Source organism: Mustelus asterias, chromosome 28 (genome assembly GCF_964213995.1).
Source record: "Mustelus asterias chromosome 28, sMusAst1.hap1.1, whole genome shotgun sequence".
NCBI lineage: Eukaryota > Metazoa > Chordata > Chondrichthyes > Carcharhiniformes > Triakidae > Mustelus > Mustelus asterias.
In genome coordinates this window covers 19,773,582-20,271,081 of record NC_135828.1, presented here as the reverse complement: position 1 = coordinate 20,271,081, position 497,500 = coordinate 19,773,582, and the positions used below count along the sequence as shown (strand labels likewise).

The following is a 497,500-nucleotide window of genomic DNA, read 5'->3' as shown; positions in this document are numbered from 1 at the left end:
AGACACGGGGAGAACGTGCAGACTCTGTACAGATGGTGACCCAAGCCGGGAATCGAACCCTGGCCTGTGTTTCCATTCCTGGCAATCATTATAATTGGGAGGAGGCCATTCAGCTCCTCAAACCTGCCCCGCCAATCAGTTCAACCGCAGCTGATTTGCACCTTAACTCCATTTGCCTGTTTCTGTTCCAGATCCCTTGATACTCTCCACCACCAAACACAATCTATTAATCTCAGCTTTAATTTCATACAGCCCCGGGATTTTCCCAATGTTTTGGACTCGATGATCTAAATTGTTCTCCATTTAGAATTAAATGCATGGGTTCCTTGGTCAATGGAATATAATCTTGCTGTAAATCTTAATATAATCCCAAATGGAAAACCGTCACTGGTCAACCAGTGGCTGATTCGCGATACAAGAGCTACAAGTTGGAAATCTAACTATTGCTGTATGGTAGGCAATGACATAGTGATATTGTCAATGACCTAGTAATCCAGAAACCCAGGGTAATGCTTCTGGGGACTCAGGTTCAAATCCCAGCACCGTAGATGGTGAAATTTGAATTGAATAAAAGTCTGAAATTTGAGCTCCATGAAGCCATTGTCATAACAACCCCTCTGGTTCACTAATGTCCTTCAGATTTTGGTTTGATTTATTATTGTCATATGTATTCGTATACAGTGAAAAGTATCGTTTCTTTGTCTGCACGCTATGCAGACAAAGCATACCGTTCATAGAGAAGGAGAGGGTGCAGAATGTAGTGTTACAGTCATAGCCAGGGTGTAGAGAAAGATCAACTTAGTGTGAGGTAGGTCCATTCAAAAGTCCGACGGCAGCAGGGAAGAAGCTGTTCTTGAGTCGGTTGGTACGTGACCTCAGACTTTTGCATCTTTTACCTGACGGAAGAAGATGGAGGAGAAAATATGTAAAGGGTGCATGGGTCCTTGATTATGCTGGATGCTTTTCCAAGGCAACGAGAAGTGTAGACAGAGTCAATGGATGGGAGGGTGGTTTGCTTGATGGATTAGGCTACTTTCACAACCTTTTGTGGTTTCTTGTGGCCTTGAGGAGAGCAGGAACCAAACCAAGCTGTGATACAACCAGAAAGAATGCTTTCTCTGGTGCACCTGTAAATGTTGGTGGGAGTCATAGCTGACATGCCAAATTTCCAGAAGGAAAGGAAATCAGCCATCTTTACTCGGTCTGGCCTACAGGTGACTGCCGATCCATTGCAATGTGGTTGATTCTTAAATACCCCCTCAAGGCAATTAGGGATGGACACTAAGGGCCCAATTTTACCAAAACTTCATGCCCGTTTTCGGGCACGAAATCGCGGTAAAGTTGGGCGTCGCGCCTATACTGCGATCTGCACCCAATTCCGAGCAGCTTTACCGACGCCTGATTCGGGCGCGGGTCCGACTTAATGAACCGTGCGCCCAACCCTACCGCCAAATCCCACTTTACCGTCTTCTGGCCCATTCCGGATCCGTGCTTTTAGCCACCTGCAGAATAAAAGTCCGAAGCGGATTTCTATTCTGCAGGGGAACCTCCAAAGCCCTCTCTGCCCTTGTGAAGTCACCATCCTCCTTGGCCATCCTTCGCGGACCCCCCCCGCTAACCACCCCGGCAGACCCCCCCCCCCCCCCCCACCGTGATCGGACCCCCATGGGAGGCAGGCCCCCCCCTCGGCAGAGCACACCCCCAACCTACCTCAATCGCTGGTCTCCCTCCACCATCCTTCCGTTAGCAAGATAAGCTGTATGTCCCTCAGCTAGATCCACTTTGGTCAACACAAAGATGGTCCTTCTGCCTTGTGGGTCCATCTGGCTCACCAGGTCAGTTACAATACTGCGTTCAGCATCTACTGAACCATCCTGGATACAAAGGATAATGAATGGTACTGTTCGATCTTCCTGGTGCTATCAGTACTGTAACATCAGGAATGGCTGCCGACACCAAGGATATAATTTTTAGCATAAGCAAGGCTTACATGCAGAACCCTAATGCCATTATCCTTTGTATCCAAGATGGTTCAGTAGATGCTGAACGCAGTATTGTAACTGACTTGGTGAGCCAAATGGACCCGTCACACCCCCTCTCCTCCTCCCACCCCGTGTCCCCCGCCACCCCCCCGAGGGTGATCTGGGTCTCGCCCCCTCTCCTCCTCCCACAGATGCCATCATCTCACGTGAGAACATCCACCAGGTACACGGTACATACTCTTGCAATTCGGCCAACGTTGTCTACCTGAGACGCTGCAAGAAAGGATGGCCCGAGGCATGGTACATTGGGGAAACTATGCAGACGGATGAATGAACACCGCTCGACAATCACCAGGCAAGACTGTTCTCTTCCTGTTGGGGAGCACTTCAGCGGTCACGGGCATTCGGCCTCTGATATTCGGGTAAGCGTTCTCCAAGGCGGCCTTCGCGACACACGACAGCGCAGAGTCGCTGAGCAGAAACTGATAGCCAAGTTCCGCACACACGAGGACGGCCTCAACCGGGATATTGGGTTCATGTCACACTATTTGTAACCCCCACAGTTGCCTAGACCTGCAGAGTTTCACTGGCTGTCTTGTCTGGAGACAATACACATCTTTTTAGCCTGTCTTGATGCTCTCTCCACTCACATTGTTTTGTTTCTTAAAGACTTGATTAGTTGTAAGTATTCGCATTCCAACCATTATTCATGTAAATTGAGTTTGTGTCTTTATATGCTCTGTTTGTGAACAGAATTCCCACTCACCTGAAGAAGGGGCTTAGGGCTCCGAAAGCTTGTGTGGCTTTTGCTACCAAATAAACCTGTTGGACTTTAACCTGGTGTTGTTAAACTTCTTACGGAATAGATTAACACAAACATGTGATCCCAGAAGCTTATACAGGAGCAGGGATGTACTGCTGAGATTTTATAAGGCTCTGGTGAGACCACATTTGGAATTTTGCGAGCAATTCTGAGCCCCATATCTAAGGAAGGATGTGCTGGCCTTGGAGAGGCTTCAGAGGAGGTTCACAAGAATGATCCCGGGAATGAAAGGCTTGACATATGAGGACTCTGACTTGATATTTGATAGAGTTTAGAAGGATGAGGGGGGATCTCATTGAAACTTAAAGGGTACTGAAAGGTCTGGATAGAGTGGATGTAGAGAATATGTTTCCATTATTGGAGGAGACGAGGATTCGAGGCACAGCCTCAGAGTAAAGGGATGACATTTTGGAACTGTGGTGAGGAGGAATTTCTTTAGCCAGAGGGTGGTGAATCTGAGGAATTCATTGCCACAGGAGCCTGTGGAGGCCGGGTCATTGAGTGTATTTAAGACAGAGATAGATATGTCCTTGATTGGTAAGGGGATCAAAGATTACAGGAAAAGGTGGGAGAATGGGGTTGAGAAACTTATCAGCCATGATCGAATGGCAGAACAGACTCGATGGGCCGAATGGCCTAATTCAGTTCCTGTATCATATGGTCTTAGGGTCTTATTTGTTGACATTCTGACCTATTTCATTTCATTCCTCTGTAAGTATTGGCATTCCCCCCTTTCCCTTCTTGTTAGAGTCATAGAGTCATAAAGGTTTACAGCATGGAAACAGGCCCTTCGGCCCAACTTGTCCATGCCACCCAGTTTTTACCACTAAGCTAATCCCAATTGCCCACATTTGGCCCATATCCGTCTTTGTATAGCGCGCAAGAAACAATACTTTTCACTATATGTCAATACAGGTGACAATATTAATCAAATTAAATCAAATATACCCATCGTACCCATGTAACTGTCTAAATGCTTTTTAAAAGACAAAATTGTACCCGCCTCTACTACTGCCTCTGGCAGCTCATTCCAGACACTCACCATCCTCTGAGTGAAAAAATTGCCCCTTTGGACCCTTTTGTATCTCTCTCCTCTCACCTTAAACATATGCCTTTCAGTTTTAGTCTTCTCTACCTTTGGGAAAATATGTTGACTATCTACCTTATCTATGCCCCTCATTATTTTATAGACCTCTATAAGATCACCCCTAAGCCTCCTACGCTCCAGGGAATAAAGTCCCAGTCTCTTCTTATAACTCAAACCATCAAATCCTGGTAGCATCCTAGTAAATCTTTTCTGCACTCTTTCTAGTTAATATCCTTGCTATAAAATGGTGACCGGAACTGTACACAACCCTCTACAACCACCCTCTGTCTTCTGTCGTCAAGCCAATTTTGCATCCAATTGACTACCTTACCCTGGATCCCGTGAGATTTAACCTTATGCAACAACCTACCATGCGGTACCTTGTCAAAGGCCTTGCTAAAGTCCATGTAGACAACATCAACTGCACTGCCCTCATCTACCTTCTTGGTTACCCCTTCAAAAAACTCAATCAAATTTGTGAGTGCTGCTCCTTCATCAGGTGAGTGGGACATTCGTGAGACATGACTTTTCACTCACAAAGCCATGCTGACTGTTTCTAATCAGTCCTTGCCTCTCTAAACGCCTGTAGATCCTGTCTCTCAGAATACCTTCTAATAACTTACCCACTACAGACGTTAGGCTCACCGGTCTGTAGTTCCCAGGCTTTACCCTGCTGCCCTTCTTAAGCAAAGGCACAACATTTGCTACCCTCCAATCTTCGGGCACCTCACCGGTGGCTGTCGACGATGCAAATGTTCTTCTGGTCTGTCCTTCTGTAACAGACGGCGCTCATTCTCCAAGTTTGATCTGGTGCTTCTCACCATCTGTTTGCCTTTAGCTATTTGGCTAATTTCCTGGCCTTTCACTCGCTCCCTTTTAGCCACTGCTGTTCATGGATACCTCTCACACTCCCTCCTGTGTCACATCCTGCTCTCTCACCATGGAGCTCCCTAGTGTGAACAGTGACTGAGCCCAAGCACACAATGAATATTCAGCCTGCCATGAAATGACAAGAAGCTACATCATCCGATATATTTAGCCAATGCGTCATCCCATTTCTAAAAATGCTGCTAACAGGAGAACTCTAAAATCAACTTAGAATTGCCATTTCCACACCCAATCCTTGCACTATTTTCTTACAATATGCACAGTTTAATGGGTGTAATATACCATGCGAAAAATATCTTGTTGAACCACTAGGAAGGACCATTAACTTGTAATGAAGAAAGTCCCAGGGAGTTGGGGTGGCACGGTGGTTAACACTGCTTCTTCACAGCACCTGGGACCCAGGTTCAAATCCGGCCTTGGGTCACTGTCTGTGTGGTGTCTACACATTCTCCCGGTGTCTGCGTGGGTTTCCTCCGGGTGCTCCGGTTTCCTCCCACAGTCCAAAGATGTGCGGGTTAGGTTGATTGGTCGTGCTAAATTGACCCCTAGTGTCAGGTGATTATCATAGAACCCAGTAGTGCAGAAGGAGGCCATTCGGTCCATCGAGTTTGCACCGACCACAATCCCACCCAGGCCTATCCCCATAACCCCATGCATTTACCCTAGCTCGTCCTCCTGACAATGAGGGACAATTTAGCACGGCCAATCCACCTAACCTGCACATCTAGCAGGATAAATATGTGGGGTTACGGGAATAGGGCCTGGGTGGGATTGTGGTCGGTGCAGTCTCGATGGGCTGAATGGCCTCCTTCTGAACTGTAAGGATTCTATGACTCTATGACTAATTTAACAAAGCGTTTCGATAAATGTTTTTCCGTTCTCTTGACTATTTTCAGAACTTTATCTCACATTTCTGTTAACTCTGACCAAGAGTGAAGGCAATGGCCAAGTTATGCAAAGGTGTCTTGCACAGACATTCTGGTGGGATTGTAGTTGGTGCAGACTCGATGGGCCGAATGGCCTCCTTCTGCACTGTAGTGATTCTATGATTCTATGAGAGTCTAGACGGAGACTGCCAGTTCAATGCTGAGGGAAATGTTGATAACTGGATCCTTGCAGCCATCTGATCTTTGCTGGTCTTGTGAGATCATTAAACTTCTTCCTACAGTAAAAGTGTAGTTGGGTAGTGATGCACCATCAATCGAGCAAAGACTAGTTTGTATGCAAGAACAAATAGGCTTTTATTAGCAAAAGACTTGGAGCACACCCATGCCGATGAACTGGTCCAGACTGAGGCAGGGGGGTGGGGAGCAGTTGCCTTTATACCTGGACCGGGGGGAGGGAGGAGTCTCGGGTAGGGCCGGCAGGGATGTGTCCAGGCATGTCACATATACAGGTAATAAGCTAACAGTGGGTTTACCACAGGTAGCGGCCATCTCCTTCTACATGGTGCTGGCCACAGCTGTGGCAAGTTGCTTAATTATAGAGTCAGGCCGGAATGTTACCACCGTTCACGCCGGCAGGATTATCCCATCCCGCTGCAGTGAACGGAGTTTTGGCTGGGTGCCAAATTCGCCGACCTCGATGCAGCGGGAGTGCTACGTGACAGCTGCTGAGATATACAGCACAGAAAGAGGCCCTTTGGCCCATCATGTCTGCAGGAAATTAGATTGATTAGGTGTTTGAACTTGATTAGTGTCAAGCCCGACAGGTCTATCTCGCTTCATGTTCTTAAAAGACAGCGGAAGCCCACTTCTTTGATCACACAGACACGCCTAACTGTGCTGACAAATGAGTTCCTGGTTAATAGTTATCTGGACCACTGTTAGGTCGCAGTAAAGCTTTGTTCCTTCAAAGTTTCATTTTGCAATGTTATTTTTTTTAAGCGAACGCTCTCCTTTGAAGCATCAAAATATCCTCCGTCTGATGTTTGCCTTCTGAAGACTTCAGCCCATTCTGACTGTGTACCTAGGTTCATGCGCACTTGAGTGAGAAACTGAAGAGAGTACTCATCATTGTGTTCCATGTACAAACTAAACATTTTTCTTCTCTCTCTGCAGAAATTGGGCAAGTGAAAAGGTAACCTTTACCTTCAAAAGGTAACTTTAATTCAATATATTTTCTCTCTTTCTCCTCAAGGCTTGGACTTCCTACTGTTCTACGGACATTGGAACCTTGCACAAGTGGCCACTTGTTATTACAGGGAAAAAGCAGGCAATGGGATTTGTGCAAACAGCTTCGGTTGAAGGGCTAGCATTGACACTAACAGGAAGGGCCGAATGGCCTTTTTCTATGGATGAGATTAGACGCTGGGTCCCTGAAGAGTCACGATTTTGCAATCTGCCGTCAGTCGTGTAGTGAAGTGTGGCTTCTGGCTGTTTAAAAGATCCATGGGCCATTCAGTTATGGAAGCAACTAATTTTCATTAACTAGTGGGGCGGCACGGTGGTACAGTGGTTAGCACGGCTGCCTCACAGTGCCAGGGACCCGGCCATCAAGCACCTATCTATTCTAATCCCAGTTTCCAGCACTTGGTCCGTAGCTGTGTCTGCTCTGGCATTTCAAGTACTCATCTAAATGCTGCTTAAATGTTGTGAGGATTCCCGCCTCTACCACCCTTTCAGGCAGCAAGTTCCAGATTCCCACCACCCTCTGGGTGAAAAGGTGTGGTGAACCATAGATGGTTACCACTATGGGTACTTGTACATATGCTATTCTTGTTGCTGTTGGGGTTAGGGTTGGGGTGTTCCACCTGTTAGCATTGTTCTGTGGTACACTCCGTTTGGCTCCGCCTTCTTACAGGAGTATAGAGGTCACTGCTACTTCCTAGTAGCCCTTAATCTGGGATAGTATTGTTAAGCAGTATGCTCTATTCTTGTTGTGAATAAAAGCCTTTATTCCCGGGTACGACCTTGTTTCCCGAGTGAATCAATCGCGCATCAAAAGGTTTCTCCTCAAATCCCCGCTAAATCTCCTGCCCTTACCTTAAATCTATGCCCTTGATTATTGACCCCTGAACTGACAGGAAAAGTTCCTTCCTATCCACCCTATCTCTGTCCCTCATAATTTTGTACACCTCAATCAGATTCTCCCTCAGCCTTCTCTGCTCCAAGGAAAACAACCCTAGCCTCTCCTCATAGCTGAAACGCTGCAGCCCGGGCAGCGTCCTGGTGAATCCCCTCCGCACCCTCTCCAGCGCACTCACACCCTCCCTATTGTGTGCCATCCACACCCACAATATCAAGCCATAAAAGAACACAGCACTCCCTGAGAACCCTGCAGCTCACCTTGGGATAGTTGAGTTCTGATTTCTGTACTTTTTTACCAGCTGCCTCTGCATTGAGTGCCGTTCAGTTCTAAACTCTGCTCGCTACAAAACTACTTCCTCCACCTTACCCCCTCAAATCTTTCTGGCACTCCGACGCACGGTGCACCAATTGCAGGCAGGGGATCACACCAAAGTTTAAGTTTTTTAAGTAAAAGTTTATTTATTTAGTGTCACAAGTGGGCTTACATTAACACTGCAATGAAGTTACTGTGAAAATCCCCTAGTCGCCACATACTCCGGCGCCTGTTCGGGTACACTGAGGGAGAATTTAGCACGGCCAATGCACCCTAACCAGCACGCCTTTCAGACTGTGGGAGGAAACCGGAGCATCTGGAGGAAACCCACGCAGACACGGGGAGAATGTGCAGTCTCCACACAGACAGTGACCCGAGGCTGGGAATCGAACCTGGGTGCCTGGTGCTGTGAGGCAGCAGTGCTAACCTGCTGTGCCACCGTGCTGCCCCATTAGTTAATGAAAATCAGTTGCTTCCATAACTGAATGGCCCATGGATCTTGTAAACAGCCAGAAGCCACACTTCACTATGCGACTGGTGGCAGATTGCAAAATCCTGGTTTTTTGGGGGCCCAGGTCTAGTCTCACCCATAGAAAGAGGCCGTTTGGCCCTTCCTGTTGGTGCCAATGCTAACCCTTCGACTGAAGCTGTTTACACAAATTGCCTGCTATTTTCCTGTAATAACAAGTGGCCACTTGTGCAAGGTTCCAATGCCCATGGAACAGTAAGAAGTCCAAGCCTTGAGGAGAAAGAGAGAAAATCTATTGAATTAAGATTACATTTTGAAGTAAAGGTTACCTTTTCATTTTACAAATTTCTGCAGAGAAAATAAAAATCTTTAGTTTGTATATGATGTGGAGATGCTGGCGTTGGATTAGGGTGGGCACAGTAAGAAGTCTCACCAGGTTAAAGTCCAACAGGTTTATTTGGAATCACAAGCTTTCGGAGCGCTGCTCCTTCATCAGGTGAGTGGAGAGTTGGGTTCACAAACACGGCATATATAGACACAGACTCAATTGCAAGATAATGGTTGGAATGCGAGCAAACTTGATACTTGTATCGGTATGCGCAATCTTCTTGGAGTTCCTCTCCACTTTAAGGCAGCAGCTTGTGGTATCGGTGGCAGCCTCACTTGATGAAGGAGCAGCGCTCCGAAAGCTCATGATTCCAAATAAACCTGTTGGACTTTAACCTGGTGTTGTGAGACTTCTTACTAGTTTGTATATGGAACACAATGATGAGTACTCTCTTCAGTTTCTCACTCAAGTACGCATGAACCTAGGTACACAGGTTGCCAGTCAGAATGGGCTGAAGTCTTCAGAAGGCAACCATCAGACGGAGGATATTTTGATGCTTCAAAGGAGAGCGTACGCTTAAAAAAAAATAACATTGCAAAATGAAACTTTGAAGGAACAAAGCTTTACTGCGACCTAACAGTGGTCCAGATAACTATTAACCAGGAACTCATTTGTCAGCACAGTTAGGCGTGTCTGTGTGATCAAAGAAGTGGGCTTCCGCTGTCTTTTAAGAACATGAAGCGAGATAGACCTGTCGGGCTTGACACTAATCAAGTTCAAACACCTAATCAATCTAATTTCATTCACGGAAAATTCAAATGGTTCATATTACTCTCTGTATGTCCTTCCCAAAGGCAGCTGGCTTTTAAATCGGCAAAGCACGACTCCACAGATAATATTGATCTGTTGGATAGGTGCTTGAAAGTCCGTCTTGGTGTCAGGTTCGTTATCAGTCTGTCAGACGTTATTTTGTCGGCGGAATTCACCCACATCTTTGTTGGAAACAATGGGTAACTTGCAGAACGCAGAACGTGGGTGGCACGGTGGCACAGCGGGTTAGCGCTGCTGCTTCACAGCGCCAGGGACCCGGGTTCGATTCCGGCCTTGGGTGACTGTCTTTGCAGAGTCTGCACGTTCGCCCCGTGTCTGCGTGGGTTTCCTCCGGGTACTCCGGTTTCCTCCCACAGTCCAAAGATGTGTAGGTTAGGTGGATTGGCCATGCTAAATTGTCCATTAGTGTCAGGGGGTAAATATATGGGATTTCGGCAATAGAGCTTGAGTGGAATTATTGTGGGTGCAGGTTCGGTGGGTCCAATGACCTCTTTCTACAGTGTAGGGATTCTATGAGGGTGGCGCAGTGGTTAGCACTGCTGCCTCACAACACAAGGGTCCCAGGTTCAACTCTGGCCTTGGGTCACTGTCTGTGTGCAGTTTGCACGTTCTCCCTGTATCTGTGCGGGTTTCCTCCGGGTGCTCCGGTTTCGTCCCACAGTCCAAAGATGTGCGGGTCAAGTTGATTGGCCATGCTCCCTTAGTGTCAGGGGGATTAGCAGAGTAAATGTGGGAATAGGGGCTGGGTGAGATTGTTGTTGATAGACTCGGTGGACCAAAGGGCCTCTTGCTGTACTGTGGGGATCCTATGATTCTATGAGAACCTGCAGCGTCCTGGTGTTACTGGCTTTGCGGGGATACCTACACCTAGCTCCCAGCTATAATGAAATTTACTTACTGATGGCGTACTATATTTAAAGCATGTGTTCCTTGCCCTCTTTCGAAGAGTAGGCCCAAGTTTGGGATTAGGATTAGATTTTGATTTAAAAATGCATCAACATTTTTCAAATTTCTTGCATTTGTTATTTTTGATCAGCTCTTGGGCAGTGAGCAATGTTAGCAATGGCAGTGCTGATTCCCCACACAGTTACTCGGAAAGGATTAACATGATGTGGGATTGGAGCCATACATAGACCAGGCCAGGGAATGTTCCTTCCCTGCAAAACCATCAGAGACTCCGTTGGGGACAGGACTAGTCTATGACAGGGTTTCCCACACTTTTCCAGCCGTGGAACCCTTCTGACCTCTCCAGAATCCTGAAGGATATCCTGAGAAACATTCTTATTATGTTGAAGAATGAAACCACAAAGAATGATTATCATTGCACAGTTGGTACAAACACACAAAAACAAACTGGAAAGCTGTTTCCGTGTCTAATGTGCATACAGTTATAATAATAAAAAAGTTCTTTATTCAACAAAAGAAAAGCCCATCTGGGTCACTAATGTCCTTTGGGTAAGGAAATCTGCCGTCCTTACCTGGTCTGGCCTACATGTGACTCCAGAGCCACAGCAATGTGGTTGACTTTCAACTGCCCTCCAAGGACAACTAGGGATGGGCAATAAATGCTGGTCAGCCAGCGACGCCCGTCCCCACGAATAAAAAAAACATCCACTCACACAGACCCCCTTACCCACAACCACTCCTATTCACACTTAACCGCACCCACTTAGCTATACCCAGACTTACACCCACTCTCACACCCACAGCCACACACACCCTCAACCACTCTCACACCCACTCTCACACCCACTCTCACACCCACGCTCACACCCACTCTCACACCCACTCTCACACCCACTCACACACCCATTATCACACTCTCATACCCATTTTCACACCCAATCTCACACCCACATTCACACCCGCACTCACTCTCACACCCACGCTCACACCCACTCACACACCCACTCTCACACTCACTCTCACACTCTCAGACTCTCACACCCACCTCTCACTCCCACTCTCACACCCACTCTCACCCACCCCTACTCACCCACCTCCACCCATCCACCCCGTCCCCAGTTCCTCTCTCACCGCCCCACACCCCCAACCACCACACCCAGCAGCTCCTCTCGGATCCAGCTGGGCCAACCCCGGGAGTCCTGCAGGAGTGCTGCAGAATCCTGGATTTCCAGGGACCCCTCTCCTGTGATAATACAAGGGGCTGGTAGCCATGCAGAACGCCTCGCCTTGTTTACACCAGAGAATGTCTGACAAGGGATGTAAATTGTAAACAGGTAAATGCAGTGGTGTATGGCAAAGTGCCACATAGAGTAATGTCTCACTTGAACAAGCGCAATCAGAGATGGGTAATAAATACTGGCCTAGCCAGCCACACCCTTATCCTGTAAGATGAATGAAAAGAAAAGAACTGTTATGGAATGTACTTTTCTACATTCTATTAATAAAGTATATTTTTGGGAATAAAATAGCGAGGATGCATGCAATGTATTTTTCCAAACTTTATGTATAAAGTTTTTATTGGAAAAGATAATGTAATGTGGTTTTGTTTTCTGGAAAACATAATAGTGAACCAGTTGGATTTTTACAACCATCCAGCAATTCTTCATGTTGGTTTTGCTGGTGAAAATACACAAAGGGCCATCTTGGTTAAATTCAATTTCACGGCGGAATAATGAACTTTCAGTCTCCGGCTGTATCACAGCTTGGTACGGCTCCTACTCTGACCGCAAGAAACTACAAAGGGTTGTGATTGAAGCCCAATCCATCACGCAAACCAGCCTCCCATCCATTGACTCTGTCTACACTTCCCGCTGCCTCGGAAAAGCAGCCAGCATAATTAAGGACCCCTCACACACCCCGGACACACTCTCTTCCACCTTCTTCCATCGGGAAAAAGATACAAAAGTCTGAGATCACTGCAGAAATTCATCGAAGATCCTTAGGCAGCACCTTCCAAACCCATTTCCATCTAGAAGGACAAAGGCAGCAGATACACGGGAACACCACCACCTGCAAGTTCCTCTCCAAGCCACTCACCATCCTGACTTGGAAATATATCGCCCTTCCTTCGCAGTCGCTGGGTCAAATCCTGGAATTCCCTCTCTAACGGCATTGTGGGTCAACCCACAGCACGTGGACTGCAGCGATTCAAGAAGGCAGCTCACCACCACCTACTCAAGGGCAACTAGCGATGGGCAATAAATGCTGACCAGCCAGCGACGCCCGTTCCCCACCAATGAATAAAAATAAACCGACCCAAGAACAGCTTCTTGCCTGCTACCATCAGAGTTTTTAATGGAGCTACCTCACATTAAGTTGATCTTTCTCTACAGCTTAGCTATGACTGTAACACTACATTCTGCACTCTCTCCTTTCCTTCTTCCCTATGTACTCTATGAACGGTATGCCTTGTCTGTATATCACACAAGAAACAATACTTTTCACTGTATCCCAATACATATGACAATAATAAATCGAACCAAATCAATTCAATCAATTCAGTTCAATTTGGCTAGTACATAGGGTGCCACATCATTGACCCTCCCCTTGTTCAATTCTGCTGGCCTTCTATCCGAGCTTTGCCGAGAATTCAAATGTAAGGATGCATCTACCCTGCTTGGTGAGGCTGAGCTGAGGCTATTAAAGTCACGGAGGAGCGCAGAGATGGATCCATGGTGGAGATTTGAAAAACGGACCCCGCCCAGCTGGCGATTTTCAAACCATTCGTTTTGTTTTATGCCGGGAGCTCCCTCGTGGAAATAATCTCCTCGTGTGTGAGTGTGTGTGAGTGTGTGTGTGTGTGAGTGTGTGTGTGTGTGTGAGTGTGTGTGAGAGTGTGTGTGTGTGTGTGTGAGAGTGTGTGTGTGAGTGAGTGGCATACCACCAAACTGAAGACTTAATGAAATATCTCCTTTCATTATCTTGTCAGAGGTATTGTCTTTTCAAAATAAATAGGTTGACACCCCTGCTAAAAAGCCAGAGAGGTATTTCATATGAAGGCGCTAAGTGGTATACCGTCATGTAAGTCCAAGAGATAGATATTTGTCTTTAGAGCCAGGGCAGTAACCCGATAGAGTCGATCACCCGTCTATGAAGGAACCTGTTTGACATGCATTGGAATGCAAATCATGCATTGGAAGATAGTTACTGGAGTGGGTCTTTTAGCCCTCAAGCCTGCTCCACCATTCAATTAGATCGTGAACAATCTGAATCTTACCTCCATCTGCCCATCCTGTGTTGCGTCGCCCTTAACGCCCTTCCCGAAAAAATAAACCTATCGATCCCAGTTCCGAAATTTTCAACTGATCTCATTGGCAATTTTGGGGGAGAAAGTTTCAGATTCCAACTGCCCTTTGGGTGAAGAAGTGCTTCTTGAGAGAACCCTTGGATAGCCTCGCTCTAACTTTAAACTTACGTCCTCGCAACAAACTACAAAGGGTTGTGAATGTAGCCCAATCCATCACGCAAACCAGCCTCCCATCCATTGACTCCGTTTACACTTCCCGCTGCCCCAGAAAGGCAGCCAGCATAATCAAAGACCCCATGCACCCCGGACATTCTCTCTTCCACCTTCTTCCGTCGGGAAAAAGATACGAAAGTCTGAGGTCACGTACCAACCGACTCAAGAACAGCTTCTTCCCTGATGCCATCAGACTTTTGAATGGGCCTACCATATATTGAGTTGATTTCTCTCTCTACACGCGACTGTAACACTACATTCTGCACCCTCTCCTTTCCTTCTTCCCATGTACTCTATGAACGGTATGCTTTGTCTGTATAACGCGCAAGAAACAATACTTTTCACTGTATCCCAATACATGTGACAATAATAAGTCAATTCCAAATCAAATCTTGTGTGTGACTCCTGCCCCCACCCCCACATTCCCTCAACTGGATCACCCATCAATCTGTATACTCAAGGGAATACACATCTAGGCTGCTCAACCTGTCATCAGAATTTAACCCTTTGGTTCCCCCCTTCCCCAAAATCATTTTGGTGAATGTATTGCAGATCATCCTCGCACAAATGTCTAACCACCTTCAACAGTTGAGGTTTTGCCAGCAGTCATTTCCGAGGTTTTGCTGGCAGTCATTTCCGAGTTTTTGCCGGCAGTCATTTCCGAGGTTTTGCCGGCAGTCATTTCCCAGGTTTTGCCAGCAATCATTTCTGAAGTTTTGCCAGCAATCATTTCCGAGGTTTTGCCAGCAGTCATTTCCGAGGTTTTGCCGGCAGTCATTTCCGAGGTTTTGCCGGCAGTCATTTTTGTGCTTTTGCGGCAGTCATTTTCGTGGTTTTGCCGCCGGCCATTTCCATGGTTTTTCCAGCAATCGTTTCCGAGGTTTTGCTGGCAGTCATTTCCGAGGTTTTGCCGGCAGTCATTTCCGAGGTTTTGCCGGCAGTCATTTTCGTGGTTTTGCCGGCAGTCATTTTCGTGGTTTTGCCGACAGTCTTTTCCGAGATTTTGCCAGTAGTCATTTCCGAGATTTTGCCGGTAGTCATTTCTGAGGTTTTGCTGGTTTTGCCGACAGTAAGGTTTTGTGGTTTTGCCGACAGTAATTTTCCAGGTTTTGCCGGCAGTCCTTTCCTCCAATACCTTTCCAAAATGGGAGCGAATGCAAGCAGAGACCAGACATAACAGCATTATTACTTTCGAATCAATTTGCCCACAAGTTTCCTCCTGTCTGGTTCTCTGCCAAACTTTGGCCTTGAGGAGAATCGAAATTTTGAGACTGTAACTGCTCGCTGTGAAGACATCTCGGTCATGCAGTCCCTGAAACTTCAGTGTTTACTAAATATCATTGGCACAACACCGGAACCATCCATCAAACCTCAAAGGTGCCTGTTTGAACAAACTTGCCTTATTCTTATATCCATCTCAACCCGCACCAATAATTTTAGAGCAACCACTCGTCTCGTCAGTTTTAATTAAAATCCAGCTCTCTGAGTTTCTTCAAAGGAATATTTAAAGATTGCGTCTGCGGGGATGAAGGAAGAGAAACCCAGCTACGTTTGTTGAATGTTGCACCACGATAGACCAAAATCCTTCAGTGTCGCCCCCTCCCTCATATTACCCTCCCCCCTTTACACTTCCAGCCAACAATAGCATCTTTTCATTTGAGATCTGCTTCTGGCAGGGCAGCGATTGGTTGTTTCTTTGAACAGTTCTCAATGTGGGATTAAAGGGTCCTCCATCGCCAAGCAACAGAGCAAGGATCAAGCTGCAACATCAATCAGATTTGACCCTTCACCAAAGGAGGAATGGACACAAGCTCATATTTATAGGACGGCCACTGAAGTGCAGCAAAATGATTTGTTCTACAGATGTGATGGGTAAATTTAACGTTTATTTATTAGTGTCACAAGTAGGCTTACATTAACACTGCAATGAAGTTACTGTGAAAATGCCCTAGTCGTCACACTCCGGTGCCTGTTCAGGTACGCTGAGGGAGAATTTAGCACGGCCAATGCACCTAACCAGCACTTCTTTCGGACTGTGGGAGGAAACTGGAGGAAACCCATGCGGACACAGGGAGAGCGTGCAGACTCCGCACAGACAGTGACCCAAGCCGGGAATCGAACCTGGATCCCTGGCGCTGTGAGGCACTGTGCCACCGTGCCGCCCTGGGTCAGTGGACAAACTGAGTAACCAATTTGCCCACTGACTCAACCTAAGTGAGAAAGAAAAAAGATATCTTTTGATGATTGAACAGACGCCATGTACAAAATCAATGGATAATATCAGGGGCTCAAAACCAGGCGGATGTCAAGCGCTCTTCCTAAAGATACATGAGTTCATAGAATCCCTACAGTGCAAAGAGAGGCCATTTGGCCCATCAAGCCTGCACCAACAACAATCCCACCCAGGCCCTTTCCCTGTAACCCCACATATTTACCCTGCTAATCTCCCTGACAGTAAAGGGCAATTTAACATGGCCAATCCCCCTAACCTGCACATCTTTGGACACTGAGGGGCAATTTAGCATGGTCAATCCACCTAACCTGCACATCTTTGGTCACTCAGGGGCAATTTAGCATGGCCAATCCATCTAACCTACACATCTTTGGACTGTTGGAGGAAACCGGAGCACCCGGAGGAAACCCACACTGAAACCCACAATAGAACTGAATAATCTCATTAGCGATTGACAGCATGGTTTTGTATGAGGGAGGTCATGCCTCACAAATTTGGTTGAGTTTTTTGAGGAGGTGACGAAAACGATTGATGAGGGAAGGGCCGTGGATGTCGTCTATTTGGATTTTAGTAAAGCGTTTGACAAGGTCCCTCATGGTAGGCTGGTGCAAAAGGTTAAATCTCACGGGATAAAAGGTGAGCTAGCTAGATGGGTGGAGAACTGGCTTAGCCATAGAAGACAGAGGGTAGCAGTGGAGGGGTCTTTTTCCAGTTGGAGGTCTGTGACTAGTGGTGTTCATGATGTGGAGATGCCGGCGTTGGACTGGGGTAAACACAGTAAGAAGTTTAACAATACCAGGTTAAAGTCCAACAGGTTTATTTGGTAGCAAAAGCCACACAAGCTTTCGGAGCTCTAAGCCCCTTCTTCAGGTGAGTGGGAATTCTGTTCACAAACAGAGCTTATAAAGACACAGACTCAATTTGCATGAATAATGGTTGGAATGCGAATACTTACAACTAATCAAGTCTTTAAGAAACAAAACAATGTGAGTGGAGAGAGCATCAAAACAGGCTAAAAAGATGTGTATTGTCTCCAGACAAGACAGCCAGTGAAACTCTGCAGGTCCACGCAACTGCTCTCTCCACTCACATTGTTTCGTTTCTTAAAGACTTGATTAGTTGTAAGTATTCGCATTCCAACCATTATTCATGTAAATTGAGTCTGTGTCTTTATAAGCTCTGTTTGTGAACAGAATTCCCACTCACCTGAAGAAGGGGCTTAGAGCTCCGAAAGCTTGTGTGGCTTTTGCTACCAAATAAACCTGTTGGACTTTAACCTGGTGTTGTTAAACTTCTTACTAGTGGTGTTCCGCAGGGCTCTGTACTGGGACCTCTGCTGTTTGTGATATAAATAAATGATTTGGAGGAAGATGTAACTGGTGTGATCAGTAAGTTTGCGGACGACTCGAAGATTGCTGGAGTTGCGGATAGTGATGAACATTGTCAGAGAATACAGCAGGATATAGATAGGCTGGAACATTGGGCGGAGAAATGGCAGATGGAATTTAATCCAGATGAATGCGAAGTGATGCATTTCAGTAGATCTAATGTAAGGGGGAGCTATATAATAAATGGCAGAACCATCAGGAGTATAGACGCCGACAGAGGGACCTGGGTGTACAAGTCCACAGATCCTTAAAGGTGGCAGCACAGGTGGAGAGGGTGGTGAAGAAGGCATATGGCATGCTTGCCTTTATTGGACAGGGCATAGAATATAAAGGTTGGCATATGATGTTGCAGCTGTATAGAACGATGGTTAGGCCGCATTTGGAATACTGTGTCCAGTTCTGGTCACCACACTACCAGAAGGACGTGGAGGCTTTGGAGAGAGCACAGAGAAGGTTTACCAGGATGTTGCCTGATATTAGCTATGAGGAGAGATTGGGTAAACTGGGGTTGTTCTCCCTGGAAAGACGGAGGATGAGGGGCGACCTAATAGAGGTGTATAAAATTATGAAGGGCATAGATAGAGTGAACAGTGGGAAGCTTTTTCCCAGGTCGGAGGTGACGAACACAAGGGGTCACGGGTTCAAGGTGAGGGGGGCAAGGTTCCCTCACCTTGAACTTGATGTCAGGGGGACGTATTTTACACAGAGGGTGGTGGGGGCCTGGAATGCACTGCCAAGCAAGGCGATTGAGGCAGACAGGCTGGGATCGTTTAAGACTTATCTAGATAGCCACATGAACAGACTGGGAATAGAGGGATACAAAAGAATGGTCTAGTGGGCACATGAGCGGCGCAGGCTTGGAGGGCCGAAGGGCCTGTTCCTGTGCTGTATTGTTCTTTGTTCTTTGTTCACACAGACACGGGGAGAACGTACAGATTCCACACAGACAGTGACCCAAGTCGGGAACTGAACCTGGGTCCCTGACGCTGTGAGGCAGCAGTGCTAACCACTGTGCATAATGCAGGGTGAGGAGCCTTAAAATTCTGTTCCTCAAACTCCTATCCAGGGCCAGTAATCACTAGATAATCTATCAACACTCCAACCTCAAAAGTTGCTCAATTTTACTTGTGTGCAGCTGATTTTGGCAAAATGTCTGCCTTAAACAAACGAGTGACCTCTGGTACCTTGCCAGAATAACCTCTGGGATCTTGGTGTGTCACTGATTCTCGTTTTAATACATTTCTGAAAAGCTCAATGGAAGATTGGGTGGGAAGTATGAGTAAGGACGGGCAATTCTGCAATGGTAAATGGGTGTTGGATAGCTTCCATGCCCAGCCCACAGATCGGTCGAGCGAGCTATGTAACTTTAGGGCCAGTATGACAGTTGAGAAACTATGATGAGACCTTGACTGGAATTCTCCGATGTCCACCTCTGCCAGCGAGACCGGAGACATTGGCGCTCAGCCAAATCTCCATTCACAGCAGCGGGACTGGAGAATCCCAGCCGCCGGCGAGGTCGAAGTATTCCAGCCCTTACTTTGAATAAATTACTCCTTCCTCATAGTTATTGCGGTTATTATGTAATTATTACGGGGTGGCACGGTGGCACAGTGGTTAGCACTCCTGCTTCACAGTGTCAGGGACCTGGGTTCGATTCTCGGCTTGGGTCACAGTCTGTGCGGAGCCTGCACGTTCTCCCCGTGTCTGCGTGGGTTTCCTCCGGGTGCTCCAGTTTCCTCCCGCAGTCCAAAAGACGTGCTGGTTCGGTGCATTGACCCAAAAAGATGCCGAACTGTGGCGATGAGGGGAATTTCACAGTAACTTCATTGCAGTGTTAATGTAAAGCTTACTTGTGACTAATAAAATAAACTTTAACTCTTTATTATGTATATATAAGGGGTCATTCTATTTCTTATCTTTTTGTGGTTCCACTTGCCTCTCTGTTCAATGGTTTACACCCTTTCTTTTGACATGATTCACTATTGAGTTCCCTTCAATAAAAACAGAACATGCTGGAAAAACTCAGCAAGTCTGGCAGCATCTATAGTGAGAGAAACACAGTTGACTTTTCAAGCCCAGTATGTACCCCTTACAACTACACCCCCCAAGGCCTTTTTCTTATTCATTTGTGGGACATGGGCGTCGCTGGCTGGCCAGCATTTATTGCCCTTCCCTAGTTGCTGGAAGGCAGTTGAGAGTCAACCACATTGCTGTGGCTCTGGAATCACATGTAGGCCAGACCAGATAAGGAGGGCAGATTTCCTTCCCTAAAGGTCATTAGTGAACCAGGTGGGGTTTTCCCGACAATCGACAATGGTTTCATGGTCATCAGCAGATTCTTAACACCAGGATTTCATTATTGAATTCAAATTCCACCATCTGCCGTGGCGGGATTGGAACCCGGGTCCACAGAGCATTAGCTGAGTTTCTGGATTAATAGTCCAGTGATAATACCACTAGGCCATCGCATCCTCAGAGGTAAACAAAGTGCAGAATAGGTGACATTATTCATTCTTCCATGTTACACTAAATCACAGACACAGCCTTGAAACATAAGAATATGAGAAAAGTTCCCATTTGTAAGAAGAGTCACACTGCCCTCATAAGTAAAGCCGGTTGTATTAACACCTCAAGCAGAAATGATGTATTTCCTGGCAGTGTATCCAATGCAAATCCAACTTCTACAGCCACGTAAAGGATGGATCTGTCATTATCTAATTCAATGCAGGGGCTGAGGGGCTGAATGGTCCACATATCTAACTATGTTCTGGCGGATTAATCTCCTGCTTTAACTCTTAAACGTTCGGCCCTAAACTCCAGGCATAAGGAAGTAGGAATGTTACGGTCTTTCCCCCCGGCACGATTTTCCCCTCCCGCTGAGGGAGCAGAGATTTGGCTGGGCGCCAAATTCTCCAACCTCTTTGCAGTGGGACTGTGGCGTGAATGGCCAGTAAGATCTCGCTGTGAGAGATTTAGAGGAACAGATCTCTCAGACTCCACACGGGGCAGCCATTTATATTTAGTTCGGGCTAAGATATACTCACAGCATGGTAACTCTGCAAATTGCTGTTCAGTGACTGTATAACGTTTCCTATCCCAGTAAATAGTTTCACTTGCTTGGAAACATCTGTAGTCCAGAACTCTCGGGAGAGTGGAAAATCTCACAGAAGAATAGGACTCCTGTTTCATGATCGTTAATATAACTGGGTCAAGAGGAAGCCAATACCATTAATTGCTCTGCTAAACAATGCAGTGATTACCTGACTGATGTATACAAAAAATCGAGGTTAGAGAGGACAACAAGTGTGGCTACCCCAAGAGGTATGAGGACTGGAGGAGAGGGGAGGTTTACTCTTGTCTCCTCTAAGCTTGTTGGCTCCTCCGTTGCATTCTGGGCATATCGATCCAGTGGGTACAAAAGGGGGGGGGAATTTTCCCATCCTGCTTTGCTACGAGAATCGCAACGGGCGAGAAGGGCGGGGGGAGTGGACCATGTAAATGTCCATTGACCTCAGGCAAGACTTTCCGGCTTTGGGGTGAGCATGGCTGGAAAATCCCATCCCCTGTGGACAGAATAAATCCCCCAAAAAAATACACAGGCCGATTCCTGTAACTTCATGTTAATAAGGGTGGTGGGTCGGATAGGGAGTGGGTGGAACAGTAAGTAGGAACATATAAGAAAAGAGATGCTACTGGAAAACTCAGGAATTGTGAATCCAATTCCGCTGCTGTCTGCCATGGCGGATTGGGAAACCTTCGAGAGGTCAGCATGAACTTCAATATATCGCACTAATCAGGTTAAGGCGGCACGGTGGCACAGTTCTCACAGCGTCAGGGACCCGGGTTACATTCCGGCCTCGGGTCACTGTCCGTGTGGAGTTTGCACGTTCTTCCCGTGTCTGCTTGGGTTTCCTCCAGGTGCTCCTGTTTCTTCCAAAGATATGCGGGTTAGGTGGATTGGCAATGGTAAATTGACCCTGGTCTCAGGAGGATTAGCAGGGTAGATGTGTGGGTTTGCGGGAATGGGGCCTGGGTGGGATTGTGGACGTTGCAGACTCAATGGGCCAAATGGCCTCCTTCTGCACTGTAGGGATTCTATGATTCTATGTAGGTGAAGACCTGACCATCCATGCCTGATTCTCCATGTTGCCAGTGAGGAAAGACGCAGGTGGAAAACACATCTGGAATAGTGGGACATGCAGATGTCAGGGCTCACCTGAACAATGCCTGCGGCTGCCTCCAGTGATGGTTTTCCCAACGGAAGAACTGAGAAGTCTTGCAAAACTATGTCACATGTAATGTATGCCAAAACAGGCAAGACCTTGTACTTTTGCTGTTGCCCTGGTCACCCAAAGTTATACTGGATCTTATAATGACAAATCATATTGTTGTTGGTAAATCATATGTTAAAGTAAAGTTTGAAAGTTTATTTATTAGTCACAAGCAAGCTTACATTAACACTACAATGAAGTTACTGTGAAATTCCCCTGGTCGCCGCACTCTGGCGCCTGTTTGGGTCAATGCACCCTAACCAGCACGTCTTTCAGACTGTGGGAGGAAACCGGAGCACCCGGAAGAAACCCACGCAGACACGGGGAGAATGTTCAGACCCAAGCCGGGAATCGAACCTGGGTCCCCGGCGATGTGAGGCAGCAGTGCTAACCACCGTGCTACTGTGCCGGCCATGCTTAGATAGAATCCCTACAAGGCAGAAAGAGGCCATTCGGCTCATCCAGTCTCCTCTAGATCTCTGATAGAGTATCTTACTCAGGCCCTCTTCCCCACCCTATCCCCGTAGCCTCACACATTTCCCATGGGCAATCCATCCAACCTACACATCTTGGGGCACTAAGGGGCAATTTAGCGTGGCCAATTCATCTAATCTGTACATCTTTGGAGTGTGGGAGGAAACTGGAGCACCCGGAGGAAACCCACGCAGACACGGGGAGAATGTGCAAACTCCACACAGACAGTGACCCGAGGCTGGAATTGAACCTGGGTCCCTGGCGCTGTGAGGCAGCAGTGCTAACCACTGTGCCACCGTGCCATTATTGTTTCATTACCATAGAACTGCACACAAACTGCAATAAACTACAAAGGGTTGTGAATGTAGCCCAATCCATCATGCAAACCAGCCTCCCATCCATTGACTCTACACTTCCCGCTGCCTTGGAAAAGCAGCCAGCATAATCAAGAACCCCACGCACCCCGGACATTCTCTCTTCTACCTTCTTCCTTCGGGAAAAAGATACAAAAGTCTGAGGACACGTATCAACCGACTCAAGAACAGCTTCTTCCCTGCTGCTGTCAGACTTTTAAATGGACCTACCTTGCATTAAGTTGATCTTTCTCTGCACCCTAGCTATGACTGTAACACTACATTCTGCGCTCTCTCCTTTCCTTCTCTATGAACGGTACGCTTTGTCTGTATAGCGCGCAAGAAACAATACTTTTCACTGCATACTAATACATGTGACAATAATAAATCAAATCAAAATCAAATCAAAAACCTATCAGGTTTTTCTGCGTTTTGGTTTTTAAAAGCAGTTAATATGCACCGCCAGGATCTGCTAAAAAGCAGCAGAGGAAGTGAATATGTTAGTCTCTGAAACCCATTGCCAGGCTGTAATTCATTAATTCAAAAAGGAAACCAGACTAAAGATCCGGGTCAGCTTTCTGTTTCAGACTCCCCAAAGGTACCTTTACCAGAATCCAGAGCACATATAAACTTGCACACAAGCACATCCATCCCAACAACCAGCCAAAAAAATACATCTCCACGTTGCCAAAAAACTGGACTAAAACTATTTTTTGTTATAGTTATGAGGTTCAGATGATTGTCAGGTTTTGGGGGTCGTGTTTCACTTTCGGTAAACTGGAGGGAGGCATGTTTCTCTTTTATTCATTGGACATGTGAGTTGCTGGCTGGCCAGCATTTATTGCCCATCTCTCCTTGCCCTTGTCTTGATAGGCTATTTTGGAGGGTAGTTGAGAGTCACATGTAGGCCGGACTGGGTAAGGATGGTAGATTTCCTTCCCTAAATGGCATTAGTGAACCAGATGGGTTTTTCCGACAATGGTTTCATGGTCAGCAGTAGATTCTTAATTCCAGATATTGTTTATTGAATTCAAATCCCACCAACTGCTGTGGTGGGATTTGAACTTGGGTCCCCAGAACATTAGCTGAGTTTCTGGATTGATAGTCTAGCGATAATAGCACTAGGCCATCGCCTCCCCGTTCTGAAGTCAACCCGATAACAGGTGTGGTTGAAAGGGTTATTAAAGGTTAAATGAAGGTCCAGAATGCTTCTTTATCTGCTGGACAGAAGTTGTAAAATTTGCCTCTCAAAGGCAAAGGCAGCAGCATCTGTGTTTACAGTGGTCGGATTGCTAGTCTCTGAAATCCCAGAAAAATGTCAAGAATGTTGGGTTGCAAGCAGTTATCCTTCAGACAGTTCATTTACTTTCAAGGTAAAAAGAGAATCCGGGTGTCAATGATAGCTAATCAGCTTTATTACCTGGATACAAAGCCCTTGTGTTTCATGTTGCCATGGAGATGGGCTTTGCAAGGGGAAGGGTTTCTAAAATATCGCTGAGTAACTCACAGACAAGTTACTCTGCCGCAATCTGGGAGAGAGGGAGGAGCTATAGACTGGACATTTCCATGGTTCTTTGCACAGGAATTTGGGAGCACATGCTCATTTGAAAAGACCAGAATTGAGGCGTTGAAATGAGGTCAGAAGATTCACCAGCCTGCACTCGAGGGAAAATCACTAAAAAAGCCCCTGCTGTAAAAGACAGTTCTTGGGTTAAATGTTCCCTGGCTGGGAAAGGAAAGGAACAGAATTAAACCCTCGGGAGCAGAGATTCACTTCTGACTAGGCCTGGGAATATCGAATAACTACTTAAGAGAGTGCAAGGTAGAGCTGTGAACTGACTTTCTTTTGTCGTGGCAAAAATAAAAGGGGAAAGTTCTGTTCTGTAGTTTAAAGTATAATTTGTCTACAAAAATAGTGTTTAGGCAACAGTACTTTTAGTCTGCTTGTTACAGTAAAAGTCTTCAAACACGAAATGTGTTATTCCTTCAGTTACTAACTGGAAGTTTGAATGTCTTTTTAAAGTTTATGATGTGGAGATGCCGGCGTTGGACTGGGGTAAACACAGTAAGAGTTTTAACAACACCAGGTTAAAGTCCAACAGGTTTATTTGGTAGCAAATGGCATTTGCTACCAAATAAACCTGTTGGACTTTAGCCTGGTGTTGTTAAAACCCTTACTGTTTTAAAGGTTATCAGCCTCTCTGAGGATCGTAACATTTTGTCAAGTGAAATTATAGAATCCCTACAGTGCAGAAGGAGGCCATTTGGCCCATCGAGCCTGCACCAACAACAATCCCACCCAGGCCCTATCCTCATAACCCTTTTAATCCCCCGATACTAAGAGGCAATTTAGCATGGCCAATCCACCTAACCTGCACATCTTTGGGCTGTGGGAGGAAACTGGCGCACCCGGAGGAAACCCACTCAGACATGGGGAGAACATGCAAACTCCACACAGTCACCTGAGGCCGGAATTGAATCTGGAATTGAATTCCTGGCAGTGCTAACCACTGTGCCACTATGCCACCCCAACCTGTTTAGTTATCTCCTCCTGAACTGCTAAAACCCAGCATGGTATTTGTAGGGTTCACCCCTGAGCCTGAACTGGACAATTATAGAATCATAGAATCCCTACAGTGTAGAAGAAGGCAATTTGCCCATCGCGCCTGCACCCACAACAATCCCACCCAGGTCTTGCCCTATGCTCATAACCCCACATATTTACCCTCCTAATCCCCCTGAAACTAGGGGCAACTTAGCATGGCCAATCAACCTAACCTGCGCATCTTTGGATTGTGGGAGGAAACCGGAGCACCCGGAGGAAATCCACGCAGACACGGGGGGAGAATGTGCAGACTCCACACAGACAGTGACCCAAGCCGGGATTCGAACCCGGATCCCTGGCGCTGTGAGGCAGCAGTGCTAACCACTGTGCCAGGCTGAGTTTGCTCGGGAGGAGGGTCAGGGCAGTGGGACACGAGAAGGAGTCCTTTGTCCGTCACTTCCCTGTTCAACTGCTGTTAGGATATGAAGCTGTGAGGTGATGCTTCAGAGCGTTGCCTGGTGTCTTCCTTCAGGCAATCCCCCTCCCATCATAGGCTACAGCAGCCTCTGGTGTGCAGTATGGAGCTGGCCTCGCTAACAGCGCTGCCACATTTCAGGTGCATGAAGAATCAAACCACAAATAGGCTGCGGTTTGAACAGCAGTTATTTTTCATTAAAACTGTAACTAGGGCATAGTTCAGGGAATTCCTCCTCCCGATATGAATACTGGCACTCACACGGCTAACAAGTGAGAAATATGAAGCTTGAAGAATGCACGTACAGTTGAGCAAAACCATTGCACCAGATGTGAGATGCTCGCACTAACTCCTGGGCTTCACACTGAGACAGCGCAATGAATGGGACCCGCTAAATCCAAGGTTTAGCCCAGACACTATGGGATTTTCCCATCCCGTCGCATTTAATGGAGGCTTGGCTGGCCGCTAAGTTCTCCCACCTTGCTGGAGTGGGAGCGTGGTGTGAACGGCCGGTAACATCGCGCCCTTTGTGCTTGATGGTAATGTATCCATCCCGGTGCCACAGCGGTTAGCACTGCTGCCTCTGAGTGCCAGGGATTCGATTCCAGATTCGATTCTGGCCTTGAGTGACTGTGTGGAGTTTGCATGTTCTCCCCATGTCTGCGTGGGTTTCCTCCGGGTGCTCCGGTTTCCTCCCACAGTCCAAAGATGTGCGGGTTAGGTTGATTGGCCATGCTAAATTGCCCCTTAGTGTCAGGGGGACTAGCTAGGGTGACACGTAGGGTTATGGGAATAGGGCCTGGGTGGATTCGTTGTCAGTACAGGCTGGATGGCTGATTGGCCTCCTTCTGCACTGTAGGGATTGTATGGATTCTATGAACTGCAAGGAATGGTCTCTAAATCTTTTGAATTGAAGCCAGTAATATTCCCATCAGGTTCACACCTAGAAGAGCACCATTAATAATTCTACCACCTCTAACGCCATACACCAGTCAACACCACATCAGTTTAAGCCTTAGAAATGTCAAGAAATAAGTGGATGTATTAGCGAGAGGCAACATGGTTTTATGAAGGGGAGGTCATGTCTCACTAACTTGATCGAGTTTTTCGAGGAAGTGACGAAGATGATTGATGAGGGTAGGACAGTGGATGTTGTCTACATGGACTTCAGTAAGGCCTTTGATAAGGTCCCTCATGGCAGACTGGTGCAGAAGGTGAAGTCGCACAGGATCAGAGGTGAGTTGGCAAGATGCTTACAGAACTGGCTTGGTCATAGAAGACAGAGGGTAGCAGTGGAAGGGTGCGTTTCTGAATGGAGGGCTGTGACAAGTGTTGTTCCTCAAATATCAGTGATGGTACCTTTGCTGTTTGTAATATATATAAATGATTTGGAGGAAAATGTAACTGGTTTGATTTGTAAGTTTGCGGACGACACAAAGGTTGGTGGATTTGCGGATAGCAATGAGGACTATCAGAGGATACAGCAGGATATAGATCGCTTGACGACTTGGATGGAGAGATGGCAGAAGGAGTTTAATCCGGACAAAAGGGTGCCTGGAATTTACTGCCGGGGGAGGTAATGCAAGCAGATACGATAGTGACTTTTAAGGGGTGCTGGACAAATACATGAATAGGATGGAAATAGAGGGATATGGTCCCTGGAAGGGTAGAGGGTTTTAGTTCAGTCAAGCAGCATGGTCAGTGCAGGCTTGGAGGGCCAAAGGGCCTGTTCTTGTGCTGTAATTTTCTTTGTTCTTTGTTCAAGTGGTGCTGTTGGGTGCTGTTGAGAGCTGGATTAGGAGTCACTCAGAAAGAGCCAGAGACAGAGGGAGGATTTTTGAGGTGGTGAAAACTCAGAAGGTCTGTGGAATGGAGTCAGAAGAAGAAAATCTGAGATAAGGGATCAGGCAAATTCCAGCCCAACTCAATTTTTTTCTTGATTAATTAGAAATCATAGAATAGCATCACAGAGTGGTGACAACACAGAACATCAGTCAACATTAGAACTCAGTTAGTGATGGAGGAAGGGGTGAGGCAGCACTGTGTGTGTTAGATATCAGCTTTGGCTAGTGATGAAAATTTTTTGCACATAAAACGTGGACATAGAGAATAGGAGCAGGAGGAGGCCATTCGGCCCTTCGAACCAGCTCTACCATTCATTATGATCATGGCTGATCTTCCAACTCAAGAGCCTGATCTCAACTTCCCCCATATCCTTTGATCCCCTTCGCCCCAAGTGCTATATCTAACTGCTTTTTGAAAACATACAATGTTTTGGCCTCAACTGCTTTCTGTAGTAGTGAATGCCACGCATTCACCACTCTGTGGGGGAAGAAAATTCTCCTCATCTGTGTCTAAAATGGTCTACCCTGTACCATCAGACTGTGATCCCTGGCTCTGGACACCCCCACCATCGGGGACATCCTTCCTGCATCTACCCTGTCTAGTCCTGTTAGTCCTTTACAGATCTCTATGAGATCCTCCTTATTCTTCTGAACTACAGGTTAGGAATATAATCCTAACCTAGTCGATCTCTCCCCGTACGTCAGCACTGCCATCCCAGGAATCAGTCTGGTCAACCTACTCTGCACTCTCTCTACAGCAAGAACATCAGCCTAAAACTTGACAAGTCAAGGCTGCTGAGTAGTAATTTTGGTAAAATTAAGCCGGATGAGTCAGGGAGGGTCAGAGAGTTTAACAACATTGATAGGTAATTATCCATAAAGGCCACGTTAGGGATGGCCAAGTGGAAGACACTGCTCTGCATTTCCACAATGGTCTTGCTGTCATTGCGAAAGTCATAGAATTCATACAGTGTAGAAGGAGGCCATTCAGCCCATCAAGCCTGCACCGACAACAATCCCAACCAGCACCTATCCCCATAACTCCACATATTTACCCTGCTAATCCCCCTGACATTAAGAGGCAATTGTGGTGAACCATAGTTGGTTACCACTATGAGTGCTGAGCCATGGATGGTCAGCACTATGAGTATTTGTAGATATGTTACTGTTGTCACTGTTGGGGTTAGGGTTGGGCTGTTCTACCTGTTGATATTGTTATGTGGTACACTCCAGTTGGCTCCGCCTACCTGGGGAAGTATAAAGGTCACTGCACTGCCTGGTGACCCTTTAGTCTGGGATTGTATTGTATATAGTGTGCTCCATTCTTGTCAGTAATAAAAGCCTTTATTTCCAGGGTACAATCTAGCCTCCCGAGTGATTTAATCGCGCATCAGCAATTGAGCATGGCCAATGCAGCTAACCTGCACATCTTTGGACTGTGGGAGGAAACCGGATCACCCGAATGAAACCCACGCAGACACGAGGAGAACATGCAAACTCCACACAGACAGTGATCCGAGGCTGGGATCCCTGGCGCTGTGAGGCAGCAGTGCTAACCACTGTGCTGTCCCTTGAAAATGGGGGAGGAGTGTTCAAATCTGGATGCCCCGCCCCCAAACACAGCAGCTACTCTTTTGGGGAGGGCCAGAGCGGGTCCGGGTCGGGTTTGTGCATGCACGTTTCACGGGGGCAGCCACTTCTGCAATGAAACGGCCATCTCCAGTCATTTCTGACTTTCATTGGACAAGAGCAGGTTAGACCTGGCATGAGCAGATTCGACTTTGCAAAGTCCTTTTGAAAGCTGGGAGGGAGGGGCAGGGGGTACACTTTTGGAGAGGTAAAGTACCCCTTTGGGGGAGCCCTTTGGGATCATTATAAGTGGACATGAATGTGTGGAAGACGTGCATAAATGCATTGGAACTGTAAAGAGAGCTTCAAAGTGGGGGAAGGGGGTGATGGCATGGCGGGTACAATTGCTGGACTAGTAGCCCAGAGACCCAGAGTGATGCTCTGTAGATCCAGGTTCGAATCTCACCACAGCAGATGGTGACATTGGAATTCAATAAAAATCTGAATTAAAAATCTAATGATGACCATGAATTGATTGTCATTAAAAAAAAAGCTCATCTATACTATGGTGGCACGGTGGCACAATGATTAGCACTGCTGCCTCACAGCATCAGGGACCCGGGTTCAATTCCCGGCTTGGGTCACTGTGTGGAGTTTGTACATTCTCCCTGTGTCTGGGTGCTCTGGTTTCCTCCCGTAGTCCAAAAATGTGTGGATTATGTGGATTGGCCATGCTAAATTGCCCCTTTGCATCCAAAGATGTGTAGGTTAGGGAGATTAATGGGGTAAATACACGGGGTTACAGTGCTAGGATTTGGTTAAGATACAGAGAGTCAGTGCAGATTTGATGGGCCAAATGCCTCCTTCTGCATGGTAGGGGTTATATTATTCTAAAAGCCCCTGTCAAATAAAAGATGAGACTTACAATGTGTCTGAAAGAATATTAAACCTGAGGATTGGAAGGGTTTTCAAAATTAGTAAAAGCAAATTACTGCGGATGCTGGAATCTGAAACCAAAAGAGAAAATGCTGGAAAATCTCAGCGGGTCTGGCAGCATCTGTAAGGAGAGAAAAGAGCTGGCGTTTCGAGTCCAGATGACCCTTTGTCAAAGCTAAAAGGCAGAGAAAGTGGGAGATATTTATACTGCAGGGGGAGGGAATGAAAGATGAGTCATAGCCACAGAAACCAGGGGAAAGGCTGCTAATGGCAGCCAATCTCTCTATTCTCTCTATGGACTGCCATTCGCAGAATGCCCCGCCTTTGCATTTATATAACACCTTTCATGACCTCATGTCCCACTGCCTTGGAAAAGCAACCAGCATAATTAAGGACTCCACGCACCCCAGACATTCTCTCTTCTACCTTCTTCCGTCCGGAAAAAGATACAAAAGTCTGAGGACACGTCCCAACCGACTCAGGAACATCTTCATTCCCTGCTGCCATCAGACTTTTGAATGGACCTACCTTGCATTAAGTTGATCTTTCTCTACACCCTAGCTGTGACTGTAACACTACATTCTGCAACTTCTCCTTTCCTGCTCTATGAACGGTATGCTTTGTCTGTATAGCGCGCAAGAAACAATGCTTTTCACTGTCTCCCAATACATATGACAATAATAAATCAAATCAAAATCAAATTCCGTCGGGAAAAAGATACAAAAGTCTGAGGTCGCGTACCAACCGACTCAAGAACAGCTTCTTCCCTGCTGCCATCAGACTTTTGAATGGACTTACCTCATATTAAGCTGATCTTTCTCCACACCCTAGCTATGACAGTAACACTACATTCTGCACCGCTTCCTTTCCTTCTCCCTACGTACTCTATGAACGGTATGCTTTGTCTGTAGAGCGCGCAAGAAACAATACTTTTCACTGTCTCCCAATACACGTGACAATAATAAATCAAATCAAAATCATATCAAATCAAAGTGTTTTCTAGCCAATGAAATACTTTTGAGGTGAAGTCACGCTGTAATATAGGAAACTTGGTGAAATGTGTAAAAGCAGATTGTAAGAGCTTTCACAAGTATGTGAAAAGGAAGAGATTAGCAAAAGTAAACATAGATTCCTGAGAGGCAGAGTCAGGAGAAATTATAATGGGAAAGAAGGAAATGGCAGAGACGTTAAGCAAATATTTTATGTCTGTCTTCACAGCGGGAGACGCAAAGAATTGGAAATTGTGGGGAGCTGAGGGCCTAATGAGAGTGAGAAATGCTAATTAGGGAAGAGAAAATACTGGTGTAATAAAGGGGCATGAATCCGACATAGCCCAGGGAGCTGAGCACCGACATGCTCGTGTTTTAAAAGAGGTCGCAGCAAGAGGTTGGTTTTGATTTTCCAGAATTCTTTGGATTCTAGAAAGAGCTCCCTGGGTTTGAAGGTAGCAAACGTAACCCTGCTTTTCCGTATTGGAGGGAGAGAAGGAAACGGGGAATTGCAGGTCAGGCAGTAGCAGGGAAAATGCTGCAACCTATTACGATGGCCGCGGTAACAGGGCACTTGGAAAATGACTGGGCAGTTTTGTGCAGCCCACGCAGTGTTACGAAAGGACATTGGAGCTCGGCAAATCGATTTGAGTTTTTTTTAGGGCGGAGGTAAGGAGGAACCAGTTGGGACGCGGTATTTTCAGAAGACGTTCAACAACGTATCATGCAAGAGGTTGTCACTCAAGGTTAGGGTTCACAGGTTTGGAGGTAAGATATTAGCATGGATTGAGAATTGATTAACAGACAGAAAAAAAGAGGAAAAAGTGGCAGGGGGGACTAGCCCCTTGGTATCAGAGGGACTAGCTAGGGTAAATGCAAGGGGTTACGGGGATAGGGCCTGGGTGGGATTGTGGTCAGTGCAGACTCGATGGGCTGAATAGCCTCCTTCTGCACTGTAGGATTCTCTGATTCTATGATTCTATGAAGACCATATGAGACAGGAGCAAAATTAGGCCATTCGGCCCATCAAGTTTGCTCTGCCATTCGATCATGGCTGATATGTTTCTCAACCCCATTCTTTCACCATTTCCCCATAACCTTTGATCCCCTTACCAACCAAGAACCTATCTATCTCTGTCTTAAATACACTCAATCAACTGACCTCTACAGCCTTCTGTAACAATGAATTCCACAGATTCACCAACCACTGGATGAAGAAATTCCTCCTCATCTCGGTTCTAAAGGGTCGTCCCTTTACTCTGAGGCTGTGCCCTCGGATCCCAGTGTCTCCTACTATTGGAAACATCTTCCCCACGTCCACTCCATCCAGACCTTTCAGCATTCTGTAAGTTTCAATGAGATCCCCACGTCACCCTTCTAAACCCCATCGAGTACAGATCCAGAGTTCTCAGACTCTCCTGATATGTCAAGCCTTTCATTCCCGGGATCATTCTTGTGAACCTCCTCTGGACCCTCTCCAAGGCCAGCACATCCTTCCTTAGATGCAGGGCCCAAAACTGCTCCCAATATTCCAAATGGGGTCTTATACAGCCTCAGCAGTACATCCCTGCTCTTGTATTCTAGTCCTCTTGAACTGAACACTAACATTGCATTTGTCTTCCTCACAACCAACTCAACCTGCAAGTTAACCTCAAGAGAATCTGAACTCGGACTCCCATGTCCCTTCACGCTTCCGATTCCTGAATTCACTCCCCGTTTAGAAACTTGTCCACGCCTCTATTCTTCCTGCCAGAGTGCATAACCTCACACTTTTTCACGGAGCCAGTGTGACGTATCCAAATGAGCTGACGGTATAAAGATCAGTGGGAATCTGAGATGTGAGGAGTAGAGCAAGCAATTAGGAAGGAAAATATATATTAGCCTTTATTGCAAAGGGGTTGGAGTACAAGAGGAAGGAAGTGTTGTTGCAATTATAGAATAGAATCATAGGATCCTACAGTGCAGAAGGAGGCCATTCGGCCCATCGAGTCTGAACTGACCACAATCCCACCCAGGCCCTATTCCCATAATCCTCATTTATGCTGCTAATCTCCCTGACACCAAGGTCAATTTAGCATGGCTAATCACATTAACCCGCACATCTTTGGACTGTGGGAGGAAACCGGAGCACCCGGAGGAAATCCATGCAGACATGGGGAGAACACACGGACAGTGACTTGAAGCTGGAATTGAACCCGGGTCCCTGGCGCTGAGAGGCAGCTGTGCTAACCACTGTGCCACCGTGAATGATACTAATGGAGAATGCCACATATTCACTCAAAGTTAGCTCAGGCTCTGTTTAATTTAAACACCATTTTTTCACCCTGTATTACAAGGAGAAGCAACTGGAGATGGTTAAGGAGTAAAAGACCTAATTCTTCAGAACTGGAGCAGAAAAGTAATTATTAATCATCATTTATTGTTACAATAGGAGACGCTTGAATGGTTTTCTGAGTTTTTGTTGCGACATGAAATTCATCAAAGGCTCCCAAGGGAAATAATAGAGTAATTTCTGCTTGATGAAAAGTTGTAAGTGTGAAGTTAAAGAAGTGAGAAAATCAAATCAAAGTTAAGTTTATTTATTAGTCATAAGTAAGGCTTACATTAACACTGCAACGAAGTTACTGTGAAATTCCCCTAGTCGCCGCACTCCGGCACCTGTTCGGGCAACTAACTCATGTTCATAACATTCGCAGTATCTTAATTTCCAACGATGGACGTCCTTTTGGGTGAATCTCGTCACGGCAGGTGGTGGAATTTGAATTCAATAAAAAAATCTGGAATTAAGAATCTACTGATGACCATGAAACCATTGTCGTAAAAACCCATCTGGTTCACTAATGTCCTTTAGGGAAGGAAATCTGTCGCCCTTACCCGGTCTGGCCTACATGTGACTTCAGAGCCACAGCAATGTGGTTGACTTTCAACTGCCCTCTGAACAAGGGCAACCAGAGATGGGCAATAAATGCTGGCCAGCCATGTTCCACGAATGAATAAAAAATGATATCGACAGGCTCAGACTCAGGGCGTAGGTTTAAGGAGAGAGGGGAGAGATACAAAAGGTTCCAGAGGGGCAATTCTTTCGCTCAGAGGGTGGTGAGTGCCTGGGACGAGCTGCCAGAGGCAGTAGTAGAGGCGGATACAATTTTGTCTTTTAAAAAGCATTTAGACAGTTACGTGGGTAAGATGGGTATAGAGGGATATGGACCAAATGCAGGCAATTAGGATTAACTAAGTGGTAAAAACTGGGCGGCATGGACAAGTTGGGCCGAAGGGCCTGTTTCCATGCTGTAAACCTTTATGACTCTGTAACTGTAACAAGAAGGGAAAGGGGGGAATGCCAATACTTACAGAGGAATGAAATGAAATAGGTAGGAATGTCAAAAAATAAGATCATAAGCCATAAGATATAGGAGCAGAATTAGGCCATTTGGCCCATCGAGTCTGTTCTGTCATTCAATCATGGCTGATAAATTTCTCAACCCCATTCTCTCACCTTTTCCACGCAACCTTTGATCCCCTTACCAATCAAGATCCTATCTATCTCTGTCTTAAATACACTCAATGACTTGGCCCCTATGTGAGTGGTCAAAGAGGTACCAGATGGAATATAATGTAGGGAAGGGTGAGGGTATTCATTTTAGTCCTGTGAATAGAAAAGCAGAATATTTTTTACAAAGGTGTGAAACATACAAGTGTTGAACGGCAGAGAAACTTGAATGCACTCAAACAAGGAACACAACACTGAGCATACAGGAACAGCAAGTGATCAGCAAAGCAAATGGTATGTTGGCCTTTACTTCAAGGGGATCAGAGAACAAGAATAAAGAAGCACAGGTTTGATGAGACCACACCTGGAGTAGTTTGAGCAATTTTGGTTTCCATACGTAAGGAGGGATATACTTGCATTGGAGGTGGTACAGCAAAGGTTGACTAGGTTGTTTGCTTGCGATGAAGGGTTGTCCTATGATGAGAGGTTAAGTAAATTGGGTCTATATTTTCTGTTGCGTAGGAGAATTGGGAGATGACCCGATTGAAACCTTCAAGATTCTGACAGGGTAGACACAGCAACATTAATGGTCGTGATTCTCCCAAAAGTGCTGAATGGCAGGAAAACTGTTCAAAATCCCAGCTGTTTTTGCAGTGCAGCTTCTCACTCGAATCTCTGCACTCCGTGCACTGCAGAGGTCCCAATCGTGAATCTCATTAAAAGCTCAGGGGGTGTGGGGCCTATTCACGGCGGAGTTTGACAGTTCTGGAACTCTGCGCATGCGCAGTGGTCCCGGTCTGTCAGACAACCCGTTTGCTGGCCAGCTCGATTGCTGACCAGCCCGGGACCCCCCCAGTACTGCCCCTCCAGCCTCCCCACAGCCCGATCGCGGCCCCCACAACAATTCCCGGGCCAGCCCTGACCCCCCACTCCCGCTGACCCCGTCCGGGGTCAGACCCTCCCCCTTCCCCCCCCCCCGGGAGGCAGGCGCCCCCTGGCAGATCCCCTCCCCAGCCCGCCCGAATCGCTGCACTCCCTCCAGCCCAGACCGATCCCAATGCAGAGTGGCAGAGGGCCACCCCCCCAACCGATTGCCCCTAAGCCCCGCCCATAATAGGCCCCGCTCCCTTGACACTGCCCGATGCCCAGTGGGCAGTGCCAAGGTGCCTGCTGGGCATGGGCACTTTTCCCCTTGGGCAGTGCCAGGGGGCACAGGCTGGCACTGCCAGGGTGCCCATGCCCAGGGGACACCACCCCTCCCGCCGCCCAACCCTCTGGGGGGCCCTGATTGCCCCCCTTCATTCCGGCGGGGTCTCCCGCTAATTCCCCGAATGGGGGGAGCTAGTCTGAACCCTGCCAGAATGAAGTACTCCTGGCAGGGTGAGAGATTCAATCGGGACTGGTAAGTTCCCGATAATTAGATTTAAATGACATTTAAAACATATTAAAAAAAGATTCAAATCACTTACCTGTCTTCCCGCTGGTTTCCAGCGTGGTCTGGACTCTGACTGTTGTCCGGCTCTGGGAGAAGCCCATGCATTCCCGGCACATGTGCAAATCCCAGAACAAGGCTGGTGACGCGTCTCCCACCGCGACCTGATGGAAAAGTTGCGGATCGCAATGGGAGAATCGCGGCCATTGTTTCTCCTGACTTGGGATATCTAAAAATAGGCAACACAATCTCAGGATTAGTGGGACAATCATTTATAAGTTTAAGTTTAAAGTTTATTTATTAGTGTCACAAGTAAGTTTACATTAACACTGCAATAAAGTTACTGTGAAAATCCCTTAGTCGCCACACTCCAGCACCTGTTCAGGTACACTGAGGGAGAATTTAGCACGGCCAATGCACCTAACCAGCACATCTTTCAGACTGTGAGAGGAAACTGGAGCACCCCAGAGAAAACCCACAGAGACACGGGGAGAACATGCAGACTCCGCACAGACAGTGACCCAAGCCGGGAATTGAACCCGGGTCCCTGGAGCTGTGAGGTAGCGGTGCTGACCACTGTGCCGGCGGAACTGAGGGGAGGAGAAATTTCTTCACTCAGAGGGTTGTGAATCTTTGGAATTCTCCGCCCCAGAGGCTTGTGGGTGTTCCATTGTCGAATATACTTAAGGCTGAGATTGGCAGATCTTTGGTCTCCAAGGGAATGAAGGAATGTGGGGAGCGGGTGGGAAAGGGGTGATGAAGTTAACCATGGTCAAGGTGAATGGGAAAGCAGGCCTGATGGGCCGAATGGTCCACTCCTGCTGCTTTAGCATGTGTTCCAACGACCCTGAGTGTTTTCAGTGTTCACTGGAGCAGTTGAAAGGCCACTTGAGAGCATTTCTCGCAAAGCAAACACTGCAGTTTGTGTTAAAATTGTTCGTGACTGTCTAAATGTTGATAAGTCCAATGTACATATTCCCTGGCCACTGGAAACAAGTCAGTACATGTTTAAAACTTAACAGGCTGTGTAGAAAACAGAAGCTGAGAGTTGATTTTGATGGAGATCTTTAAAATGACAAATGGATCGGATTGGATAGATAGAGAAGCAATTTCCAATTGCAGGTGGAGGTGTGGCAGCAGCGGTGGGGTGGGGGGTTGCGGCGGGGGGGGGGGGGGGGGGGTGGGGGGAGGGAGGGGTGGATGAAGGTGGGGAGGTGTCCAAAACAAGGGGTTTATTTAAATATAAAAATGGTGCTAATAACCCCAATTGGGAATTCAGGAGAAACTTCTTCATTTGGAGAGTAGTCACTGTGAGGAGCTTACTATTACACAGGGCTGGGTGAAGTGAATAATGAACATGTCTAAGGAAAGGTAAGGGTGAAAGGAATAGAAGGGTAAGCTCATGAGGTGAGTTGAAACAAGGTTAAAATGAAGCTCGAGAGAGGCATTGGGCCAGATGGTTTGATTTTTTGCTTTAAAAGCTGTGTAAGTACCTGTACAAATTGTGAAAACTGAATCACCTTACACGCTCAGAAAGGAGATAAGTGGAAGGAATCACATGACAATCCAGACAAAATGCCCTTCTGTCATCTGGATGTCGTGGTGGCACAGTGGTTAGCACTGCTGCCTCACAGCGCCAGAGACCCAGGTTCAATTCCTGTCTTGGGTCACTGTCTATGTGGAGTTTGCACGTTCTCACCATGTCTGCGTGGGTTTCCTCCGGTTTCCTCCCACACTCCAAACATGTGGGGGGGGCAATTCTCCCAAAAAATATCTAAGCGTTGAGTTTGCGTAAAAACTGGAGTAAATCCCGCTGGTTTTTCCAGTGGGATTTTCAGAATGAATCGCCCACACTCTGCATTGCAGAGCGCCCTAGCGTGAATCATGATGAAAATCAGTGGTCGGGGCCTATTCGCGCTGGAGAGGCCGGCAGCGTAGCGCTGAGCAGGCCACTGCTCATGCGCCAATCTGTCAGCGTTGAGGTCAGCGCATGCACAGTGGCCCCCTGTCTGCCGGCCTCCCCATTACTGGCCAGCTCAATCGCGATCCCGCAACGCAGGCCATGCGACTCGATCGCTGGCCCCCAAGCACGTCCGGGCCCAGCCCTGACCCCCCCCGCCCCCAGCCTGCCTCAATCACTGCCCCCCCCACCCTCCCGATCTCCCGTTCAACACCCCCAACCATCCCCAGCCCCAACCCTGGCAGGCAGAAAACCCCCTCTATCCCCCCAGCCCGATGACCTGCCCTGATCACTGGCTTCCCTCCCTCTGCTCGTGGCAGCGGAACCCCCCATCCCCACCGATCGCACCCCCAGAGGCCCCACCCTCGCATCAGGCCCCACCCCATTAGGCCTCACCCCTTGGCACCGCCCCATGCCAGGTGGGCAGTGCCAAGATGCCCCTTTGCCACTTTGGCAGTGCCAGATGTTCTGTTGGAGAGTCGGCGAAGACTCGATGGGCCAAATGGCCTCCTGCATTGTAGGGATTCTACGATTCTAATTTCTGGAATAAAACAAGTCTCAAAGTCTTGGGACAGGATTCTCTGGCCGTGCTCGCCCAGGGCCAAAATTCCTGCCTGAGGTCAGCGGATCTTTGCATGGCTACGATTCCCATGGCGAGCGGGTCAGGAAAATTCCATGGGGCAGTGCCAAGGAGGTGGAGCCTAATGGGGTGGGGCCTGACCCGGCTAGCATTGATAATGATAGCGAGGAATGCAGATATTTTTGGGACAGGAAATAAATCCGTCATACAGAAGGAACATTCTCAGTTTCTTCAACATTTCCCAAAATCTGATGCAATGACGTGAAATACGACATGAACTAAAATTATATTATCAGAAATGCTGCGGCTTGCAATCTGACTTTGTATATTGCAGACCATTCGTAAAAATGTTATACAAAGGCCATACAGAACCCTGGGCGGCACAGTGGCACAGTGGTTAGCACTGCTGCCTCACAGCGCCAGGGACCTGGGTTCGATTCCGGCCTTGGGTCCCTGTCTGTGTGAGGTTTGTACGTTCTCCTCGTGTCTGCGTGGGTTTCCCTCCGGGTTCTCCGGTTTCCTCCCACAGTCCAAGGATGCGTGCTTAGGTTAATTGGCCGTGCTAAATTGACCCTAGTGTCAGGGGGATTAGCAGGGTAAATGTGTGGGCTTACGGGCCTGGGTGGGATTGTGGTCGGTACAGACTCGATGGGCTAAATGGCCTCTTTCTGTACTGCAGGGGTTCGACGATTCTATAACCCACTTTATTCTGTAGTGTTTTTAAGTGTGAGGAGGTGATGGGAAACAAGATTTCAATATTTATAAGCTCTCGCAAAACACCATGCTAACATGACCGTCCAGATCATGTGTCAAAGTCCCTGTGGTGAGGCTTGAACTCTCAACCTTCTGACCTAGAACTGGGAGTGTTACTAACTGCGCCAGAGCTGATACCTTAAAATTACTTGGTACCATTTCTAGCGTGAGCTCCTTTAGTGATTTATGTGCATCTGGAGGAATCCACTGCAACTGATGCAGAGCTTTTCAATATATAAGGTCTGCGCGCAATCAGGACCCTGACCTTCCGGTTGCTTGCGCCATTTTAACACACGATCCTGCTCCCACGCCCACATGTCTGTCCTTGGCCTGCTGCAATGTTCCAGTGAAGCTCAACGCAAACTGGAGGAACAGCATCTCATCTTCCGGCTGGACACGTCACAGCCTTCCGGTCTCAACGTCGAATTCAACAACTTCAGATGATTCGCTCTACCCCATCTCAACTCCTTTGTTTTCATTTAATTTAATTTTTAACTGTTCTCTACCTTTTATTTCTTTATTGTTTTTCCTTATTTTTCTTTCCCCCCACTCTTTCCCCCCACTCTTTCCCACTATTTTATCCCCCCTTTTTGCACCCTTTCTCCCCCTTTGCTTCCCTTTCCCCCTTTTTCTCAATTTTACCTCTCTCCCACCCATCCCTCCCCTCCCCCCACATCTTCATCAGTCACAGCTTACCCTCTGATTTCAGCTTCTCCTGCTATTTGGCCGTTCACACCTTCTATTCTCTCTATGGGCTGCCATTAGCAGCCTCTCCCCTGGTTTCTGTGGCAACGACTCATCTTTCATTCCCTCCCCCTGCAGTATAAATATCTCCCACTTTCTATTTTACCTTTGTGCAAAAGGTCACCTGGACTCGAAACGTCTGCTCTTTTCTCCCCTTACAGGTGTTGCCGGACCTGCTGAGATTTTCCAGAATTTTCTCTGTTGGTTTCAATATGGACAACACTGGAAATCTGAAATAAAAGCCAAAAGTGCTGGATAATCTCAACAGGTCTGGCAGCAGCTGTGGAGAGAAAGCGAGAGTTAACATTGCGAGTCTGAGAAGACTCTTCTTTCGAACAAAGGAGGAATGTGTTGTGTTTTAAGCTGTCGAAAAAGAGGGGAGGGTCAGGCGAGAGAAGAAAAAGCAAAGGGATAGGTTAGAGGGCAGAGGAAATTAAATTGCAAAAGTGTCACAGGACAAATTTGATTTGATTTGATTTGATTTATTATTGTCACATGTATTAACATACAGTGAAAAGTATTGTTTCTTGCGCGCAGACAAAGCATACCGTTCATAGAGAAGGAAACAAGAGAATGCAGAATGTAGTGTTACAGTCATAGTTAGGGTGTAGAGAAAGATCAACTTAATGCAAGGTAAGTCCATTCAAAAGTCTGACAGCAGCAGGGAAGAAGGTGTTCTTGAGTTGGTTGGTACGTGACCTCAGACTTTTGTATCTTTTTCCCGAAGGAAGAAGGCGGAAGCGAGAATGTCCGGGGTGCGTGGGGTCCTTAATTATGCTGGCTGCTTTGCCAAGGCAGCGGGAGGTGTAGACAGAGTCAATGGATGGGAGGCTGGTTTGCGTGATGGATTGGGCTACATTCAGGACCTTTTATACTTTCTTGCGGTCTTGGGCAGAGCAGGAACCAAAGGGAGTGGGAGTGGTCGTGGTAAAGGAGCAAAGCATTGGCACAGAGTAGGTGTTAATAGCAGCGCTGTCCGTGCAAAATAATTTACACAAATCGTTCCCTCTTGGTCCTATATTGCTGAGATGAAATCCATAAAGAGAAATTAGTATCTGGTTTGCAATCAGAACAAACCTCAGTTTTTAGCCCCAAACTTTTCGACATAAGGAGTAATGGCAATATGTTATTACGCTGCATATTGAATATAACTTCCTGGGCAACCACGTTCAATCAGTGTTTCAAAGAATAATTAGCTGAGTGTCTGAAATAGAATCATAGAGGCATAGAATCTCTACAGTGCAGAAACACCCCATTCGGCCCATTGAGTTACTGACTTTCTGACAAAGTATCTTACCCAGACCCTATCCCCACAACCAGACATATTTAACCTGCTAATCCCCCTAAACTACACATCTTTGGACACTAAGTGGCGATTTTGCATAGCCAATCCACCTAACCTGTACAGCTTTGGACACTAAGCACCATTTTAGCATGGCCAATCCGCCTAACCTTCCCACCTTTGGACTGTGGGAGGAAACTGCAGCACCCGGAGGAAACCCATGCAGACACGGGGAGAGCGTGCAAGCTCCACACAGATAGTCATTCAAGGCTGGAATCGAACCTGGGTCCCTGGCGCTGTGAGGCAACAGTGCTAACCACTGCGCCAACATATTGTCAATGGCAGTCCTTCATTTATCTAATGAAGTGAATGGATTTATGGCGCAAATTCTTCCAGATATACAATCATTCGGAACCGACTTCCAGTTTTCTTTTACAGCTTCAACCACAGTTAAGGTGGGAATCACCCCTATTCCGCCTTGGCTAGAGCGAGGGGGGTGCCTTGCTGCCTCAGCCGCTGGGAGAGAAAAATAAAATTAAAGTTTGCAAAAAGATTTTGTATTGACTTGATTCCTAATCGCCTCGGCTGCAAAGGAGGCAAGGAAGGGAAGTGTAGCTGGAAATTTTAAAACACAATAATCCTGTCACAGTTCATGGAAAGAATTAATACTTTCAAAATGTTACTGAAACTAAGCCTTAGTTTCCTTTAGGCAGCAGCAGCGCACTTATTGCCAGAAAGCTAACAAGCCCTGAAACAATGCGAAACCTTTGTCAGGCCATTAGAACGCACACTCGCTAACAGACATCTTGTTGGTAGGCACCATTTTCTCAGACGCACATTCATTCCTTACGATCTCGGATGGAAATACGGCTGGTTTTAATAACCGCAAAATATAAGATCGAGCCTACTGGGATCTCAGATAAACAGCTCATTAGTTCAGGCCCTTGAGCTGACAAGGAAGTGTGTGCCCAATCCTTCTCTGTTGATTACAGGTAAGATCGAAACAAAGGGAGCAGTGCAGGGTTGTGAAATTAAAGCCTCTTTATTAGCTCCAGGAATGGCACAGAATTCAACTCGAAATTCCGCGTCTCTCGACGTGGCCCGTGTTTGGTTTATTCGCCAGTCCCCCAAAATCTGATCCAGTTGGCCACATTTCCCAACATTCCTTGGCCTTTGAACATACCTGTCCTTAATCTAAAATAATGAAGCCTAAAACAATGCCAGATTCCATTCTCCACTTGGGGAGAGGGAGAGAGAGGGAAGTGACACGTTGGACCAGAATTATGGTTGGTGTTTGCGCTGCTCCTGCTCCTATCTCCTCTGTTTCTATTGCGGAAAAAGCAGGATTAGGCTATCGAGTTGGATGATCAGCCATGACCAGGCTCAAAAGGGCCAAATGGCCTCCTCCTGCTCCTACCTTCTATGTTCCTATGTGACTTGAGCGAGTTTGTCTTAATTTAGGCAAAATTCTTTTTTCTGGATAAACTATTCTCCCAACACGTGGCTATCGGGGATGGTAGCATAGTGGGAATATTACTGTACTGGTAAGCCACAGGCTGAGGTGAAATCCGTGGAAACATGAGCTCAAATCCTACCTTCTCAAGTGCCATTAGGTTTGGGCCGAGCCAACAAAGCCCATATCTCTTGATTCACTGTTTAAAAAAAAGCAGATGGATTAAAATAAAATGCTACCTCATTAATATGATGACTAAAGTTGTAACAGCCAATTTTGTACACTCATAGTGTTCAGGGGATGTCATCTGCTGTGCTTACCTGGTCTGATCTACATGTTGACTGCAGGGACCTAAACAACATGATTGACTCTTGATGCCCTCAGAAATGGTTGGGCAAGCCACTCAGTTTTAGGCGGCTCAACACCGCCTTCTCAAGGGCAATTAGGGACGGGCAATAAATGTTGACCTAGCCAGTGGCATCCATACCCCGACAACAAAGCATTAAATTCCTGTAAGTTTACATTCTCCCATCCGGGACTAGGTCCCGTGGTGGGGGTAGGAATGTGGCATGATTCCCACTGTGGGGACTGGCTGGATGTCGTGCCATATCTTCCAGCCCCACCCTCATTAATTATGTCCCGGGGATGGGGGGTTTAAGGCCGTATTCCTTGGCAGGGTGGGCACAATGGCCTGGGTCTCGGCATCATAGAAACATAGAAACTAGAAGCAGGAGTAGGCCATTTGGCCCTTCGAGCCTGCTCCGCCATTCATCTTGATCATAGCTGATCATTGAGTTCAATATCCTAATCCCCCCTTCCCCCCATATCCCTTGATTCCTTTAGCCCCAAGAGCTATATCTAATTTCTTCTTGAAATCACACAATGTTTTGGCCTCAACTACTTTCTGTGGTAGTGAATTCCACACATTCACCACCCTCTGGGTGAAGAAATTTCTCCTCACCTCAGTTCTGAAAGGTTTAACCTTTATCCTCAAACTATGACTCCTAGTTCTGGACTCCCCCACCATCGGGAACATTCTTTCTGAATCTACCCTGTCTAACCCTGTTAGAATTTTATAAGTTTCTATGAGATCCCCTCACTCTTCTAAACTCCAGTGAATATAATCCTAACCGACTTAATCTCTCCTCATATGACAGACCTGCCATCCCAGGAATCAGCCTGGTAAACCTTTGCTGCACTCCCTCTATAGCAAGGACATCCTTCCTCAGATAAGGACACCAAAACTGCACACAATACTCCAGGTGTGGCCTCACTAATGCCCTATATAATTGCAGCAAAACACCCCTATTCCTACACTCAAATCCTCTCACTATGAAGGCCAATATATCATTTGCCTTCTTTACTGCCTTCTGTACCTGCGCGCTTGCTTTCAGCGACTGATGCAGAAGGACTCCAAGGTCTCATTGAGTATCCACCTCTCTCAATTTACACCCATTCAAATAATAATCTGTCTTCTCATTATTGCTATCAAAGTGGATAACCTCACATTTATCCATATTATGCTGCATCTGCCATGCAGATGCCCACACACTCAGCTTGTCCAAAACACACTGAAGCATCTCTGCATCCTCCTCACAGCTCACCCTCCCACCCAACTTTGTATCATCTGCAAATCTGGAGATTCAGTTCCCTGTTCCAAATCATTCATATATAATATCTGGATGCCATATTGATAAAGGCACCCAACATCACTGGCCAACCATTGGAGAAAGAAGATGGATTTCCAGGAACACTGGAGGATGGACCTCCTCAATGACACAGAATCTTGAAGATCCACCTGAAATATGCTCCCGCCACCCACAGTGGTGTTCTGGGCTCCAGGGTTGCTGGCGTCCTTCACCCTGAACTCCGGATGGAGCCCCAGGCAATGTTCAGGTGAATCCCGACATCTGCACGCCATGTCGTTCCAGATCTTTCCTGGATCAGTGTGTTTCCCGCTGGCATCGCAAGGAATTGGACACAAAATTAGATTCTGGTTGGGGCTTTATCTCCATCCCATTAGCGGGATCCAAATCGGTTTCATGCCAGTCTCCCAGTGGGTTTCCAGATCTGCCATGGTGGATTTCCCATGGGAAATTCACATTGGCGGGAAACCGATTTCTGGACTCCTGCCAAGACTTCCCCCTTCACCCGCCATTGAACACGCTGGCATGGCCATCGGAGAGCTGCACTTAAATACCAATCCAGCCAACCTACCTCACACTAAGCTGATCTTTCCCTGCACCCGAGCTATGAGTGTAACACTACATTCTGCACTCTCGCCTTTCCTTCTCTATGAACGGTATGCTTTGTCTGTATAGCGCGCAAGAAACAATACTTTTCACTGTATGCCAATACACGTGACAATAATAAATCAAATCAAATATTAAGTTGACCTTTCTCTATGTTAGAATGTAACCGGTGCCAACTTTGTATTGGATGTAATGTGACCAATGGGAACAAGATGTAAGGGTCAGCTGACCCAGTAAACCATTGGAACCAATTACAGAGTGACGTAATAGTCAGCTGACCAGCTGATTCACTATAAATGAGGAGCTATGTAGAATTGTGGGGAGCTTGGATTGGCCCAAGGTGAGGCCCCAAGTTTGGAGTAATGATGTTTCTTTATTAAACCCTTTCTTTGATTTATAAGTTGGGGTAAGTTTTGTTGTATTTTCATTAGCTGCATTTTGAAGAGTTCCGTCTGAAGAAACACTCTGCACCTTAGCTATGACTGTAACACTACATTCTGAACCCTTTCCTTTCCTTCTCTATGAACGGTATGCTTTGACTGTATAGCGCGCAAGAAACAATACTTTTCTCTGTATACTAATACATATGACAATAATAAATCAAATCAAAGAGGCAGGTAAGAACGGAATATTTGTTTCACTCCCATCTTGGGACCACCTGACATCAAACTTGATTGAAGTGGAAAAGGTTATGATAAGTTTAGATAAGCAATACAGGGGGCTCGAAGGACATGGAGCGTCATTAATAGAGCTCTCGGTGGGCTTTGTGAAATACAAGCTTCCCTACTGAGTGAGCAGGAGTTCACCCAGTGAGAGACAAATGGCGGGGGTTTAACACCCGTACTGGCAGTCTAGACCACGAGTTCTGACAGTCCAGAGCACAGCTCTTGATCTTATAGCATCATAGAATCAGAGAATCTCTACAGTGCAGAAGGAGGCCATTCAGCCCATCGAGTCTGCACCGACCACAATCCCACCCAGGCCCTATCCCTATCCCTATGTTTACCCTGTTAACCTCCCTGATACTAAGGGTCAATATGGCATGGCCAATCCGCCTAACCTGGACATCTTTGGAATATATGAGCAAACCGGAGGAAACCCACACAGATACGGGGAGAATGTACAAACTCCGTACAGACAGTGACCCGAGGCTGGAATTGAACCTAAATCCCTGGCGCTGTGAGGCAGTTGTGCGAACCATTGACCATTCTGCGGACATAGCCTTTTCTTTGTTTTAATAAAGCAGTGTTGTATTGGAGGACTGGCTTGGTGAGGTTATTGATTTGATTTATTATTGTCACACATATTGGGAGACAGTGAAAAGTATTGTTTCTTGCGCACCATACAGACAAAGCATACCATTCATAGATTACATAGGGGAGAAGGAAATGAGAGGGTGCAGAATGTGATATTACAGTTATAGCTAGGATGTAGAAAAAGATCAGCTTAATATACGGTGGGTCCATTCAAAAGCCTGATGGCAGCAGGGAAGAAGCTGTTCTTGAGTCGGTTGGTACATGACTTCAGACTTTTGTATCTTTTCCCCGAAGGAAGACAGTGGAAGAGCGAATGTCCGGGGTGTGTGGGGTCCTTGATTATGCTGGCTGCTTTTCCGAGGCAATGGGAAGTGTAGATGGAATTAATGAATGGGAGGCTGGTTTGCGTGATGGACTGCGCTACGTTCATAACTCTTTGTAGTTCCTTGCAATCTTGGGCAGAGCAGGAGCCATACCAAGCTGTGATACAACCAGAAAGGATGCTTTCTATGGTGCATCTGTAAAAATTTGTGAGTCATAGTGGACATGCCGAATTTCCTTAACCTTTGGAGAAAGTAGAGGCATTGGTGGGCTTTCTTAACTATAGTGTCGGTGTGGAGGGATCAGGACGGAAATGTGAAGCTTTTGACCATCTCCTCCTCTTCACTGTTGATGTAAAAAGGGGTTTAACACCACCAGGTTAAAATCCAACAGGTTTATTTGGTAGCAAAAGCCACAAGCTTTCAGACCCTCAAGCCCCTTCCTCAGGTGAGTGGGAATTCTGTTCACAAACAGGGCATATAAAGACACAAACTCAATTTATAAACTCAATTGAGTTTGTGTCTTTATATGCCCTGTTTGTGAACAGAATTCCCACTCACCTGAGGAAGGGGCTTAAGGCTCTGAACGCTTGTGGCTTTTGCTACCAAATAAACCTGTTGGATTTTAACCTGGTGGTGTTAAAATTCTTACTGTGTTTACCCCAGTCCAACGCCGGCAACTCCACATCACGTAAACAGGGACATGTCCTCCACTATGTTGTAATCATATAGACAAAAAAAAACCGTTCCCATTGGCTGATGGTGCAAGGGCGATAAGGGTCACAGGTTAAAGGTTTTTGGGCATGAGATACAGGGTAAATGCGAAGGAGAACTTTCCTACACTGTGAACGGTAGCGACCTGGAACTTGCTGCCCACCAGTGTGGTGGAAATGGAGGGAATCACTGATTGTAAAAGACTGAAGTAAATATGCAGACCTATGGGGGCAGAGTGGGGAAAAGGGACTGACCAGGTTGCCTTACCGGGAACTGAACTCGGGGAGTCAAATGGATACCTCTGACAAGCCTGTTGACCCTTTAACCTCATTACTCTGACCCTACATGACACAATCAATTCAGAAAGTGAAGAAAGATAAAGAATAAAAACCACAGAAGCTAACTAAGGCCAAATAGGCAGTACAAAGTAAACCCTTGGTATAAATAACAGACAGTATAAAGGAAACAGCATAGAACAGCAGCCTTCCAGCAAGGATATTGCACATGTTACATGGTGTGATGATACTGTGCCTTTAAGAAATGTATTTTGGTCATGTTTCTTGTGCAGGATTTGCTTTGGCAGTTTGCTTTATTATTGGTGCCATTTTGCCTCAAGCTGGCAGCATCTGTTGTTACTGCAGCAACATAATTGATTTTAATTGCTAAAATGCTTGTTATAATCTGGACTAATGCATGGTTGTCATTTTAGTGTTTTCCCCTGAGGGGTTTCAGAGTGGGGCTAGGCTCACAGAGAGAAACCTAGTTCAGTTGCTTCAAGTTGCTTGGGAGCTGCAGAGAGAAGTAGCTCTTTCACTCTATGAAGTCTGCAGACTGGGATCTGCCAGAAACGAGGTCTCTGTCTTGGAAGTTCTGCTGTTTGAGGATATATCCTTCGCTGGAAATGGTTGCATGGGAGCCAGAAGACTGGTGGCTTCCTGTATCTGTCCAGAGGTGTTAAAAGGCTGGAAATCTTGCATCCACATGAGCATATCTGATTTTGGTGCTAATTGGTTCTGAACAAGGATTTATGTCTATGGGGATATTGCTTATATTGGAACTATAGAGATAGAATTATACCTTGTCACATTTTAATTGGTAAAAGTTATGCTAATTCTTTTTGTTATATTCCAATTGTGTTCTCAAATAAAGTTTATTTTAATAAAAAAAAGCTACCTAGTGAGTCAACAGGCTCACACCTGGACCGAAACACCTTATGCTCGCACTAATGTCAGTCAAAGAAAGTTGCTTCATAGTATAGCTTGGAGTTTCTGATCTGGTCCCTAGCATTATTGTGCTAGATGTATAGGACTGGTTAGGTGGGGCACAGACCTCAGTGACGTTCTGGTGTGGATGATTGTGTGGTTATTACAGACTCCATTCCATTTTCTATCCAATAATGTCAATGATTGAAAATTCGACCCAGTTCTAGTTAGGCCAGGTGACCCTCTTGGCCAAATTTCCCTGTCTGCTCAGTACTGAGTGGGCCCTTCATCCCAGGCCCTACAACAAGGGAAACCTGCCCCTTGCTTAAGGTTGATGCAAAATAGTCTGTAGCTGGAGAGGTGAAAAGCGGATGGAACATTACAAGCCGTAAAAAGCTGAATGAGAAAGTATGTAAGTGGTGACCATTAATATCTAATGTTTTTTTTAAAGTTTATTTATTAGTGTCACAAGTGGTTTCCACCCACAGTCCAAAGATGTGTGGGTTAGATGGATTGGCAATGCTAAATTGTCCCTTAGTGTCAGGGGGACTAGCAGGGTAAATGCATGGGACTATGGGGATAGGACCTGGGTAGGATTAAAGTTAAAGTTTGTTTATTAGAGTCACAAGTAGGCTCTCACTGCAATGAAGTTACTGAGAAAATCCCCTAGTCGCTACACTGGCGCCTGTTCGGGTACACTGAGAGAGAATTCAGCACGGCCAATGCACCTAACCAGCACGTCTTGCGGGCTGTGGGAGGAAATCAGGGCACCCGGAGGAAACCCACGCAGTCATGGGGAGAATGTACAAACTCCGTACAGACAGTGGCCCATGCCAGGAATCGAACCCGGGTCCCTGGCGCTGTGAGGCAGCAGTGCTAACCACCGTGCCACTGTGACGCTCAGGAGTTGGAAAATCCTTCACACCATATAGATGTGGTTCTCTGTATATTCGGGTTACAGAATGTATTTGTACGGACTATTGTACCGAAACGCACCAGTACATTTTGTGTAATGCACAATGCAGTCAACATTTTAGCGATTATTTCCCTAACACTCAGTTCAGCCACAAGTAATGCGTCTTCACATCTTTTTCTTTCACACTGTCGTTATTCTTCAAGATGATTCCCCATTCCCTCTTTAAAAGGACCCGTTACCAACACAACACAATCTGCTCCAAACAGGCACAAACTCCGGGGACTTGCAATCCGATTATGGAGCTTGAGTGGCAAAACATTTCTACGAGCAATTAGAAGCGCAAGAATAGTTCTTGCTGGCAAGAGGTTTCCATGCTGACAGCAAAACGAGCAGCATAAGCTGTCTGCTTGCTCAATGTGTCCCTGCCTCTCACCAAATGATCAGACTCTCAGTTACTGGAACATTCCCCCTTCCTCCCCCATTACAGCACAGGTGTGGTGTCCAGACAGTGAGTCTCAACAGGCTGCTCGACTGCATTGAGCATCGCAGTCGAGCCCAAAGCAAAATGTCCGCCTTTCCAGCCGGGAGGGCTGATTAACAGGAATCACCCAGTTGATTTTCCCTCTCCCTCCGCCCTGAGACCAGTTCTAGAAACCCGCTAAGCCAAGGGTGAAACCAAGGGACCGGCGGGCTGAATTTTCACCATGCCCCTCCCCGCCATGTCGGGTATCAAAGGTACAAGTTCAGCTGCTGTGCCAGGTTGCCAACCCTGTGTCCTACACCATCTTGCCCAATATATGTTCCGTTACTGGTACTTGCGCCTCCTTGCTACCCACCCCAGACCAAGGAATTGGACTCATTATGAGCCTTTTTGAAGACCATAAGATATAGGAGCAGAATTAGGCCATTCATCCCATCGAGTCTGCTCCACCATTCGATCATGGCTGACATGTTTCTCAACCCCATTCTCCCGCCTTTTCCCCATCATCTTTGGTCCCCTTTCCAATCAAGAACCTATCTATTTCTGTCTTAAATGCACTCAATGACCCGGCCTCCACAGCCTTCTGTGGCAATGAATTCCACAGATTCACCACCCCTGCCTGAAGAAATTCCTCCTCATCTCGGTTCTAAAGGGCCGTCCCTTTACTCTGAGGCTGTGTCCTCGGATCCCAGTCTCTCCCACTAATGGAAACATCTTTCCCACATCCATCCTATCCAGGTCTTTCATTATTCTGTACGTTTCAATAAGATCCCCCCCTCATCCTTCTAAACTCCATTGAGTACAGACCCAGAGTCCTCAGACACTCCTCATACATCAAGCTTTCATTCCTGGAATCATTCTCGTGAACCTCCTCTGGACCCTCTCCAAGGCCAGCACATCCTTCCTTTGATACGGGGCCCAAATTGCTCACAATATTCCAAATGTGGTCTGACCAGATCCTCATAAAGCCTCAGCAATACATCCAAGGTCTCACATAACAGACTACTAGCTTTGGAGAGAGTACAGAGGAGGTTTACCAGGATGTTGCTTGGTATGGAGGGTCTTAGCTATGAGGAGAGATTAGGTAAACTGGGGTTGTTCTCCCTGGAAAGACGGAGGATGAGGGGCGACCCAATAGAGGTTTATAAAATTATGAAGGGCATAGATAGAGTGAAGAGTGGGAAGCTTTTTCCTAGGTCGTAGGTGATGAACACAAGGGGTCATGGGTTCAAAGTGAGGAGGGCAAGGTTCAACACAGATGTCAGGGGGACATATTTTACTCAGAGGGTGGTGGGGGCCTGGAATTCACTGCCAAGCAAGGTGATTGAGGCGGACACGCTGGGATCGTTTAAGACTTCTCTAGATAACCACATGAACTGACTGGGAATAGAGGGATACAAAAGAATGGTCTAGTTGGGCACATGAGTGGCGCAGGCTTGAAGGGCCGAAGGGCCTGTTCCTGTGCTGTATTGTTCTTTGTTCTTTGTTCTTATGTAAAATTAATGCACATGAGATTACAGGTAATGTCTTGAGATGGATAGAAAGCTGGTTAGCAGATAGGAAGCAAAGAGTTGGCATAAATGGGTCTTTTTCTGATTGGCAGTCAGTGACTAGTGGAGTTCCACAGGGATCTGTGCCAGGACCCCAACTGTTCACATTATATATTAATGATTTGGAAAAGGGCACTGAATGTATTATTGTATACAGTTTTGGTGTCCTTATCTGAAGAAGGATGTCTTTGCTATAGAGGGAGTGCAGCGGAGGTTTACCAGGCTGATTCCTGGGATGGCAGGTCTGTCATATGAAGAGAGATTAAGTCGGTTAGGATTATATTCACGAGAATTTAGAAGAGTGAGAGGGGATCTCATAGAAACTTATAAAATTCTAATAGGGTTAGACAGGGTAGATTCAGAAAGAATGTTCCCGATGGTCGGTGAGTCCAGAACTAGGGGTCATAGTTTGAGGATAAGGGGTAAACCTTTTAGAACGGAGGTGAGGAGAAATTTCTTCACCCAGAGGGTGGTGAATGTGGGGAATTCACCACCACAGAAAGCAGTTCAGGCCAAAACGTTGTGTGATTTCAAGAAGAAATTAGATATAGTTCTTGGGGCTAAAGGGATCAAGGGATATGGGGGAAGGCGGGATCAGGATATTGAATTCAATGATCAGCCATGATCAAAATGAATGGTGGAGCAGGCTCGAAGGGCCGAATGGCCTACTCCTGCTTCGTGTTTCTATGTATGTTTCTATCCCTGCTTTTGTAGGTAAAGAAAGATAGGCGAAGGAAGCCAATTGCTATTTTCCAGTCGGCCTCCAGTTTTCTGGCTTAATGGGACAGGAGCAGGTGAGAGGCAGTGGGGAGCAGATCAACTGGAACTCCCTCCCTGCTTGGAGGTGGGTGCAGCCTAAGGCCACCCTGTCGATGGGTTCACCCCCAACGCCATGCCCAACACAGAGTTGTGCTGGTTCCTTTTCTGAATCTTCCTTTTGAAGTTTTTAAGAAGTGCTTGAGAGGCCATCTTCTTGATGAGGGAGCCTCTCAGTTATGCACCTTGCACTGGAGCCTTGTGTCTCTCTGAATCTGGTAGGTCTCCAGCGTCGAGAGCCAACCAGCCGCCCTTATCAGGCAGGGGACCTGTCTCCAATGAAGGATTCACCCCCATGACTTCAATGAGCTTCCCACTAAAGGCAGATTGAAAAACAGGAAAGAGTTCCGGTTCCTGCTTTCTGGTGAAGTGGGAAAAATTATAAAATGGGTACCTGACACACAAAATGGTTGCCTGGCACACAAAATGGTTACCTGGGAAAGAGACATTAGCAGGCACTGGCTTTTAGCACAGACAGCTACTTAAAGTTAAAACATGCAGCACAGACAGTTATTTAAAGTTAAACATGCAGGAATCAAATACTGCAGGAAGCCAGTCAGAGCTTGAGGCACTTTAAAGATAAGGGCAGACCCAAGACAATAAGGTCTGATAATAAGATCAGCCATAGATGGGAACGTAAATACATAAATGCAGCAAAACCAATCACTGTATGTATAGACCGAAACCAGTCATTGATAGAGGAAATGTATCCATTCTATGAACAATGCGATGTTAAATGCCCATGTCTGTACCTTTCTGATTGTAACGATGTGTTAACTATCGATCACCATGATCTGTCTACTCAGCTATAACCATGTGTTAAATGGCTAATGTCCGGATTATCCATTGTCTGAAAAGTATAAAAATGATCAACTGCTATTGTATTATTGAGAAGGTAGCTGCCAAATCCTGCGGAGTACCAATGCTTTCTTCCCGAAGCTTCATGTCCGCAATAAACTGTGTTATTGAACCTCCAGTCTGACTCCGGTGGTAATTTCCCACAACACTGGAGACTTAGGGATAAAAATCTCACTCTCTTCCAGCCCAGCTACTCAATGGACAGAACCAAGGCAGCCATGGGCACACCATGGCAAAGGCATTTTGGCAAAAATGGGCATGTTTCTTTACAAAGGTCATGGAATTCTTTATCAACAAGAACAAAGCAATGCCGCCCTGAATTTTCCGCTCACTAACTCCCCCACAACCTCTGGTTAGACTTCCCTTAAATTTCCATTATTTATTACTCAACCCGTCTCCAACAGTAGCTTTACTTTAATGACTTGTTCTTGGCACCTAGTGAACTCCAATGGCCAATTGCCTCAGCACCTACAGGACATACTGCTTCCAGCATGGAAAATTGATATCTGGGTCCTTGGAGAAGGCCCCCCCCCCCCCCCCCACTCCGCCAGTCAGCCATCAGTACTTGAGTATTTACTGGCAATATTATTGCCAGTGTGGACTTACGTCTTGGCCACTTGGAGGGAATGCGGCTGCCAGGAGGAGATTCAGTACTTGAAATGAGTTATTATTCTCCACTGTCTTTAACCAATAAAATGCCATTTTGCCTGCCACGGAAGTGTAACCATTACCGGAAGCAAAGGTTAAAAATTCTCGCGGTGTAATGTTGGTGGCAAGATCCCAGGCGGCAGAGAACTTGGCCAACACCTGATTAGAGTGGGTTTCGAACTTGCGACAAATCTTTCAGGGTGGGTTAATGGTGGGATGGAGCCTTCCCCCTCACCCCCACAACCACCCCCTCCACCTCCCCCCTCCCCCCCCCCCCCCAAACCCTCCACTGACCCCCCCAGCCCCTGACTTGCGAAGCTTTTCTTTTGTCAGGAAGGGTAATGTGTGTACTGGGCAATTAATCCCGTTTATTGCTGGTTCCTGTTTCGCAGTGACTCAACTAACCCAGGATTATATTCTGCCCCACCAAGTGGCCTTGAGGCGTGGCACAGTGGCACAGTGGTTAGCACTGCTGTCTCACAGCGCCAAAGACCTGGGTTCAATTCCAGCCTTGGGTGACCATCTGTGTCGAGTTTGCACATTCTCCCCGTGTCTGCGTGGGTTTCCTCCGGGTGCTCTGGTTTCCTCCCACAGTCCAAAGATGTGTGGGTTAGATAGATTGGCCACGCTAAGTTGCCCCTTAGTCTCCCAAGATGTTTAGGTTAGGGGGATAAGCAGGGTAAATATGTGGGGTTATGGGGATAGGGCCTGGTTAAGATGCTCTGTCAGAGAGCTGGTGCAGACTGGATGGGCCGAATGGCTTCCTTCTGCACTGGGGATTCTATGATCGGATTCTATGAAGACATTACAGGGCAGTCGGAGAGTTCTCACTAGTTTCCTGGCCAAAATTAACCCCTCAACCAGCACTGAAGATACCAATTAGTAGAAGAAGTAGGCCATTCAGCCCCTCGAGCTTGCTCTGCCATTCAATAGGATCATGGCTGACCTGATTATAACCCCAACTCCTACCCTGATAACCTTTCACCCTCTTTCTTATCAAGAATCTAGCTAGCTCTGCCTCAAAGTCTCTGCTTCCACTGGCTTTTGAGGAAGAGTGTTCTCAAGACACAGGACCCTCTGAGAGACAAAAAAATTCTCCTCACCTCTGCCTTAAATGGATGATCCCTTATTTTTAAACAGTGACCCCCTAGTTCTAGATTCTTTGACAAAAGGAAACATCCTCTCCACATCCACCCTGTCAATAGCCCTCAGGATCTGATATGTTTCAATTGCCTCTTACTCACAGAATCTCTACAGTGCAGAAGGAGGCCATTTGGCCCATCGAGTCTGCACCGACCACAATCCCATCCAGGCCCTATTCCCGTAACTCCACATATTTACCCCGCTGGTCCCCCCAATTTAGCATGGCCAATCAACCTATCCTGCACATCTTTAGACTGTGGGAAGAAACCGGAGCACCCAGAGGAAACCCACACAGGCACGGGGAGAACATGCAAACTCCACACAGACAGAGACCTGAGGCCAGAATTGAACCCGGGTCCCTGGTGCTGTGAAGCAGCAGTGCTAACCACTGTGCCACCGTGCCGCCCCCTCTACTTTTCTAAACTCCAGCAGAGACAAGCCTAGTCTGTCCAACCTTTCCTCATAACACAAACTGCCCATTCTAGATATTAGTCTGGTAAACCGTCTCTGAGCAGCTTCCAATGTGTTTACATCTTTCCTTAAATAAGGAGGCCAATACTGTACACAGTACTCCAGATGTGGCCTCACAGTGCCCTGTATAACTGAAGCATAACCTCCCTACTTTTGCATTAATTTCCCCTCAGAATAAACTGCAAAATTTGATTAGCTTTCCCAATACCTGCGCACTAACCTGCACGCTAAGGGCATGAGCTAGTCACTATTATGGTGTTGAGTGTAGAAGTCCCCTACATTGCAATAGTGACTGTTCTTCATTGGTAAGGAAGTGCCTTGGGAACATGAGGGATGCTACACCAATGCAAGTCTTTTACTGTTGAATCAGGTTTGATGTTGTGGCCCGGTGTGCTAGAATCCCTACAGTGCAGAAAGAGGCCACTTGGCCCATCGAGTCTACACCGACCCTCTAAAAGAGCATCTCAACCTCATCCCTGTAACCCCATGCGTTTACCTCGCAACCCACATAACCCACACATCTTTGGACACTGAAGGCAATTTAGCATGGCCAATCCACCTAACCTGCACATCTTTGGACACCAAGGAGCAATTTAATATGGCTAATCCACCTAATTTACACATCATTGGACAATAAAAGACAATTTAGCATGGCCAATCCGCCTCACCTGCACATCCTGAGACACTAAGGGACAATTTACCATGGCCAATCCACCGAACCTGCACATCTTGGGACACTAAGGGACAATTTAACACGGCCAATCCACCTAGCCTGCACACCTTGGGACACTAAGGGACAATTTAACACGGCCAATCCACCTAGCCTGCACACCTTGGGACACTAAGGGACAATTTAACACGGCCAATCCACCTAGCCTGCACATCTTGGGATACTAAAGGGCAATTTAGCATGGCCAATCCACCTAACCTGCACATCTTTGGACTGTGGAAGGAAACTGGAGCACCCGGAGGAAACCCACGCAGACACAGGGAGAATGTACAAACTCTACACAGACAGTGACCCAAGGCCGGAATCGAGCTGAGGTCCCCAGCAGTGTGAGGCAGTAATGCTAACCACTGTGCCACCCCATGCCGCCACTTGGAAATGGAGAAAGATTCCTTTCATTGTACTGCGACGCATTAATTTGAACAGAACGCCTGTGAAGCCACACAACTCACTCAGAGAACCGAATGAAATGAGAAGTTCTCAATAATGAGTGATGCTTCCTGCCGAGGGTGTTGTGACTCTTGCACTTGGGGTGACGAATTTGCAAACCCCCCCAAAAAAAGCGTTTGTTATTGTTTGAGCATTCTTCAGACCTCTGTGAAAATGGACAACTGCAAGGGTGCAGAGTGCGTCTTTGTTTTTTATACCGTGACATCCAGTAATCACAGGATCCAAAATATGTTATTTTTACATCGTTCCTTACACGGTCGTGCCTTGCAAGTTGACTAAGTGAATCTATGACAGCTGTAGCATTGTTTGTGTTCTGTAACATCCGAGGCTAGATATTAAACAGCTCTGTTTTATTGCAAAAAGAAACCTCCGGTGTATTGAACTAGAAAGTTTATGAGAGCAGCCAAAGTTGGCAAAGTACTAAGAGAAAACAGCTGTGACAAACTTACAAAGAATAATTAGCAAAATATGGAAAGATGCAATAGGAATATCTCCGGATTATGCTGTACAGTCTCACCTTCGAACCGCAGGACAGACAGAAACTCAACATTCCAGCACCATTCCTTTCTTTGATTTGGAAGATGAATGCAAGACTTAGAGACTTATATTTATGTAGCGCCTTTCACATTCTCGGGTAGTGTCAACTGTGCTGCAGTCAGCAGAACTCTCGTGGTGGCACAGTGGTTAGCACTGCTGCCTCTCAGCTCCAGGGGCCCGAGTTCGATTCCCGGCTTGGGTCACTGTCTGTGCGGAGTATGCACGCTGTCTGCGTGGGTCAGAGTCTGTACGTCCTCCCCGTGTCTGCATGGGTTTGCTCCGGTTTCCTCCTACAGTCCGGAAGACGTGCTGGTTTAGGTGCATTGGCCGTGCTAAATTCTCCCCTCAGTGTACCCGAACAGGCGCCGGAGTGTGGGCGACTAGGGGATTTTCACAGTAACTTCACTGCAGTGATAATGTAAGCCTACTTGTGACACTAATAAATAAAACTTTGAAATTCTAAACCAGGTGGGGTGTGAACTCATCTCACTTAAGGATTTGAGTTCAAAAACCAAGGCTGTCAATCCAGTGCAGTACTGAGGGAGTGCTGAACTATACACTGGATGCAATTTGGGAAGGTGCTGGCCTAGTGGTATTGTCACTGGGCTAGTAACCCAGACAACAAAGAGAACAAAGAACAGTACAGCACAGGAAACAGGCCCTTCAGCCCTCCAAGCCTGTGCCGCTCATTGGTTCAACTAGACCATTCGTTTGTATCCCTCCATTCCTAGACTGCTCATGTGACTATCCAGGTAAGTCTTAAATGATGTCAGCGTGCCTGCCTCCACCACCCGACTTGGCAGAGAATTCCAGGCCCCCACCACCCTCTGTGTAAAAAACGTCCCTCTGATACCTGAGTTATACCTCACCCCTCTCACCTTGAAGTGAGACCCAAAGTAATGCCCTGGGAATGTGTGTTCTGATGCCATCACAGGGTTCGATTGGCAGATGGCGGAATTTAAATTCAATTTTTAAAAATCTGTAATTGAGGATGGGATGTTCCAACCATGTTTTTGCCACTAGGCCGGAAAACCCCGCCCTCAATTCCCAGCTGAGGTCAAAGGACCTTTGCACGGTCCGCCCAGTTTTCTGTCTTGCCCGCTACACTTTCCGTGGCGGGCGGGATGGAAAATTCCGCCCAAAGAGTCTAATAATGACCCTGAAGCCATGTTCGTAAAAACCCATCTGGTTCACTAATGTCCTTTCGGGGAAGAAAATCCATTGTCCTTATCTGGCCTGGCCTACATGTGACTCCAGAGCCACAGCAATGTGGTTGATTCTTATCTGCCCTCTGAAATGGCCGAGCAAACCACTCAGTTCACGGACAATTAAGCGATGGGCAATTAATTGCCAGCGACACCCGTCAAAGGAAAAAGAGATGAAACAGACTCCCTGGGGTTTTCTCTCTCAGGTAGACATGGAAACTCTCAATTTGAAAAAGAATTGAGGTAACTTGTTCCCAGTGCTTTGGCCAATGTGTGCCACACAATCATCACCACAAACGAACAATTATCTGCTTATATTACCCTATCGCTGCTTGTGGGAGCTTACTGTGATGAAAGGCTGTATTTTCCGAATTACAACTGCAAATACTCTGCAGAAATATTTCAGAAGGCTGTAAAGTGCATTGGGGACATCCTGCGGTTGTGGAAGAGTTCACATAAATGTAACTCTTTATTTCAGAGTGTGTTACTGACAACGAGCTACATCTGATGTGCAGTCACAGGCAATGCGGGACACATGGGCTGAAAATAACCTTTCCTTCCCACCGCGGGGGACATGTTGGCACAGTGGTTCGCACTGCTGCGCCAGGGACCTGGGTTCGATTCCCGGCTTGGGTCACTGTCTGTGTGGAGTTTGCACATTCTCCCCGTGTCTGCGCGGGTTTCCTCCGGGTGCTCCAGTTTCCACCCACAGTCCAAAGATGTATGGATTAGGTGGATTGGCCATGCTAAATTGCCCCTCAGTGTTCAAAGATGTGCAGGTTAGATGGATTGGCCATGCTAAATTGCCCTTTAGTGTCAGGGGGACTAGCTAGGGTAAATACATAGTGTTATGGGGATCGGGCCTGGGTGGGATTGTGGTTGGTGCAGACTCGATGGGCTGAATGGCCTCCTTCTGCACTGTCGGAATTCTATGATTCTATGGATGCTATGAAAATTTGGCGGGCCACTCAAAGTTCCATTGAGCTGGGGTGGGAATTTCCAGTCTTGGGATGCACACGGCTGGAGAATCCCGTTTGTGGATTCACATCACAGTGAAGTCATCAGCCATCTTCCACTGGTAGTCACTGTTTCCCATTGGCTTGCATGCATAAACTTTATTATTAGCTGTGAGTTTGCATCCATTTGTGCACAAGCGTAGGTTATTCTATTCCGCAGCTGGGAGCTGCACAGGTTGATAAATTGGGCAAGGCGGAACAGTTGCCGATAACGCAGCCTGTGTGACTTTTCCATCTGTCTCAAGGAGCCAAGTGAACAGATTGTGTTACGGCTCTCCAATCACGCTGACCCCATTTTCAGAAATGATGCTTGACCCAGATGATACTAAAGTGGAAAATGTGCCTCAGGGGGTTCAGTCCATAGAATCATAGAATCCTACAGTGCAGAAGGAGGCCATTCGGCCCATTGAGTCTGCACCAATCACAATCTCCCCCAGGTCTGTGTGGGTTTCCTCCGGGTGCTCTGATTTCCTCCCACAGTCCAAAAGACGTGCTGGTTAGGGTGCATTGGCCATGCTAAATTCCCCCTCAGTGTACCCGAACAGGTGCCAGAGTGTGGCGACTCGGGGATCTTCTCAGTAACTTCATTGCAGTGTTAACGTAAGCGTACTTATGACACCAATAAATAAACTTTAACTTTAATCCTACCCAGGCCCTATCCCCAGTTTTGGTCTCCTTACTTGAGAAAGGATATACTGGCACGAGAGGGGGTGCAGAAGAGATTCACGAGGTTGATTCTGGAGTTGAGATGGTTGTCTTATGAGGAGAGACTGAGTAGGCTGGGGCTGTACTCATTGGAACTCAGAAGAATGAGGGGAGATCTTATAGAAACATATAAGATTATGAAGGGAATAGATAAGATAGAAGCAGGGAAGTTGTTTCCACTGGCGGGTGAAACTAGAACTAGGGGGCATGGCCTCAAAATAAGGGGAAGCAGATTTAAGACTGAATTGAGGAGGAACTTCTTCACACAAAGGGTTGTGAATCTGTGGAATTCCCTGCCCAGTGAAGCTGTTGAGGCTACCGCATTGAATGTTTTTAAGGCAAGGATAGATAAATTTTTGAACAGTAAAGGAATTAAGGGTTATGGTGAGCGGGCGGGTAAGTGGAGCTGAGTCCACGAAAAGATCAGCCATGATCTTATTGAATGGCGGAGCAGGCTCGAGGGGCCAGATGGCCTACTCCTGCTCCTAGTTCTTGTGTTCTTATTATGTTCTTATCCGGGCAGCAAGGGTGAGTGTTTAACCCCATCTAGCATCTTCTGCCTAAATGACCCCCAGATCCCCCCACCCCCACGACTTGCCTGGGCTTGCAAAATCTCACTAACTGTCCTGGCTGGAGACAATACACATCTCTTTAACTTGTGCTTAACCCTCTCTCCATTCACATCGTCTGTACCTTTAAAACTTGATTACTTGTAAAGACTCGCATTCCAACCATTATTTTGTAAATTGAGTCTGTGTCTATATATGCCCTGTTTGTGAACACAACTCCCACTCACCTGATGAAGGGGCAGCGCTCCGAAAGCTTGTGGCTTGTGCTACCAAATAAACCTGTTGGACTTTAACCTGGTGTTGTGAGACTTCTTACTGTCCTTCCGTCCCCACAGGAGAAGAATACCCATAATCGCCAGGAGAGGGGCGAAGACAGGGGATGGTGTGCCTGAGATCCGGGTCCTCCCCACCTTTGAGGAGCGGGCACTGGAGCTTGTGGGAAAGGAGGGCATGCGGACCATTAGCGACAGCATGGCCGGGCTGGAGTATAGGAGTGAGCACCTGCCACTCCTCCACTTGTTGGAGAAATCTCAAGTAAGTTGCATGCAACCCAGATTCCTCTCCCTCCCTTTGCACTTAACCTTGTGTCCTATGTAGCAGGAAGGGACCCTGAGATGCCCGGGCCAACTGGCATCGCTGCCCCACTGCTGCTCCTGCCCACCTTGCCCCTGACGGCTTGGAAGACTCCTTGGAGGAAGTGGATGAAGGGACCTCCGAGGCTGACATGTGTTTTGTCTCAGCTTCCACCGCGCAACTCACAATTCCAGATACTGACACTTCGGTGGGCCAAGGTGGTGAGGCTTCTGGGTCACTCTCTGGTGCACACGACACATCTACTGATGTACATTGGACGGAGGAAGGAAGGTTTCAGGTCTCAGGCGCATGGGGGCCTGCTGGAGGCGAGGACTCAGCTGGCCCCAGGCTACATGCTGGGTCTCTGAGATCACTTCTCCCTCAGTTGCGGGAGATGCAGCTACAGAGCCAGGGAATACAGGAGGGGCTGACGGCCACATTGGACCAACTGCGAGGCTGTTGGGAGGAGTCTCAAAGCTTTCAGACAGACCAGCCATTGCCTGTATTGCGTGGTTCCCAGACCAACACTGCAAGGATGGCGCCTGCAGCGGAAAGCCTGGAGCAGAGAATCCTCACCATGAGTGGCAGGCTCCAAGCAATGGCCGAGTCATAGCAGGCCACAGCGGAGCCCCAGAGAGGGCCGCAGCCAAGACACAGCGGGCCACAGCTGAGGGCCTCAACAGGTTTATCAAGATTCTGCAGTCCATGGCTGAGAGGCTTGAGAGCTTGCAGAAGACCCAAAGGAACAGTGCTGAGACACAGCGGGCTATGGCTGCAACCTTTGAGAATGTGGCCCAGTCGCAGAGGGTCATGGCTGAGGGGCTACAGTCTCAGAGGGCACTTGCTGCTGCTATTGACAGGTGGCCCCCGACTCAAAGGGCCATCACAGAGGCCTCGACCTCTGTGGGTAAGACGCAGGTGGTCCTCCAGGACTGGCAGGGCCTGGTGGCGCCAGAGCTTCTGGGGCTCACTGCAGAAGCACCGCCATCCCATGGAGTGATCCAGGGGTCCACAGGAACCCCAAGGGAGGAGGGAGGGCTCGAGTCCATGCTGGGGCCTTCCACCCAGGAGACCGTGGCTGTGGCTACACCTTCTGTTTCCCTCCTTCCTGACACCGGGGCATCTCAGGGACAGCGGGATGAAGAGGGTGTCATAGAAACGTCCCAGACACCTGAAAGCTAACCAGGGCCCTCAAGGTCCAGGCCCTCCAGATGACCCTCACCAAGGGCATCACAGGCCATGGGGGCGAGGTAGGCAGCTGGCCCCCTCCACCTCCGATATACATCCTGGGGAGGCACAGACATAGTGGTAGGCCACATAAGGTTAAGAAGTTGTAGCAGCACTAAGAGGGTGTAGGTGAAGGGCAACATGAGGTAGATAGAGTATTCAAGCACTTTAAAGTCTCATGTTTACATGTTGTTATATTCTCGCTTATTTATTAGCAACAATAAGTATTATTTCACTCCACACCTGTGGCTAACTTGTCTCTAATTAGCCTCTAACAGGGATGTACTTACCTCGACAGTTGCCGGAGGGACCCTGCACGTTGATATCAATGGGGGAGACCCCCTCAACGCGCTGTTATTGAGAAAATCAAGGTGCCAGGAGGGCTCAAACATGTTACCTCCCAGCTGGCTACAGCGGGAGGCATGTAGTGGATACCCAGCGACTTACAGCATCTACCATGGCAACCCCAGAACCCACGAGAGATTCCCTCCCACCTCCCCCACCCCAGGGCCCCACATGGGGGCTTAGTGCTCCCTTACCCACCACCCAGGGCTGGGCCTAGGTGCCAGCGTGCATGCAGAGCTCAGGTAGGAGTCAGATTAGTTTGCACCAGGGCATCATCATAATGGCGCGTAGCGAGTCGCCATCACCCTCCTGCCCGCCAGAGAAACTCGCTCACACAGCGTACCCAGGCCTAACATTCTGGTGCTACAATGTTGCAGGAGATTGTAGGACTCCAAGGTGGGGGAGGGGGGGGGGGGGGGGTGGGGGGGGGGGGGGGGGGGGGGGGTGGGGGGGGGGAGGGGGACGACCCACGTGCGGCAATACAGACCCCTAGTGACCAAAACGATTTGGGGGTGAAGCTCGCTAATGACACTGCGATGAATGCAAAAAAATGTATCGTGAAGTTTCGCCCGTTTTGGGCGGGCTCCAGATCGCATCGATTTCTTTGTTGGTAAAATAGGAATGGCCACGAAAATGGGCGCCATTCCCATTCGTCGCCCGAGTTTACGACATTTTCCCGCCGCCAAACAGGCGGTTGTAAAATTCCGCCCATTGCCTTTGGTCTCACGATTGAAGTAAGCGAACTTCCCGGGGATTGCGGTGGGTCGTCTCACTATCAGTGAGTGAATACTCAGAATTGAGATTTCCCACCCATTATACATGCTACTGGACTTCCTTCGACTTCAATGGATGGAGAGTTCCAGGAGGGCTCAAAGATGTTACCTCCCAGCTGACGAAGGTGAAAGCATACCTCGGTGATTCCTTCAAGATTTTCTGTGTTGGCTACGGTGCTGATTTGCCCAAGGATCTACTCAGTGCAACCAAGATTACTGTCTGGTTTAAAACAATAACCGTTCCAAAATGGTTGCAGGCAATGTCTGCTCTACTCACTTGGCTGGTAAGTACAAAGCCAATGCTGAACAAAACTTTGTGTTGGCTTAATCAGCAAAAATTCTAATTTATTATTAATCTTTCCCGATGCATTGACCTCAGTTCAAAGATACTTTTTTTTCAATGCCAAAATCATCGAGTGCCTGGAGTAAGAAATTAGAGACAGGAATAGTCCACATTACTCATTGCTTTTAGTTATTGGAGAAACGTTAAGTCTGTGGATGGTCTGTCTGGAACCATTGTTGTGTATGAGTCAGAAAAAAACATTACTTTAAGATATTCTCTGTTATTCCAAAAATAATCTTAATACATATCATCTTTCCATATGGATCCAGGAGACTAGGGCACAGTTCATAAAGTTTTTTTAAAAGAGATTTATCATGGTCATGGTATTTCTGGGCTAATGGTTTAATGGTAAAAATCTGGTCAGTTCTGGAACAACAAATCATTGCGGTTTCCTCTGCAGTGACCAGGTACTAATGCATTCTTTCCTAGCGACCTGGCTGCAAGAACCGGGCCTCGTTTGGGGGACTGAATTGGTTTTGATTTGATTTATTATTGTCACATGTATTAGTATACAGTGAAAAGTATTGTTTCTTGAGCGCTATCCAGACAAAGCAAACTGTTCATAGAGAAGGAAAGGAGAGAGTGCAGAATGTAGTGTTACAGTCATAGCTAGGGTGTAGAGAAAGACCAAGTTAATGCAAGGTAGTCCATTCAAAAGTCTGACCGCAGCAGGGAAGAAGCTGTTCTTGAGTCGGTTGGTACGTGACCTCAGACTTTTGTATCTTTTTCCCGACGGAAGAAGGTGGAAGAGAGAATGTCCGGGGTGCGTGGGGTCCTTGATTATGCTGGCTGCTTTTCCGAGGCAGAGGGAAGTGTAGACAGTGTTAATGCGTGGGAGGCTGGTTTGAGTGATGGATTGGACTTCATTCACGACCTTTTGTAGTTCCTTGCGGTCTTGGGCAGAGCAGGAGCCATACCAAGCTGTGATACAACCAGAAAGAATGCTTTCCATGGTACATCTGTAGGCCAGGAAGATTTAACCAGGATGTTGCCTGGTCTTGAGTGTGTTGATTATGAGGAGAGGTTGAATAAACTAGGATTGTTTTCACCGGAAAGATGGAGGCTGAGTGGAGACCCGATACGAGTCTACAAAATCATGAGAGGCACAGACAGGGTGGATAGTCAGAGACTTTTTCCCAGGGTGGAAGTGTCAATTACAAGGGGACACAGATTCAAGGTGAGAGGGGGAGAGTTTAAGGGAGATGTGCAGAGGAAGTCTATCACGCAGAGAGTGGTGGGTGCCTGGAACACACTGCCAGAGGAGGTGGTGGAAGCAGACACATTAGCAACATTTAAGAGGCACCTGGATGAGTACATGAACAGGGAGGGAATCGAGGGATATGGAGCAAGTTATTTTTAGTTTAGTTAAGGCATCATGATTAGAGTCACAGAGGTTTACAGCATGGACATAGGCCCTTCAGCCCAACTTGTCCTTGCTGCCCTTTTTTTAACCACTAAGCTAGTCTCAATTGCCCGTGTTTAGCCCATATCCCCTCATACCCATTTTACCCATGTAACTCACCACCCTCTATGTGAAAAACACTCACCACCCTCTATGTGAAAAATTTGCCCCTCTAGACCCTTTTATATCTCTCCCCTCTCACTTTGAACCTATGCCCTTTAGTCTTAGACTCCCCTACCTTTGGGAAAAGATGTTGACTATCTAGCTGATCTATGTCCCTCATTATTTTATAGGCCTCTATAAGATCACCTCTAAGCCTCCTACCCTCCAGGGAAAAAAGTCCCAGACTATCCAACCTCTCCTTATAACTCAAACCATCAAGTCTAGTAAATCTTTTGGGCACAGGCTTGGAGGGCCGAAGGGCCTGTTCCTGTGTGGTACTTTTCTTTGTTCTTTGTTCTATTTTGGAATCACAGAATACTACAGTGCAGAGGAGGCCTTTCGGCCCATCGAGTCTGCACCGATGCATGAAATGCCCTGACCTGCCCACCTAATCCCACTTGCCAGCACTTGGCCCATCGCCTTGAATGTTATGGCGTACCAAGTATTCATCCAGGTACTTTTTAAAGGATGTGAGGCATCCCGCCTCCACCACCCTTCCAGGCAGTGCATTCCAGACCATCACCACCCTCTGAGTGCAAAAGCTTTTCCTCAAATCCCCCTTAAACCTCCCACCCTCACTTTTAACTTGTGTACCCTCGTAACTGACCCTTCAACTAAGGGGAACAGCTGCTCCCTATCCACCCTGTCCATGCCCCTCATAATCTTGAACACCTTGATCAGGTCGCCCCTCAGTCTTCTCTGCTCCAGAGAAAACAACCCAAGCCTATCCAACTTCTCTTCGTAACTTAAATGTTCCATCCAAGACAACATCCTGGTAAATCTCAGTCGAGGGAGATTGGGCGAGTGAGGGCCTTGCCTGAGGTGATAGCAATGTCCCCCCCATGCTTATCTGAATAAGCAGGCCTGAGAGATATCTTCTTAATTCCTCCATTCGGAACAACCCAACGTTCCTCCCTTAACGTTTCATCCATTTATTTTTCTCTGAAGAGACAACTACCTTTCCAAAATGGTTTCAAGCAATGTCTGCTCAACGCACTTGGCAGGTTGCTGCAAACACAGTGCTGAGGGAAACTTTGTATTGGCCTAATCAGTAACATTCTAATTATTACTAATTCATCCCCACATATTGACCTCAGTCCAAAGATACTTTTCTTCATGTGCCAAAACCATAAAGTGCCTCGAGTAGGAAATTAGAGACAAGAGTCATTCACATTAACCAAAGTTTTTCCCTCCGCACTCTGTCTAAAGTCTATTCCAAGTTGTCCATCATTCTCTGTATGAGGAGACGGACATCTGATACCCCGTCCTTTTCCTTTTACTACTCTGAAATGGTGACCCCTTCTTCAACTACACTTTTTAATTTGAAGTAGCGTTCTGGGTTGACTTTTTCCATACCATTTATTAGATCCTGTTCATCTTCCCTGGCCAAAAATCTTCAGTCTAACCAGATTAATTCCTGGCATGGCGGGATTATTGTATGAAGAGAGAGTGTTTGCATTGCCTAGAATTGCAAAGAATGAGGGTGATCTCATTGAAACTTACACAATTCATAGAATCATAGGATTCATACAATGCAGAAGAAGGCCATTCAGCCCATTGAGCCTGCACCGACAACAACCCCACCCAGGCCTCATCCCCATAAACCCATGTATTTACCCTACTAATCCCCTTGACACTAAGGGACAATTTAGCATGGCCAATTCACCTAACCTGCACATCTTGGGACACTAAGGGGCAAATTAGCATGGCAAATCCACCTAACCTGCACATCATTGGACACTAAGGGACAATTTAGCATGGCCAATCCACCTAACCTGCCCATTTTTGGACACTAAGGGAAATTTAGCATGGCCAATCCACCTAATCTACAGATCTTTGGACACTAAGGGACAATTTAGTGTGGCCAATCCACCTAACCTGCACATCTTTGCAGTGTGGGAGGAAACCCACGCAGACACGGGGAACACATGCAAACTCCACACAGACAGTCACCCGAGGCTGGAATTGAACCCGGGTCCCTGGTGCTGTGAGGCAACAATGGCATCCACTGTGCTACCATGCCGCCCACTGTGCCACCATGCCACCCAATTCTTACTGGACGTGACATTGTGGATGTATATCAGATGTCTCCCCTGGTTGGTGAATCTACAACGAGGGGTTCTAATCCCAAGAGAAGGGATAAAGCCAATTGTGACAGGGACGGGGAGGAATTTCTTCACTCAGAGGGCGGTGAATCTTTGGAATTCTCTATCCTAGTGGGCTGTGGAAGCTCACTCATTGAATTGAATCAATTAAATTGAAATCAATAGATTTCTGGAGACTCAGGGGGTATGGAGAAAGTGGTGTTGAGGTCGATGATCAGCTATGATTTAATGATTTAAAGGCTCAATGGGCCAAATGGTCAGTCTACTCTGTTCCTATCCTCATAACATACAAACATACAAACAAGGAGCAGGAGTAGGCCATTCAGCCCCTCAAGCCTCCTCTGTCATTTAATAAAATCATGGCTGATCTGACAGCAACCTCAAGTCTGCATCCTGCCCACTCCCGATAACCTTTCACCCCCTTGCTCACCAAGAATCTATCCTCCTCTACCTTAGAAATATTCAAAGACTCTGGGGGGAGTTTTCCCGTCCCGCCCATCGTGGAATTGTGGCAGGCAGGGGGCACGGACCATGCAAAGGTCCATTGACCTCAGGCGGGATTTTCCAGTTTGGGGCGAGCGTGGCTGGAGAATTCCCGCCCTCCGCTTCCACCGCCTTTTCAGGAAAAGAATTCCAAAGACTCAGAGCCTCCTGGGCGGGATTTTCCAGGGATGAGAAATTCCTGCCCGAGGTCAATGGACCTTTTAATGGTCTGTTAAATTGTCCGGTCCGTCTAGGACGATTCTCACAGCAGACAGGAATGGAAAATTCACCCCCACCCAGAGTGAAGAGATTTTGCCTCTTTGTTTTAAATGGGAAACCCTTTATTATTTGTAACAGTGACGCCTTGTTCTAAATTCTCCCACAATGGAGTCATAGGGTGGAATTTTCTTGTCCCGGCCGCCATGGGAATCGTAGCGGGAGGGACACGGATCATGCGATGGTCCGCTGTGCTCAGGCAGGATTTTCCGGCTGTGGGGCAAGTGCGGCTGGGAAATCCCACCCCAAAGAGTTTTACAGCACAGAAAGAGGCCCTTCAGCCCATCGTGCCTGCACCGACCACAATCCCACCCAGGCCCTGTCCCTGTCATCCCACATATTTACTCCACTAATCCCTCCAATTTACACATCCCGGGACACTAAGGGTCAATTTTAGCACGGCCAATGCACCTAACCCGCACGTCTTTGGACTGTGGGAGGAAACCGGAGCACCCGGAGGAAACCCACGCAGACACGGGATGAACGTGCAGACTCCGCACAGACAGTGACCCAAGCTGGGAATCGAACCCGGGTCCCTGGCGCTGTGGGGCAGCAGTGCTAACCACTGTGCCGTCCCATCTGACTCAATAGCCTGATCCCGCCTCCATGGTGGCTGGAGGTTTCGGAACGCTGCTCCACCTCACCCCCAAACCCCGCTGCCTTCCCCCTGGTGGACAGAGCAGCTGAAACCAGGAATGAGCTGTGTGGTGATTTGCAACTCTGCGTCAATATTGCGCATCGCCAGACCACTCAGTTGCTAAGTAATTGGATCAGCATGTTACAAAGGCCAGGGGCAGTTTTCATTTTGATTTATTATTTCAGTCTTATCTCTACGTGGTAGCTGAGCCACAAAAGTGCTGAGATTTCAAAAGGTCTGCTGTACATTAAAAACTTTTATATCATTCTTCCCCAACATTCCATGACTCTTGTCAGTGCTATTTAACATTCAGAACTTTTTGTTATTTTGCAAGATTTTTGTGTGTGTGTGAGTGTGCAGACATTTCTTCTGAATATATCCCTGGATTAAGCCCCGACCAGCTGTTTCTCATCTTAAAGTTAGCTATGTTTTTGCAATTAGCTTTAACCTTAGATTTCAATATTCCAACATAACCATCAATATCTCTTTCTTTTAAAATTATGGGATTATCTTTTTATTGCCTTTTATCTCTCGAATCCCACTCTTTCCAAAAGCTCTCCGTGAATTTCAAGGAAGGGTGGAAAATGGGAGCCGGTGAGACATTTGCAGACTGTAAGCCACATGAGGTAATGTAAGGATTTTGTCTTAATCTTCCTCTCTGCGGCAGAACCCAAATTGAACTCACTGTTTTGAGCACCACACACAACACTTTTGTGGCTATTGCAGCCATATTTTTGTGCCAGACACTGCAGTGAGTCTGATAAAAGCACAACAGAACATAGAAACCCAGAGAATACAGCCCCAGTGGCCTAATGGATAAGGCACTGGCTTCCTAAGCAAGGGATTGTGGGTTCAAATCACATCTGGGGTGATGGGTCTTTTGGGATGGCACGGCGGCACACTGGTTAGCTCTGCTGCCTCACAGCGCCAGGGACCCGGGTTCAATTCTGGCCTCGGGTCGCTGTCTGTGTGGAAATTGCACGTTCTCCCTGTGTCTGTGTGGGTTTCCTCCGGGTGCTCCTGTTTCCTCCCACAGTCCGAAATTGAGCAGGTTAGGTTGATTGGCCGTGCTAAATTGACCCTAGCGACAGGGGGATTAGCAGGGGATACGGGAATAGGGCCTGGGTGGGATTGTGTTTGGTGCAGACATGATGGACCGATTGGCTTCCTTCTGAACTATGATTCTATGAAAATAGGAGCAGGAGGAGGCCATTCAGTGCCTTGAGCCTGCTCCGCCATTCATTATGATTATGGCTGATCATCCATCTCAATAGCCTGATCTCAACTTGCCCCCCGCCCCGTGGCCTTTGATCCCCTTCACCTCAAGTTCTATATCTAGCTGGGTGGCACAGTGGTTAGCACTGCTGACTCACAGCTCCAGGGACCTGGGTTCGATTCCCGGCTTGGGTCACTGTCTGTGCAGAGTCTGCACGTTCTCCCCATGTCTGCGTGGGTTTCCTCCGGGTGTTCCGGTTTCCTCCCAGTTAGGTGGATTGGCCACACTAAGATGTCCCTGGTGTGTCCCAAGATGTATAGGTTAGGGGGATAAATGTGTGGGGTTACGGGGATGGGGCCTGTTTGGGATTCCCTGTCCGAGAGTCGGTGTGGACTTGATGGGCTGAAGGGCCTCCTTCTGCAGGGATTCTATGATTCCATCTGCTTCTTGGAAACATTCTTCAGTGTTTTGTACTCAGCTACTTTCTGTGGTCGCAAATTCCACAGGCTGCCCACTCTCTGGGTGAACACATTAAACACATATCAACTCATATATCAACCACTCTCATTCACTGAAAAAGCAGCAGGCAAGCAAAGATTCGAATGCTCATCATAACCTCCTTTGAATATGTTTAACCCATGACATGTTAATCCTTGTAATTTTTCATGTTAATTAGTTGATCTTTATTTAACATTTCTCTTGGTCTCTCAGCCAACTGTTTCTGTTATTTTACTTGTTTTCAGCTAATTTTTTTTCCTCATCCATTTTCTGAGTAAGCTGCTCTTTCATAGAATCTCCCTAGTGAAGAAAGGGGTCATTCAACCCATCGATGCTGTACCGACTCTCACTGACAGAGTACCTCTCCCTCACCCTATCCCCATAACCCCACACATTTACCATACCTAATCCCCCTGACCTGCACATCTTTCGACACTAAGGGACAATTTAGCATGGCCAATCCATCTAACCTGCACATCTTTAGACACTAGGGGCAATTTAGCATGGCCAATCCACCGAACCTGCACATCTTTGGTACACTAAAGGGCAATTTAACATAGCCAATCCACCTAACCTGCACACCTTTGGACACTAAGAGGCAATTTAGCATGGCCAATCCACCCAACCTGCACATCTTTGGACGCTAAGGGGCAATTTAGCATGGCCAATCCACCGAACCTGCACATCTTTGGTACACTAAGGGGCAATTTAGCATGGTCAATCCACTTAACCTGCACATCTTTGGACACTAAGGGGCAATTTAGCATGGCCAATCCACCTAACCTGCACATCTTTGGACACTAAAGGGCAATTTAGCATGGCCAATCCATCTAACCTACACATCTTTGGACTGTGAGAGCAGAGCACCCGACAGAAACCCACGCACACAGGGAGAATGTGCAAACACAGTCTCCCAAGGCTGGAATTGAATCTGGGTCTCTGGCGCTGTGAGTTGGTGCAGAGACGATGGGCTGAATGGTCTCATGCTGCACTCTAGGGATTCTAATTCACTCAGCCTCTCATTAAAGAACAACTCCATGTCCCAGGGACCAATCTAGTGAAGCTTCCCTGTACGGCCTCCAATGTAAGTAGACATTTCCTTAAATATGGAGACCAAAGGTATGCACATTACTCCAGGTCTGGTCTCACTAAAGCTCTGTACAACTGTAGTAAGACTTCTTTATTCTTGTATTCCAAACCTTTTGCAACAAAGTCCTTCCTAATGGCTTAATGCTGTTGAATAACTCTGCTGTAGCTTGTAGAGAGCTGAGCTGTCACTGCTGGTCTGGTAATTATCTCCTCAACAAAATGGTAACCTTTTGGGAGAGATGGTTGCCAAGATATAGGAATTCTCAGCGTATTCCGGAGGGCAGTGAGTGGTGTTGCTCACTCTGCACCAGATTTGCAAACCACTTTTGATCTCTTCAATTCCTCATGCACAGTTTTGGCCTGTTTTTGAAGGTTGCCAAAACAAAACTCATATATCAACATGCCCCTGGCCAGCCAAATATGCCACCTCCCGCGTATGTTGAAGGCGAGCCTCTCAGGAATAAGACTCTCAAACCATTGGCCCTGGAATCCTCAGTCGCAAATAAACAGATTTGGTGTACGCTTCACCAGGTTGCTGCCTGGGGTGGAATGTTTAAGTTATGAAAAGAGGTTGGGTCGACTTGGGTTGTTTTAATTGGAGCAGAGAAGACTGAGGGGCGGCCTGATCGAGGTGTACAAGATTATGAGCAACACGGACAGAGTGGATAAGGAGCAGCTGTTCCCCTTAGTTGAAGGGTCAGTCACGAGGGGACATGGGTTCAAGGTGAAGGGCAGGAGGTTTAGGGGGGATGTGAGGAAAAGCTTTTTTACCCAGAGGGTGTTGTTGGTTCGTAACCTGGATCAGCACTTGACATGTCATAACATTCAAGACTCTGGGCCAAATGCTGGTAAATGGGATTAGACGGAAGGTCAGGTGTTTATAATGTGTCAGTGCAGACTTGATGGGCCGAAGGGCCTCTTCAGCACTGTATGATTATATGGTTTGTAAAACAATCTATCTCAGCATAACTGGAAGTAAACACAACCTGGTACATTTTCTACATCAGAACAGAATCGTAGATGCTTATAGCACATTAGGAGACCATTTTGGTCCATCTTAGTTAGATATGTTGGCTCTTTGTTACAGCAAACCAATTTCAATTGTCTACCTCCCATGACCCTTGCATCATCCTGAAATATGCATGAAATATTCATCTTTCCTTTAAGAGATGCAATGGAACTGCCCATCCTGTGACAAAAGCAAGCATTGCTCTGAAATGTCTCCTAATCTTTCTCATAAAGTGCAGGTCCCTTGATGGTGTGTGGCATTGTCAGTGGACAAGTAATCCCAGGGTAATGCACTGGGGACCTGGGTTCGAATCCCAGATGAATTTGAGTTTAATAAAAATCAGATGATTGTCAGAAAAAACCCATCTGGTTTGCTAATGTCCTTACCTGGTCTGGCCTACATGTGACTCTGGACCCAGGGCAATGTGGCTAACTCTTAAATGGATGGGCAAACCACTCAGTTCAAGAGATGGATAACAAATGTTGATCTTTCCCGCATCCCATAAAAGAATAAAGAATATAATGTCAACCACTGCAAGCCATCTTTCCTGATTCATCCCTCCAAACACTTCACCCTTTTAAATCTCCATTCTAGATGCAGTGGAACATTCTCGATATCTCAAGCCTATCATCATGGGGTGGCACAGTGGTTAGCACTGCTGCCACACAGCGCCAGGGACCCGGATTCGATTCCCGGCTTGGGTCACTGTCTGTGCGGAGTCTGCACATTCTCCCCGTGTCTGCGTGGGTTTCCTCCGGGTGCTCCGGTTTCCTCCCACAGTCCAAAGATGTGCGGGTTAGGTTGATTGGCCATGCTAAATTAACCTTAGTGTCAGGGGGATTGGCAGGGTAAATACGAGGGGTGACGGGGATTGGGCCTGGGTGGGATTGTGGTCAGTGTAGACGCAATGGACCAAATGGCCTCCTTCTGCACTGTAGGGATTCTATGATTCTAAGCTAACTTCTTAAGTATCTGGTTCATCTTTCCCTTCGATTTCTATTTAACATTGTATTTCCTCTATGTGCGAAGTGGCTTCTCTGGTCACCAATTTTGTCTTCAATTTCTTTTCCATAGAATCATAGAATCTCTACAGTGCAGAAGCAGGCCATTCAGCCCATCGAGTTTGCACCGACTGTCTATGACCATGTCGATAGCTTCTAACACCTAGTTATTATCCTGGTGAATCTACATCTCGAAGGGCTTTAATAGCCTTTCTACGATGGAACTTGCAAAACAGCTGTGTTGCGTATAAATGTATCATTAACTCTTTCCACGCGCCGCTCATAAAATCAAAATCCTGTTGGCCTTTCTTTCTTAAGACTGAATCTGTTGTGGGTTTCTGAGGATACCTCTGCCTCCATTAACAAAACCCAAACAGAGGAGAGACTTAGAGCAAAATGAAACAAAGACCGAACGTAAAACATGGAGGTGGTTGAACCTACAGGAAATTACATTCTATCGGGGGGGGGGGGGGGAGATTGCTTTGCTTTCATTTTCCCTTGCTGTGTTTAGACATTGCAGCGGTTCTCAGATGCTTTAATCAGTGGTCACACTGTACATAAAGGAGCACAGAAATAGCCCAGTTCAAACAGCGACGCCCTCTCTTTTAACCTCGTGTCGTAAACATTATGGTGCTGTACTCCGCAAGCAGATGTGGCCTCTCGACAGCACATTAACAACAAATGAATTCGAATTTGGCACAATGATCAGCAAATGTGTTTGCGTTCAATTTATGTTGGAATGGACGAGGCCTGTTTGTAATGTCCCCATAACACAATGCGCCCAGCTCTGAAAGGCGACTCAGTTCAGGAATTTGCTTGTTCCCATGAACTCCCCACTAGAAGTCTCCATTAGTAGAAGAGACTGGGATCCGAGGGCACAGCCTCAGAGTAAAAGGGATGACCCTTTAGAACCGAGATGAGGAGGAATTTCTTCAGCCAGAGGGTGGCGAATCTGTGGAATTCATTGCCACAGAAGGCTGTGGAGGCCAGGTCATTGAGTGTATTTAAGCCATAGTTAAGCCATGGAGTGTATTCCAGAGATAGATAGGTTCTTGATTGGTAAGGGGGTCAAAGGTTACGGGGAAAAGGCGGGAGAACGGGGTTGAGAAACTTATCAGCCACGATTGAATGGCGGAGCAGACTCGATGGACCGAATGGCCTATTTCTGCTCCTATATTTTATGATCTTATGATCTAAGTTGTGGCAGAATTAGCACTTGTTATGGGAATTCTGCTCCGATGCCCTGACTCTGGGCCAGAAGCTCCAACCTTGCCTGCGACTAGGATTCTCCAGTCCCGCTGCAGTGAACAGAGATGTGACTGAGCGTCAAATTCTCCATTCTCGCTGGCAGCGGGGCCTGAACGACTGGAGAATTCCAGGCCCCTGTCTGGTATCTAGTGCGAACCATTCTCTAAAAAAAAACACGTTATATAGCACCTTTCCACCACCAGGTGACCAAAGGTGTTGTACAGGCAATTAAGTATATTTGAAGTGTAGTCACCATACTTTGCTCAGAAGAGACCCACTTGGAGGAATCTCCCAATTGAATGGATACAATTCTTTTTGCCAAGACATAGTAGGCAAGGGACGAAGTGCTAGTAATTGGAATTAGTATAGATTGGTATTTGATGATCAGCAGAGACATGGTGGGCCGAAGGGCCTGTTTCTGTGCTGTATGACTCTATGAGCGGGATTTTCCAGCCTCGTTCGTCCCGATACCTTAAAATCCCGCCCGAGGTCAACCGACATTTGCATGGTCCTGTCCCGCCTGCTGCGATTCCCATGGTGGGCAGGATTGGAAAATTCCGCCCTATGATTCTATGATACCCAACAGCAAAAGGAGGCCCAAGAAAGGAGCCTCAGAATTAGGCCGGACCCACCTCCCGGAAACACCTGTCAAGTGGGCAGTAGAGGATGAGCCTCTCGGAGGACCACATAGTCCGTGTCTAATATCACGGAGTTTCTTAGCTGGACAATCATACTCGTTAGCAAGTGATCGCTGAAGTTATAAAGAAGAAAGAAGAAGAAAGAAGTTGATGGCATGTCGGGAACACAATCCATTTGCCCCCCCACCCCCAGTAAACTCCCGCAAACAGCAATGTGCTAACAATGGGCAGCGCGGTGGCACAGTGGTTAACACTGCTGCCTCGCAGCGCCAGGGACCCGGGTTCGATTCCCGGCTTGGGTCACTGCCTGTGTGGAGTTTGCACATTCTTCCCGTGTCTGCGTGAGTTTCCTCCGGGTGCTTTGGTTTCCTCCCATATTCAAAGATGTGTGGGTTAGGTAGATTAACCATGATAAATTGACCTTAGTGTTGGGGGATTAGCAGGGTAAATATATGGGGTTATAGGAATAGGGCCTGAGTGGGATCTTTGTTGGTGCAGGATAGATGGACCGAATGGTCTCCTTCTGCACTGTAGGGATTCTATGATTATATGACTAGATAATCTCATTTTGGGATGTTGACTTCAGGATAACTATAAATCAGGTTGCCAAGCCCATACTGGCCCTTCCTTCACCTATATTGGCCATTGCGACTTTTTAAGTGCACTCAGACCAGGCCTCAGTTCAATGTTTCATCCAAAAGACAGTGGCCGTAATTTAACGAGAGCAGAGTGGTGAGAAGACACTGATATTCTGGGCTTGCCAATCCTCCAGGATTGGCTGGGAGTCTTCGGGAATTGAAGATCTATTCTCAGGACACTGCTGGAGAATCCTGGAGGAACCAAATCATGGAGGTGTTAAAAAGGATGGGGTTTTTTTGGTCATTTTCTCTGAACAGTTCTTTTTACCAGAGATAATCCTATTAAAAATGGTTAAAGAAAATGAGGCTGTTTGAGAAACAGTCAAGCATCAGCTAATTGGGTAATGAGTCTTTTTCCTGACCAATCGGCGTCGGAAGGCAGAGCGTCACAAGGACGGATGTCTTGGCCGACTCATGGCTCGAACTTGGGGGCAGGCCAGAAATGGCTGCTCCTCCGACCCAGTCTCTGGGACCCCTGAAGACACAAGAAATAGAGCAGTAAGAAGTCTCACAACACCCGACTAAAGTCCAACAGGTTTATTTGGAATCACAAGCTTCCGGAGTGCTGCTCCTTCATCAGGTGAGTGGAGAGGTAGCTTTCGCAAACACGGCATATATAGACAAAGACACAATTGCAAGATAATGGTTGGAATGCGAGTCTTTACAGGTAATCAAGTCTTTACAGGTACAGACAGTGCGAGTGAAGAGAGGGATAATCACAGGTTAGAGAGGTGTGAATTGCCTCAAGCCAGGACAGTTAGTGAGATTTTGCAAGCCCAGGCCAAATGGTGGGGGTTACAGATAGTGTGACATGAACCCAAGATCCCGGTTGAGGCCGTCCTCATGCGTGCGGAACTTGGAAAAACCTTTTTCACTCAATGGGTGGTGGGAATCTGGAATGCACTGCATGGGAAGGTGGTGGAGGCTGGAAACCTGTCAAATATATTTGGATGAGCACTTGAAACATCACGGGCGGAATTCTCCAGTCGCGCTCACCTCAAAACCGGAGAATCCCGCCCGAGGTCAAGGGACCTTTTAATGGTCTGCCCTTCCCCACCTGCTACAATTCCCGTGGCGGGCGGGACGGGAGAATTCCGGCCTATAATATTCAAGAATGTGGGACAAGTGCTGGAAAATGGGATTAGCGCGCCTTTACTGGTGGTTATTGTGGGTGCAGACTCGATGGGCTGAAGGGACTTTTCTGCACTGTATAACTCTGTGACTACAGCTGACTGGAGCTCTGACCAAAATGCTGAAATGCGGAAAAAGATCATGATTATTGACCGGGACAAAGCCTTAACCTCACTTTCCCCCACTTGAACACTTAATCTAAAGCCAACATGTTAGTGAACGACCAAAGGGGTATTATACAGAGGCGCAGGCTTTCAGAGAAGCACCCCTGATTTTAAAGCAAAACCTCGTTACGCTATTTCATCCCCCTCAGTATTCATGCTTCCAGAAATGCTGCCAGGACGGGTTACCTAGTTATTTATTTCTTCATGGTTTGTGGGATCTTGCTATGTACTAAGTGGCTGGCACATTTTCCTGCAAGACCAACAAGTAGGAGCACTTTGAAAAGTGCTTCATTGCGAAGGCCAGAGAAAGTGGAAGGCTCCATATCAGTGGTGGGTAACCTATGGCCTGGGGGCCCCATGCGGCCCATCCGGGTTCTGAGTGCAGCCCCCACAAGACATTTTGTTGACCGTTTCCCACGCGCGGGATTGCCACATTCCGCTGATTCCTGTCCGTGTAGTTTTTTTCCTACCGGTGTGACTGAAGTGATTTGCACGTAAAGCAAGGGCGAGTGAGTGAGAACCGTGCGCTCCCTCTGTGTCCAAAGTATCAATATTTCTTTTGTTCTTACCATTTGAATTTGATGAGAGTTCCATTAATATATAAATGATGAAGCATTCTCTATAACTTATTAAGCAATATTCGGCGTGTATTAAATGTATTTAATCTTATTCGCAAGGTCACGGTTAGTGAACAAGCCCGGTTTCAATCTTGCGACCCACTGAGATGCAGGAGGGCCACTAATGCTGCCCACTCACTAGCTGAGGTTGCCCATCACCGCAAGACTTTTTTTTCCTCAGTTTTGTGTTTGTTTATCCAACTTTTCCCTCGGATCTTCCAGTTACTCTTGTACTTAAAACCTCAGGCAGATTTGTACAGTACAACGGGACAATTGCAAGACTTTACTCCGATCCAGCCCAGACCGAAATGGCCACAATGATACCAGGAGTTTGACTTGCCTCCGGAATATGGGTGTAGCAGTCTGCCACAATCCTTACTAATCCAAGAATCTCTCCATCCTTTTTGGAAATGAAACAATTTCTGGTTGAAATACAACTGCTTGTTTTAACTATTCCCTTTTTATGTTCAGATACAAGGTAGCCAATAAAGCAGGGAAAAAAAACAGGAAATATAAATTGGAAAGGAAAGAAAGTTCAAATTTTAAGCTAATGAAGACCAGACAATGACATCAAGCTTATTTAAGACTGCGCTGTCCTGAGCCTGTTACTAATACATCCAGGTGCAGATGTTAAAGGGACATGCTCTTAAGAAGACGCATGTTGATTATTTTTCTTTGGTAAAGGAGTTGGATCCAAAAATCTGTGGCCCATTTTTCTTACTGTGGTCATGCACAAGTGATCTAATGTTGCACATCTGCGTTCTCGGAGTGAACACACTCCTTGGCCAACTTTTCCAATTGTCAACTGCAGCGGAAATGAGTGTTTTGAAAATAGCATTCCCGGATGGTGGATTAAAATGTCGCAACACCTCCTGGATGCGTTGGAATTTTCGAAGAGAGAGTTTGAGGGGTTGGGCGTGGGGGTGGGACATTAGCCAACAACCCACTCACTTCCAACTCGCGGCTTGTTAAGCGCCTTGCAAAACTTGTTAACAGGTCAAGAAGGCGATTCTCAATTTGTAAGTGGCCACTAGGCGATGGCCTTGTAATGTTATTGCCAGACTGTTAATCCAGAAATTCAGCTAATGTTCTAGGGGAACCAGGTTCAAATCCTGCCACGGCAGATATGAATCACAGAATACTACAGTGCAGAAGAGGCCCTTCGGCCCATCGAGTCTGCACCGATGCATGAAATGCCCTGATCTGCTCACCTAATCCCACTTGCCAGCACTTGGCCCATAGCCTTGAATGTTATAGCATGCCAAGTGCTCATCCAGGTACTTTTTAAAGGATGTGAGGCATCCCGCCTCCGCCAGCCTCCCAGGCAGCGCATTCCAGACCCTCACCACCGTTTGTGTAAAAAGGTTTTTTCTCAAATCCCCCCTTAGCCTCCCACCCCTCACTTTTAACTTGTGTCCCCTTGTAACTGACCCTTCAACTAAGGGGAACAGCTGCTCCCTATCCACTCTGTCCGTGCCCCTCATAATCTTGAACACCTCAATCAGGTCGCCCCTCAGTCTTCTCTGCTCCAGAGAAAACAACCCAAGCCTATCCAACCTCTCTTCATAACTTAAAATGTTCCATCCCAGGCAGCATCCTGGTGAATCTCCTCTGCACTCCTCCAGCGCAACCACATCCTTCCTATAATGTGGTGACCAGAACTGCACACAGTGCTCCAGCTGTGGCCTCACCAAAGTCCTATACAACTCCAACATGACTTCTCTGCTTTTGTAATCTATACCCCGGTTGATAAAGGAGAGTGTGCCATATGCCTTTTTCACCACCCTATTAACCTGCCTTTCCGCCTTCAGAGATCTATGGACAAACTCGCCAAGGTCCCTTTGTTCTTCGGAACTTCCCAGTGTCAGACCTTTCATAGTATACTTCCTCGTCAAATTACTCCTTCCAAAATGCATCATCTCATACTTTTCAGGGTTAAATTCCATCTGCCACTTATCCACCCACTTGACCATCTCGTTTATATCTTCCTGTAACCCAAGACACTCAACCTCACTGTTAACGACCCCGCCAATCTTTGTGTAATCGACAAACTTACTGATCCTACCCCCCGCCCCCATAGTCATCTATGTCATTTATATAAATGACGAACAGGAGAGGGCCCAGCACGGATCCCTGTGGTACGCCACTGGTCACTGGCCTCCAGTCACTAAAGCAGCCGTCAGTCACCACCCTCTGTCTCCACTGCTAGGCTTCTCCTACTCCAACTCTTACTGGTAAGCCAATTACGAATCCATCTTGTCAGATCACCCTGTATCCCTTGTGCATTAGCCTTCTTAATAAGTCTCCCATGTGGGACTTTGTGGAATTTGAATTCAACTAAAAAAATCTGGAATTAAGAATCTATGATGACCATGAAACCATTGTCGGAAAGACCCATCTGGTTCACTAATGTCCCTTAGGGAAGGAAGTCTGCCGTCCTTACCCAGTCTGGCCCCCAGGGTCACAGCAAAGTGGTGGAGTCACAACTATCCTCGCGAAACTAGGGATGGGTAATAAATGCTGGCCAGCCAGCGATGCCCATGGCTCACGAATGAACTTTTAAAAATCCCAAACAACATATTAACACAGCTCCAATGCAGGCAGAAAATAAAGGATCTTTGTTATATGCTCCGGATCGGACCCGGATTGTTGGTTGCTCGGTCAATTTTTGTGTGGTTAGGCTGCTGGCCCTCCGAGATGCTGCCTCTTGTCTTTGACAAAGCAATGGCTGCTGTCTACCTTTGCAGCTAATGCTTTGTAGGCAGCTCCCACCTCCTGGTAACGCTCGACAGCACTAATTGGGCACCATCTTTCACTCTTTCGTGGGATGTGAGCATCGTTTGCAAAGCCAGTATCTGTTGGCCATCCCTAATTATCTCTGAGAGGTGGTGGTGAACTGGTGACCTACTCTGGTAGCCTTCCAGAATCGCTGCAGTCCGTGTGGTGTAGGTACATCCACTGTGCTGGTGAGAAGGGAGGTTTTTGACTCAGCGACACTGAAGGAATCATAAAAATCATAGAAACCCTACAGTACAGAAAGAGGCCATTCGGCCCATCGAGTCTGCACCGACCACAATCCCATCCAGGCCCTACTCCCATATCCCTACATATTTACCTACTAATCCCTCTAATCTATGCATCTCAGGACACAAAGAGCAATTTTTAGCATGGCCAATCAACCTAACCCGCACATCTTTGGACTGTGGGAGGAAACTGGAGCACCCGGAGGAAACCCACGCAGACACGAGGAGAATGTGCAAACTCCACACAGACAGTGACCCAAGCCGGGAATCGAACCCAGGTCCCTGGTGCTGTGAAGCAGCAGTGCTAACCACTGTGCTACCGTGGAGATGTAATTCCAAGTCAGGATGGTGTGTGGCCTAGAAGGGAACTTGTGTTTGCATGAGTCTGCTGCCCTCGTCCTTCTAGGTGGTAGAGGTCGCAAATTTGGAAGGTGCTGTTGCAAGAGGTTTGATGAGTTGCTGCAGTGCATCTTTTATATTCATCACACTGCTGCCATTGTGTGTTAAAGGTGGACAAAGTGACTGTTGAAGATGGTAGATGGAGTGCCAATCAAGCAGGTTGCTTTGTCCTGGATGGTGTTGAGCTTCTTGAGTTTGTTGGAGCTGCACCCATCCAGGCGAGTGGGGAGTATTCCATCACACTCCTGACTTGTGCCTTGTAGATGGTGGACAGGCTTTGAGGAGTCAGGAAGTGAATTACCTGCTCTGGTAGCCACAGTGTTAAATGGCTGATCCAGTTCAGTTTCTGCTCAATGGTAACCCCCAGAATGTTAATAGTGGGGGATTCAGCAATGATGATGCCATTGAACATCAAGGGGGATGTTTAGATTCTCCTGCGTTGGAGATGGCCATTTCCTGGCACGAAATGTTACTTGAAATTTATCAGCCCAAGTCTGAATGTTGTCCAGGTCTTGCTGCATGCGGACCTGGACTGCTTCAGTATCTTACCAGTCGTGAATGGTACTGAACACTGTGCAATCACCAACAAACATATGGGGCAGGAATTTACAGCCGCACTTGCCCCGAAACCGTAAAATCCTGCCCGAGGTCAACCGACCTTTCCATGGTCCATCCCTCTCCCGCTCCGATTCCCGTGGCAGGTGGGATGGTAAAATTCCAGCCATGATGTTAAGATGAAGGCGAATTCATCGATGAAGAAGGTGAAGCTGATCGGGTCTAGAACAGTAAAGTTTATCTATTAGCGTCACAATTATGTTGACATTAACACTGCAATGAAGTTACTGTGAAAATCCCCGTCGCCCACACTCCGGCGCCTGTTCGGATACACTGAGGGAAAATTTAGCATGGCCAATGCACCTAACCAGAATGTCTTTCGGACGGTGGGAGGAAACCGGAACACCCGGAGGAAACCCATGCAGACACGGGGAGAATGTGCAGACTCCGCACAGATAGTGACCCAAGCCGGGAATCGAACCCGGGTCCCTGGCGTTGTGAGGCAGCAGTGCTAACCGCTGTGCCACCACGCCACCCCTGGTAGAACACCACACTGAGGAACTCCTGCAGCAACATCCTCCAGCCCAATTACGGTGTTTCCATGACTATTGTAGCGATTGAGTGATGCAGATGCGGCATGGGGTCCCACCCCAAGCGTCCAGTTGCTAACCCCAAACTGATCCCTTTCCCAATCCCAGTCCCAATGGGTGCTTCAAGAGTGGGTGAAACCTGAACCCACTGTTTCCTGTTACAAAGATAAAGGCCAAAGTTGGCAACATGTTGCAATGCAAATAGACAACTTTGGACTCTCACCTCTGAGTCACAGGGTTATGGAGACAAGTCCTACTCTGCGGCTTGAGCACAAGACAAAAACCAAGGCCAATTCTCCAGTGCAGAACCAAAGGGAGTGCGGCACTGTTGGAGGCTCCATTTGTCTGTCCGGAAGATTCCATTTTGAGGAGGAGCAGGGAGGGTATCCCTGGTATCCTGGCCAATATTTATCCTTCAATGGACATCACTAAAAATCAGATTACCAGGTCATTATCGCACTATTGGATGTGGGAGCTTGCTGTGCAAAAAGTGGCTGCCACATTTCCTGCATTATGACAGTGACTACATTTTCCATTGATTATAAAATGCTTTGCGATATAGAACATAGAACATAGAATAATACAGCACAGTACAGGCCCTTCAGCCCACGATGTTGTGCCGAACCTTTTCCCAAACCAAGATCAAGCTATCCCACTCCCTGTCATTCCAGTGTGTTCCATGTGCCCCTCCAATAACCGCTTAAATGTTCCTAAAGTGTTCGACTCCACTATCACAGCAGGCAGTCCATTCCACACCCCAACCACTCTCTGCGTAAAGAACCTACCTCGTACATCCCTCCTATATCTCCCACCATGAACCCTCTAGTTATGCCCCCTAGTAATAGCTACATCCGCCCGAGGAAATAGTCTCTGAACGTCCACTCTATCTATCCCCCTCATCATCTTATAAACCTCTATTAAGTCGCCTCTCAGCCTCCTCCGCTCCAGAGAGAACAGCCCAAGCTCCCTCAACCTTTCCTCATAAGACCTACCCTCCAAACCAGGCAGCATCCTGGTAAACCTCCTGTGCACTCTTTCCAGTGCTTCCACATCCTTCTTATAGTGAGGTGACCAGAACTGCACACAATATTCCAAATGTGGTTTCACCAAGGTCCTGTACAGTTGCAGCATAACCCCACGGCTCTTAAACTCAAACCCCCTGTTAATAAACGCTATCTTGTGAGAGGTGCAATATATACATTTTTTTTGCCTTTATTCTTTCATGGGGTGTGGGTGTCGCTGGGCCAGCATTTGTTGCCCATCCCTAATTGCCCTTGAACTGTGTGGCTTGCTAGGCCATTTCAGAGGGCAGTTAACCACATTGCTGTTGGTCTGGAGTCACATGTCGGCCAGACCGGGTAAGGACGGCAGATTTCCTTCTCTAAAGGACATTAGTGAACCAAGTCTTTCTTTATTTTTGCATGCAGGGGAACTAGCTGAAATCATAGAAGAATCATAGAATCATTGCAGTGTAGAAGGAGGCCACTTGGCCCATCGAGTCTGCACCGACCACAATCCCACCCAGGCCCTATCCCCATAACCCCACTTATTTACCCTGCTCATCCTTCTGACACTAAGGGGCAATTTAGCATGGCCAATCAACCTAACCCGCACATCTTTGGACTGTGGGAGGAATGATGTGGAGATGCCGGCGTTGGACTGGGGTAAACACAGTAAGAAGTTTAACAACACCAGGTTAAAGTCCAACAGGTTTATTTGGTAGCAAAAGCCACACAAGCTTTCGAGGCTCTGAGCCCCTTCTTCAGGTGAGTGGGAATTCTGTTCACAAACAGAACTTATAAGACACAGACTCAATTTACATGAATAATGGTTGGAATGCGAATACTTACAACTAATCCAGTCTTTAAGAAACAAAACAATGGGAGTGGAGAGAGCATCAAGACAGGCTAAAAAGATGTGTATTGTCTCAATACACATCTTTTTAGCCTGTCTTGATGCTCTCTCCACTCCCATTGTTTTGTTTCTTAAAGACTGGATTAGTTGTAAGTATTCGCATTCCAACCATTATTCATGTAAATTGAGTCTGTGTCTTATAAGTTCTGTTTGTGAACAGAATTCCCACTCACCTGAAGAAGGGGCTCAGAGCCTCGAAAGCTTGTGTGGCTTTTGCTACCAAATAAACCTGTTGGACTTTAACCTGGTGTTGTTAAACTTCTTACTGTGGGAGGAAACCAGAGCATCCGGAGGAAACCCACGCAGACACGGGGAGAATGTGCAAACTCCACACAGACAGTGACCCAAGGCTGGAATTGAACCCGGGTCCCTGGCGCTGTGAGGCAGCAGTGCTAACCACTGTACCACCGGTTGTACTTGAGTGTGATGACTTCAGGCAGGCTAATGAGGTTGGCTTGCTAGAGTATGAACTACCTGATGAGTCTTATGCGATGTCCACGGGCGCAGTTGGCGCCTTCCGAGCCCGCTGGGGCTGGGGTGTATTATAAACCTCGATGACCACATTATGATTTAATGTTTTAAGTTTCCTTTCGACTTTGTTTTTTGTTCGGGCTGTTCCCCCTCTTTTTGGGGAGCTGCCCCTTTTAATTTGTCCTTAAGTTAATTTGAGTTTGTTTATTTGGTTGGTGTGCAAAAAGAATTACCTGATGAGTCCTAATTGATGGTTAAACCAGGGAGCCTCATGCTCCCTATTTAAAGCGGGTGTGTCAGACTCCCAGTCTGCATTCAGCAGGGAGCAACTGGAGAGCTGGCAGTGTACAGATGTATGGTGTAAATAAAGTAACTTAGTGACGGGACTTTCACCTCCGTGGAGTTATTACACTGAGAAAAGGGGCAAAGTAGATTTTACAGTAACCCAGAAGGAAAGAAACAATAAAACGGAGAGATAAGAATCCTGGTCTGAACTGCTTCTTCCTTCTGGGTACAGACACAAACAGCTGGCGGGTAAACAATGAACCAGATGATATTGTGTGGTAAAGTCAAGAATCTCATGTGATTGGAGTAATGGATTCCATTGTGTTAATAAGTAAATAAATTGGTTATTTCCTTTTATGGGAATGGTAACGTCAGTTAATCGCTAATGCAAATCACCTCTGGCCACAATTTAACACAGTAAGAAGTTTAACAACACCAGGTTAAAGTCCAACAGGTTTATTTGGTAGCAAAAGCCACAATTTAACAACAGCCAGTCATTAGGAAGATTATGAATGAAGATCTTTGTCACAATCAGTCAGTGTGTTAAAAAGGCATGATGTTGTGAAAACATTTTTAGCCCAGACTGGTTGGGACACCGATTCTCTGAGGTGAAGTACATTGCCGATGCAGAGGTGATTAAAATTAACCCTTGTTTATGCAAGCTCCAAATCAAAAGCTTTTCCCAAGTAGTATTGTTTCTACAAATTCTGCCATTTACACATTTCTGGTTTTGAATACACTGCTGTCTCACAGAGCTAGGGGCCCAGGTTCGATTCCGGCCTGGGTGACTGTCTGTGTGGGATTTGCATGTTCTCCCCCTGCCTGTGTGGGTTTCCTCCGGGTGCCCCAGTTTCCTCCTACACTCCAAAGATGTGCAGGTTGGGTGGATTGGCCATGCTAAAATGCCCCTTAGTGTCCCAAGATATGCGGGTTAGGTGGATTGGTCATGTTAAATTTTCCCTCAGTGTTCAAAGTTGTGCAGGTTAGGTTGATTGGCTATGATAAATTGCCCCTTAGAGTCAGGGGATTTAGCAGGGTAAATATGTGGGGTTACAGGGATAGGGCATGGGTGGGATTGTTGTCGGTGCACACTCGATGGGCCGAATGGCCTCCTTCTGCACTGTAAGGATTCTATGATTCGAACCTGGAAGGACTTTTGCGCAATAATTTCTTCCTGTAATAAAAAATATTTATAGTTATTCCTGCTTTTAATAGGTTTAAAATAGAAATCCATGTGGTTCATCTTCTGACCCTCTGACAAATGAACATTCGGTCATGTACTTTTGACTGCATTCAAAGAGAACTTGGTGGGATGTGCTGATGACTCACCATGTTGCGTCTCAGTTAGTAATGCTCTCTCCTCTGCAACAGAAGATACCATTCCAGAGAAGGAAGCACAAACTTGATGCTCACGCTGCGGTGCAGGAGTGCAGCACTGCCGAAGGTGCCTTCTCTTGATAAAATAACACCCGTGAAAAGACTTCAAAGAGGAGTATTGCCGTTCATCCTGGCTGGTCCTTACCGATTAACAAACCTCACTAAAATCGCCTGACTCTGTGCATAGGAAGTATAAAGTGAAACATATCAAAAGTAAATTGACATGAAGGTAGTTCATAGAATCCCTACAGGAGGCCATTCAGCCCATCGAGTCTGCACCAATTCTCTGACAGAGTACCTTACCCAGGCCCTCTCCCCCACCCTATCCCCATCACGCAACACATTTCCTATGGCTGATCCACCTAACCCACACATCTTTGGACACTAAGGGATAATTTAACATGGCCAATCCACCTGACCTGCACATCTTTTGACACAAAGGGGCAATTTAGCATGGCCAATCCATCTAACCGACACATCTTTGGACACTAAGAGGCAATTTAGCATGGCCAATCCACCTAACCTGCACATTTTGGGACACTGAGGGGCAATTTAGCATGGCCAATCCACCTAGCCTGCACATCTTTTGACACAAAGGGGTAACTTAGCATGACCAATCCATCTAACCTACACATCTTTGGACACAAAGGGGCAACTTAGCATGGCCAATCCATCTGACCTACACATCTTTGGACACTAAGAGGCAGTTTAGCATGGCCATTCCACCTAACCTGCACATTTTGGGACACTAAGGGGCAATTTAGCATGGCCAATCCACCTAGCCTGCACTCCTTTGGACACTGAGGGGCAATTTATATCATATAGATAATATATAGAAACAAAAGGACATAGCATAACATTAAAAGAGAAGGGCTGGAATCCAGAGGGGAGACAATAGTGTAGTGGTCATGTCACTGGACTTGAAATTCAAGAGCCCAGGCCAATGCTCTGGGAATGAGGGTTCAAATCAAAGCCCAACAATTGGTTGAAATTGAACTAAGTTGATCAACAGGAATTGCAAAGCTAGTTTTGGTTGGAGTGACCACAACACAACCATAGATTGTCGTAACAAACCCTCTGGCTCATTGATGCCCCTCTATAGGGAGGGGAACTCTGCAATCTATGGTCTGGCCAATATGTGACTCCAGCACTGTGGTTGACTCGAAGCTGCCCTCTGAAATGGCCGAGTAAGCCATTCACTTCAAGGACAATTAGGGATGGGCAACAAATGCTGGTCCACATCCCATGAAAGAATAAATAAAGAATTTGTATTGAAAATGATTATAACACATGTTGTGAAACAGTGAAGAACAATTTTCCTTTGGAGGCCGTGAATAAGGTACCTCGATAGAGATATGAGGGGAATTTAAACTGGGGAATTTAAATTTCTAAACTGGGCGAAACCATGAAAATACTTAATTCCTTTCAGGTGAAGATAGAGTTTCCGAATCGGCCAGATTTTACACGGCACCTTGAGGAAAATAGAAACATAGAAACATAGAAAAACTAGAGCACAAAACAGGCCCTTCGGCCCCACAAGTTGTGCCGAACATATCCCTACCTTTTAGGCCTACCTATAACCCTCCATCATAGAAACATAGAACAAAGATATGTGCAAAAGATAAAAAGAGGAAACAGCAAAAGGGAGATAAGAGAAATGAATCGTTATAGAATACTAGGATCAAGTTAAAGTTTATTTATTAATGTCACAAGTAGGCTGATATTAACATTGCAATGAAGTTACTGTGAAAATCCCCTAGTCGCCACACTCCGACGCCTGTTCGGGTACACTGAGGGAGAATTTAGCTCGGCCAATGCATCCTAACCAGCACGTCTTCCGGACAGTGGGAGGAAACCGGAGCACCCGGAGGAAACCCACGCAGACACGGGGAGAACGTGCAAACGCCACACAGACAGTGACCCAAGCCAGGAATCGAACCCGGGACCCTGGTGCTGTGAGGCGGCAGTGCTAACCACTGTGCCACCCGTGCCGCCCCACGTATTAGAATAATTGAAGAATGAACTGTGAATTGTGACAGGATTTTATTTGAAAATGGATGAGGCAGATTTTGAGCTGGTGAATGAACGCTTGGGTGTAGTTCTGGGAATGAAACTTGAATCTAATGGATAACGCACTAAACTTAAACTGGTACAAATGGGATATAGTATAACTGACCTGGAATGAGTTTTACTGTGATTATTATTTTATTGCCATTCTTTATTTGCCTCCTGTTTGGTTGAGTTCGATTGGTCCAATTCTTAATGCACATCAGAAGCGAATCCCTTATAGGGCACAGAATTTTGTAAATGATAAATCTTTGTAAATAGCTCCTGAATTGGCAGCGTAGTGTGGTTAAAATGATTGTTGTATCAGCCACAGGTAAAGCCACAAAGATAAAAATGAGACAGCTCTCCTGCCATGTTATTATTCCGGCGATGTGGGCGTCACTCCAGCATTTATTGTCCTTCCCCCAATTGTCCTTGAACCGAGTGCCTCTTAAGAGTCACATTGCTGCGGGTCTGGAGTCACATGTAGACCAGCTGAGGGTTAGGATGACAGCTTTCCTTCCCCAAAGGACATTAGTGAACCAGGTGGATTTTTACGACAATGGTCGTCATTAGACTTTTAATTCCAGCTTTTATTTCCCAATTTCACCATCTGCTGTGGTGGGATTTGAACCCAGGTCTCTGGATTACGATTCCAGTGACAACACCACTGGGCCACCGCCTCCCCTATTATGGGATTTGGCCTGGAATTTAACAGTTTTTATATGCGATAAGGCCAGGTTGGAAGAAAGGAACGCACACACCTATTTTGAGATTAAAGGATATTGCTTCATTTCCAAGCCATTTGAGTAGATTGAACTTGTATTCCCTTGAACCCAATAGACGATCGGGGTGGTTTGATTGAGAACGTTTAAAAGGGATTCATAGGCAGATGGAGAATAAAGAATTCCTCGACTGAGAGATTCCAGAGCAAAGGAGTGGAACATTAAACTTAAAGATAGATCATTCATGGGGTGATGACAGGAAACATTTTGTCACACAGCAGGTAGTGCAAATCTGGAGCTCTCTCCCTCAAAAAGCTGTGATTGAAAAGTTGAAACTGAGATATTTGTCGGGCAGATGTATCAAGGGCTAAAAGAGTGAAAGCACGTCGATGAAGTACAGATCAAATGTGATTCTTTCTGGTTGTATCACAGCTTGGTATGGCTCCTGCTCTGCCCAAGACCGCAAGAAACTACAAAAGGTCATGAACGAGGCCCAGCCCATCACTCAAACCAGCCTCCCGTCCATTGACTCCGTCTACGCTTCCCGCTCTCTCGGAAAAGCAGCCAGCATAATCAAGGACCCCACATGCCCCGGACATTTTCTCTTCCACCTTCTTCCGTCGGGGAAAAGATACAAAGGTCTGAAGTCACGTACCAACTGACTCAAGAACAGCTTCTTCCCTGCTGCTGTCAGACTTTTGGATGGACCTATCTCGCACTAAGTTGATCTTTCTCTACACCCTAGCTATGATTGTAACACTACATTCTGCACTCTCTCGTTTCCTTCTCTATGAATGGTATGCTTTGTCTGTATAGCGCAAGAAACAATTCCTTTCGCTGTATATTAATACATGTGGCAATAATAAATCAAATCAAAATCAAATTAAAAATCAAATGATTAACTGAATAGCAACGAGTCCTGAATGTCCTCCTCCTGCCCTCCTCCTGTCCTTTGCCTTTGATTTGATTTGATTTATTATTGTCACATGCATTAACATACAGTGAAAAGTATTATTTCTTGCGGGCTATCCAGACAAAACATACCGTTCATAGAGAAGGAAAGGAGAGAGTGCAGAATGTAATGTTACAGTCATAGCTAGGATGTAGAGAAAGATCAACTTAATGCGAGGTAGCTCCATTCAAAAGTCTGATGGCAGCAGGGAAGAAGCTGCTCTTGAGTCGGTTGGTACGTGACCTCAGACTTTTGTATCTTTTTCCAGACGGAAGAAGGTGGAAGAGAGAATGTCCGGGGTGTGTGGGGTCCTTGATTATGTTGGCTGCTTTGCCGAGGCAGTGGGAAGTGTAGACAGAGTCAATTTGCCCTCCTCCTGTCCTCCTCCTGTCCCTGCATTCTGTCTATACCATTGCACTCCTTAAACAACACTCGACATTGCCTTAAGAGTCGAGGCACGTTGTTCTTCTGTAAGGAGTCCCTTTCCTTCAGCACTGATCAAACAGCGCCACACAGCTGTGGCATCCTCACGGATAAGGGGGGACTCCTGATAACTGTTCACTTTGCATATCCGATGCTAATAAGTGACTGCAATGATCCGCGCTGCGGTTGGCAGGCCCATTCATGCGGCCTACATTACTTTATTATCAGCTTGTAATAGGTTGACCCAGTGACCCACAGCCGAGGCTGTACCTGACCTCCCGCGGCAGCGCGGCCTCCCCCCAGCTGCCTGTCAAAGTCATGTGTTAATCACCTAGCTGTACGCAGCCCGCTTCCTAATGAATACAAATCGCTCCCTCGGCTCATCAGGCCGCCTGTAATAAATTATTCCGCTCCTTAACGATAACACTACTAATCATCCTTCAATTAGATGCTGCTGTCGACTGGCGTGGAGAAGGATGGGTGTGATGAAGATAAATGGCTTCCCTCAAACTCGCCGGATCCCTCGGACTGCTTAATGATTCCGGCTAATTGAAGGCTCCATGTTCACGATAACCACCCCACCCTCCCCGCCTCATCCTCATGCTGGTAACGCTGTACAATTTGTTAACCTGCAGCTGGTGTTGATTAAATTCTTAATGAAACTTGGTGGCCATTAATGATCATTTACAATAAATCGACACTAGCGAGCCATGTTGCCAGCTGCCCTCTAATTACCTGATGTCAAAATAGGCTAATTTGATATGCGGGCAAACAACAAATAATTAGTCACTTTAGCTGCGGAACCGTTGCCGGAAAGACAAACCCGAAAGGATAGATTTCCTGGAGAAACGTTACGTTTGAAAGTTACGGAAGTGCCCATCCGCTGAGTGGAAAGGGCATTGGCAGGGTTTGGGGCGGCGCAGTGGTTAGCACTGCCGCCTCACAGCGCCAGGGACCCGGGTTCAATCCCAGCCTCGGGTCACTGTCTGTGCGGAGTTTGCACAGTCTCCCCGTGTCTGCACAGTGGTTAGCACTGCTGCTTCACAGCTCCAGGGACCTGGGTTCGATTCCCAGCTTGGGTCACTGTCTGTGTGGAGTTTGCACATTCTCCTCATGTCTGCGTGGGTTTCCTCCGTGTGCTCCGGTTTCCTCCCACAGTCCAAAGATGTGCGGGTTAGGTTGATTGGCCATGCTAAAATTGCCCTTAGTGTCCTGGGATGTGTAGGTTAGAGGGATTAGTGGGTAAATATGTAAGGATATGGGGGTAGGGCCTGGGTGGGATTGTGGTCGGTGCAGACTCGATGGGCTGAATGGCCTCTTTCTGTGCTGTAGGGTTTCTGAGATTCTGAGATACTGGGTTTCCTTCGGGTGCTCCGGTTTCCTCCCGCAATCCAAAGATGTGCAGTTTAAGTTGATTGGCCATTGCTAAATTGACCCTAGCGTTAGGGGAATTAGCAGGGTAAATATGTGAGGTTATGGGGATAGGGCCTGGGTGGGATTGTGGTCGGTGCGGACTCGATGGGCCGAATAGCCTCCTTCTGCACTGTAGGGATTCTATGATAATCTAGTTAACTCCTAGTTACTTACAATTCCTGCAAATACCAGAGTGAATGGATTCCTGGAATTGTCACTTTGGGATGGGCAAACAAAATAGGATCTTGATGTTCACAGGGAAGGCGGGTACGGAGTGTTGGAGACCATTAGTGGGAATTGTGCAACGAACCCAGAAAGACTTTATTTCAATAAGTCTCTATCCTTTCAGTACACCATCTTCCTGTCTCCCACTGACCAATGGAGAAGCCCCATGGAGCAGAAGAATGGAGTTTCACCATGAAGCAGTCCCAAAGGATTTGACCAATGGCGCAGTCCCAAGGAAGATGACCCATGGGGTAGTCCCAATGGAGCAGTCGGGTTTATGAAACTCTCACAAGGTTAGATTAGTCTCTTTCCTGAATGCGCAACCGCTGACCTCAATGAGGCCTTGTCTGATAATAAGCCTTTTCCATCCTTGCTGACAGAGCCGTCCGCCATAGTTGTTGTAACTTAATTTCCACACGGTGGAGTGAGGGCTGTGTGGTCAGTGAGGTGAGGTTGGTTGGTCGGAATGGGGTCCAAGTGTGGGATAGTGGGTTGGGTGGGGGTTGGTTGGGTGGATCAGGTGGTCGGATGGGGTTTGACTGGCCAGTGGGGTATGGTGTGGTCATTATAGAATCATAGAATCCGTAAAGTGCAGAAGAAGATCATTTAGACCATCAAGCCTGCATCGACAACAGTTCCATCCAGGCCCTGTCCCCATAACCTCTGCAGGAGGTAACCTGGAGCACCCGGAGGAAACCCACGCAGACACAGGGAGAACATACAGATTCCAAGGAGAGTGACCCGAGGCCAGAATTGAACCCGGCTCCCTGGGCAAATTTCCCAATCTGTCACTAACTTCGGTAGTCATCTGAAACTCTGTTGACTCTGTCGTAACTTGCGCCATTGTCCTCTCCCCCTATTGCCCCCCTCCCCATGTACTCGCTGTGAGACAGCAGTGCTAACCACCGTGCCGCCATGCTGCCCATTGATGGGAGGGGTCAGGTTGTCACCGGTGGTGCGATCGAGTGGTCACAGGTTGTCCCCTGGGGTGCGGGGGACTGGTTGGGTGTTGTGGGGTGGGATAAGTTTATTAGTTACCCAGGAGTTGTAGTAGGGTCTGTACTGTAGGGATTCTATCAATCTATGAGTTAGAAGTATTTCAATTCTTCGAACATCTCCTGGGTAACCATTATGATAAGACAGATGAAACCATTCGAAGTTTGCAGTTAAATCAGACTTTCGGATGGTTCCCTGAGTAGAATTGTCCAGAGGAAGTATGAACTCCCGGACAAGTTCCGAGCAATCCTTAGCTGGGGACCACCAGGAGGGGTGGTGGATACAGTGTCCCCAGTGCATGTCTGGGCTAAACCCCCACCCAGTTTCCCCCACCCACTCCCCCTTCCACTGTTATAACACCCCTGCAGCCAAGATATTACGCAGCAATGTATTTAAAGAGTTTAATTTGACTTCTATTGGGTTAACAGTGTGATAAATATACTTAAATTACTCAAATACTGTCAAATTAAAACTGATTACAATGTGACAGCACGGTAATGAGCAAAACCCAGTCCAGCCAAGGAGAAAGAGAATTTCTCACACTTGTGGGAAGAGCGAGGATTTTCTGGAACTTTTAGTTACCAATCGGTTAATGATGTTTAGGTCAGCTTTTCTCTCGCAGTAACTCCTGTTATGCACACTGTAGAAATAGTTAAATACTTAATACAGAATTCCGATTTGGACGAAATGAGGCTGGGTTCCCCTGGCAATTTTCCCAATCTCTCACTAACTCCGATGGTCATCTGAAACTCTACTGACTGCGTCTCAACTTGCACCATTGTCCTCTTCCTCTATTGCCCCCCCCCCCGTACTCACTGAACCGCATCGACTCTGAGGCGAGGAATGTCTTTATTCGATCATTCTTATCCACGTTTTCAAATCCCTCCATGACCTTGCCCCTACCTCTTCCTGGAATCTCCTCCAGCCCCACGGCCTTCCGAGGTAGAACCATTGGGACCAAAGAAAGGTTAGGGCACAGAAAGAGGTCACTCAGCCCATCTTGTGCGTGCCAACTGAAAAACAAACAACTAGCCGTCCAGTCTAATCCCACTTTAGAGCACCTGACCCGTAGCTTTATGGCATTCCATGCGCGCATCCAGGTCTCTGCCTCCACCGCCAAACCAGGAAGAACATTCCAGAAACCTTCTGAGTGAAGAAGTCTTTTCCCATGTCACCTCTCGTCCTTCTACCAGTCTCCCACAATTTGTGTCCTCTGGTGATGGGGGGAACATGTATTTCCAGTCTGCTGTAGATTGGCCGCTTATAATCTGGTACACCTCAAATTAAGTCAACCCCTCAGACTCCCCAAATGCTTCACCTCACACTTTTCCCCGATTGAATTCCATTTGCCACTTCTCCAGCCACTCAACTAAAACGTTGATATCATTCTGTAGTTGACAGCTATCCTCTTGACTATCCGCTACTCGGCCAATCTTTGTGTCTTCTGCAAATTTCCCAATCATGCCACCCACGTTTAAGTCGACAACATTGTATTAGCAATGCACAAATTCTCACCTGACTTGGAATTTGTTTTGCCAGAACAGAAATGATGGAAGATTTATTTATTTTATTGTTGAGACAACAAACAGTGAGGACCTAGCGCTGAGCGCTGTGGAATGCCACTGGGAACCACTTTCCATTTTCAGAAACGTCCATCTTTGTTACCCTCACCATTCTCTTTCCTTTCTACCATCTTACCCTTTGTTTCCTGTCACTGAACCAATTTGGATCCTACTCACCACACTCCCCTGGATCCACAGAATCCCTATAGTGCAGAAGGAGGCCATTCAGCCCATTGAGCCAGCATTGAAAGAGCATCTTCCCCAGGCCCATCCCCCTGCTCTATCCCCGTAACCGCACGCATTTAACATGGCTAACCTGCACATCTTTGGACACTAAGGGGCAATTTAGCATGGCCAATCCATCTAACCTGCACATCTTTGGACACTAAGGGGTAATTTAGCATGGCCAATCCATTTAACCTGCACATCTTTGGACATTAAGGGGCAATTTAGCATGGCCAATCCACCTAACCTGCACGTCTTTGGACTGCGGGGGGAAACCCATGCCGACACGGGGAGAACATGCCAACCCCACACTGACAGTGACCCGAGGCCATGCTAAATTGTTCCTTAGTGTCAGGAAGATTAACAGGGTAATTATGTGGCGTTATGGGGCCTGGGTGGGACTGTTGTCGGTGCAGGGTAGATGGGCCGAATGGCCTCCTTCTGTACTGGAGGGATTCTATGATTCTATGATCCTGAGGCCGCACCTTCCAAACCCACGACCACTTCCATCTAGAAGGACAAGGGCAGCAGATACATGGGAACACCACCACCTGCCAGTTCCCCCCCCCAAGCCACTCATCATCCTGACTTGGAAATATATCGCCGTTCCTTCACTGTCGCTGGGTCAAAATCCTGGAACTCCCTCCCTAACAGCACTGTGGGTGCACCTACACCACATGGACTGCAGCGATTCAAGAAGGCAGCTCACTGCAACTTTCTCAAAGGCAGTCAGGGATGGGCAATTAATGCTGGCCGAGCCAGCGACGCCCATGTCCCACAAAAATAAATTTTAAAAAAGCTTTACCTCGAGGCATTTTATGAGGCAACAAATCTCTTTTCTCCCTAGACTTCTCTCTCGTTGCCCTAGTTTTCTCAGGCCACTTAAAACGTGAGGCTGAATGATCCTCCACAGGCCCGGGGCACCTGAAATAGGAAAATACTTAATCCCACAGTTCTGACGCGACAAAATATGACTGTGAAAGGATTGGTGATAATGGCAGCCTTGTGCCAGAGTTCTGCATCAGAGCATGAGGCTGGCCACACGAGCTCCCCGGCTTAATAAGCACGAGGCCTTATTAAGCGTGAGATGTGGAGCGGCAATTGGAATGGCTGCGTTCCACAGTGCTTTGAAGAATTTTGCGTTCCTGCGATAAACGTTTTAATTTCCCCATTTAGTAGGACTCTGCTGTGGGACTCATTACCCAAATAGCTACAACGATGATTGATGGTTGCTCATAGCTAACAAGCATAATGGCTGTCTTCAGAGTTCCAAAATAGGAATAAATAGATTAAGTGTTAAATCTTTGGATTTTTTTTTTTATTTGCACACGCGAAACCTGCGGGGCGTCGAGGCTTAGGATTTTTTCCTTATCCGCATTAAAAGCCGAGGCCAGAACCATGAAGCAATCCAGAGCCCAGAAGGTTCCGCGTCAATCCTTCCTTCAAATCAGTTCATAGCATAGCTGACCTTCCCTCCCGAGCTCACATCTCAAGTGGCACTCGAGAGCCTGAAGGGCATCTGTTGGAAATCTGTAGGATCAGACAAATTTTCTTCAGTACCGACGCTGCAGGACTGTTTCTGAGGAACGTCAACTTTGGATTAGCAAAGGGTGCCAAAGGAAATGTGCATTTATACGGCGCGCATATAAAGTTTACGACTTCAGGATATCCCCAAGAGCTTTACAACCAATAAAAATCAGGAATTAAAAATCTTATGCTGACCATGAAACCATTGTCACTTGTCGTAAAAACCCATCTGGTTCACTAATGTCCTTTTGGGAAGGAAATCCGCTGTCCTTTCCTGTACCTACATGTGATTCCAGAGCCACAGCAAAGTAGCTGACTCTTCAATGCCCTGTGAATTGGAGGGCAGTGAGCGACGGGCAATAAATGTCAGTCCAGCCAGTGACGCCGACATCCCATGAATTAATTTTTGAAAAGTACCTTTAATGTGCTGTCACTGTGGGAATAATCATCATAGAATTCCCTGCAGTGCAGAAGGAGGCCATTTGGCCCAATATGAATGATATTTTCCCTGAAATAGGAAGAGAATGTTTTTGTTTCTCCTGACTCTGAAGGTTCATAAATTTAATGGAATGTCAGCTTCGACTTGTGTCTAACTGCGAAGAGTTATTTGCTGCTCTTGACCCAGAGGTTACCTCTTTGTCCTGAGCGTGATAAGGGACATCGGTCAGCTCAGCACTTTACCGCAGCTGGTCAGTTTTGTGACTCTGCTTTATGTTCTAGATAAGCCAGCACAAAGTACTCTTATCTCACACAGCCCTGGAAATAGTGCACTAACCGCATGAAGGACAACACTCAGGCCAGTGTGATATCGGGTGAAGATGCGTTAACGCTGGTGCACACGTCAAGACAAGCTTTGATAAAATTAGCCTTCACTTCAAAGCTCTGCCTTCATCATAGAAACCTAGAAACTAGAAGCAGGAGGAGGCCATTCGGCCCTTCGATCCCATTCCACCATTCATTATGATCATGGCTGATCATCGAATTCAATATCCCGATCCCACCTTCCCCCCATATCCCTCAATCTCTTTAACCCAAGAGCTATATCTAATTTCTTCCTGAATGACGCAACCCAGCAATAGAAGCGTTTTGCCTCTTGCCACCTGTGGTAAACCACTGTTAGCTTATTGCCTGTGTGTGTGACATGCCTGGACACATCCCTGCCGGCCCTGCCTGGGACTCCTCCCCCCCCTGGTCCAGGTATAAAGGCGACTGCTCCCCACCCCCCCGCCTCAGTCTGGACCAGTTCATCGGCATGGGTGTGCTCCAAGTCTTTTGCTAATAAAAGCCTATTTGTTCTTGCACACAAACTAGTCTTTGCTTGATTGATGGTGCATCACCACCCTACCCATCTTCCACCCAACCCTCCTACCACCCTACTCATCTGCCACCCTTACCACCCTACCCACTTCCTCACTCGCACTCATTCACTATCACAAGGGAATCTCCCAATGTCATCCGCTGTGTTCGTGAACGAAGACTTATTAAAATACGGCAACCAGGGTCATCCACTGGGGGCACAGTTTGGCTTCCTCCCCAAAGACTCTGCCTTACAACGGAGGACTCCAGGAATGGGCATTTCTGAAGCGGCACAGTTTGGAAACGCGAGCAAGAAACGCAGAGTTCCGATGATGTGTAAAAAAACCCAGCTGAGTGTCAAAAACAGGGGAGTGCGGTGAGAGGCAGTGAGGTGAGGGGGAGTGCAGTGAGGGGGGAATGAGGTGAGGGGGAGTGTGGGGAGTGAGGTGAGGGGGAGTGAGGTGAGAGGGAGTGAGGTGAGAGGGAGTGAGGTGAGGGGGAGTGAGGTGAGGGGGAGTGAGGTGAGAGGGAGTGAGGTGAGGGGGAGTGAGGTGAGGGGGAGTGAGGTGAGGGGGAGTGAGGTGAGGGGGAGTGAGGTGAGGGGGTTTAGAGTGAGGGGGGTGAGGGGGAGTGAGGTGAGGGGGAGTGAGGTGAGGGGGAGTGAGGTGAAGGGGAGTGAGGGGGAGTGAGGGGGAGTGAGGTGAGGGGGAGTGAGGTGAGGGGGAGTGAGGTGAGGGGGAGTGAGGTGAGAAGGAGTGAGGGGGAGTGAGGTGAGGGGAAGTGAGGTGAGGGGGTGTAGAGTGAGGGGGAGTGTGGTGAGGGGGAGTGCAGTGAGGGGGAGTGCGGTGAGGGGGACGAGGGGGAGTGAGGTGAGGGGGAGTGCAGTGAGGGGGAGTGAGGGGGAGTGGGGTGAGGAGGAGTGAGGGGAAGTGAGGTGAGGGGAAGTGAGGGGGAGTGAGGTGAGGGGGAGTGAGGTGAGGGGAAGTGAGGGGGAGTGAGGTGAGGGGGAGTGAGGTGAGGGGAAGTGAGGGGGAGTGAGGTGAGGGGGAGTGAGGTGAGGGGGTGTGAGGTGAGGGGTGTAGAGTGAGGGGGAGTGAGGTGAGGGGGAGTGAGGTGAGGGGGAGTGAGGGGGTGTAGAGTGAGGGGGAGTGAGGTGAGGGGGAGTGAGGTGAGGGGGAGTGAGGTGAAGGGGAGTGAGGGGGAGTGTGGTGAGGAGGAGTGAGGTGAGAGGGAGTGAGGTGAGGGGGAGTAAGGTGAGGGGGAGCGAGGTGAGGGGGAGTGAGGTGAGAGGGAGTGAGGTGAGGGGAGTGAGGGGGAGTGAGGTGAGGGGGAATGAGGTGAGGGGGAGTGAGGTGAGGGGGAGTGAGGTGAGGGGGTGTGAGGTGAGGGGGTGTAGAGTGAGGGGGAGTGAGGTGAGGGGGAGTGAGGTGAGGGGGAGTGAGGTGAGGGGGAGTGAAGGGGAGTGAGGTGAGGGGGAGTGAGGTGAGGGGGAGTGAGGTGAGGGGGAGTGAAGGGGAGTGAGGTGAGGGGGAGTGAGGTGAGGGGGAGTGAGGTGAGGGGGTGTGGAGTGAGGGGGAGTGAGGTGAGGGGGAGTGAGGTGAGGGGGAGTGAGGTGAGAGGGAGTGAGGTGAGGGAGAGTGAGGTGAGGGGGTGTGAGGTGAGGGGGTGTAGAGTGAGGGGGAGTGAGGTGAGGGGGAGTGCAGTGAGGGGGAGTGAGGGGGAGTGCGGTGAGGGGGAGTGCGGTGAGGGGGAGTGAGGTGAGGGGGAGTGCAGTGAGGGGGAGTAAGGGGGAGTGAGGTGAGGGGGAGTGAGGTGAGGGGGAGTGAGGTGAGGGGGAGTGAGGGGGAGTGAGGTGAGGGGGAGTGAGGTGAGGGGGTGTGAGGTGAGGGGTGTAGAGTGAGGGGGAGTGAGGTGAGGGGGAGTGAGGTGAGGGGAAGTGAGGTGAGGGGGTGTAGAGTGAGGGGGAGTGAGGTGAGGGGGAGTGAGGTGAGGGGGAGTGAGGTGAGGGGGAGTGAGGGGGAGTGAGGTGAGGGGGAGTGAGGTGAGGGGGAGTGAGGGGGAGTGAGGTGAGGGGGAGTGAGGTGAGGGGGTGTGAGGTGAGGGGTGTAGAGTGAGGGGGAGTGAGGTGAGGGGGAGTGAGGGGGAGTGAGGTGAGGGGGAGTGAGGTGAGGGGGAGTGAGGTGAGGGGGAGTGAGTGGGAGTGAGGTGAGGGGGAGTGAGGTGAGGGGGAGTGAGGTGAGGGGGTGTGAGGTGAGGGGTGTAGAGTGAGGGGGAGTGAGGTGAGGGGGAGTGAGGTGAGGGGGAGTGAGGTGAGGGGGTGTAGAGTGAGGGGGAGTGAGGTGAGGGGGATGGAGGTGAGGGGGAGTGAGGGGGAGTGAGGTGAGGGGGAGTGAGGTGAGGGGGAGTGAGGTGAGGGGGAGTGAGGGGGAGTGTGGTGAGGGGGAGTGAGTTGAGGGGGAGTGAGGTGAGGGGGAGTGAGGTGAGGGGGAGTGTGGGGAGTGAGGTGAGGGGGAGTGTGGTGAGGGGGAGTGAGGTGAGGGGGAGTGCGGTGAGGGGGAGTGAGGGGGAGTGGGGGTGTGTAGAGTGAGGGGGAGTGAGGGGGAATGAGGTGAGGGGGAGTGCGGTGAGGGGGAGTGAGGTGAGGGGGAGTGAGGTGAGGGGGAGTGCGGTGTGGGGGAGTGAGGTGAGGGGGAGTGAGGTGAGGGGGTGTAGAGTGAGGGGTGTAGAGTGAGGGGGTGTGAGGTGAAAGGGAGTGAGGTGAAGGGGAGTGTGGGGGAGTGAGGTGAGGGGGAGTGAGGTGAGGGGGAGTGAGGTGAAGGGGAGTGAGGGGGAGTGAGGGGGAGTGAGGTGAGGGGGAGTGGGGGGGTGTAGAGTGAGGGGAAGTGCGGTGAGGGGGAGTGAGGTGAGGGGGAGTGCGGTGAGGGGGAGTGAGGTGAGGAATGTGAGGTGAGGAATGTGAGGTGAGGGGATGTAGAGTGAGGGGGAGTGAGGTGAGGGGGAGTGAGGTGAGAGGGTGTGTGGTGAGGAATGTGAGGTGAGGGGGAGTGAGGGTGAGTGGGGGGGTGTAGTGTGAGGGGGTGTAGAGTGAGGGGGTGTAGAGTGAGGGGGTGTAGAGGAGGGGGTGTAGAGTGAGGGGATGTACAGTGAGGGGTTGTAGGGTGAGGGGGTGTAGAGTGAGGGGGTGTAGAGTGAGGGAGTGTAGAGGAGGGGGTGTGTAGAGTGAGGGGATGTACAGTGAGGGGGTGAAGGGTGAGGGGGTGTAGAGTGAGGGGGTGTAGAGTGAGGGGGTGTAGAGTGGGGGGGTGTAGAGGAGGGGGTGTAGAGTGAGGGGATGTACAGTGAGGGGGTGTAGGGTGAGGGTGTGTAGAGTGAGGGGGTGTAGAGTGAGGGGGTGTAGAGGAGGGGGTGTAGAGTGAGGGGATGTACAGTGAGGGGGTGTAGGGTGAGGGTGTAGAGTGAGGGGGTGTAGAGTGAGGGGGTGTAGAGGAGGGGGTGTAGAGTGAGGGGATGTACAGTGAGGGGATGTAGGATGAGGGGGTGTAGAGTGAGGGGGTGTAGAGTGAGGGGGTGTAGAGTGAGGGGGTGAAGAGTGAGGGGGTGTTGAGGAGGGTGTGTAGAGGAGGGGGTGTAGGGGAGGGGGTGTAGAGTGAGGGGGTGTAGAGGAGGGGGTGTAGAGGAGGGGGTGTAGAGGAGGGGGTGTAGAGTGAGGGGGTGTAGAGGAGGGGGTGTAGAGTGAGGGGGTGTAGAGTGAGGGGGTGTAGAGGAGGGGGTGTAGGGTGAGGGGGTGTAGGGTGAGGGGGTGTAGGGGAGGGGGTGTAGGGTGAGGGGGTGTAGAGTGAGGGGGTGTAGAGGAGGGGGTGTAGAGGAGGGGGTGTTGAGGAGGGGGTGTAGAGGAGGGGGTGTTGAGGAGGGGGTGTAGGGGAGGGGGTGTAGGGTGAGGGGGTGTAGAGTCAGGGGGTGTAGAGTGAGGGGGTGTAGAGTGAGGGGGTGTAGAGGAGGGGGTGTAGAGGAGGGGGTGTAGAGGAGGGGGTGTAGAGGAGGGGGTGTTGAGGAGGGGGTGTAGGGGAGGGGGTGTTGAGGAGGGGGTGTAGAGGAGGGGGTGTTGAGGAGGGGGTGTAGAGGAGGGGGTGTAGGGGAGGGGGTGTAGGAGAGGGGGTGTTGAGGAGGGGGTGTAGAGTGAGGGGGTGTAGAGTGAGGGGATGTAGGGGAGGGGGTGTAGGGGAGGGGGTGTAGAGTGAGGGGGTGTAGAGTGAGGGGGTGTAGAGTGAGGGGGTGTAGGGGAGGGGGTGTAGGGGAGGGGGTGTAGAGGAGGGGGTGTTGAGGAGGGGGTGTAGGGGAGGGGGTGTAGGGGAGGGGGTGTAGAGTGAGGGGGTGTAGAGTGAGGGGGTGTAGGGGAGGGGGTGTAGAGGAGGGGGTGTAGAGGAGGGGGTGTTGAGGAGGGGGTGTAGGGGAGGGTGTAGAGTGAGGGGGTGTAGGGGAGGGGGTGTAGAGGAGGGGGTGTAGGGGAGGGTGTAGAGTGAGGGGGTGTTGTGGAGGGGGTGTTGAGGAGGGGGTGTAGAGGAGGGGGTGTAGGGGAGGGGGTGTAGGGGAGGGGGTGTAGGGGAGGGTGTTGAGGAGGGGGTGTAGGGGAGGGTGTAGCGGGGCCGTGAGTCGTGTCAGCTGGGACCTGAGTCAATGATGGAAGGAGATTGCGAATGAAGCGCGCGATTGGTGCCAATCTGTAATTTTGTCTGTGACGGTATTAGGTATTTGGAGCTGATGCCATTGGAGGAATCTGCTACTTAGCTTTATCCATGCAGATTAAGCACGGTAGCTGCCAACACCGGATACACAATGCCGGTATTTACTGAAGTGAAGTTGAAGAACTTTAGTTACTAAGCCTCATTGGAAAACCATACAGGAAAGCTCCCCAGGGAGCTCTGAAATACAGGTGATCTTTCATCAATGTAAAAGGTACCATAACTCAGGAACACTTGAGCTGCCCGTGAGTTATGTGGCTCTTTTCACTGAAGTAAAAGGTCTCCCTATTCACTACTAAATATTTTCCTTTTTATTTTCCATTTTTTTAAGTCTGGCAAGGTGTTTAAGAGCGTAAGCTAAATAGAAAGGAATGATTTGCAGCAATTGGAAAATAGTTCTTAGCCTGTTTACCTTGTACTCATTTTGCAATCCCTGAATGTTTCATCCACACCCAATAATCCTGTAACATATATACAGGGTGGGATTTCATCCTAGTAAAGGAAGCGTATTATTTTTCACCGCAACACTGTCTTCTTGTTACGTGAGAAGTTCAGATATTTCAATGTGATCTAATGTTAGAGAGAGAGAGAGAGAGCAGGAAAAACATTTCTGTGACACGATACAAAAGGGATATGTCAGAGTTTGGCAACGGTAACCGTGGTTGTTAATGGCTCCAAGAAAAGGTGACCAATGGTTCCTTACTCGTTTTCCACCTCGCTCCCTTTTTCCCTCAAATCAGTCGCAAAGTCTTGCCTGTGAGTTGGGTGACTGTAATATTCGTAAGCCAGGCTGGCATTGTCGTGCGGCACTGAGGGACTGCTGCACTCTCAGCGATGCTTTCCTCGGTCTCGGCTAAGGGCCCATCTCCCCTCTCAAGTGGACTTGAAGTTCCCACGGCGCTGTTTGGAAAAGAAGAGGAGAGTTCTCCCCAGTGTCCTAGCCAAGGATTTGGTCATTGCTTTGTTGCTTTTCGTTGACACAAATTGGCTGTTTTGTTTTCTAATGTCACAACATTGGGTGGTATGGCGGCACAGTGGTTAGCACTGCTGCCTCACAGCGCCAGGGACCCGAGTTTGATTCCTGGCTTGTCTGTGTGGAGTTTGCACATTCTCCCCGTGTCTGCGTGGGTTTCCTCCGGGTGCTCCGGTTTCCTCCCACACTCCAAAGATGTGCGGGCTAGGTGAATTGGCCATGCTAAATTGCCCCTTAGTGTCAGGGGGATTAGCAGGGTAAATACATGGGGCCATGAGGATAGGGCCTGGGTGGGATTGTTGTCAGTGCAGACTCGATGGGCTGAATGGCCTCCTTCTGCAATGTCAGAAAAAGTTTAAAGTTTATTTATTGGTGTCACAAGCAGCCTACATTCACACTGCAGTGAAGTTACTGTGAAAATCCCCCAGTCACCACACTCCGGCGCCTGTTCGGGTACACTGAGGGAGAATTTAGCATGGCCACATCTTTTGGACTGTGGGAGGAAACCGGAGCATCCAGAGGAAACCCACGCAGACACGGGGAGAACTTGCAAACTCCACACAGACAGTGGCCCAAGATAGGAATTGAACCCGTGTCCCTGGCGCTGTAAAGCAGCAGTGCTAACCATTGTGCCACCGTGCCACCCCCTTTTATTAACCTCTTTTATTAACTTGCCATTGAGCTGGTTAAAATTTCTGGCTCGCTAATGCTTTGGTGCGTTAAGAAAAATAGATTCTTATCAGTGCTGACACTAAGTACTCCTGTTTGAGTGCAGGAATAAAGTCGGTTCAGTCTCCCCTACTGCTGCTAAAGTGCAATATTTACAGTGTCAATAAGTCATTATTTACTATGTCCATGAGTCACAAAGAAAAGAATTTACACCAGTTCTGTGCTAAATGAAGATAGTGTTTTGGACCATTTAATAGTACAGTTCCAGCCACTGAACGCAGAAGGGACTCGGAGTAAAATATGCAAATATCGCTGAACAACACTCTCGGATCAGTGGTCAACAGCTCATAAACAACTCGCCTCCAGCCAAAGAAGTTACCCGTTTCCTGACACATTTCCCTCTTCGCACCTTTGCAATGCTGAGAGATACTTAGAATAGATCGATTGAACTTACCGCTGTGGGAGTCGTCCACCCCCAAGACACGGGGGCATGAGTGCACAGTGAAGGCAATGGAAATGCTTGGCTACAGCTTGCAGGAGAGAGGAATGGACACAAACGGCGAGAGAGGGGCGGATTAGTCGAACACAGCAACCCTTTTCTTCCCCTTCTGCTCTTTGCTATTATCTTCTTGTAGCTTTTCCGGCTATATTGCTGCCAGGGGCACCACGCTGGCACAGTGGTTAGCACTGCTGCCTCACAGCGCCAGGAACCCGGGTTCAATTCTGGCCTCGGGTCACTGTCTGGGTGGAGTTTGCACGTTCTCCTCGTGTCTGCGTGAGTTTCCTCCGGGTGCTCCAGTTTCCTCCCACATTCCAAAGATGTGCAGGTTGGGTTGATTGGCCGTGCTAAATTGCCCCTTAGTGTCAAAGGGATTGGTAGGGTAAATATGAGGGGTTGCGGGAATAGGGTGTGGGTGGGATTATGGTCGGTGCAGAATTGATGGGCCAAATGGCCTCCTTCTGCACTGCAGGGATTCTATGATAGGATGAGGACGAGGATGGGGCCTAGGTGGGTTGTCATGGAGACAGATACTCCAGTGAATGGATTGAGTTGGGGAAGATCAGAGAAAGGGAGATAACACAAGCCATTAGGGTGGCACAATGGTTAGCGCTGCTGCCTCACAGCGCCAGGTACCCGGGTTCAATTCCAGCCTTGGAGTGACTGTGTGGAGTTTGCATGTTCTCCCCATGTCTGCGTGGGTTTCCTCCGGGTGCTCTGGTTTCCTCCCACGAAAGATGTGCGGGTTAGGTGGCTTGGCCATGCTAAATTGTTCCTTAGTGTAATGGGGAATAGCAGCATAAATATATGGAGTTCTGAGAATAGGCGCTGGGTGAGATTATTGTTGGGGCAGCCTGGATGGACCGAATGGCCTCCTTCTGCTCTGTAGGGATTCTACGATTTCTATGCTTGACTTCCACAGTCTCTCACTGGCCAGGTGCTGTTTTGCGACGCTAACTATGAAGTGTCACAATCTAACAGTAATTATTGGGTAGTTAAGTCTGACCGCACTTCTGGCTCTCACTTGAATCCCTACAGTGCAGAAGGAGGCCATTTGGCCCATCAAGCCTGCACCGACAACAATCCTCTCCAGGCCCTATCCCCGTAACCCTATGTATTTACCGGGCTAATCCCCCTGACACTAAGGGGCAATTTAGCTTGGCCAATCATTCTAACCGAAACATCCCGCCCGAGGCCAATAGAGATGTAGGAACCTCGCCTGCCTCGATTCCGGGACGGGTGAGGTGGTAAAGTTTCAGTCGCTGTGAGTTTACAACACCTTCTATTTTCACAGTCCATTTCAACGTTCTTTCTGCATCTTTAATCTAACAATATTTTTTCCCCATCAAAAGAAAATGGTGGAAAGTGCTTGGATGACAAGTGCCGGATTCACTGTTGCTGGCTTCCGAATGTGGGTCTTAGGAGCAGGAATAGGCCATTTGGCCCCTTGAGCCTGCTCCGCCATTCAATATGATCATGGTTGTCCCCCTTAACCTTTGACCCCCCTTGTCACTTAAAAATCTGTCAGCCTCGAATAAATTCAATGACCCAACCTTAATTGCTCCCTGGGGAGGGGAATTTCACAGACTAACGACCCTCTGAGAGAAAATAAATTCTCCTCATCTCCGTCTTAAATAGTTGACCTCTTATTCTAAAACTGTGACCCCTGGTTGTTGTCTCTCCCATAATTCTCTCAGCATCCACCCTATTCAGTTCTTCAGTATCTTACATCTTTCAATAAGATCACCTCTCATTCTTCTAACCTTCCACGGATGTAAGCCCAATCTGTTCAAACCTTCCTCGTAAGAGTTGTAGTGGTATACAGCACAGACGGGCAGCATGGTGGCACAGTGGTTAGCACTGCTGCCTCTCAGCGCCAGGGACCAGGTTCGATTCCCAGCTTGGGTCACTGTCTGTGTGGAGTCTGCACATTCTCGCCGGGTCTGCGTGGGTTTCCTCCGGGTGCTCCGGTTTCTTCTCACAGTCCAAAGATGGGCGGGTTAGATGGATTGGCCATGCTAAATTGTCCCTTCGTGTCAGGGGGATTAGCAGGGTAAATATGTAGTGTTACGGGGATAGGGCCTGGGTGAGATCATTGTCGGTGTAGGCTCGATGGGCCGAATGGCCTCCTTCTGCACCGTAGGGATTCTAGAATAAAAGGCCCTTTGGCCCATTGCATCGACGCCGGTCAAAGACAAACCATATGACTATTTAATCCCATTTTCCAGCACTTGGTCCATAGCTTTGTCCGCCTTGGCAAGTGCGATAAGCCCTTTGTCCCCGGAACATGTTTACGGTTTCAAAATGTTATTAGGTATTGCTGAAAGATTTGAATGTCCTGAATTCTTTGTCATAAATAATATCACAATTGTACCTTGTTGCATCCTGCAACGATTTTAAAGGGCCATTATGGTTGGATTCCCTCATTAAGGGCCAAATTGATGGTCCAATCTGGGAGACCCATGCTCTTGACTTAAACAGAAGTGTCAATTCCTCTCCAACTGAGAGCACTCTGTGTAGTGTTGTTGGATCTGAAATAAAGGAATTTTTTTGATTTGATTTATTATTGTCACATGTATTAGTATACAGTGAAAAGTATTATTTCTTACGCACTATACAGACAAAGCATATTGTTCATAGAGAAGGAAAGGAGAGAGTGCAGAATGTAGTGTTACAGTCATAGCTAGGGTGTAGAGAAAGATCAACTTAATGCGAGGTACGTCCATTCAAGTCTGATGGCAGCAGGGAAGAAGCTGTTCTTGAGTCGGTTGGTACGTGACCTCAGACTTTTGTATCTTTTTTCCAACGGAAGAAAGTGGAAGAGGGGTGTGTGGGATCCTTAATTATGCTGGCTGCTTTTCCGAGGCAGCGGGAAGTGTAGACAGAGTATGGATGGGAGGTTGGTTTGCGGGATGGATTGGGCTACATTCACAACCGTTTGTAGTTTCTTGTGGCCTTGGGCAGAGCAGGAGCCATACCAAGCTGTGATACAACCAGAAAGAATGTTTTCTATGGTGCATCTGTAAAAGTTGGTGAGAGCCGTAGCTGACATGCCAAATTTCCTTAGTCTTCTGAGAAAGTAGAGGTGTTGGTGGGCTTTCTTAACTATAGTGTCGGCATGGGGTATCAGGACAGGTTGTTGGTGATCTGGACACCTAAAAACCTGAAGCTCTCGACCATTTCTACTTCATCCCTGTTGATGTAGGTGGGGCATGTTCTCCTCTACGCTTCCTGAAGTCCATGACAATCTCCTTCATTTTGTCGACATTGAGGGAGAGATTATTGTCGCTGCACCAGTTCACCAGATGTGAAGGGACTTCCACCTCCAAGGACTTAGTACACATCCCTTGAAGGAGGCAAAGTTCCGGGGAAAGATGGGGGGGTGGTGCGTGGAATTAGCTGGTTTGCTCTTCGAAAGAGCTAGTGTAGACTCAATGGGCCAAATGTCCTTCTCTGTCTTGTGCGGTTCTCTGCGCTGCATTAAATTGTATTTCTATCACAGAAGCATTCAGTCTGATAGGTCTCTCCTGCTGTTTAAATTCCACATGAGCCGAGGTTAATGCTCTTTCTGTCACCTCATCAAAATACCCTTTTATCCCTTCTTCCTCGTGTGTTTGGTACTTTTGCTTTGGCAAAATAAAGCTCAATGTTAACAACGTGCAGTAATAAACCGATTATACGGGTAGTTCTTCCTATCGATCTGTTTGAGTTTCTCTATGGTTGGCCAGACCTCCTCCACTAACTGGGATAAGTGTAAATCCAGGCAGCCAAAAGATGTACACAGGAAGCCTACACGGCGTTCTGTGTGCACGAACGGTGATGAATTGATGCCCCGTAGTAGCAATCCTCATTCCTGTAACGAGCCCATTACTGATCGGGGTCTCTGTATATCCTTCCTGTGCTTTACTTACTGAGAGACAAAAATGGAAATGAGTCCAATTTAATGAGCTAACGTTGACCCACAAAGCTGAACATTTAGACGTACATTAATCATCCAAAGTTATTCCTCTTGAAAAACTGCCGGTCTGAATATGAAAACCCCAGTTGGTAAGTGTCACAAATTGGACATTGAAGGACTTTAGTATTGATCATGAGCAGTGCGGGTTGCAACCAGAGAGAAAAACATCTCAGTGACCAATATTGTGCAATGATCAACATTGTACTGCCGGACTTCAGATATCAGATGAATTAGGCAAGTTTTTAGATGTACGAGGCAAGTTTTTAGATGTATGAGTCAAGTTTTTGACACAGAGGTTGGTGGGTACCTGGAACTCGCTGCCGGGGAAGGTAGTGGAAGCAGATACGAAAGTGACTTTGAAGGAGCGTCTTGACAAATAGGATGGGAATAGATGGATATGGTTCCCGGAAGGGTAGGGGGTTTTAGTTTGGTCGGGCAGCATGCTCAGTGCAGGCTTAGAGGACTGAAGGGCCTGTTCCTGTGCTGTAATTTTCTTTGTTCTTTGTTCTACCACCAGTAAACTGGAGGAAGGAGGCAGCTCAACCTTCCAAGCTTCAAGCATCTCTTCCCACCTTGAGACCATGGCTTATTCTTCTAACTTATACTTAGTACCCAGGCAATCCTTCTTCTTTGGGCTTTTGGTATGGGATCACCACAATGTTGCTTGTTCACTCTCAATATCGATCGTCTTTTTTGTGGCGTTAATTTGAAGGTTCAGATGAAACATTTTGAGAGCAACAGAAAACCGTTGACTGCAAATCCTTTTGCACTTAAGACGCTAATTGCAATTGGGAGCTTGCAGGCGGCTGTTGTAGTAATTTTTGGAACAAAAGTTATCTGATATAGAAGATAGGTGTCCAAACCAATCAACCTGCCAGATACAGCATATCTGAGTGATAGGGGATGATTCTTCCAGCCCACTGAGCTGCTTTAGCAGAGCAACACAAGACCGGAAATTCCCGCCCGAAGTCATAGAATCATAGAATCCCCGCAGCGCAGAAGGAGGCCATTCGGCCCATCATGTCTGCACTGACCACAATCCCACCCAGGGTCTACTCCAGCAACCCCACATATCTACCCTGCTAGTCCCCCTGACGCTAGGGTTAATTTAGCATGGCCAATCAACCTAACCCACACATCTTTGGACTGTGGGAGGAAACCGGAGCACCCGGAGGAAACCCATGCAGACACGGGGAGAACGTGCAAACTCCACACAGTCACCCAAGCTGGGAATCGAACCCGGGCCCCTGGCGCTGTGAGGCAGCAGTGCTGACCACTGTGCCACCGCACCGCCTGACGGAGGTTGTCCACGATTATGTGGCTGGTGAGGTGATAGAGTTCCCACCACGGGCTTTTAGTGCAAACTGCCAATTTTCTGTCACCCCAAGTAATGATTGTCTTGAAAAAAAGGCAGAATTTTAACAGGAGTGCTAAACTGGTTTCATGGTAACACAATAATTATGTTTAGCCAGGAATCCAAGAAGATATTGGCTGGTATTCAATAAGCAAAGGCAACAGAAAACTCCAGGATGTGAATGAGAAAGAGAACTCTAGGTGGAGTGAATCAGTGAGGTGAGCAGTGGAGTTTCTCCAAGACCACAGGCACACAGTGCAGTGGAAATCACAATGCCTCGATTAACCAAAATCAGGAAAGGGCAGCGGCATTTTTAGCGAATTATTTGCAAAAACAGGTCGTGCTCGATAAGACGCACAGATAAATCAACTGGATGGAATCATCAGTCAGACTTCATCTTGGCATGTCCTGAGAGATCTCTTTAATGTGTAGGAAGTTGTCTCGTAATGATTGAGGATGAAAGAATAATGAGATGTCGAAAGTGTAAAAGTTTGCAGAAGGAGGTAATTCATCCTTTGGAGCTTCTGTCGATTCTTTTACTGGAACAGCATAAAACTCGTCTCCAATCCTGTACTCTCCCCATAACCTTAAAGCTTCCTCTGAATCAGACACGGATTTTTAAATTAAAAGTTGCAATAGCTTCTACTCCAACCGTTCGCCATGATGATGCGTTCCATGCTTAAAAATTCAGTTGGAAGACATTTCTCCTTAAACTTTCCTCTCAATCTCCCAAAACAATTTTAATTCGATCAGATGGGGAAAGAAAAATGGGCATTTGACTCGTACCCACCCCCTCCCTCCTGTTGTGCCTTTATAATTTTGCCACGAGTGGGCGGCACGGTGGCACAGTGGTTAGCACTGCTGCCTCACAGCGCCAGGGTCCCGGGTTCAATTCTGGCCTTGGGTCACTGTCTGTGTGGAGTCTGCATGTTCTCCCCGTGTCTGTGTGGGATTCTTCCACGTGCCCCAGTTTCCTCCCATAATCCAAAGATCTGCAGGTTAGGAGGATAGGCCAGGCTAAATTGTCCCTTAATGTCCCAAGGTGTGTAGGTTAGGTGGATTGGCTGTGCTAAATTGCCCCTTAGTGTCCCAAGATGTGTAGGTTAGGTGGATTGGCCATGCTAAATTGTCCCTTCGTGTCCAAAGATCTGCTGGTTAGGTGGATTGGCCATGCTAAATTGCGCCTTAGTGTCCCAAGATGTATAGGTTAGGTGGATTGACCATGCTAAATTGCCCCTTAGTGTCCCAAGATTTGTAGGTTAGGTTGATTGACCATGCTAAATTGCCCCTTAGTGTCCAAACATCTGCAAGTTAGGTGGATTGGCCATGCTAAATTGTCCCTTAGTGTCCCAAGATTTGTAGGGTAGGTGGATTGGCCATGCTAAATTGTCCCTTAGTGTCCAAAAATGTGCAGGTTAGGTGAATTGGCCATGCTAAATTGCCCCTTAGTGTCCCAAGATGTGCAGGTTAGGTGGATTGGCCATGCTAAATTGTCCCTTAGTGTCCAAAGATGTGCAGGTTGGGTGGATTGGCCATGCTAAATTGCCCCTTAGTGTCCCAAGATTTGTAGGTTAGGTGGATTAGCCATGCTAAATTGTCCCTTAGTGTCCCAAGATGTGCAGGTTAGGGGGATTGGCCATGCTAAATTGCCCCTTAGTGTCCAAAGATGTGTAGGTTAGGTGGATTGACCATGTTAAATTGTCCCTTAGTGTCTAAACATCTGCAGGTTAGGTGGATTGGCCATGCTAAATTGCTCCTTAGCTTCCCAAGGTTAGTGGGATTAGTGGGGTACAGGGATAGGACAGGTGGAGGATCTGAGTAAGATGCTTTGTCGGAGAGACTCAGTGGGCCGAATGTGCACTGTCGGGATTCTATGATTTCTTTCTTTATTTGCATTTCACATTGTTTCGCACAGTGGGGACCTGGCCCAGTCGGTAAGGGGGCAGCAGTCGGGTAATCAATAGTGGGAGGCCATGTTGAACTAACAGGAGGCTTGCTTTCTCCGGGCTCTGAATGATTGGCGGCGGCTAAATGAAGATACTGAGGAGCATTTCCAGGTATATCTGTTTCTCCGACCTCACTCAGTCAGTGATATGAAAGCCTCCATTGCCACCTGCTGACAATGATGAGTAATGAATTCAGAGCTTGGCCCTGTTGAGTGTGAAGTTTTGCAACGCTGAGCTAATCATTAGCATCGCAGTGATGAAGATGACCGCACCTAAACAGGGCACTAAATGCTTGGGAAATTGTAATTGCATGTCACATGGATGGCACGGTGGCACAGTGGTTAGCACTGCTACCTCACAGCAACAGGGACAGTAAGAAGTCTCACAACGCCAGGTTAAAATCCAACAGGTTTATTTGGTAGCAAAAGCCACTAGCTTTCGGAGCGCTGCCCCTTCGCCACTCACCTGATGAAGGGGCAGCGCTCCGAAAGCTAGTGGCTTTTGCTACCAAATAAACCTGTTGGACTTTAATCGGGTGTTGTGAGACTTCTTACTGTGTTTACCCCAGTCCAACGCCGGTATCTCCACATCATCACAGCACCAGGGACCCCGGTTCAATCCCAGCTTGGGTCACTGTCTGTGTGGAGTTTGCACGTTCTCCCTGTGTCCGCGTGGGTTTCCTCTGGGTGCTCTGGTTTTCTCCCACAATGCAAAGATATGCAGGTTAGTTTGATTGGCCGTGCTAAATTGGCCCTTAGTTTCTCGGGGTAAATAGGGGGTAAATAGGAGGGGTTACAGGTATAGGGACTTGGTCTATAAAGTTAAAAGTTTATTTATGAGTCACAAATAGGCCTACATTAACACTACAATGAAATTACTGTGAAAATCCCCTAGTCGCCACACTCCGGTGCTTGTATGGGAACATTGAGAGAGAATTTAGCATGGCCAACGCACCTAACCAGCTCGTCTTTTGGAGGAAACCGGAGCACCCGAAGGAAACCCACACAGACATGGGGAGAATGTGCAGACTCCGCACAGACAGTGACCCAAGCTGGGAATCGAACCTGGTCCCTGGCAGTGAGGCAGCAGTGCTAACCACTGTGCCATAGTGCCGCCCTGTCTGTGGGGAGTCTGCATGTTCTCCCGGTGTCTGCATGGGTTTCCTCCCACAGTCCAAAGATGTGCAGGTTAGGTGGATTGACCATGCTAAATTGCCCCTTAGTGTCCAAAGGTGTGCTGGTTAGGGGGATTGGCTGCCTCTGCGAGTGCTTTCCTGGTAATGCAATGCATATGGCCAATCCAATGGTTAATAAACTCCAAAGAATGCTTCATTAACTATTAGGAGCTTTCGGAGGTCTTGAGGTCATGGAGATGTGAATGTGAGCCTTTCTTTCCTTGCCTGCTTGAGTAGACTGACGCATCCTGATGGCTGTGTGGAATAAAAACTTCTGTTCTCTTTGCAGTTTCCAAATCGCGACAGTAAGAAGTGTGTCTGCAGTGGGGCAACTGAATTGTCAGTGAGTATAAATAACATTCTGAATTATTAGGAAGGTTGATAGGGCCGAAGGGCCTGTTTGTGCTGTGACTTTCTATGTTCTATGTTCTATGTTCTATGATATCATAGAATCATCGAATCCCTACTCTGCAGAAAGAGGCCATTCAGCCCATTGAAGCAGCACTGACAACAATCCCACCCAGGCCCTGTTCCCATAACCCCACATATTCACCCTGCTAATCCCCTAAGGTGCAATTTATCATGGCCAATCAACTTAACCCACACATCATTGATATGACTGTATCTGCCTGGGCAGCCGACAGCTGGATTAACCCTTTGTGCAGTTCTCAGTCAAATATTTCAGATACTTTAAGTTTCCGGCCAAAAATAGATTTAGAATTTTGTATCAGGTGGTTTATCAACGGAGTTCAACTTGGTAGCTGATAGAGGCAAAGGTGGGATTTTGTATTAAACTTTGGTGAGGCCACAGCTGGAGTACTGTGTGCAGTTCTGGTCGCCACATTATAGGAAGGACATGAATGCACTGGAGGGGTGCAGAGGAGATTCACCAGGATGCTGCCTGGGATGGAACATTTCAGTTATGAACGAGGTTGGATAGGCTTGGGTTGTTTTCATTGGAGTAGAGAAGATTGAGGGGCGACCTGATCGAGGTGTACAAGATTATGAGGGGCATGGACAGAGTGGATAAGGAGCAGCTGTTCCCCTTAGTCGAAAGGTCAGTCAGGAGGGGATATAGATTCAAGGTGAGGGGCAGGAGGTTTAGGGAGGGATGGGAGGAAAATTATTTTTACCCAGAGGGTGGTGAGGGTCTGGAATGCGCTGCCTGGGAGGGTGGCGGAGGCGGGATGCCTCACATCCTTTAAAAAGTACCTGGATGAGCACTTGGCACATCATAACATTCAAGGCTATGGGCCAAGCGCTGGTAAATGGGAATAGGTGGGAGGTCAGGTGTTTCTCACGGGTTGGTGCAGACTCGATGGGCTGAAGGGCCTCTTCTGCACTGTATGATTTGATGACTCTCTGGCCCCCGGTGGGTGTGTTTTTAGGCAGTGGAGGCAGCTTGCTACTGGATGTCGGTGGCAACTTCTGGTCCTGCCAAAGTCTACGGTAGTTTGCGTGGCTCACCCGTTACACTGTGGGGGATGGGGAGAGGAGCTGGAAATTGGAAAAGCCCATCCTTGGAATGTTTTAAAATATAGGCTGGAATAGTGCTCCGGGGCGGCATGGTGGCACAGTGGTTAGCGCTGCTGCTTCACAGCTCCAGGGACCTGGATTCGATTCCCGGCTTGGGTCACTGTCTGTGTGGAGTTTGCACATTCTCCTCGTGTCTGCGTGTGTTTCCTCCGGGTCCTCCGGTTTCCTCCCCCAGTCCAAAGATGTGCGGGTTAGGTTGATTGGCCATGCTAAAGTTGCCCCTTAGTGGCCTGAGATGTGTAGGTTAGAGGGATTAGCGGGTAAATATGTCGGGATGTGGGGGTAGGGCCTGGGTGGGATTATGGTCGGTGCAGACTCGATGGGCCAAATGGCCTCTTTCTGCACTGTAGGGTTTCTATGGTTCTATGGAATTCTCCAATGCAGTACGCCCTACCGCAGCTGCCAGTGAGTACGGAGAATTTGGCACTCAGCCAAACCTCCATTCACTGCAGTGGCACTGGAAAATCCCAGCCCCGGGCGAGGTCGGAGAATCCCAGCCGTGGGCGATGTCGGAGAATCCCAGCCGGAGCTATACATTGCTCCCGGTAATAATTTAACCAAGTCCTCTGTCCAATTCCACTAGATGACAAACAACGGCCTAGATTTTCGCAGAGTCATAGAGATTCCAGGGTCCTATTTTAAAATTAGTGGGTGAGACTTGGATCTTAAATGGCCCAGCGAGCCACTCAGTTGCAGGGCCGTGAGAGATGGGCAATAAATGCTGGTCCAGCCAGTGACGCCCACATCCCCTGAATGAATGAAAAAGTGCAAAGCCATTCGGAAACTGAAGAATGCTTTTCAATGGAGGAGTGAGAATGGGGTTCAGCCATAACTCATTTAATCATTTAGCCAACTAACTGAATCGTTCAATTTGACCGTCTCAGGGTGTGTCGTTTGTGCAAAGCTTATGCTTCAAGCTCTAGGACCGCACGGTGGCACAGTGGTTAGCACTGCTGCTTCACAGGGCCAGGGTTCAATTCCTGGCTTGGGTCACTGTCTGTGTGGAGTTTGTACATTCTCTGTGTGGGTTTTGTCCGGGTGCTCTGGTTTCCTCCCACAGTCCGAAAGATGTGCTGGTTAGGTACATTGCTAAATTCGAGCGTGGTGACTAGGGGATTTTTTAAAGTTTATTTATTAGTGTCACCAGTAGGCGTACATTAACACTGCAATGAAGTTACTGTGAAAATCCCCTAGTTGCCACACTCCGGTGCCTGCTCGGGTACACTGAGGGAGAATTTAGCACCTAACCCGCACCTCTTTCAGTAACTTAATTGCAGTAAGCCTACTTGTGACTAATAAATGTTTTTAAAAAGTAGATTGTGGATTAGTCTGCAGACAGTCACTGAGGGGGAGAAAATGTCATCAGCAGGAAGGTGAGAAATTGGAAAAACCCACCCTTCGAATGTTTTAAAATATAGGCCGGAATTCTCTGATGTTGTACGCCTTGCCACTGCGGGGGGTATCAAATTGAAAGAAAATGCATACAAAGTGGCAAAGATTAGTGGGAACCGAGAGGATTGGGAAATCTTCAGACGGTTCACCACAATGAAGTTACTGGAAGACGTGCTGGTTGGGGTGCATTGGCCATGCTAAATTCTCCCTCAGTGTTACCCGAACAGGAGTGTGGCGACTAGGGGATTTTCACAGTAACTTCATTGCAGTGTTAATGTAAGCCTACTTTGTGACTAATAAATAAACTTTAACTTTTAAAAATTCCCTAGTCGCCACATTCCGGCGCCTGTTCGGGTACACTGAGGGAGAATTTAGCACGGCCAATGCACCCTAACCAGCAGGCCTTGCAGACTGTGGGAGGAATCCCACGCAGACACGGGGAGAATGTGCAGGCTCTGCAAAACAGTGACCCGAGCCGGGAATCGAACCGGGTCCCCGGCGCTGTGAGGCAGCAGTGCTATCCACGGTGCCACCCTAGAGAACGGAGAATTTGGCGCTCAGCCAAACCAGATCAGATCACTTGATCTGACAGTTCACTGTAACTTAAACATGCTGTAATCCCCAGCCCGTTCAGTCACTAATAGCCAACTGGTTCCAGATACAATCAAACTTGAAGCAAATGAGATTTTGCTGTTATAAAATAAAAGGCTCTGTCATATTAGTTGCACCTTCCTTTACCGCTGTGGGGGACATCCTAATGGGATAGGCAGTTAATGGACCACACACAATTTGTACTGTCACTGCGCCGATCTCACCCTGACTTGCCTACTCCCACAAGAGAGGTCAACAACCAAAAGGTAGAACCAGCGGAAGAGAAAAGCGAGAGTCCTGAAATAACTATAAGTGTTTTGTTACCAGTCACATTACTCAATGCTGACCGCTTAGATTCCATTCTACGGATCTCACTCACTTAGTTCCCATGGAAATGGAGCAATATTCCATTGCGTGTTTGGTCAGTTGTGTTTACTTAGCCCCATTTGTTTCAATTCTCATTCTTAACTAGATTACATCTTCAAAGAGTCAAGAGTATTTACTTAAGGACGTCCACATGGCAGCAACATCTTTAATTCATGTCTGCTCCACGCATCCACATTTCTGATTTTCTTCACAGTTGTTCCTGTGCTATGGTAGCACGGTGGTTAGCACGGCTGTTTAACAGCACCAGGGACACGGGTTCGATTCCCGGCTCAGGTCACTGTCTGTGTGGAGTTTGCACATTCTCCCCATGTCTGCGTGGGTTTCCTCCGGGTGCTCCGGTTTCCTCCCACATTCTGAAAGATATGCTGGTTAGGTGCTTTGACCCGAACAGGCGCCGGGCTGTGGGGACTAGGGGAATTTCACAGTGATAATTGAGATAGTTAAGTCAAAATTACACTCATTGGGATTGATAATACAGATTTGTAGTGCCCTTTACCAGTCACTGTTGCGTGATTTCAAGAAGAAATTAGATATAGCTCTTGGGGCTAATGAGATCAAGGGATAAGGGGGGACGGTGGGATCATGAGATTGAATTCGATGATCAGCCATGATCAAAATGAATGGTGGAGCAGGATCGAAGGGCCGAATGGCCTATTCCTGCTCCTAGTTTCGATGTTTCTATGTTCACACTGAAACGCTTCAAACCCTGGTCTCCAGTTTTATCAGAGATGGAAGGAAGTCCAATTAAGTCTCAAACAAGGAGGTTCATGTGGAACATAGAACGCTGGCCTAGTGACCTGTTTCTGTGCTGCATGTTCCACATAATGTGACGGAATGACTTAACCTGGAATTCTTAAAGAGCTGGTTCTTGGATGAATTGCTGAACCATCCAGTCATGGAAGTTCAGATGTAAGATAACGATCTGGCAAAAGAAGGAGTGCTCTATTATATTCCCCAAACTATGGTACCAGATAGATGATTCACCTCATTGTTGTTTATGGGACATGCCAGTGTGTACAGTGGTTGGTCCGTTAACCAACACAATAGAGGCAAAAATAATCTGTCATGCGTTCCTCAGGACACTTTAAGAGTTGAGATAAGTTAGATCAAGGCAAGCTCTTTGTTTTAGCTGAGTGCTAAGTGTGGAGATAGAATGGAATCTGACGCATGTCTACATCTAGTTGAAGTAGCTTAGAACCCTACAGTGCAGAAGGAGGCCATTCGGCCCATCGAGTCTGCACCGACCACAATCCCACCCCGGCTCTATCCCCATAATCCACACTAGCTAATCCCCCGAACAGTAAGGGGCGATTCAGCATGGCCAATCCACCTAACCTGCTCATCTTTGGAGTGTGGGAGGAAACCGGAGCACCCGGAGGAAACCCACGCAGTCACGGGGGGAACGTGCAGACTCCGCACAGACAGTGACCCAAGCTGGGAATCGAACCCAGGACCCTGGCGCTGTGAGGCAACAATGCTAACCACTGTGCCACCGTATCACCCCATAAATCAACAGCACATTTCGGCTCTTTTCCATTGTCCATCCATTGACTTCTATGCCTTTACTTGTCCGGGCTCTAAGCCCCGTTAACCTCTCTGTACTCCTCTAAGAAACATCTTTAAAATTGTACCTTAACCAAGCTTCTGATCACCTGTCCAGAATCAGCGTCAAGTGTATGTTTGACAATGCTGCTGTGGAGCATCTTGGGACTTTTTAAAATGTGAAAGGCACTATATAAATAAAATTTATTTATTAGTGTCACAAGTAGGCTTACATTAACACTGCAATGAAGTTACTGTGAAAATCCCCCAGTCGCCACACTGCGGCGCCTGTTCGGGTACACTGAGGGAGAATTTAGCATGGTCAATCCACCTAACCAGCACATCTTTCCTGTGGGAGGAAACTGGAGCACCCGGAGGAAACCCACATGGACAGGGTTACACACAAGAGACAACATGCAATATAGGATCTATATATTGGCCCCTTCTCATATAAGCCGGAGTTGAGGAAGAGCTACTTGGTCAAGGCACAGGATTATTGACAGCTCCAATGACACATTTGGAAAAGTTGACAACGCAGAGGAGAGGAGGAACCAAATGACAGCAAACGGGCGGCATGTTATATAGATATAGATCCTATAATAGCATGTTGTCTCTTGTGTGTGACCCTGGAAAAGTCAGCAACTTAATGTCAGGTGATAAAAGCAAATTACTGCGGATGCTGGAATCTGAAACCAAAAGAGAAAATGCTTGAAAATCTCAGCGGGTCTGGCAGCATCTGTACGGAGAGAAAAGAGCTGATGTTTTGAGTCCAGATGACCTTTTGTCAAAAACGGCTTTGACAAAGGGTCATCTGGACTCGAAACGTCAGCTCTTTTCTCTCCGTACAGATGCTGCCAGACCCGCTGAGATTTTCCAGCATTTTCTCTTTTGGTTAATGTGAGTACCCGACACTGCTTCCAATGCGTATTGCACACTGTGTTGTGAGTGCTTGGTGTTGTATCTTTTATATCTTGGAGCTACGTAGAGATGACACCAGTTCCTCTGTGGGTAACAGGTTTTACTCTGTGTTTAAAATGTCCGCTCCATGTTCCAGCTCTTCCAGCCCTTCCTGCAGGTTGTTTGCTTTTCCCAGAGCCTGCCCCCAGGCTTACCCAATCGAGCACAGTGACAACAGATCGGCGGCCGGACTCGCAATAATCAAACACAGAGCAACTGAACACTACACCAGGGCCCGACAAATTTAGCAGCCAAACAACGTCAATAACAACTTGCATGAGGGCGGCACGGTGGCCCAGTGGTTAGCACTGCTGCCTCACAGCTCCAGAGACCCCTGATTCGATTCCGGCCTTGGGTGACTGTCTATGTGGAATTTGCACATTCTCCCCGTGTCTGCGTGGGTTTCCCTCGGGTGTTCTGGTTTCCTCCCACATTCCAAAGGTGAGCGGGTTAGGTGGATTGGCCATTCTAAATTGCCCCTTAGCGTCAGGGCGAAAAACATGGTAAATACATGTGGGTACGGGGATAGGGCCCTGGGTGTTGTCAGTGCAGGCTTGATGGGTCGAATGGCCTCCTTCTGTAATGTAGGAATCCTATGATTGAAAACCCAATTAAACTTTGGAACAGTCAGAATTCAGTGCGGTATTGTAAAAAGATAATTATTTAATTGCTGTTATGTATTAAAGACAGATTTATAAATATACAGACATATGTACAAAGGAAAGCAACCAGTGCTTAAAAATATCAAGCACTGGTGACATTAAATAATTAACTCTAAAGAAAATGATATTCACGTAAAACCTTTCATGTTTAATTTGCATAAATATTAACATACTGCCTTTTTCTAAATATGGTTGCAAGTGGTTGCCAGGACCAAATGTGAATTAACACTAATAGCTTCATTGTTCCAACTGTTGATTTGTTGACTGTAGTGTGGTGCATCGATGGGAAACTCACTCTGTAGGGAATTAGGAGCGGACGCTACATTCTACTTATCCATGATGGTCATTATTTTTTAAATTGACATTCAAATTGCCACAATATCTCTCTATTGAAAGATGGGGGGAATAGCGAGATTGAAATTGAGATTGATGGCATGGCGGCAGAAATATGGTCTATTTAAGATGACAATAGATAAAGGAATGTTGCCACCGTGATACATTGGATTAAATCGTCAATTAATATCACCCTCATCTAGCTGAGACTTTACTCCAAGTGTCAAAATCTGCGCTGAAGTTATTTTGTTGAGCACTTCTGCCCACTGACCAATTCTGCATGAGTTACTCGAGCTAGTGAAAAGATCATAGAATCCCGACAGTACAGAAGGAGGCCATTCGGCCCATCGAGTCTGTACTGGCCACAATCCCACTCAGGCCCTATTTCCCGTAACCCGCATTGACCCTGCTAATCCCCTGACACTAAGGGGAAATTTACCATGGCCAATCAACCTAACCCGCACATCTTTGGACTGTGGGAGGAAACCGGAGCACCCGGAGATCATGGTAGTTTTTTATTTTGTCATGGGGTGTAGGTGTCATTGGTGAGGCCACCCCTAAACATTCAAGTGTGGCTTGCCCGGCCATTGGAGAGTCAACCACATTGCTGTGACTCTGGAGTCACATGTAGGCCAGACCAGGTGAGGACAGCAGATTTCCTTCCCTCAAGGACATTAGTGACCCAGATGGGTTTTGATGACAATTGATGATAGATTCATAATCACAATCACTGACACTAGCTCTCAAATCCAGATTTTTTTTATTAATTGAATATAAATTCCTCCCACACTCGTGATGGGATTTGATCTCCTGTCCCCAGCGCATAGCCTGGGCTTTGGGGTTGCTAGACCATTGGCATTACCACTACTCCACCATGTCCCCTCATTGGGGCGCATGGTTCAAACAGGGGCAAGTGGTATGGGCTCTCCTTTCCCCAGGAAGGACACCTCCAAGTGGCTTTGGTAGAGACAAAGTACAAATGAACTGTTTTGATTCTTCCATTTGCAGAGAGCAGTGAGCCTGGGATGCACTGCCAGATTGTTTGTGGCTGTTGACTCTTTGTCTCCAAGAGGGAGTTGGATCGGGTCTTGAGATTGCATCATATCGAAAATAATCATAGAATGGAAATCATACAATCCCTACAGTACAGAAACAGGCCATTCGGCCGATTGAGTCTGCACCGACAATAATCCCACCCAGGCCCTATTCCCATAACCCCACATATTTACCCTGCTAATCCCCTTGACACTAAGGGGCAATTTAGCATGGCCAATGCACCTAACCCGCACATCTTTGGACATTAAGGGGCAATTTAGCAAGGTCAATCCAACTAACCTGCATATCTTTGGATACGAAGGGGCAATTTAGCATGGCCAATCCACCTAATCTTTGGACTGTGGGAGAAGACTGGAGCACCCAGAGGAAACCCAAGCAGACACTGGGAGAATGTGCAAACTGCACACAGTCAGTCACCCGAGGGTGGAACCGAACCCGGGTCCCTGGCCCTGTGAGGCAGCAGTGCTAACCATTGTGCCACCGTGCCAGCCACAATAAGTGGCTTTGTAGATAACCTATTGTACATGTGATCTCATGGGCAGCACGGTGGCACAATGGTTAGCACTGCTGCCTCACAGCGCCAGGGGCCTGGGTTCGATTCCGGCCTCGGGGTTACTGTCTGTGTGGAGTTTGCACGTTCTCCCAGTGTCTGCGTAGGTTTCTTCCGGGTGCTCCGGTTGCCTCCCACAGTCCAAAGATGTGTGGGTTAGGTTGAATGCTAAATTAACCCTAGTGTCAGGGTTAATATGTGGGGGTACGGGGATAAGGCCTGGGTGGGATTGTGGTTGATGGGCCAAATAGCCTCCTTCTGCACTGTAGGGATTCTATGATTGCCTGAAAGCGTCAGAGAGGAACTTTCTGGAATATTCTCCTATTGGCTGTAGTTTTCTTCTCCGTATCTTTGCCTCTTCCAGGAGATTAATTGGTTACAGGGTTGTGGTGTGTGGTGAGTATGTTTTTAGTTTGTTATGACAGTGGAACGCAGGCTTTGGTAGACCGCGTTGTCTCTATTTGTCCAGTTTTTTGTGTTTGAAATGTGTTACCTATTCCGTGAACTTAAACAGGTCATTTTCTGATTGGCATTTTCACCTGCTGGAGTTGACTATATTTCTGTGTTTTTACACCATGTCCTGACCTATCACAATGATGAACAAATCTTGACTGACTTGAACTTAAGTTTGTTGAATTCAACAGATATCCTCCTATTAACCCATAGCTGTCACCATAAGACAGTTGATGAAACTCCTGAATCATCTGTGCAACTAGATTGTACAAAATCTTTAATTGGGTAAATGGTCAATTATAAAATATACCTTCTTAAAATAATGAAATTCATAGAATTTTACAGTTAGTTACAAATCATTCAATCAAAACTAAACATTGGAGGCAACGTTTACTGTTCATAACATGGGATTATTCCAGAAATATACAAATCCCATCGTATTTACATCAATAACTGCAGTTGGTTTAAATTTATTTATTTGTGTCACAAGTAGGCTTACATTAACACTGCAATGAAGTTACTGTGAAAATCTCCTGAGTCGCCACACTCCGGCGCCTGTTCGGGTACACTGAGGAAGAATTTAGCATGACCAATGCACCTAACCAGCACGTCTTTCGGACTGTGGGAGGAAACCGGAGCACCCGGAGGGAACCCACACAGACACGGGGAGAACGTGCAAACTCCGCACAAACGGTGACCCGAGACAGAAATCGAACCCAGGTCCCTGGCGCTGTGAGGCAGCTGTGCTAACCACTGTGCCACCGTGCCGGTTTAACAACTACGAAGGATGCATGTCTAAAAATATTTGAAACATCCAGTTTGTCACGCCAATCTTCTCACGGCTGTGATTTAGTGATGCGTTAGTCATATTATTGGCTAATTCTATTATTTTCAATGGGCGGCACCTGCTATTCAGTACTCCTGCCACTTGTGCTGCTGTGGTGCAACTTTCCATCCATTACAAGAAGCATGGCTAAATGACATATCAATCCCATGACATTACTGGGCATAAGACTGGAGAGATTCACTGGTAGTTTGAAATCTTTCTTGTGCGTAAAATACAGCAACTTTGATTAGTGTTGTTGCATACATTTGTGGCATTTGGCCTCAGTTCTAAGTAAAACCAACAAGAAAACTAGCAAATTCTCCTTGTTCGTAAAAGTCAGGCTTATTACGAGCAAACCAAGTTTCCATTCCATTCCTTGCGTTATTAATGTGCAATCATCAAATCACAGTTACTTAGTGGTTATTGAAAATTACATCATTTTCCTGTGTCTCATTAACAGTTGGTGTAGTCATTTCAGCTCATACCATTCCCAGGCCTAAGGCCTGTGCCCTCTGACCCCAGCTGTCCGACGGACTATTCTGTCACAACAGGTTCTCCTCTTGTTGATGGTTCAGCTGCTGAATGCCTCCGAGGATCTCCAACACGATGCTGTAACAGAACAAGTACTGGTCCTGCCCATGAACACAAAGAAAGAGTTACCCTCTCATCTTTACGATATGCTCGCGTGAGTGTGACGGAACCTGACAGCACGTGGGCAGCAATGGGTTGGGGAATGGACGTCTAAGCAGCAAGGAAATGGCTGCCGTTTCCCACCACCTCGGTTAAGTGGTTCACTCCACTCATCATGAACGTAAACCTCTAGTCAACCTGACCTGAGAGGTCTGGAGTTACAGCAACACTACTCAAATATTCCTCCAAACGCAGAAGATTGTCAAAGAAGAGATGAGGTAGGAGATGCCAAGAAGAGTTGCTCCTCTTTAAGTGTCACTGCATTTTATCACTTGTCAACATTCAGAAAGAAAGTAAATTGGGAGATCTGCAGTGAGGTCTTGTGGCGCACTGGGTTACCGTCCCTGCTGTGGATTTTCCCGTTCTGCCCGCCACAGGAATCATGGACCATGGAAAGGTCCGTTGACTTTGGGCGGGATTTTCTGGTTTCGGGGCGAGCGCAACTGGAAAATCCGCCCCCCCCCCCCGGTCTCTGAGCCAGAACCATAGAAAGGTTACAGCACAGAAGGAAACCATTTGGTCCATCTTGTCCATGTCAGCCCGAGGACACCCAGGTACCCTTTCTAATCCCACCGTCCCACACCCAGCCCATAGCCCTGTAGCCTACAGCTCTTAAGGTGCAGATCCAGGTACTTTTGAAAAGAGTTTAGGGTCTCTGCCTCCACCACCAACTCGGGCAGTGAATTCCAGACACCCACCACCCTCTGTATAAAACGTTCTTCCTCGTGTCCCCTCTACACCTGCTGCCACTTATCTACCCATGTCCCCTGGTTCTAGAATTCTCCACCAAGGGAAACAATTGTATCCTGTCCACTCAATCTCTTCCCCTCATAATCTTGTACAGCTTCATCAAGTCATCCCTCAGCCTTCTCTGTTCCAAGGAAAATAACCCCAACCTTGAGTCCCACCCCTGGACTGAATGACCAAGGATATTGCGTTCATTACGCGGCCAAACAGGTTGAGTGTCAACCTGCAAAATCCTTCCAAACTCGCCAATGGCTGGCAGTAAGAGTGGGGGAGACTCCTGGTCAGCCACGCTCGATGTGGAGTGGCGCCCCTAAAGCTGTAATCCCCCTGGTGACAGACTAACGACCCGTTCCAGGGATGGCTAGCTATGGAAACAGACGAAAGACTGCCTCACTGCATCACTAGGTGCGGGAAGAGGATTGGAAATTGGAATGCATACTTAAGATTTAATGTGGCTTCAGGTTGCAGTGCTGTGGAGAGCATCCTGTGGAGACTGCAGACTATATTTATTCAGAATCCTACAATGCAGAAAGAGGCCATTCGGCCCATCAAGTCTGCACCGACCACAATCCCACCCAGGCCCTATCCCCATAACCCCATGCATTTACCCCTGACACTAAGGGGCAATTTACCATGGCCAATCCACCTGACCTGCAGACCAACAACTACATGAGCTGATTTCACTTGTAGCACATACTCAGACAGTTTAACTAATCTTTGGTGCAAAGGAGAAGAGTGACATGAAGAAATGGATATAAAAAGGACTGCAGTGTGCTAACACCTGCTTAGTGTCCCTTTCAACACTTCCCCCTGGCTTTTATTCTGATCTTTTGATTTAAAACAAAGTAAAACACAAAATATTATTTTTCCGGAATTTTGCATTATCTGGGAAAAAAGATTTCACTGAGAGTTTTTAGACTGGCCAGAACGGTGGCACAGTGGTTCGCACTGCTGCCTCACAGCTCCAGGGGCCCCGGGTTCGATTCCTGGCTTGGGTCACTGTCTGTGTGGAGTTTGCACATTCTCCCCGTGTCTGCGTGGGTTTCCTCCGGGAGCTCCAGTTTCCTCCCACAGTCTGAAAGACGTGCTGGTTAGGTGGATTGGCCATGCTAAATTGCCCCTTAGTCCTCTCGTTCACAGGTCAGGCTTTGAGGCCTTTCCGGCAGGAAGCCTGTTTCAAAGGGTCAAGGGGCAAATGGTGATCAGGGGAGCCAAGGAGTTGCATCTCGAGGGCATTCAAGGGGCACCATCCTGGTGTCCAATAGGGAGGGAGAGCAGACAGATCAGGGTCGTGGGGGTTGGGACGCTTGTCAGGGGGGAGCAGTCGGTGGTTAGGGTGAGAGGCGGGTTTACTGGAAAGCTTCTGCTGCTCCTGGCCCACAAGCAGTGCTGTAAAGGCAAGTTACTTGTGCAATGTGCCCCCTGAGTTTCCTGAGGGTGAGGCAATCTGGCTGCATGGGTATAAAAATAGAATGACTATCAGAATGAAGGCGCACAGCCTGATTATCATATTTAAATGTACCACTTGCTTCCCATGAACAGACTGACTGCCCATCCCCTCACGAGTGGCTGGCTTCACGGTGGTCGGGGTTTTGGACTTCTAGAATATTAACCCCTGGCAGAAAACCCCTGGTTTTACAGGGATTGAAATTCGTCCCTAAAAGTCTAGCAATGCATTGTTGTTAAAAAAAACCCCTGAGTTTGGCGACACCAGGAGCGTAATTCCCTCTAATGTCTTCAGAGATGAGGCGGATATAAGTTGAAAATTTAAGTTTATTTATTAAAAATCATGATAATGACTTTTAAGGGGCATCTTGACAAATACATGAATAGGATGGGAATAGAGGGATATGGTCCCTGGAAGGGTAGGAGGTTTCAGTTCAGTCGGGCAGCATGGTCGGTGCAGGCTTGGAGGGCCGAAGGGCCTGCTCCTGTGCTGTAATTTTCTTTTGTTCTTCATTTGTTCGTGTTAGTGTCACAAATAGGCTTACATTAACACTGCAATGAAGTTACTGTGAAAATCCCCTCGATATGCAGAGGTGGAAGAAGTTGACTCAAATCTATGTGAGCAAGCTCACAAGTGTACAATAAAGTGTTTTACTTCATGTTGCAGCTGAAGAGTTAATGGAGTCTGAAACCTTGCGGTTTTCCCTTGAGCAATATGCTCGAGGGTTCCATTCCGGCCTCAGGTGACTGTGTGGAGTTTGCACGTTCGTCCCGTGTCTGCGTGGGTTTCCTCCGGGTGCTCCGGTTTCCTCCCACAGTCCAAAGATGTGCAGGTTAGATGGATTAGCCATGCTAAATTGCCCCTCAGTGTCCAAAGATGTGCGGGTTAGGTGGATTAGCCATGCTAAAAGCGCTGGAAAGAGTGCAGAGGAGATTTACCAGGATGCTGCCTGGTTTGGAGGGTAGGTCTTATGAGGAAAGGTTGAGGGAGCTAGGGCTGTTCTCTCTGGAGCGGAGGAGGCTGAGGGGAGACTTAATAGAGGTTTATAAAATGATGAAGGGGATAGATAGAGTGAACGTTCAAAGACTATTTCCTCGGGTGGATGGAGCTATTACAAGGGGGCATAACTATAGGGTTCGTGGTGGGAGATACAGGAAGGATATCAGAGGTAGGTTCTTTACGCAGAGAGTGGTTGGGGTGTGGAATGGACTGCCTGCAGTGATAGTGGAGTCAGACACTTTAGGAACATTTAAGCGGTTATTGGATAGGCACATGGAGCACACCAGGATGATAGGGAGTGGGATAGCTTGATCTTGGTTTCAGATAAAGCTCGGCACAACATCGTGGGCCGAAGGGCCTGTTCTGTGCTGTACTGTTCTATGTTCTATGTTCTAAATTGCCCCTTTAGTGTCCCAGGATGTGCAGGTTAGGTATATTAGCTATGCTAATTTAACATTGGGGGGATTAGTGGGGTAAACACATGGGTTTATGGGGATAGGATCTGGGTGGGATTGTTGTTGGTGCAGGCTCGATGGGCCGAATGGCCTCCTTCTGCACTTTAGGGATTCTATGGCCCACCAGTTGAGACCCAAAAATGAAAGCTGCTGGGCATGGTCTGATATAAAAGCTTTACTTGCAACTGGGAAGGGGGAAGATTCATGTGAGGGAGTGTGTGGGGCAAGTGAGGGGCGGCAGATAGTGGGACAGCTGCGGGCAGGCCAACACCCCGTGGTGTAAGCACTGAAAGACATTGCTTCGCCCGCAGGCTGGCACCAGCTCAATGAGCATCCACGCACGTGCCAACGGATGCAGAGTTCACCAACTGTGCAGCTGTTCCTGCCATCAGGTGCACCAGCACCAGGGGAGGTAGAGTATATAAAAATAGTGCCGTCAGAACTGGAAGGAAATTAACAGTGCAATATATTCCTCCAGACACTAGAGGGGGAACTCAAGACTGGCAGCAAAATCCATGAGTTTTTCCCAACATAAAGCCAAACTCGACAAATTTTACATTTAATTAGTCAACGGGATTAAATCTTCTTTTTGATTTCAGTGAATCAAATTGATCTTGGCTGTTCTCCACAGGAGGCAAGGGACTATGGGAAATATTTTGGTCAGTGGCAGCTTTATAAAGGTTGGGAACCATCTTTTTAACCTGGCACAGTTGATAATTTTAATCAGCAGTCAAAGAACTATAGAATCCCTACAGTGCAGAAGGAGGCCATTCAGCCCATCGCCTGAGTCTGCATCAACTCTGACAGAGAATCCCACCCAAGCCCTTTCCTGTAACCCCACATATTTTTACCCCTCTAATCCCCCTAACCTGCCCATCTTGGACACTAAGGGGCAATTTAGCATGGCCAATCCACCTAACCTACATATCTTTGGACAATAAGGGGCAATTTAGCATGGCCAATCCACCTAACCTACATATCTTTGGACAATAAGGGGCAATTTAGCATGGCCAATCAACCTAACCTGCACATCTTGGGACACTACATGGCAATTTTTTTAAAAATCCACTCACAAGATGTGGGCATTGCTGATTGGACCAGCATTTATTACCCTTCCCTAACTACCCTCCATTTCAGAGGGCAGTTGAGAGTCAACCACATTGCTGTGGCTCTGGAGTCACGTGTAGACCAGACCAGGTAAGGACGGCAGATTTCCTTCCCTAAAGGACATTAGTGAACCAGATGGGTTGTTCCGACAATCGACAATGGTTTCATGGTCATCAGTAGATTCTTAATTCCTGATTTTGGATTCAAATTTCACCATCTGCCGTGGTGGGATTCGAGACCAGGTCCCCCAGATCTTGCCCTGGGGTCTCTGGATTGCTAGCCCGGTGACAATACCACTACGCCACCGCCTTCCCGAATTTAACACGGCTAATCCACCTAACCCGCACATCTTTCAGGCTGTGGGAGGAAACCCACGCAGACACGGGGAGAACGTGCAGACTCCAGTCAACGGAGGCTGGAATCGAACCCGGGTCCCTGGCGCTGTGAGGCAGCAGGCTAACCACTGTGCCACCGTGCCCACCCCTGTTGAGCATTGCGATCGATGTCGATTCACTGTTGTGCATCCAACAACAACAACTTGCATTTATATAGTGACTTTAATGGAGTAAATCATCCCAGGGCGAGCGATGGTTCCGCCAGGAATACATGCCCAAAAATAGTTTCAGAAAGGCACAAATTCAGCCTGTGGTGGGGGCTTACCTTCGTCTGGATCATTCCGTGGCGCTGTTTTCTCATTTCCCTCACTATGTCCATAATGTCAAACTATATGAAAAGAGGAGAGATATTATAGCAAGTGGTCAATCTGATTTAACAGCACAAATCCATGGACAGTTCAGAGTAAAAATCCAGTGGGTAGAGCGGCACAGTGGCACAGTGGTTAGCACTGCTGCCTCACGCGCCAGGGACCTGGGTTCGATTCCCAGCCTCGGGTCACTGTCTGTCTGGAGTTTGCACGTTCTCCCAGTGTCTGCGTGGGTTTCCTCCGGGTGCTCCAGTTTCCTTCCACACTCCAAAGATGTGCGGGTTAGGTTGATTGGCCATGCTAAATTGCCCCTTAGTGTCAGGGGGACTAGCTAGGGTAAATACGTCAGGCTACAGGGATGGGGACTGGGTAGGGTTGTGGTCGGTGCAGACTCGATGGGCCAAATGGCCTCCTTCTGCACAGTAGGGATTCTAAATCAATAAGATGTTGGCTTTTATCCCTTTGTGCAATAGTAGATGACAATGTGCCCATATACTGGCTAAATGAATAGAAGCAAATAAAAACATTAAATGGTGTTACAGACTCTGTGGGCGAGTTTTGATGCCCCGCCCTGTGGCGGGTTTCCCCGGTGATTGGACAGGCGAGTCATGAAAAACGCCATAGACATCAGCAGGACCAGAAGATCCCACCAGTGGCCAATGGTGAGCTGCCTCTGCTGCTGGGAAACACGCCACGGGGGCAGGGAGAAGTCAGAAAATCCCACCCTAAGTCTGGGCCTGGAAACAGGCTTTGACTACTTTCTACCCCTTCCCTACCCCGACCTTTCACCAAGTTTTTGTAGATGTACCATAGAAAGAATTCTTTCTGGTTGTATCACAGCTTGGTGTGGCTCCTGCTCTGCCCAAGGTTGCAAGAAACTGCAAAAGGTCGTGAACGAAGCCCAGTCCATCACGCAAACCAGCCTCCCATTCATTGACTCCGTCTACACTTCCCGCTGCCTCGGCAAAGCAGCCAGCATAATTAAGGACCCCACGCATCCCGGACATTCTCTCTTCCACCTTCTTCCGTCAGGAGAAAGGTACAAAAGTCTGTGGTCACGTACCAACCGACTCAATAGCTGCCATCGGAATTTTGAATGGACCTACCTCGCATTAAGTTGATCTTTCTCTACACCCTGGCTATGACTGTAACACTACATACTGCACTCTCTCCTTTCCTTCTCTATGAACGGTATGCTTTGTCTGTGATTCTAGATCAATAAGATGTTGGCTTTTATTCCTTTGTGAAATAAATAGAAAATAAATAGAAGCAAATAAAAGAATTAAATGATGTTACAGATGCTGTGGGTGAGTTTTGATGCGCGCAAGAAACAATATACTGTATACTAATATATGTGACAATAATAAATCAAACCAAAAGTTTCTCCCCCTCCAATTCATACTCAAATGTGAATTCTTCTTCAAGAGCATCCTCCTTCCAATTGAATTTCACCTCGATCTCTTCTTCCACTCTCTCGATTCAAGATACAACTATTTCCAATCCCTGACCCCACTGCACCGCAGCCATGTTCTTTTTTAGCCCCTCTTTTCATCTCCACTTCCTTCCCTCAGAAAAATTGGATGCGAGAGTTAGAGAGAGGATATTCCAGAGCTTGGGGGGGGGGTCTCGGCAGCTGAAAGTATGGCCACCAATGGCGGGGGCGATTATAATCAAGGGCCTACGTGAGGCTGGGAAGGAGCGCAGATATCTTGGGAGAGTGGCAAGGCAGGAGGAGATTGCAGAGATAGGGAGAGCCAAGGCTAGAGAGGAATTTGAAAACAAGGATAAGAATTATACAGTCAATTGACTTTAAGACATTCCTTGACTGGGGGTGAAGGGGGGGGTGGTGCGGTGGGGGTAAGGGAGGGTAATATAGGTCAGCAAGTGCAGGGGTGATAGGGGAACGGGACGTTTTAGGAGCTTGGACACCTCAACAGAGCCATGGGGCGCGAACTTACCGGCCGTTCACACCACGTTCTCGCTGCAGCGAGGTCGGAAAATTTGGTGCCCAGCCAAATCTCCGTTCACTGCAGCGGGATGGGAAAATCCCACCGACATGAACGGCCGTAACATTCCGTCCATAGAGTTTGCCAGCACAGAAAGAGGCCCTTCGGCCCATCGTGTCTGCGTTGGCCATCGAACACCGATCTATTCTAACCCCATTTTCCAGCACTTGCTCCGTAGCCTTGTGTGCTATGGCCTTTCAAGCGCAGAGTTTGGGATGATGTGAAGTTTATGGAGGTAGAATATGGGGGAGCAGCCAGGAGAGTGTTGGAACAGTCGAATCTGGAGGTAACGAAGGCACGAATGGGGATACCGACTGAGCTAAACTGTCGGAAGGGAGCCAAGTGCGCTGCCTTTGACTGACACTTCGGAAACGAACTTGCAGGATAAATAGGATAAAATCCAAAGCTCCAGGAGCCAAATCAAACAGAACCACTTCTGTGTAACGTAAACTCATTATTAATGACAGATTCTCAGGCTTGTTATTTACACAGGATTATATCGTATCTATGATTCATACTTTCCCTTATCAATAAGGATGTTTCAAGGCATGAGCTATTGCAACAGGAATGTCTAGTTAAGGCTTTGCACTGACATCATCTTCATGGAGGTATCAATTAGCTTCACGCTAGACATTCACAGTAAACAAATGTAGCTCATTCACATGTGCTTAAAATATCTGTGAATGGTACAGCGAATGCAGCAATTTCCTGACAGCAGCTATGTTTCATGACATGACCGCCGCAACTGCACTTCAAGGGTGATTATTCCTTGTGTGAAGCGTTTTGAGATGCTGGGGTGCTCCGTGGCTTCCTGGGAAACTAGAAGTTGCCGACAAGTGCCGACCAAGAACAAGGCCTTCACCTTGACCTGTTGAGGGGGTTTCTTTGCCTTGTGAACAGAAGCTAAACACAGTCTCACCCTATCGTTAACCTGGAGACCTACTGTTTAAATGGCCTTATGGAATCCATCAACCAATGGGCATGTGTGCACGACAGTTCAAAGAACATTAAAGATAGCCCTACGTTTGTGTAGCGCCAGTCATGATCTCACAATATTCCAAATGGTTTCCCAGCCAAATTAATACTTTTGCAGCACCATCGCTGCAGGGAATCATAGAATTATAGAGGTTTACAGCATGGAAAGTGGCCCTTCGGCCCAACTGTCCATGCCGCCCACTTTAAGCTAGTCCCAATTGCCCACGTTTGGCCCATATCCCTCTATACCCATCTTACCCATGTGACTGTCTAAATGTTTTTTAAATGGCAAAATTGTACTCGCCTCTACTCCTACCTTCTGGCAGCTCGTTCCAGACACCCACCACCCTCTGTGTGAAAAAATTGCCCCTCTGGACCCTTTTGTATCTCTCCCCTCTCACCTTAAACCTATGCCCTCTAGTTTTAGATTCCTTCACTTTGGGAAAAGATATTGACTATCTCACTGATCTGTGCCCCTCATTATTTTATAGACCTCTAGAAGATCACCCCTAAGCCTCCTACGCTGCAGGGGAAAAAGTCCCAGTCTGTCCATCCTCTCCTTATAACTCAAACCATCAAGTATCGGTAGCATCCTAATAAATCTTTTCTGCACTCTTTCTAGTTAAATAATATCCTTTCTATAATAGGGTGACCAGAACTGCACACAGTATTCCAAGTGTGGCCTTACCCATGTCTTGTGCAGCCAATAGATGCACAGCAAGATCCCACAAGCAACAATGCGGCAATGATCGGTTTCTTAGAGATTTTGGTTGAGGGGGTAAGTGTTGGCCAGGACACCAGGCAGGATTCGCCCCCCCCTCTTCGAACTTGCACCACGGGATCTTTTCCATTCAGCTGAGAGGGTAGACTGGGTCTTGTCTGAATGTCTCATTGGAAAAGACGATGCTTTGGCCAGGGCAGCACTCCCTCGGTACTCCAGCCCAGACTTTGAGTCTGAGTGTCTGCAATGGGGCTTGTAAGGAAACCTCCTGCTGATTGCCACCTACTGCACCTCCTCTTTCCTCCATGTTGAACACCAATTGGAAGAAGCACTGAGAGTAGCTAGGGCACAGAATACCCTGGGCATGAAGGTTCCATGCCCCATCACTGAGAGAGGCTTGGTAGCACCAGTATTCATCAAGCCTTGAGGGATATAACTGCGGCAGGTGGAGAGGGAACCAACAAGAGAAAAACAGACATGACTTTTGTGTTTACTCAATCTACCTGTTGCAGATGCATCTGTCCATGACGTATTGATAAGAGTGCCCACTACACAGTCCTTGTGGAGACAAAGTCCACCTTCATCCTGAGGTTACCCTCCATCGTGTTGTATGGTACTACCACCGTGCTAAATAGGAGAGGTTCAAAACAGATCTAGCAGCTCAAGACTGGGTATCCATGAGACTGTGGGCCAGTAGCAGCAGAATTGTATCCAACCACAATCTGAAACCCCATATAGTCTGGCATATCTTCCACTCTGCCATTACCACCAGGGTATCAACTCAGGAACAATGAAGAGAGCAGGAGGGCATACTAGGAGCAACACCATCAGCATCGTGGATGCCAGTCTTCAGTCGATTTGATTCACTCCACTTTGCATCAGGAAATGGCTGCATCGGGCACTGTAAAGACTCGGGGCCCTGACAACATCCAGCCAGAGCAACACAGGAACATAGGAGCAGTGTAGGCCAAAATACTCTGGAATTAGCCGTACCATTAGCTAAGCTATTCCAGTACAGCTACCACACTGACATCTATCCGGCAATGTGGAAAATTACCCAGGCTGTGCACAAGAGACAGGACAAATCCAACCTGGCCAATTACCGCCCCATCAGTCTAATATCAATCATCAGCAGAGTGATGGAAGATGTAATTGACTGTGCTATCAAGTGACACTATAGTTAAGAAAGCCCACCAACGCCTCTATTTTCTCAGAAGTTTAAGGAAATTTGGCATGTCAGCTATGGCTCTCACCATTGGGAAAAAGATACAAACGTCTGTGGTCACGTACCAACCGACTCAAGAACAGCTTCTTCCCTGCTGCCATCAGACTTTTGAATGGACCTACCTCGCATTAAGTTGATTTTTCTCCACACCCTAGCTATGACTGTAACACTACATTCTGCACTCTCTCCTTTTCTTCTCTATGAATGGTATGCTTTGTCTGTACAGCGCGCAAGAAACAATACTTTTCATTGTGTGCTAATACATGTGAGAATAATAAATCAAATCAAATCAAATCAGATCACTTACTCAGTAATTACCTACTCATGGATGCTCAGTTTGTGGTGTGCCAGGGTCTCTCAGCTCCTGACTTCATGACAGCTTTGGTTCAAAAAAGGACAAATTGCTGAACTCCAGAGGCGAGGTGAGAATGACCACTCTGGAGATCAGGGTAGCATTTGACCAAGCATGGCATCGAGAAACCCCGGCAAAATTGAAGTCAGTGGGATTGTGGGGAAAACTCTCCACTGGTTGGAGTTGTACCTAATACTTATGTAGATATTGTGGCTTTTGGAGACCAGTCACCTCAGTTCCAGAGCATTGTTGCAGGAGTTCTTCACGATGGAGTTCTATGTCAACCATCTTCAACTGCTTCATCAATGACCTTCCCTCTATTACAAGGTCAGAAGTGGGATGTTCGCTGATGATTGTACAGTGTTAATTACTAACTGCAATTCCTCAGATACTGAAGCAGTCTGTGTCCAAATGCAGCAAGACCTGGACAACAGTCAGGCTTGGACTGACAAGTGGCAAGTAACATTTGGACCGCACAAGTGCCAGGCAATGACCATCTCCAACGAGAGAGGATCCAACCATCTCCCCTTGATATTCAATGACGTTACCATCACTGAATCCCCCATTATCAACATCCTGGGGGTTACAAGAATATGAATGAGGAACTGTTGGAGGCCGTTGCTCTGCCATTTAATAATATCATGGCTGATCTGATAGCAACCTCAACTCCACTTTCCCTCCTACTCCCGATACCCTTTGGTTCCCTTGTTAATCAAGAATTTATCTGTCTCTGCTTTAAAAAGTGACCCTCCACAAGTCTCTGGGGAAGAGAGTTGCAAAGACTCATGACCCTCTGAAAGGAAAAGACTATAAGAACATAAGAAAATAAGAACATAAGAACTAGGAGCAGGAGTAGACCATTTGGCCCCTCGAGTCTGCTCCGCCATTCAATAAGATCATGGCTGATCTTTTTGTGGACTCAGCTCCACTTACCCGCCCGCTCACCATAACCCTTAATTCCTTTACTCTTTAAAAATTTATCTATCTTTGCCCTAAAAACATTCCGTGAGGTAGCCTCAACTGCTTCACTGGGCAGGGAATTCCACAGATTCACAACTCTTTGGGTGAAGAAGTTTCTCCTCAACTCAGTCCTAAATCTGCTCCCCCTTATTTTGAGGCTATGCCCCTAGTTCTAGTTTCCACTAGTTCCACCAGTGGAAACAACCTCCCTGCTTCTATCTTATCTATTCCCTTCATAATTTTATATGTTTCTATAAGATCCCCCCTCATTCTTCTAAATTCCAATGAGTATAGTCCCGGTCTACTCAGTCTCTCCCCATAAGCCAACCCTCTCAACTCCGGAATCAACCTCGTGAATCCTCCAGTGCCAGTATATCCTTTCTCAAGTAAGGAGACCAAAACTGTACACAGTACTCCAGGTGTAGCCTCACCAGCAACTTATACAGCTGCAACATAGCCTCACTGTTTTTAAACCCCATCCCTCTAGCAATGAAGGACAAAATTCCATTTGCCTTCTTAATTACCTGCTGCACCTGCAAACCACCTTTTTGTGATTCATGCACAAGGACACCCAGGTCCCTCTGCACAGCAACATGCTGCAATTTTCTACCATTTAAATAATAGTCTATTTTGCTGTTATTCCTACCAAAATTAATGATCTCACATTTACCAACATTGTACTCCATCTGTCAGACCCTTGACCATTTACTTAAACTATCTATATCCTTTTGCAGACTTTCAGTGTCCTCTGCACACTTTGCTCTACCACTCAAATTAGTGTCATCTGCGAACTTTGACATGCTACACTTGGTCTCCTACTCCAAATCATCTATGTTCGCCTTATCTCCAACTTAAGTGGGCAACCCCTTATTTTTAAATTGTGTCCCCTAGTTCCAGTCTCCCCTACAAGGGGAAACATCCTTTCAACTTCATCCCTGTCAAGACCTCTCAGGATCTTACATGTTTCAACGAGATCACCTGTCATTCTTCTAAACTCCAATGGATACAGGATCAACTATCTTAACTAAATTGCCCCTTAGTGAACCAAGATGTGTAGGTTAGAGGAATTAGCAGGGTAAGTATGTGGAGGTATGGGATTAGGGCCTGGATAAGATGCTCTGTCAGAGAGATGGTGCAGACTTGATGGGCTGAATGGCCTCCTGTTGTATTGTAGGGATTCTATGATTAAGGTTCCGATCTATCTGTGTGTCATTAGCAATTTTGTTTTTTAATTTGTTCATAGAATGTGGGCATTGCTGGCTGGCCAGCATTTATTGCCCATCCCTAGTTGCCCTTGGAGGGCAGTTAAAAGTGAATCACATTGCTATGGCTCTGGAGTCACATGTAGGTTAGACCGGGTAAGGACGGCAGATTTCCTTCCCTAAAAGGACATTAGTGAACCAGATGGGTTTTTATGACAATCGACAATGGTCTCATGGTCATCATTAGATTTTTAATTTCAGATTTTTATTGGATTCAAATTTCACCATTTGTCGTGGTGGGATTCGAACCTGGGTCCCCAGAGCATTACCCTGGGTCTCTGGATTACTAGTCCAGGGCAAATACCACAACGCCACTGCCTCCCCTAAATTTAGCAAGCATACATTTGGCCCCTTTATCCAAGTCATTGCCATAAATCGTAAATAGTTGAGGTCCCAACTGATCCCTGGGGCACTCCACTCGTTACATCTTTCCAACCCGAAAATCACCAGTTTAAGCCTGCTCTCTGCTCCCTGTTAATTAACCAATCCTCTATCCGTGCTGATATGGTAACCCTAACACGATGAGCTCTAACCTTTGATGTGGCACCATGTTAGAAGCCTTCTGGAAATTGAGTTGGACCGGCCCTATAAATACTATGGCTACAAGGACACATGAGAGGCTGAGAATTCTGCGCTAAGTCCCTCACCTGCTGACTCCCCAAAGCCTGTTCATCTACAAGGCACAAGTCAGGAGTGTGATGGAATACTCTCCACTTGCCCGGATGGGTGCAGCTCCAACAACACTCAAGAAGCTCAACACCATCCAGGATAAAGCAGCCCCGCTTGATTGGCACCCCTTACACTGCCTTAACAATTCACTCCCTCCATCACTACCGATGCGCAGTGGTAGGCATGTGTACCATCCACAAGATGTACTGCAGAAACCCGCCAAACGCTCTTTGGACAACGCCTTCCAGACCCGCGACTTCTACCACCTAGAAGGACAGTGGCAACAGGCACTTGGAAACACCACCACCTTCAGGTTCGTATTGACGTGACTACACCTCACACGTGAAGATGCCCCACGTCAGTAGGGAGTCTTGGAAACAAAAGCTGCGTAAATCAGCCCTTTAAGAGATGGAGAGGAAGAAAATAATACTGGACACAAAACTAACACAACTCATCACCTCTGGACCTTTCCCAGACGTCTTAAAACTATCCATTTTTTCAACCAGTCAGAGCTAATTTTAGTTTCAATCTAGCTTACTTCACATCAAACGCCATTTGTGATTCATCTGCCCAGCCGATAAGGCTCCCTTCCTCTGTCGGTGCCTTTGAATTTTATCCCTTCCCTCTCAACATCCTGTCTTTCCCACGCAGCTCGGTATCCACTGTAGACTTAGATGTTCTGCTTTAATGCTTTTATCAAGATTTTTTTTTATATAAACATCACGAACAGCGGGCGGGAAGTCTGGGATGGATCCCTAGGGTGTTCTCCAGGGAGCAGCTGTCCAATTAAACCCAGCGCCATGGATCATCAGCTTTCATTACACATGATTTAGCCAATTTATTAGCCAATTTTCCGTCCTCCCTTTTATCACAGGACGTCTAATTTCAGCCTTCGTCTCCTGTGGGACCCTTTATTAAATGCCTTTTCAAAGTCCCGATATAATATCTGCCACATTCCCCTTATCAATCAATCTTTTTTGCATCTTCAAAGAATTCCAATACCTTCATTCTGTATCAGTTGCTTTTCCTAAATCCAAGTTGCCTTGGAATTCTAGCCTTTGCCCTCGTTAAACGTGCTTGAATTACTTCCTTTGTAATAAACTTCAAAGGTTTCCTATTATAGATGTCAAAGCGAGTAGACCAACCGGGGTATATTTACTGATCCGCCACTATACTGTGGATCTATCTTTCACCATCGAGAAGGAAGAGTCGATTTATCTAATAACTCCCACTGTCGACTTCTGCTCACTTTCAAATATTGGGACAACGTTCCAACTCTTCCATTTAATTATCTACCAAAAACCTCATCGACTCTTGCCTTTTCGGCAAAGGGGAGTCCATTCATCTAGTCTATCAGCACTCTCAAAATACAACTCTACCCAGAGCCTTGTGTTAAATAAGCTCAACTGTTTTACAGGGTGGGCGGTTGGGAGAAATTGGGCCCCACTGTCCCCATTTTTGTAACGGGAAATGGGGGCAAAAAGCAGCAAGGGGAGGCAGTGGCATAGCAGTATTGTCACTGGGCTAGTAATCCAGGGTACTGCTCTGGGCACCAGAGTTCGAATCCCACCATGGCAGATGGTGGAATTTGAATTCAATAAAGAAATATCTGGAATTAAGAATCTATTGATGACCATAGAAAGCATTCTTTCTGGTTGTCTCACAGCTTGGTATGGCTCCTGCTCTGCCCAAGACCGCAAGAAAAGGTCGTGAATGTAGCCCAATCCATCACTCAAACCAGCCTCCCATCCACTGACTCTGTCTACACTTCCCGTTGCCTTGGAAAAGCAGCCAGCATAATTAAGGATCCCATGCACCCCGGACATTCTCTCTTCCACCTTCTTCTGTCAGGAAAAAGATAAAAAGTCTGAGGTCACGTACCAACCGACTCAAGAACAGCTTCTTTCCTGCTGCCATCAGATATTTGAATGGACCTACCTCGCATTAAGTTGATCTTTCTCTACACCCTAGCTATGACTGTAACACTGCAGTCTGCACTCTCTCCTTTCCTTCTCTATGAATGGTATGCTTTGTCTGTATGGCACACCAGAAACAATACTTTTCACTGTACACTAATACATGTGACAATAATAAATCAAATCAAATCAAAATTAAATTGTCGATTGTCGGAAAAACCCATCCGGTTCAAGGATGTCCTTTAGGGAAGGAAATTGGCCGTCCTTACCTGGTCTGGCCTACATGTGACTCCAGAGCCACAACAATGTGGTTGACTCTCAACTGCTCTCTGAAATGGCCCGAGCAAACCACTCAGTTCAAGAGCGATTAGGGATGGGCAATAAATGCTGGCCAGCCAGCGACGCACATGTCCCATGAATGAATTTTTAAAAAGGTGAAATTTGAATTCAATAAAAAAAAGCTTCCATGATACAGGGTAGCACTGGAGCTGCTCCCGGGGAAATGATTAGAAGACATGAGTTCCTGTCTGTATTGTAATGACAGACACTGGAATGTGGTATAGACATTTAACACACACTTTTCAAAAACAGTCTTATTATTTATTCGTTCTGAGGGTGTAGTCATTGCTGGCAAGGCCAGTGTTTATTACACATCCCTAATTGCCCTTGAAAAGGCGCTGGTTCTTGACCCAGCGATAGTGAAGGAATGGCGATACAGTTCCAAGTTAGGATGGTGCGTGGCTTGATGGGGAATTTGGAAGTGATGGTTTTCCTACGCTTCAGCTGCCTTTTCTCTCCAGATGGTGGAGGTCACTGGTTCGGGAAGCTCTGTCAATGATACCTTACTTATCAAGCAGCAGGGACTTGTAGGCTTTCAAGGTCCCTGAGGAACCACATTTGGGATTTATCTTGACCCATTCTGATGGTCAAGATGGGGTTTATCGTAAGGAACTTATTAGTGATTTCCCATATTCCTCAGTCCTTGATCTAAAAGATGTCTGCTGGTAGATAGAACCCAGAGTCGCCACAGTGAAGGAGGAGGCCATTTGGCCCATTGAGTCTGCACTGACTTTCCAAAAGAGCATCTTACCCAGGCCCACCCCTCCTGCCCTATCCTCGTGACTCTGCTCATTTACCGTGGCTAATCCACCTAACCTGCACATCTTTGGGGACTGTGGGAGGAAACCGGAGCACCTGGAGGAAACCCACACAGACACGAGGAGAACTTGCAGACTGCACAGACAGTGACCCGAGGCTGGAATCAATCCTGCTGCTATAGCGATTGTGTACAGGAAGCGCGCTCCATATGGAACACCAAGATGGAATGTGGCCTCCAGTAGGTGGTTGAACAGGCCATGAGGGAGTGGTAAGGGAGATGCAGTTTTAGCTCCATTCGAAATATCCAATGTTGTTTCTATAAAACAACTTTTTTTTGCCCACAGCATACAACAAACTATCTGATTTCACTCCCCGACAAAACACCCTGCCAGCAAACCTAATTTATTTATTTATTATTGTCACAAGTAGGCTTACATTAACACTGCAATGAAGTTACTGTGAAAATCCCCTGTCACCACACTCTGGCGCCTGTTCAGGTACACTGAGGGAGAATTTAGACAAATAGAAACCTACGCAGGAATATTTCCTTTACTTACACTGAGTTCTTTGTTGATCAGGCTCAGGAGTACATCAGTGCAGATCAGTACCCCGCTGCGTCCGATCCCGGCACTGCAGTGGACAACAATGGGTCCTCGATGGTGCACCTCCCGCATGTACAGAATGAAACGTACAAGCTCCTCCGATGAGTTTGGTGTGCCGTGATCAGGCCATGTGATAAATTTTAGATGTTTGACATAATGTACTTCTTCCGTCTGAAATAGGTAAAGGCACACTGAAATCAAACCATGGCCGAGCCTATTAGACATCATTGCAGAATGGCGTTTGATATCCCCGCTCATTGCACAACCATGCTCTTGGGTACTGCCCAGCCTCGGGTACTGCCCGACCTTGAATAGTGCCTGGTCTTGTGTACTGCCCGGCCTTGGGTACTGCCCACTCTGGGTACAGTCCAGCCTTGGGTACTGCCCGCACTAGGGTACTGCCCAGTCTTGGGTACTGCCCACTCTGGGTACAGTCCAGCCTTGGATACTGCCCACTCTGGGTACTGTCCAAACTTGGATACTGCCCACTCTGGGTACTGTCCAAACTTGGGTACTGCCCACTCTGGGTACTGTCCAAACTTGGATACTGCCCACTCTGGGTACTGTCCAAACTTGGATACTGCCCACTCTGGGTACAGTCCAGCCTTGGGTACTGCCCGCACTAGGGTACTGCCCAGCCTTGGGTACTGCCCACTCTGGGTACTATCCAGCCTTGGATACTGCCCACTCTTGGTACAGTCCAGCCTTGGGTACTGTCCAGCCTTGGGTACTGCCCACCCTGGGTACTGCCACACTTGGGTAATGCCCAGCCTTGGGTGAAAAAGTTTATTTTATTAGTGTCACAGGTAGGCTTACATTAACACTGCAATAAAGTTTCTGTGAAAATCCCCTAGTCGCCACACTCCGGCGCCTGTTCGGGTACACTGAGGGAGAATTTAGCATGGCCAATGCACCTAACCAGCATGTCTTTGGGCCGGGGGAGGAAACTGGAGCACCCGGAGGAAACCCACACAGACATGGGGAGAACGTGCACAGTCAGTGACTTAAGCAAGGAATCGAACCCAGCTCCCTGGAGCTATGAAGCAGCAGTGCTAACCACTGTGCCACCATGCCTGCCTGGCCTTGGGTACTCCACCCAAGGACCCTTCCTTGGTAGTGAGTCTGGTAGCAATTTAATCTGGAAGGGCTCCTCACCTGCTTTTCACCCGTACAAATTTTGCAAGCAGTTCCCCCCACTGAATATCAGTCCTGACCAGAAACACGGGCAGATTTCATATTGAGTGTCACATTGTTATCACACTGTTGACCGGGCTTGCATTAGCTGGAGCAGCAATGATCAGTAAATCGAACGTGGGCGTAGATTTGTACCGCTCGATACTGGGACCACACAGGGGAACGTACAACCAGAGCTTCCTTTCTGCTTAGCAATCACCCAGAATGGTATCAGTAGCTTTTTCTGAAGAACGAGGATATACAGCATAATGAATGTAACCCATCTCTGTAACCTTCTCTTTGTAGATCGTGAGGTATGTTTCTCATTGGAAACTAGGTCACTTACAGCTTGTATTTGTCGCCCGAGGAAATCAGCAACTATCTTCTTGTCACTGGGATGCAGTGAGGTTTTATTTCCACTCAGATTTCTCTACCAGTGTTAAAACTTAGCGATAGACTTCCCTATTCCTTTGTCCGAGCTCCCTGAATCTCCTAAACGCAGCAAAACTGGACTGCTAATCCGAACAAAACTGGACAAGAAGGATCCCGAACCAATCTTCCATATCTTTTTAATGGACAAAAAAGAACAGGCTCTCTTGCAGGCCATGGAATCTTACAGCACAGGAGGCCATTCAGTCCATCATATTGGTACCAGCTCTTAGGTAAAACTACCCAATTATTCCTACTCCTTCCCCATAACATATAAATTCGTCCCCTCGACTCTCTCTCGAGGATGTTGCTGTTGAATCTCCTTCCCAACCAGATCACAGTGTGTTTCAGATTATAACTGTGCGGAGGGACCTGGGTGTCCTTGTGCATGAATCGCAAAAAGGTGGTTTGCAGGTGCAGCAGGTGATTAAGAAGGCAAATGGAATTTTGTCCTTCATTGCTAGAGGGATGGAGTTTAAAAACAGGGAGGTTAGGTTGCAACTGTATAAGGTGCTGGTGAGGCCACACCTGGAGTACTGGGTACAGTTTTGGTCTCCTTACTTGAGAAAGGATATACTGGCACTGGAGGGGGTACAGAGGAGATTCACTAGGTTGATTCTGGAGTTGAGAGGGTTGGCTTATGAGGAGAGATTGAGTAGACTGAGGCTATACTGATTGGAATTCAGAAGAATGAGGGGAGATCTTATAGAAACATATAAGATTATGAAGGGAATAAATAGGATAAGGGGCGGCACGGTGGCACAGTGGTTAGCACTGCTGCTTCACAGCGCCAGGGACCCGGGTTTAATTCCCGGCTTGGGTCACTGTCTGTGTGGAGCTTGCACATTCTCCCCGTGTCTGCGTGGGTTTCCTCCGTGTGCTCTAACCAAATGTAAATCTGTGGAAAGAAAGAAATGTGCTCAGTAACTATTTTCTAATTCTGTTTAATTCCTTACCTCGCTGTCTGTCATCCTCAGGGCACTTATTTCGAAAGAATCCAACATCTGGTGATTTTCCAACATGAGGTGGTACTTGTGAACGCTGGTCGGTTTGTACATTTTGTCAGGCCAGTACCTGTGACACTTGACCTTTCCCCGCTCGTGTTCAAGGGTCATCATAGCGATGACGTCAGCTTTGTTTTCCCAGATCATTTGCCAAAAGTCGTTGGTGGTGCCAGGCAGTGGTCCTTGGCAGGCGATGTATAAGTGCTCCTCGGAGCCGACGGGCATCCGAATGTAACTGGCATTGATGTAGCCATGGCCCTCGATAGGGACCCGGGTTCGGTCATCTGAAGTTGTGGAAAACAATGCATTTTAAACAGCGGTGACTGAGCTCATTGAAGTTGTAGGAAATACAGCACAGTAGCAGGTCCACACCTTTCGCCATCTCATCCTGTCAACATCCTTTCCCCCTCCTGTATTCATTGGACTTTCCCATCAATAAATCTACGCTTGTGGGTCAGCATGGTGACACAGTGGTTAGCACTGCTGCCTCACCGCGCCAGGGACTCGGGTTCCATTCCAGCCTTGGGTCACTGTCTGTGTGGAGTTTGTACATTCTCCCCGTGTCTGTGTGGGTTTCCTCCGGGTGCTCCGGTCCGTCCCACAGTCCAAAAGACATGCTGGTTAGGTGGATTGGCCATGTTAAATTGCCCCTTAGTGTCTAAAGGTGTGTAGGTTAGGTAGATTGGCCATGTAAATTGCCCCCCAGTGTCCAAAAATGTGTAGGTTAGGTTAATGGGCCATGATAAATTGCTCCTTAGTGTCCAAAGATGTGCAGGTTAGGGGAATTGGCCATGATAAGTTACCCTTTATTATCAGGGGACTAGCAGGGTAAAAACGTGAGGTTACGGGGATAGGGCCTGGGTGGGATTATTGTCGGTGCAGGCTCAATGGGCTGAATGGCCTCTTTCTGCCGTGTAGGGATTCTATGATTTTATTCACCTCCTCTACTCCTTGCAGTAATGAGCTCCACATTATAACTACTCTCTTGGTAAAGAAGTTTTTCCTGAATTCCTTATTGGATTAATTAGTGACTATTTTAAATTTTAAGCCTTTAGTGTTACTCTTCCCCATTAGGGGGTAACATCTTTGCTTGAATCTCCTGATATTCTTCAAGTTTGCAATTCTTAGAATCCTCCTCCTCCACAGAAAAGCCCCTCGGCCAGTTCCAATACTTCCTATCAGGGCTCAACTTTTAGCTTGTCAACTTTGGATTTTGACATTTCCCCTCCATCTTAAACTGACCCCCTTTCACCATCGTCCCAGATGACCATAGGCTGCTCTCCCCTTTGACGGGGAGAGCTGACCCGGTGGTACTTTAACCTGAGGTTCACCACACCCCAGGCAAGGGGCAAGGTTGAGAAGGATGGATACCATCAGCCGGTACGGGAATTGGACCCACGCTGTTGGTGCCACTGTCGCAAACCAGCTGTCCCGCCAACTGAGCTAAACCGACTCTCAATATCCCATATATGTATTCCTCAATGCAACACACCCCCGCCCCCGCATACACCCTCTCACACCAGGTCGTCTGTTTGTTCTTATTGTTGCAGTTTCTACAGCTTTAACACATTCTCCCTCCACTGCAACCAAAAGAGAAAATGCTGGAAAATCTCAGCAGGTCTGGCAGCATCTGTAAGGAGAGAAAAGAGCTGACGTTTCGAGTCCGGATGACCCTTTGTCAAAGCTAAAAGGCCAAAGGGTCATCTGGACTCGAAACGTCAGCTCTTTTCTCTCCTCACAGATGCTGCCAGACCTGCTGAGATTTTCCAGCATTTTCTCTTTTGGTCTCCCTCTTTTCAGTTCTGACGAAGAGTCTACGGACGTGATCTTACCGGCCGTTCACGCCACGCTCCCGCCGCGGCGAGGTCGGAGAATTTAGCGGCCAACCAAACCTCCATTCACTGCGGCAGGATGGGAAAATCCCACCGATGTGAACAGTGGTAAGAATCCAGCCAATGACTCGAAACATTAACTCTGTCTCCTGCTAGATGCTGGCAGAACTGTTGAGTTTTTCTGGCATCCTCTGCTCTTGTTCCAATCTTTACCTTCATTATTCTCCTTTCTCCTTGGAGAGACGTAGGATGAGAGGAGACCTAATAGAGGTATATAAGATGTTGAGAGGCATAGATCGGGTGGACTCGCAGAGGCTTTTTCCCAGGGTGGAAATGGCTGCTACGAGAGGACACAGGTTTAAGGTGCTGGGGGGTAGGTACAGGGGAAATGTTAGGGGGAAGTTTTTCACACAGAGGGTGGTGGGCGAGTGGAATCGGCTGTGGTGGAGGCAAACTCAATAGGGTCTTTTAAGAGACTCCTGGATGGGTACATGGGACTTAATAGGATGGAGGGTTATAGGTAGGCCTAAAAGGTAGGGATATGTTCAGCACAACTTGTGGGGCCGAAGGGCCTGTTTTGTGCTGTAGTTTTTCTATGTTTCTATTATAATCCAGAGACCAGAGCTATGAGCTGTAATCTGAGTGTGGTCTGACCCAAGTTAGGCAAACCTTCCACACATCTCTGTTTTTCTTTGTAATTCCTCTCAAAATGAGTCTCAATGCCTGGTTTACTCTTTTTTTTAATGAATTCATTAACCTGCACTGCTACTTGTAGAGAGCACAATTGCAGAGATCATGTGAGTTGCAGAGTTAGATCAAGAAGGTTCGAGATAGGGGAAGGTGAGAGAATGGATAGATCTAAATGCGAGGTGGTGAATTTTAAAATTGAGTAGCTTGCAACTTGAGTTTTCAAAGTTTTTGAAAGTTTATTTATTAGTGTCACAAGTGAGGCTTACATTAACACTGCAATGAAGTTACTGTGAAAATCCCCTAGTGGCCACACTCCGGCGCCTGTTCGGGTACGCTGAGGGAGAATTTAGTACGGCCAATTCACCTAACCAGCATGTCTTTCAGACTGTGGGAGGAAACTGGAGCACCCGGAGGAAATCCACGCAGACACGGGGAGAACGTGCAGACTCCGCACAGACAGTGACCCAAGCCATGAATTGAACTCAGGTCCCTGGCGCTGTGAGACAGCAGTGCTAACCACTGTGCCACCGTGCCGAGTCAACGTAGGTCATTGGTGTGAAGTTCCTGGGGCAAAAACAGGTATGTTTTCAGCCAGAGATATTTAGAATTAGAACTGCCCGAGCTGTGAAACATGGACCCTTTATTATCTCTCCCTAGCAGACTCCCTCTGCTGGTACATGTACTTATGGTAGTCTCAAGTGAACAAAATGCAATTTTTCATACACTACAAGTGGGCACTGGGATGACGGGTGAAAGAGAATTAGGAAGCAGGTAGCAAAGATTTAATTTTTTGTTAATTCATTCATGGGACATGGAAGTCACTGGCTGGGCCAGCATTTATTGCCCATTCCTAGTTGCCGTTGGAGGGCAGTTGAAAGTCAACCACATTGCTGTGGCTCTGGAGTCACATGTAGGCCAGACCGGGTAAGGACGGCAGATTTCCTTCCCTAAAGGACATTAGTGAACCAGATGGGTTTTTCCGACAACCGACAATGGTTTCATGGTCATCAGTAGATTCTTAATTCCAGATATTTGTTATTGAATTCAAATTCTACCATCTGCCGTGGCGGGATTCGAACCCGGGTCCCCAGAACATTAGCTGAGTTACTGGATTAATAGCCGAGGGGTAAATACCACCGCCTTCCCTTGAGTTAACCTCAAGGGTACAGTCTCCTGAGCTTTTGTGTAACACACCTGAATGATGTTATCGGATATAAAAACTGTTAAAGAAATGCTGTAAAAATCCAGAAATCAAACACAGAGTTAATCTTTGAAATGTTATTTAAGTTAGAATTCGACAGAATTTGTTCTGATTCCTTCGGTTGTGTCATCCTGCATTTGTTACATAAAAACGTAGGAATCGGTCGATGAAAAAAGGAGCAAGGCCCATCTATCTGCCTTCCCCCATCCTGGTAGTCATAGGGTATGTTGAGAATGGAATTATTGACTAATCATTACAATTCATCTCAATCAGTTAGTTTATTACAGACTCAGATAGGAGCAGGCAATGGCCTAGTGGTATTATCACTAGGCTATTAATCCAGAAACTCAGCAAATGTTGTGGGGATCTGGGTTCGAATCCCGCCATGGCAGATGTTGGAATTTGAATTCAGTAAAAAAAATATCTAGAATTAAGAATCTACCGATGATCATGAAACCATTGTCAGAAAACCCATCTGGTTCACTCAAGTCCATTACAGAAGGGAATCTGCCGTCCTTACCCGGTCTGGCCTATATGTGACTCCAGAGCCACAGCAATGTGGTTGACTCCCAACTGCCCTTGGGCAACTAGGGATGGGCAATAAATGCTGGCCCTGCCCATGTCCCACGAATGAATAAAAAAAGACATGAGACAAGGAAAGCCCCAGTGGTGGAAAGCTTTAGTAACCACATGATTTTCATTTATACAGCGCTTTTCACCACCTCCGCATATCTCAAGGTGTTCTACAACTAATGATGTGTTTTTGAAGTAAAGCGTCGGAAGCACAGCAGCAGATTTGTGCACAGCAAGCTCCCACAAACAGCAATGAGATAATGAACAGGTAATCCATGCTTTAGTGATGTTGACCGAGGGATAAATATTGGCTACAACACTGGGGATAATTAACCCTCCCACTCATAGAAATCATAGAAACCCTACAGTGCAGAAGGAGGCCATTCGGCCCATCGAGTCTGCACCGACTACAATCCCACCCAGGCCCTACCCCCACATATTTACCCGCTAATCCCTCTAACGTACACATCCCAGGACTCTAAGGGGCAATTTTAGCATGGCCAATCAACCTAACCCGCACATCTTTGGACTGTGGGAGGAAACTGGAGCACCCGGAGGAAACCCACGCAGACACGAGGAGAATGTGCAAACTCCACACAGACAGTGACCCGAGCATCGAACCCGGGACCCTGGAGCTGTGAAGCAGCAGTGCTAACCACTGTGCTACCGTGCCGCCCACTCTTCTCTGAAATAGTGCCGCATCTATGTGCAAGGGCAATATGATGTCTCATCTGAAAGATAACATCGACAACAATGCAGCACTCCCTCAGTACTGCACTGGAGTGCCAAACTAGAGTTTTGTGTACAAGCCCTGGCAGTGGGACCTGTACCCACAACCTTTGAACTTGGTGACTGACAAAGGCCTGAAGTTACCCATTCCTTCCCAGCATGCTACGCTTACCGCATACATTATATCTCAAATTATGTGATTTTCCAATGCCTTTTTGCTATTCCAATTCTCTTCCCGCACCTAGTGATGCACTAAGTCAGACTTTTGTCTGTTTCCATGGCTAGTAATTCCCGGAACAGGTCGCTAGTCTGTCATCAGGGGGCTTATAGCTTGAGGGGCGCCACTCCACATCAAGCGTGGCTGACCAGGAGTCTCTCCCGCTCTTACTGCCAGCCATTGGCGTGTTTGGAAGGATTTTGCACGTTGACACTCGACCTGTTTGGCCGCGTTATGAACGCACCTTCCTCGGCCATCAAGTCCTGGGGTGGGACTCGAACCCGGAGCTGCTGGCTCAGAGGCAGGGACGCTAACCCACTGCGTCACAAGACCTTCCTTCTCACTCTAGCAGTATTTTTCCCCCTAGTTTGTGTTGTGTGTTACTGTAAACTGCCTACCCATTTCTCCTGCACGGATTGTGACTGGGCCTTGTTGTAAACCAGGCTGGGAGGGAGTCCTCCCTCAAGACAGCCAGAATTCCCGTCATTCAGATGATGTTATGTCCGTGTGGAGATTTATCTGATGGCGGCGGCGAGCTCTGAAAGCTCTGCGCCACAGTGGGCGGCACGGTGGCACAGTGGTTAGCACAGGGACCTGGGTTCGATTCCCAGCTTGGGTCACTGTCTGTGTGTGTGGAGTTTGCGCATTCTCCCCATGTCTGCGTGGGTTTCCTCCGGGTGCTCCCATTTCCTTCCACAGTCCAAAGATGTGCGGGTTAGGTGGATTGGCCATGCTAAATTGCCCCGAAGCGTCAGGGGGACTAGCTAGGGTAAATGCATGGGGTTATGGGGATGGGGCCTGGGTGGGATTGTGGTCGTTGCAGGCCCGATGGACCGATTGGCCTCCTTCTGCACTGAAGGGATTCTATAGATTCTCTGATTAATTCTGAATTTACAGCCCCATCCCCGAAGCCTCCACCCCTTTGTATTTGCTGCAGATATTACAGGGGAAGGGGGGAGATCAGGATATCGAATTTGTTGATCAGCCCATGATCAAAGTGAATGGCAGAGGAAGCTCGAAGGGCCGAAAGGCCTCCTCCTGCTTCTAGCTTCTATGTTTCTATTACATTTTCCTCTTTATCTGAATCTTGACATCCCTTAATTTGAAAACTTAACAACAAATCAAAGACAAATTTGCATTCATGTAGCTCCTTCCACATCTTCGGGCCATCCCAACTCACTTAAAAGCCAAATTAAGTGACGTCACTGCCGCCATGTTGGAGCCAATCTGTGCACAGCAAGCTCCCATAAACGGCAGTGGAGTTGATGACTGGATAATCTGTTTTGAGGTAATCTGTTGGTTGAGGGAGAAATGAGAAGGTTGGACACTGGAAGGACTCCCTTGCTGCTCTTTAAGAGTTGCTGTGGTAGTCTTTGACATTCAGTTGGGTCGGCAATGGTCCCCTGCTCACCCTCTTCACCTGAATTGTTGGAGCTGTAGGGATTGTCCAGAGGACTTATGGTTCTCATGTGTCAACCTCACTGATCTTTGGCACCCAAAGCAATTGTGCTCAAAGTCAGTTGACAGGATAAACGCAAGCCGTTGCATGAGATGGAATCCTGGTTTGTGAGAGTGTTTGTTCCAGTGAATTTACTTACAGGGCAGGATGTCTCTATATCTGTTCTTTTCCCTGTTTTCTGGTGCTTTTCCCACTATACAGTCATCAACGGGTTTCAGGTGTTCCAATGCCTTGAAGAGAGAGGAAGAGGTGTGACAGATGTAAACACAACAGTTCACTAAATGGGCTATTATGGTTCACTATTATGGATGGCATGGTGGCACAGTGGTTAGCACTGCTGCTTCACAGCACCAGGGACCCTGGTTTGATTCCCGATTTGGGTCACTGTTTATGTGGAGTTTGCACGTTCTCCCCGTGTCTGCGTGGGTTTCCTCCAGATGCCCTGGTTTCCTCCCACAGTCTGAGAGATGTGCTGGTTAGGTGCATTGACCCGAACAGGCGCCAGAGTGTAGCGACTAGGGGAATTTAACTTCATTGCAGTGTTAATGTAAGCCTTATTTGGGATTAATAAACTTTAACTTTAAATGTTAAATGGCAAAAATTTGTTTTTGGGAGGTCGGTTGAGGGTTAAGTATTGTCCAGAACACCAGGGAGAACCTCCCTGCTCTTTGATATAGTGCCGTGGAGTTTTTTTCTTACATATATCCAAGCCGGCAGACTTAATGCCTCATCCACAAGGGGGTACCTCTGACAGTGCAGCTCTCCATCAATACTGCAATGGAATTTCAGCCTTGATTTTTCAAGTTAAGCCCAAGCGTTGGCCTTGAACCTGGAACCTTGTTTTTATTTTATTCATTCATGGGATGTGGGCGTTGCTGGCTGAGCCAGTATTTATTGACCATCCCTGAAGGCATTTAAGAGTCAACCTGGATCTGGAGTCACATGTCAGCCAGACCAGGTAAGGATAGCAGATTTCCTTCCCCAATGGACATTAGTGAATCAGATGGGTTTTTAACGGCAATCGACAATTGTTTCATCCGTTAAGACTTAATTCCAGATTTTTATTGAATTCAAGTTGCGCCACCTGCCATGGTGGGATTTGAACCTGTGTTCCCAGAGCATTACCCTGGATTACTAGCCCAATGACAATACCACTACGCCACTGCCTCCTCTACCAACGGAGCCGCAGCTGATAACCTCAGTGAAAATATTCAATAAAATAAAAACTAAAGTAAATTTAAATGAACTAATTCTAAATAAAAATCTCAAAAGACTCTTCAGATAACATTAAACCACCCATCCATGATAGAAACTTTTCACAGAGCGAGAGAGAGAGAAAGATCTGCATTATTGATGCCTCTCTATCACACATTTGACCCACTAATGGAAAACTGTGCGCTGAGTAAGGACACCAGCCTTGATTATTCGGCCTTCGTCCGTTTGATCAGGGTGAGGAGAGAAATGTTTTCGCCACGACTCAAAGTTGTCCATCAAACAACAGAGTTCAAAGCCACAATTTAACAAATGTTTTGCTCGACATCCTATTGATAAAACGTGAACAGGTCTGGCCCCAACCTCTTGCCAAAGAGTTTAAAGATGTGTATTTTTCAACTGAACGATGTGGGCACAGGCTTTTGAAACATGACACTGGTTTTCGATAGATTAGCCATTTAGAGGTAGCGGCACGCCTTCCTTTGTTGCGACATGCCACCAGTTTGAACCTTGACATCTTTCTTTCAACCAACCTAGAGCTGATGGGAGACCTCTTTTGTAGATGAAAGACATCAACTCAGGCCTACACTTTTCCATCAAGGACAGGAGAGTTTCATTTCTGAGGTACGATTGGATAGGCTGGGCTTGTTTTGTTCTGATGTGGAGATGCCGGCGTTGGACTGGTGTAAACACAGTAAGAAGTCTCACAACAACTCACAACAACTTTAATCTGGTGTTGTGAGACTTCTTACTTGTTTTGTTCTCCAGGGGGAACCCAGTTGAAGTATGTAAAACATTGAGATAGAGTGGATAATGGAAGGCCCTAATCCCCTTAGTTGTGGGGGTCCATAACCGTGATTTAGGGTAACAGGTAGAAGGTTTGGAGGGGGTTCAAGAGGAATTCACTGCCTTAACATGTGGTAGGGCATAAATGGGGAGGCAGTGGCATAGTGGTATTGTCACTGGACTAGTGACCCAGAGCAAGACCCGGGTACCCGGGTTCAAATCCTGCCACAGCAGATAGTGAAATTTGAATTCAATAAAATAATCTGGAATTAAAAGTCTAATGATAACCATTGTCGATTGTCGGAAAAACCCATCTGGTTCACTAATGCTCTTTAGGGAAGGAAATCTGTCATCCTTACCTGGTCTGGCCTACATGTGACTCCAGCAATGTGGTTGATTCTTAAATGCCCCGATAAAATGGAGGGCAGTTAGGGATGGACAATCAATGCTGGGTCCAGCCAGCGAAGCTCACCTCGCATAAATGAATTTTAAAAAGCCACTCATAACATTGAAAAAGCACTTGGATATGCATTTGAAGTGACGTAACCTACAAGGCTACGGACCAAGAGCTAGAAAGTGGGATCAGGCTGGATGGCTACTTGTTGAACAGCATGGTTACAATGGGCTGAATAGCCTCCCTCCTTGCGGCATACTTCCATGATTCTATTTAAATTCTTTATTGGCGCAATTTTCTTAAAATGTAGTGCAGAGATCCTTATGGATTGAAACAAGATGGCTTCCAAATCTTCTCTGCTTCTGGCAATTGGGTTGCCATAGCAACGCACAGTCTCCTAGCTTTTCCCGACATTTTAAGGCCTAATCTATCTTGAGCGACAAGCTCAGTCCTGCCTCGTTTGCACCCAGGACCAGCTAGCTCCCAGTCTGGCACTCAACCACTCTGAACTCTTTGAGTCGCAGTAGCGATCTTCACCCTGAAGTGAAAATGCAATGGACAGGAACGAGATGGGAAGAGGAACTTGAAAGGGCAGCAGGGCAGGCCACAGATATCAGTAAATCTGAAGAGGGACTTTGGCATCATGACGAGGAACCAAGGAGAAAAATAAGGGGGTATCAGTTGACAAATTGAAGGGAGCTGGTTGGCATGATATCAGGATCGGTGAGGTAATGGCCTAGTGGTATCATCACTAGACTAATGTTCTGGGGATCTGGATTCGAATCCCGCCACGGCAGATGGTGGGATTTGGATTCAATAAAAAAAATCTGGAATTAACAATCTACTGATGACCATGAAACAATTGTTGGAAAAACCCATGTGGTTCACTAATGTCCTTTAGGGAAGGAAATCTGCCGTCCTTACCTGCTCTGGCCTACATGTGACTCCAGAGCCACAGCAATGTGGTTGACTCTCAACTGCCCTCAGGCAACTAGGGATGGGCAATAAATTCTGGCCCAGCCAGCGACGCCCATGTCCCACAAATGAATAAAAAGAAAAGGATCAAGCCACGTATCAAAACAAATTACTGCGGATGCTGGAATCTGAAAGAAAATGCTGGAAAATCTCAGCAGGTCTGGCAGCATCTGTAAGGAGAGAAAGGGGGCTGATGTTTCGAGTCCAGATTACCCTTTGTCAAAGCATTGTAATGTATTTAAACCCTGCATTTGAAGTATGGACAGTCTGTCTACAATACAGGAAATGTTCCCTGAATGTGTTTGACTTTCCAGTGACTGATAAACAGTGTGTTCTGGAGTCGATGAACAGCGTAGGCTGCGTTTCTATTTCCCATGATCAAACACATAGCATCATGGGTTTGTCGTGTAGGTTTCTCAATTGATAGTTCTTCACATTGGATTAACAAGGTGTCCAACAACACCCGGTGATACAGACCGACAGTGTTGACTGCTGCAGGGGGGAATGTCAGAATCCAAACAGCAGAATCCAGCAGACAAATTCCCCAGCACTGATACGCTGGCAAAGCTCTCAAATATCCCGACATCCAGCTGCATTTGAGCATAATGTCCATCGGGGAATAATTCAATCCCAAAATCTGGATGGGCACAAGGTCGTCACAATTGTCACTGTGCCGCTGCTCATTTGTATTCTAACCTCGTCTTTTTAAAAAAAAATAAAACGATAAGAGGCAACAAAATGCTAAGTCACACTGTCCTTTCTCATTCAGCATCGTTGAATTAATTGCATGTGAAGTCTAAAGAGGCAGTTTCCTTCTTCTTTGCTCCACTTGCCACTCGGGAGACACTTGGCTCGCAGCCCACGATGACATCTCAGCTGAACTGGAACAGATTGGCTCCGATTCCGAACCTGACCCCGGCTGGCGCTTCCCATTTTCTTTGCCTCAGCAGCCGCCCACCAGCTTGCCCGACTCTGTCCCACCTCTCGCCGCCACCCCCTCCATCCAGCCCGGTGCCTGATTAGCACCGCACGCTCGGTGCCCAGCCAGGGCCGCAGGGGTGAGCGAGGCCCTTTCGGTGGCGTGAACCGCAAGGGCGAGAACACATCTGTCACTGAGGGACAATTTGCCTCGTGTCTTTTTGGATTGGATCTCCCTGGTCAGCCTCGGAAACGCGCATTAGATTAAAGACATGTTACTAATGCCTGTTTAAATTCAAGGCAATATTACTTCTCGCTCTCTGACACAGCTGTGCGCTGTGCCATCAGATGCCCAGATTTAAAGGACCCTTTGGCTTCCAGTGATTACACAATGAAGTGCATTTACATGATTATTTTTAGAAAATAACCCTTCTGCTATTCAATGCTTGCGGCAGAGGTTGTACACACTGGACATTATAGAACAATATTCCACACCTCTATTCATTACCATTATCTGCTTCTGTGCTTAATTCTTTTAACTCGATTATCAATTTTAATGCTAAATATAAGCAAAACTCAAAAATGGGGAAGAGATTTTGTTGTGATAATGCTCACTGTAAGATTCATAGAATCGTAGAGTCCCGACAGTGCAGAAGGAGGCCATTCAGCCCATCGAGTTAGAATGACTCTCTGAAAGAGCCTCTTACCCAGAACCGCCCCCCCCCCCCCCCCCTTAGTGGACACTCAGGGGCAATTTAGCATGGCCAATCCACCTAACCTACACATCTTTGGACACGAAAGGGCAATTTAGCATGGCCAATCCACCTAACCTACACATCTTTGGACACTAAAGGGCAATTTAGCATGGCCAATCCACCTAACCTACACATCTTTGGACACCAAGGAGCAATTTAGCATGGCCAATCCATCTAACCTACACATCTTTGGACACTAAAGGGCAATTTAGCATGGCCAATCCACCTAACCTGCACATCTTTGGACACTAAAGGGCAATTTAGCATGGCCAATCCACCTAACCTACACATCTTTGGACACCAAGGAGCAATTTAGCATAGCCAATCCACCTAACTTGCATATCTTTGGACACCAAGGAGCAATTTAGCATGGCCAATCCACCTAACCTGCACATCTTTGGACTGGGGGAGGAAACCAAAACACCCAGAGGAAACCCACGGGGAGAACGTGCAAACTCCACACAGCCACCCAAGGCTGGAATGGAACCCAGGTCCCTGGCGCAGTGAGGCAGCAATGCTGACCATTGTGCCACCATCAGATCAGCCACGACCTTATTGAATGGTGGAGTCGGCTCATGGGGCTGAATGGGCTACTCCTGCTGCCATATGTTCTTCGAATCAGAGAATTCCTACAGTGTAGAAGAGATATAGCCTATCGAGTCTGCACTGACTCTCTGACAGAGTACCTTACTCAACTCCATTTTCCTGCCTTATCCCCATAACCCTTGATTCCCTTACTGATTAAAAATCTTCCCATCTCAGCATTGGACATACTTAACCCAGCCTCTACAGCCCACAGCGGTAAAGAATTCCAGAGATTCACTACCCTCTGAGAGAAGAAATTCCTCCTCATCTCTCTCGGGAAAGGGTGACCCCCTCACTCTGAGATTGTGTCCTCTGGTCCTAGACTCTCCCACACGGGGAAACCACCTCTCAGCATCTACCCTGTCAATCCCCCAGAGAATCCGATATGTCTCAATAAATTAGTGACTATTGTGTTTGAAGCAATGATGATAGAACCTTAATCTGCTTCAATGGATCGGAATCTTCCTCCAACAGATCAGTGAAATTGATGGACAGAGTGAAGAAACAATGCTCCACAAACCCATGGTTTTAAAGAGATGTTTCATAGAATCATAGAACCCCTACAGTGCAGAAGGAGGCCATTCGGCCCATCGAGTCTGTACCAACCACAATCCCACCCAGGCCCTATTCCCATAACGCCATATATTTACCCTGCTAATCCCCCGACACTCGGGTCAATTTAGCATGGCCAATCCACCTAACCAGCACATCTTTGGAGTGTGGGAGGAAATCGGAGCACCCGGAGGAAACCCATGCAGATATGGAGAGAACGTGCAGACTCTGCACAGACCGTGACCCAAGCCGGGAATCGAACACGGGTCCCTGGCTGCGTGAGGCAGCGGCGCCACCGTGCCGCCCATGTCAGGGTATTTTATGGGTGTATCTCAGACATTAAATGACACCTTATAAACTCCTAAATGGCTTTTCCCCACTTTGCAAATAAAATCGCAGAGTGGTTTTGCAGTGTATTTGCATTTTATTGTATTACTGACACCTACTGGGTCAGTGTTTAAAAATAAGGGGTCCCACATTTAAGACGGAGACGAGGAGAAATTATTTCCTTCAGAGGGTGATGAGTCTCTGGAACTCTCTTCCTCAAAAGGAAATATTTGAATATTTTAAGATGTAGCTAGCTAGGCTCTTGATGAACAAAGGGGGGGGGGGGGTGAAAGGTTATTGGGGGTCGGCAGGAATGTAGGGTTGAGGTTACAGTCAGATAGGCCATGATCTAATTGAATGGGAGAGCAGGTTCGAGGGGCCGAATTCATGCTCCTAATTCATGTTCGTACGCGTGTATTGGTCATGTCACCTGTTGCTCTCTCCATCTCCCACCTCAACCAGCTCTCGCTACTCTCCCAACCTGGTATCTCCACCGTCGCAGCCTTACTGATCCAACCTTTGCCTGTTCTCTCATCGTAGAATCCCTTCCTTCACAAATATTTGCCGTGACTTTTTTATTTTATTCATTTGTGGAACATGGGCGTCGCTGGCTGGCCAGCATTCATTGTCCATCCCTAGTTGCCCGAGGGTAGTTGAGAGTTAACCACATTGCTGTGGCTCTGGAGTCACATGTAGGCCAGACCGGGTAAGGACGGCAGATTTCCTTCCCTAAAGGGACATTAGTGAACCAGATGGGTTTTTTCCGACAGTCGACAATGGTTTCATGGTCATCAGTAGATTCTTAATTCCAGATATTTTTTATTGAATTCAAATTCCACCAACTGCCGCGCCAGGATTCGAACCCGAGTCCCCAGAACATTAGGTGAGTTTCTAGATTAATAGTCTGGCGATAATACCACTAGGCCATCACCTCCCCGCAAATGCACTGCTTTCCACGTCACCATAGAGCGAAGCTGTTCTCCTGAACTTGGCTTAACTCTGGTTACCTTCCCAGCCCTAACAAAGTGATGGAGCAGGAAACACAAACCCCCGTGATATTCTCGAAACATCTGGGGTGCAAGTACTTGCGGGGAGGGTAACAGACTATCCACGTGGAGCTTACTCTAACATACCATAAACTCCTTAAGAGGCTGCTGCTGCTCCACTTGCTGCTGAAGGTTTGCAACGAGAGACTCCAGGTTCTCTCCGGAGTACTTACTGCTCACCCTGTTCTTCACCACGGGCCAGCTGATCAACTCAAACTCCGATACCATGGGCTTGCCTAACAGAGGCAGAGAAAAACACACAAGAGCTTGGTGAAGTCTGGGAGCAAGATCACATCATAAAGACCTTAGGAATAGAATTTTATATCAGTTCATAAGATATAGGAGCAGAATTAGGCCATTCGGCCCATCAAGTCTGCCCCTCCATTCAATCAGGGCTGATATGCTCCTCATCCCCATTTTCCTGCCTCTCCCCATAACCCTTCAACCCATTAAAAATCTGTCTAACTCCTCCTTAAACTTACTCACTGTCCCAGCATCCACCGCACTTTGGGGCAGCGAATTCCACAGATTCACAACCCTTTGGGAGAAGTAGTTTCTCCTCAACTCTGTTTTAAATTTGTTACCCCTGATCCTAAGACTATGACCTCTTGTCCTAGAATGCCCCACAAAAGGAAGCATCCGCTCCGCGTCTACTTTATCCATACCTTTTAATCTCAATTTGATCTCCCCTCATTCTTCTCAATTCCAGAGAGTGACGGCCTAAACTGTTCAATCTCTCTTCATACGACAAACCCCTCATCCCTGGAATCAATCTAGTGAACCTCCTCTGAACTGCCTCCAATGCCACTGCATCTTTCCACAAATAAGGGGACCAAAACTGTGCACAATACTCCAGGTGTTGTGGATTGTGGTGCATCAGTTTTACCCTTCCTGTCTCAATCAACAGGCTTTCAATTCACAATCACGGACGGGCTTTTCTGGCTGCGCTGGCCCCAAAACCGGAAAATCCTGCCTGAGATCAGGATTTCGCATAGCAGGCAGGACGGAAAATTCCCTCCCACATGTCTTACCTGGCCATTCAAATATTTCTGCTCCCCCCCTCCACCCCTTCCACTTTAATCATAGAATCCCTAAAGTGCAGAAAGAGGCCATTCAGCCCATCGAGTCTGCACCGACAACAATCCCACCCAGGCCCTATCCCCGTAATCCCATGTATTACCCTGCTAATCCCCTGACACTAAGGGGCAATTTAGTCAGAAGTAGTGTCTGTTTATCTCAGGGGAATGGCTCCCAAGAAGCAGATGTTACGCTTCTTACAAACATCTGATTATCTTTTCTAGACGGGCTCTGAGATCCCTCCTCCGCCTTCCTGGTTTGGAGGTAGAACAGCCCAAAGCACATCTGCCTGAGTAGGCCCAGACCGCAAACCCATGCAGTCAAAACCTCTGGGACAGACTCACATCCCGGTGAGGCTTTGTGCAGGGCAATGGAGTCTGAGTCAACGACACAGAAGAAGCCTGTAACTGCAGGCCTTGATGATGGGTTGGGGCCATCTGCCTTTTCTCCACTTAGGACTCAAAGGCTCCAACACCCGTAGATGCACTGGGCCTCGCTGTCGCTTACATTTACGGCCCACTTCCCCTTGCTTGCTCTGCCCTGTCAGACTTTTCCTGACTATCTACGGGGGGTTCAAACTGCAAGGCCAGTGGTAGCAAAGCAGAAAATTGTCCTCACCTTAAACATAGAGTGAGGAACGTTACAAAGCCGGGACCGCAATTATTTCATAGAATCTTTGAAATCCAACAGTGCAGAAGGAGGCCATTCGGCCCATCAAATCTACTGACAGAATATCTTAACCAGGCGACCACCCCCACCCTCTCCCCATAACCCCAAACATTTACCCCACTCATCCCCCTAATCTACACGTCTTGGAATTCTAAGGGGCAATTTAGCATGTCCAATCCAGCTTTCAGAGGAAGGGCAAGCTATAGCATTTGGAATAGTCTGGAAGCCCCAGGCGGGGACAAAGGGATTGGAGAGCTGTCATTATGGGATTTCCGCTACTTTATCCTCTCTGTGGCAATGGGAAATGAGACCACACCTGGAGTATTGTGTGCAGTTTTGGTGTCTTTATCTGAGGAAGGATGGCCTTGCTATAGAGGGAGTGCAGCGAGGGTTTACCAGTCTGATCCCTGGGATGGCAGGTCTGTCATATGAGGAGAGACTAAGTCGGTTAGGATTATATTCACTGGAGTTTAGAAGAGTGAGAGGGGATCTCATAGAAATGTATAAAATTCTAACAGGGTTAGACAGGGTAGATTCAGAAAGAATGTTCCCAATGGTGGGGGAGTCCAGAACTAGGGGTCATCAGAGGTGATTTGAGGTCATTTGAGGATAAGAGGTAAATCTTTTAGAACTGAGGTGAGGAGAAATTTCTTCACCCAGAGGGTGGTGAATGTGTGGAATTCACTACCACAGAATGTAGCTGAGGCCAAAACGTTGTCTGATTTCAAGAAGAAATTAGATATAGCTCTTGGGGCTAAAGGGATCGAGGGATATGGGGGGAAGGGGGGATCAGGATATTGAATTCAATGATCAGCCATGATCATAATGAATGGCGGAGCAGGCTCGAAGGGCCGAATGGCCTCCTCCTGCTTCTAGTTTCAATGTTTCTATAACAATTCCTTGTAGCAATGTTTTACTGAGTGCAACTTTATAATTTTCTGGCACAGAACCCACTTTCTTTTCTAAAGGAGTCACAGCTTGTCTGTTTTGGTCAGGGTTATACAATCTTTCCTGTAACAACAGTGTCTGGTCGGGAAGGCCTGTTATCCTGAAGCTTACCTGTAGGGGGAGCAGGTACTCTGCATGAGGAACGAGGTTGCTCCTCTTCACTGCTCCAGCCATCGGAACTATACTCTTCCTCTTCACCTTCACGCTTCCCTCCTGAGTGACTCTGCTTGCAGTTCACTGAGCTTTAACACAAAAGCAAATTGAATGGCTGACTTCCCCCTATTTCGTGCACACAAAGTTCATAACTTACTCACCTTGCATGTCTTTTCAAATCGATTAAAGTTTCCCCTTGTCAGAATACAACTAAGAACCATAACCATCCCCGCAGAACAGAAAGAGGCCATTCAGCCCATCAGGTCTCCCCCAACTCTCTCAAAGACATTCCCATCCAAGCTCTCCCCTTTGCCCTAATCCCATAACCCACGCATTGACCCTGCTAATCCACCCATTTTACACATCTCTGGACACTAAGGGACGATGTATCATGGCTAATCCACCTAACCTGCACATCTTTGGGCACTAAGGGGCAATTTAGCATGGCCAATCCCCCTAACCTACACATCTTTGGGCACTAAGGGGCAATTTACCATGCTTAATCCACCTAACCTGCACATCTTTGGGCTCTAAGGGGCAATTTAGCATGGCTAATCCACCTAACCTGCACATCTTTGGGCACTAAGGGGCAATTTAGCATGGCCAGTCCCCTAAACTACATATCTTTGGTTTGTGGGAGGAAACTGGAGCACCCGGAGGAAACCCATGCAGACACAGGGAGAATGTGCAAACTCCACAAAGACAGTGACCCAAGCCGGGAATTGAACCCGGGTCCCTGGCGCTGTGAGGCAGCAGTGCTAACCATCGTGCCACCCATAAAATATTCTTACTATATTGAGCTAGTGCCCTTACATAATAATTATTTTTTAAAAAAAGTAACAGAATAACACAGCCCACATTTTTCCATAAAAAGAGAAAGTTGGTTTCAGTAAAAGAAAAGATGATACAGAAACCATCGTGTTAGTGTAACACTCCTCCCGCTCCCCCCTCCTCCCTCCCCCACCCCCCATTCTCCCAATTACTGGTTCATCCAAGTCCTTTAGAGAGTGAAAGGTGGTGTCCTTTAGGGTAGATGCTGAGAGATTGGCTCCGCTTGTTAGGGATTGTAGAACACGGGGGCACGGTCCCGGGATAAGGGGGCCGATCCTTTAGGACTGAGATGAGAGGAAATGTCTTCACTCAATGGGTTGAGAGTCTTTGGAATTCACCACCCAATGGTTCTGGATGCTGCATTGTTGAATATCTTTAATGTGGAGATGCCGGTGTTGGACAGGGGTTGGGCACAGTAAGAAGTCTCACAGGTTAAAGCCCAACAGGGTTTATTTGGAATCACGAGCTTTCGGAGCTCTGCTCTTTCATCCTTCATCTGATGAAGAAGCAGCGCTCCGAGAGTTCGTGATTCCAAATAAACCTGTTGGACTTTAACCTGGTGTTGTGAAATATCTTTAAGATTGGGATAGAGAGATTTTTGGTCTCTCAGGAAATTATGGGGAGTGGACAGGAAAATGGGAGTTGAAGCCCAAGATTAGCCACGATCATGTTGAATGGCGGAACATGTTCGATGGGCTGAATGGTCCACTCCTATTCTTGTGTCCCTCACCCTGGTTGGGCTGTATGTGAGGCTACCCCCACACCAACATGGTTAACTGCTCTTTGTCCATCACCATCAACTCCTCGGGGTGGTGAGTACATTCCAATCTCACCATTCCGGGAATGAGTTTCGGAAAAATCCAATGGGAGTTTCCAGTGGGTACAGGTCCACTCTCAGATCGTTCAGTGGGGAAATTCTCCCGATTTCATTCCCGGGAGCTGGAAATATTTACAACACAACTGGAGTGAATATCTGCCCAGGTCGGTCCTGCACTAACTTTGCTCCAGACATTCAGGGGAAAAACAGGAAGGAGAATTTCTCTGAATGTTCCAAAGATTGAGAGAATATCCATGGAAATTTACTCCCTTCTATGTCACACGATGTAAAACTCCTGACATTTATAAACAGCAACCTTCAATACTGTACAACGTGTATTGGATAACAGAACACTGTATAATATCTCCTGTACACCAGTACACTGTATAACAGTACATTTTATACAGTACACTGAATAACAGTATACCATATAACAGTACACTGTAGAATATCTCCTGTATAACAGTACACTGTATAACAGTACACTGAATAATAGTACACTGTACAACAGTACACCATATAACAGTACACTGTAAAATAGTATACCATATAACAGTACACTGTATAACAGTACACTTTATAACAGTACACTGAATAATAGTATACCATATAACAGTACACTGTATAATATCTCCTATATAACAGTACACTGTATAACAGTACACTGAATAATAGTATGCCATATAACTGTACACTGTAGAATATCTCCTGTATAACAGTACACTGTATAACAGGACACTGAATAATAGTACACTGTATAACAGTACACCATATAACAGTACACTGTAAAATAGTATACCATATAACAGTACACTGTATAATATCTCCTGTATAACAGTACACTGTGTAACAGTACACTGTGTAGCAGTACACTGAATAATAGTATACCATATAACAGTACAATGAATAATAGTATACCATGTAACAGTACACTGTATAACAGTACATTGTATAACAGTACACTGAATAATATCTCCTGTATAACAGTACACTGTATAATCATAGAATCCCTACAGTGCCATCCTTGTAACCTCACATATTTACCTCGCTAATCCCTCTAACCTATGCATCCCGGGAAACTAAGGGACAATTTAGCATGGCCAATTCCACCTAATCTGCACATCTTTTGGACTGTGGGAGGAAACCGGAGCACCCGGAGGAAACCCACGCAGACACGAGGAGAATGTTCAAACTCCGCACAGACAGTGACCCCGAGGCTGGAATTGAATCCGGGTCCCTGGCGCCGTGAGGCAGCGGTGCTAACCACTGCGCCACTGTGCCATCATTAAAGTTTATTTATTAGTGTCACAAGTTGGCTCACGTTAACACTGTAGTGAAAGTTACTGTGAAAATCCCCTAGTCGCCACATTCCGGCACCTGTTCGGGTACACTGGGGGAGAATTTAGCATGGCCAATACACCTAACCAGCACGTCTTCCAGACCGTGGGAGGAAACCGGAGCACCTGGAGGAAACCCATGCAGACACGGGGAGAATGTGCGAACTCCACACAGACAGTGACCCAAGCCTGGAATTGAACCCGGGTCCCTGGTGCTGTGAGGCAGCAGTGCTAACCACTGTGCCACCCTCTTTGAATTTCCTCCCCTCTTCTGAACGCATTGATTGATAAGAGAAAATGGATTCTATAAATCATAACATCTTATATAAGTGCATCTACCAAGTCTGGCACCTTGATCAGAAAGCCAGTGTTTGAACACGGTTCCAGCCCTGAGTCTGCAGTCACACAGTTCGATTGTGTGAGGTGTCAGAACTGAACCCAGTCTGGTCCTTCCCCTGTGATCTGGGCACTGGCATTTTCTGTAAAAATAGCAATTAGTCGCTGGAACTCTAGCTGACGGTTCACATTCCCAGTCGAGGCACAATCTCTGTGCTGCTACAACTCAGCTAATGCAGCACAGACCACCTAACCTGCCAGGTCCGGAGGGTTAATCCCACACTCCTCGAAGCATTACACCAAGGAGCAATCAGAGGGCCACAGTGATATTGTCAAACATCGGAGTTAAGATTACAGAATAAATCACCAGTATTTAGTTACCAGTCGGAGCTGTGCTCCAGGCTTCCTGCGACATTGAAGTGGGGCTTCCCATTCTGCTCTCCAGTAGAACACATCAGACGAACGGCGGTATTCCCTGGACTCTGCAAAGCAGCGGGCGGGGAGCAAAGGTGAGTCACAGAATGGTTACAGGGCAGGAGGAGGCCATTCAGCCCATTGTGTCTTCACCGGCTCTCCGAATGAGCTTCATGCCATTTCCCCTGCCTTCTTCTCCTAAGCCTGCCCATTCGTCCTATTCAGATAACAGCACAATTCCCTTTTGAATGCCTCGATTGAACCTGCCTGTAAAACTTTCTCCAAAACTACAGAGTCACTGGCATTCTGAGAAATACCAAAACATTTATAGAGTGGCGGATAGAGTGGTGAAGAAGGCATCCGGCTTGGTTTGATCGGTCAGAACATTGAATACAGGAGTTGGAATGTCTTGTTGAAGTTGTACAAGACATTGGTAAGGCCACACTTGGAATACTGTGTACAATTCTGGTCACCCTATTATAGAAAGGATATTATTAAACTAGAAAGAGTGCAGAAAAGATTTACTAGGGTGCTACCGGGACTTGATAGTTTGAGTTATAAGGAGAGGCTGGATAGACTGGGACTTTTTTCCCTGGACTTAGGGGTGATCTTAGAGGTCTATAAAATAATGAGGGGCATAGATCAGCTAGATAGTCAACATCTTTTCCCTAAGGTAGGGGAGTCTAAAACTAGAGGGCATAGGTTTAAGGTGAGAGGGGAGAGATACAAAAGGGTCCAGAGGGGCAATTTTTTCCACACAGAGGGTGGTGAGTGTCTGGAACAAACTGCCAGAGGTAGCAGTAGAGGTGGGTACAATTTTGTCTTTTAAAAAGCATTTAGACAGTTACATGGGTAAGGTGGGTATAGAAGGATATGGGCCAAACACGGGCAATTGGGACTAGCTTAGTGGTTAAAAAAAAGGGGCGGCATGGACAAGTTGGGCCAAAGGGCCTGTTTCCATGCTGTAAACTTCTATGACTCTATTTATCCCAGTTGAGAATGTTCTCCAGAAAGCTTTTGAAATTTGAAATATCAGTGGGAGAGGATAGGTTGTCGATTTAAGGGGGAATTCTCACTAGGTGGGAAACAGAGAAGAAATCCGTCACGTCGTAAGGCTTCACCACTGCCAGCGGGAATCGAGAATTTGGCACTCAGCCAAATCTCCATTCACTGCAGCGGGACTGGAGAATCCTCGCCGTGGGCGAGGTCGGAGAATCCCAGCCACTGTTTTTATTATTCAATTTGTAATTATTTATTAGTCACGAGTAGCTTCGCATTAACACTGCAATGAAGTTACTGTGAAAATCCCCTAGTCGCCACACTCCGGCGCCTGTTCAGGTACACTGAGGGAGAATTTAGCATGGCCTAACCAGCACGTCTTTCAGACTGTGGGAGGAAACCGGAGCACCCGGAGAATACCCATGCAGACACAGGGGAGAATGTGCAGACTCCACACAAACAGTGACCCGAGGCTGGAATTGAACCCGGGTCCCTGGGACTTGGGCAGTGCTAACCAGGTAACAGTGCTAACCACTGTGCTACCGGGCTGCCTACGTGAATGTCATTAACCGTAGGATTTAAAATAATCAGCAAATGGAACTAGAAGCAAGCTGAGGATAACTTTCTGTTTTATTGGAAGAGTTGCTATGATCAGAAACATCTGGAATCATTATTATTTATTATGTAATATATTACATTGCAAATGCAAATTGTGCATGATTATGAATGCTTTGTTTCATCTTTTTAGCTGAAAATGTGTAAACTAGAAACAGGAGTTATTAAAAAGGTTTCAGGGAAATAGGATTATCATCTCATTCAGCCCATCGAGCCTGCACGAACATCAATCCCACCCAGGCCCTATCCTCATAACCCCACACATATAGCATGGTCAATCCACCTAACCTGCACATCTTTGGACACTAAGGAGCAATTTAGCATGGCCAATCCACCTAACCTGCACATCTTTGGACTATGGGAGGAAACCGGAGCACCCGGAGGAAACCCACGCAGGCACGGGGAGAATTTTCAAACTCCACACAGACAGTGACCCGAGGCCGGAATTGAATCCAGGTCCCTGGCACTGTGAGGCAGCAGTGTGCACTACTGTGCCACCCTGCTGCCCACTTATTCTAGATTGGCGGGTCTTTATTCTCAATACACGGCAGAAATTACACCGAGCCCATGTGTGGAGTAAATGCCTGGAGCAAACAACAAAGAGGCAGTGGTAATCCATGGCACTGCTCTGGGACCCAGGTTCAAATCCCACAATGGTAGATGATGAAATTTGAATTCAATAAATATCTGGGAATAAAAGTCTAATGATGACCATGAAACCTTTGTCAATTGTTGTAAAAACCCATCTGGTTCACTAATGTCCTTTTAGGGAAGGAAATCTGTTGTCCTTACCCAGTCTGGCCTACATGTGACTCCAGAGCCACAGCAATGTGGTTGACTCTCAACTGCCCTCCAAGGGCAACTAGGGATGGGCAATAAATGCTGGCCCAGCCAGCGACGCCCATGTCCCATAAATGAATTTTTTAAAAATGTGACGCCAGACCCACAGCAATGTGGGTGACTCTCAAATGCCCTCATGGATGGGCAGTAATTACTGGCCCGGCCAGCGACACCTACATCCCGTGAACAAATAATAATGAAAAGAAATTTGGAGTCAAATCCTTAGCCCCCGACTGGCTCCTGCCAGTATTTACTTTAACTTTACTGGCCTGACCCTGGAAGCTCTGGCGGGGTCAGGGGGCAGAGGTCACCTGTGTTGGCAGAATCACTCTTACCTCACAGGAGTCTCCCGGGGCCCCGCTTGAGTGTTCGAGAGCAAACTCGTGTGGATTGTACTGTGGGAATTGTATGTCTGGCGAGGAAATAATAAATCTACATTAACATCATCAACTTTCGATACAAATATACAAGATTACAGAGCAGAAGATAGATTCCCAAAGAGAGCATAAACACTTCCATACTAAATAAAAATGAAAATCACAAATCTATGAAATTAGTGATCACAACTGGTAAAGACTTGGCTGATTTGATTACATTCTTATCTCTGAATCACAAGGTTATGGGGTCCAGTCTTGCGTTAGCTCTGATGAAGGGTCATCCAGACTCGAAGCGTTGGCTCTATTCTCTCTCCACAGATGCTGTCAGACCTGCTGAGATTTTCCAGCATTTTCTGTTCCTGCTTCAGATCACCTTTCCTTTGTCTCATAGAATCCCTACAGTGCAGAAGGAGGCCGTTCGGCCCATCGAGCCTGCACCGACCACAATCCCACCCAAGCTCTACCCCCGCAACTCCACATATTTACCCTGTGAGTTCCCCTGACACTAAGGGACAATTTAGCACAGCCAATGCACCTAACCTGCACATCTTTGGATTGTGGAAGGAAACCAGAGCACCCAGAGGAAACCCATGCAGACACGGGGAGAATGTGCAGACTCCACACAGACAGTGACCCAAGCCGGGAATCGAACCTGGGTCCCTGGTGCTGTGATGCAGCGGTGCTAATCACTGTGCCACTGTGACGCTCATGGGTTCTTTGTCATTTGTATAGCCCTGAGGGATACTGACATCTGAAGGAATGTTACTGCTGGAAGAGGATTTCCCTTCTGTTGAAAACACTTCAGCAATCATGGTGACAAAATACAGAGTGCTTAGACCACGGGGCGGCACGGTGGCACAATGGTCAGCACTGCTGCCTCTCAGCGCCAGGGACCCGGGTTCGATTCCCGGCTTGGGTCACTGTCTGTGCAGCGTCTGCACATTCTCCCCGTGTCTATGTGGGTTTCCTCCGGGTGAAACATTCATAGAAACTAGAAGGAGGAGTAGGCCATTTGCTCCTGTTTCCTCCCACAGTCTGAAAGACGTGCTGGTTAGGCGCATTGGCCGTGCTAAATTCTCCCTCAGTGTCCCCGAACAGGCGCTGGAGTGTGGCGACTAGGGGATTTTCACAGTAGCTTCACTGCAGCCTACCTGTGACACTAATAAATAAACTTTGAAAATCTTCGGCCTATGTTTAGGGGGAATGGGAGATGTTTAAAGTGTGTCAGTATGGACTGAGAGACCCGGGGTGGGGGGAAGAGTGTCTGATTACAGAATTGGGGGGGTACAGTGGAGTTAAAATTAAATACCCTTCGACTTATTTTAAGAGAAAACAGGTGCCTTAACAACCAGTCGAACATTGTCTATCATATCACTGTCAACATTTCAGCATCTTTTCTTTTAGGTGGCTCTCCCTCCTGCCTGAAGAGAGTGCAGGTTTTATTTCAATATTGGATTGAGGTTGTTGCGTACATTTCAGACCCAACCCCCCAGTCCCAATGCCCTTGGAGGTGTCTTTGTCAGTTTGCTTTTTGCGTGGGATATAGGCCAGAATTTGAAGCCTTAGTGAGGGCCCTTTATCTGACAGCACAATGGCGACCGGAATAAAAGGAGCTCTCTCTCCAAGGCTGAACGTCATGGTCCTTGCATGGGCGAACACACAAAGTCAGACAAACAGAGAACGAGAGAGACATCGAAATATACAAAGGCAGCCACAGAGGCAGCGAGTCCATCCTCACGCCACTAGGTGGCAGCATGAGGTGTTGCTGACTCATTCCACCCCCTTTGGACAGAGACTTGCGACTGTTTGCCAAGAGCAGTACTTGCTTTCCCACATCAGTTATATTCTGCATATGGAAAGGGCAGGAGGCTTGCGTGAAGCCTGTCAGAATACAAAGTTGTTGCACGTTGGCAAACAGCAGCTGTGCTGTAAGAATCTCAATGTAAATTTGAAAAATGGGCAACACTCAATCAGCTCCTCCCTCGCACTGGGTGATTTTTTGAGTCAGTCGGATTCCGATCCCTAATGAGCTTTACTTCAGGTCTCCTTCTCTCCAAAAATGATTTGGTGCTACATCCGACGATGACACATCTTAAGCTGTGGGCTGTGGCACAGTGGGTTAGCACTGCTGCCTCACAGCACCAGGGACCAGGATTCAATTCCGGCCTCGGGTCACTGTCTGTGCGGAGTCTGCACGTTCTCCCCGTGTCTGCATGGGTTTCCTCCGGGTGCTCCGGTTTCCTCCCACAGTCCAAAGATGCGCAAGTTTGGTGGATTGGCCATGCTAAATTGTCCCTTAGTGTCCTAAAATGTGCAGTTTAGGGGGATTGGCCGTGCTAAATTTCCCCTTAGTGTCCTAAAATGTGCAGTTTAGGGGGATTGGCCGTGCTAAATTTCCCCTTAGTGTCCTAAAATGTGCAGGTTAGGGGGATTGGCTCTTTGGCTCTGATTTTACCAGCATTACCCGATTTCGGGGCGGGCGAGACTCACAGAACGGCGTTCTCCTTTGGCCTCGGGCACGAGTTTACAAGCCTTGGGCAGGCGTGCCAGTAAAATTCCGGCCTTAGTGTCCAAAGGTGTGTAAGTTAGATAGACTGACCATGCTAAATTGTCCCTTAGTGTCAGGGGGATTAGTAGGGTAAATATGTAGGGTTACGGGGATAGGGCCTGGGTGGGATCGTTGTCAGTGCAGGCTCGATGGGCCGAATGGCCTCCTTCTGCACTGTGGGGATTCTATATGATTCTGCAAGGTAACAATTCTGCGAAATACTATTCATAATATTGGACTAGGCTGCGGGCCAATCAGAAGCCACGACTGGAACAAACGCAATTCCGTTTGTAAAAATATTGATTTTAAAAAATAGAAACATTGAAGGGGTACTTTAAAACAACAACTCATGGTAAATATTAAATATTCATAGAATCCCTACAGTGCAGAAGGAAGCCATTCGGCCCATCGGGTCTGCACCAACTACAGACCCACCCAGGCCCTATCACCATAACAACATGCACTTACCCTAGATAGTCCCCCTGACACTAAGGGTCAATTTAGCACGGCCAATCCACCTAACTCGCACATCTTTGGACTGTGGGAGGAAACCGGAGCACCCGGAGGAAACCCATGCAGACACGGGGAGAACGTGCAAACTCCACACAGACAGTGACCCAAGGCCAGTATTGAACCCAGGTCCCTGGTGCTGTGAGGCAGCAGTGCTAACCACTGTGCCACCCCCCCATTATAGTATTAATATTATTATAGTATTATTTTAGCTTCGTATTTACTCGCTACAACAGTTGTTCTGCCATTCTCTGAGCCAGCTCACAGGCTTTGCAAAATCCCGAGGAACTTCCTTCTCTTACCAGCGGGCAATAATTGTTTTGTGGGCACCGATTTCACTTCAAGTTGATTGTGTTCCATCTCCTCAAGCAGCTTTCTGCTGACGGTCAACGTGACGACACCTTGTACCCTGCGAAGGACGTCAACAATCTCATTGTGGGACAGAGCAGATAAATCCTCCCCATTCACCTGAGGAAGAAAGATGGAAATTTTTAAATCATAATTATATTGAAGGAAATCTTCGCTCTATAACACACGCACCAATCTGTTGCCGGCTTTGAACCACTAGCCACAATTTATTCTGCCTTCTTTCCTTCAAGGCTGTGTTAACCCTCTTTCCGATTGGTTTCTGCTTCTTTAAGCGTCAGTTACATCATACTGTTACTCCCCCATTTAAATTATTCTTCCCAATCACACACCAGCCAAGCTGAATCTAACTCTGCGATTTGGCCTCCCAGGCACAGATTGAGATGGTCGTGTTGAAGAACTTGCATTAATGTAGCACCGTTCACATCCTCAGAATGTCTCAGAGTGTTTCATGCAGCCAGTGAATTACTTTGCTGAAAAGCAGCCAATTTGCTTGTAGCAAGGTCCCACAAACAGCGGCCAGTGGCCAGCTAATCTTCCTCACAGCGGTGCATGCTGGGGGAATGACCGTTGGCCAACACACTGCCCGGGATTCTCCGACCTCGCCCGCGGCGGGATTCTCCGGTCCCGCTGCAGCGAATGGAGTTTGGGCTGAGAGCTTAATTCTCCATTCCCATTGACAGCGGCACGGGGCGAACGAGATCGGAGAATCCTGGACCCTGTGCGAACTCCCTGCTCTCCTTCAGAAAAGGTGACATTGGGGGTCTTTTACATCCATGTTACCCAGCAGAGCTTTCTGCTGGGGTTAGAGGTCGGCTAATTTATGAGAGAGAAGAAAATTAATGGAGAGGAAATCTCTCTTTGGTGGGAAGACTTGGGTTGGGGGATGGGATGGGGACAGAGACAGACCCTGAAGGGAAAGTGCAGTTTCAGGAGGGGAGCACTGGAAGACCTGGGAAGGAATATCTCATCTTCTAATATACTTACCCTGATCTTGGTGGCCATGGTTTGACCTACACTCCAATCTTAGGCCTCATAGAAAAACCATAGAATCCCTATGGTGCAGAAGGAGGCCATTCGGCCCACTGAGTCTGCTCTGACAATAATCCCACTCAGGCCAAATCCCCCACCTCCATCAGCAAGTTCCAAATGCATATGCCCCAGCCCCAATGATTAGGATGAATGATGAGGGCTGCTGGAATATTAGCCCATTGCCACTACATCACCAACTCCCTGGAATGTTTAAGTCTTTGGCTGGACTTGAACCCACATCCAGTCAGGTACGGGTGTGTCGTCACTGAGCCAGTCAATGTATTCATTGTGATAGACCTGCAACACAATAGCATTCCCTTCTGTCTTTTTTTCTGGGAAGCAAGAATGGAAGGAGAAAGAAACACTGACTGGGACTTTCTGGTTGTTCATGCCGGCGGGATTTTCCAGGCCTGCTGTTGGCGCACCCCTGTCATGGGATTCCTGGCAGGGTGAGGGGAGTCCCATTGGCAGCGGTGAGACCAGAAGATCCTGCCACCTGCCGATGGCAGCTGCCTCACGTCGCGGGAAAAACGCCGCGGGGAAGTCAGAGACTCCCACCCAGTGAATCTGAGCTCCTTCAATCACTGCTTGTAACCCCCACAAGACAGAGAGTCGGGCTTATGGGGTTTTTTTCTGGCTGGCAAAATGGGCTGCCTCAGGGTTCGGTCCTTGGGCCCCAATATTTACAATATATATTAACGACTTGGATACAGGGATAGAAGGCTTGATAGCCAAGTTTGCAGATGACACAAAAATAGGCGGGACAGTAAGTTGGAATGAGGAAATAAGAACCTTACAAATGGATATGGATAGGTTAGGATGTGACAGATGGAGTTTAATGTGGATAAGTGTGAGGCCATGGTCGGTAAAATGGGAAGGCGACTTATTATCTAACTGGGGAGAGACTTGGGGGAGCTCCGGTGCAGAGGGATCTGGGTGTCCTTGTTCATGAGTCACAGAAAACTAGCCTTTCTGCAGGTACAGCAGGTAATAAAGAAAGCAAATGGAATGTTGGCATTTATAGCTAAAGGAATAGGATATAAAGGTGAGGAAATATTGAAGCAACTAAACAAGGCATTGGTGAGGCCGCACCTGGAGTATTGTGCACAGCCAGAAAAAAACAATGCGTGGTCCGGTTTATGAAAGGTTAAATCTCAGATCTCAAACCGAACATGCAGATTTTCATACACTTCCACCTCGTCTTGGAAACATGAGAGGAAACACAGCTCTGCTGATCTGATTCCAAGTCCCAATTGAGAAGCAGGGCAGGGGAACACCCATAGGAAATAGAAACAGGAGTAGGCCATTCAGCCCTTCGAGCCTAATAAGATCAGAACTGAGCTAACAGTCCTTCGAGCCTGCTCTGCCTCTTAATAGGATCAGGGCTGATCTAACACTTACTAAGTCCACTTTCCTGTCTTATCTCCGTAACCCTTAATTCCCCGACTGATTAAACATCTATCGATCTCAGCCTTGGAAATGTTCAAGGACTCAGCCTCCACAACTTGCTGGGGCAAAGAATTCCAAAGATTCATCAGTCTGTGAGAGAAGAAATTCTTCCTCAAATCTGTCTTAAATGAGGACACAACATGTCGAATGCCGACAGCATGCGCTGGAGGGATCTAAAGTCCCAAGAGTGCCAATCAAGGCATGGGTGATGGAAGCAAAGACCACACTTTAGGCCCTTTCCAAGATGGCTTCCATTTCAGGCCTCGAATCTTGATGGTCTGTAGCTCCATCAAGTGGTCTTGAACAGATGTAGGTCCTCTATAGACAAGCCCCAAACTGAGCCTGTTAGATACCATGCTCTCAAATAACTGTAATGAAATGTGTTGTTTCTGTTCAGCGATCAGGGTGATTTTGTAAGCAGGCCCTAAAGCCTCTTCAGCTGTAAAGACCACTCAATCTGGTCCTTCAACTATTAATTGTAGGCCTTCCACTTCCCCCTTCCTGTATTTCACCGAATGCACCCTATTGCCCCTCGCAGACATATTCACCAGTGGTCGATCTATCTTTGGTAAGTGTTAACAGTTGGAAAAATGAGAGTTGGAGGACGGTGTGAGGTTCTTGCTTTGAGGGTCCACCATCAAGAGGAACAAAAACAACTTATATTTCAACATAGTGAAACGTCCCAAAGCCAGGGTTTATTGCAGAATTTTGGTGGGAACAGGGCTTCACATGACAAGACATTGGGGTGAACTGAGCTTAAATTTTTAAGTTTAAAGTTGATTTATTAGCGTCACAAGTTGGCTTACATTACCACTACAGTGAAGTTACCGTGAAAATCCCCTAGTCCCCACACTCCGTCGCCTGTTCGGGTACACTGAGGGAGAACTTAGCACCTAGCCAGCACGTCTTTCGGACAGTGGGAAGAAACCGGAGCACCCGGAGGAAACCCACGCAGACACGGGGAGAACGTGCAAACTCCACACAGACAGTGACCCATGCTGGGAATCGAACCCGGGTCCCTGGCGCTGTGAGGCAGCAGTGCTAACCAGTGTGCCACCCTGCTGCCCATGCCCGTGCCTAAAGGAGCAAGTGAGCGAGAAAATAAGGAAATAAAAGATGAAAAAGACAAGGTTCTAGTCTCCAACTTGGAGCCATATTGTCCCCATTCCCAGAATCCTCTGCTTTAGAGCAGCTTTAGAGAGGAGCTCACACCTCTCCGCATGTGGCTTCTAATTGCTAACGGCAACTTTCAACCGGCAAATGTGAAAAGGACATGTATTAATAAGAACATAGGAGGAGTGGGCCATTCAGCCCCTCAAACCTGCTCTGCCACTCAACTGAATCATGGCCGATCATCTACCTCAACGCCATTTTCCTGTGCTATCCCCATATCCCTTGATGTCATTAGCATCTCGAGCCGGAATTTTATGAGCCCCTCGTGCCAGTGGGATTTTCCATTCCCGCCGAAGTCAATGGAGTTTTGACAGGCTCGTCACATTTTACAGCCCCACCGCAACGTAAGATTCCACCTTGGAGATCTATCGGTCCCTACCTGGAACGTACTCAATGACTGATCCTCCGCAGCTCACTGGGGCAGAGAATTGCAAAGATTCACCACTCCCTGAGTGAAGAAGTTCCTCCTCATCGCAATACTTAATGGTCTCACCCTTGTTCTGAGACTGTGTCCCCTGGTTCTAAGCACCCCCTACCACTCCAGCCCCCCCCCCCCACCCCACCACACACACACAGCCCGGGGAAATGTCCTTTCTCTGTTGCGAAGGGGAAGTGCCCCTTGTTAGAGAAAGCCAGTCGGAATGATGATAATCCACCTGATTGCTGCTTGTTACATGGCGGAATGTTGATGTTCAAAAAAGTCAAGTGACTTTACAAGGGTGTAAAACATACAGCACACGTCATGCACCTTCTCCCAACTGCATGACTGCTTGAATGTGGCACAAAGTGGTCATCAGACTTATTCCTGGGATGGCGGGATTATGTATGAGAAGAGATTGGGTTACCTGGAGTTTAGAAGAATGAGAGGGGATCTCATTGAAATGTTAAAAAATTCTGACAGGGTTGAACTGACTGGGTAAGTTCATAAGATATAGGAGCAGAATTAGACCATTCGGCCCATCGAGTCTGCTCCCCCATTCAATCATGGCTGATATGCTCCTCATCCCCATTTTCCTGCCTTCTCCCCATAACCCTTCAACCCATTAAAAATCTGTCCAACTCCTCCTTAAATTTACTTCTCTGTCCCAGCATCCACCGCACTTTGGGGCAGCGAATTCCAGATTCACAACCCTTTGGGAGAAGTAGTTTCTCCTCAACTCTGTTTTAAATTTGCTACCCCTTATCCTAAGACTATGACCTCTCGTCCTAGGATGCCCCACAAGAAGAAGCATCCGTTTCCCCTGGCTTGGGGGGGGTTAGGGATGGGGGGGGGGGGGGGGGGCGTGCACAGAGGTGGGGAGTGGTTGGGGTTGGTGGGGGAGGGGGGTGTTGCTAAAACAAGGGGCCACAGTCCCCCGATACGGGGTAGGCCATTTAGGATTGAGGTGAGGAGCAACTTCTTCACTCAGAGAGTGGTGAATCGATGGCATTCTGTACCACAGAAAGCTGTGGAAGCCACAAGTTACTGAATATACTTAAGAAGGAATTGAGAGATTTCTCGACTCTACAAGGGGTATGGGTAGAGAGCGGAAGTGTAGCATTGAGATAAAGAATCATCCATGGTTGTATTGAATGCTACATCAGGCTCAGAAGGCCGAATGATCCTACCCGCCTCTATTTTCTATGTTTCAATGGGAGGAACTAGGTATTAATCAGCATGGTAATCATAGTTAATCATAGTTATTCATAGCCCTAACGGCATTGAGGGTCAACCCACAGAACATAGACTGCAGCGATTCAAGATGGCGGCTTACCACCACCTTCTTGAGGGCAATTAGAATCATAGAAACCCTACAGTGCAGAAAGAGGCTATTTGGCCCATTGCGTCTGCACCGACCACAATCCCACCCAGGCCCTACCCCCACATCCCTACATATTTACCCACTAATCTCTCTAACCTACGCATCTCAGGACACTAAGGGGCAATTTTTTAGCATAGCCAATCAATCTAACTCACACATCTTTGGACTGTGGGAGGAAACCGGAGCACCCGGAGGAAACCCACGCAGACACAAGGAGAATGTGCAAACTCCACACAGACAGTGACCCAAGCCGGGAATCGAACCCGGGTCCCTGGAGCTGTGAAGCAGCAGTGCTAACCACTGTGCTACCGTGCCACCCCAGTTAGGGATGGGCAATAAATGTTGACCAGCCAACGACGCCCATATCCCACAAATGAATAAAGAAAAAATTATATCCAACTCAAGTTGCAAGTTGCTGATAGGGTTTGATGAAGTCTTTGGGATGATGTGGAGTTGCCGGCATTGGACTGGGGGAGGCACAATAAGTCGTCTCACAACACCAGGTTAAAATCCAACAGGTTTATTTAACAGGTTTATATAAACCTGTCGGATTTTAACCTGGTGTTGTGAGACTACTAACTGAGTTTTTGGGATATGATGAAGAAGATTATCTGAAACTTTTTATTCATTCATTCATTCGTGGGACATGGGCATCGCTGGCTGGCCAACATTTATTGCCCATCCCTAGTTGCCCGAGGGCAGTTGAGAGTCAACCACATTGCTGTGACTCTGGAGTCACATGTAGCCCAGACCAGGTAAGGATGGCAGATTTCCTTCCCTAAAGGACATTAGTGAACCTGATGGGTTTTTCTGACAATGGTTTCATGGTCATCAGTAGATTCTTAATTCCAGATTTTTTTCATTGAATTCAAATCCCACCATCTGCCGTGGCGGGATTCGAACCCGGGTCCCCATAACATCAGCTGAGTTTCTGGATTAATAGTTTAGCGATAATACCACTAAACTTCTGAAGCTGTTTACAAATGATGTGGGATAGTGTTAGCATCTATCTTACATTCCTGAACTTTAGCTAATCAGGTTACCCTCTGGTCAGCCAGAACAACAACCAATGAAACATGTCTGCTACCAATAGACTGAATAAAATGAGGCACTATGGGAAATAACCAGCTACTCAAAAATGTTTGTCTGTTGTGACTCTATTTTTTTCTAACAAGGTTATTGGAGCGATCTTCACAAATAGCTCAATAACTTGGTTTCGGAATGACAACAGCACGTCATTTAATTGAGTTTACCTAAATATAACATACCGGTTTTAAGATTTTACAATCTTTTGCAGATGTATACCCAAGAAACCTGCAGCACTGTGCTGCAGGTGGCACAATGGTTAGCACTGCTGCCTCACAGGGCCAGGATCCTGGGTTCGATTCCCAGTTTGGGCCACTGTCTGTGAGGAGTCTGCATGTTCTCCCCATGTTTTCGTAGGTTTTGTCCGGGTGCCGTAGAATCCCTACAGTGCAGAAGGAGGCCATTCGGCCCATCGAGTCTGCACCAACTACAATCCCATCAAGGCCCTATTCCTTTAACCCCATATATTTACCCTGCTAATCCCCTTGACACTAGGGTCAGTCATGATGTGGAGATGCTTGCATTGGACTGGGGTAAACACAGTAAGAAGTCTCACACCACCAGGTTAAAGTCCAACAGGTTTGCTACCAAATAAACCTGTTGGACTTTAACCTGGTGTTGTGAGACTTCTTACTAGGGTCAGTTCAGCATGGCCACATGGACTGTGGGAGGAAATCGGAGCACCCAGAGGAAACCCATGCAGATACAGGGAGAACATGCAGACTCTACCCGTACAGCCACCTGAGGACGGAATTGAACCCAGGTCCCTGATGCTCCAGTTTCTTCCCACAGTCTGAAAGGCATGCTGGTTAGGTGCATTGGCCATGCTACATTCTCCCTCAGTATACCTGAACTGGCGCTGGACTAGGGGATTTTCACAGTGACTTTAATGCAGTGTAAATGTGAACCTACTTGTGACACTAATAACTTAACTTAAACAATCATACGCTCATGGTTTAAGTTGATGAGGTAATTTTCACCTTGAATGTCTGGGCAGTTAACTGACAGAGCTTATCCACTATAAAACTAATCTTTATTTCTACCCAAGTAATGAAGATAGAAAAATTACATGTGTAACAGTTTTGAAACTTCATTCCATATATGGTCACACTACTCGTTCAACATTCAGCACTTCCCTATATCCAGTTTTGTCTCTACTTTCAGTTGTTGATCCTATGGATTGCGCAACTTCCAAGTCCTCCACAATCATCATCAATGCTTGGTTCATCTGGTGTCTCCAGCTTCCTTCCTTCCAGTTCACTCACACACCCACTTACATCTTTGTTCCACACATCTTTTCCCTTGACAAGTTATATTATAGAACTGTCTGGTCATGGTTACAAGATCCCTCACTTTGAGCAGAAATGAATGCTGTCTGATTTCATCATCATCTGGATAGGTCACGGCAAATTCTGTCCACCTTGCTTGTCATAGAATCCCACAGTGCAGAAGGAGGCCATTCGGCCCATTGAGTCTACACCGACCACAATACCACCCAGGCCCTATCCCCATAACCCCATGCATTTACCCTAGCTAATCCCCCTGACACTAAGGGGCAATTTACCATGGCCAATCAACCTAACCTGCACATCTTTGGACTGTGGTAGGAAACTGGAGCACCCGGAGGAAACCCACGCAGACACGGGGAGAATGTGCAGACTCCACACAGACAGTGACCCAAGCTGGGAATCGAACACGGGTCCCTGGCGCTGTGAGGCAGCAGTGCTAACCACTGTGCCACCCATGTCCTTTTCCCATTCTCATTTTTTCAAATTAAATCTCAACTCACACAGCGGGATAAAGTCACTCTTTTTTTGAAACTTCTGACCAAAGTCTACCTGAGGAGATGTTTATCTCACGTCCCAATTTAAGGATTGTTTGGTCTTGCTGTTTTGCCAGATCTCTGAGACATTTGTTGAAGGGGTTTTTGATTTGAATTAATTTATTGTCACATGTATTGGGATGCAGTGAAAAGTATTGTTTCTTGTGCTACACAGACAAAGCATACCGTTCATAGAGTACATAGGGAAAAAGGAAAGGATAGGGTGCAGAATATAATGTTGCAGTTACAGATAGACTGGAGAGAAAGGTCAACTTAATACGTGATAGGACCATTCAAAAGTTGGAGATCCTTTTGTTTTACTGTTCCTTTCTATGTTTTTTTTGTCCTTTCTTAACCTAATCATCTATTTTCCCTTTCGTCCCTTATCTTTCAGTCAAATTCACTATTTTAAATTATACTGCTTTGTTCGGACCCTTGTTCTTTATCCTTTGGTTTGATTGGTTCCCTGTTCAGTCGGATCCCAGATGGCCTTCGGGGATCGCTGTGTTCTTTCCATCTCGGAATTCCAGGGCACAGTTTTGGTGCCATTAAATGGGCAGAGGAAAGTCCTCAACTAATAGTGGGAACTCTTTTGATTTGATTTGATTTATTATTGTCACATATTTTGGGATACAGTGAAAAGTATTGTTTCTTGCGCGCTACACAGACAAAGCATACCGTTCATAGAGTACATTGGCAAAAAGGAAAGGAGAGGGTGCAGAATATAATGTTGCAGTTACAGGTGGGCTGGAGAGAAAGATTAACTTAATATACGGTAGGCCCATTCAAAAATCTGACGGCAGCAGGGAAGAAGCTGTTCTTGAGTCAGTTGGTACGTGTTTTCAGACTTTTGTGTCTTATTCCCGAAGGAAGAAGGTGGAAGAGAGAATGTCCAGGGTGCGTGGGGTCCTTGATTATGCTGGCTGCTTTTCTGAGGCAGTACTGATACATTTAGATGACCTCAAATGATAACGTACAGGAAAATCTTTTGAAAGTACATGGTTATAAGGGTTGATTAGCTGTTGACTGAGTCGAGAAGTCACTACTGTTTCCACGAGTTCCAAAAAGTCATTAAGAAAGCAATGAATGTATGAATTTGGCTTGTGCGGTTAGTGCGGAAGTGATTACACTCACCACTGACCACAAAGAAGCTGCCATGAAGATGCAGCGATCTCTGTGGCGTGGATTTCCTCTGAGCTGGTGTTAATTTGACACCCACTGAAGAGGATCTCCAGGAGTCTGAAACCAGTGATGTCATCAAGCAGGGTAAGCAGCCAATCACAGAGAAGAATTACCACAGACAGCAAACCAGGAAGTAAAATGCACCAATTATCCCTCATTTTTTATCGGTTATACAGAGGGTGAAATAAAGGTTGATACAGTTGAAGTGGAAATGTCATAAACAAATAGTTACATTAAAATCTACAGAATTTTATCATAAAGGACAAACATGACATTACACAAATATAAAATCAGATTTCCAGAACCAGAAACATTGTTTGGCTGTAGGGTTAATGAGGTACACTGTTAAAAAACCAAGTTAAGCATCATTAACAAGACATGTTTTTGGATTTTTAGAATAAAAGGGGAGGTTCACGGTAATTCAGTGATTTCTAAAGATTGACATAGGGTTTTGAATAGCGTAGAGACACTGCAGAGGAGCAGGGCATCACTGACAGTAATATCTCCAATTCAATAAGCACATGCGGACACAAGACGTGACGGTCAGTTTCACAGGACAATGACAGTGGACAGTGCCATTTTCGCCATTATTGAAACTGCAAGGTTCTGGCCAAGGAAAGTCAGAGCTCCTGCCTCCTTTTTTTCCTCAGAAGACAAACACGGGACACGGCGGACAGAGTACCCTTCATTGTCCAGTACTTCCCCGGAGCAGAGAAGCTACGACATCTTCTCCGGAGCCTTCAACATGTCATTGATGAAGACGAACATCTCGCCAAGGCCATCCCCACCCCCCACTTCTTGCCTTCAAACAACCGCACAACCTCAAACAGACTGTTGTCAGCAGCAAACTACCCAGCGTTCAGGAGAACAGTGACCACGACACCACACAACCCTGCCACAGCAACCTCTGCCAGACGTGCCGGATCATCGACACGGATGCCATCATCTCACGTGAGAACACCATCTACCAGGGACACGGTACATACACTTGCAACTCGGCCAACGTTGTCTACCTGTTACGCTGCAGGAAAGGATGTCCCAAGGCATGGTACATTGGGGAGACCATGCAGACGCTACGACAACGGATGAATGAACACCTTCAAAGAAAGTTATTCAGGAACGCAATATCACCAAACCGCAATACCTTTCAGAGGGAGGGCCAAAGATAGAATCTATTGCTGAGGGAGCAAGTCAATTATAGTCTCACGCCAAAATAAATTGTATTGACTGTAACTATGAAACATGTTTCAATCTCAGGTCAAAATGAATTTGGCCAAATTTTGGAACAGCTCCCTTAAATTTCCCAGTAAGAAGTCTCACAACACCAGGTTAAAATCTAACAGGTTTATTTGGAATCACGAGCTTTCAGAGCACTGCCCCTTCATGGGCAGCATGGTGGCACAGTGGTTAGCGCTGCTTCCTCACAGCGCCAGGGACCTGGGTTTGATTCCCGGCTTGGGTCACTGCCTATGTGGAGTCTGCACATTCTCCCCGTGTCTGCATGGGTTTTCTCTGGGTGCTCCGATTTCCTCCCACAGTCTAAAGATGTGCACGTTAGGTGGATTGGCGATGCTAAATTGACCCTTAGTGTCAGGGGGAGTAGCTAGGGTAAATGTATGAGGTTATGGGGATAGGGTTTGGGTGGGATTGTGGATGGTGCAGACTCGATGGGCCGAATGACCTCCTTCTGTTCTGTAGGATTCTATGATTTATCAGCCAAGTGATGAGTGTTTTTAGCTTAAGGATAATGGTTAAATACTGTCCGGTTCAGTCAAACACTGCAGACTTTGGGGTTGAATTTCTGTTGCAATTCCTTTTTTAATCTTCATTCGTGGGCCATGGGTGTTGCTGGATGGCCAGCATTTATTGCCCATCCCTAGTTGCCCGAGCGCAGTTGAGAGTCAACCACATTGCTGTGGCTCTGGAGTCACATGTAGGCCAGACCGGGTAAGGACGGCAGATTTCCTTCCCTAAAGGGACATTAGTGAACCAGATGGGCTTTTCCAACAATTGATAATGGTTTCACAATCATCAGTAGATTTTTGATCCCAGATATTTTTTATTGAATTCAAATTCCACCATCTGCCGTGGTGGGATTCGAACCCGGGTCCCCAGAACATTAGCTGAGTTTCTGGATTAATAGTCTAGCGATAATACCACTCGGCCATCGCATCCCATTATATCATCTGGACTGTCTACCACTTGTACAGTGTTCCGAGTGATCTTATACCAATATCACGATGGACAATTGGGAGAACCCCCATTAAAATTTCAACCCCTTTAATTTAACTCTGCCGTGTCTTTAAGTACCCAGTTTTAACATTCACTTGCTACACAGTAAAGCTCCAGTATCCTAATCGTTTGGCGGAACTACATAACACCAACATTCATAAATTCAAGCCTTAATACAATTTGCCTTTTGGAAGACGTTGTGCTCTTAATAAGTTACAATTCATCAAACAACATTCCCGAATATGACCAAACATTACATAGACCATCCTTCATTCTTAGTAAGAGATGAAATGATTGAACAATTGGCGCCATGTGGCTACCTTATGTTACATAATATAAGGGCAGCATTTTCTCCCTCTGTTAAATTTAAGTGCCAGATGTCATTCGTATCAACACATATTCAAGTCCCTACTAATACTGGACACACACTTGTCATGTAAGTTATGGTGGCACAATGGTTAGCACTGCTACCTCACAGCACCAGGATCGCGGGTTCGATTCCCGGCCTTGGGTCACTGTCTGTGCGGAGTCTGCACATTCTCCCCGTGTCTGCATGGGTTTCCTCCAGGTGCTCCGGTTAGGTGCTAAGTTCTCCCTCCGCGTACCCACACAGGAGCTGAAATGTGGCGACTGGGGGATTTTCATAGTAAACTCATTGCAATGTTAATGTAAACCTATTTATGACACTAATAAATAAAAACATGTCTGAACATGCTAATAATGTGTACTGAGATGCCCCACAAAGCCATGGGCTCTGAACCCTTAATCATAGAATCATAGAATCCTACAGTGCAGAAAGAGGCCATTCGGCCTATCGAGTCTGCACCAACCACAATCCCACCCAGGCCTTATCCACATATCCCTACATATTTACCCACTAACCCCTCTAACCTATGCATCCCGGGACACTAAGGGGCAATTTAGAATGGCCAATCAACCTAGCCCGCACATCTTTGGACTAATCCCCGTGATTTTCGTGAAGTTGCCACGTTTGCAAATTAATTTCCCATTAAACTCACCTCAGGAAGTTCAGTCACAGAAATTGACAGCGTTAATTCTCCTATTTAACAAAAATTAATCATTATTATTGACTTCCGGTCAACCTCTTTATCCAAAATGGAACAATTAAAATTATTCCGTCAGGTTGAGGATTTTAAAAATGTCAAATTCTTAAGATTTATCTTACCTTCTTTTTTTCTCTCTCACATAATCCAATCTTTATTTCTCTCGCTCTCTATATTCCTCTTTCCGTATCAGCTCTGAAGATGAATTCACTCCCTCTAATTCACTTTCCTTCTTCTGCTGAAATTTCACTGGTTAAGGAGATACACCGTTGGTCCCGTTGTTCACCAAGGGAGATGCCCAGTCGCCCTTGATCGTCTCGTTATCGACTCACACCTCCAGCAAGGTGGCGGGGAGAAAACGTCAAAATCTACACGCGTGCGAACGAGCCTGACTAAGGGGGCCGTATCGCGAGATATTCCCCACTCCACCACAATTAACTTCTGAGAGCCAAGCGCAAGCGAAGGTGAGAATGGGCAGTTGGAAAGTATTGATGCACCAGTGCCCCATAATGAAGACTAAAGCTATGGCACCAAGGTTGGCACCAACAGAAATAGTCTTCTGGAAATATGCTGACAGTTGCCCGAAAGCAGAACAGCCTGAAAACCATTTAACACTTGGCCTACCTGGAGATTAAGAAATAAATATCAACACAAAATTAGTACCTCTGATGTGATTTAGTCCCCCTACTTGACATGGTTGTTGGAAGGATCTTCACAAATAGCTTGTTTCAGGGTTACAACAGCACCCCATTCAACAGAATATAACACAACACTGGGCGGCACGGTGGCACAGTGGTTAGCACTGCTGCCTCACAGCGCCAGGGACCAGGGTTTGATTCCCAGCTTGGGTGACTGTCTGTGTGGAGTCTGCACGTTCTCCCCGTGTCTGCGTGGGTTTCCTCCGGGTGCTCCGGTTTCTTCCCACACTCCAAAGGTGTGCGGGTTAGGTGGATTGGCCGTGCTAAATTGCCCCTTAGTGTCAGGGGGACTAGCTAGGGTAAATGCATGGGGTTATGAGGATAGGGCCTGGGTGGGATTGTGGTTGGTGCAGACTCAATGGGCCGAATGGCCTCCTTCTGCACTGTAGGGATTCTATGATTTAAAATAAATCTCTAAAAGAACCCAGTTTTGGAATGACGCTCTCGAAGAGTGAGTGTTGTATCTTGTGGTCATAGCAAAGCAACTGATAATAAATAGATCCTCTGTAATTAAGTTAGATAGCAGTTAAATAAAAAGATTATAACCATGCTTTTGGAAATGGTTTTAATGTTGGGTCAAACCTTAGTCCTTTCTTATGTTCATCGTTGCCCCTCCTTGCAGTCCTTGGAGATACTATGTAGGTTCTGGCTCCTTCAAGTCCTCCATGATTGTCCATGTTCCTACTTCAGCCTATATCTTCTTCCTTTTGCTTCATCCCATTCATGGTCCATTGTCTCAACTGGTGCTGGTAATAGCTGGCTACCTGGCCCAAGAGAAATTTCACCAGGCACGGTGACACAGTGGTTAGCACTGCTGCCTCACAGCGCCAGGGACCCGAGTTCAATTCCGGCCTTGGGCGACTGTGTGGAGTCTGCGCGTTCTCCCCATGGCTGCGTGGGTTTCCTCCGGGTGCTCCCGTTTCCTCCCACAGTCCAATTATGTGCAGGTTAGGTGGATCAACCATGCTAAATTGTCCGAAAGGGGGCAGTTTTACCATGTTTTTCTAAGTGCTGGGTGGACTTGAAACTGGGAGAGTTTCAGATCCGTCTTTTGGGTGTGTTTTCAGACCCCCATACACACTCTACCTGCAAAATTCTGAACGAGCCTGTTGCAGAAGCCTGTAGGCGGGGCCTAACATGCCTGAAAGCCTGCAGAGGGAGGTACTGTGCATGTGCAGGCCTCTGATGCTGCTCATGCGCATTATCAGTAGCAGGGGTCTGACAGACAAAGAGAGGGTTGTCAGGCCCCTGCTAGTGCAGGCAGCCTGAAGCACTCCACCTCCCCCCTCCAATAATCGCAGGGGCCCGCGGCCTGAGATATAACCCCTGCCGAGCCCTCCCGCTGCCCAGGCTGATTGCCGACCTCTCCCACTGATCGCGGCCCCGCTGTCCTCCCCCCACCGATCACTGCAGAGTGACAGCGGTGTGGTAATATAATCAGGGCCTAGTTTTAAGGCTGATGAAATTGGATATCCTAAATTAAAGAATTGGGCATATTAAAATCAAACACAGTCAAACCTCGGGCAGGCCAATTGTACAAATACACAAACATGTCTGGGCCTGACCCACCAACCACCCATCAAAGATCGTTGCACTCGACTGATACTCAGCAGGAGATCATTGCACCCCATCGAAATGCACCGGTCTATTGTTAGAAGCCCAGATTGGGCCAGACTTTCTGTCACCAAGAGTTCCTGCAGTTAGTTTATCTGACAACAGGTTACATGTAAACAACAGCATGGAGGTGGACACCTGGGGGCGGACCCTGGTGTCCTGTCAGGTAGACATCAAGAAACCCACTGGGTATTGGAACCCCCTCCTGGGACCTCATTGGCCAGAAGCCAGAGAAGTTTCTGGAAAGGCAATCAGGCAGGGGGATAAAGGTACACATCTCAGACACACCAGGAGTGAAGACACGATGAGGGAGGCGCCCTTGACCATTTGGAAGACTGACCAGAGAAGGAAGGAAGAAGCTGCCATCGAGACTCACCTTCGTGACGACAGACCAGAGGGACTCAGAGAATCGGGCCTGCAGTTTAACCAAACCATCTTTGCGGGTAGTATACTTGAATCTGGGCTATCCTCTTGTTTCATGTGGATAATTTAAGGGTTAATAGTGTTATTATTAATAAACTTGTTGAACCTTTACTTGTGTTTGTCCTTTGTCCATCTTGCCAATAAGGGCACCGGGGTAAAACCTTGGAGTAAGCAAACCGGTCGAAAGTATCTGAGAATTAACAGGTTCCCTCTCCCTCCCTCCCCCCACCGATCGCTGCAGATTAGCTCCCTCCCCATTAGCCCCACCCCCACTGGCCCCTCCCCTATTTGCCCTGCTACCACTGGCCCCTCCTCCATTAGCCCCACCCCCACTGGCCCCTCCCCCATTAGTCCTGCCCCAACTGGCCCCGCCGCCACTCCCCCATTAGCCACATCCCTGGCACTGCCCAGTGAGCATTCCCCAGGTGCCAGTCTGGCTCTGCCCACGGGGCACCCTTCTTGTCCTCAGCCTCCCTAGGGGGGGGCCTCACGGGCCTCCGGTTCCACCGTTCATGGGGAGCGTGTCTATTCCTCGCCGGTGAGAACCATTCCCGGCGAGGCCATAAAGGCAGGCGAGCCCGGACAATTGAGCACCGGGCTTGCTAAGCAGATGCTAAACAGCTTTTAAATAAATTTCCATGCATTAACCTGCCTCTTGCCCATCTCTGGGGAGAGGTTGACCACGCCGGAAATCTGGCGCTCATGAAATGCCGCCAGTCGCGGAAACTGGCAGCAATCGCACTAATCACTTTACGCCCCACTTTACCACCACAGGCATCGCGATGGTGAAATCGCTCCCTTAGTGTCCAAAGATCTGTAGGTTAGGTGGATTAAACATGGCAAATTGCCACTTAGTTTCCAAAGATATGTAGGTTAGGGGTGAATATATGGGTAAATACTTGGGTTTTACAGGGATAAGGCCTGGGTAAAGTGTTCTGTCAGAGACTCAGTGCAAACTCGGTGGGCTGAAGTGCCTCCTTCTGCGCTGTAGGGATTCTATCTTTTTTTAAAGTTTATTTATTAGTCACAAGTAGGCTTACATTAACACTGCAATGAAGTTACTGTAAAAATCCCCTAGTCGCCACACTCCACTGAGGGAGAACTTAGCATGGCCAATGTACCTAACCAGCACGGATTTTGGATTGTTGGAGGAAACCGGAGCACCCGGAGGAAACCCATGCAGGTACGGGGAGAATGTGCAGACTCCACACAGACAGTGACCCAAGCCAGGAATCGAGCACAGGTCCCTGGCGCTGTGAGGCAGCAGTGCTAACCCACTGTGCCACTGTGCCATCCCGTGTGGAGATAAGACTGATTAGTAGGCTGATTTATGCACATTGTGGGCTAAGCATGGGCGTGTACATAAAGTACGACAAAGAAAGGCATCTGCCTTCCTTATTCACTTCCCTTCCCCCCAAAATCAGGAGATGTCATTGGAATTTCCAAAGGAATCCCAATCGCACTTTGATTGCTGCAAGTGTGAATAGCAGCTGCAAGCAATAGGGTTGTTCGATCTGGTTTTGGAAATAAAAGTCTCCCCATGCAAACTAACAGAACTGAACAGTGCAAAATGTTAAGACAGGAGCAGTGATGCCGGTAAATCAAGAACGAACTTGACAAACGAAAGTTTCAACAATAACACTCACCTTCGAGCACCTTCGGGCCTGGCCGTTCACATCCTCCTGCACAAGGAAGGACGTTGAGGAGGAGATACTGAGGAAGGGCCAAATCCAACAAGGAATCCATTCACATCCAAGTTTTAATGAGCTTTACTTCACTGGAACTTCAGGAACACAGGCTTAGCCCTTCGAGGCAAAACGTGGCCTAAGGCAGATGAAGTGACCTAAACCCGTACGCCTGATTTGCAACTTCCAACACCTAGGCAGCAAATCCAAAATTAGCTTTTGTACTTCTCTATGTCTGAGAAAACTCGATGGGTCAATATGATGGCTCTGATGAAGAGTCATCCAGACTCGAAACGTTGGCTCTATTCTCTCTCCACAGATGCTGTCAGACCTGCTGAGATTTTCCAGCATTTTTCTGTTTTTGCTATTGGCCAGAAGTTGGATGGTTTCTTCTCTCTGAATTGAGTTGATCCTTAATCATCTGAATTATTGTATCACCTGTTTCAAGATTTTTGAATTGGCTTGTGTAAAATGTCTATGGTTTCGAATTTTGTACCAAAACATGCAAGAACGAAGGTTGGATAATGAGAAGGACTGTATTTACAAGGAAGATTTCAACCTGGTCCCAACTTACTGCCCTTGTTTCTGTCCTTCCTACAAATCCCTCCTTCAAAAATGATTGATTCTTCTCTGCAGCGCAAGAGCGTTCAGCTTCTCTCTCATTAAAATTGAATTTTCAGTTGAATTCAGCAGAAGTGCATGGTTTTCAAATATCCTCCCGCCATCCTTCACATTATGCTACAAAGTTAATTAGCATCGTGGGCGGCACGGTGGCACAGTGGTTAGCACTGCTGCCTTACAGCGCCAGGGACCTGGGTTCAATTCCGGCCTCGGGTGACCGTCTGTGTCGGCACATTCTCCTTGTGTCTGCGTGGGTTTCCTCTGGGTGCTCCAGTTTCCTCCCATAGTCCAAAGATGTGCTGGTTAGGTGGATTGGCCAGGCTAAATTGCCCCTTAGTGTCCAAAGATGTGCAGGTTCGGTGAATTGGCCATGCTAAATTGCTCCTTCGTGGCCAAAGATGTGCTGGTTAGATGGATTGGCCATGCTAAATTGCCCCTTAGTGTCCAAAGATGTGCAGGTTAGGTGGATTGGCCATGCTAAATTGCCCCTTAGTGTCCAAAGATGTGCAGGTTAGGTGGATTGGCCATGCTAAATTGCCCCTTAGTGTCCAAAGATGTGCAGGTTAGGTGGATTGGCCATGCTAAATTGCTCCTTAGTGTCCAAAGATGTTCAGGTTAGGTGGATTGGCCATGCTAAATTGCCCCTTAGTGTCCAAGGGTGTGTGGGTTAAGGGGATTAGTGGGGTAAATATATGGGGTTACAGGGATAGGGCCTGGGTGGGATTGTACTCAGTGTAGGCCCGATGGGCCAAATGGCCTCTTTCTGCACTGTAGGGATTCTATGATTCTTTTGAACAGAATAACATTGTCTGATAGGAAACTTGCATGACGTATTAATTTGTATTTACAAAAATCAATTGCCACATGCCTAAATATATTCTTTTTTTTACTAAACGCATCGTGCGACCTATATACACAAGTCACAGTTTGAAAGAACCAGCTTCTTAGCAAACATAATGATTGCTACTATGACATTACAGCTTACCAATTGAGGATCAGTATATAAATATCATACAAAACATATACAGAGTCAATACACCATAACCGCCTCACAGGGTATCGGTTAACATTAGAGCGATGTGCAAATTGTAAACAGAATTTAATCTCCGGCAGTTTCTGTTTTCGACTATCCTTGCAGAAGTAACATCCGTGCAATTGTTCCTGATTGTCCCTTCTGACAAACCTCGGGAGAAATGCCACATGTCGCCACTTCCGCATCCGGCATTCAAAGCCGCGGCAAAATGTCTTGGGAAGATTCGCAATTTTTTTTCGAATGCCGTAACAAGTCATCTCGCAGCAGGGTTAAGGAGCCCTGTCCAGGGGCCGCAGCGCAAGAAGCGAGGCGGACACTCCAGTGCGGGGCGGAGGGAGTGCTGCAGGGTTGAGGGTGCCGGTTTTCGGGTGAGAACTTGAACCTCTCTCCTCTCAGAGGGACACAAACAAATTGGGCACTAATTCAAGTGGGGACTTATCCCCGGTCCCTTCCAATACTTGTCGCTGAACCAGTGTTACTAAAAATAGATTATCTGGCCATTATCACAGAGCTGTTTGTGGGAGCTTGCTGCGGGCAAATTGGCTGCTATGATTCCCATGTTACACTTCAAATGTACCTTCTCTGGTCTTAAAGTGCTTTCCCTCCCCCCCCCACCCCCTCCAAGATTGTGAAAAGTGCTACATGGTTATTTCCCCGTCACAATTCAGATTGTACTGTTCGCAACAAGTGCCGAGGTTACTCCCCGAGGGACATTACCTGTAAGATTCTGTCTCGCACTTTGAGTCTCCCATCCAAAGCTGCCACACTCCCCGGGCTAATCGCCTTCACAAGTGTAGCAGTCCCGTTGTCACCACCCACCAACGCAAAGCCCAAACCGCCACTTGTTGGCTTTTCCAATTCAATGTGGATTACAGAGCTCTGCCGGGAGATAAAAAGGGTAGCTGTGGTTTTACTCTGCACCTCCGGAACCAGTACGGGGAGAGGGCGGGAGGAGGGAGGGAGGTGAGACTTGGGTCAGGTTAGTTCCTGTTACTGGATTAACAAAAGCTTTACATTGTGATGTACAATCGCCCAATCCGAACACGGCTTACTTCACTCACTTCACAAGGGCTACCTCGCACCAAGGAACGCGAGCAAACTTTCACGTCAAACGGGGAAATACTGTCAGGGAATAATTCCGGTGGCCGTTAGGAACAGTGCATCGCTGCACTTAAAAACATGAATTTATAAAGCAAGATACCTTAGATTCTTCAGGCAGGGCGGAGTTAGTTTGGGATCGCACGTGATCGGCGGACTGCTTTCCTAAAAAAATATAACAGTGTGAAAAGAGAAACTTCCCTGATGGGGAAAACTGTTTATGTTCACAACAGAGTTAACTCCTCGAATCTGTGCGCGGGATTTTATGGACACGCTCGTCCCGAAATCAGAAAATCCACCCGAGGTCAACGGACTTTTCCCCACCGTGCAGAAGGAGGCCATTTGGCCCATCGAGCCTGCAATCCCAGCCTGCAATCTCATGTATTTACCCTGCTGATCCCCCTAACACTAAGGGGCAATTTAGCATGGCCAATCCACCTAATCTGCACATCTTTGGACACTAAGGGACAATTTAGCATGGCCAATCCACCTAACCTGCACATCTTTGGACACTAAGGGACAATTTAGCATGGCCAATCCACCTAACCTGCACATCTTTGGACACTAAGGGACAATTTAGCATGGCCAATCAACCTAACCTGCACATCTTTGGACTGTGGGAGGAAACCGGAACACCCGGAGGAAACCCACTCAGACACAAGGAGAACGTGCAAACTCCACACAGACAGTGACCCAAGGCTGGAATTGAACCCGGGTCCCTGGTGCTGTGAGGCAGCAGAGCTAACCACTGTGCCACCGTGCCGGCCTCTATTTATTAGTTGGGTGTCTCCCAAATTAAACCCATTGCTGGGGGGAGGAGGGGGTTTGCTGGGAGTCAACCTGTTTGGATCACTCTCCCGGGATGATTTTAGCACGTGGAGTAATATTTTTTAAAATCCCTACTGTGTGGAAGGAGGCCATTCAGCCCATCGAGCCTGGACCGAGGCAAAACCTCCAAACCAATTCTTGCCTCTTTCTTGGCAGGGTTTAACTAGGAGAACGGAATGGTTACACAAAACCTCAATTAGGTGATTTGAAAGTTGGGTAACACTTAAACAATTTATAAATATTTATCTGCACACCCTCTCGTGACATTGCTTTACAATATTATTATTTCCTTTGGAGAAAGCCTCTGAATGCCTATGCTAATATTCTGGGCTAAAGCCACTTAGTAAACTGCAGTAATCCGTTTTTAAACAACACACTTACATTAAAATTCATTTTTCTGATCTCTGAGATAACTTACAACCTCCTGGTAATACAGACCTCGTCCAGTTCTGTGTTCTGAGCTTGCTGTTTTCCTGTTCTATGAAGCAGGTACTTTAACAGCCTGTTCCTCTTCTGCCTCCTGCCTCGTTGTTACTCAGCAACCTCTGCTCTGCACCTGGGAGGGATGAGTCAGGCACTGGGTCGAGTGCAGAAATGTCCTCCAATACCAAAGCTGGTGACAAACAGCTCGCTAATAATTAATCTTCCTAATAAACGGGACCCAGGCTCATCCCCCATTCAGAACACAACCTGCTTCCTCAAGAGAAACTTGATCAAACAGAACTGAGGCGGTGGGAAGTCCTCCTTACCATCCAGAGTCTGCTGTTTCTCCTCTCCAAGCTGCTCTTGTCCTTTTGGTGTCAGCTTCCGATCACTGAAGCCTGAGGATTACAAAGAGAAACACGCACAGTTCAGACAAAACGTGAGGAAAGCAGACTTTTCCTGGGCACTGGCTGCACAGATTTGCTCCCAGTTTGATCGTTTATAATCCCTACTGTGCAGAAGGAAGCCATTCGGCCCATTGAGTCTGCACCAACACATCCCCATAGCCCCACGTATTTACCCCACTCACCCACCTGACCCGCACATCTTTGGAAACTAAGGAGCAAGTTAGCATGGCCAATGACCTGATCCACACATCTTTGGACAGTAAGTAGCAAGGGCGACATGGGTGGCACAGTGGTTAGCACTGCTGCCTCACTGCACCAGGCTTCGATTCCCGGCTTGGGTCACTGTCTGTGTGGAGTTTGCACATTCTCCTCGTGTCTGCGTGGGTTTCCTCCGGGTGCTCCGGTTTCCTCCCACAGTCCAAAGATGTGCGGGTTAGGTTGATTGGCCATGCTAAAAATTACCCCTTAGAGTCCTGAAATGCATAGGTTAGAGGGATTAGTGGGTAAATGTGTTGGGATATGGGGGTAGGGCCTGGGTGGGATTGTGGTCGGTGCAGACTCGATGGGCCGAATGGCCTCCTTCTGCACTGCAGGGTTTCTATGATTTCTATGAATAAATAAACTCAAACAATTTATCATGGCTAATCCATCTAACCTGTACATTTTGGGACACTAAGGGGGCAATTTAGCACGGCCAATCCACCTAACCCGCACATCTTCGGACTGTGGGAGGAAACCGGAGCACACGGAGGAAACCCACACAGACACGGGGAGAATGTGCAGACTCCGCACAGACAGTGGCCCAAGGCCGGAATTGAACCCAGGTTCCTGGCGTTGTGAGGCAGCAGTGCTAACCACTGTGCCACCGTGCCGCCCATGGGGAAACTCGAATCTCCTAATTAATGTAGCTTTTAGTTTTATGGGTCGTTGCTCTTAATTAAGCAACAAAGCATCAAGAATTTCCCCGAGAGGTTAATAGTTTGGTATGGTTGACGAGATTCATTACATCATCAAATGACATCATTCAGAGTATCTTCAGTGAGAGATAATGGCTTGTCACCTGCATTTATGAGTGAACTTAGAGGCCAGTAATATATCAGTCTTTAGAGCTTCTACTTATACATCAAGAATCCCTACAGTGCAGAAGGAGGCCATTCAGCCCCTCGAGCCTGCACCAACAATAATCCTACGCAGGCCCAATCCCCAAAACCCATATATTTACCCTGCTAATCCCTCTGACCTAAAGAGGCAATTTAGCACGGCCAATCAACCTAACCAGCACATCTTTGGAGTGTGGGAGGAAACCGGAGCACCCGGAGGAAACCCACGCAGACACGGGGAGAATGTGCAAACTCCACACAGACAGTCATCTGAGGCGGGAATTGAACCCGGGTCCCTGGCGTTGTGAGGCAGCAGTGCTAACCACTGTGCCACCGTGCCACCCACATGACTTAATTAAGTGCAACAACATTTAATCTGATAGCTTCTTCGAAACTGCAGTGCTTCATCCAGAGGCTGTCATTCCCCTTAAATGTCACACCAGACTGGATGTGTTTATGATGCTCTGGCCTTTTCCTGTCCTGTGTGTTCACAAGACAAACATTAAAGAGAAAAATAAACAAGTGTGTGCCAGTTTGCTTCTGGGTCAGAAGATGGTAGGTTTGCGTCCTCCGTCAGGTCGTGGGTTGATCATCTAAGCTCAATTAAACACTTCGGGCTGGCATGGCAGCACAGTGGTTAGCACTGCTGCCTCACAGCGTCAGCTTGGGTCACTGTCTGTGCGGAGTCTGCACGCTTTCCCCCGTGTCTGCGTGGGTTTCCTCCGGGTGCTCCGGTTTCCTCCCACAGTCCGAAAGACTGCAGTGCATTGGCCGTGCTAAATTCTCCCTCAGTGTTACCCGAACTGGCGCCGGAATGTGGCGACTGGGGGATTTTCACTGTAACTTCATTGCGGTGTTAACGTAAGCTTACTTGTGACACTAAAAAATAAACTTTACTTCGATGTGGCGTGGGTGGCTGGCGAAGGTGTCCTTCTGATATAATGTCAAATTGAGGCCCTGTTTTCTGATTGAGGTGATCAGGTAGCACTGTTTGGAGGGGAGTTGGAGATTTTCCAGAATGTGGACCAGCAACTAGCAAAAAATGAATGATTGATAGCTTGTTCACCTCTGTTGTTGTGGGATACAGAATAACTGGTGTGTACGCCACATGACAACAATCAGATAGATTCCCGCATTGTGTGAAGTGCTCTGAGGTGTTTTGACATTAGACAGCACTCTCAAATACAAGAAGTAGGAAGGAAAAAAACACATAGACAAGATGGAGAAATTTCACACACACACACACAGAATATTCACACTTGCCTTTCAGAACTAAACATTTTTTAGTTTTCTTTCTGCTTGTCGTTCCTGGAAATTAAGAGAATAAAAGATAAGAGGACAGAACAGTCACGAAGACAGGGATAGAATCCCAAAATAAGGTCACAGTTACGAAGAGTAGAACAGAAAGTTGACAGAGCCTGTCTCCATTTCTGAGATTAGGAGGATACAGTAGGATCTGCCGCTGTACTCCTTTCACACACTACTTCCAGTGATTTGCACGGGACTGAATTCATAGCCAAGGAATCCTCATGAGGCTCGCTCCAAATACTTATTGGGGATTAAATTCAAAAGCGCTCAACTTTCAAATGATTGACTGACCTTGGATTCACCCTGAAACCATTTGCTGTGGAGATAACTACTCTATCATGGAATCTCGACAGTGCTGAAGAGGCCATTCGGCCCATTGAGTCTGCACCGACTCTCTCGCACAGAGTGTCTTACCCAGGCCATCTCCCCCACCCTCTAACCGTAACCCTGCACATTTCCTATGGCTAATCCATATAACCTACACATCTTGGGACACTAAGGAGCAACTTAGCATGGCCAATCCATCTAACCTGCACATCTTTGCATACTAAGCGGCAGTTTACCATGGCCAATCCATTTAACCTGTACATCTTTGGACACTAAGGACAACTTAGCATGCAAATTCACCTAACCTGCACATCTTTGGACACTAAGTGGTAATTTAATATGGCCAAACGACCTAACCTGCATGTCTTTGGACACTAGGGGCAATTTAGCATGGCCAATCCACATAACCCGCACATCTTTGGACTGTAGGAGGAAACCAGAGCACCCAGAGGAAACCCACGCAGACACGGGGAGAATGTGCAAACTCCACACAGACAGTGACCCGAGGCCGGAATCGAACCCAGGTCCCTGGAGCTGTGAGGCAGCAGTGCTGACCACTGTGCCACCGTATCGCCCTGGTACTTGCAAACTGTTTAGAATATGTTTCATAAGAAGGCAGTGGTGTAGTGGTACTGTCATTGGACCAGTAATCCAGGGATAATGCTCTGGGGGACCCAGGTTCAAATCCCACCATGGCAGATGGTGAAATTTGAATCCAATATAATTCAGAATTAATGTCGACCATTTTTGCTGATTGTCATAAAAACCCAAGTTGTTTTTCCAGTGCCCCCTTTAGGGAAGGAAATCTGCCTTCCTTATCCAGTCTGGCCTACATGTGACTGCAGGTCTACAACAGCAATGTAGTTGTTTCTTAGCTGCCCCCTGAGATGGCCAAGCAAGGTACACTTTCAAGAGCAATTAGGGATGGTCAGACGGCTCAGAGATTACAAGATTATCCCCAATGACAGATGAATTCACTTATATTAGCAAGCTTGGTTCCAACTCCTGGAACAACTCAGTTCAAGTGTGAAGGAGTATGCTTGCTTAATAGCCAGGGTTGGTCCCCCCCGTCCTTTCCCACTGAACGCGTTCAGCTTGGCGAGGTTCTGGGATGTGGTTGACGATCGGTGAGTCACAGGCCCTGTGCAAGATGGACAACAGCTGCGATAGACAAGATTTATATCAATAGATAGAGTGAGTCAACCAGCTTGTAATGAGGCAGTAAGGGTGGGTTAGTCATTCTTGTGAATGCAACTCTGTGAAATGTCACACAATTGAGCGATACATAATCTCGTAATTGCTTTTTTTAAAATGCCGTGATCACTATATGATTGTTTAATGTTGTAATATAGACGTTCGCATAATTCTGTGGTCTTCCATTTCTGAGCCAAGGAAAGTCAAACAGTTCCTCTTTGTTTAAAATCTCCTCCCGGTAACATGCCCCAAGAGGGCATTGACAATCATAGACTTCCACTGGATTGGTCCATGATTACGCTTGTCAACTTACTGCAGTGGCTTGACACTGCCCCCTGCAGTATAGGGAAGGCAATGGCCGAGTGGTATTATCGCGAGGCTATTAATCCAGAAACTCACTCTGGATTGGCCATGGTAAATGTGTGAGGTTACAGGGGTGGGGGGAGAGGACTTGGCTGAGATATTCGCCGGAATTCTACCGCGTCTCCTGCCTTGGAATCGGAGTGGGCGAGGGGCGGACAACGGAAATGTCCTTTGATCTCGGGCAGGAATTTCCGGTCTCGCTCGAGCAAGGCCATAAAACCCGGCCCACTCTGCCAGAGAGTCGGTGCAGACGCGATGGGCTGAGTGGCCTCTTCTGCACTGTAGTGAATCTATGTGGTCCTCTAGTGGAGGATCTGTAATGGTTTAATTATAACTTCCTTGCTTTGTGTTCTAGGCCTCTCTTTTCTTGACAACCTTGTCAACATTCGTGCCATCTTCAAACGACGAGTGTCCTTGCTTAACACGCCTTTACCTTTTACTTAATATTGTCTACCCGACAAAGAACATGGAGTGGTTATTAGTCTTAATTACACCTTGGCCGGACCGGTGTGACAGCTCTGTTCCAGCCAGAGGTTAATGTGGTCCCAGACAGAAGCCTCCAGGTAGCTGCCATTTTGCCCTCATTGCACATGGTGGAACCAGTTCGACTGAATCGCTTTTGCAATATAGGAAGCGTCAATTAGTCCTCTGCTACTGCCACTGCGGAGACAGGCCTGTCTCATTTATCTCACTGCTAAAGACTTCACAATCTGCTCACGGGAACACTCGCAGCCACTTAAACAACCTTCCTGGGAGAATAAGACACTGCCAGTCTGTTACAGCTGATTAGTCCTGAGGTAAAGTTACTCAAACTCATGGCTGGAAGGTGGCTGACTTCCTTCCCCCAGTAGGGCACGGCATTAACACGGTTATTAGCAATGATATTTGCTTCAATACTGGAATGTGTGGAGTTAGTATGAATCAGTTCTCTCTCTTGTACATCGTGGACGGAATGACAACTTGTACAGTTGCGCAGTACTTAAAGACCACAATCGTGAGATCTTTCCACTCTGCGGACGTTCCCAAATTGTTTGGTAACGTGTACTAAAATGACAAAGGGCCGAATGGCCTCCTCCTGTTCCTATGTTTCGATGTTTCTCTCCCTGTAGCCCTTCAACTTTATTCCCCTCATGCGCTCATTCCCGTTTGTCCTTTATTCCTAAGTGCTGTGCCAATCCATGAAGCTGTCATGTAATTCTATTTTTATTCATTCGTGGGACATGGGCATCGCTGGCCGACCAGCATTTATTGCCCAAGTGCTTTTATTGACAAGTGCTTTGACGTGTTGAGGATTAACCAGACAATGCACGGTGAGTACTCAAATCTTTTAAGCTTTTATTGCCTACTGCCTGTCCAGGGGTGTGGCGAGCGTTACATGACATTGCGTCTCAGAGTCAAGTTCTGAATTGAAGTGCGAAGGCACTGGAAAATGTCTCCCAAAGGAGCCTTGCTGAGTGGATCTTAAAGGTGGGAGATGTCTCTGTCACTGTGCGTCAGTGGTGGGGGGAGTGAATGTTGGTGGATGGGTAGCAGTCGAGCGGGGCTGCTTTGTCCTGGATGGTGTCGAGCTTCTTGTAGGAGCTGCACCCATCCAGGCAAGTGGAGAATATTCCATCACACTCCTAAATTGTGGGGCCTCGGTCAGATTTTGTTTGATAACAATGCCAAGACGTCATAGAGTCATACAGGTTTACAACATAGAACATAGAAAAACTACAGCACAAACAGGCCCTTCGGCCCCACAAGTTGTGCCGAACACATCCCTACCTTCTAGACCTACCTATAACCCTCCATCCTATTAAGCTCCATGTACTCATCCAGGAGTCTGTTAAAAGACCCTATTGAGTTCGCCTCCACCACCACTGACGGCAGCCGGTGGAAGCAGGCCCTTTGGCCCAACTTGTCCATATCACCCTTTGTTTTAACCAGTAAGCTCGTCCCAATTGTGCCTCGGGACGTTTCATTACATTAAAGGCACTAGATAAATGTAGGTTGTTATTGTTGTAAAATCAATGTTCTGCCGTACAACGCCAAACAGCAATCCATGAGATGCAGCCCGACCTCTGACGCCCAGCCACACACAGGTAGCTCTGTCTACTTGTCCAGGTACAGCAGTTCCATTAACACACACGCTAATCATTGTGGTTTAAACTCATTAATGTTTGAGAGGTTCTTACCCATCATTTCTGCTGCAGTGACCACTGGCTTCCCGTCCCTGAGAAAGCAAAAGGAAATCCATTCAGATGCTAGAATGTTAAATCTACCTGCATCACTGGGTCTTTATCACACTGACATCGTGGATAATCAGTTAAAATGCTCCTTGTACCTGAAACATTACCAATCACCAGCCCCTTTACTACCAGTACGATGGAAGCAAGTACCTGTCACATTGAATCTGTTCTGAAAGCAACAAAGGTTTAATTCATGCTTCACACGGACCCAATAATCTTACCGAGACGGCACAGAGAAGCAGCAATTAGCCTTAGTCTTACTGGGGTGGCGGGGGGGGGACGGAATCAGCCAGAGTTCCCTCACTCTTCAGGGGAAAGCAGGATCAGGGTATTGACTTCGATGATCAGCCATGATCGTAATGAATGGCAGAGCAAGCTGGAAGGGCTGAATGGCCTCCTCCTGTTCCTATGTTTCTCTCCCCGTAGCCCTTCAAGTTTATTCCCCACATGCGCTCATTCCCGTTTGTCCTTTATTTCCAACTGCTGTGCCAATCCATGAAGCTGTCATGAAATTCTTTTTTTAATTCATTCGTGGGACATGGGCATTGCTGGCTAGGCCATCATTTATTGCCCATCCCTAGTTGCCCTTGAACTGAGCGGCCATGTGGAGAGGGGGGCGGGGGGGCCCGATAGCTCATGTGTCTGAAATTTCAATATCGGGAGGCCCGATAGCTCATGTGTCTGAAATTTCAATATTTCGGGGTAGGATTTTCCACCCCCTCCCCCCCTCCCTCTGCCCACCCTCACCCTGGTGAATTTCACAGCAGCGGAGGTGGTCCGCCATTGGCCAGAGATGGGATTTTCCAATCCCGCCGCTGTCAATGGGGTTTCCAGTTGTTTACATCCTTGGCGCCAGCGGGGGGAATGGTTGGGGGTTGGGGGGTGGCAGGGTATGGTCAATATCAGCAGGACCGCAAGATGGCGGCAAGGTGGCACAGTGGGTTAGCACTGCTGCGCCAGGGACCCGGGTTCGATTCCCGGCTCGGGTCACTGTCTGTGCGGAGTCTGCACGTTCTCCCCGTGTCTGCGTGGGTTTCCTCCGGGTGCTCCAGTTTCCTCCCACAGTCTGAAAGACGTGCTGGTTGAGTGCATTGGCCATGCTAAATTCTCCCTCAGTGTACCTGAACAGGTGCCGGAGAGTGGCGACTAGGGGATTTTCACAGTAACTTCATTGCAGTGTTAATGTAAGCCGACTTGTGACTCTAATAAATCAACTTCAAACTTAAACTTAGATTGGGGAACAGCCAGAACACCCCGCCCGAAATATCTTTATATTGATGGACCACAGTGTTGAATATCAGGTAGCCCTGAAGAGTGAGGCAGCGCCACGTTGCTAAAAAGCAGCCTTACCTCATTGCCTTGACTTTTATTTGGCCGTTTTCGGTATCACAAGCCCGCACCGCATCATCCAAGGTCATGCCCATGGTGCACATGTCGCAGATGTAAAGGATCTTGTCCCTTGGCTGCAGGCTGCCTTCCGAACTGGCGGGGGAGTTTGGCACAACCTCAAGCACGTAAATGCCTTGCCACTTGCTGCCTATCCCTCCCGTTAACTTTAAACCTGCAGCGACAAGAACAAACTCGAATCAGACCACCAGCAAGGGATATTAGTAACACAGTCACTGGAGCATGTTAACACCATCACTAACTTCCTGCGGGAAATTAAAATCAGTTACGTCAGTCGGGTAATCATAAATCATGAATAAAATCCCTACAGCGCGATGGTGCGCCCATCGAGTCTGCACCGATCACAATCCCACCCAGGCCCTATTCCCATAATCCCATGTATTTACCCTAGCTAGTCTCCCTGACACTAAGGGGCAACTTAGCATGGCCAATCCACCTAACCCGCACATCTTTGGACTGTGGGAGGAAACCGGAGCACCCGGAGGAAACCCACGCAGACACGGGGAGAACGTGCGAACTCCACACAGACAGTGACCCAAGCCAGGATTGAACCCGGGTCCCTGGCACTGTGAGGCAGCAGTGCTAACCACTGTGCCACCGTGCCGCCCCAATCTTCATGTCATTCTAATCAAGTTTAAGGAAATAATGAAACTCTTGAGTTACGAAATAGAATCAATGCCTTTTACAGACAATGTGAGTGGAGGGAGCATTAAGCACAGGTTAAAGAGATGTGTATTGTCTCCAGACAGGACAGCTAGTGAGATTTTGCACATCCAGGCAAGTTGTGGGGGTTACCGATAGTTACAGATAGTACCTTTAAGACTTGATTAGCTGTAAAGACTCACATTCCAATCATTATTCATGTAAATTGAGTTTGTGTCTTTGTGCCCTGTTTGTGATCAGAACTCCCACCCACCTGACGAAGGAACAGCCTGTTCCGAAAGCTTGTGGCTTTTGCTACCAAATAAACCTGTTGGACTTTAACCTGGTGTTGTTAGACTTCTTACTGTGTTTACCCCAGTCCAACGCCGGCATCTCCACATCATATATTACTACAGCCAAAGCTTACAACCTTTTTCTTTCCAATCTCTGATATGATAAACCATAAAAAGGACCAAATGTTTATCGGGCAGAACATTGGTTTAAAACAACAGAATAGAAAGTATTCACTTGGTATGGCGGAACCTGAGTATTGCTGGGAATGGGACATAAGAACATAAAAACATAAGAACTAGGAGCAGGAGTAGGCCATCTGATCCCTCAAGCCTGCTCCGCCATTCAATAAGATCATGGCTGATCTTTTCGTGGACATGGGGCAAGGTTCTCCAACCTCGCCCGGGGCTGGGATTCTCCAGTCCCGCTGCTCCGAATGGAGATTTGGCCGAGCGCCAAATTCTCCGTTCTCACTGGTGGCGGTGCGTGCGAGACCGGAGAATTCTGGCCATGCTGTCGAAGCTTTTCAACTTGCACTCAACCGGGCAGATTCGCAAGTATACCAGGTAAAAACTGGGCAGCATGGACAAGTTGGGTCAGAGGGCCTGTTTCCATGCTGTAAACCTCTATGACTCCATACCAAATCTCAAAGCAAATAGCCATTGGTACTGCATGAGAATTTCTACTGCACACAGTATGAATTCTTGTTCCCTTCGAGATCTGGTATTCTTGCTAATCTGTCCTGCTGAGTGCAAGGTGAAAAACTTTGACAGGATGTCTCTTTTTCTGGATAGAAAACTTTGAGCTTTGCCCCCTGGTGGTTGTCTATCCTGACAGACTGACTCCACCTAATGCTGCTGGAAGATAAACCGACGTAATGAAGAAATCGCAAACATCAAATCTAAAACAGAGTCTGGCTCACGTTGCACATTGTCAGGAACATGTTGTGTTAAGTTTGTTAATAACTGTGTTAAGAACTGCACATGTGATTGCAATCCAGTGCACCGACACTCTATTAGAACAGGCTACCAGCACCATTTTCATCCCACTCACGCCCTGTTCACTCAGGTCCAATGTCTGAGTAACCTATTTTCGGTGACAACTGTGGATGATTAGTAATAAATCACAGAGTTCTATCTCCATCAACAGTGGTGAAGGGGAAAGGGTCGAAAGCCTCAAGTTTCCAGGTCTCCAGATCACCAACAACCTGTCCTGGTCCCCCCCCCATGCCGACACTATAGTCAAGAAAGCCCACCAACGCCTCTACTTTCTCAAATGGCTAAGGAAATTTGGCATGTCAGCTACGACTCTCACCAATTTTTACAGATGCACTATGCAGGGGCGGCACGGTGGCACAGTGGTTAGCACTGCTGCCTCACAGTGCCAGGGACCCAGGTTCGATTCCCGGCTTGGGTCACTGTCTGTGTGGGGTCTGCACATTCTCTCCATGTCTGCGTGGGTTTCCTCCGGGTGCTCCGGTTTCCTCCCACAGTCCGAAGGCGTGCTGGTTGGGTGCATTGGCCGTGCTAAATTCTCCCTCAGTGATACCCGAACAGGCGCCGGAGTGTGGCGACTAGGGGATTTTCACAGTAACTTCATTGCAATGTTAATGTAAGCCTACTCATGATGCAAATAAATAAATAATTAAAATGTGTTGTATTTAAGCATAACATCACAGCTCAGAGTTGGTGGGGTGGGGGGTGCAAAGTGAAATTAAGGTGAACCCGAGTCCAAATACACGATAGGCCAACTCCAAACTGAAGCGCCAATCAAAATGTTCTTGACAACTTTTTTCTGGCACGTACCCAGCTGTCCGTTTGGGCCTCTCTGCAGGATGATATCCGGGATCTTTTCCAGAGGGAGTGCTGGAAGCAGGTTCTGGGCAGCTCGTCCGACCATGAGGTTCAGTTTGGCAGGAGCAGACCGTAGCAGGTTAATGGCATTCTCGTGTGAAATGTTTGTGACGTCAAAGTTGTTTACCTGCAGGATGATGGACAAGTTAAGACAAACAAGGCCTCTTGCCGTTCACTCATGTTGTTTATTTGTTTTCCCCGAGGTTTATGCCTCAGAGGCCCATTCTGGGGCTGATCTCGGTTCAATATCTCATCTGAAAAAACAGCACCACTGGCAGTGCCGTGTTCTCTCGGCACTGCACCTAAATGTGCTCAGTGGACCTGGTCACCAACTGGAATAACCACCCTACACACTGCTTTCTGTTCCTCAGCCAATGGGCGGGATATTCCGGCCGCACTCGCTCCAAGACCGGAAAAATCCCGCCGGAGGTCAACGGACCTTTGCATCGTCCGTGTCCCGCCCGCTACAATTCCCGAAAATTCCACCCAATTTGTTCAACAGTTTGTCAGTTGTTATTGATCCGGAAGGAACTCTTCCGGTTGTAGGCCCAATCCTCTTCCTTTCTTGGAATGGAACTACAGGATAGGTGAGCGGCTTTGGGGATGACAGAGGAAAGTGGGGGAGCAGCTGGGCAGTGCGGGGGGAGGGTGGAATTGGGATGAGAGGGAGGGAGGGAGATTGGCAATGCCAATTCGAAAAACCAATGCTCAAGCTTCAAGAGCAAATGGATTCCATCGTAAATAAACACTTTGTTCACGCCCTGCCGCTGCTGCCAGAGAGGGTGGAGAATTTGGCGCTCAGCTGAATCTTCATTCACTGCAGCGGGACTGGAGAATCCCACTGGCGTGAACGGCCAGAAAATGCCAGCCTATATTAATGTCCCTGAATAGAACAACCCCTGGAAAGCTGACCACTTTCCACGCCTTATAGATTTATTTCCAATATAATGCAGAGGAAGAGTGGGGAGTGGTGGACTGTTTAAACAAGTTTGACTTTCGGGTGTAAGAACTCCAAAAGGAATTTTCAGTACTTGGCCGGACTCTCCACTAGGTAAACAAATCAAATTCCAAAGGATCACTGACCCTCTCTTTATTACCTTCAGCTCCGCAATGTAAAGCACAAATGAGTCAGACTACAGAGTAATGAAGAGAAGGGATCTTTTTCATAATGCTTTCTTACACAATGACAGACACAGAAGATCCCGCTAATGACTATTATATTTCTAAAATCATCAACGGGATTTGGAAGATAACGGAGGAATTTATAGATTCTGTATAACGCTGCCCCGAATAGTTTACAGAGAACCTACAAGTGAGCAAAGGTGGATCTCATAAATCAGCCCGGAAGTGAATCAGTTTGATTGTACTCCGATTCTCGGTTCATTGCCGTCATTCTGTCCACATCCGCACACTCCCCAAATCCTGATCCTTTTCACAAAAACTTTCATCTAATTTCAGACCCAAGCATCAGAAATGCTGCACCCTACCCAACTACAACGCCCCCCCCCACCACCCCCCCCACACACACACACATAGACACACACATAGACACACAAACACACACAGACACACAAAAACGCACAGACACACACATAGACACACACACACATAGACACACAAACACACACATAGACACACACACACACACATAGACACACACACATAGACACACACACAGACACACACACAGACACACACAGTACCCCATCCAACTCCCCACCCTCACACACACACTATACCCCATCTAAGTCCCCAACCTCACACACACTGTACCCCATCCATCTCCCCACCCTCACACACACACTGTACCCCATCCAACTCCCCGCCCTCACACATACTGTATCCCATCCAACTCCCCATCCTCATACACACGCACACACACATTGTACCCCATCCATCTCCCCACCCTCACACACACACTATACCCCATCCAATGTCCCACCCTCACACACACTGTACCCCATCCAATGTCCCACCCTCACACACACTGTACCCCATCCAATGTCCCACCCTCACACACACACTGTACCCCATCCAATGTCCCACCCTCACACACACACTCTACTCCATCCAACTCCCCACCCTCACACACACACTGTACCCCATCTAAGTCCCCAACCTCACACACACTGTACCCCATCCATCTCCCCACCCTCACACACACACACTGTACCCCATCCATCTCCCCACCCTCACACACACACTGTACCCCATCCAATGTCCCACCCTCACACACACACTCTACTCCATCCAACTCCCCACCCTCACACACACACTGTACCCCATCTAAGTCCCCAACCTCACACACATTGTACCCCATCCATCTCCCCACCCTCACACACACACTGTACCCCATCCAATGTCCCACCCTTAAATGTCTGCAGCACACATTGAGAGCAGCGAACTGAGGGATTTGCTGTGGAACATTAATCAGTAAGAGAGGTGGAACTGGAGGAGAGTGTGTCCAAACCCAGGTTGATTGTTGAAGGCCGAATCCTGATTTAACAACAGGGCATCCAAAACACTACCATCAATGTGAAATGCCGCTTGCTGGCACATTGGATAACCAGATACATAGGCCAATTTTTCTAATGCTAATTTCTTTACCGTTATGAGCCTGTCTCCTGCTCTTAGTCGTCCATCAGACTTGGCAGGGTTATCCAGCACGTCACGGATGTAATAGCAGTTGTCCAGCTTACTGCGCACTATCGTGAAACCCAGGCTTCCCTTCTTATTTTTCTTCAAGGTTACATACATCTCATATTCCCGTATTATAGGCTGAAGGAAAAAGATTGGAGGCCTTAACAAGAGTGAATGCAACATATATTTCCTCTCTCTCTCTCACTCTCAATCACACGGCAAAGTTACGGTACAGCACATCGGAATGTTTAGATTCTCATCAACTTACCTGTCTTTGAAAGCAACCTGGTAGGGAGTTATAGAGCAACACAGCTCGGAAACAGGCCCTTCAGCCCAACCGATCCATGATGCCTTCCCAGCTAATCCCAATTCATAAAACCATTGAATCCATCAATGCAGAAGGAGGCCATTCGGCCCATTGGGTTTGCACCAACCACAATCCCCATGACCCCATGCATTTACCCTAGCTATTCCTCCTGACACTAAGGGGGCAATTTAGCATGGCCAACCCTCCTAACCCGCACATCTTTGGAAGGAAACCTGAGCACCCGGAAGAAACTCACGCAGACACCAGGAGAAAACGTGCAGATTCCACACAAACAGTCACCCAAGCTGGGAATCGAACCCGGATCCCCGGCGCTGTGAGGCAGCAGTGCTAACCACTGTGCCACCGTGCTGCTGTGTTTGACCCTTTCCCATCCATGTACTTATACAAATGCTTTATAAACGTTGCTATTGTACCCGCCTCAACCACTTTCTCTGGCAGCTCTTCCATATACGCACCACCCTCTGTGTGAAGAAGTTACCCCTCAGGACCCTTTTAAATCTTTCTCCTTTCACCTTAAACCTCTGCCCTCTAGTTTTCAATTCCCCTTCCCCGGGAAAAAGACTACGTGCGTTCATCCTATCTGTGCCCCTCATGATTTTATACACCTCAGTAAGGTCACCCCTCATTCTCCGACATTCCAAGGCCAACCTCTCCCTGTAACTCAGGCCCATTAGTCTCGGCAACATCCTTGTAAATCTTCCCTGCAATCTTTCCAGTTTATCGACGTCTTTCTGAGATGGTGGAACATTTCTGATACCCACTTTGCTTGAATCTTGGATGGGATATGAAGGCATGAGAGAGGGTGCGGCAAAGATTCACGGGAATGGTTCCAGGAATGAGGAACGTCAATAACATGGATAGATTAGTGAATCTGGGGCTGTTCTCCTTGGGGAAGAGGACATGCAGCAGAGATTAATAAGAGGTTTTTAAAATCATGGGGGGGGTGGGAGGGGGGTGAGGGGGGGCGGGTTTGGACAGGATTGGAAAGGGAAAAGAACTGATCCTGTTGGCATAGAGTCATAGAGATTTACAGCATGGAAACAGGCCCTTCGGCCCAACTTGTCCATGCCGCCCCTTTTTTTAAATTGAGAACCAGCACATCGATTTCAGATAATTGGCAAATAAAGTGATGACAATATGAGGGAAAAAAGCTTTTGGCCGGAATTCTCCAGTCTCCCCCACCCCGCTACTGCTTCCGGCGGGAACGGAGAATTTGGCGCTCAGCCACATCTCCATTCACTGCAGCGGGACTGGAGAATCCCGGCCTTTGTTTTTAGTGCAGCAGGGGGATTATAATCAGGAATGCACTGCCTGAGAGTGTGGTGGAGGCGGGATGAATCTCGGCACTCGGAAGAGAATTGGGTCATTTTCTGAAGAGAGAGGTTCTGCAGAGCTGTGGGTAAAAGACCGGGGAGCGGGACTGGGTGAGTTGCTCTTGCAGAGAGCTAGCACAAACACGACGGGCCGAATAGGCTTCTTCCGCGCTGTAACCACGCTCTGATTCCATTCTATAACTTGAGTAAAGCTCATCCCTCCCTAACGGCATTGTGGGTCAACCCACAGCACGTGGACTGCAGCGATTCAAGATGGCGGCCCACCACTACCTTCTCAGGGGCAACTAGGGATGCACAATAAATGCTCCCACAGTCAGACCACTACTGTGCAAGGTTTCTTACTCATCCCCAATCTTCATTGCTCCATCATTGATGGCTGTGCTTTCAATTGCTTGGGCTCTAAGCTAGGGCGGCACGGTGGCACAGTGGTTAGCACTGCTGCCTCACAGCGCCAGGGACCCGGGTTCGATTCCCAGCTCGGGTCACTGTATGTGTGGAGTCTGCACGTTCTCCCCGTGTCTGTGTGGGTTTCCTCCGGGTGCTCCGGTTTCCTCCCACAGTCCAAAGATGTGCAGGTTAGGTGGATTGGCCATGCTAAATTGCCCCTTAGTATCAGGGGGACTAGCTAGGGTAAACGCATGGGGTCATGGGGATAGGGTCTGGGTGGGATTATGGTCGGTGCAGACTCGATGGGCTGAATGGCCTCCTTCTGCACTGCAGGATTCTATGATTCTATAAGTCCTGGAAGCCCCCTCTCTGATCCACTGTTTTCCTTTAAGAAACTCCTTCAAACCAGCCTCTTTTACTCCTGTCTTCACGGATAGGATTTTCCGGCTCACCCAAGACCAGAAAATTCCGCCCCAGGTCAACGGACATTTGCATGATCAGCAACCCCCCTCTTGCCCGCTACGATTCCCATGGTGGGCAGGATGGGAAAATTCCCTCCAATATCTCCTTACATGTCTGGGTATGAAATTTTCTTCAATTATGTTTTGCGAAATACTTTTGGGGGGGAGGGTTGGGTTTGAGGGTGCGACCTAAATGCCAGCTCTTGCGGTTAATGTTGAGCAAATACAACTCATGGAAAGTCAAAGCCTAAGCCCCTTCAATGTCAACTTGACTTCATGGAGAATGATGCCAGAACGCATCCAGATGTCCTTGAAGGAAGTGCTGAATGTTATAATTACTGCGATGGTAGAGCTCGGTGAGTGAGGAATATGTACACGAGAAAATAAAGCACAGACAGCTGCAAATGCACATGTTAACATGTGGAAAGAGACAGGGCAAATCAGTGTTATTCTCATTGGCATTGAGACCAGCCTGGCCCCTACGCTCAATGTAGAAACCACCTCTTAATCATCTCCACTGATTTTACCAACCTGCTGTGTCTTCACTTTAGACTTCCAACATCTTCAGCTGTCTTCTCCTCTCTTTCGATTAGCACCTGCTGATGTGCCACGCTGGGAGAGGTTGCGACAGGAGAAGGGGGCTCCTTTAATTAAAGGAGTCTCGCACCAAAAAGCGCTGAAGTCCTCCAGCCTTTTGACCCATAATGCCATGGAACGCAAGATGCTAAACGCCCCTAGCCCATCACCGTCAGCAAGTTGCGAGTCTCAGTTTAGGCTGTCAGGCAGTGGGGCCTCAAGGGGAGGCCCAGGCCCAGGCAGAGAGGATGTGAGCAAAAACAAAACACCTCAAGTTGTTATCGTCTAACTCCTGTTTACAGCGCGCTGAGCAGTGTTGGTGGAGCAGGAACACCCCCCCCCCCCCCCCCCCCCCACCCCCGAACCAGAGATTCAGCGCAAGCTTCAGAGAAAAGGTGAGAGGTTAAACAAACTAAATGTTGCTCCAAGGGTCCAATGTGTAGTGGGGATTGCCTGTGATGCTGCAGAGTCAGACACACCAAGCAGCATTGATGTGTCTGGCCGAGTGTCCTCGTGTCTGGCCGCGTATCCTTGTGGAAAGACTATAATTTCGGTTCAGTGACGCTGCAGCTTGGAAGGCGAATGATCCACCGGTGTTTCTCCTTCTGATCACTGTCTCCTGCAGTGTCCGGGCTCAGTTTTAACCCATTCAAAACCCACCCACATACACGAGAGTTTAAATTCAGCTGTGTGTGTGCGTGTGTGTGTGTGCATGCATGTGTGTGTATGTATGTGCGTGTGTGTGTGTGTGGAGTGTGCGCGTTTGTGAGCACGTGTGTGAGAGAGCGCATGTGTATGAGTGCACGTGTGTGTGAGCACACGTGTGTGCTTGTGTGTGTATCTGCATGTGTGTGCATGCTCATGTGTGCATGCATTTGTGCATGTTTCTGCATGTGTTTGTGCATGTGTTTGTGTGCGTGTGCATGCGTGCGCATGCATGGGTGTGTCTGTGTGCGTGTTTCTGTATGTGCATGTGTTTTTGTGTGCATGTATGCATGTGTGTGTGCATGTGTGTCTGTTGGGTGTGTGCATTTTTGTGTGTGCAAGTATGCATGTATGTGTGTGCATGTGCGTCTATTATGTGTGCATGTGCATCCGTTGGGTGTATGCGTGCATTTTTGTGTGTGTTCATGTGTGTGTACGTGTAAGAGTGTGTGTATGTCTGTGTGTATGTGCGTGTGTACGGGTGTGTACGTGTATGCATGTGTGCTTGCATGGTTGTGTGTGCTCCACATGGGATTAGCACACAATTATACACCCCTAATTGGATGAGATATCCAAGGCGACCCGTAGCCGTGACAGCCAGCACCACCAGGTAAGATCAGTTAAAGAAAGCACAAGGCAAATGAATCTAAATCTAGGCGCCTCATTGTGAGTCTGGAACAGAAGCTGGAGCCTTTCCCTGCTCCATAATGAACCAGTCAGGATTCATTTGAAGAATATCGGGTGAAAAGTCAATACGGAATCATCATTCTAAAGCTATTCATAACGCCATGGGGAAACATGGGTGTTACTGAAATGTAAAATCATATCAGTCACTATCAAATCCAGTCACAATGCAAAACAGATCAATCAAATACTCTATTTAATATAAATTTAATTCCGTTTCAATCACAACAAAATAAATTATGAATGAGACAACCTTATTTTCACAGATAATGATGAATGGCTCCTCCTTGCTCGCGCGTATTCCGTGGGGCCGAACTTCACAGAGTCCATTACTATTCAGCGTGAACAGTTACCCACTTTATCACCATATTATTTTCAATTGTCTTAGGGCGGCACGGTAGCACAGTGGTTAGCACTGCTGCTTCACAGCTCCAGGAACCTGGGTTCGATTCCCGGCTTGGGTCACTGTCTGTGTGGAGTTTGCACATTCTCCTCGTGTCTGCGTGGGTTTCCTCCGGGTGCTCCGGTTTCCTCCCACAGTCCAAAGATGTGCGGGTTAGGTTGATTGGCCGTGCTAAATTGTCCCTTAGTGTCCTGGGATGTGTAGGTTAAAGGGATTAGTGGGTAAAATATATGGGGGTAGGGCCTGGGTGGGATTGTGGTCGGTGCAGACTCGATGGGCCGAATGGCCTCTTTCTGTGCTGTAGGGTTTCTATGATTCTAATGCTTCTAGGCATGGGAATGGAGGAAGCTCCGAGATACACACTGCATAAGTGTGGAGTGACAGCAACCTTGGCCCCACCCGGGAGAAGCAGTTTGAAAGTTTATTTATTCGCATCACAAGTAGGCTTACATTAACACTGCAATGAAGTTACTGTGAAAATCCCCTAGTCACCCACACTCCTGTTCGGGTAACACTGAGGGAGAATTTAGCACGGCCAAGGCACCTAACCAGCACGTCTTTCGGACTGTGGGAGGGAACCGGAGCACCCGGAGGAAACCCACGCAGACAGGGGGAGAATGTGCAAACTCCGCACAGACGGTGACCCAAGCCGGGAATCGAACCCGGGTCCCTGGCGCTGTGAGGCAGCAGTGCTAACCACTGTGCCAAAAGTAACCCGCGACTGATTATTCAATCCCATCTGCAGAGCGGGCAGGTGTTGGGGGATGGAAAATTGGAGAGGTGGGGAGGATATATTAGAGGGGTAACTCTTCACTGGTTGGCTTGGGGGAGCTGGGTGAATGCCAAGACATCCATTCAGCAGCTAATTGCAAGCTATCAAATACTACAGAGATTCCCAATTCTGTCGGTCTCCACAGTGCACTTGTGCATATCTTCAGTTGCTTAAGTGGATCAGTCTGAAGACTTAAATTAACATTACCAGGGAAAAGGACATGCAGCCAATCTTTGATGAAATGTTACGAGTATCCTCCAGACATGTCGGTTAATTTGGGTTGGCAGGCGTCACTTTCCACTTTGATGTTGGAAAGCCTGACTGTTCCGCACAGAATACTGAGCTTGGCAGTGTAGAAAGGCAGCCGAAGATCTCTCAATCCGGCTCAAAACCGTGGAGATTCACATCACTCGGTGTTTACCTTTTGGTGACCAGAGCAGGTTTTACAGAGCATTTTAAAAGGTCACCAACCTGAAACATTAACCACGTGTTACAGCGTGTGTGATAACTCCAGGACTTGCATGGGGAATCTCTGATTTACCTCCCCGTAAGACTCGTAGAATACGAGCTCCCCCGTGATTGGTAATTACCTGGCCAAGGTGGAGCTCGTATACCGAGCCCAAGGTGGCACGGTGGCACAGTGGTTAGCACTGCTGCCTCACAGCGCCAGGGACCCGGGTTCGATTCCCGGCTTGGGTGATTGTCTGTGTTGGGTCTGCATGTTCTCCCTGTGTCTGCGTGGGTTTCCTCCGGGTGCTCCGGTTTCCTCCCACAGTCTGAAAGACGTGCTGGTTAGATGGATTGGCCGTGCTAAATTCTCCCTCAGCGTACCCGAACAGGTGCCGGAGTGTGGCGACTGGGAGATTTTCACAGTAACTTCATTACAGTGTTAATATAAGCTGACTTGTGACACTAATAAATAATTTTTTTTTAAAACTTAAACTTATAAAGCAGGCCCCTGAGCGGGTCCAATGTTGTATTGCCCTGGTTGGGGCCTGTTTGTAGTTAACCACAGGCTTATGATTTTGCTTTCTTTTGTGCACTGTTCCTTTCCAGCTGACTCCTGGAGCTATTATAGTGTGCAGAGACTTGCTCACTGTTGGTGACACACTTTATAATGTGAAGACCTTTGCCGGAATCTTCCCACCGGCGACACGTGGAAAAGCCAATGACACCGGCGGGACTGGGACATGCTGCCAGCGGACAATGACGGGCCACCTCTGCCACCGCAAAACACACCGTGGGGGGGGCGGGGGGAGGGGTTAGAAAATAAAGTAATTTATTAGTCACAAGTAGGGCTTACATTAACACAGCAATGAAGTTATTGTGAAAATCCCCTAGTCGCCACACTCCGGCACCTGTTCGGGTACACTGAGGGAGAATTTAGCATGGCCAATGCATCTAACCAGCACGTCTTTGGACTGTGGGAGGAAACCAGAGCTCCCGGAGGAAACCCACGCAGACACGGGGAGAACGTGCAGACTCTGCACAGACAGTGACCCGAAGCCTGGAATCGAACCCGAGTCCCTGGCGCTGTGAGGCAGCAGTGCTAACCCGCTGTGCCACCCGTGCTGCCCCGGGTCCCTGGCGCTGTGAGGCAGCAGTGCTAACCCGCTGTGCCACCCGTGCCGCCCCGGGTCCCTGGCGCTGTGAGGCAGCAGTGCTAACCCGCTGTGCCACCCGTGCTGCCCCGAGTCCCCGGCGCTGTGAGGCAGCAGTGCTAACCGCTGTGCCACCCGTGCTGCCCCGAGTCCCTGGCGCTGTGAGGCAGCAGTGCTGACCCGCTGTGCCACCCGTGCTGCCCCGGGTCCCCGGCGCTGTGAGGCAGCAGTGCTGACCCGCTGTGCCACCCGTGCCGCCCCGGGTCCCTGGCACTGTGAGGCAGCAGTGCTGACCCGCTGTGCCACCCGTGCCGCCCCGGGTCCCTGGCACTGTGAGGCAGCAGTGCTGACCCGCTGTGCCACCCGTGCCGCCCCGGGTCCCCGGCGCTGTGAGGCAGCAGTGCTGACCCGCTGTGCCACCCGTGCTGCCCCGAGTCCCTGGCACTGTGAGGCAGCAGTGCTGACCCGCTGTGCCACCCGTGCTGCCCCGAGTCCCCGGCACTGTGAGGCAGCAGTGCTAACCCGCTGTGCCACCCGTGCTGCCCCGAGTCCCCGGCACTGTGAGGCAGCAGTGCTGACCCGCTGTGCCACCCGTGCCGCCCCGGGTCCCTGGCGCTGTGAGGCAGCAGTGCTAACCCGCTGTGCCACCCGTGCCGCCCACCCTTTTGTCTTTTTCCCCTATTATTGGTGGCACAGGATTCCTTTCATCGAACACCGTCGAGGGATCGGCAATGTCACTCTTCAAGAGCTACACACAGACTGTCCATAAGGTTCGTGCCTCAGTGGCAGTGACATTCCATGAATGTTTACTAAAAGAAAATTAATAGAATTTAAGAAATAATTTGTTCCTTAATCCAACGAGGTTAAGGTTATTTTTTAATTGCCTTTAGTGCTCTCTTTCTGAGTTAAATTTATTTACAAACTGTGATCTCTCTGCAATTCTATTGTTGCGTGAAGTTATAATCTACTGAAGGCTCCGGTGTTATTCCAAGTAATACTGGCGTATAAAGCATCCTCAAAAAATATGGTCAACAACTTTGGCAGCGTATAGATCGGCAATGTGGAGGGGAACATCGGTGCCGTGGCTGACAGAAGTGTTCAGTGCATCGGCGATCGAGGTTGCAAATGCAAACGCACAAGCAAAGCTCTAGTTCATTCACTCCCGACGCACAGCCATTCACATCAGCACTAGTGCGCGGGCAGCAAGTGAGTGGTTGCGCGGCGAGCCGTGTAAAACCTCTACCGTTTTACCGAATCACCACGTGCCACACTTACTAAGTTTGGAGCGTCTTCCTCGTCTTCTTCGTTCCTCGGTCCCACTTGTGCTCCCACGTCGTGATCGATCTCCTCCAGGTCCTCCCAGTCCGTTCTGTCGCTCGTGTCCTTCTCTGCCGGGGCCGAGGGTTGGAGGGGAGGCACCAGGAAGTGAGGCGGCGGGATAACGACGTGCGGCGATTGAGAGTCCGGGCTGTCGCACCGCGAAGAGGCTGACGTGGAACTAATGGTCAAATACTCTTCGTCCAGTGGCGTCGGGGAAGAGACTTCAGGCTTGCAGAAGTAGACGGATGACTGAGATTCACTTTCTTCGGCCACACTGCTCAGAAGGCTAAGAATGAGAATAATACGTTATTCAGGTAATAATACAATGAAGGCCCAATACAACTGAGTACATCTAGAAAGAACAGCTCTTCATTGGGATCGGATGTCACCAAGTGTGAGACCGCATTTAAAATAATGACCTGATGTAAGTGCAAGTCCAGTCAATGATTTGCAACTGAACTCATTTTGTAAATTAGATTTAATTATGCATTTTTGTTCTGTGAAGTGAATCGTAAAGAACCATAGAATCCCTACAGTGCAGAAGGAGGCCATTCGGCCCATTGAGTCTGCGCCGACCACAATCCCACCCATGCCTTAGCCCCTATATTTACCCTGCTAATCCACTGACACTAAGGGGCAATTTAGCATGGCCAATCAGCCTAACCCGCACATCTTTGGAGCGTGGGAGGAAACTGGAGCACCCGGAGGAAACCCACACAGACACGGGGAGAATGTGCAAACTCCACACAGACTTACTGACTTACTTATTTTCTCTCTTTTTTTCGTTCTCTTTTTCCTTCGTTCTCTCTTTCTGTCCTTCTATCAGTCTCTTTCTTTCATTCTCTCTTTTGTTCGTTCTCTTTTCATTTGTTCTCTCTTTCTTACCTGTCTTTTCTCTCTCTCTCTCGTTCTTTCTTTATTAGTGTCACAAGTAGGCTTATATCAGCAATGAAGTTACTGTGAAAATCCCCTAGTTGCCACACTCCGGCGCCTGTTCGGGTACACTGAGGGAGAATTCAGCACGGCCAATGCACCTAACCAGCACGTCTTTCGGACTGTGGGAGGAAACCGGAGCACCCAGAGGAAACCCACGCAGACACGGGGAGAACATGCAGACCTCACACAGACATCGACCCGAGCCGGGAATCGAACCCGGGTCCCTGGCGCTGTGAGGCAGCAGTGCTAACCCACTGTGCCACCGTGCCACTTGTATATTATACAGTTGCAATGTATCATTTAGATATAAACCTTAAAGGTTATCTGTTATCTGAAGATGGTCAGACTGAGCAAATTGAGGTCACACTCCTGAGTGATTGCGGAGCAGTGCGATTTCTCAAGCAGAGAATTGTGAGACATGACTCACCATGTTGCATCTATGAGTGGACGTGAGACAAAGAGAGAGGCAGGACTGGCTTGATTTTTTTAATTCATCTGTTTGGGCGGCACGGTGGCACAGTGGTTAGCACTGCTGCCTCACAGCGCCAGGGACCTGGGTTCAATCCCAGCCTCGAGTTACTGTCTGTGCGGAGTCTGCGCATTCTCCCTGTGTCTTCATGGGTTTCCTCCGGTTTCCTCCCACAGTGCTGGTTAGGGCGCATTGGCCGTGCTAAATTCTCCCTCAGTGTACCCGAACAGGCGCCGGGGTGTGGCGACTAGGGGATTTTCACAGTAACTTCATTGCAGTGTTAATGTAAGCCTACTTGTGACTAATAAATCAATAAATTCAGTCCCGGGTTTTGGGACCATCATCTCATTCAGAACTATGATCAGAGGTGACCTTCCTGCTGTGTATACGAAGGCACTAACACAACGACCAACGGAAACGTCCTCTCCAGAAAGAGGGTGTCACGGTGGCACAGTGGTTAGCGCTGCTGCCTCACAGCGCCAGGGACCCGGGTTTGACTCCGCCCTCGGGTCACTGTCTGTGTGGAAGTTGCATGTTCTCCCCGTGTCTGCGTGGGTTTCCTCCGGGTGCTCCGGTTTCCTCCCACTGTCCAAAGATGTGCGAGTTAGGTGGATTGGCCCAGGGAAATGTGTGGGGTTATGGGCAAAGGGCGGAGGGGAGTGCCTGGGCGGGATGCTCTTTCGGGGAGTCAGTGCAGACTGGATGGACCGAATGGCCCCTTTCTGCATTGTCAGGATTCTATGGTTCTAAATAAAGAAACCACACATTTAATTATTCACGATGAGCCTGTACTTCTTTTCCTCAGACAGAATGAGGATGCAACATCTTTCTGACTGATTATTAGGGCAATGCATTTGCTAAAGCCGGAACCGCAATAGGGATATGTAAAGCTGCTTCAATCGACTCAGAAGTCCCCCAGCACAGCTGACAGACTGGTATGAGATACCTATGTGAACCCTAATTGATTGGGAGTGGTTTGCAGCAGTCTCTCCATCCTGTGACAGTTGCCAGGTCTGACAACATACCTAATGGGAGAGCTAAATCTAATCGACATGGTTCAGTTGAAGCACAAGATAACAGGATATTCCCTCAGGCTGATCCGTCTTCCTGTACAGTCGGGCTAATAAATTGCTGGGGTAGCGGATAAAGAGGCTTCTGGAAAAGTTCTGATTGGAAAAAGGAAAAATAGGAAGCTGCTTTGATCAGGAAAGGCCAAAGTCAACCGGGATTTCAAGAAAATGGGTCCACCAGGGGACAGTCGTTGTCAACACCTTCCGTGTTCAATGTCCCTCGAAAGTGCAGAGAAAATGGATGCAATTTTGGCAGATCTTCAAAATGCATGCGAAAAGGTATCTGTTGTTCTGGCCTAATTGCCCTTGAGAAGGTGATGGTGAGCCACTTCCTTGAACCTCGACAGTCCATATGGTGTAGATGTGCCTGTCAGGGAGAATGTCCCTTAATTTTGACCCAGCGATGTTTGGACAACTCTGTGCAGGTCGATTAAAGTGAGAGGAAAGCACATATTGACACTCTGGCGCCTGTTTGGGTACACTGAGGGAGAATTTAGCACGGCCAATGCACCTAACCAGCACGTCTTCCAGACTGTGGGAGGAAACCGGAGCACCCGGAGGAAACTCACACACTCACGGGGAGAATCATAGAATCCCTACAGTGCAGAAGGAGGCCATTCGGCCCATCAAGTCTGCACCAACCACAATCCCACCCGGGCCCTAACCCCATAACCCCATGCATTTACTCTAGCTAGTCTTCCTGACACTTGACACTTCCATGACACTTTAGCATGGCCAATCCACCTAACACGCACACCTTTGGACTGTGGGAGGAAACCGGAGCACCCGGAGGAAACCCACGCAGGTATGGGGAAGACGTGCAGACTCCGCACAGACAGTGACCCAAGGCAGGAATCGAACCCGGGTCCCTGCCGCTGTGAGGCAGCAGTGCTAACCACTGTGCCACCGTGCCTTCCACGCCTGTGATAGCTCTTTGGTAGAGCTATCCATTAGCTCCACTCTTTTTGTATTTGGTCATGAAATGTGGGTTAGCCAGTATTTGTTGCCCACTCCTAATAACTCGGTCGGCCATTTCAGAGGGCAGTTAAGTGTCAACCACATGGTTCTGGAGTCACATGTAGGCCAGGCCAGGTAAGAAGGGCAGATTTCCTTCCTTAAAGGACATTAGTGAACCAAATAGGTTTTTACAACAATTAGCAATGGTCTCATTGTCATTATCAGACTTTTAATTCCAGTTTTTAATTGAATTCAATGTAGCTTCTTGCAAGGGATCGTGAACGTAACCCAGTCCATCACGCAAACCAGCCTCCCATCCATTGACTCCATCTACACTTCCCGCTGCCTCAGAAAAGCAGCCAGCATAATCAAAGACCCCACGCACCCCGGGCATTCTCTCTTCCACCTTCTTCCGTCGGGAAAAAGATACAAAAGTCTGAGATCACGTACCAACCGACTCAAGAACAGCTTCTTCCCTGCTGCCATCAGGCTTTTGAATGGACCTATCTTGCATTAAGTTGATCTTCCTCTACACCCTAGCTATGACTGTAACACTACATTCTGCACCCTCTCCTTTCCTTCTCCCCTATGTACTCTATGAATGGTATGCTTTGTCTGTATAGCGCGCAAGAAACAATGTTCTTCACTATATCCCAATACATGTGGCAATAATAAATCAAATCATTCGCCCTGGTGGGATTTGAACCCGGATCTCCAGAGCATTGCCCTGGGTCTTTGGATTACTAGTCCAGCAATAATACCATGACACCACTGCCTCCCCTAATCCTGCCCTTCAAGTATTTATCCAATGATCCTTTAATAGTTGCTGTTGAATCTCTTATGCTGCCCTTGCAGTCAGGGCATTTCAGCTAAGAATCGACTGAGGCAAATGTTTCCTCACGTCACCTCTGGTTCTCTCAGGGATCCACCCCAGCGCGCTTCACATGCAATGAATTACCCTGAAGTGAAGACATTGATTTTCGGAGGCAGACACAGAAGCCAATTTGAATTGCAGCAATATCCCACAGGCAGCATCTGGAATAATGACCAGTTTGGCTGCCTCTGATGGGCAGTTTTTAACAAAGGATTATTGACCGTGGCACAGAGAGAACTCCCAGATGTTGCCCGAGCAACATGTGACTTTTGCTGGCTATCTGCGTCCCCATGAAGGGCCTCAGTGAAGGAAGTATGCAGAAGAGATCTAGGCTTCTGCAATATTTCATTATTATACAGTATTCAACCTTGAGGGAAATTCCTGGAGTCAACAGATAGCTGTGTCATCACAGTGCAACAAACTAATTAATCAGGATTTGTCCTGTAATCCCTCCGAGGAAATTGTTACACATTTTTAAGATGGATGAAGACACTCCCAGTAAAATAAACAATGCTCTGTGTCCAAAATGAAAGCAGTTATGGGGTTAAGTATTATGTGGGACTATCTGGAAATTGGCTTTCAAATGAGAGCTTTCAAGAAAAGGACAGAAGAGGCTAATACAGGGAAAGGATGGGACAGGAGCGGTACGAAGCTGAGAGGGAATGAAGGAACTGATAAAAGAAACGGAGAAGTAATGAGGAAATAAAGCATGCATGATGAAAAATAGGAACTTCCAGAGCTAAGCAAGTGGGCCATCACTCTCATAGAAACATAGAAGATAGGAGCAGGAGGAGGCCATTTGGCCCTTCGAGCCTGCTCCATCATTCATCACGATCATGGCTGATCGTCCAACTCAATAGCCTAATCCTGCTTTCTCCCCATAACCTTTGATCCCATTCGCCCAAGTGCTATATCTATCAAAGATATCGAAGAAGTCTATTTATTCTAAAAGCATCTAAAACATCTTTTGCACTTTGCAGGAAAGCTGTTAGTCAACCCCTAATCTTGTTAATAATGGAACCTTCTTAATAGTTTTATTATAGGGGAGGCGATGGCCTTGTGGTATTATGTTAGACCATTAATCCAGAATACACAGCAACGGTAACTATACTTCTGCAAGTACCTCATTGAGTATAAAGCTGTTTTGAGATGTCCAGTGGTCATGGGAAATGCATATATAAACGCAAGTCTTTGTTTTGTCTATTCCTCCCTCTTCCATGCTCAGAACTCTTCCTTATTTTTTTCCTAATATTGACCTAATCCGATGTCTGGAGCATCACTGCATTACGAAGCTCTGCTGAGGGTTGGCATCAGGATGAGAACCAGGCCAGGGCCCAGATCCGGGAGCAGAACAAAGGTGGGCCCAAAGTGGGCCTGAGCAGGAGCCTGAGGCCTGTTACCATGGCAACAGAAGAGCAGCAAGCAAGGTAGGATTGAGCATTTTGTTGCGAGGGGCTTAGAAGACGATGAGTGAAGAACTCGCGCGGGACTACAATCCTTTTGGCAGAATTTTAACTTTTACTTTTATTGACAAGCAAAAATAATCGCGTTGAATCTGGACCAGTTCGAGTCGCATCCAATGAATTGAAGTTCAGTCATGCAACTAATTAATAGCACCAGTGGGCTCCGATTCTGTGCATCTCTGACAATATATTCACAGAAGCACAAAAGGTTTAAACTAGATAAATAAACAAGAGAGCAGCAAATGCATCATCTCTCTGACACGGTAGAGCAAAGTCAGTGCAGCACAAGCAACTGGCTGCTCCAGAGTCCAACGAGGCAACTACCTCCGTCTTGATAGTTATCCATGGTTCTGACAGATTTTGTGTGTGTTTGGACCTTCTCATACTGCAGCTGTCAAACAAAATCCCTGTACAGGCAAAGTGCAAGATGTATGTTGTCTAAACTGAAATAAGAGCAACGATGCGGCATGAAGGCTGAGCGGGCTGAACTGGGATACTAGGCCGGAGGATAGATCGATAGAGGAGCAGTGGCTCACCCTTAAGGGGGTATTTCAGAAAGATAGGAATAAGTACATTCATAAAACCATAAACATAGAAAATAGGAGGAAGCCATTCAGCCCATTCGAGCCTGCTCCGCCATTCTATATAATCACGGCTGATCATCCATCTCAATATCCTGATCCCGCCTTCCCCCCATATCCTTTGATCCCTTTCACCCCAAGAGCTATATCTAACTCATTGTAAACATACAGGGTGGAATTTTCCCGTCCCACCAGCCACGGGAATTGTAGCAGGCGAGAGGGGATGGGGGCCGTGCAAAGGTCATTGACCTTAGGCGAAAAATTCCACTCACAATGTTTTGGCCTCAATTGCTTTCCGTGGTCGCAAATTCCACAGGCTCACCACTCTCTGGGTGACAAAATTTCTCCTCATCTCCGTCCGAAATGGTTACCTCATATCCTCAGACTGTGACTGCAGGTTCTGGACACCCCCACCATCAGGAACATCCTTCCTGCATCTACCCTCTCTCGTCCTGTTAGAACATTATGATTTCCCTCATTCTTCTGACTTCCAGTGAATACAATCCTAACTGATTCAATCTCTCCTCAAACATCAGTCTCGCCACCCATGTATCACTCTGGTAAACCTTCGCTGAACTTTCTCAATAGCAAGAACATGTTTCTTCAGGTAAGGAGGCTGAAATTGCACACAATATTCCAGGTAGCTGGAATATTGGACTTACCAAAGCCCTGTATAATTGCATGAAGATATCCTTGCTCCTATTATCGAATCCTCTCGCTATGAAGGCCAACATACTATTTGCCTTCTTTACCGCCTGCTGCATCTGCATGCTTACCTTCAGTGACTGATGTACGAGAACATCCAGGTCTCATCGCACATTCACTCAACTTGTCCAAATCACACTGAAGGATCTCTGTATCCTCCTCAAAGCTCACCCTCCTCCCCAAAGAAAAGATTCCTGCAAAGGAAGTTTCTAAGGGAAGGACCCACCATCCGTGGTTAACTAAAGAAGTTAAGGAAAGCATCCAATTTAAGGAAAAAGCATATAATTACACAATGATGAAGTTAGGTGTTACATCAGAATTTACAGAGCAGCAGAAAAGGTTACTAGGAGAAAGAGATTAGAGTATGAGAGGAAGCTAGCTGGAAGCGTAAAAACCTTCTCAAGGACAACTAGAGATGGGCAAATCAATGCTGGCCTAGCCAGCGACACCCACATCCTGTCAAAGCTTAATTTTAAAAATGTTTTTACAGGTATTTAAAAAGGAAAAGAGTATGTAAAGTGAGTGTTGGTTCTCTAGAGACTGAGAATGGAGAGTTAATAGTAGATAATAAGGAAACGGCAGATGAAATGAACAAATATTTTGAATCTATAGAATCCCTACAGTGCAGAAGGAGGCCATTCGGCCCAACGAGCCTGCACCAACAACAATCCCACCCAGGCCCTATCCCCATAACCCCAGACATTTACCCCGCTAATCCCTCAAACCTACGCATCCCAGCACACTAAGGGGCAATTTAGCATGGCCAATCAATCTAACCTATGCATCTTTGGACACTAAGGGGCAATATAGCATGGCCAATCCACCTAACCCGCACATCTTTAGACTTCTGTCTTCACTGTAGAAGATACAAAGACCATTCCGGTAACATCTATAAATCAAGAGAGAGAAAGGAGAGAGGAACTTGGTGAAATTATAATCACTTGGGAAGTGGTACTGAACAAATTGATGGAGCTGCGGACTGACAAGTCTCCGGGTTCTTATGGACTTCATCCTAGGATCTTTAAAGAGGTGGCTAATGAGATAGTAGAGGTGTTGGTGTTAATTTTCCAAAATTTGCTAGATTCTGGAAAGATTCCATCAGACTGGGAAGAAGCAAATCTAACCCCTCCAATCAAGAAGGGAAGGGGGCAGAAAACAGGTAACTGTAGGCTGGGTTAGCTTGACATCAGTCTTGGGGAAGGCGTTAGAAATAATTATTAAAAGTTTAAAGTTTTTTTAAAGTTTATTTATTAGTGTCACAAGTAGGCTTACATTAACACTGCAATGAAGTTACTGTGAACATCCCCCAGTCGCCACACCCCGGCGCCTGTTCGGGTACACTGAGGGAGAATTTAGCACGGCCAATGCGCCTAACCAACACGTCTTTTGGACTGTGGGAGGAAACTGGAACGCCTGGCGGAAACCCACGCAGACAAGGGGAGGACGTGCAAACTCCACACAGCATTTAGAGAAACTCAAAGTAATAAGGAAGAATAAGCATGGTTTTGTGAAAGGAAAATCATGCTTAACCAAGTTATTGGAGATCTTTAAAGGGGTAATGTGTGCTGTGGATAGAGGGGGACCTGTAGATGTACTGTACTTGGATTTCCAGAAGGCGTTTGATAAGGTGCCACATCAAAGGTTATTGCGGAAAATAAATGCTCACAGTGTAGGTGTAACATATTGGAATGACAAAAGCTTGGCTGACTTGTAGCAAACAGAGAGTATGCATAAATAGGTCTTTTTCTGATTGGCAGTATGTGACGAATGGAGTCCTACAAGGGACAATTTATATCAACGATGAGAGGAGCAAAGGCATGGTCGCTAAATCTGCAGATGGCACAAAGATAGGTAGGAAAGTAAGTTGCGAAGAGAACATAAGGAGGCTACGGAGATAGGTTGAGTGAGTGGACGAAATTTGACAGATGGATTATAATGTGGGAAAATGTGAAGTTGTTCCCTTTGGCAGGAAGCATAAAAAAGCAGAGTATTATGTAAATTGAGAACGACTGCAGGATTCCGAGGTACAGAGGGATCTAGGTGTTCTAGCGCATTAATCACAGGTACAGGTACACTTGCAGGTACAGCAAGTGATTAAGAAGTTCAATGAAATGCTATCCTATATCACGAATGGAATTGAATACAAAAATAAAGGTGTTATGCTTCACTTATACAAGGCATTGGTGAGACCACATCGCGAATACTGTGTGCAGTTTTGATCTCCTTATTTAAGGAAGGACGTAAATGTGTTGGATGTTGTTCAGAAGGAGGTTTACTCGATTGATAAGAGAGGGTTGTCTTCTGAGTATAGGTTGGACAAATCTGGCCTGTTTTCATTGGACTTCAGAAGAGTGGGACGTGACTTGATTGAAGTATATAAGACCCTGAATGGTCCTAACAAGGTGGATGTGAAAAGAATGTGAAAAGGGTCTTCTGGACTCGAAACGTCAGCTCTTTTCTCTCCTTACAGATGCTGCCAGACCTGCTGAGATTTTCCAGCATTTTCCTCTTGTGGGTGAGTCTGGAACCAGGAGGGACTGTTTTAAAATTCGGGGTCAGCATCTTTAGGATAGAGATGAGGAGAATGTTTTTCTCTCAAAGGGTTGTGTGACTTTGCAACTCTTGCCTCAGAAGGTGCTGGAGGCAGGATCATTGAATATTTTTAAGGCAGATGGAAGCTTGTTCGTCAAGGGAATCAAAGGTTACCGGGGGTAGATGGGAATGTGGAATTCAAAACACAAGGGGAGCCAATGGCCTCGTGGTATTATTGCTAGACTATTAATCCAGAAACTCAGCTAATGTTCTGGGGACCCGGGTTCGAATCCCGCCACGGCAGATGGTGGAATTTAAATACAGTAAAAAATATCTGGAATTAAGAATCTACTGATGACCATGAAACCATTGTCGATTGTCGTAAAAACCCATCTGGTTCACTAATGTCCTTTAGGGAAGGAAATCTGCCGTCCTTACCTGGTCTGGCCTACATGTGACTCCAGAGCCACAGCAATGTGGTTGACTCTCAACTCACTCAGTTCAAAGGTAACTAGGGATGGGCAATAAATGCTGGCTAGCCAGATACGCCCATGTCCCATTTTGCGTCAGTTGACAAGTCCCCTAACCCACTGGGTTCATAGAATCCCTACAGTACAGTGATTGGATAGTCAGAAGCTTTTTCCCAGGGTGGAAGAGTCAATTACTAGGGGGCATAGGTTTAAGGTGCGAGGGGCAAAGTTTAAAAGAGATGTACGAGGCAGATTTTTTACACAGAGAGTAGTGGGTGCCTGGAACTCGCTGCCGGGGGAGGTAGTGGAAGCAGATACGGTAGTGACGTTTAAGGGGCGTCTTGACAAGTACATGAATAGGATGGGAATAGAGGGATATGGTCCCGGAAGGGTAGGGGGTTTTAGTTAAGTCGAGTAGCATGGTCGGTGCAGGCTTGGAGGGCCGAAGGGCCTGTTCCTGTGCTGTAATTTTCTTTGTTCTTACAGAAGTAGGCCATTTGGCACATCGAGCCTGCACCAACAACAATCCCACCCTATCCCCGTAACCCCACATATTTACCCTGCTAAGCCCCCCGAAACTAGGGGCAATTTAGCAAGGCCAATCAACCTAACCAGCACATCTTTTAGACTGTGGGAGGAAACCGGAGCACCCGGAGGAAACCCACGCAGACACGGGGAGAAAGTGCAGACTCCACACAGACAGTGACCCAAGCCGGGAATCGAACCCGGGACCCTGGAGCTGTGAGGCAGCAGTGCTAACCACTGTGCCACCCTTCTATGCTGGGGTGGGCAGGGTCTCAGAGGGGAAGCCCACCCTTGTGCCATTTGGGGCCCTTACGTGGCCATTTAAGGGTATTTTCCCTCGCAGACTCAATTTTCAGGCTGGCAGACAGCTTGTGTGGTGTGAGGGGGGGAGTAGTTTGCGGGAGAGGGGGGGAAGGCCGGAAGCAAAGGGAGCTAGATCCCATGCGGGAAAGCATGGTGTGTGGTGGCTTCATCAGGACTCCCCTCCCAACTGTGGGGCGCTCTCCCCTTAAGGCCCAATGACCTGCCGATTTCCCCTCCCCCTCCCTCCACCTTGGCCTATTCCTGAAACACCTCCCTCATTCATTCATTCGTGGGACATGGGCGTCGCTGGCTGACCAGCATTTTTTGCCCATCCCTAGTTGCCCAAGGGCAGTTGAGAGTCAACCACATTGCTGTGGCTCTGGAGTCACATGTAGGCCAGACCGGGTAAGGACGGCAGATTTCCTTCCCTAAAGGACATTAGTGAACCAGATGGGCTTTTCCGACAATCGATAATGGTTTCACAGTTATCAGTAGATTCTTAATTCCAGATTATTTTTTATTGAATTCAAATTCCACTATCTGCCGTGCCGGGATTCGAACCCGGGTCCCCAGAACATTAGCTGATTTTCTGGATTAATGGCCTAGCGATAATGCCACTAGGCCATAGCCTCCTCTATCCTCTCTGCCGACACCCTGACACCTTTCTTTTCGGTACCATGCACTTAGACTCAGAAAACCTCTTGCAGTGCCTCTTCCGAGTGCGGCTCAGGAAACCTCTTCACACTGCTGCTACTGAGCGTCAGTGGTGGAGGGAGTGGATGTTTGTAGATGTGGTGCCAATCAAGCGGGTTGCTTTGTCCTGGATGGTGTCGAGCTTCTTGAATGTTGTTGGAGCTGCACCCATCCAGGCAAGTAGGGAGTATTCCATCACACTCCTGACTTGTAGATGGTGGATAGGCTTTGGGGAGTCAGGAGGTGAGTTACTCGTCATAGGATTCCCAACCTGCTCTTGTAGCCACTGTGTTTACAGAATCATGGAATCCCTACACTGCAGAAGGAGACCATTCGGCCCATCAAGTCGCATCGACCACAATCCCACCCAAGCTCTATTCCCTTAACCCCATGTATTTACCCTGTTAATCCCCTGACATTAGGGTCAATTTAGCATGGCCAATCAACCTAATCTGCACATCTTTGGACTGTGGTGACTCCAGTTTCTGGTCAATGATAACTCCAAGGATGTTGATTTAATAAAAGGCTATGTTTCTCTCCCAAAGGTAGTGAAGCAATTGGGGTGATCATCCTTACCGGTTTATGCTTGGCGTTGCAACGTCTAAGTCGCAGGTTGAGTAACAGTTTTGCCTCAGGTCCTCAGCTAGGGCACTAATTAACTCCAGGTTCGGTGCGTCGGGTGAATCATCTTGCAGATGTTGGTGGAGTTCATCAGTTTCCTCGAGAGCTTCGTCACCCCCCTCCCGATCGCTCCAGTCACAAGGGTGATTCTGCAAAGCCAAGCCCCGGGGCTGCTCCCCATCTTCTCCCGCTGCCCCGTGAAGACCGGGCTCTTGAAAAGGCTCTCGGGGATGCGGATTGAGCGACCTCAGCACCGACAATTCTTTCACCGGAGACGAAATCGGGGTCTAAAAACCGGAAAACAAATGCTGAGTCAAGTTGATCAACTATGTAGATCCAAAGCCCAAACCCCTAATGGGAACATGCCAACCCTCATGAGAAAACACCATGAAAAATATATCACTAATAATAACCATAAACACTTCAATCATAGAATTCCCACAGTGCAGAAGAAGGCCATTCAGCCCATTGAGCCAGCATCAACAACAATCCCCCCAGGCCCTATTCCCGTTATCCCACATATTTATCCAGCTAGTCCCCCTGACACTAGGATCAATTTAGCATGGCCAATCAACCTAACCTGTACATTTTTGGACTGTGGGAAGAAACCGGAGCACCCGGAGGAAACCCATGTAGACACGGGGAGAACATGCAAACTCCACACAGACAGTCACCCGAGGCCGGAATTGAACCCGGCTCCCTGACGATGTGAGGCAGCAGTGCTAACCACTGGGCCACCGTGCTGCCCATACCCAAAGTTAAACTGATCATCTGGTGCTCCCTGGGGAACGGTCACCCATGGGGAATTTGGGATTGGAGCATTGACTCGATCTTTCCCGAATGCATCATCTCCTGGGACTGTGGGATGGGCCATGGTAACGTTTAGGGTACAGTAATGGTGGAAGGTTGTTTCACATCTACTCTGGCATCCAGACTAACCAAAGAAAAATGAACATTGCGAATTCCCAACGGTGAACTGTGTGCAAATAATCCTTTTGTTTCAAATTTCAATGTGTTAAAAGATCAGCCATATTACACACTCAGACTCACGTCCATAAAAGACCAGCTATTTCGTTATTAACATATCATAGAATCTCTACAGTACAGAAGGAGGCCATTCGGCCCATCGAGTTTGTACTGACCACAATCCCACCCAGGCCCTATTCTCATAACCCCACGCATTCACCCTAGCTAATTCCCCTGACACTATGGCCCGTCAACCTAACCCGCCCATCTTTGGAGTGTGGGATGAAACCGGAGCAGCCGGAGGAAACTCACACAGACACAGGGAGAACGTGCAAACTCCACACAGACAATGACCCGAGGTTGGAATTGAACCCGGGTCTCTGGCACTGTGAGGCAGCAGTGCTCACCACTGTGCCACCGTGAATCATAGAATCCCTACAGCACAGAAAGAGGCCATTCGGCCCATCAAGTCTGCACCGACCACAATCCCATCCAGGCCCTACCCCCATATCCCAACATATTTTACCCGCTAATCCCTCTAATCTACACATCCCAGGACACTAAGGGGCAATTTTTTTTTAGCATGGCCAATCAACCTAACCCGCACATCTTTGGACTGTGGGAGGAAACCGGAGCACCCGGAGGAAACCCACGCAGACACGAGGAGAATGTGCAAACTCCACACAGACAGTGACCCAAGCCGGGACCCTGGAGCTGTAAAGCAACAGTGCTAACCACTGTGCCACCGTGCCGCCCATATAGGAGGATACAGTGGATACTAACACATGGCAGGTGCAGGAAAGGGTCCTTTATTTGTCCAGTGAATCCGTAGATGTGGTCAATCCTTGAACTGTGGCTCAACCCAACTGTGGCTCATGTCTACACTTGCGAACGCCCGTTGCAGAGAGGGCGCGGTGAAGCAGGGGGAACCTGCTCCTGGGCCTGGTCAAACTTGTCATGATTGTGGAGATGCCGGCATTGGACTGGGGTAAGCACAGTAAGAAGTCTCACAACACCAGGTTAAAGTCCAACAGGTTTATTTGGTAGCACAAGCCACTAGCTTTCGGAGTGCTGCTCCTTCATCAGGTGAGTGGGGGTTGTGTTCACAAACAGGGCATATACAGACACAAACTCAATTTACAAAATAATGGTTGGAATGCGAATCTTTACAGGTAATCAAGTCTTAAAGGTACAGACAATGTGAGTGAAGAGAGCGTTAATCACAGGTTAAAGAGATGTGTATTCTCTCCAACCAGGACAGTTAGTGAGATTTTGCAAGCCCAGGCAAGTCATGGGGGTTACAGATAGTGTGACATGAACTCAAGATCCCGGTTGAGGCTGTCCTCATGTGTGTGGAACTTGGCTATCAGTCTCTGCTCAGCGACTCTGCGTTGTCGTGTGTCGTGAAGGCTGCCTTAGAGAACGCTTACCCGAAGATCAGAGGCTGAATGCCCGTGACTGCTGAAGTGTTCCCCAACAGGAAGAGAACACTCTTGCCTGGTGATTGTCGAGCGGTGTTCATTTATCCGTTGTCGTAACGTCTGCATGGTCTCCCCAATTTACCATACCTTTCCTGCAGCGTATCAGGTAGACAACATTGGTCGAGTTGCAAGCACGGCACGGTAGCACAGTGGTTAGCACTGCTGCTTCACAGCTCCAGGGTCCCGGGTTCGATTCCCGGCTCGGGTCACTGTCTGTGTGGAGTTTGCACATTCTCCTCGTGTCTGCGTGGGTTTCCTCCGGGTGCTCTGGTTTCCTCCCACAGTCCAAAGATGTGCGGGTTAGGTTGATTGGCCAGGTTAAAAATTGCCCCTTAGAGTCCTGGGATGTGTAGGTTAGAGGGATTAGCGGGTAAATATGTGGGGGTAGGGCCTGGGTGGGATTGTGGTCGGTGCAGACTTGATGGGCCGAATGGCCTCTTTCTGCACTGTAGGGTTTCTATAAAAATTCTATAAGAGTATGTACCGTGGATGGTGTTCTCACGTGAGATGGTGGCATCTGTGTCGATGATCCGGCACGTCTTGCAGAGGTTGCTGTGGCAGGGTTGTGTGGTGTTGTGGTCACTGTTCTCCTGAAGGCTGGGCAGTTTGCTGTAGACAATGGCCTGTCTGAGGTTGTGCAGTTGTTTGAAGGCAAGAAGTGGGGGTGTGGGGATGGCCTTGGCGAGACGTTCGTCTTCATCGATGACATGTTGAAGGCTCTGGAGAAGATGTCATAGCTTCTCCGCTCCGGGGGAGTACTGGACGACAAAGGGTACTCTGTCCACCGTGTCCCGTGTTTGTCTTCTGAGGAGGTCGGTGCGGTTTTTCGCTGTGGCGCGTCGGAACTGTCGATCGATGAATCGAGCACCATATCCAGTTCTTATGAGGGCATCCTTCAGCATCTGGAGTGCAAGCCCACTGTACCGCAAGCCCACGGATAATCTCACGATGCTCCACTTCTCCAGCTTCCACCCTAAACATGTTTAAGAAGCCATCCCCTACGGACAAGCCCTCCGTATACACAGGATCTGCTCGGATGAGGAGGATCGCAACAGACACCTCCAGACGCTGAAAGATGCCCTCATAAGAACAGGATATGGCGCTCGACTCATCGATCGACAGTTCCGACGCACCACAGCGAAAAACCCCACCGACCTCCTCAGAAGACAAACATAGGACACGGTGGACAGAGTACCCTTCGTCATCCAGTACTTCCCCGGAACAGAGAAGCTACAACATCTTCTCCGGAGCCTTCAACATGTCATCGATGAAGACGAATATCTCGCTAAGGCCATCCCCACACCCCCACTTCTTGCCTTCAAACAACCGCACAACCTCAAACAGACCCTTGTCTGCAGCAAACTACCCAGCCTTCAGGAGAACAGTGACCACAACACAACACAACCCTGCCACAGCAACCTCTGCAAGATGTGCCGGATCATCGACACAGATGCTATCATCTCACGTGAGAACACTATCCACCGGGTACACGGTACATACTCTTGCAACTCGAACAACGTTGTCTACCTGATACGCTGCAGGAAAGGATGTCCCGAGGCATGGTACATTGGGGAGAACATGCCAACGCTATGACAACGGATGAATGAACACCGCTCAACAATCACCAGGCAAGACTGTTCTCTTCCTGTTGGGGAACACTTCAGCGGTCACGGGCATCCAGCCTCTGATCTTTGGGTATGCGTTCTCCAAGGCGGCCTTCATGACACACGACAACACAGAGTCACTGAGCAGAGACTGATAGCCAAGTTCTGCGCACATGAGGACGGCCTCAACAGGGATCTTGGGTTCATGTCACCCCCACGACTTGCCTGGGCTTGCAAAATCTCACTGACTGTCCTGGCTGGAGACAATTCACATCTCTTTAACCTGTGCTTAACCCTCTCTCCACTCACATTGTCTGTACCTTGATTACCTGTAAAGACTCACATTCCAACCATTAGCTTGTAAGTTGAGCTTGTGTCTTTATATGCCCTGTTTGTGAACAGAACTCTCACTCACCTGATGAAGGAGCAGCGCTCCAAAAGCTTGTGTGGCTTTTGCTACCAAATAAACCTGTTGGACTTTAACCTGGTGTTGTGAGACTGCTTATCAAACTTGTCATAAACAGTCCAGGCAGCGGGTGATCGAGTGGATCATCCAGTCCGAATGTCTGCCCCTCTACTGCAGTTACATTCACTGCCTGATGCCCGGAGAGGGAATGCATGCTATCCACTAACACCGCCAAGGCTTTCCGTGCCCACTGGGCACCGCGGGGGCTTGGGTGTTTTATTGACTCCTTTTTTGCTGCACCTTGGTTTGATATTTTAAGTCTCCTTTGAAATTGTGTTTCTTTTCTGCTTCTTTTTATGGGGCTGCACTTTAAATTTGTCCCTCAATTTAGTTAGTGGGGTTTAACTAGTTAGTCTGGTTTACTCAAAAAGTTGGTTTCACATTTGCAGCACCACCCACCGCCCCTACTCTCCAAGCTCATTGCACATTCAACTCATTTACCAGTAGGTTAGGGTCTATTTCAGGTAGAGTTCCCAGGGCTGGCCTGCACATGGTCATGGTGACTTCAGTCGGGGCTCCTCGCAGTAGATGAAGCACCTCCTGTTAAAATCGAGAGAAGAGTTGGAACACAAATTTTGATTAGATACCACCGACTCGCACCAGTGCTGAATTAAAGCTGCAACCGCCACAGGGAGACGGCACAAGACATTCAGCAGAACAAACTGCGACTCTCCCAGTTTATCACATTAATTCTTTCCTTTGGCACGTTGAAGCAGTGTTGTAAAACGCCGGAGTGAAATCGAGCTGGGCCCCATTCAAACGTTGGCAAAGATGTAAAGCCGCCGTCAAGAGATGATGAATAGGGCCTTGTTTACAAGTGCGACCAGATATCATCAAATATAGTTTAGCTAAGTCAGTGACCCAACATAGAAGGTCAGGCTTGTTCTCTGGAGAGCTTGAGTGTTTGAATGGGCAAACCTATCTCTCCCCAGCTAGACAATCAATTGGAACAAAAATTAGGACATCGGCGCATAGCAACTAATCTCACTCTGGTTCAGATGTGAATAAGAATCCTGACTCAGGGTATAATCCAGTCACTTTGTTAACCATCCTCTCAGTCAGGAATACAATTGGTTCCAGTATCTACACTTCACAGGCAGAGGAATCCATAGAACCATAGAACCCCAACAGTGCAGAAAGAGGGCATTCGGCCCATCGAGTCTGCACCGACAACAATCCCACCCAGGCCCTATCCCCATATCCCTACATATTTACCTGCTAGTCCCTCTAACCTTCATATTTACCCACTAATCCCTCTAATCTACGCATCCCGGGACACTAAGGGGCAATTTAGCATGGCCAATCAACCTAACCCGCACATCTTTGGACTGTGGGAGGAAACCGGAGCACCCGGAGGAAACCCACGCAGACACGGGGAGAATGTGCAAACTCCGCACAGACAGTGACCCGAGCCGGGAATCGAACCTAGGTCCCTGGAGCTGTGAAGCAGCAGTGCTCACCACTATGCTACCGTGCCGCCTAAGAGGTGAGGCTTGTGGGGGGTGGGAAGAGACACAGGATCACAGTGACCCAAGCCGGGAATTGAACCCGGGTCCCTGGAGCTGTGAGGCAGCAGCACTAACCACTGTGCCACCGTGTCGCCCTCTTATGAACCCAGTCCAGTGACCACACTCTTCATGTGAAATCAAAGTAAAATATACAGATGCTGGAAATCTGAAGAGTCATATTGTACTCACAACGTTAACTTTTGTTCATAAGTTCATAAGACATAGGAGCAGAATTAGGCCATTCGGCCCATCGAGTCCGCTCCGCCGTTCGATCATGGCTGATATGTTCCTCATCCCCATTTTCCTGCCTTCTCCCCATAACCCTTCAACCCATTAAAAATCTGTCTAACTCCTCCTTAAATTTACTCACTGTCCCAGCATCCACCGCACTTTGGGGCAGCGAATTCCACGGATTCACAACCCTTTGGGAGAAGTAGTTTCTCCTCAACTCTGTTTTAAATTTGCTCCCCCTTATCCTAAGGCTATGACCTCTCGTCCTAGAATGCCCCACAAGAGGAAGCATCCGCTCCACGTCTACTTTATCCATACCTTTTATCATCTTGTACACCTCAATTTGATCTCCCCTCATTCTTCTAAATCCCAGAGAGTGACGGCCCAAACTGTTCAATCTCTCTTCATACGACAAACCCCTCGTCTCTGGAATCAATCTAGTGAACCTCCTCTGAACTGCCTCCAATGCCACTGCATCTTTCCTCAAATAAGGGGACCAAAACTGTGCACAATACTCCAGGTGCAGCCTCACCAATGCCTTGTATAGTTGCAACAATAATTCCTTATCTTTATATTCTATTCCATTAGCTAGAAATGTTTCTCTCTCCACAGTTTTTCCCAACATTTTCTGTATTTTTTTTATTCATTCGTGGGACATGGGCGTCGCTGGCTCGGCCAGCATTTATTGCCCATCCCTAGTTGCCCAGGGGCAGTTGAGAGTCAACCACATTGCTGTGGCTCTGGAGTCACATGTAGGCCAGACCGGGTAAGGACGGCAGATTTCCTCCCCTAAAGGACATGAGTGAACCAGATGGGTTTTTCCGACAAAGGTTTCATGGTCATCAGTAGATTCTTAATTCCAGACTTTTTTTCATGCAAAGGTCAGGTTCTCTGATTAAGCACATTTGCAATGGCCTACATTGGGCAAACAGTGTGCCTATATTTGTCAACGTGGCTCAGATCATTGGATCATAGAGTCCCTACAGTGCCGAAGGAGGCCATTCGGCCCATTGAGTCTGCACCATCATATACCTGGGCTTACCCCGTAACCCCACGTTTTACCCTGCTAATCCCCCGAACCTATACATCTTTGGACACTAAGGGGCAATTTAACATGGCCAATCCACCTAACCCACACATCTTTACACTAATGTGATGTGAAGAGACATTATTCTGGAAAGATGCCAAGGGCAGTCAGAACCCACAGAGCTTCACCCGAGGATTAGTCACCACCTTGCAGCCCACCCGTCCCAGACATCCTTCTTCCACCTTCTACCATCGGGAAAAAGATACAAAAGTCTGAGATCACATACCAACTGATTCAAGCTTCTTCCCTGCTGCCATCAGACTTTTGAACCTTATATTAAGCTGATCTTTCTCTTCACCTTAGCTATGACTGTAACACTACATTCTGCACCCTCGCCTTTCCTTCTCCCCTATGTACTCTATGAACGGTATGCTTTGTCTGTGTAGCGTGCAAGAAACAATACTTTTCACTGTATCCCAATACATGTGACAATAATAAATCAAATCAAATCAAAACCTCTGAGGGGAGAGGTGAGTAAAATTTAGCAGAAAACTTAAACTCAGCCATGAATGATAAGTTTTGTTACCTAAGGCCACACGGTGGCACAGTGGTTAGCACTGCTGCCTCACAGCCCCAGGGACACGGGTTCGATTCCGTCCTTGGGTCACTGTCTGTGTGGAGTTTGCACGTTCTCCCTGTGTCTGCGTGGGTTTCCTCCGGATGCTCCGGTTTCCTCCAACACTCCAAAGATGTGTAGGTTAGGTGGATTGGCCATGCTAAATTGCCCCTCAGTGTCCAAAGATGTGCAGGTTAGTGGGATTAGGGGAGTAAATATGTGGAGTTAGAGGGATAGGGCCTGGGTAAAATGCCCAACGGCAAGTTGGTGCAGACTTGATGGGCTAAAAGGCCTCCTTCTGTACTGTTGGGATTCTAGAATGAATACTGGAGGGGTATGTAATAGACCTCAGACTTGTGCTAGTACACCCATCAAGGGGTGATAAAAGACAAGTATTTCCGTTCAACTCCTCTCAATAGGTATTAGACAGTGGCCTCTGAATGTTTTAATAGAATCATAGGTGTTTTAGAGTCTTTAAAAATCAGAAGGATAGTGTTCTTAAAACTTGGGAAGTTCAGTTATTATGATATAAGATCACATAAAGAGAGGTTTGGTTGGAGTATGTCCTTTGGTTAATGTAATTTTAACTGTCATCCCTGCCATATTTAACTGCCAACATCTTGCTCTGTATTAGATGAGTCCATTGTTTTTGTCTCAACCACCATTCCCTGGCAGTTTGTCCCATCGATCTATCATCTTCTATGAAATCCCATCTCAATGTCTGTCCCCAACTTACCTTTAAAGTTCCCGAGTCTCCCAATAATGCCACCCTTGCATTTCTGAATGTGAAGTCCTTGGTTCTTTCTATATTCGATAAAAAAACATAATTGCAAAGGCTTTGGCACAGTGGTTATCACTGCTGCCTCACAGCGCTAGGGAGCTGGGTTCAATTCCTGGCTTGGGTCACTGTCTGTGCGGAGTCTGCACATTCTCCCCGTGTCTGCGTGGGTTTCCTCTGGGTGCTCCGGTTTCCTCCCACAGTCTGAAAGTCGTGCTGGTTAGGATGCATTGGCCATGCTAAATTCTCCCTCAGTGTACCTGAACAGGCGATGGAGTGTGACAACTAGGGGATTTTCACAATAACCTCATTGCAGTGTTAATGTAAGCCTACTTGTGACACTAATAAATAAACTTTAATGGAATGTTAACAGGGCTGGAATACTGAAAAGGGGTAAAAGATACATTCGAGGTGCACAGAGCTCTGGTTAGAACCCACTGGGAGTACGGCATTCCGCTCTGGTCACTGCCCCTCAGAAAGGATACATTATATTTGGGGGGTGTGCAGTGTAGATTCACCAGAATAACACCAGGGCTAAAAGCATTAGATCATGAAGCCAGGTTGCATGAATTAAGCTTGTGATAATGTGGCTCCTTTAAAGTTAAAGTTTATTAAAATTAATTTATCAGTGTCACAAGTAGGCTTACATTGACACTGCAATGAAGCTGCTGTGAAAATCTCCTAGTCGATTGGCCATGCTAAGATGACCCTTTAGTGTCAGGGGGATTAGCAGGGTAAATATATGGGGTTCGAATCACGGAATCCTACAGTGCAGAAGGAGGCCATTCGGCCCATCGAGCCTGCACCGACCACAATCCCATCCACATGACCCCATGCATTTACCCCAGCTAGTCCCCCTGACACTAAGGGACAACTTAGCCCGGCCAATCCATTTAACCCACACATCTTTGGACTGTGGGGAGGAAACCGGATCACCCGGAGGAAACCCATGCAGACACGGGGAGAATATGCAAACTCCACACAGACCGTGACCCAAACCAGGAATTGAACCCGGGTCCCTGGCACTGTGAGGCAGCAGTCGTAATCACTGTGTCACCGTGCCGCCCCGCGTTACGGGGATAGGGTGGGATTCTTATCAGTGCAGACTCGATGGGCCGAATGGCCTCCTTTTGCACTGTCGGGATTCTATGATTCTCCGCTAGTGATGTTACTGGCCTGGAACAGTGTGGTTAGGGGCATGGAAAGTTCTGGAGCATAGGTAATGCACAACGATTTGAACTTTGACACATTGGAGTGGCTTTGTAACATTTATAAATAAATCACGGATCATTTGATGTTGTAAACTGTAATTTCTGTCAGTTTTCTCCACACTACGCCTCAAACCTGGCCCCTTTGACACGTAGCACTGTGTTCGTTGACAGGTGAAAAGATTTATCTTTAGTCGATGTCAAAATGCTGTTCAGTTACTGGGGCCTTCAAGGATGTGTTGGAAGGAGCTACCCAGTGGGACTTCCCTGCAGATCTCCATCACTTGGGGCAAGATTTGGGATGCTTGTGGACACTGTTAACAAGAACTTGCTTCACTTCCCCGATGTATAAAGAAGTTATTGGTGTCTTCCTGCTGCTTCAGGAGGGGTTTGCCTCCCTAAACCACTCACCTGATAGGATAATCCCTTCACTGGTACTTGATTAATCCCGAGGATGACATCTCCAACTTCGATCTGGCCGCTCTCCTCCGCCGGTTGCCCCGGAAACAATCTCTTTATCCTCACCAAGCACCCTCCGGGGTTGTTGTCCAGCGGGTACATCTGCAGGAAACTGAACCCCAAGCCCGCGGAATTCTTCTTTAACTTCACTTCGAACGTGTTACCTGTTTTGACAATATTGTTTCATGTTAATGGAAGTGACGTTTGTCTCGGACTGGAATCGATTTTCCAAGATAGAAGTTATTCACAAACCGTCTAAGTCTTCCCAAGAACTCCCAACCCAATCGATGAGTTGAATCTTAGAACACAACAGTGTTGGATTCGGGTCAAATATTGAAACATTAAAACGTTAAGCCCCGATCTCGCACCGGAATTTCAGGGGTGGCGAGGCACAGGCACAGCCAATCTGATCCCAAGAGACGGGTTGGTTACTTCGAACCATAGAAATGATACAGCACATAAGGGGGCCATTTGGCCCATCTTCTCCATGCTGACCCAGTGCCCTTTCTAATCCCATCTTCCTGCACATGATCCATAACCTATAGCACTTAAAGTGCAGATCCAAATAATTTAGGGTCCCTGCCTCCACCATCAACTCAACCACTTAAGTTTAAGTTTATTTATCAGTGTCACAAGTCAGCTCACATTAACACCGCAATGAAGTTACTGTGAAAATCCCCTAGTCGCCACACTCCGCGTACACTTAGGGAGAATTTAGCATGGCCAATGCATCTAACCAGCACGTCTTTCAGACCATGGGAGGAAACTGGAGCACCCCCAGAGGAAACCCACACAGACACAGTGGAAATGTTTAGTTTAGTTTCTTTCTTAGTCTCACAAATCGGCTTACATTAACACTGCAATGAAGTAACTGTGAAAATCCCCTAGTCGCCCACACTCCGGCGCCTGCTTGGGTACACTGAGGGAGAATTTAGCAGGGATATGCACCTAATCGACAGTTCTTTTGGACTGTGGGAGGAAACCGGAGCATCTGGGCAACGCAGGCAATTGGGACTAGTTTAGTGGATAAAAAAAAGGCGGCTTGGATAAGTTGGGTCGAAGGGCCTGTTTCCATGCTGTAAACCTCTATGACTCCTGGAGGAAACTCACACAGACATGGGGAGAACATGCAACCTCCACAAGACAATGACCCAAGCCAGGAATTGAATCCGGGTTCCTGGCGCTGTGGGGCGGCAGTGCTAACCACTGTGCCACTATGCCGGTGCTCAGTAGAATTGTCGTTCGAGTGTGCGGAGGTAGACGGGACATTATGCAAAATGCATAATCTTGACAATGACTTGATGCATTTCTGGTAAGTTGTTATACATGAAATTTAGAGAATGTAATAACCATCAAGGAGGGTAATGCTTATTACAATATAACGGGCTTCTGTACTCTAATAAAATTACAATGGAGAGTCCATTGTTCCATTCATCAAACTCCAATCAGTTCTGTGGTTCTAAAGATAATAACCAGGACAAGTGCCATATACGACAACCAACTCCACTTCCAGTTACATTGTACACTTCATGAATAATGGGGCAATCGAAGTGTAGAAAGAGTTTTACACATTGCAGGCACAGCAAATATAATTTTAACCAGATCGTAAATCATTTATATTTATAATTTCTTTGGTGAGTATAATTACGCAGTACTGTCGTTTATTACAGAGCTCCCAAAAGGTGACAATATGTTGGTCCTTAACTTCCAGCAACTTTGAAACTCGTTAGGTGGGATTTTTCGGCCACGCTCACCCCAAGACTGGAAAATCCCAACCCAAGGTCAACGGACCTTTGCATGACCCGTGTCCTGCCCGCTATGATTCCCGTGGCAGGCGGAATGGGAAATTACCGCCCTTTGTGAGATTTGAGTTGAAGGAATGATCCCCCGTGTATTAATTTATTCAGGATTTAGAGCATAATTGAATTGATGGAAATGTTATTGCCAGGGTGGTCTATTTCTGGAATATATTAATTATTCTGTGTAATCGTGTATCTGTCTGATGTTTACAAAGGCACGGATCTATGCTGACGTCTTGCAGGACTAATTAATTTATAATCGTGTTAAACTGTACGTTAGTTATTAACAGGGGTGGCACGGTGGTTAGCACTGCTGCCTCACCACGCCAGGGACCCGGGTTCAATTCCCGGCTTGGGTCACTGTCTGTGCGGAGTTTGCACGATCTCCCTGTGTCTGCATGGGTTTCCTCCAGGTGCTCTGGTTTTCTCCCACATTCCAAGATGTGCTGGTTAGGTTGATTGGCCATGGTAAATTGCCCCGTAGTGTCAGGCGGATTAGCAGGGGAAATATGTTGGGTTATGGGGATAAGGCCTGGGTGGGATTGTGGTCTGTGCAGACTTGATGGGCCGAATGACCTCTTTCTGCACTGTATGAATCATGTGGACCAGGAACTCCAGAGTCATAGAATCACAGAATCCTAGAATCCCTACAGTGCAGAAAGAGGCCATTCGACCCATCGAGCCTGCACCGACAACAATCCCACCCAAGTCCTATCCCCGTATTTACCCCGCTAATCTCCCTGTTACGAAGGGGCAACTCAGCATGGCCAATCCACCTAACCAGCACACCTTTGGAGTGTGGGAGGAAACCGGAGCACCCGGAGGAAACCCACGCAGACACAGGGAAAATGTTTAGTTTATTTTATTTATTAGTGTCACAAGTCGGCTTACATTAACACTACAATGTAATTACTGTGAAAATCCCCTTGTCGCCCACACTCTGGCGCCTGTTCGGGTACACAGAGAGAATTTAGCACGGTCAATGCACCTAACCAGGATGTCTTTCAGATTGTGGGAGGAAACCGGAGCACCTGGAGGAAACCCACGCAGACACGGGAAGAACGTGCAGACCCCACACAGACAGTGGCGCAAGCTGCAAATAGAACCCGGGTCCCTGGCACTGTGGGGCGGCAGTGCTAACCATTGTGCCACTATGCCGGTGCTCAGTAGAATTGTCGTTCGAGTGTGTGGAGGTGGACAGGACATTACGCACAATGCATAATCTTAACAATGACTTGATGCATTTCTGGTAAGTTGTTATACATGGAATTTAGAGAATGTAATAACCATCAAGGAGGGTAATGCTTATTACAATATAACGGGCTTCTGTACTCTAATAAAATTACAATGGAGAGTCCATTGTTCCATTCATCAAACTCCAATCAGTTCTGTGGTTCTAAAGATAATAACCAGGACAAGTGCCATATACGACAACCAACTCCACTTCCAGTTACATTGTACACTTCATGAATAATGGGGCAATCGAAGTGTAGAAAGAGTTTTACACATTGCAGGCACAGCAAATATAATTTTAACCAGATCGTAAATCATTTATATTTATAATTTCTTTGGTGAGTATAATTACGCAGTACTGTCATTTATTACAGAGCTCCCAAAAAGTGACAATGTGTTGGTCCTTAACTTCCAGCAACTTTGAAGCTCGTTAGGTGGGATTTTTCAGCCACGCTCGCCCCAAGACTGGAAAATCCCAACCCAAGGTCAACGGACCTTTGCATGGCCCGTGTCCTGCCCGCTATGATTCCCGTGGCAGGCGGAATGGGAAATTACCGCCCTTTGTGAGATTTGAGTTGAAGGAATGATCCCCGTGTATTAATTTATTCAGGATTTAGAGCATAATTGAATTGATGGAAGTGTCATTGCCAGGGTGGTCTATTTCTGGAATATATTAATTATTCTGTGTAATCGTGTATCTGTCTGATGTTTACAAAGGCACGGATCTATGCAACGTCTTGCAGGACGAATGAATTTATAATCGTGTTAAACTGTACGCTGGTTATTAACAGGGGTGGCACGGTGGCACAGTGGTTAGCACTGCTGCCTCACAGCGCCAGGGACCCGGGTCAATTCCAACTTTGGGTCACTGTCTGGATGGAGTTTGCACATTCTCCCCGTGTCTGCGTGGGTTTCCTCCGGGTGCTCCGGTTTCCTCCCACACTCCAGTGATGTGTGAGTTAGGTGGATTGGCCATGCTAAATTGCCCTTTAGTGTCAGGGGGATTAGCAGGGTAAATAAGTAGGGTTATGGGGATAGGGCCTGGGTGGGATTGTGGTCAGTGCGGACTCGATGGGCCAAATGGCCTCCTTCTGTACTTCTGATAACAGGTTAGGGAGTTTAAATAGAAACCATTTCAGAAGGCCAGATTTTAATTTCTTTCACAGGGATTTTGCTTGTGTGCTTTGTGAGATATCGAATGTTTAAATGAGATTCTTGCCTGAATGTGTAAAGTACAGATTCAGATCAATGAGGCATCATGCATGGGTAAGTAGTACCACCTAGAATGGGGGCATGAGACATCATGAGTAGCGGGCGTGTAAGGACGTGTCCTTCTTTCACTTGCAAGAGCTTAAAAGTTCATTAATATATTATTAAACAAATGCTAGGCACCCCTTTATGCCATGTGCTGATTTTCTGATCCACTACCCAGACAGGAACCACTATGAAAGGTGTGGGTTTGGGATTAATGATCTACTCCAGAGAATGTCTCTCCTAGTGTTTGTTAACACACGCACTGAACAGGTATAGTAGTCGAACGGTTATACCTGGAATTCCCTCCCTAATGGCATTGTGGGTCAACCCACAGAACATGGACTGCAGCGATTCAAGATGGCAGCTCACCACCACCTTCTCAAGGGCAACTAGGGATGGGCAATAAATGCTGGCCAGCCAGCGACGCCCATGTCCCACGACTGAATAAAAAAAAAACATGTGGACCAGGAACTCCAGGGTCATAGGATCATAGAATCATAGAATCTCTACAGTGCAGAAAGAGGCCATTCGACCCATCGAGCCTGCACTGACAACAATCCCACCCAGGTCCTATCCCCATATTTACCCCGCTAATCTCCCTGACACTAAGGGCAATTCAGCATGGCCAATCCACCTAACTTGCACATCTTTGGAGTGTGGGAGGAAACCGGAGCACCCGGAGGAAACCCACGCAGACACGGGGAGAATGTACGGACTACAGACAGTCACCCAAGGCTGGGAATCGAACCCGGGTCTGTGGCGCTGTGAGGCAGCAGTGCTAACCACTGCACCACCACGCCAGCTCTCATGCCTTCACATGTTCAATTCCCACCGTGGCAATTTGTAAAATTGATACGAATAAATCTGTTCATCGTGGGTTGGCATGAGAACAAGGTACCCATAAAAGCTGTTCCATTGTCAAAAGTCCACCTGCTTCACTCATATCCTTCAGGGATCTCTGCCACCCCGATCAAAACTGGCTTACATGTGACTCCCTCCTATGTGGTTGAAGGTTAAAACCCTCAGCGCTCTTAGAAAGGGATGAGAAATCTTGCCTCTCCAATATTTCCCACATTCCTAGGACAAATGTAAAAAATTCATGTTAATTGTGTCCACTTAATAAAGTGATTGGATGATGGACAACATCGCTTGGGAATGTCCGATTTCAAGCGTTCCACTGTAATTAAATGCATCACAGTCAGGGGTCAAGAGGTAATAGTGACAGAGGGGGAGGTCAGACGGTCAGAAAGAGAGCACGCATTCAGATTTTAATCTGCTTTTTTCTGTCAGGCGATCTGAGGCCCTGTGAGAGAATGAGAGAAGATTCCTATCGGATAAATCGAAAGAAAGTCAAAATTCCTGCATTCGGATGAAGCTCAACCACTGGGACAATATCAGCTTGATAATTATGTTGGATCAAGTATTTCCATTTTTGACATGAGGCAAATGTTCTTGCTGTTAACCAGAATGCGTGATAAAAATAAGTTTTGTTGTCGGTAGATTTGTTGTCTTGAGTCTTTTGTTAGAGTCTGACTGAGAGGAAAGGTATTCACTCTTTCTGCACCTTAATAGCAAACACTGATGGCAAAAGCTGAATTCAATTCTAACATTCCCTTTCCTTCCGTTGCCGCGGCGACAGGTTATAAATTAGCCCACAAGAAGATGAGAGCCGTGCGAACACGGTGCTCTTCAAATCAGTCCCTACCATCTGTCATGAAGCTGTAGTCCTTGGGTGCGACGGACAAGGTTGTTACCATGGAATCATCGGGGTATCCGTCTTGCGCCCTGTGCCTGTTGTCAGGGAGAATGGGTCCCTGGGGGCCGTCGTAACTGGGACTCCCAGCTGTCGCCTGCTGTCCTCTCTCCAGCACCAGCCGTACCACCTGACACAAAGGAAGATGGAGTGAGGCGTTTGTCACTCAGTTGGTCTGGCCACACACACACACACACACACACACACACACGTGTGCCAACACATCTGTTTTTCCCAGGAATGACCCTATACTGTTACATCGCACGGGGCCCCCAGGTGGGAATGAAATGAAAAGCAGACGTGGAGATATCTCAACCCACAGATGTGATTTCCTCTCCTTCACGTTAACCAGTTCATAGCGCGGGATGAATTTCAATTTTTTTGATTTGATTTATTATTGACAAGTGTCGGTATAATAACACAATAATAATTTTGTCTTGCGCGACAGACAAAACATACCATTCATAGAGTACAGGTAGAAGTTTCATTGAATGTGGAGTAAAGGCGGGTACAATTTTGTCTTTTAAAAAGCATTTAGACAGTTACATGGGCAAGATGGGTTTCGAGGGATATGGGACAATTGGGACTAGCTTAGTGGTTAAAAAAAAGGGCAGCATGGACAAGTTGGGCCGAAGGGCCTGTTTCCATGCTGTAAACCTCTATGACTCTATGATACATGGGAGAAGGAAAGGAGATGGTGCAGAATATAGTGTTACAGTCATAGCTAGGGTGCAGGGAAAGATCAGCTTAATATGTGACAGGTCCATTCAAAAGTCTGATGGCAGCAGGGAAGAAGCTGTTCTTGAGTGGTTTGGTACGTGTTCTCAGGCTTTTATATCTTTTTCCCGGCGGAAGAAGGTGGAATAGAGCATGTCCGGGGTGCGTGGGATCCTTGATTATGCTGGCTGCTTTTCTGAGGCAGTGGGAAGTGTAGACAGAGTCAATGGATGGGAGGCTGGTTTGAGTGATGGACTGGGCTATGTTCACAACCCTTGTAGTTTCTTGCAGTCATGGTCCGAGCAAGAGCCAAACTAAGCTGTGATACAACCAGAAAGGATGCTTTCTACATTAATTTGCAGCGAAAATCAAAATAACAGACAAAATATGTAAGGGCGCGTGCTAAAGATTTTTGTAGGCCGTATATGGGGCGGCACGGTGGCACAGTGGTTAGCACTGCTGCCTCACAGCGCCAGGAACCCGGGTTCGATTCCCGGCTCGGGTCACTGTCTATGCGGAGTCTGCACATTCTCCTCGTGTCTGCATGGGTTTCCTCCGGGTGCTCCAGTTTCTTCCCACAGTCTGAAAGACGTGCTGGTTAGGGTGCATTGGCCGTGCTAACTTCTCCCTTAGTGTACCCGAACAGGCCCTGGAGCGTGGCGACTTGGGGGTTTTCACAGTAACTTCAGGTTAGGTCATTGGACGTGCTAATTTTTTCCTTAGTGTCCCAGGGTATGCAGGTGAGATGGATTAGACATGGTAAATGGGTGGGGTTATGGGGATAGGGAGAGGGCCTGGGTAAGAGAGTCAGTGCAGACTCAATGGGCCCAATGGCCTCCTTCTGCACCATAGGGATTCTATGGTTTTTCTATGAGGCCTAATATTGGAATGTAGGTCAAACCATGGCCACTAAGATCAGGGTGGGTGTATTAGAAGATGAGATATTCCCTCCCAGGTCTTCCAGTGCTCCCCTCCTGAAGCTGCACTTTCCCTTCAGGGTCTGTCTCTATCCCCATCCCATCCCCCAACCCAAGTCTTCCCGTACACCATCGAGAGATTTCCTCTCCATTCATTTCCTCTTTTCCTGTAAATTAGCCGACCTCTAACCCCAGCAGAAAGCTCTGCTGGGTAACATGGATGTAAAAGACCCCCAAAGTTACCTTTTCTGAAGGAGAGCAGGGAGTTGGCACAGGGGCCAGGATTCTCCGATCTCATTCACCCCGTGCCGCTGTCAACAGGAATGGAGAATTAGGCTCTCAGCCCAAACTCCATTCGCTGCAGCGGGACCGGAGAATCCCGCCGCGGGCGAGGTTGGAGAATCCCAGACAGTGTGTTGGCCAACGGTCATTCCCCCAGCATGCACCGCCGTGAGGAAGATTAACTGGCCACTGGCTGCTGTTTGTGGGACTTTGCTACGAGTAAGTTGGCTGCGTTTCAGCAAAGTAATTCACTGGCTGCATGAAACACTCTGAGACATTCTGAGGATGTGAACGGTGCTACATTAATGCAAGTTCTTCAACATTACCATCTCAATCTGTGCCTGGGAGGTCAAATCGCAGAGTTTGATTCAGCTTGGCTGGTGTGTGATTGGGAAGAATAATTTAAATGGGGGAGTAACAGTATGATGTAACTTTAAAGGAAGTTAAAGTAAAGATTAAAGTTTATTTATTCGTGTTACAAGTAGGCTTACATTAACACCGCAATGAAGTTACTGTGAAAACATTGGAGGGAGTGCAGAGAAGGTTCACCAGGTTGATACCGGAGATGAGGGGTTTGGATTATGAGGAGAGGCTGAGGAGATTGGGTTTGTACTCGTTGGAGTTTAGAAGGATGAGGGGGGATCTTATGGAGACTTATAAGATAATGTGGGGGCTGGATAGGGTGGAGGCGGAGAGATTCTTTCCACTTAGTAAGGAAGTTAAAACTAGAGGACACAGCCTCAAAATAAAGGGGGGTCGGTTTAAGACAGAGTTGAGGAGGAACTTCTTCTCCCAGAGGGTGGTGAATCTCTGGAATTCTCTGCCCACTGAGGTGGTGGAGGCTACCTCGCTGAATATGTTTAAAGCGCGGATGGATGGATTCCTGATCGGTAAGGGAATTAAGGGTTATGGGGATCAGGCGGGTAAGTGGTACTGATCCACGTCAGATCAGCCATGATCTTATTGAATGGCGGGGCAGGCTCGAGGGGCTAGATGGCCTACTCCTGCTCCTATTTCTTATGTTCTTATGTTCTTAAAACCCCCTCGTCGCCACACTCCAGCGCCTGTTCGGGTACACTGAGGGAGAATTTAGCATGGCCAATGCACCCTAACCAGCACATCTTTGGACTGTGGGAGGAAACCGGAGCATCCGAAGGAAACCCATGCAGACACGGGGAGAACGTGCAAACAGACAGTGACCCAAGCCGGGAATTGAACCCGGGTCCCTGGTGCTGTGAGGCAGCAGTTCTAACCACCGTGCCACTCCATAATAAAGCAGAAACCAATCGGAAAGAGGGTTAACACAGCCTGAAAGGAAATAAGGCAGAATAAATTGTGGCCAGTGGTTCAAAGTCGGCAACAGAGTTGGTGCATGTGTTATAGAGCGAAGATTTCCTTTAATATAATTATGACTTAAAAATTGCCATCTTTCTTCCTCAGGTGAATGGGGAGGATTTATCTGCTCTGTCCCACAATGAGACTGCTGACGTTCTATGTCGGGTGCAAGGGCTGGGATTTTATGGCTTTGTTCGTCCCGAAACCGTAAAATCCTGCCCGAGGTCGATGGACATTTTCATTACCGCCTCTCGCCCGCTCCGATTCTGCGGCGGGCGGGGTGGAAAAATTCCGACCAAGGTGTCGTAATGTTGACCGTCAGTAGACAGCCGCCTGGGGAGGAAACCCACGCAGACACGGGGAGAACGTGCAAACTCCACACAGACAGTGACTCGAGGTCGTAATTTTGTGCAACAAGTAGTTTGGATCTGGAACGCACTGCCTGAACAGCCTTCAAAAGGGAGATGGATAGATACATGAAGTGGAAAATAGTTGTCGGGATTTGCTGGGGGGGTGGGAATGTGGGACAGGGTGATACAAAGAACAAAGAAAAGAACAGCACAGGAACAGGCCCTTCGGCCCTCCAAGCCTATGCCAATCATGATGCCCTAACTGAACTAACAAAAACTCAGTCCGTATCCCTCTATTCCCTCCCTATTCGTGTACCCATCCAGATGCCTCTTAAATGTTGCTAATGTGCCTGCTTCCACCACCTCCTCCGGCAGCGCCTTCCAGGCACCCACCACTCTCTGCGTGAAAAACCTCCCCCTGCACATTTCCCTTAAACTTTCCCCCTCTCACCTTGAACCTGCGCCCCCTTTGTAATTGACACTTCCACCCTGGGGAAAAAGCCTCTGACTATCCACCCTGTCTGTGCCTCTCATCATTTTGTAGACCTCTATCAGGTCTCCCCTCAGCCTCTATCTCTCCGATGAAAACGATCCTAGTTTATTCAACCACTCCTCATAGCCAATGCCCTTGAGACCAGGCAACACCCCGGAGAACCTTCTTTGCACTCTCTCCAAAACTTCCATGTCCTTCTGATAGTGTGGCGACCAGAATTATACGCAATATTCCAAATGAAGCCTAACCAAGGTTTTATAGAGCTGCAATAAATAAACTGGATGATATTTGGAAAGAGCCAGAAAAGACTTGATGGGTCGATTAGCCTCCTGTTTTGTACTCTTCTACGATTAGGAAACTTCTTTAAGACATGATAGACCAACATCTGCCCAATGAATCAGGTACTGGATAAAAAAGCTGTAACATTTTGTGATCGTGATTCCCAAATGCTTGACAGACCACGTTTCAAATGGATGGTGGTGTTGTACCAATATTAATGATGCTTAATCATTGTAATGTGCCTCTCTGTTAGGATTGCAGACAAATATATGTAGATTTATACATGATAAACTGTTAGTAATCATTCTAAGCATGAAATTCCATAATAAATACCACCAATGCTTTGCAATTTGTTACAGTCATGTTAAACTTGTAGAGTTTCATTATAATTTGTATGGAGAATAAGTCTAGTTTATTGGTAAAGGAAACGAGGATCGTGGAGATTTAAATGGTTAATTTATGTAACTTCAAAGTACTTTGTGTCAATATATTCATAATGGAGGTGGCTGATTAATATTTATTACTATGCAGATTGGCATACTTAGCATGCAAATTTAACCAAATTAACCGATAGCTTCATTTAAAACCCTAAGATCTATTTGAATGTGCAATATACACAGGTCTTGCGGGTTAGCGTCCCTGCCTCTGAGCAAGAAGCTCCAGGTTAGAGTCCCACCCCCGGACTTGATGGTCAAAGGTGTGTTCATAACGTGGCCAAACAGATTGCATATCAACTTAAAGTTTATTTATTAGTCACAAGTAGGCTTGTATTAACATTGCAATGAAGCTACTGTGAAAATCCCCGAGTCGCCGCACTCCGGCGCCTGTCCGGGTACACTGAGGGAGAATTTAACACGGCCAATGCACCTAACCAGCACGTCTTTCCGACCATGGGAGGAAACCGGAGCACCCGGAGGAAACCCACGCAGACACGGGGAGAACATGCAGACTCCACACAGACAGTGACCCAAGCCGGGAATCGAACCCAGGTCCCTGGAGCTGTGAGGCAGCAGTGCTAACCACTGTGCTACCGTGCCGCCCACTTTCCGAGCCCTTCCAATGCACGCCAATGCCAGGCGTTAGGAGTGGGGAGAGATCACAGGTCAGCCATGTGATGGAATGGAATTCCACCATCTTAGCTCACAACATGCATGTAAAAGTGTACGTTGCCACGGCAACTTGGACTTCTTGGGTGTCCAGTTGGCTATCAGATTGGGAGCAACAGCGTGAGGGTTGGATCCTCCTTCCAGCTGAGTTGGTCTCAGGAACTGCCCGTTTCACCTACTTGTGCTGGTGGGCACGGTGCCGTGAGTTCAGCCTCTGCCTTTTGGGGTAGAAAACTGAAGCAGGCGGCACGATAGCTATTGGTTCACATCTGACTGAAAGATCTGCCCATAAATTGCCTTCGCATTTTCATTTAGTTCTGGGCGATTGTGCTCAGTGCAGGAAGAGGGATAACGCTCCCGAGAGCTGTTATGAATGTTTTCAGCAGGTCCTATAATGGAATAGAGGAACAATCATTCACTGGGACATTTCTTGAGGGCTTGTCATGTACAGAGAAGCCTCTCGATAGGTTTTACACAGAGGGGAAGGAATAACTAACGTTAAACAGCAGGACACAAAGTGAGTGCAGTGTCGGGAGAGGAGCAGCCACCAGTTTGTTTCAATATCCTTGGCAAATCCAGGTTTTGTACCCGTCACCAATTGCCCTTGAGAAGGTGGTGGTGAGCTGCCATCTTGAGCTGTTTTGTTGTCATCCATCTGACGCAGGTACACCCATAGCAATTTATCGGAGTTATTTCCCTGTGACAGGGAAGGAATACAGCCCAGAGATGTGTGGGTTCAGTTCCGGCCTCGGGTGACTGTCTGTGTGGAGTTTGCACATTCTCCCTGTCTCTGCGTGGGTTTCCTCCGGGTGCTCCGGTTTCCTCTCACAGTCCAAAGATGTGCAGGTTAGGGGGATTGGCCATGCTAAATTGCCTCTTAGTGTCCCGGGATAAGTAGGTTAGAGGGATTGGCGGGGTAAATATGTGGGGTTACGGGGATAAGACCTAATGGATTGTTGTCTGTGCAGACTCGTTGGCCCGAATGGCCTCTGTAGGGTTTCTATGATTGGTGATGCAGTTTAAAGTTTATTTATTAGTCACAGATAGGCTAACATTATTAACATTGCAATGAAGTTACTGTGAAAATCCCCGAGTCGCCACCCTCCTGTTTGGGTACACTGAGGGAGAATTTAGCATGGCCAATGCACCTAACCAGCACGTCTTTCGGACCGTGGGAGGAAACCGGATTACGCAGAGGAAACCCACGCAGACACGGGGAGAATGTGCAAACTCTGCACAGGCTGTGACCCGAGCCAGGAATTGAACCCGGGTCCCTGGCGCTGTGAGGCAGCAGCGCTAACCACTGCGCCACCGTGCCACTCCTTTTGGAGTATCAGGTTTTTCCCCCAGTGACAGTGAAGGAATGGTGATAAAGTTCCAAGTCAGCGGAGATTTGCTCTGGTAAGTACGGCCAAAAAACAGGAGGGGAATACTCCCGTTTTCCCACCCGTTGGGCACTTAGGTTCTTTTGGAAAATCCAGCCAGTGACTTCTAAAGTTCAACCAGTGTCCCAGTGTCAGGGATTATTAACCTCCTGATGCTGACTTGCCACTTGCAGTGCGATTGACAGGATGACATGAGGGGAAGACACAAACCTGACCAGTGTTTTTCAAACGTTCAATAGCTTGCTTGTGTGTGATGCTCTGCAGACTGACACCATCCACCTCCCACAGTCGATCCCCTGTCAAAACAGATGGAAGAAGTCAGGACTGGCGTAGCCTTATCTATCTTAGTGCAACGAAGCACTGTAACAGACTTCTCTTAGTCAACTCACAACTCAAACACAGAATTAAATGGCAGCCGGAGCTTTTAAAGCTTCAACTCCGAGCTGCTTCCACATAATTAATTGTTCTTGCCATTTTTTGGCAGATAATCGTTATCGAAAATGGTGGCACACTTCACCTGAGTAGGCCTGAACCAAGAGGCCTAAAACTGGACATCATCTAAGTAATACGGACAAACTGCCACAGGCAGCAGAGCAAGGGAGGCGATGGCCTAGTGGTATTATCGCTGTCCTTACCTGGTCTGGCCTACATGCAACTCCAGAGCCACAGCAATGTGGCTGGCTCTCAACTGCCCTCTGAAATGGCCGAGCGAGACTCTCAGTTGTATCAGCAGTTCAAGATGGCAGCTCACCACCACCTTCTCAAGGACAACTAGAGATGGGCAATAAATGCTGGCCTGCCAGCAACGCCCATGTCCCATGAATGAATATAAAAAAAGCACAACCTTTATCGCTTCCCCTATAACTATCCAGGTCACCATGTCATAGAGTTCTTACTGTGCAGAAGGAGGCCATTCAGCCCATTGACCACAATCCCACCCGGACCCTATCCCCATTTCCCTTTGCATTTGCCCTAGCTAATCCTCCTGACACTAAGGGTCCAATCCACTTAACTGGCACATCTTTAGACTGTGGGAGGAAACCAGAGCACCCGGAGGAAACCCACGCAGACACGGGGAGAACGTGCAAACTCCACACAGACAGTGACCCGAGGCCGGAATTGAACCCGGGTCCTTGAAGCTGTGAGGCAGCAGTGCTAACCACTGTGCCGTGTCCCTTCCTCCGTCATCAATCCTGTAACTTCCAGAATGCCGCACTTTCGCCCACCATCTTGTTTTTACAGCAGCGGATATCGAGGGAGGAGGGAGCGTCCAAGTCTGGGTAGATGGGACACTCATTAACATATTAAAATTGGGCACAAAGACTGGAATGTTCCAGACCCCCCTGCTGCGGGTTTCCCCATGGAGGGGGCTGGTAAGCCATTGAAATCTCCAGTTGGACTGGAAGATTCCACTAGTGGGAAGGGACGACTGGAAAATTCCAGCTCCATGGCGCAGTTTAGAACCCAGTTCAAAATTGACGGATGAATTTCCCAGGGGTGAGAGACACAGGTGGTGAAATGGAGACGGGAGGTGCTGGCTCCACAAGGCGAAGAGGTGGTTTGGATGTCACTTGTAGGCCAGGTGGAGCGGGAATGCTCTCCCAGTCTCTCAACTAACCCTTTGGTCGTTTCCCCTTTCCAATTTCCCCACTTTCCTCCCATTCTAGCCCACATTTGTCACCATGACTAAGGCACCTCTTCCCTCTGGATCTCCTGAGTTTTCCTGGTTCTGGCCTCCTCTTGCTGGTGTTTCCTTCAACCAGCCTGCTCGGATGCCCGCTTAGCAGAAGGCCGGGCTAGAAATGCTAATGTGGGAAGCAGGACCTCTCAGTCCCTGGCCTTACAAGACTCTCGGGCGTTTTTCACTCCACAATGATGGCCCAGTGGTATTATCGCGAGTCTATAAATCTGGAAACTCAGCTAATGTTCTGGGGATCCTGGTTCGAATCCTGTTAGAGTCAGAGCAAATCTGTTGCTTCAGGCCGGATCATTGACACGGATGCCTTCAGCTCACGTGAGAACACCATTTCCCAGGTACACGGTACCTACTCTTGCAACTCGGCCAACGTTGTCTACCTGATACGCTGCAGGAAAGGATGTCCTGAGGCATGGGACATTGGGGAAACCATGCAGACGCTACGACAACGGATGAATGAACACCGCTCGACAATCACCAGGCAAGACTGATCTCTTCCTGTGGGGGAGCACTTCAGCAGTCACGGGCATTCAGCCTCTGATCTTCGGGTAAGCGTTCTCCAAGGTGGTCTTCACGACACACGACAGCGCAGAGTCGCTGAGCAGAAACTGATAGCCAAGTTCCGCACACATGAGGACGGCCTAAACCGGGATGTTGGATTTATGTCACATTATCAGTAACCCCCACAGCTTGCCTCCTGGGCTTGCAGAATCTCACTAGCTGTTCTGTCTGGAGACAATACACATCTCTTTAACCTGTGCTTAATGCTCCCGCCACCCACATTGTCTGTACCTTTAAGACCTGGCTGGCCGTAGGGATTCGCATTCTAATCAGTATTCTGTAACTTGATTTTGTGTCTGTTTGCACTGTTTGAGAGCACATTTCCACTCCATCTGACGAAGGAGCAGCGCTCTGAAAGCTTATGGTATTTGCTACCAAATAAACCTGTTGGACTTTAACCTGGTGTTGCGAGACTTCTTACTGTGTTCACCCCAGTCCAACGCCGGCATCTCCACATCATGGCTTCAGGCCTTTCCAGGAGATTTTGCAGAATCACTACAGCACAGGAGGCCATTCGACCCACCGTGTCCTCACTGCCATCTCCGAATGAACAACTTACCTGCTGCCACCACCACCACATCCCTCCCAACTTCTCCCCGTAACCCTGCATATTCTTCCTTTCCAGATAATAATCCAACTCCCTCTTGAATACCTCAATTGAAACAACCTCCCCCATCACACTCTCAGACAGCATCTTCCAGAACTTAGCATGAATAATGTTTCTCCTCATATCTCAATAAAGGCAAAACACTGCAGATGCTGGAATCTGAAACAAAAACAGAAGATGCTGGAAAATCTCAGCAGGTCTGACAGCATCTGTGGAGAGAGAATAGGGCCAACGTTTCGAGCCCGGGTGACCCTTCGTCAGAGCTTTTTTCTCTTTCCTCTCCTCCAGTCCCTTCCCAACTATACATCGGCCATCTCAGTTTCCCTGCCCCTCTTACCCACCTCTGTCTCCTTCTCAATTTGCTCTCTCAGGTCCAAACCGGACGTTGGCATCAAACACGCCAACAAGGGTGGCGCTGGTGTTGTCTGGCGTACGGACCTTTACCTCACAGAGGCTGAGCGCCTACTCTCAGATGCTTCCTTCTACTTCCCCCCTGCACCATGACCCCACCACCGAACATCAAGCCACTGTTTCCAGGACTGTCAATGACCTCATCTCTTCCAGAGATCTTCCCTCCACTGCTTCCAACCTCAGTCTCCCAACCCCGGACAGCCCGCTTCTATCTCCTTCCCAAAATCCACAAACAGGACTGCCCCGGTAGTCCCACCTGTTAGCCTATTCCTGCCCCACCGAACTCATTTCCTCCTACCTTGACTCCATTCTCTCTCCTCCTGCCCAGTCCCTTCCCACCTACATCCACGATTCCTCAGCCCTGACGAAGGGTCATCCAGGCTCGAAACATTGGCTCTATTCTCTCTCCACAGATGCTGTCAGGCCTGCTGAGATTTTCCAGCATTTTCTGTTGCTGTCTCCTCATATCTCCTTCTACCAGTGGGAAGAGTTTTTCCCGATTTACTCTGTCCAGACCCCTCATGATTTGAAAAATCTATTCAACATCTAGAATGGTCAACATGGGCGGCTTGGTGGCACAGTGGTGAGCACTGCCTCGGGAAAGCAGCCAGCATAATCAAGGACCCCACGCACCCCGGACATTCTCTCTTCCACTTTCTTGCGTCGGGAAAAAGATACAAAAGTCTGGGGTCACGTACCAACCGACTCAAGAGCAGCTTCTTCCCTGCTGCCATCAGACTTTTGAATGGACCTACCTCGCATTAAGTTGATCTTTCTCTACACCTGAGCTATGACTGTAACACTACATTCTGCACCCTCTCCTTTCCTGCTCTATGAATGGTATGCTTTGTCTGTATAACACGCAAGAAACAATACTTTCCACTGTATGTTAATACATGTGACAATAATAAATCAAATCAAATCACTGCTGCCTCACAGCGCCAGGGACCCGGGTTCAATTCTCGACTTGGGGGTCACTGTCTGTGTGGAGTCTGCACGTTCCCCCCGTGTCTGCGTGAGTTTCCTCCGGGAGCTCCGGTTTCCTCCCACAGTCCGAAAGACGTGCTGGTTCGGTGCATTGACCGTGCTAAATTCTCCCTCAGTGTACCCGAACAGGCGCCGGAGTGTGGCCACACGGGGATTTTCACAGTAACTTCATTGCAGTGTCAATGTAAACCTACTTGTGACACCAGCAAATAAACTTAAAAAAAAAAATCCTCGAGAGATTCCCAACTTTTCATTTCCTCAAACACAAAATGTCCCCCCCCCCACCCCCCCAAACCCCACCCCCACCCCCCCAAACCGCCACCCCCCCACCCCCCCCCCCACCCCCCCCACCCCCCCCACACCCCCCCACACCCCCCCACACCCCCCCCCACCCCCCACCCCCCCACCCCCTCCCCCCTTTCACCCCCAACTTACCTTTTGCGATTTGGCCATCAAGGTCAGCGGCTCCTCCAGGTATGACGGCCTTCACGTAAATCCCACCATTCTTCACACTGGTGTTCACACCTCCCTGCAGAACGGAACAGAACATGGTTAAAGAAATGGCCTTTCCAATGGAGACTTTCTCTTTACACCCATGAGATGCCTCCTGCAAGTCAGCATCGTCATGTGATAAAGGATCTCGATGAAGGACAACGCTCAATTTGAAATTCACGGTAGCACAGTGGTTAGCACTGCTGCCTCACAGTGCCAGGGACCCGGGTTCGATTCCCGGCTCGGGTCACTGTCTGTGCAGAGTCTGCACGTTCTCCCCATGTCTGCGTGGGTTTCCTCCGGGTGCTCCGGTTTCCTCCCACAGTCCGAAAGACGTGCTGATTAGATCCATTGGCCGTGCTAAATTCTCCCTCAGTGTACCCGAACAGGCGCCGGAATGTGGCGACTAGGGGATTTTCACAGTAACTTCATTGCAGTGTTAATGTAAACCTACTAATAAATAAACTTTAATTTCAAGTGAATGGGTTAAGATAACATCCTGATAATGATCAGCGAAGTGCTGATGTTCTGTCAGATGAGACCTGCCTTGCCTGGTTTAGAATAATTACTTCTTCGAAGCCTTTGAAACCTATGCTTATGGAACACAGTCTGAATGCAGCAGAGACTGGATTATAGGATGAATGAAAGCCTAGCTAAAAATCTCTGCAATTCTATCTTGATGTTTATTTGTTAGTAAAAACACTCGGAATTGCACTGAATCTCTCCAAGCAGTAGATAAGAGAGTTCTTTATCACTTCCAAACAAAACTGACAACACACAGCCTTTGTATATTGTTACAAACAGGCGGACAATTTGATTGTTATGTCTTGGGACTGTTTCGCGAATGCAGGGTAAAATGTTCTGTAGTCTGCCTCGCAGCAGGCCTGGGAGACGTGGCTGTTCAATATTAAAGGCAGGCCTGGGTTGTTTTAGTAAAAGGCGCAAGGTGGTCGCGCATTGTAACAATGGCAGCAACATCTGTGCTTATGTCGGCTAGTGTTGAGGGGGGAGGGGGGAGGAACAAGGAGCAGGAGGAGCCCCTGCTCCGCCATTGAATAAGATCATGGCTGATCTGACAGTGACCTCAAGTCTGCATCCTGCCCACTCCCGATAACCTTTCACCCCCTCGCTCACCAAGAATCTATCCACCTCCGCCTAAAAAATATTCAACCACTCTGCTTCCACCGCCTTTTCAGGGAGAGAGTTCCAGAGGCTCACCACTCTCTAAGAGAAAAATTGTCGCCTAACCTCCGTTGTAAATGAGTGCGTTCTTATTTTTAAACAGTGACCTCCCTAGTTCTAGATTCTCTGACAAGAGGAATCATCCTCTCTACATCCACCCTGTCCAATACCCCTCGGCATCTTAAAGGCTTTGATCAAGTCACCTCTTATTTTAGCACACTCTGATTGTCACAGCAGAATAGTTAGCCTGGAAATGTTAGAAGAATTTAAACCAATTCTACCTCCTGGGGAACTACAGTACAGGCTACCTCCCCCCTCCCCCCCCACCCCAACCCACCTACTGGAGCCCCCTGCTTATCACCCTTAGGCCCCCAACTAACTTCCCAAATCCCTGACTACACCCCGGCAACCGTTCTGACACCCCTGATTACTCCCCCCCCCAAAATCCCTGAATACTCCCGTACCCCCTGAGTACCTCCATCCAACCCTCCCCCCACCCGCCCCTTCACAGGCTCCCTCAACTACCACTTCACCCCGACTAACCTCCTGACTTCCCAAACTATCCCCCGCCGCCTCCCCCCACTTCTGTGACTACCACCCTGATCCATCTTGCCACCAACTGGCCACTCCCCCTCCCCCGCCCCCAACCGGGCTCAGCCTACCCCACTCACCTCTCACCACCCCGACACACTTATCATAAACATTTACCTTCTCCCCAGCTTCCCAAAGGAGTCAGCACTACCTGATTTGCGCTGCCTAGTGCGATACAAAAGGGATGTGACTTCACTTCCCCTAATGCTGTTGCCAGGCGCTCAAGGCCTCAGCTACCTGCTGAACCGCACGTCTCCCAAGAGGCCCAGGAAATGTGCAAGACCCGAACATAGAATCGCTACAGTGCAGAAAGAGGCCATTCGGCCCATCGGGTCTGCAGCGCCTCTCTGAAAGAGCTTCCTGCCCAGGTCCTCCCCTCTGCCCTATTCCCATGACCCCACGCATGGCCAATCCACCTAACCTGCAGATCTTTGGAGTGTGGGAGGAAACCAGAGCACCTGAAGGAAACCCACGCAAACACGGGGAGAACGTGCAGACTCTGCACAGTCACCCCAGGCTGTAATCAAGCCTGGGTCCCTGGTGCTGTGAGGCAGCAGTGCTAACCACCATACCACTGTGCCACTCTGGGTACGTGAAAAGGCTATCCAACGGTGATTGGCACTCTGTGATGACTTCAGCCAGGCTAATGAGGTTGGCTTGCTAGAGTATGAACTGTCCTAATTGATGGTTAAATCAGGGAGCCTCGTGCTCCCTATTTAAAGCAGGTGTGTCAGACTCCCAGCCTGTATTCAGCAGGGGGCAACTGGAGAGCTGGCTGTGTACAGATGTATGGTGTAAATGGTGACGGGACTTTCGCCTCTGTGGAGTTATTACACACTCCTCAGAGGTTCTGGTCCACGATATACCAAGAAGCACAAAGCCATTACTGTGGTTTAAAGGTGCTGGAGATGAAGGCTTACAAACGCGGAATGAGATGAGGAACACGTTGGATGGAGGTCCTGGGGAAGGACGTGTTTGAAGTATTTTTGTGTTTTAACATTTCCATGGTCCACAATGATGAAATATTTCACCAGTGACAGAAGCTGTCATTTTAACACTTACTGTGACGCTAACGCCAAGGCTTCCATCTATTTTAGCCAGCTCCACACAGTACCTGTCTTCTTGTTGGGCGTCTTGTGTGGGCAAAGACTCAGCTCCCTCCTGTCGATGAGAAACACAAAGTACTGCTGGTAATCCTCTCCAAGGTCCAAATCGCTGATTCCCAGCGTTGTACATTCACGATGTGCCCCGTGTTTCCACACAGTGACCTTTCTTACATTTTAAAGTCACAGGGGTGTGAAACTGTCCGCGCCACTCAGCAGATAGAGAGGTTGGGGGCCTCTCATTGGACAGCCAATGAGAGCCCAGTATTTTCCTCTGCTTGGGGCAGCTTGCCATGTTGAGTTGGGGATGGGCAATAAATACCAGCCTCGCCAGTGATGCCCACATCCCATAAATTAATTTAAAGAAAATTAAGTGCCAAACTGGATCAAGGATTCCCCTCGACCAACCTCCCAGGGGTAGAAGTCTTGCCCTGTTGCCCTGCAGAGAGTTGCGGCCAATTAGAGACTGGCAGCTCTTCATTGCTTGTCTGCATGGTTTTTTAAAATTCAATTCGTGGGATGTGGGCGTCGCTGGCTGGCCAACATTTATTGCCCATCCTTAATTGCCCTTGTGCGATTTGCTACGCCATTTCAGAGGGCAATTGAGAGTCAACCACATTGCTGTGGCTCTGGCTTAGGCCAGACCAGGTAAGGATGTCAGATTTCCTTCCCTAAAGGACATTGGCGAACCAGATGTTTTTTTCCAACAATGGTTTCACGGTCATCAGTAGATTCTTAATTCCAGATATTTTTTATTGAATTCAATTTCCACCATTAGCCGTGGCGGGATTCGAACCCGGGTCCCCAGAACAATTAGCTGAGTTTCTGGATTAATAGTCCGGCGATAATATCACTAGGCCGTCACCTTCCCCTGGCGAGATGGTGGCCCCTGCCAGTAATACACCCACCTGGTGCCTAGGATCATTCATGGACCCAAACACAGGTGAGTGATGGTGAGGTTGGGGGGGGGGGGGTTTAGGGTTGTGTGGGTAGGTGCAGGGACACACTAGAAGTGAGGAAGTGGAGGGTGTGGCTCACAGCAGGCCCGTGCCCGCTCCCCTTCTGGTTGCGTGGTCAGGCACTGAGTATCTTTGAACGAGGAGCCTGATCACCATCGTCCCGGGACACTATGCCCAAGTGCAGGTCAGGTAGATTGGCCATGCTAAATTGGCCCTCGTGTCAGGGGGACTAGCTAGGGTAAATACATGGGGTTATGGGGATAGGGCCTGGGTGGAATTGTGGTTGGTGCAGACTCGATGGGCTGAATGGCCTTCTGCACTGTGGGGATTCTATGATTCTATCCAATGAAAGAAAATAAACTACGCCAGTCCTGAAAAAGAGACATCCTTTCGGCATTGGTAAGGCCACACTTGGAATACTGTGTACAGTTCTGGTCACCCTATTATAGAAAGGATATTATTAAATTGAGAAGAGTGTATAAGAGATTTACTAGGATGCTACCGGGACTTGATGGTTTGAGTTATAAGGAGAGGCTGGATAGACTGGGACTTCTTTTCTCTGGAGCGTAAGAGGCTGAGGGGTGATTTTATAGAGGTCTATAAAATAATGAGGGGCACAGATCAGCTAGGTAGTCAATATCTTTTCCCAAAGGTAGGGGAGTCTAAAACTAGAGGGCATAGGTTTAAGGTGAGAGGGGAGAGATACAAAAAGGTTTAGAGGGGCACTTTTTTCACACAGAGGGTGGTGAGTATCTGGAACGAGCTGCCAGAGGTAGTAGTAGAGGCAGGTAAACTTTTGTCTTTTTAAAAAGTGTTTAGACAGTCACATGGGTAAGATGGATATAGAGGGATATGGGCCAAATATGGGCAATTGGGACGAGCTTCGGGGTTTAAAAAAAAGGGCGCATGGACAAGTTGGGCCGAAGGGCCTGTTTCCATGCTGTAAACCTCTATGTCAGGGCAGCTCCTTATTTTGTTGACTGGGCAACACTGGGGTCCTTCCAGGCAAGTCCTGACAGGAGAGCGTCGATACAGATTGCGAACACCTCAATATTTCAAAAACGTTTAGTTACTTTAAAGCTACGTGCTTTATACTCACAACTGTTAATAAATAGCTCCCTTTAAAATTGTTCAGCTGCCTCACTTCAATGCTTGGCCAACGACAAGAGTTAGATTGGGCGAAAGCGGGGCGTTAACATAATACTAATAACAGGCTGAATAACTGCCTCAGTCCTCAAAGGAATGAATATCACTTCAACATTCCTCAACGAGTAATGATCCAAAATGCAAATTCATCTCCCCACTTAAATACGATTCTTGGTTTCTTTGCACAGCTTAATTTTGCTTTAATAGCAACAAGACTGAGATTGATAGATTTTTATGAGATGAGGTTTTGAGGGATTATGGAGAGCAGGCTGGCAGATGGAGCTAAGATGCAGCTCCAGCCTTGGTCTAACTACCAGAAGGACGTGGAGGCTTTGGAGGGAGTACAGAAAAGACTTACCAGGATGTTGCCTGGTATGGAGGGCATTAGCTATGAGGAGATATTGAATAAACTGGGATTGCTCTCCCTGGAAAGACGGAGACTGAGGGGCGACCTGATGGAAGTTTATAAAATTATGAGGGGCATGGATAGGGTGAACAGTTGGAAGCTTTTTCCCAAGGGGAGAAATGACAGTTACAAGGGGGCACAAGTTCAAGGTAAGGGGGGAAAGGTTCAGTGGAGATGTGCGGGGGGGAGTTTTTACACAGAGGGTGGAGGGGGTCTGGAATGCGCTGCCAAGTGAGGTGGTTGAGGCAGGTACGTTAGTGACATTTAAGACTTATCTGGATAAACACATGAACAGACAGGGAATAGAGGGATACAGGCCGTTGGTCTAGATAGGACAACATGATCGGCGCAGGCTTGGAAGGCCGAAGGGCCTGTCCTGTGCTGTACTGTTCTTGGTTCTTTGGAACAGAATGGTGGAGTAGATTGAGTGACCTACCCCTGTTCCAACAACCAAACAGGACAAACTGGATGGGCGGACAACTGTTTCCCTTTTATTCTTTCATGGGATTTGGGTGTCACTGGCAAAGCCGATATTTACTGCCCATCGCAAACTGAATGGCCTGCTAGGCCATGTCAGAGGGCGGCCGACCACATTGCTGTGGCTCTGGGGTCACATATAGGCCAGACCGGGTAAGGACGGCAGGTTTCCTTCCCTAAAGGGGCATCAGTGAACCACATGGTTTTTTAAAATAACAATCGATTATAGTTTCATGGTCAACATTACTGAAACCAGCTTTATAGTCATTAGCGCTGCTGCCTCACAGCGCCAGGGTCCCGGGTCCGATTCCCGGCTTGGGTCACTGTCTGTATGGAGTTTGCACATTCTCCCCGTGTCTGCCTGGGTTTCCTCCGGGTGCTCCGGTTTCCTTCCACAGTCCAAAAGACGTGCTGGTTAGGTGCGTTGGCCGTGCTAAATTCTCTCTCAGTGTACCCGAACAGGGGCCGGAGTGTGGCGACTAGAGGATTTTCACAGAACCCCTACAGTACAGAAGGAGGCCATTCAGCCCATCGAGTCTGTACCAAACACAATCCCACCCAGGCCCTATTCCCACACCTCACACATTGAACCTGCTAATCCCCCTGACACTAGGGTCAATTTAGCAATGGCCAATCCACTTAACCCGCACATCTTTGGACTGTGGGAGGAAACCAGAGCACCCAAAGGAAACCCACACAGACAGTGACCAAGGCCAGAATTGAACCTGGGTTCCTGGCGCTGTGAGGCAACTGTTCTAACCACTGTGCTACTGTGCCGCCCCAGTAACTTCATTGCAGTGTTAATGTAAATATACTCCAGAAATATTAGTGAAATTTAATTTCTAACACCTGCTGTGGTGGGATTTGAACCCATGTCCCCAGAGCTTTAGCCTGGACAAGAGTCCAGCGACATATCTGTGGCATCCACTCCAGTACAAAATATACTTTTGTCAGGCAACTATGTATTGTCTCCAATGCAATCTTATCCAGAACAGTAAACTTATCCAGTTCTTTATCAGTCTATTTGCAACTTGGTTAGCAACTAGCTGGAAACATGTGAACTACTGTTGGAGCAGAGAACTACACCAATAATCCAGAATCCCACTGTGGCAGTTTGGGGATTTAAATTCATTTACGAAAGTACATTTTGAATCATTCAGCAATGGTAACCATGTAACTACTGGATTATTGCTCTGATTCATTAACGCCCTGAGGATCTGAGCAGATGGCACACAGGGCACTGGAATCACCACTGGGCGACACTTTCTGTGGTTGAGGCCTTGCTCTGTTCGGTGAGTTACCATGCCAACGATGCCCAGCTGTTAATTTGACTTTATGGGCGGGTTTTTATGTCCTCGCTTGAGCGAGACCGGAAATTCCTGTCCGAGGTCAACGGACATTTCCGTTATCCACCCCTCACCTGCTCCGATTACGTGGCAGACGGGGCGTATGCATGACTCCCAATCCACAACAGAACAATGTGATTCACTCTTAACTAGCTTCTGAAATGGTCGAGCAAGCCCATAGTTCACAAGGGTAACCATGGATTGGCAATAACTCAGGAATTCACCAAGGTTCCTTTGACAGCACCATCTAAACTCACGACCGTGATCATCTAGATGGACAAGGGCAGCAGACACATGGGAACACCATCACCTGGAAGTTCCCCTCCAAGTCACTCACCATCCTGACAAATAATCATAGAATCCCTACTGTACAGAAGGAGACCATTCGTCCCATCAAGCCTGCACTGACAACAATCCCTGTAATCCCATATATTTACCCCTGTCTATCCCTCTGACACTAAGTAAGAAGTCTCACAACACCAGGTTAAAGTCCAACAGGTTTATCTGGTATCACGAGCTTTCGGAGCGCTGCTCCTTCATCATGTGAGTCTCACCTGATGAAGGGGAAGCGCTCCAAATTTTCGTGATACCAAATAAACCTGTTGGACTGTAACCTGGTGTTGTGAGACTTCTTACTGTGCCCACCCCAGCCCAACGCCAGCATCTCCAAATCTGACACGAAGGGCCAATTTAGCATGGCCAATCCACCTAACCCGCACATCTACGGAGTGTGGGAGGAAACCGGAGCACCCGGAGGAATCCCACGTAGACACGGGGAGAACATGCAAACTCCACACAGACAGTGACCCAAGATTGGAATTGAACCGGATCCCTGGCGCTGTGAGGCAGCGGTGCTAACCACTGTGCCACTGTGACTTGGAAATATATTGGCTGTTCCTTCAATGTCGCTGGGTCAAAATCCTGGAACTCCTTCCCTAACAGCACTGTTGATGTACCAACACCACAGGGACTGCAGCGGTTCTACAAGGCAGCTCACCAACACTTTCTCAGGGGCAATTAGGGATGGGCAATAAATGCTGGCCTTGGCAGCGATAACCCACGTTCCATGAATGAATGAAAAAATAATAATGACTGGTCTTGCATCATGTGAATGAACTCTGCGAGTGATTTGAAGAGGAATTGCAATGACTACTTTAGTGTTAACAAAATGTGATATGAATGGGAATTGGATCAAAAATTCACAAGTGCTGAAAAATATTGGGGACAGCTTTGGACCCGATAAGCCTCTTGTGTCCGGGATTTCATGCTTCCGTGTTCACCAACCTCGAGTTTACCACCGGATCGAAAGCTGGCACAACAACATTGGGAAAACTTTGTGGAAGAAGAGGCCTTGATTTTTACCTCAAGGTATTTATGTTTTGTGTTCCTTGCCCTAGGCTTACCTTCATTTCTATGACTTGATGCTGGGCAGAGGCAGATGGCGCGCTGGGCACTGGAATCACCTCTGGTCTACACGGTTCGTGGTTGAGGCCTTGCTCTGCCGCAGGTGAGTTGCCTTGCCGACGGCGGCACGAGCTTGCCGAGCTGTTGACTTTACCCTTCGATTTCGCCGGATCCTTCCGAGTAGTCTCGTACAGGCCTAAAAAGAGGGTCGGCAAGCTATTAAAGGGCAAACATTATTCACCTGCCAGTAGAGCCTTTTTCGGTTTATTCCCACAATGCATTCCATCCTCGCGGCTCCCTTGTCCTGAAGTAAAAACCACTGGGCCTCACAGCACCAGGGACCCTGGTTCAATTCCCGGCTTGGGTCACTGTCTGTGCAGAGTCTGCATGTTCTCCCCCGTGTCTGCTTGGGTTTCCTCCGGTGCTCCAGCTTCCTTCCACAGTCCAAAGATGTGTGAGTTAGGTGGATTGGCCATGCTAAATTGCCCCTTCGTGTCCAAAGATGTGTAGGCTAAGTGGATTGACCATGCTAAATTGCCCCTTCATGTCAGGGGGACCAGCCGGGTAAAATATGTGGGGTTCCGGGGATAGGGCCTGGGTGGGATTGTTGTCAGTGCAGGCTCAATGCGCCAAGTGGCCTCCTTCTGTACTGTAGGGATTCTATGATAATATGCATGTGATCTATACTGTAACTATGATTTAATACTGTCACTAAAACAGATCTGAAAACTTTTGTCATAATCATACAGTACAGAAAGAGGCCATTTGATCCATCATCCCTGTGTTAGCTCTCTGAAGATTCTATTCCTCGACCTTTATTTCCCCAAATCCTCTAACATGCTGTTTCATCAAATATTTACCCACATCCCCTTTAAAAGCTATTTAATTCACTTCCCCCTCTATTTCTGGTAGGGCATGTCTCATTGTGGTGATTGACCCTTTATGGGCAACACAGCAGAGTAAGGGTCACCTGGTCTGGGTGACCAATTGGGAATCAGAGTGGGGAATCACCCCCAGAGGAGGAGCTCTCTTAGACAGGAGGCATTCCCGAACTAGCTACAAGACACGCTGATGTTCTTGTAGATGCTTGTAAATAAATCTCTTTAAATTAATCATTACGCTCGCCTGGGCTACCCTCCGAATAAGAATAAAACTATTCCGAACCTTTCCCTTCAATCTATTGACAACGGATTTAATTTTGAGTCCGGTTTCTCCCACTTCCCCATTGACACTGTCTACACTTCCCGCTGCCTCGGCAAAGCAGCCAGCATAATTAAGGACCCCACGCACCCCGGACATTCTCTCTTCCACCTTCTTCCGTCGGGAAAAAGATACAAAAGTCTGAGGTCACGTGCCGACCGACTCAAGAACAGCTTCTTCCCTGCTGCCAACAGACTTTTGAATGGACCTACCTTGCATTAAGTTGATCTTTCTCTACACCCTAGCTATGACTGTAACACTACATTCTGCACCCTCTCCTTTCCTTCTCCCCTATGTAGTCTATGAACGGTATGCTTTGTCCCTATAGCGTGCAAGAAACAATACTTTTCACTGTACGTTAATACATGTGACAATAATAAATTAACCAAGATGCAAGAAGAGCGTGAGTACCTTTTGGCTGAGAAATGATCAGCGTCACCTCATTGGGGGCGCTCTGCAGAATCTCTGCCGCAGTTCGGAACGTGACACCCTCCAGGCTCTCATTATTCACCGAGATCAGACGGCCCCCTTCAGGACACAGAAGCAGAAATTGCATTTGAGCGGTGAGGGGGAGGTATTAAAGAGCGTGCATTTGATGATAAGATGCAAAAAGAATCAGCCGTCACCTTCTTTAACCCGTCCGTCCTTGTCCGCTGGGCCCCCGGGTGTGACTGACGTGATGAAGATGCCCAGGTCTAATTTCCCCGTGCTCTCGCCTCCAACAATCAGGAAGCCTGCAAAGAAAAATAAATTGAAACCGAGGGAATGCCTGTTCCTCGACTTAACAACCCAAGCGGCCTGGGAGTTAAAATCTCTTGGCTTGTGTCGGCGAGACTGAAGTGCTTTCTCACGCACCTCACCAGCTCATCTCCACCCGGCCCGAGTTAAAATCAGACCGTTTGTGCCTCAGCTCCTCCAGGACCAGTCTGCTGCTCTCTGGTGGACCTGGTCAGCTTAAAGGCCGAGATTGAGCTCCAAATATTCAGATATTGTCCAAAGATGTGGAGGTTAGGGGGATTGGCCATGCTAAATAGCCCCTTAGTGACCAGATGTGTAGGTTAGGTGGATTGGCCATGCTAAATAGCCCCTTAGTGTCCAAAGATGTGCAGGTTAGGTGGATTGGCCACGCTAAATTGCCCCTTAGTGTCTAAAGATGTGCAGGTTAGGTGGATTGGCCATGCTAAATTGCCTCTTAGTGTCCAAAGATATGCAGGTTAGGTGGATTGGCCATGCTAAATTGCCCCTTAGTGTCTAAAGATAAGTTGAGTTTATTTATTAGTGTAGGCTTACATTAACACTGCAATGAAATTACTGTGAAAATCCCCTAGTCGCCTTACTCCGGCGCCTGTTCGGATACACTGAGGGAGAATTTAGCATGGCCAATGCACCTAACCAGCACATTTTTTGGACTGTAGGAGGAAACCGGAGCACCCAGAGGAAACCCACACAGACACGGGGAGAACGGTCAGACTCCACATAAACAGTGACCCAAGTCAGGAATCGAGCCTAGGTCCCTGGTGCTGTGAGTCAGCCATGCTAACCATGATGTGTAGGTTAGGTGGGTTGGCCATACTAAATTGCCCCTTAGTGTCCAAAGGTGTGCAAGTTAGGGGGATTGGCCATGCTAAATTGCCCCCTTAGTGTCCAAAGATGTGCCGGTTAGGTGGCATTAGAAGGGAAGCTATGTGGGGTTATGGGGATGGGGCCTGGATGGGATGTTCTGTCTGAGACTCAATGGTTGAATGTCCCCCTTCTGCACTGTAGAGATTCTATGATTTTATGATTTTTTTATTTTGGGTTTAACGCAGGTTAAGGCCCGGTTGGCGGTCCCGCCCTGTGAAGCTGTGGTGACTTTTATGAGGGCAATCATTAAAACGGGTCACATGATTGACCTGAGGTCAGTAAATCAGACTCGGGAGTGCTTGAATTTTGACAGGGTGAATAGTGCAGCGAGTTTCTCCTGCAGTGTAATCCACAGCGCAGTCTATCAGCCAAACCATGACTCCAATAAATCAGTCCCGGACCCGGATGGCGAATAATTCACCCATACGAGTACACACATTCGAAAAGAAAGCACTGCTTCAACGCATCTCCTGTACATTTCCGTTCAATATCATCTCCTGTACATTTAATGGGTTCTTTCTCTTCTAAAAACTGTCTTTTTCTCCTGGATTTATAAACCGGATGTGGCAAATAACCATAAATCTCAAGAGGTCTCCAGAGAGGCCTAGCGAACGATTAATCAATTTAATCATCGGCCGATTTACCAGAAGGCTTGGGGGTGAGGTAATTTACACCCTAAAGGTTTCAGATAACGAAGAATGTATTAAACTTGCCATCGTTTGAACGATAATTAGCAGAAACAGAAATCCCCAGTACAAAATGAAAGTAGGTTTATGCTCAATTGGCGACAGACACACAAACTACCAAATGATATATTTGCCCAGCGGTGATTTTTTTCATATACAAATTTATTTATCAGTGTTACAAGTAGGTTTACATTAACTCCTTGATCCGGCGCCTGTTCGGGTACACTGAGGGGGAATTTAGCATGGCCAATGCTCCCTAACCAGCACGTCTTTCGGACTGTGGGAGGAAACCCACGCAGACACGGGGAGAACGTGCAGAGTCCACACAGACAGTGACCCAAGCTGGGAATCGAACCCAGGTCCCTGGTGCTGTGAGGCAGCAGTGCTAACCACTGTGCCACCGTACCGCTCCAATGGAGTAATATTCAATACAAATATTAAAATATGATTCGCCTGCAAAACGGAAACAAACTCGGTGCAAAGATTGAGTGCGCTCTATTGTGATTGCAATGAGGTATCATGTTCATAGAATCCCTACAGTGCAGAAGGAGGCCATTCAGCCCATCGAGCCTGCACCGACAGAGTACCTTATCCAAGACCTATATCCATAACCCACATATCTACCCCGCTAATTCCCCCTAACCTATATATTTTGGGACACTAAGGGGCAATTTAGCATGGCCAATCCACCTAACCTGCACATAGAATCCCTACAGTGCAGAAGGAGGCCATTTGTCCCATCGAGGCTGCACTGGCCACAATCCCACCTAGCCCTATCACCATAACCCCATGCATTTACCCTAGCTTGTCCCCCTGACACTAAGGGGCAATTCAGCATGGCCAATCCACCTAACCCGCACATCTTTCGACTGTGGGAGGAAATTGGAACGCCCGGAGTAAACCCATGCAGACACGGGGAGGATGTGCAAACTCCACACAGTGACCCAAGCCAGGAATTGAACACGGGTCCCTGGCACTGTGAGGCAGCAGTGCTAACATAGAAACATAGAAACCCTACAGTGCAGAAGGAGGCCATTCGGCCCATCGAGTCTGCACCGACCACAATCCCACCCAGGCCCTACCCCCACATATTTACCCGCCAATCCCTCTAATCTACGCATCTCAGGACTCTAAGGGGCAATTTTTAACCTGGCCAATCAACCTAACCTGCACATCTTTGGACTGTGGGAGGAAACCGGAGCATCCGAGGGAAACCCACGCAGACACGAGGAGAATGTGCAAACTCCACACAGACAGTGACCCGAGCCGGGAATCGAACCCAGACCCTGGAGCTGTGAAGCAGCAGTGCTAACCACTGTGCTACCGTGCCACCCCTAACCACCGTGCCACCCATTAAGGGGGCAATTGAACTTCATTTTACGTGGCCCGTCTGTTGTTGGGGTTGGCAAATCAGCTGATTGGCCAAGTGGCCTTTACATTTCAGCCGCAAACTTTATCCAGGGCAGAATGAACTGTCTGGGCTGAAATAAGATTAAAGGTGGTGTGTGGGGACTGAGGTTTGTGTTTGAATGAGCTGCCCTGTCACTCTTTGCCTAGTTTTTCCATCGCAGTTTATTTTTTCACGGGTTGGCAGCTCCCTGAGACAGCTCCACGGCGGCTGACCCTCTGAGGGGCACATTGGAAATGCCAGCCTACCCTTATCTCAGTGCGCGCCCTCAACCTGTCCTCCCCGGCAGCCTTTCCCAACGCAGGTTTCACATTGGCTCCCCACTCATTTGCCAGCTGGGGTGAAATTGCGTTCCGGGGCGGACCACGGCACATTGTGCGCCCTCTCCCAGGCCCACGTGTACACGCCCGATGGACGAAAGATCCAAGCCATGGAGACTGAATAGCAAGAGTCCAGGTGTGTTTGGTGCTATGGATATATTTTAGAAATTTGCTACGTCAACCATTGGAAAACAAGGGAAATGTTGGTAAAAGCGGATCCCTGGAGGATTAAATGGAACCATTAAATGCACTCAATTATAAAATGGATTCCACAAGAGTTAAGCTTGATGGGATGAATGGCCTTTTCCCATTCAACAATTTTCATGTTCTTAACATTGCAGTGCGTAAGTGAGCAAAGATTATTATGACAGGCCAAAGAGGAAATACTCGCCAATTTCTACAGATGCACCATAGAAAGCATTCTTTCTGGTTGTATCACAGCTTGGTGTGGCTCCTGCTCTGCCCAAGACCGCAAGAAACTACAAAAGGTCATGAACGTTGCCCAATCCATCACTCAAACCAGCCTCCCATCCATTGACTCTGTCGACACTTCCCGCTGCCTCGGCAAAGCAGCCAGCATAATCAAGGACCCCACACACCCCGGACATTCTCTCATCCACCTTCTTTGTTGCTTTCTGTCTCTTGCTATTCACTGATTTGAATGGTGAGCTAAGAGCGAGGTGACAATTTTGCGAAGTGAATGTTAGAGTGGCACATCTCAGACAGCAACATTTTGGATTTCTGCATTTTTAACACGCATTTAGCCCTTGTCTGAATTTTGTTGCAGCAATTGGGCACTAACAACAGCGAGGGGTTGGTGAGGCAGGGGGGACAGGGAGGTGGTGGGGGAAGCCAGCCCAGCCATTATTTTAACAGTAATGTTTCGGCCTGCAAGAAGATCCGTGAAAGAGGAAGTCGATTATCTCACATACCAAAACCAACTTTGGGATCCTTCTTCAGATTTACAAAAACGATCTCCCTCTCAGCAATAGTCAGCTCAGCGTCCGATTTATTTCCCAAAGTACCTGCGAATAAAAGATGCATGTGAGCTTCCAGAAAGAAAGCAATGCCAACCCGTGCCACGCTGCAATTAGGATTAAGAAGCATTCACCAGCTAAGGATATCGGGCGCGATCTTACCGGCTGCACACGCCACGCTCTCGCTGCAGCGAGGTTGGAGAATTTAGTGCCCAGCTGAAGCTCCATTCACTGCAGCGAGATGGGAAAATCCTGCGTGTTGAACAGCGGTAACGTTCTGACCATCGCAACTCTGGTCTCCTGTGCCTCCTGCATGCCATTATGTTTCACCCTTCATGGCTGTGCCTTCAACCAGCCAGGCTCTCAACTCTGGAGTTCCATCCATAACCACTCCTCCACTCTCCCTCATTTAAGCTACTCTGCAATCTCTGTATCCCAATCTCCCCTCCTTTGACTTGGTGCTGAGTGTTCCCTGACTATGCTCCAAGGTGAAGTTTGGGATGTTTGATGGTGCTAAGTGAATGCAAGGTGTTGTAGCCTTTTTGTAAATGCGACTTGGGTGTCACCAGCTGGGGCAGCATTTATTGCCAATCCCTAGTTGCCCTTGAGGGGGCAGTTAAGAGTCAACCACATTGCTGTGGATCTGGAGTCACATGTAGACCAGACCGGGTAAGGGTGGCAGATTTCCTTCCCTAAAGGTGGCACAGTGGTCAGCACTGCTGCCTCACAGTGCCAGGGTCCCAGGTTCAATTCTGGCCTCGGGTCACCGTCTGTGTGGAGTTTGCATGTTCTCCTCATGTCTGCTTGGGTTTCCTCCGGGTGCTCCGGTTTCCTCCCACAGTCCAAAGATGTGCAGGTTAGGTGGATTGGCCATGCTAAATTGGCCCTAGTGTTAGGAAGACTAGCTAGGGCAAATATACGGGGTTACGGGGATAGGGCCTGGGTGAGATTGTGGTCGGTACAGACTCGATGGACCAATGGCCTCCTTCTGTACTGTAGGGATTCCATGGATTCTATGGACATTAGTGAACCAGATGGGTTTTTACGACAATCAGTGGTTTCATGGTCATCAGTAGATTCTTAATTCCAGATTTTTTTTATTGAGTTCAAATTCCACCATCTGCCGTGGCGGGATTCGAACCCGGGTCCCCAGGACATTACCCTGAACCTGTGGATTACTAGCCCAGCGACAATATCACTAGGCCATCGCCTCCCCTCCCCCCGCCCACCATCATTGGGCCTTTATTTGTGGGAGAGTATCCCGTGGTGAGGGAAGTGATCAGACAAAATCTTGGTAAGAGGTGGGTTTAAAGGATAGAGAAAAACACATGAAGAGGAAGAAAGCATTATGGAGGGAATTCCAGAGCTTAGGATAGTTGAAGGCATGGCCTCCCAATGATGGAAAAAAAGAATTGGGGTTTGGCAGAAGCGGGAACCAGAGAATCACTGAGTTCTTGTAAAGTTGGAGGAGGTTACAGGGATAGCGAGGACAAGGCCACTGAGGAATTTGAACATGACCATCAGTGGCGTAGTGGTATTGTCGTTGGACTAGTAATCCAGAGACCCAGGCTAATGCCCTGGAGACCCAGGTTCAAATCCCACCACGGCAGATGGTGAAATTTGAATTCAATAAAAATCTGGAATTAAAAGTCTAATGATGACCATGAAAACATTGTCGATTGTGGCAAAAAGCCCATCTGGTTCACTAATGTCCCTTTAGGGAAGGAAATCTGCAGTCCTTACCTGGTCTGGCCTACACGTGACTCCACACCTGAGGGTCAGTTGAGAGTCAACCACATTGCTGTGGCTCTGGAGTCACATGTAGACCAGACCGAGTAAGGACGGCAGATTTCCTTCCCTAAAGTGAACCACATAGGTTTTTCTGACAATCAACAATGGTTTCATGGTCATCAGTAGACTTTCAGTTCCAGATTTTTTTTTATTGAATTCAAATTTCACCATCTGTCATTGTGAGATTTGAACTTGGGTCATAGAATCCCTACAGGGCAAAGGAAGGCCATTCGGCCCATCGAGCCTGCACCAACCACAATCCCACCCAGGCCCTATCCCTTTAACCCATGTATTTACCCTTCTAATCCCCTGACACTGAGGGGCATTTAACCCGCACATCTTTGGACGTGGAAGGAAACTGGAGCACCTGCAGGAAACCCACACAGACACGGGGAGAACGTGCAAACTCCAAACAGACAGTGACCCGAGGCCGGAATTGAACCTGGGTCCCCGGTGCTGTGAGGCAGCCATGCTAATCACTGTGCCATCATGCTGCCCTGGATCCCCAGAGCATTAGTCTGGGTCCCTGGATTACTAGTCCGGTGGCAATACCACTAAGCCACCACCTCCCCTTAGTTGTCGTGAGTGAGAGGAGCAGCCTTGGAGCAATGCACCTGAAAATGTGGACCACAGAGGAGTCCCTGACGCTCGTGGCCCTGGATGAAATCCGGGTGGACCTGGATCAGCACCCAGCACAGGGGAGTGGGATAGCTTAGCTCGAGGGTGGGATAGCTCAGCTCGAAGGCTTTCCTCTGCTCCCTGAGCGGCCTCTCGTTGACTTTAGTCAGTGACTGCTCGGAGGCCTTGCAGCCCAAGCCCTGCCCTCAGCCGCAAGCTCAGGCATTCCCATCCACTCGAGAAATTGGAAGAAATTCCCTGGATGTCGGATAAGCAGCCAGTTAGTCTGGCAAAGGTGGAGGGATTGAGAGGGGCTGTGGTGGGCGGAGGTTGTGGTGTTTTCAGTGCATGTGTGAAAACTAAGGCTGTGTCTCTGGGCACTGCCACTGAGGGGCAGCACGTGGAAGGGAAATAGGAGGGGGGGGGGGGGGGGGCAAGGATAGATCCTTGGGGGATACCGTGGGTGCAGGAACAGGAAGAGGAACCAGAGCAAGGAATTCTCTGACTACCATTAGATAGTTAAAGACAGAATCAGGTGAGAACCAGTCCCACCCGTTAGGGGGCGGTGGAGAGGTCAAGCATGTCAAAGGCCACAGAAAGGTTGGGAAAGGTAAGGGGGGGTTATCTTTGCTCGGTCACATTGGATATCTCATAGGTGTGATAGGTGAGCAGAACCGATTAGCACTGCTGCCTCACAGTGTCAGGGACCCGGGTTCGATTCCCGACTTGGGTGACTGTGCGGAGACTGCACATTCTCCCCGTGTCTGCGTGGGTTTCCTCCGGGTGCTCCGGTTTCCTCCCACAGTCGAAAAGACGTGCTGGTTAGATGCATTGGCCATGCTAAATTCTCCCTCAGGGTTACCCGAACAGGCGCCGGAGTGTGGCGACTAGGGGATTTTCACAGTAACTCCATTGCAGTGTTAATATAAGCCTACTTGTGACTAATAAATAAACTTTAACTTTAAAAAAAATTCAAGAGATCACTGACAGGCTTACCCGGTCTGGCCTACATGTGACTCCAAACCCGCAGCAGTGGGGGCTGACTCTGAGCCAATGAGCAGGCCATTCAGTTCAGGAGGGCAATCAGGAATGAGCAATAAATGCTCAGTGACATCCAGCCAGTGACACCCACGTCCCATGAACGATGAACAAAATAGATAACTTTGCAAGAAAATTCGTGGAAGCAGACACAAGCACGAACAATTAGCAGCTATATTCCATTCCACACAACTTTGATTCATAGCAGCTTTTTCCATTTTGATTCAACTTTGATTCATAGCGTGCAAGCTTTTGAAACATTGAGAATGTTTCCAACATTCACACAAAGAATAACACCCCAGGATAATTTTACCAAGTGGCACCTGCATGGATGCAGCCAAGATTCTAAACGATTCTACATTGAGATTGCGGGCATGGTGCCAATGTACACTCCCAACAGATGGTTCACCCAGCCGGGGTCTGATCAGAGAATTAGTCCCCTCCCTCAGTCCTCAGCGGGTAGCATGAGTTGGGTTTGAGACAATGTTCTTTTACGTTCTCCCCGCCCCCATTCTGAACTTACCAATCAGGCCATTTTGGTCTGGGGTCACGTTCCGCAGGCCCAGACACCTGCAGCTGTCCGTCGAGAAGGGGAGGATTTCTGACTGAGGTACGGCATCTGTTGTGCTGCGGAAGAGAGACAGCCTCTGATTATCCGGACTCTCACCCAGCGAGCATGCATTCAGAATGAACCAGGGCTTGTCCGATAGAGTGCCGCGTCTGGTCAAAAGACCTGGGGTCGTACAAACCTCCGCGAGTCACGGTAATCTGATCCCTTCCGCACCCGGCTAACTGCTTCGTTTTTACTCATTCTTACAACCCTTCAAGATGTGGACAGGCACTCCATTGCAATTTAAAATTAAGTTAGATAAGGGTTGGCATGTTGACACAGTGGTTAGCACTGCTGCCTCACAGCGCCAGGGACCCGGGTTCAAATCCAGCCTTGGGTCACTGTCTGTGCGGAGTTTGCACATTCTCCCCGTGTCTGCGTGGGTTTCCTCCGGGTGCTCCGGTTTCCTCCCACAGTCCGAAAGATGTGCTAATTAGGTGGATTGGCCGTGCTAAATTGCCTCTTTGTGTCCAAAGATGTGTGGGTTAGGGGGATTGGCCATGCTCAATTGCCCCTTTGTGTCCAAAGATGTGTGGGTTAGGGGGATTGGCCATGCTCAATTGCCCCTTTGTGTCCAAAGATGTGTGGGTTAGGGGGATTGGCCATGCTAAATTCTGCCTTAGTGTGAGGGAAATTAGCAGGGTATATACGTGGGGTTATGGGGGCAGGGTCTGGGTGGGATTGTTGGTGCCAGCTCGATGGGCTGAATGGCCTCTTTCTGCACTGTAAGGATGCTATGATTCTAACAAAGAGAGTTAAGTCCTGTCTCAATCTACCTCACTCCCCTCTAAAGGGTTTATAGATATTTTTTGATTATTACACTTAACAATTCTCTGTTTAGTTGCTTCCTTTTAAGGATTAACATGTACAGAGAAGGGATTCGTGCCCATGTGATTATCCCTTACAATAAATCCTCTGTGATCCGCATGTCCTGCATTCTAAATATCAACCGAGTTGATAATGTTTCACATATTGACTGAAGTTATGGAAAATTAGTGGCAGGAATCTTCCCAAAAATGCACAAGAATGTTTGTCCAGGAGAGAAAAACAGTGTGAAGCTTGCGGGCTGTCCAGCCTTCTCTTCTTGCCGGATCGAACAGCACTCTGCAATTTCAATGGGGGGTAGAGGGCTAAGAAAGCCAGCAATGCTGGGAATCCTGAGATCGGGTGTACTGCCAGAGTGCCGGGGGGGCAATGCCCGGGCATGTCCGTTACCACCCGGTGGCCATATTTTACCTGTGGCATGGTCACCTCGACTGGCTTTCGATTTTGAAGACCAGCAGTGATTCATACCGGCGTGACATCTCACTGGCAGGGTGGGAAGGTACGATGAGGGTGGACGTAGCAGTGTCAGGCCCGTTACTGTAATGTTAATTCATGCAAATCAGGCCCACGCCCTTCCTGGGCAGGAACCTGGAGTCAACGGGACTGTTAAATAACCGTCAGTGACCTGCTGGGTTCCTGTAAGGTGCTCTAACGCTACAAACCTCTGAGATATCTGCAATCCTCGAACTCTGGCCTCCCCTACTGGTGGCTGGACCTTCAGCTGCCTAAGGCCACAAGCTCTGGAACTCTCTCTCTCTAAATCTCTCCACCTCAATAAACCTCCTTTGATCATCCAACCTAACGTCTCCTGATGTGTCTCTTTGTTTGATAATACTCCTTTGAAGCATCTTGAGATGTTCTTTGTTCTTTCATGAATAGGATGGGAATGGAAGGATACGGACTCCGTGAGTGCATACGGTTTTAGTTGAGGCAGGCATTATGATCAGTGCAGGTTTGGAGGGCCGTAAGGCCTGTTCCTGTGCTCTACTGTTCTTTGTTTTTTCAGTTTCATCATCTTCAATACAAATTTATGAATGCTGTATGGATATGGTTTTTTTCTGATAATGCCGCATACTCTTTCAAAGGTGTTAACATCCACCCACTGAATACGTCACACACTACGGGTGGCGCAGTGGTTAGCACTGCAGCCTCACAGCGTCAGGGACCCGGGTTCGATTCCCGGCTTGGGTCACTGTCTGTGCGGAGTCTGCACATTCTCCCCGTGTCTGCGTGAGTTTCCTCCGGGTGCTCCAGTTTCCTCCCAAGACCTTAAGACGTGCTGGTTAGGGTGCATTGGCCGTGCTAAATTCTCCCTCAGTGTGTCCGAACAGACGCCAGAATGTAGTGACTAGGGGATTTTCACAGTAATTTCATTGCAGTGTTAATGTCAGCCTACTTGTGACTCGAATAAATAAACTTTATTCAGCAAAGGAATTGTCCGTCGCTTCACACAGCAGTGATAGAATCTCTATTAGTTTGTTTTCTTCCCCTCCGCTGGTACAAAGCAATATTTTTAACACCTTTCCTTTAAACTGTTGCTAAGCCCCAATCTAATGGATTCAAAGGAATTCATGGATAATATGTGTTGTTGATGGTCTTCTGGTATTGCTTCACGCATGCAAAAACACCAATGAGCCATGAATTTATATTTTTATTCATGGTTTGTGGGCGTCACTGGCGAGTCCAGCATTTATTGCCCATTCCTAATTGCCCCTGAGAAGGTGGTAGCGAGTTGTCACCTTGAACCGCTGCCGTCCATGTGGTGTAGGTGCACATGATGTGGAGATGCCGGCGTTGGACTGGGGTAAACACAGTAAGAGTTTTAACAACACCAGGTTAAAGTCCAACAGGTTTATTTGGTAGCAAATGCCACTAGCTTTCGGAGCGCTGCTCCTTCATCAGATGGAGTGAAAAATCCACTCCATCTGACGAAGGAGCAACGCTCCGAAAGCTAATGGTATTTGCTACCAAATAAACCTGTTGGACTTTAACCTGGTGTTGTTAAAACTCTTACTGTAGGTGCACCCACAGTGCTGTTAGGAAGGATATTCCTGGATTTTGACCCAGCGACAGTGAAGGAACGACGACATAATTCCAAGTTGGGATGATTTAAAATGAAAAGTTTATTTATTAGTGTCACAAGTAGGCTCATATTAACGCTACAATGCAATTACTGTGAAAATCCCCTAGTCGCCACATTCCGGCGCCTGCTCGGGTAACACTGAGGGAGAATTTAGCACCTAACCAACACGTCTTTTAGACTGTGGGAGGAAACCAGAGCACCTGGAGGAAACCCACGCAAACACGGGGAGAATGTGCCGACTCCGCACAGACAGTGACCCAAGGCTGGGAATCGAACCCGGGTCCCTGGCGCTGTGAGGCAGCAGTGCTGACCACTGTGCCACCGTGCCACCCTTAAGATGGACAGTGACTTGGAGGGGGAGTTTCAATCACTGATGTTATGTCTGAAATTAAGTGTTTCTCCAATTTCCCCACGGACATTTCCTACACAGCTAATACCACTTTCCAAATATTTATTAGTTCATTCATCTTTCCTCTCACCGTGACCTGCTGCACATTTGTTTCAGAGTGCTGATCAATGCTTTATCCTTGTGAAATTAATTGCAGCAGAATTGCAACAAGACAGTGTGAATTTGATGACTGGGGCACTGAGTGGGGTTTGAGGAGCAGTGTCTGTGATCGCACGCAGCACCAATATCAAACAATGCAATCACAAACAAGGCTGTGTACTCCATCATCAGGGAGGAGAAGTGGAGGAGCAAAGATCGTTTATCTTCCTCAAGCACACAGATAACAAAACGCATGTCAGAAGTTAATCCATTCACCAAACAACCTCCAGATAAACGAGCCGGCGATAACTGCGTGTTATCTACAATATCCCACTCCCCGTTCAATTCGATTCGATTTCAGTTCACATTGGAGAATTCAGATAGCATCAATGCAAACATAGAATCCTACAGTGCAGGAGGAGGCCATTCGGCCCATCAGGTCTGTGCCGGACACAATCCCACCCAGGCCCTATCCGCATAACCCCATGCATTTACCCCAGCTAGTTCCCCCGACACCAAGGGGCAATTTAGCACGGCCAATCCACCTAACCCGCACATCTTTGGACTGTGGGAGGAAACCCACACAGACACGGGGAGAATGTGCAAACGCCACCCAGACGGTGACCCAAGCCGGGAATCGAACTCGGGTCGCTGGCACCGTGAGGCAGCAGTGCTAACCACTGTGCCACCGTGCCACTCCAACATCGCTTGGAGGCAGACACAAACGGAGTTTGCCTCAAGGGTGTCTCCAACAACCAATATTTTCTATCATAGCATGGCCATTTAGTGTGGCACTTGGTGCTAGGGTGGGAAATAGTCCTGTTGAGCTGGGGACATAAGTGGGATGGGACAGACTAGATTACTCTGCAGAAAGTCAGTATGGACTCAATGGGCTGAATGACCACCTACTCTGTCATTATAAGGCTCATAGACCAGGAATGGGCACTACACAGGGTGGCACAGTGGTTAGCACTGCTGCCTCACAACACCAGGGACCCGGGTTCGATTCCCGGCTTGGGTCACTGTCTGTGCGGAGTCTGCATGTTTTCCCCGTGTCTGCGTGAGTTTCCTCCGGGTGCTCCAGTTTCCTCCCACAGTCTGGAAGGCATGCTGGTTAGGTGCTAAATTCTCCCTCAGTGTAACCCGAACAGGTGCCGGAGTGTGGCGACTGGGGGATTTTCACAGTAACTTCATTGCAGTGTTAATGTAAGCCTACTTGCGACACTAATAAATAAACTTTAAAGTTACATGACCGAATCACAGACACACACCTCGGTTTGAGTGCCAAGGTGGCTCAGTATTTGCCCGACTTCCCGAGCGAAACCTACCTCCACATGTTGTTGCAACCTCCGCACCCTGCCATGGCCATGGCTGCCGTGAGATTGTCGCAGGACTTGCTCAGAGCTCCAATCGACGCTGCGTCCATGTGAGGACGGCTCAGCATCGTCTCCGAACGGGAAATATTGCGCATCTCCTCGAATCGTCTGCGCCGAGCACATCTGGTCTCACTGGGAGCCACGGAGGTAAAAACATGTTCCTCTGCGGGGAAACAAAGGGAACAGACAATACTATTAGAGCAGAAATAGGCTGATTTAACTTTGAAATAAGAATAACTACATCCCAAAACAGAGTCGGGTAATACCAACACATAATAAATTCATCTTGAAGACTTTCTTTTCTTTATTTGTTTATGGGATGTGGGCATCACTGACAAGGCTAGCGTTTGTTGCCCCTGCTTTGCTAGGGTCATTTCAGAGGGGCTGTTAAAAGTCATTGCTGTGGGTCATGAGAACATAAGAACTAGGAGCAGGAGTAGGCCATCTGGCCCCTCGAGCCTGCTCCGCCATTCAATAAGATCATGGCTGACCTTTTCGTGGACTCGGCTCCACTTACCCGCCCGCTCACCATAACCCTTAATTCCTTTACTGTTCAAAATTTATCTATCCTTGCCTTAAAAACATTCAATGAGGTAACCTCAACTGCTTCACTGGGCAGGGTATTCCACAGATTCACAACCCTTTGTGTGAAGAAGTTCCTCCTCAACTCAGTCCTAAATCTGCTTCCCCTTATTTTGAGGTCATGCCCCCTAGTTCTAGTTTCGATAAGATCCCCCCCTCATTCTTCTAAATTCCAATTAGTATAGTCCCAGTCTGGAGTCACACGTAAGCCAAACCAAATAAAGGTGGCATAGTGGTTAGCATTGCTGCCTCACAGCGCCAGGGACCAGGGTTCAATTCCGGCCTTGGGTCACTGTCTATGCGGAGTCTGCACATTTTCCCCGTGTCTGCGTGAGTTTCCTCCGGGTGCTCCGGTTTCCTCCCAAATTCCAAAGATTTGCAGGTTAGGTGGATTGGTCATGCTAAATTGCCCCTTAGTGTCTCAAGATGCATCGATTAGATGGACTGGCCATGGGTTGATAGGGTTGGGGAAAAGGCTCTGGGTAAGATACTCAGTCAGAGAGTCGGTACAGACCTGACAGGCTGAATGGTCTTCTTCTGCATTGTAAGGATTCTATGACCAGGTTAGGATGGCAGATTTCCTTCCCTAAAGGGCATTAGTGAACCAGATGGGTTTTTATGACAATGGATGATAGTTTCATGCTCACCATTACTAAGACTAGCTTTATATCTGAAGGTTACCAATTGAATTTATATTCCACCAGCTGTCATGGTGGGATTTGAACCCACATCCCTCAAAAGAGTAGACTGGAACTCTGGGTTACTAGTTCGGTGACATTACCAATACGCCACTGTGGTAGCATGGCCCCTTTAATGGGCAATCCTTCGCGGGCCATGTGACCGAGCTGGAGTCAATGGAGTGCAAGTGCGTGAATCTGTGCCTATTGGGAGCGAGGGTGCGCAATCCCGGGCTGGGGTTGCAGTTGGAGCCAGGGTGTTGTTAGGAGTAGACCTGTATTGTTTTGCTGTTAAACCCATCACTGTATATAATTTTTCTCAATCAATAAATCCTTTAGTTTATTACTTGCCACATTGGGTCATCTCCAGTTACTACAGCCACCATCACCCCTGGCCATGACATGTGAAGTAACCTAGTCTGGCCTCCATGTGACTCCAGATCCACAGCAACGTGGTTGACTCTTAAATGCCTTCCGTGATGGACAATAAATGCTGGTCCAGACAACAATTGTTTCCTCAGAAGGAACTCTTCAAAATTGCAGATACGAAAATACAACAAAGCTTACTCCAATTTACAAATCAAAGAAAGGGTTTAATAGAGAAATATAGGGCCCGATTTTACCATACCGAAAACGGGCGCTAAAACGTGGTAAAGTCGGGCGTGAGGCCATTAACACGATCCACGCCCGCATCGGCGCAGATGCCCACTTTACCGAGGCCCGGGAATGGCCACGATCCAATTCGTGCTCGAAACGAGCGCAACGGCGATTTAAATGTATTTGCATGCATTTAAATTGAATTAATGAACTGCCCGCCCAACTTTATTAGCATTTCCCCCCTTACCATCGCGTTCGCCGATCCGGAATCGCGCCGAAATGGAGCTGCTAAATAAAAATCTGTTTCGGACGCTCCAGCTTCTGAAGAGGTAAGTTCAGAGCTTCCAATGGCTCTCTGACTCAGATCGGTGGTGCGGGGGGAGAAGGGCCTAATCATTCTCTGGTGAGGGAGTGGGGAGGGAGGAGGAGGAGGCGGGTCAGATGTACCTCTGGATGGGGTGGGGGGGGTGCGGGGAGGGAAGCCAGATCATTCTCTGCGGGGGTGGGGGGGGGGGGAGGAGTGAGGCATCCCCCCCCCCCCAACCAAATGTATCTCTGGTGGGTGGAGGGGGAGGCCTGATCGCTCATTGGGGGGGGGGGGGTGGGAGGTCAGATGGATCTCTGGTGGGGGGGTTGGGGGATGCAGGGGGGTCTGCTGCCACTCTGTGGGCCATCGGTGGGGGGGGGGAAGGGGTCACGATTGGTCTGGGTAGCGGGGAGGGGTGGGTGGATAAGGGGGACAGTGATATCTGTGGGGGCCATCGCTCCTGTTTTTCGCTCCCGGGCCGCTTTCTCTGCTTTTCTGACATGGACGCGCTTTTTCAAATTTTTTCCTAACTGCGCATGCGCAGTTCAGAGCTCCAATCGTTTCGGGCGCATGCTAAGCCCCGCCCACAGCATGATTCAGACCCGCGATTATTTTTTCAGGCTGAGTGCATCGGGGGGTGGGGGGGGGGGGGGTGGCGGGGGGTACCTGAAAGCAGATTTCCAAGTCGGATCTGAATTGTGCCCAGATTCAGCACTTAGAACGAAAATGGTAAAATCGGGCCCATCATTACTCCAAACTTGGGTCCTCGCCCTGGGCCAATCCAAGCTCACCCACAATTCTACACAGGTTCCTATTTATCGTGAATCAGCTGGTCAGCTGACTATTACATCACTCTGTAATCGGTTCCATGGTTTACTGGGTCAGCTGACCCTTACATCTTGTTCCCATTGGTCACATTGTATCCAACACAAAGTTACCACCGGTTACATACTAACAACAATGTCCTCATCCCATGAAAGAATAAATAAAAAAAGGATGTGAATAATAGGGGCACAGGACAACGGAGAATGGGACTAACTAAGCTGCTCTTGCACAGAAAGGCGCTTTGAGAATGTGAAGGAGAAGGTGGACAAATGTGAACTTGTCCACTTGCACAGGAAGAACAGAAAAACAGTACACTATTTAAATGGAGAAAGATTGCAGAACTCAAGTGGTGCAGAGGGATCTGGGTGTCCTAATACATCAATCGCAAAAAGTTAGAATGCAGGTACAGCACGTGATTAGGAAGACAAACAAAATGTTGCCATCTATTGCAAAGTGAATGGAATATAAAAATCCAGATGTTTTACTGCAGCTGTACTTGGTGAGGCTACATTGGGAGTAGTGTGTACAGTTTTGGTCTCCTTATCTGAAAAATAGATCTAATTGCTTTCGAAGCAGTTCAGAGAAGGTCCACTCGACTGATTCCTGGAATGAAGGGTGGCACGGTGGCACAGTGGTTAGCACTGCTGCCTCACGGCGCCAGGGACCCGGGTTCGATTCTCGCTTGGAACGCTGTCTGTGTGGAGTCTGCACGTTCTCCCCGTGTCTGCGTGGGTTTCCTCTGGGTGCTCCGGTTTCCTTCCACAGTCTGAAAGATGTGCGGGTTAGGTGGATTGGCCATGCTAAATTCCCTCTTAGTGTCAGGTGGACTAGCTAGGGTAAATGCATAGGGTTATGGGGATAGGGCCTGGGTGGGATTGTTGTCGGTGCAGGCTTGATGGGCCGAATGGCCTCCTTCTGCACTGTAGGATTCTATGATTCTATGATATTGGCTTCGGGCAGGTACCTGGAGCTAGGCCACAGATGATCTATGATCTTATTGAATGAAGGAGCGGGCTTGAGGGGCTGAATGGCCTACTTCTGTTCCTATGTTCCCTTAACACTGAGTGGAAAGTGATCATAGGAATCAATGATCATTTGAGGACTGGGTGGACTGTTGGCTGGTCAGTGTTATAGGAACATAGGAACAGCAGTAGGCCATTCAGCCCCTGGAGTCTGCTCCACCATTCAATCAGATCATGTCTGATCTGTGGCCTAGTTCCAGGTTGCTGCCCTAAGCCCATAACATAGACTCATAGAATAGAATCATAGACTCCTATAGTGCAGAAGGAGGCCATTCGGCCCATCGAGTCTGCACTGACCACAATCCCACCCAGGCCCTATCCCCATTACCCCATGCATTTACCCTACCTAGTCCCCCTGACGCTAAGGAGCAATTTAGCATGGCCAATCCACCTAACCCGCACATCTTTGGGCTGTGGGACGAAACCGGAGCACCCGGAGGAAACCCACGCTGACACGGGGAGAATGTGCAGACTCCACACAGACAGTGACCCAAGCCGGGAATCGAACCCGGGTCCCTGGCGCTGTGAGGCAGCAGTGCTAACCATTCTGCCACCATGCCGCCCTTAATAGCCTTGCTCAATAAAAATGTATCTATCTCAGATGGAAAGCTAACAATTGAACCAGCATCCACCGCTGTTTGGGGAAGAGAGTTCCAAACCTCCACCGCTCTCTGCGCGTTTACTGACATCTCTCCTGAATGGGCTTGGCTAACAGGATAAAGGTCACAAGGCAACTAAGGAGATCTAAATGCGCGTGATTGGGTGTAAGGCTGCTCCAATCAGAAGCAGCAAAAGACCACTTAGTTAAAATGGTCAATGGTGAAATGAAAGCTGCCGTTAAGATTAGGCTTTTATTCCCAGTAAAAACAAAGTATCCTTTCTAACTTTGCGGGGTTTTCAGAGCAATGGGGAACTTACTGGTACGTGACAATGTCACCTCTTTTACCGCAGAGCCAGATTTTGAGCCTTGTACCTACCGTTTGCAAAGGCAGCTTGACTAAGCTGCCGGGAGTTCATCTGCATCTGAAACTTGTGCTGAGCCGAGCACAGCTCGATGAGGTACCTGCAGGTCTTGCTGTTGTCCGTGACGAAGATGTGCTTCTTACCGTCCGAACTGCTTTGCACGGTAAACTTCTTCCTCTGGAGAGAAAGGTCACATTATACCGGTTAGCACCAAGTCAATCAGCAGCAGATTATACTAAATATATATATATATATATATATATATATATATATAAGAAAACGCGCCAACGCTTCTACTTTCTCAGGAGGCTAAGGAAATTCAGCATGTCCCCTACAACTCTTACCAATTTTTACAGATGCACCATAGAAAGCATTCTTTCTGGTTGTATCACAGCTTGGTGTGGCTCCTGCTCTGCCCAAGACCGCAAGGAACTACAAAGGGTCGTGAACGTAGCCCAGTCCATCATGCAAACCAGCGCCCCATCCACTGACTCCATCTACACTTCCCACTGCCTCGGCAAGGCAGCCAGCATAATTAAGGACCCCACGCACCCCGGACATTCTCTCTTCCACTTTAAAATCATAGAATCCTACAGTGCAGAAGGAGGTCATTCGGCCCATCGAATCTGCACCGACCACAATCCCACCCAGGCCCTATCCCCATAGCCCCATGCATTTACCCTAGCTAGTCCCCTTGACAGTAGGGGACAATTTAGCACGGCCAATCCACCAAACCCGCACATCTTTAGACTGAAGCACCCGGAGGAAACCCACGCAGACACTGGGAGAATGTGCAAACTCCACGCAGACGGTGACCCAAGCCTGGAATCGAACCCGGGTTCCGAGCACTGTGAGGCAGCAGTGCTAACCACTGTGCCACCGTGCCGCCCCTTCTTCCGTGGGGGAAAAAGAGGTCACCGTACCAATCGACTCAAGAACAGCTTCTTCCCTGCTGCCATCAAACTTTTGAATGGGCCTACCTCGCACTAAGTTGATCTTTCTCTACACCCAATCTATGATTGTAACACGATATTCTGCACTCTCTCCTTTCCTTCTCCCCTATGTACTCTATGAACGGTATGCTTTGTCTGTATAGTGCACAAGAAACAATACTTTTCACTGTATCCCAATACTTGTGACAATAATAAATCAAATCACAACTTCAGTCGGAGGTCTGAATTTTGGCAAGTATGGCATGGGTTGAGTTTCCTTTATCCATAAATCCAAAAACCAAACCAAGCCGCAAGCTTCTTCAAAATTATCGCCCTTTAGCACGGGAATTCTTGTTGCTTGTCTGCGCTGTTTACCTTGCAGACGTTTGCGGAGAACATTTCAAAAAGAAACTTATTACAGGTAGACTATATTTATTATTCAGTGGTAGAATCATACAATCCTTACAGTGCAGAAGGAGGCCATTCAGCCCATTGAGTCTGCACCGACTCTCCGATGGAGCATTTTATCCAGGCCCTATCTCTGTAACACATATTTACCCCACTAATCCCCCTAACCTACACATCTTGGGACACTAAGGGACAATTTAGCACGGCCAATCCATCCAGGGGATTTTCACATTAACTTCATTGCAGTGTTACTGTAAGCCTATCTGTAACACTAATAAATAAACTTAACAAACTTAAAACTAACCCGCACATCTTGGGACACTAAGGAGCAAATTAGCATGGCCAATCCACCTAACTTGCACATCATTGGATTGTGGGAGGAAACATGCAGACACGGGGAGAATGTGTAAACTCCACACAGTCACCCAAGTCCGGAATTGAACCCGGCTCCCTGGTGCTGTGAGGCAGCAGCGCTCACCACTGTGTCACCGTGCTGCCCCTTACATCTTATGTTTCTAGCCATGTTATTTATTTTAGACCAATGGTGGGCAATCTGTGGCCCATCTGGGTTCTGAGTGCGGCCTCACAAGACATTTTGTTGACCGTTTCCCATGCGTGGGGTTGCCACATTCGGCTGATCCCCATCCGTGTAGTTTTTTTCCTACCGGGTGTGACTGAAGTGATTCGCACGTAAAGCGAGGGTGAGTGAAGTGAGGTGTGTGCTGATCGCTCACAACACTGACTGTGAGAGCCGTGCGCTCCCTCTGGGTCCAAAGCGTCAATATTTCTTTTGTCTTTACTATTTGGAGTCAATGACAATTCTATTAACATCTAATTAAGCATTCTCTATAACCTGTTATGAAATATTTGGCGTGTATTAAATGTATTTAATCTTATTGATGGGGTTACGGTTAGTGAACAAGGCCGATTTCAATCTTGCGGCCCACTGAGATGAAGGAGGGCCGCTCATGCAGCCACTCACCAGCCTGAGTTGCCGAACTTTCCTTTAGACTACAGCTGACCTCAACTTGGGCTATTGTGATGTAAGCTTATATAAAGTATCCAAAATTAAACCAACATGCAGCCGGCCCTGAGGGATTTAGGATAAAGGATACTTGATTTGGACTATAATGTAAACTAGTGTTATTCTTGTCCCATCACCAGATAGTCCATTTTGAACCACGAGATGCAGGGAGCTAGGAGAACAGGAACCGTGACCAATACCAAGACCACTAAGCGTGGCTGCCATGCGATACACCACAGCAATGCATCGGACGTTCCACATTGAACTGACCAACTTCCCTGCACACGCACAAACCATCCCCCAACTTGGCAGGCTATTACAGATGTCCCTGGAAAGTGGATCGATTTTCTGTGTTTTCTTTATCTAATTATCAGGAAAGTAATATAGAGTTACTTGTGTAGAGATGTAATCTTTAACTCTTTAATGAATACCCGTGCAGTACGGAGCTATTCACAGAGTTTAGAACATGATGTCTCGACCTGCACCCAGACACTTGCAATAGCGCAGAGGGATATGCGATTCTACAAATGGAGCATTAATACACGGACTGGGGAACAATGGGCTTTGGAACAGATCCACACAAATAAATAGATTGAACAACATTAATTCATTTTCAGCAATATTGAAAGTTTAAGGGCGTGATCTTATCTGTTCACGCTCCCACTGTTGCTAACAGTTAATTTATTAGTATCACAAGTAGGCTCACATTAACACTGCAATGAAGGTTACTGTGAAAATCCCCTAGTCGTCGCACTCCGGCGCCTGTTTGGATAACACTGAGGGAGAATTTAGCACGGCCAATGCACCCAACCAGCACGTCTTTCGGACTGTGGGAGGAAACCGGAGCACCCGGAGGAAATCCACGCAGACACGGGGAGAACGTGCAGACTCCGCACAGACAGGGCCCAAGCTGGGAATTGAACCCAGGTCCCTGCAGCAAAGTCAGAGAATTTGGTGGCCAGCCGAATCTCCGTTCACTGCGGCGGGACAGGAAAATCCCATCTGCATGAACGGCGATAAGATTCCAGCCAAAGTGTACACCATCCATGTATTACAGAGGGTCAATTAATTCAGCCAGAGTTCCTGTTTGATTTGATTTGATTTATTGTCACATGTATACAGTCAAAAGTATTGTTTCTTGCGTGCTATACAGACAAAGCATACTGTTCATAGAGAACGAAAGGAGAGGGTGCAGAATGTGGTTCGAACTATAGTTAAGAAAGCCCACCAACGCCTCTACTTCCTCAGAAGACTAAGGAAATTTGGCATGTCCGCTACGACTCTCACCAACCTTTACAGATGCACCATAGAAAGCATTTTTTCTGGTTGTATCACAGCTTGGTATGGGCTCCTGCTCTGCCCAAGACTGCAAGAAACTACAAAGGGTTGTGAATGTAGCCCAATCCATCACACAAACCAGCCTCCCATCCATTGACTCTGTCTACACTTCCCACTACCTTGGAAAAGCAGCCAGCATAATCAAGGACTCCACGCACCCCGGACATTCTCTCTTCCACCTTCTTCCGTTGGGAAAAAGATACAAAAGTCTGAGGTCACGTACCAACCGACTCAAGAACAGCTTCTTCCCTGCTGCCAATAGACTTTTGAATGGACCTACCTCACACTAAGTTGATCTTTCTCTACATCCTAGCTATGACTGTAACACTACATTCTGCACCCTCTCCTTTCCTTCTCTATGAATGGTATGCTTTGTCTGTATAGTGCGCAAGAAACAATACTTTTCACTGCATGCTAATACATGTGACAATAATAAATCAAATCAAATTAAAAATAATGTTAGAGTCATAGCTAGGGTGTAGAGAAAGATCAGATGTGGAGTTGCCGGTGTTGGACTAGGCTCGGCACAGTAAGTAGTCTCACAACACCAGGTTAAAGTCCAACAGGTTTATTTGGTAGCAAACACCATTAGCTTTTGGAGCGCTGCTCCTTCGTCAGATGGAGTGGAAATGTCACTCCATCTGATGAAGGAGCAGCGCTCCGAAAGCTAATGGTATTTGCTACCAAATAAACCCGTTGGACTTTAACCTGGTGTTGTTAAAACTCTTACTGTGTTCACCCCAGTCCAACATTTGCCAGTCAGATGGGTCACCCACTCTCCGGGCTGACCCTTGAGGCAGGGTCAGGGTACCAGCTGGAGACTGAAACCCAGCATCCACAAGAGGGGAAAAACAACTGGGGTAAAGATCTGGTTTTAGTTACTGTAATTCATGATTAACTTTCTGAAATTCATTCAGGGAATGTGGGCTTCCCTGGCTGGGCCAGAGTATATTGTCTGTCCCGAATTGGCTGGGGTGCCACTTACATGAAACGTGATCCGTTCAGTTTCACGCCACTGGAAGCGTAGGCTGGCGATCCTGGTGTTGTTCTTCACCTCGTAAACGATGATCCCTTTGGCACAGATTCCGAGCACGATGTCCCCGCCCGCGGCTTTCTTGTCCCGCGCTGCCCGGTGAAAGAGCACACCGTATTCTGGAAGCTGCTGCGTTACCTGGGAACAAAATGCCAACAGACATGTCGGGCGGAATTTACCCATCCCGCCCGCTGCAGGAACCGTGGCGGGCGGGACACGGGGCCACGCAAAGGCCCAGTGACCTCGGGCGCGATTTTCCAGCTTCGGGAGAGTTTAAGGGAGATGTGCGGAGGAAGTCTTTCACGCAGAGAATGGTGGGTGCCTGGAACGCACTGCCATTGGGGGTGGTGGAAGCAGGCACATTAGCAACATTTAAGAAGCATCTGGATGGGTCCATGGATAGGGAGGGAATAGAGGGAGACGGACCAAGTAAGAGCAGAAGGTTTTTTATATTAATTATTGTTGAATCCCTACATAGAAGTCATAGAATTCTCTACAGTGCAGAAGGAAGCCATTTGGCCATCGAGTCTGCACCGACCACAATCCCACCCAGGCCCCATTCCCGTAACTCCCCATATTTACCCTGCTAATCCCCCGACACGATGGTCAATTTAGCATGGCCAATCAACCTAATCTGCACATCTTTGCACTGTGGGAGCAAACCCACGCAGACACGGGGAGAACGTGCAGACTCCACACAGATAGTGACCCAAGGCCGGAATCGAACCCAGGTCCCTGGCGCTGTGAGGCAGCACTGTGCTGTCCTTCCAGAGGAAACCCATGCAGACAGAATGTGCAAACATGCACAGACAGGCCGAACCAAACCCAAATCCCTGGCGCGGGCAGGTGGCAGTGCTTTTTATAAATTAATTTGTCAGACATAGGCGTCACTGACTGGGCCACCATTTATTGTCCATCCCTAGATACCTGAGGGCAGTTGAGAGTCAACCACATTGCTGTGGCTCTGGAGTCACATGTAGGCCAGATCGGGTAAGGCCGGCAGATTTCCTTCCCTAAAGGACATTAGTGAACCAGATGGATTTTTCCGACAATGGTTTCATGGTCATCGGTAGATTCTTAATTCCAGATTGTTTTTATTGAATTCAAATTCCACCGTCTGCCGTGGCGGGATTCGAATCTGGGTCCCCAGAACATTTGCTGAGTTTCTGGATTAATAGTCAGGCGATAATACCACTAGGCCATCGCCTGCCCCTGCTGAGCCACAACTGAAACACGTGTTGGAAGTTGAAAGACTAGGCTCGCCCAAATGATAGCAGACAAACACCAAACACCTTCCACTATTTAAACCGAGGCCGATATTCTCTGGTCTCGTAGGCCCCGCCACCTCTAAGGAGAACTTGGTGCTCAGCCAATCTCCACTCACTGCAGCGGGACTGGAGAATCCCAGTGGCAGGCACGGTCGTGGAATCTCAGCCCTAGTAATTTTAATTGGCTTAACTCTTCCTATGATTAAGCATAAGAGAAGAATTAAGCATAAGGGGAAGGCGATGGCCAAGTGGTATCGTCGCTAGACTATCAATCCAGTAACTGAGCTAACGTCCTGGGACCCGAGTTCGAATCCCGCTGCGGCAAATGGTGGAATTTGAAGTCAATAAAAAATGTCTGGAATTGATGACCATGAAACCATTGCCAATTGTTGGAAAAACCCAACTGGTCCTTTAGGGAAGGAAATCTGCCATCCTTACCTGGTCTGGCCTACATGTGACTCCAGAGCCACAGCAATGTGGTTGACTCTCAACTGCCCTCTGAAATGGCCTAGTGAGCCACTCAGTTCAAGGGCAACGAGGGATGGGCAATAAATGCTGATGTGGAGATGCCGGCTTTGGACTGGGGTGAACACAGTAAGAGTTTTAACAACACCAGGTTAAAGTCCAACAGGCTTATTTGGTAGCAAATGCCATTAGCTTTCGGAGCGCTGCTCCTTCATCAGATGGAGTGGATATCTGCTCTCAAACAAGGCATACAGAGACACAAAATCAAGTTACAGAATACTGATTAAAATGCAAATCTTTACAGCTAATCAAGTCTTAAAGATACAGACAATGTGAGTGGAGGGAGCATTAAGCACAGGTTAAAGAAATATGTATTGTCGCCAGACAGGACAGCTAGTGAGATTCTGCAAGTCCAGGAGGCAAGCTGTGGGGGTTACCGATAGTGTGACATAAACCCAAGATCCCGGTTTAGGCCGTCCTCATGTGTGCGGAACTTGGCTATCAATATAGCCAATATATAGCCAAGATAGCCAAGTTCCGCACACATGAGGATGGCCTAAACGGGATCTTGGGTTTATGTCACACTATCGGTAACCCCCACAGCTTGCCTCCTGGACTTGCAGAATCTCACTGGCTGTCCTGTCTGGAGACAATACACATCTCTTTAACCTGTGCTTAATGCTCCCTCCACTCACATTGTCTGTATCTTTAAGACTTGATTAGCTGTAAAGATTCGCATTCTAATCAGTATTCTGTAACTTGATTTGGTGTCTCTGTGTGCCCTGTTTGAGAGCAGATTTCCACTCCATCTGACAAAGGAGCAGCGCTCTGAAAGCTAATGGCATTTGCTACCAAATAAACCTGTTGGACTTTAACCTGGTGTTGTTAAAACTCTTACAATAAATGCTGGCCCAGCCAGCGACGCCGATGCCCTGTGGTTGAATAAAGAAACAGAATGCTGTAAGAGGATATTAGCATTCATCCAGGATTGCCACCTTAACAAACAATCCCTGGCCAAAGAGTCTGAGCTGGGCACCGTACCTTCAGATATTCCATCTCAGCCTCCTCTTCAGACAGGTTGTAGTAAGTGGAATGTAGTCGGGGCAGCTCCTCCTTTATGCAGGTCAAGGCCATTTTCTCCATCACACTGGGAGGGATGTAATGCTCCACGCGGTAGTAATTCTTGCCATGCACCTTTCCAAACACAACACATTTACTGTTATCAGACCCTGCAGGGTGTGCAAGGAGAAACCCTCAAACACTACGCACTATCATTTCCGCAAAGTGCTACAGATTCCTGCTGGGTATTTCTCCTGGATCACTGCCAAAGTCCCGATGTGAGATTGAGGGCGCAATTTTACAACCTTGCGCGGGCAAGATCATCAAATCCCACCCGAGGCCAACGGAGATTTCCATTCTGCAAGCCCCGCTCGCCCCCGATTCCAGGGCAGGCGAGGCGGTAGAATTCCGGCCTGAATGTCAGAGCGTTAAGCCAAACCAGTGACCATCATCTCAAGGGCAACTAGGGATGGGCAATAAATGCTGGTCGAGCCGGTGACGACCACATCCCAAACCGGTGACCAAACAAGTCCATTGCCCACCTTGCACCAGTTCTGTTTTTCATTCATAGACGGGATGTGGCCGTCACCGGCTCGATCAACATTTATTGCCCATCCCTAGTTGCCCTTGAGATGATGGTGGTGAACTGCCTTCCATGTGGTGTATGTGCTACTGGGGAGGGAGTTTCAGGATTTTGACCCAGCGACAGTGAAGGAATGGTCATACATTGCCCAATCAGGATGGTAAGTCGCTTGGAGGGGAACCTCCAGATGGTAGTGTTCCAATGCATCTGCTACCCTTGTACTAGATGGTAGTGATGAGGTGGAGATGCCAGCGTTGGACTGGGGTGGGCACAGTAAGTAGTCTCACAACACCAGGTTAAAGTCCAACAAGCTTACTTGGCATCACGAGTTTTCGGAGCGCTGCTCCTTCCTCAGGCTCCTTCATCACTCCAACCTGGTGTGAGACTTCTTATTGTGCCCAGATGGTAGTGGTCGTGGGTTTGCAAGGTGCTGCCTAAGGAACCCTGGGGAGTTCCTGCAATGCATCTTGTAGATGGAACACATTGCTGCCACTGTGCGAGAGTGGTGGAGGGAGTGAAGGTTTGTGGATGTGGTGCCAATAAAACGGGTTGCTTTGTCCTAGATGGTGTTGAGTTTCTTGAGTGTTATTGGAGCTGCACTCATCCAGGAAAATATTCCCATCCATTGGCTCTGTCTACATTTCCTGCTTCCTCGGGAAAGCAGCCAGCATAATGCAGGACTCCACGCACCCCGGACATACTCTGTTCCACCTTCTTCTGTCGGGAAAAAGATACAAAAGTCTGAGGTCACGCACCAACCGACTCAAGAACAGATTCTTCCCTGCTGCCATCAGACTTTTGAATGGGCCTACCATATATTAAGATGATCTTTCTCTACACTCTAGCTATGACTGTAACACTATATTCTGCACCCTCAGCTTTCCTTCTCCCCTATGTACTCTGTGAACGGTATGCTTTGTCTGTATAGCGCGCAAGAAGCAATACTTTTCACTGTCTCCCAATACATGTGACAATAATAAATCAAATCAAATTAAGTGCGGAAAACTAAAGAAAATCTGACAAGGCAGCTTTAAGAAAACCCATGGAAGCGGAGAGCATTGATTAATCCTGGAAAGAAAATGGAAATATTGGGTGGGACTTTACGGCCTCACTCAAGCGAGACCAGAAATTCCCAACTGAGGTCAACGGCCATTTCCGTTGTGCGCCCTTCGCCCGCTCCGATTGCGTGGCTGTCGGGCGGGTGGAATTCCGACGATTACGCAGTCAATGCTTTGGCTGCAATTCTCTCTGAGCCGAAGAGTGATGGTTCCAAACTAAGCCAAGTTTCAGTAGATGTCAGATAGGATAATCAAGATTTACATTGATTTCTACTTCCTGCAAACATTTATTACAGTTACGAGGCTTAAAAATACAACAGCACTTTATTGCCAATGGCACAGAGCGGATTGCTAGCACAAGGAGTAGAGTTTGCCACAGTAATTTTACACTCCAGCAGATTGCTAATAACTCTGAGTGCCAGAAGATGGGCAAGGGAATAAGAGGTTGTCATTCTTGGATACAAAAGGAATTGAAGTCCACTCACCAAGATGACTTTTAATGATGCTCATGGGTATACATGAGGTAATTCATTGGTGAAATTAAAGATTCCTAATGTAGCCAATTTGCCTTGTGGTTACCAGACTATTAAGGATAGTACAGTGGTTAGCACTGCTGCCTCACAGCACCAGGGACACAGGTTCAATTCCCGGCTTGGGTCACGGCTTGGGTTATAGTTTGAGGATCAGGTGAAAAAACTAAACATTTTAGGACTGAGGTGAGGAGAAATTTCTTCACCCAGAGAGTGGTGAATGTCTGTGCGGAGTTTGCACGTTCTCCCCGTGTCTGCGTGGGTTTCCTCTGGTGCTCCGGTTTCCTCCCACAGTCTGAAAGACGTGCTGGTTAGGGTGCATTGGCCGTGCTAAATTCTCCCTCAGTGTACCCGAACAGGTGCCGGAGTGTGGCAACTAGGAGATTTTCACAGTAACATTATTGCAGTGTTAATGGAAGCCTACTTTTTTTTATTCATTCGTGGGACATGGGCGTCGCTGGCTGGCCAGCATTTATTGTCCATTCCTACTTGCCCTTGGCGGGCAGTTGAGAGTCAACCACATTGCTGTGGTTCTGGAATCACATGTAGGCCAGACCGGGTAAGGATGGCAGATTTCCTTCCCTAAAGGACATTAGTGAACCAAATCATAGAATCCTACAGTGCAGAAAGAGGCCATTCGGCCCATTGAGTCTGCACCAACCACAATCCCACCCATGCCCTGTCCACATATCCCTACATATTTACCCACTAATCCCTCTAACCTATGCATCCCGGGACACTAAGGGGCAATTTAGAATGGCCAATCAACCTAACCAGCACATCTTTGGACTGTGGGAGGAAACCGGAGCACCCGGAGGAAACCCACGCAGGCACAGGGAGAATGTGCAAACTCCACACAGACAGTGACCCAAGCCGGGATTCGAACCCAGGTCCCTGGAGCTGTGAAGCAGCAGTGCTAACCACTATGCTACCGTGCTGTGTCGGAAAAATGGGTTTTTCCGACAATATTTTCATGGTCATCAGCAGATTCTTAATTCCAGATATCTTTTATTGAATTCAAATTCCCCCATCTGCCGTGGCGGGATTCGAATCCGGGTCACCAGAACATTACAGAGTTTCTGGATTAATAGTCCAGCGATAATACCACTAGGCCATCCTAAGCCTACTTGTTACAATAATAAATAAACTTTATGTATGGGGGCTTATAACTGGTCTGCCTCTTAATATGCCACTGCATCACATGTTGTATACATTGTTTAATATGCCACTCTATGGCATCACATGCCTTAGAGTGTTGCTATATTTGGGCCGTATCCTTTCTTTTAGTTAATCTACTCCGGAACAGCTAGTAGAACATTATTTGGGGGAAGTCAGGGGTTAGAGCAAAGAATGTCTAAAATGGATCTGGCAAAAATGCCAGTCGAAGGACTTTAGCGCTTGTAGCTTTTCTTCTCTCTCTCCACTCTAAGCGGCATAACTGAGTTCTGGAGCGCTCGGCACAGATTAAGAATGATTCATTTTGTTTGCCCAATGCTCACCTCTGAAACGTAATCTCCGTACTCTGCCTGGAGGGCCAGTGAGGCAAGGAGCAGAGCTGTCTCATCACTGCAGTATAATCGTTCTTCAAGGATATCCTTCCTCAGTTGCAGGTAATACTGGTGTCGAGTGAGGCTGTGTCTGAAAGATAAATGCATCGCAATCGAATGCTCCCCGATACAGGGCTTTGTATGTGTATTGTAATGCTGTCCGGGAGAGTGAGAAGCCAGCTTCAAATGTGCAGCACAATATTTCAACCCACGCCCCCATGTGACATTTTGATCAGTTTCACCCGCCCAGTAGCAAGCTTCCATTGAGTGGACCCATTTAATAGGATAATAGACCCCCTTCCTTGGAGGGGGTCCAGAGGAGGTTCACGAGAATGATCCCAGGAATGAAGCGTTTGTCATATGAGGAGCGGTTGAGGACTCTGGGTCTGTACTCGATGGAGTTTAGAAGGATGACGGGGGGATCTAATTGAAACTTACAGAATACTGAGAAGCCTGGATAGTGTGGACGTGGAGAGGATGTTTCCGCTAGTGGGAGAGATTAGAACTCGAGGGCACAATCTCAGAGTGAAGGAATGCTCCTTTAAAACAGAGATGCAGAGGAGTTTCTTCAGCCAGAGGGTGGTGAATCTGTGGAACTCATTCCACAGAAGGCTGTGGAGGCCGGGTTGTTGAGTGTCTTTAAGACAGAGATGGATAGGTTCTTGATCAATAAGGGGATCAGGGGTTATGGGGAGAAGGCAGGGGAATGGGGATGAGAATCATATCAGCCATGATTGAATGGTGGAGCAGACTCAATGGGCCGAATAGCCTAATTCTGCTCCGATGTCTTATGGTCTTATTTTGTTTCGGAAATGAATGGAAAGTTGCAAAAAGACAGAAGGGGCCATTTTGAGACTGTGCTTTCCGTCTGCGGGAACGGTGGCACGCACTCAGATTCCAGAGAGACTCGGAAAGCGCAATTCACTTCCAAGTTCCGATCTTACCGGTCCTTCGCTGGCGGAGTGGCATGGGAGTGCCATGGGATCCCAGGAAGCTTAGTTTAATGCATTAGCACGTCATGAACCAGCACTCTCCCCGGGGCGTCCCCCCCCTCACCGGATATTCAGCGGGTGCCAGTGTGACATCACACCAGCATCATTTACACCAGGTTCACCTAGACGTGAACCTGTCATGGGGGGTTGTTCACCCCCCACCTTATCCCCCCTCCCTCCCCGCTGGGGGTGTAAAGCTGAGTATAGGCCCTGGGGGAGAGGGACATAGCCAGGTAATGTCCCAGCAATGCCCCCAGCACTGCTCTTTGGTAATGGTTGGCACTGCCAGGTTGCCAACATGTGCCAAGGGGCAGTCCCCAGTGGGGAGGAGGATTCATTCAGATTTGGTTGTGGGCCGTGAGTGGAGGGAGGAACAGAGGGTGCCATTGTGGGGTTGGGGAGATTGCCGGCTCCAGTTTTTTGGGGGGGGGGGGCGGTGGGGGGAGTGGTGTGGTGGCGGGGGTAGGGGCCAATGGTCACGGGGGAGAGGTGGGAAGGGACCTATTGTCGGGGGGGAAGGGGGAAAGGAGCTGATGATTGGGGGAAAGGGGCTGGTGGTTGGGATGGAATGGGCCGATGATCATGGGGAGGGCGGGGAGAAAGGTGCCCCCTCCGACCTCCAGGGTGGGCTGTGGGGAGGGGGGAGGTTTATTCCCGTTATTTAAAGATGGCGCCCTGATCTCAGTGGTGCCAGGTATTGCCAGCATGTTGCGGCCTTGCCCTCCTGCATGGCAGAGTGAATCACGCCCCCTGGATTGTTTCTTAGGCAGAGTGTCTTAAGATCTGGAGAGGAAAGGAAACACACCGGTTTTCTGCCATTTTTTGTTAAGATTCCCCCCAGAGCCACTGGGCCTGTCAGATGTGGTCGAACGAGCAAAAAGTATCCAGGGAACAACTTTTCATCACCAAATAAACTTGGGATTTGTGCAACAGATCAGGTTATAGGTCCCGAGATTCGGAGAACGCATCATTATTATCCTCACATTCATTTAGAACCAGAATTACTTCTATCTATTCTTGCCCAGTGTACATTATCATTTTGTCCAAATAATGATGATGATGACACCAGGGTGAAAGCTATTCATAGCATTGTCTATTGTTTTATGGAAAGGAATGAGTTACTTTGTTACTTTGCAAACGATGGCCCCCTGAGACCAGAGATGGGTGGAATATATACCATGGCTCATGGGCACTGATCCAAGGGTGAGGGCAAGGGTGAGCTACAAGGGCAGGTTGGACAAGCTGGGCTTGTTCTCCTTGGAGCAAAGGAGGTCGAGGAGAGATTTGACCCAAGATTCTGATGAGTTTAGATACATCAGGCGAAGAGAAACCATTCCCATTGGCTGTTGCAATGACTCAAGGACATAGATTAGGGCCAGGGATTGAGGAAGAACTTTTCATAGAATCCCTACAGTGCAGAAGGAGGCCATTCGGCCCATCGAGTCTGCCCCGAGTCTCTGACAGAGCATCCCACCCATGCCCTATCCTCATAACCCCACGTACTGAACCTGCTAATCCCCCTAACCGACACATCCTGGGACACTCGATGACAATTTAGCACGCCCAATCCACCTTACCTGCACATCTTTGGACAGTAAGCTTCAATTTAGCATTGCCAATCCCCCCCCCCCACCTAACTTGCACACCTTTGGACACTCAGGGACAATTTAGAACGGCCAATCCATCTAACATACACATCTTTGGACACTAAGGGGCAATTTAGCATGGCCAATCCACCCAACCTGCACATCTTTGGAGTGTGAGAGGAAACAGGAGCACCCGGAGGAAACCCACGCAGACACGGGGAGAACTGAGGCAGCAATGCCACTGTGCTGTGAGTGCTAATGACCTGGAATTCACTGTCCACGAGGCTGGTAGTAATGGAGAAGATTAATGACTTCAAAAGGAAATCGTAGAGGCATTGGTGGGAAATAGACTTGTTGAGCGAGGGACAAAAGGGGAATGGGACAGACTGGATTACTCTGCAGAAAGACGGCACGGACTCAATGGGCTCTGTCATTATAAGGCTCATAGACCAGGGATGGGCACTACACATGGTAGCACAGTGGTCAGCACTGCTGCCTCACAGCGCCAGGGACCCGGGTTCGATTCCCGGCTTGGGTCACTGCCTGTGCAGAGCCTGTACGTTCTCCCCGTGTCTGCATGGGTTTCCTCCGGGTGCTCCGGTTTCCTCCCACAGTCCGAAAGATGTGCTGGTTAGGTGCATTGGCCATGCTAAATTCTCCCTCAGTGTACCCGAACAGGCGCCGGAGTGTGGCGACTCGGGGATTTTCACAGTAATTTCATTGCAGTGTTAATGTAAGCCTACTTGTGACACTAATAAATAAACTTTAAAGTTTTAACTGTGACGGATCAAGAGCATCTAAAAGTGACCTTCCAGGAGACAATACAGAGTGCACACCGTGAAGTCTCGGGGATGTGTGGGCCGGGTTAACTATTCACATTCATGTTCCCATTAAACTCAAGATTCAAGATTTCCGAAGTCTGGATTTAGGATTTTTCCAATGACGCGATGTCACTCTGAGTACATGCCTCCCCAAAATTCTGGATGGACATGACTTAAACAGGACAAAAATAGTAAATAAAAATCTTAAATGTGAAAGGGGTTTCCCATATTGGAGCGTCAAGGCGTTTGGCCTTAGTTGGGCTGGAGTTTGAATAGCCAATGAATTGAGTTATTTTTCCTCCACACAAGTCAATACGCTGAACACAGAATCTGTTCTCAACTGTTTACGTAGATATTAGAGGTAACTATGACACCCAGAGCTGGTGAGATTGAGTGGCTGTTGTGTGATGCTTCACAAATTGAAATATAGGAACCAGCTCCATCTCCAATGTGCCCACGTCCAGTTTTAACTGAAGTGCTGGGGGGGTGAGCTCTTCTGGATAGGTTAGGTATTTATAGGAGACAGGTCTAAATTTAACCATAGTTTTACTTTGGAAGACTTTGGGCCACGTCTCCTAGCTCCCAAGAAGCCCGACAGATAACGTTTTGCATAGCATTACATAGGATGTATGGCACAGAGTAGGCCATTCAGCCCAACTGGTTCGTACTGGTGTTTATGCTCAACTCCCCACTTCCCATCTTTTCTCATCTGAATATACTATCGTAAGCATCGATTCCCTTTTCCCTTATATGCTCCTCCAGCTTCCCAGCGTCTATACTAATTGTTTCAACCACCCTCTGTGGCAGCGAGTTCTCATCACCCTTTTCCAGCACTGCTTGTGGCCCAAGAGGAGCAAGAGTATCTCCTCTCCTTGGAAACCACCTACCTATCAGAGCATGTTTATGTCCCACCTGAGCTTCACCTGGCCCATCCCCACTCACATCCCATAGAATCCCTACAGTGCAGAAAGAGGCCATTCTACCCATCGAGTCTGCACCGACTCTCCGCCAGAACATCCCAACCAGGCCGTCTCCCTGTAACCCCACATATTTATCCTGCTAATCTCCCTAACCTACACATCTTTGGACACTAAGGGGCAATTTAACATAGCTAATCTACCTAACCTGCATATTTTTAGACACTAAGGGGAATTTAACATGGGTAATCCACCTAACCTATGCAGTTTTGGACACGAAGCTGCAATTTGCATGGCCAATCCACCTAACCTGCACATCTTCGGACACTAAGGGGTAACTTAACATGGGTGATCCACCTAACCTGCACAGATTTTGGACTCTGGGAGGAAACCGGAGCACCCAGATGAAACCCACGCAGACACAGGGAGAACGTGCAAACTCCACACAGACAGTGACCCAAGCCGGGAATCGAACCTTGGTCTCTGGCGCTGTGAAGCAGCAGTGCTAACCACTGTGCCTCCATGTCTCCATCTAACACCACCAGTACAGGTTTCTAATGCATTCTTGCAGATGTGTTTAAACTATTTTGCCCTTAAATATGTGTGAATGTGATTGTGCATCAACAGATCTCACAGAATAAACTGTACAACACCATCCTCCAACTGTGAAATGAAGTCATTATATAATACCAACTGAAGACACAAGGGAATGACTTCAGGAGTGTAATTTAATATCAGCTGGGAGATGGTTGAATCAAGTCATCAGCCACTTAAGCATAGAAAGATTTAAATTTCAATTCTCCAGTTTAATGATGTCATCAATAGCCCCCTCGCCCGGGAGAGTGTGCATTGCCAGGGTAACCCTCGATGGAGAATATCTATTCAAGTCGAGATCAAATACAGGCGGCAACATTGCAGGAATCACCTGGAGGTTTAATGATTGCCCTTGAGAATCAGGCAGAACCTCTGACACAATTTCATCTTCTGGAGGGCTTCTGCTTTCAATCACAGAATCCTACAGTGCAGAAGGAGGCCATTCAGCCCATCGAGTCTGCACCATCCACAATTGCACCCAGGCCATATCCCCCTAACCCCATGCATTTACCCTGGCTAGTCCCCCGCACACTATGGGGCAATTTAGCATGGCCAATCCACCTAACCCCCGCACACCTTTGGAGTGTGGGAGGAAATCGGAGCACCCGGAGGAAACCAACGCAGACACGGGGAGAACATGCAGACTCTGCACAGACAGTGACCCAAGCCGGGAATCGAACCCGGGTCCCTGGCACTGTAAGGCAGTGGCGCTAACCACTGTGCCACCGTGCCGCCCTCAAAGGCGTCAAATTCATTTTACAAAATCCCACAATGTTCCTTCCCCTCAGTTACCCATTTGAGGAAGTTCAGGTGCCCACATTAATGTGGACAGAACATCATAAGACCATAAGGAGCAGGAGCAGAAGTTGGCCATTCGGCCCATCAAGTCTGCGTCATCATTCAATGGGATCATGACTGATCTGATAATCCTCGACTCCACTTTCCTAGTTTAGCCCCATTAGGAATGGATTAACAGACCTTCCAACTAAGTCCTAATTTTGATGTCAATTATCCAATAGAAGTCACTGATATATAAAGGGGCCACGGGTGGCACTGGGTGTTGGGGAGAATTGTGTGTGGAGTTGGATCAAAGAAATAAAGGTATTTTTATGAAGAAGCAGAACTCGTATCTCCTTTACTCCAACCGAGAGGCTCAAACAATCCCCACAAACCTTGGTTCCCTCATTGATTAATAAGGGCGACAGGGCAAGACAGCATTTTATCGGGTCACCCGTGACATTGAGTGATCAAGCTTCATAGGGCAGCACGGTGGCACAGTGGTTAGCACTGCTGCCTCACAGCACCAGGGACCCGGGTTCAATTCCCGGCTTGGGTCACTGTCTGTGCGGAGTCTGCACGTTCTCCCCGTGTCTGTGTGGGTTTTCTCCGGGTGCTCCGGTTTCCTCCCACAGTCCAAAAGATGCACAGGTTAGGTGGATTGGCAATGATAAATTGCCCCTTAGTGTCAGGGGGACTAGCTAGGGTAAATGCATGGAGTTATGGGGATAGGGCCTGGGTGGGATTGTGGTCGGTGCAGACTCGATGGGCCGAATGGCCTCCTTCTGCACGGTCGGGATTCTATGAAAGCAAAAACCTCCTGGGTACTGAACGGAATGCATTCTGTTTTCTAGATATACTATCCAGGGTTTACAAAGAATGAAAAACTGGCAGCCATTTTGATGATCGGAAGTTCAGCTGTTACTTACTGAATTAAACTGAAGTTCTCGACAAAAAATTTTATTCGTAGGAACAGCGTGAAGTTGACAATCGCGGGTTTCTTTTTGGGCTGATCCTTCCACCCACTCGGTGCCACCTTGTACAGCTTGGTAAAATGATCAAGAAAGAAAAATTCCTTATCTGTAAAATAAGGGGCAAGATCGCACTGATGAGAATCAAACAGATGATCGCGGGAGTGGTGCTACATTCACTGATACCTGAATAAAATCCAGTTTACAGATATCTCCGTCTTGATTGTCAGGCTAAACAATCATTTTCACCTGTCTTTTGAGATGTATAGATGGACAGGTTGACAGAGCAAAAGGCCAGCACGGTGGCACAGTGGTTAGCACTGCTGCCTCACAGCGCCAGGGACCCGGGTTCAATTCCAGCCTCGGGTCACTGTCTGTGTGGAGTTTGCACATTCTCCCCATGTCTGCGCGGGTTTCCTCCAGGTGCTCCGGTTTCCTCCCACAGTCCAAAGATGTGCAGGTGAGGTGAATTGACCATGCTAAATTGTCCCTTATTACCAGGGGCATTAGCAGGATAAATATGTGGGGTTATGGGGATAGGGCCTGGGTGGGATTGTTGTTGGTGCAGATGGGCCGAATGGCCACCTTCTGCACTGTAGGGATTCTATGACTCTAAGTGGAATAGAGAGAGAAATATAAAGTGTCAGGATGCATAAACGAGAGGGAAGGACGATCGCGTGCCATCAAATAAGCAAGAGGTAGAAAGAGGAGAGGCTGAGAGAGGCTGTGAAAAATCTGATAGATTAGGTCAATAGAATAGAAATAAGTTAACCGGGAAAGCAGTATGGAGCACCCCCAGACAGGAAGTGCAGCAGGTGTGTGACACTGAGCCACACCGAGTGTTCACAGCAGATGAGACTGGAAAATCCCGTTGATATATTCTCAAATGCTGCCTGGTCGCGCCAGCTCACGGCAGATCTTACGTTTGGCAATTTGCAAAGTAATTTTGAATGGAAACTTAAGGGAACCAAAATAATTCTCAAAACCTGAACAATTATCAGCACCCAAAGATGAAATACTTGCCCATATTAACTGATTAGCTATGGTGTTGGAATACAGCAACTCAGAGCTTATAAAGTCAGACTTATTTTTATTTTTTCCCTGGATGCGGATGTTACTGGTTAGGCCAACATTTATTGTCCATCCCTAACTGCCCTTGAGAAACTGATGATGAGCTGCTTTCTTGAACCGCTGAAGCTCGTGTGGTGTAGTCACACCCAGAGTGCTGTTAGGGAGGGAGTTCCAGGACTGTGACCCAATGACAGTGAAGGAATGGCAAATTTCCAAGTCAGGATGTTGCGTGGCTTGGAGGGGAATCTCCAGGTGGGGGTGTTACCAGGTATCTGCTGCTCTTGTCCTCCTAGCTGGTAATGTTGTGGGTTTGGAAGGTGCTGCCTAAGGAACCTTAGTGAGTTGCTGCAGTGCATCTTGTAGATAGTACACAGTGTGAGTCGGTGGTGGAGGGAGTGAATGTTTATGGATGTGGTGCCAATTAAGTTGGAATACTCGCTACTTTCCTGGATGAGTGCAGATCCAACACTAAAGGAGCTCGACACCATCCACGACAAAGCTTGATCGACACGCTAACCACAAACATTCACTCCCTCCACCGCTGACGCACAGTGTCAGCAGTGTGTACCATCTATAAGATGCAATGCTGCAACTCGCCAAGGCTTCTTCAACAGCACCTTTCAAATCCGCGACCTCTACCACCAGGAAAAACAAGGGCAGCGGACACATGGGAACACCACCATCTGCAAGTTCCCCTCCAAGTCTCTCACCATCCTGGCTTGGAAATATATCAGTGTCGCTGGGTCAAAATCCTGGAACTCCCTCCCTAACAGCACAGGTGTACCAATGACAGATGGACTGCAACGTTTCAAGATGGTGGCTCTGAAACACTAAATGGTTTCAAGAAGGAGATGGATATATTTCTAATAAAAAAACAGGCTAGAGGGATATGGGGAACAGGTGGGGAGGTGGATTTGAGATCAGGGGAAGAACAGCCATGCTCTGATTGAATGGCGGAGCAGGCTCGAAGGGTTGAATTTGCCTATTTCTGCTCTAATTCCTATGTTCCTCACCATCACCTTCTCGAGGGCAATGAGGAATGGACAACAAAAGTTAGACTCACCAGTGATGCTAGCATGAAAGAATTTGTGGAAATTACGGTAGGCACGGGATGAGAAAAAGCTAAGAAGATTGGTTTATGATTCAGATTGATGGAGTATTCCTGCGAATATCATGTGCGTAAGCACATGATGTTCCCACGCCGACTCTATAGTTAAGAAAGTCCACCAACGCCTCTACTTTCTCAGAAGACAAAGGAAATTTGGCATGTCAGCTACGACTTTCACCAACTTTTACAGATGCACCATGGAAAGCATTCTTTCTGGTTGTATCACAGCTTGGTATGGCTCCTGCTCTGCCCAAGACCGCAAGGAACTACAAAGGGTCATGAATGTAACCCAATCCATCACGCAAACCAGCCTCCCATCCATTGACTCTGTCTACACTTCCCGCTGCCTCGGAGAAGCAGTCGGCATAATTAAGGACCCCACGCACCCCGGACATTCTCTCTTCCACCTTCTTCTGTCTGGAAAAAGGTACAAAAGTCTGAGGTCACGTACCAACCGAATCAAAAACAGCTTCTTACCTGCTGCCACCAGACTTTTGGATGGACCCACCTCGCATTAAGTTGATCTTTCTCTGCACCCTAGCTATGACTGTAACACTACATTCTGCTCTCTCTCATTTCCTTCTCTATGAACAGTATGCTTTGTCAGTATAGCGCACAGGAAACAATACTTTTCATTGTTATACTGGTACATGTGACAATAATAAATCAAATCAAATCAACACATTACAAAAAAGGCTTTGGAGTTTGATAATCTGAACCTTTGTTCTGACAACCCAGGACTGTCCTTGCTGCCCTTCCCTTCCCCCACAACCATACCTGCGCTTCTAATTAGGGAAAATTCATCGAGGGAAGGCTTCTAGCGTGCCATCTGGAGAACATGGTCGCCAGCTTGGCTATCACAATTCCCACCAGATGTCCCCTGCCAGCCATGAAATTTAATTTTCTAATTGGACTCAAGCCAAACCATTCAATCAGCTCCAAACCGTTGTTCCGAAGTGTTACAAAAAACCCAGCTTCAGAAAGTAAAGATCTTTGGGGCTTTTAAAAAGGCGTGATTGCACTCGAGTGCAAGTGGAGGTTTTCACTTAATTTATTTGCACATTATTAGCCTGGTGGTTTGAGCCGGTTCCCCCAGCAGTCCCTCTGCTGCCAGGAGACCCATTACCTTTCGTGTTCGAGCGACAGTTCAATGTTTGTTAAACCTTAATTTACTTTGACAAATTGGCTCTTGTTTTCTTGTGTCGTGAAACCCCATAATTTCACCCCCACCATACTCGCAAAACGCTCTCGGATGATGATTGAAAAAAAAATAATGAAAGCAAAGTAAAGCTCCCGGATGATAGTCCGCGAATAGAACAAAGAACAAAGAAAATTACAGCACAGGAACAGGCCCTTCGGCCCTCCAAGCCTGCACCGACCATGCTGCCCGACTGAACTAAAACCCCCTACCCTTCCGGGGACCATATCCCTCTATTCCCATCCTATTCATGTACTTGTCAAGACGCCCCTTAAAAGTCACCACCGTATCTGCTTCCACTACCTCCCCCGGCAACGGGTTCCAGGCACCCACGACTCTCTGTGTTTAAAATCTGCCTCGTACATCTCCTTTAAACCTTGTCCCTCGCACCTTAAATCTATGCCCCCGAGTAATTGACTCTTCCACCTTGGGAAAAAGCTTCTGACTATCCACTCTGTCCATGCTTCTCATAATCTTGTAGACTTCTATCAGGCCTCCCCTCAACCTCTGCCACTCCAGTGAAAACAAACCAAGTTTCTCCAACCTCTCCTCATAGTTAATGCCCTCCATACCAGGCAACATCCTGGTAAATCTTTTCTGTACCCTCTCCAAAGCCTCCACATCCTTCTGGTCGTGTGGCAACCAGAATTGAACACTATATTCCAAGTGCGGCATAACTAAGGTTCTATAAAGCTGCGACATGACTTGCCAATTTTTAAACTCAATATCCCGGCCGATGAAGGCAAGCATGCTGTATGCCTTCTTGACTACCTTCTCCACCTGCATTGCCACTTTCAGTGACCTGTGTACCTGTACACCCAGATCCCTCTGCCTATCAATACTCCTAAGGGTTCTGCCATTTACTGTGTATTTCCTATCTGTATTAGACCTTCCAAAATGCATTACCTCACATTTGTCCGGATTAAACTCCAGCTGCCAGCTCTCCGCCCAAGTCTCCAACCGATCTATATCCTGCTGTATCCTCCGATGGTCCTCATCACTATCCGCAAATCCACCAACCTTTGTGTCATCCGCAAACTTACTAATCAATCCAGTTACATTTTCCTCCAAATCAGTTATATATATTACAAACAGCAAAAGGTCCCAGCACTGATCCCTGAGGAACACCACTTGTCACAGCCCTCCATTCAGAAAATGATCTCTCATTTATTGGTGACACCCTTCAATGTGAAAGCAGAGCTCATGAGTGTAATGTCCTAACTGTGCTCGGGATTGCGGGTCTTAAACAAAAAGAAAAGATGTGGTTTGCGAAGAGATTCAAAGTAACACTCAACAGGTTTGATAATTGGCCAGCCGAGCACCTGAATAGGCCTGAGCTCTAGTAGGCTACCCAAACTGTTGAACCCCAAAAAAATCAACTTGCAATTGTCCAGTTGAAATCCACTGGGAACATCCGAACCTTGGAAAGCACGGAAACTGGATAATTGAATTTCCTCAAAATTGAACAACAAAGCTTGTATTGTCGATTCATGGGTTAAAATCAGATCCACTGGCAATGGTTGAGAAATGGTTAAGAACCGGGACAGAAGAGCCTTTAATGATAGATCATAATTTGCTACAAGACTCACCTTTCAGATACGCTAGGCCAAAATAGAAGTGCTCCACAAGGTTGGTGTAGGCCACGACCATGTCAAACACATCACCGCCCTTAGACTTCACGTCGCATTTCACGTCTAGACATTGTCCATTCGGTATGATAACACTGAGCTCTCGCTGTGCTAACTGCACTTTTCCCTTCTTGCTCTGCAAGGAACAGGAGATGTTACTGGAGTGAGGTTAAGCATAACCGTGTCAGCATCGAGACAGAACGGAGTGAGTCAAGGAACATCGCGGCTGTTTTCCAATCACCTCAGTGTCCCACAAGGAAAATGGAGAGCCTGAGATTCTACCCAGGTCGCCACCCAAACTGACATCATTAACCAGGGCCAGAGTTGGAATGTTACTGCGTCACTCAATTCTGACCATTCTTTTAACTGTTGAGAAAAAAAGACGCACATGTCGAAGCTTTTAGTCCAGCACTCAACTGGACAAACGCAAGAATGGCAAATTTCAATTCATTCTGCATGAGAAAAAAGGAATTGATTGACTGGCAAATCAACTGTGATTGGTTGACGTGTTGCCATAGAGAGTGCTCCAGGGAACTATTGTCGCCCACACTTTTGTTTAATTCAAGAATAGAATCCCTACAGTTCAGGAGGAGGCCATTCAGCCCATCGTGTCTGCACTGACTCTCCGACAGAGCATCTCACCCAGGCCCAGTCCTGCCCTATCCCCGTAACCGCATGTATTTACCCTGCTAATCTCCTCTAACCTACATATCTCTGGACACTAAGGGGCAATTTAGCATGGCCAAACCACTTAACCTGTACATCTTGGGACACTAATGGGCAATTTAGCATGGCCAATCCACTTAACCCACATATCTTTGGACACTAAGGGGCAAATGTGCATGGCCAATCCACCTAATATGCATATCTTGGGACACTAAGGGGCAATTTAGCATGGCCAATCCACCTAATATGCATATCTTGGGACACTAAGGGGCAATTTAGCATGGCCAATCCACCAAATATGCATATCTTGGGAGCGTGGGAGGAAACCAGAGCACCCGGAGGAAACCCACGCAGACACGGGGAGAATGTGCAAACTCCACACAGACAGTGACCCAAAGCTGGAATTGAACCCCACTTCCTGGTGCTGTGAGGCAGCAGTGCCAACTACTGTGCCACCATGCCACGCAATGCCTGGACATGTTCCTTTTGCCTTCAGAGGACAGGTCCCTGTGTATGAATATATGTCGCTTCGAACATGCAAAAGTCAGCCACATGGTGTGTCCGCCTGATAATCTTAAACGGGTTGTCCGAGTGATTCTTGGCAGACTCAGGATTGTCCAGCGAGTGCTGCCCAATTAGGGAATCACATCTAACATTAGGCATTGCATGTTGAGTTTTACTTTGGTTTTTTTCACCAGGATTTGAAACCCTCCTATATTTTTCCCCAGTCCCCGAATTCGATGATAAAATAAGCGAAACACTGCGGCTGCTGGAGTTTGAAACAAAAACAAGATAGCACTGGAAAAACTCGGCAGGTCTGGCAGCATCCGGAGGGAGAGAAAATCGAGTCTGTTTGACTCTTCCTCTCCCAAATGTTCCCGTTGCTCTAATGGGTTGGGAAGCATCACGGAGCGACTTTTCCACTGCAGATATTGAAACCCCCACTCTACATCGAGGACTTTGATTCACTGTCTGGGAAACAACACGTTCGCCATAAATAAAACCAAGCTCCACAAGAGAGCATGAAGCATTTCCCCAACGCGCTGGAAGAAGCTATTCTACTGATAGAGCAAGGAATGCAATGCTTCATGTGCTCTTAACCAGGAATCTCGAATATATGAAGCCATTTACCAACAATCAAAGATGGGAGCATTGCTCTAGGTGCCTTGGTGTCTATCACATTGACAGTTTTTTCAATGAGGGATGCAGAGCTGGCAATAAGGCGCGTTACTCCAGCCGATGGTGCTGCCAAGCTGCTGTCACTGGTTCACCGTGCCGATGAGAGCAGGGCACAAATCATTTGCACTATCATTTGGGTGGCACGGTGGCACAGTGGTTAGCACTGCTGCCTCACAGCGCCAGGGACCCGGGTTCGATTCCAGCCTCAGGTGACTGTCCGAGTGGAGTTTGCATATTCTCCCCGTGTCCACGTGGGTTTCCTCCGGGTGCTCCGGTTTCCTCCCACAGTCCAAAGATGTGCAGGTTAGGGGGATTGGCCATGCTAAAATGCCCCCTAGTCTCGGGGGAATTAGGAGGATAAAGACGTGGGGTTACAGGGATAGTGCCTGGGTGGGATTGTTGTCAGTGAAGACTCGATGGGCTGAATGGCCTCCTTCTGTTGACACCAAGATTGGTGGAGTAGTGGATGAGGTGGAGGGCTGTTGTAGGCTGCAAAGAGACATAGATAGGATGCAAAGCTGGGCTGAAAAATGGCAAATGAAGTTTAACCCTGATAAATGTGAGGTGATTCATTTTGGTAGGACTAATTTAAATGTGGATTACAGGGTCAAAGGTAGGGTTCTGAAGACTGTGGAGGAACAGAGAGATCTTGGGGTTCATATCCACAGATCTCTAAAGGTTGCCACTCAAGTGGATAGAGCTGTGAAGAAGGCCTATAGTGTGTTAGCTTTTATTAACAGGGGGTTGGAACATTTAAGCGGTTATTGGATAGGCACATGGAGCACACCAGGATGATAGGGAGTGGGATAGCTTGATAGGGAGTGGGATAGCTTGATCTTGGTTTCAGATAAAGCTCGGCACAACATCGTGGGCCGAAGGGCCTGTTCTGTGCTGTACTGTTCTATGTTCTATGTTCTATGTTCTTTCTGCACTGTAGGGATTCTATTAATTTAGCATGGCTAATCCCCCTAACCTACATACCTTGTGGCACGAAGGAGCAATTTAGCACGACTAATCCCTCTAAGGGTTAGTATGGTGGCACAGTAGTTCACACTGCTGCCCTACAGTGCCAGGGACCTGGGTTCAATTCCCGGGTGGGTCACTGTCTGTATGAAGATTGCACATTCTCCCCATGTCTGCGTGGGTTTCCTCCGGGTGCTCCAATTTCCTCCCACACTCCATCCTGCTAACCCCCCTTAGTGTCAGGGGGGTTAGCAGGGTAAATACGTGAGGTTGCGGGGATAGGGCCTGGGTGGGAATGTGCTTGGTGCAGACTTGATAGGCCGAATGGCCTCCTTCTGCACTGTGGGGATTCTATGATCAAACATAAAAGGGTCAAAGAGCAAGCTGGATTACTCACCACAATGGAGCCGGGTAAGTCTAAAGGCATCGCAGGGTCCCCCGCCGCCTTAACGAACTCTGGTCCCAAATATCGCTGCCAAAGAGAAGAGGAAACACATCAGCGAATCGTACACCTCAGAAAGGGATGGTTTGGCCCATCACCCCTTTGTTGGCTCTTTTCCAGAACTATCCAGCCGGTCCACCACCCTTTGCCCACAGCCCCTCAAATGTTGTCTTGTCAAATGTGTAACCAATCTCCGCTTTGGAAAGCTGCCACCAAAACCTGCTTCCGCCACCCTCCCAGGCAGCGCGTGAGAGACGTGGCATCAACAATTGGGAGTCAATCGACAGCAACACAAGAAATGGCACTTATATCATCGTATCAACACTGCTCAGCTCCTGACAAACCAAAAACAAACAAAGTGCAGCTTCATAGAACCTTGGTTAGGCCGCACTTGGAATATAGTGTTCAATTCTGGTCGCCACACTACCGGAAGGATGTGGAGGCTTTGGAGAGGGTACAGAAAAGACTTACCAGGATGTTGCCTGGTATGGAGGGCATTAGCTATGAGGAGAGGTTGGAGAAACTTGGTTTGTTCTCACTGGAACGACAGAGGTCGAGGGGCGACCTGATAGAAGTCTACAAGATTATGAGGGGCATGGACAGAGTGGATAGTCAGAAGCTTTTTCCCAAGGTGGAAGAGTCAATTACTATTGGGCTTAAAGTGTGAGGGGCAAGGTTTAAAGGAGATGTACGAGGCAAGTTTTTTTACACAGAATGTGGTGGGTGCCTGGAACTCACTGCCAGGGGAGGAAGTGGAAGCAGATACGATAGGGACATTTAAGGGGCGTCCGGACAAATACATGAATAGGGTGGGAATAGAGGGATACGGTCCCTGGCAGGTTTGAGTTCAGACGGGCAGCATGGTCGGTGCAGGCTTGGAGGGCCAAAGGGCCTGTTCCTGTGCTGTAATTTTCTTTGTTCTTTGTAAACCAATCACTGCTTTAGGGTTTCAGACATTCGCGATAAATGCACTTGTTTTTTAACTTGACGTGGGCACTGATACAGGGGGCTGGATTTGGTCAGAGCAGTGGAAGCCTTGATAACAGGCCGGAGTACCGGGAGCAACACCAAAGTGTCCCGTCTGAGCCAGTACCTGGTGGATTCTCTGAGAGTCTAGCAGCTAATGAGGTGCCCTCATCTCTCCCATCCCTTTGAGGGACAAGAGCCCGCCTCCCGGAGCTGCCGCCCAATCAGAGGACTGGCGGCTCTTCAGTCTCAGCACCGCCACCAGGCATGGTGGCCACCACTGGTACTGCACCTAGTGACTGACGCTATTTTAACAGCAAGGTCAGTGAGTTGGGAGTCAACAGGGGCAGTCAGGCAAGCCCCTGCGTGGATTTGGGGGTGGGTGGGGGTGGAGTGATGATTGGTTAGCGCAGGGCAGCCTCTGTCGCCATAGACCACCTCATTGGGTCAAAGATCACCCGATTAGTCTCGCCATCCCGTGCCCGTAGGGTGGCTGCCACGGTTCACCACGCGGTCTCCTCATGTAGTGGGTGACCCACCGACTGCTGGCAGAGGGGGGGAGCCCTCAGTTTGGACACCTATATGGCACGATTGGCATTTGCAAGGGAGAGCTTTCCTCCACCTTCCCCACTGCTGGCAAAGCACCGCGGGCGGCAGGCGGACGATGCCCTGCTCTCCTTCAAATTGTTTGGACGCCACCTCCCAGCCTGCCCATGCAGGCCCCATAAAATTCAGCCTGGTGAATCGGGCACCCATCCCCCAGTCGTCTGCAGTCTTGTCCTCAGACGGCCACCGCATGTTGTGTTAGGAGCTCATTCGCAACCGGTGGCGGTGTTAGGGTCCACAGATTGGGGGCCTGTCACATGCCAAGATACATCCAAAATCCCCCCCCTGGCTCCCACGTCTTCTTGGGTGGTTCCTGCCCCCCCTGCCTCTTTTGCCAGGATGTTGCCTGGTCTGGAGGGCATTCGCTATGAGGAGAGGTTGGATAAACTCGGTTTGTTCTCACTGGAACAACGGAGGTTGAGGGGTGACCTGATAAGATGATGAGTGGCATGGACAGAGTGGATAGTCAGATGCTCTTTCCTCGGGCACAAAAGCCAAGTACTGGGGGGCATAGGTTTAAGGAGCGTGGGGAAAAGTTTAGAGGAGATGTGTGAGGCAAGTTTTTTACACAGAGGGTGGTGAATGTCTGGAACGCGCTGCCCGGGGAGGTGGTGGGAGCAGGTACGATAGCGGCATTTAAGGGGCAACTAGACGAATACATGAATAGGATGGGAATGGAAGGATACGGACTCGGTTTTACGGTTTTAGTTTAGGCAGGCATCATGATCGGCGCAGGCTTGGAGGGCCGAAGGGCCTGTTCCTGTGCTGTACTGTTCTTTGTTCTTTGATCTGTTTCTGAGGGGGGGGGTAGAATGCTTGGGACCAGAAGACCCATCAGTGAGCGCAGCTCACCCAGAAGGTAAGAAACTGTTCGGATCAATATTCTTATTCCCTGTTTTACTGTTTATTTCCCTTCTGGACTGCACCATTCCAATTAAAGTTTAAAGTTTATTTATCAGTGTCACGAGTAGGCTTACATTGACACTGCAATGAAGTTACTGTAAAAATCCCCTAGTCGCCACACTCCGGCGCCTGTTCGGGTACACTGAAGGAGAATTTAGCACCCAACCAGCATGTCTTTCGGACTGTGGGAGGAAACCGGAGCACCCGGAGGAAACCCACGCAGACACGGGGAGAATGTGCAGACTGATTTTGGTTAACGATGTACTGGTTCCTGGCACCCGGCCTTCGCCAGAGGCTAGGTCCAGTTTGGAGGAAGAGGGCGAACCGGCTCTCCGGTGTTCACAACGGAAGAGGCAGGCGCCTAGCAGATACACCTCACCCTCGGTGCCATTGTATTAAGTCTACAGAGGCAGAAGTCCCTTCACCAAAATCCCTTTATTTACAAACTCTAACAGCAGTACACAGAGTGCTCGCAGTCAGCAGTCTATCTTCGGGAATGCCAGAGGAACTGACACTCCTGGTTAGGTACAAGGCAAAGACACCCCGATTGGTCCATCAATTGGATCCTTCATCAGGGAGTTCGTACTCCAATAGGCCAACCTCAATGGCCAGATTGAAGTCATTGCAGGCTAAATACGTGGGATTATGGGGATAGGGCCTGAGTGGGATTGTGGTCAGTGCAGGCTCAATGAGTTGAATGGCCTCCTTCTGCACTGTAGGGATTCTATGAAGAACCGACAAGAACACAAGTTTTCATTGATTTGCAAAAGAAGCAAATGTGAAATGAGAAAGCATGTTCTCACACGGCGAGTGGTTGGAGTCTGGAATGCGCTGCCTGGAAGTGTGGTGGTGGCAGGTTCAATCGAGGCATCCAAGAGGACATTGGGTGATTATTTGAATAGAAACAATGTGCAGGGGTGCAGGGAAAAGGCAGGGGAATGTCACTAAGTCATGATGCCCATTTGGAGAGCTGGTGCAGGCATGATGGGCCAAATGGCCTCCCTCTGCGCTGTAGGAATTCTGTGATTCTGTGATTTTAGGCTGGATAATTACAGTGAAGCTAACACTGTGGGCCTGGTTGAAGTTGAGGTTGCACTAATCACCGGTTAGCTCCCTCACTCGGATCCTCCACAGTGTCATGGGGTGTTTAGTTTGATTGGGGGAAGATTGGCAGGGTCACAGAGCAAGGTCGGGGGAGAGTAGGACTAGATGAGTTGCTTCGGCAGAGAGCTAGCATACACAAAATGGGCTGAACGGCCTCATTCTGTGCTGTAGCTATTCTGTGATCCGAGATGGAAATCTCCTGATGCTGCTCCCTTGAGCACTCGTGGGAATGTGACTTTCCGGATTATCGGACATACAATCTGCTGTGCTGCAGATGAAGAAGTGCTCCCTCTGTAGAGGCCTAGTCAGGAAGCCATGACTCTTTAGATCCTGAGAACCATGCGCAAAGCATTGTGGGTAAAAGAATGAGTTCTGGTCACCCTATTATCTAGAACATAGAACATAGAAAGCCACAGCACAAACAGGCCCTTCGGCCCACAAGTTGCGCCGATCATATCCCTACCTCTAGGCCTATCTATAGCCCTCAATCCCATTAAATCCCATGTACTCATCCAGAAGTCTCTTAAAAGACCCCAACGAGTTTGCCTCCACCACCACCGATGTCAGCCGAATCCACTCACCCACCACCCTCTGAGTGAAAAACTTACCCCTGACATCACCTCTGTACCTACCCCCCAGCACCTTAAACCTGTGTCCTCTCGTAGCAACCATTTCAGCCCTTGGAAATAGCCTCTGAGAGTCTACCCTATCCAGACCTCTCAACATCTTGTAAACCTCTATCAGGTCACCTCTCATCCTGCGTCTCTCCAGGGAGAAAAGACCAAGCTCCCTCAACCTATCCTCATAAGGCATGCCCCCCAATCCAGGCAACATCCTTGTAAATCTCCTCTGCACCCTTTCAATGGCTTCAACATCTTTCCTGTAATGAGGTGACCAGAACTGCGCGCAGTACTCCAAGTGGGGTCTAACCAGGGTCCTATAAAGCTGCAGCATTATCTCCCGACTCCTAAACTCAATCCCTCGATTAATGAAGGCCAGTACGCCGTACGCCTTCTTGACCGCATCCTCCACCTGCGAGGCCGATTTAAGAGTCCTATGGACCCGGACCCCAAGGTCCTTCTGATCCTCTACACTGCTAAGAATGGTACCCTTCATATTATACTGCAGCTTCATCCCATTGGATCTGCCAAAATGGATCACCACACACTTATCCGGGTTGAAGTCCATCTGCCACTTCTCCGCCCAGTCTTGCATTCTATCTATGTCTCGCTGCAACTTCTGACATCCCTCCAAACTATCCACAACACCACCTACCTTGGTGTCGTCAGCAAACTTACCAACCCATCCCTCCACTTCCTCATCCAGGTCATTTATGAAAATGACAAACAGCAAGGGTCCCAGAACAGATCCCTGGGGCACTCCACTGGTCACTGACCTCCATGCAGAGAAAGACCCCTCCACAGCCACTCTCTGCCTTCTGCAGGCAAGCCAGTTCTGGATCCACAAGGCAACAGCCCCTTGGATCCCATGCCCTCTCACTTTCTCAAGAAGTCTTGCATGGGGGACCTTATCGAACGCCTTGCTGAAGTCCATATAGACCACATCCACCGCTCTTCCTTCGTCAATGTGTTTGGTCACATTTTCAAAGAACTCAACCAGGCTCGTAAGGCACGACCTGCCCTTGACAAAGCCGTGCTGACTACTTTTGATCATACTAAACTTCTCTAGATGATCATAAATCCTGTCTCTCAGGATCCTCTCCATCAACTTACCAACCACTGAGGTTAGACTCACCGGTCGGTAATTTCCCGGGCTGTCCCTGTTCCCTTTCTTGAATATAGGGACCACATCTGCAATCCTCCAATCCTCCGGAACCTCTCCCGTCTCCATCGACGATGCAAAGATCATCGCCAAAGGCTCCGCAATCTCCTCCCTCGCCTCCCACAGTAACCTGGGGTACATCCCATCCGGTCCCGGCGACTTACCAACCTTGATGCCATTCAATAGTTCCAACACATCCTCTTTCTTTATGTCCACATGCTCGATCCTTTCTGTCCACCGCAAACCAGCAGTACAACCACCCAGATCCCTTTCCACCGTGAATACCGAGGTGAAGTATTCATTAAGCAGCTCCGCCATTTCTAACGGTTCCGCACAAACTTTTCCCCCTTCACCTTTTAAGGGTCCTATGCCTTCACATCTCATCCTTTTACTCTTGACATATTTGTAGAAAGCCTTGGGATTCTCCTTAATCTTACCCGCCAAGGCCTTCTCATGACCCCTTCTCGCTCTCCGAATTTCCTTCTTAAGCTCCTTCCTACATCCCGTATACTCCTCTAAATCCCTAACACCTCCTAGCTCTCTGAACCTTCTGTACGCCTCTCTTTTCTTATTCACCAGGTTCATCACAACCTTCGTGCACCACGGTTCCCGTACCCTACCAACACCCCCCTGTCTCATCGGAACGTTGTCATGCAGAGCTCCAGACAAACATTCCTTGAAAATCCTCCACTTTCCTTCGGTACTTTTCCCCAAGAATGCCTCCTTCCAATTTACCCGTCTAATTTCCTCCCTGATGACACTGTATTTCCCTTTACTCCAGAGAAACACTTTCCTAGCCTGCCTGATCCTATCTCTTTCCAATGCTATCGTGAAGGAGATAGAATTATGATCGCTATCCCCAAGATGCTCACCCACCGAGAGATCCTCCACCTGTCCAGGTTCATTAGCCAGCACCAGATCAAGTACAGCCTCTCCTCTAGTAGGCTTATCCACATACTGTGTCAGGAAACTCTCCTGGACACACCTAACAAACTCCACTCCATCCAAACCCCTAGCCCTAGGGATATTCCAATCTATGTTTGGGAAATTAAAATCTCCCATCACGACAACTCTGTTATTCCTACATCTCTCCAGGATCTGTTTCCCCATCTGCTCCTCAACATCTCTGTTACTATTGGGCGGCCTATAGAAAACACCCAGCAACGTTACCGACCCCTTCCTGTTCCTAACCTCCACCCACAGAGACTCCGTAGTCAATCCCTCCACGGCGTCCACCTTCTCTACAGCCGTGACACTATCCCTGATCAACAGTGCCACTCCCCCCCCCTCTCTTGCCTCCCTCCCTGTCCTTCCTGAAACATCTAAAACCCGGCACCTGAAGCACCCAGTCCTGTCCCTGAGACATCCAAGTCTCCGTAATGGCCACCACATCACAATTCGAAGCAGCAATCCACGCTCTAAGCTCATCCACTTTATTCACTACACTCCACTCCTGGCATTAAAATAGACACATCTCAGACCTTCAGCCTGAGCACTTCCCTTCTCCATCACTCGTCTAACCTCCCTCTTACCCTGTTTACATTCCTTATCTATTTGCGAGCTAACCTCCTCGCTCTCAGTCCCCTCATTTCGATTCCCTCCCCCCAACCTTTCTAGTTTAAAGTCTCTCCAGTAGCCTTAGCCAACCTTCCCGCCAGAATATTGGTCCCCCTGGGATTCAAGTGCCACCCGTCTTTTTTAAACAGGTCACACCTGCCCCTAAAGAGGTCCCAATGATCCAAGTACCCAAATCCTTGTCCCTTGCTCCAGTCCCTCAGCCACGCATTCATTCTCCACCGATTCCTGTTCTCACTCTCCCGCGGCACAGGCAGCAATCCCGAGATTACTACCTTTGCATTCCTCTTTCTCAGCTGTCTACCTAACTCCCTATATTCTCTTTTCAAGACCCCTTCCCTCTTCCTACCTATGTCAGCAGTACCTATATGCATCACGACCTTCGGCTCCTCTCCCTCCCCCTTCAGGATTTCTGGGACTCGACCAGAGACATCCCGGACCCCTGCACCAGGGAGGCAAACCACCATCCGAGAGTCCCATCTGTGTCCGCAAAAACGCCTATCTGACCCCCTCACCGTAGAGTCCCCAATTAGCACTACCCTCCTTTCCTTACCCTTTTGCACTACTGGGCCAGGCTCAGCTCCAGAGACACTGCCACCGCTGCTTCCCCCAGGTGGGCTGTCCACCCCAGTGGTACTCAGACAGGAGTACTTATTATTAAGGGGCACATCCACCGGGGTGCTCACCATCAACCGAGCTTTCTCCTTCCTCACTGTTACCCAGTTACCCTCCTCCCGTGGTCCCGGTGTGACCACCTGCCGATAGCTCCTGTCAATGACCTCCTCACTATCCCTAACCCGGCGAAGGTCCTCGAGCTGCAATTCCAGTTCCCTAACATGGTCCCTTAGGAACCGCAGCTCAACACACCCAGCACAGATATGGTCGTCCGGGAGGCTAGGAGCCTCCAGGACCTCCCACATCCTACATTGGGAACAACATACTGGCCTCACACTCATATTTGCCCCTTTAAACACACAGGGAAAAAAAAAAGTGAATGAAAATTTTAAACTTACCTTTCCTCCTCCTGTTTTCTCCAAAGCCCTGCTCTCACTGGGTCTTTTTTTTTAGGTTAGAGGAGGAGGGAGGGTGGGATACTCTACAAGTGTAGAGTATCGGGATTCCACTCTGTTCCAATTTATTGGGGAAAAAAAAAAATCTCTCTCTCCCAGACCTCCCTGCGCGACCACTTCCGGGTTTAGATATTTTTTAAGAAAAAACCCGCGAAAAAGTAAGTTAAAAAATAACAGCGCTTACCCGCAGCACTCCTCTCGCGAATCTCTCCCTCTCTGCTGCACTTCCAAGAAGCAATATCTAAAGGATATTATTAAACTAGAAAGAGTGCAGAAAGATTTCCTAGGATGCTACCGGGACTTGATGATTTGAGTTATAAAGAGAGACTGGATAGACTGGGATTTTTTCCCCTGGAGCGTAGGAGGCTTAGCGGTGAGCTTATGGAGGTCGATAAAATATTGAGGGGCATAGATGAGGTAGATAGTCAACATCTTTTCCCAAAGGTTGGGGAAGTCTAAAACTAGAGGGCATAGGTTTAAGGTGAGAGGGGAGAGATACAAAAGGGTCCAGAGGGGCAATTCTTTCACTCAGATGGTGGTGAGCGTCTGGAACAAGCTGCCAGAGGTACAAAGAACAGTACAGTACAGCACAGGAACAGGCCCTTCGGCCCTACCTCTAGTAATAAAGGTAGGTACAATTTTGTCTTTTAAAAAGCATTTAGACAGTCATATGGGTAAAATGGGGATAGAGGGATATGGGCCAAACGTGGGTAATTAGGACTAGCTTAGTGTTTTAAAAAAAAGGCGGCATGGACAAGTTGGGCTGAAGGGCCCGTTTCCATGCTGTAAACCTCTATGACTCTGACTCTAAACAATTTAAATCCTACACCACTACAATAGTTGGCCGTTATTCCCTTATATTGTAGAGGCCAAGATGGGATCTTACCTTTCCCTTCTGGGCCAATGAACAGGCAACAGAGACAGCTCTCTGAGGAGAAATATTTGCCTTATCGGGAAATGCAGCTTCTAGATATGAACTTCCGCTGAACAAATAGGCACGTTCGCTCTCTTGCTGAATTCCACTGGAGTTGGTACTTAATGTACTTATCGACCTTAGTGAGGAAACACGAGGAGAGAAAAACACAATTATTCCAAACTCATTGGACAACAACTTGGGTTTATGCAGAGTCCTTGACATGGGCTTCATGAGGAGGTAATAGGCCCAGACTAACGTGTTGATAACAACTGCCTGGAACGTAGTGACTCATATTATTGAAGCTGTGTCTGCTGGCATGGGGCTTGGTCATCAGAGAGCACAGATTTTTAAGGGTTAAAACGTCAGAATAAAACTTAACCAATCTGGCAGCATCTGTGGAGAGAGAACGCCAGTTAACATTTTGTAGTTTTCTCATTTGCTCATGGGATAGGGGTGTCGCTGGCCGGGCCAGAATGTGTTGCCCATCCCTGAGGGCATTTAAGAGTCAACCACACATTGCTGTGGCTCTGGCGGCGGCACGATGGCACAGTGGTTAGCACTGCTGCCTCACAGCGCCAGGGACCCGGGTTCAATTCCAGCCTCGGGTCACCGTCTGCGTGGAGTTTGCACATTCTCACTGTGTCTGCGTGGGTTTCCTCCGGGTGCCCCGGTTTCCTCCCGCAGTCCAAAGATGTGCGGGTTAGGTGCATTGGCCGTGCTAAATTGTCCCTTAGTGTCAGGGGATTAGCAAGGGTAAATACATTGGGTTACAGGGATAGGACCTGGGTGGGATTGTGGTCGGTGCAGACGCGATGGGCCGAATGGGCTCCTTCTGCACAATGATTCGATTCTGCGATATTAAGATATTGAATTTTGATGATCGGCCATGATCAAAATGAACGGTGGCACAGCTCGAAGGGCCGAATGGCCTACTCCTGCTGCTAGTTTCTACGTTTCTATATCTCCGCCGGGACTCAATTTTCCGTTTCTTTAACAAGCACAGGCGTGGAATCGTTCTCTGAAATTTCTATCGTTATATTGGCAGCATCTTCACACAGGGAGAGAAGAGTTTTTAATTTGAACACAAGGGATTTGTTCAGACTAGCCTCAGAAAAGGTTACTACATTAATGATCTTAAAAAATACAATTTTTTGGTTGCTTTTTTTACCTCTTATCACAATTATTTGAATCACATTTAATCTGGTCATTGGACCATAACTGTAATAGATTGGTGCTGGGTGTCTGCTGCTCCCAGTATTATATTGGGGTTACAGCAATTCTTATTATTTTCGTAACACAGCCTCAGCTCCTTAAGAATTTTCCTCATTCCTTTTCCTTGTTGAATATCGACATAATGTGTCGAGACAAAGACTTCTCACTCTCCCCACTATCCTAGGACAGGCAAAGCCTATGGGGGAGGTGGAGGCACTGTGGTATTCTCACTGGGCTATTAATTCAGAGACCGGGGGGGTGGGGTAATGATTCGGGAAGCTGCGTTTGAATCCCCCAGATAGTCGAAATTTGAATCCAATAAAGGGAGGAATTAAAAATCTAATGATGACCGTGAAGCTATTGTAAAAAGCCAAACGCAGAAAATCCTGGAAAATCTCCGCTGGTCTGACAGTGTCTGTGGAGAGAGAGTGTTTCAAGTCTGGATGACCCTTAGGACAGACTCGAAATGTTGGCTCTATTCCCTCCCCACAGATGCTGTCAGACCTGTTGAGATTTTCCAGCATTTTCTGTTTTTGTTTCAGATTCCAGCATCTGCAGTATTTTGCCTTTATCTTAGCTGTTCAAAGCCCATCTGGTTCACTAATGTCCTCAGAAAAGGAAATGGTCTGACCTTTATATGATACCCACAAACAATGGAGTAAAAAATCATTGTACCAATAAGACAAGTGGAGTGACATCAAACTATGCACGGATTTCACTCATGGGACATGATTTAATTTGATGTGATTTATTATTGTCACATGTATTAGCAAATAATAGCAAGTATTGTTTCTTGCGTGCTATAGACAAAGCATACCGTTCATAGAGAAGGAAAGGAGAGAGTGCAGAATGTAGTGTTACAGTCATAGCTAGGGTGCAGAGAAAGATCAACTTAGTGCGAGGTAGGTCCATTCAAAAGTTTGATGGCAGCAGGGAAGAAGCTGTTCTTGAGTCGGTTTGGTATGTGACCTCAGACTTTTACATCTTTTTCCCGGTGGAAGAAGGTGGAAGAGAGAATGTCCGGGGTGCGTGGGGTCCTTAATTATGCTGGCTGCTTTTCCGAGACATCGGGAAGTGTCGACATGAGCGTCACTGGCTGGGCCAGCATTTATTGCCCATCTCTAGTCGCCCTTGGAGGGCAGTTGAGAGTCAACCACATTGCTGTGGCTCTGGAGTCACATGTAGGTCAGACCGGGTTGGGACAGCAGATTTTCTTCCCTAAAGGACATTAGTGAACCAGATGAGTTTTTCTGACAATCGACAATGGTTTCATGGTCATCCGTAGATTCTTAATTCCAGATTTTTTTTTAACTGAATTCAAATTTCACCATCTGCCGTGGCGGGATTCGAACACGGGTCCCCAGAACATTGGCTGAGTTTCTGGATTAATAGCCTAGTGATAATACCACTCGGACACCGCCTTCCCCTTGTAAACATGTTTCTGTATACAAATTCATAACAACAATCTTTGTCACAATTACCTTTGAATCATCACCTTTTGACAAAGTGAAGACATAAAAGCAAGCAGCGTTGACATGTTGGCATTGTACGGTTAGTTACTAAGTACAATCCAATTAATTGGAGTGCATATCCTGCTAATTCATGCATTGACTCCTTTGCAAGGTATGTATTCCAATGTGAGATTATGAATTCACGTTGCAAATGAAGACACGCTTCTTTAACTCTTTCCCCTACATTCCAAAGCACTTTACAGCAAATGAAATACTCCATTGAAATTAGGATGGCATGGTGGCCCAGTGGTTAGCACTGCTGCCTCACAGCACCAGGGACCCGGGTTCGATTCCCAACTCGGGTTACTGTCTATGTGGAGTTTGTACGTTCTTCCCGTTTCTTCGTGGGTTTCCTCCGGGTGCTCCAGTTTCCTCCCACACTCCAAAGATGTGCGGGCGAGGTGAACTGGCCATGATAAATTGCCCCTTAGTGTCAGGGGGACTAGCTAGGAGTAAATTCATGAGGCTACGGGGACAGGGGCTGGGTGGGATTGTGGTCAGTCTAGACTCGATGGGCCGAATAGCCTCCTCCCGCACTGTAGGGATTCTATGAAAGATATGCTGAAACTTGCTGTCATTCAGGGCAGTGGGATCATACAGTCCCGTCGACAGTGCACACCTGCCTCAGGTTTTCCAGCAGGGAGGGGCACATTCAACAGGAAGTCCCATTGACAATGGTGGGACCTTAGATCCTGCCGGCAGTGATCGGCGCACCGCAAAACACGCCGCGGAGAAAGAGAAAAACCCTGCCACAGTTGGAAACATGACAATCTACGCACAGCAAGATCCCACAAACAGCAATATGATAACAATCAAATAGTCTGTTTGTCGCAGTGTTGCATGAGGGATAAATACCGTCTGGAACACAGGGTTCAATTCCGGCCTCAGGTGACTGTCCGCGTGGAGTCTGCACATTCTCCCCGTGTCTGCGTGGGTTTCCTCCAGTTTCCTCCCACACTCCAGGTTGGGCTGATTGGTAAATTGCCCATTAGTGTCAGGGGGGTTAGTGGGGTGGATGCATGGGATTGCAGGGATAGGTTGTGGGTGGGATTGTTGTCAGTGCAGGTCCGATGGGCCGAATGGCCTCCTTCTGTAGGGATTCAATGATTCTTCCAAATGGTGGCCTTGAGTTGTTTTTAAACAAACACCTGAAAGGGTGGACAGAACCTCAATCTGATGTTTCATCTGAAAGGCAGCACCTCTGACAGTGCAGCACTCCCTCAGCACTGTACTGGGAGTACCAGCCTAGCCTAGGTGCTCATGTCTCTGAGGTGGGGCTTGAACGCACATCCCTCTGAATCAGTGCGGCCAAGAGTCACAGCTCCCACCGAAAATACAATATGCGGGGCTTACCCAATGCATCAATATCGTTTCACCCAATCAATTTCAATTAATTTTGGAGATTAGGCACATGGAAATTGTTATCCACGTGTAAAATGAAAACTAGATGTGGATTATTAATAATCTGCTTCTGCTCTGAGCAAAACTGCAAGAAACTACAAAAGGTTGTGAATGTAGCCCAATCCATCACGCAAACCAGCCTCCCATCCATTGGCTCTGTCTACACTTCCCGCTGCCCCAGAAAAGCAGCCAGCATAATCAAGGACCCCACGCACCCCAGACATACTCTCTTCCACCTTCTTCTACCTTCTTCTTCAGCCAGAGAATGGTGAGTCTGTGGAACTCTTTGCCGCAGAAGACTGTGGAGGCCAGGTCATTGAGTGTCTTCAAGACAGAGATAGATAGGTTCTATTTAATAAGGGGGTCAGGGGTTATGGGAAAAAGGCAGGAGAAAAATATCAGCCATGATTGGATGGTGGAGCAGACTCAATGGACCGAGTGGCCTAATTCTACTCCTATGTCTTATGATCTTCCATCGGGAAAAGATACAAAAGTCTGAGGTCACAAACCAACCGACTCAAGTGTTTTTCCTGCTGCCATCAGACTTTTGAATGGTCCGACCACATATTAAGCTGATCTTTCTCCACACCCTAGCTATGTCTGGAGCACTGCATTCTGCAACCTCGCCTTTCCTTCTCCCCTATGTACTCTATGAACGGTATGCTTTGTCTGTATAGCGCGCAAGAAACAATACTTTTCACTGTATCCCAATACATGTGACAATAATAAATCAAATCAAATCAATGGGACAGTTTACCCCTGGTATGTTTAGCTCAACACCAGTGAAAATGGTCGAGAGCTTCTGGTTTCTAGGTGACCAGATCACCAACAAACTGTCCTGGTCCCCCCACGCCAATGCTATCGTTAAGAAAGCCCGCCAACGCCTCTACTTTCTCAGGAAACTAAGGAAATTTAGCATGTCCGTTACAACTCTCACCAACTTTTACAGATGCACTATAGAAAGCACTCTTTCTGGATGTACACAGCTTGGTATGGCTCCTGCTCTGTCTGCAAGAAACTACAAAGGGTCGTGAACAAAGCCCAGTCCATCACGCAAACCAGCCTCCCATTCACTGACTCCGTCTACACTTCCCACTGCTGTGGGAAAGCAGCCAGCATAATCAAGGACCCCATGCACCCTGGACATACTGTCTTCCATCAGGAAAAAGATACAAAATTCTGAGGGTCACGTACCAACCGACTCAAGAACAGTTTCTTCCCTGCTGCTGTCAGACTTTTGAAGTCTACCTCGCACTAAGTTGATCTTTCTCTACACCCCAGCCATGACTGTAACACTACCTTCTGTACCCTCTCTTTTCCTTCTCTATGAACAGTATGCTTTGTCTGTATGGTGCGCAAGAAACAATATCTTTCACTGCATGCTAATACATGTGACACTAATGAATCAGAAAAAGAACCTATTAAACTATCGCATAACCCTTTTGGTACATTTATTGTTCAACTTAGTCTTCTGAAATGGATGGTCCGCTTGGACCAGTAGCCGTTGGAAGCCTATACTATTGGTTCATGTACTGGGAATTATTGTGGGCAAACAGTGGTTTGGTATGAGTGTGCAGATCAAGGTCATCTAGTAACCATGGTTGTAGTGGCTTATGTACTCAACTGTCAACACAATTTAACCCATTAAGTTCTAGCCTTGATTTGAATGACAGAATTCCACACCGAGGGAATAGTTTCCAATGTCACGTATCGGTGAGATTTCTAATTCTAGTCACTGATCAATCCAAGGACATTAACTGGACCTTTATATACAACTGTTTAATTATCCTAGGTGTTGTCTGTAGCAATATAAATCAACAGGGAGTTGACTGTGGCTAATAAACATTACTTTAATTGAATAGTTTTGATGGTGTCATAAATACTCAGGGAGAAGCTTGAGGAGTTTGGGACTGTCGCCCAGATTGTACGATTGAGTTACTGCCTTGACTTTATTCCCAGACATTTATTATGGCTACTAGATTTCCTACAGCGTCGTTTGTGGTGATTAGGAAGCTCGGCTGAAATGCGACAGGTAGTGTGACATTAATGGGAACCATCGATTGGAATCATAAGTTTATAACCAAGAGAGACCGTTCATTCCATTAGCCCTGCAGCAGCCAATACTGATACATCTAAATGCAAGACAACAGGCTGGATTTTACATTCTGTTAGGGCGGCACGGTGACACAGCGGTTAGCACTGCTGCCTCACAACGCAGGGTCCCGGGTTCAATTCTGGCCTTGGGCACCGACTGTGTGGAGTTTGCACTTTCTCCCCATGTCTGCGTGGGTTTCCTCCGGGTGCTCCGGTTTCCTCCCACAGTCCAAAGATGTGTGGGTTAGGCGGATTGGCCATGCTAAATTGACCCTAGTGTCAGGGGGATTAGCTAGGGTTACAGAATAGGGCCTGGGTGGGATTGTGATCGATACAGACTCGATGGACCAAATGGCCTCCTTCTGCACTGTAGGAATTCTACGAATTCCCAAATTGGGTGCCACTGCTCCAACCCCACACTGGGGTGCCACCAATAAGCTGACGCCATCACGCCAGTCTTCGATCATATGGAAGGAGTGAGGATGCCAAGATCGACAGCGCACCTGCCATTTTGAAATCATTAAACTTTTTAGCAACCCAAACCTTTGCTTTGATTTATTATTGTCACATGCATTGGGACACAGCGAAAAGTATTGTTTCATGCGTGCTACACAAAGCATACCATTCATAGAGTACATAGGGGAGAAGGAAAGGAGAGAGTGCAGAATGTAGTGTTACAGTCATAGCTAGGGTGTAGAGAAAGATCAACTTAATACGAGGTAGGTCCATTCAAAAGTCTGACAGCAGCAGGGAAGAAGCTGTTCTTGAGTCAGTTGGTACGTGAGCTCAGACTTTTGTATCTTTTTCCCGACAGGAGAAAGTGGAAGAGAGAATGTTCGGGATGCGTGGGGTCCTTGATTATGCTGGCTGATTTTTCGAGGAAGCGGGAAGTGCAACTTTTGCGCACTATTTGGGCACAAAGCCTTAGGGGAGGGGGGCCTTTTCAGCCACGAAAACAAGGTGGCACAAGGGTGACAGGAAAGGGTAACCACCCAGACTATGGTTGATTGCACCGGCAGGTTCTGCTGGGGATGGTGGCAACATCTTTAACACCCCTTTCTTCTTTTAACTTCTTGGGGGCATTGACATACAGAGGGATCAGGGCGTACAGGTCCATGGGTCCCTGAAAACAGCAACACGGGTGGATAAGGTGGTCAAGAAGGCATACAGCATGCTTGCCTTCATCGGCCGGGGCATTGAGCATAAGAGTTAGCAAATTATGCTACAGATGAATAAAACTTCAGTTAGGTCGGATTTGGAATATTGCATGCAGTTCTGGTCGCCACACTTCCAGAAGGACATGGATGTTCTGCAGAGGGTGCAAAAATGGTTTACCAGGATGTTCCTTGGTCTGGAGGGTTTTAGGTATGAAGAGATGTTCGACAAACTTGGATTGTTTTCACTGGAAAGATGGAGGCTGAGGAGCGACCTGATAGAAATCTACAAAATTATGAGAGGCATAGACAGGGTGGATAGCTGGAGGCTTTTTCCCAGGGTGGAAGTGTCGACTACAAGAGGGCGCAGGTTTAAGGTGAAAGGGGGTAAGTTTAGAGGAGATGCGCGGGGAAAGATTTTCATACAGAGGGTGGTGGATACCTGGAACGCGCTGCCAATGGAGGTGGTGGAAGCAGGCACATTAGCAACATTTAAGGCGTATCTCGATAGACACATGAACGCGAGGCGAACAGAGGGATAGAAATCGTGTATCAGCGTCAGCTGGGTGGGCCGAAGGGCCTGTTCCTGTGCTGTATTGCTCTTTGTTCTTTTTTGTGCCTTTGAGGAATCATAAAGATTCTGAGAGCAGCGGGCCTTTACAATTCTAGCGGGATCGTGTCACTATCCCTCTGCTATGTCACGCCCCGGTCTATGGCGTCAACTCTCACACTCCAAAGGTTATATATTTACACCGAGCTGTGATTCGAATCCGACGGTGACAAAAATTCATCGCTATTACTTTTTTTTTCACACGAACTCAAAGTCATGAGAACTGACTATAGAGTGACATCCAAAAACAGGCACAGGAAACTGGGCCGGGTAAGGACTGTAACGTCAGAAGGGAGCAAGGGAAGGGTTTGTCAGCATGGAAATGAAGGGAACCAAGGAATTTGAGGATGGCTGAAGTCAAGGTAAAATATCAGCCATGATCTAACTTAACTGTGGAGCAGGCTCGAGGGGTAAATGGCCTACTCCTGCTATTTCTCATGCTCGAAACCAACTTTATATTACCTTTATATCTGATATTTTTGGACCTGTAATTTAGTAAATGTGTAATTAATAATAGTAACAATATTAGACACGGGGGAGAACGTGCAGACTCCGCACAGACAGCGACCCAAGGCCGGAAATGAACCTGGGTCCCTGGCGCTGTGAGGCAGCTGTGCTAACCACTGTGCCACTGTATTAATCATTAATAATTGATGCACTTTATATCTGCTCAGATTGTTTATTATTCTTGCAAGGGATGTGAGCGTCACTGTTGTGACTATTGTCTAAAATTGCTCACAATAGTCCAAATGGGGTCTGACCAGACCCTTATAAAGCCTCAGCAGTACATCCCTGCTTTTGTATTCTAGTCCTCTCGACATGAATGCTAACATTGCATTTACCTTCCTAACTGCCAACTCAACCTGCAAGTATTGGATGATATTGGAATAGTGTCGGTTAGATGGGCTTTAGATTGGTTTCACAGGTCGGCGCAACATCGAGGGCTGAAGGGCCTGTACTGCACTGTAATGTTCTATGTTCTATGTCTTATGTTTAACCTTAAGAGAATCTGAATTAGGACTCCCAAGTCCCTTTGCGCTTCCAACTTCTGAATTCTCTCCCCGTTTAGAAATTAGTCTATGCCTCTGTTCTTCCTGCCAAGTGCATAACCTCACACTTTCCCACACGGGGCGGCCCGGTAGCACAGTGGTTAGCACTGCTGCTTCACAGCTCCAGGGTCCCGGGTTCGATTCCCGGCTCGGGTCGCTGTCTGTGTGGAGTTTGCACATTCTCCTCGTGTCTGCGTGGGTTTCCTCCGGGTGCTCCGGTTTCCTCCCACAGTCCAAAGATGTGCGGGTTAGGTTGATTGGCCAGGTTAAAAAAATTGCCCCTTAGAGTCCTGGGATGCGTAGGTTAGAGGGATTAGCGGGTAAAATATGTGGGGGTAGGGCCTGGGTGGGATTGTGGTCGGTGCAGACTCGATGGGCCGAATGGCCTCCTTATGCACTGTAGGGTTTCTATGATTTCTATTTCTATGGTATTCTAGGTGGTCGTGATTGTGGGTTTGGAAGGTGGGAGCTAAGGTGCCTTGGTGAACATCTTGTGAATGGTGAACTGCTAGGACTCACCAAGACTCCTTAGACAACATCTTAATAAAACTGCTCCCCCTGCCACCATCATGGAAGCATTCTGTAACTCTTTTCTGCACCCTCTTAAGGACCCTCACATTCTTCCTCAAACTCTAGTGTTGCAAAATTTGGGATTTTGTGCAATTTGCTAATGACATATGTGATTCCATATATTTGTAAAATTGTTATATATTTCTAGAATAACTATTAATACACACATTCTACCCATTCTATGCTACATCCATTATTCATAATGTTATATTGTTTAAGGCATATGTCTGAGGTGGCACGGTGGCACAGCGGTTGGCACTGCTGCCTCATAGCGCCAGCGACCCGGGTTTGATTCCCGGCTTGGGTCACTGTCTGTGCGGATTCTGCATGTTCTCCACGTATCTGTGTGGGTTTCCTCCGGGTGCTCCGGTTTCCTTCCACAGCCCAAAAGATGCGCACGTTAGGTGGATTGGCCGTGCTAAATTGCCCCTTAGTGTCAGGGGGACTAGCTAGGGTAAATGCATGGGATTATGGGGATAGGGCCTGGGTGGGATTGTGGCTGGTGCAGACTCGATGGGCCGAATGGCTCCTTCTGCACTGTAGGATTCTATGATTCTAACTGAGGCCTTGCCCGTGACACATCCCGAGAATGCATTGTTTCTCAAGATGAATCAGATGGCTTCTTTTATTCAGGAGGATCCAAAGAGTGAACAATATACATTTATTCATGTAACTGCATCAAGTTCACACAGATTGATTTCAGCAGCAGTACAGCACAACCTACCTCCAAATCTACCTTCCCAATACAAAGGAGAAGTACCAGCTTTACTCCATGTCTATACCACAATAAATCGAACATGTATAATATGGTTAAAAAAGTAATATATCTCGAGGTGCTATGCAGGATACTCGACACGAGGAGCCATAGAAGGAGATATTACGACAGGTGACCAAAGCTTGGTCAAAATTGTAGAGTCATAGAATCCTTATGGTGCAGAAAGAGGCCATTCAGGTCTCTGCAAAAGCATCCCACCCACGCCCTCCCCCTGCCCTATCCCCGTAACCGCGCGCATTTACCCTGCTAACCCACCTAACCTACACATCTTGGGAGATTAAGAGGCAATTTAGCATGGCCAAACTACCCAACCTGCACATCTTTGGACACTAAGGGCAATTTAGCATGGCCAATCCCACTAACCTACACATGTTGGAACACTAAGGGACAATTTGACATGGCCAATCCACCTAACCTAGACATCTTTGGACAATAAGGGGCAATGTAGCATGACTAATTCATAGAGTCATAAAGTCATAGAGGTTTACAGCCATGGAAACAGGCCCTTCAGCCCAACTTGTCCATGCCGCCCCCTTTTTTTAAAAGCCCTAAGCTAGTCCGAATTGCCTGCATTTGGCCCATATCCCTCTATACCCATCTTAGCCATGTAACTGTCTAAATGCTTTTTAAAAGACAAAATTGGACCCACCTCTACTACTACCTCTGGCAGCTTGTTCCAGACACTCACCACCCTCTGTGTGAAAGAAATGTCCCTCTGGACCCTTCTGTATCTCTCCCCTCTCTCCTTAAACCTATGCCCTCTAATTTTAGACTCCCCGACCTTTGGGAAAAGATATTGACTATCTACCTCATCTATGCCCCTCATTATTTTGTAGACCTCTATAAGATCACCCCTCAGCCTCCTACCTCCAGAAAAAAAATCCCAGTCTTTCCAGCCTCTCCTTATAACTCAAACTATCAAGTCCCAGTAGCATCCTAGTAAATCTTTTCTGCACTCTTTCTAGTTTAATGATATCTTTTCTATAATAGGGTGACCAGAACTGTACACCATTCACCTAACCTACACATCTTTGGACAATGAGGGGCAATTTAACATGGCCAATCCACCTAACCTGCACATCTTTGGACTGTGGGAGGAAACCGGAGCACCTGGAGGAAACCCACACAGACACGGGGTGAACGTGCAAACTCCACACAGACAGTGACTCGAGGCCGGAATTGAACCCGGGTCCCTGGCACTGTGAGGCTGCAGTGCTAACCAATGTGCCACCGTGCAGTATGCTCGATGGAGCATCTTAAAAGGGAGAGAGAGACGGAGAATGGCAGAGATGTTAGAGTTTGGGGCCCAGGCAGTTGAATCCATGGCAACCAATTCTGTAAGAAGTTTAACAACACCAGGTTAAAGTCCAACAGGTTTATTTGGTAGCAAAAGCCACACAAAGCCACAAACCAATTCTGACCAGAAGTGGAGGCGCCCAAAGGTCTTCGAAGCTGGAGGAAATTACAGGGATAGCGAGGAATGAGATCATGGAGGGGTTTGAAAGGAAGGGTGTGAGTTTTTAATTCTTAAAATATTAAATTGTTCAGGTTCCCACTCCCAGAAAATCTACCAGCTTTTCCATATTCTCATTCTCATCTTGCCCTCCTCCAGGGCAACTATTGTTGGGCAATAAATGCTGGCCTGGCCAATGATGCCTGCGAAAAAATAGATTTTTAAAAATATATTGAAATGTTTTATTAAGTTGGAGCAAAACACAACCCAAATCCGGAGTAAAGTTCCAACCAAGAAACATAGAAAATAGGAGCAGGAGGAGGCCATTCGGCCCTTCGTGCCTGCTCCGCCATTGATTATGATCATGGCTGATCATCCAACTCAATATCCTGATCTTGCCTTCCCCATCCCATATCCTTTGATCTCCTTCACCTCAAGAGCTATATCTAATAGCTTCTTGAAAACATACAGGGCGCGATCTTACTGGCCGTCCATGCCACGCACCCGGTCCAGAGAGGTCGGAGAATTTGGCGCCCAGCTAAATCTCCATTCACTGCAGCGGGACAGGAAAATCCCGCATGAACGGCCACAGCATTCCAGCCACAATGTTTTAGAACAAAGAACACTACAGCACAGGAACAGGTCCTTTGGCCCTCCAAGCCCGTGCCACTGGCCTCAACTACTTTCTGTGCTAGTGAATTCCATAGGCTCACCGCTCTCTGTGTGAAAAAATTTCTTCTCATCTCTGTCCTAAACTGTCCACTCTGTATCATGGAGTCAGAGAGACATACAGCACAGAAACAGGCCATTCGGCCCAACTCATCCATGCCTTCCAGGTTTCCTAAACTGAACTAGTCCCATTTGTCTGCGTTTGGGCCCATATCCCTCTAAACCTTTCCTATCCATGTACCTGTCCAAATGTCTTTTAAATGTAATTGTACCCACCTCTACCGCCTCCTCTGGCAGCTCATTCCATTCACGCACCACCCTCTGTGTGAAAAAGTTGCCCCTCAGGTTCCTTTTAAATCTTTCCCCTCTCACCTTAAACCTAGGCCCTCTAGTTTGGACTCCCCAACCCAGGGGAAAAGACCTTGGGCTATTCACCTTATCTACGCCCCTCATGATTTTATAATCTTCCATAAGGTCACTCCTCATCCTCCTACGCTCCAGGGAAAAGAGTCCCAGCCTATCCTTATGATTCAAACCTTCTAGTCCCGGTAACATCCTTGTAAATCTTTTTTGCACCTTTTCCAGTTTAGTAACATCCTTCCTCTAGTAGGGTGACCAGAATTGTAGGCAGTGCTCCAAATGTGGCCTTACCAATGTCTCGTACAGTTGTAACTTAGCATCCCAACTCCTGCACTCAATGCCCTGACTGATGAAGGAAAGTGTGCCTCAGACTGTATCCTCAGAAGATACATCTGATAATTAAAAGTCATCGCAAGAACATGAGTGATAGTAATTAACTGAATTCAACGCAGACAGAAGTCAAATACAGTCACAATCATTTCCAAAGGGAAATGTGAATCCGCTGTGGGGAGCAAGGTTCTTCCAACTTAGCTCATAATCCTTCAGAAAAATGGAAAACATTTGCAAATTGAGAGGGAATGACTACGGCACTGAGTTACCTGTCTGTGTGGGGTCGATAGCGACTCACTCTAGAACTCCTATTTTCTGCTCTCCAATCCTCCTGCCAGCTCCCTGAAAACACAAAAGCAATTACTTACAAAGTCACGCCACTCTCTAATGACAAGAGGTGGGACACGGTGGTTCCTTCTCCACCAGTCAGTGTGCTTAATTCCGCACAAGGCATTACGAAAACGACACTACATTTGAAAAATAATTAGGCACGCAACACGTCCCGTCCAGTGACGACAACAGTCCCATTCCCTTTCCCGAGTCATCGCTTGTGTCTCTATACCTTGAAGGTGGTTTTTGTCCACCCATGAAGTGTTAGCGCCCAGTTCCTCCTCCACTGGAGCTATGCAGTCGTAAAAGTAACACTAAAAATAGCAATCCCTTTAGCGTAGAGAATAATACGGTTAATCTCTCTTCATTAGTCAGCAGGACAGAGGCTAATAATCTGCCTTTTTAAGCTACTGGTTTGTTAGTTCTTATCAGAGGCTATATTACCAGCTGAACACACAGACAGCAGGGCATCTGGGACTGTGTTTGAGGCGACCAAGAGGTTAGGTAAAGTCACAGAACCATGATAGTAAAATGCCAACAGTTTATTAATACTCTGAACTTTCTGAGTGTCAGTCTTTGATCATCCTCCCAGGTGTCTGTGAGTTAATAATAGATAGTGGCTCCTTCTTTTATTAATCAGACGCAGGCACACATTTCTCTTCAGTTTCGGCAGTCCAAACCTCCACACGTCAAGAGAAACACAGAAAATGCAAGAAATGGAGTAAAGGTTTACAGCACCGATGGGCTACAGAGGCAACTGAATGGGCCTCCCCGTGAGTGGCCCTCCTTCATCTCAGTGGGCCGCAAAATTTCTCATTAATTATAAAATCATAGAATCCCGAAAGGGCAGAAGGAGGCCATTCGGTCCATCGAGTCTGCACTGACAACAATTCCACCCAGGCCCTATCCCCATAACCCCACATATTTAACCTGCTAATCTCCTTGACACGAAGGGGCAATTTAGCATGGCCAATCAACCTAACCCGCACATCTTTGGATACTAAGGAGCAATTTAGCATGGCCAATCCACCTAACCCGCACATCTTTGAATGAGGAGACTGTGTTGGACGTATCACAACACCCCTTACACACTTTGAAGTGTAGCGAAACCTACACCTCTTTAGATACTAAGGGGCAATTTAGCATAGCCAAGCCACTTAACCTGCACGTCTTTGGATACTAAGGGGCAATTTAGTGTCGCAAATCCACCTAACCTACACATCTTTGGATACTAAGTGGTGATTTACCATTCCTACAGTGCAGAAAGAAGCCATTCAGCCCATCAAGCCTGCACCAACAACAATCCAGGGATTGGATCCCCGTAACCCCAAGTATTTACCCTGTTAGTCCTCCTGACACTAAGGGGCAATTTAGCAAGGCCAATCCATTTAACCCACGCATCTTTTGACTAAGGGGCAAGTTAGCACGGCCAATCCACCAAACCCGCACATCTATTGACTAAGGGGCAATTTTGCATGGCCAATCCACCTAACCTACCCATCTTTGGGCACGAAGGGACAATTTACCATGGCCCATCCACCTAATCTGCACATATTTGGAGTGTGGGAGGAAACCGGAGAACCCGAAGGAAGTCCATCCAGACACAGGGAGAATTTGCACACAGTCACCTAAGGCTGGAATTGAACCCGGGTCCCTGGCGCTGTGAGGCAGCAGCGCTAACCACTGTGGCACCTATGACCCCATGAATAGGATTAAATACATTTAATTCATGCCGAACATTTCATAATAGGTTATAGAAAATGCTTCATTATTTTTATATTAATAGAAGTGTCATCAACTTCAAATGTTAAAAACAAAAGAGATATTGACACTTTGGACACAGAGGGAGCGCACGGCTCTCACAGTCAGTGTTGTGAGCGATCAGCGTGCACCTCACTTCACTCACCCTTGCTTTACGTGCAAATCACTTCAGTCACACCCGGTAGGAAAAAAAACTACATGGACGGGAATCAGTGGAATGTGGCAACCCCTGAAACTAAGGGGCAATTCCCCCTTGCGCATGGGAAACGGTCCACAAGATGTCTCGAGGGGGCCGCACTCAGCACCCGGATGGGCCACATGAGGCACTTGGGGCCCTCGGTCACCCACTGCTGGTTTACAGCCTCAAACAAGGATCCCAGTTGATGCCAAACTAGTCAGTCGCAGCTAGGCCAGACGCCGAGGTTCCACAGTTGCCGTCAATAGTCCAGAGCTATTGCCGGGGAGCAAAAAGTAGTGAGCGTTCCCCTTGCCTGATTGTACTCCAGTGATCCCGGCTGGAGATTCCTGTGGAGGACAGGAACAGCGTCAGGATCAGGCTCAGTTGTGAGATCCCAGCCTTAGATCAAACGTCCTGCTCACACTCACTCTTTAGGCACACACGTGACGGTTTTTCATTTGTTCAAGGAGATTGGGAATCATCGGATTCTAGTTCCAAAGGGCTGGCAGGAGTCAGTGGAGTTCGGAGAAAGTGGTGACAAAGTACCTCCAGAATTATCACCATTAAAGTTATTAAAGTTTATTTATTAGCATCACAAGTAGGAGAGCACGGTAGCACAGTGGTTAGCACTGCTGCCTCACAGCACCAGGGACCCGGGTTCAATTCCCGGCTTGGGTCACTGTCTGTGTGGAGTCTGCACGTTCTCCTCGTGTCTGCGTGGATTTCTTCCAGATGCTCTGGTTTCCTCCCACAGTCCAAAGATGTGCTGGTTGGGTGCATTGGCCGTGCTAAATTCTCCCTCAGTGTACCCGAACAGGCGCCGGATGTGGCGACTAGGGGATTTTCATAGTAACTTCATTACAGTAAGCCGATTTGTGACTAATAAATAAACTTTACTTTAAGTAGGCTTACATTAACACTGCAATGAAGTAACCATGAAAATCCCCTAGTCGATCACTCCGGTGCCTGTTCGGGTACACTGGGGGAGAATTTAGCACGGCCAATGCACCTAACCAGCACGTCTTTTGGACTGTGGGAGGAAACCGGAGCACCCGGAGGAAACCCACGCAGACACGGGGAGACCATGCAGACTCTGCACGCACAGTGAGCCAAGCCGGGAATCGAACCCGGGTCCCTGGCGCTGTGAAGCAGCAGTGCTTGCAGCCAGCACTTCCACCACCTCTTTGAGTTTTTTTACAAATTCTTATTTTCACAACACATCCATTTAATTTCAGGTTAATCCAAGGACTGGTTATTCAGAAAACATAATGTTACATTAATATTTAAATTGGGTGTTCCACCCCTTGGGCTGTTGATGGTTAGATGAACATCTGTGTGTCTGGATGTTCTATTTAAAGTTGCACCTGCTTCATGGATAAATGTTTGCTTGAACATAGGAACGTGGGAGGTAGGAACAGGAGTAGGCCATTCGGCCCTTTGAGCTCATGACTGAACTGGATGTGGCCGCAACTACATTTTGTTCCTGCCCCCCCATAACCTTTGACTCCATTGTCCATTAAATATCTTTCCAACTCAGCCTTGAATTAATTCAATGACCCAGCCTTCATTCCTTTCTGAGGAAGAGAATTCCACTGACGAATGACCCTCACAGAGAAAGTCTTTCTCTTCATCTCATTCGTAAATAGGAGACCTCTTATCCTTAAACTGTGTCTCCGAGTTCTAATCTCTCCCACAGCGAGAAATATCCTCCCGGTACCCATGCTATCAAGTCCCCTCAGGATGTTATATCTTTCAATAAGTGGTGGGCGGCACGGTGGCACAGTGGTTAGCACTGCTGCCTCACAGCGCCAGGGACCCGGGTTCAATTCCAGCCTCGGGTAACTCTCCGTGTGGAGTTTGCACGCTCTCCCCGTGTCTGCGTGGGTTTCCTCCGGGTGCTCCGGTTTCCTCCCGCAGTCCAAAGATGTGTGGGCTAGGTGGATTAGCCATGCTAAATTGACCCTTAGGGTCAGGGAGATCAGCAGGGTAAATGCATGGGGTTATGGGGATAGGGTCTGGGTGGGATTTTTGTCGGTGCAGGTGTGACGGACTGAATAAGTTCATAAGATATAGGAGCAGAATTAGGCCATTTGGCCCATCGAGTCTGCTCCACCATTCGATCATGGTTGATATGCTCCTCATCCACATTTTCCTACCTCTCCCCATAACCCTTCAACCCATTAAAAATCTGTCTAACTCCTCCTTAAATTTACTCACTGATCCAGCATCCACCGTGCTTTGGGGCAGCGAATTCTACAGATTCTCAACCCTTCGGGAGAAGTAGTTTCTCCTCAACTCTGTTTTAAATTTGCTACCTCTTATCCTAAGACTGTGGCCTCTCGTCCCAGAATGCCCCACAAGAGGAAGCATCCGCTCCACGAATGGCCTCCTTCTGCACTGTTGGGATATTATGAAGATCACTTGTCATTCTCCTAAACTCCAGTGAGTATCGGCCCAACCCTGTTTGACCTTTCCTCATGAGCCCCTCCTCCTAGCAATAAGTCAAGTGAATCTTCTCTGAGCTGTTTCTGACACAATTAAGGCCAGAATTCTCCGAGCTCACCCGCGGCTGGGCTTCTCCAGTCCCGCTGCAGTGAATGAAGAGTTGGCTGAGTGCCAAATTCTCCGTTCTCGCTGGCAGAGGTCAGAAAATCCCGGCCGCTATCTTTTTTCAAAATAAGGAGACCCAATTTGCGCCCACTACTCCAGGTGTGGCCTCACCTAAGGCCGTGCACAGCTCAGAAAGTTCTAGGGCTGGAGGAGGTTACAGAGATAGGGAGGCGTGAGGCTTGGAGATGGTTTGAACGCAAAGAGAAGGAATTTCAATTTGAGTGCCTGATGGCACGGGAAGCAATGCGGGCCAGTGAGCACAACCCTGTTAAAATGCCGGCTTTGATGTTCAGCCTTTTAACTGATCACAACTTTACCCTTCAAGTAACCAGACCAAGTCACAGAGTTCTCTTAAACAGCTGTTTTAAATGCAGGCTCTAGCAAGGATGCTGGAAAGCTACAGCTTACATTCTGTCGCTCACCAGAGTGCAGGATTCTGAGATACATAAGCAACTATAGTTTTCGAATTCAATTACAAGTAATTCGCATATACGAATCACAATCACTTTACTCTTGTTTTATTATAATATCCAAGCAGTGTGAAGACTTAATACATCACTGTATTTTATTTGACAAGTTTTTTGTGGTACAGCTCGTTCCTGTATCTGTGGATCACTCCCTTTTCCCTAGTTACAGATGTCTGATTTAGTGAGCTTGCCCAGACTAATGGCCTTGATGCCTATCTGTGAAGGTTTTTATAAGAAGACCTTTTTTTTCATAGCAGCTTGTGTGATTTTTAAACTTGTGTGATTATGAATCCTTTCAGTCATAACAGTGGGCAAACGGTGGGACTGAATGTGATAGTGCAAAGGAATGGAAGCATCATGCTCTACCTGAACAGGCGTCGGAGTGTGGCGACTAGGAGATTTTCACAGTAACTTCATTGCAGTGTTAATGTAAGCCTTACTTGTGACACTAATGAGTAAATTAAATTTAAACTAAAACTAATTCCTCCAGAAAGATGATGAAGAGACAGGGGGGGAGATTAGAAAGGACACCGCGTATAAAAAGATTGCGTCGGGAAAAGATACAAAAGCTTGAGGTCATGTAACAACAGTTCACAGCACTGGAACATCAGAAATTAAACTGTGGGCGGGACCTTGAGTCCAGACACTCCCTACATGGGATCGCTGCGGGTGGGGGCGCACGGGAATGGTGAATCTCACCAGCGGGATTGCAATTTCCCAAAGCTCTCACCGGCAATGTAATCGGGTTCATGCCCGGTTAACCCCCCCTCATAATTTAGTCATAAGTCACGTCAGCAAGGTTCCCGACAGGTTTTTAATATGGTAAACCTGTAGAGGGGAACCCCTCGGAGGAGGTGGGGGAGGGGGGGGGGGTGAGGGGCGCAGAGGTAAATATAGTCCCCAGGGGAGAGGGACACAGCCAGGCAGTGCCCTGTCACTGTCTCCTGGTACAGGTTAGCACTGCCAGGTTGGAGGCAGCGCTAGGACTGAGTTAATTGTGTTGTGGGGAGTTGGGGGGGGGGGGCGGTGGTTTGAAATGCCGGCGACGATTATGGAGGGAGGTTGAGGAGCCCCCAATATCTCCCAAGAACAGGGGTGGGGGGGGGATGGAGAGGTCAACAAAACGAAGGAGATTGTCATCGACTTCAGGAAGCGTAGTGGAAAACATGCCCCTGTCTACATCATCGGGGGCGAAGTACAAAAGGTCGAGAGCTTCAAGTTTTTAGGTTTGCAGATCACCAACAACCTGTCCTGGTCCCCCCCAATGCCGACACTATAGTTAAGAAAGCCCACCAATGCCTCTACTTTCTCAGAAGACTAAGGAAATTTGGCATGTCCGCTACGACTCTCACCAACTTTTACAGATGCACCATAGAAAGCATTCTTTCTGGTTGTATCCATAGCTTGGTATGGCTCCTGCTCTGCCCAAGACCGCAAGGAACTACAAAGGGTCATGAATGTAACCCAATCTATCACGCAAACCAGCTTCCCATCCATTGACTCTGTCTACACTTCCCGCTGCCTCGGCAAAGCAGCCAGCATAATTAAGGACCCCATGCACCCCGGACAGTCTCTCTTCCACCTTCTTCCATTGGGAAAAAGATACAAAAGTCTGAGGACACATCCCAACCGACTCAAGAACAGCTTCTTCCCTGCTGCCATCAGACTTTTGAATGGAGCTACCCTGCATTAAGTTGATCTTTCTCTATACCCTAGCTATGACTGTAACACTACATTCTGCACTCTCTCCTTTCCTTCTCTATGAACGGTGTACTTTGTCTGTATAGCTCACAAGAAACAATACTTTTCACTGTATGTTAATGCATGTGACAATAATAAATCAAATCAAATTATTTTTAATTCTGATCGGGACACCCTTTAAAGATGGCACCTGTGGGATCCTGTGTATGGTTTGCTTCAGTTAATGCAAAGACTTATTTTAAGATATTTCTTCCTACGTAACTAACTCTGCAATGCTTTAAAGCAAACTTAGCCACATTTTAAAACTCAGCTGGGAATGTTGGGATGAGCTGAGAAATTGATTGCCTTCTTTGAAAGTACAATGCAAGCAAGGCCTTTTAAAATGCCAAAACAAAGTTTCTCATAAACAAAAGCCTTCATTGGCCACAGCTGCCAATTGTTTATGAAAGTTAGAGACACAGCTTGTACCAAGTAATTGCATAACATAGATAACCGAAAAGTTATAATGCTCTCTGTAGCTATATGTAGGCAGTGTAAGGTTTGGAACAAGTCTGCATCAGGACTAGCTTTTGGTGATATCTCTATCTCTCTCCCAGTGAATCAGTTTTTTTTTTTGCTTTGTAATGTATTAATTTTAAATGCTGGTCAAAAATAAAAGTTAAACTTCGTATCAGTGCCGTCTACGTCTATTCTGAGGAATGAATGGACCCTACAGCGCCCTGATCTTTACAGAGCCTGTTGCTGGTTCTAAGAGTCCAGAGTAAACCACGTCAACTCATTCTTTTTTCCCTAAAAGAGACTCAAAATGTGTCACACCAGTTTTCTCACTGAGCCTGACACTTTACCAAATTCTGGTCAGATCCCCCACCCCACACCACCACCACCCCCCCAACCGCCCCCCCCCCCCCCAACCCCCCCATCCCCATAAAACTGGAAAAACACCTGTGCTCCGATTCACATCGACAGAAATGGAGGAAAGAACTTGCATTCATATAGCACCTTTCCTGATCTCAGGATGATCTTCACAGCCAATGGACTACCTGTGAAGTGTAATCACTGTCGCAAGGCAGCGAGATCAACTAAACTCGACTTAGAATGAGGACCTGAACACTAATCTCTTGTTCAATGTGGATAGAACAATAAAATATCCCGAACAATCGATGAAAATCACTGCCTCCGGTCGCTTAATCTCTGCCTGAGCTTTTGAGCACTAAATTTAATTGCACTTCACAAATCTTAATTTCGGCTCAACAGCTGATAACAATGACTCTATAATCAGAGAGCCCTTTGCTGCAGTTCCACAGTCGCTTTCACGCCAGGATCCTGAGCCTCAAACAAGTATGAACCTTGTCAAAGTCTCGCAATCCCCAGGGCATTGGGAATAATGAACAACTGCTTTAAACCATCTGTTCACAATGTTCAGTCAACCAACTCCTGATGCAATAATGGTGCGCAACCGACAGAATTATATCTCCGTCACAGCCGCACTGTTTAGCCACTGAATTTTCTACAATCTGCTTCTCCCGACATTTTGGCCTATGAATTGTGCACCCAATATTTTAGTTAATTCCTCTGTTCCAAATGGCCTCAGTGTTAATGGGGTGTCGGGGAGGGTAGAGTGAGGGCGAATCTGCCAATTTTAATATTAAGCTGACTCTCACTGAAGTTCATTGAATCCCTGCAGTGCAGAAGGAGGCCATTCAGCCCATCAAGCCTGCATCGACAACAACCCTACCCAGGCCCTATCCCTGTAACCCCAAGGATTTACTCTGCTAGTCTGCCTGACACTAAGGGGCGATTTAGCATGGCCAATCCACCCAACCCGCACATCTTTGGACACGAAGGGACAATTTAGCATGGTCAATCCACCTAATCTGCATACCTTGGGACAGTAAGCAGCAATTTACCATGGCCAATCCACCTAGCCTGCACATTTTGGGACACTAAGGGGCAATTTAGCATGGCCAATGCACCTAACCTGCACATCTTTGGAGTGTGGGAGGAAACCGGAGCACTCAGAGGAAACCCATGCAGACACGGGGAGAATGTACAAACTCCACACAGACAGTGACAGTGAGCCTCAAAGGAGTTGATCTGAAATGCCTACCACTGATTGTGACTTGTCTATTGAGGGAGCTTGTCAATGGCCTGATTTGAGGTGATCGGATTGGAGTCAGGAGGTCAAAGTTTACCATTTTAACCCTCAGATGCACATCATTCTCACTGGGGGGAGGCAGAGGGAAAGGGTTAAAATCAGGACCGTTGTATCCAAATTATTTCCATTCTTTCATCTCTCCGGCTCTCTGTGTTCCAGTGCTCCTACCAAATACAACCCTGGTTTCAGCCTGTAACAGCTAACAGGTCGGTGGCATCTTTCATGTCCTACACATCGCAGAGTCAAAGACATACTTTTGGAAGTATGGGCACCATTTTGTGGGCAAACACGGCAACCGATTTTCACACAGCAAGATCCCACAATTAGCAAATCAGATCAATGAATTGGATCATAACCTCTTGAATGGGTGACTGGGGCTCTGATTAATACCTCACCCCAAAGCAGCTCTGGAAAAGCCACCTTCGTAGGAACGTAAAGAATTCATTCCCTCATAGAATCATTGGGTGGGATTTTCCAGCCAGGCAAAACTGAAAAATCCCACCCAAAGTCAACAGACCTTTGCATGGTCCACCCCCCTACCCACGACGATTCCTATGGCAGGCACGACAGGAAAATTCCCCCTGTAGAATCCCTACAGTGTAGAAGGAGTCCATTCAGCCCATTGGGTCCGCACCGATTCAGAATCCTACCCAGGCCTACATCCCCGGCTCCCCGCCCACCCGATCCCCGTAACCCCTAATCACCTTACCGACACAATTTGGGACACTAAGGGGCAATTTGGCAAGGCCAATCCACCTAAATCGACACAACTTTGCGGTCATCCCGACATTGAAGCATAAACCTGGATTAGTTGCAGGCGTGGGGGTTTAATCCAAGGCCTACTAACTCCAAGCAACACCTTTTGGCCCGGCTCAATGCAAACCAAGGTTAATCTGTTGTGTTTGGTAAATTGTCAGGTGTAGAGCTTTAGCCGGTGGGTCAGGAAAAATCCACCAGTACATGTTGAAGGAGCTGTGTGAGGAAAGATTGTGGATTGTCAGCTCGTAGCTGCTGCGAGGCGCCGTCTACCATGCTTAATCCATTTAGATGGATGCATATATTCGCTTACTTAAATTTAACATTGCTTCTTCTTATCTGGGCTCTCTCCTGCTTGGTGCTTTTCTTTAATGAGTAACATGACATTCCTATTGCCAACTCGGAGGAGAAACTGTAAAGGATTGTGGATGGAGTGGTAAGTGAGAGGGAAGGGCTGTGTATAAATCATAGAACCTCTCCAGTGAAGAAGGAGGCCATTCGGCTCATTGAGTCAGCACCAACTCTTCAACAGAGCATCTTACCAAGATCCGTAACCCCACATATTTACCCTGCTAATCCCCTCTAACCTGCACATCTTTGGACACTAAAGGACAATTTAGCAAGGCCAATCCACTTAACCTGCACATATTGGGACACCAAGGGACAATTTAGCAAGGCCAATCCACTTAACCTGCACATCTTGGGACACTTTTTAGCATGGCCAATCCACCTAACCTGCACATCTTGGGACACTAAGGGACAATTTGCATGGCCAATCCATCTAACCTGCCGTGGGATGAAACCGGAGCACCCGGAGAAAACCCACGCAGGCACAGGGGAGAATGTGCGAACTCCACACAGTCACCCAAGGCTGGAATCGAACCTGGGTCCCTGGCGCTGTGAGGGAGCAGTGGTAACCACTGTGCCACTGTTCCAAATAAACCAATCAGTATGTCAAAAGAACAAAAGAAACCCTTGTATTTAATGCACAGCCTTTTACTGAACCTTGTCCAAGAGAGGGGATTTTTTTAAATATAGGTTTAAATACGCAATTATTGGGAGTGAGTTATTCTTCTTATTGTTAGGCTTAGGGTGAAATTTGCCCAGAGCATGCCAACCAGTGCCAAGATGTTTTTAGCTTTTATTTATTCATTCACGGGACATGCACGTCTCTGGCTGGCCAGCATTTATTGTAAGAGTTTTAACAACACCAGGTTAAAGTCCAACAGGTTTATTTGGTAGCAAATGCCATTAGCTTTCGGAGCGCTGCTTCTTCATCAGCTAATGGCATTTGTTACCAAATAAACCTGCTGGACTTTAACCTGGTGTTGTTAAAACTCTTACTGTGTTTACCCCAGTCCAACGCCGGCATCTCCACATCAGCATTTATTGCCCATCCCTGGTTGCCCTTGGAGGGCAGTTGAGAGTCAACCACATTGCTGTGGGTCTGGAGTCACATGTAGGCCAGACCGGGTAAGGATGGCAGATTCCCTTCCCTAAAGGACATGAGTGAACCAGATGGGTTTTTCCGACAATCGACAATGGTTTCATGGTCATCAGTAGATTCTTAACCCCAGATTTTTAAAATTAAATTCAAATTCCACCAGCTGCCATGGTGGGATTTGAACCCAGGTCCTCAGAACATTAGCTGAGTTTCTAGGTTAATAGTCCAGTGACAATGCCACTAGGTCATCACCTCTCTTTGTGAGGCATGAACAGATTTTAAATTATTCTTTTCCTCACTAAAATATTTGTAAGAAAGTGCAGCATCATACAAGTTCACCCAGAATGCCAGTTGCCTACGTCCAGCCTTGATATCTGAATGTATTATCTATAAATGTATTTTTATTGTATTTAAAAAGCACAGTGAATTCAATGTATTACTAGAAATCAGTGCACACCGCTCTGGTTACAACTCTACCCAACGTTAACTTCATATTGTGCCAGGGCAGGCTGTGACATGCCCAGACTGATTGGCAGCACATACAGACGTCACTGTGTCTACAGCAACCAGAGTAAACAGCAACATTGCAACATTCACTTCCTGTCCTTCACTCCCAGAGTACTGGCAAAGCACAGCTAACTGATATGGTGATATCTCCGTTCCTGTTCCTGCCGTGCTATTTCACTGGTGGCTGCAAATACAAGGATTACATCTCATTGACTGCATCTCGTCACTTGGAGATTGAAATGTGTTGGAGTAGGTTTCGGAGCAGGGCAGATGGTCTATGGGAAGGGAGGGGCTTGATGGGCCGAATGGCTTTTATTCATCCCATATCTATGCTTTTAATGTGAGGATCATTAGAGACTGCTGAATCATTGAATCAGAGAGTCCCTATTGTGCAGAAGGAGGCCATTCAGCCCATCGAGTCTGCACCTTCTTTCTGGCAAAGTATCCCACCCAGGTCCTATCGCCATAACCCCACGTATTTATCCCGCTAATCTCTAAAACCGACACATCATGGAATACTACAAGACAATTTAGCAAAGGCAATCCACTAAACCTGCATATCTTGAGACACTAAAGGGCAATTTAGCATGGCCAATCCATCTAACCTACACGCCTTTGAACACTAAGGGGCAATTTAGCATGGCTTCCTCCCACACTCCAAAGATGCGCAGGTTAGGTGGATTGACCATGCTAAATTGCCCCTTCGTGTCCAAAGATTTGCTGGTTAGGTGGATTGGCCATGCTAAATTGCCTCTTAGTGTCCAAAGATGTGCAGGTTAGGTGGATTGGCCATGCTAAATTGCCCCTTAGTGTCAGAGGCATTAGCAGGGTAAAGATTACGGGGATAGGGCCTGGGTGAGATTGTTGAAGGTGCAGGCTCGATGGGCCAAATGGCCTGTTTCTGCGCTGTCGGGATCCTATGATTCTATCGGCTCCAAATCGATGCCGGTCTTGAGCTCTGACTCGAACAACAAACCCTTGAGGTCCTTACGTCCCTGACAGTGGGTTCAAAGTTCAGCAGAATAGGGCTGGAAACCGAGTCGGGATTAGGGCATCTCATTACTGGAGATAAACTGAAATCCTTAGGGAAAAACAGTCGGACCCCTGGACAACTTGGGTAAAACACATGCTGTCATCTTCGATAAGGACATTAACATGGAGGGAGGAGGAATACAATTAATGTCAGCGAGATGCAGGGCATATTTAAATTGCAGGATGGGGGGGGGGAGGTGGCGCGGAGGGGGCATGGAGAGGTTGTGGCTGCTTTAGCAGTTTAAATGAGAAATTATCATTAAATGCTTGACCACATTGCCCTCCTCTATCTCCCACTGCAGATCATTACTATTGCAATTACAAAACTCTTTTCTTCCCGATACGACCTTTAAACTCTCGCTGGCTGTTTCGGTCGGATTAAAACAGGGAGCTGAGGGAAGGGTACACTCTTCAGTCTGAGTGGGTGTCTTGTTTTGAATGATAATCTATCTTGACAGTGTTAGTATTCTGAAGGCGATCATCGCATGAATCACAGCAACTAATCTCAGGCAGTGAACCAGGCCAATGTTCCGCTTCTGAAAGTTCGGAAGATTCTCATTAGTCAGTGTGTTCACGTGTCCATTTGTCTGATGATTGTACATGAATGGGCGGCACGGCGGCACAGTGGTTAGCACTGCTGCCTCACAGCGCCAGGGACCCAGGTTCGATTCCCGGCTTGGGTCACTGTCTGTGTGGAGTTTGCACATTCTCCCCGTGTCTATTTCCTCCGGGTGCTCCGGTTTCTTCCCACAATCTAAAGATGTGCGGGTTAGGTGGGTTGGCCATGATGAATTGTCCCTTAGTGTCAGGGTAACTAGCTCGGGTAAATGCATGGGGTTATGGGGATAGGGCCTGGGTGGGATTGTGGTCACTGCAGACTCGATGGGCTGAACGGCCTCCTTCTGCACTGTAGGATTCTATGAATATATTTACTGATACTTCACGGCTCCTTGTCACATCACTCCAAGGGTGGAATTCTCCCATCTGGCACTAAGACCCTGGGTAGGATGGGGAAGGGGAGGCTAATGGGAACCAAGCCACATCTTCCATACCCTGGTACAATTACTGATGCACCTAAGTTTAGGTTTATTTATTAGTGTCACAAGTGGGCTTACATTAACCCGTTACACAATGACGCCCTGAACCCTGCTAACACTAATGGAAGAACAAAGTCCAAGCACGATGGCACAGTGGTTAGCACCACTGCCTCGCCGCAGGTTCAATTCCGGCCTCGGGTCACTGTCTGTGTGGAGTTTGCATGTTCTCCCCGTGTCTGCGTGGGTTTCCTCCGGGTGCTCCGGTTTCCTCCCACAGTCCAAAGATGTGCGGATTAGGTGGATTGGATATGATAAATTGACCCTCGTGTCAGGGGGATTAGCAGTGTAAATATGTGGGGTTATGGGGATAGGGCCGGGGTGGGATTATGGTTGGTGCAGACTCAATGGGCCGAATGGTCTCCTTCTGCAATGTAGGGATTCTATGAAAAACAAAATAGAAAGGCCCAATGACAAGGCCCCTTGTTCAAGAATCTCTGGCTTAATTTATATATGATGTGGAGATGCCGGCGTTGGACTGGGGTGGGCTCAGTAAGAAGTCTCACAACACCAGGTTAACGTCCAACAGGTTTATTTGGTAGCAAATACCATAAGCTTTCGGAGCAATGCTCCTTCGTCAGACCTCACAGCTTGACTCCTGGACTTGCACAATTTCACAAGCTGTACTGTCTGGAGACAATACACATCTCTTTAACCTGTGTTGAATGCTCCCTCCACCCACATTGTCTGTACATTTAAGACCTGGCTGGCTGTAGAGATTTGCATTCTAATCAGTATTCTGTAATTTGATTTCTGTGTCTGTGCCCTGTTTGAGAACAGAGACCACTCCATCTGACGAAAGAGCATTGCTCCGAAAGCTTATGGTATTTGCTACCAAATAAACCTGTTGGACTTTAACCTGGTGTTGTGAGACTTCTTACTTAATTTATATATGCCAAGCGGAAATATACAGCCCCCGACACCACCAGTAAAATTCTCTGGGGTCTACTATTTTGCAATTGGGTTATAGAATTATACTGCTGATAGAATTCACACAGTCTGGACACATGCCCCTGTCTACATCAATGGGGGCGAAGTAGAAAGGGTCGAGAGATTCAAGTTTTTAGGTGTCCAGATCACCAACGACCTGTCCTGGTCCCCCCATGCCAACACTATAGTTAAGAAAGCCCACCAACGCTTCTACTTTCTCAGAAGAAATTTGGCATGTCAGCTACGACTCTCACCAACTTTTACAGATGCACCATAGAAAGCATTGTTTCTGGTTGTGTCACAGCTTGGTATGGCTCCTGCTCTGCCCAAGACCGCAAGGATCTACAAAAGGTCGTGAATGTAGCCCAATCCATCACGCAAACCAGCCTCCCATCCATTGAATCTGTCTATACTTCCCGCTGCCTCAGCAAAGCAGCCAGCATAATTAAGGACCCCACGCACCCCGGACATTCCCTCTTCCACCTTCTTCCTTCGGGAAAAAGATACAAAAGTCTGAGGTCACGTACCAACCGATTCAAAAACAGATTCTTCCCTGCTGCTGTCAGACTTTTGAATGGACCTACCCCACATGATCTTTCTCTGCACCCTAGCTATGACTGCAACACTACATTCTACACTCTCTCGTTTCCTTCTCTATGAACGGTATGTTTTGTCTGTATAGTACGCAAGAAACAACACTTTTCTCTGTATGCTAATGCATGTGACAATAATAAATCAAATCAAATCAAATCAATGTTGCCAGTCCTTCTCTCTTACTGGGATAGTTCCTTGGACAGTGGTTTGCTCTGGGTACGTTGGCTTTGTGTTCACATGTGACATGACATTGAGTGTCGGCAGGTTGTGACAATACTGTGCCTTTATGAAATATATTTTAGCCATGTTTCTTGTGCAACATGTGTTTCATGCGCTCAGAGCGGTTTTGTCTGGACTCAGAAGCACTGTATTGTTACTGCAGCAACATAATTGATCTTTATTGATGCAGTTTTGATCTGAATACTTGCAGAGTTCTGTTGCTTTGTGTTTCCCCCCGGGATATTGCAGAGTAGGGCTTGATTAGGTCGATTGGCAGGTAATGTCATATGACACAGTGGAGCTAGGCTTTCTCATAGAACTCAAGGCAGTCAGCTTTTTTGGGATCTTTAGCGAGAGATTGTTTTCTCTGCAACTCTTGCTCTGTCTGAAGTGGAGATTCGAATCTGCCAAGAAATCTGCCTCTTTCTCTAAGATTCTACTGTCTGGGGGTAGGACTTTCTCTGAAAGTTGTTGCATGCGAGTTAGAAGACAGGTGTATGTCTGGAGTATTCTCCAGAAGTGTCAAAAGGCTGGAAATCTAAGACATAGATAAGCATCTTTGGTTTCTCTGCTAACTGGTTCGAAAGAAAGGATTGTTGACTGTGGGGGATACTGCTAAATTGGATCAACAGAGATGGCTAGCTGTTAAGAATTTTACTTTATGTTTAATTACTAAGAGTTATGCTAATTCTTGCTGTTATGTTCTTGTTCTTAAACAAAGTTCATTTTGATAAAAGCTCCCTAGTGGGTCACTTGAATCGTACCTTGAGTGAAATACCTTATGCTCACCCTAATGCCAAAATCAAATGTAAACGTTTGGGTCTAGGCTAACTTCATAAAATACCTTGGAGTTTCTGATCTGGTCCTGAATAGAGTTCACTGAACTGTGGATAATATCATAGATGAGCCAATGAAGTCAGCATCCGAAATCCAAACATCTGAGATCACGTACCAACCGAGGGTAGCGGTGGAAGGGTGTGTTTCTGAATGGAGGGCTGTGACAAGTGGTGTTCCTCGGGGATCAGTGCTGGGACCTTTGCTGTCTGTAATATATATATATAAATGATTTGGAGGAAAATGTAACTGGATTGATTAGTAAGTTTGCGGAAGACACAAAGGTTGGTGGATTTGCGGATAGCGATGAGGACCATCAGTGGATACAGCAGGATATAGATCGGTTGGAGACTTGGGCGGAGAGATGGCAGATGGAGTTTAATCCGGACAAATGTGAGGTAATGCATTTTGGAAGGTCTAATACAGATAGGAAATATACAGTAAATGGCAGAACCCTCAGGAGTATTGATAGGCAAAGAGATGTGGGTGTACAGGTACGCAGGTCACTGAAAGTGGCAATGCAGGTGGAGAAGGTAGTCAAGAAGGCATACGGCATGCTTGCCTTCATCGGCCGGGGTATTGAGTTTAAAAATTGGCAAGTCATGTTGACGCTTTATAGAACCTTAGTTAGGCCGCACTTGGAATATAGTGTTCAATTCTGGTTGCCACACTACCAGAAGAATGTGGAGGCTTTGGAGAGGGTACAGAAAAGATTTACCAGGATGTTGCCTGGAGGATGTTGCTGATCTGGAGGAGGGGACCGAGTGTAGGGTAACAAAGTTTGCGGATGACACAAAGATGAGTGGGAAAGTGAATTGCGTGGAGGATGCGGAAAGTCTGCAGAGAGATTTGGATAGGCTAAGTGAGTGGGCGAGGATCTGGCAGATGGAGTATAACGTTGACAAGTATGAGGTTATCCACTTTGGAAGGAATAATAGTAAAATGGACTATTATTTAAATGGTGAAAAATTACAACATGCTACTGTGCAGAGGGACCTGGGGGTCCTTGTGCATGAATCACAAAAACTCAGTTTGCAGGTGCAGCAGGTGATCAAGAAGGCAAATGGGATGTTGGCCTTTATCGCGAAGGGGATGGAGTATAAAAGCAGGGAGGTCTTGCTGCAATTGGACAAGGTACTGGCGAGGCCGCAACTAGAGTACTGTGTGCAATTTTGGTCCCTTTATTTGCGGAAGGATATATTGGCCTTGGAGGGAGTACAGAGAAGGTTCACCAGGTTGATACCGGAGATGAGGGGGTTAGCTTATGAGGAGAGATTGACTAGATTGGGCCTGTACTCGTTGGAGTTGAGAAGGCTGAGGGAAGATCTTATAGAGACATATAAGATAATGAAGGGGCTAGACAGGGTAGAGGCAGAGAGATTCTTTCCACTTAGAAAGGAAACAAGAACTAGAGGACACAGCCTCAAAATAAGGGGGAGTCAAAGAACAAAGAACAGTACAGCACAGGAAACAGGCCCTTCGGCCCTCCAAGCCTGTGCCGCTCATTGGTCCAACTGGACCATTCGTTTGTATCCCTCCATTCCCAGACTGCTCATGTGACTATCCAGGTAAGTCTTAAACGATGCCAGTGTGTCTGCCTCCACCACCCTACTTGGCAGCGCATTCCAGGCCCCCACCACACTCTGTGTAAAAAAGTCCCTCTGATATCTGAGTTATACCTCGCCCCTCTCACCTTGAGCCCGTGACCACCCGTGATCGTCACCTCCGACCTGGGAAAAAGCTTCCCACTATTCACCCTATCTATACCCTTCATAATTTTGTACACCTCTATTAGGTCTCCCCTCATTCTCCGTCTTTCCAGGGAGAACAAAGCCCAGTTTACCCAATCTCTCCTCATAGCTAAGACCCTCCATACCAGGCAACATCCTGGTAAACATTCTCTGCACTCTCTCTAAAGCCTCCACGTCCTTCTGGCAGTGCGGCGACCAGAAATGGACGCAGTATTCCAAATGTAGCCTAATCAGCGTTCTATACAGCTGCAACATCAGACTCCCGCTTTTATACTCTATACCCCGTCCTATAAAGGCAAGCATACCATATGCCTTCTTCACCACCTTCTCCACCTGTGCTGCCACCTTCAAGGATTTGCGGACTTGCACACCTAGGTCCCTCTGTGTTTCTATACTCTTGATGGCTCTGCCATTTATTGTATAACTCCCCCCTACATTAGTTCTTCCAAAATGCATCACTTCGCATTTATCTGGATTAAATTCCATCTGCCATTTCTCCGCCCAATTTTCCAGCCTATCTATATCCTGCTGTATTGTCCGACAATGTTCATCACTATCCGCAAGTCCAGCCATCTTCGTGTCATCCGCAAACTTGCTGTCAGTTTAGGACAGAGTTGAGGAGGAACTTCTTCTCTCAGAGGGTAGTGAATCTCTGGAATTCTCTGCCCATTGAAGCAGTGGAGGCTACCTCGTTAAATATGTTTAAGTCACAGGTAGATAGATTTCTGATCAATAAGGGAATTAAGGGTTATGGGGAGCGGGCGGGTAAGTGGAACTAAACCACTATCAGATCAGCCATGATCTTATTGAATGGCGGGGCAGGCTCGAGGGGCTAGATGGCCTAGTCCTGCTCCTATTTCTTATGTTCTTATGGAGGGCATTAGCTATGAGGAGAGGTTGGAGAAACTTGGTTTGTTCTCACTGGAGCGACGGAGGTTGAGGGGAGACCTGATAGAAGTCTACAAGATTATGAGAGGCATGGACAGAATGGATAGTCAGAAGCTTTTTCCCAGGGTGAAAGAGTCAATTACTAGGGGGCATAGGTTTAAGGTGCGAGGGGCAAGTTTTAAAAGAGGTGTACGAGGCAGATTTTTTACACAGAGAGTGGTGAGTGCCTGGAACTCGTTGTCGGGGGTGGGGTAGTGGAAGCGGATACGGTAGTGACTTTTAAGGGGCGTCTTGACAAATACATGAATGCGATGGGAATAGAGGGATATGGTCCCCGGAAGCGTAGGGGGTTTTAGTTAAGTCGGGCAGCATGGTCGGTGCAGGCTTGGAGGGCCGAAGGGCCTGTTCCTGTGCTGTAATTTTCTTTGTTCTTTCTTTGACTCAAGAACAGCTTCTTCCCGGCTGCCATTAGACTTTTGAATGGACTTACCTTATATTAAGTTGATCTTTCTCTACACCCTAGCTACGACTATAAAACTACATTCTGCACATTCTCCTTTCCTTCTCCCCAATGTACTCTATGAACGGTATGCTTTGTCTGTATTGCGCGCAAGAAACAATACTTTTCATTGTATCCCAATACATGTGACAATAATAAATCAAATCAAATGAAATCCACAAACACCCTCTTCCTGTTGCCTGCCAGTTTTTCCTTTCTTAATGTGAGGACGTGCAGCCAGCTGATGAGTCATCACTTCCAGGAGATCACGGAGACATATCTTTTCAGTATTTACTTTTCATATCTTAGCAGAAGGTTTGTGGCATTGCTCACCGTGGCTTGGTAGCTACAATGAAGTATGATGACTGCAGTGTCAGTTAAGGGGAGACAGGAAGTATGTAGGAGGTGTGTGCGTGTGTGACACCCGACTTTGAGTATACAACAGATGTGAGAGGTCGGGGAAAAGTACGCAACTGGTACACTGAGGGAGAAAATAATCTGTGACACATTGACGTGGGTGTCAAAGAAATTTTCTGATGTGTTCTGTGATAGTTTTTGAGGAAGAAAAGTGGAACATTTGGGAAGTACACCACTGTTATTTCAGGAGTGGCAAGACAAACTGAGTGCGTCATTGATACAAACGACAGCAACCTGTGTAATTACAGGCAAAATAATGCTGGAAATCTGAAACACAATCTCTAATGCTCGAGATATTCTGCAAGTCCGACAGCTTCAGTGGGGAGAGAAAGAGTTAAGGTTTATTTATTACAAGTTTAAAGTTTATTTATTAGTGCCACAAGTAAGGCTTACATTAACACTGCAATGAAGATTACTGTGAAATTCCCCTAGTCGCCACAGTCCGGCGCCTGTTCGGGTCAATGCACCCAACCAGTGTTATTAGTGTCACAAGTAGGCTTACATTAACACTGCAATGAAGTTACTGTGAAAATCTCTCAGTAGCCACACTCCGGCGCCTGTTCGGGTACACTGAGGGAGAATTTAGCATGGCCAATGCACCTAACCAGCACACTCTTTCAGACTGTGGGAGGAAATCGGAGCACCCGGTGGAAACCCACGCAGACACGGGGAGAACGTGCAAACTCCACACAGACAGTGACCCAAGCCTGGAATCGAACCCGGGTCTCTGGCGCTGTGAGGCAGCAGTGCTGACCATGGGGTGATATCCTGCTCGTTAACTCTCTTTCTAGCTCCACAGATGCTGTCAGAGCAGCTGAACATTTCCAATACTTTCTGTTTTAATGACAAGAGGATTCACACAAGAGTGGAAAAATGTTAAGAGGAACAAAATGCCAAAGGAACAGAACGATGCTCTCAAATGCTGATTGTCACAAAAGATGGTTCTGTAATCAAGCTCTCCACAGAGTTGATCACCTAATCCCTGGCGATGGTAACAGCGTTGAGGAGTCTCAACGGACGGGTGTTAAATAACAAGCAAAACGTTTGTGATCTATTGTGCTCCATCACACTAAAGATGATGTGTTGGGGGCCATTTACACTGTGTGACATTCTGGTCGCCACACTATAGGAAGGATGTGAGTACACTGGAGAGGGTGTAGAGGGGATTCACCGGGATGCTGCCTGGGCTTGAGTGTTTCAGCTATGAAGAGAGGCTGAATAGACTGGGGTTGTTCTCCTTGGAGCAGAGAAGGCTGAGGGGGGACGTGATTGAGGTGTACAATTATAAGGGACCTAGATAGGATATATGGGAAGGAAATTTTCCCCTTAGTAGAGGGGTCAATAACCAGGAGACATAGATTTAAGGTAAGGGGCAGGAGATTTAGAGGGGATTTGAGGAAAATCTTTTTTAATCTGGAACTCTGCCTAAAAGGGTGGTAGAGGTGGGAACCCTCACAACATTTAAGAAGCATTTAGATGAGCAGTTGAAATCCCCTAGCATACAAGGCTACGGGGCCATGTGTTGGAAAATGGAATTAGAATAGATAGGGGCTTGATGGCCGACGCAAACACAATGGGCTAAAGGGCCTCGTGCTGTGCTATAAAACTCAATAGCTGTATGGGTGGCACAGTGTCACAGTGGTTAGCACTGCTGCCTCACAGTGCCAGGGACCAGGTTCGATTCCGGCCCTGGGTCACTGTCTGTGTGGAGTCTGCACGTTCTCCCCGTGTCTGCGTGGGTTTCCTCCGGGTGCTCCGGTTTCCTCCCACAGTCCAAAGATGTGCGGGTTAACTGGATTGGCCATGCTAAATTGCCCCTTAGTGTCAGGGTAAGTGCATGGGGTTATGGGGATAGGGTCAGGGTGGGATTGTGGGCGGTGCAGACTCGATGGGCCAAATGGCCTCCTTCTGCACTGTAGGACTCTCTGATTCTAAGAAAAGGCAGGGTGCACAATGCATTTACAGAGTAGCAAGGCTTCGGATGCCTGTTGATTAAAGTTGGTTATCACATCTATCGATGAGCTCCCGCGCAATAACTGTGCTCCACGCTAGTTTTCAGCATGGGTGATGGATGAAGAACACACAAGTATTCAACACCACCAGAACCTTAACTGACTTTAAATCAGGCCGACACTGTATTTGATTCACGCTAGCATTCCCCAAGATGTATTGCTCACTCGTGAATGACGTTCATTGAATCTGCAAGTTACATAACAGCTGCAGAAATCTCCTCCAAGATGTTTGAAAGTTTGTGGAAAATGATTGCAACAAATTTAAATTCTCATTGGTGGAGACTTCAAGAACTTGCAAAACGATGGCTGTTTTGTTCCTTTGAACTGGGCGGCACGGTGGCACAGTGGTTAGCACTGCTGCCTCACAGTGCCAGGGACCCGGGTTCGATTCCCGGCTTGGGTCACCGTGTCACTGTCTGTGCAGAGTCTGCACGTTCTCCCCGTGTCTGCGTGGGTTTCCTCCGGGTGCTCCAGTTTCCTCCCACAGTCCGAAGATGTGTGGGTTAGGTGCATTGGCCGTGCTAAATTACCCCTTAGTGTCAGAGGGACTAGCTAGGGTATAATGCATGGGGTTATGGGGATAGGGCCTTTGTGGGATTGTGGTCGGTGCAGACTCGAAGGGCTGAATGGCCTCCTCCTGCAGTGTAGGATTCTATGATTCTATTCTATGATGGCTGTTTTATTCCTTTGAACCGGGCAACACGGTGGCAATGGTTAGCACTGCTGCCTCACAGTGCCAGGGACCCGGGTTCGATTCCGGCCTTGGGGTCACTGTTTGTGTGGAGTCTACACATTCTCCCCGTGTCTATGTGGGTTTCCTCCGGGTGCTCCGGTTTCCCCTCACAGTCCGAAAGACGTGCCGGTTTAGGTGCATTGGCCGTGCTAAATTCTCCCTCAGTGTATCCGAACAGGCGCTGGAGTGTAGAGACATGGGGATTTTTCACAGTAACTTCATTGCAGTGTTAATGTAAGCCTACTTGTGACACTAATAAATAAACTTACAACTGTGCGAATTAAAAGCGCTGATACGATTTTTTTTTAATGTTGCCTAATTTATTTTTCAGGAAAATAAAATTTCCAAAGTGGGGTTCAAACTACCCAAGCATCTAACTTTTATTTTATTCTTTCATGTGGGCGTCGCTCGCTGGGTCAGCATTTGTTGCCCATCTCTAATTGCCCTTGACCTAAGTGGTTTGCAAGACTGTTTCAGAGGGATGTTCAGAGTTACCCACATTGCTGTGGGTCTGGAGTCACATGTAGGCCAGACCGGATAAGGACGGCAGATTTCCTTCCCTAATGAACCAGATGGGTTTTTACAACAATGGTCGTCATTGGACTTTTAATTCAGATTTTTACCGAATTCAAACTCCACCATCTGCCGTGGTGGGATTCAAACCCAGGTACCCAGAGCATTACCTTGGCTCTCTGGAATACTAGCCCAGTGAGCACTACACCAACTCCCCCTCTGGAGTGGGATCTGAACACAGAAACTCGTATTTAACACAAGAACTAGGAGCAGGAGTAGGCCATCTGGCCCCTCGAGCCTGCTCCGCCATTCAATAAGATCATGGCTGATCTTTTCGTGGACTCCACTTACTCGCCCACTCACCATAACCCTTAATTCCTTTACTGTTCAAAAATCTATCTATCCTTGCCTTAAAAACATTCAATGCGGTAGCCTCAACTGCTTCACTGGGCAGGGAATTCCACAGATTCACAACCCTTTGTGTGAAGAAGTCCTTCTTCATATAACCATAGAAATGTTTCGGCATAGAAAGAGGCCATTCGACCCATTGTGTCTGCGATGGCCAAGGAAGAGGAAAAAGTAAGAGACCAGCCAATCATTTTAATGACCCTTTTGCAGCACCAGGTCCAAAGCCTTTCAGGTTACAGCACTTCAGGTGCAGATGAAGGTACCTTTTAAATGAGTTAAGCTTTTCGTCCTCCATCGCCTACTCGGGCAGTGAATTCCAGACACCCACCACCTTCTAGGCGAAAAAGGATTTCCTCATGTCCCCCTTAATCCTTCTACCAATCACCTTAAATCTATTTCCCCTGGTAACTGACCCCTCAGCTAGGAGAATTAGATCTTTTCTGTCTATGCTATCAAGGTGCCTCATAATACTCTACACCTCCAAGGGTGGCACAGTGGTTAGCACTGCTGCCTCACAGCACCAGGGACCTGGGTTCGATTCCCAGCTTGGATCTCTGTCTATGTGGAGTTTGCACATTCTCCCCATGTCTGCGTGGGTTTCCTCTGGGTGCTCCCGTTTCCTCCCACAGTCCGGACGATGTGCGGGTTAGGTTGATTGGCCGTTTTAAATTGCCCCTTAGTGTCCCAAGTTGCGTAGGTCAGGGGGATTAGCAAGGTAAATACGTTGGGTCATGGGGACAGGGGATGGTTGGGAATGCTGTCAGTTCAGACTCGATGGGCTGAATGGCCTCCTTCTGCACTGTCGGGATTCTATGATTCCATTAGGTCACCTCCCAGCCTCCTCTGTTCCAAGGGAAAACGTGATGTGTTCGGGAACGTGGATTCATGTCACACTATTTGTAACTCCCACAGTTGCGTGGACCTGCAGAGTTTCACTGGCTGTCTTGTCTGGAGACAATACACATCTTTTTAGCCTGTCTTGATGCTCTCTCCACTCACATTGTTTCGTCTCTTAAAGACTTGATTAGTTGTAAGTATTTGCATTCCAACCATTATTCATGTAAATTGAGTCTGTGTCTTTATAAGCTCTGTTTGTGAACAGAATTCCCACTCACCTGAAGAAGGGGCTAAGAGCTCCGAAAGCTTGTGTGGCTTTTGCTACCAAATAAACCTGTTGGACTTTAACCTGGTGTTGTTAAACTTCTTACCAAGGGAAAACCCCAGCCTATCCAATTTCTCCTCAGTTTTCGAGTTTCAATTTGGCGCGAAAGGGAGAGAACTTTCACTGAGCTAAGGCCACACAAAGGTAGATGTAACCAGGAGTTAAACCAATACTTAGAAAAATTCTGAGTTGTATTCCATTTCTTGCCTCACATTCTGCACTGCTTCTGGCCAATGGAGTGAATCTGGAGACTTTTCTGAGACCTTTCTCCACACTTGTAATTATAGTTCAAATTCTCCCCTCCCGAATCAAATCTGACCCGAAGTGCAACTTCCACGTTTTTGCTTTGTGTCGGGAATATGCAAATTCAAAAACTCCCTGTCTTTGGATGACAATCGGAATGACGTGAGGAGAAGGGGCAGTGTTTAGAACGCTGAACCCAAGCCACTCGTCATGCGACAGAATCAAGATTGTGCTGTCTGAGGTAAATTGGTTAAACTGACCAATGTAGTTTAGCATGGCTGTCCCAGCCAAATAGACTGAAAGCAGATAGAAATGTGCTGACACCAATCCTCCATCAGCGACTGCACCTCCTAACTTCAGTCGGTCTGCTTGAGGGACATTGCGGACGATGGCTGAAAGTGAATTATGTTGTAATATGACTTCTTGGAATCGTCAAACGACATCTCAAGGAAATGGAAGGCAAAAGAAAATTGAAACTTAATGGAGCATGATCCACGTCTTGCTCCTCTTGTTTCGTAAGGACAAAGTGAGAGATGGAAATACTAACCGGAGGTACAGTCGGAACTTTATTTGCCTGCTGCAAATTGCCATGATGTGGAGATGCTGGCGTTGGACTGGGGTAAACACAGTAAGAGTTTTAACAACACCAGGTTAAAATCCAACAGGTTTATTTGCTAGCAAATGCCATTAGCTTTCGGAGCGCTGCTCCTTCGTCAGATGGAGTGGAAATCTGCTCTCAAACAGGGCACAGAGACACAAAATCAAGTTGCCAGCCACAGAATGGAGAAGTTAGATAAATTCTATAGATGGACGGAACCATGACAGGTAAGTTGAATCGAGACAGGCGTGGGATAGTCCATATTGAAATAAATGGTTCAAGCTTACCTTTGTGACAGGAATGTACAAATTCACATTGTCACTTATTGTAATGACCTCAATGTGGCCCATGAGTTAGGCCTCTCGGAGTATGAGCTCCCTGATTGAGGGAATGATTACCTGCCCTATCAGGGAGTCTCACCTATATATATAAATATATATTGAGGAGTGTCAGGTCTACAGATACTCTGGATTCTGATTCTGTACCTGAAGCACTCTTTGGAGTGGAGATAAATTTGTAAATAAAGGGAATCTGGTGAAGGGACAATGGACTCTTCACATATCTAGGGACTAAAGATTCACATCTCATCATGGGCTCACCCGTTCCAATCTCTACAACATTGTCTAATCCGCCAAAATCTCCTCCGATTCTCTGCAGCACCCCATTTTTAATTGGTCCATCATTGGTGGCTGCATCTTCCGTTGTCTAGGCCTTTAACTCCAAATTTCCCGCTTTAAACCTCTCCAGGCTGTTTCAAACCTACCTATCTGACGTCACCTGTCCTAAAATCTCAGGTGGCTTCGCGCCAAATCTTGTTCTCCAGCTCACCAGTGAAGCGCCTTCAGATATTTGACAATGTTAAAGGGTGCCAAAGGAGTGCAATTCTTCCAACACAGCGGAATGCTGAAAAGGCCCACGAACATCACAGCTCAACAATTTTAGCTGATGTTGTGTCTCTCAGAAAAGCTTGTAAAGTTGGATGGTATGTCCACAGCTATGAATTAGACGGCCCTCGTTCAGTATGATTATACAATCACATAAGTAAGTCAGTCCATTAGAACTTTTCGAACATTATACAGCCATTGATTTTGTAATGACTTCAATCAGGCCATTGTGATTGGTCTATCGGAATATGAACTCCCTGATTAAGGAGTCAATTGCTGGGCCAATCAGGGAGTCTTTTCCTTGTATTTAACCGGGAGTGTCAGTTCCTCTGGCACTCTCGAAGGTAGACTGTTGACTGCGAGCACTCTGTGTACTGCTGTTAGAGTTGTAAATAAAGGGATTCTGGTGAAGGGACTTCTGCCTCCGAAGACTTATTACAGTTGCCATAAGTAGTAGACTACCGCCACTTCTCCCACCCCAGCCTTCCCATAGCTAGTAATTCCTGGGCTTATAGCGTGAGGGGCGCTACTCCACATTAAGCGTGGCTGACCATGAGTCTCTCCCACTCTTACTGCCAGCCATTGGTGTGTTTGGAAGGATTTTGCAGGTTGACACTCAACCTGTTTGGCTGCGTTATGAACGCACCTTTCTTGGCCATCAAGTCCTGGGATGGGACTCGAACCCGGAGCTTCCGGCTCAGAGGCAGGGACACTAACCCACTGCGCCACAAGACCTCCACCTTTTCTATACATCGTCTTATTTAATGTCTCAATGCTTTACAATTGACTTATATATATATAACATACATTTATACTTGGCTTCTATTGCCAGGTTAAGAGCCAACGAGATCAGGAGAGAATAGTACTGCCCCTGTCAAAGGACAAATACTTCAGAACTCTGTGTTGAAGTACTGCTGTATCACAAGTGAACATTGTCATCCTTCTGCACTTAGGGCTTCTATGATTCTATGAATTACAGTTGGATCTATTCTTAGAACCTCTACCCCCTCGTGCTTCAACCCCTCACTCTCCATCCCCTCACCCTCCACCCTCTCATCCTCCATCCCCTAACCCTTCACCATCCACACTCTACCCCTTCACACCCTCACTCTCCAGCCTCTCTTCCTTTCTCTCCCTTTGGCACTGGCACTGATTTAGACTGGGATTCATTTCCCCAAATGGCCTTTCTTCATATTCGGGTCCACACAAAGAACCATAGAATCCCTGCAGTGCAGAAGGAGGCCATCCATCCCACCGAGTTTGCACCAACTCTCCAATAGGACATCTTACCCAGGCCCACCCTATCCCCACGCGTTTACCATGGTGAATCCACCAAGCCAAAAGATCTTTGAACCCCAAGGGTCAATTTAGCATGGCCAATCCACGTAACCTGCATACCTTCGGACGCTAAAAGGCAATTTAGTATGGCCAATCCACCTAACCCGCACATCTTTGGATGCTAAGGGGCAATTTAGCATGGCCAATCCACCTAACCTGCACATCTTTGGACACTAAGGGGCAATTTAGCATGGCCAATCCACCGAACCTGCACATCTTTGGACACTAAGGGGCAATTTAGCATGGCCAATCCACCCAACCTACACATCTTTGGAGTGTAGGAAGAAACCGGAGCACCCGGAGGAAACCCACGCAGACCCGGCGAGAATGTGCAAACTTCACACAAACAGTCACCCGAGGCTGGAATCAAACCCGGATTCCTGATGCTGTGAGGCAGCAGTGCTAACCACTGTGCCACCGTGTCGCCATGACAGGACAAGTTACCTTTCACGGGGATCATCACAGCTGAGCCCAAACTCATCCAGGGAGTCAGCGGATAGTGATTTCTTAAACAACCGAGTGATTTCTCCCCTCTACCCTAACCCTCAAGCATTAACTGTCAACCAGCCAACCACTGCTCCAGCTGCGACCAACTCACTGAGTACAGATCTGGTCAGCATGTTGACCCTGAAGAGGGTAGATACATTGCTGGAAAGATTATTTGGCTCATGTCAACGCTTACTTCTTCCCTGTCAGTAAAACCTTCCTCCTTTGACAAACGGCAGCAAGACGATTAAGAAGAAAACACCTCAAAGTCATGGAGTGCAAAGGCTGAAGGAGAAAGTCACAAACCTTAAACCTGATAAAGGGATAACTAAACCACAGTACATTGCCTCAAGCCACCTCACAGAAACTTATAAACTTCCAACAGGGTTGGACAGGGTAGATTCAGAAAGAATGTTCCCAATGATGGGGGAGTCCAGAACTAAAAATAATTTTGAAGGATATGTGACACTTAGGGAGGACAGGAAGCGAGGAAAATCTGGAGGGGTGGCTCTGTTAATTAATTATATTAGCACAAGCGAGGGGGGGTGTGATAGGTCTGTCTGTCATATGAGGAGAGACTAGTTGGTTAGGATTGTATTTACTGGAGTTTCGAAGAGTGAGAGGGGATCTCATAGAAACTTATAAAATTCTAACAGGGTTAGACAGGGTTAAACAGGATAGATTCAGAAAGAATGTTCCCGATGGTGGGGGGAGTCCAGAACTAGGGGTCATAGTTTGAGGATAAGGGGTAAACCTTTTAGGACTGAGGTGAGGAGAAATTTCTTCACCCAGAGAGTGGTGAATGTGTGGAATTCACTCCCACAGAAAGTAGTTGAGTTGTCTGATTTCAAGAAGAAATTAGATATAGCTCTTGGGGCTAAAGGGATCAAGGGACACGGGGGGGAAGGGGGGGGGGATCAGGATATTGAATTCGATGATCAGCCATGATCAAAATGAATGGTGGAGCAGGCTTGAAAGGCCAAATGGCCTCCTCCTGCTTCTAGTTTCTACGTTCATAGGTTCATAAGATATAGGAACAGAATTAGACCATTCGGCCCATCGAGTCTGCTCCACCATTCAATCATGGCTGATATGCTTCTCATCCCCATTTTCCTGCCTTCTCTCCATAACCCTTCAACCCATTAAAAATCTGTCCAACTCCTCCTTAAATTGACTCACTGTCCCAGCATCCACCGCACTTTGGGGCAGCGAATTCCACAGCTGTTTCTTTGTTTCTAAGTTCCCTCCCCAACGATATTATGGGTCAACCCACAGCACATGGACTGCAGCGATTCAAGACGACAGCTCACCACCCACCTTCTCAAGGGGCAATTAGGGATGGGTAATAAATGCTGGCCTAGCCAGCGACGCCCATGTCCCACGAATGAATAAAAAGAAGTCAGAAGAGGATGTTGGGATAGATTGCGATAAAGGAAACAATCAGAACACCTTAGTTTTTAAACAATATTTGAAAATCTGTTCCATCAAAAACCTTAAGTCTGAGGTACCTGTACAAGTCTGAGGCAGTTTGAGGCTGATTTTGAAAGCCCAAGTTTAGTCAAATCCCCAAGGGAGTCGGCACGGCCTAGTTTCACCAGACCAATGGTGAATTTGATCTATTCATGCTCCACTTACCCTCCAATGGCACCGCACTTTCCGGCCTCTGCAGCCCGCCTTGCCCCTCCTGGACTCTTCCATAGGCATCTAGCGCTGAGGTGATGCAAAGTTCTGAAGAGGTGCAAGCCTCCTTGTTCCCCGGGACCGCCTGCTGCGGGCGGCCATTTATGAACTCCCTAGACCTCGACAGGTGCTGGGCATAGGAAGAGATCCCCATCAGCGGCTTGGAAACGCTGTAGTTTCCGTTAGCGTCGGGGAGCGCAGCGAGAGGCATGGCGCTGCCGTTCCTCGGGGCGCGGTCTCTGTCGAAGCTCTTTGTGGCGTGCCCTGAGTGGGGGGTAGCCTGGTAACTAAGGGACCTGTTGGACAGCCACAAGTCAATGTCTGTCTCTGCCTTCTGTGGGACTCTGTTCCCGCCTGAAAAAAGCAGCACAAAATGTTCATCTCAACTCATCACAGTTGACAAAAAGAGAGAGAGCATCGCTTCAATTAAATCATTGATTTGACAGGATGCAGTGCAACTACCACAGGGGGGGAAGCCCTTTTGCTGTTACTGTACCCATTACCCTTGATTAGCGTCCATTTGTATTTGCAATTAGTTGAATTTCAGGAAACGTTCAAAAGAAAGTTGATGAATAAAGTGATCAGATATACTGATTGAAATAAAAGTCACCCAGAAGTAGGCGAATGAAAAGTCAACTTGCCGCAGCGATCTTTAGATTATTGATTATAGATTACACACCAAGGAATCAGTCCAGTAATTATTGCCAGTCCGGTGGTGTTTGCACTGCATTTAACAATGTCACAATGATGAGAACATTTTCTTTTTGTACATACTGGAGCTCAGTGCGCCCGCCACTCACTCAGTGTATCAATGACAGGAGTGCGTTCGACCCTCACTTCAAATCGAAAGGGGAAAAAAATATTTGAGCAGGTGATTGCAGGCCAGCCTGTCGAGGCTCTGCCTTCACACCACAAACTGGCAGCAAGTGTTCGCAAAATCTGCCCACCGCAAAGGACCACAAGGATGTTTGCTGAGCAAGATGGAGGCATTTACGCCGAGGCTGTGGGTTCTTTCCCTATTCTTGGGTGAACTAGCCCAGCCATTTCAGAGAGGCAGTTAAGAGTCAACCACATTACAGTGGGTCCAGAGTTTCTTTTTATTCACCCGTGGGACCAAGGCATCGCTGGCCGGGCCAGCATTTATTGCCCATTCCTAGTTGCCCTTGGAGGACAGTTGAGAGTCAACCACATTGCTGTGGCTCTGGAGTCACATCATAGAATCCCGACAGTGCAGAAGGAGGCCATTCGGCCCTTCAAGACACAGACGTGACCCGAGCCGGGAATCGAACCCGGGTCTGTGGAGTTGTGAGGCAGAAGTGCTAACCACTGTGCTACCGTGCCATTCTACCGATACGTGGAAATTTCTTCTCACAGAATCTCTGGAATTCTCTGCCCCAAAGGGTGGTGGAGGCTGGATCGTTAGAAGTGTTTAAAGTGGAGGTGGATAAATATTTGATCGATGGAGGAATAGAGGGTTATGGGGAAATGGCACAGAGAAGGAGTTGAGGCCGGCATAGACCAGCCATGATCGCATTGAATGGCGAGGCAGGCTTGAAGGGCCGAATGGCCCACTCCTTCTCCTGCTTCTTGTGTTGTGAATTACCTTTTTCTCCAAAGGTAGGAAAAAACCAAAGGTTTTTCTTCAGTAGGGGGAGGAACTGTCCAAGGGAGGATCCCTCATGTCTGATCAGGTCTCGTGACTGGTGCCGGGCAGGTGAGGGGTTCTGCTATCGTGCCCAGGTAGGATCTGTTATCAGAAATCATTCACTAACATCCTTTAGGGAAGGAAATCTGCCGTCCTTACCTGGTCTGGCCTACATGTGACTTCAGAGCCACAGCAATGTGGTTGACTCTCAACTGCCCTCCAAAGGCAACTAGGGATGGGCAATAAATGCTGGCCAGCCAGCGACACCCATGTCCCATAAATGAATTTAAAAACCCCATGGCTGAAGGATGGCTATTCAACGTGTGAAGAGTTACCCCAATGCGAACCAGCTCTTTCAAGTGGTTCAAACACAATACACATCATAACAGATAAATGAAAATAGATTCTGTTCGGCTATTTTAATGAATACATTGACGCACCTAAACAAATCTGTGGTCAAATGGCAGCCAGATAAATTTCAGATAAATGTCACTGTTACTGCGCGGTGTTGCGTTAACCCCAGAAATTTGATTCTAAAGTACATCTCCAAACCCTGAAACTTCCCGAAGGTAGGAGAGTCTAAAACTAGAGGGCATAGATTTAAGGTGAGAGGGGAGAGATACAAAAGGGTCCAGAGGGGCAATTTTTTCACACAGAGGGTGGAGAGTGTCTGGAACAAGCTCCCAGGGGCAGTAGTAGAGGCGGGTACAATTTTGTATTTTAAAAAACAGCTAGACAGTTACATGGGTAAGATGGATATAGTGGGATATGGGCCAAACGCAGGCAATTGGGTCTATCTTCATAGAATCACAGAAACACTACAGTGCAGAAGGAGGCCATTCAGCCCATCGAGTCTGCACCGACAACAATCCCACCCAGGCCCTATCCCATCAAACCCAAGCACTTATCCTAAGGGACAATTTAGCACGGCCAATCCACCCAACCCGCACATCTTTGGACTGTGGGAGGAAACCGGAGCACCCGGACATGAGGAGAACCTGCAAACTCCACACAGTCAGTGACCCGAAGCCAGAATTGAACCCGGGCCCCTGGCGCTGTGAGGCAGCAGTGCTAACCACTGTGCCACCGTGACGCCCTAATCTTAATGGTAAAAACTGGGCAGCATGGACAAGTTGGGCCCAAAGGTCTGTTTCCATGCTGTAAACCGCTATGACTCTATCCCATCGAGTAGCATTCTGGATAGATAAGAATGAGATGATTGTAGAGCTTTGTCTCCAACTCAACTCTCAGCGACATTCACTAATGGCTGAAGTCATGTTTAAATTGGGGGTGAGAGGGATAGCACTCAAGCCAATGCTTAATTTACAGTGTTGTCTCCCTCATCACCAGTTGGCGTTTAAGCTTCTGTGAGGATACAAGATGGGCCAGCTGTTAAAATCTCCAGATTGCTCGGCCAACCTGCTGGGCTGTAGCATCTCCATCACTTTCATGCCCAGAAAAGCCTGGCACCACCCACCCCCTCCGCGTCCCCCCCAGCCACCCCCCCCCCCCCCGGAGTGCTGAGGGCTCCGTTAAACTTGACACACTGAGCAACCCGGTTACAGCGCTCGCAAGAGATTCAACATGGCTACCTTTGTGGTTATTGATTCGGCGAGTCACGGCGGATATTTCCGGCAAGGTTTTACGATGTAATCTCTCTCTGATCACTGCGCTTCGGTCAGGCTGATTGGTGGCATTGTCTTCCCGCTCCACTTGCTCCCCCTGCGAAGGCAATGGGAAAAGGATTTGAAATGTGTATCCATGGATCAGGGCAAGCTGTCGATGGCCGTACCACCCCCCTCCACTCCACCCCCCAGCAGTAAACAATACTCCTGTTGATGGAAGGAAATGCTAATGTTCATAAAACTGCACAGAAAAAAAAACTCACTGGAAAAAGCTTACAATCGAACCCAGGATGTGAGTTATACTGCGCAGTGAGTTGATATTCTACACCGCTCAAAGGTCACAGGTCAATAGCAGCCAACCATATTTCTGTCTACACTTCCTGCTGCCTCGGAAAAGCAGCCAACATAATCAAGGACCCCACGCACCCCGGACATTCTCTCTTCAGACTTTTGAATGGACCTACCTCGCACTAAGTTGATCTTTCTCTGCACCCTAGCTATGACTGTAACACTACATTCTGCACTCTCTCCTTTCCTTCTCTATGATCAGTATGCTTTGTCTATATAGCGCCCAAGAAACAATACTTTTCACTGTATACTAATACATGTGACAATAGTAAATCAAATTAAATTAAATTAAATCACCCCTGGTTTTGGATTGACCCAAATAGAGAAAAGAACCATAGAATCCCAAAAGTGCAGTAGGAGACCATTTGGCCCATCGAGTCGGCACCAACTGTCCAAAAGGGCATCTTACCTCGGCCCACCCCACCCTATTGCCGTAACCCTGTGCATATACCTTGACTAATCCACCTAACCTACATATCTTTGCACACCGAGGGGCAATTTAGCATGGCCAATCCACCTAACCAAGGCTGGAATTGAACCCGGGTTCCTGGCACTGTGAGGCAGCAGTGCTAACCACTGTGCCGCCCTCCTTTCGAATCTCTTGAATATTTTGTTCCATAGGTTATGGAGAAATGGAGTTCAGTTTAAAGTTCACAGGAAATTCAAAAGACCCTTACAGCATGGAAGGGGCCATTCAGCCCTCCAGCTTATACTGGCTCTTTGAAAGAGCTCTCCAGTTAGTCCCACTCCAGTTCATTCCCAATCGAAAGAATTGGAGAGGAGATGGTTTGATGACTCTAGATTTTAGACATGTCATCTTCACACAGACAATGTTTTTCAATAACATAATATAGAATGCTTTTTGCCTTTATTTCAAGATCCAGAAATATCCAGGCACTCTAAGTTTTCAAACCAGATGGTACTCTCCGTGATGCGTGCAGCTTTGGTTTCCTTACTTGAGAAAGGAAAGAACTGCATTAGAAGCAGTTTGGAGAAGGATCTCTTTTAGGAGTGGCACAGTGGTTAACACTGCTGCCTCACAGCGCCAGGGACCCCGGGTTCGATTCCCGGCTTGGGTCACAGTCTGTGCGGAGTCTGCACGTTCTCCCCGTGTCTGCGTGGGTTTCCTCCGGGTGCTCCGGTTTCCTCCCACACTCCAAAGATGTGTAAGTTAGGTGGATTGGCCATGATAAATTGAACCGAGTGTCAGGGGATTAGGAGGGTGAGTATGTGAGGCGATGGGGATGGGGGTGGGATTGTGGCCTCCTTCTGCACTGTAGGGATCAATGACTCTGTCACCTGATTTCTGAGATGAAAGGATTGCCTTATGAAGAAAGGTTGGACATGTTGGAGTTCAGAAGAATGAGAGGTGGGCTGACTGAAATGTAAGAGCTGGAAACCTCCGACCTCGCCCGCGACAGAGATTCTCCACTCCCGCTGCAGTGAATGGAGCTGAGTGCCAAATTCTCCATTCTTGCTGGCTGCCCAGATGAACAAGATCAGAATCTCCTGCCCTTCAGATTCTGAGGGGACTCAATAGATTGGATGTTGAGAGAATGTTTTCCCTCATTATGGGGAACCTAGAGAATGGCCTAGTGGTATTATCACTAGACTATTAATCCAGGAACTCAGCTATAATGTTTTGGGGACACGGGTTCGAATCCCACTACGGCAGATGGTGGAATTTGAATTCAATAAAAAAAATCTGGAATTAAGAATTTACTGATGACCATGAAACCATTGTCGATTGTTGGAAAAACCCATCTGGTTCACTAATGTCCTTTAGGGAAGGAAATCTGCCGTCCTTACCTGGTCCGGCCTACATGTGACTCCAGACCCACAGCAATGTGGTTGACTCTCAACTGCCCTCGGGCAACAAGAGATGGGTATTAAACGCTGGCCAGCCAGCAACGCCCACGTCCCACGAATGAATAAAAAAATGGGTGTCCAATTTAAAACTGAGACAAGGAGAATTTTTGTCTCTGAGAGGGTTGATACTCAATGAAATTCTCTCTCCCAGAGAGCAAAGGAGGCTGGAAGATTGAATTTATTCAAGGTTGAGTTAGACAGATTTTGGAGGCTGGTTTTGGAGTCAAAGGTTATGTGGGGGAAGGTGGCTAATAGAAAAGTGGAATTGGGGCCACCATCAGGTCAAGCAGCCATGATCTGATCAAATGGCATGGCAGGCTCGAGGGGCCAAGAGGCCTACTCCTGCTCTGACAAATTCGTTGTGTTCTTTTTGAAGGATTTCTCTCCCAGAAGGAGTTCTCTCATTGCAAAAGAAAATTAAAACCTTTCCCCCGTGCGACGTGATGGATTGCCACCGTCACTCTGGGATGAATTCAGGTACAGTCTGGAGTGGCCCAGTTTTCTGTGAATATTTTTCGCGGAGGGAATCTACCGGGGCATGAGAAGGAGGGTAGGCCCATGGCACGATAAATCAAGTTAATTAGTCGCAGACATTGATGAAATTTGTAGAATGTTGAGCTGATGCAGCGAATATATAAGATGCAGTAAGAAGTCTCACAACACCAGGTTAAAGTCCAACAGGTTTATTTGGAATCACGAGCTTTTGGAGCGCTGCCGGACTCACCTGATGAAGGAGCAATGCTCCGAAAGCTCATGATTCCAAATAAACCTGTTGGACTTTAACCTGGTGTTGTGAGACTTCTTACTGTGTTCACCCCAGTCCAACGCCGGCATCTCCACATCATACATATAAGATGGGCCGTGTTACGCACAACAAGATGCTCAGTGTTGCTTCTGGGAGTGCTTTTTCTGCTGATTTTCTCCCTCAAAGGCTCTTAGTCCTAGTTGGTACATGGATGCAGGCAGTTCCATTTACTTGTTTCCACTTACCATTCGAAGATGGAGGACATCACAGCACAATCCAATGGCCATGCTAAATTATCCCTAAGTGTCCAAAGATGTGCAGATTAGGTGGATTGGCCATGTTAAATTGCCCCTTAGTGTCCAAAGATGTGTAAGTTAGGGGGATTGGCCATGCTAAATTGCCCCTTAGTGTTCAAAGATGTACGGGTTAGGTAGATTGGCCATACTAAATTGCCCCTTAATGTCCAAAGATGTGCAGGTTAGGTGGATTGGCCATGCTAAATTGCCCCTTAGTGTTCAAAGATGTGCAGGTTAGGTGGATTGGCCATGCTAAATTGCCCCTTAGTGTTCAAAGATGTACGGGTTAGGTAGATTGGCCATACTAAATTGCCCCTTAATGTCCAAAGATGTGCAGGTTAGGTGGATTGGCCATGCTAAATTGCCCCTTAGTGTTCAAAGATGTGCAGGTTAGGTGGATTGGCCATGCTAAATTGCCCCTTAATGTCCAAAGATGTGTAGGTTGGGTGGATTGGCCATGCTAAATTGCCCCTTAGTGCCCAAAGATGTGCAGTTTAGGTGGATTGGCCATGCTAAATTGCCCCTTGGTATGCAAAAATGCATAGATTAGGTGGATTGGCTATGGTAAATTGCCCCCTCAGTGTCTAAGCCTGTGCAGGTTAGGGGGATGTCGGGGTAAATGCATGGGGTTAGGGGATGGATGGTGGGGGGGCGGGGGGGGGGGGGGGGGTTGGTTGGGCCTCGGCAAGATGCTCTGTGGGAGAGTCGGTACAGACTCGATGGGACGAATAGCCTTCTTCTGCATTGTAGGGATTCTATGATTCCCATCCTAGATCCACACTGGTACACCTATCAACAACAGTCAGTCGATAGAACTAATAGAACTCTGATTCTCCCCTCCCTGACTCAGGAATGAATAGGCCAACAACACCGTGTCAGGAACAATTGTTTCTTTTTTTTAAAATGTATTTTCATCTCAATATTTGGCAAGTTGATGGTAACGCCATTGGACTAGTAACCCAGAAGCTAAGACTGATGGTGGAGGGTACATTATTAGCAGGAACTGTTGGAGCACCACTGTCTCCCTCGTAGTCTGAAGTACACTAAAGGAGGTGCAGTAGATATGCCAATGGACCCGGTGAATTGTGTTTATTTTGGATCAGCGTGTAAGGGTTAATTTAAAAAAGCACAGAAACTATATTTAGAGTTGAGAGAAGGACACAAATGTTAGTTAGTTAGTTAGCACTGCTGCCTCACAGTGCCAGGGACTCGGGTTCGATTCCCAGCTTGGATCGCTGTCTGTGTGGCGTTTGCACGTTCTCCCCGTGTCTGCGTGGGTTTCCTCCGGGTGCTCCGGTTTCCCCCCACACTCCAAAGATGTGTTAGGTGGATTGGCCATTGCTAAATTGCTCCTTAGTGTCGGGGGGACTAGCTAGGGTAAATGCGTGGGGTTATGGGGATAGGACCTGAGTGGGATTGTGGTCAGTGCAGACTCGATGGGCCGAGTGGCCTCCTTCTGCACTGTAGGGATTCTATAGATCCTATGATTCTACAACTGGTAAATATTGCATTGTGAGAAAACACAGAAACATAGATAGGAGCAGGAGGAGGCCATTCGGCCCTTCGAGCCTGCTCCGCCATTCATCACGATCATGGCTGATTGTCCAACTCAATAGCCTAATCCTGCTTTCTCCCCACAACCTTTGATCCCATTCGCTCCAAGTGCTATATCCAGCCACCTCTTGAATACATCCAATGTTCTGGCATCAACTACTTCCTGTGGTAATGAATTCCACAGGCTCATCACTCTTTGGGTGAAGAAATGTCTCCTCATCTCTGTCCTAAATGGTCTACCCTGAATCCTCAGACTGGTTCTGGACTCCCCCACCATCGGGAAAATCCTCCCTGGATCTACCCTGTCTCGTCCTGTTAGAATTTTATAAGTCTCTATTCGTCCCCTCATTCGTCTGAACTCCAGGAAAACAATCCTAACCTCGTCAATCTCTCCTCATACACCAGTCCCACCTTCCCCGGGATCAGCTTGGTAAACCTTCACTGCACTCCCTCAAGAGCAAGAACGTTCTTCCTCAGAAAAGGAGACCAAAATTGCACACAATACTCCAGGTGTGGCCTCACCAAGGCCCTGTATAATTGCAACGACACATTCCTGCATCCTTGCCAACCCACTGGCTTCAGGATGTGAAGATCCGAGCTCCACTGTGTCTCCCGCGAATGGCGTCATTGAGTTCTGTGCACGTGCGGACAAGTATCGGTGGCCATCTTGCATTGGCAAAAAGCTGCTGGGTTGGTGAGAACAGGATTCATCTGCTAGTTGTGTGATAAAAGGCTGGGCTTGCTGCAACATGGTGCGTGAGTAGTCATCAGCTCAGCCCACCATCTTTATTGGAGGTCTGTCACTGGTACCAAGCGAGCAGAGCCACAAATGGAATTGTGACCATCAGTGGGAGTGGGCACCTCCCCCCCCACTTCCTTATCCCCCGATCCCTGGAAACTGTGAGGAGGCCGCATCCCAACTCGCCAGCCTACTGGCTTCAGGATCTGAAGATCCGGCCTGCACTGTGTCTCCCGCGAATTGGCTTGTGTGCACGTGTGGACAGCTATCGGTGGCCATCTTGCTTTGGCAGGAAGCTGCAGGATTGGTGAAATAATTAAGGCAGAGGGGCATGGATTATAAAGCGGCCAACCCCCGTCCCCAAACTGACACTCAAAAGGGCATCGATCAGACAATCCTATTCACTGGATAGACCGAGAGTCACAACTTCCATTGTATCCTGTGATCACAGGTGAAAGGTGAAAGGGCACAATCTCCACAGTATTCTTCACCCTCATTGGCAAAGGCCACAGCTCCAATGACGCAATAGGCTAAGGGGTAGAGGCCCCATTGTTCTCACATGGGCGGCACAGTGGTTAACATTGCTGCCTCACAGCGCCAGGGACCCGGGTTCAATTCCGGCCTCGGTTGACTGCATGTTCTCCCCATGTCTGCATGCGTTTCCTCCGGGTGCTCCGGTTTCCTCCCACAGTCCAAAAGATGTGCGGGTTAGGTGGATTGGCCATGCTAAATTGTCCAAAGATGTATTTGTTAGGGGAATTAGTGGGGGAAACTTTGGGGGTTACAGGGACAGGGCCTGGGTAAGATGCTCTGTTGGAGGGTCGGTGCAGACTCGAAGGGCCGAATGGCCTCCTTTCTGCACTATTGGGATTCGATGAAGAGTGACCAGAAATTGGGCTGTTTTAGCCAGGGAGATGACAATTTTAATCCTGGTATTTGTTTCAGTTTAGCCTGTGTGGGTTGAAGATACCAGTTGGTCTTTTAAAAAAAGTCATTCTTAAAAGTTACAAAACCAATGGGCAGAGTGGACAGGGCAAGCCTTAAATCCGTTTCTGGCTTGCTCCAAAAACCAATTCAAATTCCAATTGGATCCAATTCATGGTTCCCACACGAGAGACATACAAGCTGTCAAGGAACACGCATTACACCTGGTCTTGAGCTTGATCTGATGCCTGATTTTAGCCAAAATGTTGACATTAATGGCGTCTTATATTAGTCTGACGCATGGGGAGAATGAGGGATCCGCAGGAGGGAGTGAGATGGCAGTAACACATTTCAGTATAGGTGACCTCCAAACAGAATTGGAAACTCTGGAATTAAATAGAAACGGCCGCTGACTAAATGAATTACCAAGCGTTGCTTGAGCAACTGACATTCATGAAACAGGAATAAACAGATTTGGTGATTTGATTAAGACAGGAACTGAACACATCTTTCACTGTTGGTTATGAATGAGGAAACCTCAACCCTCTACAGGATTTTGAAAGAAAGACATTCTTGCATTTATGTCACAGTTTTCATGACCACTCCCATTTGTTGACTCAGCCTTCAACATCATTATTCCTACAAAATTCATCTCCAAACTCCGTGGCCTGGGCCTCAGCACCTCCCTCTGCAACTGGATCCTAGACTTCCCAACCCACAGACCACAATCAGTAAGGGTAGGCAACAACATCTCTTCCATGACCATCCTCAACACCAGTGCCCCACAAGGCTGTGTCCTCAGCCCTCTACTATACTCCTTATACACCTATGACTGAGTACCCTCCAACACGATTTTCAAGTTGGCTGATGACACCACCGTACCGGGTCAGATCTCAAACAACGATGAGACAGAGTACAGGAATGAGATAGAGAATCTGGTGAACTGGTGCAATGACAATAATCTCTCCCTCAATGTCAACAAAACAAAGAAGATAGTCATCAAATTCAGGAAGCATAGTGGAATACATGCCCAGTCTACATCAATGGAGATGAAGTAGAAATGGTCGAGAGCTTCAAGGTTTTAGGTGTCCAGATCATCAGCAACCTGTCCTGGTCCCTTCATGCCGATGCTATAGTTAAGAAAGCTCACCAACACCTCTACTTTCTCAGGAGGCTAAGGAAATTTGCCATGTCAGCTACAGCTCTTGCCAACTTTTACAGATGCACCATAGAAAACATTCTTTCTGGTTGTATCACAGCTTGGTATGGCTCCTGCTCTGCCCAAGACCGCAAGAAACTACAAAGGGTCATGAATGAAGGCCAGTCCATCGCGCATACGTTGACTTTACACTTCCCGCTGCCTCGGAAAAGCAGCCAGCATCATTAAGGACCCCACGCATCCCGGACATTCTCTCTTCCACCTTCTTCTGTCAGGAAAAACATACAAAAGTCTGAGGTCACGTACCAACTGACTCAAGAATAGCTTCTTCCCTGCTGCTGTCAGACTTTTGAATGGAGCTACCTCGCAAGAGGATGATCTTTCTCTACACCCTAGCTATGACAGTAACACTACATTCTGCACCCTCCTTTCCTTCTCTATGAACGGTATGCTTTGTCTGTATAGCGTACAAGAAACAATACTTTTCACTATATACCAATACATGTGATAATTAATAAATCAAATCAAATTAAATCACTGGGCATCTCAAAGTAGTCTACAGAATGAGATACTTTGCAATGTGCAGTCACTGGGGTAGATGTTCTGGTCCGTCACGGAAATCATCGCGAGCAGGACGAAAATTTGACAGACCATTTAAAGGTCCGTTGACTCGGACGGACATTTCCGGTCTTGGGGTGAGAATCCCACCCACTATTGTAATATAGGAAAGCTGGCATCCAAATAGTGTACAGCAAGCTCCCACAAACAACAATGTAACAGATAATGAGCTTGAGTGATGTTGATTGACTATTAACTATTAGGCAAGGACACTAGGGACTAACAAGGACTCCCCTGCTTTTCAGGATAGGATTTTTCACTTCCACCTGACCAGATAGACAGACTCCGAGTTGAACGTCTCATCTGAAAGACGCCACTTCAGACGGTGCAGCACTCCCTCATTCCTGATCTGGGAACAAAAAGCCAATTCCCATTTACCCTCTGCGTTTCCATGCCTCATTTCAAGAAGGCACTCACTCGCATATTTTGTGCTTTTGACAAATGTCAATTATCCTGGCACTGAGCCGAACCCAAGGGCTAATTCCTCATTTATTTTATTCATTCATGGGCGATGGGCGTCGCTGGCTAGGCCAGCATTTATTGCCCATCCCTTGTTGCCCTTGAGAAGATGGTGGTTAGCCATCTTCTTGAAACTGAGTGGCTCACTAGGCCATTTCAGAGGGCAGTTAAGAGTCAACCACATTGCTGTGGCTCTGGAGTCACATGTAGGCCAGACCGGGTAAGGATGGCAGATTTTCTTCCCTAAAGGACATTAGTGAACCAGATGGGTTTTTCCTACAATGGTTTCATGGTCATCAGTAGATTCTTAATTCCAGATATTTTTTATTGAATTCAAATTCCACCACCTGCCGTGGCGGGATTCGAACTTGGGTCCCCAGAACATTAGCTGAGCTTCTGGATTCATAATCTCGCGATAGAATTCCGGTGTCAGTGTCAGCAATCAGTTATTCAACTACCTAAGGATACTGCCTAATGTTCAAACAACACGCCTTTAAGTGGATTCCTTCTCACTCACACAGGTTGCCTTTCCAGGTTTCTATCAATGGCACTCAATACACTTCAGGTTGTGTCTCCTTGATGTGAGCAGCCTTCTGGAAATTGGGATTTGCAACAGGAAGCACTTTAAAAGCTTTGGTGGAAGGGCAGCTTATTGCTGAAATGCCGTGTAGGCTCATCAGGAAGTGGGCTATTAGACATTTAATACCATAGTGCACTGGCTAATGCTGACTCCCGCAGCACTGCAATGAACTCAGACTCCAAACTCAACTCCAATAAAGAGAAAAATGGCAGAATATTGGCCGGGAGGTGGATGAACCTCCCTCAGCATTTCACTCGAAACAAAACAAAGAGCTGTGTGTGCGTGTGGGGGTGGAGGGGGGGAGGGGGAATTTGAACCAATTATTTTGTATGGGTTACGGGCGGGGAGGGGGGCGGTGAATGTTAATTTCTGCAAACTCTGAAACCCAACCTCAACCACGGTGGCACAGTGGTTAGCACTGCTGCCTCACAGTGCCAGGGACCCGGGTTCGATTCCAGCCTCGGGTCACTGTCTGTGTGGAGTTTGCACATTCTCCCCGTGTCTGCGTGGGTTTCCTCCGGGTGCTCCGGTTTCCTCCCACAGTCTGAAAGACGTGCTGGTTAGGGTGCATTGGCCATGCTAAATTCTCCCTCAGTGTACCCGAACAGGCGCCGGAGTGCCTGTTAATGTTAGCCTTACTTGTGACACTAATAAATCAACTTTAAACAGCTTGCCTACTTCTGGGTTAACTGGGATGCATTGGGTTGCCTTTCTTTGAGAAGTGACACCGTCATCTAAACATGAAGCTGCAGGTCTCAGATGTAAGAGTTTTAACAACACCAGGTTGAAGTCCAACAGGTTTATTTGGTAGCAAATGCTATTAGCTTTCGGAGCGCTGCTCCTTCGTCAGATGGAATGGAAATCATCATGACGTCTCAGATGTTAGCAGACTCTTCGATTTCCCAGGCCCCGGGAAAGATGACAGCTGAAGAGGGGCAGGAAGGGTCGCATCCAGCGGCGAAGTGATTTTCTAGCACAGCTTGTGGGCCAGAGGGAGTGGGAGTCTTTCCCCTTGCACTCCTGTTGCGATTGGTCTTCCTCTTCACAATCCACCCCCAGGATCTGATATCCTCCAATCTCCAGGCCGATTTGCAATCTGATGCCAACTCCTCACCATCTCTGTCTCCCTCCCTCCCTCCTTGTCTTCTCTCTTGTCCTCCCGTGCTGCCACCTTCTCGGGTGAGGTTGCCAAAGGTTGCGTTTGCTGCCAACACTGTGCTGGCGCAGATGTACATTGATGGCAGGGCCGGGTTAATGGCCGCCATATTTGTAGGGGGCGATGTGCAGCAGGGTGTGCGCAGCCATCACTGGCAGCAGGAGGAGAGAGTGTTGCGCGTTTTTATCCTGACAGTGATGGATTTTGAAAACTCCTATCATAGAATCCTACAGTGCAGAAGGAGGCCATTCAGCCCTTCAAGTCTGCACCAACCACAATCCCACCCAGGCCCTATCCCCACAACCTCATGCATTTGCCATAGCTAGTCTCCCTGCCACTAAGGGGCAATTTAGCATGGCCAATCCCCCTAACCCGCACATCTTTTGGACTGTGGGAGGAAACCGGAGCACCGGGAGGAAACTCACACAGACAGTGACCCAAGCCGGGAATCAAACCCAGGTCCCTGGTGCTGTGAGGCAGCAGTGCTAACCACAAGGGGTTAGTAGGGAAGGATCCACAGGCAAGAAACTAAAATCTTTTCCCTGTGGGATATTTTAGTGCAGTCATGTTGGTCAGTGTTTCCAAACACTGCCTCACTAACCCAGTAACATAAGTGGACCGTAGGCTGCCCTGAATGCTAGACTATATTTCCTCATCCAGTGCGGACCAGTGCACATGAACAGCTAGGTACCATTGGCCATCCTGCATGGTCATAGGAACATAGGAGCAGGAGGAGGCCATTCAGCCCATCGAGCTTCCTCTGCTATTCAATATGGTCATGGCTGATTGGGCACTTCAATGCCTTTTTTCCACACTTTCCCCATATCCCTTTTTGTTGTATTTAGAAATTTATCAATCTCTGCTTTAAATATACTCAATGATTGAGCTTCCACAGCTCTGTGGGATAAAGAAATCCAAAGATTCACAACCCTCTGCGTAAAGAAATCTCTCCTTATCTCGGTCCTAAGCGGCTTCCCCTTTTTTTGAAATTGTGCCCCTTTGTTCCAGACTCTCCGACCAAGGGAAACACCTTACCCACATCTACCCTGTTTATTCCTGAAATTATTTTGTCGGTTCCAATTAGACCACCTTTCATTCAGAACAAATAAACCTGCTATTTTTGGAAAATGTTCCATTTGGAAACTCTTTCGGATCCCGTTCCGTTAAGGCCCCACTCGAAGAAAATACAAAAATCCACAGACAGCTGGTAAGTGGGTCCAGCAGACTTGATCCCGTGCCAGGGAGCAGATCTGGGTCAGTGTCTCCTGTTTCCTTGGTAGCCAGGCAAAGGGGGCCCTTGGCTGCTTTCCGAGGTGGCAAACACAGCAGTGCACGCCGACACTGGGCAATTCCTGTGTGGAACCCTCCCAAGAGCTTCTTTGGAATGGGACTGCGGAGATTTAGGATAAACAAACTCCTTTCCTAAAGTAGGAAAGCACTGGGAATTCTATGGATGTCCTGGATAAAGGAAGTGGTCAGAAGACACTTAAATGTAAAGAAGAAGGCCCATTGGTACGGTGAGAATAAATCATAGAATCCCTACAGTGCAGAAGGAGGCCATTCAGCCCATCGAGTCTGCACAATCCCACCCAGGCCCTATTCCCATAATCCCATGCATTTACCCTAGCTAGTCCCCCTGACACTGAAGGTCAATTTAGCCTGGCCAATCCAACTAACCTGCACATCTTTGGAGTGTGGGAGGAAACAGGAGCACCCGGAGGAAACGCACGCAGACACGGGGAGAATGTGCAAACTCCACACAGACAGTGACCCAAGCCAGGAATTGAATCTGGGGTCCCTGGCGCTGTGAGGCAGCAGCGCTAACCACCGTGCCACCCAAAACTGATATAAACTAAAGGGACGAATGAGAAAATGAGCAGTGAATAATGAAGGCTAATCGGGACTAAGAAGAAAATAATTTTTTTTTTAAAAATCAAAGGTAGCACGAACAAATTTCAGAAGTACATCAGTAAAATCATACATTTTTAAAGGAAGCTGGGACCTCTGAGACATGAGGAATGTCAAACTGAAGATAGAATCATACAGTGCAGAAGAGGCCCTTCGGCCCATCGAGTCTGCACCGTCAGGTGAGAAACACCTGGAACTTCTCCGGCCTCCCAGCTGTGTGTTTCCTGCCGGCAGGAGGTGGCACGTTGTTTGCGGGATTCCCTGGTCCTGCCAATATGAATATGAAGTCCCATTGACGTCACTCCACGCAAGCGGGAAACCTGGAGAATCCCGCCGGCATGAACGGCCGGAGAATTCTGGCCCTAAACTCCCACCTAATCTCACTCATCAGCACTTGGCTCGTAGCCTTGAATGTTATGATGTGCCAAATGCTCATCCAGGTACTTTTTAAAGGATGTGAGGCATCCCGCCTCCACCACCCTCCCAGGCAGCGCATTCCAGACCCTCACCACCCTCTGGGTAATAATGATTTTCCTCACATCCCCCCTAAATCTCCTGCCCCTCACTTTGAACCTATGTCCCCTCGTGACTAACCCTTCCACACAGGGGAACAGCTGCTCCTTATTCACTCTGTCCATGCCCTCATAATCTTGTACACCTCGATCAGGTCAGCTTTGATGTTCAAACAAAGGTATTTAACATGTATTTTCCTCGATCTTTCCTAAGGATCATCTCAGGAAGGATTGCGGATCAGATGAGCAATATTCTGATGGATAAATTGAAAATTCTAAGAAGGTGCATTGGGCTAAAGAGAGAGGATGTACCAGAACCAGTTAGACCCAAGGTACTAGTTAGACCACACCTGTAACCATAGAATCTCTACAGTGCAGAAGGAAGCCATCAAACCTGCACCGACAACAATCCCACCCAGACCCTATCTCTGTAACCCTATATATTTACCCTGCTAATCCCCCTGACACTAATGGACAATTCAGCATGGCCAATCCATCTAACTCGCACATCTTTGGACTGTGGGAGGAAACCGGAGCACCGGAAGGAAACCCAAGGGGAGAATGTGCAGACTCCGCACAGACAGTGACCCAAGCCGGGAATCGAACTTGGGTCCCTGGCGCTGTGAGGCAGCAGTGCTAACCACTGTGCCACCCTGTCAACAGTTTTGGTCCCCCCAATCTAAGGAAAGATATACTGGCATTGGAGACAGTCAAGAGAACGAGACGAGTCAATCCTGGGTATGGAGGGATTTTCTCATGAGGAGAGGTTGAGTAGGTTGAGTCTGTACTCACTGCAGTTTGAAGAATGAGAGGTGACCTTATTGAGACATATAGGATTCTCAGGGGGCTTGACAGGGTAGATGCTGAGAGGTTGTTTCCCCTTGTGGGAGAGTTTCGGACCAGAGGGAATAATCTCAGAGTGAGGGGGTCACGCATTTCAGACAGAGATGAGGAGGAGTTTCTTCTCTCAGAGGGTAGTGAATCTGTGGAATTCTTTACCACAGAGGGCTGTAGAGGCTGGGTCGTTAAGTATGTTCGAGGCTGAGACAGACAGATTTTTAATCCGTAAGGGAATCAAGGATTATGGGGATAAGACAGGAAAGTGGAATTGAGAATTTTCACATCAGATCAGCCATGATCTCACTGAATGGTGTAGCAGACCCGATGCTGCTCCTATGTTTTATGGTCTAAATTGGGAGCAGCAGTAGGCCATTCGGCCCCTTGAGCCTATTCCGCCTTTCACTAAGAACGGATTGTGCCCTCAATCCCACATTCCCATCTACCCCCCAATAATGACGGAGTAGACTCGAGGGGCTGAGTGGCCTACTCCTGCTGGTGAGTGCACTGCTCAGGGGTAAAAGGCTCACCCCCCTGCTACTACCCCCTGGCGCTACCCCCTGGAAGTGGTGGAATGTGGAGGTTCCGTATGGCGCCAGGGCGGCCTTTAAAAATGGCCGCCCGGTCTTTAAAAGACTAAGTTAAGTCACGGGACACACTCCTGGTCTTCTTTTTCTTTCTTCTTTCCCAACAATTGGGCTGTTGTTGGCGCAGGGGGGCGGCGTCAAGGTCGCTTTTCCTGCCCGCTGCCACACTCTCCCTGCCCGCTGCCACACTCTCCCTGCCCGCTGCCACACTCTCCCTGCCCGCTGCCACACTCTCCCTGCCCGCTGCCACACTCTCCCTGCCCGCTGCCATACTCTCCCTGCCAAACTCAGGGGAAATCCCGCCCATCTCGCACTCCACCCAAATTTCTCTGCAAGGTCCTCGATAGGCAGCTGACGACACACAAGCCCCCGGGAGAAAGGGACGCTTGCTATTCAGTGAGCCGTGGACCTTTGGGATTTGACAAAAGCCTTGCGGCGGTAATGAGTCAAGATGGCGCTAGCAGCTTGTTGGCAGGGACAACCGCCAGCCACTGAGCCTGGGAGTCACAGATGGTGCATGGGAAGACAACAAATGTATCATTAATGAGGGTTCGATTGGAGGGGCTCTGGCTTTGATGTGATGTCAGCCGTGCACAAGGCTTTCCAGATTGAAGGAAGCTGCGTTTGGGAGAATTACGTCTGCGTTGCTAATGCTCAGAATCTGTTAGGAAGGGTAACCATCACCCCCCCCCCCCCCATCCCCCACTCCGCAGCTGACAAACGGCAGGGCGCTTTGACTAGGACTGCCTGAAGTCAACTGAGCGGAAAGTGCTTCAACAGTCAGCGTTGTCACTGCCTTTAATAGAGAGTGTAACACGATACGGCAAGGGCGGGTTTCTCTTTCTGTATTCGGGGCTAAGAATGCCTCTGAATCCAGTGCTGATGCGGGTTTCCCTGCCAGATACTCTCCTGTTTGGTTCCTGCAGTTGTCAGCTTTCACCTCCCCCCGCCCCGGCTCCCCCGAGGCGTACCTCGGAAAAATGGGAAGTCCTGACCGGATCCGAATCCAGACTCCCTGGCGCTGGGCCCAGTCTCGGTTCAGCTACCTTGGTGAAAATTACGCAGCCCATCCAGAGAAAGATCCTTCGTCTGTTCAATTGTTAGATCCAATTTTGGGGAGGTGGAGGAAAAGGACTGTGTCTGATCGGCTCATTTTCACCGTGGTGGTGCTGAGGTGCCAGCTTTGAGGCTTTCATCCCTCTGTCTCCGCGATTCCCTAAACTATTGGGGAATATTTTACCGATCGCCACCATCCCCTTCCCCGAACAGTTCAGTGGTTAAATGCACCGCCGGCTGTAATGTCCATTCAGGAAGCCAGGTCATTCCAAATATGGCCCCTGATCTCTGCAGGTATCCTCAGTGTTACCTGGGCAGAGGAAAGCTGGAAAGCATCTCCACATCGAGAGGAAAGCTGACCAATGTTCTTATTTCTCATTACCATCTGTTGGCTTTTTGCTTTGAAACACATGGGCCAGCTTTTCCCAGTTACAGACTAGCTTTGCAACGTCCATCATTTGAAACCGAGTTAATCATAGAATCCCTACAGTACAGCAGGAAGTCATTCGGCCCATCGAGTCTGCAGCGACCACAATCCCACCTAGGCCCTATCCCCATAAACCCGCGCATAAACCCTAGCTAGGCCCCCCTGACACTAAGGGGCAATTTAGCACGGACAATCCATCTAACCCGCACATCTTTGGGCTGTGGGGGGAAGTCGGAGCCCCCTGGAGGAAACCCGCGCAGACATGGGGAGAATGTGCAGACTCCGCACAGACAGTCACCCGAGCCGGGAATCGAACCTGGGTCCCTGGCGCTGTGAGGCAGCAGTGCTAACCGCTGTGCCCACCGTTCCGCCCATAGGGTGGATCGGTGGGTTGATGCTTCTGTAATCGAGACTCACCTCACAACAATGATTTGCATTTATGTAGCATCGTTAACACAGTAAAACACACAGAATTGCCTCATAGGAAGGCAACGGGACAGAATCTAACAAAGACCCCCCCACCCCACCACCCCACACCCCCCTCTCCCACCACCCCACCCGCCGCCCGCCCCCCCGCCCCACCTCCCACCCTGCCCCACCCCCCGCCGTTGTGGCCTGACCATTATTTTTTTTTCTTCACCAACAACCGGACCTGAATTTCGGCCTGCAGTCCAGACATAGTGGGGGCAGGCTTCTTGGCGACCCATGAAGACCTTTTACCAGCTATTGGGAACACTAACCATGCCAAGCTGTTTGGACGTATCTCTGTTTTCAATCATGGGTAAAATCTGTGCTTAACATTTTGGGATGGATTTTCGAGTCCCACTGGGGCCTGGGATGGAGACAGGCTCCGACCCAGCTCCCTTCCACCTCCACGGTCAATTTTTGGCGCAATGGAATAGGGAGAGGGTAGCCCCTGGGAGACACACACACAGACACACACGCACACGCACGCATACACGGTGGATGGTTGACATGTCTCTTTATGGGCCTACTGATACCCATAAAGGAGGCGGCTTGGGATTTTCCACTTGGCCTCCAGGTTGCCTCAGGTGCCTGGGAGCTGGCACCTGGCAACAGGCCGGGAGGGGCAGAAAATTTGGCATGTCAGCTACGACTGTCACCAACTTTTACAGATGCACCATCAAAAGCATTCTTTCTGGCCGTATCACAGTTTGGTATGGCTCCTACTCTGCCCAAGACTGCAAGAAACTACAAAAGGTCATGAATGTAGCCCAATCCATCACGCAAACCAACCTCCCATCCATTGACTCTGTCTACACTTCCCGCTACCTTGGAAAAGCAGCCAGCATAATTAAGGACCCCACGCATCCCAGACATTCTCTCTTCCACCTTCTTCCGTCAGGAAAAAGATACAAAAGTCTGAGGTCACGTACCAAGAACAGTTTCTTCCCTGCTGCCATCAGACTTTTGAATGGACCTACCTCGAACTAAGTTGATCTTTCTCTACACCCTAGCTATGACTGTAACACTACACACTGCACCCTCTCCTTTCTTTCTCTATGAACGGTATGCTTTGTCTGTATAGTGTGCAAGAAACAATACTTTTCACTGTATACTAATACATGTGACAAAGTTCACTGATGTCCTTTAGGGAAGGAAATCTGCCATCCTTACCCGGTCTGGCCTGCACGTGACTCCAGAGCCACAGCAATGTGGTTGACTCTCAACTGCCCTCTGAAGTGGCCGAGCGAGACACTCAGTTGTATCAATCGCTACAAAGTCTCAACAAAGAAATGGAACCGGACGGACCACCTGGCATCGACCTCGGCATCGGAAAAGACAACGGCAAAACAAACAGCCCTGTCGACCCTGCAAAGTCCTCCTTACTAACATCTGGGGGCTTGTGACAAAATTGGGAGAGCTGTCTCACAGACTAGGCAAGCAACAGCCTGACATAGTCATTCTCACAGAATCATACCTTACAGATAACACCATCCCTGGATATGTCCTGTCCCACCGGCAAGACAGACCCAGCAGAGGTAGTGGCACAGTGGTATACACTGTGGGAGGGAGTTACCCTGTGAGTCCTTGACATTGACTCCAGACCCCATGAAGTCTCATGGCTTCTGGTTGAACATAGGCAAGGAAACCTCTTACTGGTTAGCACGTACCATCCTCCTTTGGCTGATGAATCAGTATTCCTCCATGTTGAACAACACTTGGAGGAAGCACTGAGGGTGGCAAGGGCACAAAATGTACTCTGGGTGGGGGATTTCAATGTCCACCACCAAGACAAGCAGCACTACTGATCAAGTTGGCTGGGTCCGAAAGGTATAAGTACATTAGGTGCAGCAGTTGGTGAAGGAACCAACAAGAGGAAATAATAAGCCTACAAGAGGAGAGGCTGTGCTCGATCTGGTACTGGCTAATGAGCCTGGACAGGTGTCGGATCTCTCAGTGGGGGAGCATCTTGGGGACAGTGATCATAACTCTATCTCCTTTACGCTAGCATTGGAAAGAGATAGGATCAGGCAAGCTAGGAAAGTGTTTATCTGGAGTAAGGGGAAATATGAAGCCATCAGGCAGGAGATTAGAGGCGTAAATGGGAAGGAGGCATTCTCGAGGAAAAGTACTGAAGTAAGGTGGCAGATTTTCAAGGAATGTTTGTCTGGAGTTCTGCATGACAACGTTCCGATGAGACAGGGAGGTTTTGGTAGGTTACGGGAACCGTGGTGCACGAAGGCTGCGCTGAACCGAGTGAGAAAGAAAAGGAAAGCGTACAAAAGGTTCAGAGAGCTAGGCGATGATAGGGATCTAGATGAGTATACGGCTTGGAGGAAGGGACTTAAGAAAGAAATTAGGAGAGCCAGAAGGGGTCACGAGAAGGCCTTGGCAGGTAAGATTAAAGAGAACCCTAAGGCGTTCTATAAATATGTGAAGAGTAAAAGGATGAGATGTGAAGGAATAGGGCCTATAAAAGGTGAAGGTGAGAAAGTCAGTACAGAACCGGAAGAAATAGCAGAGGTGCTTAATGAATATTTTACCTCAGTATTCACGATGGAAAAAGACCTGGGTGGTTGTACTACAGGATTGAGGGGGACTGAAAAGATTGAGTTTGTGGACATTAAGAAAGAGGATGTGTTGGAAATTTTGAATAGCGTCAAGATAGATAAGTCGCCGGGACCGGATGGGATGTACCCCAGGTTACTGTGGGAGGCGAGGGAAGAGATTGCAGAGCCTCTGGCGATGATCTTTGCGTCGTCGATGGAGACGGGAGAGGTTCCGGAGGATTGCGGATGTGGTTCCTATATTCAAGAAAGGGAATAGGGATAGCCCAGGAAATTACCGACCGGTGAGTCTAACCTCAGTGGTTGGTAAGTTGATGGAGAAGATCCTGAAGGATAGGATTTATGAACATTTAGAGAAGTTCAGTATGCTCAAAAGTAGTCAGCACGGCTTTGTCAAAGGCAAATCGTGCCTTCCGAGCCTGGTGGAGTTCTTTGAAAATGTGACTGAACACATTGACGAAGGAAAAGCGGTAGATGTGGTTTACATGGACTTTAGCAAGGCGTTCGACAAGGTCCCCCATGCAAGACTTCTCAAGAAAGTGAGAGGGCATGGGATCCAAGGGGCTGTTGCCTTGTGGATTCAGAACTAGCTTGCCTGCAGAAGGTAGAGAGTGGTTGTAGACGGGTCTTTTTCTGAATGGAGGTCGGTCACCAGTGGAGTGTACAGGGATCTGTTCTGGGACCCTTGCTGTTTGTCATTTTCATAAATGACCTGGATGAGGAAGTGGAGGGATGGGTTGGTAAGTTCGCCGACGACACGAAGGTTGGTGGTGTTGTGGATAGGTTGGAGGGATGTCAGAAGCTGCAGCGTGACATAGATAGGATGCAAGACTGGGCGGAGAAGTGGAAGATGGACTTAAACCCGGATAAATGTGTAGTGGTACATTTTGGCAGGTCAAATGGGATGAAGGAGAATAATATCAAGGGTAAGACTCTTAGTACTGTAGAGGATCAGAAGGACCTTGGGGTCCGGGTCCATAGGACTCTAAAATCTGCCCCGCAGCGGAGGAGGTGGTTAAAAAGGCATATGGTGTGCTGGCCTTTATCAATCGAGGGATTGAGTTTAGGAGTCGGGAGATAATGATGCAGCTATATAAGACCCTCGTCAGACCCCACTTGGAGTACTGTGCTCAGTACTGGTCGCCTCATTACAGGAGGGATGTGGAAATGATTGAAAGGGTGCAGAGAAGATTTACAAGGATGTTGCCTGGATTGGTTGGCATGCCTTATGAGGATAGGCTGAGGGAGCTCGGTCTTTTCTCCTTGGAGAGACGAAGGATGAGAGGTGACCTGATAGAGGTGTACAAGATGTTGAGAGGTATAGATCGGGTGGATTCTTGGAGGCTTTTTCCCAGGGCTGAAATGGCTGCCACGAGAGGACACAGGTTTAAGGTGCTGGGGAGTAGGTACAGAGGAGATGTCAGGGATAAGTTTTTCACTCAGAGGGTGGTGGGCGAGTGGAATCGGCTGCCGTCAGTGGTGGTGGAGGCAAACTCGATAGGGTCTTTTAAGAGACTTCTGGATGAGTACATGGGGCTTAATAGGATTGAGGGTTATAGGTAGGCCTATATATAAGCCTAGGTAGGTAGGGACGCAACTTGTGGTCCGAAGGGCCTGTTTGTACTGTATTTTTTCTTTGTTCTATGATCTAACATACTTGACCTCATCCTTACCAATCTGCCGGCTGCAGATTCATCTGTCCATGACAGTATCGGTAAGAGTGACCATCGCACAGTCCTTGTGGAGAGGAAGTCCTGCCTTCACATTGAGAATAACCTCCATCATGTTGTGTGGCACTATCACCGTGCTGAATGGGACAGACTTCGAACCGATCCAGCAACTCAAGACTGGGCATCCAGGAGGCGCTGTGGGCCGTCAACAGCAGCGGAATTGTACTCCAGCACAATCTGCAACCTCATGGCCCGACATATCCCCCACTCAACCATTACCATCAAGCCAGGGGATCAACCCTGGTTCAATGGAGAGTGCAGGAGGGCATGCTGGGAGCAGCACCGGCATACCTAAAAATGAGGTGTCAACCTGGTGAAGCTACAACACAGGATTACTTGCATGCCAAACGGCAAAAACAGCAAGTAATAGACAGAGCTAAGCGATCACACAACCAACGGATCAGATCTAAGCTCTGCAGTCCTTTCACATCCAGTCGAGAATGGTGGTGGACAATTAAACAACTCACTGGAGGAGGAGGCTCCACAAAAATATCCCCATCCTCAATGATGGAGGAGCCCAACATATCAGTGCAAAGATAAGGCTGAAGCATTCGCACAATCTTCAGCCAGAAGTGCCGAGTGGATGATCCATCTCGGCCTCCTCCAGTGGTCCGCAGCATCTCGGATGTCAGTCTTCAGCCAATTTGATTCACTCTACGTGATATCAAGAAATGGTTGGAGACACTGGATACTGCAAAGGCAATGGGCCCTGATAACAATCCAGCAATAGTACAGAAGACTTGTGCTCCAGAACTTGCCACTCCCCTAGCCAAGCTCTTCCAGTATAGTTACAACACTGGCATCTATCAAACAATGTGGAAAATTGCCCAGGTATGTCCTGTACACAAAGCAGGACAAATCCAACAAATCCAACTTCCTCTCCACAAGGACTGTGCGGTGGTCACTCTTACCAATACTGTCATGGACAGATGCACCTGCAGCCGGCAGATTGGTAAGGATGAAGTCAATTATGTTATTTCCTCTTGTTGGTTCCTTCACCACCTGCATCTGTAACTTATAACAATTACTTGCCACTGTTACAAGTGGTAAGTAACATTCGCGCCACACAAATGCCAGGCAATGACCATCACCAATAAGAGACACTGTAACCACTGCCCCTTGACATTCAATGGTGTAACCGTCATAGAATCTCCCAATCCTGGGGGTTACCATTGACCAGAAACTCAACTGGACTCACCACATAATCACAGTGGCTACAAGAGCAGGTCAGAGGCTAGGAATACTGCGGCGAGCAACTCACCTCCTGACTCCCCAGAGCCTTTCCACCATCTACAAGGCACAAGTCAGGAGTGTGATGGAATACTCCCCACTCGTCTGGATGAATACAGCTCCAACAACACTCAAGAAGCTCAACACCATCCAGGACAAAGCAGCCCGCTTGATTGGCACCACATCTACAAACATTCACTCCCTCCACCACCGACGCTCAGTAGCAGCAGTGTGCACCATCTACAAGATGCACTGCAGCAATTCACAAAGATCCTTAGACAGCACCTTCCAAACCCACCACCACTTCCATCTAGAAGGACAACTTGGTTGGGCGCCAAATTCTCCGACCTCGCCGCAGCGGGAGCGTGGCATGAACGGCTGGTAAGATCGCGCCCAAAGTGTAAGTAATGAGGGAAATCTTTCACAATAGCAGCAATGTTTACTAAGAGCATCCTCGTACTGTGCTCACACTAATTAAATCAAACCTCTGGGTTTCAGTTTTAATTACATAACCCAATGCGCATCGTGCCGCTTGTGTTCGATAATTAGAATGTGTCACCCAACAGGCCAGATCTCAGCGCTGGATTCAGGCAGGATACCGTCACTCGAGTAAGGGTAAGGGCAAAGCACATCACTGACCTCCGCCGTGCTCCCCAGCACCAGTCGAACGAGTTTTCTGAGGCACGAGCTGGCTGGGGGCAGTCCCGAGCTCTGCCGATGCGTTTCGCAGGTGTTCAAGATGCTCTCCAGCGACACTCTCCTGTGTGGGAGGTCCTCACACATGCTCAGCAGGAGGTGGTTCAGGCGCCCACTGAGCTGGACTGGCTGTTGAGGGGCAGAAAGGGAAAAAGGGCTGGGTAAGAAAACGAGAGACCCAAAATGCAAGCCTGACGTCCGCAGTCAAGCAACCCCCCCGCAGAGTTCTGTGATTGGTAGAAGGTAACCGGTGACAACATTGGATCTGCTGTCGTGTGACCAATGGTAACAAGCTGTAAGGGTCAGCTGACCCAATAAACCATGTAACCAATGACAGAATGGCGTCATAATCAGCTGACTCAGTATAAATTGGAACATGTTGGGAATTGTGGGGAATTTGGAATGGCCCAGGGTGAAGCCTTAAGTTTGGAGTAATGACGTTTCTTTATTAAACCTTATCTTTGATTTATAAGTTGGAGTAAGTTTTGTTATATTTTATTGTCCATACCGGAAGAGTTCCTTCTGGATCACAGCGATCACTGTGGCCACTTATCTGCCATTCTCAAAGGGGAGGTGGTTAGAGGGATATTTTATGCTTCACGCAAATCAGTTGCACACTTTTATAGATGTACAAGGCAAGTTTTTTCACACCAGGGGCTGGTGGGTGCCTGGAACTTGCTGTCGGGGGAGGTAATGGAAGCGGATACGATAGCGCCTTTTCAGGAACAGCTGGACAAATCCATGAATAGGATTGGGAATAGAAAGGATTTACTGGCACTGGAGGGGGTGCAGAGGAGATTCACCAGGTTGATTCCGGAGTTGAGAAGGTTGGCTTATGAGGAGAGACTGAGTAGACTGGGGCTATTCTCATTGGAATTCAGAAGAATGAGTAAGATTGGGAATAGAAAGGATTTACTGGCACTGGAGGGGGTGCAGAGGAGATTCACCAGGTTGATTCTGGAGTTGAGAGGGTTGGCTTATGAGGAGAGACTGAATAGACTGGGGCTATTCTCATTGGAATTCAGAAGAATGAGGGGAGATCTTAGAAATCATAGAAACCCTACAGTGCAGAAGGAGGCCATTTGGCTCATCGAGTCTGCACCGACTACAATCCCACCCAGGTCCTACCCCCACATATTTACCCGCTAATCCCTCTAACCTACGCATTTTAGGATTCTAAGGGGCAATTTTTAACCTGGCCAATCAACCTAACCCGCACATCTTTGGACTGTGGGAGGAAACCGGAGCACCCGGAGGAAACCCACGCAGACACGAAGAGAATGTGCAAACTCCACACAGACAGTGACCCGAGCCGGGAATCGAACCCAGGACCCTGGAGCTGTGAAGCAGCAGTGCTAACCACTGCGCTACCGTTTCTTATAGAAACATATAAGATCATGAAGGGAATAGATAAGATAGAAGCAGGGAAGTTGTTTCCATTGGCGGGTGAAACTGGAACTAGGGGGCATAGCCTCAAAATAAGGGGAAGCAGGACTGAGTTGAGGAGGAACTTCTTCACACAAAGGGTAGTAAATCTGTGGAATTCCCTGCCCAGTGAAGCAGTTGAGGCTACCTCACTGAATGTTTTTAAGGCAAGGATAGATAAATTTTTGAACAGTAAAGGAATTGAGGGTTATGGTGAGCGGGCGGGTAAGTGGAGCTGAGTCCACAAAAAGATCAGCCGTGATCTTATTGAAAGGTGGAGCAGGCTCGAGGGGCCAGATGGCCTACTCCTGCTCCTAGTTCTTATATGGTCCCCAGGAGAATAAGGGTTTTAGTTCAGATGGGCAGCGTGGTCGGTGCAGGTTTGGCGGCCGAAGGGCCTGTTCCTGTGCTGTAATGTTCTTTATTCTTTTGTGGTGGCATGGCCCCTTTAAGGGGGCGATCCTTTCGAGCCATGTAATTGGATCGGAGGGGCAGTGTGGGAAGCCGAGCCAATCGGGTTCAAGGACATGTGTCCCGGGTAGGGGAGGAACCACAGTTGGAGCCAGGGAGAAGATGAGAGTAGATGTATATTGTAGTTCTATCGGACCCTTGTTTGTGTATAAATAAATATCATTGGTAATAAACCCTTTATCACTTAAAACAACAACGAGTCACCTACAAAATAATTTCAACTTCAAAACATTGCCGGAAGAAACATCTTTTGCGAGATTTTGAGGGTCCCTGCAAAACGTCCATTTTAATGGAAGAATCATAGGATGTATTTTGCAGTGCCCGCCCCCCCCCCCGCCTCCCCCCCCCCCGCCTCCCCCCCCCCCCCCCCCTCCCGCCTCCCCACCCACCACCACCCCTGGGAGTCAACTGTGATGAGGAGGGTGTGGGCGATGGCCATTAAATTGGGTGTCATGATATCAATGCTGTCGCTCTCACCTCCCACCCCTTGGGCCACCAGAGGCCCTTGAGTGACCCAACGCAAGGCCACTTGCTGCCATCAACAGCTGCCTCACAGCGTCAGGGACTCGGGTTTAATTCCGGCCCTGGGTCACTACCTGTGTGGAGTTTGCACGTTCAGCCCGTGTCTGCGCGGGTTTCCTCCCCCAGTCCAAAGATGTGAAGGTTAGGTATTTATTCATTCATGGGACATGAGCGTCGCTGGCTGGGCCAGCATTTATTGCCCATCCCTAGCTGCCCCTGGAGGGCAGTTGAGAATCAACCACATTGCTGTGGCTCTGGAGTCACATGTAGGCCAGACCAGGTAAGGACGGCAGATTTCCTTCCTAAAGGACATCAGTGAACCAGATGGGTTTTTCCAACAATGGTTGCATGGTCATCAGTAGATTCTTAATTCCAGATATTTTTTATTGAATTCAAATTTCACCACCTGCCCTGGCGGGATTCGAACCCGGGTCCAAAGAACATTAACTGAGTTTCTGGAATAATGGTCCAGTGATAATACCACTAGGCCATCACCTCCCTGTATTGCCCCTTAATGTCTAAAGATGTGCAGGTTGGATGGATTGGCCTTGGTAAATAGCCAGGGGAACTAGCAGGGTAAATACGTGGGGTTATGGTGATAGGACCTGGGTGGGATGGTTGTTGGTACAGTTGGATGGGCTGAATGGCCTCTTTCTACACTTTAGAGATTCTATGATTTGTGGAGAGAGAACAGAGCTGTGTGCCAGATCCTCCGACCTCGCCCAGGTCTGGGATTCTCCGACCTCGCCTGCGGCTGGGATTCTCCGACCTCGCCCGGGGCTGGGATTCTCCGACCTCGCCCGGGGCTGGGATTCTCCGACCTCGCCCGGGGCTGGGATTCTCCGACCTCGCCTGGGCTGGGATTCTCCGACCTCGCCCGGGGCTGGGATTCTCCGACCTCGCCCGGGGCTGGGATTCTCCGACCTCACCCGGGGCTGGGATTCTCTGACCTCGCCCGGGGCTGGGATTCTCTGACCTCGCCCGGGCTGGGATTCTCCGACCTCGCCCGGGGCTGGGATTCTCCGACCTCGCCCGGGGCTGGGATTCTCCGACCTCGCCCGTGGTTGGGATTCTCCGACCTCGCCCGGGGCTGGGATTCTCCGACCTCGCCCGGGGCTGGGATTCTCCGACCTCGCCCGCAGCTGGGATTCTCCGATCTCGCCCGGGGCTGGGATTCTCCAACCTCGCCCGCAGCTGGGATTCTCCGACCTCGCCCTCGGCTGGGATTCTCCGACCTCGCCCTCGGCTGGGATTCTCTGACCTTGCCCGGGGCTGGGATTCTCCAGTCCCGCAGCGGTGACCGGGCGTGAACGGCCAGAGAATTCCACCAATGTTTCAAGTCTGAATGTGTCAAAGCTCTGACGAAGAGTCATCCAGACTCGAAACGTTGGCTCTATTCCCTCTCCACGGATGCTGCCAGACCCGCCCGGACTCTTCAGCATTTTCTATTTTAGTTTCCGATTCTAGCATCTGCAGTAATTTGCTTTTAAGAGTCTGAAGAAGGGTATATGTCTGGTGTTCAACTTCGAACAACAGAGATAGCTAAGGATTATACTGTGCTATGTTTAAGTTTTGTAATTGGTAAAAGTTTTTTTTGTTATATTCTAACTGTGCTCTTAAATAAACATTGTTAGATAAAAGCTTCCTAGTGGGTCACTTGAATCATACCTGGAGTGAAACACCTTACGCTCACCTTCATGCCAAAATCAAATGTGGAACTTATGGTCTAGTCGAACTTCATAAAACACCTTGGAGTCTCTGGCCTGGGTCTTATCATCTGAGCATTCCCATTTGAATCATAGAATCCTACAGTGTAGAAGGAGGCCATTTGGCCCATCGAGTCTGCACCGACCACAATCCCACCCAGGCCCTATCCCCATAACCCCATGCATTTACCCTAGCTAATCCCCCTGACACGAAGGGGCCATTTAGCAGGTGCCAATCCACCCAACCCGCACATCGTTCGGACTGTGGGAGGAAACCGGAGCACCAGGAGGAAACCCACGCAGACACGGGGAGAACGTGCAAACTCCACACAGACTGTGACCCAAACCGGGAATCAAACCTGAGTCCCTGGAGCTGTGAGGCAGCAGTGCTAACCCACTGTGCCACCGTGCCACCCATTCGAATCAGAAAGCTACGGGTCCATTGCCACCTGAGGCCTCAGCATTTAATCCAGGCTCGACACTCCCGTTCAGTACTGAGGGAGGGCTGCATTGTCAGCGGGGCCATCTTCTGGATTAGATGTTGAACAGGGGCCAATTTGTGTTCGCATTTGGGATGAGAGAGATCCCATGGCGATATTCCAAAGACAGCAGTGACACGAAAAGATGGGAAAGCCCGTAGAACATTCCCAACATTTTGGTCGGGAGCGCAGGAGAGGGGCAGGAATATCAATGTGTAGATTTGACAAATATTTCTTGCACCCTGAAATCTGCCTTTCGTTCAGCTGGTGACAGAGCAAAGCTTGATTTACCTTTCAGTTTTAATAGTGCATTCACGGACCGTATTACGGAGGGGAGCATTGAACTGAAAAGGATAATAATTTCATATATCAGAGTATCACTGGCACAGCTGGTATAAGTCTGGCCCGTTGCAGAGGATGGGTTTGTGAGCAGTTGAGTAAACACAGAGATGTGCGGACGGAGAGCCGAGCTGATTTGTATTCCGTTTGCTCAACTCAGCAAAAAGGCACTTTTCTCATTACGATGCTTGGTGCATTCCCAAACACACACTAAATCAAGTTCCCAAAATAAAACACTTGGGCCTGAGCCAGGTTTCTGTAGTTATAGCAGTGAAACAGCCCCTACAAAGTGGTTAGCGCTGCCGCCTCACAGCACCAGGGACCTTCGGTCAATTCTGGTCTTGGGTCACTGTCTATGTGGAGCTTGCACATTCTCCCCGTGTCTGAGTGGGTTTCCTCTGGGTGCTCCGGTTTCCTCCCACACTCCAAAAACGTGCAGGTTAGGTGCATTGGCCGTGCTAAATTGCCCCTTAGTGTCAGGGGGATTAGCTAGGTTAAATACGTGAGGTCACAAGGATAGGGCCTGGGTGGGACTGTTGTCAGTGCAGGTCTGATGGGCCGAATGGCCTCCTTCTGCACTGTAGGGATTCTATGGTCACAACTTACCCCCTGTGTGACTGCAACTGTGGCAAACTCTCCCTTCCCCCCTTGTCCTTCTCAATCCATCTACAGCTTTTAACATGGTTGCCCATGCTAGTCTCCTTCAAAATCTCTCCAATGTTGTCCAGTCTGGGTGGGACATCCCAAGCCTCATTCCATTCCATTCCATTCCATTCAATAGATCAATAGATTCCTGGACATTAAAGGTACCGAGGGATTTGGTGGTAGTGGGGGAAAAGGATATTGAGGAAGCAAAACAGCCATGATCCAATTGATTGGAATCGACCCTGAGTCCCTGGCACTGTGAGGCTACTATTGATGGCAGTGCAACCCTCCAAAGTCTCTGCACTCCTCCAAATCTCTCCTCAAATGCATCCTTGGTTTTCTTTGCTCTGCTATTCCTGGCCGTAGCTCCAGCTGTCAAGACTCTCGAATTCTCTCCTTCACACTCGATCTCCTCCTTTGAGAGACCCCTTGAATCATACAACCCTACAGTGCAGAAGGAGGCCATTCGGCCCATCGAGTCTGCACCGACCACAATCCCACCCAGGCCCTATCCCATAACCCTATGCATTTCCCCGAGCTAGTTCCCCTGATGCTAAGGCACAATTTAGAATGGCAAGTGGGAGGAAGCCGGGGCACCCGGAGGAAACCCATGCAGACACGGGGAGAACGTGCAAACTCCACACAGACAGCCACCCAAGCTGGGAATTGAACCCGGGTCCCTGGCGCTATGAGGCAGCAGTGCTAACCACTGAGCCACCGTGCTGCCCAAGTCACCAAGTAATCACGGGATTGTCATCAAATATGGTTTCCTCCGGGTGCTCCGATTTCCTCCCACAGTCCAAAGATATGCAGGTTAGGGGGATTGGCCATGCTAAATTACCCCTTAGTGTCCCAAAACGTACGCAGTAAACATGCAGGACTACGTGGAAAGGGTCTGGGTAGGATGCTTTGTTAGAGAGTCGGTGCTGACTCGATGGGTCAAATGGCCTCCTTCTGCATTGTAAGGATTCTATGATGAAACCAATTTGGTTCACCAGTGCCCTTTAGGGAAGGAAATCTGCCATCCTTACCCAGTCTGGCCGACATGTGACTCCAGAGCCACTGCAATGCGATTGTCTCTTAACTGCCCTCTGACATGGGCCCCAGCAAGTCAATTGAACATTCGGGATGGGGCCTCAGAGCTACCTTCTCAAGGGTAATTAAGGATGGGCGATAATTGCTGACCTTGCCAGCGATGCTGACATCCCATGGACAAACCAAACAAATCCCAAGACATTGACTAAGCCTTAAACAGTCCCACATGGTACTGGGCAGGGATCAGCTCTGAATGTGTAGAAATAGAGGCAGCTATCAGTAGGGGTAGCTTGGTTTGCTTAGTCACTTGAATGTATCCATGTTGCATGGTTCTCCAAACAGAGGACAAGCTGTTGACTAAGGAAATTTGGCATGTCAGCTACGACTCTCGCCAACTTTTACAGATGCACCATAGAAAACATTTTTTCTGGTTGTATCACAGCTTGGTATGGCTCCTGCTCTGCCCAAGACCGCAAGAAACAACTAAGGGTCGTGAATGTTGCCCAATCCATCACGCAAACCAGTCTCCCATCCATTGACTCTGTCTACACTCGGAAAAGCAGCCAGCATAATCAAGGACCCCACACGCACCCCGGACATTCTCTCTTCCACCTTCTTCCGTCGGGAAAAAGATACAAAGGTCTGAGGCGTACCAATCGACTCAAGAACAGCTTCTTCCCTGCTGCTGTCAGACTTTTGAATGGACTTACCTTGCATTAAGTTAATCTTTCTCTACACCCTAGCTATGACTGTAACACTACATTCTGCACTCTCTCCTTTCCTTCTCTATGAACGGTATGCTTTGTCTGTATAGCGCGCAAGAAACAATACTTTTCACTTATTATGTGACAATAATAAATTAAATCAAAAATCAAAAAAGCTGAAATCAACGTGCAATTTACACTTTCCTCGGATACCTTCTCCATGGCTTCTCACCTGTGTCTCAGGAAGCTGATAGTCTGCCGCCCAGTACAGTGTCATTCCCAGTGAGTAAACATGCATCTGAAAAACACAAGACAAACAGAGAGCCGTCACAACCGGTACCAGAAACCCGAGAGGAGAGAAGGCAAAGCAAGATCCCAGAGTTCAGTCCACCTCTATGGTAGGGGAACGGTGACGATCCCCGTTCTGTTGCGATAATACCGGCAGAACTTGCACTCTTAAACAAAGCAACAGCATGCAGCCCTTCAATAGGGGGAGGCAGTGGTATTCCAGAGACCCAGGGTAATGCTCTAGGGACCCGGGTTCAAATCCCACCACGGCAGATGGTGAAATTTGAATTCAGTAAAGATCTGGAACTAAAAGTCTAATGGTGACCATGAAACCATTGTCGATTGTCGTAAAAACCCATTTGGTTCAGTAATGGCCTTTGGAGTCACATGTAGACCTGACCGGGTGAGGATGGCAGATTTCCTTTCCTTAAAGGGCCTTAATGAACCAAATTGGTTTTATCATGGAATACCTACAGGAGGCAGCCATTTGGCCCATTGAGTTTGTACCACCTCTCCGACAGAGCATTTTACCCAGGCCCTTGCCCCATAACCCCACATATTTACTCCGTATATCATGGGACACGAAGGGAAGGAAATCTGTTGTCTTTACCCTGACTCCAGACCCACAGCTATGCCTCTCAGGAATGGCCAATACCATGTCCATGAATAAATTTAAAAATAATGCCACTATTTGACAGCCTCTGTTTGTAAAGGAAACCATGTTTGGATCAGGTATTAGATTTAGGGGATTTTCACAGTAACTTCATTGCAATGTTAATGTAAGCCTACTTGTGACCAATAAATAAACTTTAACTTTTCATTGTAAGCCTTATCCCAGTATGGATAGCACATTTTACATGAATCTGCAGGAGAAGCGGGGAAAGTATTCTTTTGAAAATCTGAAGGAAAGTTTTTAAAGTTTATTTATTAGTGTCACAAGTCGGCTTACATTAACACTGCAATGAAGTTACTGTGAAAGTCCCCTAATCGCCACACTCCAGCGCCTGTTCGGGTACACTGAGGGAGAATTTAGCACGGCCAATGCACCTAACCAGCACGTCTTTCAGATTGTGGGAGGAAACCGGAGCACCCGGAGGAAACCCACGCAGACACGGGGAGAACGTGCAGACTCCTCACAGACAGTGACCCGAGGCCGGAATCGAGCCCAGATCCCTGGCGCTGTGAGGCAGCAGTGCTAAGCATTGTGCCGCCAATGGTCTTTGTCTTGGGTCGAGCGTGGCTGTGGTTTTTGACAATGTACTCTGCGGCTCCATTTTGGAAATGATTTATCAAGGAATATTAGCCTCAGCGAGAGACCTTGGCTGTTCTTTATATTTTGTGAGGAAATGTTTGAGGGCCGTGATTTTGCATAAAATAACCCAGGAGGCTGGTTCACGGTCTTCCCCTTCGTGCTTGTGACAGAGGCGAGGGAAGATATTTTCCAGGAATTCGGATCTGGCTGACATTAGCCAACCAAGGCTACATTCTTTGTCTTGCCTTTTGTGTGATGAACAACACCACAGACTGTGTTCACGTTTGCACAATCCACCTAATTTAGATAAAGTCTGGTATGCCGCTCCTATTAGCCCTGACGGCTTTTTTAATGTACTGAACTCTGTGGTTGCCTAGGCAACGGAATACCAATCACGGCATTAGCTGAGGAGTGTTTGTCATGTTGGTGCTGGGATGCACTGGAGACCACGAGCTTTAGTGAGCTGCTATTGACGCTCTGCACTCAATGCAGCAAACTCTCTCTTGTACCACTGTCACTCCAGAAGGAGTCTCTCTGATTGCTTGGTATGAGAGACTCGGCCAGTACCAATAGTGGGTGGTGATGGCCTAGTGGGTATTGCTAGACTATTAACCCAAAAACTTAACTAATGTTCTGGGGTCTTGGGTTCGAATCCCGCCATGGTGGAATTTGAATTCAATTTTTAAAAATATCTAGAATTAAGAATCTACTGCTGACCATTGTCAATTGTTTGAAAAACCCATCTGGTTCACTAATGTCCTTTAGGGAAGGAAATCTGTCAGATGGTGGAATTAAGAATCTACTGATGACTATGAAACCATTGTCGATTGTCGGAAAAACCCATCTGGTTCACTAATGTCCTTTAGGGAAGGAAATCTGCCGTCCTTACCCGGTCTGGCCTACATGTGACTCCAGAGCCACAGCAATGTGGTTGACTCTCAATTGCCCTCGGGCAACTAGGGATGGGCTATAAATGCTGGCCAGCCAGCGACGCCCATGTCCCATGAATGAGTAAAGTACCAATGGGTGTCAGAGTGTCAGCAAGGCAAAACCTGGTCCCAGCTGAATTAACATTATCACGGTCTTTTCAAACAGCAATATCCAATGTGTCCTTTTGTTCTGGGGCTGCCCGGGGCTCGTGGATTCAGACACATAAGTACAGAGCCAGGGTATTTCGAAGGGGAGCAGAAGAGGGGAGATAAAACCCGGTGGATAGAATTGCTCAGATAGTAAATGTAACTTAATGTGATCAGTGTTAACTCAGTTGTTGGCTCATTGAGTAAAACTATTTCTAATTTGGCACCAATTGTGACTGAATCTGCAATTCCGTTCTTCTGTAATCTTCCATCCCTCCTGAATACTTTTTCAATTTTATTTCAATTTGCCTTCTGACTGAAACTTTTCTCTCTGTCCTTTGGCTCCTTCCTAAGCTCCGATACCCAATCACGGAGGGGTATAGCATGGAAGGAGGCCGTCCCATCCATTATTGCGGTGCCACCTCTTTGAAAGAGCGATCAAATTAATTCCCCCCCTACTCCACTTCCCCCCCGCTCCACCCCCACCCCTCCCCCCACTCCACCACCACCCCTCCCCCCACTCCACCACCACCTCCCCCACCACCCCCCGCCCCCTGCCGATCCTTTCTTTTCGGACATGGTGATTGAATCTGTTTCTTGCAATGCATTCCTCAGCAAAGCTGCTCCGCAGGTAAAGCCAGCACGGTCCTTCAGGGCATCTGTCGGGAAGGAAATCTCTCCTCTGCTGAGTTGGCAAAGTGGTTAGCACCGCTGCCTCACAGCGCCAGGGACACGGGTTCGATTCCGGCCTCGGGTGACTGTGTGAGTGGAGTTTGCACGTTCTCCCTGTGTCTGTGTGGGTTTCCTCCCACAGTCCGAAAGATGTGTGGGTTAGGTGGATTGGCCATGCTAAATTGCCCCTTAGTGTCAAAGATGTGTAGGTTAGGTGGATTGGCCATGCTAAATTGTCCCTTAGTGTTCAAAGATGTGCAGGTTAGATGGATCAGCCATGCTAAATTGCCCCTTGGTGTTCAAAGAACACAAAGAACAAAGAACAGTACAGCACAGCAACAGGCCCTTCGGCCCACCAAGCCTGCGTCGATGACGTTGTCCTATCTAGACTAACTGCCTGTATTCCTCCATTCCCCACCTGTTCATGTGCCTATCCAGATAAGTCTTAAATATCGCTAATGTATCTGCCTCAACCACCTCACTTGGCAGTGCATTCCAGGCCCCACCTCTGTGTAAAAAAACTTCCCCCGCACATCTCCACTAAACCTTTCCCCCCTTACCTTGAACTTGTGCTCCCTTGTAATTGTCATTTCTGCCCTGGGAAAAAGCTTCCAACTGTTCACCCTATCTATACCCCTCATAATTTTATAAACTTCTATCTGGTCGCCCCTCAGCCTCCGTCTTTCCAGGGAGAACAATCCCAGTTTATTCAATCTCTCCTCATAGCTAATGCCCTCCATACCAGGCAACATCCTGGTAAACTTTTTCTGCGCTCCCTCCAAAACCTCCACGTCCTTCTGGCAGTGAGGTGATCAGAATTGGACACAGTATTCCAAATGTGGCCTAACTAACGTTTTATACAACTGTAACATAACTTGCCAAAGGGCGGCACGGTAGCACAGTGGTTAGCACTGCTGCTTCACAGCTCAGGGACCTGGGTTCGATTCCCGGCTTGGGTCACTGTCTGTGTGGAGTTTGCACATTCTTCTCGTGTCTGCGTGGGTTTCCTCCGGGTGCTCCGGTTTCCTCCCACAGTCCAAAGATGTGAGGGTTAGGTTGATTGGCCATGCTAAAAATTGCCCCTTAGTGTTCTGAGATGCGTAGGTTAGAGGGATTAGTGGGTAAAATACGTAGGGATATGGGGGTAGGGCCTGGGTGGGATTGTGGTCAGTGCAGACTCGATGGGCCGAATGGCCTCTTTCTGTACTGTAGGGTTTCTATGATTTCTTAAACTTGATGCCCCATCCGATGAAGGCGAGTATGCCATATGCTTTCTTCACCACCTTTTCCACCTGTGCTGCCACTTTTGAGGATCTGTGGGCCTGTACTCCCAGATCTCTCTGTGTGTCTATGCTCCTGATGGTTCTGCCATTTATTTTATAGCTCCCACCTGAATTGGGTTTACCCAAATGCATCACCTCGCATTTGGCTGGATTAAATTCCATCTGCCATTTCTCTGCCCAATTTTCCAGCCTATTTATATCCTGCTGTATTGTCTGACAACCTTCATCACTATCCGCAACTCTGCCAATCTTAGTATCATCCACAAACTTGCTAATCAGACCAGCTACCTTTTCTTCCAAGACATTGATATGTATTACAAACAGCAGATGTGCAGGTTAGGTGGATTGGCCATGCTAAATTGCCCCTTAGTGTCCAAAGATGTGCAGGTTAGGTGGATTGGCCATGCTAAATTGCCCTTTAGTGTCCAAAGATGTGCAGGTTAGGTAGATTAACCATGGTAAATGCGTGGGGTTACGGTGATAGGAGGGAGGGATGGGCCGCTTCTGGAGAGTCTGTGAAGCTGCGATGGGCCAAATGGCTTCCTGCTCTGTTGAGATGCTATTCTGACCTTACCTTGTGCATGTTTTGTGTATGACAAGTAGGCCTGCTACACTAGGTGAGTGACATTTTAGCTTGTGTCCAGGGTTGCTCATTCAAGAGTTGGGGAGGACAACGTGGGGCAGGTTTTTGATCCAGAAGGAACTCTTCCAGTGTAGAAAATAAAAATATAACAAAACTTACTCCAACTTATAAATCAAAGAAAAAGTTTAATGAAGAAACTTGAGGCCTCATCCTGGGCCATTCCAAGTTTCCAACAATTCCCAACATCTTCTAATTTATACTGAGTCAGCTGGTCAGCTGATCATCACACCATTCTATCATTGGTTACATGGTTTACTGACCCTTACAGCTTGTTACCATTGGTCACACTACAACAGATCCAATATTATCACCGGTTACATTCGAACACAGGTCGGCATATCGGCCATATTGCTTGCACCACGCCTGGGGTTCAGTGCACTACTGCCAATCTCCTGGATGGTGGTGTTGTGGACTCTGCCCATATTGTTGTTAAGACTAGCAGAGATTTTCAACAACTGCCTTCAATCCATCTGAGTGGTGTCGACAGGATGATGTGTTTTAGGCTCTTGAGTGAGTTTTTTCCAATTGCTCACTCACTCCGAAAGGCCTGGAGTATGCAATCTGAAGAGCCACCCTTGTACATGGGGCAAATTTAAAGTGGAAACAAAAAATGGTAGGACGTGAATGCACCTTCTGGTGTGGGATGGCCACTTCCTGGACAGGAAAGTGACCAGGTGGAATGGAATGTGGGTTTGTAATGCCCTGTGCATAACTTGGACGGGTTCATGGATGAGAGGGGTGTGGAGGGATATGGTCCAAGTGCAGGTCAGTGGGACTAGGCAAAAAATGGTTCGGCACAGACAAGAAGGGCCAAAAGGCCTGTTTCTGAGCTGTAATTCTCTATGGTTTCTTTGGTTTCTATGTGCAATATTTAAACCAGGGGAACCAACATTCTGCCCCATTTTCCCAATGGTTTGTTAAAATTGCCTCCAAAGAGTCCAAGGTGATGCCAGCTTTGAACCCAAGAATTAATTAATTGCAGAGGGAAAATGCTACATTCTGCTTTGGGGCCACTGAGCTTTATGATACAGTAATGTCGTCAAGATTTGTCACTTCTGGTTGCTATCAAGTGGCCCTTGTTGGAAAACATGGGTGTAGGGACACCATGTGAGGACAGAACTCTGTTTGCTTGGGAGGGATTACACGGTCAATGGCTTCATTCTTGGATTGATCATTAGGGGAAGGCGATGGCCGAGTGGTATTATCACTAGACTATTAATCCAGAAACTCAGCTAATGTTCTGGGGACCGGGGTTTGAATCCCGCCACGGCAGATGTTGGAATTTGAATTCAATAAAAAATATCTGGAATTAGGAATCTACTGATGACCATGAAACCATAGTTGATTGTCGGAAAAACGCATCCAGTTCACAAATGTCCTTTAGGGAAGGAAACCTGCCGTCCTTACCCAGTCTGGCCTACATGTGACTCCAGACCCACCGCCTTGTGGTTGACTCTCAACTGCCCTCGGAAATGCCCATTTCAAGGGCAACTGGGGAAGGGCAATAGATGTTGGCCAGCCAGTGACGCCCATGTCCCAGGAATGACGAAGGAAATAAAGGTGTAGAAGGGATGGATGGTATCCATAGGGACACTCACCCAACGAGAGGGGAAGGAACAAAAACAGAAAATGCTGGAAAATCTCTGCACATCTGACATCATCTATGGGGAGAGAATAGAGCCAATGTTTCGAATCTCGATGACCTTTCATCAGAGCTATTCTCTCCCCACAGGTACTGTCAGACCTGCTGAGATTTTCCAGCATTTTCCGTTTCAGGTTCCAGCATCCGCAGAATTTTGCTTTTAGCTAGAGAGGAGAAGGAAACAGGAGGCTAAGAAGTTAACGATTGTCAATTAGTCCTGTCCTGTGCTGTCCGATATAACCATATTAAAATGCACAATTAATCAAGTGTTAAGAAATGCCAATGCAATCTGAGGTATTTATTGTCACCGTGTATGGAATGCTAGGCAAATCAACGTGGGGATTACAGTGAAAAGCAGAAACAAAGGGCGAACAAGGTTTAAAGTGAAGGGGGATATCAGCATTCATTAACTCTTGGATTTAATTAGCATAAATAAAATCAGCTGAATCCTCATAAATACATTATTTTCTCGCAAAGGAACATGATCCAGCTTGTGGATTCTGTCTGGTTCAGACAGCTGACTAAAACGGCCAATTTGCTTATCGCCCCCAGTGCATTGTGGTCCGCTTCACCGCCCATTTTTGTCATTCACTCAGGCATTCACTCCGAGCCGGCACAATAGGGAACACTGAGCATTAGCAGATGTAGCAAGACCCTCATTATCGAAAGGTGCCTGGGAGACTGCCAAGTCCTCCGTTATAATGAGAGCTATTTTATAAGCAAGGTGCATTCATCTCAGCTCCCTCTGTCCATCATTGCCAGCTCATTAGCCTGGGTGAAACTCTTCTATTAATACACAATTCCGGTGGTAGTGAGGGACTCACGGTACATAAGCCTACATGGCAGACAGCCTTGGATTTATTTGTTGCCATTGGCAACCTCCCTCCTTACCAGACAAGTGCAATTTTCTCCCAAAGTGAAGAGCTGCCAGTCGTGTACGCTGCCATTAGAGTCATAGATTCATAGAGGCGTACACTTTGTACATGCAGTTTGAACACGCTAAGACAAGCCTAAGCACTTGGAGCTGTGTTGGTTCATTTCTTTAAAAGGGCGGCACGGTGGCACAGTGGTTAGCACTGCTGCCTCACAGCGCCAGGGACCCGGGTTCGATACCCAGCTTGGATCACTGACCGTGCGGAGTTTGCACGTTCTCCCCATGTCTGCGCGGGTTTCCTCCGGATTCCTCCCGAAAGACGTTCTGGTTAGGGTGCATTGGCCATGCTAAGTTATCCCTCAGAGAACCCGAACAGGCGCCGGAGTGTGGCGACTCGGGGATTTTCACAGTAACTTCATTGCAGTGTTAATGTAAGCCTACTTGTGACACTAATAAATAAACTTGAAACTTAAAAGAAGCTTTAACTTAAAAAGGAACTTGGGTAACTATCCATCAGGACGGATGAATATCATGGAGGTTTTCCTGGTCACCCTCGATCACCCAGTATTTAATCAGTGGTGTTCCCTTGAATGTGAGGAAGTGCTCATTTGAGGGTAAATTGTGCATAATCGAAGGTTTGTTTTACTGTGCCTCTGTGAAGTGTCTTGGGAGATGTTTGGTTGGCATGGTGGCACAGTGGGTTAGCACTGCTGCCTCACAGCTCCCGGGATCCGGGTTCAATTCCGGCCTCGAGTCACTGTCTGTGTGGAGTTTGCACATTCTCCCCGTGTCTGCGTGGGTTTCCTCTGGGTGCTCCGGTTTCCTCCCACAGACCAAAGATGTGCGGGTTAGGTTGATTGGCCATGCTAAATTGCCCCTTAGTGTCCCGGGATGGATAGGTTAGAGGGATTAGTGGGGTAAATATGTGGGGTTACAGGAATAGGGTGTGGGTGGGATTGTTGTCGATGTAGACCCGATGGGCCGAATGGCCTCCTTCTGCACTGTAGGGATTCTATGACCTTCTATTCTATGATGTGTTGGAAGAAATGGTACGAAGGCTCTTAAATAGGCTCATCATCATTGCTTAGATATATATATTTATTTTATTCATTCGTGGGACAAAGACGTCGCTGGCCGGGCCAGCATTTTTTCCCCATGCCCAGTTGCCCTTGAACTGAGTGGCTCGCTGGGCCATTTCAGAGGGCAGTTGAGAGTCAACCACATTGCTGTGGATCTAGAGTCACAAGTAGGTCAGACCAGGTAAGGGCGGCAGATTTCCTTCCCTGAAGGACTTTAGTGAACCAGATTGGATTTTTCCAACAATCGACAATGGTTTCATGGTCATCAGTAGATTCTTAATTCTAGATTTTTTTTATTGAATTCAAATTCCACCGACAGGGTGGCACGGTAGCACAGTGGTTAGCACTGCTGCTTCACAGCTCCAGGGGCCTGGGTTCGATTCCCGGCTTGGGTCACTGTCTGTGTGGAGTTTGCACATTCTCCTCGTGTCTGCGTGGGTTTCCTCCGGGTGCTCCGGTTTCCTCCCACAGTCCAAAGATGTGCGGGTTAGGTTGATTGGCCAGGTTAAAAATTGCCCCTTAAGAGTCCTGAGATGCGTAGGTTAGAGGGATTAGCGGGTATAATATGTGGGGGTAGGACCTGGGTGGGATTGTGGTCGGTGCAGACTCGATGGGCCGAATGGCCTCCTTCTGCACTGTAGGGTTTCTGTGACTGCCCTGGCGGGATTCGAACCCGGGTCCCCCGAACATTAGCTGAGTTTCTGGATTAATGGTCTAGCGATAATACCACTAGGCCATCGCCTCCCCGTTCTTAATCATTGCTTTCTCAAGGGTTGGAGTGGTTTCATCTACAGGCAGGCGAATGCCAAAGAACATCCACTGTGTGCACCACGCTCCAGGGTGGTTAAGGGAGCTGGTTGCGGGTTCCAGTCTCACAATGTGTGCCGTGTTTCACTGAATTCAATAAACGCGGTCATTTCTGGGCAGATATTGGAAAGACATGAACACAAAAGCTGCTGTTCTGTCGTAACGACACTGATGTCCTTCGAGACAATCAGGTCTGGCTTCCTCTGCTCCCACACCATATGGTAATACCTTAAACCATAAATCATAACCAACATATCATTGCTATGCAACACCCTCTGAAGACCCAGCAAGCTACTTATGACAAAAGAGATCATGTCTGGGATTCTCCCTGCAATGCAGTGTGCCGGGAGACAACAGTGGGTGGGCAGCTATTCGCGAGGGCCAGTCGCGGGTCTCCCACGCGCTTTTATTTAGCGCAATCAGCTCCGCTGCGATCATTTGGAAACGTCTTGGAAATTGATTAGTGGGCCTGGGACAGTATTCTCCGGGCCCCCTGGCATCTCCCCCCGCCCTGCCCGGGAGTGGTTCCCGCCAGCGGGGTTTACAACTGCTCCCCACTATCAGGGAACAGGCATCCTCATCCTGCTGGTGGGGACAGAGGTCGTTGAGGGCCCCCCCCCCCCGCCCCGGGAGGTTGGGGGCAAGGGGGATCCCCCTTGGGTAGTGCCAGCCTGGTAGTGCCAGCCCGGCACCTTGACAATGCCCACTGGGCACCTAGCAGTGCTATGGGGGTGGGGCCAAAGAGGGTGGAGCATATTGGGCAGTGGGCCTATTGGGTGTGATCAGTTGTGTGGGGGGTGGGGGGGGAGGTGGGGGGGGGTGGAGACTGCTACCATTCTGCAAGCAGGATACGTGGGAAAGGGGGGGAAGAAGAATGATCGAGGCTGGTAACGGGGGGGGATAGATCGAGGCTGACCTGGGGGGTGTCTGATAGGCCAGCAACCAGGGGTGGGGGTGTTGGGAAGGCTGGCGATCAGGGGTGGGGGTGTCGGGAAGGCTGGCGATCAGGGGTGGGGGTGTCGGGAAGGCTGGTGATCAGAGGCATTGCAGGGCAGGCCAGCGATTGGAGGCCAGCGATCGGGAGGCCGGACATAGGTTGGAAGGGGGCCCACTGCGCATGCGCCAATCTCTGCTCTGACAGATTGGCGCATGCGCAGTGGCCCACTCAGCACTATGCTGCCAGCCTCTCGGGTGGAGTGAGGCCCCGCCCATCACTTTCAGGAGTGAATCAGTCCGAGGCACTCTGTGATGCAGAGTGCCGGAGATTTAATCTGGTAAACACGCCCAAAAAACTGGCGGGAAACACTCCCGCTTTCCCACCCCTCTTTGCTCTTTGTTCTAACATTGACTGTGAGAGCCTCTGTGTCCAAAGTGTCAATATTTCTTTTGTTTTTACTATTTGAAGTTGATGACATTTCTATTAATCTATAAATGATGAAGCATTTTCTAGAACTCGTTATGAAATATTCGGTGTGTATTAAATGTATTTAATCTTATTGATGGGGTTACGGTTAGTGAACAAGCCCGGTTTCAATCTTGCGGCCCACTGAGATGAAGGAGGGCCGCTCATACAGCCCACTCACTAGCCTAGGTTGCCCATCACTGCTGTAAATCCTTCTGGACATGGCCGGTGGTAAGAGTGAGAGAGTTTCCTGGCCAGATACAATGCAGAAAGCAATAGCCAAATGCTGCAGGACTTTAGCAATCCAGTGTTGCCATGGTCACCTGCAGGAGGAGAATAAGGGGCCTTAGGAAAGTTTTGAGCGTTGAGAGTGCTGCAATCAAGGTGGTAGCTGGTGTGAACCTATGGAATTCTCTACCACAGAAAGCAGTTGGGGCCAGTTCGTTAGAAACGTTCAAGAAGGAGCTGGACGTGGCCCTTGCGGCTAAAGGGATCGAGGGGAATGGAGAGGCACGGTGGCACAATGGTTAGCACTGCTGCCTCACAGCACCAGGGACCCAGGTTCGCTTCTGGCCTCGGGTCACTGTCTGTGCGGAGTTTGCACATTCTCCCTGTGTCTGCGCGGGTTTCCTCCGGGTGCTCCGGCTTCCTCCCACTGTCCAAAGATGTGCGGGTTAGGTAGATTGGCCATGCTAAATTGTGATTAGTGTCAAGGGCACTAACAAGGCAATAATGTGAGGTCACGCGGATAGGGCTTGGGTAGGATTATGTTTGGTGCAGGCTCGATGGGCTGAATGGCCTCCTTCTGTACTGTAGGGATTCCTTGATTCTATGAGAGAAAGCGGGAATGGGATAGTGCACGATCATATTGATGCAGGTGCAGGCTCGAAGGGCCGAGTGGCCTACTCCTGCACCTATTTTCTATGTTTCAATGTTTCTGTGTTAACGTCTGTTCTTGGAATGATTTACACCTTTGAAGGGGTTATTCCAGCATTTCACACTCCCAAAGGACACCATCATTGTACGGGACGGGGGTAGGAATTAGGACTACAACAATGAAGCCTGAGCAATTCAAATTTTAGCAATCTGAAAGTTCCAGTTTCAGGGCTACAATCAAACGTTTATGAAAATCGGGCCTGGAATTCAGTGATTTTTATTTGATGCCACTGAGGTATTTTACAGAATTCCATATCAGTACTGCACCTATTAGGTCCATCCGTAAACAAAACTTGGGAAGGAATTATTTACCTCATATTTGTGATCAACTCTGATTTATTACAATCTATTAATCTTGCTAGATCAAAACGTGTTTATGTTAGCGTTTACCAGCTGTCGATTAATCAGAGTTAGCCCTTCCTTTGCCTGCCAGGGGTTACAGTGATTGGCTGGACTCCATTAGCGTAACTGCCACTTGATGTCGAACTGCTTTCTAATTTTGTTTCAGGCTTAATGCTAATTTGTAAGCAAATAGCTTGGCTGAAATATCCCTGAGTGAGCAAAACCACTTAATTAGCAAACGCTCGACGAATGAAGGCCGGACTTTGAAACAAATTGTTTTCTCGAAAGATGTCAACAAGGCAGGAAAAAGGCAACATTACCCTCAGCCTCCAGAGGTGGCAGCACTGTGCCAACAATCTGTCTCACTGGACAGCCGCCATTTTGTTTGGTCAGAGTGTGGAAATTAAATTGTAATTCCAGCTCTGGCCAAATATTTAATTCACTTTGTTCTGCACGCTCACTTCAAATAAAGCACCATGGGGTTGCTGGGTTTGTGGAACTATAATTAAACACAGTTCAAAAATGCAGATGTTGGTGTGGAAATAAGTTACAACAAGCAAAGGCGGGCAACTCTGTCAGCAAATATGATAAGAACATAAGAATTAGGAGCAGGAGTAGGCCATCTAGCCCCTCGAGCCTGCCCCGCCATTCAATAAGATCATGGCTGATCTGATAGTGGTTTAGTTCCACTTACCCGCCCGCTCCCCATAACCCTTAATTCCCTTGCAAGATTACAAGACTGTACTCACCTGAAGAAGGAGCAGCGCTCTGAAAGCTCGTGATTCCAAATAAACCCTGTTGGACCTTAACCTGGTGTTGTGAGACTTCTTACAGCAAATATGGAAACAAGGCCTTATTGAGGTCAGCGGTTGCGCATTCAGGAAAGAGACTAATCTAAACCTTGTGTCAGTTTCATAAACACTGCATTCCCTGCCTTGGCCACAGAATGAAACACCGACAAGTTACCATGACAAATACCAAAAAAAAGATATGTTGACATATTACACTAATGAAGGAGATGGTTTTCTATTGGGTAAGAAAGGGCAAAAAGCTATGCTATGATTGGTGGACTATGTATGCAAATGAAGGATTAGGAAGTTGCTTGCTTCTCATTTGCTGTAATTAACTAGAACTGCTAATTATCTGTATGAATCAACAGAACACCATTGTGAAATTCACTGTGTCTGTTCTCCTTGCGAGCAAGTGATAAAAGTTTAGGAGATTTGAGTACTCATCGTGTATTGTCTGGTTAATCCTCAATAAGAGTGAGGTGAATTGTTGCCTGTACAAGTCAGCCATATAGTTCCCTAAAACGGGATCATTCCCAGTATGGAGAACAGTGTTGTTTGTAAATTCTTGGGATGTGAGTATTGCTGGCAAGACCAGCATGTCTAATTGCCCTTGAGTTGGTAGTGGGAGACGCCGTGAGTTAGGAAGGAACCTTGGTGAGTTGCTGCAGTTACTGCATCTTGTAGATGGTACACACTGCTCTCACGGTGCACCAGTAGTGCAGGGGTGTGAATGTTTAAGGTGGTGGAGAGCATGTTCATCAAGTGGGCTGCTTTCTCCTGGATGGTGTCGAGCTTCCTGTGTGTTATTGGAGCTGCACCTATCCAGGCAAGTGAATCATAGAATTCCTACAGTGCAGAAGGAGGCCATTCTGCCCATCGAGTTTGCACTGACAACAATCCCACCCAGGCCCTATCCCCATAACCCCACATATTTACCCTACTAATCCCCTGACGCTAGGGTCAATTTAGCATGGCCAATCAACCTAACTCGCATATCTTTGGAGTGTGGGAGGAAACCGGAGCACCTGGAGGAAACCCACATAGAATTGGGGAGAACGTGCAAACTCCACACAGACAGTGACCGAGGCTGGAATTGAACTTGGGTCCCCTCATTCCAAAATATTTAATTGGCTGCCAAATCATTTGGATCACCCAGGGTTTACGTACAAATGTTGGTTTGTTCCTTACATTTCAGGGGTGGGGGGTGCTGTTGGTATCTAAGAGAGAGGGAGTGGATTAATGATTAGGATGTTAACCAGTGATGGGCAACCTTGGCTAGTGAGTGGGCCGCATGAGTGGCCCTCCTTCAAATCAGTGAGCCCCAGGGTTGAAATGGGACTTGTTCACTAACCATGACCCCATGAATAAGATTAAATATATTTAACACACACCGATATGGGCGGCACAGTGGCACAGTGGTTAGCATTGCTGCCTCACAGCGCCAGGGACCCGAGTTTGATTCCCAGCTTGGGTGACTGTCTATGCAGAGTCTGCACGTTCTCCCCGTGTCTGCGTGGGTTTCCTCCGGGTGCTCCGGCTTCCTCCCACAGTCCGAAAGACGCGCTGGTTAGGTGCATTGGCTGTGCTAAATTCTCCCTCAGTGTACCCAAACAGGTGCCGGAGTGGGATTTTCACAGTAACTTCATTGCAGTGTTAATGTAAGCCTACTTGTGACACTAATAAATATTTAAAAATCATAACAAGTTGTAGAAAATACTTCACCACGCAAACGTTAATATAACTATGAACTTCAAATAGTCAAAGCAAAAGGAATATTGACACTTTGGACACAGAGGGAGCACACGGCTCTCACAGTCAGTGTTGTGAGCGATCAGCACACACCTCACCTCACTCACCCTTGCTTTACGTGCGAATCGCTTCAGTCACACCGGTAGGAAAAAAACTACACAGACAGGAATCAGCGGAATGTGGCAACCCCGCGCGTGGGGCAATGGTCAACAAAATGTCTTGTAGGAGCCGCACTCAGAACCCTGATGGGCTGCAGGTGCCCCCTCCCCCCCCCAGGGCTGCAGGTTGCCCACCACTGAGTTGGACCCATTGTCAGAACACAATTCCAACCAGCTGGAATCTGTGCACAGATGTTTGCCTGTACCTGTTCCTTGAAGGACTGATTGGCCCCCTCGGAAAGTTCCAGAATGTTCCTACCTTATTTCACGCCAACTTTTATTTTTTTCCATTTTTCCCACTTTTCACCATTCCCTCTGACTTTTCATCGCGTTAGCCATTTGTTTATCCTTTTTGCCTTTCTTTCCCCCTTCAGGGAGGTGACCGGCCAGCTTTGTGCTTTTTCCAAATAGCAATAGGAAGGTCACTGAACGCATTAAATTCCTCTCAGAAACTGGGCTCTTTTCGAGCTCTCATTTATCTTTCAATTTTCGTTCGACACTCGAAACGTCACCTGACCTATTTTCTTTTCAGATTGGCTTGCTCTGTTTCTCCAGTGTTTTGTGTTAGATTTTCAGCAATGGCTATTTTTAATTTGGAAAGGAAAGGAAATAGGAAGGAAGACTTAGAATCATAGAATCCGACAGTGCAGAAAGAGGCCACTTGGCCCATCGAGTCTGCACCGACCACAATCTCACCCAGGCCCTATCCCACGTATTTACCCTATTAATCCCCCTAACCTACACATCTTGAGACCCTAAGGGGCAATTTAGCATGGCCAATCTACCTAACCTACACATCTTTGAACCCTAAGGGGCAATTTAGCATGGCCAATCTACCTAACCTACACATCTTTGGACCCTAAGGGACAATTTAGCATGGCCAATCCACCTAACCCACACATCTTTGGATATTATGGGACAATTTACCATGGCCAATCCACCTAACCTAAAGTAAAGTTTATTTATTAGTCACAAGTAGGCTTACATTGACATTGCAATGATGTTACTGTGAAAATCCCCTCGTCGCCACACTCTGGAGCCTGTTCGGGTACATTGAGGGAGAATTTAGCATGGCCAACATACCTAACCTACACATGTTTGGAGTGTGGGAGGAAACCGGTGCACCCAGAGGAAACCACACAGACATGGGGAGAACATACAGACAGTCACCCAAGGCCTGAATTGAACCCGGGTCCCTGGGGTTGTGAGGCAGCAGTGCTCACCACTGTGGCACCTTGATTTATATAGCTCTATTCAGCACTCCAGGAGCCCCCTCAAAACATTTTACAACCAATGAAGTACTTTTGAGGTGTAGGAAATGTGGAAGATAATTTTGTACACAGCAAGATCCCACAAGCAGCAATGTGATAATGACCAAGTAATCTACCATAGCTGAGGGTTGAGGGGACAGCTATTGGGACAGGAAACCTGGGAGAGAAGAAATTCTTTGAAATGGAGATGGGATCTTTCAAGACAATCTGTGAGGGAAGAGGGGACCCCAGTTTAATATTTCATCCAATAGCTCATATTCACTCCTTTTATATTCATTGATGGGACATGGCCGTCGCTGGCTGGGCCAGCATTAATTGCCCATCTGAAGTTGCCCGAGGGCAGTTGAGAGTCAACCACGTTGCTGTGGCTCTGGAGTCGCATGTAGGCCAGACCAGGTAAGGACAACAGATTTCCTTCCCTAAAGGACAGTAGTGAACCAGATGGGTTTTCCCGACGATCGACAATGGTTTCATGATCATCAGTAGATTCTTAATTCCAGATTTTTTTTGTTGAATTCAAATTCCACCATCTGCCGTGGCGGGATTCGACCCCGGGTCCCCAGAACATTAGCTGAGTTTCTGGATTTATAGCCTAGGCCATCTCCGACTCCTTCAGTGCTGCCCTACAGTGTCAGCCAAGATGTTGTGCTCATGTGTCTGGACTGGGGTGTGATCATTCTTAATGAATTAACCTGTGCGCTGGAATGATGACACCTGATCTGAGAATTCCAGCTATTAACATTGAATAATTCATGGCTGTTACATGCAAAGTAGTTCTATAATAACCTCAGCCTTGTTGCTGCTTTGGGGTTCTGCAGGGCAGATTTCACCACACCAGAAGCACCACTGCCTGTGCATACGATAGCTAAGTCAGAGGCTGGGAATTTTTGCAGCATTTATCCCACCTCCTCACTCCCCAAAGCCTGTCCACCATCTACAAGGCACAAGTCAGGAGTGTGACGGAATAATCTCCACTCTAAGGCGGCACAGTGGTTAGCACTGCAACCTCACAGCGCCAAGGACCCGGTTTCGATTCCCGGCCTCGGGTCACTGCTTGTGTGGTTTGCACGTTCTTCCTGTGTCTGCGTGGGTTTCCTCCGGGTGCTCCGGTTTCCTCCCACAGTCCAAAAGACGGGGCCAGTCAGGTGCATTAACCAGCTAAATTCTCCCTCAGTGTACCCAAACAGGCACTGGAGCGTGGCAGCTAGGGGATTTTCACAGTAACTTAATTGCAGTGTTAATGTAAGCCTACTTGTGATACTAATAATTAGATAAGAGAAGATGGTGGTGAGCCCCTTTCTTGAATGGCTGCAGCCCATTCGGTGTAGGTACACCCACCGTGCTGTTAGGGAGTTCCAAAATTGTGACCCTGCAACAGTGAAGGAACGACGGTATATTTCCAAGTCAGGATGGTGTGAGGCTCCGAGGGGAACTTGCAGGGGGTGGTGTTCCCATGTGTCTGCTGCCCATTGTCCTGCTAGGGGATGGTGGTTGTGGGTTTGGAAGGTGCTGATGAAGGTGCCTATGAAGGAGCCTTGGTGAGTTCCTGCGGTGCATCTTGTAAATGCTACACACTGCTGCCACTGTGCGTCAGATGTGCATGAATAAGTCATGGGAGAATCAGAGGAGGCTACTTTAGCTGAAGCCATCAATAGAAGGGTTTCCGCTTACCTTTTCTATCCCAAGCTGCGAGTTGGAGCCTCTCCCCTGGAGCATTTCCGGTGCCGTAAAGGTGTAAATGTCTCCGCCCGAGACATTGCTTCGAAAGGACAATCCGCTGCTTGCTGACAGCAGCACCGACCACGGACAGATAATATAACTGAAGGGAATGCCTGTGAAGCGGTGCAGAAAACAAGAACAGCGATGAGCTTTCTTTGAGTGAATTAATGCAAGCTCGTCAGTCCGTTATTGAGACTGTGGGAATCTCCGTACACAGCGACGCTCAGTTTAGACAGAATTAAATCTTGATGATGATGGGATTTATTGCACATCAAAATGCCAAACAAACATAGAAACTGGAAACAGGAGGAGGCCATTCGGCCCTTCGAGCCTGCTCCGCCATTCATCTTGATCATGGCTGATCATCAAATTCAATATCCTGATCCCCCCTTCCCCCCATATCCCTCGATCCCTTCAGCCCCAAGAGCGATATCTAATTTCTTCTTGAAATCACACAATGTTTTGGCCTCAACTACTTTCTGTGGTAGTGAATTCCACACATTCACCACCCTCTGGGTGAAGAAATTTCTCCTCACCTCAGTTCTAAAAGGTTTACCCCTTATCCTCAAACTATGATCCCTAGTTCTGGACTCCACCACCATTGGGAACATTCTTTCTGAATCTACCCTGTCTAACCCTGTTAGAATTTTATAAGTTTCTATGAGATCCCCTTTCATTCTTCTAAACTCCAGTGAATATAGAGTCATAGAGGTTTACAGCATGGAAACAGGCCCTTCGGCCTAACTTGTCCATGCCGCCCTTTTTTTTTTAAACCACTAAGTTAGTCCCATTTGCCTACATTTGGCCCAAATCCCTCTATACCCATCTTATCAATGTAACTGTCTAAATGCTTTTTAAAAGACAAAGTTGTACCCGCCTCTACTACTACGTCTGGCAGCTTGTTCCAGACACTCACCGCCCTCTGTGTGAAAAAATTGCCCCTCTGGACACTTTTGTATTTCTCCCCTCTCACCTTAAACCTATGCCCTCTAGTTTTAGACTCCCCTATCTTTGGGAAAAGATATTGACTATCTAGCTGATCTGCACCCCTCATTATTTTATAGACCTCTATAAGATCACCCCTCAGCCTCCTACCCTCCAGAGAAAAAAGTCCCAGTCTATTCAGCCTCTCCTTATAACTCAAACCATCAAGTCCCGGTAGCATCCTAGTAAATCTTTTCTGCACTCTTTCTAGTTTAATAATATCCTTTCTATAATAGGACGACCAGAACTGTACACAGTATTCCAAGTGTGGCCTTACCAATGCCTTGTACAACTTCAACAAGACATCCCAACTCCTCTATTCAATGTTCTTACAGATGAAACCAAGCATGCCAAATGCCTTCTTCACCATTCTGTCCATCTGTGACTCCACTTTCAAGGAGCTATGAACATGTACCCCGAGACCTCTTTGTTCTGTAACTCTCCCCAGTGCTCCACCATTAACTGAGTAAGTCCTGCCCTGGTTCAATCTACCAAAATGCATCACCTTGCATTTGTCTAAATCAAACTCCATCTGCCATTTGTCAGCCCACTGGCCCAATCGATCAAGATCCTGTGGCAATTGGAGATAACTTTCTTCACTGTCCACTATGCCAGCAATCTTGGTGTCATCTGCAAACTAAAATGCCTCCTAAATTCTCATCCAAATCATTAATATAAATGACAAATAACAGTGGGCCCAGCACTGATCCCTGAGGCACACTGCCGGTCACAGGCCTCCAGTTTGAAAAACAACCCTCTACAACCACCCTCTGTCTTTTGTCAAGAAGCCAATTTTGTATCCATTTAGATCCTCACCCTGGATCCCGTGAGATTTAACCTTATGCAACAATCTACCATGCGGTACCTTGTCAAAGGCCTTGCTAAAGTCCATGTAGACAACATCAACTGCACTGCCCTCATCTACCTTCTTGGCTACCCCTTCAAAAAACTCAATCAAATTTGTGAGACATGATTTTCCACTCACAAAGCCATGCTGACTGTCCCTAATCAGTCCTTGCGTCTCTAAATGCCTGTAGATCCTGTCTCTCAAAATACCTTCCAACAACTTATATAATCCTAACCAACTTCGTCTCTCCTCATATGACAGACGTACCATCCCAGAAGACAGCCTGGTAAACCTTCACTTCACTCCCTCTATAGCAAGGACATCCTTCCTCAGATAAGGACACCAAAACTGCACACAATACTCCAGGTGTGGATTCACCAAGGCCCTGTATATTTGCAGCAAAACATCCCTATCCCTATACTCAAATCCTAAGGCCACTTGCCTTCTTTACTGCCTGCTGCACCTGCCTTCTTACTATCAGCGACTGATGCACTAGGTCAAAGGTGACATCTTACTATGGTCCTGTGAAGCAGTGGTGTTTTGTTGGCACAAATGAGTATCCGAGGGATTCCCTCCCTTGAAGGTTATTAATCACGTTGCACAATACCATTCTTCTATAACCTGCTCCCCGGTTGGTGATAAAACATGTTGTTCCAAGAAACTATCCCAGAAACATTTGATTAATTCCTCATCATGGATCCTCTGCCAACCAAATTTTTCAAATCTATGTTCCCCACGATGATCACCGAATCTTTCTGACAAGCTCCCATTTACCCTGTCCTACCGTGTGGTTACAATTAGGAGGCTTGTACCACTCCCACAAGTGACTTCTTGCCTTTATCATTTCTCATCTCTGCCCAAATTGATTCTACGCACTAGTTTCCTGAACTTTGGTCACCCCCTCTCTCTTCTGCTAATAACATCATTAATTAACAGAGCCACCCCTCCAGATTTTCCTCGCTTCCTGTCCTCCCTAAGTGTCACATATCCTTCAAAATTATTTTTAACTCCAGATTTATTAATTGAACTTAAGTTCCACCAGTTGGCATGGCAGGATTTGATTTGATTTATTATTGTCACATATATAGGTATACCGTGAAAAGTATTGTTTCTTGCACGTGATACAGACAAAGCACACCATTCATAGAGTACATAGGGGAGAGGAAAAGGAGAGGGTGCAGAATGTTACAGTCATAGCTAGGGTGTGGAGAAAGATCAGCTTAATAGGAGGTAGGTCCATTCAAAGGTCTGACGGTAGCAGAGAGGGAGCTGTTCTTGAGTCGGTTGGTACGTGACCTCAGACCTTTGTATCTTATACCCCGACGAAAGAAAGTATAAGAACATAAGAAATAGGAAATAGGAGCAGGAGTAGGCCATCTAGCCCCTCAAGCCTGCTCCGCTAATGTTCCTGCTCCGTATGTCCGGGATGCGTGGGGTGCTTGGTTATGCTGGCTGCTTTTCCAAGGCAGTGGGCAATTTAGCTTGGCCAATCCACCTAACCTGCACATCTTTGGAGTGCAGGCTTGGACATGAAAAAAATTCCATGAGGGCGATGGTAGGAAGGAACAAAGGATTGTATCTGTATGGCACCATATGCAACTTCAGGTTGTGCCTTACCATCAAGTAAGTAAATCTGAAATGCAGCCACTGTTGTAGCATGCAGCCAGATCCAGTGTTTAAAGTAAAAAGTAAACTTTATTTATTAATCACAAGTAGGCTTATATTAACACTGCAATGAAGTTACTGTGAAAATCCCCCAGTCGCCACACTCCGGCACCTGTTCGGGTACACTGAGGGAGAATTTAGCACGGCCAATGCACCCAACCAGCACGTCTTTCGGACTGCGGGAGGAAACCGGAGCACCCGGAGTAAACCCATGCAGACACGGGGAGAACGTGCAGACTCCACACAGACAGTGACCCAAAGCCGGGAATGGAACCCGGGTCCCTGGCGCTGTGAGGTAGCAGTGCTAACCACTGTGCCCCCGTGCCGCCCCAGTGTTTCTGGCAACAAGAAACAATCTGATAAAATATGTTTTAATCACTCGGAAAGCTCGACCCGCTTAAGGTGCACAAATTAACTGCTCGATTATCGACGTTACAACAGCGACTTAAACATAGCGAATTGGCTGCAAAGCATCAGATGGCTTGAGGATGTGCCAGGTAAATGTGAGTTCTTTCTTTATGTAGCTCACGGCAATTTGATTTGATTTATTATTGTCACATGTATTGGTATACAGTGAAAAGTATTGTTTCTTGCGCACTATACAGACAAAGCATACCATTCATAGAGAAGGAAAGGAGAGGGTGCAGAATGCAGTGTTACGGTCATAGCTAGGGTGCAGAGAAAGATCAACTTAATATATGATTTGATTTATTATTGTCACATGTATTGGGATACAGTGAAAAGTATTGTTTCTTGCGTGCTATACAGACAAAGCATACCATTCATAGACTACATAGGGGAAAAGGAAAGAATGTTGACCCTCTCATTTGCAGTCCAGTGAAGGAAACACAAGTCCTACATCTTCATAAACTCCTTTTATTTTCAGATTCAACTCCACATTCACATTACCAACACACAGTGCCACCTGTAACACCTTTATATATCCTGGTGAGTTCTCTTAAACAATTTACGTACAAATTAGGTTAAAGTGGAAGGTTACTGTTAACCCATTCCTAACACAGGAGAATATAGTGTTTCAGTTACAGATAGGGTGTAGAGAAAGGTCAGCTTAACATAAGATAGGTCCATTCAAAAGTCTGAGCAGCAGCAGGGAAGAAGCTGTTCTTGAGTCGGTTGGTACGTGACCTAAAACTTTTGTATCTTCTTCCCTAACGGAAGAAGGTGGAAGAGAGAATGTCCGGGGTGCGTGGGGTCCTTGATTATGCTGGCTGCTTTGCCGAGGCAGTGGGAAGTGTAGACAGAGTCAATGGATGGGAGGCTGATTTGTGTGATGGATTGGGCTACATTCACAACAACAGAAGGGACAAGGTTCTGTTTTGCAGGGAGAACTGGCATTTCCTTGCTGGTATTTTGGGACTAAGGTTACGTTGAATGGCTATGCTAAATTAACCCTAGTGTCAGGGGGGTTAGCAGGGTAAATGAGGGTTACGGGGATAGGGCCTGGGTGGGATTGTGGTCAGTACGCACTCGATGGGCCGAATGGCCTCCTTCTGTACTGTAGGGATTCTATGAAGGCTGTGTTTTTTGTTCCCATGCTCCAGATTGTACTCGGTACTGAACAATACTCTGCAAAAAAATAGACGGTATGTTCTTTATTCATAGAGGACAAGGGAGCCAAGATGTCTACTCCATCAAAGCAGGACATTAAAAAATGTTCAGTGTGGCATTGAAGAGTGTTCTTCCTAAGGCACTGTTCATTAGATCAACAGAGTTTTCTAGTTTGAAAGAATCATTTTGATTTTGGGTCTCATAGAATCCCTACAGTGCAGAAGGAGGCCATTTGGCCCATTGAGCCTGCACCGACAACGATCCCACCCAGGTCCTATCCCCATAATCCTATGCATTTACCCTAGCTAGTCTCCCTGACACTAAGGGTCAATTTAGCATGGCCAATCAACTCAACTCGCACACCTTTGGACTGTGGGAGGAAACCAGAGCACCCGGAGGAAACCCACGCAGACATGGGGAGAACATGCAAACTTCACACAGACTGTGACCCAAGCCGGGAATCGAACCCGTGTCCCTGGCGCAGTGAGGCGGCAGTGTGATGTGTTGGCACTTATGCTATGCTGGGGAAGCCAGTGTTTTAAAAGCTGTGCCACCATACCGCCTGTCATTGTAGACAGTGTCTAGCTGTTGTGTGACCTTCCGTCTGAACACCTTCCGTATCCAAATGCAGAGACTCAGAAAGGTAGGCAGCTCCGTAGTTATCTCTCTGAAGAATTTATTTGATCGTGTGAAGATGTTGTCAGTACGGTTAAGTAATAATTCATGAGGCTTGACCCAGGTCTCCTGGGTAATGTTCCTTCCAAAATGGATGACATTTATTTACAACAGTGTGTTCCAGCAGTAAAGAATGCTGAAAGGACACATGATAAACCCTGCAGTCAACATTCCTTCTCACCTGCATTTTATTTTACGCAGACCAATATTTGTTGACCATCCCCTAATTGCCCTTGAACTGAGTGGCTTGCTAGTTCATTTCAGAGAGCACTTAAGAGTCAAGTGTCCAAAGATGGGTAGGTTAGGTGGATTAGCCATGGTAAATGCATGGGGTTATGGGGACAGGGCATGGGGTGAGATGCTCTTTTGGAGAGTCAATGTGAGCTTTCTTTGCCCGATACAGGGTGGGCAGCTCTCTTTTGGGATAAGGGCTAAATGTTTACCTGGGTGAAGCGTGACCTTTGAATTGCAGGAGGGCTGGTTTCAGCTTTTAAAACACTGGCTTCCCCAGCATAGCAACGGTGCCAACACATCACAAATATTTCTCTCAAAGTCTTTGAGTTAACTATCTCCCCTCTGCGCCGTACACAGCAGTCTGAGGACAAAACAATCTCCTCCCGAGGATCTTGCGACAAAGGGAGCTGCCATTATTTCCCCGTCAATCCATAGATTCTGCACCACTCTCGACACCACAATCGCCACGGAACTGGAACCGCTTTGATTTCTTCATCGGCCCCTGAGCCAGTTTCAGTTTTTAGGCCTTGTTGCGCAGGCGGAGTAGGCCTCAGGAATACAGCCAGAAAGAGCCGCTGTCTTGACGTTCCGCGGATCGTATTGTCAGCATGAAAAGACGAGCTGGGCCGCTTTGCACTCGATAGTTTTCGGGGAGGGGCAGCTGTTTAAGAAAGGAGCGATCGGTTTGGCTCCTTCTCGGGGTGGGGGTGGGGAGCAGGAGAGTGGGGAGGTGCGGGAACGCAGAGACCTGGAACAAAAGCCTTTCATCCCGAAGGGCCTTTGGAAAACCCCCCGTGCAAATATTTTGACGAAGCCTCGAATGAGCTCCTGTATTTTCGACACGAAAGGCCGATGCTGCTAAATGACCTTCCGCTTTGTGCTTTGACAGCTTTGTACTTGTATTTAATGGATGGCAAGTTCATGAATCATATTGGATCGGTTACAGTCGCCGGGCTGCCATTTTCATGCTTTGGAACGCTCAGTCTGGTGACAGCGATATTTCCAAATGGGAGGCTACTTTATATTGCCTCGCTTTCACAGTATTAAAGTCTGCCATAAATCTTTGACCCTGGCGATTGGGCTGTGATTAAATGTGCAAAGCTGAGTGTGTGTTGAGTTGCTTACCTTCCATCTCATCTGTGAGTGTCGCTTTGTGAAACCTTTGGAAGATTTCACTTTGAGTGCAATAGAAGCAAACAATGCGTCACTCCACCCCGACTAAAGATAAAACCACTTTAATACATTAAACCTGGTGACCTGGCGGACAGATCCAGGTGGTTATTTTTAAAAACTGTCCTGTGGGGTAAGTTCCTGATGTGGAGATGTCGGCGTTGGACTGGGGTAAACACAGTAAGAGTTTTAACAGCACCAGGTTAAAGTCCAACAAGTTTATTTGGTAGCAAATGGCATTTGCTACCAAATAAACCTGTTGGACTTTAACCCGACGTTGTTAAAACTCTTAGTAAGTTCCCATCCAGGGCAGAATCTCTCTCCAGCGGCAAGATTGGAGTCAGGAATTGGTGGCATTCTGAAACACTGGCGGCACCGGTGGCACAGTGGCTGGCACTGCTATCTCACAGTGCCAGGGATCCGGGTTCGATTCCAGCCTTGGGTCACTCTCTGTGCAGAGTTTGCACGTTCTCCCCGTGTCTGCGTGGGTTTGCTCCGGTTTCCCCCCACAGTCCAAAGATGTGCAGGTTAGGTGGATTGGCCATGGTAAATTGCCCCCTTAGTGTAGGGGGATTAGTAGGGTAAATACGTGGGGTTATGGGGATAGGTTCTGGGTGGGATTGTGGTCAGTGCAGACCCAATGGGCCAAATGGCCTCCTTCTGCACTGTATGGATTCTGTGATTCTATTCTATGATCTCATACAGGCCGAGGAATCTTTATCTGTAAATTCGAAAACCAAACACATCCAAAAGACTCACTTTTTTCCCCCATAATCCTGATCCATAGAATGCATGGAATCCCTATAGTGCAGAAGGAAGCCATTCGGCCCATCAAGTCGACGCTGACTCTCCGAAATAGCATCTTACCCAGCCCCACCCCCACCTTATCCCTATAACCCTACGCATTTACCATGGCCAATCTACCTAGTCTGCACACCTTTGGACACTAAGGGGCAATTTAGCACAGCCAATCCACCTAACCCGCACATCTTTGGGGGGAAAACTGGAGCACCCGGAGGAAACCTACGTAGACACGGGGAGAATGTGCAAACTCCACACAGACAGTGTCCCAAGCCGGGAATTGGACCCTGGTCCCTGGCGCTGTGAAGCAGCAGTGCTAACCACTGTGCCAACGTGCCGCCCATTTTGAATCTCATTGGCCCTTAGTGCAAGAAGTCTTGTTGATTGGCTGCACTGCTGACCTCGCAATGTTTGTGGTGAACATGTCAAAAATAAATGTATGTAATTATCATTCACTGATATGTCTTACTTTTCCAGCCACTTCATACACTTTAGACTGTAGCTAACCTCAGCTTCCGCTGCTTAATGTAAGTTAATGTGAGATATTCAAAAACCAAAATTAAAATGCAGTTGGCCCTGTGGGTTTTGGATAAAGGACACTCCACTTGTATCTGATGCTTGGGTCTGCTTCCATTTGGATTTTCCCACAAGTGGAACCATCTTCTGCATTTCTAACTTATCAAACCCCTTCATTATTTTAAAGACCAGATCAACTCTCAGTGTGGGATTTTCTGCCCCCCGCACCCCCCCCCCCCCCCCCCCCCCCCCCCGCTCCCTGCAGCCTGTTTTCCTGCAGCAGGGGCAGCTCATCACTGGCCGCTGGCGGGAGTCACCTTCGGCAGAACCAGAGGATCCCTGGTAGGGTAGAAAGGGCTGGAAAATCCCTCGGACTCCGCCTCTCCAGAGAAGAGAACCAGGAACTGTTCGGTCTATTGTTAAATTTGCACTTCTCGGATCTGATTTCCACAGAATCATAGAATCCCGACAGTGCTGATAGAGGCCATTCGGCCCATCGAGTCTGAACCAACGCTCCGAAAGAGCATCCCACCCCCGGGCCAGCCCCTCCACTCTTTTCCCGCAACCCCACACATTTACCACGGCTAATCTCCCAAGCCGACACATCTTTGGAAAATAGGGGGCAATTTTGCATGGCCAATCCACCTCTCCTGCGCATCTTTGGACACCAAGGGCTCTATTTCGCCATTTTGATTCCAAGTGCTGGGGGGACTTGAAACTGAGAGTGTTTCAGATCCGACTTTTAGATCCGCTCTCAGGCGCCCCCATACGCACTCCACCTGAAAAAATATCAGCGAGTCCGAATCATGCTGAACAAGCCTATGAATGGGGCTCAACGCGCCTGAAACCCTGCAGCTCCGATCGGCGCCTCCAACTGCGCATGTGCAGAAAAAAAATGATGGAATGCCGTTCCCCTGCCACCTCCCTCCTGGGCCGGATAATGCCTCCCCCTGGCCCCCTCAGACATTGCCCCACTCCCACAACATTACTGACCCCCTTATCCCCCCACCCCTCCGCCATCCAGATCAATCACAGGCCCCTCCCCTCCTTTCCCCCACCGATCTCAGGCAGAGTGATCCACCCTCCCCCCCTTTCCCCCCCCACCAATCTCAGGCAGAGTGGCATTGGACCCCCCTTCCCTCCCACTGATCTCAGGCAGAGAGCTGTTGGACACTTGGCACCTAACTCCCCACTATCTGGAGTGCCCGAATCGGATTTATATGGAACATGTCTGTTTCACGCCGATTCTGGATGGGTGAACGTGATGGTAAAGGGGGAAGTGCCGGTAAGGTTGAGCGTGCAGCCCATTAAGTCAATTTAAATGCATGCAAATGCATTTAAATGGCCGTCGCGCCCATTTCAGGCGCGATTCCTATCGCGGCTATTTTCAGGCTTGGTAAAGGGGGAATTGGCACGGAGGCGGGCACGGATCACGCTACTCGCCTCACGGGCGCAACGCGATGGTAAAATCGGGCCCTAGGGGGCAATTTAGCATGGCCAATCCACCTAACCAACATGCTTTTGGACTGTGGGAGGAAACCGGAGCACCCGGAGGAAACCCACACAGACACGGGGAACAACGCCTACACTTCCTGGTGGGAAACCCTTTTTTTTGTACTTTCCCCAGTGTTCCTGCATCATTTTTGTAATTGGGAGCGCGGTTGCATGCACTGTTGGAATATCAAGAGACTCGCTGCCAGTTCCATTGTGTCAACCGTGTATTAAATAATGTATTGTTTTGAATAATTGCCACAGTACGTTACATTCTGAACTGTGCAATATGCCCAGAGCCAATGGGGCATGCATTATTGATAACAACTCACGGTTGTCATGGAACAGTCAGATTTGTCTGGCTGAAAATGTCGGTGTTATCAACAATATTATCACTGGCAGTTTCTGCTGTGAGTAAAGTTCCAAGACAATCACTGCGGCCTGTAAGGTTGCTAAGGAGCGGACTTTTCCATATCCACATGCTCAATGAGCCATTGCTTTCTTTCCCTCCTCCCTCTCCCTTGCACCTTAACCGACAGCCTCCCAATGCGTCTGTCCTTCGATTTCCCCCTTCCTGCAGATTGTACTCATCATAGAATCCCCACAGTGCAGAAGGAGGCCATTCGGCCCATCGAGCCTGCACCAACAACGATCCACCCAGGCGCTTTCCCATTGGAGGCACGGTGGCACAGTGGTTAGCACTGCTGCCTCACAGCGCCAGGGTCCTGGGTTCAATTCCCGGCTTGGGTCACTGTCTGTGTGGAGTTTGCACACTCTCCCCGTGTCTGCGTGGGTTTCCTCCGGGTGCTCCGGTTTCCTCCCACAGTCCGAAAGACGTGCTGGTTTGGTGGATTGGCCATGCTAAATTCTCCCTCAGTGTGCCCCAACAGGCGCCGGAGTGTGGCGACGAGGGGAATTTCACAGTAACTTCACTGCAGTGTTAATGTAAGGCTTACTTGTGACTAATAAATAATCTTTAACTTTAACTCCACATATTTAGCCCACTAATCCCTCTAACCTACACACCCTGGGACATTGAGGGGCAATTTAACATGGCCAATTCTAACCTGCACATCTTTGGACTGTGGGAGGAAACCAGAGCACCCGGAGGAAAGCCATGCAGACACGGGGAGAACATGCAGACTCCACACAGACACTGAGCCAAGCCGGGAATCGAACCCGGGTCCCTGGTGCTATGAGGCAGCAGTGCCAACCATTGTGCCACCGTGCCGCCCCCTTAATTTAAAATCGAACTACACAGGGACTGTGCCAAAAGATTGGATGAAAGTTGTACCTAACAGTGAAACTGAGTTGCTGTCTGTGGGGGAGAGATTGTTGAGAGTTGTGTTTAACCCAGTCCTTATCGTGACGTACTATTACAGCGTTTCTTTTCACATCCGCCCTCTTTTCGGTCTGCACGGGTTAGCTTTAGTCTTTAGCTCGAGTTTCCCAAGGAAAACAAGGCGTTAATGATTTACCTGCGCACTTGTTAATCCTGCTGAAGAACGCAATGTGTACTTCATTCCACGGATACGTACTTTGAACTTTAGCAAGGAGGGCCTTGAGATTCCGCAGACGTTAAGTCCTTTCCAAGCATGTACCTCTGGGAACACATTGGAGATCTTGTTCTAGGGTACAGGGTGTTCTGTCACACTCGCAGCATGCACTAAGGTGCCATGCTGTTCAGCCAGTCCATAATAGTCACGATACAGCACGTGAACCTCCTCACACCCTCCTTCATCAAGCCCCCACCAACCCATGGGCCCGATCTCTCACTCTTTCCAAGTATTTCCTCAATGTCCAAAGCAGTACTTCCAAACGCCCCATGTAAGGCGTGGTGGGGAACCTTTAAGCCAGGTATTCTACATTTGATTTGAATCAGAGAATCATAGAATCCCAACAATACACAAAGAGGCCATTCGGCCCATTGACTTTGTACTGACAGCAATCCCACCCAGGCCCTATTCCCATAACCCTACACATTTACCCTGCTAATCCCCCTGACACTAAGGGGCAATTTAGCGTGGCCAATCCACCTAACCCTCACATCTTTGGACTGTGGGAGAAAACCGGAGCACCCGGAGGAAACCCACGCAAACACAGGGAGAGAACGTGCAAACTCCACACAGACAGTGACCCGAGGACAGAATTGAACCCGGGTCCCTGGGGCTGTGAGGCAGCAGTGCTAACCACTGTGCCACCATGCCGTCCCAAATTTGATTTGATTTATTATTGTCATAGGTATTGGGATACAGTGAGAAGTATTGATTCTTGCGCACTGTACAGACAAAGCGTACCGTTCATAGAGTAAGAAAGGAGAGAGTGCAGAATGTAGTGTTACAGTCACAGCTAGGGTGTAGAGAAAGATCAACTTAATATAAGGTAGGCCCATTCAAAAGTCTGATGGCAGCAGGGAAGAAGCTGTTCTTGAATCGGTTGATACATGACCTCAGACTTTTGTATCTTTTTCCTGATGGAAGAAGGTGGAAGAGAGAATGTCTGGGGTGCGTGGGGTCCTTAATTATGCTGGCTGCTTTTCCGAGGCAGCGGGAAGTGTAGACGGAGTCAATGGATGGGAAGCTGGTTTGCGTGATGGACTGGGCTTCATTCACAACCCTTTGTAGTTCCTTGCAGTCTTGGACAGAGCAGGAGCCATACCAAGCTGTAATAGATCTGGAAAGGATGCTTTCTGTGGTGCACTTGTCTGGTCTGATGGCAACAGGGAAGAAGCTGTTCTTGATTCAGTTGGTACGTGACCTCAGACTTTTGTATCTTTTTCCCAACGGAAGAAGGTGAAGGAGAGAATGTCTGGGATTCTTGGTGTTGCAGTAATGACTGGCACAGTGCCAAGAGCAAAGGGTATCCCCTCCTTCACAAGGCCAAATGTGGACCTCGCTGGTGGTGTGTAGGCCAAGGAAGCCCGTATTGAACCCTCGCTGTGGGAGCCAGGGTAAACATGGCCAAGAGTGAGAAAAAGCCTGACCAACTGACCTTTCCCGTTTCTCCCCACCACAACCGTGAACGAAAGATTTGTGTGGGAATGCAGTGGGACAGGGTTGTACCCAGAATAGTATTGCTTATGCTCATCTATCCCACGTAAATGGGGTGCTTTCCATTGACATTGCAATCTCCAGCGGGATCAGGCACCTTCCGGGGCGTGAGTCACTGGCTACATGACCCCGTGGTGAACCCAAAATCGCAGCCAGGCCGTGGCCCAAGAAACACTGAGCTCGAGGTAAGAATGTTTTGAAAGGGTAAAGGGCATTGGGTCCGAACCGTCATTTCCAGCGCAACACTTTGTATCGAAGCTTCCCCTCCCAGCGGGAATCCTAACAGGAGAGGACACTTCATTTAGATCACCGAATCCTACAGTGCAGAAGGAGGCCATTCGGCCCATCGAGTCTGCACCGACCACAATCCCACCCAGGCCCTATCCCCGTAACCCATACATTTACCCTAGCTAGACCCCCAGACACTAATGGGCAATTTAGCACGGCCAATCAACCTAACCCGCACATCTTTCGGACTGCGGGAGGAAACCAGAGCACCCGGAGGAAACCCACACAGACACGGGGAGAGCGTGCAAACTCCGCACAGACAGTGACCCAAGCCGGGAATTGAACCCGGGTCCCTGGAGCAGTGAGAGAGCAGTTCTAACCACTGTGCCACCCTGCCACGGGCAGAAGCCAAGGTATCCATTCCCCTTTGGTGGTATATACTGGGCAAATTTGGCGGAAAATCCCACCTGTGTTCTTTGTTTTGGTAAACAAGTGCATGGGTACTCAAACCGCTTGACTGGACAAGGACAGTGTGGCTGAATGTCCAGTTTATGTGATAAGTGCTGCTTTGACTGAAGCAAACCTCCCACCCACCTGCTTCTGCTCCAACTCCTTCCTGGTTATAAAGTTGAACAGAGAGAGCATCAAGAAACGACCCTGAAAAGCTTGACGTATTGAGGAGTGTGTGAGGACTCTGGGTCTGTACTCGATGGAGTTTAGAAGGATGAGGGGGGGGATCTTATTGAAACTTACAGAATACTGAAAGGCCTGGATAGAGTGGACGTGGAGAAGATGTTTCCATCAGTAGGAGAGACTGGGAACTGAGGGCACAGCCTCAGAGTAAAGGGACGGACATTTAGAACCGAGATGAGGAATTTCTTCAGCCAGAGAGTGGTGAATCTGTGGAATTCATTGCCACAGAAGGCTGTGGAGGCCGGGTCATTGAGTGTCTTTAAGACAGTGATAGATAGGTTCTTGATTGGGAAGGAAATCAAAGGTTACAGGGAAAAAGTGGGAGAAGTTAAAGTTAAAGTTTATTTATTAGTCACAAGTAGGTTTCCATCAACACTGCATTGAAGTTATGATGAAAATCCCCTAGTCGCCACACTCCGGCGCCTGTTCGGGTACACTGAGGGAGAATTTAGCACGGCCAATGCATTTAACCAGTGCGTCTTTCCAACTGTGGGAGAAACCGGGGCACCCGGAGGAAACCCACGCAGACACGGGGAGAGAGGGGGAGGGAGGGGAGAGGGGAGGGGAGAAGTGGGGAAGAGGGGGGTCGTGATAGGGGGGTAGGGGGGATGGGGGAGAGGGTGATGGGGGGGGAAGAAGGGGGGAGAGGGGAGAGAGGGATAGAGGGGGGAGGGGGGGAAGGAGGGGGAGGGGGGAGAGGGGGAGAGGGGGGAGGGGGGAGAGGGGGAGAGGGGGGAGAGAGGGAGGGGGGGAGGTGGGAGGGGGAGAGGGGGAGGGGGATGCTGGTGAGAGGGGGGAGGGAGAGAGGGGGGAGAGGAGGGAGGGGGAGAGGGGGGAGGGGGGTGCGGGTGAGAGGGGGGAGGGAGGGAGAGGGGGAGAAACAGAGAGCGGGAGCGCAGGGAGAGTATGGGAGGACATGGAGGAGTGAGCAGCGGCAACTATGAACCGGGTTGCTTTCAGGCTGCGCTCGATGGCATCGGGAGGGATGGAGTCAGGGCCGACTCCGTGGATCTTGTGCGGGACACAGAAGCTGAGCTCCAGCCAGTTATTGGTGTGCAGGTGGACGACGCCTGTGGTACAGAGGCTGTGAGGAGGATAAGGGACTGTGTGCAAACTCCACGCTCCAAGCCAGGAATCAAACCCGGGTCCCTGGCGCTGTGAGGCAGCAATGCGAACCACTGAAACATATCAGCCATGATTGAATGGTGCAGCAGACTCAATGGGCCGAATGGCCTAATTCTACTCCTATATCTTATGGTCTTAGGGTCAAGCTTCAAGTTAATTGGCTGATTCAATCAGATTTCCAGAAGGAATTTTCAGCAGGTAAGGCGGAGGTGCTCCATCTCCCTCTCTGTCACTTCCAATTCCCGACTTGTATGCACCCAGTGCCACCGGTGTAAAGGTGCCCTCTGGAATTAGATGCCAGCCTCATATCAGGGCATCAATGCATCAGTCCCACCCCCGTGCCAGCTGAACTGAATATTGCTGGCACCTTTCCCCAGTGCACTCTGATGGAAAATTAAAGCTGGTTTCTTTGCAGAAGATGGCACTCCAATAGCACCGATACTGGGCATCGAGCTTGATCACAGAGTGGCAACTGCCTGACCCTGGGAATTCTGACATTAGGGACACGTACTGGGCAGCGTGGTGACACAGTGGTTAGCACTGCTGCCCCACAGCGCCAGGGACTCGGGTTCAATTCCTGGCTTGGGTCACTGTCTGTGTGAAGACTGCACGTTCTCCCTGTGTCTGCGTGGGTTTCCTCCGGGTGCTCTGGTTTCCTCCCACAGTCCGAAAGACGTGCTGGTTAGGGTGCATTGGCCATGCTAAATTCTCCCTCAGTGTACCCGAACAGGCGGCGGAGTGTGGCGACTAGGGAGTTTTCACAGTAACTTCATTGCAGTGTAATGTACAGCCTACTTGTGACTAATAAATAAACTAAACTAAAACTAAAACGCAAGCAACTAATGGTGTAGCAACAAAGCTGGTTCCCTTGGCCAAAACATCCTTTATCTTTCTGTAGTTCTGTTCAGGAAGCGTAGAGTTCTCACAACAGAGAGCGAGCTCCCTACCCCTTGATATTTGAGCAGCTTCGTATGGTAATATGGAGATAGTATTTTCAGTGTAACAAACCAAACCAGCAGTCCTCACAGGCAGACAGGCGTCTCCAGGAACCTGTCGATAATCTGTGGAATGAGCAACACAGGTCTAATGGACAAAGAACCAAGCTTAATGCATTGTACATTTGAACCCCGGACAATGCAGGCGTAAATAGTTTACGAAGAAATATTATACTCTATCTGGAATTTTTATTTGTGACAAACCATTTGTGGTATTTGGACTTCTGGACTCCTAATCGCTAATACTGCAGAGGAATCCGAAGGCAAAGTTTCCACAATCACAGATAAGGGCCAGAAAAGTGTGGTAACCAAGTGACAAAAAATGCGAGGTAACCCAAGGCCAATGCCTTTTAAACTTGATCACTTAATCTATGATAGATGGCTGACAATCTATGCTGGTCATAAGAAACTTACAGCGTTGGAAAACATCATAGAACATAGAACAGTAGAGCACAGAACCGGCCCTTCGGCCCACGATGTTATGCCGAGCTTTATCTGAAACCAAGATCAAGCTATCCCACTCCCTATCATCCTGGTGTGCTCCATGTGCCTATCCAATAACCGCTTAAATGTTCCTAAAGTGTCTGACTCCACTATCACTGCAGGCAGTCCATTCCACACCCCAACCACTCTCTGCGTAAAGAACCTACCTCTCATATCCTTCCGATATCTTCCACCATGAACCCTATAGTTATGCCCCCTTGTAATAGCTCCATCCACCCGAGGAAATAGTCTTTGAACGTTCACTCTATCTATCCCCTTCATCATTTTATAAAGCTCTATTAAGCCTCCCCTCAGCCTCCTCCGCTCCAGAGAGAACAGCCCTAACTCCCTCAACCTTTCCGCATAAGACCTACCCTCCAAACCAGGCAGCATCCTGGTAAATCTCCTCTGCACTCTTTCCAGCGCTTCCACATCCTTCTTATAGTGAGGTGACCAGAACTGCACACAGTATTCCAAATGTGGTCTCACCAAGGTCCTGTACAGTTGCAGCATAACCCCACGGCTCTTAAACTCCAACCCCCTGTTAATAAAAGCTAACACACTATAGGCCTTCTTCACAGCTCTATCCACTTGAGTGGCAACCTTTAGAGATCTGTGGATATGGACCCCAAGTTCTCTCTGTTCCTCCACAGTCTTCAGAACCCTACCTTTGACCCTGTAATCCACATTTAAATTAGTCCTACCAAAATGAATCACCTCACATTTATCAGGGTTAAATTCCATAACTGAGATATATATGGCCGGCACGGTGGCACAGTTGTTAGCACTGCTGCTTCACAGCGCCGGAGACCCAGATTCGATTCCAGCCTCGGGTCACTGTCTGTGTGGAGTTTGCGCGTTCTCCCTGTGTCTGCGTGGGTTTCCTCCAGGTGCTCCAGTTTCCTTCCACAGTCCAAAGATGTGCAGGTTAGGTGGATTGGCCATGGTAAATTGCCTTTAGTGTCCAAAGATGTGTGGGTTAGATGGAGTGGCCATGCAAAATTGCCCTTAATGTCCAAAGATGTGCAGGTTAGGTGCATTGGCCATGCTAAGTTCTCCCTCAGTGTACCCAAACAGGCGCTGGAGTGTGGCGACAAGGGGATTTTCACAGTAACTTCATTGCAGTGTTAATGTAAGCCTACTTGTGACACTAATAAATAAACTTTAAACTTAATTTCAACCTTTGACAGAATCCAAAACATCATGCCCCTAGAAGCTTTGATAATGTATCACACAAGAAGCCATGGTGAAGAAATGATTATAAAAACAAAATTCTTCAGCAATGTCTGTGGGGAATAGTGTGTCAGGTCAATGGTCATCGTGTTCTCACGATAGGTCATCGATCCAAAACGCTAACCCTGGTTCCCTCTCTGCAGGTGTCTACTAAGGATTTCCATCAATTTCTGTTTTCTTTTTCAGATCTCCAGCATCCTCTTTGCCAAGGAATAGTTTCTTGGCTTCCAACCAATTGGGACGATTGCAATGCAGTGCCAACCTTCAGGAAGCATCGTGGAGGACATACCCCTGTTGACATCAATGGTGATGAAATGGAATGGCCAAGAGCTTCCGGTTCCTCAGTGTCCAGATCACCAATAACCTTTCCTGGTCCCTCCATGCTGCCTCTGTAGTTAAGAAAGCCCACCAACATTTCTACTTTCTCAGAAGACGAAGGAAATTTGGCATGTCAGCTACAACTCTCACCAATTTTTACAGATGCACCATAGAAAGCATTCTTTCTGGATGTATCACAGCTTGGTATGGCTCCTGCTCCAACCAAGACCGCGTGAAACTACAAAGGAACTATAAATGAAGCCCAGTCCATCACGCAAACCTGCCTCCCATCCACTGACTCTGTCTACACTTCCCGCTGCCTCGGGAAAAGCAGCCAGCATAATTAAGGACCCCACGCGCCCCGGACATTCTCTCTTCCACCTTCTTCCGTTTGGAAAAAGGTACAAAAATCTGAGGTCACGTACCAATCGACTCAAGAACAGCTTCTTCCCTGCTGCCATCAGACTTTTTGAATGGGCCTATCTTATATTAAGTTGATCTTTCTCTACACCCTAGTTATGACTGTAACACTACATTCTGCACCCTCTCTTTTCCTTTTCTATGAACGGTATGCTTTTTCTGTATATGCACAAGAAGCAATACTTTTCACTGTATCCTAATGCATGTGACAATAATAAATCAAATCAAATCAAAGGTTTGGGTTGTTAACGAGTTTAATGACTGTATAACGCGCAAGAAACAATGCTTTTCACTGTATACTAATACATGTGACAATAATAAATCAAATCAAGTCAAATCAAAGTCAAAAGAAACCTCTCCGCTTTGCGATTCTAATGGTTGTTCCTAAGTTATGCAAACCAGGAAAAGCCAAATCAGAGTTTTCAGATTTTTCTTTTGTTTTGTGGAACCCTTGATTCATTTTCCAACATTTAAAGACACATTGTACAAGTAACTAGTAAATGAATCAGCGAGTTGGGAAAAGGCATTACCTTCCACTGCATTCTCCTGCAGGACCTCAGTGGCTTGTAATAACAGGGCCCAGATTTCATTGTCTTCTATGGGGCCTCCCCTTGCTTCCAGCACCTCTGCCAGAGTCACAAAAGAATTACTCATGGCTGAATGGGGAAATCCTGTAAGGGAAGATCAGACAGAAATAGGTGTTACCGTCAACAGCACGTAAAACAAACCAGAGATTCCCTGCGGCACAAATGGAGGCCCATTCGGCCTATTGTGCTGGCCCTCTGAATCCAACTAGTCCCACTCTCCTACTCTTTCCCCATGCTCCTGTAAACCCTTTCTTCTGAAGAAGACACACAATTCGCTTCTTCTGAAAATTACTGTTGGACTAAAGATGTGGGGGTTAGGTGGATTGGCCATGCTAAATTGTCCCTTAGTGTCAGGGGCACTAGCTAGGGTAAATGCATGGCATTATGGGGATAGGGCCTGGGTGGGATTGTGGTCGGTGCAGACCCAATGGGCCGAATGACTTCCTTCTGCAGTGTAGGGATTCTATGATTCTAAAAGATGCTATGAACTCAACCAAGATGGACCTTGTACAGCGTTAAAAACTGATAATAATTACGTATAAGTACGCGTGTTATACTGCAGCCAACACCATATGGGAGATAGAGAATAAATTTGTAATCTGACCCCAAAAGATAAACTAGCACAATTAACATTTATGGTGTTATTCAATGGGACCATACTGCACACTTTGAAGTTATTAACATTATCCCATTTACTTAAAACCGGGTGGAGGTTGAGGTGACTGAGTGTAACGTATGTGTTTGTACCTTAGCCAGCAATGTGAAACACTGTGCACAGGGTAATTCGCAGCCACAAAGACTATCAATTATTTAGTTCATCAGCAGAGACCAGAGCAATGCATGCAAGCATCAGCGATGACAAAGGAGAAACTCTAGAATCCACACACCATGATCATGGTTTGCACCTGGTGCTTAGCTGAAAATAATGAGAAAGTAAAGTGTGCACAGAGCTCCTTGTAAAGGCGCAACTATTTTTGGGAGTTTGAACTCCCGACATCATACCCCTCTTTCTCAATTCCATAAGGACGAGGAGCGGGAATGGCAATTCAGGCCCTCGGGCCTGCCCCACCATTGAATACAACCATCGCTGATCCCATCTGGGCCTCAACTCCACTTTCCCCCATAACCCTTCGAACCCTAACTAATGAAAAAATCTGTCCACCTCTTCCTTAAATTCATAAGACCATAAGACCATAAGACATAGGAGCGGAAGTAAGGCCATTCGGCCCATCGAGTCCACTCCACCATTCAATCATGGTTGATTTCAACTCCATTTACCCGCTCTCTCCCCATAGCCCTTAATTCCTCGAGAAATCAAGAATTTATCAATTTCTGTCTTGAAGACGCTCAACGTCTCGGCCTCCACAGCCCTCTGTGGCAATGAATTCCACAGACCCACCACTCTCTGGCTGAAGAAATTTCTCCTCATCTCTGTTCTAAAGTGACTCCCTTTTATTCTAAGGCTGTGCCCCCGCGTCCTAGTCTCCCCTGTTAATGGAAACAACTTCCCTACGTCCATCCTATCTAAGCCGTTCATTATCTTGTAAGTTTCTATCAGATCTCCCCTCAACCTCCTAAACTCCAATGAATATAATCCCACGATCCTCAGACGTTCATCGTATGTCAGGCCTACCATTCCTGGGATCATCCGTGTGAATCTCCGCTGGACCCGCTCCAGTCCCGGCATCCACCGCACTCTGGGTTAGTGAATTTCAGACTCAACACCCTTTGAGAGAAGTGATTTCGCCGCAAATCTGTTTTGAATCTGCCCCCTCCCCCTTATCCTAAAACTATGACCTCTCATTCTAGATTGCCCCACAAGAGGAAACATCCTCTCCACGTCTACCCTGTCAATCCCCCTGATCATCTGATACACCTGAATTAGATCCCCTCTCGTTCTTCTGAAATCCAGGGAGTATAGGCGGCCTAAGCTGCCCAATCTCTCTTCATAAGGCAGACCCCTCATCTTTGGGATCAATTTAATGAACCTCCTCCAAGCTGCCTCCAATGCAACTACATCCCTCCTCAAACAAGGGGACCAAAACAATACACCACCAAGCCCACCAACGCCTCTACTTTCTCAGGAGGCTAAGAAAATTCGGCATGTCCACTACAACCCTCACCATATTTTACAGATGCACCATAGAAAGCATCCTTTCCGGATGTATCGCAGCTTGGTATGGCTCCTGCTCTGACCAAGACCGCAAGAAACTACAAAGGGTTGTCAATCCATCACGCAAACCAGCCTCCGATCCACTGACTCTGTCTACACTTCCCACTGCCTCGCGAAAGCAGCCAGCATAATCAAGGACTCCAAGCACCCCGGACACACTCTATTTGACCTTCTTCCATCGGGAAACAGATACAAAAGTCTGAGGCCATGTACCAACCGACTCAAGAATAGCTTCTTCCCTGCTGACGTTAGACTTTTGAATGGATCCACCTTATATTAAGCTGATCTTTCTCTACGCCCTAGCTGTGACTGCAACGCGACATTCTGCACCCTCTCCTTTTCTTCTCCCCTATGCACTCTATAAATGGCATGTCTTGACTGCAAAGCGTGCAAGAAACAATACTTTTCACTGTATCCCAATACAGGTGACAATAAAATAAATCAAATCAAACACCATTCTAAATACGGTCTCACTAATACTTGGTGCAGTAGCAGCAACTCTTCACTACTTCTTTAATCCATTTCTTCAGCAATAAATGCCAGGATTCCATTTGCCTTCCTTATTAAGTGCTGGCCTGAGTCTTCACCTGAGGAAAGTAATAAGGATTGGAATATCGGAAAAGGAGTAGGCCATTCGACTATTTGGGTCTATTCCGCCCATTCTTTTGTGGCTGATTTGTATTTCCAGCATCTCCCTTTACAGTAGCAAAGAGTCATAGAGGTTTACAGCATGGAAACAGGCCCTTCGGCCCAACTTGTCCATGCTGCCCTTTCTTTTAAACCACTAAGCTAGTCCCAGTTGCCTGCATTTGGTCCATATCCCTCTATACCCATCTTACCCATGTAACTATCTAAATGCTTTTTAAAAGACAAAATTGTACCCGCCTCTACTACTACCTCTGGCAGCTCGTCCCAGACATTCACCACCCTCTGTGTGAAAAAATTGCCCCTCTGGACACTTTTGTATCTCTCCCCTCTCACCTTAAACCTATGCCCTCTAGTTTTAGACTCCCCTACCTTTGGGAAAAGATATTGACTATCTAGCTGACCTCATTAAGCATGGACAACTTACACAAGCCAGCTTCCAACTCCTCTGCTCCAGATGAATATTGAAGATCTCCTGTCAGGACAGAGTATGGAAATATTTCACCGTCGGGGAGATCCCCAGTACATTTGCCTTCAGTTGAGAGTCTGTTGGCTGGGCCATGTCAGCCAAATCAACGATGGACAAAGACATGCGCTGCGATGAACTTACTATCCACACCAGACCAATAGATCACCCACATCTGCGATTCAAGGATACCGATACACAGTACTCATTAAGGATTTCATCCACTTGCTGTGGTTTCACGCATAACTTCCCTCCATTGTCCTTGAGTGGGCTTACTCTTTCTCTTGCTACCCTCTTGCTCCTAATATATGCATACAAAGCCTTGGCTAAGATAGTCAGGGGAGGTGATGGCCTAGTGATATTATTATTAGACTATTAATCCAGAAACTCAGCTCATGTTCTGGGAACCCGGGTTCGAATCCCGCCACGGCAGCTGGTGGAATTTGAATTCAATAAAAAAAATCTGGAATTAAGAATCTGCTGATGACCATGAAATCATTTTTGAATATCGGAAAAACCCATCTGGTTCACTAATGTCCTTCAGGGAAGGAAATCTGCTGTCCTTACCCGGTCTGGCCTACCTGTGACTCCAGAGCCACAGCAATGTGGTTGACTCTCAACTGCCCTCTGAAATGGTCTAGCGAGCCACTCAGTTCAAGGGCAACCAGGGATGGGCAATAAATGCTGGCCCAGCCAGCGACGCCTTTGTCTCAAGGATGAATTTTTAAAAACAGAAGATCCACAAAAAATAAATGGAATTCAGACAAAACTTCCTGACCCACAAAGTGGTAGGAATGTGGAACTCGCTACCAGAGCGTGGTTGGCCTAGGTGTTTTTAAGAGGAAACTAGATAAGCCTACGATGGTGCAAGGAACAGATGGTTAAGCAGATAAGGTTCGATGAGGAAGGATTGAAGTAGGGTTGCCAACTGTGATTAAATGTATTCTTGGAGGTTTCATCACATGACCTTCCCCCGCGCTCCAGCCATTAGTCGGCCAACACATCCATCTTTGTGATGCACTGCCTTCCTACGCCAATTGGAAAGCGATAAGATTCATTACCCAACTGGATGATACTTGACTGTCAGCCAGTCTTTCTTTCCCATTTTCAATTTTTTTTTATACCTGTTAAAGAGAAATGTTCAAAAGAAATGATGAGATAAACGATCTTTTTAATGCCCCGATGATGTCTCTCCAGGGTCGCACACGGCTGTGTCCTGGAGATTGGTCTTCCATAGCTGGAGACTCCAGGCCAGTCCTGGAGGGGTTGGCAACCCTGGCTGGGAGGACGCTCATGTGACATGGGTGGCAGAGTGCGGCCTCCCAGCGCCAGGGACCCGGGTTCGATTCCGGCCTTGGATGCCTTCAAACAGTTCGGCCCCATATTGACATCTGCAAACGAGCTAACACCTGCTTCAGGTGTGGGCCGCAGTCCACCTCATCTTTGCCCTTTTCCAACATGGTGGATGGCGCACTTCTGGTCTTAAGTGTGCGCATGCCTCCTGCGCACCATTTTGGTGTCTTAACTCGCAAATCCTTAAAAAGAAACGGGCACGATTGGGTCAAATTTAAACCCATCGGGCTCTGACTAGATCCAGCTGAGGCAGTCTCTGTCCCTCAACATGGATCCACAGAAGAAAGTAGCACACAAAATGATTAAACTGACACGTCAACCATTTTCAGCCCAATTCCTCTTCATATTTTATCAGCAAAAGGCACAGAATGGCCATCCTTAAGCTCTGATGTAACTGAGAAGGCAAAACTTTGAACCACGTAATACCTCGGAATGTGGCCTCTTTAATAATTTACTGACTATACAGAGAGGCCATTATCCCATGCTTCATTATAAAAGAATTTGAGCGTCTTGAGTCTGGAATTCCCTCCCTAATCCTCTCCGATTCTCTACCTCTCTTGTCCATTGCGACATTCCTTAAAACCTACCTCCTTGAACAAGTCTCCCCCTCCGTCCCCCGGTGCGGCGTCTTGGTGTCAAGTTTTGTTTGGTAACATTCCTGTGAAGCATCTTGGGAAATTCTGCCATGTTAAAGGCACTGTCTAAATTGTTGTTCTTGAGATTGATTTCGGGAGAACATCTTTGAGAATCACTCCCCAGTTGCCCTGTCAGAGGGATCGATAATTCTGGCAGGTTCTGCCGCGGAGAACAAAATAAGCTTCCAACGAAACAAGATTCTGGAAAATGTGTTCATCCCGAGGGTTGTCACTCGGGACGGTCTCTGCTCACTGAGATCAGTGCTTTAAAATTAGGGTTTTTTGTGTGTATGTGTTATTAAGAGAGTCGCACATTAAATGTCATCACTTGAATCAGGTAGCATAGGACGATAAAATAGTGACACACACCCTGTTACGATTACCCCCTCCCCCCTTCCCTTGGAGGTGGCCCACAGCAGGACCAAAGATCCCGTCAGTGGAAACAGCTGGAAAATGTCGGCCATCTTACAGCAAAATTCAATGTTAACTTTTGTTAATCGTGGACTGTAATAAGTCTTCGGAGGCCGAAGTCCCTTCACCAAAATCCCTTTGTTTACAAACTCTAACAGCAGTACACAGAGTGCTAGTAGTTAGCAGTCTATCTCTGGAGGTGTCAGAGGAACTGACACTCCCGGTTGGGTATAAGAAAAAGACTCCCCGATTGGTCCATCAACTGGTTCCTTAATCAGGGAGTTCAAACTCCAATAGGCCAACCTCAATGGCCTGATTGAAGTCATTACATGGACACAGCTTGTTGCCTGGTTTAACTTCATCCCGATATTCAAACATGTTTTCCTGTCACAGTAATATTTACAAGCCGTAGTTTTATGGGTAGAGTGATGGGGGTCGGGTTTTGCAATCTGGAGTTTGAATAATTGAAGGAGCGAGAGCACAATTTGACATTATCTCTTTTCGATTTTCTTCTTTTGGACTCTCTATCTCTGATTCACTCTCCTCCATCAATAGGGTTACCAACTGTGATTAAATATACTCCTGGAGGTTAGGTGTCCAGATCACCAATCTGTCCTGGTCCCCCCATGCCGATGCTATTGTTAAGAAAGCCCACCAACACCTCTACTTTCTCAGGAGGCTAAGGAAATTCAGCATGTCCGCTACAACTCACTGATTTTTACAGGTGCACCACAAAAAGCATCCTTTCTGGTTGTATCAAGCTTGGTATGGCTCCTGCTCTGCCCAAGACCACAAAGAAACTACAAAGAGTTTTGAAGGTAGCCTAGTCCATCACACAAACCAGCCTCCCATCCATTGACTCCATCTACACTTCCCGCTGCCTCGGCAAAGCAGCCAGCATAATCACACACCCCGGACATACTCTTTTCCACCTTCTTCCGTCGGGAAAAAGATACAAAAGTCTGGGAACACCTACCAACTGATTTGACTCACCTGATGAAGGGGCAGCGCTCCGGAAGCTTGTGATAGCAAATGAACCTCTTGGACTTTAACCTGGTGTTGTGAGACTTCTTACTGTGTTCACCCCAGTCCAACGCCGGCATCTCCACATCACCGACTCAAGAACAGCTTCTTCCCTGCTGCCATCAGGTTTTTGAATGGTCCTATCACACATTAAGTTGATCTTTCTCTTCTCCCTATCTGTAACTGCAACACTACATTCTGCACCCTCTCCTTTCCTTCTCCCCTGTGCACTCTATGAACGGTATGCTTTGTCTGTATAGCGCGCAAGAAACAATACTTTTCACTGTATCCCAATATATGTGATAATGATAAATCAAATCAAATCAATGTTCATGTTTGCCTGCATTGCAACAATAGTTACTCTTTCAAAGTCCTTCACTGACTGTGACGTATTTTGGGGAAATTAGAGGAATTACTGTAAGCCTACTTCACCTTTCCCCTTTCAACTCTTTGTGGTCACGACAGAAGCCATGGAAACCAAACCCAAAGACGTTTACACAAAACCTCAGAACATGGCTCGGGTTTTCAGGTAATGACCGAAAGGCAAACAACGCGCTACCTTCAAGGTTTGTAAATCTTTACAAGCTTGGACTTGGCACAGACCGTGTTGACTTGCCTGAGCACTTGGGCAGAGGTTCCAAGAGGCTGGCCAACGTTCATTTGACAGCCGAGTCTTGACTAAACAACAGAGACTCACAAACATCTCATACAAGCTGCAGAACAGAAAGTTGTGTATTGCTGTTGTAGTTTGTCAGAGTTTGTCATTCTGGTCTATCTGGTGTCTCCAGTTAGTATTGTAGAAACCTCTGGAGTTTGCACTTTCTCCCTCAGAAGGAGGCCATTTGACCCATCGAGTCTGCACCAACCACAATCCCACCCAGGCCCTATTCCCATAACCCCACATATTTACCTTGCTAATCCCCCCTGACACTAAGGGTCAATTTAGCATGGCCAATCAACCTAACACGCACATCTTTGGACTCATAAAGATAAAAGAACTTTAACTTTATGATGTGCGTGTTAGGTGGATTGGCCGTGCTAAATTGACCCTTAGTGTCAGGGGATTAGCAAGGTAAATATGTGGGGTTAAAGGAATAGGGCCTGGGTGGGATTGTGGTCGGTGCAGATTCAATGGGCTGAATGGCCTCCTTCTGCACTGTAGGGATTCTATGAGTGAAATCTTCACAAGTGCTGGTGCCGGTTGAGAGCTGTTCTGGAAATGGACCAACGAAAATCTCACCAACTACTCCATTTCAATGCCAGAAAGTAAAGAATGTTGACGGTGAAATCTTTACCCTGCGTCACTCCAATACAGAAAGATAAAGGATTCAAGAAAATTCTTCAATCATTCACGCAATCTGAGCGGACATGAGTACATTTTTCACGTTGTGATTTTTGCATTTCTCCACATTCCTTTCCCGTCCCTTTGTAAATAAACGAAGTGTTAGGGTACAAATCAGAAACCTCCCAAGATATATTATGAAGTCAGATTAGACCCTAACAATCTTCCATTTCGGCGTTAATGTGACGATAAGACGTTTCACTCCGGGCACAATTCTACTGATAAAATAGGAAGCTTTTATCAAAACAAACTTTATTTAAGAGGACAGTTTAATTATAACAAATGAATTAACTTAACTTTTAACAACTGAACAATACTTAAACATGACAAGATGCAATTCTTAACTGCTAAATATCGCTGTGCTCCAATCCAACAAAATTTCCCTTATAGACTTAAACCTCCCTTTAAAATCAGTTCACAAAGCACAGACATACTTGCTTTTCTTAGGTTAACAGTCCTGGAGCTTTCAGAACATCTCAGGAGAGAGAGAGAGAGAGAGGGATGAAAAAAGAGAAAGGCTGCTTTCTTCTGGCAGCCCAGGCAGCAACTGCTTGTATTTTAAAATGAAACTGAAACTATTTCTTTGTTGCAAGTTTTGCTCCTCCCATTAAGCACAGGACTCTGTCGCTATCAATCAACCTAATCAAAAAACTGCTCTGCAATCACAGGGGGAACCTAAGTAAACAGAAATGAATTAGTTCTGCTTAAACAAACACACCAGTTCTAAAATGAGTACTTATCTAGTTCTCCCAGCTACCAATTTAAAGGTTTTCCTGGACAAACTGGCACCTTACAAAACAGAGCTGAATTCTAAACATGCCCTTTGCAAGAAGCATGATATAAATGCATTTCCTAAAGGCACAGTACCATCATAAAGGGAATATGTTTCTTCCAGAATCACAGAACGACACAGTATAGATGATGACCCTTGAAACCAAAAGAGAAAACGCTGGAAAATCTCAGCAGGTCTGGCAGCATCTATAAGGAGAGATGAAGATGTGCTCTTTCCCCTTTCTTCATCCCCCTTCCCTTACCCTTTCTCCCCACCTGCTCCCCCTTTTCTACATTCTCCCTCTGTCCCATCTTTCCCTCCCCTCCCCCAACATCTCCATCTGTCACAGTTTACAGCTTCTCTGCCATTTGGCCATTCACACCCTTTATTCTCTCTGTGGACTGCTATTAGCAGTCCTTTCCCCTGGTTTCTATGGCTATGACTCATCTTTCATTCCTTCACTCTGCAGTATAAATATCTCCCGCTTTCTCTGCCTTTTAGCTTTGACAAAGGGTCATCTGGACTCGAAACATCAGCTCTTTTCTCTCCTTATAGATGCTGCCAGACCTGCTGAGATTTTCCAGCATTTTCTCTTTTGGTTTCAGATTCCAGCATTTATCCAGCAGTTGTTTTTATCCAGTGATGACCTTTGAACCTCTTCCTGGAGCAGGAATGCAAGAGAACGAAAGCCATTTTTGTCGACTGATGAATGGCCAACCACCAATAGGAGTGGCCAAAGATATTTATCAAGAGATGACAGGGTGAGCCACAATAAAGTTTATTGACCTCACCAAGTTAGGAGACTCATTGGACTTTACATTGGTACCATGTCGTAAATATCCATGGTACTTGTATCAGGATTCTAGCTGGTTGGAAAGTCAAAATTTTCTCCTCCCCTTTGGGGGAGTGTCACAAGAATATCTTTCTTAAATGCCAACATGACACTTATCTTAGCAACATAACGTCACTTCAAAATATTTACTTATTGATCTTTTGCTCAATAAATTTGCTGAATGGTTAAAAGCTTAAAACGGAGGTCGTGCTCTCCTAAGTTTTTATTAGTGTCACAAGTAGGCTTACATTAACACTGCAATGAAGTTACTGTGAGAATTCCCTAGTCGCCACACTCCGACGCCTGTTTGGCTACACTGAGAGAGAATTTAGCACCTAACCAGCATGTCTTTTGGACTGTGGGAGGAAACCGGAGCACCCGGAGGAAACCCACGCAGACACGGGGAGAATGTGCAGACTCCGCACAGACAGTGACCCAAGCCAGGAATCGAACCTGGGTCTCTGGCGCTGTGAGGCAGCAGTGCTAACCACTGTGCCACCATGCTGCCCATTTCAAAGATTGAAGAAAATTCCCTCAAGTGGCTAGGATAGCTCCAGTACCCGGAGTGATAAACAGGGAAAGTCTCTGTTCATTTTGCTTGGCATTATTAGAAGCTTGGTGATGGCAGAAGGAAAAACATAGAAACCAGCAGCAGGAATAGGCCATTCGGCCCTTTGTGCCTGCTCCGCCATTCTTTTTTAAAATTCTTTCATGGGATGTGGGCATCGCTGGCTGGGTCAGGGTTTATTGCCCATCCCTAGTTGCCCGAGGGCAGTTGAGGGTCAACCACATTGCTGTGGCTCTGGAGTCACATGTAGGCCAGACCGGGTAAGGATGACAGATTTCCTTCGCTAAAGGATGTTATTGAACCAGATGGGTTTTTCCGACAATCGACAATGGTTTCATGGTCATCAGTAGATTCTTAATTCCAGATTTGTACCGAATTCAAATTCCGCCATTTGCCATGGCGGGATTCGAACCCGGGTCCCCAGAACATTACCTTGAGTTTCTGAATTATATGTCCGGTGAAAATATCACTGAGTCACTGCCCACCACCACCGCCACCCCACCCCGACCCCCCTTCAGTTTGGCTGATCCTTTATCTCAACACCAAACCCCTCATGCTCTCTCCATACTCCTTGACACCTCGTTGGCCTGGACACCAGATGAATACCCTGTCCATCTTTATGTGGTACAATGAGACCTTTTATAGTTGCTGGCAGGGCCGGCATTTGATGCCCGTCCCTAATTTCCCCTGAACTGATTAGCTTGCTGGGTCGTTTCAGAGGGCAATTTAAGGTCAATCACATTGCCGTCATTGGAGTCATATATAGGCCAGACCAAGTAAAAATGGCAGGTTTGGGCGGCATGGTGGCACAGTGGTTAGCACTGCTGCCTCACAGCGCCAGGGACCCAGGTTCAATTCCGGCTCGGGTCACTATCTGTGCGGAGTTTGCACGTCCTCCCCGTGTCTGCGTGGGTTTCCTCCGGGTGCTCCGGTTTCCTCCCACAGTCCAAAGATGTGCGGGTTAGTTTGATTGGCCATGCTAAATTGCCCCTTAGTGTCAGGAGATTACCAGGGTAAATACATGGGGTTATGGGGATAGGGCCTGGGTGGGATTGTGGTCGGAGCAGACTCGATGAGCCGAATGGCCTCTTTCTGCACTGTAGGCATTCTATGGAATTCTATGATTTCCATAAAAATACCAATGAACCAGAGGAGTTATTAGAACAGTCAATCATAACTGGCACACAGTCATGGGGCGGCACAGTGGCACAGTGGTTAGCTCAGCGCCAGGGACCTGGGTTCGATTCCCGGCTTGGGTCACTGTCTGTGTGGAGTTTGCAAGTTCTCCCCGTGTCTGCATGGGTTTCCTCCGGGTGCTCCGGTTTCCTCCCACACTCCAAAGATGTGTAGGTTAGGTGCATTGGCCATGCTAAATTGCCCCTTAGAGTCAGGGGGAGTAGGACTATAAATATATGGGGTTACGGGGATGGGACCTGGGTGGGATTGTTGTTGGTGCAGGCTCGATGGGCTGAATGGTCTCCTTCTGCACTGTAGATTCTATGATTCTGAATAGTTTCATACTCCAGATTTATTAATTGAATTGAAATTCTATCTGCTGTCATCATTGGATTCGAACCCATGTCTCCAGAACATTACCCTGCACCTCTAGAGTATTGGGCAGGTGGCATTACCACTCTGCCACCATGTTCCCATGACAAAGGCTGCACATCCATCAATGCAGCACTTTGTGCCTGGATTAGGCACGTTGCAAATCCCTTAAATGGGAGCAAAAAGGATTATCTTGTAATGTTAACGCTGTATTTACACAGACATCACGAAGGGGAATGTCAAATCTGTCTTTCACACTGGAACCATTCTCCAGGTATTTTGAATTAATTATGATGGTAAGAAGCTCCTTGTGCAGCTGCAGTCCATCCAGTGCTGGCGAAACCCGCTGCTACCCATCTGGCTGACTTGTGCTCGGAAACATTTATGTCGAAAACAGGAATTTCAAGTGGATCCTTGCAATGCATTCCGGAGTGTGCTTCTACAGTGACCTGTGGCACCATGCTACTCTGCAAGAACAAGTACAGAATGTGCTCACGCAGGTTTACAGTCATAGGATGGGATTTTCCGACCTTGCTCGCCCCAAAACTGGAATATCCCGCCCGAGGTCAATGGACCGTTGCATGGTCCGCGCCCCCTACCCGCTACGATTCCCGTGGCGGGCGGGACTGGAAAATCCCCCCCATTGAGTCATCGAGGTATACAGCACAAAATCAGACCCTTTGGCCCAACTCGTCCATACTGACCAGGTTTCCTAAACTGAACTAGTCCCATTTGCCTGCGTCTGGCACAATGGTTAGCACTGCTGCCTCACAGCGCCGGGGACCCGAGTTCGATTCCTGGCTTGGGTCACTGTCTGTGTGGAATCTGCACGTTCTCCCCGTGTCTGCGTGGGTTTCCTCCGGGTGCTCCGGTTTCCTCCCACAGTTCAAAGACGTGCTGGTTAGGTGGATTGGCCATGCTACATTCTCCCTCAGTGTACCTGAACAGGCGCCAGAGTGTGGCAACTAGGGGATTTTCACAGTAACTTCATTGCGGTGTTAATGTAAGTCTATTTGTGACAGGAATAAATAAACTAAGGGGCAATTTAGCATGGCTAATCTACCTAACTACACATCTTTTGACTGTGGGAGGAAACCGGAACACCCGGAAGAAACCCACGCGGACACGGGGAGAATGTGCAAACTCCACACAGACAGTGACCCAAGCCGGGAACCGAACCCGGGTCCCTGGTGCTGTGAGGCAGCAATGCTAACCACTGTGCTACCGTGCCGCTGCTGTGCCACCGGAAATGTATACAGATGTTAAGAATCTCCCTTGATCAGCGATAAATGCGTTGCCAGTTGGTATCCATATCCGCCAGGCTGATCCCTGATTTTGTACATGACAGGAGCTAAGTTGGAGCCCATTTGGGGTAATGGGAGTTCAGTAGGTGTGTCAGCCTCCATGGGGAATGGAGTGAGTGAGTTAATCCATCACGGTTTTTGGTCTCTGAATCCCATCCTGCGACTCTTTAGTGGAAAGTGTGTATCTGGACGTCAACTCAGCACTTGACGATGCTGAAGGTGTGACATAGCAGTCACTCTCCGAGCTCAGGCCCACAGCAACGATTTATTGGACAAGGCATCATTAGGCTGCCACCTCTCTTCTCATTTTGGCAGTCCCTCAGATTCGAGGATAATTTGCTTCCACTCGAGGGGAGGTGGGTTCTACGGTGGCTGAATAGTCCAATCCTGGAGCAGCCACAGGTTGGCAGGTGGTGTTTGATGAGGTGGTGGGGGGGACAATCTGGATTCTCTGCTCTCTTTCCGTCATTGCTGCTTGTCCTCCATGTGCTCCACGTTTGAGATGATTGGCACCTTCGCGCATGCTTCTTTCCAACGTTCTAAGGCAAATGATTCCCGTGTGTTGATGGGGATGTTGCATTTATTTAGGGAGACTTTCAGAGTGTCCCTGTAGTGTTTCCTCTGCTCTTTGCTTACCATCGTGGAGCTCGGAGTAGAGCACTTGTTTCAGGAATCTTGTGGCGGGCATGCGGACCATGTGACCCGCCCATTGCAGCTGGTCGGGCGTGACTAGCGCCCCGGGGCTAGGAACACTGACCTCGGAGAGGATGTTCATGTTCCATAGAATCCCTACCATGCAGAAGGAGGCCATTCGGCCCATCGGATCTGCACCAACAGCAATCCCATCCAAGCCCTCTCGCCGTAAACCCACATATTTATCCCGTTAATCCTGGTATGGAAGGGCTTAGTTATGAGGAGAGATTGGGTAAACTGGGGTTGTTCTCACTGGAAAGACGGAGGATGAGGGGTGACCTAATAGAGGTGTATAAAATTATGAAAGGCATAGATAGGCTGAACGGTGGGAAGCTTTTTCCCAGGTCAGTGGTGACGTTCACGAGGGGTCATAGGTTCAAGGTGAGGGGGGGAGGTTTAACACGGATATCAGAAGGACATATTTTACACAGAGGGTGGTGGGGGCCTGGAATGCGCTGCCGGTCAAGGTGGTGGAGGCGGACACACTGGGAACATTTAAGACTTATCTAGATAGCCATATGAACGGAGTGGGAATGGAGGGATACAAAAGAATGGTCTAGTTTGGACCAGGGAGCGGCACGGGCTTGGAGAGCCAAAGGGCCTGTTCCTGTGCTGTATTGTTCTTTGTTCTAATCCCTCTTAACCTATAGATCCCGGGACACTAAGGGACAAGTTAGTACGGTCAATCCACCTAACCCGCACATCTTTGGACTGTGGGAGGAAACTGGAGCACCCGGAGGAAACCCACGCAGACACGGGGAGAACGTGCAGACTCCGCACAGTCACCCAAACTGGGAATCGAACCCGGGTCCCTGGAGCTGTGAGGCAGCTTGTTCACAATGGTACGCCTATCCTGCCAGGGGGTTTGCAGGATTTTGCGGAGGCAAGGTTGGTGATATCTCTCCAGGGATTTGAGGTGTCTGCTGTACATTGTCCATGTTTCTGATGCATACAGAAGGGCGGGGACCATGGCTGTTCTGCAGACCAGGAGCTTGGTGCTGGATTTGAGGTCTTGGGCTTTGAACACTCTGTCCCTCCGGTGTCCGAAGACCGGACTGGCCCATTGGAGTCGATGCTGGATTTCATCGTCGATGTCTGCTTGCGCTGACAGGGGGCTCCTGAGGTTTGGGAAATGATTGAGGTTGTTCAAGGACTCACCGTGGATCATGATGGTCAGGGGGGCAGGTTTGGGCGGCAAGAGTGGGCTGGTCAAGAGCCTTTGTTTCCCAGATCTTTAGTCTGAGGCCTCTCATGTGCCTCAGTGAATGCGTCAATGGCGGTTTGTAGCTTGGCCTCAGAGTGTGCGCGCACACACACTGCAGTACGATGACAGAAGTTGGGGGTGGTCTTTGTCTGAAGGCCTCGGAGGTTGAACGGTTCCCCACTTGTCCAGTAGATTAACTCCACTCCAGCGAGGGGGAGCTTCGAGGTGATGGGGTGCAGTGTTGCTGCGACCAAGATGGAGAAGAGCGTTGGCGTGATGGTGCCACGCTCTGGATGGTGCCATCTTCAGCTGAGGTGTTGCGAGGAGAGAAAATCAGTCAGATAGAATTGAGATGTTTCCCTTCTTAAATTGAAAGTGTAAGTTCCTCCCTCACTCCCAACACATCCCTTAGATCGGTGAATGTTTAATTCACTTCAAGACAGAGTTGAACCTTTCCCCTTTGGGGGGAGTCCAGAACCAGGGGTCACAGTCTGAGGATTCGGGGTAGGCCATTTAGGACGGAGATGAGGAGACATTTCTTCACCCAAAGAGTGGTGAGCCTGTGGAATTCATTACCACAGGAAGTAGTTGATGCCAAAACATTGAATGTATTCAAGAGCCGGCTGGATATAGCACTTGGGGCGAATGGGATCAAAGGTTATGGGGAGAAAGCAGGATTGGGCTATTGAGTTGGACGATCAGCCATGATCGTGATGAATGGTGGAGCAGACTCGAAGGGCCTCCTCCTGCTCCTACCTTCTGTGTTTCTATGTTTCTGACTATTTTTGTCTGCCAATTCTATCAGATTCTTGCAATCTGAACATATTAACAGTTAACAAGCTTTAGCTAATCTCTCACTCGACTGTGCTGCTCCAGTGCTAAACCTAACCCAGTGAAATCCATTTGCAGATAATCTCAGAACTTGTGATATGGTCCATTTGTGTGCACTGCTATTAGCTTAAAAGAAACCTTGCCAAATGACCGAATGCCGTCCTTCAGAAAGACAAATAATACCACCTTTTAAAAATGCACATCAAGTCCATTCTTAATCCCAAACTGCTTCATTTGAATTATCTGCCTATTCAGACTGAAATTTTATGTAAAGTCCTCCGACATTGCTTCATTTAACAACTGATCATTTAGCACTCACAACAACCACTTCAATTCAATGGACTTTTTTAACAGAGAAGGGATTCTGCAAAGCCCTCCTCGGATCCAGAGGAGAATTGGGCAGTTAGTCAAAGGGGGAAGTGGAGGAGACTTTGGACTCTTAAAGATAAATTTTCTGCTGGGGGGGGGTCCCTGCTTCCCGATGTAGAAGTTGGGTGTGTGAAAATTTATTTATCGGTGTCGCAAGTAGGCTTACATTAACACCGCAATGAAGTTGCTGTGAAATTCCCCTAGTTGCCACACTCTGGCGCCTGTTCGGGTACGGCTGAGGGAGAATTTAGTACGGCCAATCCACCTAACCAGCACGCCTTTCGGACTGTGGGAGGAAACCCACACAGACACGGGGAGAACGTGCAGCCTCCGCACAGGCAGTGACCCAACCCAGGAACTGAACCCGGGTCCCCGGCATTGTGAGGCAGCAATGCTAACCACTGTGCCAAAGTGCCTCCCCACATCCCCCGTGGGTGTGAGGCAACCTGAACAGGGCAGGCTTGTCCCCACGGCCATGTATGTAATTGCTGCTATAAATTGGCTTGGAGTGGAAGTTGTAATAACTCCAGGAGTCGGCTGTAAAGGAACAGTGCTTTATTGCACAAAATGAAGTAAAGCAAAAAATCCACATGCCTATGGTGAACACACACAGTTCCCAAATGGTACAATACAATAATGGACCCGCTCAGGGGCTTGCTTTATAAAGGGCTCGGTATACGAGCTCTACCTGGTATGGTAATTACCGATCACCAGGGAGCTCGTATTTTTACGAGTCCTATAGGGGGTTCAATCAGAGATTCCCCATGCAAGTCCTGGGGGGATATCTCAGAAGACATGCCTCTGAGAGCAGCTCACCAATAAAATGGCTGGCAGCTCTCTCGAGCCAGCAGTGGGAGTGGCGGCCATTGCTGGGACTGCGTGTCGTCTCTGATGAAGAGCGGCCTCTGGAGCCCGGACTTCAAGGCAAGTCTGGGGTCTTGCTAGGACTGTGCTGACAAGGCCGGGGGACTGAGATCATCAGGGTAGGAGCTGGCAACTGGATGGGGTTTGCTCTTCCTGTGTGTCCCAGTTGCCACATTCATAAATGCCTCTGCTGCCATGGTCATTCCTGGCATTCCCATTCGATATTCCACATGCTAACATCAAAACATAGAAACTAGAAGCAGGAGGAGGCCATTCGGCCCTTCAAGCCTGCTCCGTAATTCATTTTGATCATGGCTGATCATCAAATTCAATATCCTGATTTCCCCTTTCCCCCATATTCATGATCCCTTTAGCCCCAAGAGCTATATCTAATTCCTTCTTGAAATCACACAACGTTTTGGCCTCAACTACTTTCAGTGGCAATGAATTCCACACATTCACCACCCTCTGGGAGAAGACATTTCTCCTCACCTCTAAAATTTACCCCTTATCCTCTAACTTTGACCCCTCATTCTGGACTCTCCCACCATCAGGAACATTCTTTCTGAATCTACCCTGTCTAAACCCTGTTAGAATTTTATAAGTTTCTATGAGATCCCCTCTCATTCTTCTAAACTCCAGTGAATATAATCCTAACCGACTTAGTCTCTCCTCATACGACAGACTTTCCATCCCAGGAATCTGCCTGGTAAACCTTCGCTGCACTCCCTCTATAGCAAGGACATCCTTCCTCAGATAAGGACACCAAAACTGCACACAATACTCCAGCTGTGGCCTCACCAACGCCCTATACAATTGCAGCAAAATATCCCTATCCCTATAGAACATTACAGCGCAGTACAGGCCCTTCGGCCCTCGATGTTGCGCCGACCTGTGAAACCAATCTAAAGCCCATCTAACCTACACTATTCTAATATCATCCATATGTTTATCCAATGACCATTTAAATGCCCTTACTGTTGGCGAGTTCACTACTGCTGCAGGCAGGGCATTCCACGCCCTTACTACTCTCTGAGTAAAGAACCTACCTCTGACATCTGTCCTATATCTATCACCTCTCAATTTAAAGCTATGTCCCCTCGTGCTAGCTATCACCATCCGAGGAAAAAGGCTCTCACTATCCACCCTATCTAATCCTCTGATCATCTTGTATGCCTCTATTAAGTCACCTCTTAACCTTCTTCTCTCTAACGAAAACAACCTCAAGCCCCTCAGCCTTTCCTCATACGATCTTCCCACCATACCAGGCAACATCCTGGTAAATCTCCTCTGCACCCTTTCCAACACTTCCACATCTTTCCTATAATGGGTGACCAGAACTGTACGCAATACTCCAAGTGCGGCCACACCAGAGTTTTGTACAGCTGCAACATGACCTCCTGGCTCCGAAACTCAATCCCTCTACCAATAAAAGCTAACACTCCGTACGCCTTCTTAACAACCCTATCAACCTGGGTGCAAACTTTCAGGGATCTATGCACATGGACACCGAGATCTCTCTGTTCATCCACACGACCAAGTATCTTACCATTAGCCCAGTACTCTGTAATCCTGTTAGTCCTTCCAAAGTGAATCACCTCACACTTTTCCGCATTAAACTCCATTTGCCACCCCTCAGCCCAGCACTGCAGCTTATCTATGTCCCTCTGTAACCTGCAACAACCTTCCGCACTGTCCACAACTCCACCGACTTTAGTGCCATCCGCAAATTTACTAACCCAATAGAACAAAGAACAGTACAGCACAGGAAACAGGCCCTTCGGCCCTCCAAGCCTGTGCTGCTCATTGGTCCAACTAGACCATCTGTTTGTATCCCTCCATTCCCAGACTGCTCATGTGACTATCCAGGTAATTCTTAAACGATGCCAGCGTGTCTGCCTCCACCACCCTACTTGGCAGCGCATTCCAGGCCCCCACCACCCTCTGTGTAAAAAATGTCCCTCTGATATCTGAGTTATACCTCGCCCCTCTCACCCAAATACTCAAATCCTCTCGCAATGATGGCAAACGTAGAGCAGAAACTATGTTGAAAATAATTGTCAAGTAAATTTAAAGGTAATTAGAACTAATTTCTAATTGGTTTTCAAGAAATGGATATATACTTGCATAAAGATGGACCTGCATGAACCAGATAACCATACTTAATTTCCCCTTTATTTACTAGATGTTGGACATCTTGGAGGTGTTTGCACATAATCTAGGCTTGGTGGCACAATGGTTAGCACTGCTGCCTCACAACACCAGGGACCCGGGTTCGATTCCAGCCTTGGGCGAGTGGGTGAAGTTTGCACGTTCTCACCGTGTCTACATGGGTTTCCTCCCACACTCCAGGTTAGGTGGATGGCCATGCTAAATTGCCCCTTAGTGTCCAAAGATGTGCAAGTTAGGTGGATTGGCCATGCTAAATTGCCCCTTAGTGTCCAAAGATGTGCAAGTTAGGTGGATTGGCCATGCTAAATTGCCCGAGTGTCCAAAGATGTGCAAGTTAGGTGGATTGGCCATGCTAAATTGCCCCTTAGTGTCCAAAGATGTGCAGGTTAGGTGGATTGGCCATGCTAAATTGCCCCTTAGCATCCAAAGATGTGCAGGTTAGGTGGATTGGCCATGCTAAATTGCTCCTTAGTGTCCAAAGATGTGCAGGTTAGGTGGATTGGCCATGCTAAATTGCTCCTTAGTGTCCAAAGATGTGCAGGTTAGGTGGATTGGCCATGCTAAATTGCCCCTTAGCATCCAAAGATGTGCAGGTTAGGTGGATTGGCTGTACTAAATTGCCCCTAGGTATCCAAAGATGTGTAAGTTAGGTGCATTAGCTGTGATAAATGCATGGTGTTACGGGGATAGGATAGGGGGTAGACCTAGCTAAGATGCTCTTTCAGAAGATCAGTGTAGACTCGATGGGCCGAATAGCCTCCTTCTGCACTGTAGGGATTCTATGGTTTCAATCTGGAAATAGATTGTCGGTAATTGTGGTAAACCACTGTTATCTGTTACCTGTATATGTGGCACATCCCTGTCGGTTCCGCCCAAGTCTCCTCCCCCTGGTCTGGGTATAAAGGTGGTGGCTCCTCCCCCCTTGCTCTCAGTTCAGACCAGGTCACCAACAGGGATGGCTCCAAGTTCTTGCCAATAAAAGCCTATTTGTCTTGCTCACAACTAGTCTCGGCTCGATTGATAGTGCATCAGTAATATCACCCCATTTCCCCCTCCCCACCCTACTCAACCCAAACCAACCCACCTTACTCCGTTCAAAGTCAGCCCCTCCTCGAAACCTCTGTGCTGGAATAGCAGAGTTATTAATCACCAGCACTGTGCAGCTTTACGTAGACCAGGTTCACCGTACCATCCATGAATTCAAGTGAAGTGCTGCTCAGCATGATTACTTCAGAGGCCTCGACAGAACCTTGGCATTGGCGAGTGCAGCACTGGCGCAGGTTGGCAAACTGCCAGTGTAAATGAGGCTTCACGTTCAGCACTGAAGGCCATGCAGACACACACAAGAGAGAGGTTCATCGCCGGCTCCCTGGAACAGGAGGTGTCTGTATAGCCAGCAATGCAAGCAGGTAGAGGAGACATCTGTGGTTCTGGCATCAGGTGGCATTTATTGTGTAACCACAGAGGACATGATTAATCACCTCAGAATAGGGATGCGCCTTGATAAGGATGTATTCATCAAGGAAGCTTATCCTTTATGCTGTCCATGAAAGCAGGATAATGGATTACTTTTCCATACGTAAGATCTACCAAACTGTTAAAATCTATAAAGGCCAATATGTTTATAATAGATGGTCAAAATTATGGAATCCCTACAGCGCAGGAGGCTATAAGAATACATTTCATTGAACCGTGTTTCATTTGTGATTATGGCCGGAATTTTCCAGCCATTCTCTTCCATGGGATAGAATCATAGAATCCCTACAGTGCAGAAGGAGGCCATTCAGCCCATCGAGTCTGCACCAATAACAATTCCACCCAGGCTCTATCCCCGTAACCCCACATATTTACCCTGCTAGTCCCCCTGACACTAAGGGGCAATTTAGCATGGTCATTCAACCTCACCCGCACATCTCTGGCCTGTGGGAGGAAACCGGAGCACCCAGAGGAAACCCACGCAGACACGGGGAGAATGTGCTAACCCCGCACAGACAGTGACCCGAGGCCGGAATTGAACCCCGGGTCCCTGTGAGGCAGCAGCGCTAACCACTGTGCCACCGTGCAGAAGTGTAACTGTGATTTCAGACATCAAAGTCAGATGTTTCAAGTACCAGGTCTTGAGTGGATAATCTAGGCTTTCATTTCAGTTTAGCGATGGAGCAGATGAGCCATTACATCAAGAACTTCACTGACTGCACAGATACAGAAGAGATCCCATGGCATGACTAGATTTAAAGATAAGTCGTGAGTTCTTTTGATGTTCTGGCCAACATTTCTTCTCGAAACAACACCACCAAAAGCCAATTAGCTGGTAAGACGTCTCGACTGCAATGTCCGCGTACATAATAAGTGATCAGATCTGAAGAGTGTAACAACTCCACGGTGGTGAAAGTCCCGTCACCAAGTTACTTTATTTACACCATACATCTGTACACAGCCAGCTCTCCAGTTGCTCCCTGCTGAATGCAGGCTGGGAGTCTGACACACCTGCTTTAAATAGGGAGCATGAGGCTCCCTGATTTAACCATCAGTTAGAATTCATCAGGTCCCTCTTTTCGTGTAGGACTCGTCAGGTCGTTCATACTTTAGCAAGCCAACCTCATCAGCCTGGCTGAAGTCATCACAAAGAGTAATTTATTGGATCTAAAACTCTAGTGGGTGTTTTTAGGGGCGACAGTCATACACGAACCCATGGCTCTTCCTTCCCAGGTTTCCTAGGAATTTATCAGATTTGTTCCCTTCCCAATTTCTTCCTAGATTTTTGATTTGATTTATTATTGTCACATGTATTGGGTTCAGTGAAAAGTATTGTTACATGCTCGCTATACAGACAAAGCATACTGTTCATAGAGTACATAGGGGAGAAGGAAAGGAAAGTTCTGGTCACCCTGTTATAGAAAGGATATTATTAAACTAGTAAGGGTGCAGAAAAGCTTTACTAGGATGCTACCGGGACTTGATGGTTTGAGTTATAAGGAGAGGCTGGATAGACTGGGACTTTTTTCTCTGGAACTTAGAGGTGATCTTATAGAGGTCTATAAAATAATCCTACAGTGCAGAAGGAGGCCATTTGGCCCATAAAGTCTACACCGACCACAATCCCACCCAGGCCCAATCACCATAACCCCATGTATTTACTCTAGCTAGTCCCCCTGACACTAAGGGGCAATTTAACACGGCCAATCCACCTAACCCGCATATCTTTGGACTGTGGGAGGAAACCGGAGCACCCAGAGGAAACCCACGCAGACAGGGAGAGAACATGCAAACTCCGCACAGACAGTGACTGAGCCCGGAATTGAACCCAAGTCCCTTGAGCTGTGAGGCAGCAGTGCTAACCACTGTGCCACCCTGCTGCCCCCATTCTGCTCCTTGTTCGAATAAGTTTATTTAATAGTGTCACAAGTAAGCAGACATTAACTTACATTATGCTTGTACTGCTTTCAGTTTTGCCCCTGATGCGTTCTCCTCTAACTAACAATCGAACCCTGCTATATGTTTAAGTGGTTGTATGATTGCTTTGAGAGCTGGTCACTTGATTTTATGTCAGTGTCATCAGGGTGTTTCACAGACTGTTTTTAGTTTCAGTTTGCACTCTGTACAGACAAGAGCTCCTAGTATAAACCCGCTAACATTTCTCATATATTGGCAGTTCTTTAAACCTGTTGAGTGTTACTTTGAATCTACATGTGCAAACCCCATCTTTTCTTTTTGTTCAAAACCCACAACCCCTAACATAGTTAGGACACTGCAAAGCCTAACAAAAATTGTCCCTGATAACAATTATAAAATTGGAGTCACACAAGCAATCTACCTTAGACGCTCAAAGAACGGCCAATATATGAGAAATGTTATCAAAGTAACACACAGCAGGTTTATACTAGGAGCTCTTGCCGGTACAGAGTGCAAACTGAAATTAAAAGTGGTGAAACACCCCAATGACGTCACCATCAAATCATGTGATCAGCTCTCAAAGCAATCGTACAACCACTTAAGTATAAAACAAAGCCAAGCCCCCTTAGCAACCCATTGGGCTGCATATTAATATTTTAAGAGTGAGACATAGCAGAATAAGTGACATTTTGAAACCAAATTGAATCTGTCGCTCCAGATGATTGAGACTCAACACCTCTGCATGACTGGGCGGGTCCTACTTGGTTTTGGAACAGGCAATAGCAGTGTAAATGTGCGTTAAACATCGGTGCACCTGCTTGCTAATTTTGTTCTGATTTTCCCAAGTTTATTGTGCAACGTCCTACAGATTATTTGAAGCAATGTAGCCATCGGCATTCTAATCAATAAAGAGGAAAAAGATTGCATATATTTCTGATAGAAAAGGGGATAAGGGGAACAGGTGGAGAGGTGGATCTGAGATCAGGGAGAGATCAGCCATAGTCTGATTGAATGGCGGAGCAGGCTCGAAGAACTGAATTTGCCTGCTTCTGCTCCTAATTGAAGAAGATCGTCATCGACTTCAGGAAGTGTAAAGGAGAACATGCCCCTGTCTACATCAATGGGGACGGAGCAGAAATAATCGAAAGCTTCAAGGTTTTGGGTGTCCAGATCACCAACAACCTATCCTGGTCCCCCCCATGCCAACACTATAGTTAAGAAAGCCCACCAACGCCTCTACTTTCTCAGAAGACTAATGAAATTTGGCATGTCAGCTACGACTCTCACCAACCTTTACAGATGCACCATGGAAAGCATTCCTTCTGGTTGTATCCCAGCTTGGTATGGCTCCTGCTGTGCCCAAGACCGCAAGAAACTACAAAGGATCATGAACGAAGCCCAATCCATCACACACACCAGCCTCCCATCCATTGACTCTGTCTACACTTCCCGCTGCCTCGGCAAAGCAGCCAACATAATCAAGGACCCCACGCACCCTGGACATTCTCTCTTCCACCTTCTTCCGTCAGGAAAAAGATACAAAAGTCTGAGGTCACGTACCAACCGACTCAAGAACAGCTTCTTCCCTGCTGCCATCAGACTTTTGAATGGATTTACCATGCAGTAAGTTGATCTTTCTCTACACCCTGGCTATGACTGTAGCAGTACATTTTGCACTACATTCCTTCTCTATGAACAGTATGCTTTGTCTGTACAATGCGCAAGAAACTTTTCACTGTATACCAATACATGTGACAATAGTAAATCAAATCAAAACAAAGAGAAGAACAAAAAAGGTACATCACAGGAACAGGCCCCTTGGCCCTCCAAGCCTGTGCCGATCATGATGCCCTAACTAAACTAAAAAAAGCTTCTGCCCTTACTCGGTCCGTATCCCTCTATTCCCTCCCTATTTGTACAACTGTATTGTACACCATGCAGGGGCGGCACGGTGGCACAGTGGTTAGCACTGCTGCCTCACAGCGCCAGGGACCCGGGTTCGATTCCGGCCTCGGGTCACAGTTTGCGCGTTCTCCTCGTGTCTGCTTGGGTTTCCTCCGGGTGCTCCCGTTTCCTCCCACACTCCAAAGATACGCGGGTTAGGTTGACTGGCCATGCTAAATTGACCCTAGCATCTGGGGAATTAGGAGGCTAAATGTCTGGTGTTACGGGAACAGATCCTGGGTGGATTGTGCTCAGTGCAGACGTGATGGGCTGAACGGCCTCCTTCTGCGCCACAGGGGTTTCGATGATTCATGTCGCCATCCAGATGCCTCTTAAATGTTGCTAATGTGCTTGCCTCCACCACCTTCTTTGGCAGTGCATCCCAGGCACCCACCACTCTCTGCGTGATTCCTATGAAATGGGATTTCCCATAAAGGTAACAGAGAGGGAGGCCATGTTTAAAGCCTTCAGATTTCAACTACTTTCATTTCAGATCACTGATATGGTTGAAAGCCCCACCCCACACATTCCTTTCTCAACACACACCGAGATATCGGAGCCTCATTAAAATTAAAGCGTTCATTTCAAGGCGTTGTTTCTCTCATTTGATTTCCGCAAATGAGCCACGTCTCTTTTTTAATATCGCAACGGAAATTTTCCACGGGCAATTAATGCAACTCATTCTTAGCCTGGGTACTTACATCCAGTCGCCTTTCAAACAGCGCTCAGTGACAGCAGTAAGCTTGAAGGGTAATGCAGAGGAGCAACTGAATGATAAGCTGCTCCAGCAAGGTGCAAGGCTGTGCAGTAAACTTTAGAAGGCCAGGGCAAAGCGAACCTGTGTAACAACACTGTCGTAGGAATATTCCGTGTTTTGGTGTGGGACTTTTGGCTGGTTCAGACACAAGACTGAATTTTCTGATTTCCTCCCACAGTCCAAAGATGTGCAGGTTAGGTGGATTGGCCACACTAAATTGCCCCTTAATGTCCTTGGGGGACAAGCTAGGGTAAATGCATGGGGTTACGGGGATGGGGCCTGGGTGGGATTGTGGTCGGTGCAGACTCGATGGGCCGAATGGCCTCCTTCTGCACTGTAGGATTCTATGATTCTATGAATTGACACACCAACCAGGGTGGGATCGTAGATCCAGTTCAGATGGCAGCACGGTGGCACAATGGTTAGCACTGCTGCCTCACAGCGCCAGGGACCCGGGTTTAATTCCCGGCTTGGATCACAGTCTGTGCGGGGTCTGCGCATTCTCCCCGTGTCTGCGTGGGTTTCCTCCCACAGTCCAAAAGACGTGCTGGTTAGGTGCATTGGCCGTGCTAAATTCTCACTCAGTGTACCCGAACAGGCGCCGGAGTGTGGCAACTAGGGGATTTTCACAGTAACTTCATTGCAGTGTTAATGTAAGACTACTTGTGGCACTGGGCTGCCTCATAGCATTAACCCCAGGATGACTCCAAGCCCCAGGTGAGTTAGCTGATCTCAGCTAGACTAGCAGTATAGGATCATAGAATCCTTACAGTGAAGAAGGAGGCCATTCAGCCCATTGAGTCGGCAACTGTCTAACAGAACATCTTACCTAGGTCTAGCCCCTACCCTATCCCCATAGCTCCACAGATTTACCCTGCTAAATCCCCTAACCTACAAGTTTTGGGACGCTAAGGAATAATTTAGCATGGCCAATGCACTTAACCTGCATGTCTTTGGACAGTAAGGGGCAAGTTAGCATGGTCCATCGACCTAACCCGCACACCTTTGGAGTGTGGGAGGAAACCGGAGCACCCGGAGGAAACCCACGCAGACACGGGGGGGGGGGGGGAACATGCAGACTCCACACAGTGATCCAAAGCTGGAATCGAACCCGGGTCCCTGGCGCTGTGATGCAGTTAGCTCCTGTACCACGGTCTAGAGAAGGGACAATCAGCAGTGGCTTCTGCCCCTAATCAGAGTGACCACAGCTAATAGAGCATATGTGTGTGTGTCTGTGTGTGTGTGTAAGTGTGTGTGTGTCTGTATGTGTGTGTGTGTGTGCATGTGTGTGTGTGTGTATTTGTGTGTGTGTATGTGTCTGTGTCTGTATGTGCACGTGTGTGTGTATGTGTATTTGTGTGTGTGTGTGTGTATTTGTGTGTGTGTATGTGTATTTGTGTGTGTGTATGTGTATTTGTGTGTGTGTGTGTGTATTTGTGTGTGTGTGTGTGTATTTGTGTGTGTGTATGTGTATTTGTGTGTGTGTATGTGTATTTGTGTGTGTGTGTGTGTATGTGTCTGTGTGTGTGTCTGTATGTACAAAGAACAAAGAAAATTACAGCACAGGAATAGGCCCTTCGGCCCTCCAAGCCTGCACTGACTTAGCTAAAACCCCCTACCCTTCCGGGGACCATATCCCTCTAAAGAACAAAGAAAATTAGAGTATGTGTGTGTCTGTATATGCGTGCTTAGAATCATCATAGAATCATAGAAATCCTACAGTGCAGAAAGAGGCCATTCGGCCCATCGAGTCTGCACCGACCACTATCCCACCCAGGCCCTACCCCCATACCCCGACATATTTTACCCGCTAATCCCTCTAACCTACACATCTCAGGACACTAAGGGGCAATTTTAGCATGGCCAATCAACCTAACCCGCACATCTTTGGATTGTGGGAGGAAACTGGAGCACCCGGAGGAAACCCACGCAGAGACGAGGAGAATGTGCAAACTCCACACAGACAGTGACCCAAGCCAGGAATCGAACCCAGGTCCCTGGAGCTATGAAGCAGCAGTGCTAACCACTGTGCTACCGTGCTGCCCTGGAAACTAAGGGGCAATTTAGCATGGCCAACCCACCTAACCTACACATCTTGGGACAGTAAGGGGCAATTTAGCATGGCCAATCTACCTAACCTGCACATCTGTGGAGTGCGGGAGGAAACTGGAGCACTCGGAGGAAACCCACGCAGACACGGAGAGAATGTGCACTCTCTCCAATGCGTTCATGCAAGGAACTACAAAAGGTCGTGAATGTAGCCCAATCCATCATGCAAACCAGCCTCCCATCCATTGACTGTGTCTACACTTCCCACTGCCTTGGCAAAGCAGCCAGCATAATTAAGGACCCCACGCACCCCTCACAATGCTTGTGCGTGCACATGTGTGTGTTTGTGTGCATGTGTGCACATGCGTGTGTTTGTGTGTGTGTTTGTGTGCGTATACATGTGTGTATGTTTGTCTGTGTGTGTACGTGTGTGTGTGTTTGTGGGTGTGTGTATGTGAGTCTCTATCCAGATTTTGACAAATGTGATGCATGCAGTGGTTGAATAGTTTGGTTCTTGGCATTCTTGTAAAGAAAGGTCAGGTGGATAAGAGCCAGCAGTACTTAGTCATAGAGTCATAGTGGACTACAGCACTGGAAAGGCCCTTCGGCCCATCATGTCTGTGCCAGTCAAAAACAACCACCTTGTATGCCTTGGCATTACAGATACACATCTAAATACTTCTTACATGTTACGAGGGTCTCTGCCTCAGGCAGTGAGTTCCAGACTCCCACCACCCTCTGGGTGAAAAGGTTTTTCCTCATACCTCCTCTAAATCTCCTGTTCCTTTCCTTAAATCTTTGCCGCCTGGTCATTGATCCCTCCACCAAGGGGAAAAGTTTCTTCCTGTCTACTCTATCTCTGCCCCTCATAATTTTAAACATCTCAATCACGTCCCCCCTCGGTCTCCTTTGCTCCAACGTAAACAACCCCAGTCTATCCAATCTCTCTCCATTACTGAAACTCTCCTGCCCAGACAGCATCCTGGTAAATCTCCTCTGCACCCTTTCCATTGCTATCACATGTGAAATCATTATCATTAAACATTACGTTCAATATAATTAAATTTTACTTGTAGAATTGGAACACAATGCAAATCAAGGCCTTTGTTGAGAAGGAGAGCTCATCAAATCCACATCATTGAATTGGTACAGTTTCGAAGGAGGCCATTTAGCCCATCGTGTCTGCACCAGCTCTCCAAACGGGTATCATGACTTAGTGCCATTCCCCTGCCTTTCCCCCGCACCCCTGCACATTGTTTCTATTCAAATAGTCATCTAATGCCCTCCTGAATGCCTCGATTGAACCTGCCTCCACCACACTTTCAGGCAGCGCATTCCAGACCCCAACCACTCGCTGGGTGAAAAAGCTTCTTCTCGCATCAAATTTGCTTATTTTAGATCTGTGCCCTCTCGTTCTTGATCCTTTTACCAGCGGGAACTGTTTCTCCCTGTCTACTCTGTCAAGCCCCCTCATGATTGTGAACATCTCTATCAGATCTCCTCTTCACCTTCTTCTCTCCAAGAAGAACAATCCCAACCTCTCCAATCCATTCTCACAACTGAAGTTTCCCATCCCTGGAACCATTCTTGTAAACCTCTTCCACACTCTCTCCAACGCCTTCATGCAAGGAACTACAAAAGGTCGTGAATGTAGCCCAAATCCATCACTCAAACTAGCCTCCCATCCATTGACTCTGTCTACACTTCCCGTGGCCTCGGCAAAGCAGCCAGCATAATTAAGGACCCCACACACCCTGGACATTCTTCCTTCTGGAAAAAGATACAAAGGTTTGAGGTCATGTATCAACCGACTCAAGAACAGCTTCTTCCCTGCTGCTGTCAGACTTTTGAATGAATTTACCTTGCATTAAGTTGATCTTTCTCTACACCCTAGCTATGACTGTAACACTACATTCTGCACTCTCGTTTCCTTCTCTATGAACGGTATGTTTTGCCTGTATAGCACACAAGAAACAATACTTTTCACTGTATGTTAATACATGTGATAATAATAAATCAAATCAAATCAAATCAAATTTGATTTGGGGGGTGTGGGGGGGTGGGGGTGGGGGGGTGGGATGGGGTGCGGTGTGCTGGGTAAGATGGAGAGGCAGCGCAGATTCAATGGGCCGAACAGCCTCCTTCTGCACTGTAGGGATTCTATAGTACTCGCAAACTAACATTTGAAGAAAGAAAATGTCATTTAAGAAATAGTCCACTCTGGAACAGCGAATCATGCCTTAAAGATGCACCTCGCCTCAAATTTAAACAACGACTATTTATCCACCTCTTCATCCTAACCCTTACCTATTCCCTCCCTCAGTGGTCACTCCTGTAGTTGCTGCGGGTGATTTTCAATTTTGATGAAGGACCTCCATTCCAAACGTGAACTTATTTGACCTCTTGTTGGATGCTGTTGTTCCTGTATCAGAATGTGCTGTCTGTACATCAGATTTACAACACTCACCCCTCCGGCTGAGTTTCACAAAACCCCAAGGAGCAGAACCAACATGAAGTTAACCAGTGTGCTGTTATTCTTTGTTTTTAAAAAAAAATTCTGTACCAAAATGCTGAGTTCATAGAAACCCTACAGTGCAGAAGGAAGCCATTCAGCCCATCGAGTCTGCACCGACCACAATCCCACCCAGGCCCTATCCCCATAACCCCATGCATTTACCCTAGCTAGTCCCCCTAGGGGCAATTTAGCACGGTCAATGCACCTAACCAGCACATCGTTCGGACTGTGAGAGGAAACCCACAGACCCACAGGGAGAACATGCAGACTCTGCACAGACAGTGACCCAAGCCGAGAATTGAACCCGGATCCCTGACGCTGTGATGCAGCAGTGCTAACCACTGTGCCACCATTTGATTCCAGTTGGGGGTCAGTTGGGGGGGAGGGGGGGCTGCTGTTTGTAGGATAGAATTCTACAGCATGGGAGGCAGCGACTCCACCCCGCCCCCGGAATCAATATCAAATGATTTGAGAAACTGGAAAGTCATTGCCGAGCTGATCCAAGCACCACAGAGCCGGCGACTGAAAACTGCTCTGAGTGAGTCAGCTTCCAACTTGGAGCCTAATCCCGTCCAAGTGCATTCCAGTGTTACAATACAACACAGCAGCCTTTGTGCAAACCTCCCCCCACCGAGCGATACTGTTCACCACCATTCCAAACCCCGAATTCACTCCCAGCATTCAACATTCTGAGGGGAGAGAACAAGTGTGGTGGCAGATCATACAGGACACAGACACAGATACACACACACACACAGATATACACACACACATACACGCACACAGACACACACACACACAGATACATGCACACACACATACACACAGACACGCGCACAGATACGCACACACCACACACACAGACAGATACGCACAAAACACACACACACACAAAAACCCTCACACACACACACACTCTCACACACACACACATACGCACACACAGACATGGATGTACACAAACGCACACACAGATACACACATGCATACAGATATACACAGATGCATACACAAACACACACACAGATATACACACACACAACACAGATATACAGATACACACACACATACACATACATAGACACACACAGATATACACTGATACACACACAGACACACACACAGATACGCACACATACACATGCACACACATAAAGACATACACAGGTATGCACATACAGACACGCACACACGCAGATACACACAATACACAGATACACGCATAGACACACATATACACACAGACACACATATACAGAAACACACACAAAGACACATATACAAATACACACACACAAACAAAAATATACACAGATACACACACATCCCAAATCCCAACTTCACATGTACATCCACCTGAAAACCTTCCTCTTTACCTCATCCTCCCCAGTGTTATAGTCAAGGCAGACACAACTGATTCAGTCCCTACGTGTGAGTGTGTGTTACAGAATTGATTCAGCTCCTGTGTGTGTGTGTTTCACAACTGATTCAGTCCCTGTGTGTGTGTGTGCGCTACCATTCAGTCAGCTTGACTCCTGTGCAAAATGACAACTGGAGTTTTGTTTTGGAAGGAGGGCGCTATTAAAAGTTAGTCGCGACTTGCAGCTGGCTGAATATCCAGTGTGTGTGTGTCCACCATCCCCCTATCCGAGTCTTAAACCAGTCGCTGACCCGAGCCGCTGAACGAACCTCTTCTACACACACGCACACATATAGAGAGAGAGAGAGGTCTTTAAAAAACAAAACTGTACAGGAAACACAATTATTAGAGAGAGGGAGGGAGAAAGGAAAGTCTTACTTGGGTTTCCAGTAGTGCTTATCCCTGTGGAGAGGTGTAAAGTCGGTGTTTTATCGCGGTGGTGGGTATTCCCAGCGAGTCAGGACTGAGCGATGGCTGTGTGTGTGTGCAGTGTATCCAGGGGCTGGTTAGCAGGTGAAACTCCATCAGGCATATGTTTCATCTTAACCATCCGGGGAGAGAGAGTTTCAATCCCAGTGCAGTCTGAATCCCTGCCAGATCCCCCTCCCCAATGTCTGTATATACATGCAGATAGATATTAAACAACTATCTCCCCCTCTCTCTATCTCCCTCCCAACTTTGTTACAAAGACTACTTGGGGAGTTGCTTGCTCCACCCTGTGTGTGCAGCAGATCTTGGCATGTTGGCTTTTCATTGGCACCTCCTCTGTCCCAAACTATGGGCTGGAGAGAGGGAGGAGGGGGGTTTGCAGAAACCTAGGAGACGGGACGCTAAAGCTCTGCCAACTAGAACCTGGGCGGAGCTTGCCTTTCTTGGAGGAGGCTTTGTAGAGTTCGGGGAGAGTTGTTCAAAGTTCCCAAGCCCATAGCCGGGAAAGGCGGGCTCTAAAAAAGAATGGAAGGGACAGGCTGCCATGCCGCTTCCCTCTTGGCAAATGCCAGCTGATCCAGGATGAGATGGGCCAAATGGCCTCTGATGTACTGTAACTTTTAAAGTTTATTTATTACAAAGAAGAAAGAAAATTGCAGCACAGAAACAGGCCTTTCGGCCCTCCAAGCCCACACCGACCATGCTGCCCGTCTGAACTAAAACTCCTACTCTTTCGGGGACCGTATTCCCATCCTATTCATGTATTTGTCCAGACGCCCCTTAAAAGTCACTATTGTATCTGCTTCCACTACCTCCCCCCTGGCAGCGAGTTCCAGGCACCCACCACCTTCTGTGTAAAAAACTTGCCACAAGTTTTAGTCACAAGTAGGCTTACATTAACACTGCAATGAAGTTACAGCGAAATTCCCCAAGTCGCCACACTCCGGTGCCTGCTCGGGTACACCGAGGGAGAATTTAGCACGGCCAATCCACCTATGGTTCTATCACATTGCACACATTTTGCCTATTTTTTGCAATTCTTTCAGGGGTTGTGGGGATCGCTGGCAATGCCAGCATTTGCTGCCCGACCCTAATTGCCCTCGAACTGGGTGGCTTGCTAGGCCATTTCAGAGGGCATTATAAGAGTCTGTTGGTGGTGGAGGGAGGGAATCATAGAATCCCTACAGAGCAGAAGGAAGCCGTTCGGCCCATCGAGTCTTCACCAACTCTCTGACAGTGAGGGCGGGATTTGCCGGCCATGCTTGCCCCAAAGCCGGAAAATCCATCCGGAGCTCAACAGACCTTTGCACAATCTGTGTCCCGCCCATTACGATTCCCGTGGTGGACGGGACAGGAAAATCCCGCCCGGTGCCTTATCTAGGCCTGTAAGCACAGTTACCATGGCTAATTCATCCGACTTACACATCTTTGGATACTAAGCGGCAATTTAACATAGGCAATCCACCTAACCTACACATCTTTGGACTGTGTGAGGAAACCCACGCAGACACAGGGAGAATGTGCAAACTCTACACAGACAGTGACCCATTGCTAGAATTGAACCCAGGTCTCTGGCACTGTGAGACAGCAGTGCTAACCACTGTGCCACCCTGCACCGTTTGTGAAATGGTACTAATGAAGCGGGCTGCTTTGTCCTGGTGGTGTCAATCTTCTTGAGTGTTGTTGGAGCTGCACCCATCCAGACAAGTGGGGAGTATGCTGTCACATTATCATCTTGTGCCTTGTAGATGATGGACTGGCTTTGGGGAGTCAGGAGGTGGGTTACTCGCCGCAGTATTCCTAGCCTCTGACCTGCGCTTGTAGCCACTGTGTTGATATGGTGAGTCCAGTTCTGTTTCTGGTCAATGATAACCCCCAGGATGTTTATAGTGGGGGATTCAGTGATTGTATTGCCATTGAATGTTAAAGGGCAATGGTTCGATTCTGTCTCTTGTTGAAGATGGTCACATGTGTGGCTTGACTGTCACTTGAATCCCCCGCTGTCAACATCCTGGGACTTACCATTGACCAGAAACTGAACTGAACTTACTGTGGCTTGTCACTTCCTGTGATTACAAGAGCAGGTCAGAGGTCAGGAGTTCTGCAGTGAGTAATACACCTTCTGACTCCCCAAAAAGCCTGTCCACCATACACAAGGCACAAGTCAGGAGTGTGATGGAATACTCCCCACTTGCCTGGATGGGTGCAGCTCCAACAACACTCAAGAAGCTCGACACCATCCAGGACAAAGCAACTGGCTTGATCGGCAGTTGCACCCACAAATAGGTGACCAAGACTTGATACAAGGACACAGGCAGCAGAGTTTTGAATGACACTCACAATGGGTACGATGTGGGAGGCTCACCAAGAGTCTGTCAAAATAGTCTGGAGATAACAAAGGCGTGAGTGAGGATCTCAGCAACAGATAAGTTGAGGCAGCAGCAGAGTTGGGCGACGTTACAGAGGTAAAAATGTGTGGCCATGTCGATACGTGGTCAGAGGCTCAACTTTGGGTCAAATTTGACACCACGAGGTTGAGAGGCATTGGGTTCAGCTTCCGACAGTTGCCAGCGAGAGGAAGGGAGACGATGACTCAGGGATGGAGTCTTGGGACCACAAAGAATAGAAACTTAATTGAAAGCATAGTGTGCACCATTCCATTTAAATACCTGTAATGAAACAGGTCTTCTGTCCCTGACCGGCACAGTGGCACAATGGTTAGCACTGCTGCCTCACTGCGCCAAGGGGGTTTGATTCTCGGCTTGGGTGACTGTCTGTGTGGAGTCTGCACGTTATCCCCGTGTCAGCGTGGGTTTCCTCCGGGTGCTCCGGTTTCCTCCCACATTCCAAAGATGTGCGGGTTAAGGGGATTGGCCATGCTAAATTGCCCCTTAGCGTTTAAAGATGTGCAAGTTAAGTTGATTGACTATGCTAAATTGCCCCTAGTGTCAGGGGGATAGCAGGGTAAATATGTGGGGTTACGGAATAGGGCCTGAGTGGGATTGTGGTCAGTGCAGACTTGATGGGCTGAATGGCCTCCTTCTGCACTGCAGGTATTCTATGATTCTAAATGAGGAAATAATTTGTATAAGGGAAAACATCCACACTTTCGGTGCAATGACTCATTTTAATGTGAATTATATGTTTCTGAGGTCTGATAGAACCTCGCTGTAATGTGGTTGATATCATTCATAGAATCATAGAATCAACAGTGCAGATGGAGGCCATTTGGCCCGTCGAGCCTGCACTGACCACAATCCCACCCAGGCCCGATCGCCGTAACCCCATATGTTTACCCTCCTAATCCCCCTGACAGTAAGGGGCAATTTAGCATGACCAATCAACCTAACCTGCACATCTTTGGACTATGGGAGGAAACCGGAGCACCCGGAGGAAACCCACGCAGACACGGGGAGACACAAGCAGAATGTGCAAACTCCACACAGACAGTCACCCGGGGCTAGAATCGAACCTGGTCTCTGGCGCTGCGAGGCAGCAGTGCTAACCACTGTGCCATTTGAATATGCTCTTAGCTTCCCTCAAGGTAATATTGGGTAATTTTATTTGGAATGTGTTACAAAAATCTCTAACTGAACAATGCCGATGCCACCTGCTTTCACTCCTAGTTGGGAAGGCGCATATTGAGAGATATCACATATAACGTCTTGCATCTGTTATCAAAATATGTGTTGCCTTGGTAACAAATCTGGCCAAAATTCAATCGCTGGGTTGTTCTGCTCTGCTCCAGTGAAATATCTTTCCTTCCAATTAACCATTTCTTTAATTATATCTTAGTTAAGCATGCGCTTGCAGTGGCAAGGGTACCTGGGCGCTATTCATCATCGGACTGCCAACGATGCCATGTTAAGTTAAAGAGATCTCCATGGCGCAAGATGCAAATGCATTTTAGAATTTCACAGTTTGAGAAACTAAGAGCAGTGGCAGGCTCACCTGTTACCATAGCGACGATATAACATGGTGGCCAAGATACACAGCCATGTGATATTTTTTGCAATATGGTGCTTCTTTGGCAGCTTTTAAAAGTTAAAGTTTAAAGTTTGTTTATTAGTGTCACAAGTAGGCTTACATTAAATGAAGTTATTGTGAAAATCCCTGAGTCGCCACACTCCGGCGCCTGTTCAGGTACACTGAGGGAGAATTCAACATGGCCAATGCACGTCTTTCGGAGGAAACCGGAGCACCCGGAGGAAACCCACATAAATACGGGGAGAACGTGCAGGCTTCGCACAGACAGTGACCCAAGCCGGGAATCGAACCCGGTTCCCTGGTGTTGTGAGGCAGCAGTGCTAACCACAGTGCCGCCATTTTTAACCAATCACAATAGCTTCGCCAGCCCAACAATAACATTAGTGTGATTCTATTCAAATGCAGGAAGTTGTTGCGTTGGTGGCGAGCTCCATCCCGTGACCTGATTTCATACTGCTGCCCTCAGTTTACGCATCTCGTATCTGCCAATTTTGCCAGGCACACTGGCAACTGCGTGAGTTCTCCAACAGCCCAGCAAGACAAGTCCCCAATAGGCAAAGCCAGCCCCATACTCTTAACTGTGCTGCAGGCATTGGCTGGCCTACCACCAATATGGCGGCCATGAAATGTCTACTCACTTCTGGCTGCAGGTCGCTCTACACCTCCCCTTACTGGGTATTGCCCATTCCTGAAAGAGAAGTTGGTCCCTTGACACAGGCAAAAAAGGAGCCTTTCCGAAGCCCAGACTGATGGGTGCTCCTGCCCCACAGAATTCTCTCAAAAACAACAACTTGTATTTCAATTGTGTGGTCTGAGGGTCTGACACATGAAGGGTAAATGGGGGACCGAGTGCAGTCCTGCCCACACAGTAATGTAAGATGGCACATGACCCACACCTGGAGTCCATGTGGTGTTGAGCAGAGACCGAGACATGGAGATAGTTCCTTGATTGTACCCTTCACTGCATATGAGTATATAGTTACAAGTCATAGGCTGGAATTTTATTGTCCCGTCCGCCATGAGAATCGGAGCTGGCGAGAGGAGAGATTGACTAGGTTAGGATTGTTTTCGCTGGAGTTCAGACCAATGAGGGAGGATCTCGTAGAGACTTATAAAATTCTAACAGGACTAGACAGGTTAGATACAGGGAGGATATTCCCGATGGTGGGGGAGAACAGAACTAGGGGATACAATCTGAGGATACAGGGTAGACTAGGACGGAGATGAGCAAACATTTCTTCACCCAAAGAGTGATGAGCCTGTGGAATTCATTACTACAGGAAGTAGTTGATGCCAAAACATTGAATGTATTCAAGAGGTGGTTAGATATAGCATTTGAGGTGAATGGGATCAAAGGTTATGGGGAGAAAGCAGGATTAGGCTATTGAGTTGGATGATCAGCCATGATCGTAATGAATGGCAGAGCAGATTTGAAGGGCCGAATGGCTTCCTCCTGCTCCTATCTTCTATGTTTCAATGGAAGGTCGGGCAGGATTTTACAGTTTCGGGATGAGCAAGACCGTAAAATCCTGCCCATAGAGTCGTAGAGTTATAGAGCATGGAAACAGGCCCTTCAGCCCAACTCGTCCATGCTGACCATGTTCGGCCTAAACTGAACTAGTGCCATTTGCCTGCGTTTGGCACGGTAGCACAGTGGTTAGCACTGCTGCTTCACAGCTCTGGGGACCTGGGTTCGATTCCCGGCTTGGGTCACTGTCTGTGTGGAGTTTGCACATTCTCCTCGTGTCTGCGTGGGTTTCCTCCGGATGCTCCGGTTTCCTCCCATAGTCCAAAGATGTGCGGGTTAGGTTGATTGGCCATGCTAAAATTGCCCCTTAGTGTCCTGAGATGCGTAGGTTAGAGGGATTCGCGGGTAAATGTGTAGGGATATGGGAGTGGGATTGTGCTCGGTGCAGACTTGATGGGCCGAATGGCCTGTTTCTGCACTGTAGGGTTTCTATGATTCTATGATTCTATCCCTCTCAACCTTTCCCATCCATGTACCTGTCCAAATGTCTTTTAAATGTTGCAATTGTACCCGCCTCGACCACCTCCCCTGTGAGTTAATAAGGACTTGTTGTTAACTTGAGGAAGATTCCAAAAACTGATCTTTAAGAGACACAGGGTGGAATTTTCCCATCCCGCCTGTTTCTTCAGAAGGAACTCTTCAAAACGCAGCTCATGAAAATACAACAAAACTCGCTCCAACTTATAAATCAAAGAAAGGGTTTAATAAAGAAACATCATTAAAAAAAAATCCAATTCAATCAAATCAAGTCCAATTCAGAGTCTCAACAAGTGAGACATTCCCGGTCCAAGCTGACAAGACAGGGCTCTCACCTCCTGTCTTGGGCTTGATCTACATGGTCCAAGCTGATTGGAGTAGGCATTGCACCTTCTCCAAGGCTTGATCTCATTTGCATCTTAGCCAAAAGGCCGAGATGCCGCTTTTAAAAATTTCTTCAAATGAAGCTAAAATGTAACCTAGTGACTTCAGCCAAGCACAGCATGTCGGTACTACACTTGATCTTAACCAAAAGGCCGAGAAGCAAAGAAACATCATTACTCCCAACTTGGGGCCTCGCCCTGGGCCAATCCAAGCTCTACACAATTCTACATAGCTCCTTATTTACAGTGAATCAGCTGGTCAGGTGACTATTACATCACTCTGCGATTGGTTCCATGTTTTACTGGGTCAGCTGACCCTTACATCTTATTCCATTGGTCACATTACATCCAATGCAAAGTTGTCACCAGATACGTTCTAACACTACCCTCCACGGGAATTGTAGAGGGCGGGGGGAGGGGTGGACCATGCAAAGGTTGGTTGACCTAGGGCAGGATTTTCCAGTATTGGGGCAAGCATGGCTGGAAAATCCCGCCCACTGTTCTGTAAGTAACACCCTCCCAACAAACGTCCCAAGGTTCCACACAGGAGCATTGTAAAATGAAGGATGACACCAAGCCACATTTGGAGATACTTAGAGCTGAATTTTACTTGTTTACCCTGAATTGCTTACCCTGCTGACTTCCAGCAGAAGAGAAGTTGGTTTACAATCCAACTGACTTTAAAAGATGCTACAATGCTGGCAGTCTAACCAAGCCAGAAGATCCGCCCTCGAGACCTGCCAGACTATCTAATTGGACGCTCATGGGACATGGACATCACTGGTTGGCCAGCATTTATTGCCCATCCCTAGTGGCCCCTGGAGGGAAGTTGAGAGTCAACCACATTGCTGTGGCTCTGGAGTCACATGTAGGCCAGACCAGGTAAGGACGGCAGATTTCCTTCCCGAAAGTCCCAGCAGCACCAGAAGAGTGCCAGTGGGCGCTGGCTGCTCCTGCAAAGGAGGCCCATGGACATGCGTCATGGACATGGCAGTTAAGTCCCAGACTTTTTGGGTGGGGAAGATTTGGTCACCCGAGGGAGTGGGGTGTGGGGGTTGTGGTGTCGAGAGGAGTTAGTGGGCTGGCACAAAGTGGGGGGTGCGATCTTAAGGTGGGGTTGGAGGGGAGGCAGAGGGCTCTGTTGTGCACAGGGCATGTCTTGAAGGTGGTACCCTACCCAATTCCTTCATGCCCTTTCATTAGTGTTGGCCACCTTTAATGCCCAGTGTAATATGGCAGTGGAGGTGGATTGATGCCACTATAAGGGCCTTAATAAGCTTAAGGTGACCAATGGATGCCTTAACCACCCTCCCTGACTTATTTTGGAGATTGGTTGGGAGGACAGTGGGTAAGACAGTGGCACAGTGGTTAACACTACTGCCTCACAGCACCAGGGACCCGGGTTCAATTCCGGCCTCGGGTCACTGTCTGTGTGGAGTTTGCACGTTCTCCCTGTGTCTGCGTGGGTTTCCTCCGGGTGCTCCGGTTTCATCCCACTCCCTAAAGCTGTACAGATTAGGCGGATTGGCCATGCTAAATTGAACCTAGTATCAGAGGGATTATCAAGATAAATGCATGGAGTTGTGGAGATAGGGTCTGGGTGGGATTGTTATCGGTGCAGGTTCGATGGGCTGAATGGCCTCCTCCTGCACTGTAGGGATTCTATGAAGACCTGGAGGGTTTAGTAGCTGTATTTGTTGCAGTATTAAAACCATGTGAACCTTTCCTCTGCAAACTAGCAAAGGATCGAAGAATAAAAGGAGGACATAATTTTGTTCTTACAGTAGTAATTAAGCTTTTGAGAAAAAAAAAGGCATTTCAACAGGATATCCCAATACAAATTTATTACACTGGGTTTTTGCCCCAAGGACTGCCAGCTGCCCATCCTTAGTTGCCTTTGGACTCAATGGCTTGCTTGGCCATTTCAAGAGTCAGCCATATTGCTGTTGATTTGGAGTCACATGGAGGGCAGATTAAGATGGCAGATTTCCTTCTCTGAAAGACATTAGTGAACCAGATGGGTTTTTGGTTTCACGTTCAACATTAAACTTTTAATTCCCAATCTTTACTGAAATGAAATTTCAACATTTGCCACAGTGGGCTTTGAACCCAGGCCCCCAGAACAATGCTCTGAATCTCTAGATTACTGGGCCAGTGACAATACCACTAGGACATCACCTCCCCTCCCTCCTCATTCCAACTTAATCTCCTCTAAGACTCTGAGTTATCTGCACTCCTCTAATCCTGGCCTCTTGTTAGTTCCAAATTATAATGACTGCACCATTCGTGGCCCTGCCTTCAACAGAAAACAGCCTCCAGGCCTTAAGTATTCAAAGGATAAATAAGCCCGTTTGTTTTCCAAAAAGAGAGCAAGGAACTACAAAGGGTTGTGAATGTAGCCCAGTCCATCACATAAACCAGCCTCCCATCCATTTACTCCATCTACACTTCCCGCTGTCTCGGAAAAGCAGCCAGCATAATCAGAGACCCCACGCACCCCGTTGAAAGTGGTAACCTACCCAATTCCTTCATGTCCTTTCACCAATGTTGGCCCAAAACAGCTTTCCCACTTTCCGCCACCTTTAGTGCCCAGTGTAATGTGGCAGCGGAGGTAGATTGATGCCCTCAAGTGCCCACGCACTTTGTTGATACTGGCTGGAATTTTACCGCCCCGGGGAATCGGAGCGGGCGAGGGGCGGACAATGGGAAGGCTCGTTGCCCTCGGACGGGGTTTTACGGTTTCGGGATGAGTGAGGCGGTAAAATCCCGCCCACTCTCTTCCACCTTCTTCCATCGGGAAAAAGATACAAAAGGCTGAGGTCACGAACCAATGACTCAAGGACAGCTGCTTCCCTGCTGCTATCAGACTTTTGAATGGACCTACCTTGCATTAAGTTAACCTTTCTCTTCACCCTATCTGTAACTGCAACACTATATTCTGCACCCTCTCCTTTCCTTCTCCCGATGTACCCAATGAGCGGAATTTTACTGACCCGCCCGCCAGGGGAATTGTAGCGGACAGGGCACGGACCATGCAAAGATCCATTGACCTTGGGTGGGATTCTCCCCCTTGGGGCTAGCATGGCCAGAAAATCCCACTCTATGAACGGTATGCTTTGTCTGTATAGCGCGCAAGAAAAAATACTTTTCGCTGTATCCCAGTACATGTAATATTAATAAATCAAATCAAATCAAAGCAGACATGCCATAGATATGCAAGGTAACTTCATCAGTGTCCTTATTTCCTCTTACTGGTGTTCATCATTCTAATTGTAATGTATCGTTGCTGGGTTCTGTTTATACAGTTCATTTGGTTACAAACAGCTTTGACGCTATTTAAAATAGGATACTCTTTTTATCACCAGACTTTATGTAACCGTTTCTAATTATATGTATCTGTGTTGTCTCCTGTATTCTGTAATATCAGCTGACTGCCCTTGGGGGAGAAACCCAGAGTAAACAAGTTTGCAAGTATAACTGGGATATCCGGTTGGAATGCCTTTAATACGTTTTTTCAAAAGCTTAATTATTATAATAAGCACTAAAATTATGTCTTTATTTCATTCTTCAAGTCTCCGCCAGTTTGAGGGGAATACGGGGTGGTTTGCATGGTTTTAATACTGTGACGACTTCAGCTACTAAACTCTTGCCAGCGTTGGATGAACAAAACCAATCTAGTGGCACTTTGGGAGGGACATGCAATGTTCCTGCTCACTTCCAACGGGGACTCACATGGCACACCATGCTGGAAGGGCACTCTATTGGGTGGCATGGTAGCACGGTGGTTAGCACTGTTGTCTCACAGTGCCAGGGACCCAGGTTTGATTCCAGCTTTGGGTGACTGTCAGTGTGGAGTGTGACATTAAGAGTTTTTAAATTAAATCATGCTCTCTGCAGCTCACAGACTTAGCTGATGTCATTGTTGCTGAGCTGTGTAAGAGGAGTCATTTTATTGTTCCTTTAAATGGGAGTTGTTTATATTTACTTTGGGATTAACTTTATGGCCCTGCATTGTCAGGAGGAAGAATGTTTGCAGGTGACAGGGACTTGTTCATTTTCAGTTCTGAGCTGCAGGTTTTAGTTTTTAGAAGGGACATCAAGCTGGAAAGAAGTGTCTCTTTCTCTCTCTCTCACTCTCCCTGGTTTTGGGAAATTCTGCTGGTTAGCTGAAATCCTTCCTAGAGTAGGACATCTGCTGTTGGGGGTTTGACCAGAGTCTCTCTCTGGTGTTCTGGGAAACTGTTCTGACTTCAAACTCTTCTGAGTCTATCAAGAGAACTGCAGCATTCATCCAAAGGACTCAGTTCCACTATCACGTGAGCATTAGTCTTGGCTGTGTTAAACCTGTGGAAGGGCTTTTGTTTATGGGATTGGTTTGATTGGAACATCTTAGAAATCTTTGTTAATGGTTATACATTATCGTGGTTGTTTTGTTTTTGTTTGCAATTGGTAAAAGTTCTTGCTAATTTTCTTTCCATACATGTCAACTATATTCTTAAATAAACTTTGTTTGATAAAAGCTCCCTAGTGGGACATTTGAATCATACCTGAGGTGAGACATATCATGCTTATCGTAGCCAAATTCAAGATGCAAAACTTATGGTCCAGGCAGACTCCACAAAACTCTTTGGAGTTTCTGACCTGAACCATTACAGGAGATTGCATGTTCTCCCCATGTCTGCGTGGGTTTCCTCCGGGTGCTCCTGTTTCCTCCCACACTCCAAAGATGTGCTGGTTAGGGGGATTGGCCATGCTAAATTGCCCCTTAGTGTCGCAAGATGTGTAGGTTAGAGGGGTTAGCCAAGGTAAATGTATGGAGTTAGTGGTTGGGGGCGGGGAGTAGAGGGGGATAGGGTGGGGGAGAGGGCCTGAGTATGATACACTGCCAGAGAGTTTGTTGAGACTCAATGGGCCGAATGGTCTCTGATGCACTGTCGGGATTCTATAATCTCCAGCATGAATACCTGTGGCTCCGAAGGGATGGCACTACCAGTGGAAGACAGGTCACTGATGCCCTCAACTTTCCTGCTTCTGCTTTCTGCCAGGTTAACATAGGGATTACCTGCAGTGTTCGCCAATGTGTTGTTCACACATGGAGCCAAAGAGCAACTGATGCATTGATAACCATTACGCGGTTTCCCCAATTCCCTTCACTGCCATATTTCCCAAATGCACAGCCAGCGGTTGAAGCCATCAGGAGGTAGGTTCCTGCTCCTCCTCTTTGTCACCACTATTGTACATTCTGTCACTCCCTCACGTTCACTCTAGTATGTGTTTAAGACCATAAGATATAGGAGAATAAGTAGGCCATTCGGCCCATGGACTTTGTGCTGTCATTCAATGACCGATCTGATGTGATAATCCTCTACTCCACTTTCCCGCCTTATCCCCATTACCCTCAATTCCCTTGTTGATTAAAAGTCTGTCTATCTCAGCCTTGAACTTATTTAATGACCCAGCCTCTACAGCCCTCTGTGATTCAGCCCCTCCAAGAGAAAGAATTCCTCCTCATCTCTGTCCGAAATGGGTGACCCCCTTACTCTGAGATTATACGCCCCTGGTCCTAGCCTCTCCCGCCAGGGGAAACACTCTCAGCATCTACCATGTAAAGCACCCCCTGAGAATCCTATATGAGTCAATAAGATTGCCTCTCATTCTTCTAAACTCCAATGAGTACAGACCCAACCTACTCAATCTCTCCTCATAAGAAAATCCCTTCAAGTCTCAGGATCAACCTCGTGAATCTTCTCTGGGCTGCCTCCAATGCCAATATATCTTTCCTTAGATAAAGGAACCAAAATTGTTCACAGTATTCCCAGCATAGCAACATCATTGCTTGAGAACATTGGCAAAAGGGAAGACAAGTTAGTGAAGCTGGTGTTGGATATTTCCATTATACATTTTAATAACAGAAAGAATAATCTGACAATTATTATTGTTTCAGAATGCCCATCATAAAAGCCAGACAGAGCGGAGATACATAAATCCTACATCTAGAAACCCATTCGATAAAACACCCTGAGAAATGTGAATAACAAATACCCAGGCTATTCAAGATAGCTGGAATTTAACCTTGAAGCTAACTGAACACTATTTATTAGTGTCACAAGTAGGCTTACATTAACACTGCAGTGAAGTTACTGTGAAAATCCCCTAGTCGCCACACCCCGGCGCCTGTTCGGGTACACTGAGGCAGAATTTAGCATGGCCGATGCACCTAACCAGCACGTCTTTCGGACTGTGGGAGGAAACCGGAGCACCCGGAGGAAACCCACGCAGACACGGGGAGAACGTGCAGACTCCACACAGACAGTGATCCAAGCCGGGAATCGAACCCAGGTCCCTGGCGCAGTGAGGCAGCAGTGCTAACTACTGTGCCACCCGTGCCGAAAGTTCCAACTGTGTTTTGTTTTTTATCTGCCTGTTATACAATTTTAAAAACAAGCTTTCATTGTCCCATCCCGGACGGCTTTTTAACTTTGTTCGATGTTTTCTAACCCTCAGAACATGAAATAGATTGCTGGATATATGGGTGTAAGCTGGTGAATATCCGATTGCATTGCCTAAGGTATCATCCATCAACAACCTTTGTTTTCTGCTTTTACTGTTTTTGAACTTTGGTTTTTGTCCTGGATAGTTCAGAAATGTGATCTGCCAGTATATAGGTCAAACCAATTTTGTTTCACTCGTGGTTTAGTCATCATTTCTGCATCAGTTCTTCCATCGTTCAAGGAAAATTGCGAAAAACATTCTTACCTTCAAACATCCACCTTCAAACATTTGATTTGATTTATTATTGTCACATGTATTAGTATACAGTGAAAAGTATTGTTCTTGCGCGCTATACACAAAGCATACCGTCCGTAGAGAAGGAAATGAGAGAGTGCGGAATCATAGAATCATAGAAACCCTACAGCACAGAAAGAGGCCATTCGGCCCATCGAGTCTGCACCGGCCACAATCCCACCCAGGCCCTACCCCCATATCCCTACATGTTTACCCACTAATCCGTCTAACCTACGCATCTCAGGACACCAAGGGCAATTTTAGCATGGCCAATCAACCTAACCCACACATCTTTGGAATGTAGTGTTACAGTCATAGCTAGGGTGTAGAGAAAGATCAACTTAGTGCAAGGTAGGTCCATTCAAAAGTCCGACAGCAGCAGAGAAGAAGCTGTTCTTGAATCAGTTGGTACGTGACATCAGACTTTTGTATCTTTTTCCCGAAGGAGGAAGGTGGAAGAGAGAATGAAGAGAGAGTGCATGGGGTCCTTAATTATGCTGGCTGCTTTGGCAAGACAGTGGGAAGTGTAGACAGAGTCAATGGATGGGAGGCTGATTTGCATGGTGGATTGGGCTACATTCACAACCTTTTGTAGTTTCTTGCAGTCTTGGGCAGAGCAGGAGCCATACCAAGCTGTGATGCAACCAGAAAGAATGCTTTCTATGGTGCATCTGTAAAAGTTGGTGAGAGTCGTAGTTGACATGCCAAATTTTCTTTGTCTTCTGAGAAAGTAGAGGCGTTGGTGGGCTTTCTTAACTATAGTGTCGGCATGGGGGGACCAGGACAGGTTGTTAGTGATTTGGACACCTAAAATCCTGAAGTTCTCGACACTTTCTACTTCGTTCCCATTGATGTAGACAGGGGCATGTTCTCCTTTACGCTTCCTGAAGTCAATGACAATCTCCTTCGTTTTGTTGACATTGAGTGAGAGATTATTGTTGGCACACCGGTTTACCAGATTCTCTATCTCATTCCTGTACTCTTGTCTCATCACTGTTTGAGATCCGACCCACTACGGTGGTGTTGTCAGCAAACTTGAAAATCGAATTGGAGGGGAATGGACCAAGAGATAAGAGCAGACTATATTCCTCTCGATGCTCTTGAAAGGAAAGATTGTTTACGTTGCTCTCCTCAAAGCACTTCCAGTTTCGGGCCCTTCAAGTGTCTTAAATATGAACATACGAAATGGGAGGAGGAATAGGCCATTCAGCCCCTTGAGCCTGCTTCACCATTGAATAAGATCATCATAAAATCCCTACAGTACTTAAGGAGGCCATTTGGCCCATCGTGTCTGCACTAACTCTCCGATAGAGCATCCTACCCAGACCCCATGCCAGTATTTACCCCGCTAATCCCCCTAAATGACACATCTGGGTGCACGGTGGCACAGTGGTTAGCACTGCTGCCTCACAGCACCAGGGACCTGGGTTTGATTCCTGGCTTGGGTCACTGTCTGTGCAGAGTTTGCACGTTCTCCCCGTGTGAGTTTCTTCCCACAGTCCGAAAGACATGCTGGTTAGGTGGACGGGCCGTGCTAAATTCTCCCTCAGTGTTACCCGGACAGTTGCCGGAATGCAGCGACTAGGGGATTTTCACAGTAACTTCATTGCAGTGTTAATGTAAGCCTACTTGTGACTGATAAAGAAACTTCACTAAGGGGAAATTTATCATGACCACCTAACCTGCACATCTTTAGAGTGTGGGAGGAAACCAGAGCACTCAGAGAAAACCCATGTAGATACGGAGAGAATGTGCAAACTCCACACAGTCACCCAAGGCCGGAATCGAACCCGGGTCCCTGGCGCAGTAAGGCAGCCACTGTGCCATCATGCCACTGACTGATCTAGTTGTGTTTTGAGATCTACATTTCCCACCTACCCCGATAACCTTTGATGCCCTTGCCTCACAAGAATCTATCTACCTCCACCTTAAAAATATTCAACAAGCTCCCCCACCGCCTTCACCACTTTCTGAGGTACAGGGTTCCAAAGTCGCCCAGCCGGCTGAGAGAAAACAATTCTCCTTAACTCTGTCCTTAAAGGGCAACAGTTGCTCATTTGAAAATAGTGCCCTCTAGTCTGGGACTCACCCACGAGTGGAAACATCTTCTCCACACCCAACTAGTCAAGCCACATGTCGGTCTTTGTTAGTGCTGTGGGAACAAGTAGATGTCTTTCCAATCTATCCTCAAAAGGCATACCACTCATTCCAGGTACCAATCGAGTAAACCTCCTCTGAACAGCCTCCAAAATATTTACATCCTTCCTTATATAAGCAGTCGAACATTGCGTACAGTATTTGTGATGTGGTTTCACCATTGTCCTGTATAACTGAAGAACAGCATCCTTGTTTTTTGCATTGAATTCCTCTTGTAATGGACGACACTATTCCATTAGCCTTCCTGATTACATGCTGTATGATGCACTATCAATCAAGCAAAGACTAGTTTGTATGCAAGAACAAATATTTATTAGCAAAAGACTTGGAGCACACCCATGCCGATGAACTGGTCCAGAGACTGAGGCAGGGGGGTGGGGAGCAGTCACCTTTATACCTGGACCAGGGGGGTAGGAGTCCCAGGCAGGGTCGGCAGGGACGTGTCCAGGCATGTCACACACACACAGGCAATAAGCTAACAGTGGTTTACCACACTGTACCTGCACACTAGCTTTTTGTGACTCAAGCACTAGAACATCTAGATCCCTCTGTACTTCGGAATTCTGCAGTTGTTTCCCATTTAAACCATGTTCTGCTTTTCACTCTTCTTGCCAAAGTAAATATATTTCCTTATCATTCAGCAGAGGGTTCATCTTGGCCTATTGCAAATTGAAGCAGGATGTATACACAGTGACAGACATGAGCCCAGATTACAGCTTACCTGATCTGGTAATATATGTGAATGTATCATAATGATAGGTGGCTTCAAGGAAACTTTAATAGGATGTCAATGCGCCAAGCCTTTCTGCTATAACTTTGAGCTATGACAGAGGTTAGGATGTGAGATTAGAGGGAATTAAGGGGCAGCACAGTGGCACAGTGGTTAGCACTGCTGCCTCACAGCACCAGGGACCCAGGTTCGATTCCCAGCTTGGGTCACTGTCTATGTGGAGTTTGCACATTCTCCCCGTGTCTGCGTGGGTTTCCTCCGGGTGCTCTGGTTTCCTCCCACAGTCCGAAAGATGTGCTGGTTAGGTTGCATTGGCCGTGCTAAATTCTCCCTCAGTGTACCCTAACAGGCGCCGGAGTGTGGCGACTAGGGGATTTTCACAGTAACTTCATTACAGTGTTAATGTAAGCCTACTTGTCACACTAATAAATTAACTTTAAATTAAGAAGATTAATGGATATCAGGAAGAACGAATTCAAGAAAATGAACTGGCATTGCCAAAGTGAGGACTCGATCCCTCTCCCCCCAACCACTTACTGATAGCCTTTCCTTCTTTCATTTGGCCTCATAATTAACATACAATTGGCCAAGAAAATGAAGTGTATTGCACAATTGCAAAGATCCCATTGCCATGGCAACAGGCTGGACTGGTTAAGCCTGTATAATTGTGCTCCATGTATTGAGAAGGTCATCAACTGTGTTCACCTTCACATCTAAAGTACAGGGCCAACCTGGAAGATACTAATGGTCAGTCAAGGTATGATCAATCAAGCTCGAAGCTCATCACAACTTCATCCTACACCCAAGCCACTGAGAATATAAAATATACTCAATGAGTTTAAAATGAATTTCTAATGAATGCAACAGTATCTCATAGAATCATTACAATGCAGAAAGTGGCCATTTGGCCCATCAAGTCTACACTGACCCTCTGAAAGAGCATCCCACCCAGGCCCTCCCGTCCACGTAACACCGCACATTTAGCATGGCCAATCCACCTAACCTACACATCTTTGGACTGTGGGAGGAAACCGGAGCACCTGGAGGAAACCCATGCAGACACGGGGAGAAGGTGCAAACGCCACCTAGACAGTGATCCAAGGCTGGAGTTAAACCCAGGTCTCTGGCACTGTGAGGCAGCAGTGCTAACCACTGTGCCACTCCTATCTCCCAAAACTATTAGGCAGAAACAAGTTTATTTATTAGTGTCACAAGTAGGCTTACATTAACACTGCAAAGAATTTACTGTGAAAATCTCCTAGCTGGCACACTCCTGTTCAGGTACACTGAGGGAGAATTTAGTACGGCCAATGCACCTAAGCAGACTACCTTTTAGATTGTGGGAGGAAACTGGAGCATCCTGAGGAAACCCACACAGACACGGGGAAAATGTGCAGGCTCCACACAGACAGTGATCCAAGCCGGGAATCGAACCCACGTCCCCGGCTCTGTGAGGTAGCAGTGCTAACCACTGTGCCACCGCGCCGCCTATTTGAATTCATATTTGTTGATTCAGTTAATATTCTTGAAATGCAATTATCAAGAGTTGACTCACATGATACTCATTTAAAATCTCTTAATTAGAAATGATATTGTCCTGAAAGTTGCAATGTTATCTATCATAGTTACATTAATGACTCAACAGGTATTGTAGAGAATTTCATTTCTCACCAACACGTACATTTTGTAATAAGCACTTTACATGTAGTTAATGATACAAAGTTAAACATTTGCGATCACTCATTTTGGCCATAGTGACTCTTGATTAGATCAGGACAAGATCATGCTTTAATGAGGTGTTCTCTACACAACCCCAATTTAACAAGAAACAGATCATCAAATGAAGAGACGTGCATGCGGATTTGAATAAAAATAACTCCTTTTGGAAAACAATGATGAGTTATGTAAATAAATCCTTGCCCAAGAAACCAAAGAGAATTTAATGAGCAGCTCTGGTGAAAAGCTTTGTATTTAATGGTCAGCTTCGACTGGCAATTTGGGGTTTATTGTTACACTTTCTGTTTTGACATTATTTTTGGGGGGTTCTTAAACAATTATTATTGTGATGCAAGTGGCTAGTTTTAGAACTTGGATACTGAAAAGCAATGGTTAGCCCTGTGAGGGTTGGTTGGCGGTGGCTGTTAGCTTCACAAATATCCAGTTCAGTGCATGTCTGCAACCATGCAAAGAAATGGTAAAATAGCTTTTTGTGGAGCACAGCTTCAATTTTCTTAAGATATAATAGAAACTAGAAGCAGGAGTAGGCCATTCGGCCCTTCGAACCTGCTCCGCCATTCGTTTTGATCATGGTTGATCATCGAATTCAATATCCTGATCCCCGCTTCCTCCCACATCCCTTTAGCCTCAAGAGCTGTATCTAATTTCTTCTTGAAATCAATAAGGGTGGCATGTTGACACAATGGTTAGCGCTGCTGCCTCACAGCGCCAGGGACCCGGGTTCGATTCCCGGCTTGGGTCATTGTCTGTGCGGAGTCTGCACGTTCTCCCCCGTGTCTGCGTGGGTTTCCTCCTATACTCTGAAGATGTGCCCGTTAGGTGGATTGGCCATGCTAAATTACCCCTTAGTTTCCAAAGATGTGTAGAATCATAGAATCCTACAGTGCAGAAAGAGGCCATTCGGCCTATCGAGTCTGCACCAACCACAATCCCACCCAGGCCCCATCCACATATCCCTACATATTTACCCACCAACCCCTCCAACCTACGCATCCCGGGACACCAAGGGGCAATTTAGAATGGCCAATCAACCTAGCCCGCACATCTTTAGACTGTGGGAGGAAACCAGAGCACCCGGAGGAAACCCACGCAGACACAGGAAGAATGTGCAAACTCCACACAGACAGCAACCCGAGCCGGGATTCAAACCCAGGTCCCTGGAGCTGTGAAGCTGCAGTGCTAACCACTGGACTACCGTGTCGTAGGCTAGATGGATTAGCCAAGGGAAAGGGTGGAGTGATGGGCCTTCAGGTGAGAGCGAAACAACGCAGTCCCAAGCTCCCCCCGTCTCCCTAGCTTACTCCTTGCAAATGTCCAAAACAAGCTAAATGAACTTAAAGCCAGACTCACTTTCTAAAGGGAACTGAAGGACTGCTGTGTGTTTTATAGAGACACGGCTCACTCCTGCTTCACCAGACAGTGCCCTACAACCAGCGAGCTTCTCAATCCACTGAATGGACTGTACAGCGGCCTCAGGCAAGTGTAGGGGAGGTGGGGTCTGCCTTCTAATCAACACCTCGTAGTGCCTAGACATAGCTACACTGGCAAGTTTCTGCTCGCTGGACTGAGAATACCTGACACTAAAGTGCCGCCCCTACTACCTTCTGAGGGAGTTCACCTCTGTTATCCTGACAGCAGTTTACACCCCATCTCACGTGGACATGAAGACCGCGCTGGATGAAATATACATTACCACAAATAGCCTTGAGATGAAACATCCTGAGGCCTTGTTCATCTTGGTGGGAGACTTCCTTCAGGCCGAGCTCAAGAGCGTTCTACCAAGATACCACCGACATGTCTCCTGTTCCACCAGAGACCCAAACATCCTAGACCACTGCTACACAAATATCAAACATGCCTCCCGCTCTATCACCCACCCACACTTTGGTAAATCAGACCACAAGACTGTGTTCCTGCTCCCGGCTTACAAGCAAAAACTGAAGCGGTCCGTCAAAGAAAGTCATGCAATGTTGGTCTAAGGAATTGAATGATCTCCTACGGGGCTGCTTGGAGTCAGTGGACTGGTCAGTATTTAAAAACTCTGCAACCAGCCTGAACGAGTACGCCACTACAGTAATTGACTTCATTACTGAGTGTGTAGAAGACTGAGTGCCAAAGAAGCAAATCCAACCGGAAACCATGGATGAACAGTGATATCCACTGCTTGCTGAAGTCCAGGTCTGAGGCATTCAAGTCAGGCGACCCTGACCTATACAAGAAAGCCAGATATGATCTATAGAGATCCATCAAAGATGCCAAAAGACATTACCAGACTAAGCTAGAATCCCAGGCTAGCCACATGGACTCCTGCCGACTATGGCAAGGTCTGCAAGACATAACAGGCTACAAGATGAAGGCAGGTAAAATCGCCGGCTCCAATGCACCCCTCCCCAAGGAGCTCAATGCATTCTACACCCGTTTTGAGCAAGAGGTCAGCGAGAGCACGCCCTCCATCCCGGAAGCCTCGGACAAACCTGTATCCGAGGTCACCATTGCTGACGTTCGAGCAGCCTTCTCAAAAGTCAACCTACAGAAAGCAATTGGCCCGGATGGGGTACCCGGACAAGCACTCAAGTCCTGCACGGATCAGCTGGCGGGGGTATTCGCAGGCATCTTCAACCTCTCTTTACACTACTCTGAAATCCCTACCTGCTTTAAGGAGATGACCATTATCCATGTACCAAAGAAAAGACAGGCAGTGTGCTGTAACGACTATCAGCCGGTGGCTCTGACATCCATCATTATGAAGTGCTTCGAAAGGTTAGTCATGGCATGGATCAATTCCAGCCTCCCAGATTGCCTGGATCCACTACAGTTCACCTACTGCCGCAACAGGTCCACAGTAGACACCATGTCCCTGCCCCTGCACTCAACCCTGGAACACTTAGATAACAAGGACACCTATGTCAGATTCCTATTTATAGAATACAGCTCAGCCTTCAACACCATTATTCCTATGAGACTCATCTCCAAACTCCGTGGCCTGGGGCTCAGCTCCTCCCTCTGCAATTGGATCCTAGACTTCCTAATCCACAAACCTCAGCCAGTAAGGATGGGCAACACCACCTCCTCTATGATCATCCTCAACACCGGGTGTTCCAGAAGGCTGTGTCCTCAGCCTCTTGCTATACTCCTTATACACCTATGACATTGTGGCCAAGTTCCCCTCCAACTCGATTTTCAAGTTTGCTGATGACCCCACCATAGAGAATCTGGTGAACTGGTGCAGCAACAATAATCTCTCCCTCATTGTCAACAAAACAAAGGAGGCTGTCATCGATTTCAGGAAGCGTAGAGGAGGACATGCCCCTGTCTACATCAATGGGGATGAAGTAGAAATGGTTGAGTGTTTCACGTTTTTAGGTGTCCAGATCACCAACAACCTGTCCTGGTCCCTCCATGCTATAGTTAAGAAAGCCCACCAATGCCTCTGCTTTCTCAGGAGACTAAGGAAATATGGCACGTTCACTACAACTCTCACCAATTTCTATAGGTGCACCATAGAAAGCATTCTTCCTGGTTGTATCACAGCTTGGTATGGCTCTTGTTCTGTCGAAGACTGCAATAATCTACAAAGGGTTGTGAACAAAGCCCAGTCGATCACTCAAACCAGCTTCCCACCCACTGACACTGTCTATACTTCCCGCTGCCTCGGAAAAGCAGCCAGCATAATCAAGGACCCCACACATCCCAGACATTCTCTCTTCCATCCTCTTCCATCGTGAAAAAGATACAAAAGTCTGAGCACATGTACCAACCGACTCAAGAACAGCTTCTTCCCTGCTGCCATCAGACTTTTGAATGGACCTACCTTGCATGAAGTGGATCTTTCTCTACACCCTAGCTATGACTGTAACACTACATTCTGCACTCTCTCCTTTCTTTCTCTATGAACGGTATACTTTGTCTGTATAGCGTGCAAGAAATAATACTTTTCACTGTGTACCAACACGTGACAATAATAAATCAAATCAAAGCAGATACAGGCAGATACAGGTGGTGGTTATATTAGGAGTGTTTTGTGATGTTTTACTCTGTTCTTCTTTCAGTTTCTCCCATTTTGCTTTGAGGAACGTATCAGCAACGATCGAATGATGGAGCAGACTCAATGGGCCGAATGGCCTAATTCTGCTCCTATATCTTATGGTCTTACAGTCTTATGGTTTTTCACACAACAGTGGCACACATAGTGGCACAGTGCTCAGCACTGCCGCCTCACAGTGCCAGGGACCCGGGTTCAATTCTGGCTTTGGGTCTCTGTCTGTGCGGAGTCTGCACGTTCTCCCCATGTCTGTGTGGGTTTCCTCCGGGTGCTCCGGTTTCCTCTCACAGTCCGAAAGATGTGCTGGTTAGGTGGATTGGCCGTGCTAAATTCTCCCTCAGTGTACCCAGACAGGTGCCGGAGTGTGGCGACTAGGGGATTTTCACAGTAACTTCATTGCGGTGTTAATGTAAGCCTACCTGGGACTAATAAATAAACTTTAAAACAATGTTAGTTGTTCACCCTTCTCCGTCTCCTCCTGAACCATCCTATTGAATCCTGCTGCACTTCAGTCTCCCACTACCACATCCTTTCATCTAGTCCTTGGTCTTCCTCTTCTACTTCCTGACTGTCCCATCGCTGATGTGGAGATGCCGGCGTTGGACTGGGGTAAACACAGTAAGAAGTCTCACAACACCAGGTTAAAGTCCAACAGGTTTATTTGATAGCAAAAGCCACTAGCTTTCGGAGCGCTGCCCCTTCGTCAGGTGAGTGTGAGTTCTGTTCACAAACAGGGCATATAAAGACACAAACTCAATTTACAAAATAATGATTGGAATGCGAGTCTTTACAGGTAATCAAGTCTTAAAAGTACAGACAATGTGAGTGGAGAGAGCGTTAAGCACAGGTTAAAGAGATATGTATTGTCTCCACCCAAGTTCCGCACACATGAGGACAGCCTCAACCGGGATCCTGGGTTCATGTCACACTATCTGTAATCCCCACGACTTGCCTGGACTTGCAAAATCTCACTAACTGTCCTGTCTGGAGACAATACACATCTCTTTAACCTGTGCTTAACGCTCTCTCCACTCACATTGTCTGTACCTTTAAGACTTGATTAGCTGTAAAGACTCGCATTTCAACCATTATTTTGTAAATTGAGTTTGTGTCTTTATATGCCCTGTTTATGAACAGAACTCCCACTCACCTGACGAAGGGGCAGCGCTCTGAATGCTAGTGGCTTTTGCTACCAAATAAACCTGTTGGACTTTAACCTGGTGTTGTGAGACTTCTTACTGTGTCCCATCACTACCATTCACCACACCACCTGTCCTCTCTACAACAGATGACCACACCAGTTCAATCTCTTTGTGATGGCTCTCTTCGTTACTCCCACAGTCTTCACCTATCTCCTGATTTACTGATTCCTTGATCATTACTCCACAGGTCCATCTCAGCATCCGCACTTCATTGGTACCTAATGGCTGTTCCACTGAGGGCGGCACGGTGGCACAGTAGTTAGCACTGCTGCCTCACAGCACCAGGGACCAGCGTTCAATTCCTGGCTTGGGTCACTGTCTGTGCGGAGTCTGAACATTCTCCCCGTGTCTGCATGGGTTTCCTCCGGGTGCTCCGGTCTTTTCCCGCAGTCCGAAAGAGGTGCTGGTTGGGTGCATTGGCCGTGCTAAATTCTCCCTCAGTGTACCCGAACAGGCGCCGGAGTGTGGCGACTAGGGGATTTTCACAGTAACTTCATTGCAGTGTCAATGTAAGCCTATTTGTGACACTAATAAATAAAGTTCTCTTCTTGATAGTTTCTGTACCATATAACAAGGATGGCCTCATCACTGTTGTGGATGTTCTTCTCTTGAGTGTTAGGAACCAGACCAGAAACTCTAAGGAATATTAAGCAGTTAGCCTGGACCCCAACTTTTACATTTGATTTTGGCATTAGGGTGAGAAAATGGTGTTTCCCTCCAGGTATAATGCAATTGACTCACTCGGAAGCTTCTATCAAAACAAACTTTATTTAAGAAAACAGTTAACTAAGCCCTGAAACTAAGGGGCAATTCAGCATGACCAATCCACCTAACCCACACATCTTTGGAGTGTGGGAGGAAACCTGCTCTCTGAAATGCTGTTTTACATAAATTGCAAGAATTCATTCATGAAATTTCATTTATACAGAGGAACAAAACTGCATGTATATCGCTTCCCCCCATTCCACATCCTTACCCTGCTAATACCCCTGACACTAAAGGACAATTTAGCATGGCCAATCCACCTAACTCACACATCTTTGGAGTGTGGGAGGAAACCGGAGCACCCGGAGGAAACCCATGCAGACATGGAGAGAACGTGCAAACTCCACACAGACAGTGACCCGAGGATGGAATTGAACCCGGGTTCCTGGCGCTGTGAGGCAGCAGTGTTAATCACAGTGCCACTCTGCTCAGCTGGAACATCTGTAGCAGCCAGGAAGAGAAAGGGGCTCAATGCCAATCCTTCCAAATTTGATATCAAATCTCACAATCTTCCGCCCACTGTTTGTAACTATTGTCTGTCACTGGTGCAGGCAAGTCAGCAAGTACCTGGTGCTCATCCCAAGCCTGGATAAATAGAAAGGGCCAGCAACAGGGAGAGACCCAGATGTAAATCCACCTGCCACGTGCAAATGATGGTTGATATGAATGTGCAACGTGGTAAATCAGTGTAGAAGTGTAAAGGTTGGCTCTAGTTTTATCCTTCACCAACTGGCTTTCAGGAAAGAAGCACAATGGCCGAAACCCTACCATCTGGCCAGGGGCAGACGAGGTTCCCAGAACAGAAATCTCCGTTGGCCTCAGGCAGGATTTTACGATTTCGCCCGTAAAGCCCCGCCCAATGACATTGCAATTTAAATGATTTGGATTCCCTCCATTTAGAGCCGACATCTTGAACAGAGGTCAATAGTCGGAAAATTGGAACAACTCCAGGATTCAGAGCAAAGGAAGGAAGGGGACATGCTAAAAAGATTGATGGGTGGCAGGAAGGAACATCTCCCTTTCACCCTGGGCAGGTGCCATTATGAGAAAAACAATGAGATAATTTTCTTCAATTTTCAGTTGTCTTATCCTCAGGGTAATGATTCCTGCTGCACTGTGGCTCCGAATGCATCATCACCCCTTTGGCATCTCAGCCAGCTGGCTTTCTTCATGCTTGAAAATGTGATTGGCGATTTCACAGAATCCTTACAGCACAGAAGGAGGCCATTTGGCCCATTGAGTCTGCACTGATCCTCTGACAGAGCATCTTACCCAGGCCCTCTCCCCTGCCCTATCCCCTAAACCCGCATATTTATTCCGCTAGCACCCCCCCTTCCCCCGCCACCACCCTCCCCACCTACCTGCATGGTAGCACAATGGTTAGCACTGCTGCCTCACAGCGCCAGGGACCCGGGTTCGATTTCCAGCTTGGGTCACTGTCTGTGCAGGGTTTGTACGTTTGCCCCATGTCTGCGTGGGTTTCCTTTGGGTCCTCTGGTTTTCTCCCACGTTCCGAAAGACGTGCTGGTAAGGTGCATTGGCCCGAACAGGCACCGGACTGTGGCGACTTAGGGAATTTCACAGTAACTTCATTGCAGTGTTAATACAAGCTTTACTTGTGACTAATAAATAAACTGTACTTTACATCTTTGGACACTAAGGGGCAACTTACCATGGCCAATCAACCTAACCTCCACACCTTTGGAGTGTGGGAGGAAACTGGAGCACCCGGAGGAAACCCACGCAGACATGGGGAGAATGTGCAAACTCCACACAGACAATCACCCAAGGCCAGAATTGAACCCGGGTCCCTGGCGCTGTGAGGCAGCAGCGCTAACCACTGTGCCGCTCTTCACAGCCCAGGTCAGTGCTGCACTCACCAAACCCACAAACCCTTTGGAGTTTGGCGGCGTAGGAGATCCAGTTGATCCCTGTTTCTCTATTTTTTTAGTATGTGCAGTGATCTTTGGTTCTGGCTAAGAGAAGCTCTCTGAGACCCAAGAACACTGAGCTCAACTGAACTCAACTTCTGAGACTAATTTTAATTCTAATTTTTGCATAGATTAGAAATGAACATAAGATTCTCCTGGTCCGTATAATTAAAGAAATCATCGGTTTAAGGTTTATTTATTAGTGTCACAAGTAGGCTTACATTAACACTTCAATAAGGTGACTGTGAGAATCCCCTAGTCGCCACACTCCAGCACCTGTTTGGGTACACTAAGGGGCAATTTAGCACGGCCAATGCACCTAACCTGCACATTTTTGGACTGTGGGAGGAAACCGGAGCACCCGGAGGAAGCCCACGCAGACACGGGGAGAACGTGCAGACTCCGCACAGACAGTGACCCAAGCCGGGAATTGAACTCGGGTCCCTGGCACTGTGAGGCAGCAGTGCCACCACGTGGAGCAGGCACAAAGGGTTAAACTGTTTGCTCCCATTCCTTTGTTCCTAACAGTGAATGAAGCAAATTATAAACACTACAAAGTGCTCATTTATCTCTAAATTTAGTTCAATCCACCTGTTTATGTTTCTACCAAAATTTTATCTCAATTTTGCACAATCTTCTTCAAGTATTGTTCTTCTTTGTCTAACGCTGTGGCATTTGAATTTGAGTCCTGCTTCCATCTGCTTTCTCGACCAGAGAATAGCAGCCAGACCAAAGACGAGAGGGGCTCTGGAATGAAGCCAAGCAGATCCACCTCTATATGATGAACATGGCTCAGGCACAATTTTTCTCCCAATGTTGATGTTGTACCTATGTGTGCCAGCAGCCTTCAGCTATTAGTGTCGGATGGCTAAACCCTCATAGAAGAATTAACGATTACTTTACACTCCTCTGCACCTGGAGAGAGCAATAGTCCTGTGTGCTTTAAGTGCAGATCCCCTGTTAAAATGCAACCTTTTCCAAACCACCTCTTGAAGGGGAATTTCACAGTATTGCCCAGTCTGGGCTGTTGTTGAATGCTGTGGAGATGCCGGCGTTGGACTGGGATAAACACAGTAAGAAGTCTCACAACACCAGGTTAAAGTCTAACAGGTTTATTTGGTAGCACAAGCCACTAGCTTTCGGAGGGCTCCCACTCACCTGATGAAGGGGCAGTGGTCCGAAAGCTCGTGGCTTGTGCTACCAAATAAACCTGTTGGACTTTAACCTGGTGTTGTGAGACTTCTTACTATTGTTGAATAGCATTGCTGATTAAGATGGAATTGTGGATGGTGATTTTGCACGATAGCATGGTGGCACAGGGTGGCACGGTGGCACAGTGGTTAGCACTGCTGCCCCTCAGCGCCAGGGACCCGGGTTCAATTCTATGAGCGCTGTGTATTTTATCAGGCAGAGGGACTGGTTTTGACTTGAGAGTTTCTCAGAGTTTGCCTGTGAATGAGGGGCTTGACTTGTTGAGGGGTGGGGGAGAGTTGGAGCGGGGGGGGAGCGGGAGTGGTGGTGGGGGTGAGGAGCTCGGGGAGTAGAGAATACTAAGCAGACAGAAAAGAGGAAGGAAAAGAAGATAGAAGGAAATCATTGAATATTTTAGAATCATACAGTGCAGAGGGAGGCCATTGGGCCCATCGAGCCTGCACCAACAACAATCCCACCCAGGCCCTATCCCCATAACCTCACGTATTTACCCTGCCAATACCCCTGATACTAATGGGCAATTTAGCATGGCCAATCCCCCTAACTTACACGTCTTTGGACACTAAGGGGCAATTCAACATAGCCAATCCATCTAATCTACACATTTTGGACACTAAAAGGGGCAACTTAGCATGGCCAATCCACCTAACTTGCAATTCTTTGGAAACTAAGGGGCAATTTAGCATGGTGAATTATCTAACCGACACATTGTTGGACACTAAGGGGCAATTTAGCATGGCCAATCACCTGATCTGCACATCTTTGGAACTAAGGGGCAATTTAGCATGGCTAATCCACCTAACCTGCACACCTTTGGACACTAAGGGGGTACATTAGCATGGCCAATCCCCCTAACTTACACATCTTTGGACACTAAGGGGCAAATTAACATGGCCAATCCCCCTAACTTACACGTCTTTGGACGCTAAAAGGGGCAATTTAGCATGGCCAATCCATCTAACCTGCACATCTTTCGACACTAAGGGGGCAATTTAGCATGGCCAATCCACCTAACCTGCACATCTTTCAACAATAAGGGGGCAATTTCGCATGGCCAATCCACCTAACCTGCACACCTTTGGACATGAGGGGGGCACATTAGCATGGCCAATCCCCCTAACTTACACATCTTTGGACACTAAGGGGCAATTTAACATGGCCCATCCATCTAACCTACACATTTTGGACACTGAAAGGGGCAATTTAGCATGGCCAATCCACCTAACCTGCACATCTTTCAACAATAAGGTGGCAAATTAGCATGGCCAATCCCCCTAACTTACACATCTTTGGACACTAAGGGGCAATTTAGCATGGCCGATCACCTGATCTGCACATCTTTGGACAATAAGGGGGCAATTTAGCATGGCCAATCCACCTAATTTACACATCTTTGGACACTAAGGGTGGCAGATTAACATGGCCAATCCATCTAATCTACACATTTTGGACACTAACGGGCAATATAACATGGCCCATCCATCTAACCTACACATTTTGGACACTAAAAGGGGCAATTTAGCGTGGCCAATCCCCCTAACCTGCACATCTTTGGACACTAAGGGGGCAAATTAGCATGGACAATCCACCTAACCTGCACATCTTTGTGAGGATGTGAATGTAAATCCATGGTGAATGATGATAACAATGCGTGAGGGAGAATAGTATTGAGTGATTTGTCTCTCAGGACATTCAGGTTGCAGAGCCCCCCGACCCTGGGTGAAGGATGTGTGGGAGAGTGAGGATGAGGCGCGCGCCGCGGGGGTGGCGCGCACGCTCTCTGGCGGGAGTGGAGTGGGGCGCGCGCACGCTAACGTCCCACTCGCGGAGCCGCGCACGCAGTGTGCCTGGTGTGTGGTGGTGGTGTTTTTTTTTGCGCAGTTGCTGAGTGGAGGGAGAGGAACTGCTGCCCGAGGGGTGGGGGGGAGATCGGCCGCCCGGCTCCCTGCCTGCTGCTGTTTACCGCAGTGTCCCGGACACACAGAGCCCGGAGAGAGGAGAGGGTGAGTGTGTGTGAGAGAGAGACAGGGGAGAGAGAGAGAGCCGGCACCGGGAGAGGAGGCTGTGTTTACAGCTGGAGAGAGAGGCCCGCGTATCCACCCCCATATCCACCCCCGTATCCACCCCTTCCCCTGTATTCACCCCTATCCCATTTCCATCCCCCTATCCAACCCCCTCCCGTATCCCACCCCCCTCCCGTATCCGACCCCCCTCCCGTATCCGACCCCCCTCCCGTATCCGACCCCCCACGCGTATCCGACCCCCCACGCGTATTCGACCCCTCTCCGTTATCCGACCCCCCGTATCCGACCCCCCGTATCCGACTCCCCTCCATTATCCGACCCCCCCCGTATCCGACCCCCCTCCATTATCCGACCCCCCCCGTATCCGACCCCCCTCCCGTATCCGACCCCCCTCCCGTATCCGACCCCCCTCCCGTATCCGACCCCCCTCCCGTATCCGACCCCCTCCCCGTATCCGACCCCCTCCCCGTATCCGACCCCCTCCCGTATCCGACCCCCCTCCCGTATCCGACCCCCCTCCCGTATCCGACCCCCCTCCCGTATCCGACCCCCCTCCCGTATCCGACCCCCCCTCCCGTATCCGACCCCCCCTCCCGTATCCGACCCCCCCTCCCGTATCCGACCCCCCCTCCCGTATCCGACCCCCCCTCCCGTATCCGACCCCCCTCCCGTATCCGACCCCCCCTCCCGTATCCGACCCCCCCTCCCGTATCCGACCCCCCCTCCCGTATCCGACCCCCCCTCCCGTATCCGACCCCCCCTCCCGTATCCGACCCCCCCTCCCGTATCCGACCCCCCCTCCCGTATCCGACCCCCCCTCCCGTATCCGACCCCCCCTCCCGTATCCGACCCCCCCTCCCGTATCCGACCCCCCCTCCCGTATCCGACCCCCCCTCCCGTATCCGACCCCCCTCCCGTATCCGACCCCCCTCCCGTATCCGACCCCCCTCCCGTATCCGACCCCCCTCCCGTATCCGACCCCCCTCCCGTATCCGACCCCCCTCCCGTATCCGACCCCCCTCCCGTATCCGACCCCCCTCCCGTATCCGACCCCCCTCCCGTATCCGACCCCCCTCCCGTATCCGACCCCCCTCCCGTATCCGACCCCCCTCCCGTATCCGACCCCCCTCCCGTATCCGACCCCCCTCCCGTATCCGACCCCCCTCCCGTATCCGACCCCCCTCCCCGTATCCGACCCCCCTCCCCCGTATCCGACCCCCCTCCCCCGTATCCGACCCCCCTCCCCCGTATCCGACCCCTCCTCCCCCGTATCCGACCCCTCCTCCCCCGTATCCGACCCCTCCTCCCCCGTATCCGACCCCTCCTCCCCCGTATCCGACCCCTCCTCCCCCGTATCCGACCCCTCCTCCCCCGTATCCGACCCCTCCTCCCCCGTATCCGACCCCTCCTCCCCCGTATCCGACCCCTCCTCCCCCGTATCCGACCCCTCCTCCCCCGTATCCGACCCCTCCTCCCCCGTATCCGACCCCTCCTCCCCCGTATCCGACCCCTCCTCCCCCGTATCCGACCCCTCCTCCCCCGTATCCGACCCCTCCTCCCCCGTATCCGACCCCTCCTCCCCCGTATCCGACCCCTCCTCCCCCGTATCCGACCCCTCCTCCCCCGTATCCGACCCCTCCTCCCCCGTATCCGACCCCTCCTCCCCCGTATCCGACCCCTCCTCCCCCGTATCCGACCCCTCCTCCCCCGTATCCGACCCCTCCTCCCCCGTATCCGACCCCTCCTCCCCCGTATCCGACCCCTCCTCCCCCGTATCCGACCCCTCCTCCCCCGTATCCGACCCCTCCTCCCCCGTATCCGACCCCTCCTCCCCCGTATCCGACCCCTCCTCCCCCGTATCCGACCCCTCCTCCCCCGTATCCGACCCCTCCTCCCCCGTATCCGACCCCTCCTCCCCCGTATCCGACCCCTCCTCCCCCGTATCCGACCCCTCCTCCCCCGTATCCGACCCCTCCTCCCCCGTATCCGACCCCTCCTCCCCCGTATCCGACCCCTCCTCCCCCGTATCCGACCCCTCCTCCCCCGTATCCGACCCCTCCTCCCCCGTATCCGACCCCTCCTCCCCCGTATCCGACCCCTCCTCCCCCGTATCCGACCCCTCCTCCCCCGTATCCGACCCCTCCTCCCCCGTATCCGACCCCTCCTCCCCCGTATCCGACCCCTCCTCCCCCGTATCCGACCCCTCCTCCCCCGTATCCGACCCCTCCTCCCCCGTATCCGACCCCTCCTCCCCCGTATCCGACCCCTCCTCCCCCGTATCCGACCCCTCCTCCCCCGTATCCGACCCCTCCTCCCCCGTGTCCGACCCCTCCTCCCCCGTATCCGACCCCTCCTCCCCCGTATCCGACCCCTCCTCCCCCGTGTCCGACCCCTCCTCCCCCGTGTCCGACCCCTCCTCCCCCGTGTCCGACCCCTCCTCCCCCGTGTCCGACCCCTCCTCCCCGTGTCCGACCCCTCCTCCCCCGTGTCCGACCCCTCCTCCCCCGTGTCCGACCCCTCCTCCCCCGTGTCCGACCCCTCCTCCCCCGTGTCCGACCCCTCCTCCCCCGTGTCCGACCCCTCCTCCCCCGTGTCCGACCCCTCCTCCCCCGTGTCCGACCCCTCCTCCCCCGTGTCCGACCCCTCCTCCCCCGTGTCCGACCCCTCCTCCCCCGTGTCCGACCCCTCCTCCCCCGTGTCCGACCCCTCCTCCCCCGTGTCCGACCCCTCCTCCCCCGTGTCCGACCCCTCCTCCCCCGTGTCCGACCCCTCCTCCCCCGTGTCCGACCCCTCCTCCCCCGTGTCCGACCCCTCCTCCCCCGTGTCCGACCCCTCCTCCCCCGTGTCCGACCCCTCCTCCCCCGTGTCCGACCCCTCCTCCCCCGTGTCCGACCCCTCCTCCCCCGTGTCCGACCCCTCCTCCCCCGTGTCCGACCCCTCCTCCCCCGTGTCCGACCCCTCCTCCCCCGTGTCCGACCCCTCCTCCCCCGTGTCCGACCCCTCCTCCCCCGTGTCCGACCCCTCCTCCCCCGTGTCCGACCCCTCCTCCCCCGTGTCCGACCCCTCCTCCCCCGTGTCCGACCCCTCCTCCCCCGTGTCCGACCCCTCCTCCCCCGTGTCCGACCCCTCCTCCCCCGTGTCCGACCCCTCCTCCCCCGTGTCCGACCCCTCCTCCCCCGTGTCCGACCCCTCCTCCCCCGTGTCCGACCCCTCCTCCCCCGTGTCCGACCCCTCCTCCCCCGTGTCCGACCCCTCCTCCCCCGTGTCCGACCCCTCCTCCCCCGTGTCCGACCCCTCCTCCCCCGTGTCCGACCCCTCCTCCCCCCGTGTCCGACCCCTCCTCCCCCGTGTCCGACCCCTCCTCCCCCGTGTCCGACCCCTCCTCCCCCGTGTCCGACCCCTCCTCCCCCGCGTCCGACCCCTCCTCCCCCGTGTCCGACCCCTCCTCCCCCGTGTCCGACCCCTCCTCCCCGGTCCGACCCCTCCTCCCCCGGTCCGACCCCTCCTCCCCCGCGTCCGACCCCTCCTCCCCCGCGTCCGACCCCTCCTCCCCCGCGTCCGACCCCTCCTCCCCGCGTCCGACCCCTCCTCCCCCGCGTCCGACCCCTCCTCCCCCGCGTCCGACCCCTCCTCCCCCGCGTCCGACCCCTCCTCCCCCGCGTCCGACCCCTCCTCCCCCGCGTCCGACCCCTCCTCCCCCGCGTCCGACCCCTCCTCCCCCGCGTCCGACCCCTCCTCCCCCGCGTCCGACCCCTCCTCCCCCGCGTCCGACCCCTCCTCCCCCGCGTCCGACCCCTCCTCCCCCGCGTCCGACCCCTCCTCCCCCGCGTCCGACCCCTCCTCCCCCGCGTCCGACCCCTCCTCCCCCGCGTCCGACCCCTCCTCCCCCGCGTCCGACCCCTCCTCCCCCGCGTCCGACCCTCCTCCCCCGCGTCCGACCCCTCCTCCCCCGCGTCCGACCCCTCCTCCCCCGCGTCCGACCCCTCCTCCCCCGCGTCCGACCCCTCCTCCCCCGCGTCCGACCCCTCCCCCGCGTCCGACCCCTCCTCCCCCGCGTCCGACCCCTCCTCCCCCGCGTCCGACCCTACTCCGCGTCATCGACCGACCCCTCCCCCGCGTCCCCCCAGCGGTCCGACCCCTCCTCCCCCGCGTCCGACCCCTCCACCCCCGGTTCCGCCCCCCCCGGTTCCGACC

At 47.9% G+C, this 497,500-nt stretch overlaps 2 protein-coding genes and 1 non-coding gene across 5 annotated transcripts in view; 1 reads left to right on the top strand and 2 right to left on the bottom strand.

The window, feature by feature from the left end:
- Positions 1–141,821: 141,821 nt before the first annotated feature.
- ptpn20 (protein tyrosine phosphatase non-receptor type 20) lies at positions 141,822–464,389 on the bottom strand. Its single transcript, XM_078199281.1, has 45 exons — positions 464,295–464,389; positions 432,577–432,717; positions 413,502–413,662; positions 395,798–395,863; positions 388,183–388,368; positions 365,745–365,874; positions 332,553–332,625; positions 319,066–319,231; positions 310,129–310,203; positions 306,885–307,059; positions 301,877–302,027; positions 295,213–295,351; positions 291,525–291,677; positions 288,703–288,888; positions 284,030–284,192; positions 270,170–270,262; positions 265,827–265,934; positions 265,612–265,728; positions 265,287–265,302; positions 261,210–261,261; positions 258,222–258,320; positions 255,330–255,423; positions 250,843–250,928; positions 243,721–243,898; positions 237,682–237,893; positions 232,344–232,442; positions 227,341–227,672; positions 220,781–220,885; positions 215,142–215,472; positions 206,583–206,753; positions 203,928–204,102; positions 201,133–201,343; positions 199,729–199,766; positions 195,623–195,667; positions 193,179–193,250; positions 191,705–191,766; positions 191,221–191,382; positions 171,524–171,689; positions 168,122–168,198; positions 165,300–165,400; positions 161,556–161,686; positions 158,838–158,986; positions 151,340–151,430; positions 144,452–144,783; positions 141,822–142,064 (listed from the first exon to the last, which is right to left on the bottom strand). Exons 2-45 carry the CDS (start codon positions 432,698–432,700, stop codon positions 141,822–141,824), a joined length of 6,096 nt encoding a protein of 2,031 aa, XP_078055407.1. The 5' UTR covers positions 432,701–432,717; positions 464,295–464,389.
- Positions 464,390–470,693: 6,304 nt separating this feature from the next.
- LOC144480372 (U2 spliceosomal RNA) lies at positions 470,694–470,885 on the bottom strand. Its single transcript, XR_013495656.1, has one exon. It is a non-coding gene; the product is annotated as a U2 spliceosomal RNA (small nuclear RNA).
- Positions 470,886–493,114: 22,229 nt separating this feature from the next.
- The window catches only part of mapk8a (mitogen-activated protein kinase 8a), a 128,045-nt gene continuing 123,659 nt past the window's right edge, over positions 493,115–497,500 (top strand). For 2 of the 3 annotated variants that reach the window (XM_078199654.1, XM_078199655.1), the window contains exon 1: positions 493,144–493,285. The gene's annotated coding sequence lies outside the window, so the exon portion shown is untranslated. Of the gene's footprint in view, positions 493,286–497,500 lie in introns of all 3 variants that reach the window. The other variant, XM_078199653.1, reaches the window with a different exon arrangement.

Bases quoted from the DNA above. Each gene is read 5' to 3' on its own strand.
- ptpn20 (XM_078199281.1), bottom strand. From the start codon at position 432,700: ATGAGTAATTCTTTTGTGACTCTGGCAGAGGTGCTGGAAGCAAGGGGA. The intron at 291,678-295,212 runs GTGAGCATTGGG...GTGTTTGGAAAG, and splicing joins ACGGAGATTACGTTTCAGAG to GTGCATGGCAAGAATTACTA. The intron at 220,886-227,340 runs GTAAGGATGATC...CCATGGTAACAG, and splicing joins GCAACGCCAAGCATAAACCG to GCCTCAGGCTCCTGCTCAGG.